This window comes from Anabrus simplex, chromosome 3 (genome assembly GCF_040414725.1).
Source record: "Anabrus simplex isolate iqAnaSimp1 chromosome 3, ASM4041472v1, whole genome shotgun sequence".
NCBI classification, from domain to species: domain Eukaryota; kingdom Metazoa; phylum Arthropoda; class Insecta; order Orthoptera; family Tettigoniidae; genus Anabrus; species Anabrus simplex.
The window spans coordinates 331,858,138-332,345,724 of record NC_090267.1 but is presented as its reverse complement, the minus strand read 5'-3'; the positions used below and the strand labels follow the sequence as shown (position 1 = coordinate 332,345,724).

Here is a 487,587-nt window from a genome sequence, read left to right as displayed (position 1 = left end):
AGATGTCCTCTTGTCCTCTTCACCTCCTGTTAAGACATGTGCATTTATTTTTGCTTACCTTTTTTCTATTTATCTTTTGAATTTTCAACAGATGAAAGAAGAGAAGGGAGCGGAGGATGAATGTAGAGGGCTCGATAAGGAGGTGGTGTCGGATTTTATGAGTAGCACGGTTTTTATAACATAATCATAATCTAGGTTGATATAAAACATAAAAGGAAAAAGGAAGAGGAATAGAATTGTGTTGTTAAACTATTTTTCAAAAAGTCCCTATCCGCGTGGCCAATTCGCTCGGTATACGTGTGTTGGAATGGTATTAACACATAATTCTACTAGAACTTCATAGTATAAAAATATGTTTATTATAACTCTAATTGCAAAGCTAGGTTTATATAAAACATAAAAGGAAGAAGGAAGAGGAATAGAAGTGTGTTGTTAAACTATTTTTCAAAAAGTCCCTATCCGCGTGGCCAATTCGCTCGGTGTAGGTGTGTTGAAATGCCATTAACACATAATGCTACTAGAACTTTACAGTATAAAAATATGATTAGTATGGTACTTTAAATGTAAGGCATAGTCAATTCGTTCGGTATAGGTGTGTCGGAATGACACTAACACATAATGCTACTAGAACTTTACATTATAAAATATGTTTATTATTACTCGAATTGCATAGCTTACAGCTACACATCTCTAACCGCGTGGCCAATTCGCTCGGTATAGGTGCGTTGCAATGACATCACATAATGCTACTAGAACTCTACAGTATAAAGATTATGTTTATTATTACACTGAATACAAAGCTTAAAGCTACACATCTCTAACCGCGTGACCGATTCACTCGGCAGATACCGTGAAAAAATCACCTCAGACCTGGCTATAAATCGAAAGGCACACAGCATAAAAATACTACGATCACAGAACACATTTTACTCGTAGATTATATTGAAGAAAATATAAGGGAGGGTGGTCCACAATGAGACACTTTTTTGATAATTTTTAGAATATTTATTTTTCACAAAACCCTTTGAAAATTTACATGAGATGATGTGATTAACTCTTATTCACATACAAGAAACATAATTACTTCTGATTTGCTAACAAAAAATTAATAAAAAATTAAAATCTCAGCCATCAGAAGTTGACTCACTGTACCCCACGGTGGTCCACAATGAGACAGTGTATGGTCCACAGCGAGACAACCTACTTTACATTCAGGTTGCCAAACTTAATCTCAAAACTTAAATAAAAGTTTTGCCTTTTGGTTTTTCCAAACAATTTTGGTTTAGGTAGGATCATTCTAATGTCTGTTTCGTCGACTGATGCAACATCTGGAGTCCCTGGATGTATAAATTTGTCTGTGTTTTTAAACCTTCTAAAGAATGATCTGTATCTCTCTCTTTCAAAACCTCTCCAATGTAGTATGATAAAGATGTTTTTCCTTGAAATTCAACCAAAACGTAATCTCCTACAACTGGGTACCTATTAAGTTCTTCAAAACCTGAAAATGTTTCTTCATCATCCATAACTGAAGAACCGGAAGAGATTTCAAAATTGTCATCTGAAGAATCTGAATCTGTGCCCATTTCCTCAAACAATCTTCGCTTGCTTGATTTCTTCTGTAAAACAGTTGACTTGATTGTTTTAGGCTTACGCTTTAATGCATTCTCTTTCAGTTCATTCTTTTCCGGTGTGTCAGTAGGATGAGAATTATTTTTGAGTGTGTGTGTGTGGGGGGGCGGGGGATGCTACTCTGCACTTTAAGATCATTGGGGAGGGGAGCGCAGAAGACGCTTTGCCCCGTCGAAGTCAGCGCCACCGTAATCACACCGTGCTCCTATTTAATTGTAATGGATGTGTAATTGTTCCTTTGGTGAAAGTTTTATTGTATAGTATTGAATCAAAAACTTAAAAAAAGAAATCCGCATTTAAGTTGGTAAATTGTCAACCTTTATTTCTCTGTCGCAATTCGCTCGGAGAGCATAACATAGCTATTCTTTTCAATTTTGTTGTCTACTCCCCTCCCTCTTCTCACTATATCCATCAGACCCAATGTTACTTTTTGTTGTCTATATATTTCCTACCCCCTCTCCGCCCGATTCTAATTCCAATCGTCGTCACTGCGAATATAAACCTATGCATTTTTCTTTATTTCGCTAAACACGTTTATATTGGGCAAATAATCTTTCCGTTTTGTAAAAAAATGAAACAGTAACAACGGTTTTCTCTCTATTTTTACTAAACATGTGTTTGTCTAATATTTATTCCGTAGTTTTCTGCCCCTCTCCTTGCGCTCCAGCGGTGATGTTGATGTATGACGCATCAGCATTAGCTACAGTGGTGTCAAGTCTAACCTTCTGACAACGGCTGGTGATATCAAAAGGCACGTGACCTGCTCTTGCCTGCCATTCTCACTGACCAGTCACAACAACGCCAGTATCATTAAGGTATGTATGCCTATATAACTGTCATTATGCATTGTTACACGGATTTCGTAAAGGTTAACATTACAAAACTAACATTAAGTTTCCTTGTTGTTTTTAAATGCCAGTTCTCATCTCTGCAATACCGGTATGCGGGAATTCCCCAAGCTTGCTCGTTGTCCCTCTCCCATCGATTGCCGTGCTTGCGCTGCAGCTGCGTTTATCTTATCGTTTATCGCTACTCGCTGGTTTCCGTACTGTCATCTCTAGGCGAGACCTTGAACGTTGCTACGTAATCATTTCAGCATTTTTTGCGAAGCCAGTTAGTGTACGTATTCTCTTTGGTGTACGTTTGGTGTGAATCTTAGCTAAAACAGTGTTGAATTCCAGAGAGTTCGGTCCTGAGAAGAAATATAGATTAGGCTAGGCCTACATGTGAGTAAATATCAATCACAATTTTTTTTTTTTTTTTAACTTCTCGTCTGATCTTCGTGTGTATCTGCAACCACAGTGTAGTTCGTAGTACCGGTAATAATTTCGTGTGGCTATTTCTAGCCGAGTGCAGCCCTTGTAAGGCAGACCCTTCGATGAGGGTGGGCGGCATCTGCCATGTGTAGGTAACTGCGTGTTATTGTGGTGGAGGATAGTGTTATGTGTGGTGTGTGAGTTGCAGGGATGTTGGGGACAGCACAAACACCCAGCCCCCGGGCCATTGGAATTAACCAATTAAGGTTAAAATCCCCGACCCGGCCGGGAATCGAACCCGGGACCCTCTGAACCGAAGGCCAGTACGCTGACCATTCAGCCAACGAGTCGGACGTAGTACCGGTAATCAATTTGAATCACTATGAATCACTAAGTGCAGTTTAGTATTCAGTAGCGGCGTTAAGAAGCTCGCCCTCCCCTCCGCAATACCGGTAATTAAAAAGGAGCTCCTCGTTTCTTGATAAAGGAAAGTTGCAAGTTTATTTTGTAGTACAAGGTTGTATATTATTACAATGAACAGCAATGAACGACGGTAATAATAATAATAATAATAATAAGTTACACAATTTAGTTTTCACATCCGAAGGAATTAAAATAATATGGTACGAGCCGGCCCCGTGGTGTAGGGGTAGCGTGCTTGCCTCTTGCCCGGAGGCCCCGGGTTCGATTCTCCTGAGGGCTGGTTCGAGGTCCACTCAGCCTACGTGATTAGAATTGAGGAGCTATCTGACGGTGAGATGGCGGCCCCGATCTCGAAAGCCCAGAATAACGGTCGAGAGGTTACGTCGTGCTGACCACACAACTCCTCATAATCTGCAGGCCTTCAGGCTGAGCAGCTGTCGCTGGGCAGGCCAAGGCCCTTTCAAGGGTGTTAAGTGCCGAGGGGGGGGTATATGGTACGACAGAGAAAAAAACACCCACAGAAATGCACATTCCAATATTATTGTAACTAAAACGCGATTCCCCTCACAATATCTCGTTCTTAAGACCAAATAATTTACTGGTACCATTTACAACTCAACCGTCAGTCGTAGGCCCACCTACTTACAGTACCTACATTGACTGCCGAGTGTTATAAACAGGCTCGAGACTTCAATATTTAAAATTTGGATAAGGAAGGTATCTTTGTTATCACATCTCATAACTGGCTAATTACTTCAATAGCCTTGTTGATTGTTGTGAGTGGCAGCAAGGGATGGTATATTGGAACAGGTTGGGAAACCCACATTCTTTCAGAAATAATTACTGTACTTCTATTGATCAGAGAGGCTCTGCACTACAACTGCCTACATTTGGAATAACCCTCTGTAATATAAATATTACCGGTACTGTGTTGTGCTTTATCAATACGTAAAATCACTCTTCAGGTATTGAATTAAGAAACAGGCAAGCCATGGGCCCGCCCCACGGGGTCTGCAGGATTCTTATCACTGCCACTGTTAGTATTATAGTGAAAATGAAATGAAATGTCGTATGGCTTTTAGTGCCGGGATATCCCAGGAAGGGTTCGGTTCGCCAGGTGCAGGTCTTTCTATTTGACGCCCGTAGGCGATCTGCGTGTCGTGATGAGGATGCAATGATGATGATGAAGACAACACATACGCCCAGCCCCCGGACCATTGGAATTAACCAATTAAGGTTAAAATCCCCGACCCGACCGGGATTCGAACCCGGGACCCTCTGAACCGAAGACCGGTGCGCTGACTGTTCAGCCGAGTTGGACAGTATTATAGTGTACCGGTAGTTATCAGATAGTAGGAACCTTGCGTGCTTTATTAATGTGTAATCCTTTCGATATTTCAGCTATTAACTTCACGACACTTCTGATTGCATATTTAGTTTAAACTAGAAGTGGAGGCTACTGTTTCAGTTAGATATTCTGTTGTTCCCATTTTTTAAAAATTGGGATATGCATGTGTAGTACTGTAGTGTACTGTAGTTATTTTATGTTAGAATCTTACTTGCTTTACTGTCATGTCCTTGTGTCAGTGGCAGCTCGTAAGATATGAATTGAGCGGGTCATACAGATGAGAGCAGAACTAATTAAATAAATTAATATGTACCCCACGAGCCACCAATGAATGCTTACAGATTTTGGAGACGCCAAAGTGCCGGAATTTTGTCCTGGAGGAGTTATCTCACATGCCAGTAAATTTACCGACATGAGGCTGACGTATTTGAGCACCTTCATATATCACCGGACTGAGCCAGGATCGAATCCGCTAACTAGAGTTAAAAAGGCCAGCGCTCTACTGTCTGAAGTACACAGCCGGATATTATTATTATTATTATTATTATTATTATTATGATAGTTGTTGTTATTATTATGATTCCCTGGATCATTTAACTTTATAACACTGTTAAGAATGCACAGAAAAGTGAATTGCAATGCACAGAATACAGTACGTTCTATAGAAAATAGTCAATACACTGAATAAACTATGTGTATTGTATTTGGTGGTAAATAAAGAGCACTAATTTTTAATTTCGTGTGGCTATTTCTAGCTGAGTGCAGCCCTTGTAAGGCAGACCCTTCGATGAGGGTGGGCGGCATCTGCCATGTGTAGGTAACTGCATGTTATTGTGGTGGAGGATAGTGTTATGTGTGGTGTGTGAGTTGCAGGGATGTTGGGGACAGCACAAACATCCAGCCCCCGAGCCATTGGAATTAACCAATGAAGGTTAAAATCCCCGACCTGGCCGGGAATCGAACCCGGGACCCTCTGAACTGAAGGCCAGTACGCTGACCGTTTAGCCAACGAGTCAGACATAAAGAACACTGAATAAAAGAGAGCAACATAATTCGGACTGTTTTCATGTATATGAAGAAAATGCTGTCAAGAGCAGAACTAAAATAAAATAAATAAATAAATAATATTACAATGTAATTAACATGCATATAATTATAATATCTATACCTGATAATTTATTGTTTGTGTGAAGTGTATGAAGTCTTGCTGTTTTCATAGTGTTTCCCAGAAAATGTTAAATCCTTTTTAGACTCGAAAAACAAACAATCACTTTCAACTGTTGTCATGGGTATGGTGAAGGTTATTTTCAGTGCATTGCAGGGGCATAGCGGAGGGGGGAGATGGTTACTGGGGGTTAGAATCTCCGCTCCCCTATGGAACTTTTACAAAAATAAAATAAACAGGGACTGACAATAAACAAGTAACTAAATAAACATTCACAGAGACTGTAATTGTGAAATCAACAGACCTGTTGAATCTATTTTCACCAGGTGTGTTGGCCATGTGGTTAGGACCGTGCATCTGTGAGCTTGCAACCGAGAGATACCCATTTTCACACAAGGTAAATGCTGGGGCTGTACCCTAATTAAGGCCACAACCGCTTCCTTCCCACTTCTAGCCGTTTCCTATCCCATCGTCGCATAAGTCTTATCTGTGTTGGTGTGAGGAAAAAACCCCTCTATTTTCTAAGAAGCCTTGAAAGTTGGATTTTAGATTGTAAACTGAACATACCCTTTCCTATCCCATCATTGCCATAAGACCTATCTGTGTCGGTGCTACGTAAAGCAAATTGCAAAAAAATATATATATATTTTTAAGGTCTTAACCCTACACGGGTGGAAGCGTTTTATGTCTGTACATGGACTGAAAATATGGCAAATTAAAACTCATCCAGAATTATCCAACAGTAGCTATAAACATGTATATGTGCATAATATTAATTACTTACCTTGAATACTGGATGATCTCCATCGCAGAGGTCTGTAGGATATTATAAAAGAAATTTACGTCAGCATGTTTGTGCAAAAAAAGCATAAGAGTCATTCCACAAATTTTACGCCAGTTAAATCCCTTGTATCAGATAGTGTCGGAGATGATCAGTCTTTGATTCTACATCTTCTAGTGGAAGTGTTGTATGTTGTTTCCATTTATTATTATTATTATTATTATTGTTGTTGTTATTATTAATAATATTTTCTACAAATGGTAAATACAATTCAAGGATGGTGAATGGAGAAAGAGCATAGCCCCACATACACGAATGTGCCTCCATCTCCTTTTAACATTACAATATTAAAATATACAATTCTATTCTATATAATGTGCTTAAATAGAGTTACCGTCTTTTCATAGGCATATACAGAGTCTTTATTTATGCTTGGCAGGGACTTTCTAGCTCGACCTGGGCCGCTGATGACAGGCCGCTATCGGTCGTTGGCGCGCACGGTTTCTGGGACTTCTGCAGTTGCTGAGAGCTGAGCTCCGAGATAGTAGGGTGTTCAATGAAGCTACTGCGCACTCTATGTCGTATTGTATAGTGTTTTATTGTGATTGTGTATAGTGCTGTAATGTATGTGATATATTTGTTATGTGAATGTGTATATCTGCACAATACTTACATTAAGTGCAGAAAATCGTGCTCTAGGACAAGACAAAAGTTTCGTGCGAAATTTCCAGGGAGACCCATTCCTATCAGTTGGACAATAAAACAACTGGCCAAGAGATTCAAACGTACAGGTTCAGTAAACAATGAAAATAGACGTAAAGGTCGTTATCTCCTTACTGAAGCGTGTTTGGTACAAGGATTATAAGTAAAAATCTGTGGCCCCTCGTAGCCCAGATTTAACGGCATGTGATTTTTATTTGTGGGGAATGTTAAAAATGTGGTTTATGAGAACAACCCTCACACACTAAACTTAATGACAATATAAGAGCTGCAATTGCATCCATCAGTGCTGAAGAACGTGGTAGAGTAACCGAAAACTTCATTAGGAGATGCCGATTATGTTTGGCAGCGCATGGGGAACATTTTCAGCATAAACTGTAACAATGGTGAGTAAAATGCATGATAATGATATTCTGCCATACATACGCATGCGCGGTAGGCAGCAACTGAACCCTCACTGGCGGCCAAGGTCAAGCAAGAAAGTCCCTGCCACATAAAGAAAGACCCTGTATTTATATAATATTCACAAGATCTGTTCAACATTCCAGTGATTCGACTCTCTCTCTCTCTCTCTCTCCCCCTCTCTCTTGAATCCCCACATATACTTCAGCTAGACCAGCTCCTTCACAACCACATACAGTCTCACTCACTCGGTATAACAAAATTTAATCCGTCCTACCATGCATACTGAACATTAACACAGTAGAAAATTATATTATGTACAGAAGGTTTCATTATATATATACACACACACACATTCTTTTTACCTCTTTATAAAACTTTTCTGCAGGTAGTTCTTTTGTCTCTGGTAAGAGTTCATTCCACAGCCAAGCAGAACAAAAAAAGTAGCCACTTTGATATGATGCTGTTCTTACAAATGGAGGGAAAATGGACACATGTTGATCTCTTTTAGCGGAACGGTAGTTCAGCTGTAAGTGGTTAAAAGGGTTTATGTGAATGTTACCTGTGAGGAATTTTCTCAGAAAAACAATATCTGTTTGTTTACAGAGGGCTGTCATGGGGGTCAGTGACCTGATTGTATTCAAATGACCGCGATCAGTAATTAGTCGTTCTGCTCGGCGTTGAACTTCCTCTAGTTTCATCATGTTTTCCACTGTAGAAGGATGCCAGGAAGGAAGCCCATACAATAGTATTTGCTGTACTAATGTCAGATAGGCCTGAACTGCTTTCTTTGTGGCCCCCAGTAGAGATCTTCGGATGAATCCCAAGACACTGTATGCTTTGCACCTTATTTCCTCAACATGCTTGACCATTTTAAATTGGTGTAAATATGAATGCCAAGCAATTTTATTAAGGTGCAAAGCATCAGGTTTTTACCACACAGTGAAATTTGATGTTGTAATGGTGATCCTCCTCTAGTTAAATGGATATATTTACATTTCTATGCATATATAGACATTCCATTTATTTTGCACCACAGACCCACATTTTCAAGATCTGGCTGTAACCTATTTACGTCATTCTCATTGCAAATTAATCTGTAAACGATGGTGTCATCAGGGTACTGTGCCATAGTAGATGATACACAACCTGGCATATCCAGCGTAAAGATAGTGTACAGAAGCAGACCTATCACACTACCTTGAATCACACCGGAGGTGAAAAAGTTTGGTCTGACCTGGCCCCACTGAACACAACCCACTGCGTCCGACCTACCAGAAATGATCAAAACCATTCCAACAGTTTGCCTTGAATGCCATACTTGTTAAGTTTTAACAACAAAGGGCCTTACTCCAGTCGAGAGTTACACAGTCCACTGGGGAGATATTAGACTGGTCCAGGGAATGTTGCCACTCATCAGTTACTGTTGTTAAAAGTGTAGTACAGGATTTTCGAGGGAGGAATCCATATTGGTTGTTATTCAACAGGTTTCTCTCATTCAGAAAATCCAGCACATGTTTAACAATTAGGTGTTCCATGCATTTACGTAAACCAAATGTAATAGAGACTGGACTACATGCACCGCTGTCAACTTGTTCGAAAGAGAATGCCGCAGACATCAAGAAGCCAAGCAACAAGCAAGAAAACTCCGTCAATTACAACCCTGCCCTCCTGCATCCATCCAGTACCGGGCGAGTTGGCCTTGAAATTAGGAGTGCACAGCTGTGAGCTTGCATCCGGGAGATGGTGGGTTCGAACCCCACTGGGCAGCCTTGAAAATGGTTTTCCGTGGTTTCCCATTTTCACACCAGGCAAATGCTGGGGCTGTACCTTAATTAAGGCCACAGCCACTTCCTTCCCACTCCTAGACCTTTCCTATCCCATTGTCGCCATAAGACCTATCTGTGTCGGTGCGACGTAAAGTAACTAACATCCACTGTGATTTGTGCGGGCGTATGTTTTATGCCAGGATTGCTCTGTTTAGTCATCGCAAACACATCCATAAACTAAGTTGAACTGCTCAATGTATGCAGCAGGAAGTTATATATACTCAGATCGAGTTATAGCCAACGATGAATAGAGAGTGGGTGATAGTTGTCTACATTTTCCCTGTCACCGGTTTTGAACACAGGAACAACGTTTGCTTTCTTCCATTCATCTGACACAGTCCCACTGTTCATTGAAATGTTAAATATTGCACAAAGAGAAGGTGCCAGTGCATCTGTACAGCGGTGGGGAATTCTGGTCAGCATGTTATCTGGGCCATTCGCTGCATGGAATTTAGTTCTCTGAAGACTTACTGTGATCTCATTAGCAGTGAAGTAGAGGCTAGTTAGGGGCGGAAAGGGAAAGGTTGTCCTTGTAGTGAACATGTCTTCGTCCTCGTCAGCAGTGGTGAAGTTATTTTCGAATTTACTGTTAAATTTCCACGAATTACTCTTTTCTGGTGAATTATGTCAAAATTTCAATATCAAGAAATAGCAAAAAGTGCTCGGCAAGCTCGGTTGTCATGTCGAAACATAAATATAAAATTAGTCCTAGATTAGTGTTATATATCAGAATGGTATTTGAAGGTCTTGGGCCCAAGTTACTCAGGTCACTGCTTTCGTCAGCTGTTTCGTTCTCCGGGGCATTTGAGTCGCACTTGCACGGAGAAGACTCACTATGTAAATTTCCATCTTCGGGCCCTTCGGATGAAAAATCATCTTCATCTACGTCCGTAGAGTCCAAACTTGAAGCAATCTATTGCTAACTGTCTCTCTTCTTACTAACCTTGTCACAAAATAGCTATATACATCGCAAAAAGCCGCTCTCTTAATTTGAGACGCATGCTTGACTTAACACGATGGCCTCTCACAGCTTGTAGAAAGTTAGCAGGGGGATAACACAGCTGCATTTAGAGGATTCTCCCTTCAGCCTGACCTGTAAGCGTCATTTGCTGCCATCTATTGAGTTTTTTATTAGTACGTGTGCTGGTGATGCTGGATCTTTGAACATTTAATATATTAAATTCCACTTGTGGGTGACCTGTTGTGGGATTCCGCCCTCTAGGAGTTAAGAGTTAAACTTGAAAATCATTTGCAAATGCTAAACCCTGAGGGCAAATCTCTTCTTGATAGGCATATGCAGTTTGCATAAACAATGAAAGTATATCCATTTAACCAGATACCTTGTTTAACAGTGGGAATTCAAATTTGAATGGTGGGAAGATAAAATAAAAATCATCTCATAATTTTTTCACTGTAAGAATGGCATAAGGAGTACTTCAGGGTCGCATATACTAAAATCCGACACACCTTTGTCTGTATCATCCAATATTGGTACTATATTGGTGTTGCTAATCTGTTTATTGTGATGCCATTTCACTGGAAAATTGTGATAATATACTATAAGTACACGCACTAAATATTGCATCATATAGCGTGTGTATTATGCAACTCTCACACAAAATACTGCATCATATAGTGTGTGTATTATACAGCTCTCACTAACAGGGGAGTCCGCCTCTGCAGTGTAACGGATAGTGTTATTAGCTGCCGTCCTCGGGGGCCTGGGTTTGATTCCTGGAACTGCCAGAAATTTAGGAATACCAGGAAGGCTGGTAAGTGGTTGAAATGGTACATGCAGCTCACCTCCCTTGGGGGTGTGCCCGAAAAGAGCTACAACACCTCGGGATGAGGACACGAGTTTACTTTTTTACTAACAGGGGATACCCGTTAGCCTCATTTTCTGATACGAGGTCGAGATATGAGGTGAGATGAATTTACATGGCGCATTTGTATGTTCGGAAGCTCTTCCCGATGTCAACCTCAGTTGGGGAGCTAATGAAGATGAAATGAATGATGGTGAATGAAATTTGGCAAGTAAGTGGAAAGAAATGGCTGTGGGCTATGAATGGGAGCTGTCCAGACATTTGCCTGGATATGAAAATATGAAAGTATAAAAAAATAATTCTCAGGACAGCCGACAGTGGGGATCGAACTCGCGTCTACCGAACGCAGAGCTTCGTTCCATAGCCATAGTGTGGCTTCTCTGCTCGGTTCACCTTAGTTCATTAATATAAAATATATGTACATGTATTATGAAATATATGTACTATGTGCAGTGATGTACTGGTTTCATTTTATGTTTTTGTTCAGTAAAAAGTGGAAAAATTAGTCAGAGAATAGTCATAAATAAATATTCTATAGGGTGTGTTTCAGTATCAAAGTTTGATGGCAGCATTGGTCTTTGATCAACGTTACAAATGGAAATAATAGTCATAGGATTGTTATTTCTGTCACTGCCAGTGATTGTTGCTCTCAGATGAACTGGAGAAAGAATTTTCGACTTCAGTGTCACATATACTAAAATCATACACATCTTTGTATCATCCAATATTGGTACTATATTGGTGTTGCTTATCTCTTTTTTGTGATGCCATTTCACTGGAAAATCATGAAAATACGTTATCAGTACGCACACTAAATACTGCCTCATGAAACGTGTGTATTATGCAACTCTCACTAATAGGGGAGAAAATATTGCAAGATACTGAGGAAATATGGGCATATTTCTGTACCTCCTTGGCTAGTAAAGCCACAAAATTTGAATGGAACATGTACACTGAGTGAGCAAAAGTCATGGGAAGACACTGAATGCGACGTTGAGAATGAGTTGCTCCTCCACAAGCTCTCAAAACGGCAGCAATATGGAGTGGTAATGACTCTACAAAGTGTTGGAGGGATCTGGACCCATGCATCTTGCACTGCTACCCACAATTGGTCCTGTGTAGTTGGTGCAGTGTTCATGGAGCATACACCAGCATCGATAGCATCCCATAAATGCTTGATTGGCTTAAGATTGGGGGATCTGGAGGGCCAATCCATGGTCACAACTTCACTGGACTCCTCCTCCAACCACCTGCATTCCACCACAGAGCGGTGAGATGACACATTCTCCTGTTGAAACCTGGCATCCATCAGGGTACTCTAGGGCCAGGGAGGGATGCAGATGGTCTGAAAGAATGTCCACATAATGTGCACCTGTCAGCACTCCCTGCAGCCAGTATATGGTGCCTAGTTACGACCAGGAGAATGCCGTCCAGACCAGAACTGAGCCATCTCCCGCCTGGACACAACTTTATTGACACACAGGATCCATAGCTTCATAGGGCATATGCCATACTCTCATGCGCCCGTCAGCTTGATACAACTGCAACCAATATTCATCGGACCATTTGCCTACTTACAGTCCTAGTAGAAACGGGTTCCTGACTCCCAACATTCAACAGGCCGGTGATCCGACTCACAGTAGCCCGTCAAGCGCCCAGTATGGTTCTTCAGAGGCAACATGATGTCCGTTCACTAAACACCTGTGGTCATGCCGTGCAGCATTCACGTGGGTGGTAACATTCTCTGTGCGATACTGAAGATCCATCCTCGACACCGTTTACCTCGGTAAGCCAAATTCGCCTGTAATCTTCGCAATGCTATGACCCATGCGCCGTGCGCCGATGATCGTCTCACGTTCAAATGCGATGTGTTGCCGTCTTCATGACACTGGTGTCTGTGACAGACTGCTCAGCGATGCCGCAGTTAGCCGCAATGCTCAGAGGTCATACACGGCAAATTTTCTAATGGCACACCCCTTCCCGTTATTTTTTTTGCTAGGGGCTTTACGTCGCACCGACACAGATAGGTCTTATGGCGACGATCCCGTTACTTTTGGCTACCCATATATATATATATATATGTTTTTGCCTGCGAAGAGTTATATAACAGAATATGATGCATAGATACCTTTTCTATGTCTTTTTAAAATCTAAGGAACAACAAATCTCTCATGATGGCCAAAAACAAAACAAGGTACCGTAATTCCACCTCCTCAAAGTGTTTATCACAAAAATATATAGAGATGGATGTCTATAATGGAAATTTTTATATCAGTCTTCTTATATTCCATTGTTCTGTTTAGGGAATGGAGAACTGGTTAACTGGTCTGAGCCTATTGAAAAGTATCCTGGAGATTACCATGGGGAATGCTAATGGTAAGTCATATGTGTGGAATATGAGTCAAGGGTTACAAACGTTCATTTTTTAAGCTACATAACATGGGGTGGAAGCTTTGAATATCTGAAACCCCAAGAAGGTCTGACATTTCTAGAGGAAATCAGATGATAATTTCAAAAATTATGTTCTTAGTGGGGAACCGTAATTTAATTTCTCTAATTTAGGATATGAAATTGAATGTGTTCAGATATTTAAGTTGTAAAATAACAAGCGTTTTGTTGCGGTCTGACAGCGGGCTCTTCAGTTGGAATACCACACCTCTCCAAGATACTGGCTTCTGTTGAGACATCACTGCAAGATTCCTTTGAAGGACGGTGCAATGACAGTGCATGAGGGGAAATTTGTGTCTCCAGTGCTATAACTTTCTTATGTTCTGATTTCTATTCGTAGTCGGGGATAATAGAGAGGACAAACTTTATTTGAATCTCTACAACATAGGAAACAGAACGATCTTTGCAAAACATCACAATTTCTAGCAACTTGTTCTATTTTATGTATAATAATTTACTTTTTCATCAACTAGCCTATGGCTGAGTTAAAAAGGTGCTGTTGAGAAGTTGAATAGGTGTCATTCATCAGGATAATTGTATTGTCATGTTAGTAGACCTTTCCTAAGAAGTGTAAATCATCTCATGCATGATGTCTAAACCCATGCAATATACCCTTACTGAAATAATACGGTACAACATTATTAGTTACTCATATGCTTTAGAATTTCAGCTGTAGGAATCAAATGTTTAATAAAATAATCTGTACACAACAGGAATTGTTGGCTCCCAAAATGTTACTGTTTTTCTTGAAATTCTGGGATCAGTTTTCTGTGTACATGTAGCAGTAAATACTCAAAGTATCCTAATAAGTGCAAATTGTCCTTCATATTATTTGTTAATCCATTCAGCTCCAATGATCAATGAGGCTCATTGAGGCTCTCCGTTCATTAAAAATGTCTCAAAATTAGAAGTAGAATCACATCTGCTGAACACAGGTTGTTGTATTTTTTCCTTGTAGTGTGTTTACCCCTGTAAGTACCTCTGATATCTTCAGTTCTATGTGCTTTACCTATTGAATTGTTGGCTCCCAAAATGTTATTTGTTTCTTGAAGTCCTTGGGTCAGTGTTCCATGTACATATGTAGCAATAAATAATGTGTCCTAATAGGTTCAAGTTATCCTTCTTCATCTTTGTTAATCCATTTGATTCTGATGATCGATGAGACTGTTCCTTAAAATATCTCTGAATTGTGAGATAAGTCCTACCTGCTGAACATAGGCTGTTGTATATTTCCTTAAGTTTCTTTACTCCTGTAAATATCTGTGATGTCTTCAGTTCTGTGTGCTTTCCCTACAATTTTTTTGTTACTAGCATAATAAATACATACATACAAACATCTTCATTATAAACTGTTATGGCTTTCAGGATTCAGTCTATAAGCCTCTGTGAATTTACTAACTGCTGCAACAATCCTCTATTTGTAACTAAATCTGTGGCCTCGTGTAGTTCTCTACCTCTTATCCTTAACCTTTTGAGTGCTGAGTTAGCAGTTGACTGTTTGGTACCTCAGTGCTGAATTTTTTCATTCGTATGCAAAAAAACTTGTAGAAGCCTCAATTTTTAACTTATCAGTGGGGTTATTAGCTTAAAATATTTATAAATGTTGGTTCTTTATAAACCTAAATGCAAATGGAAAATCCTATACTTATGTTCAATATTATTTTGAGTTCTCGTGCACCGACTATAGACGGGCGTAGCAGTGCTGAACCAGCCGCGTCAGCCCGTCTATAGCCGGGTGTGGCACTCATCGGGTTAAATCGTTACAAATTGACCCTAACCTCTGTTGTTTTGGTCTCCCTCTACTATCTGTAAAACCTTTAGTGACAGTTCGGTTCCCTAGAGCTGAATTGGTAGACCTCACTTATCTTCGAGATATGGATTGGCAACCTATGATACCACAAATGAATTGATTATGCGTCACCATGAGATATCTGGCAGTATAATCCCAAAACTTGGAGTACTATTGTTATTTATACAGCAAAACAAAGAAATATAGGTGAAAACTGAAATTTTGCAACCTATTGCACTTGCTGAGGAAAATCCAGGTACATCACATGAACACCTTAGAACTCCTACTTGGGAACGAATGTCACAGTCTATACACAATGAGGAAAGAAAAATAATAGCTTAAGTGGCAGATTGCTGTGATATAGGAGAATAAAATTAACTGTTGCTCTTCTCCCTCAGTAAGTTGATTGAATGAGCCTCCACATACATGGAAAAATCTGTTTCCACAATTAAGATTATTAAAACATTTATACATTTCACGTAGCGATTCTCCACGCATCCATGGTAAAAAAAAGGGAGGTAGGCGAGTCTATTTTACTTCAATTAATATAATTACGAATACTAAATAAAAAGTCACGATGAAGCATATGGAGGAAGGGAGGGTTGTGAGTTGTGTGTGTGTGATGCAGTTGTAGGCTTTAGATAATAAAGGTCTGGAAAACTCATGTCAATCATACTATCGATTCAATTCAAATTTCATTTCCATTCAGTTTGCGGTTCTAATGAAACCGTTGAAGATCCCTCCTTTCCTCCTCTCACTCCCGTGAGATGAAGTGTTACCAAAAGTACTTCTCTTACCCTCCATAACCCAACCTATCCTCCTCCATTTGCCTCGCATGACCCCTCACTGAAGCCAGTTTATGCGTACAGCTTCATCCATTAAGTTCATTCCTAATGTCAATATTTCATATGGACCACTGCTGCTGGACACTGTCAAATATCCTGCGGTCTTACGTATTAGTACAAGTCACTTACTTTCCCTTAAACTGCCCCATGTTAATGTTAAGTCATCCTTTGTAGGATATACCCTAACAATTTGACGCTGTTATCCTCAAAAGGTCTTACCGCATGGGCAGCTCTTAGTACCAGGTGTATCAAAACATGACTTGATGTATATGTCATATTCTCTGCGTTGCCTGAGGCGTAAACTGAAACCAATTTCCATTAGGGACCTAAAGAACGTCAATATTGAAGCTCTTAAATCTGAAGCTATAAGTGTTCCATGTCACCATATATATAAATTGAATTCAATTGATGACAGAGTCAAGCTTTTCAATTCTTTCATACTAGGAATTTATGACAGGCATGCTCCAGTGCAGATGGTGTGAGTAAAACATCAACAAGCTGATTGGTTCATTGCAGAAATCAAAGACCTAATGGCTCAACGTGACTGTGCTTTCAGGTACCGTCATTAAAAAAAAAAGCCAAATCTGATAAGTCCTTCGAAGGATACAAAATTTTAAGAAATAAAGTTCTTCAGTCAGTCAGAAATGCTAAGATATGTCATGCACACAATCTACTGAACACAGATAATTTATCAAAATTGTGGCAAAACTTACGGAATCTAGGGATAACTGGACCCCGAGACTAAAAGCGCTATCATTTCCGAACCACGCACACAAAAGCTCGACTGCAAGGAATTTGTAATGAATACAGTTTCTATAAATCAAGTAACATTGGCATTGCTCAATAGTAAGAAAAAATGTAATATTAGTTCCAAAATGCTTGATCTAATTGTGGATGAAATTCTTCCCATAATAATGCACTTTTATGGTTTCTCATTCACAACACACACATTTCCATCACATGCAACTGTTCATCCCATTCCTAAAGTCACAAATCCCGTCACTTTTTTGGATTAGCAAACCATTAACATAATATCAGCTCCCTCCAGAGGTCTTCAACAAATCATCCATGCTCAAATGTCACAGTTTATTTTCAGGCATAATCTATTAGACACTCTGAAGTCAGATTTCAAACCCAGTCATAGTACTTCAATAGCCCTTCTTAAAATCACAGAAGAAATTAGAAGTGCTATGGATAAGAGGAAGGTAACTCTATGGTCTCTAATCAATTTCACTCGAGCATTTGATAGTGTAGGACATGCTATACTCATCTCAAAGCTCAGAAACCTTAACATGACCAATGGCACGGTGCAGTGGTTCACTTCTTACCACAGAAATAGGTATCAGAGAGAAATTTTGGGCAATAGTTCATCTTCCTGGAGTGAAGTCACTTGTGGAGTTCCCGTGGAATAATAGTCTTTGGGGCAAGTACTGCACAACAGAGGTGAACAATTCCGCCGTGCACTGCAGAAGTGCCACAAACGTTGATTTTGGGTATCTGAAGACTAATTGATCTTGAAAACGATTAAGGCACAATGTTGTACTTCCATTAGCTGGAGAAGGGATATCTTCTGAGCAACCTTGACAGTCTGTTTGTTCTTTCGCCGCACACAGTAAGTATCCCACTACAATAGCTACAGAGATTCCAGGTACTGTAACTGTTGAACATGAAACAAATTTATCATATTAATATACTAGTGAGCACTATACAATTAAGTATTGTTAAAACAGATCTGATGTAATTTACTGTGGAAGAGTTTTATAATGATAGACATTATGTGCTCGGGAAGCTGTAGAATTTGCATATCCTCACGACTTTCATGCCTTCTATCTTTTCCATCCATCTGGGACATTGATTTTAGTAAACTGGTTCATTCATTGCAGGTCTTCTGCTAATCCCTTAGCTCAACATGCCATGTTTTGATGCTGCAATAATTCTAGTATGGAGTGGTGTTTTAATTGTGTTAATGCGTGATCTTGTGTCCATTGTGCCATTGTATCCTGCTTTGCATCATAGGTGGCTGAAGAAAAGATCGATGTCATCGCTTGTTATGCTCCTCATCAAGAAATAATGAAAATAAGGTATTTTACGCAGGCCGCAGTGGATTGGATAGTCAGTATCAATGACTGATACATTTTTCTCATTAATATTTTTGCTTTCTCTGGATGAATTTGGATTTTCCTAATATATGACAAAAAATCTAAACAATAGATTCAATGCTTAAAAATGCCAGTTTTTTCTCATTCCTGGAATATGTCCCATGTGAGGTGTTGCAGATGTCGTGCACATTAAACCATTGCATAAAATGCTCCATAAAACAAATTGTTTCTTTTAAACTGTCTGTGTTTAATGTTCTCGGGACAAACCACCTCTATACTTTTAAAACCAGCAATTGTTTCAAGGGAAAATACAATTTTATCTCTTGCTTCAGTTTTCTCTAATTTTGTCGGGTAAATTACTTACGAACATCGAAACATTTATCTGGGAATGGTCGGTCACAATTCTGATCGCTCTGAAACTACATCTTCAACAGCATTTAATGCATCCAATGTTAATTATACAAGTTGTGCAACGAATATTCTGATCTAACACTAAAATAAACAACCTTAAGTTAATCCTAGCTCCCTTATCACCTGTAAAATATTATAACACATGGGACAAATCCCAAAACGATAAGTTATATACATTGAGAATGTTAATGACTTCAAAATCATCTTAACAAATAGCGTGATGGGCTCATAATCTTACTCTAATTGCCAAAGGGCTTAACTAACTAGTATTTACATAATTAATTGCTAACTTTATGCGTAACTGTCACTAATCCTACCACATGCTAACAACTTTGGGTCCCTTAGCTCATTTTAGGTGACCCTCTTCTTCCTCTGTCAAGACTTGGCTTTGCCATTTAGCCAAGCATGATGAAGACGTTGTCCATAGCTGGTCCTCTCGTCCTGATGTCTCCAGGTCGATCCATCAGAGGCATCTTCTTGAGGCACCGCTTGAGGTTCACGTCCACACGGTCTTGCAACTCGGTTCCCAAATTACTGGAATGAAATACTCAATTAGCCGCACAGCACAATCGTCATACAGATGCCGTTTCTTGCGTATACTAGACAGGTTAGAAGGGTACTGAAGTTACAGACATAGTTTTTGTATCATTAAAAACACGCACGGAGTGTGCAGGCTTACTTGTACATGAGTTTGTAGCCTGTTTTTTTGTCGAGCTAAACTGACTATTTTAACTCAACCACATATATGCGTCCTTCTGAAACACAGAAATAATTTCAGTTCGCAGATAAAAATCTACTGCCGATCAACGCCATACTTCAAGCTGACCCGTACCACTTCTGTGAAGAAGTCTATGCCAATGGCAAAGTTTAAGGTCAATTAATTATACTTTCATGACCACACTATGACAGAATCAAATCTAATATCACGAGAAAAACTATTATTCATATTTCTACAACTCTAAATGAAGTTAGCACGAACGCTCAAAAGTAATCATAGTCTTTGTTTAGACAAAGGTTTATGGCACAGTAACACAGACAGACACGCGACACGCACCGGCAGCAATCTTACAGTCGAATGAGATACCTCCCATTCACATCTCTCATCTCTTATAGGGAGCAAAAAGTGAAGCCACGCCAGGGAAAATCCCGGGAAACATACTTGAGTTTGGTATGCAGCCACTTGACTGCTTCCCACGGTGGTTGTATAAATGCGGAATGATTGAATTTGTCATGTGTTAATGGCGTTAGATATACCATCATGTTCACAAAATTCTGGGGATTATTTTTATCGCTTTATTATCCCGAGAAACCCTCAGGTAGAGGAGATATCACTCGATTCCCGTGATATGGTAAACCTGTCTCTTCCCGCTTTAAATGCTGTTAAGGTGGCATGGTACTTCCCAAAACAAAATTCTTATCTCTTTTTCCTTCTCTAACACATTTTCTGTTTCACTCATACAGGGTCACACCCTTCCTAGGGAACCACCTTCAAGCTCCCGCGTTCTATACAGCTTCACGCCCATATACTCTGCGTCATGTTGTGCAATATACAATTGTGTTAAATATCGCCTAAGTCATGAACAGAATGGTTCAGTATGTATGTATGTATGTAGAGTTTTTTGTGTTCTGATTTCATGATGTTTTTGTGATACATTGTTCTTTTATTTTTATTCCTACTAGCTTCCAAACAAGATGTTAGAAGAGTTGTGCAAGAAGAACTTCGGACGTCTCAGAATAGCGAACATTGTAAGTATGCAGTGCTTGTTTCCTTATTCCTGTCTTAATTCTCACTGCTTTACATTGATGCCAGCCTCATGGTATAGGAGTAGAATCTCTGCCTCATACCTGCAGACCTCAGGTTTGATTCTTGGCACTTTATAGGATTTTAATGCTGGTTTGAAGAGTGGAACAGTTCACTCAAACTCTTAGGTCAACTGAGCAGTTACCTGATGTGTGAAGCAGTGAATTCAGTCAAGAATACCAAAAATACTAAACTGCAGAAGTTATCCTGATGACCACATGACACTACAATATCTGCTCCCATCAGGCTGGCCAGCAGTCTTCTTTATAGATTCCCTTTAACCTGTCAGCGTGCTCGTCATGCAGTGAAGATCGTGTGCGGTGGAGTGACGAGCACTGCTCGCACGGTGTGCGCGTGTACTGTGATCTAGCATGTTACAGTCGAAGCTGTTTGTCTTTTAACTCATTCCTCCTTGAAGCAGAAGGTTTGAGCTTTTCAATCAATCAATCAATACTGATCTGCATTCAGGGCAGTCACCCAGATGGCAGATTCCCTATCTGTTGCTTTCAAGCCTTTTCCTAAATGATTTCAAAGAAATTGGAAATTTATTGAACATCTCCCTTGGTAAGTTATTCCAATCCCTAACTCCCCTTCCTATAAATGAATATTTGCCCCAGTTTGTCCTCTTGAATTCCAACTTTATTTTCATATTGTGATCTTTCCTACTTTTATAAACGCCATTCAAACTTATTCGTCTACTAATGTCATTCCACGCCATCTCTCCGCTGACAGCTCGGAACATACCACTTATAATACCAATATAAATGGTCCGTTATTGGACATTATAAATTTTCCAGCTAACTCATTCCTGGTTTGCCAGCGTTTCGCCCCCGTGTGCTAGGTTAGGCTTGTCAGTTGGTACCTAGCACACTTACCAAGACGCATGGCTAGTGCATACCGTGGAGGCCACTGCGCAGGCTACTTGAAGCCACCGGCAGTGCCAATGCAATGTCCAATAACGGACCATTTATATTGGTATTATAAATTTACTCATTCGGGACAAATATTTCAGGTTCCCTATGGGAATCAACATCTATATCATCTGATGGCCAAGCAGGCATCAATTTTTGGTAGTGAGACAAAGTTCTCATAGTGCATTGGCACTGCCGGTGGCTTCAAGTAGCCTGCGCAGTGGCCTCCCCACGGTATGCACTAGCCATGCGTCTTGGTAGGTGTGCTAGGTACCAACTGACGAGCCCAACCTAGCATACGGGGGGCGAAACGCTGGCAACCAGGAATGAGTTAGCTGGAAAATTTATAATGTCCAATAACAGATCATTTATATTGGTATTATAAATTTACTAATTCGGGACAAATATTTCAGGTTCCCTATGGGAATCAACATCTATATCATCTGATGGCCAAGCAGGCATCAATTTTTGGTAGTGAGACAAAGTTCTCATAGTGCATTGGCACTGCCGGTGGCTTCAAGTCGCCTGCGCAGTGGCCTCCACAGTATGCACTAGCCATGCGTCATGGTAGGTGTGCTAGGTACCAACTGACGAGCCCAACCTAGCACACGGGGGCGAAACGTTGGCAACCAGGAATGAGTTAGCTGGAAAATTTATAATATCCAATAACGGACCATTTATATTGGTATTATAAATTTACTCATTCGGGACAAATATTTCAGGTTCCCTATGGGAATCAACATCTATATCAACATACCACTTAGTCGAGCAGCTCTTCTTCTTTCTCTCAATTCTTCCCAACCCAAACATTGCAACATTTTTGTAACTCTACTCTTTTGTCGGAAATCACCCAGAACAAATCGAGCTGTTTTCTTTGTTTTTCCAGTTCTTGAATCAGGTAATCCTGGTGAGGGTCCCATACACTGGAACCATACTCTAGTTGGGGTCTTACCAGAGACTTACATGAACTCTCCTTTACATCCTTACTACAACCCCTAAACACCCTCATGACCATGTGCAGAGATCTGTACCCTTTATTTACAATCCCATTTATGTGATTACCCCAATGAAGATCTTTCCGTATATTAACACCCAGATACTTACAATGATCCCCAAAAGGAACTTTCACCCCATCAACGCAGTAATTAAAACTGAGAGGACTTTTCCTATTTGTGAAACTCACAACCTGACTTTTAACCCCGTTTATCAACATACCATTGCCTGCTGTCCATCTCACAACATTTTTGAGGTCACGTTGCAGTTGCTCACAATCTTGTAACTTATTTATCACCCTATAGAGAATAACATCATCCGCGAAGAGCCTTACTTCCGATTCCACTCCTTTACTCATATCATTTATATATATAAGAAAACATAAAGGTCCAAAAATACTGCCTTGAGGAATTCCCCTCTTAATTATTACAGGGTCAGATAAAGCTTCACCTACTCAAATTCTCTGAGATCTATTTTCTAGAAATATAGCAACCCATTCAGTCACTCTTTTGTCTAGTCCAATTGCACTCATTTTTGCCAGTAGTCTCCCATGATCCACCCTATCAAATGCTTTAGACAGATCAATCGCAATACAGTCCATTTGACCTCCAGAATCCGAGATATCTGCTATATCTTGCTGGAATCCTACAAGTTGAGTTTCAGTGGAATAACGTTTCCTAAAACCGAATTGCCTACTATCGAACCAGTTATTAATTTCACAAACAGGTCTAATATAATCAGAAAGAATGCCTTCCCAAAGCTTACATACAATGCATGTCAAACTTACTGGCCTGTAATTTTCAGCTTTATGTCTATCACCCTTTCCTTTATACACAGGGGCTACTATAGCAACTCTCCATTCATCTGGTATAGCTCCTCCGACCAAACAATAATCAAATAAGTACTTCAGATATGGTACTATATCCCAACCCATTGTCTTTAGTATATCCCCAGAAATCTGATCAATTCCAGCTGCTTTTCTAGTTTTCAACTTTTGTATCTGATTGTAAATGTCATTGTTATCATATGTAAATTTTATTACTTCTTTGGCCTTAGTCTCCTCCTGTATCTCAACATTATCCTTGTAACCAACAATCTTTACATACTGCTGACTGAATACTTCTGCCTTTTGACGATCCTCACATACACACTCCCCTTGTTCATTAATTATTCCTGGAATGTCCTTCTTGGAATCTGTTTCTGCCTTAAAATACCTATACATACCCTTCCATTTTTCACTAAAATTCGTATGACTGCCAATTATGCTTGCCATCATGTTATCCTTAGCTGCCTTCTTTGCTAGATTCTATTTTCTAGTAAGTTCCTTCAATTTCTCCTTACTTCCACAGCCATTTCTAACTCTATTTCTTTCCAGTCTGCACCTCGTTCTTAGTCTCTTTATTTCTCTATTATAATAAGGTGGGTATTTACCATTCCTTACCACCCTTAATGGTACAAACCTGTTTTCGCATTCCTCAACAATTTCTTTAAACCCATCCCAGAGTCTGTTTACATTTTTATTTACCGTTTTCCACCGATCATAGTTACTTTTTAGAAACTGCCTCATGCCTGCTTTATCAGCCATATGGTACTGCCTAACAGTCCTACTTTTAAGACCTTCCTTTCTATCACATTTATTTTTAACTACCACAAAAACAGCTTCATGATCACTAATACCATCTGTTACTTCAGTTTACCTATAGAGCTCATTTGGTTTTATCAGCACGACATCTAGGATATTTTTCCCTCTGGTTGGTTCCATCACTTTCTGAATCAGCTGTCCTTCCCATATTAACTTATTTGCCATTTGTTGGTCATGCTTCCTGTCGTTCGCATTTTCTTCCCAATTGACATCTGGCAAATTCAGATCTCCCGCTACAATCACATTTCTTTCCATGTCGTTTCCCACATAGCTGACTATCCTATCAAATAATTCGGAATCCGCGTCAGTGCTACCCTTTCCCGATCTGTACGCTCCAAATATATCAAGTTGCCTATTATCTTTAGAAATGAGCCTTACACCTAGAATTTCATGTGTCTCATCTTTAACTTTTTCATAGCTTACAGATTCTTCTTTCACCAGAATGAACACTCCCCCTCCCACCCTTCCTATCCTATCTCTACGATACACACTCCAGTGCCGTGAGAAAGTTTCTGCATCCATTATATCATTTCTCAGCCATGATTCAACTCCTGTTACAATATCTGGTAAGTATATATCTATTAAATTACTTAATTCTATTCCTTTCCTTACAATACTTCTACAGTTCAACACTAACAATTTTATGTCATCCCTACTTGATTTCCAGTTCCCTGTTCCCTTATCACCGCTCCCTAGGCCATCCCGTTTCCCTGAATGTACCTCCCTATTACCCTTCCAAACAAATTTCCTAACTTATACGTACCACTGCGGTTTAAATGAAGGCCATCTGAGCGCAGATCCTTATGTCCTACCCACCCATTAGGATCTAGAAATTTCACTCCCAGTTTCCCACATACCCACTCCATAGTCTCATTTAAATCCCCAATCACCCTGCAGTCAGTATCCCTTCTACACAGTATTCCACTAATAACAATCTCCGCTTTCTTAAACTTCACCCGTGCTGCATTTACCAGATCCCACACATCTCCAACTATGTTGGTACTTATATCAGCTTGCCTGACGTTGTTGGTACCAACGTGAAACACTACCACCTTCTCCTTCCCCTCCTTCCTCTCTTCTACTTTCCTCAACATCTGCCTCAACCTAATTCCTGGATAACACTCTACCCTGGTACCCTTTCCTCCACACACTTTCCCCACGTTTCTAATGATGGAATCCCCCATGACCAGAGCCTCAACCCTACCCACCTCATTCGAACCCCTCCCCTCCTGGTCAGCCCTATCTTTCCTGATAGCTGCAGAAGCTACTTCCTCCTCCCTTTTCTCCTTCCCATGACCCTGTTCCACCTGTTTTTTCCTATCCTCTACTCTACATTTTCCTTTCCTACCTTTTCCCTTCTTCCTACTTCCACGCATCTCAGCAACAGTTCCCTGTCCCTCATCTTCCCTCTGTTGTTCTACCTGGAGTGACTCGTACCGATTTCGCAAAGACACCTGTCCTGAATTCTGATCCTGAATAGAGCCCTTAGCCTGCAATCTCCTTCCCCTTAGAACATTAGACCACCTGTCTTCTACAACTCCTCCCTTTCCTTCCCCTCCCTCTTGTACACCTACTGTAACCTGTACATTGTTTGAGGGAGTCCTATCTTCCTTCCTGTCTTCTGTGAGAATCCTAATTATCTCCCTCAAACTTTCCAACTCTTCCCTCATACCGCTCAATGCCTTGCCACTCCCACAGTAAGTACACTCGCGCTCCTTATCCATTCTTTACGGGGAAAAAAATGAAATTAAAAAATAAAATAACTTATTTGCAAAAAATAAATGAATGGAGGGATATATTGTCTGGGATAGTACACAACAATAAGGTAAGTAATATGCGACTACACTACAATACTACTTAGTCGCGTTCTATTTTTTTAAATCCTACAACCTCTGACAGGATAAAAACTGCTGTTAATTACTGAATATCGAAAGTAATAGCCTACACAAGAACTACACAATTCCAAACTGCAATTAAGCCTATTCTAATTACAACAACAGTATTTTAGTAAGAGTTTCTACAGATACCTCTACTACACCAGTACTACACAAATATTTTACAATAATAAAATCATCACACTAAATTCTTTTGAACGATATATCTTGATCCCTATTTCAACAGTGTTTTGTCACTGAAATTCAAGAGATATTCAATCAATGTTTAACTCTGCCATCAGGGGCAAGCACTTCTTTTGCCTGCTAAATGTCGACTACTATGCACACTTCTTGCATTATGCCTTCATTTCCTCTCGGGGAAGAACCTGACTGTCAATAGAATCATAAATTTTATCTATTCAGGGCTCTCTTGAGACTATTTTCTTCCGTCCTTTTTTCTTATCACACGCTGATTTTCATTCCATCGGTCGTGATTGGAGAGGGCTTCTACAAGCAAGTGCAGGTTTTCGAGTGTGGAAAGGATGTTTTAGAACAGTTGACTGGTTCTGACAAAAGTTTGTTAGATTCAGATTTGAGTGATGTGGATGACATCGCTGTACGTGAAGTCCTCGGTTCGGAATCAGATACGAGTGATAGTAAGCAGAATGGCTATGTGTGTGTCATGGCTAATACATTTCAATGGGAAAACATGTCTAATTATGTGGGTCAAATAGAATAGTTTATAGGGAACCCAGGACCTCAGAATGAAACAGTTGGGGAATGCGATGGTGTGGAGGTTTCTAGGATGTTCTATTTGGATGAGTTAGTGGAAATAATGCCTTGTGAAACAAATGTATACGCTGAGCAAAGAATCCGATGTAGGGGCTTATTACCACTTCGTTCCAGAATGCGGGATTGGAAACCAGTCATGAAGGACGAGATATACGTTGTGATTGCTCTTTACATGCTTATGGGTATAATACAAAAGCCTACGCTATGAAGCTATTTTTCTAAAAACTCTATTCCGTCTATGCCAATTTTGGGGTCTGTTATTTCAATGGATAGATATGAGTCGGTTAGTAATTTTATGCATTTCAACAACAATGAAGCAGTTGATTCATATCAGGGATCATCCAGATTTTTCAAAATTTATCCGATTATATCCTACCTAAAAAATAAGTTCCAGACTTTGTACTTACCAGAACAGAACATCACAGTTGACAAGTCACTAAATCTATGGCGGGGTAGGTTGTCTTTTAGGCAATATATACCTCTAAAATCTGCAAAATTTGACATAAGATCGTACAAGTTAGGCAAGTCAAGTTCAGGCTATCTTTAGTCATTTATAATATACACAGGCAAAGATACCATATTTGAAACAACACACACATCAACAGACACAATAAAAACTTAGCTGTTGTTTTATCACCTTGCAGAGCCATTTCTCAGCAAAGGATAAACATTGAGGATGGATGAAATGAAAATCCACAGCCTGTTTCCAGTCATTCGACCGGGTCAGGAAGGGAATGAATGAAGCCCCCATTTAGTGCCGAGGATAGAAATTGTGCCGGCTGCTGAAGTCTGTCACACTCCTCTGGGGCAATGATTAATGAATGACAGATGAAATTATATTGGAGAGGGTTGCTGGAATGAATGATGACAGGGAAAACTGGAGTACCCGGAGAAAAACCTGTCCCTCCTCCGCTTTGTCCAGCACAAATCTCACATGGAGTGACCGGGGTTTGAATTACCAAACCCAGCGGTGAGAGGCCGGCGCGCTGCCGCCTGAGCCACGGAGGCTCTCATTGAGGATGGATAATTTTTATAATTCACCTGCTTTGGCTCATAAGTTAAAATCATTGATAAGAGACTGTGTTGGGAACTTGGCGCCTCAACAGAAACGACGTTCCAAAAGATGTGATCAGTACAAAACTAAAGAAGGGGGAAATTATTGCTCGGCATTCCGATCAGATTTCCATCCTAAAGTGGCGTGACAAGAAAGATGTTGCAATGATTTCTACATTCCATGGGGCAGAAACCGTCACAAAGAAAACACAGCATGGTCAGGAAAATAGAAAGCCTGTTTCTGTTGCAGACTATAATGATCACATGGGTGGAGACGATCTGATAGATCCGCTACTTTGTGGCTATCTTTTAGAGAGGGAAAAGATGACAGAGTGGTACACCAAGTTATTCAGGAGGTCAATAAATGTTGCAATTCTAAATGCAATGATCATTTGCTGGAGAAATTCACCCAAAACTAGAATAGATCATTTGAAATTTAGGGTGGATGTCGTCCAGCCATTGCTTGTGGAACATTCAGGTTCATTTGAAAGAAAAGTGCCCAGATGTCATTCTTCGGACAAAAATGTCCCCCATCTCACTGAAAAGCATTTACCTGAGAGAATCCCATCAACTAAGGGGAAGAGTAGGCCAACCAAACGATGTCTCCTGTGCTACAAACAGAAAATTCGGAGGGAGACAGTGTTTTGGTGTCCAGACTGCAAAGCGGGTCTCTGCATTGAGGGATGCTTCAAGACATTCCATACCAAACTCAATTATTAAGGTAAGATAGCATCATATTTTCCAACAGAATGGAGTTTTCTAAACATGTATGTGAAAATTTTATTGAAATCCGTAAAATAGTACCAAAGTTGCGATTTTTTGAATAAAGCTTTGCACGAATCTGAGAAAGTGTAATAATAATAATGTTATTTGCTTTACGTCCCTCTAACGACATTTTTACAGTTTTCGGAGATGCCATGGTGCCAGAATTTAGTCTTGCAGGAGTTCTTTTACGTGCCTCTAAATCTACAGACATGAGGCTGGCGTATTTCAGCACCTTCAAATACCACCAGACTAAGCCAGGATTGAACCTGCCAAGTTGGGGTCAGAGGGCCATCTCCTCAATCGTCTGAGCCACTCAGTCCGGCTCAGAACTCCTCCCGCAGCACAGAGACGACCGGGCATTTAAATCCACCACGCTGAGGATTAGGGTTTGTTTGGCCATGGGTTTAGGTTTATTTTAGTTCACTGTGGTCTGGTCCTACTATCTTCCGGTAAAATAGATGGCAGCTACATTAGAGATAATTACCCAGAGGTGTAAATCACTTGACACTAGAGTAAGGGGTCCTAAAAGTGAGACGGCCAAAAGCTTCCAAATAATGATACAGCCTGGTTTTTCACAAAAAAATATGTTTAATCCTAATTATTCCTAGGGTGTTAGGATCATGTAAACTTACAATTGCTTTTTTTAAGATAGGCCTGAAAATAAAGCTGTAGAAAAAAATCTGTTATGCAAGTTTATAATTTTTTTGCATCGTCAGTCAATCATCAATGACCTGCATTTAGGGCGGTCACCCAGGTGGCAGATTCCCTATCAATTGATTACTTCATATTTACATTTATTTATAATTGTTTACCTAGCTTTTTCTTAAATATTTTCAACAAACTTGGTAATTTATTCCACTTCCTTACCCCTTGTCCTATAAATTAATATTTGCCCTAATCTGTCCTCTTGAATTCTAACTTTATCTTCATATCTCACCTACTTTTAAAAGCTCTGATATCCTCTGATATTTAAGACCTAAAATTGCTACACATTGTATTTACATGGAACTGTCTTGTATCATTTTAGGGAAAAGTACCCATTAAAAAAAAATACTTCTCTGGTTTCAGAATAACATCAAATTTTGTGTTGTATCATATTTAGGGCACCTCCCTCCTAAATAAAATCGTGTACACAACTGACGGCATCGCGTGTGTGCGTCATTGTGATAACATCAATGTCAACTCTGTCCCAGTGCCAGTATCCAGGACCAGTTCCAACAGTTGTGGACCAGCTTGCCTTATTATTATTATTATTATTATTATTATTATTATTATTATTATTATTATTATTATTGTTATTATTATTATTATCATCATCATCATTATTATTATTATTATTATTGGATTCGTTGTGCCCAACTGTGGGGTGCGTTTGAACTTATTTTGCAGAATGTTTCTTCTTCTTTTCTTCATTTTTTCACTGTGTTCCTTTCTGCATGTTTCTGTCCAGCCTGTATTTTTTCTTGTTGGTTTCTCTGCAAATTTATGTTTGTTTACTAAGCTTCTAAATTTCATTCTAACTTGAATGGTTTCGTCCTCAATACCCATTTCTTGTAGATCTTCATGAATTTCTGCTAACCAATTGTTGCGGATTTTCAGGGTTAGAGCTAGATTTAGAAAATTCTTTTGTCAGCCTGTTGTTATCCATTCTGTGTAGGTGTCTGTAGAATTTTAGTCGTCTCTTTCTGATGGTATCTGTGATTTTTTCTGTGAATTGAAAAATTTCGTGTGGTTTCTTTTTCATCCAAATTCCATTTTCGAACTTTGGTCCTAGGATTTTTCTGAGAATTTTCCTCTCTTGTTTCTCGATGCTTTTCATTTGTGACCTGCCGCCAACGATCAGAGTTTCAGATGCATAAAGTGTCTCTGGTTTGATGACTGTATTGTAGTGTTGTAATTTTGCATTTTTTATATACATCTTTTGTTGTATCTGTTCCATGTGATTTTGTAAGCCCTTTGCACTTTAGCAGTTCTTTCTTTGTTAGCTTCCTGATTTAACCCTGCTGGCTGAATAATTTCACCTAGATACTTGAATTTGTCTACTTGGGAAATTATTCCACAATCGGTGATTAATGGTTGATTGTCGAATCTTGATTTAGTACCTTCCATAAACTGTGTCTTTTCAAATGAAATTTGAAGTCCGGTTTTTGCGGCTATTTCATTCAATTCAATTCAAACCCGTGGGGTTTTTTGCCTGTTCCCCTATCGGACACGTCCCAAGTGGTGGATCGGGGGGCTCGCCGGGCTTGTCCAGAGGGCTTGAGGGAAATAAAATACCTCTCGTGGACCAAAAACAGGCACAGCCAGAAAACATGTTGAGGCAACCTCTGAGGCTCAATACCTTAGTTGTAACTATGAGATTGACAAAGATCAATCTCCTCATTATCTTCAACTTACTAGCATGATGGCAACGTCAGTTAATGATGATGATGATGATGATTATTATTATTATTATTATTATTATTATTATTATTATTATTATTATTATTATTATTATTATTATTATTATTATTATTATTATTCTGACTGAAATAACAAAACTTATTCCAATAAGAGAATAAATACTTTAATTAAAAGAATTACCTCAAACTCCGACAACAACGAAAAACAGAAATTAAGAAAAGTATCCTAATTATTGATTAATTAAATCCTAGAAATCAATTAGTGTGAACAATAAAATAACTCAGGCAAGGTTTTGGAGATAATTAATAAATATGACAATAGAATCCTTTAAAATATTTCATGAAATTAATTTTTGAGTAAATAACTTTATGTAAATATACCATCACTGGCTATAAGAAACGATGATTAGGCAATTAAAGTCAAAACAGTTCCTAATGACTACCAGAGTAACCTCAAATTAACATGACACAACGATACAGGCGGAAACAAAGGTTAAATACATGGAGAGGTAGGTAAAATCTTGAGAAATATTTAAAGGTAACATCCGTGAAGTAATAATTGAATAATCACATAAGTTTTTAAAATCCCAAAATTCCTTGAATGGTATAAATTAAATACAATCAGCCAAATCAAACCACCTGACTGTACACCAGAAGAATCAGTCATAATAACAAACTGTGAACTTCAAATGTCACCTTCAGCAACGAACCCGACACTCAAATGTCAAAATCAACTGGGCATATGCCCACAAAAGGTTTACTCTAAGTTACCATGGCAGCAACTCACGTGACACACCAGCAAAATGGCAACCATAAAACAACTTCAGTAGTCATTAGAAAAAGCCTTCACTTTAGCATTTTACGCACGAACTAGGTGGCTGTGAGATAAACAGAACCTATACAAATAATTTGATTAATTAAAAAGAAATACAGTTGAACCACCAGATCAAGAGTTGCACCCATAACATATATATTAATGTAGCTGTTAGAAGCTCCTAAATGTTAGCCTAAAATACCACTTAAAACCTTGAAAGTTATTTGAAGTAAATATTCAATTAAATTACCCTCCTTACCTATCAATACATTACACAATTATGATATGACCTGAATTTCCTCACATTACTGCGAAGTCCATTTTCCTTAAAATTTGAATAAACAGTAACCCTTTAACATCCACAAAGCCAGACGTGTTCCCATTGCACTTCCATAGTAACTTTCCTAGTTTAATCCAATGGTTTCTCCGGTTTTGAAGAAATACGCTTATAGACCAAAGCTACTTACAGTTGTCGGCGAGGTTATTTTAAATTAAAAATCCAATTTGATAGGCTTCACGCCAAGTTGGCGATTGTCTTAGCCAGGATCGAACCTCCTCATCATTTCTTCTTATCTTATTTCCAGAATAATTAGCTTTTCCAGCAGCAGTACATGACAAGCTTCCTTCTTCAACTCGACAAAACACAAATCGAGTTACATGGCATTGTCTCCTCTCATGAATTGACGATCAAGTCAGTTTCATAGGATACCGCAAGATGGCATCAGCATACAGTCGGCCGCTCAGACAAGTACATATCTAACAGCACGGATGCGTTCTCCAAATAAACACAGGATGAGATGACATTTTAATAACTCTCAGCCAACTCAGTGGATCCAAATCTCATAATTGCATTACGTGGAGATACTGATAAGTGGACTCGTTCTACCAAGTTCTTCGTAAATTTGACTCAATTTTGTAATCACATACCCTCTCAACATGTGAAGTTTCATTTTGTTTTCTCCTTCCCTTCTGTGTACTTCATTTCTTTTGTCAGGCAGTGTATTTTTCTGTGAAGCCATGCATGCCTGACTTCACACTATATTTCTTCTTTTCAGGTCTAATTTCATCCATTTCAGCTGTTTTATGACAATGGAGTTAATTTATCATCCTTTCCACTTCTTCAAGCGTAATATCAGTAACAACATTGTCCTCCTACCCATTATCTTGGTTGTTTACAACATCAACAGCAAGATTTCTTTTTACATTGAGAAGCTTTTCAATATATTCCTACCATCTGTCCAGTAATTCAGTGGGATCCACTGTGAGTTCACCTGATTTACCCAACACACTGTACATTTCCTTCTCCCTTGCTTCTTAAGATTCTTTATTACTGTCCAGAAAGGTTTACCCACTTTGTGACCAAGCCTTTTCAGGTTATTACCAGAATCTTTTCCACCTCCATGGTGTAACAGTTAGCACTTATTAGCTGCTCTACTCAGGGACCCGGGTTTGGTTCCTGGTACTGTCAGAATTTAGGTATGGCAGGAGGGCTGGTGTGTGTATAAAATGCCACGTGGAGCTCACCTCCATTAAATGTGTGCCTGGAAAGAGCTGCTCAGGACCAAGACACGAGTTCACTTTTACCGGAATCTTCCCAAGACTACTGCACCCTACGGGTCAGGGTGACCACAGTATTTTTCCCAACTAGTCAGTTACATATCTCAGGGTATTCATGCCTCCAGAAAAATGGTTAATTTTTCTATGTTTTGGTTTAACGTGCGTTCAAAGAGAAAATAATGACACCACATGCGGTCCAGCATTACGTAATTCAACGCTCAGTAGTGGATTTGCGTATGCAAACTTCAGTCAACGTTTCGACAAACACATCTGCTTAACGAGAACCTTACTCACTAAGTATAACTACAGACTACCATTACAAATGAAAACTCATTCCATTCTATAAAAAATCAATCAAGAAACATATTTATTAAATTATCAAGACTTGCAAAAGAAATGGTTAATGTCAAATATTGCTCATGATATTCCAATTGTCAACCTAATAAATAAATATTCTAATTCCTAAATCAAATATTCTAAGTCAGCGCTGACTTATTCCTAAACTAAGTTTTCATATCTTAACATTCTGGGTCGCGTATTCCTGAAATGAATTGTTGCTTTGTTTCATCTTCCTATTAAAATTTACATCTGGTCATTTAAGTATACAGTATATCATAGTCTTCTGATCACGGTCAAAATTCGGTATATCAGTAAATTATTCCATCACTCACGATGATAATTATACACCCTCATCAAAAATACAATCATTACATTGTTCAAATTATCGTGGAAATGAACTGAAAATGAATAAAAGTGTTCTGAATACTAATATCAGTGACCTAAATTACATTGAAAATTACCTGAGTTCGTTGGTGCAGACTACAGTGAAGAAAATGAAATATTGAATGATGCACTAAGCTTCTCGGTCCAATTGCCACTTAAGTATGGCTCCTAGCTAAATATTCGCTCGAATAATATTTCAGATTAACAAAGCATTGATGATATCCTACGTAAATCTCAAATAATTTCCCTACTCTAGCTATATAATTTCTTATGTAACGTATTCCAGTTCAATATGCACGTAGCCAATAAGCATTTTTTCATATATGGATGTGCAAGTGCCTACATTAAGATATTTCAACACTATGTTACCATACTAGTTACATTCTAGTTTGATCTTCCACGCCATTAACATTCATTCAGAATACGACACAGTCATGCATTCATATACCCATCACCGGTTGTTATAATAGTCAAACCACTTTCACACTTTATTAAAATATGCGTAATTTTATTGTCCATACCTTGCTATGGTTCCTCCCTGGGGCATACTTATATTCCGTAGTCGCTTTACTTGTGCTCCAGTATCGCACATTATATATATATATATACACATACGTTTTACTTCCTGTTAATCTGCGCAATAATACATTTAAAGTATCATATATACTTCATTATTTCTGTACCGGGCGGTACACCTCCACGCCGCTAATTCAAACTTTGCGCCAGTTGAAACTCCTCTGCTGGAGGAAGTCTGAACTTTATCTACTGTGTTAATTTTCAAGTTTATCAGAAGATGTCACTACTTGGAAATTTTGAAGTTTCTGAATTGGGTCGTTTTCGATGTATTTTTGTTTTGCCTGTAGTAAGAAGTGTGAACGTTCTCTTCTAGAGGACACTACTGAAGAACTACAATTGTGCATCCTGGTGCGAAGTGAAAGAACTATGTTTTTGGAGAAAATTTGAATTCATAAGTTTGTTCTTTGTTAAATTTCTTGCAGTCATGGTTTAAGTTGGCAATATTAACCCTTTCTTTCCCCTTGTTTTGAATTTAGCCAATCCCGAATTTCTCGAATTAATTTTCCACCAATAATGTGTTTCTTCTTCATCTTGTGTAGGGGTTTTCTTGGTTAACCAATAAAATTCTTGTGGGAGGGTGTTCTCATTCCTGAAACGCCTCGAACTTTCCGCGAGAGTATATAAACTGCTGATTTTAGGGTCTCTGCGCCACTTCAGTAACATCTTTCAGTGTGTAAAGTACGTAGCAGGGGGCGGGAAGCGCCTCTTTCCTCGGGCAGCAGTACATCCACAAGGTAATGGCCGTTTAATAACTTCTTTTTTTTTGCTAGCTCAGCAGTTTAACTCTCGGGGCAGGTCCGAAGCCTTTTACCATGTAACTTCCCTTAAAATGTAAAAACACTTGGTATCTATTCTATCTTTTTAAACTACAAATCGGGATAGAGAGTGCTTAACCCTCTCGAGCTCCCACTCATATTGCATTGAGGTGAACTTATTTTCACAACCTTTCTTCCTTAACGTAATGTAAATTTTTCCTTCTATAAGTCACCTCTTTAGTATGGGATTAGCCCTTGCATTAGCGGCCTAGAGCCAGATTAGGTTTTAAACAAAATATATTAGGAGTGCAAGATCGCCTTCTCTCAAATTGGTATTTTAGAGGCCAGGTAATTAACCTTTTCTCACTTAATAGGCCTCAGTAGGTTGGGTATTTGTACCCTTGTGTCTATATCCTTGGAGGACAGCTTGAAGGTGAAATTTGGTGTGGCCTTTGATAGGCTAGAACTTTGAGAGCTGGTTGCTCTTTCCAAAATAAAAATTGTGTTTTCTGCGCGCCTCGAGCAGGCTTTACTGTGTAATTGGGAGCAAGTGCTCCTGGGCATGATTGGGGTCTTCTACCCCTTTTGTTGAATTCTGTATATCGTAAATTTGGGCTAATTGTTCAAGAATTGTGTGTCTGGCTCTTGGAGCCCAAATCCTGTAACTCTGTAATTGTACATTCTCGAATTGTGGCCTTGCTACTCTGTACCTGCCATTCTTGTTATTTCTTGATTTTGCAAAGAAAATATAACCTTGTTAAATTTTAAATTAACTTTAATTTCGTAGCCTGAGACCTGTTCACCCCCGCACCTTCTTTCACCTCTGCTGTTCCACAGATACCTCGGAACAATTTCATTACTAACCTTCGTTTCAACCCGTATTTAATTCATTTAACATCTATAATTATCGCGTTTAACCTCCAATATTAATTAAACACAACGATACGTATCACTCCAATAGCGCAGAATTCGTTCCTCAAAACGCATTTTGTCATACAATTTAACATATAACCCCAAATTCAGTATCTATTTTTTTTCAATATAATAACACAGCAAAGAGTATGGTAATTTAACTTAACCAATTCAAACATGCGTCCCTCTGTGACGTAAACTGGGTTTGACTGGTATTACATCATTTATGGATCTTTCTAACTAACCGGGATTCTATGAAACATATGTTACACTACGTCGCACTTTTAAATCGTATTCTTACTTTCTTGGATAAGATGATATAGTAAATATGTTACCAATCTGTCACAAGATATCGTCTTAAATATTTCACACTGCACTTTCTTGTATTCACTGCACACTTAATTATCTCACGTTTAGGCTATTCAGATCTATTGCATATACTGGTAATACTCTACATAAGAAATTATACTACTTAATACTATTACTTAGCTCGCCATTCAATATCTCGGGCCTTAGTTGCTCTTCGGTCTGGTCACAGGCCTTGGATTGAGAACTGGGCAGGTTCTCCATCACTGGTATCTTGGGTAGAGTGACCTCCTCCACACGGGTCGGGTGGTTTTAACTGCCAGGATGACATCTCCCTCCAGGTTGGTCTATGCCGATTTAGCAAGCCATTATCTGTTCAGGAACACAGTAGACAATATCCATCGATACTGGAAAATGTGAATTCATCATGGTTCTGCGGAGTATATATATATTTTTATAATGATTGCCTCTTTATTTAGGCTATCGTTGCTATTATTTCCACTTAATATAGCTCAATTTCAAGCTCTCGCGACTCAATCAACTTCTTGTTTCCGAACGATTTTGCGTCTAAGTATTTTGACGACCTTTTCGAAATTTCTGGATTTTATTTCTTCTTTACTGTATTTCAACGTTTATCTCTTCGTTTTCTTCAATATTACCGACCTCTGAGCTTAAAATTCACGTTAGATACTGCAAATCTTGCTTATTTTTTTTTAGAGCGCTGTTCAGGAAGCCTTTTCCTTACAAGGTCAATTTTTTAAGTCAGTTTTTATAATAATCCAATTGACCCTTCTTATTTTTTTAAAACAATTCTATCGATTCTACACCATTGTACACCGCCTTCATAGTGGTAGGTTTAAGTTAGTCATGGCCTTCTGACATATATAAGTATCGATATCCTACTACACATTTCTTTGCCTTGGCTGGCCTCTATATTCCGTAGGCGCCATTTTGTATTACGTCCAGTAAATGCATCGGGTACACTACTGTACTTCTTGGATTCAAGAATTATTTGTTTCGCTCTGTTTCTTTCATCTACGTACAACTCCCTGTCTGCATCAATCCTTGTTTGGGGTCATTTCTGATGCACCTTACTTTTATGTTTACAAGCTGCCCTCACTTCATCATTCCACCTAGATGTTTGCTCTTTGCTGGGTTGAGTAGCTCAGACCATTGTAGTACTGGCCTTCCAACCCCTACTTGACAGGTTTGTTCCTGGTTCAGTCCAGTGGTGTTTAAAGGTGCTCAAATATGTTGGCCTCGTATCAGTAGATGTACTGGCATGTAAAAGAACTTCTTCAGGACAAAATTTGGTCACCTCGGCGTCTCTGCAAACCGTTGAAAGTAGCTTTTTTCTTTGTTGCTATTTTGCTTTATGTCGCACCAACATAGTTAGTTCTTATGGCGACGATGGGACAGGAAAGGCCTAGGAATGGGAAGGAAGCGGCTGTGACCTTAATTAAGGTGCAGCCCCAGCATTTACGTGGTGTGAAAATGGAAAACCATCTTCAGCGCTGTCGATAGTGGGGTTCGAACCCACTATCTCCCGGATGTGAGCTCACAGCTAGAAAGTAGTTAGTGGGATGTAAAAACCAATAACATTTTTTCTTTACACATAGCTGTTCGTAGGCATTCCCTTGCTGTTTCTACTGCACTAACCCTGTATGCTAACCATTCTCTTTCCATATCCTGAACCTGCTTACTGTCCATTTTTTGTGACTTTTCACCGATCATATCCATGTACTTTTGTCCAGTTCTCACATATTGGAGATTCTTTTCTCTTATTCTTCTGCGGATAGATTTCACTTTCGATGGTCATTTAGATGTCTTCAAACCAAAGAAAAAATCCGCAAACACTTCATATGGAAATCCAAGGTCGGTGAAATCTGTCCCCTTGTTTAATATTTGTAAGATCAGAAAACCTGCTCCTAATACTCATCTAGGTCTGTTGTCATCTGAGCAAGCCCATCCTATGGAGAGATTATTCATAGACTACACTGGGCCATTTCTGAGGTCAAAGTCCGATCATCATTTTGAATTTATTTGTCTTGATGTCTTCTCGTGTTTTACATACCTATTCCCAACCCGTATGGCTAATAATAACACAACCATTTCTTGCTTAAACAGATCTTTGCTTGCTTCTTTTGGAACTTACCAGTTTCTAGTAAGTGATAATGCCAAAGCATTTACTTCTGTCCAGTTTCATAATTTCTGTTTTGACTTGTCGATTTCTCATGTATCTACCACCTCGTATTATCCAAAGCTTAATTATGCCGAGAGAGTTAATCAAAACCTTAGATATCCTCTAATTGCCCATCACTATTCTGACCACTCGAAGTTGAATTCACCGTTTAACTGGTTATCTCATGCTTTCAAAACTGCTGTTCATGAGAGTCACAGGTAAACTCCTGCTGCATTAATGTTAGCTTTTTATACCTAATTATCCGTTCTCTAATGAGGTCAATCAATGATCTCCTTCCAGGTGTAGACAACTCAGAAACAATCCATGTTACTAGGCATCGTGCTCGTAAAAATGTAAAGGTTTCTTATGTTCAAGCTCAGCATAGTACAATCACGGGCGAAGACCACATAATTTGTTGGAGGGTGACCAGGTCTTTGTCAAGACTTGTCCTGTTAGTAGTGATGCAGACCATATTATTAGTAAGTTGGCTCCCCAGATTTTGAGGTCCCTGCACCATTTTGAAATGTTTGACTCCTGTATCTTTACTAGCGAGTGATCCTGATAGGAGGAGGATCAGTAAAGTACATTTATCGCAAATGATTTGAAAATGCAATTTTTTTTTTAGTGGCTGGCCAGCCCACAATGATGTTACCACTGCATATGTAAAGTCTGTGCGTTAAGGTGTTCAGATGGATATCCATAGGTTTAGGAAAAAAAAAAATATTGTTATCAGTATTTCAGATTTCTTGTAAATATGAATTCTATGATTTCTTTGCTAAGTGTTACTTTGTAAATTATAGGTTATTTAAGGATAGGCTTGTTTTATGTAGCTTAAAATTTAGAGGGCCACTATAAATTTTTGCAGCAGGAAAATTCTTGCACGTTCTTTTACTTTTTCAAATTCCTTCTTTTCTAAATTTGTGCCTACCCAGGGAATTGTTGGGCTCCTCTGTGATGATTGCCCTTGCTGAAATTTATTAACCAATACCAATTACAGTAGAAGTCCATTATAGCAAGAATTCACACCAGCAAAAAATTTACTTGCTACACCGGATTTTCATTATACCCGATTTTTCATAAAAGTCGGGGAAAACCCCATACATATTAAAATTGGTATGAAATGGCGATCGGTTTGTTCAAAACTTTAGTTTTCATAGATGATATCCACACTACGGTTTACTCTTTCTTTATTTTTCGAAATCCAATACTACGTGAAAATATATGTTTAATTTCATTCTGTAAAAATTATGGTATCACTCCAGAGGTCACTGTGACAAATGTTTCAGTTTTCTTCTTCAAACAACATCACCTAACCTAACCGTATATAGAACATGAAAACATATTTCAAGCGCAAATAGAGAAATGATAACCTCCTCGCTACAAATTTACTTGGGAATAGCCTTTCTGAAATGTAACTAGATACGAGAAAAGATAAACTAACCTCTGAAATCAATGATGCACTCAGCCATATTTTGAGGTGTATCCCATTCTATTTAATTGCAGTATTCAGCATTAAAATTAAGCAGTCGTTTACTTCAGTCTGTGTTTCTAACGAGTTAACAACTGTTGTCGGCGGATCAGCCACGTCATTTACGGTACGCATTTATTATGAAAACGTGTTATCCTCTTTCACTTTGAATTCTCTTTTAGAGAACGGGAATCAATGTGTATTACTAATCGACTCCGACATCGCCTTCGATTGTCGATGAGAGAGTCGCAAGTGCACATAGCGAGAAAACGATACCGTACTGAAGATGATAGATTGCATTTTGTGGCAGATGTTCCAGTTTTCTTATTCAAACAGTATCACCTAACCTAACATAACGTACTATACAACTTATAATTTGGGTCCACCTTATTCAATACATAGAAATTGTTGCATAGTTTTAATTACCACATATATTTCAAACAGTTCTAGTTTCGACGCCCATCTGCGTCATCATCAGCTGATAGAAGTTTGTAGAAAAATTGACAATTATATAATGTTTATCAACGTCAAAATGATCACAATTTAAAACTAAATTAACATCATGAAACTGTGTTAAAAATATACTGTCTCTAAGTTCAAATTTTCTACAAGTCCCAGACTTGTATGCAGAAAATGGGTATTACTAATCGACTCCGACATCGCCTTTGATTGTCGATGAGAGAGTCGCAAGTGCACATAGCGAGAATACGATACCGTCGATGAGAGAGTCGCAAGTCCCAGACTTGTATGCAGAAAATATGAACTTAGAGACAGTATATTTTTAACACAGTTTCATGATGTTAATATGGTTTTAAATTGTGATCATTTTGACGTTGATAAACATTATATAATTATCAATTTTTCTACAAACTTCTATCAGCTGATGATGACGCAGACGGGTGTCGAAACTAGTACTGTTTGAAATATATGTTGTAATTAAATCTATGCAACAATTTCTATGTATTGAATAAGGTGGACCCAAATTATAATATAAGTTGTAATCTTGGTTCAATACGGACAAACAATGAAGTTTATTAATTTAACTACTGTACTATATGTATCAGGAAAACATATTCCAAGTGCAAGAAGAGAAATTATAAACTTCTCGCTATAAATTTCATGATAATAGCCTTGCCGAAATTTAACCAGATGCACTCTGCCATATCTCGAGGTGTATCCCATTCTATTTAATTGCAGTACTCAGCAATAAAAATTAAGTGATCATTTACTTTGCCTTTATTTCTAATGAGTTAGCAACTGCTGTTGACCATGTTATTTACGTATTTGTTACGAAAACATGTTTTCCTATTTCATTTCTAACTTTATGTACGGAACAGTAGTAGACAGGAATTACAGGCACAAATTGACTCTGACACACTGCCGTATCGATCCTCCTATACTGCCTGCTCTATCCGAGGCTTTTTGCAAATAGACTGCGACAAAAATTCTTCGCTAGATGGCAGACGTAGACGCACAAGTTCTCAGCGCATTATTATGATGACAGCCTACAAAACACTATGTGGCATAGACATATGTTCACTGAAGTTTGTAAATTACATCAGGAATATTAAATATCGCAAAATTACCTGTATGAAGTCGCAGTTGGCCTCTTCTTGTCACAATTTTAAAGATTTTCCTGGACGAAGACTTGGAACGATACACCAGGCGGCTAACAAGTTGTGTTTTTCCCAACCCAATATCAGTTAATAGAGGTCTTATGAACTTGGTTTGCTGATATTCTTTGACCTCACACTGTGACAGAACTCATGCTGAAAGGGAAGAAGTAGCAAGTCCTTGTATTATGCTCATAAGTTTGGAGAACATCAAGGCACAGCAGCTACAACAAACTCCTGCAGATGCTTCATCAGAACACCAAAACAAGATTTAGGGTATTGAAGTCGTCCTCTGTCCTGATGCATAATCAGTTCCATTTATTGGTGTCATAGCTCTGGACAGTGAGATGTTTCTGACAGAAATGTCACCCTCCATCCTCTCTCCAACAATACGACCCGAAGTACCCACAAATGAAGCTCTGATTTTTTAATTCTTGATTGATTGGGACGTTATAATTTGGATATTTGATATTGTCCAAAATGTCTAAACATGAAGTTGTTTTGTGATTGTCCTCCACGGCTTTAATCACTTTCTGAAATAAGATGTTAAGGTTTAAAGGCTACAGAGCGAGAGTAATCTGAGTGAGGATATCAAACTACTTTCTTTATAGGACCTAGTCTAGATATAGCCGACAGCCACTTTTCTCTTACTTCCCTTGTAGATGGTATTTTATGGAATCGTATCTCTTCTGGCTGCAAACTGCCTTGCCAAGATGGTACAGTACTTCGAGGAAAAATCTGAAGTTTCATTTCTAAAAAAAAATGCACAAAAGAAAGAAAACATGTACACTTTAAAAGGACTTTTAAAATATCTATAAGCATAACGTGATTAGTTCATTTCACAGTTCTATACAAAATATCACTTGTACAAACGGAGGTACGAAATAACTCGGCTTATTGCACACAGAAATCCATGAATAACACAATTAACACAATGCAACACCCACACTGACTGCCTTGGAATATTGATGAGAGAGCTTTGCAAGTGCTCGTAGTGAGAAAATGATACCGTACTGAAGATGATAGATTGCATTTTATGGCAAATGTTTCAGTTTTCTTATTCAAACAGCATCACCTAACTGTACTACATACATCCTTCCCGCGTCCAGGATAGGTGACATAAAGGAATCCCCACCAGATCTCAGGATTCATTATTTTTATCTTCATTAATATTTTTAACGTGGGATGCAGACAATGCTGATACACTAAATATTTCTACCTCTTATCAGGATTGATGGACGTCCCCATCTGATATATCATTAAATTGCAAGAGAAGCGATAATTCAATAGCTTAAATCTAAGTTGACCTTAGTTATACCAGAAAACTTCAAATAATACATCATATAAATCTTAACTATTAACATTTAGAAAGATAGGAAACTTAAAAGGGTCCACCTTTTCAATACAAATAAATGTTATAGTTTATTTACAACATATATTTACACTTGGAACTAGTTTCGACGCTGTTTGGCGTCATCTTCAGCCAAAATGTGGGAAATAGGCTAGCATGTAGATATTTATATTGCACAAGGTGTTACATCAGTGTGAATAAATGAGAGAACATGAAGACACAAAGTACAATGTCAGTTTCAAAGTGGTCATGAAGGGTGAGTCAAAATTGTATAAACATGAGATAACATAATCACTTAAACAATAAACATATAAACATATAAACTGTAACAAAACCATGCGGAAGTACGAGATGATTGGCATTGGAGATTCAAATTATTTCAGACACTCTTCCATTGAATGTTGCCTGCCGCGAGTGTAGTACAAAACATCGGTTATATTTCAGTAAACACAATCTTCTCAAAAATGCACATAACATTATAAAGTATTTGGGTTGAGATGAAATTTGGCAGTTAGGGATTGAAATCACTTATTCAATAAGCGTCGATTCAAAAAACAGCTGTGAAGGGTTAGACAAGAATTGCACAAGCGTGAGTTTGGACTCGATAAATGCAAAAAAACACATGAAACACACTCGAAAATGTAGGTTCGTGATGGATTTGGCACAAAAGGTCTGCGTTTAATCATTCATTGAATGGCACCGGTGCGAGTGTAGTTCAAATGTGAGTTAGGATTTAACAGCCTCTTAGAATTGCACGTGACATCTGAACTCATGGTGCGAGATGAACTTGGCAGTGAAGGTTCGAATTGTAGATATTCAGTAATGTCAATTCAAAACAGTCCATGAAGGGTGAATGCAAAAGCTATATCATACGAGTTAGGACTCATTAAATAATATTTTCAAATACAAATAACATATTCAACTTTTCGTAGTACAAGGTGAAACTGGCAGTTAAAGAATTAAAAATTTTTTGTAGGATTTCTTCGTCAGGTACCATATAGGTCAAGCGCAGCATAAGTATGAGACAGGGATCAACATATCCAAACTGGTACAAATGCATATTTGAATCCAAGTGTGAGATGAACATGGCAGATAAAGAGTCACTTTGTTGAGGGTGTAGTATACATATTCAGCTCGACAAGAATATAAAATTGGTATTAAGGAATACGTTCCTCTGAGAGCTTGGAGGTTGACTGTGCCAGTATTTGTGGTGTATTGTTGCAGCGTTACGTGTAGGGTGGGGGCAGGTTTCTATGATGTTTATTGCGGGACCTAAGGCGGCAAAGCTATGGCGCGAGATGAAGAGGAACAGAGCGTGTTGGATAGTTTAGGTCTGGGGAGCGGCCATTGTTGGATTAGGAGGGGAGAGGGAAGGAGCGGTAGGGGAGGAGGAGTGGAAGGAGGGGAAATATGGAGGGTGATGTGGTGAAAGTGTGTGGAGTGACATTATTATGCATAATGTGAAAGACAGATCTGTTTTTCGGGATATTCATGTTTTTGAAAAATTCAATGAGAAAGTCGTATAGGATATTTGGTTTCTCTGAGATATCATTTAAGTTTAGGTTGGGATTGAAATATTGGTCTAAATGAATATAGAGGTTTTCAGTGACGTCTAGGAAAGAACCTTTGTTTAGAATATCTAATATCTAATACCTAAAGATCTTGATTTATTTCAGTAAAGTTGTGCTTAAATTCTTTTATATGTAGGCCGACCGCGGAAAAACGGTTGTGTTTTATGGCATTGACATGTTCTGCATATCTGATTTTAAAGTTGCGTCCTGTTTGCCCTAGGTAAGAACTTTTGCAGTCTTGGCAAGAAAACCTATATACACCTGATTTAGAAAAAGGACTACTTTTATTTATCGATGAAGAGTTGTGTAGGATCTCTGTGCTTCTATTGTTAGTACGAAAGGCTATTTTAACGTTGTGTTTTTTAAGAACGTTAGTGACGTTGTAAATTTCTTTATTGAAGGTAAATGTGGAAAACGTGGCAGTGCTAGTATTGTCTTTTATTAGGGTGATTTTGGGCGGTGTCTGAATTTATTGATTATTCTTTCAATAAAGGTTTCATTATATCCATTAAATTTTGCTATAGAGCGAATGATGTTCAGTTCTTTATTTAAGTTTTTTCTGGACATTGGAATTTTGAATGCTCGGTCTACTAAGCTATTATATGTAGCCGCTTTGTGTGTTTGGGGATGTAGTGAATCATTTCTTATAGTAGTGGCCGTTTGAGTGGGCTTTCTATAGATACTATATGTGAACGAAGAGGGGTGCCTATTGATTGTTAGGTCTAGAAAGTTGATGGAGTTGTTTATCTCTGATTCTAAGGTAAATTTAATGTCATGATCAATGTTATTAAGGTTTTTGAGGGTGGATGGCGCGTCTATGGAGCGTTCATTTAGGATTATAAATGTGTCATCGACCTAGCGTTACGTGTAGGGTACTTTAAGGTTAAACCTATGGACGTGAGCAACAATCGCTAACAAACAACTGCAGGTGTACATTGGAAATCGGTTATTGGGACATAATAGATTCCCTAAATTCCTAGGAGTTACTTTAGACAGAACACTCTCCTTTAGACAACACCTTCGTAACGTCCAATCCAAAGTAAGAACTCGCAATAGCATAATCCAAAAATTGTGTGGTACAACTTGGGGTTCAACAGCAACTTTACTACAATGCACCGCTTTGGCACTTGTGTTCTCGGCTGCTGAGTACTGCGCTCCTGTTTGGTTGAATAGCCCTCACACCAACCTCATAGATACACAGCTCAACACCACGATGCATCTCGTCACTTGCACAATAAGGTCTACACCCACATATTGTCTACCTATTCTGAGCCATACTCCCCACCAGATCTTCGACGTAAAAACACTCTCCTCAGGGAATTTAAGAAATTAATAAATAATCCCCAATTACCAATACATGACGACATTGACGATGTTCATCTGAATCGTCTAAGGTCTCGAAATCCACCCATAAGAACTGCAATAGAACTGAAGAATGCCAACTTCAATATTACTAAGGAATGGCAGGGAAGACAAGATACTAAGCCTGAGTCAACTTTGCCACGCATAGGATCATCACTGCCACCTGGATTTGAGCTTCCTCAGAAAATCTGGTCTACTCTTAACAGGATACGATTGGGCCATGGTAACTGTGCAGATTTCCACTACAAGTGGAAAAGAATTCCTATGCCTAACTGCGACTGTGGTGCCTCTAAGCAGACCATCCTGCACATTATCAGCAAATGTCCAAAAAAGAAAGTACAGTGGCGATATCAGTGACTTTGCTCATGCGCTTCCAGAGACAGTTAGCTATATAAATAATCTGGATATAAATATAGCCTATAGTTTGTTCTTCAAAACCATTGTGTGTTGTATCTGTAAAGCCATATGCTAAATAAATAAATAAATTAATAAATAAATAAATAAATAAATTATGCTTCTTGATGTTTCATAAAAATAGTGTATTTTCCATTGTTACAAAATTTGAAAGCGTTATCTCAAGTGGTTTTTACAGAATAAATTATTTAGTGAAGGTATTCCACAACTATACCTGACAAGCAAATTATAACTGTAGGTTTTGCCAGACTGTGAGTCAAAGATAGTCCATCGTAAAGGGTTAAAAAGTATATTTGAGACTGCTGCATTTTCCCACTGTCACATTATCATTTACTGCTATTAACAAAAATAATGAGCGAGTGGCTGCGAGGTGTGTGTCATGTAGCTGTCAGCTTGCATTCGGGTTATATTGAGTGGGAACCACAGTGTCGGCCCTGAAGATGGTTTTCTGTAGTTTTCCATTTTCCCATTATCACACCAGGCAAATTAAATTAATTAAAGCCACGGTCATTTCCTTTCCGCTCCTAGACCTTTCCTCTCTCTTAGCTGCAATTAGACTTATCTGTTTCAGAGTGATGCAAAAATAAAGAACTTTTGTCTTTGCATATAAGCATGCTGGGGGACCATCTTCCTGAATACCGTACTACCTTACTTTTTCAGAAAAGTCCTGATGAAATAAATCCTTGTCCCTCAAAACTTCATTTTTTACAGAAATAAATTCAAATGGAAGTATAGAGTCAGTATCATAATCAAACATATTAAAATCTTAATCAAGGCCATGGTATCGCTGAAGACCTATACGAGTTAGTATGACAATAAGTTGGTAGCAAAACAAAATCTTCCTCTCCATCAGACTAAGAATACACCATGACCAATATAGACTTGTAGACAAACAAAAATTCTCTCTCTTAATTTTCCTTTGCTCAAATTGATAATCTCTTCAATTTTTCAAATTGACTTGAGAATTTTTTTTGTTGTTTCAGCTGAAATACTCCGTGAAATTTTGAGGGCAACGGAAGTCAGTAGTGACAGGCGAGAAGAAGAAATGAACCTGAAGGCCAAGGGTGAGTAGATCGTCCAAAATGCATCCAAAGGAACCAGAATACAAAAGTTTAATCCCATGCATAAGGACATCAGTTTCTTATATTCTATAAAATAAGGTTCCTAGGTAATACTAAAAATCGAGGTGTGAGAGTTTACCCATTCAGGCATGCATGAATTCCTGAGGAAATATTGAAAACGAAGTACAATGACAATGTGCATGCGTGGAACTCCACAATTCTTCTGATCACAGGAAATTTGTAAAAACATTTTGATGGAGACCCCTGGTAAATGTGGAAGCTAGCATATTTTTCTGTACTTTCATGTGTGTGAAATGCAGCCAAGTCCATGTGGTATGCAGACATTTGCAATATTTCTATAAGGATGGCTCAAGAATGTTGAACAGGTAATCACATTGTGAAAGGAGTTCCAAAATAGTGAAAATGTTTAATCCATACTCCATAACCAATATTTTGAAAGAGAAGGTAAAATAAGAATTTCCACCGCAAGAGGATGGATCGATATCAAGTAATGACGGCAGCAGAATTGTCCAGGAACTAGACATGATATTGAAAGGAACAAACAAGTGTCAAATCTAGTTACATATATGTAGAGAGAGACAGGAACATGGAAAGGAACGCATAATAGGATAAACACAATCACTATAGGATGATGAGAAAGTACAACTACCATGCAAGTGGCTGTACGGTTTGGGTCGTGTAGCTGTGAGCTTGCATTCAGGAAATGGGTTTGAACCACACTGTCAGCAGCCTGGAATATGGTTTTCCATTTTCGCACCAGGCAAATGCGGGGGTGTACTTTAATTAACCCTAGAACTGCAGGCCATCTTTCTGGAAGATGGTGCACTATTTTGTCAAGTACAATCGTCTTCCTGATAGACAGTGTCTTTCTTCCTCTGTAGGTTTATAATTGGACAACAGATGGCACTTAGATACCAGCTGAATACTGATACTTTTATTTTCACTTTTGAAAGTCTGAAGAAGTTTGCACTGACTGAGCAAATGTCATGGGATAGCAGAGCACTGATGCGCAGGTGTGCCCCCTGTGCCAGCGGCAGTTGTATAGGAGACCTTGTGAACAGTGGCTGTGCATGTGACAGGTGTAACATGGAATGTCGTCATGAACTGACACCGTTCGAACGGAGTATGGTGGTCGGTGCCCGACGGATGGGAAGTGCAATTTCGGAAGTCGTACAGGAATTCGGCTTCACACAATCAAACGTGTCCAGGGTGTATCATGAATGGTTGAATGCGGGTGTCACCGTTCACAACAGACGAACGACCGCCTGTCCAGCCACCCTTGATGACCGTGACCGGCGACATCTGAGATGGATTTTCAATAGTGACAGGCGGGCAACCGTGCAACAAATCACGGCTCAATTCAACATAGGCCATGCCAGACACGTCTCTCAGTGGACAATCCGTAGGAACATGGTTCCTATGGGGTATGGGAGCCGGCGCCGCACATGGGTGCCACTGTTAACTCTTTCCCGCGGATTGCGATGTAAAGCGTACTGGAGTCGCACATTGTCTCCCGCGGGTTGCGTAGTAAAGCGTACTCGACTTTCAAACCGACTTCCTCTGCCATCTGTCTGCTAAACACATAACTTTTTGGAACCAGTGAATTCCCTACGCTTCCTAGATACTACTGGCATGCACGGAATCCTAAAATAAAGTGTTCTTTTATATGGTTTCTTAGATAGAACAGACAGCTGACTGAATGTAAACAACCAGCCGAGTTGGCCATGCGCGTAGAGGCGCGCGGCTGTGAGCTTGCATCCGGGAGATAGTAGGTTCGAATCCCACTATTGGCAGCCCTGAAGATGGTTTTCCGTGGTTTCCCATTTTCACAAGAGGCAAATGCTGGGGCTGTACCTTAATTAAGGCCACGGCCGCTTCCTTCCAACTCCTAGGCCTTTCCTATCCCATCGTCGCCATAAAAAAAATTTTAACATATTGCAGCAACATGGCTGCTCATAACCTGTTGAGTGCGGAGGATATTTGTTATAAATTAGATCAATATGTTAATATGTTGACAAATGCAATGGTAGTGAGTTTGAAGTTGTAGGTATGATAATAAAAATGGTAAGGGAAGCATTTGGGACAGGATATGAATCTGAGAGAAATCGAAATATGGCACAGGACTGGAAATGTTCATTCAGGTACTGTCTCCTTTTAAAATATTAGGCCTACTTGTAAAAACATAATTATCAATTTTAATTCTTCAGTTAATTCTGTTTCGGACTATGAGCCTCTACTTAATTACATAATAGTCTATTCTAACTAATGTCAATTTATCTTCCAATCCCATTCAGTCAAAAAATGTTTTTAGTTTGTATGTCCGAGAGGAAGCATGATTTGCTATCTAAATATCTTCATCCGACTGATCCTGAAAATGAAATAAATTGGGAGATTCATGGTGAATTCCTGCGTTGTCTGTATTACTAAGAAAATAAGGGCTCCATCATGTCCAGTAATTTAGACTGACTTCAAGAACAAACAATTTAACATTATGCATCATACTGGATGCTTCCTGATGTATCATTCTGAACTGGGGGGAGGGTGTCCTTGCGTGTAATTAGGTGATCTCATTTTATCATTTTAGAATAACTATAGTGTATTTTTCATTGTTACAAAATTTGAAAGTGATATCTTAAGGGACTTTTACAGAATAAATTATTACTTTAGGTTTCGCCCGACAGTGAGTCAAAGATATTCCGTGGGAAAGGGTTAATCCAACGTCATCGGGCACAACGGCGCGCATTTGTCGCCAGTCACCAGGGATGGACACTGAAACAATGGCGCAACATGATATGGTCGGACGAATCACGATTTCAACTGCACCATGCCGATGGGGGGCATCGTGTATGGCGCAGACCACATGAAGCGATGGATCCCTTGTGCCTCGAAGGTGTGGTCCAGTGCTCTGGTGTGTCTGTTATGGTCTGGGATGCATTTTCCTGTTATGGAATGGGTTCCCTAGTTGTTCTGGAAGAGACTTTGAATGGTACGCGGTATGTTGAGTTGCTCGGAGACCATCTCCACCCATTTTTGGCCTTCCAGCGCCCAGACGGTTCTGAGGTGTTTCAAGATGATAACGCTCTGCCACATCGCTCCCATGTCGCCCGGGAATGGTTCCAGGAACATGCAGCGGAGGTCCAACAACTGCCATGGCCACCCAGGAGCCCCGATATGAACCCTATCGAGCATATCTGGGATGTCCTGGAACGCAGGCTCCGTGCCATGGATCCTGCACCCACGAACAGACCAGCATTGGCGGCCGCTCTGCAAACGATTTGGTGTCAGCTGTGTTCAGAGGAATACCAAGGACTTGTCGACTCATTTTCACGGCGTCTCACTGCAGTTTGCAGGGCCAGAGGAGGCCCCACACACTATTAGGTGACTATCCCATGACGTTTGCTAAGTCAGTGTATTTAGCTGTAGAAGTGAATGTACTTTTATATGTTCTTAGACTCAAGATGGCAGCCACTTTGTTGAAAATTCTGATATTGAGCACTTAATTTTCTAAGATCTTAGTGACAGTACTGATGGTGACAGTGATTACTGTGGTAATTCTGATAAGCAAATTATTCCTCTTTTTTGGGAGGAGCAGCAAAATTAGAGTCAGTTTCTTACTTGAAGTCCCTCGGAAGCACAATCTCCAAAGACAACACTGTCAAGCAGGAAATACTCAGCAGGACACAGAAAGCATCAGACTTTTACAATCAAGTCAATAAACCACTCTGGGACTGCAAAATACCACAAAAAGTAAAAACAATCCTGTACCACACGTTCTTCATACTGATTCTCACATATGGTTTAGAGACATGTACTATACTAAACAATGACTACAGCAGAATTCAGGCAACAGAAATGAGATTCATTGGAACTATGAATCAAACTACATGAAAGGACAAAATCACGAATGAAGGAAGCAGGAAATCCCTATTACCAGCATAATAAACAAACATAGACTTCAGTGATATGGGCAAATTATGAGAATGAAGAGTGAGAGACCTGCCAGACTTTACTGTCCAAGGAAAGAGACCAAGGGGAAGACCAAGGAAATGTTGGATAGACACAGTGAAATCAAATGTGGAGGAAAGACGTCTGAAATGGAAAGATGTCCTGGAACAGAAGATGTATGCATACAGGAAAAGATGGCAAGTGCTTGTACACTACACCCAGGAAACTGGGGTTGGAAAATGATGATGATGAGTAAGAATAAATCATTTGGAGACAATATGAAAGATTTGCCAGATGGATTTTAAGATGAATACCCATCCAGAACAGGACAATGAGAATAGATACGTGGAAAAGTATAATTGGAAAATATTGGGAATTAGTGGGTCCAAAAACAAAGGGATTAGGAATCTTCAGCTAGAAAAAGGATATACTCTGAAATATTCTGGAGTAAGCAGAGATCAGAGAGCCAAAGGAGAACTGAGTGTTAAAGTAATGTTCTGGAAAGCTGTAAGCTGTAGAATTGTAAGAGTAGACCTTCAGAGGTGGAGAGACTCTCCTGGATCCAGATATATGCTCTGACTGAGGAAATAACACGTTAAAGGGAGCATAATATCATCGTCCCTATACACAAGAAGAGAAGCCAAATAAATATTGGAACTACCATGCCATATGCCTCTCCTGTGTAGCATTTAAATTGTATACAAGGATATTTTAAAAGCATATGTGACAGTATATTGAACAAGAGCTAGAGGAAGAACAAGCCACTTTTAGAACTGGACGACACACTCAAGACCAGTTCTGTCTGAGTGTTAACCGATAAGATGAACAGCTAAGGAAAAGAGGTATACTTACCTTCCTTACCTAGCTGCAGCATTTTAATTCTGTGCCTAAGGAAGGAGTATGGTAAAGCCTTTTGGAACCTTCAAGAGAAATTCGAAGAATCTATAAGGATGTTTTTGGAATGTTCAGGATTAATCGACAGAAAATTATTTTAGGATGGAAGAGAGCATGAATCAAAGAGATAGTATTGAGTCCTCTGTCATTCCTCATTTCCGGAATGTGTACCTGCAGAGTTTAGTCTATGTAGATGATATAGCCTTAACACGTTGTTCGGGCGCGCGCTACTCCATTCTTCCCTGTGGACCGGCAAGAGAAGTAAGATGAAATATAAATACCTATAAAACCTGTACAGTGGAACCTCAATTTTCCTTTTTTGGAGGGACCACCGAAAAAAAATTACAACACGGGAAAACGGAAAATCCGAGAATGAATGAACCATGAACAATATGGCTAAACATCACAAAAAATAAATATGTATACTTAAAATCTTACAAACACCCCTAAACCAAACCAAACAAAACTACAGACCCAATGGGCCTTCCACCTACCAAGCGACTGCTGCTCGGTCTGAATGCCTACAGATTACGAGGTGACGCATGGTCAATGTGACGAATCCTCTTGAACGTTATTCCTGGCGCTCTAGACCGGGGTCACCATCTCACCATTAAATAGCTCCTCAATTAAAGGTAATCGTAGAATTAATGAACCTGGAACCAGCCCTCATATCCAGGTAAAAATGCCTGACCTGACCGGGAATCGAACCTGGGTTCTCCGGGTAGAGGCAGGCAAGTTCGACCGCAGGGCCGGCTTAAAACATTAATTACCGGTACGCGACTTAAAAGTCTTGTATCTTTACATTCTGTTTTACTGGGGAAACTTTGTTGTCGGTTTCCTCTGAAAACTTCTTTCAGTTCAGCAACTTTGATCAGTCAAACTGTTTGAAAACCTAATTACATAAAGCCAAACAATTGACCACAAGTATTTTTTAATTCTCTAATCTAATAAAATAAAGCACATTGGATACAAAAGCGCCCAACACGATGGCAAAATCCCTTTTTCTTTAAATCTTCCATTGTAATTTGGTCACCGGTATACTGTTCATAGTCAGTTTGTGGATATCTTGTACAGAGCAAATTAGGCCTACGGCCTACATTGACTTTTAAAGCTTATGTTGAACTCGAGAATATTGTTTCGATTGTAAGTATCGATTCTCAAGTTTTGGAATGCATTATGACCAATTACGTCCGTCACTAATCACGATTAAATTAGAAAGAGAAAAAATTTCATCAAAACTTCCGAATTTACGGTTATTCACGACCTTGAGCTCAGCTGGAAAATGCGCTCGCTGTCCAAGTCGGTACGAATGCAAACTGATGCAAAGGTTTTTACATGTAACGTGCTCAAATAACGTGAAATTCCTAGTCTTACATTAGGACCAAAACAGTAATAGGCAATCCCAAAACCTCCCATGGCTTTATGTATGTAAGGTGCAGCATCTGGTGTGGTCTCGATGACGTAATCGTATACGATAATATTAAAATACTAAATCTGTATTACTTAAGAAGGAGCAGTTTAGATTCCTGCCTGAAAGCTCAGTGACTATACTGTGGCCTGAGGGAAGTGCCGAAAACCTGTTCAGCGATGCACTCGGAAAAAGCAAAAAAAATCTAACCCTGAACATAATGTAGACGCTTTGCAAGTACGAATATTTGACGAAACTCGTTCCGTCTTCAAGTAGAGCTGTTGAAATGCGCTCTGTCTCCTTCCAATTGTTGTGGACACTCTCTGATTTGATTTTGATTCTCTAAACAATACCACCCGAATACTATGCTAAGATGGTCCCTTATGCAAGTTCACCGCCGATCACTTTTACGCTTCCTCAAATTACCGCAATGACTGGACCGTAACACCAAGCTCCACAAGTATGCTGTAGCCGTCCTTTTGTAAGGTACAGTTTCTTGAAAAATGCGTGATCGAGGATTTAGCGTTGATGGGACTGAAATTTCTGAACGGTTGATACGGGAAATTGTTTCTTCGAGGAATGGATAATGCAGGATTTTTACAACGTGATCTAATTAGGATGCTTGCGGGACCATGTAATTTGAATGGATTATACAGGAAGACGTAGTTTCCGGGAACGTATAATCGAGGTTCTACTGTAAATGGACTCTGTTTTCATCCTTATTCGTCCATCCATCAATCTCACTGTCACTACTGTCAGTGGCATCTTCACTCGTATTATTGTCGCTGTCAACACACTCGTCTGAACAGAATGTCGCATTTTCACTTCCGTGCATATATTTTGATGTTGAGGGACACACATCTTCACAATCACTAAAACTTACACTTTCGCAATCATTAGGGACGTTAGATAAACTATCAGCATGCAATTCTCCAAATATTTCATTATCTTTCAAGCTGTCTTTGCTGCGGCGCACCATGCTGACACCTGACAGTACACTTGGTCATGTGGTACTGAGTGTTGTGAAACCACACTTTCTGTGCCAAAAGCATTGCCAAGGAAAGAATATATCTATCTAAATTCCGATCAACAAAGACTTTAGTTTGTAAACAACATGAAATATTTCGATTAATAAATGGCGGAGAGGATAAAATCACACAAGAATGAAGCAATGTGAGAAAACGTTAATTTATGTAGCTGGTCGTCCGCGCACCAGTATGAAACTACGTCAATTAACGTAGCCCATCATTAATGTGTTAATTAAGTGAGATCTATAAGAGGCTGTAATAGAGTAGGCAGGTACATTTGAAGACTGAGAACAAAGTGATGAAGGTTAGGGGGCAAAGAAGATGATGTCAACAACTTGAAGGGAGAACAACTGGAGCAAGTCAGTTGTCTGGGGGGAGTAATTTCTGAGGATACTAGGATACTAAGACCGAACACGAAATAAACAACAGAATTCAGAAAGCCTATGTCATCTATTACCAGCTAAGTCAGGGTTTAGTCAGCAAGAAAGAAGTGTCAAAAAAGAAGAAGAAGAAGAAGAATAAGAAGCCAAGCTTCAGATTTATGACTGTGTTGCTGCCCTTTTTATTGCCTGGGTTAGAGATTTGGACTAGAGCAAAGAAACATGACAGCTGTGTAACAAGCTCAGATGTGAAATACTTAGCTTGAATTGTCAGCAAGACTAGGAGAAATTGAATATGGAACAAAGCTGTAAGAAAACAGCTTGGGGTGACATCTGTTGTGGATGACATCGATAAGAAGTCACTCAAAGTGTTTGGTCGCTGAGTCTGTATGGATGCCGAATAAAAAGCTAAGCAAGTGTTTGAGGGCAGACATGAGGGAACCTGAAGGAAGAGACATCCATGGATGTAATGGGTTCAGATGGTCAGTGAAATTGCAAGCTGCCAAAATTAAATATCATAACTGGCACAAGACAGAATTGCGTACTGAAGATAGTTGGCAACCTTGATGCTGAGAGGCAGAAGGGAGTAGTGAAGAAGAAAAGGAGAAAAGTGGAACATGTGTGGTGAAGTTGTAACAAATGTGGAAATATGTGAATGATAGATTCATGCCTACTTGACAGAAAAGCATATCTTACCGTAACCTTATGTCATATGCAAACATGGACACAGGATGGTGCAACCCTTGTTGGGATGTCATATCTCAAAGCATGCTATGGATATGGTATGCTTTGAAACTGGAATTAAATGGCATTCAGTTCTTTTACTTGTTTGGTTGGAACAAACATGACTTGCCTAGCCTGCAACTCTCCTTCTACCTTTATTTCTCATTCTCTTGTCTAATATCCTTTCCAGTAATTTTTATCACAAGAGTGTGGTTCCTCTATAGTTATCACACACTTTTTTGTCCCCCTTCTTAAAAACTGGTATTATTATTCCCTTTCCCCAGTCTTCTTACACGTTTCTGTTTCCATATGTATGTACACCGATTGTCATCCAATGTGCCTTGTATATTACTATAATTGTTATTAGTTAAGTTGTAATGTATTTTTATTTTTGCTATATATTTTTTGTGCATGGCTTAATAAATGAAATATGTAAATTTTTCTGATTTACAGTTAAAGATATTTATGTTTTAAAATTGCAAGTAGTAATGAACCTAACCAGTTGATTCTTGTTGCAGTAGAGTTTTGCAGATCAGTTTCTCTTTATTGATTTGTAGCCTGCTAGCTACTGTCTTAATGATTTAATGTAAGTGTTTTGAACATAAAGAAATCCTCTCTAATTTATTCTCATATATTTCTATTTTAATTTTCAGTTGAGGAACTGACCCAAAAGTTGGAAAAAATTGACCATGAAAAGAAAAGTTCAGGTAAGACTTGACAGCTCAAACAAGACTTAAATTTGCTGTTTTCTTCCAGACCAGATATTTAAGTGATATAACTTCTGCTGCTGCTGCTGCTGCTGCTGCACCACCACCACCACCACCACTTTCAATGGAGTTACAGTAGTTTACCAAACATTCATGCAACACAACACAATTTTTATAATATAGTATTTACATTATATAGGTTTTAGCAATAAAAGTTCACTTCTGAAATTGAAATGGAATGCAAGCTCGCAATTTTTAAGATGCAAATTCACTATAAGTCACTATACTTGAAAGCACTTTCTCCAGTCTTCTGGGACACATTTCTGTTTTCATATGCATTTTAACAATCTGTATAGTCCAACAGGTCTCATCTACTGTAGTACTATAATTGTTATTAGTTAAGTGGTAATGTGTTTTGATGATAAGCCAGCAAGTTGGTATCCATTCTTATTGCCTCATTCTTTGCTCCATGTGTGAATCAGTGGTTAAGTGCCAGCCTTCAGATTCCAAGATTCCTGGCAGAGGAAGTCAGATTTTTGAAGGGTGGAAATAAGTCAATTTGGCACTCTATGTAAAAGATTTCTGGTGACACATTGTTGTTTACCCAACAAAATTAATTAATACTCATTCATAGTTTATCTGCCCTTTGGTATAATAAAATGTCTGAAACAGGTAGCTGAGGCCACAGATGATTATTAAGGAGCAGATTTTTATGTGCTAAAAACTGAAAAATATTTATTTTTTATGTGCTAAAAAGCCAAAAAATATTTGATATTTTTCAAGATGTACATAAGTATTGAGCCCCACCTCATTACCTCCATATCTTGCCTTTGTATTTTACAGATATCGCATTCCTTGTGATATCATAGGTCAGTCTGTTATGGCTGCTTAGTATTCTCTATGCCAAACTTGACATGTAGTTCGTCCCGATTAGACATATGGCACTTCATGTAACGAAGGATTGCCAAAGCATTTCTTTCTAGCTTAACTTTGATTCGAGTTATCTCTGGTCATCTGAGTGTAACAAATTTTGAGAAAAGATGGAGACATTGATCTGCGAGGTGGCTTTCATCTGTACAGATGGTACTATAAACGATTTAAACATTATCTTAAATGACTCTCAAAGTTTAGAGTCTTGAATATGACTGCTTCAATCTCCAGGTATTTATTCTACTTATCCTTTTGTAACCATTTGCAATTTATAGAAAATATGAAATAAATTAACGGTGAGTGAAATAAGTATAAATACCAAGACAATGGGTGCCACCTGTAAAACAATTACAGGAATATATAACTATGTAGAGCAATGAGTAACTCCCTCTCCCAAGGCGACGGTCATCAGGCTGACGAAGCTCCAGATTTACTTTATAACCTTACCTGTTTACCCCTGAAATTAGATGTAGGTAGTATGCCAGGTTCATCCTCACTCCACTGATAAAAAGATTTACTGCAAGTTTGATACCAGGACTTTACTCCCAAAATAATGAACAAAAATATAATAAATACCACAATAATCATCACTTAGAGACCCCCTCCTGATTGCCGTCCACAAAGGCAATGTAAAAACAACTACGACCAACATTAATCAGTACTTCACGAGACCTACTCGTTTGTCGTTTACAAAGGCAAATATGCACACCACTAACAACAACCAAATCATTACTTGACGAGACCTACTCGTTTGTCGTTTACAAAGGCAGATATACACACCACTAACAACCAAATCATTACTTGACAAGACCTACTCGTTTGTCGTTTACAAAGGCAAATATACACACTACTACCAAGAACAAAATCATTACTTGACGAGATATACATTTCTTAACATACCTCCAGGTAAGAGTCGCATTACACTCACTACTGTTATAGAACAAAAATCGTATTCTGGTAGAGAAAAGTACGACAACTTTCTCTACGTACGGATGCAACCTTCTTTATGAAGAGCATCCCTAACCTTATTTACACACTTCATCGACATCTTGAGTCCTTCTCGAGTGCCGCACAGGTTAGTGTGGCGCCTCACGTTTCTCCAACCGTAACTGGATACTCGGCCGACGATCTTCTTTATTCAGAATTAGCTCTGTGCACAATCACACATCCACTACGCTTTGGTGCCACCAGAAACTTGTAGCATCAGAGATATTTAGCGTGTTCACTCCGTAGGTAAAATATACTTAAGACCAATAGAGCATCGCCTAGGAATCTGCACAAAGTAGCTCCCGCGCGCAGGTCTGAGTGAGAAACACAGAATTAAGAACACAAACACAACCAGAAACAGAATCAGAGTCCGAATCAGAATGACTTGCCTCACACGCGTACATGCTTTTATAGCTTGCTGCACATGGTTATAGCTTCCTGGAAAGTTTACTGGTAGCAACGCTCTCACAGGCACATCTTCACGCGTCACTCAGTCACCCAACCTCGCTTAAAACAAAGCCCTCGTATTGGCTATTGAGTGTCTGATGTGACATCGAACGTCCACTCACATACATCCACATTGATCCACTCCAATTCTTCAGCCTATACTACCTGCCGTACCCCGTGTTTCCAAACCACTTTGTTGCAACACATTCAACCGTCCTTCCCGATATAGTCGCAGTTTTCCCAGTTGCACAATCCTTACGGCTAGGCCATATTTACAGACTCTTACCCAAACGGAAATTTATACAAAATATAATGATGCACATGAGCAATATTCCCTAACTACACATTCTTCTTATAATATTATGTTTTTACATTCTAAATAAACAAAATTACATGATTTTAACATTACAAACTATATACGAAATTTCCTAACCTAAAAATTCGGGTATCTACATACGTACGGTTACACTTTCTGTGGGTGATGTTTGTTCCAGTCATTCTCGGCTTGCCATAGTTACACTAGTTTGTTTACAGAGAGATTCCTTGTTTAGTGTATTACGGTATTCTTTTATAATTTTGCTGGAGACTTACTTCACTGTCCTTCCTTTCTTTTCATGTCTGCTTATGTGTACTCGTTCCTGCAAAGAGCGAAAGGTGGCACCGATCTGATTATACGTGTGTGTGATGGGTTTGCTTGTTGTTTTGGTTGGAGACCTTTTATTTCTTTATCTCTGATGTTTTAGCTCTAGCTTATGTTCTGCATTTTGATTTAACGCTGATACTGTTTCATTCATGTTCGCCTACATGTACAATATGAATACGTGTTACGCAATGTGCAAGTTATTTTACATTATGTGTTTAGACTAGGTGAGCCAGGCTACTTTGCAGCGACCCAGGTTTCTGATCTGTGCTCTCAGGTCAAGCTCATGAGCCCTTGACTGAATTATGTAATGCTGATACAATTCTTGTCGTAACTTGTCTTGCTATTATACTTTTATACCTTCTGCTTCTTGTGTTTGGTCTCTGAGTGTGTATGAGTGCGGAGTGATTATCGGACCTGTGTTACTTTTCAGTATCTTGTTGATATTTGTTTTTGTTATTATCCTTATTTTGTTTCGCCATTGCTTCCGGCTTCCCCAGCCGATTAATATGTTTATTTTGGAAGTTTGCTCTCATTTTAATTGCTTTCTGACTCATGTTTATTTATTTTTGTAACTATGGCAACCCCTTTCTTACCTTCTTGAATTCCATATTTGTTTAGTTTTCTACTGGTCTTGTTTCACTAGCGTCTTTGATTTATGGGGATGTAGTCCCTACGGGGATTGTTGGAAGCCATAATTTATGAAACCTTGACGTTATCTGGGGAGCTGTTAGATTTTATTGTATGGAAGCTGTTACTTTCACCCCGAGATAGTTAATGGTCCTTTTTGGGAAAGAAATACTTTGGATCATGTTTTAATTCTGTTGTCACTGTCCGGCAAAAAGAAAATTGTATCGCAGAACATGATATCTCTGTTGTGATTACAAGATATTAGAATCATTCCGTATTGACGGTTTTCACTTTACAAAGGTGAAAAAATGAGAGTATTCTCCTAATTCAATACAATAAATATTCCGTCATTAGACAGACACCTTTGTAAAATCTCTGTTGTGATCTCTGATGTACAAAGAAAACAGATTGATAAGTCAAGTGATCTTTACTGTGGTTAGACTATCATTGCATGTTATATATGTGAGTATTTGACTCCCTGTATCCCCATTAGTTTGTTTTCAATGCTAATCTTCAGACCGTTTCCCTCTGCTTTTATGTTAATAAACTTAATTAACACGCGAGAGGTCGCACCCGCTGCAATTGGCCGCACTTTTAAATATTTGTTAATAATTTCGTTGCTAGCCGCTGTAGGGTTTAGGGCTCTCGTTTCATCCCTCCCCTCCCTCTCTCTCGCCTGATGTTGATTATTGTCAGTGAATTGCCTGCTGTGTTCCGGAGTAGTTTAAGGTTTCTTTCACTCTCGCATCTGCCACGGCATACTACCCTCATGCAACCCCTTGCGTAGTGCATTCTTACATGACTGAATTTCCAAGAAAGTTTCTTAAGTAAAGTTCATGAGGTTTATGGTGGCTTTCAGTGAAGTGTGGTGCTGTAGTTTTATCTTGAATTGTGACCAAATCATCCATTGAGGTGTACAAATGGAAACGTTGTGGCAATTTGCTCACGCGTGACCTCTCACGCTCTTTAAAAACTCTCGTAACTTTACCAGATTTTGCGACAAAATTCATTAATTTTTTTTACATTGAGAAAATATTGTCACTGGGTAATTATGTTAGTACTAGTCGAAAGACAGTTACACAGGGTACATATTAATATTTTTATCAGAGCATTCACCGCCAAAGGAAAATAGCAGCTCATTAAAATATGAAGCGTGAGCAATTTGCCTTCGCGCGACCTCTCGCGTTCTGAAATGGGTGCGACCTCTCGCGTGTTAATTTAAATTGACCTCTGCTCTAAGTGCCTTTTACACTTTATTAATTAGACTAAGAGGCCCAGATTCAGCTCCTGGCAGTTCTTAGTCAGTTTCGAGTGATCCAGAAAAGGTAGGTAATATAGCATAAAGTTTTGTATTACAATAGGGTGCTGCCATATGTGTTCCTTGAGGCAAAGAGATGTCTGTATTTGGAAAAGCACAGCAGGTATATTAATTTTTGATGTGCCCAAGTAGATATTATGATATTTACAAAAATGGTAATGTTTTTTTAATATAACAAAAAAAAAAATTAAGAAATACAGTATGAAAATCAGTGTGGAGAAGAGCAAAACAGTGGTGATGACAAGAGGAAAAAGAGAAGGAAAAGGAATCGTTAGTATCAGGGGACAAAACCTGTCCTTCACTCTTTTGTGAATACTTCAAATATTTGGCACTTTGACAGCAAGAAATGAGAGTAAACTTCAGGCTAGTGAGAAGAAGTGCCAGAAGAGTATGGTAGGGAAGACGAGGAGAGACAGAGTAAGAAATGTAGAGGTCGGAAAAGAGATAGGGGTATAAAAACTAAGTGATTGGGTGGAGAAGAATAAATAGAGATGGTTTGGACATGTTATGAAGATGGAGCAGGGAAGGCTACTAAAAGAAGTGTTGGAGGCTAAGATAGAAGGAAAAAGGGCAAGAGGAGGCCCACAGTAAGGTGGATGGACTGTGTAAAGAACAGAATAAGAAAAAGAAGACTGGACTGAAACACATTTACTGAAGAGGAGTGGTAGAAGGAGAGGCAATGGTGGAGAAGTGTCATCAACACCCCGACCTGGCAACAGCTGGAATGAAAATGAAGATGAAAAATGATGATAACAAAAACAACCTATCATCTTTGAAAAAATGGTACCAGTTTGTACTCACCAAACACATGCTGGAATATTAGTTGCTAGAAGTAGTCTCAGAATTGCAGTAAACACCAAAGGTCACTTCCAAATTGTCCATCACAAATGCATGCTGATTATGTCTAAAGAATGTCTTATACTGCACAAAAACAGTTGCTCCATATCACAGGACATCAAACATGTACTGTTAAAGAGAGCGTGAAGAGGAGTGGTAGAAGGAGAGGCAATGGTGGAGAAGTGTCATCAACACCCCGACCTGGTAACAGCTGGAATGAAAATGAAGATGAAAAATGATGATAACAAAAACAACCTATCATCTTTGAAAAAATGGTACCAGTTTGTACTCACCAAACACATGCTGGAATACCAACACCAACACTAACGCCTTCACTTTCACCAACATGAGCACCCTCCAATACTTTGGCAACTTCACACACTTTTAAAACCTCTGATTTTAAAGAACAAATTTTGATATTTGACCTTTAACACATTCACAACCATCATCTGAGCGGGCTATTCAAAGGGCTGGCCCAGCTATTCCACCTGTTAGTGGCACAGCAAACAACAACGAATTCTTTTCACAATTCTAAACTAAACAAGATATAGAAACAAAATTTTCCACATACCTTAATAAAGTCCTCTAGTATCTCTGTAGGGTGTAGTAGGTATTGTCACACTTTCCTGGGTGAATGGAACACCACACTTTCCACAAAAATAGCGTATTTCATTAATAATTTTATTTTTGAAGCACACTTTGCGCCTTGAGGGGAACTTGACTTTATTATTTGATGGTGGAAACTTCAAGAGAATATGCTCTTTTCTCTTCCCATCTAACCTAAATGGTGATCCTTGGCCAGTGCCCGTTTTGGCGGCAAAATCACGGGACGTTGACTTGGAGCTGATGAAGTAGATGGAGCTGAGATGTCGGAGAGAGGTGACTGTACTTGTATGTCGGGTTCACTTTTCCCCCCATTTGAGACTTCCCTTGTGTTCCTTTAGATCTTTTGGTACCCCCCTATTTGACCGTATTGTTCCACATACGGCCATGTTCTGTTCCTGTAATGTTTCGTGAGTTCAACGCTATTGTAATAATTGTCCATATATACTGTATACCCCTGGCCAAGATAATTTTCAAGCAGCTGAAAAATTGTGCTTGGTTAATTCGCACCACTTGCAGTACATCATTTATATTGTTCCTACACAATTACAATTCAGAACGCGATTGTACACACGCTTGTGCAATAACAAACCAACTACTCAGCTAGTTGGGTCAGCGCTAGGCTACCTTCAGAAACAAAACAAAAGATGTGCATTGGGAGGGAAAATCGACGTGGCCATGTGGTTTCTGGTGAGGACAAGCATTCAAAAGGGTATTACCTTCATATCTCTCGCACATATTTGTGACCAAAATAGATCCCAGCTGCGTGGGAACGGCTCCAGCTTAAGGTTGCGCTTATCCGGGCTAACTCGGATACGGTCCACAGCTTGGTCACGCGCTATAGGCAATAACTCGGATACGGGCGTGAATGTGTTAACAGTCCCTGCATCTGTGAAGCCGAGAGTGAATCTAATTTATTTTCAACATCATGCACTTCCTTCACAGTTTTGGACAAGATGTTTGTGGATTTTTCAAGTATGTCTATGATTTCTCACAGGCAGCTCAGATTGGCATAAATATAAACTCCAAGTCATTTTTTAAAGAGTTGTCTTTCAGTATCTTTTGAAGAATCGGAATTGACAACATGTGGTTTTTATTTAGTGCATTCACAGTGGATGTGAAACTTTCAAAATTGTCTGCATAGTATACCACAGTGCTAAGCTAGATACCCCACTGTGTGACAATAGGCAGAGGAGAAAGCGCAAGATCTGGGTTTTTGTCTTTAAACAGATTGATTCTTGAGGGTGTTTTTTTGCTATTAGATACTAATTTATCCACTTTAGTATACTGAGCCCTTACAGTTTCACATAACTTGCGTAGAGCATGAACTACCTAATTTATTTGTATCATTTTTGGAAAGCTTACAGAATGGCCTTCGGCTGCTTTTTTCGTGTAAGTTGCACTATCAGTAAGTAGAAGCAATACATTATCATATTTTACACCTTTTGTCCAAAGTAAGTGCATGGCTTCATTAAACAACCTAGCTACAGTTGTAACCGTACGTATGTACGATCCCCGAGTTTTTAGGTTAGGAAATTTTCGTATATAGTTTGTAAGGTTAAAATCCTGTAATTTTGTTTATTTACTATGTAAAAGCGTAATATTATAAGAAGAATGTATAGTTAGGGAATATTGCATATGTTCATCATTATATTTTGTATAAATTTCCGTTTGGGTAAGAGTCTGTAAATATGGCCTAGCCGTAAGGATTGTGCAACCGGGAAAACTGCGACTATATCGGGAAGGACAGTTGAAGTCAGTTGGATGTGTTGCAACAAGTGGCTTGAAAACACGGGGTACGGCAGGTTGTATCGGTTGAAGAATTGGAGTGAATCAATGTGGACATACATGAGTGGACGGTCTATGTCACATCATATACTCGATAGCCAATGCGAGGGCTTTGTTTTGAGCGAGGTTTGTGTTGACAGAGTGACGCGGGAAGAAGTGCCGGTGTGAGCGTTGCTACCACTAAACTTTTCAGGACGCGATTACCACGTGTAGCAAGCATATATAAGTGTGTACGCGTGTGCGGCGAGCATTCTGATTCTGATTCTCATTGTGTTTCTGACTCTGATGCTGATACTGTGTGTTTCTCATTTGTACTTGTCTGCGGGAGCGACGTATTTGCGCAGTTTGCTATACGATCTGCTATTGTACGTGAGTATCTGTTACGGAGTGATCATGGTATAATCTCAACAACGTACCGGCTTTGCAGTGGACTTTCTGTAAAAGAAAGTGTTTGTTTGGAACTTGTCACCCGAGTATGCAGCTTCAGTTGGTGGAGAATTTTGCTGTTTGCTTGCCTCCGGACATGTAACGCTTTCTGTCCAGCCAGCAATTGTAAAGAATTCAAGACGACGAAGAAGTGTAAATAAGGTTAGGGATGCTGTTAGTAAAGAAGGTTGCATCCATATGTAGAGAAATAGTCGTCGTACTTTTCTCTACCAGATTAGGATTCACGGTAACAGCGGAGTGCAGTGGGGCTCTTACCTGGAGGTATGTTAAAAGTATAATGATGTTCGATTTTAAGTGATGATTTTAATGATGTGTAATTTGCCTTTGTAGACGGCAAACGAGTAAATCTAGTGAAGAGATGATTTTGTTGGGTAGTATTGTGTATATTAGCTCTATGTAAACGGCCAGCACTAAGTGGGTTGCATTAGTGTTGATTTTGTTGGTGTTTGTCACATATTAGTTCTTATTCGACGTTCTATTTTATTGGTGAGTTTAATGATGTGTAATTTGCTTTTGTAGACGGCAAACGAATAAATCTCGTGAAGAGATGATTTTGTTGGATAGTATTGTGTATATTAGCTCTATGTAAACAGCAAGCACTAAGTGGGTTGCATAAGTGTTTATTTTTGTTGGTGTTTGTCACATATTAGTTCTTATTCTGGGAGTAAAGTCATAGAATCAAACTTTAAGTGAGTCTTTTGTCAGTGGAGTGAGGCTGAACCTGGCATGTTACCCAAATTTAATTTCAGGGGTTATATAGCAACAGGTAAGGTTACAAAGCAAGTCTGGAGCCTCGTCAGCCTGATGACCGTCGCCTTGGGAGAGGGAGTGGCTCGTTGCTCTACATAATTAAATATTCCTGCAATTGTTTTGCAGGTGGCGCCCATTATCCTTGTTATTTACACTTATTTGAGTCAACGTTTATCTGTTCAGTATTTCAATAGCTTGCGGTAGTTACACAATGACATGGTTTGCAGCAGGCATTTCTTTACACACGAGCAAATAAGAATGTTCATAAACATAACTACAACATTTCCTACTTTTCTGCCACTTGAATCGGTGGTTTTGTCAGTGCGCACCCACAATTTTTTGCTATCACATACTGTCCGAATTCTTTGTCAAGTTTCTTTGTAACGTTTACGGAGACAGTTTTTCCTTAATGTGGATCTGTTTGGAGGTTCAAAATTAATGTATTTTGTTAGGAAATTTATCAGTCTTGGATTATTTATTTTGCCATGAGAAATGTTGGTGCAAACAAAAGCTCTACATAAATCTAAATAATACTGGGAGTATATTTGGATCGGCCTACATTTGAAGTAGCTGGTTCGTGTATTAGAAATTGCTGTGAACGCACGCGCAAAGTAGCTGCAATGTGCTTTTTATACATGTCATTAATTTGGATGATAAAGAACAGTGGTCTAAGGACCAACCCTGAGGGATATTGAGATACATACTTTGCCATCCTGAATTCACATTTCCCACTGTCACAGGAAAGAAATGAAGTTACATTGTGTTAAAATTTAGTTCTCAAAGTTTCTGCAGTAGTAACTGAGGATTGACAGTATCGGAAGGAACTACTGAAACCTAATGTCAGTACAGACACGTCCCGTTGGTCCATTGCACGTCTAATATAATTTGTCACTCATAGTAACGCTGCCGCATTACTGTGTCCTTTTCTGAAGCTTGATTGAAAGGAGTTGAGGGAATGCTTGGTAGGGTATTCAGTAACTTGTATGTGAACTAGACATTCAAGCACTTTGGATAAGGTTGGTAGGATTGATACTGGATGATAATCTGAAGGAAAACTCTTCAGGATGGGTCTAATTTGTGCATCTTTCCAAATGTCTGGGAACACACTGTTGGTCAGACAATAGTTAAATATATGAGTTAGTATTGGCAGAACAGCTCCTAAGATATCCTAATGTCATCATTACCTGTGGCATCAGATGTAATAGAGTATATTACATGTTCAATTACAGTCAAGCTGATATTTCTAAAAAGAGAATTGCTCATGCACAGAATGCTGTCGAAAAAAGTGTTGTGTATTTTAGGGAAGGAGGTAGAGGTTATTCTTGGCCTTGCGAAGTGATCATTTAAAGCCTCTAGGATAGCAATATGCATGGCACATGTTGCTTTACCTATACATACTCTATGTAATTTACTCCATTTTTGCCATGGACTGTTAATTTTCATCAGTTCCTGAAAGTAATTATATTTAGAATTCCTTGATAACTGCTTGCTTCTGTTTTACTCAGAATCCTCTACTGCACAAAATCATCTGTCATGCATCTGCCTATGTTGCCTGTATAATTTGTCATGACTGGTCACTAGGGTTGGGCACTATGTCTCTGTTTTGGCACGTGCCGGTGCACAGTTATGTTCCGCTGTTCCAGAACACCGAGTGTCAATTGTTCCGAAACATTCTCAAGCGAGCCGGAGACACTGACTCGCTGTCCCATCAGAAGCGCCACTATGCACTGCCCTTCGCCTACTAGCTGAACTGTGCAGCGGGCGCACGGGACGCAGGACTGTAACAGCGCAGTGTAGAGAGAATTTCGAGAGGCAACATTACATGCTCCGCGCCAGTGGGAACTGGGAATGTGCCTGTACGGAACGTGCTGTGTGGTGTGTGCCTGTGTGTAGTTATGGATGGCCATGGTCCAGCATAAAGCTGCAGGGAACAGAACGAACAGTCGGAACACTGAAATTCGCGCCCACTAATCACGTTTAAAGGCTGCTTTTAGGTTAAGATTTTTCCGGTCAATATAAAATACACGTAACACATTGAGAAACAGTTGGCCGCAGAGCAGAACAGCGCGAAGCTTACGAAACTGCGAAGTGGATGTGAGTGCACATTGCCACGCAGGGTCTCGTCGGTTTTCAGAAATAACATGTTTTCTTTAGACTCTGTGATACTGGGGATTCCAGTATAAAGAGAATTTTTTTTTCTTTTTCTTAAAGCATTTGCGATTTTTCTCATTTTGTTAGTCATCTTCACAATTTCCCTTGTGTTGATGGCAACGCGGTTATTCAGCTTAAGACAGTCGCAATAAAAACAACCACCTTCGCCAGTTTACAAGACTGAACAATATTTCTATGTTTACCGATGTTCGGCGTTCATATGGACTAAGCAAAGAATTTAATTCATGATTATTTTTTATATTTTTTAACGTTGACCGACACAGATAGGTCTTATGGCGACGATGGGATAGGAAAGGCCTAGGAGTTGGAAGGAAGCAGCTGTGGCCTTAATTAAGGTACAGCCCCAGCATTTGCCTGGTGTGAAAATGGGAAACCACGGAAAACTATCTTCACGGTTGCCGACAGTGGGGTTCGAACCCCCTATCTCCCAAATGCAAGCTCATAGCAAGGCGATCCTAACCGCACGACCAACTTGCATGGTAAATTCATTAATGGGATCACAGTGGGGGAGAGAGAAAAATATGTATTTACAAATGTACTGCTAGATTTTCATCTAGTTGTCACAAGACACAAGATACTAAAATCAATCAACATTGACAATATGTTGTGAACGCGTTTGCATTTATATTTGACAAGACATGATAAATGATTTTCCGTATTTATCTCTTCACATAAATGTGATGATGGATGACGACGATGGAGTCAGTGATGATGCTCTCCATAATCAGCATTAGATCTTTGTCTTAAATTCTGTATGTTGCGAGAACTTGGGTCACTGATTGTTTCATAAATATATGAGGATTACATTCTTTTGTTTGCTGTTTGTTTAACGTCGCACTAACATATCGAAGGTTTTCGGCGACGGAAGGGTGGAAGGTTGGGAAGGTAGCGGGGGGGGCCTTAATTAAGGTACAGCCCCAGCATTTGCCTAGTGTGAAAATGGGAAACCACGGAAAGCCATCTTCAGGGCTGCCGACAGTGGGGTTCGAACCCACTATCTCCCGAATGCAAGCTCACAGATGCGCGACCCTAACCGCACGGCCACTTGCTCGGTGGATTATATTTTAGGCCTTTCTCTAAACTACCTTAATACGCAGCGTGAATAAAATAATTTATAGCCTAGACTGTAATGCCTTATTCCCCGAATTTACATACCGATTTTCATTAAATTCTGTTCAGCCATTTTCTCACGAACATACATACATACATACATACATATATACGTACATACTGCATTGCAGTCTACATGATTCACATAGTACCTACAAAACATGGTGAGACTGAATGGCTGTGGTAATTTTCTCCTCCATTTCTTAACTAACTGCGTGACACGTGCGCAGGAAACTGTTTCGAAGACTGCGCGTGGTAGGCGGAAGTAGGTGCAGAACCGGCCTGCTCTGCTCTGTCCTGCCCTGTCTGTCAACTTGCGATGGTGCAAGGATTTGTGTGGATTACAAAAATGTGCTGTGCGCTGCACTGCTTTAGCTGCTTCACCTGCGTCCCAATGCTCTCTGCACTTCGAATTCCTTCCCTCTCAACTTCCATTTACTTTCTTCAATATCTCGAAAATGTCCCTCAACACTTTCTCGGGGATTGGTGTTAAAAATTAATTTGAACTTTAAGGAAACTTTTAAGCCCAAGAAACATAAGGGTCATCACTTTGGAATTTAAGATATAACTGGATGAAAAAATGTTGACACTCCAACACAGGGCGGCACACAGCCGGTTTCGACAGGCAGACACAGCCAAGGCCAACTAATCTATCTAGTGTGGCCTTGGCACAGCACGTTCGGTTCAGGCACATTCCAGCTGAAGCGGAGCATGTCCTGTTGCCTCTCGAAGTTCTCTCTAGGACGCCGTTACAGTCCTGTGTCCCGTGTCTCGGCACTCTGTACCGAAACACTCCGCCTCAAGTTCCTAATGTTGCGGAACAAGTGAATGTCCCGGTCTGCCCAACCCTACTGGTCACAGCTGATCTTATATCAGCCATTAGCCACATGGAAGAATGGTGGATGATTCTTGTCTCGTTCCTTGGTGCATGTTAGTCAAATATTTCCAGTATCAGTAAATTGAATTGTTTACCTATGTTCTGAAAATTACATATACTATCCCAAGACATTTTATATGTGTCGTGGCATAATTCTAATGTAGTGGTGGTACTAAGATATTTGTGTAGAATTACCCAGGTACACTATCATGTGAAGAGATGCCAGGCGGAGGTACCCGTCCATGCTGTTTGTGGTAAAACTTGACAACTAATAACAATTTGGGATATGCAAAAAATGCTTTCTATGCCGGGCTGAGTGGCTCAGACGGTTAAGGCACTGGCCTTCTAACCCCAACTTGGCAGGTTCGATCCTGGCTCAGTCCGGTGGTATTTGAAGGTGCTCAAATACGATAGCCTCATGTCGGTAGATTTACTGGCATATGAAAGAACTCCCGCGGGACTAAATTCTGGCACCTCGGTGTCTCCGAAGACCGTAAAAGTAGCTAGTGGGACGTAAAGCAAATAACATTAGATTATGATTATTATTATTATTATTAGAAAAACGCTTTCTAAAGTAATCATCCAACACTTTGAGTTGATTTCTTGGAATATCATTGGTCAGACTACTGGCGTTCTCCATCTAACATTTTCAGAATATACATTTAAATAAATCATTACATCGCTCTTTACACCATTGCATGCAGCATTTAGCGTTCACCAGCAAAATGTTTGAGTGCCTGAGCCTTGATTTCCAGTTCTTGTATCTCGTGGTGCACAGTCATGTACCATTGTGGCACTGCAGAATTTGCAGGTGATAGTATCTCATAATGCTATGTGATTTTCCTGAGCCACCTTTTCAATGTTCGATGGTCTTTGTTGGTCAGTATACGTGACATACCGAGCTGTCGTTTCATTGTGATTGTGTCTTCCTGTTTCTACTTTACAGTCATGTCTTTGACAGTCAATTTGAGCAACATGAGGAGAATGGAAGTGGTCCTTACTAACTACTTACTGATATGGCAACCAATAACCATTCCACCTTAAAAGTGACTGATCTAATTTACTCCACCCTTTCTGCAGGTATCTTGCAGCACTGAACAACTCTGAGCTCTCATCTGCCTTTCACAGCAGCAGCAGTGGTGGGAGTAGTGATAACATCTAGGCTCTAGTTTATGTGTACTGTAACTCTATTCATTTGCATAGGCATAGCTACAAAGTGTGCTTTACATTTTTGGTTTAAAGCTTTCAACAATAATAATGATGGAGTCCAGTGTGAAACTGAGTGTGAACAAGAAACTGTTAAGGTATCAAGAAACTGTGAAGGCAAGTGACCTTGATGGGCTGTCTTTTGATGTTAAGTACAAGTGAATATTTTTCTGTTTTTCCTAAACTTATAGAAGTGTAACTTGATGATTGATCTATCACCACATACAAGAGTTCTGAAAAATGACCCATGTGTTACAGTGGTGGGTTAGTAACCTTTAAAGGAATGGCATCAGGTGCTTGGTGAAAAAGGATGACTAAAATTTACAGGGTCTTTTAACCCTTCGTGGGTGGCGGTCATTTATGGCCATAGGCGGCAAAGAAAATAAAATAAATAAACATGCATGCAAAATTTTGGGAAATTTACTAAAACCATGAAAATATGCCTAAATATACCACATACATTGTTTATGAGTGGAAATCCAAATTTGAAGCGGTTTGAAAGCAAAATAAAAATCATAAAATCATTTTTTCATTGGAAGAACGGCACAAGGCACTCTCCACTTTATGATGTGACAGTGGTTAACTTGAAGTACACTGTAGTTCGCTATTATGAAATACGTGTACAAAAAACTACTTTTAATGATATTTTGGTTTAATTTTTTGACTTTGTCCATCAAAAAGTGAAAAAATCTGTCAGACAATAGTCATAGCAGTTGAATCTACACTGTACACAGTTAAATAAATAAACAAATAAATTTGTAAGTGTCAGGGTGATGGAGCCTCAAAACTCCAATAAATGCCTTTATGTCACACAATGTTGGGTGATGCCAATTTCTTATTCTGCTTTTTTTTGTGGTCGGTGTTGCCTGTAATTTCCTTTTGTCTTCATGTAATTTAGTTTCACTGAGAATATCATCAAACATTTCGTCATAAAAAAATAGACGTAAATATTCTACAGGGGGCATATCAGTATCAGAGTGTGATGGTAATATTGGCCCTTGATCAATATTACAAACGGGAATAATATTTGTTGGCCCAGGATCGCTATTACTCAAGTCCATCCACTCGTCCGCTCTGTCGCAATCTGTGTCAGTGTCACTTGTGTTGTTGTTGCCCTCAGACGAGCTGGAGAAAGAATTTTCGTCCTTAGACTCACATTCACTAAAATCAGACACTTCTTCGACCGTATCATCCAATATTGACACTATGTCCGTTTTGGCGATACCATTTTACCGGAAAACCGCAAAAATACGAGAAAACTCCATCACGGAATGTATGTATTTTGTAACTTCCACAAACAGGAGAACAAACTCGGCAAGATACTTCCCTCACCGGAAGAGTTGAGAAAATAACTCCTGCCATCTCTGAGTATATTTGGGTACCTCCTCGGCTAATAAACCCGTTTTTCGAATGGAACATATATATATATGTTTCCGCCTGGAGTGTAAGAAAAGTCGACCATATATATATGTTTCCGCCCGCAAAGAATAAGAAAAGTTGAAGATAAAAAAATTTCTACAATCCCAGTCGCAAGTTATTCCTGCAAAAGAATGTTCTCAAAACTGAATGTCATGAAGAGAAAACTGCAAATTAACAAAACACATGAGAGAATGGAGTCATTCATTATATTGAGTGCAGAGAGAGGCATTTTGTGTTCCGTTGATTTCAACAGTGTGATCAATGAATTCATGAACAGTGATGTGAAAAGTACAAAAATAAGGTAATTGGGCTCGATTACAGTTACCTGCGATTGTAGTCAGTTACGATTACAAATAAAGTTTCAATAAGTAATCACTAAAATTACAATTACTTTATAGTATGCTAGTCATAAGGAAATAACTGATTTTTTTTTGCATGGGGCAATAATAGAAAAGTTTGCAAGGAAAAGATAGTACTTCATGTTTCTTTAGCATAGAGACTGTAAGTTGTGATCATCACAATTTTGTAACTTTCAAAATGATTTTTTCCCATCAATTTTATGTTATTTAATGACTTTTTAGCATTCCAAATAATTTGCCATTTAGTCTGCAAATAAATTGATTCTTAAAATTCTCATCACTATCGTCGATGCCTTAAGGGTAAAAGTACATCTTTGCATTTACTAAAGAGATGCCCTGCAGGGGCACTTGAATGAATACCTGTGTTTAATTTTTTTTTTTTTTTGCTAGGAGCTTTACGTCGCTCCGACACAGATAGGTCTTATGGCGACGAAGTTTAATTTTAAGAACATGGTTGGAGTGTTTTTGAAAGCACTGGAGAGGTAAGAAAGTACCTCATCCAGAACTTGTGCGATGCGATGGCGTATGGCTTTTAGTGCCAGGAGTGCCTGAGGACAAGTTTGGCTCACCAGATGCAGGTCTTCTGATTTGACTCCCGTAGGCAACCTGCACATCGTGATGAAATGATGATGAAGACGACACATACACCCAGCCCTTGTGCCAGCGGAATTGACCAATTATGGTTGAATTTCCCAACCCTGTCGGGAATCGAACCCGGGACCCCTGTGACCAAAGGCCTGCACGCTATCTATTTAGCCGTGGAGCTGGACCCGGTACATGCTAAGCTGTAGTAGAACTGAAAATGTTATAATTTATTTTTCCCCATTTCCGTTTCGGTGTGATGTATATCAATTACTATACTAGAATGTAACGATTACACTTTTATTTGAAGAAGTAAATTTCAAGTAAATATTACACTTTTTAGAAAGTAACGATCACAGATTAAAATTACTAAGAATGTAATCGTTGCAAGCAATTAAATACTTTTACCCAATTACTTCCCAGCTCTGTTCTAGAGGATTTTAAAGAACACCTCTTGTTGCAAATACAGAAACGAGGTACGTATATAATGTTTCTAATCCTGGTCAATTGAGCTTCAGAACGCCATGATGAGAAGTCCTGGCTATGCCTATGTTCATTTGTAAATATATTCCTTAATTAATTATAAGACTACAACTGCTTATTTATTTTTCCCTCCCAGAGACTAGAATGTGGATGAAGGACCTGCTGGAGAAGATGATACTTGCTGGTGCTGAACGAAGGTATGTACATCACTTAGCAACATTAATGACGAATCTTATTTGAATAGAAGTTTGAACCCCATCTTCAGCAGCCCTGAAGATGGTTTTCTGTGGTTTCTCATTTTCACACCAGGCAACTTCTGAGGCTGTACCTTAATTAAGGGCATGGGTGCTTCCTTCCCGCTCCTGGCCCTTTCCTATCCCATTGTCACCATAAGACCTGTATGTGTTGGTGCGATGTAAAGCAGATAGTAAAATAAAAGACTGAAAAACCAATTTGTATTTTCCAACTCTCTTAAACAACCTACTACACTCCAGTTTTCTGCCTTTCCAAGGCCATAGAATCTTTGTAAATTAATAATTTAGTACTTGAAAAGTATAAGTGTCACGTGTCCTTCGCGCTCCTCGCTTTGCCGCCTGCTCCGCGCACGCAACAGCCTGGATTGTTCTCGACTCTACGAGACATCTGCACTGCGCTTGCCTGTTACATCAGCCAGCTATATAAAGGCGCTGCCGTCCAGCCACAGCCGAGAACTTGCCAGTGCCCAGCACCAGATTACGCCGAATGTCGAACACGGAGGCTATCCCTCTTAAAAAGGTGCCTCGAATAGGTGGACTGATTCTGAGTGTTTGAGGTTTCACCTCGGGTTACTGCCTCCGCTCCCTTTTCCCGCAGCCACGTCGAGTCCGATGACAGTATTCCCTCAGTCCCACCTAGGCTCAAACACATCAATTAGTATTCTACTAATTATGCATTTCAATGTCAGTTCCTGACAAGTTACAGAAACAACTAATATTCTATTAGTGCAAGCTTTCGCTACTGATTACACTTGTGACGGTATAGAGCAGATAGTTTTCAACTATCAAGAACTCTAGCTTTTCATTGGACTTTCGCATCAAGATAGATTCATGTATATATGTATATAAAGTGTACAAAATTTTGGAACTTCAGTCTTCGAGCAACGTTAACTGTTTATAATTTTCATACTGCTTCGAGGAAAGTTTTATTTGAATGTATGTATATATGTTGTTAAGACTATCTGAAGCAATAAAGTATAGTTGTGTTCCTTTATACCTGTTCTTGTATACAACACAACTAAAATTGACGACGAGGTAAACTAATGTGCAGACCTCACCAATGACATTTAAATTGGCGACGAGCAAAACTAACACGCAGATTTCGCACATTACATTAAAATTGGCGACAAGGTACACACACTACTACGTACCTCACTTACCACACAAATTCGGCGAAGAAGTAAACGTCATCAGTAACTATAACCAGCACATCGGGATCAACAGCACTCTGCCAACAGTTCGCATTTATACAGCACAATTCTACCTCGCTACGACTCCGTTGAACTACGGACAGTCCACTTCCTTTTCACGGCTCGCCCTCTTCCAACACCTGTTCGGCGCACGCCAAGCTCTCTTTCTCACTCCCAGCTGCTCGCGTGAATGTCAGGTTGTCAGCCAGTCTCAGTACACGCTGCTTCATAAGTTATTCTCTCTCTTGCACTGCTCACCATGGCTACGGCGGAGCAATTTGCTGCTATATTACAAGCTTTACAACAGCAACAACAGCAATTCATGCAACAACAACAAACAGCATTGCTTACAGCTATACAAGCTCTTTCTGCTTCTGCACAGCCCACAGCAGTCCCAACATTTTCTGCTTTTGACCCGGCTCACGAAGAATGGTCAGCCTATTACACCCGCCTTCAGCAACACTTCATCTGCCATTCAATCACGGACGAAAAGTGACAACGTGCTCTATTCCTCAGTTCAGTTGGAAATTCGACGTGTGAATTACTGCAAAAATTAAGCCCTGAGGAGCAAATTTCCTAAGTGCCTTTCGCGCAGCTATTAGGTCGTATCAATGAGCATTATACTAGAGACCCGCACATCGTAGCCGCTCACTACAAGTTTTTTCAAAGCAGGAAGCAGCCGCACCAGACTCATGCCGAGTGGATTGCGGAACTACGTGGTCTCGCCAAGCCCTGCCAGTTTATCTGTTCCAAGGACGGTTGTGGTACGTCCTATACAGATTCTCTCATTTGGGACATGGTCATTCTCCATACTCCCCAGGACAAAGTTCGTTTTGATGCTGTTAAGAAGAGTAACCCTTCTGTAGAAGAAGTGCAGCGCATAGCTACTGTATGTGAACTCACTACCAAGACTGCCACGGAAATTGCTAATAAACATGAGGTCGCTCAAGTCTCGCAGCCTGCCTGCCAGTCGTCTGCTCCTTTGAACCGCCCCAGCAAATCGCTTTCTGCTAAGCGTTCTCGCCAGGTTCCCTCTCGCTCTTCTCCAAGAAAGCCTGCTGCTCAGAAGACGTCTCACCTCCTGCCTTCCTGCAGAGGATGTTTCAAACATCACGACCGCCGTGACTGCCGTTTCTTCACAGCCACTTGTGATCATTGTCATAAAATCGGGCACATCAAGACAGTCTGTAACAGTTCGCTCCGCCCTGCCAAGACTTCTTCGACATGAAAGCCTAATACTCAGCCCCGACAGGACATGGAAATAGATCAGATCAGTCTCATTCTGCCTACCAAGAATTCCAGCAAGATACTAGTTCCACTCTCTTTCTCTGATCGCTCTATTGAATTTCAGTTAGATACTGGCTCACCTGTCTGTATCATCAACCTGGCTGAGTATCATGACTTAGGCTCACCTTCGTGCTCTCTGGCTGACATGCAGCTTGTTACGTTTAACAAGAGGAAGATTGATATTTAGGGCCAGATCACTCTTCCAGCCAGCTATAAGGGTATTCAGAAAGTCATTACCTTACTTGTAGTCAACAACTACACAGCTTCTAATATTCTTGGCATGGATCTCTTCAATTTATTCGGCTTCCAAATTCATGACAACGTCAATGTAGTCTCTACCTTGCAACCTACCTCTGATGTTACGGATCTACTGGAGCAATTTCCTGAAGTCTTCGACTCTACACTAGGCACCGCCAAGGACTACACTGCTCACATACAGCTGAAATCAGGAGCCAAGCCTCGTTTTTGCAAAGCCCGTCCTGTTCCACTTGCACTTCAAGACCAAGTCAATGACGAGTTAAACAGATGGATAGAAGCCGGTATAGTGGTCCCTGTTACTTCCAGTCAATGGGCTACTCCTTTGGTCGTCATTAATAAACCCAATGGCAAGATACGCCTTTGTGGTGATTTTCGCTCTACGGTCAACTCACAGATTGAAACCGACGTCTTTCCAATTCCCTGTCCGGAAGAATTATTTCGCCGTTTAGCAGGTGGTCAATTTTTCTCTAAAGTGGATCCAAAAGAAGCATATCTACAGCTACTTTTAAACGACGAATCCAAGCAATTTTTCATGCTGAATACTCCTCTTGGACTGCTCCAGCTCCAGCGTCTCCCTTTCGGAGTCTCTTCATCAGCTGCTATTTTCCAGCGCTATTTAGCACAGCTCACCGCCTCCATTCCCGGTTGTGCGCATTACCTTGATGACATTCTGGTGACTGGCAAAGATCATCAAGAGCATCTCCGTAATCTGCGCTTACTTCTCACTAAATTGAAAGAAAATGGTCTCCGCGCGAACTTAGATAAATGCACTTTCTTTCAACCGCAAGTACACTACTTAGGTCATATCCTCGATAAGAACGGCATTCGACCTAGTGAACGGAATGTCTCTGCGATTGTCAACATGCCTGCACCACAGAACATCAAGCAGCTCCAATCTTTCATAGGCAAAGCGAACTATTATAACAAGTTCATTCCAAGCTTCGCTTCAGTTGCAGCTCCGTTGAATGCCTTACGCAAGAAAGGTGTTAAATTTCAGTGGTCTCTGCAATGCCAACATGCCTGGCAAGCTATTAACAAAGCCCTTGTTCAAGCTGTCAGACTCACTCACTTTCAGCCCGGCAAGCTCCTCACGCTCGCCACGGACGCCTCAGATTATGGAATCCGTGCCGTTCTCTCTCAGAAGGATCGTCACGGACAAGAACGTCCTATAGGTTTTGCTTCAAAGACACTCAACAAGCATCAACGTCGTTACTCTCAGATTGAAAAAGAAGCTTTGGCTATCATCTTTGGTATTCGCCGTTTCAGCGAATATCTCTATGGCAACCATTTCCTGATCATTACTGATCACAAGCCTCTTCTACACTTATTCCATCCTGGTAATAAGATCCTTGAGCATTCGCTCCGTAAACTTCAAAAATGGTGCATATTCCTTTCTGATTATTCCTATCAGATCGCCTATCATGCCACATCCCAGCATTGTAATGCTGATGCCCTCTCTCGCTTACCAGTGGGTCCTGACACCACCTTCAATTCCTAGGAATCAGAATGTCTCCAGTTGGACATCGAACTCGAAGACACTGTATCCAGCCTTCCCATTGACGCTACCTGCATCGCTAAAGCTACGGATAAGGACAATACGCTTGCTACAGTACGTACTTACATACGCAACAGTTGGCCTCGTCAGAACAAACTCCCTTCCGGCGTAGCGTCTCACGACTCGTGCCGGAGTTATACTCTTAGAGACAGGCTCCCTCTTCCGAGTGGTTATCCCGCTGTGTGTACGACAACGAGTTCTCGACTTGTTACATCAAAGTCATTGGGGCATATCCCGCACTAAGAAACTTGCATGTCAACACTGCTATTGGCCCGGTATTGACACCGTCATAGAGAAGCTCATCCGCCATTGTGAACAATGTCAAATTCATCAGAACGCCCCGTCCTCTGACCTCGCTTCATGGCCTCCTCCTACTTCTCCATGGGAACGAGTACACATTGACTTCGCTGGACCTTTTCTCAACTCCATGTGGCTCATCGTGATAGACTCTCGATCTAACTTTCCCTACGTAGTTGACATGCATTCTACTACTACTACTACTACTACTACTACTACTACAGAAGCTACCATTCGTGCACTTCAGAAGATATTTACAACTGAAGGCTTACCTCAACTGCTAATTTCCGACAACGGACCGCAATTTACTGCTACAGCTTTCTAGAACTTCTGTACATATAATGGTATTCGGCACATTTTAGCACCGCCTTTTCACCCTCAATCTAATGGTGAAGGTGAACGTTTTGTGCAAACTTTTAAAAAAAGTATGGAGAAAGCCGTATCTTCAGGTTTAAGTAAAGAGCAAGCCTTGTTACAGCTCCTAGGAAATTATAGAACTCTGCCCGGCGCTGACAATGTCACTCCCGCTCAAAAGCTCCATGGACGCCCTCACAGAAGATTACTTTCTCTGTTGCAGCCTCTTCCTGCCCAGCCGAAGCACTCTCCAACGAAGTTTAATGTCAACGACAAGGTCTACATTCGCACCTTCAAGTCCAATCCGCTCTGGCTACCTGGTGTCATCTGCCGCACCTTAGGTCATCGTCTCTACGAGATTCAGACTGCTGAGAAACGCATCTGCCGCCACCAGGACCAGATACGCCTCCGATATCGTCCATATCCTACTATTGATTGTATTGTTAAACCTGCCAAGTCTATTGCTGAACGAGCTCTAGATCACTTAATTCATATGGGTTCCTTTCAGGAGGATTCTTCTACACTTCGCCCAATCCCGGCTCCAGACAACACGACAGAGACGGCCGACTCTCCTGCCCAGCATCGCTGCCGCCGCCAACGCCGCTGCCGCTTCACGCCGTACCGGCATAATTAGGAGGGGAGGGTGTCGTGTGTCCTTCGCACTCCTCGCTCTGCGCCGCCTGCTCCGCGCACGCAACAGCCTGGATTGTTCTCGACTCTACGGGACATCTGCACTGCGCTTGCCTGTTACATCAGCCAGCTATATAAAGGCGCTGCCTTCCAGCCACAGGCGAGGACTTGCCAGTGCCCAGCACTAGATTACGCCGAATGTCGAACACGGAGGCTATCCCTCTTAAAAAGGTGTCTCGAATAGGTGGACTGATTCTGAGTGTTTGAGGTTTCACCTCGGGTTACTGCCTCCGCTCCCTTTTCCCGCAGCCACGTCGAGCACGATGACAGTATTCCCTCAGTCCCACCTAGGCTCAAACACATCAAATAGTGTTCTACTAATTATGCATTTCAATGTCAGTTCCTGACAAGTTACAGAAACAACTAATATTCTATTAGTGCAAGCTTTCGCTACTGATTACACTTGTGACGGTATAGAGCAGATAGTTTTCAACTATCAAGAACTCTAGCTTTTCAATGGACTTTCGCATCAAGATAGATTCATGTATATATGTATATAAAGTGTACAAAATTTTGGAACTTCAGTCTTCGAGCAACGTTAACTGTTTATAATTTTCATACTGCTTCGAGGAAAGTTTTATTTGAATGTATGTATATATGTTGTTAAGACTATCTGAAGCAATAAAGTATAGTTGTGTTCCTGTATACCTGTTCTTGTATACAACAATAAGTATTATTATTATTTTTTGATTCGTTATGCCCAACTAAGGAGGGTGTGTGAACTTATTTAACACAACATTCCTTCTTGTCTTCCCAAAATTTCTTGAATTATTTGCTTGATTTCTTCTAGAATGGGAGGTTCTGAGTCTGGATTTGGTGTAGGTTTCTCAGAGGTTAATTGGTGGTTTGGATTTTCACAATTTAATAGACTTTTGAAGTCTATTATTATTATTATTATTAATAATAACAATAATATCTGCTTTAAGCCAGTTTGGACATGATAGCTTATCTGCTTAGATGAAATGATAACTGGTGTTATACATCATGATAATAGAGTCTTCTTCCAATGAATACAGCATATCAATCATCACCACTGTTCTGATTTAGGGCAGTTGTCCAAATGGCAAATTCTCTATAAAAATAATAGTCTGATAACAACAACACATTTGAAAAAAATTATAGTTCTTTATTCTCTTTAAATGAACCGGCCAACATGGAATTTGACCAGTCAAGGTTACACTACATATGTACAGTGCTGCAAATGAACAGTGATTTCAGAGTTTGATATAAATCTGCAATGCATGCTAGAAAATAGATTTGTGGAATATGATAATGTGGTTTCTAAACTGAAACATCATATGTGTGGGTAACCTCAATAATATAGAAAAACAACTTCCATGAAATTCATGCATATAATATTTCATTTACTTCAATCAATAGAAAATGTTACAAGCAATGATAAAAATAAACTGAATTTTTAACTTTGTGGAAATTTGCAGACATCTGTAGAAGATATTTTATCTACAAAAGCATTTGAAGTAAAAGAAACAAATGATAAGAATACCGTACTCAGTTCCTCTGGTCATATAATGAAAAATTTTGTTGCCAGCCAACTTGGATTCTGTTAGATCAATGAAAACGTTTTTGAGAAAATATTGAAATTAAGTTTAATATCACTAACAGCATCACTAATGCAATCTGTCAGGTTTGTTGTATGTTTTAATTGTAGGAGTCCTCTTGTGCAGTGTGCTACTCACAGGTCGATTGCATCATCTGCTTATAGACAGAGAAAAATATTTTCTCTAACTCCATAAAAGGTTCTATTTGCAGCACACTACACTGAATAGTACAATTATCACTCTATAAAGTTAAATAAATGTGACAATATTCACAGTAAAATTTTACAACAATAAACATGTGAAGCAAAAATGATAGAATACACTAAAAATTCTAAAATGGACAGAATTCCTTAAAGCAGTTCATGAATTACAACTGTTACAAAGAGGTAAAAAAAATGGATCTGTCACATTTGTCTACCACTTTGTGTATTATCTGCGCACTTTTTAGTGATAGATTTTTGTACTCATTGGAGAAGTAAGAAGAGTTCCGTTAATACTGCCAACTGAATGGAAATGAAATCTGAATTGAATCGATAATATGATCGATCGATATGAATTTTATAAACCTTTATTATTTTAAGCAAACAACTCTGTCACACACACAATATATAATACTATATAACATTTCCCGTTGCGAAACGTGTTCCTAGCATGAATTCTATAGTTTGGCTTTGCTGTGTAAACAACAGTAGTACGAGTACTTAAAGTGTACGCCAGATGTCGCACAGCGATGATAAGCGATTCTTAGTTTGTGTTTCAAAGGTTGCCAATACGAATCTCGAAAATAACCAAAGTCGACCACTTCAGCACTAGGGTGTAAATCTATCACTAAAAAGTGCGCGGATAATATCCTTATCTATGCCCAGATTTGTTGCATTCAAGCTCACTGTCACTGCTCTCAACCATTATTATGATGATAGGATCTTGTGTATGGCTTGGAATGATGACTTTCTGGCAATGTTTCAGAATATCTTACACAGTTCTTTGAGTTTTCTTAAGTTACTGTATCATAGATTTCTTGTGTAATCAGCTCAACATCAGCAAGTTTGAAAGTTATGTTCTTTGCAACTTCCTGTTTAGCTTGGGCCCGTATCAACTTCATTGGAATATACTGGCAAGAGCACTACTTGATGCCCCATTTCATTTACAAGTCTATCCAATTCATATGACTTCTTGGTACTTCGAGTTCTCTTCTAATTTCAGGAAGAGAATATGGAATGCCTATCTTATGCAGCTACTCAGTAATATCTGCTTTAAGCCAGTTTGAACCTGATAACGTATCCACACAGATGCACACAAGATGCTATCAGTTGGTACAATGAATTTTATTCACATATATACACAAATTAACACACACATAACCTTAATCACAGTAACACGAAACAAAAACACTTCACTGGTAGAATATCAACAAAGCCGCCATCTTTAAACAGTTGACAACTGACACCGAATACCACCGAGGTTACAATTGGACACACAGTTGAAAACAGATGACTGCCTTAACTCGGCATGTCAGCCACTCTCTTCCAATAACTACCAAACCACAACTTCAGTAACTCAACAGTAACTGATTTCACCTTCTTGAATATTCCAGTGTGTCCAATACATAGAAATAGTGTACAGAATATTCTCAATTGTTCTAGTGTCTATACCATTCTGGAAGTTACAGTGTGTTTCACAATTATGGATTACAGTTTATATATACAGGTAAGAATAAATGACATAATATTAATTTACAGGTATTTACAATAATGGAACATATCAATGTCTATGTACAACATATGTTCCATGACATAACCTTGCACATAATACGGTCATTCGACTACATAAATAATAGTAATACAAATACTAAATGGATGTCAGACTTCACAGCTATACATACAAGAAATAGTAATAATCACGATCATAAAATAATAATATTAATAATAATAATCGAATAATAATAATAATAATAATAATAATAATAATAATAATAATAATAATAATAATAATAATATTATTTGAGCTCGATATCTGCATTAGTTATACCTGTTATCGCACTTGCGTCAGTGATAGCTTGTCTGCTTTGATGGAATGATAACTGGTGTTATCCATCATGATAATAGAGTTTTCTTCTGATGAATACAACATATCAGTTGTCACCACTGATCTAATTTAGGGCATTTGTCCAGATGGCAGATTCCTTACCAGTTGTTTAACTAGCCTTTTCTAAAGCGTTTTCAAAGAAGTTGGAAATTTAGCTAACATCTCCCATGATAAATCATTCCAATCCCTAACTCCTCTTCCTATAAATTAATATTTGCCTCAACTGTTCTCTTGAATTCCAATTTTATCTTTATATTGTGATCTTCCTTTTAAAAATGCCACCCAACCTTATTTGTCTACTAATGTCATTTCTCACAATCTCTCCAATCTCAATGATCTGAATTTAGGGCAGTCGCCCAGGTGGCAGATTCTTTTATCAACTGTTTACCTAGCTTTTTCTTAAATCTTTTCAATGAACTTTGAAATTAATTGAACATTTCCCTTGATAATTTATTCCAATCCCTTATTCCTCATCCTATAAATGAATATTTGCCCCAATCTCTCCTCTTGAATTCCAACTTTATCTTCATATTATGATGTTTTCTACTTTTAAAAGCTCCACTCAAGCTTAATCTTCTACTTATGTCATTCCACGCCAACTCACCACTGACAGCTCGTAGCATACCACATAGTTGAGCATCTCATCTCCTTTCTCCCAAGTCTTCCCAGCCCAAAGTTTGCTAAGTCTTTCATAACAACACTCTTTTATCAGAAATCACCCAGAGCAAACTGCTATTTTTCTTTAGATCTTTTCCAGTTATCAAATCAAATAATCCTGGTGTGGGTTCCATATGCAGGAATCATACTCTAATTGTAGTCTTACCAGGGACTTATATACCTTCTACTTCACATTTTTACTACAACTGCTAAATACCTTCATAACCACACAAAGAGATTTATAATTTTTATTTACAATCCCATTTATGTGATTACCCTAATGAAGATCATTCCTCATATTAATACCTAGGTAGTTACAGTGATCCGCATGAGGTACATTCACACCATCAATGAAATAAGTAAAAGTGATAGGACTTTCCCTCTTGGTGAATCTCACAACCTGACTTTTTACCCTGTTTACCATCGTACCATTGCCTGCCGTCCATCTCAGAACATTGTCAAGATTTTTTGCAATCCTGTAATTTATTACTCTATACAGTATCGGTATAACATCATCCCCAGAATACCTTATCTCCTGATTCCAGGTTTTTACTTGTATCATTTATGATAATATAAAGGTCCAATTATACTTCACCTACTCTAATTACCTACATTCTGTTTTCTAGAACAGAATCAGACAATACTTCACCTACTCTAATTACATGAGTTCTGTTTTGTAGAAATGTAGCCGCCCATTTACTCACTCTTTTGTCTAGTCCAGTTGCACACATTCTTGTTGTAATCTCACCAATTACCCTATCAAAAGCCTTGAATAGGTCAGTAGCAATACAATCCATTTGTCCTCCTTAATCTATGATATCTGCTATATTTTGCTGGAATTCTATGAGTTGAGCTTCAGTGGAATAACTTTTCCTAAACTCAAACTGCCTTCTATCGAATCCATTATTCATTTTGCAAACATGTCTGATATAATCAGAAAGAATACTTTCCCAAAGCTTACATGCAACATATGTCAAATTGACTGGCCTGTAATTTTTGGCTTTATGCTTATCATCCTTTCCTTTATACACAGGGGCTACTATAGCCACTCTCCATTCATTTGGAATAGCTCTTTCATGCAAACAATAATCAAGTACTTCAGATATGTTACTATATCCCATCCCAATGTCTTTAGTAATCCCCAGAAATCTTACCAATTCCAGCTGCTTTTCTAGCTTTCAAGTCAGCTAGGTCAGTAGCAATACAATCCATTTGTCCTCCTTAATCTATGATATCTGCTATATTTTGCTGGAATTCTATGAGTTGAGCTTCAGTGGAAGCTTATTGTAAATGACTTTGTTATCATAACTTCATTAGTATTAGTTACCTCCTCTTCTTGGACATTATCCTTGTAACCAACTTGTGACATACTGCTGACTGATTACTTCCACCTTCTGTAAAACCTCACATATACACTCACCTTGTTCATTTATAATCCCTGGAATGTCCTTCCTGGAACATGTTTCTGCTTTAAAGTACCTATACATATCCTTCATTTTGGGCCAATGACCTAGATGTTAGGCCCCCTTAAACAACAATAATCATCATCATCATCATCTATCCTTCATTTTTCCAGTAAACTTCATAAGACTGCCACTTATGTTTGCCATCATGTTATCCTTAGATGACTTCTTTGCTAGATTATATTTTCTAGAACGTACAGTATCTTCTATTTCTCCTTACTACCACATCCATTCATTAATCTATTTCGTTTCAACCTGCTTCTTCTTCTTCATCTCTTATTTGTCTGTTATAATATAGTGTGTCTTAACCATTTCTTACCACCTTTATAAGTACATACTTTTCACATACTTGAACAATCACTTTAAACCCATCCCACAGACTGTTTACATTTTTATTTACCAATTTCCACAGATCTTTTTTTTTTTAAACTCTTGTCATGCCTGTCTTATCATCCATTCTTCCTTTCCATACCCTTAGAACTCGTCTGATTTTATAAGCATCACGTCCAGAACATTCTTCCCTCTAGTCGGTTCCATCACTTTCTGATTCAGCTGCCATTCCCCGTATTAACTTATTTACCATTTGTTGGTCATGTTTCCTGTTATTTGCATTACCATCCCAATTGACATTTGGTAAATTGAGATCACCCACTACAATCACATTCCTTTGTGTGTCGTTTCCCACATAACTGATTATCCTATCAAATAATTCCGCATCAGTATCGGCACCATACTCTCCTCTCTGTATATCCCATAAATATCGAGTTACTTGTTATCTTAAGAGATGAGCCTTATACCTAGAATTTCATGTTTCTCAGCCTTAATTTTTTCATAGCTTACAAATTCTTCTTTCACCAGTATGGATACTCCCTCTCCTACCATTCCTATCTGGTCTCTTCAATAAATACTCCAGTGCAATGAGTAAATTTCTGCATTGATAATATCACTTTTCAGTCATGATTCACTCTTATTACAATATCTCTATGCATATATATTTTTAATTCTTTCTACAGCATCTGCAGGCTGTCATAAAGACAGAGAATACCTTACAAATTTTGATTAGGTATGAATTTTTTTCTATATAGAAATGGATTAATCGAAGAAAGAAAGAAAGAAAGAAAGAAACAAACAAACAAGAGGGAATTTTTAAGGTCCATATTATCCCCTTAACATGGTTCTCAGTTAAAGTCCCTGATGTGTGTGGAGTTATGTTACCCTCCGAACATGCTTCTCCTGCGAGCAGCAGGGAAGTGAGACGTCACAGCTGGTGAACTTGGTCAAGGTTGTATTACGTCAGACGACGGAATGTTCTATTCTTTTCCATCATTATCCCTCAAATGGTTAAACGATGTTGCATCGCCCTTTTTGTACACGTTGTTGTGGTCAACGACGATACATCGACTGTTTTGCAGCCGTTCATTAGACACGCTCTCGTTATGCGTAGTAACACACAAATGTGCTCTATTTAGTATCATTTTAAACAGCAGATTCCAGTCTCTCTTTTTACTCTAGTTGCTAGGCTGTAGACTGCCGTTTAAATGAACTGTGGTCTTAAAATTCAGCCGTTAGGCTCGCTACCTAACTGCGCAGTACAATATGGCGCCTTGCCGCGTCACGGTGTCGTTGTGTTGTACGCGCTGTTTTTATTTGCGGAAATGGCGAGTAATTTAGTTTCAAGTCCCAAGTAATTTAAGTTCAAGTCCCATTCGGGAAATGTTGGATGAAATAATGAGTGACGCGAGTGATATGAGTGATAATGACAGTGACATTGACAGACTTCCTGGAAAGCTGGAACGGTAATCTGTGGACCAAAAAAAAAAGGGGGAAGGACCCGGTATTTGTGCCCTGGTTGTAACTATGTAGTTCACAGGGGGTGTTACCACAATTTACAGCACTTTAGGAGGTCTGAAAGGAGAGGAAGAAAAAGGAGGGAGCAGTCTAATTCTGGCAGCTCCTCTGAGTGATTTTGCGGATGTGTTCTAGTGCCAGTGTATATATGTATATATGTCTTTATTTGTGAATATAACATCAGAAGTATTTATATTTTTTTGAAGTGCATAAAATTGTGAACAACATTGTGATTTGACTTTCTCGGGTAAGTTGAGTATTTTAGTGTCTGGTATGGGTGCAAACATTTTGATAATATCATTTTGGAACAGTTTTTTGGAAACTCAGGATGGCTGTAAAGATATAATGAAAGGTACAAAACAAAAATATATTTATTTCAATATCCTATGATATTATGATTTAATAAAATGTATTACACTGCGTGATTTCCTTTTAAAACTTATTTTTAATAATTTTTAATGAAAGTATACAAAAATCCTGAAAATCGTGTGACCGTATCAGTCGTTTACATAGACCATTTGAGGGTTAATGTCTTCTAAACGAATTAAGATATGAAGAAATTAACTACATCACCATGTAGCCTAATTTTTTATAATCATGATTCCCAAGTTACAAAGAGATCTGTTGAAAATTACAGAAGATATTAGCCATTACAATTTCTTGGGGATACCGAATAAATAGGCAGGCATTTCGCTTGTCAAGCCAGTTCACCTTGTACCACAACCGAGATCAGACGGCCGGCTGTTGGGTATTATGCGGGCACGACGTAAGTCGTCAGTTCGACTCTCTACAAAAGTTTAAGTCCGCATATTACGACGCACTGCAAGACTTAGAATATTTGCAGTGTCGTGTGTGTGTGTGTATGTGTGGTTACAGAAACTGGGTCTTAGATGAAATGTGAACAGTTGAGGAGTGTTATCATTTATGAGAACAGTGTGACTGAAACTTACATTTTCTCACCGATACGATGTTACACTTATATAATTTGAATTTTACATTGAATACTGAAAGTGTTGAAACGTGATAGTCAGTGAGACATCAAACTGTCCATGATTTTATATTCGATCTTGACAAATGATAAACTGTGCAAGTAGTGGAATATAATCCAATATTTTCAGACTGTTCATGTTATTGAATTTACGGTAGTGAAGCATCACAGTGCATAGTTGTTCTACCAAAGGTGTTGGAACATTTTTCAAACTGTACGTCTGTGTAACGAATGACTGATATAACTAATTATATTTAACAGTGTCATCGAACTATGAATGACTGATATAACTAATTATATTTAACAGTGTCGTCGAACTTTGATTCTCTTTTACAAGTGTTCAGATTCTTAAATGAGCATAAACTCAGTACAGTGTTTGAACGATCTAGTGCATTTAACATTCCGTAATTACCCCAATAAGACTTGTGTCGAACCCAGGACGGTTCCAGGTAGGACAATATTTTCTTTTACCATTTTCAATAGCGAACGGGACTAAATTCACGGAACTTATTCTTTTTCATTTGATGTCGTGTCTACATCGTTATTCAAACAACACTCTCACACTTAACTTTAATAAGGCAACTTTTGTTTTACGTGATTAATACATCACAAGTTTAATTTTGAGTTCAATTTTGACTGTGTTCTTCTAACTAATCAGTGAAATCCCACTGTGAAGACAACTGAGTGCAGCTTGTGACTTGTTAAAGATTGCTACTAACCATTATCTCATTTGTGCAGACCAGTTACTTTGAATCCATTTCATACCCCAGTGTCACGTTCCAAACAGGACTATGAGTGCTCCTAGACAATCCAGACCTCTGAGATATTTGAGACCTTCCAGATATTCGAGACCGGCACGGAAGATGGTGGCACCATGAGCAAACATTGTGACCCCGCAATGTATCAGGACAAGTTTAACCCCAAGGAGAAGTACTCATTGCAACTGCTGTGCTGAAGTGATGTTAAATTTTAACTTTGTTTCATGAATAAACTTTTTAAAATAATTAGTGTTCCATTATACTTATCTTACGTCCCCCTCCTCTGTAACAATTCAGATAAGGACTGGTCATCCCTGGGCCGAGTCTTGTGTTCAGCTAGCCATCGAAACAAACTTTTACGGTTACAATATGGATGGTCCCTAAAAATATATTCTTTCAGTGCACTAATTGCCATGATAGTTATAAAGGTTTGGAATGTCTGAACTGCTTACCGAAGAGTACAAAAACGTTTGGGATGGTGCTTCTCACTGCGATCACCAACTCAGTAATTGATATATCTGCAATGTGATACTTTTCTTTGATATATTCAACAGTGTTTTATTTTAATTTCATAAATTTTGGGTTTTTCAATCTGTCAAAACTAATTCTGAATAAATAAATAAACCATCTGAAAAAAAAAAAGAAAGTGGTAACAATTGTAGCTGAAAAATAAACACTTTTACCTAGAATTTCATACGGAGCAAGTGGGCATGTAGCTGGGGTCATGAATCCATCAGCTTACATTCGGGAGATAGTGGATTCGAACCCCACTGTTGGCAGCCCTGAAGACAGTTTTCCATGGTTTCCCATTTTCACACCAGGCAAATGCTGGGGCTGTACCTTAATTAAGGCCATGGTCATTTCCTTCTCACTCCTAGCCCTTTCCTATCCCATTGTCGCCATAAGACTTGTCTGTGTCGGTGACATAAAGTAAACTGTATTTTAAAAAAAAAATTTAAAAAAAAAGAGTTGTGTTTCTCATCCTTAATTTTTTCATAGTTTATGTATTCTTGCCTGGAATGTCCTTCCTGGAACGTATTCCTTCCTTAAGGTACCTATACATACTGTCAGTTATGTTGGCCATCAAGTTACCCTTAGATGACTTCTTCACTAGATTATATTTTCTAGTAAGTACCTTCAGTTTCTGCTTACTTCCACAACCATTCATAAATCTATTTCTTTCCAACATATAAGTGAGCATGTGAGCGATCAGTGTGTGTACATCAGTGGCAGCAATGTTGTGGTTGCGTCACAAGCCATAAAGGTCAATGAACGGTGAATTTTCGTTTGAGTATTAAGAGAATGGTATTCTTTTTTTAATTTTCCATGGAGGAAAATCCAGGTAATTTTCAATATAACTTATATTGTAAGGAAGTAGTTATTTTGTTTTAAGCTTGGTGAGATCAGTTGGAGTGACAGATCGATGCTTGTTAAATGTTCTATGAATTGAGCTCAATTGAGAAGGTGAGGGAATTTCCGTGCTTGTTGCGATGCCGTGGAGGCAGGTTGACAGGCCTTATGTGCCCACCGGCTGACCAATGAGAGAAACTGACTGTATATACATACATGATGGAAATTAACATTTTAAATTTCCTTCTTATTCTTTTACCCTTGTCATTTTCACTAATGACTACCTGTCATGTTTTCTCTTCCTCCTGTGTACCATCCACACTTGGCCTCTTCTTGCCCAGCACTTCCTAATTTTCTTCCACTGCCTTTGATTAAACTCAGCATAACTTATATTTGTCTTATATTGACTCCGCCCACCAATCTACCCACTCACTTCATTAGTAGCAGCATTAAAAACATATCAGAAGTAATCTTTACTCTATTAGAGGCTACCTTTTAAAGCCCCTTTTCTTGCTTCATAATGTTGGTACTACAGTTATTGATTTACTTGTATCTGATGTCACTTCTTTTCAGGCGCCAATACAAAGAAGGAAGAGGGGGGGAGAGAGGTAGAGGAAATGGAAGACCACCTCGAAGTTATAGGTGAGAGATGCTCAGTTATAGAAATATCTATGAAGTATTTGTAATGTACACCAGCAAAGTTAATTATATTATTATTTACTTTATGAATTCCAACGAGCCAAAGACTCGTATACAGGAATTGTACAATACAATTTGTTTAGCATCTACAATTAATATAATTCATATACATTGGCTGCAAATAAATATATTTGTTATAATGAATGTTACTCTAAATATTCCAATATTTCATTTACATTACAATTACACAAAGTCTTCTCAAAAAATCGTCTACTTACTTAGGTACTGATTCTATAGCACTTTCTTTAATTTCATTTTGAATGATGACAGATTGGAAACTGATTTTAAATTCTTGAAAGATGATTATGTAATTGAATGGCTGAGAACTTAAAACTACAGTTGCCATACTTATAAGAGAGTATTCGAAAGAGAGCTATGTCACCATATATACTGTTCATATACACACATATATATATAAATGATATGAGTAAAGGAGTGGAATCAGAGATAAGGCTTTTTGCGGATGATGTTAGTTAATAGCAATTACTTTACATTCGACACAAAGTGATATACAAACAAGATGGACTGGCCATGGGGTCACCAGCGTCTGGCATTTTGGCTGATATATATCTAGATTTCCTTGAACATACTAGAATAGAAGATGATAAGAAATTTAATAACATTCTCTTGTGGGCCAGATTTGTTGATGATACGTTTATAGTTATGGACCAGCACATTTCAGATGCACCTACCACCCTGGCACACCTTAATAATATTGATCCAGATATTAAGTTTACAATAGAATCCGAGGACAACAGAGCCCTTAACTTCTTAGATTTAACAATCACTCGGCTCCCGCATTCGTTTAAATATAAGATCTATAGAAAACAAACACACACCGCTACAACCCACCCAGCCAAAAGCAAGCAACCTATAATAGTATGATACACCGGGCTTTTAGCATTCCCATGTCAAAATCAGACTTAAATAGAGAACTAAAAACAATACGTTGCATTGCAGCCCATGACGGCTATAATCGTAGTTTCATAGAACGAATAATTTATAAGTTCAAGCACAGACCGAAATCAAACCTACAAAAAGAAATAACTAGACCAACAGTCTACTCGACATTCACATTTAATCCTAATGTCTATAGAATCACAAAAATTTTCAAGAAAAAGATCAACATGTCTTTTAAAACCAACAACAGAAATCTTGACATATTTCATAACGCTAAACTAGTCAACGCACCAAACCCATATGATAAATCGGGCGTATACAGATTTCACTGTAACAGCTGTAATAGTACATACATTGGACAAACAGGGAGATCCTTTAAGGTTAGGTATAATGAGCACGTCAACGCCATTAAATACAGGAGATTTTCAGCTATAGGACAACACATAAATGACTATAAACATAGTTTTCATGACATCAACCATGATATTGACGTCGTAGAAATAATGAAAAAAGGGCCCTTACTTGACATAACGGAACAATGTTTCATATCATTAGATCAGTATTTTAACCCGAATTATAATCTGAATGAGGTATCCGAAAAACCCACGATATTGTTTGATACGCTCATTTCAGTGATCAACAATCTAAAAAGACCAATAAATCAACCAGTACACAAAATGGTGCGCAATATGCTCATCTACCATCCCCTCCGTAATCCACGCCCTCCCGACCAATAACCTCGCATTACCGCGATCCCCCTTCCCCTACATAACTTGCTCCACCCCTCTTCTAATACTCGTAGTCTGCTTTCTGCCTTTCTGGTAGACAGTTCCTCACCAGCTTCATTTTCGACAACATAGTGCTTAAGGTGAGTTTCTACTTAAACGAAAATAATGCCTATTAAACTTAGTTATTCTTACGCTAATACATAGTATATATATCTCTCTTCTTAGGTCCGTCTTGGATCGAGATATTTCTAGAACCTCAAAGACCTCGAATGTAATGGTCCAAGAAATTTCGGTTCACCAGTCCACTTCTATCAAGTCGATCTACATTTTAAGAACATTAGCATAAAAGACGGAATATTACATATACGAACATTGCTCAACGACATTATATTACGAAATAAGAAATTTATTCAATCCAAAATCCACGTAAAATAGAGTGAACCTGTAATCAATTCTAAGAGGAACTGTTTTACTCACTATATATCTTCACTGAAAAAGGGACCTCTATAATGGACAATTAATGTTTTAAAGTTTAAAATATCAGCCAAATTTATCATTTTATTCGACTTGTTATTAAATAACCAAACTATATTAACGCAAGATATAGAATTACTAAAGACTTATAATGTAACTTATCCCCATACCTAGTACAAATAGGTCACTGTTTTCCAATCTGACAGTAGGCGATTTCATTTTAATGCATGTCAATTTAGTATTTTTGACCAAACAAATGCACCATTATCTTTAACGCGTAGTAGTTATAAAAGTTTTTAAAGATTGAAAATTATTATCTGGATGCTCAATTAACATTTTGTAATATTAATAAAAACTGACAAAAAGCTTTAACTTTAGTCAAATAATTGTATAAAGGAGATAAGTCATAATATGTCGCATAAAATATGCTACCAATTTTAATCTAAGGTTTTATGGTGTACACCAAATTTTAATAGTCATGTAAGAATATGTTCAATTTTTATATATATATATATGTTGTAAGTTGTGTTAATATTGTACTTGGGCCTTGTCACAAAGTTTCCTATGGCTGATGATGGCATACAAATAATGCCGAAACCGGTCCCAATGTTTGAAAGGTAATAAATATGTGATGTGTTAATGACGTCACATTGTTTTTGTACTGAAAAGGTGAACATAATTATCCTCAATTTATAGTGTAAATCTAGATTCAATACGGACCAAAATGAAGTTCTTAACTTTAAATACAACAAATATTCAGCGATGAGCTCACACATGAGTGAAACAGGACACCAGTTTACATCAATTGATAAGGATCTCACTATTCTAAAATGTATAGGCAAAGGAAAACTTATGAATGAATTAGAAAATCATTACATCTTTTTAGACCAAGCCTATAACAAAGACCATAATCTTAATGATGCCACGGAGGCAAGAAATCCTTTATATAAGCTAACTCCAAAGTTATTAGGCATTGTGAATTCAAAACATAATACAATCCCGCAAACTTTTAGAACTTCTTGTTCTAAAGCTTCCACCACCTCGTCAAATGTTAGGCCCGCCCATCTTGCTCCTAACAACCTTCCAATAACAACACATGCGGGCCGCAAGGATCCACCCACCCTTACCCCCCCTCCATGTCCTTCACTGCCTCAGCCACACCGTTATAATACTAGAAGTAGAAAGCTCAGTCAAGCTAGCGTTGCTGGAACAGCCCGACGTACTTAAGATCTTGTACAGTATTATTTAACCAACTTTCTTTAACATTTTGTTTCAGAAAGAACTCGATCATTTCTTCCAACAAATGTTTCAATTGGGTTATAACACCAACTTGACCATCTTTTGGATCCAATTGACTACCAACATAATTACTGACACCCGCTAGCTTTGACATACGTTATCATTAGCAACGCCTCCACAAAAAGTTCCATTTTCTTTTCTACTTTCAGATATATCAACCGTATACATTTTAACATGTTTATTACATTCACACTTCTGTTTTAAATAACTGACAGTGATTTTACCATCTTGGATTCATACTATGGGAATTGAAGAAACATCCCCCTTTGATGATTGTGTTTACACTCAAGGCCGTCACAGTCTTAATGATATATAACAAAAAGGATCCATTTTAGTTTTAAACTCTCAAAAATTTCATGTTTAACCACGTTTTAATCTTCAAAAACTGTTAATTTATTCTTTTTTTTAAACACACTTTGGTGCATTATCATTGTTTTAAATGTTATTGTATAATGTTTTACGAAATCATTATTCATAATTTATAAGATTAGAAAAACTCCATATGTATTATTTTTAAGATTGATATATTCTGATGATGCCCGTAAAGGAGGGTGAAACATGTACCATTGACTTTTATGTATTATGTATAAAATTTTAACCATATGAAATAGTGGTTTACATTGCATTGTATTGAACAGGTGGATTTAAAAAAATATTGTAATAATATTCGAGACATACGTCATCTTCAATACGGAACCAAAATGAGAATAGTTACTTGTAAATTGAGTGGTATGTTCCGAGCTGTCAGCGGAGAAATGGCGTGGAATGACATTAGTAGACGAATAAGTTTGAGTGGCATCTTTAAAAGTAGGAAAGATCACAATATGAAGATAAAGTTTTAATACAAGAGGATAAATTGGGGCAAATGTTCATTTATAGGAAAGGGAGTTAGGGAATGGAATAACTTACCAAGGGAGATGTTCAATAAATTCCCTATGTCATTGAAATCATTTAAGAAAAGGCTAGGAAAACAACAGACAGGGAATCTGCCACCTGGGTGACTGCCCTAAATGTAGATCAGTATTGATTGATTGATTGATTTGATTGATTGATTGATTGATCGATCTTATGTCATTATCTACATTAGAAATTGTGAAATATATTTTATCCATGTTAACTGCTACATGATCCAGAAGACTTGATGTTTTGTCAGTCGTGCATGTTGCATAAATTTTGTTACACAGTGTGAACCCATAGCATGATAGGATATTTATATACTACCTTTTTTAAATGATCTACAGTTAGAGTGTCAATATTTGTATCGCCAATTAATTAACAATGAGTACTGTTAATCTGGGAAAGGAAATTCTCCAAAGATGTTAAAGATGATGTTGCGTTGCCCCTCATAGGACTGTATCCTCCAATTCTATGCAGACTATCTCAATTGGAATTAGGCCCTACCAGTCGAGATGTCTCGCCAAATCTCAACCCAGATTAAGCTATGTTTCATTTCACATTTAGTAAGTATTTTACATTTCCACTTTTTATGGATAAATATCCCTGACCCACCACCCCCCTTGTGTATCTCTGTGAGCAAACAAACATGAGTAGTTATTTAAATTGAAATACTGGGCCTCATTACTTTTAACCCTGGTTTCGGATATAACCAAGACATCAACTTCACCTAAGATATGGAGCAGTATTTCTAATTTGTCTAACTTATTTTTGACACTTCTACTGTTAATATGCAATATTTGTAGCTTATTACAGTCAGTAAGAATGTTATTACTATGAATAGTGTAGTCATGCACACTCACAAATTTTAATTCCCTACAGTCGTAGGGATTAGAGGAGATAGTGTGGTCTGTTGATGTCGTCCTTGTCGTCATCAGCGTTTTACCATCAATGCCATTTTGAATGTCCACGGGGATGTTGTTACTAGTTGCTGCTAATATGGCTTCCGTTGTCTTGGTAAGATGTCTTGTTGGTTATATCGGACCGAAGTTTGCAGTTGTCATCTATGCTGGTAATACACGTAGTCCTTCCAGTGTCGTCCTTTTTAACATAAATTTTACAGTCCTTTGTCCAAACATACTTAAATCCGTGCTGTCAAAGGTCCCCTGCCTTTTTGTGCAGATATTTATTCAGGGATGTCGGGTGTTCCTTGATATATACACTCTGTGACTTAGCTTAATTCCCGGCATCAGTGGAGGTCAATCTTTGTTTGCTTCTCTTTGCTGTTAGTATTTCATCTTTCTTCGAGCAACAGCAAAATTTTACCAACAGAGGGGGCAGTAGTTCTGTTTTATTTTGAGGAAGTCTGTGGCACGCGTCAATGTCACTGGTGTTTATGTATACTCCTAGACACTTGGCAACGTCTTTCACGATTTGGACAGGCTTCTCATTGATAACCACAGGCAGCCCATGAATTTTAAGATTATTTATGTGAACATATTACTGGAGCTCATTATTTTCAGATCTGAGCCGCTGTATCTTGTTGTTAGTTACATCATGCTTTTGTGAAGTGTTTGAACTTGGTTTCGGAGAACGGTGATTTCTATCATAGCTTTGTTGAAATTACCTCTCATTTTGATTAGTTCAGCTTTCATTTCATCAAAACGTGATGCACAAAATGACACGGATTATTGAATATCTTTCTGTTCACACTCGATAGATTCAATTTTAGTGAGTCTGTTGTTGATTTGGTTAATCACACTAGCTAGGTCCTTGAGGTTAGGACATTCACTATTATCTTTGTTGCTAACACACTCACTGTCATCACAATGACCACAATATCACTTTTTGGTTTTAGAGGAAATAAGTTTTTAAACATCCCTTCTCTTAAGTTCAACACAAGTTCTATGATAAGACTTACCACAGCCGTCACATATGATAAAGTCCTCTTTAAGTTGAATGTTTACATTGTAGCTTCCACACACCGACTTCAGTTTAGACACCATTACTATCAAAGTTCTCCTCCAAACTATTGTTAGAGATTTTCTGCTACAAATAATCTCTTTTGTTGACTATAGGTTGTAAACTGGTAAAAAATCAGGTTAAAAATTACACACAAAATACTAAAGACAACGTTAATAAAACTTGACTACTTCAACTGAGATCATATTATAGCTGGGCTTCTTGTTGTTGTTGCAAATACAAGTAAGCATTGAATCAAGTCATAGAGAGATTGGAACACATATCCTTGTCCTTCTGTGTTTTCATGTTCATCCTTGTCTCCTTTTGTCTGTTTTCATTTTACTTTTGAAGACACTGTGTTTTTTTTGCAATAAGGACTACCGGTATATTTAAAAAAAAGTGAACCTCGATGCATCGTTCGCAGAACCGTCGTTTACCCGTATCCATTGTTCAATTTATTTAGTTCTGAAAATGTTCCATATAAATTAATATTAAATTTCCCCGCATCTATCGTTCCTCAAACTATCGTTTTTTTTTCTCATCAATCGTCAAAAAAGTAGTAGCTCTCGGCCACAATTTCCCCGCATTGATCGTTTATGAGAAAATTATACTGTACGCAAACGTTCTTTTTAATTTAAAGCGGCATGGAATAGCAGCAATCTGTTACGCAAGAATGTATGAGCTACGAGCGATTAGGAGTTTCTAGGATTGACAAATTTCTCGGCTAGAGCAAGGTTCATGTAGGCTGGACTGCGTGCGCAGATTATTTACACACAACCGCACTATATAAACACGCCTACGAGCCTCCTGGCCCCAAGGCTTTACTCGAAGCACTTGTGTATTTTCATTTCATTCTGAGTGGTCTTGTGCTGTGTCTTGGTTATGTGTAGTGATTACAGTTTTATCTATCGTTTGTAATTACGTTGTTTTCCTCATTTCAGTTCCTGTGTATTGTTGTTATTCATGACATGTCACGTCCCGCGAAAAAAGTAAGAACTCTTCGAAGAACGACTGAAAATTATAGAAAATCAAATCCGTTCAAAAAAAGAGTATATACTGCTAAATGTCTTGGGTTAGCGTCTTCAATGGTAAACTCCATATTTGCCAAGAAGAATGAGATAAGAGAGCAAATTAATAAATGTGGCAGTTCAAGTGAAAAAAAAAAAAAAAAAAAATGGACAAGAATCTACATTCGCTCAGCTGGAGAATATCGTTTTCACTTGGTACCAGCAAGCAAGGGCTTCCAGTATCCTTGTAGATGGAACCATATTATGGGAGAAGGCCAAGAAGATAGCTGCAAGATTGAAAATTGATCATCTTACTGCATCAAATGGATGGGTCGCTCGAGCGAAAGTGCAACATGGACTAGTTTTCAAGGTTTCTGCAGAAAGTGCTTCTGGGGACACGGGAGGTAAGAAGCTGTGGTTCAGGTGACTGCCATTGCTACTGGAGGGGTACGAACCACGTGACATATATAATGTGGACGATACCAGACTTTTTTTATAGTGTCCTTCCGCAAGGAGCACTGGAGCTGAAGGGTGGATCTTGCCGTGGTGGGAAGAGTTCCAAAGAACTAACCATTCTGTTGTATTTGAACAGTGGTGGCAGTGATAAGAGAGTGCCAGTCATAATGGGAAAGTCATCAAAACCACTTTGTCTTAAGAACACGGAAAAACTACCCGTGATATATCATGCAAATAAAAAAGGCTTGGATGAGACCACTGAAATTTATGCACAATTTTTAAGGTCATTTGATGCCTCTATGGGTGCACTAGGAAGAAAAATCATGCTCTTTGTGTGAATAATTGTGCCGCTCATCCACCGGACACGTCATTTTTTCGTAATGTGAAAGTTGTGCATTTCCCCCCAAATTGTACCAGCATGTTGAAGCCTCTTGATCTTGGGGTAATAAAATGTTTCAAGCATCTGTACCATAAGTGCCTAACTGCTATGTGCTTGTTGGATGCTGATAAAGAAATGAACAAGAAAGTCAATTTACTACAAGCGATGCACTTCAGAGTAGCAGGTTGGCAGCAGGTGTCCCAGCTGTTTCCATAAAGATGGTTTCAGCTGTCAGCTATGCACGGCGGAAATAGATTCTGCTGAAAATCTCTGTGCTAATGTGAGATAGTGATGACAATGATGTCTTTAATGAAGACTAGGAACAGTTAAGGGGTGAAAGTGACGCTGTCCCATTGATTTTGAAGACTATGTGCTGATCGATTCTCATGTAGCCATATGTGGAGTGGAAACAACTGGAGAGCTGTGTGATGTTGGCACGGGGAGAGGCGTGATGAAGGGGAAGAAGACGATCGTGAGTCCCAAGTCATCCCGAGTTTCGCCGAAGTGCATGCTGCCTACGCACAGGTAAAATCCTTCATGTACTTCCAGTGATTGTGAAGAAGAGAAGATTATGCAAAGCTTCAATGAAACAAAAAGCAACCAATTTTTTTTTTTACTAAACAAAGATGACAATGTAAAGAAGAGGTTATTTATAGCCACAAAGGCTGTAAATTTTGTTTGTACATCTGAATTAAAGAATAACATTCCATAAGTTTCAAGTGTTTCTTCCGTCATTGATTTCCAGTATAAAGAACGAATGAACGTTTTTTTAAAAATTTAACATTATTGTAAGTCTGTTCTAAAAATTGACAAAATATCACAAACTCCAAAAAGTCCGCTATTAAAAAAAGCTAACGTAAGAAATTTCATTTTTCCGTATTGAACCAAGAATTACAATAAATAAACTTGATATTTCCAATTGAATAGGTGGAAATATCAAGTTTATTTATTGTAATTAAAAAAAGCCTTTGCATTGGCGCATGCCTTCACTCTTCCCAAGAAAACGAATGTTGCCCCCTGTCGTCTTTAGCATGCGCAGGTTACGGTTTATCAGCTGGGAGCCGACTTCATGTTTACAGTTTAAATGTCCATGATTAAGTCATCTGTTTTCCACAAATTGATGACACAATTCAGGTAGGGTGGATGGAGAATGTACACCACATTTCTAACTGAGTCATACGTACAGTAAAGAACGAAACAACCAAGCGAGTTGGTCGTGTGTTGAGAGTCACGCAGCTGTGAACTTGATTTTGGGAGATAGTGGGTTTGATTCCCACCGTTAGCAGGTTTCCCATTTTCACACCAGGCAAATCCTGGGACTGTTCCTTTATTAAAGACACGGCTGATATCTTTCTAATGCTAGAGTTTTCCCATCCTTTGGATGCCGAAAACCTTCTAAAAAGTTGGAAAAGAAAGTAGAAGAAAATGAAGTCTACAAACTGTCTATATTTCAATTCTAAATAATGAAAAATTACACATTCTTTGAAATAGTTCATATTTCGCTGAAAATGCAGGTTATCGTTGTAATATCCCCTTATAGCAGTAATTTGCAACAAGGAAACTGACATGATACTGTATAGGCTTTTGGGCTTATGCTGTGTCGAGAAAATAAGGTGAAATACTTTACGTTTCACAGAGAACTGTACTCTGCGTCATCAGAAGAAAATCTCGACTGTCCACGAGAAAGGCTTCTTAAACAATGACTTTTTGAAATTTAGACATTATAATAGAAAAGGAAATGGTACCAGATGGCTCCCCGGACGTGGCACAGCGCTAGCGTTCAAAGTGGAAGCTGACCAAACCATCAGAAATGAGTCTAAGAGGGTCTCATAACATGTGTACGTAACATATGACGTAAATCAGCCCTTTTATGGCGCCCTTCGCAATTAATTTCCAAATTAAATTTTACTTAATATTTGAAAACAATACTTTTGCATTTCAATAAATGTTCTTACTTTTCTCTTAAAAATACCGTCCTCAAAGTCAGGAAATTTGTTATATTCGTACCTCCAAATACACAAAGAGCTTTGAGTAAGCCATAAATGTGATCTAGGCCTAACTGACTCGTGTCTGCAATTAGTGAAGAGGTAGAAGAAAGGTTCAGAAAGAGAGCTATTCGACATGTAAGTAGTTGCGACAAAGGGAAATCCTCCACAAACCTCTCACTATGGGGGGGCTAGCGCCAGGTATAAGGCCCTCTCTACTCACAGAGCCAAATATAGCCGCATATTTATTCTGCCAAACAGAACCGCTTCCTTATGATTCACTTGATTGCAATGCCATAAACTACCTACCATGACAGAGTTTCACCAGGACTACAATGGGACACCCAATTTGCCCACAAAGTAACTTTAATCCCAACAAAGCTGTGCCGTAAACAATGAACAAACGATTTATGAAAGTCTTGCAATTGGAATGTTCCCAGATGCTAGCTTTCAGGCGAGCATTCAGTATTACTTGTGAGCTTATGCAGAGCTTATGGAATACGTTTTGAGTGCCTTGTGTTGTGATAAGTTGTACATTCAACATGTTTCATGTGCTTTTTTCATTAATATTTAAACTTTAAATTATTCAGTTTATAATCAGTTATATTTCATTAAACATAACTCTTCTTAACATGGCTAAAAGGCAAAGAAATTATAACTTTAACAGTGAATGGGAGGACCAGTATTGCTTTATTGAAAACAAAGGAAAGTCTGTGTGTTTATTGTGTAATGCTAGCGTGTCTGTTCCTAAAAGAAGTAATGTACAGCGACATTTTTTGACTAAGTGATAAAAATCATTGTTATCCGTATTGAAGATACTGAATGTAGGATGTTAACATCCTACATTTTTTGACTAATCACAAAAAATTCGACAGTGAATTTCCTGTTAATTCTGAACTAAGAAAACACAAAGTGAAAGACCTGAAATCTAAATTAGCATTGCAACAATGTGCGTTTAAGGAGCCAGTTCAGCAAACGCGTAACATGACAATAGCTTCTTACAAAGTTTGTTACGTCTTAGCTAAAAGGAAAAAAAGCTTTCAGTGATGGGGAAGTAGTGAAAGAAGCTATGCTAAATGCTGCTGAATCTCTGTTCGAATCTCACAAAGATAAATCTGAATTGATGTCTTCAATCAAAGGACTTCAGTTGTCTCACCAAACTGTTGCTAGGCGGGTTGAACAGATTTCTAATAATATGGAATCTCAGTTACATCAGGATTTTAAATCGTGTGAACATTTTTCACTCCAGTTTGATGAAAGTGCTGATATGTCTGACACTGCTGAGTTGTGTGTATTTGCTAGAATGGTTTTTAATGATTTTACAGTAAAGGAAGAATTTGTCAAGCTATTGCCACTTCATGGACGTACTAGGGGAGAAGACATATTTAATGCTTTCGTTAAATTCACCAAAGAGTAACTTACCACTGTCAAAGCTTGTCGCTATGACAACAGATAGGGCACCGTCTATGACTGGTAGAAATAATGGATTTCTTTCTCTTTGCGCTAAGGATGAATCATTTCCAAAATTTCTTTCTTATCATTGTATTATTCACCAAGAAGCTTTATGCTCAAAGGTTTTAAAGTTCGATCATGTCATGAAAATTGTAACTCATGTCGTGAATTATATAACATCGTCATCTACTCGTCATCGATTGTTCAGAAATATTTTAAGTATGTCAGATTCGGAGTATGGTGACGTCATCCTTCATGCAGACGTAAGGTGGCTTAGTGGGGGAAAAGCACTCGAACGGTTTTGCTGCCTGTTGGATGAGATACGAGACTTTATGAAATCATCTCCTGGGAAATATTATCACGAACGTGATGATATATCTTGGCTAATCGAATTAGCATTCTTGCCAGACATCACCTCAAAATTAAATGAGTTAAATCTCGAATTGCAAGGAAAAGATCATAATATTTCAGGTATGATAAGTACTGTCAATGCATTTGAAAAGAAACTTAAGGTATGGATTGTCCATTTAAATAAAAATTCCCTTTCAAATTTTCCAAATTTGAAATCTATGCCAGATACAGTAAATGGCGGCAAGCGTGATTTTTCATCTCTTGCTAAACATCTTGAAACTCTTGGGTCCGAATTTGGTAGCAGATTTAGCCAGTTTTCAATGCTTGAACCAGTGATCATGTTTGTCAATAATCCCTTCGCTTCTGTTGACGTTTGTGAACTTGGAGGGAGGGTGTGTGAAATTTTCGAAAATTATAATCCTGAAGAATTAGAAATGGAAATTTTAAGCCTTCAGTCAGACCTTTCTTTGAAATCCTCCTACGCAACATGTGGCAATTTCTGGACTCTGGTGGACGGTAAAAAATATCCCATTGCCCGCAGTGTTGCTCTGAAGATGCAATGTTGTTTTGGTTCAACCTATCTTTGTGAAGTCGCGTTTTCGACTATGAACATAATAAAAAACAAATACCGATCCTGCCTGACAGACTCACACCTGGATGACGCATTAAGAGCAGCCTGTTCCAGTTACACACCAGACTTTCCTCAACTTGCAGCGAGCATGCAGTGCCAGATTTCACATTAATTTTGTGAGTAAATATATTTTCATATAATTTTTAATTCTAGATTTTTTATTATTATTATTATTATTATTATTATTATTATTATTATTATTATTATTATTATTATTATTATTATTATTATTATTATTATAATATAGTCGTTGCAGTACCGATAACAGTAGTCGAATTAGTGGAATCGTACCTGGCGCCCGCATACTCTTAGTTATCATAGTTATCATGTGAATGTGCTCGCGTAAAAACGAACGTTGGACAGCCCTGATGTAAATCCTTAATGGCTGGCAACCAGGTATTACTTAATTGATAGCCGGTGTCCCTGTTGAAATTGTTGGGATTTCTACGTATTTCCACAGCTTCCCGTATAATCCTGGACCTGTAGTGTCTAGTGTGGGTAGGAGCTCGACCATCTTAGAACATGACATCATGACCCGACAATAGAGTGTGCTCAGCTATTGCTGATTTGTCTGGCTGGTTGAGACAAATATTATGTTCAAGTTCCTTGATACGGGTACCAATGGACCGGCATGTTTGGCCGATGTATACCTTACCGCAAATACAGGGAATTTCGTATATCCCAGGATGTAAAAGTGGGGACAATTTGTCCTTGATTTTACTCAGACTGTGAGCAATTTTAGTGGCGGTACCAAACACGGTTCTTAAATTGTGTTTGCGGAGGACCTTGGCAATTTGATCTGTGGTGTTGTGAATGTAAGGCAAGTAGGCAGTTCCCTTCACTTCTTCCTTCTGGGAGCTTTGCTTGGTCATTTCTCTGGGATGCAGGGCTCTATGAATCTGCAAATTGCTGTAACCATTACCCTTGAACATGACTTTGAACATGTCCATCTCCACCTATATATTAGATGGCTCGCAAATTCGTCTCGCCTTCTTGGCGAGTGTCAAGAGAATGCCTTGTTTTTGTGCTGGATGTTGGTGAGAATCTACATGAAGGTAGCGATTTGTGTAGGTAGGCTTACGATAGACAGTATGTCCTAAGGAGCTGTCCGGTTTCTTTCTTACTAGAATATCCAAGAAAGGAAAGCATTCGTCTGACTCCATCTCCATAGTAAATTTAATTGAAGGATGTTGCTGATTTAGGTGGTTTAGAAATAGATGAAGTTTCTCAGGACCTTCTGTCCAGACCACAAATGCATCATCAACATACCTCCACCATATCATACGTTTGACGGGCGCCGAAGCAACAGCCTCCTCCTCAAAATTCTCCATAAAGAAATTAGCCACTACGGGTGAAAGTGACCTCCCATAGCCACTTCGTCCGTCTGTTCATAAAAATTCCCACCCCACAAGAAATAGCTGGAAGTCATGCAGTGGTAAAAGAGCTTAGTAACTTCCTCAGGGAACAGGCGTTCAATGAGATACATGACCGAGTCAATCGGGACTTTAGTGAACAAGGACTCCACATCGAAACTCACAAAAAGTGCATTAGGTTGAAGGGTAATTGTCAACAGCTTGTTGATGAAATACCAAGAGTCCCTGACGTATGATTCAGTAAGTCCTATGTGTGGCTGAAGCAATTTGCTTAGGTATTTAGCCAGAGCATACGTAGGAGAACCTATTGCACTAACAGTAGGTCTGAGGGGAACATCTTTTTATGGATCTTAGGCCGTCCATATAATCTAGGTGGCACTGCATCCCCCATGGACTGATGTTTAGCCTCCTCTTTTGGAAATGAAGATTGCCTTAAGAGCTTCACGGTGACATTGGACACACGAGTGGTGGAGTCACATGAGCTCAGTCTGTAAACAGGCTCTGACAATATAGCCGAGATCTTATTCTTATACTCATCAGTGTCCATAACCGCTGTCGTATTACCCTTATCAGCTGAGAGAATGGTCAGTTCAGAATCATCTCTAAGTTTCTTCAGAGCTCTCCTCTCGCCTCTTGTTAAATTGGGCGCGGGTACAAAGCAGATCTTATGAGTCTCACACATTTTTGTCTTAACTCCTCAGTCTCATCCATAGGTAGTTTAAGGATGGCTGCTTCAATGGAAGTAATTAACTGCTCAGTGGGAATTTTTAGAGGGAGCGACAGTGAAATTAAGACGTCAAGCTAGAACTGCTGTTTGGTTCTCGTCCAAGGATTTCTTGGAAAGATTGACGACAGTTTTACTAACATCCAGGTTTGTGCAAGAGACCGCCTGTTTCTGAGCTAGTCGGAGGAACTTTGATTTCTGTTTGAATGACACCTGGTTGAATTTTCATTCAGCCTGTATAGCAGTAATGTGAACGAAAGTCAACCACAATTCCTGCGAGAGTGTTGTTTAACAGCAGGTGTAAACGAAACAACTCTCGGGAGACTGAGTCCAGTTCCCTACGAGTGTAATGCACTCTCTCAATAACTAGAGCCTGGCTAGCCTGTTGATATTTTCTCGTGGCCTTCAGTGTATTTAACATGTGCTTCAGCTTCACACAGTTGGGAATTATGTTATGGTCCCTGCATCTCAGTCCCTTCAATATTGTTAATTTGTCTGTGTTTTCCAAATTCGAACGTTCCTCATCGCCAGATGTTTCATTCCAGGCTTGTGCCAATGTCATACACCTACCAATGTGTTACGTACACATGTTATGTGACCCTCTTAGACTGATTTCTGATGGTTCGGTCAGCTTCCGCTTCGAAAGCTAGCGCTGTGCCACGTCCGGGGAGCCATCTGGTGACGAATGAACGTACCATTTCCACTTCTATTATAACATCTAAATTTCAAAAAGTCGTTGTTTAAGAAGCCTTTCTTGTGGACAGTCGAGATTTTCTTCTGATGATGCAGAGCGCAGTTCTCTGTGAAATGTAAAGAATTTCACCTTATTTTCTTGACACGGCATAAGCCCAAAAGCCTATACAGTATTATGTCTATAAGTACGGGCCGTGAAAGCATCAATGGCAAGGAAACTGAGCTTAACGGTTTTCAATTATTACGCATTGTCAAGAAACTGCATTAAAAAGTTATGCTTATTATTTCCATCGCATGTATCATGGTTGCCATATTTTAATGCCTCTGTGAGGTTTACATAAAGAAATATGTCCAAATACAGTCACTGTATTATTTTATAATTTTGTTTTCCCCCAATTTTTTGATCTTACTAACATGTATCGTTTGCCCGCATCCATCATGATTTTCCCCGTCCCACATGAAAAACGATGCATTGAGGTTTTACTGTTCATCACAAAAAATAATATTTTTCCACACTGACCTAGTAGTAGTATGATGTATGCGTTTTCTTGAATAACACTTTAGTTGTACCGCATTGCATTCAGTTGTGCTCACTTCACTGGTAGAAGTAGTTGTGTGTTTGAACTATGCATGCTTTAAGCATTATGTTATGTTAAAACGTTCACTGGCATGCTCCCTAGTTGAATTTTAAATGCCCTGTGCCAGCTATTTAACAATAATAGCAACAGTGGACTGGGTTTTGACAAGTACTGCCACATGAGGTAATTTGGGACACTTATAATGGCTTTTTTCATTTTATATGACATTAAAAAAGTAATGGCTTTTTCCTTTTTATTTGATATAAAAACGTTATTTTAAATTACCAGTATTTTAATTTTTGCATCCTCTACTTGAGTATGAGTGATAATGAATGCACGAACAAACATGCAAACTTACACCATTTGCTTTAAAAAGATATTAAGTTATGAGTGGTTACCCCTCCTGTTGGGGTAAATTAAGACACTCATCATTGTGAAGCAACTATCTATTTTTATCCCGTGTATGAGATATATCGGATAATTATCTATCCTCTTCAAAGAATGAATACTCCTCTCTTCTCTTTTCATTTCCAGAGATTTTTGCCAATCTGATCCTCTGTTATGGTATCCTCATCAATGTTCTTATCTTCATAGAACTACCGGTACCTAGTTTTTTCTTGTACACATGCAACATTGTCCAAAATAACTCCAGGTGTGCACACATTTATAAAAAACTGGGTGAAGAAATGAAGCAATGAGGCAACAGTGTTAAGTTACTTTAACATGGTGAGAATTAGTAGCTAATAATTACCAGTAGCATACCTGCCAACCCTTCCGATTTACCCGGAAACTTTCCGGTTTTTAACTCGTCTTCCGATTTTCCGATTTATTTTTACTTCTTCCTATTTTTGACCAATATAACTTCTAGTACGGCCAATACTCTTCCCCTACTATAAATTCTTATGTGTTTGTGTAATTTACGAAACCTCATTTTCAAGAGTATTTATTTGATGCTTTATTTCGTGAGTATTTCGTCCTGTGCCTTCGTGTATCGTGTTTCCCGCTCACCACAGCGTGGCGGCAATTGTCCTGCAAGCAAGACAGGCTGGCTCGCGCTAGCGACTCAGTTAATCGGGATGAAAGAATGAGTTTATTGTTGTTCGCGCGCTGTTAACATCGTTTTTGTGCGTAGTTTCGTCGGAGTTTTAGGCCCCTTTTTTTCTTGCACTTGTATGCTTTCCCCCACTGCCAAAGTCGTATGTTAATAATGTATGGGACATATAGAATGGTTTTGTATGTGGTAGTTTCGCGTATTTAAGTGCATCATTTTAAATGAGTTGAATGTTTTTAAGTGGGTTGTGTCGGTGACAGTTTCAGGTAGTTAGTTTTCTCGTTAAGGCCAAAAATATAACAAACGTTATCTCCAAGTGTTCAGAGATACCTATAAATTTCCGTTCATTTTACCGTCTGATAAAGAAACTACCATATTCTTTCGCGTAATCAATGCCCTTGCATAATCTACGCATCCCAATATTTTTGGGTCCAAAGAGGACAAAAAACAAATGTTCACGTATTTGACGCCCCCACAACTTCGAACATCCATCACGCAGCTCCGGATGCGTTTCGAAATAAAGATGTCAACTACTCAAGTAGCAGGCTTCCTATTGCGAAATAGGGTTGGGCACTATGTCCCTGTTTCAGCACACTGTGCCGGTACACAGTTATGTCCCGCTGTTCCACAACACGGACTGTCAATTGTTCCGAAACATTCTCAAGCGAGCCGGAGACACTAACTCGCTGTCCCGTCAGAAGCGCCACTATGCACTGTCCTTCGCCTACTAGCTGAACTGTGCAGCGGGCACACGGGACACAGGACTGTAACTGCGCAGTGTAGAGAGAACTTCGAGACGCAACATTACATGCTCCGCGCCAGTGGGAATATGCCTGTACGGAACGTGCTGTGTGGTGTGTGCCCGTGTGTACTTATGGCCGTGGTCCAGCATAAAGCTGCAGGGAACGTGAACGAACAGTCGGAACACTGAAATTCGTGCCTAATAATCGTGTTTAAAGGCTGCTTTTAGGTTAAGATTTTCCCGGTCAATATAAAATACACATAACACGGTTAAAATGGCAGTGCAGGTATTTAAAAGTAACTAATTTAAGAATATTTTCACCAGTTGAATGCATTGGCCTGTATTGTGAGTAATTAGTGAGTAATTAATATCTCGAAAATTGCCCTCTATACCTTCTCGGGGATTGATGTTAAATTTAATTTGGACTTTAAGGAAACTTTCAAGCCCAAGAAAAATATAGGTCGTCGCGTTGGAATTAAAAATATAACTGGATGAAAACGTTGATGTACTTTCGTGCTGTTATGCTCTCTGCACTTCGAATTCCTTCCCTCTCAACTTCCATTCACTTTCTTCAATATCTCGAAAATTTCCCTCAACACTTTCTCGGGGATTGACGTTAAATTTAATTTGGATTTTAAGGAAACTTTTAAGCCCAAGAAAAATATAGGTCATCGATTTGAAATTAAAAATATAACTGGGTGAAAACATTGTTGTACTTTCGTGCTGTTATGCTCGCTGCGCTTCGAATTCCTTCCCTCTCAACTTCCATTTACTTTCTTCAATATCTCGAAAATTTCCCTCAACACTTTCTCGGGGATTGACATTAAAAATTAATGTGGACTTTAAGCAAACTTTTAAGCCCAAGAAAAATATAGGTCGTCCTTTGGAATTAAAAATATAACTGGATGAAAACATTGATGTACTTTCGTGTTGTTATGCTCTATCCACTTCGAATTCCTTCCCTCTCAACTTCCATTTACTTTCTTCAATATCTCGAAAATTTCCTTCAACACTTTCTCGGGGATTGACGTTAAAAATTAATTTGGACTTTCAGGAAACTTTTAAGCCCAAGAAAAATATAGGTCATTGCTTTGGAATTAAAGATATAACTGGATGAAAAAATGTTGACACTCCAGCACAGGGCGGCACACAGCCGGTATCGACAGGCAGACACAGCCAAGGCCAACTAATCTATCTAGTGCAGCCTTGACACAGCACGTTCGGTTCAGGCACATTCCAGCTGAAGCGGAGCATGTCCTGTTGCCTCTCGAAGTTCTCTCTAGGACGCAGTTACGGTCTTGTGTCCCGTGTCCCGGCACTCTGTACCGAAACACTCCGCCTCAAGCTCCTAATGTTGCGGAACAAGTGAATGTTCCGGTCTGCCCAACCCTATTGCGAAAGCGGGCATTCCAGATACAGGGCAACGTGCCTTTATTAGCCGGCAGGAAATCCCACTGCACTAGTTTTACGTGTGTTTCAGGTACGGGACATTCTGTGATCTCAAAATTGTTTGTCAGTCCACAGTATTCGAGTAATACTGCATCATACTAACTCGCGGTGATCAGTTACACCGAAACATACGGGAAGAGGGCAGCGAGTATTCAGTGCCCAAATGAAACGTGCGCTACCGCGGTAACAGAAGTGCACGTCAAGCGGCCAACATGTCTCGCAAAGCATTTCGCGGACCAAAAAGCGGCAAGTTTCCGCAAGTAGAGAAGGATCTGCTTAAATATATGATTTTGTGACGCAAAGTTGGATAAGCAATTTCTCACGAAATGCAGTATTTTAAAGAATGTGAAATAACCGCTGCACATGGAATCAGTGTCTCGGATTTGAAGGTTAGCCGAGTCTTGATTAATTTTATGAAGAGAAATGGACTTCCTCTTCAGTGAAGAACATCATCATGCCAAAAAATGACGAATGATTTAAACCATTTTCATCGTTTTGTGATTGAGAAGCGTAAAGTGAGGAATATTTGATCTCTCTAATAGAAACCGCAGATCAGACGCCAATCATTTTCCATATGCCACAAAGTCGAACAATAGATAAGAAAGGATCATACAGTGTTATCATACTCGCTACCGGAAGCAAAAAACAATGCTTGCTATAACAGCTGATCTCAGAAAGCTTACACCTTACATTGATCTAAAACGAAAAACAATGCCCAAAGCAAAATTTCCGCGAGTGATCCACGTTTGTATTCAAGAAGAAGTATGGATGTACACGTCACTCGTACAAGATTGGATACAAACGGTTTGGGGTAATGTAACAGGGTCCCTCCTTCGATTCCCGGCCCTTCTCGTGTTGGGCAGTTTTTTGCCGGTATGTCATTGTTATGGCATTATATGAATTGTACTTTTATTAGTTCATGTTTTCACTCCAGGTCGTATTGTCAGCTCGTAATGGGAAGAATATTTTCCAGTCGGTACTTCAATCCCACGTGTCTAACTTACCTGATGTACCCTATTTGAATTTTCAGGAAAAATCTCACTCCGGAATTTTACGCCAAATGACGATAACCGCAAACGAGTTGAACCAGTTGTGTTTTTATATTATATTTGATGCATCTTTTAAATGTAAATGAATTGTAAATATCTTAATTCCTTGAATAATTTACGCATCCGAAGTTTTCGCCTGTATTTTTCGTAAAAAAGTGCGTTAATTACGCGAGAAAATACGATATTATGCATTTCGTTGCGTGTGTCGGTGTGACATAAATATTATTATTCGTTTAAGTGTCATAAATGATAATGATAAGGTACATTTTCTTGTAACCATTTTTATTTTTTGGTAGTTTAAGATTTGAAATTTAACGGTCAATTCGCATTGTAACTGTAGATATGTATGCCTTTTATCTTGACCTTTTTTCACCTAGACCGTGGTGATGAAATCCAGGAATAAAAAAAATCTTCCTATTTTTGGTTTCTAAAAGTTGGCAGGTATGCAGTAGGCTTAGCCATATCCTCTTCAAAGCTGTGATCAGTAGGAAGTTACAACAGCAATTATTGTAAAGCCTATAATGAAGCCACCAACAAAAGCAAAATCTTGCACATCATTTTCTTTAATAATGCAAGGTTAACACACAGAACGATGTTCAAGAATTTCCTTTAAGTTTAAAGTTCTGCAATTTCTACCCCAAGTAATTTAGAATGACCAGTACAAAAACAAGAACGATTTGTTTCGTCCGAAATTACCTTCTGTGTCCAAAATAATCACTGACCATAGTACACAAATCTAAAATTCTTTTAAATTTTAAATAATGCATAAAATTTGATGGGTGAAGTACCTTGTGAAGCAGTGATGATCTTTCATGCTGATTGGTAACAGTATCACATGTATTGTTTATTTATTAGATCAAAAACACTTGCCTCAGTATTGTTATTACTTTCAACTTCAGACAATGACCTGAACATTTTACTAAATAATATTTTGGAACGTATTTGGTCAGTATTTCTAACACTACACTAATTTGACTTTCCTCTCAGCATGTACTCCTACCGCACAAACTGGTAGCTATTTTCATCAATAAACGTTCATTGTAGGTCTTGAGATGTATGTTTGTAAATTTAGGAAAATTATTCTGTCTTAGTGGCTATTTGGTAGGTCATAAAGGCACTCTTCATATGTTTCCTTTTTTCTTTCTTTCTTTTCTTTAATTCATTTTAGTTTCTGCTAATTTATTTAACTTCATAGAGGTACTATGTAAAAATGTTTTATGTCATGCTTATATTTTGTGCTTTTTATATATTTTTAACTTTTATCATTTACAGTATATTTTGTGCTTTTTATATATTTTTAACTTTTATCATTTACAGTATTTTGAGTCATGAAGGCACTTCATTGAATTTTTATGTCTGTGCTCTTTCATATTAAATAAATAAATAAATAAATAAATAAATAAATAAATAAATAAATAAATAAATAAATAAATAAATTAATTAATTAATTAATTAATTCAAAGCACCCATGTACAAGTCAATCCAAAGAATATTTATTGGATAAATCTAGTTTTTCTGGTACAAAAGTTGATATCCTAACTTCTCTTTGCTCATCTGTGAAAGTCTGAGTGTGTTTGACTGCCATCTTTTGAAAATATAAGTAAATATATGAATAAGTCTATGTTCCTTTATGTTATATTATTTTTATTCATTAATATGTACATGAAAAGTGAGAGGATAGGTTCTTTCTTCTACTTCTGCATATAATTTCCACCAACATCGAGTTATTTGACTCAAAATTTCAGTAAAGTATTCTGTAATCAGACCTTACAGTACTATATTGAATGGTAGCCTGAAACTCAAGATCAGTTTAAAAATGCTGTTCTTACACCTCCGTCTACAGTGAAGTGATGGAAACAAACACACCACATAACATCAGATCAGGACTTTTGGGTGAATGGGACAGCTGGGTGAATGGGACAGCTCTTGCTGTCCCAATGCTGCATATGTGGCCTATGTGTACACAGCTGAGCAGGCTACCATCGACAACCTATTGCAAGCTGCTGTGCCATACACGAAGTGCATACCAGCTATAGCACATGTCTACTTTAGACTACAGAAGAGAGTAAATGGTGTGTGGTCATGGTGCTGCCGGATTTCTAACACACATGGCGATACTAAGGATTGAGGGTTAAATGGAAATTTCTTGAATTATTCCAGTAATGTGTGAATAATGTAATTAAATTTAAGGTATATATTAGTGTGTAATTATCAATTAAAATTTTGGTATAATGGGATATAAATAGTTATGTCTGGCTCCATGGCTAAATGGTTAGCATGCTGACCTTTGGACACAGGGGTCCCAGGTTTGATTCTCGGGAGGATCGGGAATTTTAACCATCATTGGTTAATTCCGCTGGCACGCGGCTGTGTGTTTGTGTCATATTCATCTTAATTTCATCCTCATCATGATGTGCAGTTGCCTACAGGCGTCAAATCAGAAGACCTGCACCTGGCGAGCCGAAGTGCTCGGACACATCTTATTATTATTATTATTATTATTATTATTATCATTATTATTATTATTATTATTATTATTATTATTATTATTATTATTATTATTATTATTATTATTATTATTATTATTATTATTATAGAAAATTATGGAATAGTAAATGCCACATTAATTACAGAAATCAAGGAAGACATGGATGAACTACAAATTACAGTGGAAGACTTAAGAAACAAAACCAACAAAATCAGGAAACTCACAGACAAGCAAACCAGAATCAACAAACAGACAATAGGAAGGGTGATTTCTGATGAAGAAAGAAGGATAAGATAAGAGAGAATGAAGAAGTACTGGGCTGACAGGGAACTGAAAAATTCTTTGTATAAAGTTGGCTAGAGTGGTCCAATGAAGGCCGTAAAATGTAAATTATTATTATTATTATTATTATTATTATTATTATTATTATTATTATTATTTTTTTTTTTTTTTTTTTTTTCACTTTCAGGCAACTGCTGGGACAGATCTTGTTCATAAGCCACAGCTGATTCCTTTCACCTCCTTACCCAATTTCATTCACCAGCATTAATTTAATTTTCATTAGTTCTTCAGATGAGGTTGGCATCAGGAAGGACATCTGGCTATAAAAAGCATGCCATATAATTTAATCCCTGACCCTGTATCAGCAAATGTGACTGAGGAGTAGACAACAGCTTTAGTGAAACAATAGAGTGGATAAAACTAAATAATCAGGTTATTATGGTATTTTGTTTTTACTACTACGCACATTCAGAATTTAAAACTGTCTTTAAGTGTTGAAATATGGAAAGTACAAGGGAATAACTTGACTCAATAACTTCTCCCAAAACTAGAGCTACAAACATCAAAATATAGGAATCAGCTGATTAATTGAGAAATACTGTAGACTATATTCTCTTCAATAATTTCAATGATGTTGAAAATTTATCAATTGTCTCCCTTGATAAATTATTCCAATCCCTAACTCCTCTTCCTGTAAAAGAATATTTGTCCCAATTTGTCCTCTTGAATTACAACTTAATCTTCATATTGTTGTCTTTCCTACTTTTAAAAACTTCACTTTACATTATACATCTACTAATGACTTTCCACACCATCTCTCCATTGACACCCTGGTACATGCTGCTTATTTGAGATGTTTATCCTCTTGCTCCCAAGTCTTCCCACCCCAGAGTTTGCAACATTCTTGTAATGTTACTCTTGTCAAAATCACCTAGTGCATCCCATGCTGCTTTGCTTAACATTTTTTTAAGTTCTTGAATGAAGTAATTCTGGTGAAGTTCCCATACTCTGGACACCATACTCTAATTGTGGTCTTTTCAGTGACTTATACACCCTCCCCTTTATATCTTTACTACAAACCCTAAATACTCTTCATAACCATACGAAGAAATCTGTTACCTTTATTTACAATCCTGCCTTTCTGAGACAATAATTTACGATACCCTCATTTGTTGAACATATGTATTTGTGTGTGGGACTTTTATCTGCAATTATCGGCCATTGGTTGCATTGCTGTTAAATTATGTGTCTGAAACTGTGGAGATTTAAAATGCATCTTCTTGCCATTGTTACGTCGGTTGCTTCGAAATTCTGATTGGCTCAATAAGCAAAATTTTGACTTGAGCGTGCGCAGTGTCAATGTTCAACTGAGCGACGCGCGGCTTGACTGCACTGAACGCGAGTCTGTTACGGCAGCTCGCCAAGATGGACGCGTTTGGAGAAGTTGTGTACAAAATGCGATTGAAAGTTGTTGGAGTGGAGTTTGATAATCCAGGCTAATTGCCTCGTTAATTAAGGCATTGCCTTAATTGTAGCGCAATAATGTTGTGCGTTTCATATTTACAGTTTTTTTAATATTAGTGTGACCGAACTATCTGAAGGAGGGTTCTTCATTACAAAATGGGCTAGAACGTAAGCTATTGGATTACAGTATATTAAATTGGACACACAAAATGTAAGTACAAGTATCTTCTTAATTGTTTCGAAACTGTTCTGCTGCCGGATTATTTGGAGAAGAACGTGTGTATCAAGCTATCTGCGACAACTGTTATATTAGAAGAAATGTTTTGGCAACGCTGTTAATATTACTTCATCTCTACTCCGCTACTGTAATTGAAATTAGGCCTATAGTTTGACATGGCGACCACCGTTTATTCATTAAATTAAGCTGGAATTTCTTCTTCATCAGACATTTTAATGATATAAATTGTATCTGCTAAATATTAAAATGTAACTTAACGTGATTTTGGTAATGTTCTATATCCGAAATATTATAATGGAGTAATTCTGGAACATGGTATATGCGCTGGTGAGAGACCTATTATTCCATTACTTTAATTTAACTGAGATTATCGTTGTGCTGCCTTTTTCTGTTTCTTAAAGTTATTATTATTAATTTTGTTGGTGAATTTCTTTCTACTTTTCTTGGTTCATATTTGTGGCATCTGGTGGACTGTTGACAATGTTTTGAAAGACGTTATGTACTAGTATTGTTTTCGTAATGGCTCATTGTTTAATTACTTAATGGGATGGTTTATTTCCGGTCTTATTCGGGCATTACCGTTTTCCAAGGCCTCCTAAAATTAAAATTGAGTAACCGGCATTTAAATCCTTTATTAATATTTTGGTTGAAAGAAATGTTAAATTTAAAAGACTATACATAATTATTGTAATATTCTGGTTATAATAAGCTGGAATTTGTTCCCCATTTCTTGATGATACCTTGCCCTCCTCAGATTATTCGCGTCCGTTTTTCCTTTCCTTCTTCTTTCAATATTGTGTGCCATGTTTTTATCTTATCTCCGGTACGCTAATTTTGTGTGGGCTTTGCCTATTGTCTCTTTAAGTCGGATGTTGGCTTCGGTTTTGGGAAGCTGTATGCTTCGTGTGTACCTTAGTTTTGTTGTCTGTGGAATTTTAAGTGTTTCCCTTCGTAATTTGTAGTTTATTTGAGACATTTTTTTATTCGGGTTCGTGTGATTTTCTCTTGTGTCCTTTCAATTATTTTCGTGTGGAATTTTTTTTGGGTCTGCTATCGTTGCCTTAATATTGTGTGTTTCCGTGTTTCGGGGTGATTGAAACCCTTGTGTACTGGTTCCGGAAGCAAATTCCAGTTTATTGTGATTAATTGTAGTATACTTACTAATTGTAGTATACTTACTCACAAAGAAAAGCCGGCCAGTTATGTAATTAATATCTAATGCATGGATCCGTTTTAACATTTGTCATTCATTGATTCTAAGGCAAGCTGTAGCTTGTAATCTGAGTGTGTTTTCACGTTTTTAATTATCCTAAAAATAGACATTTCTCTCCTAATTTAACAAGTTGAATTATTACAATTTTTATCTTTCTTCTATTTATTTACTACTACATAAAAATTATTTTACGTTGTTATCCGAGTGCGCACTAATAGTATATTTTGCTTTAAAAATTGATTTTTATCTATAATTTAAAGACATTATTTACAAATTTATTAGTTGTTCTACAGTTTTCATTCCTAAATTCTGTTTAAATTTTTCCTAATTTTAAGTAAAGTTCAAGTTATTTAAACATTAATCTTGCTTTCATTTAGCAATGTTGACCTGGCAACCCCTCAGGTAGTTAGTTCGATCCTGTCCTTTCCCTTATGTTCTGTGCCCTCCACGCTGGTTTTGTTAATACTGCTCCTGCTCGATGGTAAGTATTTTGCTTCTTGTGCTCATTTGGTTATATTTATGGGGTTTTATTATCATTCCTGTTATTATCTTTGTCGGGTTGCAGTAGTGTTGTGGTAGCAGAGCGTGGTTGTTGTTGTTCTAACAACTTGATAAGTTGCCCAGGTCAATGTTGCTAGCTGCTGAAAGTGACCAACCTTTTAAACTTAAAAATTGTAAAACTGAAATTGACCAAAGCAATTCCTCTCTATATGTGTTTCATGTCTGATCGAGACTTGCTTGTTGCTGTCCTCTTGGCCTTGGAGTATGGCGTGGCTCTGTATTTGTGCACTTGCTGCTTGTTTTGTTTACCATGTTCCGTGGTCATGGAATCCTGTTGTGTTTTGGGTCTGCTTATTCTATACCTGCCATGTAGGGGTAAGTTGAAGACCATTCTCACTTTTATTATTAATTAATTTGAAATATTTACTTATCTGCTTTCAGATTTAAATTATTGAATATTTCTTCCACATTTTACCTTAATGATGTGATGTTCTTTGATGTTGTTATCTGTAGCCTCTTGGTATACTATAGCCCTTGTTGGAATTGCAGTGCCTGTCCTTGGTGGGATTTACTTGGATTAATTTGTGTTGGGTTGTTGGAACTGGTGTTGTAACCCTGGTTTAATCTCTAAGTTATGTTTTTATTCCAGCTTCATTCCTGGTCCAGATGGAGTGTTACAATTTGTATTGTAATTGCATTTTCTCTTCCAGTGACTGTGTACCCACCTCGCTGTTTGGCCTGAACATGTGAAATTCATTTACAATCTTGACCCATGGTGACTCTCTCCTTCCACTTTTATTTTACTGTCCTGCCTTGTCCAGGTTACGATGTGTTATGTGTTATTATTCTGAGTTTATTTAATGTGGTGAGTTCTCATGTGTTGGTGATTCTTGCTTATGTAGGCTTATATTGGTTTGTATCTGGGTCATGTGCTGTGGGATTTCTTCCTATTTTACCTTATGTGGTCTTGTGCATGTTCCCGTTCTTGATATGGTGTTGTTGTAGGTCTGTATTGAACTCGTGGATGATTATGTCATGTGATTATGTTATATTGATGAGAATCTCACTTGGAACTGTTGTGTTTAATGCTCTTTGTGTAACCTTGGGCAGTCTTCTTATTGTCATGTACTCTGAAAAGCTTTTCCTGATTGAACGGTGATAGGCTACGTCTGTATGGTTCATCTGAGATGGTATTATCTTTTTAATTTGATGTTTCCATGTCAGGTAGCTCTGTCAGTTCTGTTGTGGAGTGATTAATTTCAGTACCTGATGTTATTCATGTCTTAGTCCTCTTGGTACTACTCATCTCCTTTTATTCACCCTTTTCTGCTGTGTGCATGTACTTCACTCATGTGGTCTTGTTGTAATGAGGTGTGGTCTTAATTTATTTGTAAATTTGTGCATTCCTTGACCTGGTTAATTGTAGTCTTTGTGTATTGGCTTCTTCCCCTTGCATATTTTCTGTCAGGTGTCCGTGTGCTAAATTCTTGTTTTGGCTTTCATTCTCTACTGCTCATTATGTGTGACTAGTGTCATGCATGTGTGTGATCTTCTGGTGCTGGTTAATGATATCAGTTTTGGCCATGTGCTTGAGTGAATTTTCATTCTTCCTGATTTTTCATTGCTAGTCCTGGTGGGTTGCTCCATGTGTTGATTCTTGGTCATCCTTATCTCTTGTCGTTATACCTATGTGTTGTTACTGGTACTTCATGGCGGTTGTGTGGGTTCATTTCTGAGTTCTGGTGTGGAGTACAGCTGGCTTATAGCTTAAGCGACCCCTTCGTTTTTACTGTGTCTTCATGTTGGGATTTTGGTTATGGGTCTCGCAATGTTGTGTGGTTACTGGTGCTGTTCATTACCTAATAATTGTGGAATCTGTCCTGAAATTAACCTTCTGTGTTAAATCTTCCTTCCTGTTTATTTTCTATGGGTTATGGGAGTGTAATTGGTAAATCTTGTCATTTCGTTAATGTACACTGTCCTGATCATATCTTCATTTGATGTCTAGTGGTATGAGAGCTTATGTCTTTTTTGATTGATATCCGTGGATCAGATGCTGTATGTGATCTGGTGTCATTGTAAAAAATTTGTGTACGAGAAATTTTCCTTGCACCTGGTGCTTGTCACTGTGTAACGTCTTCCGATTTATCTTATTTACATAAGGTATTCCTTTGTTTGTACCTTCCCCAATTCTTCATCTGGTTTGGTAACCTAAACTTTTGTAATTCTGTCGCTTTTGGCTCTACCCTGCAGGTTTTTGCAACTCTATATTGTTGCCTGATTGTCATCTGACTGTTCTGGGTTCTATTCCAGTGAGTATGGGATCATTTGGGGTAAATCTGGAACTGTCGCTAAAATTCATTGTCTGTCGTTGGTGGTATGGGACCCAACTGATGGATTGAAGGTTCTTCTCCATCAACTCATGCGCTTTGTCATCGTGTAATCTATCACTTCTTCATCGTTTATATTTTATTATATCCCGTGTGGCATAATCACACAGGGTGGACTGTTGTTTTGCCACCATATTATTAGTCCTGGGTTATCCAGAGGTTCTTCTGAACACTTGATGGTTGTGATAATACACCTGTGCTCAGTATATTCAAAGATTATTTATATGGAGATGTAATTTTCCCTGAATTTTGGCCCTTGTTATGCTGCGTAGAGCTGGTTCTGGTTGATGTAATGTCGTTTTCATGTCTTTTCAGTTGTCTATCGTCCTGACTGTAATTGTTGGCCGTCATGTGGTTGTTGGCCTCAGTAATTGTTGCGTGGTAATCTCTTGCGGACACACCTTGAGATCTCCCCACCATCTATTTTTATACCGATTAAGTCTCCAGTTATTGCCATTGCTTGCTCCTTATTCTGGGTCGATTATCCATGTGATTGCTGCGTTATGGTTACGGGTGGTTGAATTTTCTGTAGTTTTTCTGCCTCTCCGTTACCTGTTTTCCTAATCTTCACGTTCTGGGTTACCTGATTTCTATAGATGGTTTGTCGGTATGTGTACTGCTACATTCCTCTAGTAATATGCTTTTCGTTGTTACCTCCATGTACCCCCGGTGATTTATCTTTCCTGTTCTTGGTCTTGACGATCCTTCTGGTATATGTATTGTCCTGTAGAATTATGTAATGTGTGGAAGAATGCTAATATTTCATGTAAATGAATGTGAAAACCATAATGGTCTTCGACCTATCAATTTCCTGTGTCTATTGAACTTTACTTAACTTGTTGGGACTAAAACCACTGTAACTTGCCACTGGATTCCATGAGCCACCTTAAATATTCTAAATTATATTTCTGATCTCTTTGGGGTAGTCTTGATACTAGTATGTTGAAGTCTTGGGATATTTCAGTTATTTTCTCCTTTTTCTTTATATGTAAATCTTATTCAAAGGTTGGATGGGTAATACTATAACTCATAAATTGGTAATTCAAAAAACTGATGTATGTTTGCCTACTAGCCAACAAAAGAGTGTAAAATAACAATTATTTTGGTAATTTTTCAAATGCCAATACAAACTAATGGTCTGGTGTAATGACGTTAACGGTGTTACTTATATGTTTAACTCGGGTGCAAAATTTGAACTATTATCTCTGGTAAATTTGGATATGTGGTACTTGCGTAATTCCTCGAAACACAATGAAATATTACAAAGGTGTCCTGGAAACCTAGTTGGAAAAATTTTGTCTGCTGTAACATGTGTGGTTGAACCATTTTGGTTCAGTGTGGTCTGTAAATATGCACTTGGTCCCTCGCTTTTGCTCGTGTGTGTGGTGTTTCAGTTTTAATCGCACGGCGTTACACCCATGCATCTGCTGAACGGAGAACTAGTGTATGAAATATCTATGGTTGCTTACTACGCTATGTGCTGGTGTGATTGAGCTACGTTATGTACTGTCAACTTGTGTGGTGTGTGATGTGACGCTGGCCCCGTTGTATCTCTTCTGGTCACAGTTAACGTGTTTGTCTACTGGTATTTGGTGAAGTTCTGCTATCCTTCAACCAAGTAAGACCATTCCATGTTTACTGTACTTAATATGTTGCACTATCATCTCTGTATCAACGTGTGAAGATTTATATTGGACATTGAAATTGTACCATATAATTTTGTATCCCAACATCTTGACCCTTCGCCTCCCCGTGTTTTGGCTTTCGGAGGGGAGACTTTCCTTATTTTTCCTTATATTAATACATATAGCAACCCCATGGGGTTACAGTATTATCTATCATTTGTAATTATATTTTGTTTTTCTAATTTTTGTTCCTGTGTATTATTGTTATTTATAACATGCCATGTCCTGTGAAAACTATAAGAACTCTCGAAGAATGATTGAAAATTATAGAAGAAGTGGAAGTGGAAATGAATCCATTCATAAAAAGAGTACACATTGCCATATTTCTTGGGTTAGTGTTTTCAACTTTAAACTCCAAATTTGCCAAGAAAAATGAGGTAAGGGAGCAAACTGATAAATGTAGCAGTTCAAGTAAAAAAAGAAAGAAAATTCAGGAGAGAATCTACATCTGCTGAGCCGGAGAATATCCTTTTCATTTGGTGTGAACCAAGAGTGAACCAACAAGGACTATCAATATCCATATGGATGGAACCATATTATGTACCCACCACAGATAACCAAGACACAGTGAAGGATGATTCAGAATGGAATGAAATAGCACAATGATGCCTTGGCACCAGGCAGTTCATATGTGTGGTTATACAGTATAGTGTGGATGTGCATGAATAACCTGCGCACTGAACTCCAGACTACATGACTCTAGTTTCAAACAAGATACTTGCTCAAGCCTAGTGACTCAAGAATTGCTTGTTCATTCTCATATAACATGTTGGTGCTATTCTATGCTAGAGTATTGAGCTGATGCTTTAAATTCAAAGCAACGTTAGTGTACATTATTTTTTAATGAATGATCAGTGCAGGAAAATTGGAGCCAAGGACAGACTTATTTTGACGATCAATGTGACAAAACGATAGTTCGAGGAATGATAGATACGGGGAAATTTAATGTTACTTTATTTGGAACTTTTTGTGACCTGATAAATTGAATGATGAATATGGGATAACAACAGTCCTGGGAACAATATGTCAAGGTTCTACTGTATATCTCAACCCATTGCCTGTAGTGTATTCTCTGCAATCTTATCAATTCCAGCTGCTTTTTCAGTTTTCAAATTTTTGTATCTCATTGTAAACTTCTTTATTATCATAGGTAAATTTAAGTTCTTCATTAGTATTAGTCACTTCATCCACCTGTACATTATCCGTATATCCAATAATCTTTACCTACTGCTGACCGAATACTTCTGCCTTCTGCAAATCCTCATATATACAGCCCCCTTGTTCATTAATAATTCCTGGAAAGTCCTTCTTGGGAACTATTTCTGCATTAAAGTACCTATACATACCCTTTCATTTTTTACTAAAATTTTTATGACTGCCAATAATCAAGCTTGCCATCATATTATCCTTAGCATACTTCTTCATGATATTAAATTTTCGTTCAATCTCTCTGTTCTTCTCCAACAATTCTAAACTTTTTCTTTCCAAGCTACACCTCTTCCTTAATCTCTTTATTTCTCTGTTATAATATAATGGGTCTTCACTATTCCTTATCACCTTTAATGGTACATACCTGTTTATTCATTCCTCAACAATTGCTTTATACCCATCCAATAAGCTGTTTATATTTTCATGTACCATTTTCCACATCATAATTACTTTTCACATCTTCCTCATGCTTGTCTCATTAACCATTAGTGCCTAATATTCCTACTTTTATGACCTTTCTTTGTATTGCATTTTTAAAACTATGATGAAAACAGCTTTGTAATCATCCATACCTCCTATTACTTCAGTTTCTCTGTAGAGCTTATCTGGTTTTATCATCACCATGTCCAGAACATTCTTTCCTCCAGATGGTTCCATCACTTCCTGATTCAGCTGTCCTTCCCAGATTAAGTAACTTGCTCACCTTTTGTTGGGTTGCTTTCTGTCATTTGTATTGTGTTCCCAATAATCATTTGGTAAGTTTTGATCATCAGCTACAATCACATTTCTTTCTGTGTTATTCCCCACATGGCTGATTATCTTATCAAGTAATTAGGCTACCGTTAATTTTAGAGACGAGCCTTATACACCTAGAATTTCATGTTTCTCATTCTTAACTTTTTCATAGCTTTCAAATTCTTCTTTCACCAGTATGAATACTCCCCCTCCTATCATTCCTATCCTGTCTTGAAAATAACCAGTGTTGAACTGTCTCTCTGTCTTTAACCAAATTTACAAGGCTATTGTATTATTTATTCATATAAATTGTTACCTTCATGATAGATGCAGTGGATCTTGAAGTTCCATCCTAAAATGCTGTGTCTAGTACCATTTAGAATGAAAAAACTGTGGAAAGTACAACTCTGTATAATTACCTGTCTTTACAATAGTGTTCTATCAATAAAACTAGTGATATTAAAAAAAAGGTCTTATTTCTCTTCAATCGATTAACAATAAATTTCCTTCTCATTCCCTGCATTCAGTAAATTACATATTAAACACATATCTGACCATGATATGACTGCCTCATGATGGCTGTTTTAGCTTGCCAGTGAGTGATAGAAGTCTGAATGCATGCTCACCATCATGAATGTAGTACTGTAAGTTACCATCTGTATTTTCTAATAAATTTATTTATATTTTTCTTATGTATCTTTGTTGGGCATATCAAAGACCCTTACCTGTAGAAACTGAAATTTCTCTATGCTTTCATAAAATGACTTATTTCCCTTTTTTTTTTTTTTTTTTCAGACCAAACCATGACCCGAGTGATTATAATGATCATCTCCCATGGACTGATGGACCTAAGGGGTAAATATTTGTCTCTTCATTTGTTATGATGTAGATCACAGGGTTTCATGCCATTAATGTTTGATTTGTGAGCAACTTCTTCTTATAAAGTGTCTTCTTTCCAGTAATTCTCGAAGAAATTATGCTGGTAATACTACACATACACCATTTTATCAAGAGCTCAAAGTCTGCTGCAGGTGAAATGTCATGATTTCACAGTAGTCAGTATCTACAGTAATAGGTATATGTCAATAGATTTATCATGCCTGGTCCAAAGCCATCTCTGTACAGACCAAGAAGGCCCTTGGAGGAGTAATAAAGGCTTGTGGCCTCCAAAGAGGCCTGTTGTAGTTCTTTTGAGTTGACATCATGTATAACTCGTGTCCTCATCCCGAGGTGGTGTAGCTTTTTCTGGCACATCTCCATTGGAGGTGAGTTGTGTAACCCGTCATGGGGGTTATATGCATATATTATATATACACGATAGTGCCAAGGGAAGATCACAATGTATCGATAATACCAAATAGTTTCAAATCAGTAGGTAGTAATATTCACGCTGTGAAGTAAATGCGGACTTGAGAATAGAGGCCGTGGTAATCAAAATCTCCAACAAGCATTCCAGAGTAACAACACATAGCGCAGCGTAAACAGTGCTTAATAACATTAGAAAATTAAAGGAGAGTGTGAGGAGGAATAAGGGACATGACAGATGAAAATAGATGGGAAACCATGATAAAATTTGGAAACAGATATATTGAAATAATTAAATCGAAACTCTAGAAATTTACATGAAAAGAAGAATATATAAATATGGAATTTTCCCAACCACATATACAAAATACAAATCTATTACACAAAAGTAAGATATCCACGAGAAAGAAAGCAAATAAGTGAGAATAAAGCAGGAATGGAAAGGAACAAACAAGGAAAGGATAAATACGACTATAAGAAGAGAAAGCCAAAATAACAACAAGAATAAAAAAAGGATGTTCACAGTTACAAAATCAGAGTACACCAGCAGGAAATCTTCGAAACAAAGTTCGAAAGTAATATGCAAGTCATAACACTTCAGTTACCACCCGAATTGACACTAAGTAACGTTGTCATGCAGGCAGAAATCACTATATAGTTCAAATGAAGCAGTTTCAAGACATTCAGAAGCACAAATGGCGAAGCACTGATTAGATACGAGTGTGTGTAGAAGTCACGGAGTTGCAGATATACTACACGCACAGTTAGAAACAAAGTTGACACTAGGTTCGACAATAAAGATTTTAAATATTGAAAGGACGAGTGAAATCTCGGCCTGGAAATGCCATGCTCCCTGTGAGAAATTCAAAGGAAAGTAGCTCCCGATGCAAGTAGAAGTATTTACAGAAAATAAATTAAGCGTTTGTCATACCTCATCATGAAACAGGTGGTACTGCCCGAAAATGGAGACTCCTGGGCACATGTCCCTAAGGATGGAGACGACGTTAGATGTTCCTCCCTCCACACAGGCCAAAGTCCATCTCAAAATATCCGGAGAGAGGCCTGTTATTTTCAGGTGGTAGAAGTGTGTGAACGTGATGTTTAGATAATTATTGATTTCTTGAAGCTAGTTTTCGTGATAACCCAATGATAGTTTGTTTAAGTGAAGGGCTGAGGCCTTTATGACGTGTACAGTTAGTTCATCGAGTGAGGTGGTTTGCAGTCATCAGAATTATGTTCATTTTTATTATTTGTGGGAATAAGTTGCAATTCCATAGAATTTGCTTATTGTTTTTCTAATTTTATATATTTTTTTAATATATATAATTTATCGTGCTATGTTTAATTTAGGCGGCCACTCTAAGACTAATCCCAGAGTAAACCAGTGTTTTCTTTTGAATATGTAAATTGCGAGTCAATCCCGGGGAATATTTCACATTCGCAAGGTCGTAGCTTATTACTGTAAATAGTCAAGTGTTTTTATTATGATATTGTTTGTCGTATTCAACAGCTGAAATGTAATAAGAGGGCCGATGAACAGCGAAGCCAATTATACGATGTGAAACTTTAGGAAGGTAATCCGACCATCTCCGATTTGTTTATGTGGAAATGAAGTATCACTCAAGTGCTTAATTTGTAAATGTGTGATTTGTTTTACCATTAAATTTGATGTCGTAATTTTAGTAGTCCACATAGGGACACTGGTGAAGATGTGGATCGAAAATTTTACTTGAGTGACAGCACGGAGCTGATTTCCCGTTGCGTTATTGAGTGTCAAATGTATTTCTTTAAAATTTAATCATCAAGGTTGTAGAAAGTATGTTGCAACGAGAGCTAATTAAATCTTAGGAAACTTTATTTGTGCCTATCCTTGCCGATATTATCATCCTGACCACTTCCGTTCATTTTATGCCTATAAGTTAGATATAAGTTGGTTCTAGTTCGTATCTGCGGACACACCATGCCCTTGAGAGGTTTGTGCTCATATCTTGGAATGAAAGGTTAGCAGAAGACCTCGCTATGCTGTAATGGGCATTTGTCATCTTATGTGTTCGGATTAGTTATTAAAATCCAAATGAGGTGACATTTGTCACTAGGCAGAAAAGGTCCCTTGACTGTTATTTTCTGTAGCGTGTGGTCCCATGTGTTAAGACCCGATAGGGGTAAATTAGTGTTGTCACATGATCCCATGAGCTATGGGAGATGATGGGAAAGGTCCCAATATATACAGTATATGCTATCAAGTAACATTGACAGTGGGGGCTAAAGAAGATTGAAATTTGTGAATCTGTTATGAGTTACATTTTTCATTCAGAACTTTACAGTGTAAGATACTTAAGTGTCATAGGTGAACATGGTTTGGCACACAGTGTAGTGATGGATCAAATGGCAAAATCTATTCTGTTAAAGAAAGAATACCATCTCTTCACGGATAAATTTTATACAAAGATTCCACTTGCTGAGGAGTTATTACACCAGGACACACTTCTTACAGGAACAATTAGGGTAAAATCCAAGTTTATTTCAAAGGAGCTGCTGCGACATAAGCAGGAGGCTGGGGAAGCATTTTACTTTAGGAAAGACAATATGTTGATAGTAAAATGCTTGGAAAGGAACCGCAGAAAACCTGTAACAAGATTTTCTACTGTAGAACCACCTGAAAATAAGTCTGTCACCAGTGGTGAAAAAAAAACAACAAACAAACAAACAGGGAAAGCATAATATCAGTCACAATAGGTACTTAAAGTCTAGGCATGGGAAGTGTTGTTTTGAAGGACAAAAATATGTATAATGTTAACTGAGACAGGTATACTAGGCGATTTTGGAAAGTGAGCTGCTTTAATTTTGTTGACCTGGCTGTTCGGAATGTGTACATTGTCTATGAATGTATAACTTCATTTTCAGTTGGATAGACACACTGTCAGATGAAGCACTAGCACCACATCCTGAAACTTCTGCAGATTTGAACTCCATGTTTTTACTAAATTCTCAGCCTGATGTGAAAGAACACACTGTGTGTGGAGCAGAGAATAAGAGAGGCTGTTGCAGGTGGTGGTGCCCAGGATGTTAAGTAGGAATCTATGGACAATGCTGGTCACAGCTGAACCATTCCTTCAGGGTTTGACCCAAGGAAGAAGAAGAAGAAGAAGAAGAAGAAGAAGAAGAAGAAGAAGAAGAAGAAGAAGAAGAAGAAGAAGAAGAAGAAGAAGAAGAATGTGAAAACCATAATGGTCTTCGACCTATCAATTTCCTGTGTCTATTGAACTTTACTTAACTTGTTGGGACTAAAACCACTGTAACTTGCCACTGGATTCCATGAGCCACCTTAAATATTCTAAATTATATTTCTGATCTCTTTGGGGTAGTCTTGATACTAGTATGTTGAAGTCTTGGGATATTTCAGTTATTTTCTCCTTTTTCTTTATATGTAAATCTTATTCAAAGGTTGGATGGGTAATACTATAACTCATAAATTGGTAATTCAAAAAACTGATGTATGTTTGCCTACTAGCCAACAAAAGAGTGTAAAATAACAATTATTTTGGTAATTTTTCAAATGCCAATACAAACTAATGGTCTGGTGTAATGACGTTAACGGTGTTACTTATATGTTTAACTCGGGTGCAAAATTTGAACTATTATCTCTGGTAAATTTGGATATGTGGTACTTGCGTAATTCCTCGAAACACAATGAAATATTACAAAGGTGTCCTGGAAACCTAGTTGGAAAAATTTTGTCTGCTGTAACATGTGTGGTTGAACCATTTTGGTTCAGTGTGGTCTGTAAATATGCACTTGGTCCCTCGCTTTTGCTCGTGTGTGTGGTGTTTCAGTTTTAATCGCACGGCGTTACACCCATGCATCTGCTGAACGGAGAACTAGTGTATGAAATATCTATGGTTGCTTACTACGCTATGTGCTGGTGTGATTGAGCTACGTTATGTACTGTCAACTTGTGTGGTGTGTGATGTGACGCTGGCCCCGTTGTATCTCTTCTGGTCACAGTTAACGTGTTTGTCTACTGGTATTTGGTGAAGTTCTGCTATCCTTCAACCAAGTAAGACCATTCCATGTTTACTGTACTTAATATGTTGCACTATCATCTCTGTATCAACGTGTGAAGATTTATATTGGACATTGAAATTGTACCATATAATTTTGTATCCCAACATCTTGACCCTTCGCCTCCCCGTGTTTTGGCTTTCGGAGGGGAGACTTTCCTTATTTTTCCTTATATTAATACATATAGCAACCCCATGGGGTTACAGTATTATCTATCATTTGTAATTATATTTTGTTTTTCTAATTTTTGTTCCTGTGTATTATTGTTATTTATAACATGCCATGTCCTGTGAAAACTATAAGAACTCTCGAAGAATGATTGAAAATTATAGAAGAAGTGGAAGTGGAAATGAATCCATTCATAAAAAGAGTACACATTGCCATATTTCTTGGGTTAGTGTTTTCAACTTTAAACTCCAAATTTGCCAAGAAAAATGAGGTAAGGGAGCAAACTGATAAATGTAGCAGTTCAAGTAAAAAAAGAAAGAAAATTCAGGAGAGAATCTACATCTGCTGAGCCGGAGAATATCCTTTTCATTTGGTGTGAACCAAGAGTGAACCAACAAGGACTATCAATATCCATATGGATGGAACCATATTATGTACCCACCACAGATAACCAAGACACAGTGAAGGATGATTCAGAATGGAATGAAATAGCACAATGATGCCTTGGCACCAGGCAGTTCATATGTGTGGTTATACAGTATAGTGTGGATGTGCATGAATAACCTGCGCACTGAACTCCAGACTACATGACTCTAGTTTCAAACAAGATACTTGCTCAAGCCTAGTGACTCAAGAATTGCTTGTTCATTCTCATATAACATGTTGGTGCTATTCTATGCTAGAGTATTGAGCTGATGCTTTAAATTCAAAGCAACGTTAGTGTACATTATTTTTTAATGAATGATCAGTGCAGGAAAATTGGAGCCAAGGACAGACTTATTTTGACGATCAATGTGACAAAACGATAGTTCGAGGAATGATAGATACGGGGAAATTTAATGTTACTTTATTTGGAACTTTTTGTGACCTGATAAATTGAATGATGAATATGGGATAACAACAGTCCTGGGAACAATATGTCAAGGTTCTACTGTATATCTCAACCCATTGCCTGTAGTGTATTCTCTGCAATCTTATCAATTCCAGCTGCTTTTTCAGTTTTCAAATTTTTGTATCTCATTGTAAACTTCTTTATTATCATAGGTAAATTTAAGTTCTTCATTAGTATTAGTCACTTCATCCACCTGTACATTATCCGTATATCCAATAATCTTTACCTACTGCTGACCGAATACTTCTGCCTTCTGCAAATCCTCATATATACAGCCCCCTTGTTCATTAATAATTCCTGGAAAGTCCTTCTTGGGAACTATTTCTGCATTAAAGTACCTATACATACCCTTTCATTTTTTACTAAAATTTTTATGACTGCCAATAATCAAGCTTGCCATCATATTATCCTTAGCATACTTCTTCATGATATTAAATTTTCGTTCAATCTCTCTGTTCTTCTCCAACAATTCTAAACTTTTTCTTTCCAAGCTACACCTCTTCCTTAATCTCTTTATTTCTCTGTTATAATATAATGGGTCTTCACTATTCCTTATCACCTTTAATGGTACATACCTGTTTATTCATTCCTCAACAATTGCTTTATACCCATCCAATAAGCTGTTTATATTTTCATGTACCATTTTCCACATCATAATTACTTTTCACATCTTCCTCATGCTTGTCTCATTAACCATTAGTGCCTAATATTCCTACTTTTATGACCTTTCTTTGTATTGCATTTTTAAAACTATGATGAAAACAGCTTTGTAATCATCCATACCTCCTATTACTTCAGTTTCTCTGTAGAGCTTATCTGGTTTTATCATCACCATGTCCAGAACATTCTTTCCTCCAGATGGTTCCATCACTTCCTGATTCAGCTGTCCTTCCCAGATTAAGTAACTTGCTCACCTTTTGTTGGGTTGCTTTCTGTCATTTGTATTGTGTTCCCAATAATCATTTGGTAAGTTTTGATCATCAGCTACAATCACATTTCTTTCTGTGTTATTCCCCACATGGCTGATTATCTTATCAAGTAATTAGGCTACCGTTAATTTTAGAGACGAGCCTTATACACCTAGAATTTCATGTTTCTCATTCTTAACTTTTTCATAGCTTTCAAATTCTTCTTTCACCAGTATGAATACTCCCCCTCCTATCATTCCTATCCTGTCTTGAAAATAACCAGTGTTGAACTGTCTCTCTGTCTTTAACCAAATTTACAAGGCTATTGTATTATTTATTCATATAAATTGTTACCTTCATGATAGATGCAGTGGATCTTGAAGTTCCATCCTAAAATGCTGTGTCTAGTACCATTTAGAATGAAAAAACTGTGGAAAGTACAACTCTGTATAATTACCTGTCTTTACAATAGTGTTCTATCAATAAAACTAGTGATATTAAAAAAAAGGTCTTATTTCTCTTCAATCGATTAACAATAAATTTCCTTCTCATTCCCTGCATTCAGTAAATTACATATTAAACACATATCTGACCATGATATGACTGCCTCATGATGGCTGTTTTAGCTTGCCAGTGAGTGATAGAAGTCTGAATGCATGCTCACCATCATGAATGTAGTACTGTAAGTTACCATCTGTATTTTCTAATAAATTTATTTATATTTTTCTTATGTATCTTTGTTGGGCATATCAAAGACCCTTACCTGTAGAAACTGAAATTTCTCTATGCTTTCATAAAATGACTTATTTCCCTTTTTTTTTTTTTTTTTTCAGACCAAACCATGACCCGAGTGATTATAATGATCATCTCCCATGGACTGATGGACCTAAGGGGTAAATATTTGTCTCTTCATTTGTTATGATGTAGATCACAGGGTTTCATGCCATTAATGTTTGATTTGTGAGCAACTTCTTCTTATAAAGTGTCTTCTTTCCAGTAATTCTCGAAGAAATTATGCTGGTAATACTACACATACACCATTTTATCAAGAGCTCAAAGTCTGCTGCAGGTGAAATGTCATGATTTCACAGTAGTCAGTATCTACAGTAATAGGTATATGTCAATAGATTTATCATGCCTGGTCCAAAGCCATCTCCGTACAGACCAAGAAGGCCCTTGGAGGAGTAATAAAGGCTTGTGGCCTCCAAAGAGGCCTGTTGTAGTTCTTTTGAGTTGACATCATGTATAACTCGTGTCCTCATCCCGAGGTGGTGTAGCTTTTTCTGGCACATCTCCATTGGAGGTGAGTTGTGTAACCCGTCATGGGGGTTATATGCATATATTATATATACACGATAGTGCCAAGGGAAGATCACAATGTATCGATAATACCAAATAGTTTCAAATCAGTAGGTAGTAATATTCACGCTGTGAAGTAAATGCGGACTTGAGAATAGAGGCCGTGGTAATCAAAATCTCCAACAAGCATTCCAGAGTAACAACACATAGCGCAGCGTAAACAGTGCTTAATAACATTAGAAAATTAAAGGAGAGTGTGAGGAGGAATAAGGGACATGACAGATGAAAATAGATGGGAAACCATGATAAAATTTGGAAACAGATATATTGAAATAATTAAATCGAAACTCTAGAAATTTACATGAAAAGAAGAATATATAAATATGGAATTTTCCCAACCACATATACAAAATACAAATCTATTACACAAAAGTAAGATATCCACGAGAAAGAAAGCAAATAAGTGAGAATAAAGCAGGAATGGAAAGGGACAAACAAGGAAAGGATAAATACGACTATAAGAAGAGAAAGCCAAAATAACAACAAGAATAAAAAAAGGATGTTCACAGTTACAAAATCAGAGTACACCAGCAGGAAATCTTCGAAACAAAGTTCGAAAGTAATATGCAAGTCATAACACTTCAGTTACCACCCGAATTGACACTAAGTAACGTTGTCATGCAGGCAGAAATCACTATATAGTTCAAATGAAGCAGTTTCAAGACATTCAGAAGCACAAATGGCGAAGCACTGATTAGATACGAGTGTGTGTAGAAGTCACGGAGTTGCAGATATACTACACGCACAGTTAGAAACAAAGTTGACACTAGGTTCGACAATAAAGATTTTAAATATTGAAAGGACGAGTGAAATCTCGGCCTGGAAATGCCATGCTCCCTGTGAGAAATTCAAAGGAAAGTAGCTCCCGATGCAAGTAGAAGTATTTACAGAAAATAAATTAAGCGTTTGTCATACCTCATCATGAAACAGGTGGTACTGCCCGAAAATGGAGACTCCTGGGCACATGTCCCTAAGGATGGAGACGACGTTAGATGTTCCTCCCTCCACACAGGCCAAAGTCCATCTCAAAATATCCGGAGAGAGGCCTGTTATTTTCAGGTGGTAGAAGTGTGTGAACGTGATGTTTAGATAATTATTGATTTCTTGAAGCTAGTTTTCGTGATAACCCAATGATAGTTTGTTTAAGTGAAGGGCTGAGGCCTTTATGACGTGTACAGTTAGTTCATCGAGTGAGGTGGTTTGCAGTCATCAGAATTATGTTCATTTTTATTATTTGTGGGAATAAGTTGCAATTCCATAGAATTTGCTTATTGTTTTTCTAATTTTATATATTTTTTTAATATATATAATTTATCGTGCTATGTTTAATTTAGGCGGCCACTCTAAGACTAATCCCAGAGTAAACCAGTGTTTTCTTTTGAATATGTAAATTGCGAGTCAATCCCGGGGAATATTTCACATTCGCAAGGTCGTAGCTTATTACTGTAAATAGTCAAGTGTTTTTATTATGATATTGTTTGTCGTATTCAACAGCTGAAATGTAATAAGAGGGCCGATGAACAGCGAAGCCAATTATACGATGTGAAACTTTAGGAAGGTAATCCGACCATCTCCGATTTGTTTATGTGGAAATGAAGTATCACTCAAGTGCTTAATTTGTAAATGTGTGATTTGTTTTACCATTAAATTTGATGTCGTAATTTTAGTAGTCCACATAGGGACACTGGTGAAGATGTGGATCGAAAATTTTACTTGAGTGACAGCACGGAGCTGATTTCCCGTTGCGTTATTGAGTGTCAAATGTATTTCTTTAAAATTTAATCATCAAGGTTGTAGAAAGTATGTTGCAACGAGAGCTAATTAAATCTTAGGAAACTTTATTTGTGCCTATCCTTGCCGATATTATCATCCTGACCACTTCCGTTCATTTTATGCCTATAAGTTAGATATAAGTTGGTTCTAGTTCGTATCTGCGGACACACCATGCCCTTGAGAGGTTTGTGCTCATATCTTGGAATGAAAGGTTAGCAGAAGACCTCGCTATGCTGTAATGGGCATTTGTCATCTTATGTGTTCGGATTAGTTATTAAAATCCAAATGAGGTGACATTTGTCACTAGGCAGAAAAGGTCCCTTGTCTGTTATTTTCTGTAGCGTGTGGTCCCATGTGTTAAGACCCGATAGGGGTAAATTAGTGTTGTCACATGATCCCATGAGCTATGGGAGATGATGGGAAAGGTCCCAATATATACAGTATATGCTATCAAGTAACATTGACAGTGGGGGCTAAAGAAGATTGAAATTTGTGAATCTGTTATGAGTTACATTTTTCATTCAGAACTTTACAGTGTAAGATACTTAAGTGTCATAGGTGAACATGGTTTGGCACACAGTGTAGTGATGGATCAAATGGCAAAATCTATTCTGTTAAAGAAAGAATACCATCTCTTCACGGATAAATTTTATACAAAGATTCCACTTGCTGAGGAGTTATTACACCAGGACACACTTCTTACAGGAACAATTAGGGTAAAATCCAAGTTTATTTCAAAGGAGCTGCTGCGACATAAGCAGGAGGCTGGGGAAGCATTTTACTTTAGGAAAGACAATATGTTGATAGTAAAATGCTTGGAAAGGAACCGCAGAAAACCTGTAACAAGATTTTCTACTGTAGAACCACCTGAAAATAAGTCTGTCACCAGTGGTGAAAAAAAAACAACAAACAAACAAACAGGGAAAGCATAATATCAGTCACAATAGGTACTTAAAGTCTAGGCATGGGAAGTGTTGTTTTGAAGGACAAAAATATGTATAATGTTAACTGAGACAGGTATACTAGGCGATTTTGGAAAGTGAGCTGCTTTAATTTTGTTGACCTGGCTGTTCGGAATGTGTACATTGTCTATGAATGTATAACTTCATTTTCAGTTGGATAGACACACTGTCAGATGAAGCACTAGCACCACATCCTGAAACTTCTGCAGATTTGAACTCCATGTTTTTACTAAATTCTCAGCCTGATGTGAAAGAACACACTGTGTGTGGAGCAGAGAATAAGAGAGGCTGTTGCAGGTGGTGGTGCCCAGGATGTTAAGTAGGAATCTATGGACAATGCTGGTCACAGCTGAACCATTCCTTCAGGGTTTGACCCAAGGAAGAAGAAGAAGAAGAAGAAGAAGAAGAAGAAGAAGAAGAAGAAGAAGAAGAAGAAGAAGAAGAAGAAGAAGAAGAATGTGAAAACCATAATGGTCTTCGACCTATCAATTTCCTGTGTCTATTGAACTTTACTTAACTTGTTGGGACTAAAACCACTGTAACTTGCCACTGGATTCCATGAGCCACCTTAAATATTCTAAATTATATTTCTGATCTCTTTGGGGTAGTCTTGATACTAGTATGTTGAAGTCTTGGGATATTTCAGTTATTTTCTCCTTTTTCTTTATATGTAAATCTTATTCAAAGGTTGGATGGGTAATACTATAACTCATAAATTGGTAATTCAAAAAACTGATGTATGTTTGCCTACTAGCCAACAAAAGAGTGTAAAATAACAATTATTTTGGTAATTTTTCAAATGCCAATACAAACTAATGGTCTGGTGTAATGACGTTAACGGTGTTACTTATATGTTTAACTCGGGTGCAAAATTTGAACTATTATCTCTGGTAAATTTGGATATGTGGTACTTGCGTAATTCCTCGAAACACAATGAAATATTACAAAGGTGTCCTGGAAACCTAGTTGGAAAAATTTTGTCTGCTGTAACATGTGTGGTTGAACCATTTTGGTTCAGTGTGGTCTGTAAATATGCACTTGGTCCCTCGCTTTTGCTCGTGTGTGTGGTGTTTCAGTTTTAATCGCACGGCGTTACACCCATGCATCTGCTGAACGGAGAACTAGTGTATGAAATATCTATGGTTGCTTACTACGCTATGTGCTGGTGTGATTGAGCTACGTTATGTACTGTCAACTTGTGTGGTGTGTGATGTGACGCTGGCCCCGTTGTATCTCTTCTGGTCACAGTTAACGTGTTTGTCTACTGGTATTTGGTGAAGTTCTGCTATCCTTCAACCAAGTAAGACCATTCCATGTTTACTGTACTTAATATGTTGCACTATCATCTCTGTATCAACGTGTGAAGATTTATATTGGACATTGAAATTGTACCATATAATTTTGTATCCCAACATCTTGACCCTTCGCCTCCCCGTGTTTTGGCTTTCGGAGGGGAGACTTTCCTTATTTTTCCTTATATTAATACATATAGCAACCCCATGGGGTTACAGTATTATCTATCATTTGTAATTATATTTTGTTTTTCTAATTTTTGTTCCTGTGTATTATTGTTATTTATAACATGCCATGTCCTGTGAAAACTATAAGAACTCTCGAAGAATGATTGAAAATTATAGAAGAAGTGGAAGTGGAAATGAATCCATTCATAAAAAGAGTACACATTGCCATATTTCTTGGGTTAGTGTTTTCAACTTTAAACTCCAAATTTGCCAAGAAAAATGAGGTAAGGGAGCAAACTGATAAATGTAGCAGTTCAAGTAAAAAAAGAAAGAAAATTCAGGAGAGAATCTACATCTGCTGAGCCGGAGAATATCCTTTTCATTTGGTGTGAACCAAGAGTGAACCAACAAGGACTATCAATATCCATATGGATGGAACCATATTATGTACCCACCACAGATAACCAAGACACAGTGAAGGATGATTCAGAATGGAATGAAATAGCACAATGATGCCTTGGCACCAGGCAGTTCATATGTGTGGTTATACAGTATAGTGTGGATGTGCATGAATAACCTGCGCACTGAACTCCAGACTACATGACTCTAGTTTCAAACAAGATACTTGCTCAAGCCTAGTGACTCAAGAATTGCTTGTTCATTCTCATATAACATGTTGGTGCTATTCTATGCTAGAGTATTGAGCTGATGCTTTAAATTCAAAGCAACGTTAGTGTACATTATTTTTTAATGAATGATCAGTGCAGGAAAATTGGAGCCAAGGACAGACTTATTTTGACGATCAATGTGACAAAACGATAGTTCGAGGAATGATAGATACGGGGAAATTTAATGTTACTTTATTTGGAACTTTTTGTGACCTGATAAATTGAATGATGAATATGGGATAACAACAGTCCTGGGAACAATATGTCAAGGTTCTACTGTATATCTCAACCCATTGCCTGTAGTGTATTCTCTGCAATCTTATCAATTCCAGCTGCTTTTTCAGTTTTCAAATTTTTGTATCTCATTGTAAACTTCTTTATTATCATAGGTAAATTTAAGTTCTTCATTAGTATTAGTCACTTCATCCACCTGTACATTATCCGTATATCCAATAATCTTTACCTACTGCTGACCGAATACTTCTGCCTTCTGCAAATCCTCATATATACAGCCCCCTTGTTCATTAATAATTCCTGGAAAGTCCTTCTTGGGAACTATTTCTGCATTAAAGTACCTATACATACCCTTTCATTTTTTACTAAAATTTTTATGACTGCCAATAATCAAGCTTGCCATCATATTATCCTTAGCATACTTCTTCATGATATTAAATTTTCGTTCAATCTCTCTGTTCTTCTCCAACAATTCTAAACTTTTTCTTTCCAAGCTACACCTCTTCCTTAATCTCTTTATTTCTCTGTTATAATATAATGGGTCTTCACTATTCCTTATCACCTTTAATGGTACATACCTGTTTATTCATTCCTCAACAATTGCTTTATACCCATCCAATAAGCTGTTTATATTTTCATGTACCATTTTCCACATCATAATTACTTTTCACATCTTCCTCATGCTTGTCTCATTAACCATTAGTGCCTAATATTCCTACTTTTATGACCTTTCTTTGTATTGCATTTTTAAAACTATGATGAAAACAGCTTTGTAATCATCCATACCTCCTATTACTTCAGTTTCTCTGTAGAGCTTATCTGGTTTTATCATCACCATGTCCAGAACATTCTTTCCTCCAGATGGTTCCATCACTTCCTGATTCAGCTGTCCTTCCCAGATTAAGTAACTTGCTCACCTTTTGTTGGGTTGCTTTCTGTCATTTGTATTGTGTTCCCAATAATCATTTGGTAAGTTTTGATCATCAGCTACAATCACATTTCTTTCTGTGTTATTCCCCACATGGCTGATTATCTTATCAAGTAATTAGGCTACCGTTAATTTTAGAGACGAGCCTTATACACCTAGAATTTCATGTTTCTCATTCTTAACTTTTTCATAGCTTTCAAATTCTTCTTTCACCAGTATGAATACTCCCCCTCCTATCATTCCTATCCTGTCTTGAAAATAACCAGTGTTGAACTGTCTCTCTGTCTTTAACCAAATTTACAAGGCTATTGTATTATTTATTCATATAAATTGTTACCTTCATGATAGATGCAGTGGATCTTGAAGTTCCATCCTAAAATGCTGTGTCTAGTACCATTTAGAATGAAAAAACTGTGGAAAGTACAACTCTGTATAATTACCTGTCTTTACAATAGTGTTCTATCAATAAAACTAGTGATATTAAAAAAAAGGTCTTATTTCTCTTCAATCGATTAACAATAAATTTCCTTCTCATTCCCTGCATTCAGTAAATTACATATTAAACACATATCTGACCATGATATGACTGCCTCATGATGGCTGTTTTAGCTTGCCAGTGAGTGATAGAAGTCTGAATGCATGCTCACCATCATGAATGTAGTACTGTAAGTTACCATCTGTATTTTCTAATAAATTTATTTATATTTTTCTTATGTATCTTTGTTGGGCATATCAAAGACCCTTACCTGTAGAAACTGAAATTTCTCTATGCTTTCATAAAATGACTTATTTCCCTTTTTTTTTTTTTTTTTTCAGACCAAACCATGACCCGAGTGATTATAATGATCATCTCCCATGGACTGATGGACCTAAGGGGTAAATATTTGTCTCTTCATTTGTTATGATGTAGATCACAGGGTTTCATGCCATTAATGTTTGATTTGTGAGCAACTTCTTCTTATAAAGTGTCTTCTTTCCAGTAATTCTCGAAGAAATTATGCTGGTAATACTACACATACACCATTTTATCAAGAGCTCAAAGTCTGCTGCAGGTGAAATGTCATGATTTCACAGTAGTCAGTATCTACAGTAATAGGTATATGTCAATAGATTTATCATGCCTGGTCCAAAGCCATCTCCGTACAGACCAAGAAGGCCCTTGGAGGAGTAATAAAGGCTTGTGGCCTCCAAAGAGGCCTGTTGTAGTTCTTTTGAGTTGACATCATGTATAACTCGTGTCCTCATCCCGAGGTGGTGTAGCTTTTTCTGGCACATCTCCATTGGAGGTGAGTTGTGTAACCCGTCATGGGGGTTATATGCATATATTATATATACACGATAGTGCCAAGGGAAGATCACAATGTATCGATAATACCAAATAGTTTCAAATCAGTAGGTAGTAATATTCACGCTGTGAAGTAAATGCGGACTTGAGAATAGAGGCCGTGGTAATCAAAATCTCCAACAAGCATTCCAGAGTAACAACACATAGCGCAGCGTAAACAGTGCTTAATAACATTAGAAAATTAAAGGAGAGTGTGAGGAGGAATAAGGGACATGACAGATGAAAATAGATGGGAAACCATGATAAAATTTGGAAACAGATATATTGAAATAATTAAATCGAAACTCTAGAAATTTACATGAAAAGAAGAATATATAAATATGGAATTTTCCCAACCACATATACAAAATACAAATCTATTACACAAAAGTAAGATATCCACGAGAAAGAAAGCAAATAAGTGAGAATAAAGCAGGAATGGAAAGGGACAAACAAGGAAAGGATAAATACGACTATAAGAAGAGAAAGCCAAAATAACAACAAGAATAAAAAAAGGATGTTCACAGTTACAAAATCAGAGTACACCAGCAGGAAATCTTCGAAACAAAGTTCGAAAGTAATATGCAAGTCATAACACTTCAGTTACCACCCGAATTGACACTAAGTAACGTTGTCATGCAGGCAGAAATCACTATATAGTTCAAATGAAGCAGTTTCAAGACATTCAGAAGCACAAATGGCGAAGCACTGATTAGATACGAGTGTGTGTAGAAGTCACGGAGTTGCAGATATACTACACGCACAGTTAGAAACAAAGTTGACACTAGGTTCGACAATAAAGATTTTAAATATTGAAAGGACGAGTGAAATCTCGGCCTGGAAATGCCATGCTCCCTGTGAGAAATTCAAAGGAAAGTAGCTCCCGATGCAAGTAGAAGTATTTACAGAAAATAAATTAAGCGTTTGTCATACCTCATCATGAAACAGGTGGTACTGCCCGAAAATGGAGACTCCTGGGCACATGTCCCTAAGGATGGAGACGACGTTAGATGTTCCTCCCTCCACACAGGCCAAAGTCCATCTCAAAATATCCGGAGAGAGGCCTGTTATTTTCAGGTGGTAGAAGTGTGTGAACGTGATGTTTAGATAATTATTGATTTCTTGAAGCTAGTTTTCGTGATAACCCAATGATAGTTTGTTTAAGTGAAGGGCTGAGGCCTTTATGACGTGTACAGTTAGTTCATCGAGTGAGGTGGTTTGCAGTCATCAGAATTATGTTCATTTTTATTATTTGTGGGAATAAGTTGCAATTCCATAGAATTTGCTTATTGTTTTTCTAATTTTATATATTTTTTTAATATATATAATTTATCGTGCTATGTTTAATTTAGGCGGCCACTCTAAGACTAATCCCAGAGTAAACCAGTGTTTTCTTTTGAATATGTAAATTGCGAGTCAATCCCGGGGAATATTTCACATTCGCAAGGTCGTAGCTTATTACTGTAAATAGTCAAGTGTTTTTATTATGATATTGTTTGTCGTATTCAACAGCTGAAATGTAATAAGAGGGCCGATGAACAGCGAAGCCAATTATACGATGTGAAACTTTAGGAAGGTAATCCGACCATCTCCGATTTGTTTATGTGGAAATGAAGTATCACTCAAGTGCTTAATTTGTAAATGTGTGATTTGTTTTACCATTAAATTTGATGTCGTAATTTTAGTAGTCCACATAGGGACACTGGTGAAGATGTGGATCGAAAATTTTACTTGAGTGACAGCACGGAGCTGATTTCCCGTTGCGTTATTGAGTGTCAAATGTATTTCTTTAAAATTTAATCATCAAGGTTGTAGAAAGTATGTTGCAACGAGAGCTAATTAAATCTTAGGAAACTTTATTTGTGCCTATCCTTGCCGATATTATCATCCTGACCACTTCCGTTCATTTTATGCCTATAAGTTAGATATAAGTTGGTTCTAGTTCGTATCTGCGGACACACCATGCCCTTGAGAGGTTTGTGCTCATATCTTGGAATGAAAGGTTAGCAGAAGACCTCGCTATGCTGTAATGGGCATTTGTCATCTTATGTGTTCGGATTAGTTATTAAAATCCAAATGAGGTGACATTTGTCACTAGGCAGAAAAGGTCCCTTGACTGTTATTTTCTGTAGCGTGTGGTCCCATGTGTTAAGACCCGATAGGGGTAAATTAGTGTTGTCACATGATCCCATGAGCTATGGGAGATGATGGGAAAGGTCCCAATATATACAGTATATGCTATCAAGTAACATTGACAGTGGGGGCTAAAGAAGATTGAAATTTGTGAATCTGTTATGAGTTACATTTTTCATTCAGAACTTTACAGTGTAAGATACTTAAGTGTCATAGGTGAACATGGTTTGGCACACAGTGTAGTGATGGATCAAATGGCAAAATCTATTCTGTTAAAGAAAGAATACCATCTCTTCACGGATAAATTTTATACAAAGATTCCACTTGCTGAGGAGTTATTACACCAGGACACACTTCTTACAGGAACAATTAGGGTAAAATCCAAGTTTATTTCAAAGGAGCTGCTGCGACATAAGCAGGAGGCTGGGGAAGCATTTTACTTTAGGAAAGACAATATGTTGATAGTAAAATGCTTGGAAAGGAACCGCAGAAAACCTGTAACAAGATTTTCTACTGTAGAACCACCTGAAAATAAGTCTGTCACCAGTGGTGAAAAAAAAACAACAAACAAACAAACAGGGAAAGCATAATATCAGTCACAATAGGTACTTAAAGTCTAGGCATGGGAAGTGTTGTTTTGAAGGACAAAAATATGTATAATGTTAACTGAGACAGGTATACTAGGCGATTTTGGAAAGTGAGCTGCTTTAATTTTGTTGACCTGGCTGTTCGGAATGTGTACATTGTCTATGAATGTATAACTTCATTTTCAGTTGGATAGACACACTGTCAGATGAAGCACTAGCACCACATCCTGAAACTTCTGCAGATTTGAACTCCATGTTTTTACTAAATTCTCAGCCTGATGTGAAAGAACACACTGTGTGTGGAGCAGAGAATAAGAGAGGCTGTTGCAGGTGGTGGTGCCCAGGATGTTAAGTAGGAATCTATGGACAATGCTGGTCACAGCTGAACCATTCCTTCAGGGTTTGACCCAAGGAGGAAGAAGAAGAAGAAGAAGAAGAAGAAGAAGAAGAAGAAGAAGAAGAAGAAGAAGAAGAAGAAGAAGAAGAAGAAGAAGAAGAAGAAGAAGAAGAAGAAGAAGAAGAAGAAGAAGAAGAAGAAGAAGAAGAAGAAGAAGAAGAAGAAGAAGAAGAAGAAGAAGAAGAAGAAGAAGAAGAAGAAGAAGAAGAAGAAGAAGAAGAAGAAGAAGAAGAAGAAGAAGAAGAAGAAGAAGAAGAAGAAGAAGAAGAAGAAGAAGAAGAAGAAGAAGAAGAAGAAGAAGAAGAAGAAGAAGAAGAAGAAGAAGAAGAAGAAGAAGAAGAAGAAGAAGAAGAAGAAGAAGAAGAAGAAGAAGAAGAAGAAGAAGAAGAAGAAGAAGAAGAAGATGATGATGATGATGATGATGATGATGATGATGATGTGGGTGGTGGTAGTGGTGATGGGTAATGAGCTGTTGATTATGCATGATGTTTATAATGCATGCTAGCCATGCTGTCATTCTACTCTTTAGTGGATAATTAGTAAAGTATTAGCAGTCTGGCCCTGCGGTGTAGGGGGCAGTGCGTCCTCCTGTCACCCAGCAGCCCCGGGTTCGATTCCCGGCCGGGCTAGGGGTTTTTAATTGTAAGTGATTGATATCCATGGCCTAGGGACTGGGTATTTGTGTCGTCCTTAACGTTTCTTTCCTCACATTCAACACTGCACTTACGCAATTACAATTACACGCAGGTTCATATCATATGGTGCAAGTACTGTAGTGGCAAAAGATCTACAGAGGTCGACGCCATGAACAAATATAATTTATTAAAAAAATTAAAAGAAGTATTAGCACCAACCAATTTTAATTTTGCATGCCTATAATCAATTAATTTCTCTACAAAATTTATATTATCAAAAGTTTCAGATTATTCATTTTTCTCCGATGTGTAAATTCAATATAATTTTGAAAAAAAAAAGTACTGTGCATTTAAATGGGCAGAATTTACAAATTAAATTGAGGTTAAATGCACCACTCTCAAAAAATCAGTTTATAATGAACATTTTAGTGTATTATATGTGTGACTGAGTTCAAAGAAGATCAGTTTTGCTCCAGGAGAAATGTAGAAACATGTGAAAATATGACTTTACATCTGATCTTCGAGGATCGAATTAAGAAAGACAAGCCTATGTACATGACAATCGTAGATCTAGAAAAGACATTTGAAAATGTTGAGTGGACCAAGCTATTTGAGATTCTGAAGATGATCAGGATCAGATACCAAGAAGAAGAATTATCTACAAACTGTACAAAAATCAGTCTGCAGTGATGAGAATCAAAGGCTACGAAAAAGAAACAGCAATCCAGAAAGGAGCGAGGCTAGCCTGCAGATTGTCCCCTCTCCTTTTCAGTTTTTATGTAGAACAGGCGATTAAGGAAATCAAAGAGGAATTTGGGAAAGGAATCGCTATCCAAGGAGAGGAAAATAAAACTCTGAGATTTGCTGATGATATTGTTGTTTTATCTGAGTCTGCAGAAAATTTGGAGAAATTGCTGAATGATAATGGACACTGTCTTGGAGAAGGAGTACAAGATGAAAAAATCCAAAACAAAAGTAATGGAGTGCTGTCCAATGAAGTCAGGTGCAGGAAATATTAGATTAAGAAATGAAGTCTTAAAGGAAGTAGACGAATATTGTTACTTGGGTAGTGGAATAACTAATGATGGCAGACGTCAGGAGGACATACTGTAAAATGTAGACTACCACAAGCAAAGAAGGCCTTTCTTTCTTTCTTAATCCGTTCACCGTCCAGGGTTGATTTTGCCCTCAGACTCAGTGATGGACTGCCTCAAGGGCAGTGTTCTGGAACGTGAAACTTTGGGTCAGGGGATAAAACTAGGGAGGGGGACCAGTACCTCATCCAGGCGGCCTCGCCTGCTATGCTGAACAGACGCATTGTGGGGGGGATGGGAAGATTGGAAGTTTGGAAGGGATAGTTAAGGAAGAGGGAAGGAAGCATCCGTGGCCTTAAATTAGGTACCATCCTGGCATTTGCTTTGAGGGGACGTGGGGAAACCATGGAAAACCACTTCAAGGATGACTGAGGTTGGAATTGAACCCGCTCTACTCCATTGACCTCCCAAGGCTCAGTGGACCTGTTCCAGCCCTCATACCACTTTTCAAATTTCGTGGTAGAGCCATGAATCGAACCCGGCTATCAATTAAGTAATACCTGGTTGCCAGCCATTGAGAATTTACGTACCGGTAGGTAGTTCCCTTCCCTGTCACTTCACTATTGTTATTTCGTCTCAATGTTTTCCAAATTTGTACATTCCTCATCGCCAGAGTTTCATTCCAGCCTTGTGTCAATGTCATACACCTGTCAATGTCATATGTTACGTACACATGTTATGTGAACCTCTTAGACTGATTCTGATGGTTCGGTCAGCTTCCACTTCGAACGCTAGCGCTGTGCCACATCCTGGGAGCCATCTGGTGGTGAATGAACGTACCATTTCCATTTCTATTATAATGTCTAAATTTAAAGAGTCATTGTTTATGAAGCCTCCTTTCTTGTGGACAGTTGAGATTTCTTCTGATGACGCAGAGCACAGTTCTCTGCGAAACATTAAGAATTTCTCCTTATTTTCTTGACACAGCATAAGCCCAAAAGCCTGTACAGTATCATGTCTATAAGTATGGGCTGTGAAAGTATCAATGGCAACATAGTTTCTCAATATTTTCCTGCCCGGTTGACTATTTAAAAATAAGGCAAACACAGCTGATCCAACATTAGACATGATCAGTGAGAACAGGACTGCGAAATTTGAGGTCAGGCCTTTCAAGAGGGCAACTATTTATTAAATAACTTCATTAGCGGTTTCCACTATGTGTTACATACATTTTACCTGCCACTTGTTTTCTTCTCAAACATAGTTTCTCAAGTTTTCGCTGCCTTCTTAACTAATTGTGATGGTGACTCGATGAAGTCAGACTGTCATTTAAAATTTTAGCACAGTGAATTTGTCCTCGTTTTTTTAATTGTAACACACTGCACGTTTAAGACCAAGAGGTCAACAACCTCGGCATAATCACTTATTGTTTTAATTCCGTCATGTCTCATTTGTTTTCTTTTCTTCATTATGTTTTAACACATTTTTTAGCATCAATTATGTAAAAAACTTTAACCTTTTTTTCACTGAAAATGGCTCATACGAGTTGAAACATGTATGACCATTATTACTCCATCTAATGATGGAGATGTGTATGTACTGAATAGGAGGACATATTAAATTTCCTTTGTAAAGTGAAAACCGTCAATACGGAATGATTCTAATATCTTGTAATAATACCAGATTGTAATCCCTCATCTGTAAAAGTAAGCTTGTATGTAAGTGATTTTCCATATGGAGGAGTATCAACAGATGGTAAAGTAACTTTCTGTAATGGCTGCCAGAAAATAGTGTCTAGTTATCATCGATTTTTAGTGCAGCAACACATTTCAACAGCAAAACAATAGGGATGTAGGCAGAGAAAGTTCACGCCAGATAGCGCTCGTGTACTACTGGGTAAGCGCAAGGCGATCATCTTATGTTTCTCCTAGTCAGCTGCGAGTAATGTATAGAATGTGACCGAGTTTTCTGAGCTAAAGCTGATTGTATCTTCTCTAATTTTACTCCCAAGACTATATTAATTAATTGTATAGGTATATCCCCTAGTATATTACGGACGATTTTCAGCGTTTAAGCCTTAAACAGCTGCAATATGAGCTACGGACTAGAAACGCTAAAACTAGTGGGAGGAAGAAAGAATTAGTACAGCCGTAATTAGAAAATTCTAACACACTTTATTATCCAAATAATGAATAGGACTCAGCATGCCTTTTCCTAAAGATTACAATTACTTGAGTATTGTTCATTGATAAATATATAAATGTACCTCCACAAGACAAATCATAAATAGATATTTAAACACGCACTTGCTCCCCTTGCTTATAAACTTTGGTTCATGTATTTTTTTAAAGGTTGATGGCTTACATGAAACTGCAGATACAGCCTTTGTCCACCACCAAAAGCATGTGAATATTCTTGAGTTTCCCATTGCCGGTTCCTTTGAATATTTTACCATCAGCCATAAGGTGAAGGTCAGTATCACAAATTTGCATCTGATGGATTATTTCGTATTTAGAAAATCGGAAATAGATGGAGCACCTGTTTCCAACTACAAATCATTGTGTTATGCTGGATACAGACTTTTCAGTGAAAAGTTTGTTTTGTTTATAAAAGGTTAATTTCAATCAGGTGAAATTCTAAAATGCAGTGCTGTGAAATCCGAGTACACAATTAAGTCCTATAATGTGAAGCTTATTTTAAGAGTACCTGGTGACATTATAGGAGGGGCATGTGAACATTTTGCTGGAGCAGGCCCCAAAGCATGTTGTAAGCATATTGCTGCTGTAAGGTATGCATTAGAGCACTTCCCCCAAGACTGGTATTATTCAGTGTTCAGAAACATGCAGCCAAAATTTATAAACTTTTCAGCATCCCCTTACCAAATGGTTAAGGCCAGATAGCCCTATGAAAGAGGAATACTTGCCTTTGGAACAAGTTTCGCTATTACAATCTCAGTTGCACCATTTATAACTCTAGTCGAGGGGTATTTCTGTCTAAAAGCAAGGGGGCTGTTTCAAGAACATTTTCTCTATCAGGCCAAATGTTCAACTCTTTAAATTGGCAGTGCATGAAATTAATCCAAACATTAAATACTCTCCCAACGGTAGTTTTATGGATTCCGAAGTTAAGGCCTAGTTCTTTGTCAGATTCCTTGGTCCTTAACTTCATAACTGTCAAGAAGAAACACAGTCTGGGTTCAAGAGGGAATATCTGTAAATTGCATCTGTTTTCTCCCAGAACAGCAAACACCATATTACAATGTTCGATGTCTACAAACCCTGTATAAAGCAATATGGCATCAGGATTACGCATTGTTTGCTCAACAACCAAATTACTTGTTGTATTTTTTGAGTGCTGATGTCTTTGAAAATGGGAGTCACAAATGTAACATTTACTTCTTCGGGTATATTCACGATTTCTTCCCGTACTTCAAAGAAGGTGATTTCTGCATATTCCAATATTGTAGGCTTATCGTGGTAATCTGGCAATTTTCTGGTGTATGACCTCTTCCTTGTTTTTGTTGTGTTCGTGGTCCATGGAAAAAGCGATGGAACAGTGCTAGGTTTTACTCTTGCTCTCTCACCTTTAAATACAAACACATAAATTCGGTGGTTGTTATCAAAATGCCCAATCAGTTTATAGTTAGAAAATATGAATTATTTGCCTTCGTAAATCGCACCTACCCAACAAAGTTTTCGTGGAGTCACCGGGTTGAAAATCATGGGAACACACTTTAATATTTTCGGTCAGATTCTTCTCACCAAAATTTTTCCTTCTAATAGCATGTAACCATCTCTTCTTCATTTCTTTATTTTGTGGAAACTGGTGAAATGAAAATGGGCTTCCTTGATTTTTTCAAAGAGGAACACTGCAATAGCTCGGCATAGTCACGAAAATAACAATTTAAGCAACTTAAATTCGTGGATATTTAGCGGCATGAGAACACAGGAGACAAATGAAAGGCGCATTGCGCTTACCAGTACACCGCAGTGCGCTCTATCGGTGCTAGTTCTATACATCCCTATTGGCCAACAGTGAATTAAAGAACAAGGAAAAACAAATATTTCTCTCAGATATGCAACTGAAATAGAAGAGTGAATTTAGTAAGGACTTTTGTAGAGCCCTTACCGGAGCAGATACAACTTGGTACAAGTTACACAACCTGGAGTAAACCAGGAGTTTCTGGAAAAATACACAGTGCATAGTATACCAGACCAATCAACTTGAACCTTTTTGATGCCAGGCTGTACTATAGTGGTTGTGCTAAGAATGTCAAGACAATTTTAATGAAAATGTACACACTAAGGAAAAATGTTCTACTTATATTTTTGGAGGTAAATCCCTGTTCTTCCATAGCACACAGGTGAATAGAGAACATGTGAGCGGGACTGTAATTGCATTCGAGTTTCATTTTCTTCACTTAAAAGCATGCAGATATTTAATTATTTATTGAAAAACTTAAAATTTCAAAATTTGACATAATTTTTATATTTATAATGTATTTTTTCATGTGTATGATACTTTTGTAAGAATATTCAGCTAATTTTGAATGAAAATCTAATGTATTATGCAATTCTTGATAATAGTTTTGAGAATTACGAATTTTTACAAAATTATGCATGCACAGGTTAAATGCACAATAACCTCTTCTTTATTCGAACACTTGTCAGTTGATAAATTATTCTTTAATGAATCACTTAATGTTAAAACATTGCATATTCTAATCATCGTTCATATTTTGAGAATTTTTATCCCATATGTGCCTACATATTTAGCCACTTTTAATTCCATATAGATCCTATCCCTGGATATTACTGTGTGCAATGCATTGTAGAAGAGATCCTTTTCCTTCTTCGCTGGATCACAGAGTAGAAGCATACATACTGAAAATGTTAACTGGTCCTGCCCTCATGTATAAGTGCAGAGCAAGTACCATTCTGTCCCCACAGTTGAAGAATCAACAGCAGCCAGATGATTGTTTTTCATGGCAAAATTTACCGTCAGAAGTGACTCCTGGCGCTTGAGTCTGACGCCGTCAGAGAGAGCTTATAACTTGTATCGATGTTTTGTGGTATCGGTGGAATTTCCTCTTCAGGGCGCAAAGCCCGGAGTATACAGAGATCTTGGGCTGCCCACACAACAGAATCCCCCTCTTGGTAATGCTGGTAGTGTCCAGGAAAGGCAGAGCCAATATGTTTCGTATCAGTACTGCTACAGGGGTTGCTTGAAAGAGATGAGTATATCATCCAACTGCCTTAGGGGCATCACTCTTGAATTTTTTGTAGGGGGGTTTACTCCCTTAGCCTTTACTCCTCCCAGAGTCAAAATAAAAGGGGTGAGGAAAAGGTTGAATAGAGTTCTTCTTCTTCTTCTTCTTCTTCGTTTGCCGTTGGCATGATCTTGATCGTCTGTCTTCACAACCGTTGACCATCTTCTCCTGTAACCCATGGAAATGCACTCTACAAGGTGCTACCAGCTAGGCCAGCCAGACCAAGGATTTCTAAAGAGGTATTACGCCTCGATTTCTCACCCTTTGTCCTGTCTTGTGACGGGCAGAGACCAGCCTCCGAAATGATCCGCCTGGGTTAATGTTGCATCAATAATACACAATATTAAGAAGTGAATGTTGAAAGAAAAGATGCATTAAAATTGAACTTCATTCTGATTTGCACTCTTTGGTTGCCATGGTCAGGAATCACTGGCAGAGTTGGATTTTTCTGTAGATATTTCTCACACTTCCCCTCAAGACAATCTGCAGGTCGTCAACTCTCGGTCTTAGTAATCCCAAAAGTTGTACGCATGATGCATGTTTCGTCTTGGATGAGGCCTTTGTCAAGACATCAGTTGGTATGTCTCCAGGTGCTATATGCTCCAAATTCATGACTCCAGACTGTACAGTTTCTCAAACAGTGATGGCAAACATCTATGTGCTTTGTTCACACATGAAAATCAGGGTATGTGGCTAGGTTCTGAGCACTGAAATGATTGTTGTACAATGTTTTCTTCTTACCATTAATTGCTCCAAACTCAGTCAAAAGTTTTTGAAGGTGGACAAGTGCTTTGGTGCCACCACTGAGCACCATACGCTCTGCCTCAGTTGTTGATACAGTTACCATCCATTCTTTCATGGTCTCCTGTGTGAGAGGACCTTCATTCATAATAAAGATGTATCTAGTGAATAAGCATCTATCATCGATGAACCTTCCGAAATCTGCTTCCACATTATTGATCCATTTCCAAAGCTGTAATTGATATTCAGATCCAAGGTGCCCTTTAAACAGCACAAAACTGTTTTTGCTACCATCGATTGATAATTTAGAAAGCAACTGTTGCACTGGCTGAAGGAACTAATGATATGGGCTATGTTAGGATGTATAGCTGTTGAAAAATACAATAGACTAAGTTCACAGTAGTACATTTTGCCACCATTTGACTTGATCCATTTATCGGCCTTACTGAGCTTTACTCCAGCGGTGGCAGGCATGAATTCAAGATTGCATTCTCACATGTTGAAATGACATACAACGTTCTCTACGTACCTCCTTGGATTCAGTATAATATTACCATCAACTGTCTTGAAGTCTGTCCTCAGTCAATGCTTCACTTCGCCAAGAACCTTTAATTCAAAAGCCTCATTTAGATGATCTCTGAATTGAATAATTCTCTCAGAGTCCCAACATATCGTCAAAGTAACACCAATATGTACTACAATGATAGTAAGCTTCTCACCTTCGTCCTTCATATATATGCATGGATTTCCTTTCTTTCGTACTGCTCCTTGACTGTAATTGCTGATCAAGGCGTTGGTCCCAAGTTCAACCAACCTGCTTCAAGATATATAACTTACAGCACCTTCTTCATGTGGTAGACAGTATTCTGAATTTTACTTGCAGATGCACAAAATTTGTGTGCATAATAAAATAACGACTTCTATTTACTTATCTTTTAATTGCCTCTCCCTTTTACCAGGACCCCATTTCATGCTAGCATTAAGAAGCATATTCCATTGGCCTATATACTTCCTCGTGCCTCTCTTCTCTACTGTTCGGTACTGCTTAGTAGTCTGGTCGGGAAAACACTTATAGTGGATTTACATTACTGCTACTTAATGAGAAGGTATCATTGCAACTTAATATGTAACATTTTATTCTTTCAGAGGACAGAACCACTTCCAACGAAGAGAGAGAGTTCCTGATGACTCTTTTGTGTTTGTAAATCGAGGTGATATTAACTTCAATCCTCGTGGTAGAAGTCTTCATCGCGGTGGTTTCCAGCGTAATCGTGGACAGTTCCATCATTCAGCCAATCATGTTCAATCTCAGCAAGGAGAGAATATTCCCCAGCAGAACAATTCATGGCGTGGTCATAACAGCAACCAGCAGAGAGGAAACTACCGAGGACAAAATCAAGGAGCCATACCTAAGTAAGTGATGTTTTTTTTCTTTTAATCTGCAGAATGGCTTCAAAGTTGAGTGCTCTGTTTTAATAGTCAGACTAATTTAACAATTGGGCTCTCAGTCTCATGTTCAGTTAACTCCCATTATCGCATTCTTCGAGGATACATTCATTTTGTTTTCTGTCCATGATTTATCAAATTTTGGAAATAAGTTTGACACTGTGGTATCAAACGGAATTTTACAGTTATCAATGAACAAATTGGCTGCACAGTTCATGTTGCATAGCTGTGAGCTTGTATTTGGGACTTGTTGGGTTCAAAGAAGTGAAGAAGTTATGTCAGTATCTACCCCAAGTGGGATAGGCGGGCTGTCAGCCAAACTAATTCTCTTGGGCTAGAGAAGAGGAAAATATTATAGTAATATATTTGAAATACTGGATGGTTTGTTTGTACACATGTAAATAGTGTGGAATGTTGGTTTACTGGTGCAGAGTTAACTACAACCCCCAGGGGAGCCCCTAGAAGAGACTTGAATACAAAGTACATCAATACTGGGTTAACACCTTAAAATCTTCTTGTGTCCCTTTTTGGCACTTGTGTTAAACATTTACAGAAAACATGAAATAAATAACAACAACAACATTCAGGATATTATCATAATACATAGTAGCAATTTATAACACCAATGATAATAGTGATAATAAGAAACATAATTATCTTTTATATGCAATGTCAGTGTTATCAGTTTGGATTTAAGAAACTTAAAGTTTACTCGTGTCTCTTTGTGGCACCCATTAAAATATTTACAATGCAATTAATTATCTAAATAATAATTTTGTGTGGCTATTTCTAGCCTGCTTCAGCCCTTGTAAGACAGACCCTCCTAAGAGGGTGGATAGCATCTGCCGTGTATAGCATACTGTGTGTTACTGTAGTGGAGGATAGTGTTGTGTATGGTGTGTGAGTTAAGGTTAAAATATCTGACCTGGCCGGGAATCAGACCTGGGACCCTCTGAACCAAAGAGCACTATGCTAACTATTCAACCATGGAACATCGACTCTGACTATTTCTTCACCTAAATAAAGACCAGATTACTACCTAAGTACCCTCTAACGCAGCCCCACTGGAGACTGATTCCCAGTTCCTCCATGATGATAAAGAATGCTTTGCAACTGGCATCTTGCCAAAAGAGATGAATGACTGGAACCAACTGAAGGCCGCAGTATATGAGACCTTGAGTAATAATATCAGTATGATAGGTTCGTTATTGGACATTATAAATTTGCCAGCTAACTCATTCCTGGTTGCCAGCGTTTTGCCCCAGTGTGCTAAGTTGAGCTCATCAGTTGGTAAATAGCGCACCTACCAAGATGCATGGCAAGTGCATACCATGGAGGCCACTGAGTAGGCTGCTTGGAGCTAGCAGCAGTGCCAATGCACTATAAGAGACTTTGTCTCATTTTCAAAAATTGATGCCTGCCTGGTCATCAGATGATATAAATGTTGATTCCCATAGGGAACCTGAAATATTTGTCCCAAATGAGTCCTTTATTGGACATTATAAATTTTCCATCTAACTCATTCCTGGAATGCCTCCACAACCTGACTTTTAACCCCATTTATTGTCATACTATTGCCTTCTGTCCATCTCACAACATTGGACCTTTATGTTTTCTTATATTGGTCCAATAATACTGCCTTGAATTTCACAAATAGGAAAAGTCCTCTCAGTTTTAATTACTGCATTGAGGGGTTGAAAGTTCCTGTTGGGGATCATTGTAAGTACCTAAGTGTTAATATAAGGAAAGATATTCATTGGGGTAACCACATAAATATGATGTAAATAAAGGATACAGACCTCTACACAAGGTTATGAGGGTATTTAGGGGTTGTAGTAAGGATGTAAAGGAGAGGGAATATATGTCTCTGGTAAGACCCCAACTAGAGTATGGTTCCAGCATATGAGCCCCTCACCAGGATTACTTGATTCAAGAACTGGAAAAAATCCAAAGAACAGCTTGATTTGTTCTAGGTGATTTCTGACAAAAGAGTAGCGTTACAAAAATGTTGCAAAGTTTAGGCTGGGAAGACTTGGGAGAAAGGAGATGAGCTGCTTGACCAAATGGTATGTGATATAGATATTGATTCCCATAGGAAACCTGAAATATTTGTCCCGAATGAGTAAATTTATAATGTCAATAATTGACCATTTATATTGGTATTAAAATTGGTATATTAAGTGGTATGTTCTGAGCTGTCAGTAGAGAGATGGTGTGGAATGACATCAGTAGACGAATAAGTTTGAGTGGTGTCTTTAAAAGTAGGAAAGATAACAATATGAAGATAAAGCTGGAATTCAAGAGGACAAATTGGGGAAAATATTTGTTTATAGGAAGGTGAGTAAGGGATTGGAATAACTTACCAAGAGAGATGTTCAATACATTTCCAATTTATTTGCAGTCATTTAAGAAAAGGCTAGGAAAACAACAGGTAGGGAATCTGCCACCTGGGCGACTGTCCTAAATGCAGATCAGTAGTGCTTGATTGATTATCAAGGTCATTTTGCAGTTGCTCACAATCTTGTAACTTATTTATTACTCTGTACAGAATAACATCATCTGCAAAAAGCCTTATCTCTGATTCCATTTCTTTACCCATATCATTGATGTATATAAGAAAACATAAAGGTCCAATAATACTGCCTTGAGGAATTCCCCTCTTAATTATTACAGAGTGAGATAAAGACTCGCCTACTCTAATTCTCTGAGTTTTGTTTTCTAGAAATATAGCCACCCATTCAGTCACTCTTTTGTCAAGTCCAATTGCACTCATTTTTGCCAGTAGTCTCTCATGATTTACCCTATCAAATGCCTTAGATATGTCAATCACGATACAGTCCATTTGACCTCCTGAATTCAGGATGTCTGCTATATCTTTCTGGAATCCTGTAAGTTGAGCTTCAGTGGAATAACATTTCCTAAACCTGAACTGCCTTCTATTGAACCAGTTATTAATTTTGCAAACATGTCTAATATAATCAGAAAGAACGCTTTCCCAAAGCTTACATGCAATGCATGTCAAACTGACCGGCCTGTGATTTTCAGCTTGATATCTATCACCCTTTCCTTTACACACAGGGGCTACTATAGCAAATTTCCATTCATTTGATATAGCTCCTTCATGCAAACAATAATCAGATAAGTTCTTCAGATATGGTACTATATCCCAACCTGTTATCTTTAGTATATCCCCAGAAATCTTATCAATTTCAGCTGCTTTACTAGTTTTCAACTTTGTCTTACTGTAAATGTCATTGTTATCATAGGTGAATTTTAATACTTCTTTAGTATTAGTCGCCTCTTCTATCTGGACGTTATCCTTGTAATCAACATTCTTTACATACTGCTGACTTAATACTTCTGCCTTTTGAAGATCCTTGCATACACACTCCTCTTGTTCATTAATGATTCCTGGAATGTCCTTCTTTAAAATCAATCAATCAATCAATCAATCAATACTGATCTGCATTTAGGGCAGTCGCCCAGGTGGCAGATTCCCTATCTCTTGCTTTCCTAGTCTTTTCCTAAATGATTTCAAAGAAATTGGAAATTTATTGAACACCTCCCTTGGTAAGTTATTCCAATCCCTAACTCCCCTTCCTATAAATGAATATTTGCCCCAGTTTGTCCTCTTGAATTCCAACTTTATCTTCATATTGTGATCTTTCCTACTTTTATAAACGCCATTCAAACTTATTCGTCTACTAATGTCATTCCACACTATCTCTCCGCTGACAGCTCGGTACATACCACTTAATGTAGGATGTTAAAAGGTTTGTAGAGTTCTGCAGTGGTGCTCTGGAGAAACAGTTGACGCAATTATATGATAATAAAAAGTTAAAAATATTTACATTATAACAATTAAGGGAGAAAAGGTGTAGTGTTTGGCGTCAATGTTTTTAACCTACAATTGATGTCAAAGGTTGGTAACTATACAGTATTTACATTGTTCTATTGAACAGTTGAGAAAAAGTTTTAAAAAATATTTACATTTAACATTCAGCGTAAATGTTTGTAAATAAAAACTAATGTCAATGGTTGGTAACTATTAGTAATTACATTATCTAATTGAACAGTTGAGAATTTACAATTAAATACATATTTACACAAGAGCAGTAGGTGCGCAAGGATAAAAAAAAATTTTAGTACCAAGTGCGTCCTGATGTTTTAGAGGTTGGAAGAAGGAAATAGCATTGACATTTCAGAAATATGTAGAGTAGTTTATTTTAGTTAAAAATCACTGGGGGTAGGGAAAATTTCATAGCCGTATGAGGTTTTTAGGCATCAAACTGAAAGTTTTCCAGGTGCAGCGCCGAGATCGGGATGGAGACTGGTCAGTGTGGCTGGAGATTCATGGGTAATCCGTGCGTTTGAACGGCAACAATGGTGACAGTTAATAGTGGGTAATTGCTAATTAGGAAAAATGTTGCGGGTTGAACTTCCGCCTATTCTTTTAGTTGACTTCTGTAGCATCGATTGTGATGTGAAGACATCGGTGTGAAATGCCGGTGAGACAAAATGATGTTGTTCCGTGGAATAAAGTAAGGCGGACTACGGGATGAAGTTGTTGTTCTTTACTGGTCTGGTGAGATAGAATAGAGTTGCCTGTGTTGTGGACTGCTGCGGAGAATTAGAATGTATACAGCAACTGCAGAGTCAGAGCGTTAAAGCTGGGGTGAGGCATCTTCTTATTCTGACTACGAAGAGGAGCCGTAGTGGCACGCCATATTTGTGCCGATGTGCGTTGGGTTCCGGCGAGTTGTTGAAAGTTGTATTGTATGAAGTGGAAGCTATCTGTAATTGAGATGTTAATAGTATTAGTTGGTGTGTAAGAAAGGTTTATGGTAAGTAATGAAGAGTGAATGTTATGATACGTACCTGTTGTGTCGCTGAGAGGTAATTGTTGATGAGAATTGGTGGACTATGAATGAGGCTCAGTCGGTAATACGCACATACGGTTAGCAATGGCGGCGGGAGGAGTGGAGAGCTTTGGGGGGGGAGGGGCATGGGCGGAGTCATGCGCAAAGGTGAGCTGTGAGAATGGAGGAAGGTAGAGTGGAGGGGCGAGCTTGTTGTGTATAGGGAGTGCAGGTTGATGTAGTGTTGGTTATAAAAAGAGGGGGGAGGGGGGATAAGGAACCGAAAGTTACGCGGATAATATTGATGCCATTTGTTAATGTGGTGAATGTTATTTGCTTGTGCTGGGTGTTGTACTGTTTTTGAAGGTCGAGTGGTTCTTATTTCTCGTGTTGTATCGGTGGGGTCGTGGTGGAGGGGGAGGTGCTTGGGTGGGAGGACGTGTGGGCTTGCTGTCGTTGTGTGTGGGGGAATTGGTCGGAAAGGGGGAGGTGGGGGGTAGGGGGGTAATTTTCGACGTGCTGGGTGAGTTAGTTAATGTGGTATTGAGGATTTTAGACGCGTTGTTGCCTTGAAAATTTATTTTTTGTAGTAAGGTGGGAATTTGTTCATAAAGGGGTTTTTTTAAATCTATTATCTCGAGGTTTTTATCCTTGTTGAAGTGTTGGTCTAGATAGATGTATAGGTTCTCAAACTCAGTCATTAGTTTGCCTTTCTCGACTTTTTTTAGGATTGTTAAGTCTTGTTCTATTGTGGTGAAGTGGTGGCCAGTGTCCCTCATGTGGGTGCTCATTGCGGAAAATTTATTATGTTTTTGGGCATTGTAGTGTTCTAAATAACGGGTTTGGAAGCTTCGGCCAGTTTGTCCGATGTACGAGGAGTTGCATTGTGAACAGGTGAGTCTGTAAATACCTGAGCCCGCGTAGAGGTTTCTTCTTGGGTTGACAGAGTTCTGGTTGAAAAATATGTTCTGGTTCGTGTTCTGCGTTTTGAAAGCAATGTTGACTTCGTGCTTTTTTAGGGGGTTGGCTATCTGGTGGATGACTGGATTAGTGTATGTGAAAGTTGCGTTTTGAAAGCAATGTTGACTTCGTGCTTTTTTAGGGGGTTGGCTATCTGGTGGATGACTGGATTAGTGTATGTGAAAGTTGCGTTTTGAAAGCAATGTTGACTTCGTGCTTTTTTAGGGGGTTGGCTATCTGGTGGATGACTGGATTAGTGTATGTGAAAGTTGCGTTTTGAAAGCAATGTTGACTTCGTGCTTTTTTAGGGGGTTGGCTATCTGGTGGATGACTGGATTAGTGTATGTGAAAGTTGCGTTTTGAAAGCAATTTTGACTTTGTGCTTTTTTAGGGGGTTGGCTATCTGGTGGATGACTGGATTAGTGTATGTGAAAGTTGCGTGGTGGATGACTGGATTAGTGTATGTGGATGCCCTCAATGAAGGGCGGAACATGTCTCAAGTGGAATCTACAATAAATTCCTAAATTATAAAATTTATATGTATTGAATAGGTGAAAAAAACAAACCTTTTAACATCCTACATTCAGTATCTTCAATACGGATAACAATGATTTTTATCACTTGCAACATACCACTTAGTCGAGCAGCTCTTCTTCTTTCTCTCAATTCTTCCCAACCCAAACATTGCAACATTTTTGTAACGCTACTCTTTTATCGGAAATCACCCAGAACAAATCTAGCTGCTTTTCTTTGGATTTTTTCCAGTTCTTGAATCAGGTAATCCTGGTGAGGGTCCCATACACTGGAACCATACTCTAGTTGGGGTCTTACCAGAGACTTATATGCACTCTCCTTTACATCCTTACTACAACCCCTAAACACCCTCATAACCATGTGCAGAGATCGGTACCCTTTATTTACAATCCCATTTATGTGATTACCCCAATGAAGATCTTTCCTTATATTAACACCTAGATACTTACAATGATCCCCAAAAGGAACTTTCACCCCATCAACGCAGTAATTAAAACTGAGAGGACTTTTCCTATTTGTGAAACTCACATCCTGACTTTTAACCGTGTTTATCAACATACCATTGCCTGCTGCCCATCTCACCACATTTTCGAGGTCACGTTGCATTTGCTCACAATCTTGTAACTTATTTATCACTCTATAGAGAATAACATCATCCGTGAAAAGCCTTACCTCCGATTCCACTCCTTTACTCATATCATTTACATATATAAGAAAACATAAAAGTCCGATAATACTGCCTTGAGGAATTCCCCTCTTAATTATTACAGGGTCAGATAAAGCTTCACCTACTCTAATTCTCTGAGATCTATTTTCTAGAAATATAGCAACCCATTCAGTCACTCTTTTGTCTAGTCCAATTGCACTCATTTTTGCCAGTAGTCTCCCATGATCCACCCTATCAAATGCTTTAGACAGGTCAATCGCGATACAGTCCATTTGACCTCCAGAATCCAAGATATCTGCTATATTTTGCTGGAATCCTACAAGTTGAGCTTCAGTGGAATAACCTTTCCTAAAACCGAATTGCCTTCTATCGAACCAGGTATTAATTTCACAAACATGTCTAATATAATCAGAAAGAATGCCTTCCCAAAGCTTACATACAATGCATGTCAAACTTACTGGCCTATAATTTTCAGCTTTATGTCTATCACCCTTTCCTTTTTACACAGGGGCTACTATAGCAACTCTCCATTTATCTGGTATAGCTCCTCCGACCAAACAATAATCAAATAAGTACTTCAGATATGGTACTACATCCCAACCCATTGTCTTTAGTATATCCCCAGAAATCTGATAATTCCAGCCGCTTTTCTAGTTTTCAACTTTTGTATCTTATTGTAAATGTCATTGTTATCATATGTAAATTTTATTACTTCTTTGGCCTTAGTCTCCTCGTCAATCTGGACATTATCCTTGTAACCAACAATCTTTACATACTGCTTACTGAATACTTCTGCCTTTTGAAGATCCTCACCTTCACACTCCCCTTGTTCATTAAATATTCCTGGAATGTCCTTCTTGGAACCTGTTTCTGCCTTAAAATACCTATACATACCCTTCCATTTTTCACTAAAATTTGTATGACTGCCAATTATGCTTGCCATCATGTTATCCTTAGCTGCCTTCTTAGCTAGATTCAATTTTCTAGTAAGTTCCTTCAATTTCTCCTTACTTCCACAGCCATTTCTAACTCTATTTCTTTCCAGTCTGCACCTCGTTCTTAGTCTCTTTATTTCTCTATTATAATAAGGTGGGTCTTTACCATTCCTTACCACCCTTAAAGGTACCAACCTGTTTTCACATTCCTCAACAATTTCTTTAAACCCATCCCAGAGTCTGTTTACATTTTTTTTTCTGCCTTAAAGTACCAATACATACTCTTCCATTTTTCACTGAAATTTGTATGACTGCCAATTATGCTTGCTATCATGTTATCCTTAGCTGACTTCTTTGCTAGATTCAATTTCCTAGTAAGTTCCTTCAATTTCTCCTTACTTCCACAGCCATTTCTAAGTCTATTTCTTTCCAGTCTCCACCTCGTTCTTAGTCTCTTTACTTCTTTGTTATAATACAGTGGGTCTTTACCATTCCTTACCACCTTTAAAATACAAACCTGTTTTCACATTCCTCAACAATTGTTTAAAACCCATCCCAGAGTCTGTTTACTTTTTTATTTACCATTTTCAACCGATCATAGTTACTTTTTAAAAACTCCCTTATGCCTGTTTTATTACCCATATGGTACTATCTAATGGTCTTAATTTTAATACTTTCCTTTCTATCACATTTATTTTTAACAATGACAAAAACAGCTTCATGATGACTAAAACCATCTATTACTTCGGTTTCTCTATAGAAATCATCTGGTTTTACTAGCACCACATCCAGAATATTCTTCCCTCTAGTTGGTTTCATCACCTTCTGAATCAGCTGTCCTTCCCATATTAACTTGTTTGCCATTTGTTGGTCATGCTTCCTGTCATTTGCATTACATTCCCAATTTACATTTGGTAAAGTGAGATCACCTGCTACAATCGCGTTCCTTTCCATATTGTTTCCCACATAGCTGATTATGTTATCAAATAATTCTGAATCAGCGTCAGTGGTGCCCTTTCCCGGTCCGTGCACTCCAAAGACATCAAGTTGCTTATTATCTTTAGAGATGAGCCTTACACCTAGAATTTCATGTTTGTCATCTTTAACTTTTTCATCGCTTACAAATTCTTATTTCACCAGATTGAATACTCTCTTTCCTACCATTCCTATCCTATCTCTATGATACATATTCCAGTTCCGTGAGAATATTTCTGCATCCATTATATCATTTCTCAGCCATGATTCAACTCCCATTACAATATCTGGTAAATATATATCTATTAAATTACTTACATCTATTCCTTTCTTTACAATACTTCTACAGTTCAGCACTATAACATTTTTATGTCATCCCTACTTGACTTCCAGATCCCTGTACTCTTATCACCCTTCCCTAGACCACCCCATTTTCCTGAATGTACCTCCCACTGCTACTTGATCCTGAGGCAGGTTAGTAAATATCTGTGAATGGGATGTTATACATTGATAGACTTCGTTACATGGGGTAGCATATAAGGGATTTTTTCCAGTAAACTATAAATTGTGTTTTATTGGGATTTACAGAAATGTGCCAGGAGTTAAGCCAAGGGGGTATAAGTGTGGCTGAAGGCTATGATGGTGGTGGTGGTGGAGGCAACCATCCTCTATTAACACTAATCAGAGGGAAAAAATTGAAGGGATCTGACACTTCGAAAAATGAAGATATCGGTCAAGGAAGACAAGGGCCACGAAGGACGTGAAAATGAAAAGAGTCCCTAGCCTTCGCAAACCTAATAGTGTCGGGGTCGGAAAAGAACAAGAGTTGACCATGAAAGGTCGGATAGTAGAGATGAAAGTAAGGAGCCTGGCACAAGTAAGTGGAAGCAATGCCAGGACTCAGCTGAGGGCCACGTGGTCGCCAACCCACGCTCCAAAGTTCAGAGCCCCTGGGGCCCCTATTAGTCGCCTCTTATGACAGGCAGGTGTTACCGTGGGTGTTATTCTACCGCCCCCACCCATCGCTGTATTGATAGATGTGCAGAGGTGGTTCAGGGCATGGAATATCTTATATACTGAATATGTATAGATATGGAGAGAGGAGAACCTTGGGCTAAACCAGAGGGTATAGGAAAGGTATACTAGTGGTTGCCATTAAAGTTAATTATAGATTTCCTAGATTTATGATAGTTTATATTAGTTGGAGGATATAAGTGGATAGGGGAAGTTGGTGGAGTTTGTATAATAGGTGATGCCACATACAATCAAAAGCTTTTGTCAACATCAAGGTGTATTAGACCCACAGGTTTGTGAGATTTTTAGGTAGAAGTTCATGGAGAGGGAAATACGTAAGTTTTCACACCAGGCAAATGATGAGGCTGTACCTTAATTAAAGCCACAGCCACTTCCTTCCCACTCCTAGGCCCTTTTCATCCCATCATTACCCCGTAAGACCTATCTGTGTCAGTGCGACATAAAACAAATAGTTTTAAAAAAATGTAAGAGGTAATCGTGAGTGGAAAAATGAGGTTGAAAACCAGCTTGAGAGGTTGGGAGACATTTTGTTTATATATTCCTAGCTGTTACCCATGGCTTCGCTCGCGAGGATTTCATAAGTTAATAAAAATTAATTGTTCCTCGGTACTGCACTAAGACATTATCTGAAAATCCCTAAAGTATAAAAACTCGCCGAAAAATTGCATTTCATTTACGCCAGAACCTCTTTGTAAACCACAATTGTGGCATTGCCTTTTGGGGCTAAGATGACCAAGTTACTGGCAGAGCTAAATCTGGAACATGCGAAATGGAACTCTACATGTGAGAAATAGTAAAAAAAAAAATAAAAAAAAAAAAAGGTTTCTTTATTTCTAAAGGAGATTACATATACCAATTTTCATGCCTGTAACTTGTTAAGTTTATGAGATATACTGTAGATATACTAATTTTAAAAACTGCCCCACTCCTTGGCTGAGAGTTCATCGTTGAGATCTTCGGTTCACAGAGTTCCGGTTTCGATTCCGGGCTGGGTCGGATATTTTAATCGCGTGTAATTAATTCTTCTGGCTCGAGGACAGGTTGTTTGTGTTTGTCCCAACACTCTCGTCTTCATATTCACTCAACATACTACATTACCAACCACAACAGGAATATGCAATAGTAATTACATCTCTACACATAGGGTTGGTGTCAGGAAGAGCATCCAGTCATAAAACAGTGTCAAATCCACATGTGTGACACAGTTCGCACTCCCGACTCCACAGGTGTGGAAAACCGGTATAAGAGAAGAAGTTACTCATTTTAAAATATCACCCGCTTTTAAAAAAATGTTCACCCCCTTAAGTGAATTTTCCAGAATAAAGTGCATTCATTTGTTTTTAAAAGGGATTCAAAGTATGGCCTACCAATTTTAACGCCTGTAACATTGTCCGTTTTTGAGATATATGTATCCTCATATTAAGAATTCAGCTCCTTCTTTCCAACCCTCACCCCTTAAGTGGATTTTCTGAAAACAAAAATTTGTGTTCTTTTATTTTAAAGGAGATTCCAAATACCAAATTTTATGTTAGGTTTTTGTGATATATTGTAAATAATCTCGCTGCTGTAAGCATACTGGAGCTGATGTTGCCAGGTTACGGCAGTTCATTTCTTTATCCGATTGCTAGAGCAGGGGTAGTTTGGTGCCAATATCTCAATAATGGTTGGTTTTAGGGCCTTAAAACATGGTTTTTGGACCCTTAGGGCTTACCGAGTTTTGTTCTTTGTGTCAAGGGGCTTAAAATGAGCTTTGACTCATCCTTGTATGACAAATTCTATATTTCGCTTATATTAGCCTAGTATTTTTATATCTCTCCTCATAGCACCCCCCTTCCCTCGAATTGTTTTGAAAATAAAATATAGCCTATAGCACTCAGGGATAATGTAGATTTCTATTAGTGAAAGAATTTTTAGAATCTGTCCAGTAGTTCTTGAGATCTGCCATTACATACCAACAAACTTTACCTCTTTATATGTTAGTTTAAAAATTTTGCTAAGGATGGTGAGGAGAGATTAAATTATGGGAAATAACTTATATATGTAAAATTGCCCTGGAAAGGGAGGTAAAATGTTTCACAAATGCATGTTATTAATTTATGGAGTATTTCAAGTGAAGAGTACTGGCAGGTAGTTAAAATGTTTAAATCTGGTTATCTTTGTGCAGCAGACTTTGGCAGCTGGCACAATACCTATCCTTGCTGCTAGGTGGGGGTTCTTTCATTCCATTCCTGACTCTGTCAAATGACTGAAAACAGCCTGTGGGTTTTCATTTCAATCCGGTCTTCTTTCTTAGAATAGCTATAGGTTTATCTAAGATGCAATACATTTTCTTTCTCTGGATAGAACATTTTAATTACTGCTACTGTACCTAGCTGTATTTACAACATTAACACACATTTAATCCATATGGAAAACTACATAATAACTGCTTCCTTCTGAAATAGTCCAGAATTGATCTCCATTTACAGTTCTTATCTCTAATGTCCTCTCTTTTGTTTTTTGAGTACATAAAGGCAATGAAAATTGTTTTCACCCCCCTCTGCAGATGACAGATATCTATGTGAAATGTCCACTCCTGCACTTGCCTCAGGACTGGTAGACATCACTTCACTATGCTCATCTACGTTTTCACTGGTGGAAAACTTGGCTACTACGATATTTGTTCCACAGCCAACACCTCCACATGTTTTTCCTCTCAAAGAAGGTCTTCAGTAGTGCAGTTTGACTGCAACATCCTCCATACATCAAGAATCAGGCCTTCTTCCACTGGTAGCTGAGAATTAGGATGATTCTTGAAGAATCCTGTATTCAAGAAACAATTTGAGATAGTAGTCTGCTTCAGAGCCTTCCAAGACTTTGCAATGAATTGAATTGCATCCAGGATTGAAACTTTAAATGATTATGGATCCTTTCCAGCATCCATAGGGAATAAAATTTGCTGCACTATGCTCTTCCTATGAAGTCACGTAGAAGTGTATACCGGTAACACCCAAATCTGTAGGCTGCAGCTTGCTTGTGCAGTTACCAGGCTGAAATTCTAACTGCATGTTCCTCAAATAAACATCCATGGGTTGTACAAGACTATGGTTGATGATGATCTTTATATTTTGCACACTTATTTTTGCATCCAGAGCAGCTAACTGCTGTCGAAAAAGATCTGGGGTCACTCATGTTTTATGGTTTGTAATGATTGCACATGTCTGAAGCAACAAGACATTTTAGATTTCCCTATCATAAAGAGGTGGAGCTTCTAAGAGCCATCACTATTGGCTCCCACCGTACATGTGAGTCACGTATGGCTTATATTTCTCATCATGGAACTCATCCTCTTTGAATGCCAAAGTCCTGCTGGACAACACACTGAAAAAGAGTCCAGTTTCATCTAGGTTAAAAATGTTCCTGGGTTTGTATTTGTTGGTCAGGTCTTTCAATCATCCATTGATCCTCTCTTCCACAGTTTTGTCACTAACTGCATTTGATTCCCTCGCAAATAATTTTATAAGTTAAGTGATGCCTTTTACCTTAAGAGCATACCACCAATTATAATACCTGCAGCTCTAGAAGTTTCAAACCAACTTTTTACTACCATGTTCCTATACATGTTAAAGTATAAGATTCAGTACCTATTCAGTACCACACATTATAATCTTGCAGATTTAATTGACATTATGTTTAAAAGTGTGCATGTTTCAGCTCAACTAAACCATTATCAGAACTGGGAAGATCCAAAATGTTTCTTACGTATTGAATAAAACATCTCATAACAATATGATGTTTATATACTTAAAAATACCTGTCTGTTAGGTCTCTGGTGAGAACATAATGTAAAACACATGTTCAGAACAGCACAGATAAAATTTGATGAAAATGACACAAATCAAAAAACATCACAATGAAACATTTCTACTTTTTCCTAATTATAAGGAGCACCTGTGTCAAATTTCAGCAATTTAACTCTGTGGAAAGTGTGCAAATTAGTCATAAGTGAGTCAGTCAGGGCTTTCGCTTTTATATATATACTGTGTATGTCATACTAAATATACAGAAAACCCACTCAAACATCACGCACAGTAGACAACGAATCCCCCCCCCCCACACACACACACACACATTAGCATGACTGTATACTGCGATACATAAGACAATTTCCATATCAATGAGTACAGCAGATTTCAGTAATGAAATGCAAACAATAAAACAAATTGCAAAAGAAAACAACCACCCTCCTGACACAGTTGCTCAACTATTAATTAATTAATTAAAGAAAAAGTGCCAGAAAATCGACGCATGAAAGAGAAAAATACATTGTCCTCAAGTATGAGAAATAGAATATGTACAAAATAGTTAATATTTTCAAAAAAACAAGGTCAAAAATTAGCCTTTAGAATGAACAACACAGTGCAAAGACACATCAGCAAATGCATCCTAAACAAAACAGACCATCTCCTAGTTAGGAGTTTATGAACTCAAATGTCTAGAACCAAACTGCATTGCCACATACTGTATATAGGCCAGATACAAAGACTGCCAAGTCCTACACTAGATACAAAGAACACAAAAATGTGGTTAGGACCAGTCAGAACTCAGCCTTTGGAGAGCATGTTTATGACAGTTCACACCATTTCACACCATTTCACAGACATCAATAACAATATAAAAATTTTACACATCAAAAATAAAAACAAACCTTGAAACAATAAAGAAGGTATAGAAAATCACATCGCAGAAAAATAGCCAACCAAACCAATTTCAATGATCAGCGACCTTTGCACTACTTAATTAATTTTCAGTACAACATTTTACACTTTGTTTTAGTGCTTTTGGCAGCTACTCTGATGCTAAACATCTGGAATGTGGGGTCGGGGCAGTTATCTCACAAATCAGTATGTTTTAATAGGTTATGATTTATCACTGAAAATAATGTTTTAAAATGAAGCCATACTTTTCCAGTGTCGACTCAGTTAATGAAACTTTAAGGTCTGTCTGTCAAATACTAAATATAACAACCCTATAACATACCTGTAAAAAAAACCCACACTTTGTCAGACCACATTATTAAACAGGTGATTCTACTGAAGTTCAACTAGTAGGATACCAGCAAGATATAGCAGATATCTTAGATTCAAGAGATCAAATGTGTTGATCTTACAAAATGTGAGGAACATGTCTAATCAACACTCAACGTCTTTGCTACGTGCTTTATTCAGTATGAAAAGACGAATACAAAACTAAATCACAAGATCAGAACAGCTGACTGAAACAGTAATGGTAATAACAACACACATCTAAGTACACAAGAACCTCGTTGAACTAGATTAAGTGGGATTGGAACTGATCTGGATAATCAGAAAAACTAAAAAACAAACACAGTACATGTTATATAATCTATTGTTTTAATAGGTTATGATTTATCACTGAAAATAATGTTTTAAAATGAAGCCATACTTTTCCAGTGTCGACTCAGTTAATAAAACTTTAAGGTCTGTCTGTCAAATACTAAATATAACAACCCTATAACATACCTGTAAAAAAAACCCACACTTTGTCAGACCACATTATTAAACAGGTGATTCTACTGAAGTTCAACTAGTAGGATACCAGCAAGATATAGCAGATATCTTAGATTCAAGAGATCAAATGTGTTGATCTTACAAAATGTGAGGAACATGTCTAATCAACACTCAACGTCTTTGCTACGTGCTTTATTCAGTATGAAAAGACGAATACAAAACTAAATCACAAGATCAGAACAGCTGACTGAAACAGTAATGGTAATAACAACACACATCTAAGTACACAAGAACCTTGTTGAACTAGATTAAGTGGGATTGGAACTGATCTGGATAATCAGAAAAACTAAAAAACAAACACAGTACATGTTATATAATCTATTGTCAAAAGTTAAACAGTAATACCTTTTTTCAATTGTACAAAAAAAATATAAGAACACTTTTCTTACATTTACAACTCTGTTTTATACACTAAAATAATATGTGATATTTTTCTGTTTTACATTTGTATAGCTTTGCACACAACACAATCACGAAGACGTTTTACTAACAACAGTTCTGCCGGTGTGGTTTCAGTCAAGGATTCTAAATAGGCCATCAGTTTGTCCAGCTGCATTGTTGCCTCCCCATGAGTCATTGTTTCTTCTGATGGAGTGCCAGTTTCATTTTCGAATTCATCAGTGAATTAGTAGTGCATTGCATTCAGAAGAGCATGGGTTCAAATCCCACCTCGGCTGTCCTGAGAATGGTTTTCCATGGTTTTCCATTCTCATCTCCAGGCGAATGCCGGGACAGTACCTTTGATAGACCGTGGTTGAATTACTTCCAATTCCTGTCTTTAACTATCCTTGGTGGAAAAGACATTCAAGAAGAGAAATACTGTACAAGTAAAAATAAATTTCTATTATTTTCGATCCAGATAAACCGGAGATCCGGATTAATGAGGGCCGGATAAACGAGGTTCTTGTGTTTAATGAACGTCAGTGTTTAATGAACGTCAGTCATGGAATCTTTAAGATATTTACCATTGAACCTCAACATCCCCTCTCAGTGGTATACTTTTACTGGCATGAAAACATTTAACATCTGAACAAAGATCTATCATAAAGCTCTCAAATATTTCAGGGATATTTTTGGTTTGGTTAAAACATCAGCCAATTGCTTTTGTGTTTGAACATACTCACAACACAGTCTTATTGGACCTTTGTGTTTTCTTATGTATATAAATGGTATGAGTAGAGAAGTGGAATCCAAGATAAGGCCTTTGCGAATGAGGATGATATACTGTATATAGTACAGTAGTAATAAATAAGGTACAGCGACTACAAAAAGAAGTACATAATGTTATTAGTTTCACCAAGAGGAAATGTTCACTAAATTTTTTATAATTTCTGTGTTGATGGGGTGTAAATGCCTCACAGGGATCATTGTAAATACCTAGTTGTTAATATGAGAAAAGATCTTAATTGGGGTAATCACATTAACAAGGTTGTAAATAAAAGTTACAGACCTCTTCATATGGTTATAAGGGTGTTTAGGGGTTGTAGTAAGGATATAATAGATAGGTCTTATAAATTACTTGTAAGGTCCCATTTAGAGTACAGGACCCTCACCATGGATTACTTGATTTGAGAACTGAAAATGATCCAAAGAAAGGAGCACTACTTATTGCAGGTGATTCCTCACATACCCCAGCAGCTTCCATGAGACTGGGACTTCAGTGGAATCTACACTTTGCTCTGACCTGTGACAAGAGATGGATGCAAAAGTACTGCATCCATCAAGAAATGACAGCAGGCAGCACAAAATGTTGCAAACATTGTGCTGGAAAGACTTGGTAGTAAGAAGACACATCACTCAACAAAGGGATATGTTCTCAGCTGTCAGTAGAGAGATGGCATGGGATGACATTAGTAGACAAATAAGTTTGAGTGGAGTTTTACAGGTAGAAAAGATCATAATATTATGATGAAGATAGTATTCAAAAGGAAAAATTGGGACAACCATTCATTTATAAGAAGAAAAATGAGGGATTAGAATAATTTATCAAGGGAAATCTTTGATAAATCTCCAATCTCTCTGAAATCATTTAAGAAAAAGGTAAATAGTAAATAGACTGACTGACTGACTGACACAGGCTTGTCTATATGCTAAATCATGTTTGATAGATGAAGTACCATTTTGTAGCTTCCATTGGAGTCTTCTTATTTTCTCTCAGTTTGGCTCAGGGCCCTGAAACTCCTATTGATCACTTGCTTCCCCCAGCTGACCTTGGACTGAACTGTTTTGGGCCTGCAGCTACTGAGCATGCTATTGTGCCACATGTGACAAATGCCAGAGGTGCTACTGATTGGAACTCTTGCCACCTTGGTGATAGTCCTAAATGCAGATCAATATTGATTGATTGATTGATTGATTGATTGATTGATTGATTGATTGATTGATTGATTGATTGATTGTCTTGTGTGACTATAAATCCTTGAGCAATTTTTTTTGGAAAAGGCAATCAAAGGAAAATAAAACTGTTGCTGTTCCACGAAAGCCATCTTGAGTGGGTAATGTACAAGAGATGGTCAAAAACTAAGGTTATAAGGCCAATATTTCTGGAGTTTCGTCTGTTATAGAGAAATTAGTAGTGTACTGTAATTCTAATACATGCCCTTGGCAACTTTGCAGAGTTTCAGCCACCTGCCACCTACAGCGTTAGTTGTAGGTAAATACACATGGCGACTCATTTGGAAAATTGGCGTCGCAAAAAAACCTGCTCAGTTATTCGTTTTCTGTGTGCAAAACATGTAACCCTGGCTGAAATTCACCAGCAGCTGGTAGAGGTTTATGGAGATACTGTAATGTCTCCTCAGCATGTTGCAGAATGGTGTTGAGAGTTTGCAGCCGGTAGAGAAATGGTCACCGACCCAGCACGGCATAAACAGATTTGAACACATCTTGCTTGGAGGAGCTCATCCAGGACATCAGTAGGATCACATTATGGCATATGATGAGAAGGTGAAACAATTCGCAACTGTGTGGCAAGGACAGGATTTTTATCAGGAGGGAATATTCAAACTTATTCCACGAAGTGACAAATGCCTAAACTGATGTGGAGACGATGTCGAAAAATAACCTAATATATGTACCATCAATTAGTTGTATTGGTTGTGTGAAATAAAATGTACATGTTTCACTGCAGGCTTCTTAACCTTACTTTATGATCAACCTTCATATTTGTCTTGGGTGCAATTTCTGGCTAGTCCAGGACTTCATTTCTTGACTGAAGGCTGGAAGAAAATTCAGTCATCCTCATTATTGAGTGGAGAGTTGTCTGATATGACAGAAGACTGACTGTATGACAAAGGTTTGTCTGTGTGCTAAAATATGTTTGATAGATTAAGTACCATTTTGTACCTTCCATGTTTGCTATAACTTCTGTGGTTGTTGAGGTCTTCTTTGTTTTCTCTCAGTTTGGCTTGGGGCCTTAAAACTCCTATAAATCAATGGCTTCCCCCAGGTAACCTTGGACTGAACTGTTTCGGGCCTACAACTACCGAGCATGCTATTGAGCCACATGTAACAAATGTCAGAGGTGCTACTGGTTGGAACTCTTGCTGAATGCTCGTGATCGAAACTCATACCCATGGATTATGTTTAATCAAGCCTAGTGCCTTGATTTTTGTGTTAAAATAGCTTTGTTCTAGATTCATGCATTAATATATTGAAAAATTTTTTTTTTTTTGGTTTTGTTTTTGTTTCTTTGTGTGCTGATGAAGATGAAAGTATTGTCTCTTGCATGCATTGTTTTAAATCTCATCTTCTATGTAATGTTCATGTATTCTCTCTCTTTTAATGTGTAATTTTTACTTCTTTATCTTCAGGAATTCAAGTACTAGAACACCAAACCGTGATGTACGTGGAAATCAGGGGACAGATGAGATACAACAATTGACTGCCAAGTACGTATTTGATAGAATATTAATGGTTTATTTTTCCAAATTACTAATGGTATTTGAGTTCAGTATCATTAATGAACAAGGCTTGTACAGTTTCCTGTAGTTATTTTGGACACAGTGCATAATTTTGAACAAAGAACTACATTCCTGTTTTTGTGTTGGTCATTCTGAATGACTTGTGATTGAAATCGCATGCCCATGATGTTATTACTTAAGATATATTCCTGCAGATAGATCTGTGTGCTAACCTTGTATTACTGAAGAAGATCATGTTTGAGAATTCACTTTTGTTGGTGATTTCTTTATAGGCTTTGCAATTGCTGTCGTAACTTCTTACTGTTTACTGTTACAGAGAGGCTCAGGCTTGCGGTAATTTGAAGTTACTGATTCTTACTTTGTGAAAGTAATTAAGACTGTTCGGTGACTTTGACATGAAGTGCTTTGTTTCTGTGCCTAGTTTTTGATAAATTTGTGGACGTCTGTGATTATTTCAGACAAAGGTCTGTGTGTACATGAGAAAGCTACGAGAGTTGGGGCAAAAGTCAGTGCAACCCTTTTCTTTCTTGTGGATACCAGCCCAGTTGGAAAATGTAACATATACAGATGAAAGGATGAGGTGTGAACTACATGTGTGGAATTGAAGAACGCTTGAACATGGTGCCTCACATATTTATTATGGTAGTGTACAGGATGATACTGGCTTCATTGTGAAAAATAATTACAGCCAAGCACATCTCCTATATTACAACATACATACAATTGACATGACAAAATTGTGTCTAAAGGCCCTCATTGTAGTCCCCTGCAACGTTCACCACATGCTACCAACGATTTCATCTGTTCAAGGATCTGAGAAATACAATTGGTGTAAAAAAAAAATAATCCTAAATTATGATACTGGATCTTCATACACATAATGCATATTCTCATTTTGGTAATAAATGCTTTCTTAATGGAAAAGACAATGAGGCAGTCCTTCCTCAATTCTGGATCATTAATAAAACACACGTTTCCTCTACATTAGGGCTCGGTTTTCTTCATATTTCCGCTTCCTTCGAGTGATTATAAGCAACTTAGTTTTGTGCTGGTTTTGGATTCTCAGATGTTGGAAACCCTACTCTTAATATACTACCATCCTGGGAGAATACACATCTTTACTATATGAAATTATCAACCTGTTCCAGTTTTGTATTCCTACTTGACGTTCATTCCTCTTATGTTTCTTCCCTACTGACGTCACTTTAGTCTTAGAAATGGTAATTTTCATATCATACTCAGTGTATCTCTTTTCAGGCTACAAGATATGAGATTGGAGGCTTTCAGAACAGGCTGGCCATTAAGACCAAGTCATTGGCATAGGCCAAACTGCTTGCTACATTTCCAATGAACTACCATTTTATACCTTTATACAAGAACTTGTTCTGCCATCAATTATCTCCGTGGTTCGATTGGCATCTAAAATGAATTTGATTGCCTGAAATAATCTAACTCTATTATTATTATTATTATTATTATTATTATTGTTGTTGTTGTTGTTGTTGTTGTTGTTGTTGTTGTTGTTGTTGTTGTTGTTGTTGTTGTTGTTGTTGTTGTTGTTGTTGTTGTTGTTGTTGTTGTTGTTGTTGTTGTTGTTGTTGTTGTTGTTGTTGTTGTTGTTGTTGTTGTTGTTGTTGTTGTTGTTGTTGTTGTTGTTGTTGTTGTTGTTGTTGTTGTTGTTATCAATCTATTGCTTTTGTTTTCAGGTTGATGAACTTTTCTACTAATGATGTACCACTTTCACTTACACGAGAAGAGGTCCTTGCACTTAAGAATGCTATCAAAGGAAAGAACATGTATGTATTACCTACAGCATTACACTTTTACTTTTACTTTCAATGTCTGATTCCTTGGCTAAATGGTCATTGTATGGGCGCAGAGAGCGTACGTAAAAATGGAGGCCCATCGGCAACCGCTGGTCGCTCTACTACGGAGATCTCCGGGGCTATTATTTTTATACTTTACTCCCTTTCCATCCCCGCCCAAGGAAATGCTATGAGTGTCTTACACAACAGTGTACAGTATTGGAGGGAATTATTCCCAAGGGCTTCCACCAATTCACAGCTGCATGGCAAGCGTCGTGCAAGATGGAAGTAACCCGTGTTGAGCAGCACTCATACATCAAAACAGCTGTTCTATGGGGGAGAAATGCGAGAGAATGTCAGAGTGGCTTAGGTTTCAGCATGTTGCAGAGTCTGTTGCCTATAGTTTAAACTATTTTCTATCAAATCATGGAGTAGTAGGATCACTGATGTTATTAGAGCCAATATTTTGGTCCACTTTTACGATCTCTGTAACCATGAAAACAACCTAAATACTGTACACAATTGTCAAGATGGTGCGCCCATGACTTGAAAAAATTGCTCAACATTTGTATTCATATTCATTATATGATATGCGACATGAGGGACAAGCCCTGAGAATTATAATTCTCGATAATTATCGTAGTTTCTTTTATGCATCACGTATTTCCTTGATCATTTGTAATAGTTACGAAAAGTTTGTGAAGGAAGCAGGTATATCTAAGTGGAAATGAAGGAAAAACATGGTAGCAAAAGATCTTAGAGGTCGACACTAATTAGGAACTAATATTTAGAGGCCCCATGAAGAAAAGAAGAAGAAGATGCACTATAATTCCAAACATGACAAATAATTTCTACGTACTTAAGTTAATACACCAGTGATATAAATATCTAATGAAGTCAGTTACACCGGTAGTAGGCCTATGAGTAACTAAAGCCAGTTTCTGATAACCCGTACGAAGAACGGGTACTTTTGCTAGTGGGATGTAAAGCCAATAACATTATTATTATTTACAATTACAAAAAGAGTAATATGGTATTCTTGTCAATGTTCTACAATAATATACGATCTGCTACCAATGTAGCACCTGTGAGTGTTTCATACTAATAATAAAAAATAAAAAAAAGTAATAAAACTCCATACAAAATACGGGGACATCACCCGAGTAGACAAATTCAAATACCTGGGTGAGATCATCATGAAAAATGGATTGGACAAAGAAGCACTTCAGGAGCGAGTACGCAAACTGGAAATAGCCTACCAAACATCCCGCACAATCTACAACAAAAAATGCCTTTCCCAAAACACCAAGATACGTCACTATGAAACAGTTCTGAAGCCAGTAGTTCTATATGCAGCCAAAACCCTGTCCCTAAATGCTAACAAAGGACTCCTTGAAGAACTGGAGAAAAGAGAACGCAAAATTGTGAGAGGAATCTTGGGATCAAAGTACAGAAATGGAATCCATCAAAAGAGATCCAACAAGGAAGTCTACAGCAAAATAGAGAAAATTACCGACACAATCAGAAAAAGACGGGCACGATTTTACGGTCATCTGAAAAGAATGGACGGAAGAAAGTTAACTAAAGAAATCTTTCACTTTTTTGATTCAAACCCCAAAACCACAATTCCCTGGTTTAGAAATACCAAAGAAGACCTGCAAATGCTACATATCTCAGCTGAAGACGTCCTTAACAGAGATCTCTTCCGCAAGAAAATATTGACGAATGGGCTAAACCGAGACGAGCAACCGAAGAGAAGACATGGTGCCCCTTGGACAGAGGAGCGTAAGCAGGCCCACTCACAAAGAATGACGGAAATTTGGGCTCTAAAGAAGGCCAAGTTCAGTGTCAAATGCAACAAGACTTAACGTGGTCCTTGATGGCCCCAGCGAATTATATATATATATATATATATAAGAAGAAGAAGAAGAAGAAGAAATATTGGAAAAATAATCAGATAACGCCAAAGTTCGAGATGGGAAAACTTTAAACTTACAGGTCTAACAAACGACAACTATGGAAAGGACATGATAGGTGATAGGAGCCCTATTGAGGTCCGTGGGAAAGTATGACGTTATGGGGGAGAAAAGGTTCCCGACAGTCACCCTCAAACTATTGATTATCAACAAAATAAAAAGATACAGTTTCAAATAAAACAAAACAAATAAAATGGCCGAGTAGCTGACAATTCACACTAAATCAAAAGATATTTAAATAGACTTACAAAACGAAAACAGTAATCTAATCAAGCTCTTCAGACAATAGGAAATTAACTCCAACATAGTATCGACACTGAATGACGTCGGGCGATCTCAGATAAAATAAAAAATTTAATATGACATACAGTATCGCTATTCAAGAGGGAAAGCTACATTTACATTAAATTACAGAAGGCTATATCTGAAAAGAGAATTTCCTTCAAAATCTAAGATGCAAATTTGGTGAATGTGGAAATCTAGAGGAAAACTCCAACACAGTTTTACATTACCACGGAATGTTACATTAAATGAGTAAAGGCTGAAACACAAGAATGAATTTAAATTAAAAGGCAGTAACATAGCACTTACCATGAGAGACAGGAGTCCCCAGAGGGGGTCAGACCCCGAGCACGTGTGCTTGCTAGGTCAGTCAGATGGAAAAGATGCAGACAAAATACTTAGCTCTCACGAGGAGCCCGAAACAGGAAATCGTGCGATTACAAATAGCCATAACACTCCAGTTTGTGACATTCACCAATGAAAAGTTTTTTAATATTTTGGCCAATAAGAAACACTTTTATTTTGGCCAATTACAAGGAGCTTCGAGAACCATATTTTCTGCTGAACCCGCATATTAGCGGATATTACAAAATGACAGGAAAGAACACTTACGCATGGCACACCTTGCCTCAAAAGTTATGTATCAAAATGCACATCCCTTTATACAATTTGCAGAACAAAATACAATTGGAAACAGAAAATTTAAATACCCAGATCTCTTTGAATATAAATCTTCTTCATAAGCCTAAATATTGATAATTTTAAATATTACACACCATTGATTTATCAAGTCTTTTACTTGAGGTTTTCTGAAATGCATAAGAATGATACATAAAATTCCTCTCTTGATGACGCATAGGTCACAAAAGCTTTGGGTTCACCCATATCTTCAGAAACAGCATTGACATGACAAGGAAGATTAGAGGAGCGATTACACAGCTTAAAAATTCTCATGGAAAATCTAAAATGGAAATCATTGTACTGCAGGTGGAAAATCATACCAGTTTTGGCAAAAAAATTTGCACCCAAAATGAAAGGACAAGGTAACTACTACTGGCATTTTCCATGTAAAATCACGGATTCTGATTTTAACATCTATAGATCCTACTATATTCAAGGAGTTAGAATTAGCAGTATGGCAGGTTAAAGATACAGGCTTCAATGGAGGTAACTTGCAAACAGTTTTCATTCAGTTATACCAGTTCCCACTCATCAATGTGATGCTACTTCCAGAATCTACCAATGCACAGACAGGTTCATTATTTAACCTCTAAGCATATGTAGGGTAATTTCAAGGGGGAATTTCAGAAATGTCACAAGATTGTAGGAAATTGACACTAGGTTCAGACTGGGTTGAAATAAAAAAACCACAAATTAGAGACGCTCTCACATAGCTGCAGGTAGCCAGAAATGAGGCATTTAGGGGATAACCAATTAGGGCATGGGATTACTGTCGGGTTTCTCGCATTCACCAATAAGAAAGTTTGTTATTTTAACCTATCACAGAGCTTTACTAGAACATTCGTTCTGCTGAAACAGCAACTTACCGGAAATTACTGGAAAGATACTCTTAAAAATGACGCGTGGCAGTACACACTGCCACAAAAGTTAGTTACCAATATTAAACGTGCCGTTACTCAACATTACAAAATTCCTTCAAACCAACATCCATAAAATTAAAATTTCACCTTTCTTCATAGATCGAAACTTCTTCAAAATTAATAGTTAATAATGTCCCTTTACATTTCCAAACTTAGATAAAAATATATAAAAATATAGATATCAAATATTTTAATGTTCTTAATGTCTTTTCTTGAGGCTTCCAAAATCAAATAAAATGATACACAACATCTTTCAAAATACAATGAAACAATGAAAAGCAACTGTCTGAACACTGATGACAGTGCTCATCTACATATGCCATACCACATCAAAGACTGCCACAGAAGCATGCAACAGTGGATACATGCTTCTACATAGAGCTGGCATCAGGACATCTGGCCACAAAACAGGGCCAGATCTACATAAAGTACTGACCCATTAAATTGGGGGAAAAGATTAGGAAGAAGTGAAATGCACTTATTTTCAATAATTAATTAATATTTAGCTTTTACCCTTGAGCCTGCCTGCATCAAGCAGCTTTGCAAATCCAAGCAATTGTGTCCTTTGAGTTTCATAAAATTATCACTAATTGGACCGCAAAAGTGTACCGGTTTAACTATTGCAGTGAAATTAATTTGAATAAAATGTTGGTAAACCTTGACTGTCAGATGTTGGAGAAAAACTTTTAGGAGGTGATACTTCCAATGCCGACTAATGTTACATGTATGCAGTTGTTTTTTGTTTGAGTTTGTATATTTATCAACTGTTATATTTCTGGAAATATAGAAGTAGGAATGGTATTATTTGCAATTATTAGCTTTAGTCCATGTCTCCACTTGCATGAGGCTCCCATTTAATTTAAAAAGAAATAGATATTCTCAAATTAATATGTTTTACATGAGTTTACATGGGTGAAAAAATTGAAAAAATGTAACTGTTCAGATTAGGGCTTCTTTTACACACAAGTGGCCTCACAGATTTCTTCATAAAACATTTTATACTTGATTATTCTTACAAGGATTTTAAGGATATCTTTAATAGTTTAGGTAGCATTAAGCAGAGTCTCAGAAATGCTTTTCCTGGACCTAGCACAGTGTTTGTTCTGTCAAGAAATATAGAAATTGTAACCGAGGGCAACCTTTTAAACCGAGCTCAATAGCGGCTGTCGCTTAAGTTCGGCCAGTGTCCAGTATTCGAGAGATAGTGGGTTCGAATCCCACTGTTGGCAGCCATGAAGATGGTTTTCCCGTGGTTTCCCATCTTCATACCAGGCAAATGCTGGGGCTGTACCTTACTTAAGGCCATGGCTGCTTCCGTCCCACTCCTAGCCCTTTCCACTTCCACCGTCGCCGTAAGACCTACCTGTGTCGGTGCGACGTAAAACAACTTATATTATTATTATTATTATTATTATTATTATTATTATTATTATTATTATTATTATTATTATTATTATTATTATTATTATTATTATACATTCGTTTAGCCCCTTAAGAAGCATGTGGAACCATTAAATAGCACTGGTATTCTTCATCTTCTTGTTCTTCTTATCTTCCCAAAACTTCCTCATCCTTTCACTATGGGCCTGCCGTTTTTCTTTTGTCCATGAGTTTTTGAGTTTCAGGCTTTTCTCAGATGGATTCTTGGGTGCAAATTTATGGGTGTTGATCTTTTGTCTGTACGTATTCCTTGTGGTTGCCATTGGATCAACGTCGACTTCTGCGAGGTCATTTTGTGCATCCACTAGCCAGCGAACTTTGGTTTGTCGGTTTCCATTGATAATAAGAAATATTTTCTTCGTCAATTGTGAGTTATCCATTTGTGCTAAATGTCCATAAAATTTCGTATGGCGTTTGCATGCGACTGAAGTGAATCACTCAGTTAATGCATAGAGTTCTTCCAAGCTTTTTCGCATCCATACACCTTCTTAAAACTTGGGCTCGAATATCTTCCTCACTATTTGTCTTTCAATTTTCTCAATGTCCGTGATGTTAATGGTGGGTGATGATGTCTCAGTTGCATAGAGTGTCTCAGGGAGGACAACAGTGTGGTAATAATAATAATAATAATAATAATCGTATGGCCTCAGCTGCCGTTTTGCAGACATTTCGATTTGACGCCATCTGGCTGTCTGCTCGTCAATTTCGACGTTCCGGTTTACTCTGTCTGCCATCTAGCGGACCTAGAGTAAACCGGATCTCTCTTGGGCGTCTATGGCTGAGATTGAATTAATTTTGTCGGGTAAATACCAAATGTATCACCAGAGATCTTTTACATGCCGACATCGTACGACATGGAGTGTCGAATGGACTTTTTTCCGCCCTTCAAAAATCCGACTACCTCTGCCGGGTTCGAACCCGCTATCTTGGGATCCGGAGGCCGACACTCTACCACGGATCCACAGAGGCAGTGTGGTAGTGTTGGAGTTTGGCTTTTGTGTATATTGATTTCTTATTGTAGAATTTCTAGGTGATTATGTATGCTTTACATAGTTTTCCTGCGCGCAATTTGTTGGCTGCTTTTTCATTGCCTGAATTACCAATGATTTCACCCAAGTACTGGAATTGTTTGACTTGTAAAATGTTGCCATATTCGGTCACTAGTGATGTTAGGTGTGTGCACTTGGAGTCCATGTATTGCGTTTTTTCATAGGAGATGTGGAGACCAGTTTTGATTGCAATCTTGTGAAGTTTCTCGATGGCGTGCCTGGCTTCTCTGGGAGTTCGGATAATTATTGCTAGATCGTCAGCAAAGGCAAGGCATTTAATGTTAATCCGTTTATCCGTAATGTTAATCCGGTACCAAGTGGACGGAAGAAAGGAAGAGAATCTTTAGTCAACAGATGAAAGCATCCTGGATCCTCCGCAAACAAAATCATAAATAAAGCTTCGTGTGTTCTGAAAGGGACCATTCATGCATAATAATAATAATAATAATAATAATAATAATAATAATAATAATAATAATAATAATAATAATAATAATAATAATAATAAAGTGAGAGCCTTGAGTTTCAGTAAAAATAAAATGACTGAGAAACTCATGGCAAAAATTAAAGCCTGATCCAGAAGAAAAGTAAGAATATGGTTTACAATATTATTTTCTTTTTAAATTGCAAAATATTAGATTATAGTAATTACATGCTGTGCAATCTACTGTGTAGGAAAGTGATAATCATCCAACTACCTGGTAGTAGAGAAAGGATATATATCAAGCTTCAAAATATTACAGGTGAACTAAAATCAAAATTCATAAGGTAACTGGAGATCACCAATATGTCCAGAACAAGGTGGAAGATGTTTAATTACACGCAATCCCTGAGCCTCCATCTTGGAAACTTACTACATTTTCATAAACCAACAGGCACACGTTGAATTCCCATGCCTAATTTTCACATTTAGTCATGTAAAAATAAACAAAAGTTTCTTCTGGAAGGCATTTAAAGATAATAATCCAAAGGATGATCGTCCAGATCAACCATAATCTTGAATTCTCCCCCTATGTCGAGCGGAGAGCTTAAATTTTCAGTGCATAATGAGAAACACTGTGCAAGCCACACTTCAAAGTTGAGCTCACATGAGCAGCTGACTCCAATGCTGGAGAGGAGCCTGCAGGCAGACAGTCTAGATTATACACATTGCAGGGCCACACTGTTTCTCGGGATCACTACTAAGCTCGGTAGCATGCACTACTTGACACACTTAAAAAGACAGTTCAGCTGAATGGTAGATAATAGCAGGGTTCTAAATACATGTAGTAATTAAGTAAAATCGTGTCCTCGTCCTGAGGTGGTGCAGCTCTCTTCATGCCCACAGGTGAGCTGCATGTACCATTTTAACCATATACCAGCCTTCCTGTCATTTTTAAATTTTTGGCAGTTCCAGGAATCGAACCTGGGCCTCGGAGGATGGCAACTAATAGTGCTAAACATTGCACTGTGGAGGTAGACAATAGATAAAGTTCTGGGTAATCAGTGATACAAATTTCAAAGAATAAGCTTTATGCTCCAGAAGTCATTATGAAGGGGACACTTGTCATGCTTCACTTGATATTGTGGTGGCATATCAGTGCCCTTAAAAATAAGAACATTATTTGGAGAGGTAGAGGGATTTTATGCCGGCCCCGTGGTGTAGGGGTAGCGGGCGTGCCTCTTATCCGGAGGCCCTGGGTTCGATTCCCGGCCAGGTCAGGGATTTTTACCTGGACCTGAGGGCTGGTTCAAGGTCCACTCAGCCTATGTGATTAGAATTGAGGAGCTGTCTGACGGTGAGATAGCGGCCCCGGTCTAGAAAGCCAAGAATAACGGCCGAGAGGATTCGTCGTGCTGACCATACGACACCTCGTTATCTGCAGGTCTTCGGGTTGAGCAGCGGTCGCTTGGTAGGCCAAGGCCCTTCAAGGGCTGTAGTGCCATGGGGTTTGTTTGGGTTGGTTTTAGAGTGTTTTTATATTGACTAAATTTGTTTAACAACTTCACTTATATTTGAGATTTCCACTTGATACAGTTTGTACTAATGCAAATAATTGAAAACACAGCCTTCTGAAGTGTGGTTTCCAACAGGGTCTCTCACAGTCCAGTTTCGTTGACTGAGCAGATCATTACACAGCTCACTGTACTTCCAGAAATCAAGACAGTCTTACTACTGATGTACTCCCAAATTACTTGTCACTGACTAGCAACTGTCTTTTAGTTCATTTGCGGATGTCATCATCATCATCATCATCATCATCATCAGTTCATCGGTTTTCCCTTCCAGCGAGCCGGGTAGGGTGTTTGAAAACGAGCGTCTTCCAAAGTTGCCTATTCAAAAAAATTTGTTGTCGATGACAGATTCCCAGTTCTATCCTCTTCTCTCCTCTTCTCTCCTCTTCTCTCCTCTTCTCTCCATGTCTTCCCTCAGTTGGTCCATCCTTCTTCTTCTTCTTGGTCTTCCAGCTGGTCTTCTACGTGGTATGCTCTTTTTCAAATATGAACATGGTAACCTTTTGCAATTCATTCATCTCAATACTAATTTGCATTCACAGCCCCAATCTACATATAGACCAACGGGGGATTCTCGCAGTTTCAATTTCCAGATGAATTGGGCACCTTCCAGCCTCTTGTGTTGAGTTTCCTTATCGTGAGTCTCAGCTATTTACTGATGGTATTGGTTTGCTTGCTGCGAGACCTACACACATTGTCACCACTGTACCAGCACCCCTGCATTCTTAGCTGTCATTGTCAGGTATTAGAGAAACTGACTGGACAGTCAAAATGATATTGTTCATAATAATAAACAGAAAAATTGCAACCATTACATTCCTAAAACAAGTTACCTTCTATGAATGGTATCAGATTACAAGTCTTACTCAAAATCGAGATAAATACTTGATTTCCATACTTCTTTCATACATTCACTTTACTATTATATTTGATTCTTAATATTAAAATACATTCTTTCCTAATTATTCATGATATTTATTCTCTGACCTAGTTATGAACGGAATTTAGTTTTTACTGTTGTTTAATGTAAAATTAGAACTTTAGTTTGATTATGCTGAAATTGCAGTTTAAGTAAATCTTCTTTACTTTCCTCAGATCTGAGAACCAGCAGATAGGTAAACCAAAGAAGCTGGAGCAGGAGCAGGAGCAGGAGCAAAAAAAGAAGAACAAAAACAAGAACAAGAACAAGAACAAGCCACAGGTGACATCAACTCAGAAGTGAGTATATAAAACACATTAACTCCTTGAGGCAGTTAATCGTGACATGTTCATCAAGTGTTGCTTATTGCCTAGTTCATTACAATGTGTATGTAACTAGCTCATTACACAGACAGTACACTATGGACTGAGTGCAGAAATGATGACTATTTTTTAAGCCTTAGACATTGTCTACCTGAACAACGTCTAAGTTGATGATGATCTTCCATTGCATAAACAATACAGTGAAACCTCGATTCTCTGTTTTTCGAGGGACCATGAAAATAAAACGTACAATACGGGAAAACGGAAAATCCGGGAATGAATGAAAACCATCAACAATTTGGCTAAACATCACAAAAATGAAATATGTATCATTATAATTTTACAAAACTCCTAAACCAAACCAAACTACAGCCCCAGTGGAACTTTGCCTGCCAAGCGACCGCTGCTCAGCCCGAAGGACTCCAGATTACGAGGTGCGCATGGTCAGTGTGACGAATCCTCTCGGCCGATATTCCTGGCTCTGTAGATCGGGGTCGCCATCTCACCATTAGATAGCTCCACAATTAAAGGTAATCACGTAGGCTGAGTGGACCTGGAATCAGACTTATATCCAGGTAAAATTGTCTGACCTGGTCGCAATCGAACTCGGGCCTCTGGATGAGAGGCGGGCATGTTAGACCACGAAACCGCATTAATTACCGGTACGCGAGTTCAAAATCTCGATACTTTATATTCAGTTTTACAGGGGAATCTTCGTCAGTTTCCCGTGAAAACTTCTTTCAGTTCAGCGACTTTGATTAGGCTAGCCAAACTCTTCGAAAAATCTAATAACGCCAAGCCAAACGACAATCGACCACAAGTAGTTTTTAATTCTCTCATCTAATAAAATAAAGCACATTAGATACGAAAGCACCCAAAATGAATGCGAAATCCGTTCATTTCTTAATCTTTCATTGTAATTTGGTCTCCGGTATACTGTTCATAGTCAGTTTCTGGAAATCTCGTACCGCGCAAATTAGGCCTACGTCGACTTTTAAAGGTTATGTTGAACTCGAAAACATGGTTTCGAATGCAAGTATCGATTCTTAAAAGTTCTCCAATGCATTATATTCAATTCTGCGCGTCACAAATCCAATCAAATTGGAAAGATAAAAGAAATATCAAAACTTCAGAAACTACGGTTATTCGTGACCTTGAGGTCATCTGGAAAGCGCGCTCGCTGCACATGTCAGTACGAGTTTGAAATTATACCAACCATTTAAAATGTAACGTGCTCAAATAAAACGACTGCGGTTTTTTGGTATTTTAACACGTAAACGTAAAATTCCCAGTCTTACATTAGGACCTAAACAGTAATAGGCAATTCCAAGACCTCCCATGGCTTTCTTTTTTTAAAATGTAAGGTGCAACATCTGTTTTGGTCTCGCTAACATAATCATGTACGATAATATCAAAAATACTGAATTTGTGTTAAGAAGCAGTTTCGATTCCTGCCTGAAAGCCCAGTTACTCTGCAGTGCCCTGAGCAAAGTGCCAAAAACCTCTTCGGCAGTACGTTCGAAAAAAGTAAAAATATAAACATCTTTTATAAGTGCGAACATTTGACGAAACTCGTTCCGTCTTCAAGCAGAGCTATTGTTTATAAGTTTCATTTCCGTATTGATGGATATTACTTTACATAAAAACAATATATATACAATTCTCCACCTTATCAATACGAATTTATTTTACATTACAAATATTCAAGACTAGTTTCGACCCCTATAGGGTCATCCTCAGTTGACATGCATTGTAAATTGTTCATAAAAACATCACGTATAGTGGTAAAAGTTAGACTAGTTTAGGCTGATCATTAATGTTTGGTATGTCTAGTACATGACTAGTGTGCATTGTTCATAAAGACATATATTACATTACTGCTACTACTATCCAAATTTAAATTATATAGTATGGAACACAGATGTGTTTGTGTAACTCAACAGTGACAAGTTCAAATATTTACAGAATTGGCTGTTGATTAGTCACATGATATTACAGAACACAGGCTTGAACATTTTTGAGTGTCAGTGCAACATCTTGCTTTTATACATACTAGAAGCTAAATTCATTTTGTAAAGTCATTACATTCTGATTGGAACTTAGTGTGAGGTTAAAGTTGAATAAAATATGTGCTAATGTGGACATTAAAATAATGTTAAAATGGGCATATAATCAAAAACAATGGTATGTATGCCACACATGTCTAGTATAAAAACTCATTACATTGATGCTGTTAGTGTGCAGTACAGCATATACACTGATTTGGCATAAATGGATTTGTATATATATTGTTCCAACAAAGTGGATCCATAAAAATATAAGATGTATAGATAATTAGTATTATAATGATCCACTGCAAATTAGGTAATGCTGTTGTTTATCTGAAGATCTATTGGCAGCTACAGATATTAAAGTTATTAAAAATGTTAATGGAACATGTTTTCTTCCGTAGACGCGATGTTTAAGATTGGTGGCATTGGTCAAATATGATGAAAGTTATGCGTCTTGGTGCAGGTTGGTTAGTTCTGGAAGCTTGTATGTAATGAGCAACCAAGGTGGAGTGTCTGGAAATAGAAATAAAAGTGTGATAATGTTGTGGATAGAAAGTGTGATAGTGAAACGTATGTCGTTTACTTACGTAAAGTGCTGGAGTCGTGCGTTCTTAGTAGCTGCCTGTTGGGATCTGGTGCGCGTAGCTCTGAGATTGTAGTTAGCGGCGGTGGAGGGGAGGTTTGGGGGGATAGGTGGAGTGTTAGTAATAGGAGTGGGGTTGGAGGGGGGAGGGTTTTGAGGCGGTTGATTTGAACATATCGATTTTTGCTTGTTTATTCTTTTGATATAGAAATCTTTTAATAAGGGAATTACTGCATGAAAAAGGATGTTATTTCTGTCTATACTTTCATTTAGGTTGGAGTTTGGATTCACATATTTGTCTAAATTTATGTAAAATTCTTCTATTATACTGAGTAAGGGACTTTTTGGGTTCATGTTAAGGATTTGCATGTCGTTCTTAATGTCTGTGAAATTATGTTTTTGATCGTCAATATGCTGACCCATAGCCGAAAAATGTCTGTGCTTGACGGCGTTTACATGTTCATTATATCGTATTAAAAAACTTCTACCGGTAAGTCCTATATAGCTGGCTTGGCAGTCGTTACATTTTAGGCGATAGACTCCTGAATGATTGTATTTATTCGTGTTATTAACTAATTTGGAATTGTATAGTATGTTGGTGTTGTTGCGTGCCGTTTTATATGCTATTTTTAGGCCTTGTTTTTTGAAGATGTTTGTTATGGGATGTATATGGTTATTGTTATAAGTAAACAGTGCATATTCTTTTTTATTTTTAGTGATTCTAGTTAGCTTGGTTTTAGGTTGATTTTTGACTTTATTGATGATCCGGTTTATCATTTCTCTTTTGTATCCATTTTGTTTTGCTATTTCATTTCCACTTTCAAAAGAAAATCTAAATAAAGAACTAAACACAATCCATGAAATAGCAAAACAAAATGGATACAAAAGAGAAATGATAAACCGGATCATCAATAAAGTCAAAAATCAACCTAAAACCAAGCTAACTAGAATCACTAAAAATAAAAAAGAATATGCACTGTTTACTTATAACAATAACCATATACATCCCATAACAAACATCTTCAAAAAACAAGGCCTAAAAATAGCATATAAAACGGCACGCAACAACACCAACATACTATACAATTCCAAATTAGTTAATAACACGAATAAATACAATCATTCAGGAGTCTATCGCCTAAAATGTAACGACTGCCAAGCCAGCTATATAGGACTTACCGGTAGAAGTTTTTTTAATACGATATAATGAACATGTAAACGCCGTCAAGCACAGACATTTTTCGGCTATGGGTCAGCATATTGACGATCAAAAACATAATTTCACAGACATTAAGAACGACATGCAAATCCTTAACATGAACCCAAAAAGTCCCTTACTCAGTATAATAGAAGAATTTTACATAAATTTAGACAAATATGTGAATCCAAACTCCAACCTAAATGAAAGTATAGACAGAAATAACATCCTTTTTCATGCAGTAATTCCCTTATTAAAAGATTTCTATATCAAAAGAATAAACAAGCAAAAATCGATATGTTCAAATCAACCGCCTCAAAACCCTCCCCCCTCCAACCCCACTCCTATTACTAACACTCCACCTATCCCCCCAAACCTCCCCTCCACCGCCGCTAACTACAATCTCAGAGCTACGCGCACCAGATCCCAACAGGCAGCTACTAAGAACGCACGACTCCAGCACTTTACGTAAGTAAACGACATACGTTTCACTATCACACTTTCTATCCACAACATTATCACACTTTTATTTCTATTTCCAGACACTCCACCTTGGTTGCTCATTACATACAAGCTTCCAGAACTAACCAACCTGCACCAAGACGCATAACTTTCATCATATTTGACCAATGCCACCAATCTTAAACATCGCGTCTACGGAAGAAAACATGTTCCATTAACATTTTTAATAACTTTAATATCTGTAGCTGCCAATAGATCTTCAGATAAACAACAGCATTACCTAATTTGCAGTGGATCATTATAATACTAATTATCTATACATCTTATATTTTTATGGATCCACTTTGTTGGAACAATATATATACAAATCCATTTATGCCAAATCAGTGTATATGCTGTACTGCACACTAACAGCATCAATGTAATGAGTTTTTATACTAGACATGTGTGGCATACATACCATTGTTTTTGATTATATGCCCATTTTAACATTATTTTAATGTCCACATTAGCACATATTTTATTCAACTTTAACCTCACACTAAGTTCCAATCAGAATGTAATGACTTTACAAAATGAATTTAGCTTCTAGTATGTATAAAAGCAAGATGTTGCACTGACACTCAAAAATGTTCAAGCCTGTGTTCTGTAATATCATGTGACTAATCAACAGCCAATTCTGTAAATATTTGAACTTGTCACTGTTGAGTTACACAAACACATCTGTGTTCCATACTATATAATTTAAATTTGGATAGTAGTAGCAGTAATGTAATATATGTCTTTATGAACAATGCACACTAGTCATGTACTAGACATACCAAACATTAATGATCAGCCTAAACTAGTCTAACTTTTACCACTATACGTGATGTTTTTATGAACAATTTACAATGCATGTCAACTGAGGATGACCCCATAGGGGTCGAAACTAGTCTTGAATATTTGTAATGTAAAATAAATTCGTATTGATAAGGTGGAGAATTGTATATATATTGTTTTCAAGCAGAGCTGTCGAAATGCGCCGTGTCTCCTTGGAATTGTTGTCGCCACGCTCTGCTTTATGATTTTCCGAGATTCTCTAAACAATACCAGATACAGTAGAGACAATACATGACACTGAGCGATATATCGAGGGACAGCTATTGGAGCTCACTCTAGCGGATAGACCTGACCGGTACTGATTCTGTCATAAGAGCACGTGTATTTTTGTGTGAAGTTTTTGGTGTTATTTATGCGTTTTCAGTGAGTTGACACAATTAAATAGTAGCGTGTGTCATTCCTTGATATCTCCTCTCACCATGAGGGGAAAGATATGTGCTGTGTTTGGCTGCAGTAATTACGAAGTAGAGAAAAATGCGCGCTCGTTCTTCAGGTTCCCTCGTGACAAGAACATGTAAGTAATATTGTGTTTGCATATATATTCTTCCAGTGACAGAGATTTTTATAGTAGGGCCTACTTCATAATCTTCTGACCTGCTCGACTCATGTTTTAACGGGCTTAAAATATAATACGCATATTTTATTGTATAGTGCAGCAGTTAACCTTCAATACCGATGTGTTGTTGTAGGTGTGATCTGTGGGTTTTGAAATGTCACAGAAGCGATTTGGATAAAGTGTACAAGAAAGAAGGGACGTTACGCTTGTATAAGAATTATAAGATCGGTTCAGATCATTTCCAGGCCAGCGACTTTAAAAATCCTCGACTATACAGCCAAGGGTATGTTACATTTTTACTCTAATTGTACGTAAATATTCCTCAAAGCATCACTATCGACAACATTTTCAAACTTTTCTTTCTTTTATCCCTCTTCTCAGATTAAAGCCGGGATTTTATAGATTTTCTTTCTGTTAGTAGGCTTCATGTTAAGAGGAAAATTGTCCAGCTATTAAATGTTAATTCATTGCATCATATGTGTAAGGAATGTGCCAATATTTTTATTGACAAATGTCTTAATGTGATGATACATTGTTTTTAAACGAGGATAAAAGACAAATCCAACCGTAAGATTTCAGGCAGGTATGCTAAAGCTAAAAAAGTAATGCATAAATGAAAGAACAAGCCATTTCACAGCAGTCCATTTCACACCTTGTTTATATGTCTAATTTCAGTCTTTGAATAATAACCTTTTAAATAATTCTTCATTCATTTATCCAGAATTGCTTTAGCAACTTCGAAGTTAATATCTCAATACCACTTTCTTTCTAGACGTAATTTATTTATCCATTTCCGTATATACATTTCCATTGATATTTGAATTTTGCGCGATTTGTTCAGGTCAAGTCACTAGGAGCGCCACCGTCGAATTATCTCCCATTTTAGCACGGCGAAATCCGTAAGTGTCGTGTATTGTCTCTACTGTATTTGACAGTACCACCCGAATGCGATGCTAAGATGGTCCCTTATGCAAGGTAACCGCCGATCGCTTTTCCAGTACCGGTACAGTACTTGCTTTAATTATCGCAGTGACGGGGCGTTAACGCCAAGATCCATAAATATGCCATAGCCGTCCTTTTGTGAGATACAGTGTATTAAAAAACGATTGATCGAGGATTTAGCGTTGATGGGACTGGAATCTCTGGACGGTTGATCCGGGAAATCGTTTCTTCGAGGAACGGATAATGCGGGACTTTTACAACGTGATTTAATTACGATGCTTGCGGGACCACGTAATTTGAACGCATATTCCGGGAAAACGTATTTTCCGGGAACGGATAATCGAGGTTCCACTGTATTCAGCCAGTGTTTAGCTATATATCGTTTAAAGTTTCAATATTGGTTCGAAAATGGGAATAGAAATATCTTTAATGCAACTCTTTGCTTGTTGCTACCAATGAAATTTGTCGGCGCACGTGCCAAACGTTAGTCAGCTGTCATCTTCCTACACATTACTCAAATATGGGAAAGCATGAGCAACACTTGCCCACAGATATGAATATTGTTTTTAGTGGAAATTAAATCTCATAATATTATCGATATGCCACCGTACGATGAAATGTAGTTTTGATTGTAGTGTTGTTATGGCGAGTGTAATCTAAATAGCTTTGGCGAAGCAAAGATGAAGCAATAGTGCTGTGTAACTGAGTGAGTTGTATGGGCCCTATAAACGTAGCTTGCATTCTGGAGATCATAGGTTCCAAACGGACCATCGGCAGTCCTGAGGATTGTTTTCCATAGTTTCCCCATTTTTGCACCAGGCAAATACTGGAGCTGTTATTATGGCCACGGCTCTTTTTCCCCAGTCCTTGCCTTTTCCTATCTCATAGATGCCGAAAACTTATCTGAATTAGTTTGATGATTATCCAAATAAAAAAAATCACAACCTACTTTTTTAGTGTAACTACTATGTGTGCTTACTTAGCAGTAAATATGATATAGTTGAATCCCTCCCGGTTGGTATACAAGGGTAATCCCAAAAATAAGGTCTCCTATTTTTTTATAAATACAGAACTGTTTGTATGGCTGTTGGTCACAATATTGTGAAGAGTGTTTCCCGCGCTTGCATATAAACATGCGCATGCTGCACTGAGGCACTCAGACTTGGCTTGGCAGCCGTTGAGAATGAGCTCCCGTTGGATGTTACCACCAAGTGCGAAGTGCGTGCAGTTATTCAGTTTTTTAACGCAAAAGATATTGAACCGATTGAAATCCATCGCCAATTTACGGAAGTGTATGGTGAGTCGTGCATGGATGTAAAAAGTGTTTGTAAGTGGTGTAGAGAGTTTGCAGCCAGTCAAACTGAAATTCACGATGAACAAAGGAGCGGGAAACCGTCAATTTCCATCGAGACAGTCGTGAAGGTTGAGCAAATCATGCGTGAAGATCGGCGGATCACCCTGGATGATCTCTGCACTTTGGTTCCTGAGGTTTCCCGAAGCGCTGGTCACAGAATTTGAATGGAAAAGTTGAAATACCAGAAGGTGTGTGCAAGATGGGTCCCACGCATGCTGATTGAAGACCACATGTGGCAACGAATTGATTCTTCTCACGCATTTCTTCAATGCTTTGCAGCCGAACAGGAGAACTTTTTGGACTCAGTTGTCATGGGTGACAAAACCTGGCCATTCCACTTTACACATGAGACCAAGCAACAATCATGTCAGCAGCAGCATCCCTCTTCGCCAAAACTGCGGAAATTCAAGCAAACACAGTCTGCCGGTAAAGTCACGACAACTGTGTTTTGGGGGTTTTGTTTGTCGACTTTATGCCCGCTGGGACCAAAATTAACGCTGATAGGTACTGTGAGACCTTGAAAAATCTCAGACGGGCAATTCAGAACCGGAGAAGAGGAATGTTGAGCAAGGGCGTAAACATTCGACAATGCTTGCCCGCATGTTGCCTGGCAAACTGTTGGTCTCCTGCAATATTTTCAGTGGAATATCATCACCCACCCACCCTATAGTCCTGACTTGGTGCCCAGTGACTATCACTTGTTCCCTAAGTTGAAAGAACATTTGGCTGTAAAGCGATTCAACACCGATGACGAGGTGAAAGATGAGGTTCACAACTTCCTGAGTAGCATGGCGGCGAGCTGGTATGACATGGGCATACAAAAATTGTCACAGCCTCTACAAAAATGCATTGACTGAAATGGTGATTATGTAGAAAAATACAGTAGAAGTCCATTATAGCGAGAATTTACAGCAGCGAAAAATTTACTTGCTATAGCGGAGTGTCGTTATATCCAATTTTTGTATAAAAGTCGGAAAAAAACCCATATGCATTAAAATTCTTTATGAAACGGCAATCAGTTTGTTCAAAACTTGCGTTTCCGCAGATGATATCCACACTACAGCTTACTTGTTATTTTTCGAAATCCGATACTACGCGAAAGTGTATGTTTAATTTCATTCTGAAAAAATACAGTAACGTATTTCTTCAAATCCACGATGTACCCCACTTTTTCCTTCAAAAATTTAAATCAGGCTCAAAAAGTATTTTGTAAAATCATATGAATGCCTTTGTTGTACACTAGGCCTATGCATTTCAGTCTATTTTTAGACGTCGAACATTGGCTTTCATCATGCCGTATTTTTCTTTTCTTGCGGCCGCACAATTATTCTTTATTTCCGCAGGTTTAACAATGATTAACTTATAAATTGGCGTAATAATACCGAAGAGAACCCGTTGAAAATTCCATGCGGCTCTACAATACGACGATCCATCAGGAAATTATTCTTGCTGTCTATAAAACTGTTATTTTTACTTAGCGTTAGATATAACCGGCTACCTGTACACGCATGTCTCGCTTGCCGCCTAGCGATGTATAGGCCTACAATCACGGACGTTGAAAGTCAACGAACGAGTTTATTGTGCCACGGTATGGCCATTCCGGCCTTGCGATTTTCGTGCACATACCTCACAATTTCATCTTCGACTTCTTTAAAGTGTCCTTGTTGCGGACCACTGAATGTATTTTTTGTACAGTACACATATTTTTAGCTCTTTGTCTTCATGCTAACGTCAAATATTGGCTTTAGTTAGGCCTATGCTGTATTTTCTTGCGGCTGTACAATTACTTTACATTTCCGAGTGTTTAATAACCATTAACTTAAAATTGGCATCATAAAATCGACGAGAACTCATTGAAAATTTGCCGGCAATACCTTTTCCACGTATCCTTACAATACGACTATCCATCACGAAAATATTCCTGCTGCCTATAAAACTTCATTTTACTAAGCATTAAGTACAATGACGCGTTATAACTCTGCCACTGAGTAGCCGGCCTGTCTAAGAATTCGAAGGCTCGCATGTTTTGATGCCATTCTGCAGATTTGAGAAATGTTTTTGTAGAGGCTAATAGAACGTCATTCTCTCTTCACTATTTCCCGAGATCCAGTAACGTTACACACAAGCCATGTACAACCGGTTATCGCGGCTAGTGATGTATAATAACGAGGCGGTCGTTTATTGTCAACGAGTTTTGTGTATGCGTTCACGTGCAGGGGTGAAAGGAAGCAGCATAGTTACCGTGGTAGATGCCAGTGGTATCCATTAACTTACTGTTAGGCTGTGAATGCAAGACAACCCTTGAGTTTTCGCATGAGATTCTGAGAGAAATAACCATTGTCTTGGATTCGGAGAAATACGGTATCACTCCAGAGGTTTCTGTAGTAAACACTTCAGTTTTCTTCTTCAAACGGCGTCACCTAACCTAAGGCTTCGGCCACAGTGCAGGCGGCGAGCGGAGCGTTGCCGCTATCGAAAAGTTGAAGAGTGGGGAGGAGAGAGCGCCTGTGTGGACATCTAGCGAGAGTCAGTAAACGGCGCGGCATCTCCCCTGAACGAGGTGATTAGTTTCAAAGTTTTCTCGTTTGTCTCTGCTTGTAGATTTTTTAAAATCTAAACTGAAGAATTCGACGCAGGACTACGAGAGAATTTCGTAATCATCCAGTAAATAAATAACGTGAAATGCATGGGGAGTTTCACTATTTATATGGAGAACTGAATTGATTTCCTGGTAAGATTTTTCAAATATACTTTTATGTCCATTCAAACTTTTGACTTTTTTCTGAAACTTAAGGCGTGACTGGAGAAGCAAGTCACCAACTTCCAGAGACCCATTAAAGTCAGATGTAATGACGAACACAAGTTTTCATATTGCCAATATATTATAAAGGACAATAATATTAATTAAACAATAATAATAGGGCGTAGAATAATAATAATAATAATAATAATAATAATAATAATAATAATAATAATAATAATAATAATAATATGATGCATTAAATACAATAATGTTTATGTCCATAACCGTGATTGATTTTTAACTCTATTTATCTTGTATATTTAAGATCGTTCCAATTTCTTTCCAGGCTTCCCTTGTCACTATTGGGTTTTCGACGTTCTTCTCTCTGTCGTTCTATAGGAAAGTTCAGGTTTGAACTTCAGAAATCAGCACTTAACATCTCCTCTCTTGTTAACTCACGAACAATCATTGCGAGCGGCGCAGCTGAAATCTCAAACAGGAGTGAGCGGCTGGCGGCAGGCAGTGTTGTCCTTGAGCCAATTTCCCCTCCAAAATGACGCGCCGCTGGCACTATGGCCACATGCATTTGCTAACGCAGGTTTGAGTCTCATCTTTGCCGCCACGCAACGCTCCGCTCGCCGCCTGCACTGTGGCCGAAGCCTAACCGTATATGTATCATGAAAACATATTTGGATCACATGTAGAGAAATGATAACCTCCTCGCTAAAAATTCACATGTAAATAGCCTTTCCGAAATTTAACTAGACGCGAGAAGATATGAACTATCCTCTGAATTCAGTGATGAACTCTGCCATATCTTGAGGTGTATCACATTCTTACTTAATTTCCGTATGTAACATTAAAATTAAGAGATCGTTTACCTCAGTCTTTATTTCTAATGAGTTAACAACTGCCTTCGGCCACGTAATTTACGCATTTATTACGAAAATGTGTTATCCTCTTTCATTTTGAAATTTTATTTTTGAGAATATCAGTCGACCCGTGTTACTAATCGACTCCAACATCGCCTTCGAATGTCGACGAGAGAGCTCGCAAATGCACATAGTGAGGAAACTATACCGTATCGAAGATGATCGATCGCATTTTGTAGCAAATGTTTCAGTATCTTATTCAAACAGTGTCACCTATCCTAACTTATCCGCATTATACGTATGATGAAAACACACTTCAAGCGCCAATAGAGAAATGATAACCTTCTCGCTATAAATGTTCATAATAGCTTTTCCGTAATATATCCAGACGCGAGAAAATATAAACTAACCTCTGACATCAATTATGCACTCTACCATATCTCCAGGTGTATCCTATTCTTACTAAATTGCAGTATTTAGCCTTAAAATTAAGCGGTCATTTAGTCAACCTTACTTTTAACGAGTTAATAACCGTTATCGGACACGTTATTTACGCATTTATTACCAAATTGTCCTCTTTCATTTCGAATTTTCTTTACGGAACAGCAGTCGACGGGTATTATTAATCGACTCCGACATCCCGTTCGAATGTCGACGAGAAAAGTCGCTAGTGGACTTAGGGAGGAAACGATACCAAAGGTAATCGATCGCATGCAATATAATTGCTGGGGTGCATAAATATCGGGAACGGAAAATATCGCACCCGCTTAATCGCTCGTAATAACGGATGCGTTAGTGATAGGTATCTCGCTGTAACCGAAGGACGACACGCAGTTTAATATAGGAATTTTGAAGGGACAGAAAGATACTGCTGCTATAACGGAGTTCTCATTATGTGCCGTACTCGCTATTGCGGACTTCTACTGTAGCTAAATGTTCATGCTGTAAAATGATGTAAACCATTGTAGAAATAAACAGGTCTATGTATTTATAAAAATAATAGGAAACCTTATTTTTGGGATTACTTTTGTATGTGACAGCCCTCTGACAATCGGGACAGGTTATTCTGATATGGATGTAGTCGAAGTGATCTATAATTTCAGGGAAATTATCCCATGTATAATAAAATATATTGTTTGCCAAGAATTGTAGTCAAGTTGACACTTACCAGACTGTCCCTTGTGTCAGTCTCAAGAAACAGGTATCTCTTCAAAAGCAAAATCATATTTTAAAATGTACCTCCCCATACATTTCAAATGAATTGCTGCGATTTTGCAGCAGACGACCCACATAGAGTCCATCAGACTAACGTTTCTTCCTGGAATCGTCTCAACATGATAATACAAATTATATGTTTCATGGTACATAACTTCTGATTGTGTGATTCACTCCTCACATTTGAGGTTAAACAGTGTTCTCACCTGTGTTTAATGGCCGGTTGAATATCGGTTTTAGACAGTGTCTAAATCATAAATAACGCCTTTGTAATGCAGCAGCCATACTTAGACATTGTTTGACCATAGACATCATATAAACACCATTTCTGCATCTGAAAGGAGAATACTACAGTGATATTAATGCCTTTAGCAGTGAATTAAAATTCAAGTGGTTACCCCTAAGGCGGGTATAATTTCAATGAAGTAAGAGCAAAAGTTACAGTTTACTGGAACAAATATTTTGAGGGTCACAAACTATGTCCTTTTTTTTTTTTTGCTAGGGGGTTTACGTCGCACCGACACAGATAGGTCTTATGGCGACGATGGGATAGGAAAGGCCTAGGAGTTGGAAGGAAGCGGCCGTGGCCTTAATTAAGGTACAGCCCCAGCATTGGCCTGGTGTGAAAATGGGAAACCACGGAAAACCATCTTCAGGGCTGCCGATAGTGGGATTCGAACCTACTATCTCCCGGATGCAAGCTCACAGCCGCGCGCCTCTATTCGCACGGCCAACTCGCCCGGTAAACTACCGTATTTCACGGCATAATCGTCGCCACCGCGTAATCGTCGCATCCTTTATTTTCAATACAAAAATCGGACTTTAAACCTTTAATTACATAATCGTCGCACGTCCAAATTTTGTTCACTAATCTGGTTAAAAGGTAAATGGAACTGCAACGTAAGTTGCACATGAATGCGCAGTTTAAATACGTGTATGGTTTACGGGCAATTTGGCAACACAGTCACGTTTGCGACATGTTGCACAACGTATAAATAAATAATACCGGTATATGTACGACGCATGGCTTACCGGTAGGCTATCGGCAGTTTGACAACGTGGTTGCGAGACAGTGTACTATTTATTCACCACCTACATATTATGAGTTCCCATTTGAAATACGTAAGGCTGTAAGTTATCGCTTATCGGCAACGTCGCCAGGAAATACTGGCTAGGTAGGTTGAATGGACCTCGAACCAGCCCTCAGATACAGGTAAAATTCCCTGACCCGGCCGTGAATTGAACCCGAGGCCTCCGTGTAAGAGGCAAGCACGCTACCCCTACACCATGGGGCCGGCTCCTGTGTTATTGCGCACGAAGTGAAATCCAAGACGATAACGCAGATTTCCACGGAATTATTCAGCCGAATTATTTACGATGTCTCAGTTGTCATCGCTAGACTCTTATCTTACCTACTACTACGTCATACGTGTCCGGGCATGGGATGAAAACTTTTATCCAAGCAGTCAAGATAATTATTAGCCAATGCTATTAAAGTTTTATTTTATAAACTCGTCAGTCTTGTAATGTAAAATCATCAATAACTGGGAAGAAATATTAACCTAATTACCGTATGTTTAAAAGAAATTGAAAAAAATTAATGTTTGTTACTGACGTCTCGGAATACAGTCAACTATACAGTAGATCTACACCGCGCTAGCTAGAGCTCCGGTTTGCAAGCTTTGCGCAAGCGCAGTAGTGTGTCGCAACCAATGAGCTAAACTGATAAATTGTTGCATGCTTCCTTGCTGCCTAACAGTATTGGCTGCTCTGGAATGGACAGATCACAGATGCATTTATTTGTTTCAGATTTACGTGCTTACTGTAGACATGTGTGCGTGAGAATTCAAGTTTTTAATTTGTGTTTTGGGTGTTTGCAGAAATAATTTGTTTTAATAGTGAACAATTACGGAAAGTCATTTATATCGCAAAACATTAACGTGTGAAACATTTATAAGCGATTATGGGTAAATATAGAAACTATTCTGCGGGCTTCAAGCTAAGCGTAATTGCCTTCGCTGAACAGCACGGGAACAGAGCTGCAGAAAGAAAATTTTCTGTGAGTGAAAAGTTGGTGCGTGACTGGCGGAAAGTAAAAAACAAGCTAAAAAGCACAAACCCTTCTAGACGCGCGTTTAGAGGTCCTAAAACAGGGAAGTTTCCTATAATTGACGAAGAAGTGTTTAGGTACGTCAGTGAAATACGTAACAATGGCTGCAGTGTATCATATGAAATGTTACAAATTAAGGGACAGGAGGTAGCGCGCAAACACAACATACCGGTAACTCAGTTTAAGGCGACTCGTGGGTGGATTAAGGGGTTCATGCGACGACACAATCTGTCAGTGCGAAGGAGAACAACACTAAGCCAAAAGTTGCCTGCTGATTACACGGACAAGATTGTAAATTTTCACCGATTTGTCATACGTTTGCGCAAGGAAACTTCGTACTTGCTTTCTCAAATCGGTAATGCCGATCAGACTCCAATCTTTTTTGATATGCCTCGCAACAGCACTATTGCGCTAAAAGGATCACGGAGTGTTTTAATGAAAACCAGCGGTAGTGAGAAGTTGCGATGCACGGCAATGCTAGCCATTACAGCTGACGGGAGAAAGTTGCCGCCTTACATCATTTTCAAGAGGAAAACGATGCCTAAGAATATACAGTTTCCCCGTGGAATTCATGTACGAGTGCAACCAAAGGGTTGGATGGACGTAGAACTCATGCTGGACTGGGTTAAAACTGTGTGGAATAGAAGACCTGGTGCACTACTAAAACAACCAGCTCTGCTTGTTTTAGATAGTTTCCGAGGTCATCTCGTGAACGAAGTGAAGCAAATTCTCACTACAAATAAGACACGACAGATAGTCATTCCTGGTGGCCTAACATCTGCTTTGCAGCCACTAGACGTATGTGTTAATAAACCCTTTAAAGACCACTTACGTCGATTTTACAACGAGTGGATGATGAGCGGCGATCAGCAATTGACGCCCGCCGGAAATATCAGGCGTCCACCCTTGGACTTGTTATGCTCGTGGGTGAAGAAGAGTTGGGATCTTATACCACCTGAACTAGTCTCCAAGAGCTTCAAAAGGACTGGGATTTCGAATGCACTAGACGGTTCCGAAGATGACGCAGTGTGGCAGGGAGACGAAGAATCTGATACTGGTATTAACAGAGGCGAGGACGGCGCATCAGATAGCGAAACCTGCGATAGCGACACCTAAGATTTGGAATAAATTGCGTACCGGTAAGTCCGCATTTCACAACAAAGCGATAATTTCTTGCAAGTGTAATATTTTAACTTTAATACTCAAATTAATGACAAATTAACTTAATACGTTCATTTTTATTTTCAGGTTGGAAAATCGTTCACCGAATTGTTGCGAAAAATTATGAATTTTGTTTTAGACTATTTTAATTATTTTGATGTATAAACGCGAGTATTACGTGCATCTTAAATTTGTATCAAATATAATTTAGTTATAAATACATTTTTTGAGTAATACAAATACTGGTATTAAATATTCATCGTATAATGGTCGCACCCTACAATTTTTTTCGAAAATTTTGGTATAAAAAGTGCGACGATTATGCCGTGAAATACGGTATGTCCTTGTCACTGTACACACACTACACATACCCAATACACATACACACCGAGACTGCTTAGGGTCTTTTATACTTCCTTTTTGTGAGGTACTTTTTAACGCAACCCTCAGAATGCTGTGAATCTCCACCACAAAGCTTCCATTCCCATCTTGTTTCACAGTGACCTGTGCATACATGGCTTGAAATCTCTACTTCTAAGCTGGAGGGATGTGCATAAGAAAGTATCATCCTATCAGATGAGCTTGTGGTTCAGTGAGATATGGTATTTCACCTCATGATGCTGTCTTCTCCATGGTGTATTTCTCCATAAGATTAACATTTAGGCCGAATTTGTGGTCAGTCTGGAAAAATTCTGGTTGCCATACCCTGCTGCATTTATTTGTTGTTTGAATTTACCTATGCTCTGGAAATACCTGTAATCTTCTTCGTGATCTCTCTAATAACTTTCACTCAAACGTGAACTCAGATTATTATCAAATTCTCATCCAGCCTTACACGCAAATTGTTTCCTGTTGTTACACTATTTGCTTGCTTAGCTGTCGTGTTTCTTGGGGGCTAGGTGCCTCGACTCCTACCACAAAAACGCACTTCTAAATAAGCGTAAAAATCATTGCAACAAAGTCATGAAGGCAGTGAAGTGAGGCATGGTTTAGTTGATCCATATATTGAATGCAATTGGACTAGACAAGAGAGTGACTGAATGGGTTGCTATATTTCTAGAAAATAGATCTCAGAGAATTAGAGTAGGCGAAGCTTTATCTGACCCTGTAATAATTAAGAGGGGAATTCCTCAAGACAGTATTATTGGACCTTTATGTTTTCTTATATATAAAAATGATATGAGTAAAGAAGTGGAATCAGAGGTAAGGCTTTTTGCGGATGATGTTATTCTCTATAGAGTAATAAATAAGTTACAAGATTGTGAGCAACTGCAACGTGACCTCGATAATATTGTGAGATGGACATGAGGCAATGGTATGTTTATAAATGGGGTTAAAAGGCAAGTTGTGAGTTTCACAAGTAGGAGAAGTCCTCTCGGTTTTAATTACTGCGTTGATGGGGTGAAAGTTCCTTTTGGGGATCATTGTAAGTATCCAGATGTTAATATAAGGAAAGATCTTCTTTAGGGTAATCACATAAATGGGATTGTAAATAAAGGGTACAGATCTTTACACATGGTTATGAGGGTGTTCAGAGGTTGTAGTAAGGATGTAAAGGAGAGGGCATATAAGTCTACGGTAAGACTCCAACTAGAGTATGGTTCCAGTGTATGGGACCCTCACCAGGATTACCTGATTCAAGAACTGGAAAAAATCCAAATAAAAGCAGCTTGATTTTTTCTGTGTGATTTCTGACAAAAGAGTAGTGTTACAAAAATGTTGCAATGTTTGGGCTGGGAAGAATTGGGAGAAAGAAGATGAGCTGCTCGACTAAGTGGTATGTAAAAGGAAAATATTAAAACTTATTTACCACCTATTCAATACTTAACCAGCAATGCAAAATTAGGATCTCATCCTTATTTTATTGCCTAATTATTATAACATGGAACATGTTTTGTTACGCTTACGCAGACAAGTTTGTCAAACACTGGATAAGACAACATCCAAATGTGATTTCAACAGGTTCTACTGTTTAAAAAATTAAAGAGTTGCAATATCATAACCTATAACAAAAAACAGATCATCGGGTGGACGTTTTTGCGGACGAACATAATAATAGTTATGCCTAATCTAATTTGTTTTGAGAGTGTATCATAGTTTCATTTCTAAATGGTACAGTATGTGAAAAAGTTTCTGACACATTTTAACAAAGTGTTTTTATGTTCAAACAACAAAAATTTGAAGACAATTAGCAGTGTTAATAGATTGTGAATGTAGTTATACCTAGACCAACTAATAGACATCACATTTTTTAATATTAGAATAAGTTTTAATTTCAAGCTCAACAAATTGTCATATCATATTTTTTTTTTTTGCTTTACGTCGCACCGACACAGATAGGTCTTATGGCGACGATGGGAGAGGAAAGGCCTAGGAGTTGGAAGGAAACGGCCGTGGCCTTAATTAAGGTACAGCCCCAGCATTTGCCTAGTGTGAAAATGGGAAACCACGGAAAACCATTTTCAGGGCTGCCGATAGTGGGATTCGAACCTACTATCTCCCGGATGCAAGCTCACAGCCGCGCGCCTCTACGCGCACGACCAACTCGCCCGGTATCATATATCTTAATCATACAACGTAATATATAAAGAATTATATTTAATAAGGTTTATTAAAGATTGTTATTAATAAGATTGTTAACGACAAATCATATATACAAATATTCTAGATCAATGTTACCAATCAACCTTGTAAAGACATTTATGGCTGAAGATGTTCAGAAAATGAAGGAAACATGTTCCATGTTATAATAGTTAGGCAAAAAAAAAATAAGGATGAGATCCTAATTTTGCATTGCTTGTTAAGTATTGAATAGGTGGTAAATAATTTTTAATATTTTCCTTTTAACAGATTTTCAATACGGGAAAAAATGAGAATAGTCTCTTGCAAGTAGTATGTTCCGAGCTGTCAGCGGAGAGATGGCGTGGAATGATATTAGTGGACAAATATGTTTGAGTGGCGTCTTTAAAAGTAGGAAAGATCACAATAAGAAGATAAAATTGGAATTCAAGAGGACAAATTGGGGCAAATATTCATTTATAGGAAGGGGAGTTAGGGATTGGAATAACTTACCATGGAAGATGGTCAATAAATTTCCAGTTTCTTTGTGATCATTTAAGAAAAGGCTAGGAAAACAACAGATAGGGAATCTGCCACCTGGGCAACTACCCTAAATGCAAATCAGGATTGATTGATTGATTGATAGATAGATAGATAGATAGATAGATAGATAGATAGATAGATAGATAGATAGATAGATAGATAGATAGATAGATAGATAGATAGATAGATAGATACTCCTAAGAACCATGAGGACAGGTATTTCTGTAATGCTCACAAATCCAAATGATAAACATATGTGACATGCACTGCAGCCAGAACTTTCCTGGGTGACCACAGTTAGACATAAGGATCAACTATGGATCTTTTCATCAGAAAAGTAGTTTCCAATGGTTATATGAGTATTGTAATTGTTATATTGATGTTAAAATAGACTTGGGCATCTCAAGTAAAAAATGTTTCCTCTACTTTCTACACTGAGTGGCCAAAAGTCATGAGAAGACACTGAATGTGATGTTAATAATAAGTTGCTCCTCTGTGAGCCCTCAAAACAGCAGCAATACGGTGAGGCATTGACTCTATAAGGTGTTGGAATCATTCTGGAGGGATCTGGACCCACGCATCTTGCACTGCTACCCACAATTCGTCTTGTGTAGTTGGTGCAGGGTTCATGGGGTGTACACCAGCATTGACAGCATCCCATAAATGCTCAATTGGATTAAGATCAGGGGATCTGGAGGACCTGTCCATGGTCATAACTTCACTGGAGTACTCCTCCAACCACCTGAATGCCACCACAGAGCGGTGACATGGCACGTTGTCCTGTGGAAACATGGCATCTCTATTAAGGTGCTCTAGGGCTAGAAAGGGTTGGAGATGATCTGAAAGCATGTCCACATAATGTGCACCTGTCAGTGCTCCCTGCATCTGGACAAAGGGGCCTAATTGCCACCATAAGAATGCCGCCCAGATCAAAACTGAGCCACCTCCTGCCTGTACACAACCTTGTTGACATGCAGGATCCATAGCTTCATGGGGAATGCACCACACTCTCACGCACCCATCAGCTCGATACAACTGGAACCGGGATTCATTGGACCAAACCACACGTCGCCACTGTTCCATGGTCCATTGCAGATATTTGTGGGCCCTTGCACGTCATTGAGCTCTGTGTCGGGGTATCAACAAAGGGACACGAGTTGGTTGTCGACTGGTGAAGCCTGTGCGGTGCAGTTGCCTCCTTACAGTTTTGATAGAAGTGGGTTCCTGACTCCCAAAATCGAACTGGCGGAGATCTGACTCAGAGTAGCCCGTCGAGCACCCAGTATAGTTCTGTGACAGCGACTTCATGTCTGTTCGTTAAACACCTGTAGGTTTCCAGTGTGGCGGTTTGCGCAGGTGGTAACATTCTCTCTGCGATATTGAAGATACACCCTAGACACTGTTGACCTCAGAAACCTGAATTTGTAGGTAATCTCCGCAATGCTATGACCCATGCACCATCTGCCGATGATTATCCCACGTTCAAAGTTGGTTGACTCGCGACATGTTGCCATCTTCACGACACTCTAGCCATAGCTAGCTGCAATGCTCAGGGGTTGTACACAGCACACTTTCTAATGGGACACCCCTTCCCATGACTTTTGGCCACTCGGTGTATTTTCTCTCTACAAAAATATCAGTCCTGGAACTTTCCTTATGGACAAAGTAGTCATTATTTTTGTGTGAACTTGGTATTATAGCAGCTTTTTTTGTTTTCATGAACTTCACTGGCTATTTTAGTGAATACCATCGGGAAAGAAGGAAAAATCCCAGATGATTGGACAAAGGGCATTATAGTTCCCATTTCAAAAAGAGCAGCAGGCATAAATATGCCAACAGTAGAAGAAACACTATTCTCTCCATTGGACTCATTTAGTGGAATGAATTAATGAGTGATAATTAAGAATCTTTATTAAACCACAGCTTGCGGAGAAAGAGCATGGACTTGGAGATGACGCAACAACAACAGATCATGATTGTGCAGAAATGCTGGGAAAAAGGAAAAGATAATATTTGTCTTCGTAGATATGGAAGGGTGTAAGATGGCTTGCCTAGATAAAAGTTATGGATATGTTTTATCAAAAGAAATATACAATACAATACAATACAATAGATTTATTTTGTCTGGCAAGATTAAGGCCATTAGGCCCTCTCTTCCATCTAACCAGAAAATACAGTTTTTACATGTGCAACATTGAAATAAGTACACTTACAATTGAAACATCTTGCAACTACTAAACAATACAATATTATGATAAAAAAGGAAAAAATAGGAGAATGATGATGATGATGATGTTTATTTACACAATTATGACATGATTAGCTAATTTCTATTATCCTTGGTAATAACAGTGGGATTATATAAAGTCTATAGTTTGAGGAAGGCTAAATCTACAATATTTCCATAGCATTACTTAGTAGGTAGCGGTGACAAAGTTGCCTAAAACTAGCAGGTGAGGCTCCTCTGACAGAGACGGGTAGTGCATTCCATTGTCGTGCCGAAGAAATAACAAATGAGTTTGTGTATCGTGTGGTGCGGTGAGGTGGAATAGATAAGAGTGTACCAGATTTTGACCGTGTTCCAAAACTGTGATTGGATGAGAGGTGGTGAAATTGACTGTACAAGTAGGGAGGTGAGCATGAGGAGAGTATTCGGCGAAGAAGGCATAAAGCATGAAGATTACGGCGCTGTTTGAGTTTTAGCCAACCGAGTTCATCGTAGGCAGGTGTAACATGGTCAAAGTAACGTAGGTCACATATATAGCGAACACAGGCGTTTTGCGCGCGTTGTAGTTTGTCGTTAAGAGTAGTAGTCAGGTCGTTGTACACGGCGTCACTGTAGTCGCTTATCAACAAAGCTTAAATGTATATAACCACTGTCAGAATTGTGTTCAGATAGCAGATGGTTATTCACATTTTTTAGATTCTGCAAGTCAAATGGTCTGTATCGCTATTGATCTATCCAAGGCTTTCAATAGGATAGATCATGGGAGACTGCTGATGAGAATAGAGGAGATAACGAGGAAGAGAGAACAGATTGTAATGTGTTCTTAAGAGGTGTCAAAAAGGAGAAAGCAGATTGTGGGGTAGGACTGTTGATCAGCAATACTATTGCACACAACATAGTTTCTGTTAGGCATGCAAATGAGCAAATGATGTGGGTAGATTTAGCATTGTAGGAATTAGGACAAGAATTGTCTCTGTCTATTCACCATGTGAAGGTGCAGATGAGGATGAAGTTGTAAGTTTTATAAAGCACTGACTGATGCCATAGTGAACGTCAACAGCAAGGGTAGGATAGTGCTAATGGGCAATTTCAATGCGAGAGTTGGAAATAATACTGAATGATATGAGAAGGTCCAGGTAGCTGGTAGGGACCCTCTTCGGAGGCAGCCCTACCCAGGGAGTGGCGCCCCTGCCTATGTGAGTCCCAGAGCACACTGACCCGGTGTGTAACATCTGGTATGGGTCCCAGCTCAGGGTTACGAGTGAAGACCTCAACGACATCTACGGCGGAGAAGGTGGACTTCGGTACGGCGGAGATGGCGGAAGGGGCATACCCGTAGCGTCTGTACTCCAGAGGAGCGGCTACAAAAGGCGTCTGTCTCCATGTTAGGGGCGGCCTAATTTTGAACCTGGCAGTAGGTATAAAATGCCTTTGGGTGTGGCTAGCCCATCGTAACAATAGCCTATATGGACAGAGCAGATATAGTGCCTTGGAAAAGGTTAGGGCGTCCCCTGCTAAAAGCGACGCACAGCTCTTCAGGTGCTGGGGGAACTGTGAAAAATGGGCAACCAGCACAGAACTACATCAAAATTGCAACAGTAAATGTACTGACACTGACGGGAAAGACAGAAGAACTGGTTGACTTCATGATAGAGAAAGATATAGCCATACTTGGACTGTGCGAGACCAAGAAGAGGGGTACAGGGGAGATCCCTCCGAGAGAAGGATACAGGCTGTATTACAGCAGAGGACCTGAAGCAAAAAATGGAGTGGCCATCATACTTAGAAGAGAAATCCAAGAATATGTGGAATATACGAAGTACATCAGCGATAGGATGATGGTGATGAGACTCCAGTTTGAAAATGGCGTGAAAGATCTATTTCAGTTGTATGCCCCACAAACTGGTTGCATAGATGAACATCTAGAGGACTTCTTAGAGGAAGTGGAGAGACAGATAGAAGATAAGGAAGTACTGTTAATGGGAGATCTAAATGCACAAGTTGGAATGGAAAGACAAGGAAAGGAAGATGTTGTAGGGCCCTTTGGATATGGAAATGTAAATCCAGAAGGTGAGTTGTTGGTGGATTTTTGCATGAGGAATCAAATGATTGTTGGAAACACCTGGTTTAGGAAGAAGAACAGTCAGAAGATTACAAGGTATGGTTGGGGAGACAGACGAACAAAGACCATGATTGCTTATATAATCATAGAGAAAGAACACCGGAAGAACCTTGTAGATGTAACAGCCATGCCTGAAGAAGCCTTTGGTGGAGATCATAGAGTTGTGATAGGAAAATTGAAAGTTGGAAAGATTGAAAAACCCCAGTTAAGAAGAGAGAAAAGAATTAAAGTATGGATGTTGAAGGAGAAAAGCATACAAGAAGAATTTCAAAGGGAAATAATACCCTTGGTACCCAGGACAGAGGTGGGGAATGTTGAAGAGGAATGGAAAAGATTTAAGGAAGCACTGGTTGGATGTGCAGAAAAGGTGTGTGGTAGAACATCAGGAAATGTGAAAGACAAAGAAACACACTGGTGGAATGATAGGGTAAAGATTAAAGTGAAGGAAAAGAAAATGGCATGGAAAGCATGGAAAACATCTAAGACTGAAGAAACTAGAAGAAAATATGTGGAGGCAAAGAATTTGGCCAAGAAAGTAGTGGAGGAAGATTACTGTATGGTATCTTAAGAAACAAAAAGAGAGATCAAGTAAACACCAGATTTGTGAAGGACGAAGGTGGCATAATTTTAACAAAGCCAGAAGAAATAAGAAATAGATGGAGAGAGTATTTTCAGAAGCTGCTGAACATAAGAACGGATGACAGTCATTCAATGGACGACCAGAAAAGGCAATTAGTTGATGAAGAAATGGATAAAGAAATTACAATGAATGAAATTGAAATGGCAGTAAAAAAGATGAAGAATGGAAAAACTGTTGGAATTGATGAAATTTCAGTGGAGATGATAAAGACAGCTGGAGCTGTAGGCCTGCAGTGGACATATCGGGTTCTCAGGAATGTCTGGGAGAATAAGGAGGTCCCTGAGGATTGGCGAAAAGGAATAATCATCCCAATTTTCAAGAAAGGTGATAAGAAAGTTTTGAAGAACTACAGGGGAATTACTCTAATATCCCATGTTGCTAAGATAATGGAAAGGATACTGGAAAGTAGAATAAGGTTGAGGGTTGAGAATCAGATACAGGAAAACCAGTTTGGTTTCAGAAGTGGAAGGTCAACAATATAGCCCATTTTCATTAGGAGACAACTAATGGAAAAGCATAGGGAGTACGGGAATGATATGGTGATGACATTCATTGACATTGAAAAGGCATATGACAGTGTCCCCAGGATGAAAGTTTGGGACAGTCTGGTGCAAAAAGGAATTGGACAGGGATTAATAAAGATGATCATGGCATTGTATAAGAAATGTTGTAGTTGCGTGCAAACACAAGTTGGCAGGACAAGTTGGTTCAAAATAACTAGTGGGCTGAGACAGGGAAGTGTTCTATCACCAATTCTGTTTACAATAGTAATGGATGACATCATGAGAACAGCAAAAGCAGCATATGGAGGAAGAGAAATGAACATGATGTTATTTGCAGATGATATTGTGATTTGGGGAGAAGACGACAGGAAGGTTGAAGAACAGTTGAATGTGGTGAATGGGAAGATCGAAGAATGTGGATTGAAAATAAGTGTAGAAAAGAGTAAAACTCTTGTTATGACTAGAGGGGAGAAAGAAGGGAAAGGTCAGATTAGACTTGCAGACAAGCCCCTGGAAGTAGTGGAAACGTTTAAATAGCTGGGGAGTGAATTAATGGAGAATGCTCGACTGGATGCTGAGATTAGTAAAAGGATTCAAGCTGGAAGTTGTTTCTATCATAGTGTAAGAAACATGTTATGGGACAAAGATGTGCCAACGGAAGCAAAGGATACTATGTACAAGATGTATTACGTACCCATAACATCTTACGGAGCAGAAACTTGGACAATGACAAAGAAGGGTGAGAGTCGAATACAGGCAGCCAAAATGCAGTTCTTGAGGAGTGTGATACAGAAGAGTAGAAGAGACAAAATAAGGAATGAGAAAATCCGGGAAGAAATTGGAGTGGAAAAAATGAACGATAGAATAGAGAAGAGCCGACTAAGATGGTTTGGGCACATAAAGCGAATGAGCGACGAAAGAATGCCAAAAAAGGTGATGGAAATGCAAATCCAAGGAAGGAGAGGCCGTGGACGACCACGATTGAGATGGAAGGATACCATCCAACGCAGCATTATAGAAAGAAACCTGGACTGGGACACAGTGTTGGAGGAGGAGTGGTGGAAAGACCGAAGAAAGTGGAGAGGAACCATATTTGCCCCTATCTGGCTACAGCTGGATAAAGGGAAATGATGATGATGATGATGATGATGATGATGATGATGATGATGATGATGATGATGATGATGATGATGATGATGATGATGATGATGATGATGATGATGATGAGAAGGTGATAGGTAAATGTGGGGAAGATATGGAAGTTAATAGAAATGGGAAGCATTTACTGGACTTCTGTGCTGGTATGAGATTAGCAATTGCTGTCACCCCCCCCTCTCTCTTTGTTTGGCAGGTAACATTAATTTAAAGCTATATAAACTCAAAGTAATAAACTTGAAGGAACATATGTCAACCGATAAGACACTAATTATAACATCGCAGGTTTCGAAAACACACACATGGCTAGAAGCAAAGGTGAGCAGGATTACCAACATGACAACTAGAGAAAGGATGTGCGAAAGCGGACCGGGATCCCTAAGAGGATGTAGTCTTACATGATGTTGTAAGGAAATAGACGTGGATGCAGTCACCCTTCAGTCTGCATTTATTAACAAATAAGGAAAGCTTAACATAATTGAACAACAGCAATTTAAAACAAAGTAACATGTTCAATAAAGCATAACAAAGGAGAAACGAACCATGAGGTTCCAATCTATGGTTCTTCAGAAAACCAAAATTTTATATTACAAGTTCATCTCCACAAGAATCTGTCCAGCGACAAATGATAAAATATTAAGATTACATTTAAGAAAATAAGATCAACTTATGCAATTAAAATTTACAAGTAAAATTTAACTGGGAATTTAAAATCTGTCACAACAATTTTACAAGGAAAATAGAAAAGGAGATTTACGGACTATTACATTTGCTTTACAAGGAAAATTGACAAGGAATTTAAAATCTAATGCAGAGGCCTTTAGAGTTGCTGCCTTCCTAATACACATCAGTGAGAGATGCATAGCTCCAAACAGCGTACATTAAATCAAAGCAGGACTACGGGAGGCAACCCTGGATGGAAAATTAATTTTTACATGACACAATTAAAACTGTTTATGAAAGGGAATTGCTTCCAAAATAAAAAAAAGGTATGCCTAGCTGACGAGCTAAGGCATCACAAATAAAAACAGCGAAAACCAGGGTCTATGGTAAACTCTGAAGCAAATAAATTTACATATCAATTTAAAGTTTGAGAAAAGGAAACATGCTTACCCCGAGGTGGTGGAGCCGCTGACGGGAGCACACCTGAAGTGCGTCCGACTGTGTCGACGTGCAAAAACCAAAGACGCGGACAAGAGCCCTGCGCCTACCGAGGAGCCAAAGGCCGGAAATTGAGAAACACGCAAACAGCCAATCAGCGAAGCTTACTACAATTCGACCCAAAATTTTGGCAGTGAAGGAGGTCGTTATTCCAACCAATAAAAACAGCTTACCAAATATAGAAAAGTTCTAGAGGTTTCAATTGTGAAACATAGCGATTTTGTTATTGAAACCTTCACGTGGCAAATACAGGGTGATACAAAAGGTCGTTTAACAGATTGCAAGTTATAACAAGCATAACTACAGGAGATTTCAAATACCCAAATACCGTAATAATTCTTTCTACCAACAATCATAACGATTAAATAAATTTAATTAAATGTCTTTCTTGCGAGTACTGAAACCTTATTAATATTTACATAAATTCACAAAACAAATGTTTCATTGACTTCTCCTCGAAAATGTCTTTGAATGTTCGTTTGTTTTTGCAATGGCAATTTTACAAAATTTTAGAATAATGACAAGAATTAAGTGATCACATCTTGATAAGTTGACACTTTCCACATTGTTAACGTCCCACGACCGGCAACAATTACAAATACATTCTTCAAGCACAAGGCTATTCACCACTACATATAAGGGAGGGTAGGGGCACCAGATCTATAATAGACTATATAATAACAGACTAAAAATTTAAAAAATCTATTAGGAATGTGAAGGTTTCACCAAAGACTTTCTGATGATACAGACTACTGTCTCGTCTGCAGTGAACTAAATCTCTAGGCCTAGGATAGAGAAAGTGACATCTGTGAGCAGATGAATAAAAGTAGAGCATCACCAGGATGAGGAAATTAAACAGAAGTGTATGGATATGATTAGTGAAAAGTTCCAAAGAAGAGACAATAAGCAGGTTCTGGATACAGAAAGAATGGGTGGCATAGAGGGATGTCATAGTAGAAACAGCAGGGGAATCCCTAAGAGCTGCTTCCCTGCCACTTGACCAAGCCTTTCCAGGTAATTACAATCTTCTCATGATTTAATTCTGGATTCAACAGTTATCTGTTTCACTCTGTTCCTGTCATCTACATACAATTCCCTGCTTGCAACAGCCCTTGTTTGGAGCCCTTTCTGAAACGCCTTCTTTTATGTTTGCACGTTGCCCTCACTTTATCATTCCACCAAGATGTTTGCTTTTCCTCATCTTTACACAAGAACAAAGAATCTCAGGAAGGGAGGGAAGAAGGGAAATGAATCCATTGTTTCAGGTGAACTCATAGTAGAACCCAGGGAATTGTTGGACAGGTTGAAGGAATATTTTGGAAATCTTCCCAATGTAAAAGGAAATCTTTTTGACATAATGAACAACTGAGCTCATGAAGAGGAGGACAGTGAAATTTTGCATGAGCAAGTAAATAATAATGATAAATAAACTCCATTGTCAAAAAAGAAGTTGGAAAAGGAATTAGACCTGAAATGGTGAAATATAGTGGGAGGGCAGGGATGAAATGACTTCACAGAGTATAAAAGATCATGGAATATTTTAAGGTACCTTCTGATTGGACAAAAGCAGTAATTACACCTGCAACAGGTATAAGCAAAGGAACAGAAAATATTGCAACAACTTGAGAGGTACAGTATTTCATTGATTAGTATACCAGGCAAGCTGTTCAATGGCATTTTGGAAGAGAAGGTGCGATCAGTGGTTGAGAGTAAGTTGGATGGAAACCAGTTTGGTTTCAGACCACAGAAGGACTCTCAGGTTTTCAGTAATTGGTAATTGAAAAATTTAGTTTATTATGAAGAGTCAAACATCTGTACATGTAGGAACATGTGCCTACAGTTGGCAACACTGAAGAGGCCTAGAGGCTGATGAAGAAAGCGATGGATCACTCAAATAAAACAGGACATGAAGGAAGAAGAGAGGAATGGTGCCAAGTCGAAGAGGAACAGATGTACCAAGATCGACGTAGATAGAGAGTGCCCTTACGTAGGCTCTGGAGATGGCTAAATCATGATGATGATGTGATGTTTCCTGTGTAGTCATGTATCTAATGGTTGATGCAGTAGTTCAGAGATCATTGAATATTTTCTTTTGTTTTAGGGACGAGGATACAGATGCAACAGAGAAGCCATCCAGTGAAGGTAAGTCTCCTGATGATATGAACTGCTTACTAATACAGTGTCCATAATCTCTCCGGCTGCCTGTTGTAATTTCTTGATGTTTCTGTCTCTTGACAATGGCCAGAGCTAAATGTAGCTTTCACCAAAGTCTGTCTCATTTATGACTGTGACCTTATAGAAGCTGTTAAGGTATGGGTGGTGCTGTGCAATGATATTCAAGCATCTGGATGTCATGAATGATGTTGTGCATTGGGCTGATTGTGCTGCAATAGCACTTTTGGGCCCAGTGATGAACGCAATGGCAAACTATGTCACTCCTCATAATGCCTTGTATGTTTTGTTTTTGCACTTTGCCTATAACCACATAAACTATGGTGATGAGGATCCAACCATCCCCTTGTCTGAATACTTAACAGACAGGCAGCTCTCTCTAGGTGACTCCTTAATTTTCCAGATTTCATACATTTAGAGAAATGTAGATAATAAAGAGAACAAACACGCACAGGAATGTTTGGTTTCTAAAAATCAAATAATGAGTGCATGGTATTTTATAAGTTCCTCACTGATATACTTTTTTCAGAAACAATTGAATCTATAGATTTAATGTTTGTTCTGGGCATCCACAGGGTTTGTGTCGACATTAATTTTGATAAGACAGTAATTACGAGGGCCATCCGGAAAGTAGTACCCGTTAGCGCCACATGAAGCGCTGACGACTCGGGTAGCCGCTGGGCAAGGTCAGACCGCGTCAGTGGCTTGTCTGCCTGCTCTCTGCAAGATTGCGTGATGCTAGCATTGCCTGTGTTGTGCCTGTGATCGTTTAAAATGTTTAAACAAATTGAGAATGCCGCCAGTTGTGAAGTGTGGGCCGTGATTAAATTTCTTAATGCACGAAACTTTCGACCTTGTGATATTCATCGCCAATTAACGGAGGTGTATGGAGACAATGTGATGGACGAGTCGTCTGTTCGGTGCTGGTATCGCAACTTCAACCTGGGGAGGGGGAATACACACGAGGAGCGTTCAGGGAGACCATCTGTCATTTCAGACCAAATGCTGAGCGCAGTAGACGAATGCGTGAGGAACGATCAGTGCATCACAATTGATGAACTCTGTGAATATTTTCCTAATGTGTCTCGAACAATTGTTCATGAAATTGTCAAAGACCATCTGCATTATTCAAAAATCTGTGCAAGGTGGGTCCCTCGCATGCTTACAGGGAGCACAAAACCAAGCGTATGGCTGCAGCACTGACGTTTATGGGACGTTATTCCAATGAAGGAGACTCTTTCCTGACTCGCATCATTACTGGTTGTTGATATTTTTATTTTGAATAACAGTGGTTTTAACAGCTATAAGTACCGTCAAACAGGATGATTTTGGATGGTTTTGAGGTTATTTTTATCTTACCTCATGAAGGGAATCTTAAATTGTATAGCAAACATATTCATCTACTAATGTCATTCCACGCCATTTCTCCGCTGACAGCTCGAAACATAACTCTCATTGCAGGTTATAAATTTCATTTTCTTTGTCCGTATTGAAGATCTACTTGTGATACAAATTCTTATAATTTTGTTAATTACCACCTATACCATCTCCAGGTGGTAATTAACAAAATTATAAGAATTTGTATCACATACCACTCAGTCGAGTAGCTCGTCTCCTTTCTCCCATTTCTTCCCACTCAAACTTTGCAACATTTTTGTAACACTACTCTTTTGTCGGAAATCACACAGAACAAATCGAGCTGCTTATTTTTGGGATTTTTTCCAGTTCTTGAATCAAGTAATCCTGGTGAGGGTCTCATTCACTGGAACCATACTCTAGTTGGGGTCTTACCAGAGACTTATAAGCCCTCTCCTCTACATCCTTGCTACAACCCCTAAACACCCTCATAACCATGTGCAGAGATCTGTATCCTTTATTTACAATCCCATTTATGTGATTACCCCAATGAAGATCTTTCCTTATATTAACACCCAAATACTTACAATGATCCCCAAAAGGAACTTTCACCCCATCAACACAGTAATTAACACTCACAGGACTTTTCCTATTTGTGAAACTCACAACCTGACTTTTAACCCTGTAACCGTACGTATGTACGATCCCCGAGTTTTTAGGTTAGGAAATTTTCGTATATAGTTTGTTAGGTTAAAATCATGTAATTTTGTTTATTTACCATGTAAAAACGTAATATTATAAGAAGAATGTATAGTTAGGGAATATTGCATATGTTCATCATTATATTTTGTAGAAATTTCCGTTTGGGTAAGAGTCTGTAAATATGGCCTAGCCGTAAGGATTGTGCAACCGGGAAAACTGCGACTATATCGGGAAGGACGGTTGAAGTCAGTTGGATGTGTTGCAACAGGTGGCTTGAAAACACGGGGTACGGCAGGTTGTATCGGTTGAAGAATTGGAGTGAACCAATGTGGACATACATGAGTGGACGGTCTATGTCACATCATATACTCGATAGCCAATGCGAGGACTTTGTTTTGAGCGAGGTTTGTGTTGACAGAGTGACGCGGGAAGAAGTGCCGGTGTGAGCGTTGCTACCACTAAACTTTTCAGGACGCGATTACCACGTGTAGCAAGCACATATAAGTGGGTACGCGTGTGCGGCGAGTCATTCTGATTCTGATTCTGATTCTCATTGTGTTTCTGACTCTGATGCTGATACTGTGTGTTTCTCATTTGTACTGGTCTGCGGGAGCGACGTATTTGCGCAGTTTGCTATACGATCTGCTATTGTACGTGAGTATCTGTTACGGAGCGATCATGGTATAATCTCAACAACTTACCGGCTTTGCAGTGGACTTTCTGTAAAAAGAAAGTGTTTGTTTGGAACTTGTCACCCGAGTATGCAGCTTCAGTTGGTGGAGAATTTTGCTGTTTGCTTGCCTCCGGACATGTAACGCTTTCTGTCCAGCCAGCAATTATAAAGAATTCAAGACGACGAAGAAGTGTAAATAAGGTTAGGGATGCTGTTAGTAAAGAAGGTTGCATCCATATGTAGAGAAATAGTCGTCATACTTTTCTCTACCAGATTAGGATTCACGGTAACAGTGGAGTGCAGTGGGGCTCTTACCTGGAGGTATGTTAAAAGTATAATGAGGTTCGATTTTTTTAGTGATGATTTTAATGATGTGTAATTTGCCTTTGTAGACAGCAAACGAGGAAATCTCGTGAAGAGATGATTTTGTTGGGTAGTATTGTGCATATTAGCTCTATGTAAACAGCAAGCACTAAGTGGGTTGCATAAGTGTTTATTTTTGTTGGTGTTTGTCACATATTAGTTCTTATTCTGGGAGTAAAGTCATAGAATCAAACTTTAAGTGAGTCTTTTGTCAGTGGAGTAAGGCTGAACCTGGCATGTTACCCAAATTTAATTTCAGGGGTTATATAGCAAACAGGTAAGGTTACAAAGCAAGTCTGGAGCCTCGTCAGCCTGATGACCGTCGCCTTGGGAGAGGGAGTGGCTCGTTGCTCTACATAATTAAATATTCCTGCAATTGTTTTGCAGGTGGCGCCCATTATCCTTGTTATTTACACTTATTTGAGTCAACGTTTATCTGTTCAGTATGTCAATAAATTGCAGAAATTACAATTGGCGCCGCCAACGTGAGGCAGAATGATATCCAGACTTGCTATATGACCTTGGTAGGCACATTTGGTCCAGTGTCAGGAGTTATGTATCGGTGTTGTCATGTTTTGAGTTCTATGTTTTATCTGTGGAATATGAATAATAGTAAGAGTAATAGTAGTGTAATGAATTTGAGAAGGAGAAAAGTGCATAAAGGAAGTATGTCAGTTAATGATGAGGAGAGCAGTTGTGGCACAAGCACACAAAGTTTGATGAAAGTTGTTTTCAGAGTGATAATATGTCTATGGAAAAAGTGTATGGAATTGTAATGGGGGGTGAAGGGGAAGGTAGTGTTCAAAATCAAAGTAGCATGGGGGGTAATAATGAGTTTATGAAGTTAGTATTGGAGCAGTTGGCCAAATTGATTGATCAAGGGAATAATTTAAGTAGTCAAATTAGTAATCAGGGGAAGGAATTAAGTGATAAAATTAGTAATGTAGGGGAGGAGGTAAGTAATTTAATTGATAAGCATTGCACGGCAGCTAATGATTGGGGTAGTAGTGTGGAGAAAGGAATTGATAATGTAGGGAGGGAAGGTGATGATTTCAGGGATTTTGGGGGTAAGGGCTGTGAAGAAAAGGAGGAGGATTTGTCGGAGGACCTACTATGTGCTAAAATTGATGGTGATAACACTGTGGTAATTGATGCTCTTTGGGAAGTTGCAGAAATTGAAAAGGAAGTTAGTTGTAAAGGTGATGAAGATTATTTTGTGGAGGAGGAGTCTTTGAGGAAGACATATCATGTTGTAGAGGATGGTGTAATTGAGGAGATTAATGTTACGTCGATAATGTGTCTGAGTAGTGATGATTTTGAGATTAATGAAACTTCCGTTAAGAGGGTCAAGAGCAACAGTGTTGATGGCATGAATGATGTGCGAGTGGGAACAGCGATGAAAGATATGGAAGTGGGAGAATTTAGTAGTAATGGTCGGGATCTCGAGTTCGGTGATAGTAGTGATTTCAGGAAGAGAGAGAGTGTGAGTGAAGGAAAGTGTGAGAAGGGTTGTGTGAATGAGATTGAGGTGGTTGAAGCTGGTATGTCCGATAAGGATGAGTGGAGGAAAACTGTCGATGCTGTGGGTGAAATTCTTTGTGAAGTGGAGGTTAGGTCACATTTTGTGCATAATGAGAATCATAAGAGTGGTTGTGAATATTATGGGGATTCAGGGTTTGAAGATTTTATGAGGAGTAATTGTGTTGGAAAGCTTTTTGGTATTTGGAGAAAGTTCAAAGAAATTGAGAGTGACAATGTGTATGAGAGAACAGGAGGTCGATTCAAACGTATGTTGAGTGGAATATCTGATGCTGAAGATCGTACGAATGATTTAATTGAAGTGTGGAAGAGTATTGATGAAAGAGGTGCGATTGTGGTGTGTTTTCAGTACAGGAGGGATGTTTTGATTGTGAAATGTATGTGTGTTCCGAATGAAAGTCTGTGTAAGTTGTGTGTGAAAGAATGGGAAGAGAGTTTTTGTGTGAGATTGGCAACCATGGTAGATCTACCCTCAGCAGAAGTGGTATCTTCAAAGGTGATTGATTTAGCGAGGCAGAATTTAAGGAAGTCAGCTGATAGGAGAATGATGCAGCACGGGAGGCATCATGGAGATAGTTTTGAAGTAGGGGAGGTGGTGTTACTAAAGGTTCCACACATTTCATCTGCAGACAACAAAGAAATTCATAAGTTTTTTCAATTGTATCAGGGACCTTACACAGTAGGTAAGAAAGTTGGCAAATGTGCTTATCACCTGTTGAATAACAAAGGTGACATGATTGGTACACACAATATTCACAATCTTAAGAGGTATGTAAGGTGAAGTATTGTAAGTTCAGATGTTTTGTGTATGTTAAGAAGAATATGTGAATTTTCTTTAAATCCTGAGTGACTTTGACAGGCTGTGTAGGCTGCTGTACTGAAAAGACTGATTTGCTCAGATGTATTGTATATAATCTTCACAAATCAAGGGGAGGTATTGTAACCGTACGTATGTACGATCCCCGAGTTTTTAGGTTAGGAAATTTTCGTATATAGTTTGTTAGGTTAAAATCATGTAATTTTGTTTATTTACCATGTAAAAACGTAATATTATAAGAAGAATGTATAGTTAGGGAATATTGCATATGTTCATCATTATATTTTGTAGAAATTTCCGTTTGGGTAAGAGTCTGTAAATATGGCCTAGCCGTAAGGATTGTGCAACCGGGAAAACTGCGACTATATCGGGAAGGACGGTTGAAGTCAGTTGGATGTGTTGCAACAGGTGGCTTGAAAACACGGGGTACGGCAGGTTGTATCGGTTGAAGAATTGGAGTGAATCAATGTGGACATACATGAGTGGACGGTCTATGTCACATCATATACTCGATAGCCAATGCGAGGACTTTGTTTTGAGCGAGGTTTGTGTTGACAGAGTGACGCGGGAAGAAGTGCCGGTGTGAGCGTTGCTACCACTAAACTTTTCAGGACGCGATTACCACGTGTAGCAAGCACATATAAGTGGGTACGCGTGTGCGGCGAGTCATTCTGATTCTGATTCTCATTCTCATTGTGTTTCTGACTCTGATGCTGATACTGTGTGTTTCTCATTTGTACTGGTCTGCGGGAGCGACGTATTTGCGCAGTTTGCTATACGATCTGCTATTGTACGTGAGTATCTGTTATGGAGCGATCATGGTATAATCTCAACAACTTACCGGCTTTGCAGTGGACTTTCTGTAAAAAGAAAGTGTTTGTTTGGAACTTGTCACCCGAGTATGCAGCTTCAGTTGGTGGAGAATTTTGCTGTTTGCTTGCCTCCGGACATGTAACGCTTTCTGTCCAGCCAGCAATTATAAAGAATTCAAGACGACGAAGAAGTGTAAATAAGGTTAGGGATGCTGTTAGTAAAGAAGGTTGCATCCATATGTAGAGAAATAGTCGTCATACTTTTCTCTACCAGATTAGGATTCACGGTAACAGTGGAGTGCAGTGGGGCTCTTACCTGGAGGTATGTTAAAAGTATAATGAGGTTCGATTTTTTTAGTGATGATTTTAATGATGTGTAATTTGCCTTTGTAGACAGCAAACGAGGAAATCTCGTGAAGAGATGATTTTGTTGGGTAGTATTGTGCATATTAGCTCTATGTAAACAGCAAGCACTAAGTGGGTTGCATAAGTGTTTATTTTTGTTGGTGTTTGTCACATATTAGTTCTTATTCTGGGAGTAAAGTCATAGAATCAAACTTTAAGTGAGTCTTTTGTCAGTGGAGTAAGGCTGAACCTGGCATGTTACCCAAATTTAATTTCAGGGGTTATATAGCAAACAGGTAAGGTTACAAAGCAAGTCTGGAGCCTCGTCAGCCTGATGACCGTCGCCTTGAGAGAGAGAGTGGCTCGTTGCTCTACACCATTAAATATTCCTGCAATTGTTTTGCAGGTGGCGCCCATTATCCTTGTTATTTACACTTATTTGAGTCAACGTTTATCTGTTCAGTATTTCAATAGTCTGCAGTAGTTACAACCCTGTTTATCATCATACCATTGCCTACTGTCCATCTCACAACATTATCGAGGTCATTTTGCAGTTGCTCACAATCTTGTAACTTATTTATTACTCTATAGAGAATAACATCATCCGCAAAAAGCCTTACCTCTGATTCCACTCCTTTACTCAAATCATTTATATATATAAGAAAATATAAAGGTCCAATAATACTGCCTTGAGGAATTCCCCTCTTAATTATTACAGGGTCAGATAAAGCTTCGTCTACTCTAATTCTCTGAGATCTATTTTCTAGAAATATAACAGCCCATTCAGTCACTCTTCTGTCTAGTCCAATTGCACTCATTTTTGCCATCAAATGCTTTAGACAGGTCAATCACGATACAGTCCATTTGACCTCCAGAATTCAAAATATCTGCTATATCTTGCTGGAATCCTACAAGTTGAGCTTCAGCGGAATAACCTGTTCTAAAACCGAATTGCCTTCTATCGAACAAGTTATTAATTTTGGAAACATGTCTAATGTAATCAGAAAGAATGTCTTCCCAAAGCTTACATGCAACGCATGTCAAACTTACTGGCCTGTAATTTTCAGCTTTATGTCTATCACCCCTTCCCTTATACACAGGGGCTACTATAGCAATTCTCCATTCATATCGTATAGCTTCTTCAACCAAACAATAATCAAATACCGTAAGTACTTCAGATATGGTACTATATCCCAACCCATTGTCTTTAGTATATCCCCAGAAATCTTATCAATTCCAGCTGATTTTCTAGTTTTAAACTTTTGTATCTTATTGTAAATATCATTGTTATCATATGTAAATTTTAATACTTCTTTAGCATTAGTCACCTCCTCTATCTGGACATTATCCTTGTAAAGAACAATCCTTACATACTGCTGGCTGAATACTTCTGCCTTTTGAAGATCCTCACATACACACTCTCCTTGTTCATTAATGATTCCTGGAATGTCCTTCTTGGAACCTTTTTCTGCCTTAAAGTACCTATACATACCCTTCCATTTTTCACTAAAATTTGTATGACTGCCAATTATGCTTGCCATCATGTTATCCTCAGCTGCCTTCTTTGCTAGATTCAATTTCCTAGTAAGTTCCTTCAATTTCTCCTTACTTCCACAGCCATTTCTATTTCTTCCCAATCTGCACCTCCTTCTTAGTCTCTTTATTTCTCTATTATAATAAGGTGGGTCTTTATAATTCCTTACCATCTTTAAAGGTAGAAACCTGTTTTCACATCCCTCAACAATTTCTTTAAACCCAGCCCAGAGTCTGTTTACATCCTTATTTACCGTTTTCCACTGATCATAACTTTTTTTTAAACTGTCTCATCCCTGCTTTATCAGCCATATGGTACTGCCTAATAGTCCTACTTCTAAAACCTTCCTTTCTATCACATTTATTTTTAACTACAACAAAAATAGCTTTGTGATCACTAATACCATCTATTACTTCGGTTTCTCTATAGAGCTCATCTGGTTTTATCAGCACCACGTCCAGGATATTTTTCCCTCTAGTTGGTTCCGTCACTTTCTGAATCAGCTGTCCTTCCCATATTAGCTTATTTGCAATTTGTTGGCCATGCTTTCTGTCGTTTGCATTTCCTTCCCAATTGACATTTGGTAAATTAAGATATCCCACTACAGTCACATTCCTTTGCATGTCGTTTTCCACATAGCTGATTATCTTATCAAATAATTCTGAATCCGTGTCAGCGCTACCCTTTCCCGGTCAGTACACTCCAGAGACATCAAGTTGCCTATTATCTTTAGAAATGAGCCTTACACCTAGAATTTCATGTTTCACATCTTTAACTTTTTCGTAGCTTACAAATTCTTCTGTCACCAGAATGAATACTCCCCCTCCCACCATTCCTATCCTATCTCTACGATACACACTCCAGTTCTGTGAGAAAATTTCTGCATCCATTATATCATTTCTCAGCCATGATTCAACTCCTATTACAATTTCTGGTAAATATATATCTGTTAAATTACTTAATTCTATTCCTTTCTTTACAATACTTCTACAGTTCAACACTAACATTTTTATGTCATCCCTACTTGACTTCCAGATCTCTGTACCCTCATCACCGCTCCCTAGACAACCCCGTTTCCCTGAATGTACCTCCCTATTACCATATTACAGGATCATTTAAATTTATGAAAATCAGGATGATAAATGGACTTTCGCTAACATTTTATTACTATTATTATGTTCATTGGTGTACCGTACTAGTATGTAAATGTGTGCTAAGAGGAGGAGGCAAGGAGGGTGTATATTCCTGTTATATCCCCTTTGGTGTATATGGCACAGAGGCTCGTGCATTTGGCATTGTGACCAAACACGATATACTGTATATACAGTTGAACTCCATTTTAACGTGCCCGCTTTTAAGGAATTCTCACTTTTAACAAGGATTTTCATAAGGCCCAGCCAAATTGCCATAAGCACAATGTTATTTAAACCCCTTTCTAATGAACCCAGATATAAGGAAAGGTCCGCTTCTAAGGTATATACCGGTACTTCACATAAATTAATAATCGCACATCCCGTTGTAACAAAAATTTCCGATAAGTTACCTTTTTCTTAACTTGTTTTAAATGATGATTAACTTCTGTTTTCACATAATTTCAGTCCAAAGTTAACACGCTAAATGAAAGTGCTCCTGTAGCGATGTGTGAAACCGTGATAAATTGTTGTGGCCTCTGGAAATCACTATTACTGGCAAGCAGCAGTCACTACCATGCTTCACGCTGTTGGTTAGTTATGTCCATTGAGCTGTAGGTAGTACTGGAATGACAGCTGTATGGGAGCGAAGTGCAGTTTCCAGTGAGACTAGCTGTACGGTCTAGAGGCATGACTGATGTACGCGTACATGCCGCAAGACACAAGTAATGTCACGAAATATAAACATTTAGGCCGAACTTCTCTTGCAAACTTCATGTGATTTAGGGTGAAAGATATACTGTATTTCAAAAGATTAAAAGCAATTAGAAACTGAAAATGGCTATGGATATTGAACAAAATGAAGATGTATCCTAGAAAAAATTACGGAATAAGTAGCGAGTTGTATCTTCAATGGCTTATGCTGCCTGAACCGTCATCAGTATACCCAAAGTATAAGTTGAAAAATATAGAACTGTTCAAGTTCTACAAAAAAGTTTGCAAGGGCATATACTTATCTGCAACCGTTTGCCCTTTAGAGTGATTTTTGTTCATAGTCGGTGGTAAAAAAATATCACTTTTTAAATAAATATATTAAATAAATAAATAGAAAATTTTCCTAAATTGTACATACAAATAATGTGTTTAACCTCCTCTAGGACTCATTAAGGATTAAGACAACCTTTAAAGTACATAATTTGTATGAACGTTTCGGGAGTTAGAACCATTTTAGTCGAGGTGGGTCGCTATAGTCAGTGTCAATTCAAGTCCTAAGCAGTCAGTCTGATGATATACCGGTAATTAACTCAAGAACTGAGAATAATATCCTTTGGCATGTCAGTGCTTCCTCTCTTTCCCCATCCCATTTCGGTTCTTCTCCTGAACCTGGCGAGTAAGGTAAGCTTAGGTGGTGAATTGACTCAGAGTATAATTAACCTTAAAATATCCATTGAAAATTATTAATTTCATATCGTACATCAAGCCTGCGAGATTTCTAACATCATATTTTACAGCATCCATAATAATGGCAGTCAGTAATAATAATAACAGATATAATCATTAATAAGAATTATAAATTTAAAAGATGTGTAAATAATCCCATAATGAAGTTAAATATCCTATATCCTGAAAAAGGAGAATGTTCACCAATTTAGATCAATGGTTATGTCTCCAGTAAGGTTGGCTGTTTTAACCTATAGCTGCAGCGCTGTTACACCGGCTAGGCATTTCCATCTCGTGACTCCAGTCACTGCTTAGGAATCGCACGAAAGGCGCAGAGTAAAGAATATCTCCAGCCTTATTCACTTTTTTTGTTCCCGTATTGTTACATATTGTGCTGCGAGTTACCTTAGTGTCTGTGATAAGAGATGTACTGTGAGTTATTCTGGACTACGTTCATTATGGCTGCTAAAAGTAAGAAGCGGACTCTTCAACAAAAGATTGATATCATTAAGGGATAGCCACAGATGGCAAAAAAGAACATGGCTTGCCACCTTCTACGCCAGCCCTGTCCAACGCGGCGCCCAAATTAAATTTTACTTAATATTTGAAAACAGTACTTTTGCATTTCAATAAATATTCTTACTTTTCTCTTAAAAATACCATCCTCAAAGTCAGGAAATTTGTTATATCCGTACCTCCAAATACACAAAGAGCTTTGAGTAAGCCATAAATGTGATCTAGGCCTAACTGACTCGTGTCCGCAATTAGTGAAGAGATAGAAGAAAGGTTCAGGAAGAGAGCTATTCGACATGTAAGTAGTTGCGACAAAGGAAAATCCTCCACAAGCCTCTCACTGTGGGGGTGCTAGCGCCAGGTATAAGGCCCTCTCTACTCACGGAGCCAAATATAGCTGCATATATATTCTGCCAAACAGAACCGCAATGCCATAAACTACCTACCATGACAGAGTTTCACCAGGACGACAATGGGACATTCAATTTGTCCACAAAGTAACTTTAATCCCAACAAAGCTGTACCGTAAACAATGAACAAACGATTTATGAAAGTCTTGCAATTGGAAAGTTCCCAGTTCCTAGCTTTCAGGCTAACATTCAGTATTACTTGTGAGTTTATGCAGGGCTTATGGAATACGTTTTGAGTGCCTTGTGTCGTGATAAGTTGTACATTCAACATGTTTCGTATGCTTTTTTTCATTACTATTTAAACTTTAAATTATTCAGTTTATAATCAGTTATATTTCATTAAACATAACTCTTCTTAACATGGCTAAAGGGCAAAGAAATAACTTTAACAGTGAATGGGAGGACCAGTATTGCTTTATTGAAAACAAAGGAAAGTCTGTGTGTTTATTGTGTAATGCTAGCGTATCTGTTCCTAAAAGAAGTAATGTACAGCGACATTTTTTGACTAATCACAAAAAATTTGACAGTGCATTTCCTGTTAATTCTGAGCTAAGAAAACACAAAGTGAAAGACCTAAAATCTAAATTAGCATTGCAACAGTGTGTATTTAAGAAGCCAGTTCAGCAAACACGTAACGTGACAATAGCTTCTTACAAAGTTTGTTACGTCCTAGCTAAAAGTGAAAAAGCTTTCAGTGATGGGGAAGTAGTGAAAGAAGCTATGCCAAATGGCGCTGAATCTCTGTTTGAATCTCACAAAGATAAATCTGAATTGATATCTTCAATCATAGGACTTTAGTTGTCTCACCAAACTGTTGCTAGGCGGGTTCAACAGATTTCTAATAGTATGGAATCTCAAATACATCAGGATTTGAAATCGTATGAACATTTTTCACTCCAGTTTGATGAAAGTGCTGATATGTCTGACAGTGCTCAGTTGTGTGTATTTGCTAGAATGGTTTTTAATGATTTTACAGTAAAGGAAGAATTTGTCAAGCTATTGTCACTTCATGGACGTACTAGGAGAGAAGACATATTTAATCTTTCATTAAATTCACCAAAGAGAGTAACTTACCACTGTCAAAGCTTGTCGCTAAAACAACAGATAGGGCACCGTCTATGACTGGTAGAAATAATGGATTTCTTTCTCTTTGCACTAAGAATGAATCATTTCCAAAATTTATTTCTTATCATTGTATTATTCACCAAGAAGCTTTATGCACAAAGGTTTTAAAGTTCGATCATGTCATGAAAATTGTAACTCATGTCGTGAATTATATAAGATCGTCATCTACTCGTCATCGATTGTTCAGAAATATTTTAAGTATGTCAGATTCGGAGTATGGTGACGTCATCCTTCATGCAGACGTAAGGTGGCTTGGTAGGGGGAAAACACTCGAATGGTTTTGCTGCCTGTTGGATGAGATACGAGACTTTATGAAATCATCTCCTGGGAAATATCACGAACTTGATATACCTTGGCTAATCGAATTAGCATTCTTGGCAGACATCACCTCAAAATTAAACGAGTTAAATCTCGAATTGCAAGGAAAAGATCATAATATTTCAGGTATGATAAGTATTGTCAATGCATTTGAAAAGAAACTTAAGGTATGGATTGTCCATTTAAATAGAAATTCCCTTTCACATTTTCCAAATTTGAAATCTATGGCAGATACAGTAAATGGCAGCAAGCGTGATTTTTCATCTCTTGCTAAACATCTTGAAACTCTTGGGTCCGGATTTGGTAGCAGATTTATCCAGTTTTCAGTGCTTGAACCAGTGATCATCTTTGTCAATAAGCCCTTCACTTCTGTTGACATTTGTGAGCTTGGAGGCAGGGTGTGTGAAATATTTGAAAATTATACTCCTGAAGAATTAGAAATGAAAATTTTAAGCCTTCAGTTAGACCTTTCTTTGAAATCCTCCTACGCAACATGTGGCAATTTCTGGACTCTGGTGGACGGTAAAAAATATCCCATTACCCACAGTGTTGCTCTGAAGATACAGTCTTGTTTTGGTTCAACCTATCTTTGTGAAGTCGCGTTTTTGACTATGAATATAATAAAAAACAAATACCGATGCTGCCTGACAGACTCACACCTGGATGACACATTAAGAGCAGCCTGTTCCAGTTACACACCAGACTTTCCTCAAATTGCAGCGAGCATGCAGTGCCAGATTTCACATTAATTATGTAAATATATTTTCATATAATTTTTAATTCTAGATTTATTATTGTTATCATCATCATCATCATCATCATCTTCATTATTATTATTATTATTATTATTATTATTATTATTATTATTATTATTATTATTATTATTATTATTATTATTATATAGTCGTCGTAGTACCGATAACAGTAGTAAAATTAGTGGAATCGCACCTGGCGCCCGCATACCCTTAGTTATCTTGTGAATGTGCTCGCGTAGAAACGAACGTTGGACAGCCCTGCTCTACGCTGTTTGGCATCATGAAACAGAAGGAAGCTATTCTAATGGCGGAAGTGGAGTGCGGCTCTGTAGCAAAAATACGGAAGAATATTCGTTCTTCACTGTATGAGAAATTTGAAAACGTTTTAATAAAATATTTAGAGGAAAAAAGGTGTGGGAACGCTCCAATTGACGGGAACATTCTTCACAAAAAAGATCGAGAAGTCACACTTATTCTGGGTTTGGTCGATTGCCATGCTTCTAATGGCTGGTTTGATCATCTTAAAAAATGGCACAATCTTTTGTTCCAAAACATGCAGTGGGAGTGCGCAAGTTAATGACGAATACAGTTGTGTACTGGTGAAAGAATATGTTTCCTTGCCTTCTTGAAGAATATGATTCTAAGGATATTTTTAACACCAATGAAACAGGATTGTTTTGCAATTTTCCCCCATCCAAGACATATACTGTTCTTGGAGAAAAATGCCATGGAGGCAAAAAATGTAAAGAAAGAGAGACAGCATTGTTATGTGTTAACAACAGTGACAGGAGTGAAAAATTACCCCCACTTAATAATTGGAAAATTTAAGAATCCAAGATGTTTCAAGAACACCCTTACACTTCCGTGTAAATATGATTTTAACAAATGTGTGTGGATGACATTGGAGATATTTCTAAAATTTTTACGAAGCTTGGATGCTGAGGTGCAGGAAGGAAGATGGTACTTGTGCTAGATGTCCTGCTCATCCTTCAAATACATCTTTCCTGCGGAATATCAAAGTGGTTTACTTTCCTCCTGACTACACCAGTGGCCTACAGCCTTTGGACCTTGGCATTATTCATTCTGTGAAAGTGAAGTACAGGAAGGCCCTGGTTCAAAGAGTTATTTCTTTCCTCGAAAGAAATGAAGAAATGAAATTGAATATACTCCAAGCCATGCATACGTTTGTAGCAGCATGGCAACTAGTTACATTGGACTCTATTTAAAACTGCTTTGGCCATGCAGGTTTTGGTTCCATTTCAGAAGCTTTTAATGAAGAAGATGCTACTGGTAAAATTGGGGTAGATTGGGTGTTTGTATCGAAGGATGCAAGTGCCACAACATTAGAAGAATATCCTAACCTCAGCACCACAGAGGGATGTTGGAGACCTTTGAGACGATACAAAAAGACAGAGTACTGAGGAGGAAGAAGAAGAGGATCCAACAAAGCAACTTTTGGGGCAGCAGTAGAGGGACTTGATATTGTCTACCTGTACTTCTCATCCTTCAACATTGATGAAGACCTCATCAACGGTCTCAGTCAAATTGAGAGAAAACTTCTGGACAAAAGGAAGCAAACTACTGATCTGGATTATTTCAGAAAGTGAAGGTTGATATGCTTATTCTCCATGTTCATCGTAATCATCATACTCTGTCTCTCCTCCACCGAGTCCTTACTACATCTTACCCATCTTACCTTTCTTTGCGTTTTCATTATTTCTCAGATGTGCATAACAGAGATACAAGGGCTCAAGCACCAAACCTGCTCGTCATTCCTCACCATCGAACTGCCACATATAACAACTCATTTTCTGTGTTTGCTGCCTGACAATGGAATTGTTTACCAGATGACATCAGAGGAATACCAACCACAGGGTCAGTTAAAATAGCTTTAAGAGGCACAGCAGGATATGAATGAACTGTGCATTTCTAGTATTTTACTGATCATGCTAGTACATTATTACCACTAGTTATTATTATTATTATTATTATTATTATTATTATTATTATTATTATTATTATTATTATTATTATTATTATTATTATTATTATTGGATTGTTGGACATGAAAAGACGCGTGAACTTCGCAGCTACAAAATAGCTCAAGAAAGCGGGTTTACATTGTGAAGGCACTTACCTAAACGAGCTTGTATGGTTATTTTAAGCCCCATTTCATGGTAGATGTGTTTGATTACAAGTGGAACGACAGAATATTAAGTGAAATATTGAAAAGTTTGCGTTGAAATAATCCTGTTGTGAGCAGCCATCTTGTCAAAGATCAAAATCACGTAGAAGGTACACTGCGGTAGATAGACGATCGTTTTCTAGTGTAAGCGCTCCCAGCGTCCACCCACAACATCTCCTTGACTTAACACACGGCCAACTAGACTCCCATATTGGCATGATGGCAGAAGCAGACATTCTGCGTGATATGGTGGAGCTCCCTGGTGTATCAAGGGAAAGTATCCACAATGGCCGAAATGGTAGGAGTATTGACCTAAATCTGACTGATGATATCAGTCGGCAGATAATGGAGAATCAATACAAAGAAGAGGTGCATCTTGAGACTGCAAGATCACTGTTGAAGAAGATAATGGCTATTCCTCTCAAAAACCTAAAAACAGAAATAAAGAATGGGCTCATGAAGCTGGAAGAAGCTTTAGAGGCTGGAGCAACATGCAGGATGTCGTGGAAGAAATCTGCAGAAGAACTAGAGCAGAGACCAACTACCATCGAGAATAAGGAATTGTCCAACACATCACCAGTGACATATGACTCGGAGGAAGATCAAGGAAAATGGGAAACGTTTCTGTCTAAGAAGAAGAGAAAGAAGAAGAGTGAGGATAGGAAGCAAGAAGATATCCCAACGAAACAGGCCAGTAATAATCCTGAAAGTACAGTGCTTAACGAAAGTGGGAAACGACCTCATTCTAAATCTAGGAGTCGTTCAGAAGCCGTAATCATCAAACCAATGAACGGTAAGACTTTTGCTGATGTTTTGAAGGATATCAGGGACAGGGTGAAGCCGGAAGCCAGTGGAGCAGGCATTCGATCTATCCGTAAAACAAGAGCGGGAGCTGTTCTTCTTGAATTTAACAAAACAACTAAGATGGAAAATAGGGAGGTATTCAGTAATTCTCTGAGAGATGCCCTCGGACGAGATGGCGATGTAAAGGCTTTAATCCCCCGAACTACACTGGAGATTCGAGACATGGATGGTGTCACTACCGCCGCAGACGTGGAGGCAGCAGTAAGACGAGATTCTGGCAACCCCCATGGAGAACTGAAAATATCGGTCTCGAAACCAAACAGCTGGGGACAGAAACTTGCCATCTTCGAAACCAAAGACGAGGACGCTCAGAAACTACTGGAAGCAGGAAGAATCAAGATAGGATGGCTATACTGCAGAGTACGAGCTAGAATTATGTTACCTCGCTGCTTCCGATGCCTATCATATGGACATCTGGCAAGGAACTGCACAGGCCCCAACAGAAGCAAGCTCTGTTTTGAGTGTGGAGAATCTGGCCACAAGGCAGTAGACTGTAAAAAGAACAATCCGCGATGTATGCTTTGTTCAGACAAGGGTGTCAATGAAGCTGAACGAAATCATATTCCTGGATCGGGAGCATGTGCAATATTTCGTGAAGCTCTGGAAAAGGCAAAAAATCATAGTAAATAATGCGAATACTTCAAGCAAATATGCACAGGAGTCAAACAGCTAACGATCTTATGACACAGCTGATTTACGAGATGGAAGTAGACATCGTTATTATTAGCGAACCATATCAAGAGAGAGACCATCCAGGGTGGTTTGTGGATAACCTCGGAACAGCTGCAATTTGGATACCAGATCCAGGAAAAGTCCCAGTAACACAGCATGGATGCGATGACGGTTTTGTTTGGGTACAGACTGGGGGAATCACTATTGTAAGCTGTTATTTTACACCAAATGAATCTGTTTCCAACTTTCAGATGAAACTTGCTGGTCTTGAGGACGTAATACGCAGAATGGAAAATAAACTAGTGGTCGCTGGTGACGTAAATGCTCAAGCGTTGGAATGGGGCATGCCACAAACAGACTCCAGAGGACGTCGTATAATGGAGATGGTAGCCAGAACAGGTTTGGTGGTCAACAACATTGGAAATGTGCCAACATTTAGACGCCCAGGATGTCAGGGAACAATACCGGATGTAACCTTCTCATCAGAGGATATTACGCCTAAGATTTGCGAATGGAAAGTGATCGAGAACTACACGGGGAGCGATCATCAATATATCATCTTTCAACTGCTCCAAGAATCTCCTCAAGAAAGAAACATCTTGCGCAGGCCAGCACGGTGGAACATAGCCGGTATTGACAAGGAAAAGTTCATTGATGTAATTCGGAATGGAATGGACAACATAACTGAAAAATATTTTGCTCGTAGAGGAAAAGAAGCAGCTGGTGTATGTGTTGAACTCACTATGCAGCTAATCCATCAAGCATGCAACGCCTCAATGTCCCGAAGGAGACCGCGAAACAGCAAGCGCCCAGCGTACTGGTGGACCGAAGAGATTGCTGAACTGAGAAAGAATTGTCTGCGACTTTGACGCAGGGCTCAGAGGATGAGAGGCAGTCAAGAGAATACCTCAGTCACAGCGGAGTACAAGTCAGCGAAGAAGGAACTCCGTAATGCAATCAGAAAAAGTAAAGCCGATAAATGGTGGGCACTGGCTAAAGAAGTAGAAGATGATCCATGGGGACAAGGTTATAAGATTGTCATGAAGAAACTCGGGACATTTTCAACCCCAAGTGCGGATCCGCAAACAATTAAACAAATTGTGGATACACTATTCCCAGACCATCCAGAGAGGATTGACTGTGACGACGAGAAAGAACTGGATGATATACCCCTCTTTACAGTAGAAGAGCTGAATAGAGCTATTAGCTCTCTTAGAAACAAGAAAACTCCAGGACCAGATGGTATACCTGCAGAAGTGCTAAAGATAATAGCAGAACTATGCCCAGAACTGTTGCTGAATATGTACAATCATTGCCTGCAAACGGGTGTTTTTAGTCCCCGATGGAAAATAGCTCGTTTGGTTCTGATCAGCAAAGGAAAACTTGGTGGTTATAGACCTTTATGTATGCTGGACACAGCTGGAAAGGGCCTGGAGAAACTTCTGCAGTCCAGAATCCTCTCAGCAGTTCAACTAGCAGGGGATCTATCTGTTTGCCAACATGGATTTCGGAGAGGACACTCAACGCTAGATGCAGTGTGGGAGGTGGTGAATACAGCAGAAAGGGCACAAACGGGCAACCATCATTCCCGTAAATTGACACTTCTTGTGACCCTGGATGTGAAGAATGCCTTCAATTCGGCAAGATGGAGCGACATGTTGGTAGCTCTTGAAGAAACTTTCAAGCTTCCACAATATCTTATGCGCATAATGAGAGATTACTTCAAAGATTGCACTCTGTTGTATGATACGGAAGATGGAGAAAAGACAAAGCGTCTGACGGCTGGTGCAGCGCAGGGATCGATCCTTGGTCTAGATCTTTGGAACATAATGTATGATGGCTTGTTACGTTTGGAGATGCCAGAGGACACAAAGCTTGTGGGCTACGCTGATGATGTGGCCGCCTTGATAGTAGCTCGTAATGTTGAAATGGCTCAAATTAAACTGAACCAGGTGATGCGGCGCATAAAAGAATGGATGATGAGCCACAGTTTAACATTAGCCGAACACAAAACGGAGATAGTTCTTCTGACGAGGAAAAGGATCGAAACTCTTGTACCAATGACTGTTGGAGAGTTAGTGATAGAAACATCTACGAGCACAAAATATCTAGGAGTGACACTTGACTCCAAGCTCACATTCTGGACTCATATTCAGAGAGTGACAGACAAGGCAGTAAAATACATGACTGCACTTAGCAGACTAATGGGAAATATTAAATGTCCGAAATCCAGTAAACGACGTCTTCTCATGTCGACGGTTCAGTCAGTGCTTCTTTATGGTTCTGAAATCTGGGCTGAATCCTTGAGATTTGCTTGGTATCGGAGAAGGATAGCTGCCGTACAACGGAGATTGGCTTTACGTATTGCATGTGCATACCGCACTGTTTCCGAACCGGCAATTCTCACGGTGGCAGCAATAGCCCCAATAGACCTACTCGCATTGGAGCGGCATGAAATCTGGCGTACCAAAGGAGAGCTGGGAAAGAAATGTGCAAAGAAGCGCGCCTTCAGTCAACTGATGAGGCGATGGCAACTCAGATGGGAAAGTGACCCTCGAGGCAAATGGACCAAGCGACTGATACCATGCTTGGATATCTGGGTTGAAAGGGCCCATGGTGAAGTAAATTACTACCTCACGCAGCTTCTAACAGGACATGGATATTTCCGGAAATTCCTGCATAAAGTGGGCAGAGCGAGTGACGCAGCATGCATATACTGCGATGATATTGACGACGTATATCACACCTTTTGTATGCGGCCATTGGACAATTCAGAGAAGATGTGTGGAAACTGAACTAGGAGAATTGACAACAGATAATGTTATTTCGGTGATGCTGCGAAACCAGGAATCCTGGGATCGCGTGGCAGTACATGTGGAGGACATCCTTCGTCAGAAGAAGAAGGATTTGGAAGCATACGAACGTTCGTAAATGAGAAATGAAGAAAGTAGACGTCTGAAAGACAAAGCACGATATCACCCTGAAGTAATGCGAGAGCGGTTCCGGGGTGATGACTCACATCGTGGGAAAAGGGTGTGTGGTTTTTAGTGGGTAAGAATCCCACACACTTGTGGAGTGCGGACCCTTCACAAGTGTCTTTTTGAAGATTTTCACAATCCCTCGTAAAAAAAAATTTTATTATTATTATTATTATTATTATTATTATTATTATTATTATTATTATTATTATTATTATTATTATTATTATTATTATATATCTCACTGGGGTGGAATTTTATTTCTGTTATAAAATATTTTGATTGCGTTTAACTATGCTATCACTATCAGCCATATTCAATCGTTTTTATGATGTGGCCTCTTTAAGTCCGAAGCTAAGTAGGTTTTCATGAGGTCTCTCCATCTGGGATGGTCTTGAGCGACGTTCTGCCAATTGATCCCAGTAATCTTCCGGATGTCTTTATCTCATCTGTCCAGTGGTCTTTCTATGTGATTGTGCTATACTTAGTATTAATAATGGTAGTGTGAACTTTGATTCTATGTACAATAATTTGTTTAGTGTAAGAGAAGGCCTAATGGCCTTAACTACGCCTTAAAGACGTTTATCTATCTATCTATCTATCTATCTATCTATCTATCTATCTATCTATCTTATTCTCATGGTTCTCTTGGTCTGTTTTCCACAAATCTTGAAAATCATGTTAGGTCTCTGTTCCTTCAAGTTAAAATTTGCAAGTCAGTAATACCTATTTCCCTTCTCCTTGCTGGAGGTTGTGCTCCCAATGGTCCACTAAGTAATTTATTATGTCTGCTGTTTTGTAAATATTTTTTGTTATTCTTGTGTTAATTTGACTTTTTAGTATTTCTTAACATGTTCATTTATTATTTCTTGACATTACATTAATTAAAGACATAAATGTATTATTATTTCTTGTGATATATAGCCTATTTTCTTTGAACCCCCTTTTAAGGAAACCCCCTTTTAAGGAAGAAATATCAAATACCCTTGAGATTCATTAAAAAAGGGGTTCTACTGTATGTGATGTCAACTTTGAAGTCATGTTATCCTTTATTCTTTTTATTTCTATGTGACCTCAAATCATACTTGCATTGATTGCTTGTTGAACTAATATGCTGCACTCTGTTGAAGCTGGAGGTGTCAGCGGTCTGCTTTTCATGATGAAGGAGAATACACTATCCTTGAACAATTCCACTAATTCATTGTAGGTTGCATTGTTATTCTGCCTGCTTGATCTCAATAGCAACACATTGCTTTTGCCTTTTGTGTTTCACATTTCATGACCTTGCATGTATTGAACTGAACATCAGGTTTTCGAGAACTGAGCCATTGGGTACCAATGTTTGTATGTTGTTAACTGGGATGAAAAATACTGGACTGCATTGAATAAATTTTATTCTGACTCACGTAAATCTGAATAACCAAGTTGAAACGTCACATGCACAGTAATCACCATGATTATAGAATCTTTATGACCAATGAAAAATCAGCTTGGAGACCGCCATATCCTAATAAATTAAAAAAAAGTCTCCTCTCTTTAATACACAGTCTCTCTAGTGTTTATTGTAAATTGGTAGTTCTCTGTGAAGTTATGTTCTCCGGAATTTTTTCTTTTTTTTTTCCATGCTAGTTCTCATGCTTTGAGCTGTTGTAATTTCTCATTACCTTGAGGACAACTTTGTTTGCGATTATCAACTGATACAGGGCTGATATAATACCAAGAAAATAAGGTAATAGTGACATAGTACATTTCTCTGTTAGCTATACTCTGCCTAGGAACTCTAGTGATATCTGTGCTGACTTGTACTGTTTTAGATACATATGTGCTAGAAGGTACCAGTTCTGATTTTGAAGTTTATGAAATTCTTATGATAAACAAAAATTGCTTTAAGAGGAAGTACAACTGGGCAGTCAACCTCTTAACACTAATAAGAAGAGAAAAAGCAGGAGGTGTAACCCTTTGAAGAATGAAGGTATTAGCAAAATAAAGGTTAGGCCAATGAAGGGCATGAAAATGAAAGATTCCCTGGGTCTCACAAACGTAATATCATTGAAGTTGGAAGAGGGCAAGAATTCACCAGGAGAGTTTGGATAGGAAAGATGATACAGGGGAGCTTTGTACAAGTGAGTGGAAGTAATGCCAGACTCAGTTAAGGGTCCTGTGGATGCCAATCTATGCCCCCAAGTTGAGATCCCCTTTTAGTTGCTTCTTACGACATGTAGAGGATACCATTGATGTATCCTACCACCCACATCCACTGGGGGGGATGTATGTATGTATGTATGTGTGTGGAAATTAACTAAACCAAATTGTTTCATCAATCCACTCCTTTATATGAAAACGAATGTAATATGTACAATACGATACAATAACAGCCATTAATGATATTTTGTCACAAAGTATACAAATACAGTATGATTTATTTATAACAGTATTATCTTATAAATATCTTTCGTTGCAGTGCTAAACTCGTCACCACATACTACACCCTCTCAAGCACCTGTAGAGATGCTCCCAATACCTGGTTTCAATGACTCACTTTTTCATCTGTTGCCAGTAAGTACTCTTTTCATTCTATGTCTTGTGCTCACATGTTGTCAAATATTTATATGTTTGAATTATTATGTCTTTATATTATGGTACAGTTTTCTGTTCATTTATGTCATGCTGATCTCTTCATTTTCAATTGCTCCAGGTTATATCCTAGTGAATCTATTATAATCATATATGAGGATATTATTTTTAATGTGGCTGTAAATACGCATTAATAAAACCCTCGACTAACCAGCCGTTCCAAAAATGCAACCTCCAAATAGGACCCTAGGTTCCAGTTCAAAGTCTAAAACTTGTCAGTAAATAACAATGTAATACAATCTCTTCTTCTTGAGCTGATACCTTAATCCCAAAAGGTGTAGGTTTTTTTTGTGGATAAGTGCGGTTGGTGTGTAAGCATTCTGAGAAAGATGCCCCTATCTGAATAAACATTACATACATTGAAATAATATTTATTTGTAAATAGCATCAGTGTAGGCTAGGTCTGCACTAGATACTGAATGATAACACCTTTGTAGAGAGATATTAAGAGAGATGTATCTCCCATTTATTTCGTTTCAAAATATGAGAATATGTGGGTGGACTGTAATTTTATAATTCAACAAAAAGAGTTGGCCTGCGGTGACAATTGACAATACTTCATGAACAATCAAACCTAAGAATGACTGAATATCGTACATTCCTCATTCAAATGACGTACAAAGAAAACTGGTATTTTCCTACATTAATTGTATCATCGTATCAGTTGTCGAAATATCAGGACAATATGTACATTATTTTAAACAGTTTGGTATTAATTTTATTTCATACCTCATAATTTATTCTCTCTCTCTCTCTGTCATTAATTAGCATGTTAAATATCCTTTATTTTCCTCAGCAACCAAAAAAAAAAAATTCCTTTGTTTCAAGATCACATCAAGGTGATGTATTATATATAGATGTAATGAATTTAATTTGAAGGAAAATTTGCTGATCAAAAACGTAAACAAACGGTGGCCATGCTGGATTAAGACGTCAACGAACGCTGGCCACGTACAAATATAAACATATTACATTGCCTCAAACTGTATAATGCCATTGAAACCAACCAAAAATCCACTACATAAAATACACATACAGGATCTCGGCAACTCCTGAAAATAAAGACGGGTATACCACAAATCATGAGCACAAAACTGTGGGACATGCACAAGATTTCTTTCCATATTGATAAGATGTCTGCTAAAGGTGGTTCCAAATGGATTTAATCCTTCCAGATGACCAATATTTCTTTACTCAAATGCACAATTATCAGTATGCCTAACCAAAATATTCCTTTACAGAACCTCACTGCTGTCTTATCATGAACATATTATACAAGATGCACATATTAGGATGAATCAACTATCTACTGGGTGTATATTCAGATGAAATTCTCCCTACATTCTATTCAAGAAACAACACGTAACAATTCAACAGTTCCCATATGAATTCATGTTTCCAATGACCTTTTTCATGAAGACTCCTCATATTAATCATACCTAAATATGCCCTTCAGCTCATACAACAAAGGCTCTAGTATATTCTATTCATATCTTAAGGTGATATTCTCTTATTCATTATCAAAGATCCTATTCCTTCTTTACATCAACTTATTTGAGCATGAATTTCTCATCAAAATAATATGATAGTCTCTGACTCCATTAATAAAAAATAAACCTCATTACTTGACATATTACAAAGATTTCATCACTCCCAAGTATTATACCTTAATATATAAGCCTCTGAATCACCGTCACGCATGGTATTTATACGAAGATCACGCCCCCACTACTTGTACTAATATTCAACAATCCTTAATTATTCCATCCAATTACACATTATACCTTCAATCGTAGGTGTTCAACTCACTTTTAAGTGTAGGATCATATCAAATATTCACTTCTCTATTGTCATATATGGGCACACTAAAATCATATCAACTCAAAACAATCTCACTAACTACACATCCAAAGAATTATCAAACGTCAGTTTTATGATGATACTGCAAAATATCCCTAGTAAATTTATCTCGTAGTTAGTTGATGACACTGTGGTTTCAAATTAACTGTCATGGCTCAACTTGGCCTAATTAATTATCTGCTGTACATTAAAACTCAATAAATCTCAAAACGAAAGGAATCTTCATGCAAGATAACTAAATGGGAAGAGAAATGAAGGGCACTAAACATTTGTTGATTCTGCCTGTTACCATATTATTATTATTATTATTATTATTATTATTATTATTATTGAGCCTCCGTGGCTCAGACGGCAGCGCGTCGGCCTCTCACCGCTGGATACCGTGGTTCAAATCCCGGTCACTCCATGTGAGATTTGTGCTGGACAAAGCGGAGTCGGGGCAGGTTTTTCTCCGGGTACTCCGGTTTTCCCTGTCACCTTTCATTCCAGCAACACTCTCCATTCTCATTTCATTGCATCTATCATTCATTAATAAATCACTTTGGGAGTGGCGACCCCATCATACTAACAGCCTATATCTGCTTCATTCATTACATCCCTGACCCGGTCAATGACTGGAAAACAGGTTGTAGGTTTTTTCATTATTATTATTATTATATTCTGCCTGCTGTCATTTCTTGGTGGATACAGTACTTTTGCATCCATCTCTTGGCACAGGCCAGAGTAAAGTGTAGCTTCCACCGAAGTCCCAGTCAACATCCATGGCTGTGACAATATGGAAGTTGCTGGGGTATGGGTAGTGCTGAGTAATGACATTTGGAGCATGACTAGTGCATCTGAGTGTTATGAAAGGTGCTGCTCATAGGGTCAGTCGTGCTGCAATAGTACTTTCTGACCCAGTGAGGAAAGCAATGGCAAACTATCTCACTCCTCATCTTGCCTAGTACGCCTCATTTTGGTGCTGTCATTGGTTTTTGGGGTTTCCTTATAACCACATAACCTTTGGTGGTGCTATTTGAGGATCCAATCAGCCTCTGGGCTGATGACCTGACAGACACATTATTATTATTATTATTATTATTATTATTATTATTATTATTATTATTATTATTATTATTATTGAGCCTCCGTGGCTCAGATGGCAGCGCGTCGGCCTCTCACCGCTGGATACCGTGGTTCAAATCCCGGTCACTCCATGTGAGATTTGTGCTGGACAAAGCGGAGGAGGGGCAGGTTTTTCTCCAGGTACTCCGGTTTTCCCTGTCACCTTTCATTCCAGCAACACTCTCCGTTCTCATTTCATTGCATCTATCATTCATTAATAAATCACTTTGGGAGTGGCGACCCCATCGTACTAACAGCCTATATCTGCTTCATTCATTACATCCCTGACCCGGTCAATGACTGGAAAACAGGTTGTAGGTTTTTTCATTATTATTATTATTATTATTATTATTATTATTATTATTATTATTATTATTATTATTATTATTAAGAACAACAACATCACAATTGGGAAATATTCTGGTGGCAATGGTCACTTACAGTAGTGTGATAATAAAGTTAAAACATATACACTACACCAACAAGAGTACAACAAGCAATTCCATGGAAAGGAAATATTACAAGAAATACTACTAGTTTAACATTCTTAACATCATTGTAGCAGCATTTCATGAGCGTGTACACATAATAATAATAAAACAAAGAATTAAAAATATATGAAAGTAAAACCAAATTTACGCCAAGTTCGCATAGCAACAACTTTTAACTTACAGGTCTAACAAACGACAACTATGGAAGGATTGTGGAACATGGATGGAACACTAATGAGGCCATGAGAACGTATCTTGGTGTGGGGAAAGAGAATCACGCGGCAACCACCTTTAAGCTCAAATGTATTTTAAAAAAATGAAAAGATACCATTTCAAAAAGAAATTACACAGTAGCTGACAATTGAAACACTGAATCAAAAGACACTTAAATGAACTTACAAAACAAATCCGTAACCTAATCAAGCTCTTCGGACAGTAGGAAATTAACTCCAAAATAGAATCGACACAGAATCGCATCAAGCAATCTCAGATGAAATCAAAATTTTAATATGACATACAATATCGCTATTCAAGAGAGAAAGTTACATTTACATTAATTTACAGAATGCTAAGTCTGAAAAGAGAATTGCCTCCAAAAACTAAGATGCTGATATGACTGTCCATCGAAGTACAGTTATTCAATAAATTAAAATAGGTGAATGTGGAAATCTAGAGGAAAACTCCGACACACAAATTAAAATTTTACATTACCACGGAAAGTTACATTAAATGAGAAATGGCCGAAACACAAGAATGAATTTAAATTAATTAAAAGGCAGTAACATAGCGCTTACCGTGAGAGACTGGGGACCCAAGGTGGGATGGACGCAAAATGTGTCCGCCCACCGAGGTGATCCGAATTCAAAGACCCGGACAGAAGACAGCTCTCATGAGGAGCCTGAAACAGGAAATCGTGCGATCACAAGTAGCCAATAAAAATACTCCAGATCGCCACATTCACCAATGAAAAATGCTAACATACTGACCAATAAGGAACTTTGTTATTTTGGCCAATCACAAGGAGCTTCTAGAACAATCTTTTCTGCTGAACCCGCCTATTAGAGGATTAAGAAACTACAGGAAAAGGCCACTTTCATGTGGCACACCCTGCCTCGCAAGTTAGGTAACGAAATGAACATACCTTTATAGAATAAATCATCTACACATAATGAAATTGCCAAAAACAAACAACCCTAAAATCATTAACACCTTTCACTTAAAACACACATACAGAAAACAACAAATAAGTTCTTCTTAGTTTTTGTTCATTCTTTTAAAATTACACACAGTCAATCTTGAGGGTAAAACCAATTTACACATTTTACACCTATTACAATCGTCATCATATACTAATACAGTAGAGTCTCGTTAATCCAAACTAATTGGGACCAGAGTCTGTTCAGATTACAAAAGTTTTGGATTAACTGGAAAACATTTTCTAATAATTATGTTATTGTTTTTACGTCCCACTAACTACTTTCACGAATTCCGGAGACGCCTAGGTGCTGGGATTTTCTCCCGCAGGAGTTCTTTTACATGCCAGTAAATCTACTTACATGAGGCTGATGTATTTGGACACCTTCAAATACCACCGGTCTGAGTCAGGATCGAACCTGCCAAGTTAGGATCAGAAGGCCAGCGCCTCAACTGTCTGAGGAAAATATTTTCTACAATACAGTACATACTGTAATTTGAAATGTCCATTCTTTAGCAGTTACATTAATAAAATACTGTATATAAGAACCCGTAGAGGAGAAAACGACTAAAACTAGGTTAAAACTTGTTTTCTAAAACTGCTAAAATACAGTAACGGGTTACACTTTTGCATTGTGCCCAGGATGCGAAGAGCTGCTTGTGATGTTTATTTAATAGTTCTCCCACTCTCTCAGTTGTAGCACTGCGGAACGTGAGCACGTGACTCACAGCAGCAACCCATAGTTGTGAAGGTCTTTGGATGATTCTGCCTCCTCAGTTAGCTGCTGGTTTGTCTCAGCTTATTAGCAGTGCTATACTTTGATAAATCTGATTAAGTTAAGGCTTGAAAATGGCAAGCAAATGAAAGCTCAGGTTTTGTACTCTTAAAGAAAAAGTTGAAGTGCTGAAACAGTTGGATAAGGGTGACAGTGCATCAAAATTATCTGTCATGTTTGGTGTTGGAAAAGCTATGATTTCCGACTGGAAGAGAAACCATTCTAAAATCAAACAGTTTTGTACAGCATTGTCAACAGACATCTTTAAAATCCACCAAACATCAAAAGTGTCCAAATTTTACAGACTTCATGAAGCGCTTTATTTATGGTTTTCACAGGAGGAGGGAAAAAGGTACACTGTTAAGTGAACCTCTTGTTCAAAAAAAGGCGTGTCATTTAAATACATTATTGAATGGAGATGTTTCATTCACTGCCAGTACTGAATGGTTCAATAGATGGAAGAAAAGGCAAGGAATACATCAGTTAACAATAATGGGAGCACAGTTATCAGGTGATCATGCCACTGCAGAAGATTACATCAGGGAATTTAATGACTTGGTATCACCAGGAAATTATTCACCGCAACAAGTGTATAACGCCAATGAAACTGGTTTAAAAATCAAGGCCATTCCCAGTAAAAGCCTTGCATCTGTGGAGGAGTCTCATGCACCTGGGTTTAGGATGAGTAAGGAACGTATTACTGTATTAGCATGTAATAATGCTGCAGGAACAAATAAATTGCCCCAAGTGGTTATCAGCAAATCAGCAAAACCAAAGGCATTTAAAAACTGTAACATGAACACTCTTCCAGTTTACTACAGATATCAGAGAAAGGCATGGCTGGATGCACAACTTTTGAAGGAATGGTTTGAAAAACAGTTTGTTCCCTCAGTAAAAATATTTAATATAAAAAGTGGTTTGCCTTCTCGGGCATTGCTCTTAATTGAAAATGCTCCATCGCACCCAACAGTGAGTAAATTAACTTGCAGTGAAATAAGAGCAATTTTCTTGCCTCTTAATGTTACGTCGATATTGCAGCCAATGGACCAGCGTGTTCTGCAAATTGTAAAACTTGTGTGTAAATGGAAACTTCTCAGGTACGTGATTGAGAATGGCAGTTCACTTACTATTCTTCTAAAATTGAAGAACGTGAATGTAAAGGACATGGTTTACTGGGCATGGGAGGGTGTCATTGAGCAGTTTATGAGGAAAACGTGGAAGAAATTGTGGCCGAGTCTCGCATTCATCAAGAGTCCAGTGGAAGTGTCTGCAAATGTCAATCTCCTTGAAATCATTCAACAACTTTCTGGGTGTGAGGAAGCCAATGAAAATGACATTAGCGAGTAGATGAAAGCTGACTGTCATCAATTACAAACAGGCCAACAAATTGTAGCTATGGCGGAGAAAGAATCTGGAGTTGATGAGGAACAGAGTGGCGATGAAGAAGACCACAATGAACAACTAGTGTCACATTCAGATGCCGCGGCCACCTTAGAACTTGCCGTACGTTATGTCGAGCACACTTTGCTGCTACGCCCACTGATGTGATGTTTATGAGATGCTGGTCTAACACTGCATCTTCGAGTAGATTCCCATCACTATGGTAAAAAAAACTAACAGACTTTGTAAAGATAAACGACCAGTGATTGATGGTTTATGATGTGTAATTATGTTTACATTAAGTTATTGTAGTAAAATATGACTAATAAAATGCAAGTAAATCTTCATTCTATAATACGTTCTTTCATTTCAATAAGGAGATTTAAAAAAATAATGAATATTTCAGTTCAGATTAACCAGACTTTCGGATTAACAGGGGTTCAGATTATCAGGACTCTAGTGTACGCACACAACTTAAGTATTTCCAGTGGTTAACACTACAGCTTACAATACTACAGGTTGAGCTTACAAGTGATAAAAAAAATAAAGTTAAAAACATAATTACCCTACAACAGCAACAAGAGTACAGCAAGCAATTCCATGGAAAGAAAATATTACAAGTAGTATTACTAGTTAAACATTCTAAATCCAGCATCGTCATATACAATTTCATACACAACTTAAGTACTGTATTTCCAATGCTTAACACTACAGCGTACAATACTATAGGCTCCGTGCATTAATGGGAGTAATGCACTGCTGCACTGTGTGTGGCGAACATTGTAAGTTATTATGTGTCGTCATGCAATCAGCTGTAGTCTCACCGCGTGTTGCAATGGCCAACTAAATAATAACAGTGGGACTTCAGAGTGTTTTATATGACAGCTATCAGCCTAATTCTTCCAATCTTGCAGAAAGAGGTCATGTTTACAAGACAAACAGTTCGCAGGAAATAACAATAGACTAAAAAATAGTTTGTGCCTATTTCTAATAACAATAACATCTTAGCGAAGATAAAAGCTGCTGAAGTGGTTTTTAATTGTTCCCGTGAATGATCTCTGTGAGAGAAATGTAAATGTAAGCATATTTTAGTTGTATTTTCTGTATATAGTTCACTCAGAACTTATCAACCGTGTGAATGTTTTGTTAAGAAGGAAGCTGTTGTGTACAAAAGCAAATACTTGTACAAACACAAACTTATTTTTATTGATTCACCAGTTTACAAGTATTCATTCACTTCAAAGCGCACTGAAACTAAAGGTTGTTCTCACTGGTGACCATGAAATTTAACTATGTAGATTATTTACAAAATGATGCTTATTAGTGGGAATGACTGTTGTCAGTTCCTAAGTGTGCTTTTAAGTCACAATAATATTCTCGTTACCAGGACACAAATACACAAAGCACATGAAATCAAGAGGAAGGAAGTAAGTCCTTCTGTACAATGTGTGATGGGACATAGAATATGTCATGAATATGCTGAGAGCAAAGAAGACTACAGTAAGAGGGAGAAAGGGAATGGCTCTTTCTGAGGTTAAGCTTGCGTGCACAGAGGTGAAACCGACGACCCGTATCAGTCCACCTGTTCAGACCACAGTTTCAAATAGGGGATACCCTATGTGGCTGGGTTATGATGTAGACAGGTCGGCATGTGGCAATGTGTTGTAGCTTATCCTGCATGCAAATTTATACTGAAAATAAGCGTGACATCATTATCCAGTGCTACACTCTGCCGTGTTGACTTTAGATGTAGGTGCGTGGCGCGCAGTTCGGTAAGGGCACCACAACACAAGCCGTCCCTTCCATTGTTGACTCCGTTAAATGTAACTCATACCGGGCGAGTTGGCCGTGCGCGTAGAGGCGCGCAGCTATGAGCTTGCATCCGGGAGATAGTAGGTTCGAATCCCACTATCGGCAGCCCTGAAAATGGTTTTTCGTGGTTTCCCATTTTCACACCAGGCAAATGCTGGGGCTGTACCTTAATTAAGGCCACGGCCGCTTCCTTCCAACTTCTAGGCCTTTCCTATCCCATCGTCGCCATAAGACCTATCTGTGTTGGCACGACGTAAAGCCCCTAGCAAAAAAAAAAAAAAAGTAACTCAAAACTTTTCAGTCCGTCGAACACACGAATTAAATATAAAATATAACACTATAACATACCTGTAAAAAACCACACTGCCAGTCTGAGGTGGCTCAGACGGTTGAGGCACTGGCCTTCTGACTCCAACTTGGCAGGTTCGATCCTGGCTCAGTCCGGTGGTATTTGAAGGTGCTCAAATATGTCGGCCTCGTGTTGGTAGATTTACTGGCACGTACAATAACTCCTGTGGGACAAAATTCTGGCACCTCGGCGTCTCCAAAAACCATAAAAATAGTTAGCGGGACGTAAAGCAAGTAACATTATTATTATTATTATTATTATTATTATTATTATTATTATTATTATTATTATTATTATTATTATTATTATTATTATTATTATTATTATGAAAACCACACTGTATTGTACCAATGATGAAGTCCATGTTCGTAGTGAAATAGTTATTGCTATTAGCCACCATCATCGGGTTCCAGTTTTTATTCCCAATACTGCCAGGAATGTAAGATTGGCATTACAGCTGTTATGTGGTTAAAACGGTATGTACAGCTCATTTCCACTAGGGCTATGCCTGAAAAGAGTTGCATCACCTTGGGACGAGACACGAATTTACGTAGGATCGCTCATTTGTAAAATAAAGTATTTCTGTGAGCTATCGGTACTGTGTAATGTAGGCCTATTTGTGTAATTATATTTCTAAAATGAAATGGCATATGGCTTATAGTGCCGGGAGTGTCCGAAGACATGTTTGGCTCGCAAGGTGCAGGTCTTTTCTTGATTTGACACCCGTAGGCGTCCTGTGCATCGTGATGATAAAATGATGATGAAGACGACACATACACCCAGCCCCCATGCCAGTGGAATCAACCAACGATGGTTAAAATTCCCAACCCTGTAGGGATTTAAACCCAGAACCCCTGTGACCAAAGGCCAGCACACTAACCATTTAGCCATGGAGCTAGACATTATATTTCTATATACTGCATTTGAAAATTAATTATGTGAGGTTATGACTGAATGCTATAAAATTTCACACGTTGCTCTGTATTGAAGTATTATTATTATTATTATTATTATTATTATTATTATTCTTTTAATAATAATAATACTGCCTATCATTAAGACTACAATACAATATTGTGTCTACTAGTGTGCTTTAAAAAAGATGGCCAAGTAGACTTACTTTGCAAATATAACATTGCTATAATACACTGACTGACAGAGCAAATGCAACACCAAGAAGGAGTGGTCAGAACTTTATGCCAATTGCAGGGTAGACTGACGTCACTGAGGTATGCTCAAGATGTGAAATGCGCCGCTGTGCTGCGCACATAGCGAACGATAAATGGGACACGGCGTTGGCAAATGGCCCATTTCGTACCGTGATTTCTCAGCCGACAGTCATTGTAGAACGTGTTGTCGTGTGCCACAGGACACGTGTATAGCTAAGAATGCCAGGCCGCCGTCAACGGAGGCATTTCCAGCAGACAGACGACTTTACGAGGGGTATGGTGATCGGGCTGAGAAGGGCAGGTTGGTCGCTTCGTCAAATCGCAGCCGATACCCATAGGGATGTGTCCACGGTGCAGCGCCTGTGGCGAAGATGGTTGGCGCAGGGACATGTGGCACGTGCGAGGGGTCCAGGCGCAGCCCGAGTGACGTCAGCACGCGAGGATTGGCGCATCCGCCGCCAAGCGGTGGCAGCCCCGCACGCCACGTCAACCGCCATTCTTCAGCATGTGCAAGACACCCTGGCTGTTCCAATATCGACCAGAACAATTTCCCGTCGATTGGTTGAAGGAGGCCTGCAATCCCGGCGTCCGCTCAGAAGACTACCATTGACTCCACAGCATAGACGTGCACGCCTGGCATGGTGCCGGGCTAGAGCGACTTGGATGAGGGAATGGCGGAACGTCGTGTTCTCCGATGAGTCACGCGTCTGTTCTGTCAGTGATAGTCACCGCAGAGGAGTGTGGCGTCGGCGTGGAGAAAGGTCAAATCCGGCAGTAACTGTGGAGCGCCCTACCGCTAGACAACGTGGCATCATGGTTTGGGGCGCTATTGCGTATGATTCCACGTCACCTCTAGTGCGTATTCAAGGCACGTTAAATGCCCACCGCTACGTGCAGCATGTGCTGCGGCCGGTGGCACTCCCGTACCTTCAGGGGCTGCCCAATGCTCTGTTTCAGCAGGATAATGCCCGCCCACACACTGCTCGCATCTCCCAACAGGCTCTACGAGGTGTACAGATGCTTCCGAGGCCAGCGTACTCTCCGGATCTCTCACCAATCGAACACGTGTGGGATCTCATTGGACGCCGTTTGCAAACTCTGCCCCAGCCTCGTACGGACGACCAACTGTGGCAAATGGTTGACAGAGAATGGAGAACCATCCCTCAGGACACCATCCGCACTCTTATTGACTCTGTACCTCGACGTGTTTCTGCGTGCATCGCCGCTCGCGGTGGTCCTACATCCTACTGAGTCGATGCTGTCTGCATTGTGTAACCTGCATATCGGTTTGAAATAAACATCAATTATTCTTCCGTGCCGACTCTGTTTTTTCCCCAACTTTCATCCCTTTCGAACCACTCCTTCTTGGTGTTGCATTTGCTCTGTCAGTCAGTGTAATTTGCTTGTAATTGTTAACTTATTTGTAAACGTTTTTTGAAAAGTTTCATAAAGAGTTATTTTGTGTTAATTAAAATATTTAAACTGAGTTACTTCTTGTGATTTGCTGCTAAGATCCACTGTCTTTTGAAATCAATTTTGCTAGATCGTGAAAGAAGTTTACTGTATCTGTTAATGTACCCAACAGTAAGCACATAGTTCTGTTGGAACGTTATGGCATTAAAAAATAATAGTCTAAATACAGCACTATAAAATGATTGAATAGATGCATGTAAACATTGCACTTTCTCCAGCTTTGTATGGTCAGTTGTTGGTGAATATACCTCTGTGTAGTTCTTGTAGTATCGATTCGAAGCAGCACATTGCTATACGCACAGAGCCTTTAGGTTCAGCTTACTACTATCTTAATACGACTATTAATATTAATATTACCCAATATATTAACATTACCCAACAACAACAACAATAACAACAACAGGAATATAACAAGTATTTCCAAGGAAAGAAAATATTACAAGAAATACTACTAGTTTAATCCAGCAGAAAATCGGAAATTCAGTGTCTGTGTTGGTTTCTACCCAAAAGGAGAACTATTGAGAAATAACAGGCACCATAGAGTTGGAGCAGTATTGCTGAACTTCTCAAAAAATCTGTCATATTTGAAGTCTTTGAAGAAGTGCACTGTATCTCTATCGAAGGATTGAGTAAACGGGCAGATGTTGTCGCAATTGACAGGAAGAGAAACATCTGTGGTGTTATTGATCCACCAGTAAGGTTCGAGAGTAATAGTTCACAGGCCAAAGAAACTTATTCTTGAAAGAAGAGACACTACAAACCCTGTTTTAGGTAAGTTACTTTAATAGTAATGTTATTTGCTTTACGTCCCACTAACTACTTTTACAGTTTTCGGAGACGCTGAGGTGCCTGAATTTAGTTCCACAGGAGTTCTTTTACATGCCAGTAAATCTACCGACTCGAGGTTGATGTATTTGAAGCACCTTCAAATGCCACCGGACTGAGACAGGATCGAACCTGCCAAGTTGGGGTCAGAAGGCCACCGCCTCAACCGTTGAGCCACTCAGCCCGGCTTTAAGTACTTTGAAGAAAAGTATCAAATACCCACCAATTGCTGGGAGGTTATTGGGTCGCTCTTTGGTGTGCGAGGATTTATCACAAAATTTTCAGTTAATTTCTTCCTTCGTTTTGGTATTCCCGTTTCTTTTCAAATAGATATTTGTTTGGATGTTTTACGTAATTCATTGTCAATGGTAAATCACCATTTATACTCTGTATGTAGAGAAAAATAAAGTTTTTCTAATTGGGAATAGCTGTACAATAAAGAAATTTCAAAATTAATTTTTAAAAAAAAATATGCAAGTTCATTTTATCCCAAGATAAATGTGTGAAAATTAATATCTATCTGATTCTGTTACCATACGGTACCCCTTGTTCTAGGGCAGCCATCCCTTGTGGATTTTCTCTCTTTCTACTTTTCGCTTTATACTAGCACTGATAGTCACAATAGAGTAAATTAATATATTATTTTGGGTCCACCTTTTCAATACAAAATGTAAATAGTTTAAATTACATAGGGACTAGTTTCGACCTAGCAATAGGTCATCGTCAGCCTAAAGTGAATTAAAGCATAAATATCGAAGAAAAAATAAACACAAGTACAGTCTTTTTAAAAGTACATACCATGTGGGGTATTGAGCAGCAATATATTAAAAATAATAACTCTTCCAATTGAAGAAGCACTGAGCGGAAGTTATGTTGTTTATTTATGAATAAAGTCCAGTGTGCCGTATATCATTAAAAGTCCAGTGTGCACTAAAATATGTTATAGAGAAGAATTATCAGTTGTATGCTGGCTTCTTGAGTTTGCTGCTGTATATTCGAAGAAGTTACGTCATTTTTTAACGTATTCATAGACATCAAAACACATGGAAGATGGAAAGGCTCTTCAGTTTTTTGGAACTAGGTAATTGTTGCGCGTGGAGGCTTAGGAATCCAGAGAAGCGCTATATTATGTCAAAAATAGAGATCCATAAAAAAGTCCCGTGCGTCGTATAAAAATGACAGGTTGTGAAAGTGGAAATCGAAAAAGTTTGGTTTTCAAGCGATGATGATGTTCATTCAGAGATCAATTGAAATTAAAGCACTGATGGTCTTCTTAAACATTTTGATACAAGAAGGGAATCTATCAAAGACTACTGCAGGTAATTTATTCCAATCCCTTATGGTCCTGTTTACAAAGAAAAACTTGCCCACATCCGTATCCTGGTTTCTGGCCCTAATTTTATGCTTGTGATTATTTCTTGATAAGTACGAGGGAGGTTTCAACCTATCTCTAATACTACTCCAGGCAGCCCTTCCTGTGTAGCTCTTATAAAGACCATATAGGCGAGCTCGGATTCTTCTAGATTCAAGACTCCCAATTAATGGTATTTCTTCTATTTCCATTTATGAAACACATCACTCTTCTTTGAACTTTTTCTAGGGAATTTATTAATCCTACCCTGTATGGATCCCAGCATGCACATCCATATTTGAGAATCGGTTTTACCAAACATTTATAAGCATTACTGTTGGCACCAGAATTAGCTTTCTTGAGATTCCGCATAATACAATGTAACGATCTCCAGGATTTGTTAATTACATTTTCCACTTGCTCTGACCAGTTTAAGTCTTTTCTAATAGTTTTTTTATATTTTTTTTCTTTCTAATAGTAGCACCTAAGTACTTACAACTTCAACAACACTTCCCTCCCGCATAATCCCTCTTTCTTGTCATTTTTCTTTTATTGAAACAGTAATTTTTGCCTTTTCCGCTATGGATTTTCATTCGAATTTCACGTGCCCATTTTTCAATTGTATCTAAATCCTGCTGAAGCAATAGTTCATCCTCTTCTGCCTGTATCTCCTGGTATATGATGCAATCATCAGCAAAGAGGCACACTTTTGATTTTATCAAATCAGGCATAACATTCAAAGTATAAAAAGAATTGGCCCAATAATGTTACCCTGAGCGACACCAGATGTAATGATTATTGGAAAGATAACAATTCTCCCACGCACACCCTCTGAGATCTTCCATTTCACCACTCTGATGTCAAGGCCCATATGCGCTAATTTGTTAAGGAAGATGTCATGTGGCACAAGATCGAATGCCTCAGCAAAATCAATTATTACTGCATCAATCCTTGACCCCTTGTTGAGCTTATCTAATATATCTTGACATACAGAACAGAGCTAGCTTTCGCAGGAGAAGCCTTCCCTAAAACCATGCTGCCCCTTAAATATCATTCGAGAAGAGTCCCATTTTAACCTTAAATAATCTACTATTATTTGCTCCATTCTTTTGCACATGATTGACGTCAAACCTACCGGTCTGTGGTTATTCAAGTTGCTCTTGTCACCTCCTTTGTGAATAGGAACTACAGTGTCCGATTTCCAATTGTCTGGAACCTTTGTACTGTTCAGTGATATATTAAAGAATCTTATTAGGTATGGTAGGATCGCTTCACTCCCCCCAAGTTTAAGTGCCTCTCCGGAAATAAGAATCCGGCCTACAATATTTATTTTTTCTGAATTTGGGAAGACATTTATGCAATAATGAAGCTTTAATTTGGAAATCATTATTAGTTTTCGGAAAATTGTTCCTGAATAACTGTGCCACCAGATTAAAAACCTTTCCATAGTGCTTATTTAATGCTTCCACTTTTATCTGTATTTGTTACCACCAATAAATCCCCTCCTGTACAAAGAGAAGGAATTTACTTGTTCTCTCCCTTCAATCTTCGTATATATTTTTAAAAAAGCATTCCTAAGAATTTTGATTTTCATGTAGGGTATTGTCAAGATATATCTCTTCAACCATTTTCTTTTCTGCTAGTAAATGTTTCACCCATCTTGTATATTCCACTTTGCATGCATCATTATTATTTCTTTTGTTGAATGCTCTCCTAGTCTTACGTTTATGCTTCCTAATAGTCACGGTGTAGTATGACGGATCTGAATTTTTCCCTAATTATCTTTTTGGGAACGAATTTATTCAGTCCAATATTTAAAATGGTTTTGAAATTCTGCCAAATGTTGCCCTTCCCCTTGCCCTCCTTTAACCAATTAATATAGCACAACCTCAAATAGTCTCGATAATCTACGGAGTCTCCACTCGCATAACACCTAATAGTCTTACAAATTTCCACATGGCTCGTATTACTAGTTCCCCAAGAGAGATTGAGTACCACTGCACTGTGGTCACAATTCCCTTGAATGACGTCACAAGACATAACTACTGTATGTCATCCAGTCTGACTAGAAAAACATCTAAAAGTGCTTGTTTCCGTGTGTTCTTGGTAAAGACATGGGAAAAGCCATTATTCTACACTAATAAGTTAACTGCTTCCTGCGATAGGCCCTGTAGTTGCCCAGCCCATTTTACTGATGGTAGATTTAGATTCCCTGCAATTATAGTTCTTTTCCTGTAGCTTATATTTGCACATGATTGTGTTTAAACTTGATTTCGGCAGGCGATAAGCTCCAATAACGACTATATTTTGTTTATTGGGTGCATTATTATTTCTCCACTCCAATTATTTTGCAGTCATTGAGAACCCATTTTAATGTACTGCTTAGCACTGACCTAACACAAATGAAAATTGCCCCTCCTTTCGACCCTCTATCTTGTCTAAATGTTAGAAATCTTGACCTGAATATTTCTGAATTATATACAGCATAATATCCGATAAGCAACTTTCTGTTCCCAGAGTTATATCAGGCTCACTCGCATCAACTAAGTTTTCGAATTTTGCAATATTTTTACCAATACTTTTGCAGTTTACCTGCAACAGACTAAGAAACACCCGATCTGGTATCACTGCCTCTCACAATATCCTGTTGGTGGCCCCATTGTCGCTGTAACTGCATAAAATCTGCTCCTGCCGTGGATCACCATTTGACTGCCCATTCTGCGCCATCAACTGGTTAGGTGGAAAAGGACTCTGTAACCCTCAAAAAGAGTTCACTTAGTCTCACCACTCCTCGCTGGTTCAGGGGAAAGTCCCATCTCTGCTGAAGTCCCTGTCATCATTCCAACTCTTGCTGTCTAAAAAGAGTGATCCGGAACCTTCGGTCATCCATTGAAGCTCTTCGTTCAACCGACCAATCTTCTTCCATGATACATCTGGTCTCCTTAGTATACCAATAATTAGAACATTTGGTTGAAGTCGGGCTCTTCAGCAAAAGTCATCAGAGCTTCAACGCCACGTCCTTTTTACTCTTGCATGCTAGTTTTCAATAATTATCTTTTTAATAACTTATCTCCATTGTCTGTGAAGTCCGTCGCCTCCAATTTAAAATCTGGAATTAGAAACGTATCATACATTTTTGACTGTATGTCCATTACTATTACAGATCAACACTTGCCTTATTGACTATGCTTATATTGTAACATCCACTCACTATTACAAAGAGATTTGCACCTTAATTATTACAATATTACACTCTTTACACATGCTAACTTCCTTTATAAGATAAACATTCAGTATAACCTTATGACTACGATGTGTGTCCACCCTTCATATCACTTCGTGTATTAATCAAAAAAATATATATCACTTTCAGTTAGCTTCATTCTTGTCTTCATAGATGTAGTCATGTATCAATAGCCTTGACCTTCCTGAACGGTCTCCAGTAAAATAATTATATATCCTTTTCTGTTTATGTTCGAAAGTAATCTGTCTGTGATATGCCCTCATTTATGTCATGGCATATTATTATAATTGACTCTCAACTGCTTGAATCTTGAGTTGCAGAAACATTCAGTGCACTGTAGATTCCATTATAATTTATAAGTAGTCTAAACAATTTTGTTTAATATAACAAATGCATTCGATATAACTTAACTGGTCTTCAGAAAACTAGTTTACCATTAACACGTCACAAAGTTCACATAAGATTCTTTTACTACCTTCAACTCCTTATTCATAATTCATCTCCAAAATTCTATGGCGTTAGACCTGCATATGTTCCTAATAATTCTTTCTATGAATTTTTAGGATCATTTATATCTAAATTATTAAATTTTACTGAGCTTCCTATTAAGCAGGCATACAGTGGTCCATTTTAGCTCCAATGAATATTCCATCTTCTTTGTCTCCACTGTATGATTCTTTTACTCAGTTATCATTTACTGTGGATGATGATCATGACCATTCCTCACATATGAAAGGCCACGCTATGTAACACTTGCCAACATAGATGTTCCTAAAGTTCAGCCTATCAACAGTGAGTTAGTTGTTGAAATTTAAAATAGGTTTTCAGCATACTAGCTTGTGTCAAGTACATATAGTACATTCTAAAGACATGTTCAATACAGAACAAAATTGGCCAACAGGGTACCAGTGAGAACCAAACTCACAACTTTCAGATTTCACTGTCCTGATTGAGCTGCAGTAGGCTGTCATTCTTATTTTCTTGATAGAAATCTGTCCTCACAGGTTTGTTTTCTACTGATGTAACATTGACAGAGCATTAGAGACCCTTGAAGCTTCGCTCATGATGAAAATTAATAAAAATCCTCTGAGTAGGAAAAGCAAACCTTGGTTTGATGAAGATTGCTACATTCTTTGGAGATCAACACTAGATAAACTGCATGGGGTGGGAAGTTCAATCAGAAGCAATGCCCACAGAATTCATAGGAGAAAGAATGAATCACAGCACCCTAGAGAAAGAAAAGAGGCTCCAGCTTGCAAGAAAGAAAGAAAGAAAGAAAGAAAGAAAGAAAGAAAGAAAGAAAGAAAGAGCTAAAATCAAATTGCAAGTAGAAAGTACTCTTTATGCAGTATTGAAACCCAGACATTGTAATATAAACTCCCAAGTGCTGATGGAAGTACGGGAAGAATACTTCTATAGGATTTATAAGAAGTTACAAATGTTCCAAGTATGGAACATCATAACTGAGGACATCATTATACCAGTTACAACAGAAGAAGTTCAGTCGGCCTTCCAGAGAGGCAAACTAAATAAAGAGCAGCAGGACCTAACAACCTGATGAATGAAATCTTAAAGGAGTTGCTGCCATTTATTATCGAGATCTGGACAGCTCTGTTTAATGAATGTATCAAACAAGGTAATGTTCCAAGAAAGTGAAGAGAATCCATCATTCAGATTTTGTACAAGGAAAAAAGACTGAAAGGTGAACTGGATACTTATCACAGAATCTCACTTGAATGTGCTACCTTCAAAGTCCTTTCAAATATCATATTGGACACGTGTCCTACCACTAGCCATGACATACATGCTGGAGGAACAATACAGTTTTATAGCTGGTAAATCCACACTCCTGGCCATTGAGATAGCTCTTGCCAACATATGGGAAGCAACCAGCATTACAGGATGACATCTATTCGCCCCCGTAGTCAATTTCTCTAAAGCCTTCGACAGTGTAAACTGGAATCTCCTGATAAGAAAACTCTCTTCTATACTAGGACAGCAAAACTCCCTTCCGTGACTGAGAATATTTTGGTGTTTAACCTGCTATCAGTTAATGACAGAGTAAGTCAATCTAGACTCATTATCCAAACAAATGGGGTCCTCCAAGTTGACCCTTTCAGTCCAACATGTTGACCTATGACGTAGTCGAAGAAGTGGCATCGGAGGGAATAACAGTGCTTCTCTATGCAGATGACATGTTTCTTCTCTTGGAAAGTAGACTGGATCTACAAGAGGGACTAAACAAACTTTATGTGTGGTCCTAAAATAAATAAACTAGACATAAACACCAAAAAACTAAAATCATGAAGTTTGGGAAAGGAGGAAATATTTCCAAGACTGACAGTTTCCATTGTGGACATGACCATTTAGAGCTTGTGAATTTCTTTAAATACTTCGGATTAACACTCCAAGTCACAGGGAAAACCTTCATGAAGCATATTGAAGAAAGATGCATTACAGCCATCAAAGCCTCTGTTGACTTAAAGAACATTGGAAAACTATTGCTTGATACAGCCCTGAGCCTGTTTCACTTATAGATTGCTCTGATAGCATGCTAGGCAGTTACCAAAATTTGGACTCGCCTGACTCCCACTAATATGAGTAGATTGGAGGCAGTGAAAGCAAATTACTTGTGCAGAGCTCTTCGGTTATCCAGGACGACAATGACCAGACTCGTCTACCTCATGGTTACCACAGATTTCTTTATCAGGTAGGTGACAGAGTACAGCCTACCGCATACGCTGGTATAAGAAGCCTGTATAAGAGAAAGGGAAGGTAAGGCATAGGCAGTAACTCTAGGTTTTCATAATGCTCCAACCACGTCTGCAGAAGAATGGAAGGAATCAAATTTCCCACTGTGATACATATTTCGAAGAACAGCTGCATAGGTATTCCACTTTAGAATCTGTAACCAATCTCACTTCAATGCTCCTGCATCCTATGTGGACAACGATGTGATCAGTATCATTTGCTGACAACATTCTTTTATTTTCTGTCTATGGATAGTCTTTAATAATATTTAAAATTGCTCAACTTATTTATGTTGTCAGAACATGGTAGCTTGAACTCTCTTTAAAGGTCATGGAAAGATTAGACGCCATTTTTGGACTAGAAGCATATCAAAGAATAAAGAAACAAACTGTCTCTCAGAGCGACACTGGCAAGTTTGGTTCAGTTTTAAGGATCACTCACAGCGACTCTGGCAATGAGAGGGTTAAGATAGTTTGGACATGTATAGTGAATGGAGGTGGGAAGGATATCAGAACAGATGATGGTGGTTAAGTTTAAGGCAAAGAGAGCAAGAGGGAGACTCGTAGCAAGGTTGATAGACTTGTAAGAAGAAGGAACCTAGAATGAAACAGAATTACAGAAGAAGAATGGTGGAAGGATAGAGAGAGAGAGAGAGAGAGATGTGGAGAAGTATCATAAATGCCCCAACCTGGCTCGAGTTGGATAAGGGGTAATGATGGTGATGATTTTGTAGCTTAAAGCCTGTCAATAAAAGATATGAGGTGATGCTGAGAAACTCCCTTGTTGTTTTTTACACAAAAGCATAGCTCATACACTTGGAATTGGTCTTCTCATTTTCAGGGTTTATCTTTGACTCGTATTCAACTTATTTTATCAGAGACATCTACACGGATATTCTCGATTAAAAGACAGCTAAATTTACAGAATCTATAGAACACTAGCCAGAACATGGACAAATTTTCGTTATAACATTAAGCCTACAAACGACTGGCTGTACTACTAAAGACATACAAGGCCGGTTTCCTGCATTGTTGCTAACTCATACATTAGTGTACCATGGGAATTCACTACGAAGAATAGTGTGCCCTGAACAATAAAAAATTAAGAATCAGTACTGTATAATGTGCAGAGTTCACTGTTTACTATCAGGGCTTATCCTTTTACTTTCTCATTCCTTATTTAAGTGAGTGCTTTCGGACAATATAAATTTGCTAAACGTACGTGGTTATGTTTCAGGCCAACCAGGTGCTGGAGGATGCTATGCTTGTAGCCAAGGAAGGTGGCAGGGTCATCACTCTCCAGCCCCGTAACATACAGGAGATGAAAGACTTTAAGTCCAAATATCCAAGTGCTGAGTTGTATGCTCTCAAGCCTTCTGGTTCCTAAACATCATAACACTTCTTACAAACCATACAATTATACTATTATCATTTGACAAAGAGGTCAGGATCTTCAAAAGTAGAGAAGCTGATGGATATATTTGAACAAGATGGTTTTCTACCAGGGATTTGCCTGATCATTGGCCCTTGGCTTAACTGAGGCACTGAATAGGTTGGATAAGGCACTCATTGGTAAGCTCATACCCTTATTCTGTGGTTACTGCAGTAAAGTTTAAATAAATAAATTTCCAAATTAAGAATATTTACTTTTTTTAATTTTGTAATTCCTTATTTAATTGAACCTGTGTTGTGGTTTCATCTACTACTCAGCCAAATTGTACCTGTTGTGCATCCTATTCCCAGCTTCTAACTGTCATAATCTTCATTGCACAATTCAAAGCTTTTGTAACCATTATTTTGGCTGATTACACAAATAATAATAATAAAAAAGGATGGAATTTTAACTTTAATAAAAAAACTTAGATTCACAGCGCAAAATATAAACAAACAGGTTAGGAAACATGACAACTACAGAACGGATGTGGGAAGCAGCATGGAACCCTGAGAGATAATGGAACGTAGCCTTTTGCTATGAAAGAAAACAGAGAGGGAAATTGCCCTTGGAATGCAACATTTATTTTAAAAATAGAGAGACAAAGTCTATGAGGAGGAATAGACTTAAGACTTCCTCCTCCTCCTCAAACTTACTAATAGTTTTAGTGTAACACATGGTTGGTTTTTAGTGTCTGGAACACTCAAATTTTTATATTTATTTTAGAGCTGTAGATTTGAACTGTAGAAACTTATAGTAGCTTACAGTATTGTTTATATTACTCAAAGACAAAACCCTAGTGTTCAGGATCGAAAAAACAGTTTGTACTACTTGTCTGATGAAAGAGTGTAAAACTGACAACATTTCCGTGACATGTAACTGGAACACAATCTTTTAATATGTACGCATGGAGTAACACTTACCCATAGCAGGATGCAGTTTTTCTGGATGGTTGGATATAATTATGTTCGTCGTTGAAATTAGATTGAGGTATTAGGAGTGATGATTAAATGGATATGCTTATTGGAACAAAGAAATATAGCAGTAACGTTTTAGTTTATCACGTATATTAACACAACTCAGATACGGCTTAAAAAATACTGTCTGCTACAGAGTACTTTTCCCTAGCTTAGTATTTACTCTGATTTTTATACAGTATATTTACAAAAATTATCTATTACACACTATGATCAACACTCTTCTGTAAAGTAGTACAGCTTCAAATTAGCATAGCCCTGGCATAATATTTACATACATACAAAATAGGCTATATTTGTAAACCTTACACACTAAGATAAACTGCCTTTTGTGAAGTAATACCTATTAATACTACTATGCCCCTGAGCTAGAGTATTGGTAGAATTAGGAATGGCAAACTGTTAACAATCTTCATTCTTAAGTGCTACTTTATTCATAAGATGAGTGCAACTGATGCTTCTTACTTCAAATAACAGCCATTTGCTTATGTAAAATGGGTGGATTATTATGTATACAATTTTTGTAATTTTTGTAAACTTTTTCTGAAGTACATTCTTTTTAATACCTTTTAATCTCTTTATTTGTTGTTTATTTAAAGGCATAATGCAATATGAATTTGATTTAATAGTTACAAATGAATTTATGATATTTCCAGCACATTCGTCTTTCAGTTTGCCTAGAACATTTTTATTGACTAGTGATAGATTTTAGGCATTATTTTGAATATAGTTACTAGTATCAAATCTACCCAAGTATGCCTTTATATCATTGCAATAGTCATGAGTATATAATCATAATGGAATTCATACATCAGTGTTTTAGCTAATTCAAGTACAGCAAAACCAATGTAAGCAGGTTTGTTGTACTTGACTTAAACTCTATTCATCTGTATAATGACTAAATTTTCATGTATAATAGTACAGCTATTGAAATTAGGTATACTTATTAAATTTTTAGCACCATATTTCTTCCAAATATTTTCCCACTTTGAAATTCTAGTATGCGATGAATTTTTGTTAACTTCAAACCATGCTGCAAACACTGTTTTAAATTCCGATAATGAATGACATACTTAACTCTTATACGCTCAGTGAGCGGCTCGAGTCGTATTGCTTAAAACACTCAACGTGCCGATCTATCGGCTCTGTGTTCGGATGGCTGTATTAGTACCTTCATCGACTCCAAGATGTCAGGAAAAGACAGCAATAGTAGCTTTTGGATTTAGTTTACACCTTTCTCGAGAGATAGAGATTCTAAGCTCATCTGTTTGGAACAAATGAAGTTATCAAACCGCGTATGTTTACCATATGGCGAGTTGAAGTGTGCTGCTTGCGAGCGCAGTCTCCTTTAAGCTTCAAAATACGTGTTTTCCTTCATTTTATTGTTTCCATTTTAATAGTAGTTTATTACATTTTGTTTATATTCAACATTTATCGGTGTTCTCAAGTGAAGTTTAGTTTAACATTTCGTATTATTAGATTTTCGTGTCACGAGTAGGCCTAATATTTTTTAAATGTCTGGGCCAACTTCTAGGCTAAATAATTCTGATGTTTTTGATTATTTAGATGCTTTAGACGATGATAGTGACTTTATAGCTGATATTGATTTGGATTTTAGTCCGACTCATTGGCTCAATGGTCGGCGATGAGGCCTTCGGTTCAGAGGGCCCGGGTTTGATTTGCGGCTAGGTCAGGGATTTTAATCACCTTTGATTAATTTTTCTGACCCGGGGACTGGGTGTTTGTGTTTGTCCCAACACTTTCCTCTTCATATTCAGACAACAAAGTACACTACAAACCACCACAGAAACACGATAGTGATTACATCCCTGCATATAGGGTTGGCGTCAGCAAGGGGATTCATCCAGAACAGAGCTAAATCCACATGTGCGACGCAGGTCGCACCCACGACCCACAGGTGTGGGAAAAGCTGTAGATAAAGAAGAAGAAGAATGATTCAGATTTTACAGGTAGTGATGATAGGAGAATGTTTTCCAAAACACAAATGCTGACTCTGGAAGGTACGTGTACAGTTCTTTACATCAGGTGCTATAACTCATGACTAAATAAGAATACAAAAAACAAAATTATATCATGTTATACAGAATTAAATGCTCTTATTGTCAGAATGACTGAACAACAATATCACTAAATAACAGATTACCGTACTTTTTTAGTATTTGAAGACTGATTTTTATTTTTGTATTTTTTTTTTTTTTTTAGTAAAATATGCCGTGAACAATTTTGGGATATTTTTTTTCCTAAAACTATATTGAATAGTATACTATTGTGATTTTTTCAATTTTGTGTCTGGGGATTTTGTTATACGGAATTTTTTTACATTTTAACATGCATAATCATGAAAAATGGTCTGAGTGTTTTGGGCTTGACTGGTGAAAATAGCCTGAGAGCAAAAGTGTTAAATTTGTCATACAAATCGGCGATTAACGTGTTTGTTGAATTGATGTATGGAGACTTCATATTTTCAGGGCAGAACGGTAAGTCATTATGAGAAGTGTGTAACTCTTTAGGATAATGTAAGTCTACTGAAAGGATATACCCTTTATTAGCTTCATTGCCTAGTGTGTGCAGCTGTAAATCGTCAATCTCGTACTGCGGTAGCCAGCGGAAGCCATTTAATGTTAGATGCTGACTCATTGCCCACCCATACCGATTGTTAGCATCACTATAAACAATATATTGAGATTATTGACTAGAGTCAAAATTCGACATGTACTTATTATTTGCCTTAGAATACTGCAACCTCGACTAGATGATTTTATGATGTGCAGTTAGCAGTTCCAAATTCGCTTGTGTGTATTTTAATATGGCATCCCAACTTAACCTAGGTGCTGTAAAATACTGGCATGGGTCAAGGCTGTATGTTTTCTTGCAAACACAGCAAATTTCTCAAAAACATCAACTAACAAAAGTACACTCGTCTTTAAATATAAGTCAGAGTATTCACCTAGTGTTTGAATTTGGAACTGCTCCCAGATACGTTGTGAATGTAAATAGTCTTCATCACTAACTTCAACTGAATTCAGTGAGCTGTAAAATGATTGTTTTAATGGTAAAGAGCATTCTTCAAGACGTTCTAAGCAGGCTATATATTCATAACGTAATTCACCTTTACGCCACATTAAACTGGTTTTCTTCAGGAAAAACATGCCAAATTTTTGTAAATTGTTCTGGTTGCAAATTAAATGAAAGTTTATCAAGGCTACTTGCCATAAATTGAAACGAGTCAAGAAATCTCAATTTGATAGTATGCTTCTCATCTACTTTTACACATTTTGTAAATGCAGTATACCACTCATTCTGAGGGATTATATAAAATTTTTCATCTGAAGCTCCAAATTCTCTAACAATAAAATGTGAGTCGTAACCAGATAAGTTATGCAGAATTACAGGAATGAATTTAGGAACTCTTTACTTAAGATTGCAGCTATTATGCAATGGACATCTGTACAAGCCAGTTAAGTGGTCATGATCGAAAACTTTTGGGTCATTTTCAGAAAATTCACCCTCATAAATACTACATTTTGTAGAACGTTCGTGTTTTTGTAACTCAATTTCAGTTAGAGGCTTCATAGGAATGTTAGTATTTAGAATAGGCTAAGATACACTGCATCTGTTTCAAGTCTTTCTAAAAACATTTTAGCAGCATCAGAACCTCTATACAGGTCTACCTTATTAAGCATACTATCATAACTGGATGCATTCACAAAGACGTACACAAAATGCTGTCAGTTGTGTACACTAATTTATTTACAACTTATTTACACATTTTACGCACATAAGCTAATAAGCTACTATCATAAACAAAACACTACTATGAAGAATCAGATGAATAAGACTGCCATCTTGAAATATTTGACTGCTACAGTAGCATTTTGGCAGAATCACAACATGAGTTCACAAAAACAACTCAACTCTCACTCACAAGACTGTGTCTTTATATGCGTTGCCTGGCCAGGCTTCTAGAAGAATATGACATAACATGTTTTCTCGTAAATTCGAGAGTCTCCAATAGCTTATTTATAATGTAAGGAAGTTTCTACTTAAATCTAGTCACATATAGCATTGTTCTGGACTTATACAGTGTGTTGCACAATGTTACATTGGATTGCAGAAGTATTAAGTCAGCAGTGTGTAAAGATTGTTGGTTACAAGGATAATGTCCAGATAGAGGAGGAGACTAAGGCCAAAGAACTATTAAAATTTACATATGATAATAATGACATTTACAATAAAATACAAAACTTGAAAACTAGAAAAGTGGCTGGAATTGATCAGATTTCTGGGGATATACTAAAGACAATGGGTTGGGATATAGTACCATACCTGAAGTACTTATTTGATTATTGTTTGGTCAGAGGAGCTATACCAGATGAATGGAGAGTTGCTATAGTAAGCCCTGTGTATAAAGGAAAGGGTGATAGACATAAAGCTGAAAATTACAGGCCAGTAAGTTTGACATGCATTGTATGTAAGCTTTGGGAAGGCATTCTTTCTGATTATATTAGACAAGTTTGTGAAACTGGTTCGATAGAAGGCAGTTCAGTTTTAGGAAACATTATTCCACTGAAGCTCAACTTGTAGCATTCCAGCAAGATATAGCAGATATCTTGGATTCTGGAAGTCAAATGGACTGTATCGCGATTGACCTGTCTAAAGCATTTGATAGGGTGGATCATGGGAGACTACTGGCAAAAATGAGTGCAATTGGACTAGACAAAAGAGTGACTGAATGGGTTGCTATATTTCTAGAAAATAGATCTCAGATAATTAGAGTAGGTGAAGCTTTATCTGACCCTGTAATAATTAAGAGGGGAATTCCTCAAGGCAGTATTATCAGATCTTTATGTTTTCTTATATATATAAATGATATGAGTAAAGGAATGGAATCGGAGGTAAGGCTTTTTTGCGGATGATGTTATTCTCTATAGAGTAATAAATAAGTTACAAGATTGTGAGCAACTGCAGCGTGACCTCGAAAATGTTGTGAGATGGACAGCAGGCAATGGTGTGTTGATAAACGGGGTTAAAAGTTAGGTTGTGAGTTTCACAAATAGGAAAAGTCCTCTCAGTTTTAATTACTGCGTTGATGGGGTGAAAGTTCCTTTTGGGGATCATTGTAAGTATCTAGGTGTTAATGTAAGGAAAGATCTTCATTGGGGTAATCACATAAATGGGATTGTAAATAAAGGGTACAGATCTCTGCACATGGTTATGAGGGTGTTTAGGGGTTGTAGTAAGGATGTAAAGGAGAGGGCATATAAGTCTCTGGTAAGACCCCAACTAGAGTATGGTTCCAGTGTATGGGACCTTCACCAGGATTACCTGATTCAAGAACCGGAAAAAATCCAAAGAAAAGCAGCTCGATTTGTTCTGGGTGATTTCCGACAAAAGGGTAGCGTTACAAAAATGTTGCAAAGTTTTGGTTGGGAGGAATTGAGAGAAAGAAGAAGAGCTGCTCGACTAAGTGGTATGTTCCAAGCTGTCAACGGAGAGATGGCGTGGAATGACATTAGTAGATGAATAAGTTTGAGTGGCGTTTATAAAAGTAGGAAAGATCACAATATGAAGATAAAGTTGGAATTCAAGAGGACAAATTGGGGCAAATATTCATTTATAGGAAGGGGAGTTAGGGATTGGAATAACTTACCAAGGGAGACGTTCAATAAATTTCCAATTTCTTTGAAATCATTTAGGAAAACAACAGATAGGGAATCTGCCACCTGGGCGACTGCTCTAAATGCAGATCAGTATTGATTGATTGATTATACATCATATATAAGGTAACAATAAATTATATACTATTACGTGTTCTTACATTAAATACTCATATTATGAGTTGTGTGCATCGGTACAAAAATATGACTGGAATCAGTTATTATGGAGTAAAGACCCCAACAATGCAGTAAGCTATTTTTATGTAGTCCTTAATAACCTTTTCACAAAATATGTTCCTAAAAAAACAGTGAATAAGAAAAGAATGTACCCTTGTTGGTTTACATTAGATATAATTAAAATGTTGAAATTAAAGGAGATTCACAGGAAGCACATGAAGCATTCTGAATACAGTGCTCACATGTACAAACAATTAAGAAAACAGTCTAAGACACTTATTGCAAGGGCATATAAATTGTATATATTACAGTCACAGGATAATATAAAAAATGATCTGAAAACGTTTTGGGGTTTCATAAAAAGTAAACAAAATAATAGTTTGCTCAAACAGTGTATGACATGAAACCATTTTGTAACTGTGCAAGGAATAGCCAACGCGTTTGCATGTTATTTTCAAACTGTCTCTGCACCCCAGCCTTCTTTATATATAGCCTCCGAGTCAGTGTCAATGATTACTGCTCATAGTTTGCAGATGGGTCCTATAGGCACCGTGCAGATTGATCGAAATGCTACTACTAGCGCTACATAGTGGCCCGTTCCGAAACAAGAGGTGAGGCGTAGTGCGAGAGTCTCAGTACAACATGTGTGACATTCGAAGAAGTTGCGGGTTAAAAGCTATTCAATTCGGGGATCTAAGTGAATCATCGTGCAATAAAGGAAGAAACCTTGTTATCATTGGCCACGGGAACGGCATTGAAGAGTTAATTTTGAATGGTTTCGGACACATCACAGGAAAAGTCACCCGACAAACGTCTGTCACTTTGCCGCCTTATATCGTGAAACTTGAGGTAGGCAAGGTGTAGTTAGGTAACAGTTTATAAAGTTTATTTAGTAAGGATTGCTTAATGCATGTTTGCTAAGTTTTACGCATTTTTATTTTGTGTTCAGGTTGACCAGAATCGTAATGTCTCTACCAGCGAATGTTCCTGTCCTGCCGGCGCCAGAGGAACTTGCAAACACCTAGCTGCGGTAGTGTATTATATAAATAAAGAAAGTGTTGCCTCCAAAACAGACTGTCCGCAACAATGGGGAAAACTGAGCCCAAAGATAATGTCAACAAAAAAATGTAGAAAAGGCAAACCCGTAGAACTGTTCGGTAAAAAGACTTTGGAGACATCTCTTCCCCCCTTCGAATTAACTGAGGATATTTTAAAACACATCCCTTGCAGTCTTCGTACAATGCTTCGAGCAGAAGCAAGTACTGAAATCGAACAATCGTGCATGACCGGAGTCACCTCATTGATGGATAGGGTAGAGAATGATGTGGAGAGAGAAGACTGTGAGGAAATTGTGACACAGCTATTACTCGTACATTTGCAAGTCTCTAACGACGTGCGCTTGCCAGACATATACAGTTTTTGCATTGTGAGTGACGAAATGTTTTTACCAGCAAAATGCAGGTTGGTACAGATTATATAATTAAAATTTCCTTGGACACACTATCTGAATCAGGAAGTCTTCGATGGTTTCCAGAAAGAAAGATAAGAATATATTTTAGCACAAAAGCATATCGGATCAAAACTAGGCAGCATAACTTTGATACCTCTCGCATTTGTAACTGAATCTCCAATTGGGGGAGCTGCTTTGAACAAACTTTCTTACGGAAGTGAAATGGAAAGTGAAGCAATAGAATGCTATGGAAGTTCATTTGGTGTTCGTGTTATTCGATGTGGGTTAATAATCCACAAGAAACAACCTTTGATTTGTGGATCTCCAGATGGCATAGTTCTCAAAGGAAATGTAGCTGACAGCGTGTTAGAAGTTAAATGTCCATCTTCCTGTAAAGATAAACCAATAGTAGATGAGTCAGGAAATGTGCGAGTACGTTATCTTTACTTTGACGAGCAAAATAACATACAGTTAAGGACAAGTCATATGTATTAAATACAAATACTGATGTACGTAACTGGCTTGGGAAAATGTGATCTATATGTATATAGCAAAGCACAACAGTTGACAATAAGTATGTCGAGGAATGTCTCATCAAAACGACAAAGTTCCGTTTCAGTAATTACTTCCCAAAAATTAGCGGTATTCCTAATAATAATAACAGAACAAAATGTAAACAAAGAATATATAAAACAAAGTGATGGTAGAACAATTCTGAAACTATTCTTTAACTATTGCAAGTTGCAAATTCGTAACACGCAACACATATGCACGATGTCATCCATGTGTGGAAAACGTTCTGTTGACAATTTCTGTAATATATTGTATATTTTGATTCTTTGAATACACCTTTCTATGTGAATTCTAACATCCGCAATATTGTCCTACTCTCAACTTCCTCAGCTGTTAATCTCTTGTCATGTAAGAACGGTGGTGTCACGATTATGACACCGCAGCCAGAAAAGTTAGTTCTGATGCCAGGAAATCCTTCATCAGCCATGACCTCGTCGCCAGGTGGAAGGAAAGTTAATAAACCACTGTCGGTTGTTATGAATGGGTCGCTAGCTCTTCCACCGTAACATTTAGGTTTAAAGGCGATCACACCTCTAGGCGTGATTGCAATTAAAACTTCTGCGGAGTGGCAACCCTTGTGTTGAGAATGAGAATAGAAATACACTATCTGATCTACTTGGGGAGGCTGTTCAACCCTAAATTCCGTGTAATCAATAATGACTCGACAGTTACCGTAATTTCTCTTAAATACTGGAGGCATTGTTTCTTGAACACTTTCCTTACTATGCCAGAACATGAAATGTTTCGTACGCAGTGCCAGTTGCATAAGCACGGTCGTAAAAATACGTGAAATTGTTGTACTGTGAACTCCGAATAGCACTCTCAAAGCTGAATAGGACAGTACGGTTTTCATTTTCACTAGGAAAATCGATAATCTGGTTTTTTTACATAATTTCGAAACATTACAGTTTGTTAATAACGCAAGCAGCAAGGCAAAGACGTTGAAGTTCACACCTGTTCAATCACGCATTTGTGTATTGTTCCTTATGGACCTGTAGCCTTGGAAACCTGGACCCTTGATGTCTGCATGATCGTCTTCCGTTCCACACATTTTATCATGTTTCGTAATATCCCCTCCTAGACCGAAATTAAGTGGAATACATGCTTGTGTATTTACGTCGTTTTCATTTAGTGAACAAGAAAACATGAAGTCTGAACAATGAAAAGCAGATGCATCTGTTCCCAAGGACGCATCCTTGGTTATGTTACTTGGGCAAACTGTACTTGAAAATTTTCCGTTTGATTCTTCCTTTTTTAATCGCTTGAGTTGTCTACGAAAGCGCTGTAAGCTGGGTCCCGGTTGCACATTCCTCTTCTTGTATTCATCCGGAAATATTGTCGGAACATAGGCTGGACTTCGTGGGTGTCCAGATCTTCTGTTTCCGATGAAATGTGCACTCCATATTCTTGAGTAAGTCGTAGGTTGCCAAAGTGATCCATCAGTGCTAAAAATTAAAACCGAAATTGAATTAAATCGGATCAATTGAACTTATTGCAAACATGTGCAGTACGTATGTGTAGACCTACTTACTTCGTTCGGTTAACTGCTTGTATCCATCGCCTCCTTCGGTCCGCTTCTATCGCTCGTTTTGGAAAACTATAAAGTTGTACTTCACTTCCCGTATTTCCGTAAGTATTGGAACATCCGACAACACAACAATTGCGTTTACTTGATCTCCTTTTCTCTGCCATTATCATCGGAGTAGCTACACGGTCAGTCATAAGTCATAACGGATCAGCTACTGCGAGTCTAGAGTCTGTCTCACGTGTTGTTCTCCGCCCGGCCGCTAGAGCGACACGCACGGTGCCTATACGCGAAGATGAGTACAAAGATGCAGTAACAAAACCTAAGGCTTTTAAATCGGCGGGAATTGATCACATATCTCCTTACATTATTAAAGGATGTGCAGAGGTGCTAATGGTTCCACTATGTACCATATATAATTTAATTTTAAAGACGCAAATATTTCCTGAAATTTGGAAAATAAGTAAAATAACTCCGATCCTTAAATCTGGTGATAGTTCGAAAATTGAGAACTACAGAGCTATCTTAATAATATGTGCTCAAGCGAATCTCTTTGAACAAATACTCTATGTTAGAATATTTAATCATATCAAACCATATGTATCAGAATTTCAGCATGGGTTTTATCCCAAGCGTTCTACTACGACTAATCTCATGAACTTTATTCAGGATATTTCTGATTCAATGAATGAAGGACTTCCTATTGATGCAGTTTATACTGATTTTGCAAAAGCTTTTGATAAAATTGATCATGGTGTTCTTTTGAGAAAATTAACTTTATTTGGTTTATCTTCTGAGTTTCTGAAATTCATTTCTTCATATCTATTAGACAGAAAACAGTTTGTATCTTACGCACAAAATACTTCATTCAAGTTCAAAGTTAATTCTGGAGTCCCTCAGGGCTCAAACCTTGGTCCATTGTTCTTTTTATTATTTATAAATGACTTACCGAATGTAATAAAATATTCAAAATGCTTACTCTTTGCTGACGACTTAAAGATTTATAAGCAAATTACCGGGTATGATGATGCTATGGAATTGCAAGCCGATCTGAACAACTTTTACAAATGGTGTGTTGCAAACAGGCTTTTTTTTCAAATTAAAAAGTGTTTTGTGATCACATTTTCTCGTAATAAGAATATGACTGTGAATAACTACAGTATAAATGGTGGGATCTTGCAGAGGTGTAATTTAGTAAATGATCTGGGTGTTATGCTTGATTCAAAACTTTCATTCAACAGTCACATTCACAAAATTACAAATGATGGATTTATACAATTAGGGTTTATTATTAGAAATACTCGGGAACTTAGCGATGAATATACTTTAAAAATCTTATTCAGTCATCTTGTTAGAAGTAAACTTGAATATGCATGTGTAGTGTGGGCTCCTCCGTACGTGTGTACAATTAACGAAATAGAAAAAATACAAAACAAATTTTTGCGATATTTATATTTTAAAAAGTATAACCGATCATCATATCATCAAAGAGTTTCTTATAGAACTCTATTAAATGAATTTGGTTTAATGCAGCTCAGTACACATAGAATATTAGCTCAACAGATATTTCTTTACAAGACAGTTAATGGAATATTAGATAACCAAGAGTTTCTTAAAAGAATCAACTTCAGTACCAACTCTTCGTTTGAGACAAACATTTTACTGCCCCTTCTCAAGCACCTCACATCATAAAAATTCACCTGTTGTAAAAATGTGTGAAGTATATAACAAAATATCTTCAGACAGCAGACAAATAGATTTTGCTTTATCACTTCCTTTATTTTCCAAAATGTTAAAATAATATTTACATTATAATGAATAATTTATTGGAGAAAATTCAGCACTGAAATATGATGTATGTAATGCAAATGTATATGTGTTAGTGTATTTGCTGTTCTTATGAATATTTTTCTTTTTTCTCTGCTTATTTGTTTTATCTTCCTTAACTTTAATACTTTATATTGTCCCCTTCAAAAGTGGTAATAATTTATTAATAAGAAAATGATTTATTTCATCAGCGTGTTGGGTCATTATTTTAATCGACAAGAGGGTGAGATTCTGTATTTCGTGCTAGTGCGAGCTAGTCACTTCGCGAACCGGTTTTTCCCGACCTACAGAGAGAACGAGGAAGTAGGGTGGATTTCCTGTTATGTGGTCTTCAGACACATGTGTGCGTACCACGTGACCCGGCGAGCAGCCTGATCTCAATCGATCAATAAATGGAAAGTCAAGTGACGTAAAACTGGAGCAGCCAATAAAAGTGACAATCTTCATAGGAATTCAACAAATCCACCAATTAGATGTAATTAAGAGACACACCTATGTCTTAAGATAGGAAATTAATGGTAATTCCAGAGGAAAATTTTGTAGAGGGTTTTATACTTCTGAACGCTAAATTTTGAGCTTTACTCTGACTGCAGCAACGGAAGAGACTGGACGTCGTTTGCTTCATCGGAAGACGTTACATTGGAGAAGGCATCGAGGACTGTATAAACAGCAATTCAGACACTCGAAAAATTAGCTACGATTTATTTAGGGTTGTCCTAAGATAAGTGTCTTCATCCAAATTATAAAGCATCGAGAGTGAATCCTGGGCTATTTCTAAGACTTTTTGTTAGTTTCAGCTTTCTACAAGAACTTGGAAGAGGAAAGGTCCTTAGTTCGAGTTTACTGCAAGATGGTTATCCAGTTCCGCGAAGAATACTGCAAGTTCCTGTATATCGTCAGCTCCTCCATGAGTCACTAAACATGTAAGGCATCGGACATGGGCGAGACTTCGTTCGATGGAAGGTGATGTGACCACGTGCTAGGTCATCAGCCAGAATCCAGTTCACACCAGTCACATGAGTATTCTTTAAGAATTCAATTTCTTTCTATCTTTGTAAAATATTTGTAAGCGTAGCCTTACTTATTCATTTAGATTTCTATTAGTTTTGCTGTAGTTTGACTTTTCATTCTTCTTTCTTTGGTGAGAGGTAGTTAGAACCTGGAATGAGTGCGTGTTTATTCTATTAGTTAGAAATGTGTGTGTGTCATCGAGAGAGACCTTAACTGTCCTAAGAATTTAGAAGGCAGGAGAGATAAAAATTAAATGAACCCCGCGTTAATTTTGATTGGGTTTGAAATAATTTGAAAAATTATTGGAGACAAATTAGGACAGTGTTCTAGTGTTTTTCTTAATGTAGAATTTCATTCTATGAGTGTACGACATGTTTATGGGTTCGAGTTTGTTTAGAGTCATCCGAATAACTTCACACGACAGCTTTGCGAATGAGATTATGCACGGTCAGGAATATAATAATAATGAGTAAAAATAATTAAAGCTAATTACGGGCTAAAATGATTTAATAAGGTCATGAGTTTAATGTTAGTTATTTTTGGAAGGTATTATCGTGTGCTCACTTTATGTAAAGTAAGCCTGGGACATGGCAAATTCTCCGGACGGAGTATCGACGAATTATATGTATGTTTTCTGCGCTATTAATTTGAGTATGACTTGCAGATGGGCATTATATTTTGAGTAATAATTTATGCACCCATTAGAGTCAATTTTGGGAAGAGATGTGTCACTGGACATGATTTCTTTAAGCTTCAGTGCAGAATAATTGAGAGCCACGACATTATGATGAATAAAAATAAATGCCGCAACTCATGTACCGTAAGCGCGTATTCTAATATTTTGACCTGTGGTATAGTTATTCTACTCGCTTAATTGGGATGATTTCTGTTTAAAATATTCCTTGAACATCGTTGTATAGTTAATTTCTTTGTATAAGTGATAACCTTAATTCTATCACATTCTGAATTGATACCTGGGATGTGTGTGATAGTGTCATCTAGAGAATGATTTCCCTAATTTGCAGTAAATCCTAAAATTAATAATAATGGGTTAGTGTTCGTGTAAATAATATTATAATAATGCCGTGTACCCATGTGTGAATGTGTGATGTGAGATTTGATCCTATTCTGTGTTTTTTGAATATTTCTTGTACGATTTTGTGATGATATTTTTCATTATGTGCGTCAAATTTTTGACCGACTTGTATTATTTCGCGTGTCCGTAATTGGATCAATTTTGAATCTTTAGAAGATTTTATCGTAATTTAAGATTGATTAGGGCCTAATTTACTAAGTTAAAGTGAATAAGAGAAGGCAACGTCCGTGGACTGATGTCACGAGATTTAATTGTTAAATATTGTACAGTCATTTTCTGCATAAAATTGAGCAAAAGTTAGGATGATATAAGTTCAAGTAAAATTTATTACAAGAAGTTTAATCAATTAATAATTATAAAAATGAGGTAATTGTTGAAAGGAAAGTCTAAGGAAGACTTGCTAATCATAATTTAATGAATTAAATAATTTTCAATAATTTAAATAAGGAGGAGAAAATAATTATTTTCTTGTGAAAATAAGTAAAATCCAGAAGGGAAGATTTTAATTTAAACAATTTGATTATCATCATAGGAGAAGGATATCAGATATTATTTTGTTTTTTAATTAATTTTACAGTAAATTAATGATTCTTATATTTATTATTGCAGAAACGAACAGTCGTTGACAATTTATTTGAGCGAGATCCCTCATGAATGATAGCACGAGGAGAAGATGTTTTCAAGAATCAAACCCAGATTTTGTTAATATAAGTGTTTTCTTTAAAGGAGTGTTAGTTTAATAAATGTGTAAACCTATTTTAGTCTCCTTTCATTTGTCGCTAGTCCTTCATCTATCCCTGCCTTTAAACATTTCTGCACAGCCGATAGCGAACGGTCCACCACTGAGACCCTCGCTCTCCGGCGAGCTGAGCCCGGCATGAAGGGGGCAATATGTTTATACGTTTTATTGAAAATGTGTTTAAATTATTCTTAATTTAGTCAAGGCAATCTTGGTTTTTTAATTGTTATATATTATTTTGTACATATAGGTACCATTTATATATTGAATGTATTTTGTACCATCCATTGTAATTGGGGATATACCCTGTTATGGATGTATTAATAAATAAATAAATAAATAAATACATATATATACAGCAGATGTTTCATGACACAACCTCACAAATAATATGATCATCTGTACAGAACTACGTAAATAATACTAATAAATGGATGTAAACACTTCATAGCCATACCTCAAAAGTCATAGTAATGATGATAATAATAATAATCAATATTTGCATTATATACCCGTGGGTTAAAGAATATTGTTTCCAAGTTATATTAGTTCATTACACTTAAATCAAACTATACTTGACAATACGCAAAGCTATACGGGGCATGCATGTGTGTAGTGTTAGTAAAAGAGATGTCTGGATTTGGCATGCTTGTGTTAAATGGTTTGACGATTGTTTTAGAGTCTGCGTAGTTGACAAAAGGCACCCACAACTGCTTGTCATAATTTGTAAATTTTAAACTGTTATTGTCTGTGGAAGGTAACTCTGTACATACATGATTACAGTCATTTTTAGAATGGTTGGTTAACTGATTTTCAGTTCTAAAATACTGCAAGCAACCATTACATAGCCACTTTTTTACATCATGTTTTGATAACTGACTACAAACAAGTCTATTCAAATTTTTAATCTGACAGAAGTGACCATTCTCACTATCTTCTACGTATAGCAAGTTAACACAAGTGCCTTTCCTTTTACTTGTGTAATACAGAGGTCCTACTACAGATCTTGTGTCAACTCCATATACATTAACACTATATTATTATTAAGTTGTTCAAAGAGCTTAATGTCTTTTGACTGCACAGGAAATTCTATACCTTCTAGATTCAGTTCTGTTGAATAGTGTGGATAGAATGATGTTCTTTTGGCTACGTCTGATTTTGCAGGGTTTAGAGCTGACATCACAGCCCTTGCAAAACAGGCTTCGTCATTGTTTTGGAGGTTTACAACAGCTTCTTTTCGCTTAATCGATATTGGTAGCTCGATGTACGAGGATCCTCGCAGTGGATTGTACATATTCATATTAACCTCTAAGTACAAAATTTCAACTAAAGTACACCCTGATTCCTTCTCTTGAAACTCTTCACTCTTAGTTGAAATAACATTTGAGATATCTTTATACATATTACTGAAATCACTTGACTCACAACTATATTCTTAATATTAAATGATTTAATATCCATTATTTCACTTTCATCTGTGCTCTTAATATACAATGCAAAAAGTTCAAAATTAACTTTAAATAAATTTTGATCAGACAATGCATTGTTAAGAAGCTGTTGTACATCCAGTTTAACACAATTAAAGATGCTTTCAGTGCTTTACAACTTCTCACTAGCACGAATCTTGCAACTGATAATTCTACTTTTAAATGCACTGTCAATTACTTTGATGTTTGTATTAGCTGCAGTTCCACAAGCATTAATTTTATGCACATTACTTGTTAAGTGGCTCTGAAAATGTGAAGATTGTACAATAGTGTTACAGTGTTTGCATTGTATAGTTTGAAGTTCTTTACTATGTTCTACTTCATTTTTTCTGGGTTTTTACTACAGTTTTCTTGATCTATTTCAGTATTTACATGCTTTCTTTGCATAGGCTGAGGGCTATATTCACAAGTAGATACTTGAGCCTGCTAATGTACTTCTGCTATGTGGGCTTGGTACTTTTCTACATTAGCAAAATATTCCCTGCAAACTTCACTTAAGGCAGATGTTATGCTAGGGCGTTGTAGTTTGATATGCTGTGTACAGTAATGCTGTCTTTTAAATGTAGCCTGACACTGCCCGCATGGAAAATTGTCTGTCAAATTGTCAAATTGTGTGCAGCACCTTTATGCCTGGCATAATAGCTACATGTTGAATACCCCTTAGTTCATATATCACACTTAAACATTGTAGCCAGTAGAGATTAAACATAAGAGTAAATATTCAAAACAAAGTTGCAAAGTTAAATAAGGAAGAAACCAAGTGTTGACCAATAAAGGTCGGACATAGTTGCGAGTGTGAAGTTACAAAAGAATAAAAATTCATCAATAGAGATTAATCAAAAGAGTAAATATTCAAAACAGTTGCAAAGTTAAAATTGGAAGAAACCAAGAGTTGGCAATAAAGGTCGGACATAGTTGCATGTTTGAACTTAGAGGAGAACAACAATTAATCAATAGAGATTAGACATAAGATTAAAGAGTCAAAACAGTTGCAAAGTTAAAATTTGAAGAAACGAATAGTTGATCAATAAAGGTCGGACACAGTTGCGAGTTTGAAGTTACAAAAGAACAACAATTCATCAGTAGATATTAAACGTAAGGGTAAATAAACAAACATATCTGCAGAAGTTGAAATGGGAAGAAACCAAGAGTTGATCAATAAAGGTCGGACATATTTGCCAGTTTGAAGTTAATAAAGAACAATTCATGAATAGAGATTAAACTTATGAGTAAATAATAAAAAAATCCAATGTTAAAATAGGAAGAAACCAAGAGTTGACCAATAAAGGCCGGACATAGTTGCGCGTTTGAAGCTACAAAAGAAGGACAATTTATCAATAGAGATTAAACGTGTGTATATGTTATAAACATAGTTACAAAGTTAAAATAGGTTGAAACCAAGGGTAGACCAATAAAGGTCGGACATAGTTGCGAGTTTGAAGTTAAAAACAAAAATTCATCAATAGAGATTGAACAAAAGAGTAAATATTCAAAACATAGCTGAAGTTAAAATTGGAAGAATCCAAGATTTGACCTATAAAGGTCAGACAGTTGCAAGTTTGAAGTTACAAAAGAACAACAATTCATCAGTAAAGATTAAATGAAGGAGTAAATATTCAAAACATAGTTTCAATATTAAAATGGTAGAAACCAATAGTTGACCAATAAAGGTTAGACATAGTTGCGAAGTTTGAAGTTAGAAGAGAACAACAATCCATAAATAGAGATTAGATGTACGATTAAAGAGTCAAAACAAACTTGCAAATGAAAAGTTTGAAGAAACCAAGAGTTGACCAATAAAGTTGATCAATAAAGGTCGGACATAATTGCGAGTTTAAAGTTACAGAAGAACAACAATTCATCAGTAGAGATTAAATGTTAGAGTATACATTCAAAACATAGTTGCAAAAAAAAAAAACAATTAAAATAGGATGAAACCAAGAGTTGACCAGTACAGGTTCGACGTTGTAAGTTGAAGTTACAATGATAACTACAATGCATCAATAGAGATTAGTCGTAAGAGTAATGAGTCAGCCCTAGTCACAATGTTAAAAATGTATAGTGTGATTCAGTAATAATTATAAGAAAAACATACCTTATCAAGTATTAATGACAAGATTCCTGATGAGTAATAACAGACACACTATTAATAGCCCCGACTATAAATAGCAATCCAAAGTTCAAACGTTTGCATATTTTTTCACATGCAGACCAGGATGATAACATGTATGAGCACCTGGCTAAATGCATAAAAAGCTACATTCGCAAATTTTTGCCAGGTTAGTAATGCTAGCTGATTGTAGAAACGATTTTGCTGAGACGTGACATTGTTCGCTTCATAACACTTTTTCAGCATTCCTTTTTCTGTAGCAGATCGAGCTATTAGGTTACACTAGTCTTCGATCCAAGAAAAATCTAGTATTCGATTCCCAGTTATGTTGAGCTTCAGTCTAAAAGAGTTCCAAGTTCGATGTCTGTTCTTCTTTTGTTCGAGGGAGTCCTAGACCCGATCTCTGTGTGGGTTGGATATTTTGACTAGGCCTAATGTTACTAGCTTTACATCCTACTAACTGCTTTTAACAGTTTTTTGAGAAACAAAGGTGCCAGTATGTAGTCCAGCAGTAGTTCTTCTCCGAGTATGAAGTTCAATCTCCAGTCAGGGTGGGGACTGTTTAAAGTCTGTTAAGCTTACACTCTTATGCGGTTAGGTTAATGCACAGTCAGCATAACATTAGGCCTGCACTTTTATGTAGTTAGCCTGGGTATCGAACTTGTAGACTGTTAGGTTAAGCTTACACTCATATGCATTTAGCCAGGTGTTGAACTTTGAGTCTCTTAGGTTAAGCTTGTACTCTTAGGCTTTGAACTAGGGTTTCTACAGTTAACGGCCTGAGATCGAACCCAGGGTCTGTAAGGTTAGGCCTAGACATATAGCCAGCATAAGGTCATGTGCGGTTAAAGTTAAAATAAAAACTGTTCCCAACACTAAAAACCAACAACGTGTTATGCATCAGCTCACACACTAGCGTATTGGACTCTGCAGTCGGCTCAGCTTCGATTACAAAAGCAGATATAGATGACAATTATTGGAAGCAATGTTATTACGGCTTTTGCAGGGAAAAGTTGATCGTGCTTCTTCACCTTCAGAACCATAGATGAGGTCAGGTGTTGTCACAAATATCCTGTAAACTTTACCTTCATGCTTAAGTCATCTGTCAGCAATCGTACTTCATCTAACCAACACTGATGCGATGCTTGACATCGTCCTCATTGTGGCATTGGTGGTAATAAGAGATTTGGGATAAATGAACTTATCACTCATCGTGGTTCACATTGTGGTTCGTGGGCCAAACAACTCTGGCTCTGAAAATTTGGAGGACATGTATTGTGTCTTCTTACAACTAACCTTGAGTGTTTCTCTTCTGCAATGGTGTCTTTTGTTCTAAGACTGCCTCGACCTAGCGATGGGCAATGCTCTCGCTTGAGACTCTCAAGACTGACATCACAGAATCTCAAGACCGATTCACCTGTGCTGTGATCTGTGCTACGTCCCAGTAACTATGAACGTAAGCTTGGTAATATATCATCAGCAGTTATTCCGTGAAATAACATTCTCATATGAAAATGTGTGTGCCAATAAATTTTGTCAAAAGCCTGGAAACGTACTGCATATTCAACTATGAGTCCCTTAATGCCATTAAGGAAAATGAAAACAGAATGTCAATATCTCAAATGATTCACAAGTTATTTGAATTGAACATCTTAGTTGAATAACCCTGTATAATTCGTTCCTAACTGTAGATAGGATGTATACCTACCTGGATACCTCGCAATTGTTGTCAACAGGGTAGTTTCTTGTGATGCAGACGAGGTCAGATGTGTTCTCTGTGATGATTCTCCTTCAGTTTTATTTAAGTGCTGGGTCATCCCAGAAGTATTTCTCTTGAATTATTTTACTTCTTTTGAACAAACAACACAGCAGACTGTGCTATGTGGCATCTCTTCAAAATAATCCCACATCCATGACTTACATTGCGTTTTGGACATAGTAAAGTTATCACATACAATTAATCAGAATTACACATTACACCGTCATATACCAAAGTACCTAATTATGATGCGAATACTCTATAACATTGTAATGAATTATTTCCTTTGTCACCATAATGTTGGTAAACACAAGCACTGGTCAAATGGATGTTGAATGTGGGTTCTAATAAATTATGAGTGATAACTATGTACACCTACCGTAGCCGTCAGTTTCTATACTTAGCCTACTCATTCGTAGACTATTAAGATAGCTGTACAATACTGGAACACAGCACAGTCATCATAAGAGTGCTGAAAGTACAAGCTATTGTGATTTTTCTTACAAATTGTACAAAATTGTGTTGATTATCCTTCTAGTCAATACTCAACATTACGTCCAATTAAGATGAAATTTTAAATAGACATGTTTTAACCTGGCATAGGGTCATCCTCAGTAAAAAATATATAATACACTAAAAATATTAGACAGTACAGATATCCGTTGAACTGCGTCAGGAGATAACGGGATTATCACAACAAAAAGGCCTCCAATTCAAAATCTGTTTTAACGACCCCCACTTCACATTTTTAACTTTCATAATGTATTTTAAGGAAAACCTTTTTTACAAGCATCTTAATTGGATGTAATGTTGAGTATTGACTAGGAGGAATATAACACAATTTTGTACAATTTGTAAGAAGCCCAACCGTCAGTACGGATCTAACATGAAATTTATATTCTGTAATAGCTTTTGTCATTTCGAGTGGGACTCAACATAGGAGTGCAAAAGGTTTAAGTCAGTGTACATCAGAGATCAGCAATGGATCCAATTCTGTTTAACATTGTCACTAATTACTTGACATAGTCAATGCCAGAACTGCAGTCAATCTTGGTATACATGTATAATATCATTCTGGCCGGTGACACACGTGAAGAGGTTGAGGTAGAGATGGGGAGTCTGAGACAGGGTCTCGAGATTTCTCGAGACTAGCACAACCACCTGTTACTCATGAGATACGTAGGAAGATCTGTACCAAGCACATTGTTGTATAATCACCTTTCTTTGCCAATGTATGCATTCAAATCCCCTCCCAGCTGCTTCTGCATTTCTTCTTTAAAGACTTTTTCTTGTAATGTGCAGACTTCTTATATGGCATACTCTTGCACTATCTCCAAGTTCTTTCCTTTATGCCAGAGTTTCCCACACTTGTTGTGTCTGAGGCCCCCTTAGCATGTCCAAGGACCCCCTAGCCACAGAACATAAATTGAATTCAGTAAGCAAAAAACAGAATATTTTAATGTTACCATGTTTGATTTTATTCATATAATTTAAGACTAATATTTACTTTCCTTTAAAGTTTAACTTAATTTACACAAAGATACTTCATATATGCATAGAAATTATAAAGCAATGTGACACTTGGCTAACAATTAAAACAGTCTGGATCTGGAAACTTACTTCAGAAAATTTATTTGGTGCAGTTGTTGGATCAGTGGGATGGATGGTGCTGTTTTCCAAAGACCAAGCTTTTTGTAAGCATAGTCACTCTAACCGAAGATCAGCCTCTGCATTGTCTTTATTTCTATGCTTCATTTTCATTGGTATGAAAACAGAAAATGTACACATTCCTATGTTGTCACGAAGAGCATTAAATGCAGTATTTTATTTCTAGAAATTGTAGGGTATAGGCAATGCCATGGCTCCAAAAGTCGATCAGAAATGTGGAGTTGTGATACAGGGTATTCAAAGAAGATTCACAAGATACTTCGCCTAGTTGATCTTCCTCAAGGGAGAGCAGTGTACACCATGTTGTGTAATTACCCACATTCTAGGCACATTCAGTGACTTTCATATTGTTAACCCTTTGCAGTCCAATATTCTGTCACATGTTCCAACAGTCTGGTCCAAATAAATTTTGCACATTTTTACCTAGTCGGATTAAAATCAGACCTTTTATTGGTAACTATAATTATATTATAATGATTATTACCGTATAATAGTCCGACTCGTTGGCTGAATGGTCAGCGTACTGGCCTTCGGTTCAGAGGGTCCCGGGTTCGATTCCTGGCCGGGTCGGGGATTCTAACCTTCATTGGTTAATTCCAATGGTCCGGGGGCTGGGTGTTTGTGCTGTCCCCAACATCCCTGCAACTCACACACCATGCATAACACTATCCTCCACCACAATAACACGCAGTTACCTACACATGGCAGATGCCGCCCACCCTCATCGGAGGGTCTGCCTTACAAGGGCTGCACTCGGCTAGAAATAGCCACACAAAATTATATATACCGTATAATATATTGCATAGGAATTAGTTTCCATAATAATTTTCGTCATCAGTGCAGAAGTGAAAAGAAAAAAAAAAAACTGAAGTGGAGTGATGCAGCTAGGAGATGCCTGCGGTCTTCTAGTTTTCTGACCTGATAAATAACTTAGTCTAGGTGGCTAACTATAATGAAATGTTCCATTCCGGTAAACACTATTGTCGTTTTCATTCCCATTTGTATGTGCGGAAGTATTTTCAGCGTCACTGTTACTCAAATTATCAACACTGACCTGACAAGCATCATCATTGCTATGTGCCGTATCTCCTCATCCACCCCGGCCCATTACCTTCGCGCGTCTTCTTGCTTTTGTAGCAGTTACTGGAAATTCCTCTTCTGAATCTTCAGAAACAGAATATGACGGTCCGGGATCATTCCGTTCTTTTTATTTTACGCACAGGCCAGTCGCTGAAGTTTCACTTTCAATGCTGGAGTTCACTACACCTTCATCTTCATTTCCTAAACTCTTCGTCTAATTCAAATAAATAATCATCTTCATTTCTCTCTAAATAAACGTGCATACGTATTTCTTCTTCATTCATATTTGCCGCTTTTATATCGTAAATTCAACTGAGACAATTCGCGTTCACATATATACACGCCTAGTACAACACGTGTGCAGCACTACTCAATGTAAACACAGCTGACATGCCGCAGGTAACCATGACGATACACGGCTTCATAAATCTCGTATTATTTCCATGGAGATAACAGAATGGCATCCTTTGTGCACACAGATTTGCTCTAGAAACTCCAGGGATATCGATCCACCTCAATCAGGTCAAAGAATTTCAATAAATAACCTCTCAAATAGAACGAAACATAATGTCGAGGTCACCTTGACGTTGGACCGCAAAAGGTTAAAGCCAGGGATGACAATATGAAAGTGGCGTTATTATTGCAGACCCCTTGGACTATCGTCGCAGCACCCCCCCCCAGGGATCTGCGGACCACAGTTTAGGAATGGCTGCTTTATGCTGTTTTCACATTTATTACTCTGTCACTTATTCCCTTTTTTCCTCTTTTAAACAATCTCTCACCACTATTCCCATTCCATTCCTCATTTCCAGTTTAGTATCACTTCTCTCCTACCTTTCCCTTTCCATGCTGTTTTGCCAATCTGAGCAAATCCTATTTACTTCTTATCACATCCATTATCTCTTGCACCATCTCAGTCAGTGCTAATGTATGTCTTGTGAAACCTGGATGTTGAATGAGTTTAGAAAAGGGAAACTTAAGACAGCCCAAAGAAGTATGTAGATATCATTGCTGGATTTCACACAGAAATATATATCATTATATATATCATTAAGACATTATATCAGTCTAAAGGTTAATGACATTTTACTGAAATTATATTAGTCAAAAGGTTAATGATGTTATAATGAGCAAGTTGGTTGCACAACTTGGGTCGTTTCTCTGTTAGCTCGAATGTTTGAACCCCTTGCCGGCATCTCTGAAGATGGTTTTCTGTGGTTTCCCATTTTCACAAGAGGCAAATGCTGGGGCTGTACCTTAGGTCCACCATCACTTCCTTCTTATTCCTAACGCTGTCTTATCCCATCATGCCATAAGACTTGTCTGAGTCAGTGTCACATCTAACCAATAGAACAAAGAGAAGTTAATGACATCCTGAAGAGAAGAACCACCTTTAAATGTCAGTAGGCTGGCCATGTTGCTCATAAGAAGGATATAATAATAATTTCATGTGGCTATTTCTAGCCGAGTGCAACCCTTGTAAGGCAGACCCTCCGATGAGGATGGGCGGCATCTGCCATTTGTAGGTAACTGCGTGTTATTGTGGTGGAGGATAGTGTTATGTGCGGTGTGTGAGTTGCAGGGATGTTGGGGACAGCACAAACACCCAGCCCCCGGACCATTGAAATTAACCAATGAAGGTTAAAATCCCCGACCCGGCCGGGAATCGAACCCGGGACCCTCTGAACCGAAGGCCAGTACGCTGACCATTCGGCCAATGAGTCGGACATAAGAAGGATGACAGATGGACAAAATTGGTGCTGGAGTGGAGCCCAGGAGACCAGCTGAGACCCACCAAGATAAAGACCATTAGACTGATGAGAAAAATATTCAGATCACTGGATTTCACTGACAGAGAACTCCCCAAAACCATTCCACCTGAAAGGAACTTGGGAAGAACTATAACATGAATTTACAAGACTTTTGACAGAAATGGCGTATAATGATACGATGTGATAGTAATAACAGTCACCAATGATCTACATTTAGGGCTGTCACCCAGGTGGCAGATTCCCTATCAGTTGTTTACCTAGATTTTTCTTAATTTTTTTTAAAGAGGTTGGTAATAGGCCTAACTCCTCTTCCTATAAACAGAGTAATAATAATAATCTTAGATTCTTGGTTACCATAAGCTGCCTGTATATCAATTTTTATGTTCTGCTACTATACCATCTGACAGAAAAACAGATCTCTGTTGAATTATATATGGCTGAGTGCTACGTCGTTTTGTCTGATAAACACCAAATGTGTTACCAAAGATCTTTCACATGTCACTATTATACGATGTGGACTGTCGAATGGACTTTTTCCCACCCTTCAAACAATCTTGGCATTTAGAGGCCAGCATTCTCACATTGATCCACAGAGGAATCTACAAGTAAGAGTAAGAAGACGGAAGCAACAGAAAGGAGACAGAAGGACATGGATGAAAATGGGACAAACTTCCCATTTTCACACACAGTTATCTTCACATAGATTGGTTCTCTCTTCACTAAATTCCAAGCTTCTACATCCATTTTCTCACAGCTCCCAACAACTTTGTTTCACCTTTCAATGTTCACTGAGGAGACCATTCTTGTGAGATCTTCAGTATTCATGTGCAAAATGTTGAGTAAGAAGAAATTTGAATAAACATAGGAAAAATGACTAAAACCACTTTTTCTATGATTTTTGCCGGAAAATTAATTTGCAGACTGTTAGGAATGGAGCCTCGAAAGTTAAATACAGTAGCACTGATGGCAGCAGTGTGATGACCATATCCCCTAGCAGCTCATGGACCTGAAACAGTTCAGTTTACTTCAGTGATGATAAATAACTTATCATTACATTCTAGATAACAGACTATTAAACAACTGAAACAAGTAGAAGAATTAATGAAATAGGCAGTGAATAAGGGGATGCTACAGACCAAATCATCATCATCATCATCAAACCCTTTCAGCATGCCAGGTGTCCGCCTCCGTAGCGTAACGGATAATGTTATTAGCTGCCGTCCTCGGGGGCCCGGATTTGATTCCTCGTACTGCCAGGAATTTAAAACTGGCAGGAGGACTGGTATGTGGTTGAAATGGTACATGCAGCTCACCTCCAATGGGGGTGTGCCTGAGAAGAGCTGCATCACCTTAGGATGAGGACACGAGTTTACTTTACTAGCATGCCAGGTAGAATGTTTGTAACAGAGCACTCTCCAATGTTGTCTCTCCAAAAAATGTTTCATTGTTCATGACAAATTCCCAGTTCTGTCCTCTGCTCTCCACATCTTTCCTCAGTTTGTCTATCCATGTTTCTCTTGGTCATTAACTGATCTACTCGTTAGTCTTCTTTCCATATAAGTACATGGTATTCTTGTGCTATTCATTCTTTTAACATGCCCAAACAGTTCACTATTTTGAATGTATTGGTTTTGTATTTTAAATCTTCTATTGTAATATGCGACTCTCTTATGTCTTCTTTAAGTTCTGTGATCCATCTAATATTATTCTTACTCTTACATATTTTATTTTTTATTTTTCTACTGATTCTATTTTCTGGTGACCATATTAGATGGCCTAAGAATGATATTCGTTTCTTTTTCACTGTGCCAGTCACAGGTTCTATTTCTTTATGAACTGTCTCATTGGAAGCTATTCTCCAGACTCCGTTTACTTGATGATTTTTATTTTTTATTTCTTTAGCTCTGTGCAAGTGTCCAGGAAGTTACACGGAAAGGTGATAGCACAGCCAGATGACTCATTTGCTGAGAGAGATATTGCTTCATGTCCGGTTGATGTGATCTAATGCAGTAGTGATTTAGCAATAAGTCCTGCATCATCACCTCAATAGTTAGTTTAACATCTGTAGTATTGATAGTGTGCTTAATATGTTAGCTTTGAAATAGCCTAGCGTCTGTATGAATAGAAAAGTTATTGTGGCAGACTCTTGGAGGTATAGCAAACACAAAACCAAGTGTGTTTAGGATATATACAAAAATTCACCAAAGTCTCAGTAACAGACTTCCGCATTCATATAATTTGTCACACTTGTTCATAATATCACCAGTTCACAATTATTGACAAGGTTACAAAACATAAACAATGTTGTAGATGTATACGCATGGAAAAAGAAGTGATTTCATAGAATCTGAGGATGTTCTTATAGAACAAAACATGACTTCTATTATTAAGTATTTTTTGCAGGTATGTTCTGGTGCCCTAAGTGTGTATTTTACAAGTACTGTATCTCATAGTGTTCCAAGTGTTATAGTTAGTATATCGAAAAAAAAAAAAAGTTATATGAGTGTTGATGTCATGATCATAGCTAAGAGACTTTGTCTTTTACATGGAATTTGAACTAGAGGGATGTGAATTAAAATGTCCCACATGCGCTTGCTGGGATTTGAATACAAGCTGCCTTGATGAGATACTGGTTATCACACCACTCAACCTATTAAAAGAGGAAGTCCAGGTGTACTGCTGATTTATTGCTGCAAAAGCATTCTGAGATTGGGATGTGTGGTTGACGTTCTTCAGAAAAAACTCAGAAATGATGACCATGCTTCCAGAGTTGTTGGAAGTTCGTTCAACTCCTACTAGTAATCCCTGTACCAGCTTCTACAACAGAAAGATCCTTCTTGAGTCTGAGAAGACAAAAAAATCTACCTGAGGTCAACAATGATTTCTAAGTACAAAACCAGCTTGCAATCTTGAACATTTATTGTGATGAGTCAAAATCTTGAGTGTGGGTTTTGTAGCTAATGACTTCAGTCCTAGGATAGAGATATGCGAGTCAGCTTTCTCTGTAAAAATATAAACTGAATATTATTTACAAGCAAACAAGTCTGCACTTTATTATACCTATATAAACCTGCAGTGATGTAAAGCGAATCATAAAACAATTAAAATACCTTTGTAAGTTGTCACCACTTTTTATGTAAGCTTTATCTTTTTGGCAGCCTCCAAATAAGGGAAGTAGAAATAAATACATTTGAGGCATCTAGTATCAAAACCAGCCAAGTCACTCAAGGCATATTTTTCAATATGGATGAAAAACCTGTAGAGACAAAGCAATGATGGTCAGAAAAGATTTTCTTTTCAAAGTTATATCCTTAATGGTTTAATATTTAAGTTCCGCTGTTTTAAGAAATCTAACTCATAATTAACCCATCTTTTTTGTTAATTTAAATTTTGACTTGGCCGTTTTTGTTGCAATTTTGTACAATTTTAGTCTGTTTTTGTAAAACTGTATTCTTTTCAAATTCCAAACGCTTGTGAAAAAAGGCAATTAAATGAAAATAAATTGACATTTTAATTACTTTTCTTTATTGCAAGTAAAAAAAGCATTTCAGCATAAATGAGATAATAATAAACGAAGAAGAACATCATAAAGCTGAGGAGAATACAAAATAGGATTTCTCTCACTAAAAGTTTATAGTTTACTTAGATCTTGAACACTGTAAAATAAAATGATTGTCAATAATAGTCTCTTATGTTAATAGAATCATTATTAAGATAGGTACTGTTCAAACATACTAAGTAATATTGTTGTTGAAAGTCTTCAATTTGCTCTCATTTATAATACAATATCAGGCATTTCTCGTGGACTATTGATGCAGACTTCAGAGACGGTGTTGGAACTCTCATGACCAACGTAAGCTGTTTCACTTGCTAATATTACAGTTTTGTAAAACTGCAGTGCTGGAAGATTTCTGACGCTATATTATTATTATTATTATTATTGCTATGGTTTTTAATGTGAGTTAGAACACACACTCACACAAACATGCATAGTTAGATCATCTTCTTTTCTTCTCAAATGTGTTCATTTGAATTCTTTTTTAATCTCGAAAAATGAAGCATAGAAACCCATATTTTAGGTTTGACAGTTCTGCGAGGCTAATTTCTGAAAAGACAACAACCTAAAATCAACCTAACTGCTTCAAGAATCGAACGAGAAACTTCGATAATCTGTAGTAAAATAAAATGAAATATTATTTTTACCGCTCTCGTTTTTGTTGTTGTGATTTCCACTGTGACGTATCTCTTGTTCTCTTTCTGGGGGATTCATTTATTGATGTTTCCATTATGTGGCACAAGGTATGAAAGTAAATTTTTCAGTTCACCACTTGGAACAATATCCACGTTACAGCACACAATGACAAAATACGAGCACACCGGAAATAGGATTGCTTTGGCGCCAATGACGGTGAGAAGCCCGCGAATACGTAAATCAGTGTTGCAAACGAACAAAAGACAAAATATTATGACTTCAAAGAATATACATTACAAGGAACGATTTTGCCTATTGATATTATCACATTGTTGCTTAATGTAACAACACAAGGTTCCAGACAATAATGCTACATCATAAAGATTGTCGCTCGTTCCTTGACTTGGCCGGTTTTGAATTCACTGGCTGCATGACTTGGCCAATTATGTTGCACGACCGAGAATTTAGTGCTCTATAACATGAAGACATGGACGATTTTAAAGCATATTCTTGTTTCACCTGATAGTGCTATACTTCTACTTCAAATTGATAACCTTAACTCATTTTCGTAAATTTTGTGATTTGGCCGGTTTTGATACTAGACGCCTCATTTCTTTGTCTCTTATCTATTTCTTTTGGGTGTTTCCTGTTAGCAAGTTTATCGGGATGATGGCAAAACCCACAGATTGAAATTGAAAACCAAGCCTAAGAAAGTGGATAGGATCCAGGCTTGCGTGGGCCCTCCCAATATGTTCAAGCTGGTACCCTTGATACTCACCAAATAATAGGTAGTGAGGTAAGGTGCTGTTCTCAGTGTAGCATTATTGTACATTAGCACTACCAGATGAGTCAGGTAAATTCCATATGTGAGGCGACCAATTGGGCGAAACACTTTGGCAGATAACAATGAGTTTACTGGTCCTGAAAGAAAAGAGAGCAGATTTTACAGTCATTCATCAAGTGTACTTATTGTGTGCCTGACGTCTTATATCTTTGTTACTGTTAATATTGAGGCATATATACACTGCTCTCATTTTATGAGGAAACTTCCGTATCATTCAGCCCTTGGCTGACATTTGCTCCTTCATGTAGGATGCTAATCTATATATATAAAATAAGAGTTTTGTCTGTACATTGCTCAGAATTTGAAAAAAAAAGGTATTTCTGTATCGTTCATGTCCACAGTAACAAGGAAATGCACTTTTTTCTTTTCCGTAATTTCTGTCTGTCTGTCTGTCTGTCTGTCTGTCTGTATGTATGTACACGCATCACTTGAAAACGGCTGAAGAGGATTTAATGAAAATCGGTATGTAAAGTCGGAGGATGAGCCGCTACAATCTAGGCTATAAATCATTTTATTCACGCTGAGTGAAATGGTAGTTTAGGGGAAGGCCTAAACTTTAATTCTCAAATATTTATATTTTAAGTGGTCCTGTCGATAAACACTACATAACTAAAGTTACATAGAATTAAATTTCCGATCATTTATGTCTTATACAATTTTACCGTACCGGCTATGATAACACTGATATTCATTAATTTCGATTTTTGTTGCTAAGTCCACATCAACGCCGAGCCACGAGAAAATGGGTGAACAGAATTTAATGAAAATCGGTATAGAGAGTCGGGGAAGAAAGAACTGTAGTCTAAGCTATAAACAATTTTACTGAACCTGGGTGAAATGGTAGTTTAGTAGTTTAGTGGTAGGCGCCTAAAATTTAATTTTTAAATACCTTCGTTATGGCTCCTATAGAAAAGTACTACATAAAAAAAGTTATAGAGAATACAATTTCCGATCATTTAGGTTTTATTCAGTTTTACCGTACCAACTGTGATAAGAGTAGTATTTCAGAGTCGGAAGAAAACTAAATGCGAAGGCCTACAATATCGAAAGCGCATAACATTGATCTACAATAACATTACATTGACCATTGTTTGTTGTGATGTTCTTTGCCTCTTATCGTGCCCTCAACTCCGATAGATGGGATTACTCTTGCGTACCGAGTATAACAGCCTGACTCAGTATTGGCGGGAAAGAGCTGGGGAGTTAGAAAACTTTTTTTTCTTTAGCATGCCATTCTTCTGGTTCATACATTGTCTGATACTGCTGGTACGTAACACACTGGTTCATCATAGTATTCCAGCTATTCGTTCCCTACTCTGACGCACTGTTTTGAATGAGCAGTGTGCAGATTTGGCAGAGGCTCACTTAGTAATAGTAGCATGACCTGGTCTAGAATTACAATTTAGGCCTATTCCAAATTATAGCACTACAGTTCACTAAATCATTCAAAATTCAACCCTGAAAAGAGACGTTACTTAAGAAAAGCGTCTTCCTCTTCACTTTTATTAAATGCTACATTCATTTTGTTCTAAATTAGCAGTGAAGAGGGGTTTTCTCCTCTGGTTTGGAGGAAAAATTTGCCTCCAAGTCAGTTAGATTTTTCCGCCACCATTGTAGTGAAATAAGATTTTCCGACTCAACGGGTACTTCTAGGAAAGAGATTAGAGAAAGGGCATAGATTTGTCCACCTGGGACTCCCCGCTATTCGATCCCCTCCCCGACAAATCAAGGCTGTGCGGCTTGGCCATTCCAGCTCTGGAACTTTGGACTGTTAGATCGGCAGTGTAGTACTGTTCGTTAAAAGTGAGAAAATGCGTGGTTTTTCATTTGATAGAGTATTTCATATTGCTTTTAATCATGCCATTCCTACTGACGTCATTGTAATGACCCATGTTCATTTCACTTGGGAAAACCACTAAGGCAGTCTTTCTGAGAATGTAAAAAAGCAGGTGGAGAGTGTCTCCCATTATAATGAAAACTCCCCATCCTGATTGTGACTGATAGTAGGCAAGCAATCGAGCTCGATAGCTGCGGTCGCTTAAGTGAGCCCAGTATCCAGTAATCGGTAGATAGTGGGTTCGATCCCCACTGTCGGCAGCCCTGAAGATGGTTTTCCGTGGTTTCCCATTTTCACACCAGGCAAATGCCGGGGCTGTACCTTAATTAAGGCCGCGGCTGCTTCCTTCCACTTCCTAGGCATTTCCTACCCCATCGTCGCCGTAAGACTTATCTGTGTCGGTGCGACGTAAAACAAATAGCAATAAAAGTAGGCAAGCAGACCTACCATCACAATGAAAATTCCCTAACCCAGTCTTCATATGAGAAAAGACGTTTGGTGACTTCCCCGTCGCGTTTCTAGGGTAACGTTGCTATGCAATATAATACAATCTTGCTCACAAGGTGTACACTACTTAACATAGAATTCTGTATACAATGTAGAATTCCGTAGCGAAGCACGGGTACATCAGCTAGTTAGTTTATAATATTACCTATTCAATATATTAAAATTTTAAACAATTACGAATTTATCTTTATTTCCATATGAGACATGTTTTGCCTTCATTGAAAGCATCATCAGTCACAGTACTACCTCAAGGCATAAATCAAAGGTACCTGATTTGTAATTAAATTGTAATAACTAAGAAATGATATTGACATATTACAGTAGGGATAGTCAATGAGAAAAACAATGTTCAGTGATAATATGGATACCAACATATCAGCCGTTGGCTGTAAATTACAGTTGTGAAGGATGACAGCGTCAAAATGTTAGGGCATGTCTTACAAAGGGTAACTTAACATATTTACATGGGGGCAGTCTAAGGGAAAGATAAGTGACTGGCACCAATAGGTAAGACCACAGAGTATTTAACAGTGTCCAGCAGCAGTGGTCCGTATGAAATATTGATGTTACACTATCAGAAATGTTAGGAAAATGTTACTAAAATTTCAGTGAGAAAAACAATGTTCATTAATAATATGGAGTTAAAAAGGATTATATTAACATATTTACATGGGGGCAGTCTAAGATAAAAGATACAAGTAGTCTGCACCAATGTATAAAACCACAGGGCATTTTAACAGTGTCCAGCAGTGGTGGTCTGACATGAATCATTGATGCTACTTTATTGGAAAATTTAGGAAATTACAAAACTTATAATATATATTAACATGGGAGCAGTTTGGGGAGAAAGGAAAGGATACAAATGACTGGCACCAATGCGCATAACATTAATTTCTGCCATTGGTTGATGATCACAGTACTGACAAGGCAACTACACAGTAATATGCAGCAGTGGTTTGACTTCAGTTCATAATTATTTGGAATGCTAGGAAAAATATTCCAACATTTTTTGAGATTGCCAAATGAGGCTCCATTAGGAGAGAAGTCATACTGAAAGCTGTCTGGTTGAAGTCCCGGGTTTGTGAATATGGCTCCATAAGCAACGGTGAATTTGGCTGGCGTGGAAGGAAATTTGATTGCGTGTCATAATGTTTGGGTATAATTTCGGTGTAGTTGAAAAGAAAGGTCGTTAAGTACATGGTGCATTGTGAATGGCAATAATGATGGCCGTTATTTATTGATAATGGTATTTTCATGGAACATGTTGCAGGGTTAGAATCACTCTCTTAAACTGAGTTTTCTTAACTTCTTGATAACTTTGAATGCTATGTGAAAAATACCAGCGTGAGAATGGTTGATGAGTCATTAAACGGAGGTATTGTCGTAATTGAAAACATGAAGAACATCGGGACGAAATTTTGGTTTGTGATGCTGGCCTAGTGAAATAGAATGGAGTTTATATTTGGCGTAATCCGCAGTGGAGGGATCAAATGTGAAAGTACACTATGACCGAGTCGGAGTGTCACGGCTAGGACGAGTCATCTTCAAATCTGTCTGTGAAGTGGAGCTGTAGTGGCATGCCATGTTGGTGCCGGTGTGTGCTGGATGCTAGCGTGTTGTTAAAAGCTGTGGTGGATGGAGTGGAAGTTATCTGTAATCGAGATATTATTATTAAATTGGTGTTTAAAAGAAAATATCTAGATAAGTAAAGAAGAGTAAATGTTAGTATTATATACCCGATATGCCGCTGAGAAGCTACTTGTTTGGGGTAAGTGTTGACTGACTATGAAGGAAGCTAATCCAGTACTTCGCGCATGTGTTGGTGGAGGAGGGAGGGGGGAGCTATGGGCTTGATGTTCACGCACAGAGGAGAGTTGGTGGAAAGGTGGGAGGTAGAGTGGAGGGGCGTGTTGGGAGTGTTGGTTGTATGGTATTGAGATTGAAAAAAGAGGGAGGGGGGGGTGTATGGTCTCGAAAATTACGTGGATAGTGTTGATGTCTATATTCTATATGCAGTTGAGATGTTATTTATTTGTGTTGGGTGTTGTTGTGTTTTTGAAGGTCTTATGGTTCTTACTTCTCATATTGTATCCATGAGGTTGTAGTGGAGGGGGAAGTGCTTGGGAGGGAGGAGTTATGGGCTTGCTGTCATTGCATAGGGGGGAGTTGGTGGGAAGGCAATTCGGTTTTAGGAAAGGTTATTCCACTGAAGCTCAACTTGTAGGATTCCAGCAAGATATAGCAGATATCTTGGATTCTGGGGGTCAAATGGACTGTATCGCGATTGACATGTCTAAAGCATTTGAAAGGGTGGATCATGGGAGACTACTGGCAAAAATGAGTGCAATTGGACTAGACAAAAGAGTGACTGAATGGGTTGCTATATTTCTAGAAAATAGATCGCAGAGAGTTAGAGTAGGTGAAGCTTTGTCTGACCCTGTAATAGTTGAGAGGGGAGTTTCTCAGGGCAGTGTTATCGGACCTTTATGTTTTCTTACATATGGAAATGATATGAGTAAAGGAGTGGAATCGGATGTAAGGCTTTTTGCGGATGATGTTATTCTCTATAGAGTGATAAATAAGTTACAAGATTGTGAGCAACTGCAACGTGACCTCGAAAATATTGTGAGATGGACAGCAGGCAATGGTATGTTGATAAACGGGGCTAAAAGTCAGGTTGTGAGTTTCACAAATAGGAAAAGTCCTCTCAGTTTTAATTACTGCGTTGATGGGGTGAAAGTTCCTTTTGGGGATCATTGTAAGTATCTAGGTGTTAATATAAGGAAAGATCTTCATTGGGGTAATCACATAAATGGGATTGTAAATAAAGGGTACCGATCTCTGCACATGGTTATGAGGGTGTTTAGGGGTTGTAGTAAGGATGTAAAGGAGAGGGCATATAAGTATCTGGTAAGACCCCAACTAGAGTATGGTTCCAGTGTATGGGACCCTCACCAGGATTACCTGATTCAAGAACTGGAAAAAATCCAAAGAAAAGCAGCTCGATTTGTTCTGGGTGATTTCCGACAAAAGAGTAGCGTTACAAAAATGTTGCAATGTTTGGGTTGGGAAGAATTGAGAGAAAGAAGAAGAGCTGCTCGACTAAGTGGTATGTTCCGAGCTGTCAGCGGAGAGATGGCGTGGAATGACATTAGTAGACGAATAGGTTTGAATGGCGTCTATAAAAGTAGGAAAGATCACAATATGAAGATAAAGTTGGAATTCAAGAAGACAAACTGGGGCAAATATTCATTTATAGGAAGGGGAGTTAGGGATTGGAATAACTTACCAAGGGAGATGTTCAATAAATTTCCAATTTCTTTGAAATCATTTTGGAAAAGGCTAGGAAAGCAACAGATAGGGAATCTACCACCTGGGCGACTGCCCTAAATGCAGATCAGTATTGATTGATTGATTGATTGATTGAAGAAGGGGGGGAGGGGGTGTCTTTCAATGTGTTGGGAGAGTTAGTTGATGTGGTATTAAAGATTTTAGAAAAGTTGTTGTCTTGAAAATTCATTATCTGAAGCAAAATGGGAATTTGATCATAAAGGGGGCTTTTTAAATCTATTACATCATTGAGGTTTTTGTCTTTATTGAAGTGTTATCTAGAAAGATGTATAGGTTCTCAAATTTGGTCATTAGTCTGCCTTTCTCAATTCTTTTTATGGTTTTTAAATCTTATTCTATTGTGGTGAAGTGGTGGCCAGTGTCCCTCATGTGGATACTCATTGTGGAAAATTTATTATGTTTTTAGGTGTTGAAGTGTTCTAAATATTAAGTTTGGAAGTGCCGGCTAGTTTGTCCGATGTACGAACAATTATATTATGTACAACTGAGTCTGTAAATACCTGAACCTGCGTAGCGGTTCTTTTTTAGGTTGACAGAGTTTTGGTTACAAAATATGTTCTGATTTGTGTTCTGTCTTTTGAAAGCGATGTTGACATCATGTTTCTTAAGGGGGTTGGCTATCTGATGGATAAATGGATTAATGTATGTGAAAGTTGCGTACTTAGATTTGTTGGGTTTGTGTGTCGTGCTTGTAGCAGGGAGAACGTTTCATTACTACCAGCATGTATAGAGATACCATTTATTTTAGATACTGTTGAAAATTATCTCCTTTTGCAGCAAGACATCCCTCATATTCTTTTGAACAGATTATTTGCTACTTTCAGTAATTCCGCTTCAGTAATATACTATATTGGATGTGTTATTTTGGCCTTCAGTTCCTATAGTATGAGGATTATTCTAGTAAACTTTGTCATTGAGGATTCCCCAAATATAGTAATTTAAGTAAGTTAGGGCAGCTGATCTAGGGTGAAATAAATCTGTGCTAATTATTTATTTATTTATCTCCAGATCTTACAGTACTAGACCAATTCAATCATATATGGAGAAAATAATGTCATCAGCCCTTACAATCAAATCAGCACAACAACACAAATATATACCTCCTAAAGAGCAGTTAGATTCAATTAAATAAACAAACAATTAAAATAAGATAAATTAGAATAAAATAATCGTCACCATGGCAAAATGGCCCCTGGTCAACTCCTATTGGAGATTAAATAGCCATGGCAATACGTCACAAAACTAACATAATAAAACTAACATAATAAAACAAAATTTTTAAATAACTTGTAGATACAAAGATGCATAATAACATAAAAGCAAGGCAACTAAACAATGGCAAAACAAAAACAAAATTTAAACTTCTATTTGGAGAACAGTATCAGGCAACACGGCATAAAGAATGATTTACCTTCCGGCAAAACAAAACCTGCTGAGCTGTGCCTACCTTGGTTACAACACTCTCCCTTGCCACTTCATGTTACCCATTTCAACTTAATCCCTCTCTACCCATATCCCTCTTGATCCAAATTTTATCACTCTGCAAATTTCAGGCGTTTCTTGCCACTATGCCTGCCATCAATGTGGATAACAGCTTCAATTTTACAGGTCTGTGCCTCCTCACCTTACATACTCTTCCAGCATCATCTATATCGACTTCGCTGAAATTAATTTTCATTTGATTCTGGATGACATCCACCACTTTGCAAATTATGCCCACTTTAGCTTCTCCTTTTTCTTTCTGCACACCATATTGTGCCGTTTCACAGTTCTTTATGCGAGCTGGTGGGAACAAATATGGAGTCCCAGCGATTAAGATGTTAATGTGAAAGCATTTAATGTCAATACGGACGGAAATGTAGTTATTTTCATCGGTTGGTTACGGAAAGAACCATGTCTAGAAGGCGCAGGAAAAGAATGACAAATGGACATTATTTAAACCTATTATTGAAAAAAAAAAAGCCATCGAACTAGATTGAAAGAATCTACTTATCTGAAACAAACAGCGTAATTTAGAAGAAAATATAATTTGCGGCTATACGCATAACACCTATTATCAAGATCTAATCGCTGCACGAAATTTAAAATACAATAAAAAGGAGATTACCCAGATTATAATAAAGATACGTTACGAATTGACGCAGAGTATATATAAATTTATCGGATACCGCTCAATAGTAGAAAGCATACGTACTGATCAGCTGACGAGTGCACTTGCACTAACAAAAACATAGAGGAGTGAACTTCATTTTCCAAACAGAACAAATACTTAGCAATTATCCTAGCCGATTTGAAGCTGTCATATTGAACTAAACTGTACCATAACAGAACCTACACAATTTAAGCTTCCCAAGAGATATATTAACTGAAGAATGACTGCAATGAATCACATATTTTGTTGTTGCTCTGTTCCATACATACGAGACTCCATTATGAACCTGTAAAGAAGCAAGGCAACGCTACTTGGACCTAGATGAGGCGATACGATGTTGATCAGCCCAGATGACCAGTAATCAGATGTGAGGAGCTACGGTGAACCCGATCACTCGTGAAGGAATCAGATGACGAGATCCTAATCTCAGTTGACCGGAGATGAGAAGACATCGAAACCACCTTAAGACAAGCTAAGTCCATTATCTGAGTCGTTTTCGTAAGTAAGAGAACATTACTTTTTTATAATTAAATGTTGATATGTGTACTTCCGTGCGAAGACAGTGCGTAGACAAACGTCTAGGTGAGGTTGTAGGAAGTAGGTACTCATCTATGTGTAACGTCAGATCCATTAGTAGGCGTGGTCACCAAGTGCTATTCCGATCGTAATGTTTCCAGTGATATGTGAGAGTAAATGATTAGTGTTATTATTATTATCAGTGAAGAGTAAAGTGTGAAGTTGGTATTAATACAAGTGTTTACTAATATAATTAAGGTCACATGGTACGAGATCGTATATAGGAAGTGTTTATGAAGGGATAAGGCATTGTACTGCTCAGAGTTATAATGTTAAATTTGACACTATGACGGTAGGAAGTAAGGTGATATTTTAAGAATGTCGTGGCACATCTTGCGTGCAGTTTAATGAATTGATATATATATAATGTAGTGAGAGATTTATTATACGTGAAGTATGAGTGATAATTGACATATTATAGAAATGGTATAAGGGTGATAGTGACTTATGATGGTCATATTTATTTATTTTTCTTCGAGTGAATAGTCATAGTTGTCACAGGTGAGATGAAGTGATTTTCAAGTGATGTTTTCTGAGATTGTCAGTGAATCTTTGCCAATTCCAAACGGTAGTTCTTAATCTTGTGCAGTATCACGTAGTTTAGGATATGATCTAGACGCTGATGGGTAGTGCTATTATCCATGTTGAGATCATCGGAATAATCATGCAGGTAGGCATGGTTGTACTTAGGCCTTCACTGAATTATTTTGGATAATTTCGACAACTCTCACAGTTTATAACCTTATTTCGGATAATATTCAAGCTACTAGACAGATCACTGGTGGCATATATATTCATACAAGGATTTTTAGTCGAAGATAGTGTCTTCAACCAACTAGATTTTGCACTGGTAGTATGTTTGATAATAACTTAGTAGGATATGTGTGATGACGTTTCTTACAACCAAATACACACTTAAATTAATATTTATCATATTATCTTAAGTCTATAATTTAAATCTTACGATAACATTATTTTGAGGGTGATTACGACTTCTAGTGGACATAGCTTAACTTACGGTGAATAACACAAGGAAATATGAGTGACTAAGAGGCAGTTAAACATATGAATATGATATTTAAACGGCAAGGCATATGAGAGTGTACTAGTCAATCCAGGTCATGAGAAGTATTGTGATGATTTTCATTGAAAATTTTAACCTGTATGGATACAAACATTTAGTGTAACTTAAATAACATGTATCATTTTAATGAGTAGGGAGTAGGTATTAATGAACTGAATTTCACATTTATTCGAAGAATAACTGATATCAAGGCAACATAGACTCCAATTCTTATCTGAATACTTACTTGACGATTCCAAATGCGTTCTTTATTTTTCTCAAGAAAGTTTAATCGGAGACATTGTAAATAGTAACTGATATAATTTCTTTATTTCTTATTTTAATGGATGCATCCAACACTTTTAAAGTTATTGATTTTATTATTTATTTCTTGTCAATACCATTCACTTGAATGTTTTAATTTCATTTATATTAATTTAATTCAATATTACCAAACTTATTAGGTGAATTGCCTATGAATGAAACCATTAATTTTATAAATAATTCCCTAGTGTTGTACAATAATTTGTTTCTAATATTCTATGGTTTTGAGGGACCAAAGGACGTATAAAGTGGAGTGATGGAGCTCTAGAATGCGTTTATATTACGGTAACTTCATAGGTTCAACCATTCTTATCTTTGATATAACGAGGTCACGACACTGTACTGTGAATTAATGATTCAGTAGAGGTCAGATGACATGACTTTCTGGAAACATTGGGCGATGAACATCGACCTTAAGAATAATACAGAGTTATTTACCTCAAGAAATATTCATTCGATTGAATTTAAGTTGAATTTCCCTCTATTGCCTGACTTAATAGTTTATTAAATGTGGGGTATTAGAACCTCATTACTCTTTCTATGTCTTCCTAGAATAAGTGTTAGATGTAAGACCGTATTATCTTAAGTCTACAACGATTTCTCTAATGACTAATATGGATATGGTATCTAACTGGTAACGGGTAAGAGACGTCTTCCAACGTTGGTTAGAATTTGCCATTAACCGACCAGAGCGTTTTTCTCTTACGGAACTCATAACCCATAGATCTTAGCCATCGAATCAATGTTGTACGTAGAGCTAGCCTGGATCTCTTGCGTCCATGCCTGGACGCGGGAACGGCGCAATATATAAATATGCATTTTCACGTATGTTCTTAACTGCTGGCTTCTATTTCTTTCTTCAGATTCGACACCTCCTCTTCCATATTTTTTATTTTCTCTCTTAGTAACACAATTTCTCTCTCATTGTTTTACACTTTAGTCTTATTTTATTTCATGTTTTCCTGAATCCATTGCTTCATTTTCGTACTCCTTAACTTGCTCCTGTATCATCTTTTTTATCTGTTCAAACGGCCAGACTTCTTCCCCTACCTCTTTTACCACCTTCCTTATGACTTCTAGGTCCTCCCAGCTCATGTTGCCCCTATTATTTGGGCCGGGATTTACTTCCATGCCCTCAACAACCAGCAGCACAGTGATCACTGCTGCCACCAACAGCATTTTGCCCTTCAATCCCATCTCCACTTTACCTTCCTTTCCTTTGGTTGTTTCCTTCTTCATTCTTCCCTGCCATCTTCCGATAAAAACCCGATATTGTTCTATACCAATCACTCCCCACTCTTACTCAACTCCACTCTACCGGCACATTCAACTCAGCACGTCCGTTCCCATTGCTTGCTTAGGCTAGACTGCTGTACTAATTATCTGGTCATCAGGGAAGAATGTTAAATTTACCCCTACAAATATAGTTGTAAATTGAATTTTTAATCATTTAGGGTTTAATGTTAACCCTGTAAATAAAGGATATCATTGAATAAATCCAGGTATAATTGCAAAAATCAGACATAAAGAGTTTCTATTTTAAGAACAGAATGACTGCAGCATCATCCTGCTGAAAATATGCAGAATACTTTTCTTCCTGTGTCAGTTCATTAAAAATTGCACACAAAGTTGTTCTGACGTACACTTTTGAATTCACAGAGTCATCAAAAAATATAGGCCCAATTATCCAAGGACATTTACCGCACTCCACATATCTATTTCTATGGGATGCAATGGCACTTCTCATATAATATGCGAGTTCTCAGTACTACCCAATGGCACATTTTGAGAATTTGCATGTCCAAAAAAGAAGGTGAAACCATCCCTCGTCAGACATAAACAGTAGCCATGGATCCAAATTTCCATTGTAAACACTTACACCACCCACCTACCTACCTATCTACCTACCTACCTATTGCTGTGGACAGGTTGAAACTGGCTAGAAACTGCCAGGAGCTGAATCCAGGCCTCTTAGACTAGAGAAATAAAGTATAAAAGGCATGTACCCAAAGCAGAGATCAATTAAAGATGAATAAGGTTTATTAACATAAGATTGGCAAAAGAATAAAAATGTGGGCACAAAACAAACAAAATGGGGAGATACAGGGGGACGGATACTCACATCAACAATCCATGAGGGTAGCTTTATCACAATCAAGTCATTTGACTCTTTAATAATAGGAATTAAATGAGGGATGTTCCACCAATAATTTTTATTAACCTGTGAGGGTTTGCATCCGATCGTTTCAACCATTTCTGTTTGTTTTGATCAATCCTTCCACGAACACTGTTTATTATACTTCCTCCTTTCATCAATGTGGACAAACGTGCAAGTTCGCCATTTGCGGATCGGCAGCTTGGTAACCAATCTGTAAGCTCTGATTTCAAACAAGGTTGCATTGACCAAGAGATGCTTGAAGATGTGGCAGTGGTAGTGTTGTTCCCTGTGGATTTTAGTAGATGCTACGCCACATGGAATGAGCCTATATATGTGTGCGCGTGCAACAAGTTTCTCAGCTTGCTTGTTATGGAGTGATGGACAAAACATATTGTGCGTGCGTGCTACAAGTTTATTTTTTATTTGCGGTTAGGCCTACTGATCACTGATACTGAGGTTGCTGTTGAAGATGATTGCCACTGCGAAGTCTTTGCTGTACAAGTTCTTCACGGGTGCATTACTGCACAATTACTGAGTCATGACAAGTGCATTACTCCTTAATTCACATTCCCGGTGAGAGGTTGGTGGAAGATGCTACATGGTGTTCTTTTGTGAATAAGGCTATGGATTCCTCGCCGAGGAAATGCACATTGTGCGCAGTCTGTTATATGTGTAATTTGGAGGCAATATGTTGTGCACAGAACTAATTACAATGTAGCCGAAGTGTTTATTACTTGCTCCTTCCTTGAATAATATGACATGCTTGTCGTTATTTATTAATCCCGCAGCAGACATTTTACTTTGTGGATGTTTATGGCTTAGTAACAGAGTATAGTGAGGTGGCTGGGTTTATTTTTTGTACAGTTATGACATGTGGTAAGAGTACATGCTGATGATGCCATTGTGCTAATGTATTTAAGGTTAGGAAGGGACAGTCTTCATACCAGTAGGATAATCAGTTTGAAGCTTAGCCTTCAGAATTATGTACAGTTGTGGTGTATAGTTTGTAGATGTTGTTTGTGTAGGTTTATACTGCTTTCATCACGTGATGAGAATTGTTGGTTTATGTTTTACTTTAATATTGTTTAGGGAGAAAATTGTTGTAGTGAAACTCGTGGTAAATATTTTATTGGTGGAGTGAGGATGAACCTGGCATGCTACCCAAATTTAATTTCAGGGGTAAACAGCAACAGGTAAGGTTGTAAAGTAAGTCTGGAGCTTCGTCAGCCTGATGACCGTCGCCTTGGGAGAGGGAGTTGCTCATTGCTCTACAGAATTCATTATTCCTGCAATTGTTTTGCAGGTGGCACCCAATATTGTTATTTATACTTATCCTAGTGACCATTTATTCATTTGGTATCTTCAATAACTTGCAGATATTACATACGTATTCCCTTATTCCTCGCTCTCATTAACCTGTCGCCAGAAAAGTGGGAGGTGCACTGTTCGTCTGTGTCTGCGTGGAGCTTATTGCTGGCTTTGAGAGAGGCGGGAGGACAGTGACTTTCTTTGGATTGTCTGTGGTGTGGAGGGGATGTGAGAGAGTGGCGGAGTGATCTGTTGTTGGGCTCTTCTACCTAGATAATGTCTTGAGAATTAACATAGGCACTTTACAAGATCGTAAAGTTTGATACACGTTTTTACCCTCCATCGACGATTCAACTCCAAATATTTGAACATTTTAACATATGTTTCTTATATACACAGTAAAAAATCAGAACCTCACAGTATTCTTCAAACTTCAAGTTTTTATGCATTATCTTAAAGCTCTGTTCAACATTGTACAAACGCGCTGTAGTCATTTGTGACCTGGATCCTAGGACGTTCTGTAATTATTAATGTATTTTATGTCATATCACCCATGTCAACCATTGTAAATATATTTAAAGGCAGATTTCACGTTGATTGTTGTTCAGATCTTTTGTTTTATTTATTTACTGTGAACTGATGATGATTCCAAGGGAATCAAAACTGGTTTTCACTTAATAAATATTATGTATTATATATTGCGTTGAATGGTGGAACATCCCTCAATTAATTCCTATTACATAAGTTATACGTCCACACAGAAATGAAAAACATAACTTATGATGACTCGTTAAACTCAATCTCATGAAATTTTATACCATCGCAACAGAGGTATCATGAAAAGTGACACAGTTGTATTAAATTATTTCCAGACAGTGGTAATTAAAATTCGATGCAAAGCATTTCTTTCTCAAGGATAAGATGTCAATAAGAGGTGAAAGTAGCAGCTTTCACACAAGGAAAACAAAAATATATCATTACAGCTCCCCAGATAAGACAAGGCGTAAATCAATTATTTAAAAAGGAACATCGCTCCCAACAATCTCTAAAGAGACTGTATCCCCCAGAAATCAAAACACCAGTGAAGCAAAGCTGGCAGAAAAAAGAATAAATAGGGAACACAAAGAGGTTAAGAGAAGTTGCCATAGTTACAGAAGCAAATATACATGAGTCAAATGAAACAAGTAGGATTGAGAGTAAGATCCCGAAATATGCAAATAGATTGGCTGAGCAAGCTGCGAACAATAGTAAGATAAAATTATAATAATTATGATAAAAGCAACATCCATAAGGCACTGAAAAATAACACATATCCTATAATCACACAACACCTACACAAACACATGCGCACACGCAGAGACCAAATATGCAAAGTAGAATAAATAATATAGTATCAAGACACATTATGATAAGAACCGTAACAGCATGCCAAGAGTCAGTCGATGGCTTATGAGCTTGATCTGAGAGCACAGATAAGATATCTGAGTCACCGCAATATAGGTCAGGCTCACCCAGTCAACACCATAACCAAATGACAACACACACGCTACATGACATGTTCATATCACACATAAAGGCAAACATGAATCGTACAGCATCAGCGTTAAACCATATTACAGAACATAAACTTAAGCCAGACGTTGAAGCTGAAGAGAATATAAAAGGTCTCCCATCAGAAACTACAAACAAACTCATCACACATGCGGATGAAAAGGACCAGTGTTACCTTTCGCCCCTACGTAGGAACAAATACATAACAAACAGACATGAAGAAAAGGAAGGACACTGAAATAAGTCTGCAGCAAATAAATAAAATAATGCTAAGAACAGGGATCTCTCTGCACACTAAAACAGCATAACTATGGCAAGCCAATGATAGGAAAATAAGATAAATACCTGAAGCTTGAAGGAATAGAATCCATAGATTCTAAGTAATCATATACATTGATTCAAAACAGAGAGTCATACTGGGTAAATTATGAATCTTTTTAAAATACCAGTTGAAAGAGATGAGAATCATCTCGTAGCCCAGCGCCTCCATCTTTTTACCCCAAGCCATTATTGTCTCCAGATCAGAGAGCAAACGAATGAAAGATAAGTTAGAAAGAAATGCTGGCAATCCATCATTACATGAGGTGCCATCTGCCCAATCAAGATGAACTACACGACAAGTTAGAGAACATTAACCAGTCACAACCGACTGATCTGTGACATGGATCTGTCTGGTATCAGGATATTTACAAGCATGGTATTTCGTTACATTATCTTTATTGCCAACCATAGTACATACACCATCGGTATAAGGTAATAAAGAAATTGATGCGTTATCAGAAAGTAAAATATGAAGGTAATTAATTGTGGCACACACTTCTGCAAAACCAAAGAACCTTATTCCTGTAGTGAAATCTGTCTGGTGAAGTTCCTGCACAAACCTTCTTTTATATGGTTGAAATTTAAACAGTCTGGTCACTTTGTAATTCGACCCCATGGATATGTTCATTTTCTGTGCTAGATGATTCATTTTTTTGGGACTTTCTTCTAATGGTGCCCGAATATCTCCAAGTTTATCTTCAGTTAAAACATGTCTTTTCCCACTTGCTCTGTACATCACAAACTGAACCTGCTTGTGCCACTTTTTCATCAACTTTGAAATGCAAGTTTTTGTAGGAATTCTAGTATCATGATATTTACAAGCATGATATTTCATTACATTATCTGTATTGCCAACCATAATACATACACCATCGCTATAAGGTAATAAAGAAATTGACCAACTACTCAACTCTGCTAATTTTCTACTAAATCTACTATGTAGCATCTCACACATGAGCGGATAGCCAGCTCCACATGCAAGATGCTACCTCTACAACTAACTAAACTAACTACTTGGCCACACTCCTTTTTTCCTATTTACCTATTCTACATAGACTTACACTACACACATCAAACAGTCCATCTTTCAAATCTCATTCTCTGTTCCTCTCATCACTATATTCTACATAGACTTACACTACACACATACAAACAGTTCATCATTCAAATCTCGTGCTCTGATCACTCTTTCTTTTCATAGTTCTACCCATACTGTCTTTCTCTTCATTTTCACACTATTGCCTTTATCATATTATTACTCTTACAAACTTTTATTTTTACATTTCACATCAGTTCTATAATTTTTCATAATTCAATCAATTATACCTATCTCTTTCACCTTTCATCCCTCTTATCTCCTTCTTTTATTCACTCAATTTCTTTATAAATCCTGCTCTAACCACGTTCAAACATTTTGAAATATTTGTTCCCCTCTCCCACTCTCTGTACAACCATGATGTCATCTTATAAACTTTATCTAACTTCTCCACTTCCTTTTTATTAAGCAATTTCTTTTTCACCTCATCCAAAGCTTTGCAGTGGTTAAATATATGTAAATCCACCCACCCCTCCCACACAATGCACATCTATCCTTACTTTCCCTTCCTACCCATCCCCTATTTTTTGGTACCCCTAACAACCAATACAAGCCTCTCTTTGCTTTTTCCCTTCAAAATCTGGTTTTGGGTTAGTTACTTCTGTCAGTTTGTTTTAACACTGATAGAGATCCTCTATTCCTACATTCCATTATTAGATTCTGCCTCTCTATATCTAATATTCTCTCCTTTATCATTTCCCAAATCCATTCCTTCCTCTCCCTCCACTTAACACTCCCATACTTCCCCAAGCCTAGTTTTAACAACCTTTTCTTACACTTATTCACCCAATATCCTTCATTCTCCATTTCTTTCTGAAATCTATAAGCTTCCTGTATTAATTTCCCTCTCTTCCCTTCCTCCAACCTTATCCAATACTTTATCACCCTCTTTACCATTTCTACCTCCATAGACTCTTTGCAAACGAATCTAGCCCCCGCATTTGCCATGCAGTTTGGTAGTCCCATCATAATCTTATCGAATTTTGCCACTACTTGGTTTAATTCCACCCTATCCTCTTCCCATCCCAATGTTTCCACCCCAAATAACATTTTACTCTTGACCAGTGATTGAAACACCATGTTCTGTATATTGTATCTGGGAATTTATTTTCTAATACCCTTACTGCTGCAAGCACTCTTCTTCCCTTTAATTTGGTCCTCCTACACTGTTCTTTACACGACCCCTTATTACTTATTGTTACTCCTAAATATTCTATTTTTTCTACTGGTGTAATTTCCATATGATTTACCATCCAGACTTTCTTTTCCTTCCTATTTCTCCTTTTCCTACAAATCATTATCTGTGTCTTTCTCACATTTACTCTAAGAGACCATCTCCTGGCATAATCTACTACCTCATCTAACCCTCTTTGCAAACCACTTGCCATCAGTGCTAGGATCAATAAATTGTCTGCAAATAGCAAACCCGGAACTTCTTTCTTCCCTATTCATTGACATTGCCATCTCTCTCCTCCATGACTCTCTAATATATTACTTATAAATAATATAAATAATATAAATAATATCGGAGATAGCTTACATCTTTGTCTCGCACCTATCTTTGACTCAATACACTTACTCAACCCTCCTCGCTGTAATTTGATCATCACCAATACCTTCTCATGAATTATTTCAATTGCCCCTCTCATTTTCTTCAATAATCCTATCTCCCTTAATCTTGTAAATAGTGCCTCCCTGCTTACTGTATCAAAAGCTTTTTCCAAATCTACTGCCGCTACAATAATTTGTGCCCTGCTATCTTTACATATTTTGTAGTCAATGTATCCAGTATCCACATATTATTGACGGGCCGATGACCTTCGATGTTTGGCCCCTTAAAACAACAAGCATCACAAGCAGCATATTATCGACCATATTTCTTCCTTTCCTGAGTCCATTCTGAAACTCTGATATCCTACCATACTGCTCCACCCAATTCTTTGTCCTATTAGCCAAGATTTTTGTGTATACCTTAGACAAGGCATCTAGCAATGTTCTTCCTCTATAATTATTTGGATCAAATCTAACCCCTCTATTTTTATAAATTGGGCATAATACCCCCTTTCTCCATTCACTCGGATATTCAGCATTTTCAAACAACCTGTCAAAGAATTTTAATATCCCCCACAACATCGCTTCATTGGCTTGTACTTCCCTCCACACACTATTAGTAATGCCATTCACACCCCCTGCTGCCTTAGGCCTTGCATTATTTAATACCCTAATGACTTCCTGCCCTGTAATCTTCTCATCTAATATCTGATCGTAATATATCTTTCCCATCTCTCTATACCAGTTATCCTCCCCTCCTAAAAGCCTCTTAAAATATTCCACCCAATCTTCCTCCCTTATGCTTTTCCCCTTCTCCATTGGTCTCGCTCTCCTCATCTTATTTAGAGACTCCCAGATCTTCTCTGTTCTATTTTCCCTACAGTATCCATTTATTCTTTCTGCTTCTGCCTCCTTCCACCCTCTTTTTTTCTCACTCAACACACCCTTGTATTCTCTTCTTAATTTACAATATTCCTCTCTCGTCCCTTGTTCCCCTACCTTCCTAAACTCTGCTAGAGCTCTCAATACAACCTCTCTTTTTCTGCTACATTCCTCGTCAAACCACCCAGTCCCGCTATTCTTTTTTACACCTTCCCTTCTCTTAACTCTCCTCCCCACCGTCCACACTGGAAGTTCTATTAACTCTAACACCCCATCTATGTCATTACCTTCCAATGTCCCTTCAAGTCCCACCCTTAATATTTCTCCCCACTCCCTAAGTTCAAACCTTAGTTTCTCTCTCGTTGTCTCATTCCAATCATAATTCCACCCCTCGGCCTTTTGTCCCACCCTTCTTTTTCTCACTCCTCCCTGCTCTTCTTCTATCTCTCTTCTCAGTTTTATCTTTATTGGCATATGTTCTGTCACCCCATACTCTAACACTTCAAAACTTACCGCTCTCCTTAAGGCTATCTCCAAGCTTATTTCTATATCCACTACACTCCCCCCATTCATTGTAATGTATGTCAATTCCCTCTTACAATCTCCCTTCATACACCCGTTTAAAATATACAAATCTTCTAGTGCACATAACTCCAGCAGCCTTTCCCCATAGCTATTTAAACCTTTATCTTTACTCCTCCTTCGGCAACCCCTAACTTCCGTATTATCTCTCCCATAGCCCGGCACTCTATTGCTAACTCTTGCATTCCAATCACCCATTAAAATCATTCCATCTTCTTCATACAACCCTTTAATCATATTTATTTCCTCAATCAGTTCCTCAAAAAAATATTTATTCGCATATACTGAGTCTTTTGGATGATTGTATAGGAGGGCCAAACAAATTGTGAAGTGGAACTGGGAAACGATATATGTGCCAAAATCAAAAATCGTGGGAAATTAAGGAAAACTATATTACGTTGAAACTAATATGTTTTACTACATTTTGACAATTTCCAGGTATTATTTAGGTTAAAAGAAAGATAATGATATAGAACAGTGTAGTACAGTCCTGCTCATTGAGACACAGAAGTGCAACAAATGTACAGTTTTCGGGAAAGATATAAGTGCCATGCAAAATGTCTTTAGAAAGTGATACAAGTGTGAGGAGCAGGGAGCATGATATCGACAATGACAATATTATTATGTTGAACGGAATTTATTAAAGAACATACTATACTATGCAACTGATGACAAAAATATGAGAGAGCAAAGTAGGTCTAATATCGTTCATTCATAACATTTCGTAACAAAGGTTCCCAGCATTTCTCACTTACAAAGTTCTTTATAAAAGTCATGATACTTTGGATCCATATATTCCAGCATTGCCAGAAGATCTTTTTTTTTCTCTGCTGAAATTTTGCTGCCAGAATTGGAAGGGCTGAACTTCAAAGTTAAAATGTCTTGCACTTTCTTCCCTTTTTTTAGAACTTTGTGTGTTGTCCACTCTTCCATAGCATTGAATGTGCGCTTAGTTTTGATAGTCGTGGGAGTAGTGGAGGAAACCTGAATCCATGAAACCTTACTTATTTGTACCTTCGTAGTATTCAGGAACTCATCGGCCTTAGAAGCAAAATCCAGGAAGTCGCTACTTTGCATAGCTATTACTTTGAAAGGTTTCTTAATCCTGGCCGACCTAACAATGTTATGGAGATCCTCCGGCACCATAGCTTTACACACTTTCTTACGTTTCTCGATCACACCGAAATCCCGATCACATGGCATATAACTGTGGCCACTGACAAGAAATTTCATATCTATGTACTCAAACTGCTTTTGTGTTGCTAGGTACACTAGTACCATTAAAATCATTCGATTTTTGTTTTGTCCGGCGCAGTTATCACACCACAGTGTCAGTCTCGTCTTAGTAGTGTTATGGGATGTGAGAACACGGAAGAGACATGAAGCAATTTCGTTGCCTCCGCGACCTGCTATACCCTCGTGCCACATGCACATGTAGCTATCACCAGTATCGCCAATATTAACACACAAATTGAAATTTGAGAGCTGCCTTGAATAGAACATAGCACTATGTGTTAAGGTTGGTGTGAAAAGAACTTGCTGCAGGTCCATGGATACACATAACATGTCACTTAAAGGCATCTGTGATGCATGTCTATCTTTGCTTAGTAAAGAAAGTGTTTTCTCAGCCTTACGTTGATGTAATTCAAGTTGCTTTTCTATTGCAGTCTTTGTAGCTGGAGAAGCTTTAAGTTGAATATGCATATGATCACAGGTACGGCATGTGTCAGTTTTAGGCTTACCAAATGACACATTCGGAAAATCGTTCTTTAAAACTCCTTGATAATACTTGTACTGCACCTGGGATTCAGGATATTTGAGCTGGAATGCATGATACATGCGATTGACATTTAAATCAGCACTCAGATACAGCTTGCTACTAGCATTCCTTCCATAATGGCTCTCCTCTTTCGGAAATGACTGTATGTGCTCGCGAACGAGGTTATGGTCTTCCTCAGTATACTTCACCTTATGGATGTGAGACAAAGGGTTTCTTCCTCTTTGATCATTGTAGGCGCTGTTGCCCAATTTCTTCTTCATATTCAATGTTTTTATCCTTCTGTTGGACACACCAAAAATTTTTTTAAATGTTTTCGCACATACCTCGACAAGACCGTTTCCACTCGGAACTGAATAACACATAGTCGCTTGTCGCTTGCTTTCGCTGGGATCCGAATAAGTTCCATGTCGCCTTCTAGCAATGTTCACAATGTCTATGCAATGCATGAGGTATGTTCTCTGTTGCTCATTAGAAAGCTCGTAAAATTCTAAGAAGAGTCGTTCTTTCTCCTCCTGCGACAGGTCTCGGCACTTGTATTTACACTTGCAGCTCGCCTGTAACAAGCAAATGAGGATTATAATCATGAAATCTTAATTTAGTTAAGGTGATCACGATAATCTAATTTAAATGGGAGAGAGGTTTATTGAAATTTAATTTTGTTAGCAGTCGTGAATGTATACATAACCTACATGCATGGCTGCAGACGGAAAAAATATATCATACATACCGTAGATGGAGGCGGAAGTTTCCCTGGTTTCATTTCACCTTTGCCATTAACATAAGGACGTCCATGAATGCGACGTTTTCTGTTAACAATCCGTTGTTTTGCTTTTGTCCCACCATTCGCAGCTTGCATTTTGCTAACTTTCTGCAAGTAAACAACTCGTTGGCGCGCAAACAGTTCCACAGAGCGAGCTGGCACTTGTATCACTCCCTACAACAAATGCCGTTGGACTTGTATCAGGCTCCATCTATCGGACAGAGTTTGAACTACAAAGGGTGGTTGGTTCAACTTATATCCTTTTCCATATTATTGGTGATGGCACATAGATCACTTTTAGCGAAAAAAACGCATTTTGCATTTTGTGGCACTTGTATCGTTTCCCAGTTCCACTTCACAATTGTCTCATGATCTCTTCTTCCCACATTTATTCTTAACCATACCACCCTGTATACCTCACTCTGGATTCTTTCTAATTTCTTGGCCACCTTGTTTCTTATTAAAACTAGTATTCTCACTTGGTTCCTCCCCATCTTTCCTATTTTTTTCCTTATCACACTTACTACTCTATATCTATACCATTCGATTTCTACTCCTTGCCCTAACCAAGACTCCACTAGAGAAATTATATCAACATTTTTTATTAATGCCACAATTTCTCTGTTTCCCAACTTCCCCATTAACCTCTCGATGTTCAGCAAGCCTATCGACATATATAGTTATTTATTTCTCCTGTCCCCCCTGACCCCCCCCCCCCTCTGCTTGTATGTTTCTCCACTGCTTGCCTTGCTTCTCGTTATTCTCCCTTGTAAGCCCTCCTCAGCCCTCTCATCTTCCTTGTCTTTCTTGTCCGCTCCCTCTTTCCCCTTCTCCAAGTTGGAACCCTTTCTACCCCCCATAAATCTTTCAGAATTATCGATCTTCCCTTATTTAATGCCTGTCTTCTCTCTACACTCCTATCTGTATTCCCCTTGATAGGGTAGGCTGGATCACTTCCCAGTCAAATTATCTCTCTTCCTTCCACTTCACCTCCATTTTTTTCTTCACTCTGGTCCGCTTGTGTCTCTTTACTCATTTCATTAACACTGGAATTTCTTTGACTCACCAGAGTGTCTGCATTCACCGACAGCTGACTGCTGACACTGCCATTTCTTCTGTCTCCTCTCTTTCCACTGGTGATGTCTTGTGCTTGGTCTCTGTGATTCCTCTCTACCCTGCCCATTTCCACCTTCAGCAGTCTTCTGGGGTCCAAGTTCACAACCATTTCCTGTCTGCTGTAACCAAACACTTCCCTACTGCACCATCCTGAGGGGGTTTCTTTCTTGCACCATATTGGGCGACCTATCAATTTTCCCCTCAACCATCCATCACTTCTACAGATCATTAAATGGATGCATGCATATAATAAAATGATGCTAAGTGTCGGTAGCTATTCTCGCTTCTAATATTCTTTGTATAAACAGTTACCGGATCATAGAATTTAAGCAATGTCGTAACCTTCATTTCTCCTATCACATTTATTAGTATGATAATCCTTAAATTGCCACGCGACACCTCTCAGGGATAATTAAATTGTATATGTGAACTGTACTATTTTTACGTGAGATTAACTGAGACACCACATTTCCTTTTTAATAAATTACGATCGATACCACTCATCATCCAGAATCAATATCAAGTTTTCCAAGTCCAATCATTCGAAGAAAAGAAAAGAAAATAAATAAAATATTTTTTTAAATGAATTAATTCAAAATTATTTATATCATGATGAAATTAACCTTTCTCCTAAAATAATAACATCTAAATTGGATAATCTATAATTTATTTCATGATTCTAGAATCATAAAAGAAAATCTGATAATATTTATCAACAACAATTATCTTCCTCCTCTCTATAAAAAAAATTCAAATTTAATCTATCTTCAATCTGATTCAACTATTCCTCTAGCATCAATTATGCGCATCACAAAAATAAAGGATAAATTCTCTTAATTACATAAACTGAAAGTACATATTCTATCTATAGAAGACGTAGTATAACATTTTTGGGTTAAAAAATAAATCTAAGTCCCTAAGTCCTAGTAAACTTCATAATAAATATGCTAAATCTGAGTCCATCAGTTCTTGTTTCTTTCTTTTTTTTTTTTTTAAAAAAAATGCTTATTTTCATCATTATTAAACTGATATTCTGTCACTATCACGCGTTTCTTCTGGTGTTATAATGTTAGCAATCGCAAGTAAGTTCCAAATATATATCAGCTCAAAACAGCTATTTCAAATATATATAGTTCATTAAATGAGAAATATTGGTCACCTTGACCATGTCATTTGGTTAAAATATTCAAATAACATCTTAAAAAATTAAATGTAGGTATCGTGTAAAGAATTATTATAATCGTAGTTCAAATTAAAAATTATACCTAACATGATTTATGGTTTTACTAATATCCAATCAGATATCAAAAATTCCATAGGAATGCATTTGGTAACCTATTTTATTTAATTGTGGTAGAGATTTAAATTATGAAATTGTTCTATGAATTAAATACATTCTCGACACCAAACTTCAAATAATATTCAGTACAACGTTGATATATTCTCTATGAAGACAACAAGTTTCCCTTCTTTTATTTCTTATTTGGATATTTAATATGAAGACAGTTTACGGTAACCCATATACGAGATCTACGATGTATTTCATTGTATTCGTGTACCACTAACCCAATATATCTCGCATTACCATATTAATATCTTGCCGCATATGTCAAACATCACCATTGGCCAGTAATACGCCGTATTTACCGCCAAAATTATCCATAAGCATATCTATCTCTCCATTTACCAATATTAATTACCATAATATATCATTATTCATTCCTACAAACATATCTCAGCGAATAATTATTTGTAACTCCACATCAACATGCCACTCAAATCATAACTTCCCTACGTAAACATTTATCACTTCCAACAAAGCGGCAAATCATCTTATCATAACATTAATGTACTGCAACGGTATTCTTTTGGGTTAGATTTCATATACAATACACATAAACACGTTATCCTGAAAATGAAACACATATATAAACCAAACAAGTTAATATTTACTCACATGTCATCGCGTCGTAACAACAACCAGATATTAGTCACTCAGAAATCAACTATCTTCTTTAAAAATATTAAATTAGGGATACGTCTCTTTGTTTACGTTGTTTCAATCCCATAATGGTTGAAAATCACACTCTAAATCTCTCCTTGTTCAATTATAAACATTCCTATATAATGACATTGATTGTAAACTCTGGAAGAAATACCTACTCCCATGATAATACATCAACAAGGACAATCTCATTGCAAAGATGGCAACGACTGAGATTTTATCACGAAGAACTACGTAAAAACAACATACCAATGTTCACTACAGATATATGAATACTACATCTACGACATATTAATTTCAAGATAATAAAGTAATTCTTTGAAAGTTTGCGATCGCTGACGTTAGATGACTGGCTTTGGCTTCGATGTTGTCATCTTAGGACTGCGTAGATCGTCTCCAACATCCGTAATGTCACCATCAGGTTGAAGTTTTGGGACCCGGGATAGTAGAAACAGCTGGGCGGTCTTCGTCGGAGCAATTGATAGGTCGCCCAATATGGTGCAAGAAAGAAACCCCCTCAGGATGGTGCAGTAGGGAAGTGTTTGGTTACAGCAGAAAGTCGGCTCCATCTCCGATTTAGCCTCTCATGTTGTAGCCGTCAGTCATATGTGAAAGAAACATTTCCAAAGTGGCAATTAATTTCACGTCCATACTCTTGAGAATGAGAATCTAGTTTATGTCTTTGATTCAGGTTATTAAGACTGTAATTCAATGTTAATTCCTTGCGGCAGTTTAACAGGTAAAAATCATCAAGTTAGCTCTCTAAAAATTTCCTTTGTCCAGCTAATCAACCTATAATGCGTTAAACTCGACTTGATTTCTCGTAACGGCCTTCGGTCTATACTGCGACTACTGTTCGGATATTTTCCAACTTGCTCTGATTTTCCGTCACGATATTTGTTCAGATAGAGGTGTAATTCAAATATTTCTTCGCTTTGCAGGTTCTTCAGCCCGTAATAACTGCAAAATCTCCCTTCTTCTTTACTGAGGATTATTTTTTTCTCGTGGATAAATTTAAGTAGTTTTTGCGTAACAGATTTTTTTATTGTTCACCTACTTCTTCTTTTTTAACAATTTTAAAAACTTTCTATTATTTTTTTATCACGGCCGCATGGATTGATAATAGCAGAAACAGATAAACACAGGTTATGTATTTAGATTTAATCATGTACATTTAGCTTATGTATTATAGGTAAGGCTATGTTTTCCACTTGTAAAAAGTCCTTGCTGTGTTCAAAGTCATTCAGGAAACTTCTGGTTATATGTATATTATCTCAAGGGAAGTTAATAAATAATAATTGCTCAGGAAAACTCCCAGTGTGCTTGTGTTCATGTAAGTGATCTTTGGAATATTCATGTACCTAGAACATATATAACTTTCCGTCCCAGTCCGTGATCTAGGCATACTTAACTCGCCAAATAAACATCTTTGCCGTCACGTGCATGGCCTCCTTGATTTTATACATTCGTATTATATATATTCTGAAATCACGGCCTATTTCACTTAATATATGCGTTCTTTTCAGATGTATGGCCCAATTACGTAACCTTCGCGATCTCATTACCGTGCATGGCAAACTTTTAATGTCGTATGACAACCTTTATTCCGTTATCAGGACGATGAAAACGGTACACTACTATCTTCGCTCGCAGGGTTTGTGCTCTCGCCTTCCACATATGTTGCTTTAAAATTTCCATCTGCTTCCTCTCTCCTTTGCCTATCTTTGCCTTCAAATATATGTTTGTGCCTTTCAGATTCACTGCATTTCTTATAAATATATCTGCCATCAGGGTTGAAATCAGTCTCATTTTCACCAGCCTATTCCCATTGTTCCTTCCTACTCTGTACAAATCCTCAATGTCCACTTCAGAAAAATTCATCTTATTTGCAATTATATCAACCACTTTCAGCACCAACTCCACTTTCAATTCTTTTTTATCCTCTGGTACTCCATACACAAAAACATTCTTCGTTGTTGACTCCTGTATCACCAGCCTTGTTCTTTCTATATTTATGCCAATTCCTCTTCCAATGCACCCACCGTCTCTCTCAAATTTCCCACTTCTTCTTCTAAGTCCTCTGTGTTATTGTTCACACCACCAATTTCTTCTTTTATAAAATTTTTTAGGTTCTTCATCTCTCTTATTTGTGTGGATCTGTGGTCCTGCAGCATTTCTTTAATCTCTTCACCCTTACTTGCTTCCTTCACTACTCTCTTTATTTCTTCCAACTCCTCCCACCCAAATGGTCCTGAATTGGGACCTGGGTTCTTCTCTACACCTCCCACCACCAACAACGTTGCTATCACCACCGCACACAACATGATTTCTAGCAGCCCCTTAGTGCTGCTATTATCTCTCCCTCCTTCCACTCCACACTTCCTCCAGCACCACCTTACTCCTTGCCAACATCCTATTCTTATCCTGTACCGCTGCGCCATTATTCCCATCACTCAATTCTTGTTTCCACTGGCACGCCCGCACTGTCCATTGTCTTGGTCACGACTGTGGATATTTACAAGTAAATCTCCAAATACATCTTCTATAGTTGTATTTCTTCAAGTAACATTCTACCAAACACATTCACTGCTCAAGTTAATACTTCACTGTCCAATCAATTTTATTAATACACAAGCTATATACACAATAACACACAAGCAACAGTCGCAAGCATATTCTGGTACAATTCTCGGAAGCAACTAATTCCTGATATTGTTTTGTACAGAAGGGAAGAGCGGAAGTCGGTCAGCGGCTGAACGATGACATTCATTTTACAATGAGAGCACTGCAGATTGATAATAGCAGAAACAGATAAACACAGGTTATGTATTTAGATTTAATCATGTATATTTAGCTTATGTATTATAGGTAAGGCTATGTTTTCCACTTGTAAAAAGTCCTTGCTGTGTTCAAAGTCATTCAGGAAACTTCTGGTTATATGTATATTATCTCAAGGGAAGTTAATAAATAATAATTGCTCAGGAAAACTCCCAGTGTGCTTGTGTTCATGTAAGTGATCTTTGGAATATTCATGTACCTAGAACATATTGTACAATATTCTAGGTGTTTTTAGATATCTTAAGGTGTATGTGCCATAGTGACAAACTTATTTCAAGACAGTTCTGAAACAGATATTCACCAAGGTCCTTCCGATGTCAGTTTGACATGTGTTGTTTGTAAGTTCTGGGAAAGCATTCTTTCTGATTATATCAGACATGTTTGCTTGTTTGATAGAAGCCAGTTTGGGTTTAGGTAAGGTTATTCCAGTTAAGCTCAACTTGTAAGATTCCAACAAGATATAGCAGACGTTTTCGTTTCAGGAGGTCAAATGGACTGTGTTGCTATTGACTTTTGATAGGGTAGATCATGGTAGATTACTGACAAAAATGAGGGCAGTTGGACTAGACAAAAGAGTGAGAGAATGGGGGAATACATTTCTAGGTAATAGAACTCAAAAATTAGAGTAGGTGAAGCGTTATCTGGTCCTGTAATGATTAAGAGTGGTGTCCCGCAGGGCAGTATTCTTGGCCCTTTATGTTTTCTTATACATTGCTCAGATTCCAAATACCAATTTTCTTGTCTGCAACAATTTATGTTTCTGAGATATACTGTAGATATAGTCTTTTTAAAAATTCACCCCATTTGTCACTCCTCTTCACCCCACATTAATTGGATTTTCCAAAAACAAAAAGAGAAGTGTTTCTTTATTTTTAAATGAGATTCCAAATTCCAACTCTCATGTCTGTAACACCTTCAGTTTTTGAGATTATTAAGTTTTTTAGATATAGATATGCTCATTTAAGAATTCACCCCCATTTTCACCCCCTTATTGATGGAATATCCATTCGATAATAAATGTATCTCCAAAATTTCATTTCTTTATGTCCAGTAGTTTCGCTTGGCAATGATGAATCAGTCAGTCAGGACATATAGATAAAAATGATATGAGTAAAGTTCTGGAATCACAGATATGTACATATGTACTGTTTTAAGATTCAGGGGATGATTCATAGGTACTCTCCTACCACCAATTAAATACAAATATACCAAAACAGATATGTTTGTCTCCTTGGCTGAATGGTCAGCATAGTGACCTTTGCTTCAGAGGGCCCTAGGGTTCAATTCCCAGCCAGGCCAGAGTTTTAGTCACATCTGGTTAATTCCTCTGACTCGGGGACTCATAGTTTGTGTTAGTTTTACTAGACATGTCTTCATTCACACACAACACACCACACTTCCAAACACCTCAGAGACACACAATAGTGAATACATCCCTCCCATCGGAAGGGGCATCTGGCCATAAAACTGGGGTTAATCCATACAAAGTGCCCATCCCAAGTAAATAGGAAAAGACCAGGAAGAAGACACCGAAGGAGATACATCAGCAACATAGGAATCAAGTAGAATTCACGGATGAACAAATTTGAAGTAGCAGCAATGAGTTATCGATTTTCTCACCTTTAAAGAACCTATGAATTCACAATGTGGTAATTGTTGTGAAGTGTGTCTGACAGGATAGAGATATTTTTAGTTTATTTACCTCCATATCCTTTGTGACATGCAAACACAACCCACATCCAAGCAGTTCCCCAAGCTAGGTGGTGTAACCCTCCATAAATTGAGGATTCTAGCTGGCTGTATAAGGTTTCTTGCATGAGTCGATAGGGTCCAAATACCACAGCAATGACCACAGTTAGAGAGCAGCACCAGCCTAATATCACCCACACCTGTAAAGATCAGCAGTGTTGAATAATAATAGTCTAAAAGTCAGTCCTGAGTGAAAAATATGGTTGCTTTTAATCAAGATGCTAGTTTTGTGAGTACTGTGTAATTTTTAACCTTGAAATCTTAATTTTTGACACGATGATGTCTATGAAATCAGGCTACAGGTATTCAAACCTTAGTGTAACAAAATCACATGCTCATATTCATGTTAATAGCTCTGGTATTAAAGATCCAATCCCAGTGGTTGAAGTACCATTTTACTGGAAATGTAGAACATGACACCCTGATCACATGGCACTCCAATACTGTTCTATATCCATACTTATGTAGGCTGCTGAGGAACCAATATGACATAACAAAACATATAATAATAATAATATTATATACAGTGGACTAATGAAAATCGTCCACTAATAATTTTGACTATATAGTAAATATCTTACAAATATCTGTCAAATTTATTTGTCAACAATGTAAGTATATACTGGTTTTATATGAAGCATATGTGTGTATGTACTAAATAGTACTTCTTCCATGTACATTGTACCAAAGAAGCTCAAAAACCCAATTGTAAAATTGTGAATTATTTATAATAATAATAATAATAATAATAATAATAATAATAATAATAATACAACCTGTGTCTGAAAAGTTTGGTGAATGGTCTCGTGAAATAAAGACAACGTAAATTACACACAAAACTCCTTTACTGGCCTTCGAAGTAATCTCTGTTAGCTACAACACATTTTTGACATTGACTGTAAAGCTGCTGGAAGCTGGCAGCAAATGGTTCTTTTGGAATCTCCCGAAGAACCCTTGTCACGTGTTGTTGAATACCTGCTACACTGTTGAACCGATGGCCTTTCAGGGGCTAATTTAAGATTGGGAAAAATCTGCCGGCGCCAAATCCGGAGAATATGGAGGGTGTGGAAGGAGAGTCACCTGGCGTTCAGCGAGAAACTGGATCACGTGGATCGCGGTGTGCAGACGGGCATTGTTGTGGAGGAGCTTCCACTGTCCACTCCGGTACAGTTCAGGCCAAACCCGTCTGATGCATTGCAGTACCCGTTTCAAAACTCCCTCATAGAATTCCGCGTTGACAGGTGTACCCTGGGGTACAAATTCATGGTGAATGACACCATTGCTGTCAAAAAAAGCGATCAGTATTGTCTTAATCTTGGACTTTGTGCGCCAACTTTTCTTGGGAGGTGGAGAACTCTCTGAACACCACGCCATTAACTGTCTCTTGGTCTCCAGATCATACTGGTAGCACCATGACTCGTCTCCTGTAATGATGGTTTTCAACACCTCCAGATTTTGGTCACAAACGTCAATGAAATCTCCCGACATTTCCATCCAAGTTTGCTTCTGCTCGTCTGTCAGGTTGTGAGGTACAAACCGGGCACAAATCTTCCGCTTTTTCAAATGTTCGTGAACAATGGTCCTTACACTGTCCTTGCCTACAGCCACTTCATCTGCTATCATTCGAAAGGACAGTCGCCGATCATTCGCAAGCATCTGTTGCACTCATTCGATGTTGTCTGGAGATGTGCTTGTGGTTGGTCGACCCGAATGCGCCTCGTCCTTAACCCCTTCCTTTCCATCTCAAAAGCATTTAAACCAGTCAAAAACACACTTCTTACTCACTACTTGAGCGTGGTAAACTTGCACTAACATTGTGTGTTACCGTTGCCGTTTTCCCTAGGTGAAAGCAAAACTTCATGTTAATGCGTTGCTCCGTTTTGCACTCTATTGTGCAATGGCACGAGTCTTCACACTGACTTCGTGCGATGTGTTGCAGCGTTCAACTCCATTTAACTGTGTTGAGTTGACTGATAGGGGGCACTTGGTGTTATGTCTCGCAATGCGTATGCACGAGTGCATCGTTCAAACTAACACAGTGTACAAACTAGGCGACCATTCACCGAACTTTTCAGACACAGGTTGTATAAATATACTAACAGGGGCCCAAACCAGTTAAATATGTGGGGGTGTCTTTAAAAGAAGTGATAGTATTCAGGTATATTATTTGGTTTATGATGAATAACTACAAAACCAAAAGATATACGAAGGTGGTTAATGTTTCTAGTGATAGAGCATCTGATGCCGAAAGTTTCTGTAACAAAATGGTCCGAACCCTAAAGAAAAACACAGCAAGAGAGGGGCCCAAAAATTTAAAGTTTGAGTTTCTTTTGAAAAAATTTCAGTGATTTGACCACCCAAATATCAATTCTAACCCTTCTTGTAGGGCACCATTAGAAAGATTTCTTCAAGTTCATGATGATGGAACCACAACAGTTGTCCTATCACCCTTAGAAACAAAGTTATATGGGGGCTGAAAATGTGAGAATTTTTTAATTTGCTTCATATTGACTTCTGCATGCAAATTCTGACTCATGGTACGTGTATCAGAGAATAGAGAATCTTATGCCCAATATAATAGTACTGGTACTGCTGTTGTAGACTGAGGACAAATAGGGCAGAAATTACATGGTGTATGAAGGTTTGAAAATTACCAAATGTTTTGAGACATATGCTTGGGCTATAAAACCAGCCATCCATATCAGCGAGATAAGTTAGTTCGCAATGAATAACATAATACCTGTAAAGATAAAATCAGTTAATTGATTTTTATTTATTAATGACATGATGCCATTCATCTCTTACTGTAGTTGTCATCAACCATTTGTAAATAAAACTACATTGAATGACACCAAAGTGTGTCATTTCATCCAAAATCAGAATTGTATCGGGTGACATCATGATAACCGAGTGGGACATTTCCTCACTTGTCGCCCACCCATATTTATGTTTGTTCTTGTTTTCTTTTTGAATAAATTATAATTTTGTATGAATTCATATAAACCTGAAGATGACTGCAACAGACCAAAATTGAGGAAATATAGCAAAACACCAGACCCCATACATCAGGATAAACTCTAGGAAAGAGAGATGAAGTCATATGAAAATGTTTTAAGCATAATTTCAACGCTATCTTTGTAAACTGCTTCCTTTCTCTTTCCTGTTATGAGAGAAAACCTACAACCTGTTTTCCAGTCAATGACCGGGTCAAGGATGGAATGAACGAAGCCCCATCTTGTGGCAAGGATAGGAATTGTGCTGGCTGCCGAAGCCTGTCACACTCCTCTGGGGCAATGATTAATGACTGACAGATGAAATGAAATGATAGTGGAGAGTGTTGCTGGAATTAAAGATGACAGAAAAAACCGGAGTACCCAGAGAAAAACCTGTCCCACCTTCGCTTTGTCCAGCACAAATCTCAGATGGAGTGACCGGGATTTGAACCACGGAGCCCAGCAGTGAGAGGCCGACGTGTTTCCATCTGAATCACAGAGGCTGTTCTTCCCTGGTATAATTCCCAAAAATTTCTGATAGTCTTGTTTCTATCTTTGAATGTTTGTTATGCCTGTTTTGGGTCTCTTAACACATATGTATTGTAATTTCATATTGGTTCTGTAGCAGCCTATGTAAAAATGGAGTACTGGAGTGACGTGTTCAGCATGAAGACATTCTCAGTCATATTCCTTGGCTTTCTTGACCGGGTCTGCTGCCTCTCATACCAGACAATTCCTCAGTTTGTCCACAAGGCTGCATGATCGACATTTCAATCCTCAGTCCAGAATTAAAATCCCAGGACTGGCCATAAATAAAACCAGTACCCCTACACTACAGGCCTAGCAGACTTAAAATATAATAAAATAATTTGTGCATTAAATATTTGGCATAGAGCCCCTGCACCTACAAAACTTGAGTAGCTGGCACTATAATGGTGACAGTCCAACGGATTAAGAATGAATTTCCAAATTCTATCCCATACTAGCACAGTATCTCAGTAATCTCACTATTATAATGCTGAAAACTGGCACCAGAAAGAAAGTTTCATGGAGGCATATCATGGGAGGATTACTAGAACAGAAGAATTCAAACACCTGGGAGAGTGGATCCAACCAAATGGACTGGATAAAGAGGTCAACAAGGAAAGAACCAGATAACTGGAATTGGCCTACAGGTTAATACAGAACTGGTATAATAAATGGGTGATATTGAAAAGTCCAAAATCAAATACTTCAACACAATAGCAAAAGCAGAGGGATTATACGAGGGTAATCCCCAAAATAAGTTCTCCTATTTTTTTATAAATACAGAACTCTGCTCTTGTGGCTGTTGGTCGCAATATTGTGAAGAGTGTTTCCCCGCGCTCGCATATAAACATGCGCACGCCGCACTGAGGTACTCAGTATTGGCTTTACAGCCGTTGAGAATGGAGCTCCCGTTGGATGTTACCGCCAAGTGCGAAGTGTGCACAGTTATTCGGTTTTTGAACGCAAAAGGTACTGACCCGATTGAAATCCATCGGCAATTGATGGAAGTGTATGGTGAGTCGTGCATGGATGTCAAAAATGTTCGTAAGTGGTGTGGAGAGTTTGCAGCCAGTTGGACTGAAATTCACAACAAATGAACAAAGGAGCGAGAGACCCTCAATTTCCCTTGAGACAGTCATGAAGGTTGAGCAAATCATGCGTGAGGATCGGCAGATCACCCTGGATGATCTCTGCACTTTGGTTCCTGAGGTTTCCTGAATCGCTGCTCACAACTTCCTGAACAGCATGGCGGCGAGCTGATATGACATGGGCATACAAAAAAAATCACAGCATCTACAAAAATGCATTGACCAAAATGGTGATTATGTAGAAAAACAGCTAAATGTTCAAACTGTAAAATTATTAAACCATTGTAGAAATAAACAGGTCTATGTATTTATAAAAAATTAGGAGACCTTATTTTTGGGATTACCTTCGTATGGCTCGAAGTCTCATTCTAAATAATAAAGGCGAGCTCCAAAAGCTTGAGAAAAACAAAATGAAAATCCTAAGGAAAATTCTAGGACCACAGATACAGCCAGGATATGTGAGAATTGGAAGAAAGTACACTGAAAAGATCATGGATACAATGCAAAAATAAAGGTTGAAGTTCTATGGACATCTAGTGAGAATAAACAAAAACCGATTGACCAAAAGGATCTTTGAATACCGTATATCGAAGATTAAAAGGAGAGCATGAAGTGGCTGGGGGAGATCAAGAAGGATGCAGAAGAGAATGGAATTACAGCATAGTTGATCCACAATGAAAGGAGTTCATTGATCAAAATGGCAACCTCCAAAAAAATTCCAGGAGAAGCAGTTAAGCCCATACTGACTACTTGAGGAGCAGAGAAAGATTAGAAAACTAAAGAATGAAGAACTTCTTCAAAGATAAGATTGGCCAGAATATCGGAGTGTTACATAAAATTTGTCAGCCTCATGTTCATCTATTCCTTCACATAGAAAATACCTTAATACAAGGACATGGCTATAAGGATCACTTACTTCACCATTCAGCCACTACTCATGGTTAACAAATAGGCCACAACTTCAGAAACCCACATCACAAACTGTTTAAGTATTTAACCTGTAAAAATCCAAATGGTTTCTGTCTACTTTCCATACTATCTTGAGTGTTCTTTCTTCTTCATTAACTTTGAAAACTTTTCGTAGTACTTTATACTATCTAGAAAATAGTACCAAAATATATAAATGAGGAACCCCTGTGGATGGGGGCAGTAGAATACAATCACTATACCCCTGCTTGTTGTAAGAGGCGACTGGAAGCAAGACCATAGAGTCTGAACTTTGGAGTGTGGGTTGGTGACCATGATTTGCCTAATTGAGTCTGTCATTGCTTCCACTTACTTGTGTCAGGCTCATCGCTTTCGTCTTTCCTATCCGGCATCTCTTTTTCAACTCGTGTTCTTTTCTGACCCTGATGGTATTAGGTTTGTGAGGCTTAAGGAGACTTTCATTGCCTTCGTGGCCCTTCCTTTTCCTTTGCCGATACATTCATTCTTTAAAATGTTGGACATCTTCCATTTATGCATTGAAACCTGGCAATTAGGTATAGAGCACCTTTGGATGTGATGAGCCCATCATAGTAATAGCCTGTATAAAACATCAAAGTGGATCAGAACAGAGATCTAAGGATTAGGCTACCCTAGAAGTGATGTGCATCTCCTGTGTCTCCATGGAGGTGCAAGAAGTGGATGGAAGTCAATGATCTACAGCCCAACCTAGGGGCTCCCTGTATATGGGTGTCACAATTTCTACACAGCCAAATGTACAGGTTGTAACGGAATTTCCAAAGGCCAAGGGGAGATTAACAAGAGAGAGGGGAAAAAAATAATCTGTCAGCTGTTCTACATAAAAACTGCACTTCATGCATTGATACCATCATTAATTTCTTTAGAAACAGTGCATCTCAGAGGGGAAGGTGGGGGAATTTTTACATGTCCCATACTACACTGTTAAAAACCTGGCAATCCTAAAATTAATCACATAATGAATGAATGTTGTAACTGAGGGAATCGGAGTCCCGGCACCCTGGTGCACGTTTGCAGATGTGCAAAAGTGAAAAAGAAGTTGGAAAACATGAGAATGGCTCATGAAGACAGAGGACTGAAGGTTAGTAGGCAGAAAACTGTGTATATCATAGGATTTGGAGCATTTTATGAAGGGAATGGATGGATTCACATGAGTGAAGCAAGGGTGAAAAAATGCAAAGTCTTTCAAGTACCTGGGATCAGTGGTGGCCAAAGATGGAGATCTAAGTGCAGAAATACCCCATAGAATACAGGTAGCCTAGATAAACTGGAAAAATATATCAGGTGTGCTCTGTGACAAAAAAATTCTGACCACCAAACTCGAAGAGAATATCATAAAATAGCAGTTGCCCTTGCAATGCCATATTGGGTAGAGACATGCGCAATCAAAAAATACAAGGAGGAAAAACCAGAGGTGAAAATGGTGGATATGTGTGTTTATGGGGATAGACCAAATAAGAAATGAAGAAATCAGAGTATGTGTTGTTAAGGTGATGGTGTAGGAAAGATAGTTGCAATGGTATGCAAACATTTTGAGATGGGATCAAGGTTATGGTGTCAGGAAAATATTTGTAATAAATGTAGTTGGAGGTAGGAGTAGAGGAACTAAAGAGGTGGTAGATGGTTAGTGTGAGAGAAGGAGGTTAACATCCAGGACCAAGCAAGGTGGCGGAGGATCACCTGACCCTGTCTAAACTGGAAATAGCTTAGTAGAAGAAGTAGTGTGCTTTATTTGAAAGTGTTTTGAGCTATAAAATCATTGCTGAAGTACAAGGTGTCCAGGTTAAAGGTATAATAATATAACATTAATAACTTGAGAAATAATGGAGATATTTATTGGCGGTTTCTTTCTTCAAGAAGGGTAACTCAAGATGTTTTTTGTGTTTGCTTGTGCAGGCGGTACCATGTGCGCATGCGCGTAACTGCATTGTTCGGGAGAAACACGTGCGCCAGTAGCCATGTGGACTCCACAGCAAAAAGTGTTTGTGTGCTTTTTCTCGCAGATCTAAATTCCATTACACTGGTACAACATAGATTTCGGCATGAGTATGGACTCTTACCAACTGATGATGTTCCCATTTACATAACAAGAAATGGTACAGGCGCCTTCGGGAATCTGGGTGCTTGCTGTCGATGTTCGGTCACCATGCCAAGCATGCAGTTCCAGAGAGGCTACTGTTGAATAAAAGGTTGCACCTATGGGTGCACAAACTGCAGCTTCATCACAAAATTAAACCTCAGGACAGGCCAGGGCGGGAGGCATTCGCGGAGATGATTCTGGCAAATATTGATGGAAATGAGGCATTCCTCAATTTGGCCTGTTTCTCAGACAAGGCTACTTTCTATACTTTTGGCACAGTAAACAAACACAATTTCTGAATATGGGAACTGAACCCCCTCACGTAGTGATAGAGTACGAATGGGACTTTCTGAAAGTGAATGTGTGATGTGGATTGTTGAAAGACAGGGCTATAGGCCTATTCTTCTTTGTGTAGTCTACAGTTAAGGGAACACGTTACCTAGACTTACTGGAGCTGGTTGTTGTGCCACATCTTCCTCATGATGATATCTTTCTCCAAGATGGTGTACCATACCATTATGCGGAACATGTGAGGGATTTCTTGAATCGTGAGCTTCCAGATCGCTGGATTGGGAGAGGTAGTCCATGATTGCTTGGCTTCCTAGAAGCCCTGACATTATGCCACTTGATTTTTTCTGTGGGAGTTTGTCAAGAATCAGCTGTACCAGACACCAGTTCGTGATCTACCATATTTGCGCCATTGCATTCGTGCAGCTATCGCAAGTGTTACACCTACAATGCTGCAGAACACTTGGACAGAAGTGGAATACAGATTAGATGTCTGTCGCACCACTAATGGTGCAAATATCAAGGTGTGTTAGTTGTGTAAAAACATTTTGATTTGCCCTATTTCTAGAAACAAACTGCCAATAGAAATCTTAACTACTTCTCAAGTTATTACATTTTATATTATTATAACTTTAACCTGGACACCTTGTACTTCTGCAATGATTTTATAGTTCAAAAAACTTTCACATAAAGCACACTACTTCTACTCAGCTTTTTCCCGTAGATTTATAACCAACTCAGTTCAATTGGTGCATGGATTTAGTACTTCCTATGTAACACGTTTAGCCTGACAAAAGTGACCCTGTGAAGAAATTCACAAGGTAACTAATCTCTTTCTTGATTTGTCACTTGTCTATTCCTTTCCAGTACTTAAAGCATAAGATGCCTGTATTATCCACTAAAAAAAATCAAAAGGACCTCATTCTCTTACAGTTTTTAAATGTGCACAGTACCGTTGATATCAAAAAGGACCATCAACAAGACTTTCGAGTTCAACCTGACCTTCTGTGCTTTCTTTGAACTTGGCAGATTTTCTCCACCTCACTATGTGTGTCTGTAAAGGTTTTCCCCAGTTTGAAGATGAAGTATATGTTGATGTGCTGCTCATAATATTCAGACATATTGACAATCACAAATCATGCTCAACACACTTGCAGCTGCTGAGCAATAACTAATTGTTTCAGAAATGCACAGAAAATGGCTAGTTACTTAGGAAGGATACCACTATACAGTGCCACTTACCAGAAACCACTAACACTTTGCATTGGCACAGTTATAATTTTTTTTTAAAGACCTTATAGTTTCTCTTTAACATTTTGTCCTTTAACACGTTACCCTAGTGTATATGATCCATATCAAAGAAAGGAACAAGGTTGACACCAGAGCAAAAGTAAGTTTAATTCATTATAAACTTGAGAGATGGTAAATTAAGAATGAGGTTAACTTTGATAGATTCCAGCAATTTGTATGAATCTTATTTAATGACAGCCATAAATGGTCTAAGGTTATCAGGAAAGCACGCAAATTTGTATGTGATGGTTTTTGAACTGAACATTGCATGTTGTTGGATGTACATGGCCTATGTAGTAGATCAGCGCTCAGAATACATCACATTGAACCAGGCTCATGGAGTTAAATGCCATCTTCATGGAATTTGTTAATTACAATAGCCTACCTGTTGCATACAATTATATACTGCCCTTATATTTCTGTGGGCCAACAGGACCCTTCAGTATAAATAAATTAACAATCGAGCAAGCATGGAAGCAAGCAAGCAATAAATTATTTAATTAAAAATGAAAGAATGAATAAATGAAATGATCAGTCAGTAAAAAATATATGTATGAAAAAGTGGTATAGAATGAGACATTTTATGTTAGTCTCCACAAAATTGTTTACAGACAAAAAACCTTCATTAGGTAAAAATTCTTTGTATAAATTCATATAAATGATAGTTCTCAATATATTCAAAGTGAAGTGTTTGTAAACTAGTTTACACTGAATCAACCACATACATAGCATTCTAATGTATGAAATATAAATTATTTGATGACATACAGTATTTAAAATTATCAAGTATTTCCTTGTCAAAGATGTTATTCCTCTTTTTTTTTTTTTTTTAAACAAACAATGAATTTGACATGTACCTTTGCTAGTTTTAAAGGTTCATCTCCAATCTTGTGGAACACATATCCCAGGCTCATCCCCACAAGATAAGGTGACATCCTATTGTGGGTTGTGAAGTACACATACTTGGAGTAAGTCACGATCACCGTATTACTGAAAAAGAAAATGTTATAGTATGACCTCGACAGATTTGCTTCATTAAGGGGATGTTTAGGAAAGGGAATAGGTTAACTGAGAAATCAGAAAGAAATTTCCAGAAAAACAGCAAATCAATCCTGTAATCAACTCGTGTTGTGTTCATCTTTCCAACACCTCTTGTTCAGTCTTGATGTGGGAATTATAAGGTAAGGAGAATGGCCTCTCAATAAGCCCACTCTATTGATGAAGCTGGAAAGCAAAAATTAGCTTGTTGTGAGCTGAGAAGAACTGGATGTAGAAGAACCGATACTGATAGGGCAAGAGCTCATCTATAACAAAAAACCAGTGTATGAAGATGAAATTGTCCTTGTATTTTTTTTTTCTTTCAGGTTTGCCTTTTTTTTCCCCAGCTGCTACTGATCTGCATTTAGGGCTGTTGCTCTGCTAGCAGTTTCCCTATCATTTGCTTACCTAGTCCAGGGTTCATCAGTTATTTTTCCATAGGAAAAGTCCATAAAAACCAAGTTCTTACCATATTCCCAGTGCTTCTCTGTTAGCATTCTAATGGCAATATCAGATCTGTAGTGCTTCAGTTCTTCCTGAATCCTTGTTCCTCCTCCTCCTCTAATAATGGTTCTACTATATTCCTGATTCTTCTTTCATCTGTCTTCTCCAGAAGTTTAAGTGAATGAGAAAGTAGAGTGATGCCCCTATAATTTCCACATTTCTTCTTGTTTTTTTTTTAATACAGGGGATAATGATACCTTTCATCCAGTCCCCTGGTATCCTGTTCTCTTTCCAGATGACAAAGAACCTCTATACATCCATTGTGTCCCTTGTGCTCCAGCTGCTTTTATCATGTCAGCAGTGAGGTCAAACCCTGGGGACTTCCCATTTCTCATGTTCTTCAGCTCAGACTCCACTTCTAGCCATGTTAGCTGGTGTTGTGCTCAAACTGCAGTCTTCAGTGGTATCATTTTGAGGACTTTCTCCAATTAATAAAATATTGAAGTAGTTCTTCATTTCTTCTTTGATGCCTTGATCTGTCTTTACAAGGTTCCCATCATATGTTTCCAGTGCCAGGATATCATCATCATCATCATCATCATCATCATCACAGTTGGGAAATGTCCCAGTGGCAATGATCACTTACAGTAGTGTGATAGTGAAGTGAACTTAAAAATAAAAATTAGCTTATCATTACAACTCTGTCATATACAAATTCACACATACCTTAAATAATTCAGATCCTTTAATACCTTAATACTTCAATTTACAGCGGATTGAGCATTACCTTAAAATATAAACACCATCACATAGAAATTTATGCAAAGTTTACAGAATGCTGGAATCTATTCTTGAAGCATCTTGCATTTTTAGTACAAGGCTCTATGACAGCTGCAGGTAATGAATTCCAATCATCAATTCCCTGATTTATGAATTAATATTTGCCATAGTTAGTTTCGTGCAATCTACCTTTTTCTTTATGTGGATGATCTTTCCTACTTATGTAACAGGACTTTTCTGGTCAACTGTTCATCTCCCCCCCAAGCTGGCTTATTTGTATAGGCATTATGCATACCACATAAGCGTGTTAGTTTCCTTCTAGTCCCCAGTGTCTCCCATCCAAGTTTTTCTACCATGATGTGACCATTCATGACCTCGTCATAGGTATATAGAGACATCCTGTATAGAGAATATGCCGTTTTCCGCGCCGTTCTACGTTAAATAGCCATCAAACGAGGATACTCTTGACGGTTCCGGGTCTCGAGCCGTTCCCTGTAGAGTCGCGCGCCCCTCCTCTCGTTGTGCGTAATTGAGAAAAAAGGGAGTACAAGCGCCCGTAAGTGGAGTTCGTGCTCTCTCTGAGCGAGAGAGCTGGAGCAAGCAAGATGTCACATGACTGAGAAGTGAGGTCACGAAACAGCCTCAAAGAAGTCGTCTCAACATACGAGACGATATCACCCCATGTATTCCCCTAAATATCTAGTGGCACCAATGCGTAGTTGTCAACTGTTTCGAGGGTATTAACAGTAATAACTCGGAAATACTTGATAGATAATTTCGAGTTATAGCTTCGATGAATGAGGAGATTTTATGCGGATTTATCGTGCAGAGAACTATTCTACATAATAAGAATAATGGGAAGTGCGCAGGTAGTTAATGTCTTGAAGTGAGTAAAACCAGATGCCCGGCTCTGACAGGACCAGGAAAACTAAAAATTCCCCGGAGTCAGGCTCCACCTACTGAGAATTGATACTGACGCTTTAGTGATTACAGGCAAACCCGCGAAGGATTCTAAACGAAAATTGATCAGTGGAAAGTGGGATGTACAGGCTTTAGTTTGATATTAAATTTGACGTGTAAATATATCTGCCAGCAGACCGATGTTTGACAAGGGGGCGTGGACTGATTCTCCCTCCAGAAAATAAGGCTTTCCACTATATAGGTGAGAGGCAAGAAGGCAGTATATTCCAGTACATCCAGTGCATTCGGTCTAATCAGCAGACCTATTCATTAATGAACAATCAGTTTAATATTCAGTGTTTTACAGTGTGAAGATTCCTTATAGAACAGTGTTATGTATTGGTAAATGACAACACTCAGTGAGTGATGGTGCGCTGCGTGCTAAATATTTATTAATTCGTTAATGCAGTTTGCTACGATCTGGATGTGAAAGGAATTTTACTGTGATTATGTGTCAGAGAGGCGCGGGGTGGTAAAAGGAGGTGATCGGTTGAAGTAAATTATTACGTGCACAGTATGAAACTGATCTAAGTGAATATAGTGGACTGTGTCGCATTATACGAGATATATATATATATATATATATAAACGAGGTTAAATGAAGGAAGTAATCCAATAAAGAGATAGTTCGATCACAGTGTTACAGTACTACCTGAACCAACGCTAACAGTGAGTGGTTTATCAGACATCATTTTGTAGACCGGGCAGCATCCTCCGTATTCTCTCTAACGCAGTGAGTTGTACATTGTATTGATGATTAGTGAAGCAGAGTGGGTCAATTGATGACCGATAAAAGAATATATAAAGACCTAATATTCATATCCTGTGAGTGCGACCGGTCTGTGTGTGGTACTCCGAGATCGAACAAATTGTGGAGAACTAGTGTATGCAAATGAGGGTATCGATATTGGCTGCAGGACAAACTCCGATATGGGGCTAAGGTGCTTAAATTTATGAGTATCCTTAGTCATATCAAAGTTATAGTGCATGATACAGTTAGTGCATTTATAACAAATTCGCTCTTCCTCATTTGCATATTTGACCTCCGGGAACTTCGGGTTTGAAGAGAGCTGGTTAGCGGTCCGCTGTACAGTCACTCCAACGCATCAGGGATACTCTGGACCTTCTGACTCCAGCCGAGGATTCAACCAGCATGCAGGCGAACCGACATAGGACGACTCTGGAAGCCTTCGCAAGTGAAGACGCCCTAATGACAGCCTAAGCTGATGGCTGTATTCCCTGAGGAAAGCTGATTGCAGATACCTGAGTGTTGAGTACATTTGAATTTCTTTGGCATGACAGTTAGTCACATTCATATAGATAAATGGCTTGCATGTAAATACTTTGAATATTATTTGAGTATAACACAAGTTTCAGGGGATTATAGTTTTGTAAGATTTTTCTGTGAGATTTTCTTCGTGGCTTGAACCACTCACTTCATTAATTAGGGGATATAGTGCATGGTAGTTAATAAGGCCCAGTATAATTTACAGGTGACGTGACGTAAATGAAAAGGAATAAAGTTTCGCAATTATGATCTGATTGTCCAAGGCTAGTTTAAATGCTATGATTCATCACAAGAATTCCAGATTAGTTATTCTGGATGGCACGTCACAAAAAAATGGTAGAAATTCCTCCTGTATAGATTTAAGACTGCGTACTCCAAAACGACAAAGAGCCAATTGTGGGGTGTAACTCACTGACATAGATCGCGATTAACTGTGAATTTTCTTTATCCTGAAGGTTAGATTCCTCTCTGTGAATATGCATGTCTTTGGGATATGAGGATTGAGAAGACAATATTTGATTGGTAGGCCGGTAAATTTGAATATCCAGTGGTGATTAAATATGTAAATTCCCCTGTTGAATGTATATGTATGGCGATGTATAATGCCGCCTCGTGGGTGAAATAATTGAAGCCAAAGGTAGACTAATATTTGATGCTACGCTGAGGGCGTTAGTGTGTTGAAGAGAAATGATGTCTTTGCGATGATACGAATATTTAAGAAACGACAGGTGAAGGCCTCGTTCCGCTACAAAAAAAAGGGAGCGAGCTAATGTCCGTGGTTGACTCGCTTGACAGTTTTATGAGGGGGATGGGGGAAGCTAGACCCTGAACAATGTTCGTTCACCACTTTGAGAAGGGAGGCACATTTAGTTTTTTATTCTCTTCTCCTCGTATAACGGAGACATGCGTAAATTAAGAAAATTACACCGTTGATAGATTCCAGATAGTATAGATGAGTGAAACCCTTCCATCTTTCTATTATTTGAGTTTAATTAAAGTAAAAACTGTTATAGGGCTTTCAGGTTTTTATACCCCACATGTGGGAGTCCGTGGTTCGAGACCCCAGGTTCCGGCGGAGACTGTTGTCCATCTGTGCAACTGAGATGGACCGTGCCAAAATCCTGTCTTTTTTTTCTTTCTTTTCTTTTTTTTTTTTTTTGGCATGGAGAAGCAAGGCAGGGTGTTGTGTTATTTCTTCCAGTGAGTGTATTCTATGTTTTATGGTGTAATCTATTGTTTGTCAATTGGTATGCCTGTTATTTTAAGGACACCGTTGAATTCGAAAGGTCGTGTGTCATATTAGTGTATAGGTAATCCCTATGAAGCAGGTGTTATGAGGAGTTAATACTCCGTATGATAAATTAGAGGAGGTTATTAACGTAGAGAATGTGACATAGCTGTCATGTGGTTTAAATCCGCTCAAGAAATTTCGTAGTGAACCTCAGCTAACATGATATATATAAATTGAAGGATAAAATTGAATGAAATGATTCATGCCATTAGGGAGATATGTCTTAGTGAAATATGTATAAAATGTTTTAATGTGTTAGCTGATAAGGTCTTCGTGTGTTAAATGGTTCTGGAAGGGGACGCCCTTTCGATGTATTTTCAATAATTTTTGAAGGTTATGAGGTGTTAAATGCTAATCTGGAAAGGACAGAAACAGATATTCAAAACTCAAACCTAATTTAGGAATTAATGTTACGGCATATATCCCTTTCAGACCTGAAAGAAAACTGGAGGTGTGAATTTTTGTTTGTACATCAAGAACTGACTAAAATGCTCCTCAATACACATATTAATAGTTTATTTTACAAAATAAAAACTAACATCCTAAAAACAGGACCCACACAAGTGTGCGTATCAAAATTCAAAACCTCGTTGTATCACGTACGATGGTGTAGCTTCAAAATTTACGTTCACTAACCAATGTACACACTTCATTGAATATATTCCGGTATTCAGTAAAGCTTCTAGATTAATATAAACGCAGTAAATAAATACTTACTTTCGGCACTACTGCTTCCTGCCATCTCGCCGATCAACTGTGCTTTTTAAACTCTTCTTCCTTCGCCCTGGCGGTCAAGCGCATACTAAAATCAATTGAAATACATGCCACTTGTCCTGCACAATCACTGCAGTCTGGTGTAGCGCCGAAAAAACATCAAATACGGTCAGGGATAACTAAAATACGAACCCGCACAATTGTGCGTACTCGGTCTGAAAGGGATATAAATATCCCGGCATATCTTTGTGTAATGCACTATACAAGTGTTTTCTTAGATAATAAAAAAAATGTTTTTGCAAAAATATATCACCTCCCTTCTTATTTGATATATTCGTATTCCTATGAAGTCCGAGACTCTTTTCCCCTACTTAGAATTAAATAGTTTAAGCCCCTTTCCGGACATACCACGTACCGAAGCTCTTGAGCAAGCCGGGGAGAGACTCAAGTAGGGGCGATGGACTTCGACTCCAGGGATGGTTAAAGGGTCTTGTGAAATAAATCTTTTCAGCCACTTCATAAGCCAATGAATATAAATTGTCATGCACTGGAACCCTGGACAGGTGCAATACTTGTCACACTACTTCTAGGATTGAAATCATTCAGCACTATTCTTGCAGCCTTTCACTGTACCATCTCCAGTTCATTAATGAGTCCTGTTTGGTATGGATATCGTATTTCCACGCTCACTTCTTCTCTTCTCGACTACTTTATAAAGCAACTTCCTATTACTTCCACAGTCTTCTGTTAACATGGTAGTGAACTTGCAGCACTTTTACTTTTCTTCTTGAATCAGTTGCTTCACAAATATTTCTTCTTCTGATACTCCTGTGCCAGGTTCAGAATTTTATCTATTTGTTGGACTGATTTCTGTTTTGTTGTTGTTGTTGTTGTTATCTAATCTCTTTTTTATGCATTTCTTTCTTTCACAGCAGTTTTCACCCTCTCATTCCAGCATAGTGTTTCTTTCTCCCTGCAAATTGCACTTGTCTTTCCACATAATGATTCGGCTTCTGAAACCACGGTGTTCTTGAATGATGGCCACTTTTCTTCTAATCCTATTTTTCATTCTTTAGTAATTTGGCTGAGATTGTTCTTTGGTATTCTTCTTTCTTCCCATCTTCTCCTAGCAACCAAGTCTTTATCTTTGGCATTTTATTGCGCTTGACATTGTACACATGGACGTTCCCAATGTGTGCGACCAAAAGCCGGTGGTCACCATCGAGACCTTAACATCAGTGATGAACTGGCTAGCATATCTATAAGTTATGATATAGTCTATTACTGTCCTCTGCTTCCCATCCCAACTGTAGCATGTGATTTTATGGCCATCTCTCTTCTGAAACCAATAGTTTTGTATGCTCAGGTTATTCCGTGCACAGAAGTCTATCAGGTTTTCTCCCTTCTGGTTTCTGCCACTATAGCCTTGGGGGCCAGTGATGCCTTTACAGCCTTTCCTATCTGTCCCAACTTGGGCATTTAGATCTCCCATAATTGTGAAGTGGTCTTCCTTTATTTGATCCTCTAGATCTTCAGGGAGTCATTAAAGAAGGAGGAAATGAAAGACTCCCTTGACCTCTGATGCACAAATGTCACTCAGCTGAAAGAAAACCAAATGTGATGACTTATAATGCCCTAACCCATAGAACTGATCAACAATAACATTGTTAGTTTAAAGCTGCCTCTGTGGATCAGCGGTAGAATGTCAGCCTCCGGATCCCAAGATAGTGGGTTCAAACCCGGCAGAGGTGGTCGGATTTTTGAAGGGCGGGAAAAGGTCCATTCGACACTCCATGTCATACGATGTCGGCATGTAAAAGATCTCTGGTGACACATTTGGTGTTTACCTGACAAAATTCATTAAATCTAAGCCATAGACGTCCAAGAGAGTTTCAGTTTACTTGGTCTGCCATCTAGTAGGCCTAGAGTAAAATGGAATGTCAAAATTGATGAGCAGACAGCCAGATGGCGTCAAATTGAAATGTCTGCATATGGTAGCTGAGGCCATACGATTATTATTATTATTATTATTATTATTATTATTATTATTATTATTATTATTATTATTATTATTATTATTATTATTATTATTGTTGTTGTTGTTGTTGTTGTTGTTGTTGTTGTTGCTGTTGTTGTTGTTGTTGTTGCTGGTGGTGGTGGTGGTGGTGGTGGTTTAAGTGTCTTCTGTCTTTTCTGCTGCCACTCATGTCCACTAGATGCAACTACTACTGCAGTTGTACAAAAAGTCAATGAAGGATGCAGTGCTAGTTGTGCTATAAAAATGAGAAGTTAGACTGATTTAGTATTGAGGTTGTACTTACTGAAGTCCTGTTCCAAATATTCCTGGGTACTGGTATACGTATGTGATGAGGAAAGGTACTAGTATGGAGATTAAAATTAGAACACCAAGAAGAACTTTTCCAATCCTTGGCCACCTCCACATTGGATACACTATGAGTGGTGCAAGCAGGAATAACTGCATGTCAGCTGATAGATACCAGGACTGAAGTATACACTGCAACAGTAAATATGTTTTACAATACAGAACTAAAAGATCAACTGGAGTACAAACCAGCACAGTATGGCTTAACTGGAATATACACTGAAACAATAACAACAGTAACAGTTTTCTACAGTGCGGTACCAGCCACTTGTAACTTACTTCCATTGAGAAAATCCTATATTTATCTGGTATTGCTCCTAGTGAGATATGGAGAAAGATAGCACTGAAGAGTGAAAGATTATAAACCTCTGCATTGGAAGTACACCTGTTCTTTGGAAAGGTTTTCTTTGAACAACCATCAGTCTTGAAGGGAAAGCAGATACCTCTCTCACTCACTCTCCTGGTGCTACAGTCCATGCAGGACGCTGGCCTCTCCTACAGCTGTTGCCCAGCCATCTCTGTCTGCTGCACACCTTCTCCAGTTTCGGATTCCCAACGCCTGCACATCCTCTCTGACGTCATCCCACCATCTCTTCCTAGGTCTTCCTTGCCTCTTTCTGCCTTCAGGGTGTTGTTCAAGGGCCTTCTTTGGAACCCTCTCCTCCTCCATTCTCATCACATGCCCCAAGTAACTCAGGCGTCTCTTCTTCGCTTCTGCAACCAGGTCTACTGCAGCATAGAGCTGGTACACCTCTTGGTTTGTTTGGATGCACCATTCGCCTTCTTCACATACAGCCCCAAAGATCTTCCGCAGTGCCTTTCCCATACTCTCAGCCTGTTCTTATCACTTTACGTAAGCGTCCAGGCTTCACATCCATAAAGAACTACTGGCCTTATTATTGTGCGGTACACAGTGAGACAGACTGGAGGACTTCAAATGTTTGTGAAATGCATAGAAGCATCTACTGCCTGCTGCAATGCGTGCTTGGATCTCTGCACTGACTACGTTGTTTTCCGTTACCATTTTTTAATTTCGTGTGGCTATTTCTAGCCGAGTGCACCCCTTGTAAGGCAGACCCTCCGATGAGAGTGGGCGGCAACTGCCATGTGTAGGTAACTGCGTGTTATTGTGGTGGAGGATAGTGTTATGTGTGGTGTGTGAGTTGCAGGAATGTTGGGAACAACACAAACACCCAGTCCCCGGGCCATTGGAATTAACCAATGAAGGTTAAAATCCCCGACCCGGCCGGGAATCGAACCCGGGACCCTCTGAACCGAAGGCCAGTACGCTGACCATTCAGCCAACGAGTCGGACTTCCGTTACCATGACACCCAGGTACTTGAATTCTGCAACTCTCTCATACTTTCCTTCTTCCCATTCCAGGTCTCTCACCCCTTGGAACCTTTCCTTCTCCCTCGTGCTCACCATATACTTTGTCTTTTCATTGTTAATTCTCAGTCCCAGGTGTCTCGCATTTTCACACATGCACCATAGTGCCTCCGTCAACTCTCTTGTGTTCCTACCAAGAAGGACAACGCCATCCGCAAATGCCATATACTGAAGCGACCTGTTGTAGATAGTACCCCGAGTGTTCAGTGTTATTTTCCTAATGACATGCTCCAGGCAAAGATTGAAGAGGGTCGTCGACAAAGCATCTCCCTGCCTAAGCCCTCCTCTCACTGGGAACTCCCTGGTCAGCCTCCCCTGGATTTTCACTTTAGCTCTAGTATTCCTCAATGTCACTTCCACAAGACTAATGATCTTTCTTGGCACCTGCATTTCCTCCAACACCATTCGTAGCTTGGGTCTATGGACACTGTCATAGGCCTCTTTATAATCAACGTAGAGTTGATGTACGCTGACGTTATATTCGTGGCACCTCTCCAGAATTAGTCATAATGACAGGATGTGATCGATTGTTGACCTGTTCCGCCAAAATCCACACTGGTATTCACCCAGTTCTTTCTCTGCATATAGTTCTAATCTCCTTGCTAGCACTTTTGAGAAGATCTTGTATGCCACATTGAGAAGGGAGATCCCACGGTAATTGCTACATACCGTCTTATCATTCTTTTTATGGATGGGGCAAATGACTGCTAGGTTCCAATCCTTGATATGTTTTCACTTTCCCACACTGCACAAATGAGATTATGCAGCTTCCTACACACTTCCACCATACCTGAAAAGCTCAGCTGGAATTGCATCTTCTCCTGGCGCTTTGTTATTAAGGTTAAGTTAAGAGTAAGTTCCCACCTTCCAATACTTAACAATTTCTATATAATAGACTTATTAATTACATAATATAATCCATATAACCTCTAGTACATGTTTCGTTCCGATATGGAACATCTTCAGCTAAAATTGGTAAAATGGCAAGACAATTAAAATACATTGATGTTAAGATGATACATAAGCTAAAAGATATGATAAAATGGCTCGAAAATTAAAACATATGATAAAGATGATGAGATAAAGTTCATTCATGTTGGTTAAAAACACAACAAGTCAGTTTTCAAGTGGCGAATTAAAAACAGCGATAAGGTTCTTCATGTTGGAGGCGTGTACATTTTGTCGATCTTGAAAATAAATTGAAGAATACAGGATTTTCTTATATGTGATTTATCGGGGAAATCTTGATAAAATAACCGTAGTTGAAGTTGAGTTTGGTAGGATTATTAAAATGTGTCTGAAACGAGAAAAGGAGAAGTGAAATAGAAAATATTTTGAGGAGAAAACCTTGTTAAAAATGTATGTTCGCGAGAAAGAAGGATAATAGAGTTGATTACCTTAAAGACAATCTTGTCGTATTTAACGTCCTCCCTTACGCCGTGTTGTTAACTGACTGAGTCCTGTGTACGTGTGTGAGGTGCTTGCGGTGGGCGGGGAGTATTGGAGGGAGAGGTAAGTGACGTGAGGAGAGCGGGTGAAGTGTTGCGTAGGGTGGAGCTTACTGAGGAGTGGTGTTGTGATAGGCTAGGGGAAACGGACGGAAAGGTAGGGGGACAATTATGTAAGGTGGAGCTGTTCGGAAGGAGGTGTGTTGGTTGTTTGTTGGGATTCTTTTTGATGGTTTTTCTGGATGAGTCTAAATTAGTAGCCTCTTCTAATAATATATTTATGTTTTCCGTAATTTCGTTAACATTCTGGTTGGGATTTCGCTTCTGATCAATTTCAATATAGATATTTTCAAGGATATTCATTAATTTACCTTTGTTTAGCGTTTGTAGAATGGTTAAGTCCCTTTCTATCGATGTAAAATTGTGTTTATATTCGGTCATGTGAAGACTCATGGCCGAGTACTTCCTGTGTTTTTCGGCATTAATATGTTCTTGGTATCTTACTGAGAAATTGCGGCCTGTTTGTCCGATATAAGAAGTGGCACAATTTGAGCATTTAAGCCTATATATCCCGGAATTTAAATATTTGTTATTACTTGCAATGCTTTGGTGATTGAAAATTAGCCGTTGATTGTTGTTATTGGTGCGGAAAGCAATATTGAAATTAAATTTCTTAAAAATGTTAGTAATCTGGTAAATATTCCCGTTATTATAAGTAAAGGTGGCGAAGTTCTTCTTTTTATGTTCTTTTACTAGCTGCGTTTGAGGTTTATTCTTCATTTTATTCACTAATCTATCTATGTAGTGTTTTGTGTATCCGTTGCTTATCGCTATTTTATAAATGAGATTAATTTCTTTTTGGAGGTCGTTTTTAGATAAGGGAATGTTGAAGGCTCTGTTTAACATGCTTAAAAAGGAACTCTTTTTATGTGCCTCAGGATGGTATGAATCTTTTCGTATGGTATTTATAGTTTGAGTCGGTTTTCTAAAGATTGTAAAGGCCAACTTTTCTTCTTTCCTTTCGATTGTTAAATCAAGGAAATTTAGTTTTTTATTGTTCTCAGTTTCTAATGTAAATTTTATGAAAGGGTCCAAACTGTTGATTTGGTCTAATAAATTAGTGCTACTATTGATTTGTTCATCTATAATTGCGAAGATGTCGTCGACAAACCTTAGCCAGATAATGATGCCTTTTTCATCATTTAAAATTTTATGTTTTTCTAAGTGATCCATGTATATTGCAGCAAGGATACCTGACGCTGGAGATCCCATAGGAAGACCACTTTGTTGGTATACTGTGTTATTGAAGGAAAAATAATTATTGTTAAGTGTGAATTCTAGGAGTAACATAAATTCTTCTATTTCATGGTTACTAAGTTTTCTGTGTGTCTTTAAGTTGTTCTTAATTATATTTAAAGTTTCTTTCGTGGGGATCGTAGAATACATATTAGTGACGTCGAAAGAGTTCAAGGTGAAAGATGATTTTAATTTTGTGTTCTTGATAATTTTACAAAATTCTATTGAGTTATTGATTGTGGTTCTGCTTTGGCAAGTATAGTACTTCTTTAGGAAGCTATTGATAAATTTAGAGGTTTTGTAGGTGGGGCTATTTCTAAAGTTAATAATTGGTCTAATGGGTGTGTCAGGTTTATGTATCTTAGGCAAAGCCCTTGCTGTTGGTAGTCTTGGATTCATATTAATTAGGTTTGATATTTCGTTCTCATTAAGGATGAAATTAATGTTTTTAAGTATTTGTTTTAATTTTCTTTGGACAGAGTTAGTCGGATCTTTTTTAATTTTTGTGAAAGTATTATCTGAAAAAAATGCTTCGGTTTTTTCTATATATTCTTTTTTATGCATAATAACTGACACATTGCCTTTATCCGCCTTTGTGATTATAAGGTCATTATCTTTTATTTTTTGTTTTAGGCCTTTTATATCTGTAGAAGGTAAATGGGGTGTGTTAACTTTCTGATCTTTAAATAATTCTACAAGTTTCTTTTTGACTTCGAATTTAGTTTCGAGTTGTTGATCTACTGGAAGTTGAGCTATGACCTGTTCTACTTCAGCAATGGTTGTTATGTATTGCTTTTGGTTGTATGGATTAGACCAATTATGTTTGGGTCCTTTGTTGATAATCTGCAATTCTTTGTCCTCGAAAACAACGTCAGTTAGATTCTTAGTCGGAGGGTGAAAGGTTGAATTGGGTTCAATGTTAGTGGAGGATTCTTTTGACTGATTTATGTTTTTTTGATTTAGAGTAAGACCGTGAAGTTTTTTGTTCAAGATTTCTTGTTTCTTATCCAAGATATTTTGAATTTTTGTATCACCATATTTCAAAAAGGAATCCCATTCAATAGGGGCCATAAGGGAGGAAGCTTCTAGATGAGCGTTATATAACTTAGAGTTTAAAAAAGACTTTTTTCTGTATAGAAATTTAATTTCATTTTTGAGCCATAAGTCGTTAGTTTTTTCCTGAGTAGCTTTGTGCCATTTTGTTGTACAAGGTTTTCTCTGTACTGAATTTAGAAATTTAGGAACGAGTTTTTGATGTAAACATTGTTTTAGGAAATTTATGTCTTTGCCAATTTTTGACAATTTAATCTTTAAGTTCAAATAGGTATTTGATTGTTTTTTTGCCTGGTTGGCTAAATTACAGCTTATAAATCTCATGTTTATTCCGTATTGGCTCAACACAACTAAGGTTAAGTTAAGAGTAAGTTCCCACCTTCCAATACTTAACAATTTCTATATAATATAAGTATTGGAAGGTGGGAACTTACTCTTAACTTAACCTTAGTTGTGTTGAGCCAATACGGAATAAACATGAGATTTATAAGCTTTGTTATTATGCATGAGGGATATTGCCTCCTTCACCTCTTCTAAGGCCACTTCAGGCACGTTTTCCTCCTCACCATCTGCAACCAACTGACCATCTCCCACCTGCTCTTGCGATTCCTGAATTTTTTCCTCTATAGGGTTCAGAAGGTCTTCAAAATATTCTGCCCACCTTTCCATTATCCCATTCTCATCTCCAATCAAGTGGCCTACTTTATCCTTACAACATATTGTCCTTGGCTGGAATCCCTTCTTAATTTCCCTAGCTCCCTGGAACATGGCTCTGACCTCCTTTCTGTTCTGCATTTCCTCAATCTGTTGTAGCTTCTCCTTTTCTCACTCTCTCTTCTTCCTTCTCAGTACCTTCTTCGCCTCTCGTCTAGCTTGTTGGAATCTCTCAGTGCTTGCTCTTGTTCTTCACTGCAGTGTTTTTTCTCTGGCTTCATTACGCCTTAAGACTGCTGCGTGACACTCGTCACCGTACCATTCTGTTCTCTTCGCAGGTTTCTGAAATCCCACCGTATCTGCGGCTGCACTCTTCAAAGTATCTTGTAATACTTTCCACTGCTGAGTCACTGTAGCTCCTTCTAGTTCTTGCTCTCGACCTCTGAGCTTTTCAGTAACCACTTCCCTATAGCTTTCTTTCTTCATTTCATCTCTTTGCAGTGCCTGTACATCAAACTTCAAAGACTTCTTTCCCTGTGTCTTCATGATATTGGCTATTCTCTGCCTGTACTTCATTATCACAAGATAATGGTCCGAGTCTGCATCTGCCCCCCTCTTTGTCCTGACGTTCATAACATCCGACCCATGTCTTCGGTCGATAAGAACGTGATCGATCTGATTCACTGTCTCTGCATCGGGGGATTTCCATGTTACCTTGTGAATATTCTTCCATGGGAAATACGTACTGGAGATCGTCATCTCATGTGCTATTGCAAAGTCTACGAGCTGAAGTCCGTTATCATTACTTTCCATGTGGACACTATGCAGTCCAATCGTTGGTCTAAATGCTTCTTCTCTTCCTACTTTAGCATTCATGTCTTTGAGAACAATCTTAACATCATGTCTTGGAGCTGCCTCATATTCTTTCTCAAGTACACTGTAGAATTCATCTTTCACATCTTCGCTTGAGTCTTCCGTAGGAGCATGAGCACAAAATACTGTTATGTTAAACAGGGAGAACTTTAGGCGTAGGGCACACAGTCTCTCATTCATGGGTTTGAATCCCAGAACCACTTGCTTTACATCATTTGCTACCATGAATCCTGTTCCCAGCTGGTTTTTATCACCCCCACTGAAGAAAATGGTGTAATTTCTCGAGTCCATAATATCCGCACATTTCCATCTGATTTCTTGCAGTGCAGCAACCGACACCTTATAATTCTTTAAAACTTCCTTCAGATTCCTAAAGGCTCCCTCTCGGTACAGGCTTAGCACATTCCAGGTTCCAAAAATAACATCTCGTTTTCCTCGCTTAGTCGTCATCAATTTATCCATCCGGCTATCTCTGTGGATAAGTCTTGTAACAAGATTTTATTCACGTGGCAGGGGTGTTAGCCCTGCGCACAACCCCCAACCTGGAAGACCAGGGAACCTTCTTTCTGGGTTACCATACCATAGCCGAGAACATCCCGTTTTAAGGCGCCGGATACTCGCCCTCACCCATCTCCTTAGGGAGTAGGATTTGCTGGTTACGTTGGTAGGCGAACCCTCCAACTCGAGCATTTCTCAGTATTTACCGTAGACACCCACTCGGCATGGTGCCCACACTGAGACTCAATAACCAGCCATTGACCCTCCTCCTTTATCCAGGCTTGGGACTGGCGCTGTTATTTCCGTGGTATCTCCCAGTGGCAGAGTTGAAAGCAGATACCACCAAGATCAAAATATGGATGAAAAGAACTGATCACCTCCCAAATTTAATCGATCCAAAGTAATTTTCAGCTTTATGTCTATCACCCTTTCTTTTTATACACAGGGGCTACTACAGCAATTCTCCATTCATTTGGAATAGCTCCTTCATGCAAACAATAATCAAATAAGTACTTCAGATATGGTACTACATCCCAGCCCATTGTCTTTAGTATATCCCCAGAAATCTTACATTTACAGCCGATTTTCAAGTTTTCAACTTTTGTATCTTATTGTAAATGTCATTGTTATCATATGTAAATTTTAATACTTCTTTAGCACTAGTCACCTCCTCTATCTGGACTCCCTTGTTCATTAATGATTCCTGGACCCTTCTTAGAACCTGTTTCAGCCTTAAAGTATCTATACATAGCCTTCTATTTTTCACTAAAATTTGTATGACTGCCAATTGTGCTTGCCATCATGTTATCCTTAGCTGACTTCTTTGCTAGATTCAATTTCCTAGTATGTTCCTTCAATTTCTCCTTACTTCCACAGCCATTTCTAACTCTATTTCATTCCAGTCTCCACCTCCTTCTTAGTCTCTTTATTTCTCTATTGTAATAAGGTGGGTCTTTACATTCCTTACCAACTTTAAAGGTACAAGCCTATTTTCTAATTCTTCAACAATTGCTTTAAATCCATCCCAGAGTCTGTTTACATTTTTATTTACCATTTTCCACTGATCATAGTTACTTTTTTTAAACTCCCTCATGCCTACTTTATCAGCCATATGGTACTGCCTAATAGTCCTACTTTTAAGGCCTTCTTTTCTATCACATTTATTTTCAACTACGACAAAGCAGCTTCATGATCACTAATACCATCTATTACTTCGGTTTCTTTATAGAGCTCATCTGGTTTTATCAGCACCACGTCCAGGATATTTTTCCCTCTAGTTGGTTCCATCACTTACTGAATCACCTGTCCTTCCCATATTAGCTTATTTGCCATTTGTTGGTCATGCTTCCTGTCGTTCGGATTACGTTCCCAATTGACATTTGGTAAATTCAGATCTCCTGCTACAATCACATTCCTTTCCATGTCATTTCCCACATACCTGATTATCTTATCAAATAATTTTGAATCAGCGTCACCGCTACCTTTTCCCGGTCTATACACTCCAAAGACATCAAGTTGCCTATTATCTTTAGAAATGAGCCTTACACTTAGAATTTCATGTTTCTGATCTTTAACTTTTTCGTAGCTTACAAATTCTTCTTTCACCAGAATGAATACTCCCCCTCCCACCATTCCTATCCTATCTCTACGTTACACACTCCAGTTCCATGAGAAAATTTCTGCATCCTTATATCATTTCTCAGCCATGATTCAACTCCTATTACAATATCTGGTAAATATATATCTATTAAATTATTTATATTCCTTCCTCTTCAATTAAATAATTAGACTTGCAAAAAACTTACTTTTAATCACAAAAGTTTGGTGTTTTGTTCATAGGTTTGAATTAAAGGAAAAAATTATGCAAGTTTCAACAGTTTCTTCCTCCACTACTTTCCAGCACTGGTATAATACTGACACTGAATGAACATTCATGTTTCAATATAACAACAATAACAACCCACAACTATTGTAATTTTAAAAATCAGCCATTGAAATATTACAAATCATAAACAGCACATGCTTCATATTGGTGCCTCCCGTTATCCCTCCCAGGAAACGACAGCCATGTGCTTTGCAGCAGACCAAAACAAAGATTAATATCGTGCGTGTACAACTTTCAAGAGACTGTGGCCCGGTAAATTCTTTTCTGTAAGACAAGGATCTTGTCCCAACAAATTTACTCTTAAGTTAAATACGTTTCCAGTTTCTTTAATGTTCATACATTTAATGAACATAAGTATTGTGTGATCTTAAAACGAACACTATAAATACAATGCGACATGTTGACAAAAATTAAATAAATTATCAATCAATGGATAAATAAAATTTTGTAGCATGTCGTAATTCCTTCAAGCCAGCATCTATGTATTAATACTTGTGCTGATTTTTATTGTCATATTATACCATTCCGACCACCCAAATGTTATAAATAAGATTATTATTATTATTATTATTATTATTATTATTATTATTATTATTATTATTATTATTATTATTATTATTATTATTATTATTATTATTATTATTATTATTATTATTATTATTATTATTATTATTATTATTATTATTATGAGTAGAAACAATTTCTTTTGTGCTGAAGTACATACCAGTTTGTCGGCAGCAATGTAATTATTGACATAAAGCACATTCCAGAGCCAGTTCAGCTGACACCATTCGGAGTTGTTCTTCATGTATGTGTTCCATGCAGGACCCGTACCCAGATATACCAAGAGAGTGGCATAGAAGCCAATCATAACACCATAGGCTGGTGTTAACCTGCACACAGAGATTTTATAAAGCATATAAAGCATATGACATAGGTATTGCTTATTGTTGTTTAGGGCTTAAAAGATTGTGATAATCAGTTTATGCACCATATTTGCTGTGCCTAATACTGTTAAGTAACCTAGGTTTTTGTGGTGTTTATACCAGTGTGAGATGAAAGTTCAGTAGAAACTGGCTTATGTAATTAAAGGGGAACTATAACTCAGAACTACTTGTAATTAAATGTGTGTCTTCCTAGTGAAAAAATAAAATTTTGCTAACATATCAGTTTAATGAACATTTTATATATGCATTTACAACTCTGACACTACAATAGAATTTTCTTATACAATTTCACTGGAAAATTTATTTAAACAGTACTGGCCTTTTCCAAGCACTTTACATCAGAGAAAGAAAAAATAAATGCTGAACACATATGGAAAATGTCCACCTTAAACTTCATCCATTCTTCATCGTGCCAGGAGGTAGAGTTTCATAAAATCTTATCCAGCCAGGATGAAGGTAGGATGTAGCCCTCCATAACTGCAACCTGGCTTTTTCAGTAGTGGTTCTAAGTTCCTTCGAAGTTCTGAGAAAACTCTTCCTTGACTTTAATTGTTGCAGATATGGTTCATGCCCATATAGAGGATGGGTCCTTTGCTGTTCCACTGTCTTTCTTTCCATGTTCGCAGCTATTTCTCTTCGAACAGAAGGAGATGCTATTCCTGCAAGGTGGTAGAGCCATTCGACTGGAGTGGATTTCAAGCAACCTGTTACAATTCTGTAAGTGTCGTTGAGAGCTATATCCACCTGTTTGGCATATGTTGAATTATGCCAGACAGGACACATATACTCTGCCGCAGAATAGCATAGTGCCATTGCAGAAGTTCAGATGGTTTCAGGTTGGCTACCCCACTGTGATCTGGCCAGTTTTCATAAAAGATTGTTCCTGGTGGAGACTTTCGATCTGCAGTCCATGCAGTGCTTCTTGAAAGTAAGTGATCTATCATATCTATATATCTAAATATCATATCTATCCTAGATATTTTGGAGACTCACACTGTTCCAGTTCGACCCCTGACCATACCATCTTTCACTTGCGAGTAACTTCCCTGTTTCTCAGATGAAAAGCACACACTTGTGTCTTTGAGGGATTTGGTTTAAGCTGGTTTGTGCTGTAATATCTAGAAAAATCATTAAGGGCATCCATGAGGGTGTTTTCCACTGATTCCAAATCTGTGCTCTGGGTGGCTAGAGCAAGGTCATCAGCATACAAGAAGCTACTGCAATTGGGGGCTATGGGTTGGTTGTTCGTGTATACAATTGAACAGAATTGGAGCCAGCACACTTCCCTGCGGAAGTCAGTTTTTCTCTAGTCTACATCAACTACACTGTTCTTGGAAATAAACAAAGAACCTGTGATTCTACAAAAAAGTGGCGATGAGTCTCGTTAGGTTAAAGTCCTTGGTTAGATTGTAGACCTTGACTAGTAGTAGCTGGTGGTTGACAGTGTCGTACGCTGCTGATAAGTCAACAAATACCACTCCTGTCACCTTACGAGCCTCAAACCCATCTTCTATAAACTATGCGAGGTTTAACAACTGTCCGGTACAGCTTTTACCAGGACTAAATCCAGATTGCTGAGTTATATGCAATGTGTCAATTACAGGTAATAGGCAATTTAAGATCAATCTTTCCAGCAGTTTGTAAAGGTGACATAATAGTGCAATTGGTCTAAGATTATTTGGATCACTCCCTTCTTTGCTAGGTTTCAGCAAGGCAATCACTCGGCTCTTCCACCATATCTTTGGGATTAGGTTTCTGCGCATATAGTTATTGAAGAGTTGGAGAATCTATTTCTTTGTCATTAAGCCAAAGTGTTTAATTTTCTCAGTTCATATATCATCCAAGCCAGCTGATTTTCCATCTTTACTCTGTTTGATAGCCTTCTCTAATTCTTCCATGCTGAATGATGATGTGAGGTCGTCACTCTCCTCATACTCTTCTCTTTGCAATTTCGGTTTTTGTGATTTGTGGGTTGTCTTCCCGTTCAGCAGTAACTGATGTGCTATTTGGTTAGCAGTGATATTATGATGTGTGGTGGTCTTGGTCGGATCATTTCTTAGATGTCTCAGAAGTCTCCAAGCTTTATGACTGTCTCTTTTCAGATCCAAGTTTTCAATAGTTTGTATCCACTGATCCCTTTTGGTCTCTCTCATAGAGGAAATAAGCTTGTTCCCTGTTTCCATGGTTGCTTCATTGAAAGGGTTTTCTTCAAATAAGTTGCTGTATTTTGCTAGTAGGGTGGCTTGATCTGAAGTAGGCCAGGAGATATAAGATGTTCGACAGCCATGGGGAATAGACATCCTTGAGCATCTCTTTACAGCTGTGGTGAAGGTATCATAACAACTGGGTACTGGTTCTATAGCAGATACTTTGGCATCCAGCAATTCTACAAATCTTGACCAGTCTGTCTTCTTAAAATTAAACCTCCTCCGAAAGGATACTTTCTGGGGTTTTATAGTAGCAAATACTTGGCACATTATTCGTCTATGCTGTGAATTGGGTATTGAGGAACAGACAGATTTTACACATTGTTGGCCGATATTGCTGCTGCCAAATATGAGGTCAGGATTGTAAGCTCTCCTCCACCTGCCGCTGTTAAAGGATCCAGGTAGTTTTGCATTATGGATTAAAGTCAGCTGGCTTATTTATGCCCGTTCTTGTACTGCTGTCCCATTCTCACCTTCATGGTCATAGCCTCAAACAGTATTATGGCTGATGAAATCACCAATCACAATCTGCACATGTTTGTTTCTGAAATTGGATGGTTTGTTTACAGTGAATTCAGCACCAGGTGGTTTATAAAGGGATGAAATGGTGCATACGCTGTTTCTACAGTAAGGATTTCAATGTTGTTTTCCTCTGTGAATGCTGTGGATGAAATCTGGATATCTGGATGAACAAAAATAGCACTTCCATATGTAGCATGTGGTCTTTCAATGGCGAGATGCATTCCGGCTATTTTTGGCCTGCGCATATCACAATTTCTATATGTTTCCTGCATCCACAGTATACGGCATTGGTGCTTAGTGCATAGTTCTTGTAGCAGTTCTTCTTTGGCTGGTGTTATGCCTTCTATGTTAACAGAGATAATCGTTAACTGTGGCCCTGAAAAGGGCTCAGGTGTGGATGTTTCTGGTGTGAAAGGATCAGCCGTCAGGTTATTCATTCTCTGACGTTGCCCAGCGCACGCCCAATTGCTTTTATTATCTTGATCACAAATCATCTCAATCTTCGGGGAGGCTCCTTTCGTTTACCCCATTTATGTGTTAAAACTGCAGCTTAGCAGCTAAGTGAAGGCATCTTAAACAGACTAAACAATTCTACAAAAATATTCAGAAGTAAATACAGTCTCATTGAAATGGCTCATTCCCTACTTTCCTTTCCCCCAACTTCACTTCTAGTCACTATACTTTGATCAGCATCTATTCACTGAGAACTGACGAATTCAAACTTCAGAATTATAGGATATCTGAGGCTATGAGTGCCTTATAGCCCTCTAGAACTAATAAGTTATTTAGTTACAATTTTTAATATATATTTAATACTTCCCTAACTACTGTAATGATGAAGAAGATGCTATGATTGTGTTTTGGCAAAATGTTTCTCTCACCTGCAATACCTCTGCAGCACTTCTCTCACAGGGTAGAATTTTCCCTTGTCCATACTTCCCAGCATGTTGTATGCCCTCAGCAGTCCACTCACCAACAAGAAGGAGTCCACAGCATTAACACTGTTAATCAATAACATATTCTCCACCTTCTTTAACTCCTGGAAAGAAATAATTTGGAACCTGATATTGTGACGGTGGTAATTTCATAAGGAGGAACTATGAGGGAAGAGATTGAATGATTTGTCTATGATGAGAAATCATTGTCATCTAGGTCAATCTCATGGGAGATAAAAACCACCTCTGCAACATAGTACAGTACAGTAGTATGTCCTGGAGCCCAGTATGCTGCTGAGTGCTTGGCCTTCACTCACCATGGTGACATAGAGAGGATCCAAACAGAAGAGAGGAAATTCCTGTGAAAGATCCATCCTCATAAAAAAATTCTGAAGGCAAATATCAGTTGAGGATAAACTCACAGTTGTACTTTGTATTTAAAAGCACTCACTTTCATGAAGAAGTGCAGAATCATGTTTTACAGTCATCTTTCTTGAATGCCTAACACCAGAATATAATGTAGATTTCATGATCGTCTCATGAACTGGAAATGTACCATTCCATATGCAACTGCAGTGAAGGAGGATCTGACTGGTGCTCTGAGACACTGGTTCAAGAAAGAAGGAAGTCCAGGATCTGGGTACATGTGTTATAGGATCTTCCAGAAAGAGTGAGAAGAAGAATTGGCACAAAGTGTTCTGAAGAGCAAAGAACTCTATTCTCCACCAAGATGAAGGAGTACTGGAAGTTCAGAAAGGCCTAGGTGGTTGACTGACCTACTGACTGACTGACTGACTTGAACTACCCCACTGAACTCCTCTGGTCTGCCTTAAATATGGAGATTGGCTCCTCAAGATACTTCCCGAAAGAAGAAGTCCCCAGAGTCCTCTCGATTTGGAATGATCTGGATTTACCTTCCAGACCTTTCTTGTACTGTCGAGTGGCCTCCAGTGAGAGGACAGAGCAATGACAGAGAGCTAATAATTTGGCAACATTGCTCACGGCTAGGGGATAGACTAACTTACTCCTCCCACCTTGGAATCAGCTTGGCAGGCAAACAACCACAGTATGGTAAATAGCCTAAATATATCAGAATATTCAATGACAATTCCAAGTCGGTGATCATTCAGGAGGAACATTCAGATCAATATTCAAAAGAAATTTATGAAATAAAAGAAATGTTGAAATTGGCAAAATGTGTGTGTATGATTGCAGGCATTTGGTCAGGAAAGAATCAGATTGATGAATCAGTTGATATTGCTTGTTGATGATTTAAAGGTGCACACACACTCACGATTACATTAAAAACACGTCGCTGAAAATACAAATAGATTTTGATCTGAATATTGATAATTGATAATGTTTCAAATTTTGTGGAGGCATTTGGGGATTTTGGAGTTCAATCAAAACCAATAGCAGAATCAGGAAAGGATGAGGAAAATATATAGATCGATGCTGGTGAAGATGAAAGTGAGACAGAGTACAGTAAACTGATGGAGACCCATTAAATGTCAGAAGGAAGAAAATGGTTACTGTACTTCAAAGACAACATATTATTATACCCAGTCATGAGATGCTTTATGCACACAATCAATTGACTAAAAGTGCTGACATGCTATCATTATTGAATGATAAAGCTATTGCATTAAGCAAGATACAGTATATGCAGATGTTATGAGCAATAGCAATGAGTTGTGGAATGCAGCAGGACAGCCTAAGTCAGCTGAGATTATCCAAAACATTCTTGACCAAACATTGCCATGCTCCAGTGCTACAAGGAGGAACAGTCTTTACCATGCTTTGAAACAAATTTTGAAACTAAGAATAAAAAATTGTGCAACTGAGTCAAGCTCTGGGACTCAAAAATATACTGAGAGAAGCTTAATTCGACTATATTGAAGAATATGTACAATGTTCAGTATGCTGTTGATATACAGTACTGGTAAAGGGATGATACATTTTATGGGACTGTGTTACCCTGTCTACTGGCTTTGCATAAAAGGATGCAAAGGCTTTTCAAACCAGAAATGAAATTTTTTAATCCACTTGTCAACAAGTGTACTGAGAGTATTGAAACAGGTTTCAAATATCTTGATAATCTTGAAGCTGAGATTGCTGTAATTGCAACTTCAAGCTATCTATGATTCAAAAAGAAATGGTTTCCTTGTGTGTACCTTATAATTTGTTTTTTTATTTTATGAAATACTTCCTCTCATGCAGAGGCTGCCATACGACAAAGTATACTTTTACATTAATTTTTAGAAGATAAATAGATATACTGTACTTGAGAAATAGTTTAAGGTAACCTAATTGTAACAGTGATTTCTTAGAATTATCAGTGAACCCCATAAGGCTATGATGGCAATCTCCCGTAACATTGTAACTGGCAGAGACATCTGTTTCCAGAAGTTAGCGGCAAAAACGGGAATCGTTCCCCTAGCTCCAATCATCAGACCTACTATGTTGATTTCCTGTAGCTGGTATTTCTCCCTGTAGTAAGGAATTGTACAGAAATCCAGAAGTGAAAGAAGCAAAAGTTCAAAACAATGCAGATGCAAAGGACACTTCTTTGATTTCAACTCGGACTCTGGTAATAAAACTGAAAAAGAATCTTCAAATACCCAGAAGAAGAGAGTTGAAGTAATTGTGTCCAATTTTTTCACCAAAGAAAGTCGTGTTATTAAATTCCTACAACATAACCCATTCATTAAAAATGTATTTATAAAGTACAACATTCCTATGTTATTATATGGATGTGAGGAGAGAATGTTCTCCTTTGTTACCATGAATAATTTGCTGAAATCTCACAAATTATCTGATGTATGTTTGAAAAATGAGTTATCGTGAAGAACAATTAAAAGTACTTTAAGTGTAGGGTGACCAGATGTCCCATTTTTAATGGGACTGTACCTTTCTTTTATTACATGTCCCATTGTCCCATCAGTGTTTTAACAGACACCAAATGACCCTTTTTTTCAATAATTGGTAATGATCTAATATCTTTTTCTTCACTTCGTTCTATGTTTTTATTTGTTTTTGTGTCATTTTGGTCTCATTTGATTTTTATACCTTCTTACTGAGGTCTAGATGGGACTTGAATGTTTAAGGGAATGCAATTGTGGAAATAAAACAAAATTCTCTCTGGTTTCTGCCAGCTCTCAGATTTTAGGTAGCTACAGCTTTAATGCTTGGTGTGATGAGCTTGCTCCATTGTGCTTCCATTGTCTAATGTTGACTTTGTTTGAGGTACACATGCATATTAATACAATGGGGAAAAGAAAGTGTATTTTCTCCCAAACCTTTAAAGAAGAGTTTCCTTTCTTGAAGGCAAACACAACATCTACAAAGTTGGAATGTACTTTATATCATTCATTTTTTTCTATTGAGCATGGAGAACATGCCAATATTATGCAGCACATTAAGAAGAAGAACATGTTGGCAGTTTACATGAGAACTTCCAGTTTCATAACTTTCTTTGTAAGCGTGAATGAACTACAAACTGAGGAAGATAAATGTGTTCCTGCTGAAGAAGGGCTGTTTATGTTTCATACTGCAAAACACAACCATTCTTTCCATTCAATGGACTGCACAGCTCATATCATCACAAAACTATTTGAGAAGATATTCACGTGCTCTAGTACACTGTCGGCAGCCCTGAAGATGGTTTTCCGTGGTTTCCCATTTTCACACCAGGCAAATGCCGGGGATGTACCTTAATTAAGGCCATGGCCACTTCCTTCCAATTCCCAGGCCTTTCCTGTCCCATCGTCGCCATAAGACCTATGTGTGTCAGTGCGACGTAAAACAAAACAAAACAAAAAAAATGGATTTGAAGCCATGATTGTTTGGTTCAAGTGTCTGACACTATACCACTGATCCGTAGAGCGAGCCAGTAATGAATAATAATGATATAACAACAAGTAGACCCTGGAAGAACACAAAATATACTCAAATTGATAAATGAAAAACCAAAAACAAGAGACAGAAAGATGAGCCTGTCCAGGATTACCTGCAACAGTATGAAGTAGACAGTATAGCCAGTAACTCAATACTGAATGTTGGCTTACTGGCCTGTCAAGCTGGCCTTTGTCCTTCTCTGCTGACTCTGTCCTGGGTAAGTTTGGTTTTGCGCCTGCCTAGAACGTACTATTTCTTAACACCCATAGAATGGGAGATTCAGGCATTGGCAAAGCCAACCCCTGACAATGGAAATACATGAAGGCGTAGCGCACCAAGTCCAGCATCTGTTTCGAATACAATTGTTACAACTCGGTCGTCTGATTGTGAGAAGAATGTTTGGCTGGGTAATGAAATTAGTCTCTATAATGTATACTATATTTAGTATGGTGTAGTTAAAATTAAATCTGTCATATACAGTGTGAGGATATATAGTATTCCAATGTAGAGACACACTGGGAATATCACAGATATACTCGTAGGTATGATTAACTAGTAGGCAACGTACGTAAAATTTGTAATTCTTCTAAAGCATTTAATTCTGTGAGTAATATTCTAAACAAACCATTTTTGCAACTGTCCCCAACAGAAAAGTCAGAGAAAAACACACTCAATTGACCAACACCTGATTTAAAACTAGAACAAGCAGGGCAATATAAAGAGTGCGAATATTGGGGTAGGTTCCAGCAAGGAGTGTATATACAACACAAATGCTTTTGTGGCTGTTACTTAAGGAATGCAGGTTTTCTTTCTGTTTTCTGTGCATGTTATTCAGACTTGACTTGGAGAAAAGCTGGAGTAACAGATCTCAAACACTTAAAAGAAAACATGAAAGTTCCTCCCAAAATATTAATTTATGCATGGAATATAGTGAATATAGTGACTCAACTGGATTCTGCTTATTGCCAGTCAATTAGCAAACATAATGATCAGGTTAGGAAAAAATAGGGTGTGCATTTGTTTACTTGTGTGTGTTTAGTAAGAATGTAAATTTGTGAAGAAGTAGGGCCCCTCCACCAGTCCCCCTCGGTTGCCACTACGGCTCACAAATACTTCATGGCTAATATCCAGCCAACAATTTCCATTGATGTGCAGCAAAGTGTGAAGTTCATGAACCATGAAACCTATTTGCAGAACTTTGCTACAGATAATGAATGTGCAGTAAGTAACCAAACTAGAAGTCCAGTTCACATTAAAATTGCACTAAATTTTAATAGTATGTTAGATATCTTGCTTCACAAATGGACTGCCAAAGGTAGTCGAGAATAATTTTGGTTACATCTGTTCATAATATAAAATTCTAAGTTCCCAGCAGGTGTCCATCTGTATATATTTGGGATAATCTTGGGACTTTGATGAGGATCTTGCCACAGTATAGTGTATTTATATAGGGAGGTTTAGCTCTATGGAACATTAATCTACAATAAAAGGGAGCCAAGCTGAGGTGATTTTAGTTAAAGTTAAAGAAACAATGGCCATCTAAGAGCTTTCTTGCCTTACACTACCTAAAATATCAATGATAGACATACTTGTATATGTGGAAAGATTGAGTATAAAAGCTCTACAAAAAAAGTCCTGGATTGTATATACCTACCTTTGAAAGGAAGTGTTTTTAAGTTACCACTCACAGTAAAAAAAAAAATTAACTTTTAAATTAGAAGCCATATTTTGAGATTAATCATGTTATCCTTATCAAAATAAATTATGCATTCCCCTCAATAATTGTATTATGATAAAAACACCCTTTACTGTATATTATTTGCATGAATGGTACAAACTTCACAACTAATGCAAAAAACTATTTTAAGTCCCATCAGCAAAAACGTAAAATAGCTCCTGTGCAAAGCCAGAGCGAGTTGCTAATATCATATTGACATACCTTAATTAAGAAAAGTTTATTTGCAGCTGGTGCTTTAGCTATGAGGAGCAATTTATGGTGCATCACTACCCATAATATGCTGAAAGCACGCACACCATCCAGACAGTTGATGGCACCAGGTGGAGATGAGGTTGACCAAAGTCTTGACCAGTTTTTAGGCCAGGAGAAAGCCAGTAGTAATTCGCCTAACCTTCCTGAAAAAATAAAATGAAATTCTCCATTTCCTGTATCAGCCATTTAGTTACATTTGAATACACAGATAAAGCTGCCCTTCTACTTGACCAAATCACATGAGTTGTTTGGATAACATTTATCTCTTCAAGTAATATGTAGAAAGATAGGATCATGAAAACAACTATGTAACCTAGGTTAGGGATGGCTACAATGGCATCTGTTCTCCAGGTTAGAAGCGGCTGTTTACGTCCTGAGGGTTGGCATCAGCAAGGGCATGCAGTTTTAGAACTTTGCCCCAGAATCAACAACAGACCCGACCAAAAGCTGAAAACTGTTTAGGACGATGAATCTTACCAACTCTCATTGAAAAGAGAAAATCTAGACACTGCAATTGTGTCTTGAGTTCTGTCACAAATGGAATAGGAGTGAGAGCAGGATATATCTCATTTTTGCTGAGACAGTGATGTTACTGTATGTTACCTCACCAGTCCTGTCAGTTTTCTGTTTTGTCTAGTCTTCCACTGTATTTCCAAATTAAAAATATATATTAATCAACATGGCAATGTAAACTTCAATAATAATAATAATAATGTTATTTGCTTTATGTCCCACTAACTACTTTTACGGTTTTTGGAGACGATGAGGTGCCGGAATTTAGTCCCGCAGGCATTCTTTTATGTGCCAGTAAATCTACCAACTCAGGGCTGATGTATTTGAACACCTTCAAATACCACTGTACTGAGCCAGGATCGAACGTGCCAAGTAGGGGTCGGAAGGCCAGCGCCTCAATTGTCTGAGCCACTCAGCCTGGCAATGTAAAGTTCAAAGATCTTGTATATACATAAACTAGTTGGTATGAGTTAAGGCCTTCTCTCTTTATTTTAGTTATTTCTTCTAAGTATCTCTATTACTTTTTGAGTTACGATTTACAAAGGTAACAAACATTTCTACGTCATCATACTAATTTTTCTTAATAGAGTTTTCTGTTTTTGGGGCAAATAATATTGATTTTTAACTTAATTTATAATGCTGAAGGTGTGGTATACCCTATTCAGGTTCCTGACTCCCTATATATAACTGGAGTATGGTGTAAATGTGTTGCTTATATATACCTACATAATCCCTCCCACCCTTCTGCTGAATTCTTTCAATTCAATTCTCAGTTTTAATGACTAAGCATAATTTTTAAACTTCAGTATATCTTTTCCCATCTACTTTTATTATCCAAACTTTATTTCAAGAAATCTATGTCTAACACAAGAAGATGTTCTTCGTAAATAGACAACATTATTTTACCATTAATTTTAATTAATTTTTGCCAAGCGAGTTGGCTACATGGTTTGAGTCATGTAGCTATGAGCTTTTATTCAGGAGAGAGCACGTTCAAACCCCAATGTCAGAAGCTCTACAAATGGTTTTCTGTGGTTTCCCATTTTCACACCAGACTTCCCTCAACTGGTATATATTTTTTGTAACGTGACTGGTATCATGGTGTCTGTCAGACTCTAGACATTTGCTATTAAATTATACAATGATTTCTTACTTTTTTGTTGTTTATTGAATTTAATTAGTTGAAACATATGTTTTCAAACATGTCATAGCAAAACTTAGGAGAAAGAAAATACAAATCCTGAAGAAAATACCAAATTACTAAAATGAAGCTCCAAAAATGTGCACTTTCATATTTTTCTCAAAACTCTAGAAACAAAACTTCCAATGATTAATTTTCTGCTATGTCAAACTTTTATAAAGAACCTAGATTTGGTAAGAGAAACAAGTTACTGGTACTGGAAAGCTTAAAACATAAAATCACATTTCATTATCCAAGATTCATGCCTCTGAGATCATCTTCACCTGTTTCTGTGTCCTCCTGTCCATCATTATCAATAGCTACCTTTTATGATTCCATTTAATCATTACTTTCTATTTAGTAATCAGGGTCAATATCACTGTTGTCCAACATTTTAGTAATCATTTCTTCGATACCTATTTCGAATTTTGGTTGATTTGCTCTCAGAACTCAGTGCTGGTCCGTGGCCCCATATTATACAAATTAATTACACAGCACTCTCACTAATAATGACATTATACTAAACCTGATGAACACGGCTCATGAACAACAGTCATGTATCATACATCTGCCAGACAGCATAGCGATCTTGCCACACTTTTACTGAAGTTTTTTAAATTTATTTTTTACAATTTGCTGTATGTCTCGCATCGACACAGGTAGGTCTTATGGTGATGATGGGATAAGAGCGGAAAGGAAACATCCATAGCCTCAATTAAGGTACGACCCCAGCATTTGCCTAGTGTGAAAAAAAAAAAAGGGAAACCATGGGAAACCACCTTTAGGGCTACCAACAGTAAAACTTGAACCCACTATCTCCTGAATGCAAGTTGACAGCTGCTTATCTCCTCAACTGCGCTGTCACTGCTTTATGCTACAAAGGAAGCTCACAGTGGTGTATCTTGGAGAGGTGTGGTGTTCCAAATCATGAGCCCACTGCCACACTGGGGCTAAACGCTGGTAAAGATTGAGAAGCCTGAACACTGATTAACATATAAGACTGACTGCTGTATGGGAGTAAAAGCTGGGTGGATCCAGGATCTCTCATTCATAAGTCAGAAATATCAGAAATGAGGGTATTTTAATGATTGCTGCTACAAAAGTTGGAACAATGGTAGGAGGGTACTTAAAAAGAGATAAAGGCTAAGGTAGGAACAAGCTGTGTGTATAAAGAGACTTGAGACTTTGGTGGTGGGATCATGCCAGATGAATGGAGGATATATTACTTAGGAAAATAATAGACTCGGCCCTGGAGCGTAAGAGAAGTAGATGGAAATGGAGACCAAGGTGATGATGGTTAGTCTTAGTTTTTAATGATTTAAATGAGGCCACAGAGTTAGTTGCAAGTAGAGGATTGTGGTGGCATTTAGCTAATTCACAGAAGCTTGCAGACTGAACACTATGAACCATAGCAATCTGTAATGGATATGTACAATGTATGCATAAAAGAATAAACAGAATGGCAGGTCAGTGTGGAAAAGGACAAACATGAAAACACAAGAGGATATGGACAATCTCCACATCTACATACACTACTGTCTTTAAATAGACCTGCTCTTTTCTAATCAAACCCAGTTCTTCTATATCCATTTATTATCAGCCCCTGACAAGCCCATTTATACTTTCTACATATCTATATGGAATTTATGAAAAGTTATTGAAATAAAATATATATTTATCTGAGCAAGTTGTCTATGCAGTCAGGTCTCATAGTTGTGATCTTGCCTTTGGGAGATGGTTGGTTTGAAACCGACCCTTGGCAACCCTGAAAACAGTTTTCCGTGATTCCCCATTTTCACACCAGACAAATACTGGAGCTGTATCTTAACACATTCATTTCTATATCTGACCATGGTTGGATTAAGTTTCACACATGTAAAATACCACATCCAGCCTTAATTGGATTTGAATTCATGCCACCTTTCTATGCTTAAATGTACATTAGATGGTCCAGTACTGTATATCAGTTTGCCAGTAGGTAGCAGGCAGATGAACATTTTACTACAGCTCGAGGTAATTTCCTGCATTATGGGATGTGTGATCTAAATAAATAGGTGCCAGTCCCACTCAACATTGGGACTCATATTGGATGCAGCCGAATCTCACAGCAATGCTAAAAGAACGGAAAGTGAACACTGCGATTGACAACACGTGAACCACATTCTGAAAATCTGTCACTGCAACCACCACACCAATATGGGTACAACAAAACATAGTTTCCACTGTAGTGATTAGCAAACATGATTATGGATGGTCCAAGTCCAAGAAAAGGTGAATGGAAAGAAGAAGGCTTGTAAAACTGGATTTCACAAAAGACTACAGAGAGAAACATCAAGCTAAAAAAGCTGTCAGTGAAGCTAGGTGCAGTCACTATAATATCCTGTATACAACACTGGACTCAAAGGAAGGAGAGAAAACGTTGGGCAATAACTGTTTGAAGATATTTCTAACACTGAGTTCCCACATCCTCCTATTCCAGAAGGTAATGCAGCAGCAGGTCCTATCTTACAAATGATGTCAGAGTAAGTCACCTGTGTCATTAGGAGTATGAAGAACCAAAAATCACCAGGACCAGATGACCTTCCGGCAGACTTCTGAAAATTGCAGGAAGTAAAAGAACTCACGATCAACTGGCTGACCAACTTTTTCAATGCCGTAATTGAGTCTGACTCCCGGTGACTGGGCTACAAGCATTACTGTGCCTATCTTTAAGCAGAAAGATGATCCAACAGAATATGTAAATTACTCTCCAATTTACCTCCTGTTGCACACAATGAAGAAGTTTGAGAGAATCCTTGATTAACGACTGTGTGACATTGTCAGCGTTAGTACCAACCAGTGCAGCTTCATCAAAGGGGCTGGAACATCCTATGCAATCTTTGCTGCCAGAATGCTCATTGAAAAGCTCTGAGAGAAACAACCGCCACTGCATATTGCTTTCCTTCGTCTTGAAAAGGCCTTTGACTGTTCCACATAGCGTGATGTGGTATGTACTTTGTGACCATGGTGTGCCAGAAATGTTTTACAATTGGATCAAGGTGCTATACATGAACACCACAAGTCATGTACATTGCGATGTTAGCACTTGGAGAGCTTCCCAGTGGAAGTCAGTGTACACAAAAGTTCCACACTGCTCACATTGCTCTTTGTCCTCGTCATGGACATAACACATGGGACCTGCAGATGATGTCGCCCTTGCCAGTACCACCAGAAGAGGATCGCAGTGTCAAGTTGAAGATTGGACCAGCCGTCTATCACAGTTCAGTCTTAGACTGAACAAAAAGAAGACCAAACACCTGGAAAACATCCCAAACAATGACACCAACCAACTTGATGGAGAGACTTTCATGAAGACAGTAAGCTTCAGGTATCTAGGATCTCGCCTATAGACTGATGGTGAGATTAGTGACGAAATGCAAAGCAGGATAGAGGCAGCATGGATGAGATGGAAGGGAGTAATAGGCATACTCTGCAACAGAAGGATGCCACTACATCTGAAGTTAAAAATGTACCATATGATAGTACATCATTTTGCTTTATACAGTGTTAAATGTTGACGAGCTGACAAAGCTACGGAGCACCAATTACACACCATGGAAATGCACATGCTCAGTTGGCCGATGGGCATCACAATCCTGCATCATGTCAAAAACGACACCGTTCACTGGCAAATGGGCATTGCACCCATCACTGAAAAGGCATGGGGAAACATCTCCACTGGTATGATCATGTCCTGTGTGCTGCACCTGGAACAGTTGCCAATTTTACCCCCACCTTTAAAATTAATGGGCCATGTCTATTCGGATGCCCAAAGCAGTGCTGTTATGACACAGTAAATGCTGATGTGAATACTCTGAACTTAAGACCAGATGATGCCCAAGATCATGCAAAATGGTGAGCCAAGATTAAAACAGTGGATCTGCACCAGCAGGAAAAATGCTAGGAAGAGTAAAGAGAAGAAGAAGATTGAAGTCCCAAGGTCCCTGAAGTGCTTGGTCGGAATTCAAGTGGCACTGAGTGATAAAACGAATAATCATGGCAAGCAAAATATCTTACTAGATAATCTTGTTAAGTATTTTCAGATTTTCAGATTTATAGTATTGGAGTGATACTAAGTTAAAGCCGTGTGTTACATGTTACCTAGCAAGTCATGGTGGCATCCAAAAATTCCTGGGCTGTATGATTATTAAATACCCATAGAGGGAGCTGGGAGTGAAAATGTTAATTAAGGCCATGCAATTGCAGCAGCAAAATAGTTAAAGTGAGGTAGTTGCTTGTTGTAAAGAATGTAAAGATATCACAATAATTTAGGTTATCACCTAACTTAATGGCAATTCTGTATTTAGAACAACACATGTGAATTTCTCAGTTCCGAACTGAAATACTCATAATATAACAAATATTACACACCATGGAAATGCGTACGCTCAGTTAGTCGATGGGCATCACACTCCAAAAGATGAAGATAATATGTTAGGGAAGAATATTATCGTCAGTTACCTGGTTTGTTGTTGAAGTTAATCTTCTTGTGATATATGGAACCAGCCAGTACAAACAACCCAGTGATCAGGAATATTGACCTGGGGAATGAATGTCAGTGTTACCAGATTTAAAATTCCTAATTCCAAGGTAACAAGATCTGTTGAGAAAGACCACACCAAACAGTATCAAACTTAATATTTCATTACAAATTTGTTATTCTTGATAATAATATTACATTAACCAATATAACAAATTAGCTCTTTTTAATTCGGGAAAAATAAATCTCTATTCCAATTTTAATAAACCCTGATACACAAGGTACAATATTAATTTACTTTTCTAAAAATTTATTTTCAACCTTTTTCAATTTTCCTTCACAGTACTACTCCACTATAAATAAATAAATTTGTTCTATTTCTATACTAAAACACATATAATTAGTGTTATTTTCAATTAAGTAAACTCTCCCATTCACTAATCTTAAATTGATATTTTCAAAATAATTCGAATCGCATGAACTTATGGACTTAAAAGTTTATTTTGAAACACAAAGGTGAAAGTTTTTAATATGCAAATTTTATTGTTATTCTGAAAAAATAACTTCTGTTTTTAACTAAGTGATTAAAATGAAAGTTGCTAATGGTTCATTTAATTCAACATAATGTGGGAAGAGCCTATCAAAATTATTTTAAATGAAAGTTTTAACTGTGAGCATTACAGGCCCTTTTCATATAGAACTAATTTTAGATACAATGTTGAGAAGGAAAACAATAATATCACTTGCTACACTGTAAAAGTCATACTTAACCAGTTCACGTCCTCATAGCCAGACCAATCTTCTCCAACTTAGGCATTCAAAACCCCAATTAGTGTGATATTATTTCTTACACTCGGTCTTCCAGACCTTCAAGGAACTCTTCCTTTATGTCTCCATAACATTCTTGCTGTGGGGCATATACTTGAATTATTCTGAAACTGATTTTTCCTAGGTTCATTCTGGCTTTGATCATTCTTTAATTTAATTTAATTTAGACTACCGTAAAATCTATATCCGAACGGTAATAATAACAAATATAATCAAATTAATGTGCATTTTTGTTATATGCATATTAAGGTGAAGTATTGTGTTGGGTTCTACGATAGTCTGGCACCAAATATTAAAAAACGGAAGAAAGTGTTGTATGGAGAATTAAAAAACGTAAGGCTAAATTAAGAGTAAAAAACAATATGGGAAAAACGTACAACCTGGCAACCCTACTTCGGAGAAAGGAGACGAGCTGCTCGACTAAGTTGTATGTTGATGTAGATGTTGATTCCCATAGGGAACCTAAAATATTTGTCCCGAATGAGTAAATTTATATTACCAATATAATGGTCCGTTATCGGACATTATAAATTTTCCAGCTAACTCATTCTTGGTTGCGTGCGTTTCGCCCTCGTGTGCTAAGTTAGGCTCGTCAGTTGGGACTTAGCACACCACCCAAGACGCAAGGCTAGTGCATACCGTGGAGGCATCATCATCATCATAAGGTTGGTTCATTCCTACTCCTCAGGAGAGGAGGGGGCGGGCCACCAGCTCAACTAAGGAGCTCTTTGGCCAGTAGGAAAAGAAAAGAACATAGAAAGAGACAGTATTACAGAAAGTATGTATTGTACATACCGAAAAGGAGAAAATAATAGAAGTGGCGCAGGGGGACCGGGACAACGAGTCGGGGCCCAGGGGAGACCAGCAAAGCACCCCGCACGAAGAAAACCCCCCACGAACACCGGAGAAAAACAGAGACAAGGAGTTTATTCTTTGGAAGTTATCTCGGGCGTGTATGTGGATGAGATGTTACATAGTGTTACAAAAGTACATGACAGATATTAAGCTTAGAAAGAGACGAGTTTATTGAAAGTTGGGAGGAAGAAGCAGGATAGTAGTGTAAGTTATTGAGGTGTAAGAAGAGGGGGTTGCGGAAGGAAATGAGAGTATGGAGTAGGATAATATTGTAAGAGAAGATAGTAGAGGGTAGTGGTCATGTTAGTAACGGAGGTGGCATAGAGACGGAGGAGGTCCAAAATCTGGAGAGGGGGTAGGACGAAAGGTGGTTGTGAAACTGGAAGGTTGACTGTGGGCGTTGGCGGGGAGGGTGGCGTGACGGGAGGAGAACCTTCATGGTGCGCCTGCAACTTTCCTCTGATGCGGACCTCGACCAACTCATCGTCAATGGTATCCGTTTTCGTCGGCGGGCGTATCGTGTGGAGCCTTCTCGCTCCCCGCCACGCACTCGTCCGCAGTCTCCTCAGCCCTCTGTTCCTCCCTTACCGTTTGTCTCGCCTCCCGCCCCCCCGGCGCCCACTGTTACTCTCCCAGCTTCGCCACCCATTTTTGTCCTCCCTCCCCTCCAGATCCTAGACCTCCTTCGTCTTTATGCCACCTCAGTCACTAACATGACCACCACGCTTTACTATCTTCTCATGCAATATTATCCTTTTCCATCTTCCAATGTTCTCTCGCACCCCAGTCTTCTTCCACACCCCGTGATGTAACATGTTTAGCACACTATGTAGAGCTTTTCTGTAATGCGCGCCCGAGATACACTGCGTCTTTGTAAACTCACTTCTTTTCGCTCCTCCCTCTGGTATTTGTCAGGGTTGGCTTGCTATTCTTTCTATGCAATCTTTCACTACACGAGGGACTAGTGGGGGTTCGATACATGGGGGTGTGATGGTGGTTCTCTCTGTGGGGGTTCCCTTGTGGTTGCTTATCCTCTGCGCCATTTCTGTGTACCTTTCCTTTTTAGTATGTACGACACATACTTCCTGTTAACATAATTTCTTCTCTTTCTTCTTCTTCTATGGCCAAAGAGCTGCTCGTTCAGCTGACGGGCCCGCCTGCCACTGTTGTGGTGGGAATGAAATAACTTACGTCGCACCTCCACGGTATGCACTAGCCTTGCGTCTTGGGTGGTGTGCTAAGTCCTAACTGACGAGCCTAACTTACCACACGAGGGCGAAACGCAGGCAACCAAGAATGAGTTAGCTGGAAAATTTATAATGTCCGATAACGGACCATTATATTGGTATTATAAGTTGTATGTTCCGAGCTGTCAGCGGAGAGATGGTGTGGAATGACATTAGTAGACGAATAGGTTTGGGTGGTATCTTTAAAAGTACAGTAGGAAAGATCACAATATTAAGATAAAGTTGGAATTCAAGAGGACAGATTGGGGCAATCATTCGTTCATAGGAAGGGGAGTTAGGGATTGGAATAACTTACCAAGGGAAATGTTCAATAAATTTCCAATTTTTTTGCAATCGTTTAAGAAAAGTCTAGGAAATCAACAGATAGGGAATCTGCCACATAGGCGACTGCCCTAAATGCAGATCAGTACCCCGGTAGTGATTGATTGCCTATGTATATATATATATATATACGTGTGTGCACGTGCAACGAGTGTCTTATGTCTGATTTATCATGGAGTGATGGACGAAGCATATTGTGCGTGCGTGCGTGCATGCTACGAGTTTATTATTATTACTGTTTATGACTATTGCAGTTACTGTTCACGAAGATTACCGTTAAAAAGTTTTTGCCGTATGAGTTCCTTACAGTTGCATTACTGTACCATTATGGAGTCATGGCTGAATAACTCGGCAATCAAGTTCCCGATGAACAGTAGGTGAAAGACACTACATAGGCCTAGTGTTCTTTTGTAAGATTACCATTACAAAGTTTTTGCCGTATGAGTTCTTTACGGCTGTGTTACTGTACCATTATGGAGTTATGGCGAGTGCATAACTCAGCAATCAAGTTCCTGATGAGCAGTAAGTGGAAGACACTACATAGGCCTAGTGTTCCTTTGTAAGCCAGACTCTGCATTATTCCTCCCCGAGGAAATACACACTGTGAGATAATTTATGTGTGTAATCTGGAAGTAATATGTAGTTGTGTACAGAACTAATTGCGACTTGATGAAAATGTAAGCCAAGTTTTTATTACTTGATCAATCTTTGAATAATATGACATGGTTGTCATTATTTATCAATCACACGTCAGACATTTTACATTGTTTATGTGTATGGCTTATTAACAGTGTATAGTGCGGTGACTGGGTTTGTTTCACATACAGTTATAACACTGGATGAATAGATTCCACAGTGATGATGCTCTTGTGCTAATGTATATAAGAATAGGAAGGGATAGTCTTCTTATCCATAGGATTTAACCAATTTGAAGCATTGCCTTCAGAACTATGTATAGTTGCAGTGTATAGCTTGTAGATGTTGTTTGTGAAAGATTATTTTGGTCTCATCACATGATGATTATTGTTGGTGTTTGTCATGTTTTATTTTGTTTTGGGAGTAAATTAATGTAATGAAACTTGTGGGGTAAATCTTTTATCGGTGGAGTAAGGAAAAACCTGGCATTCTACCCAAATTTAATTTCAGGGGTAAACAGTAACAGGTAAGGTTATAAAGCAAGTTTGGAGCATCGTCAGCCTGATGACCGTTGTCTTGGGAGAGGGAGTGCTGTCATGCTCTACATTTTACGAGTCAATTATTCCTGTAAATTTTTTTGCAGGTGGCACCCAATTTTGATATTTATATTTTATTCTAGTTACAATTTACCCAGTATTTTCAACATCGCCAAAATATTTCAATGTTAATCTCTGTTAATCACTACCAGTACAAAATTTGGCCGAAGACACCACTCTTTTTCCACATTCCTAAAGCCATGTACCACAAATTGTGTCATAACATGTTGTAGCTCAAAATTTGGTTGTTTCCAATCTTGAGTCATCATGGCATCCATGGTATAAAATGTTCTCCATATTTCCTTCTTCTTTGAATAAAGTTCTTATAGAACACTGTCATACGTAGGTGTAGAATGTAGTAGCATCCATTCTCGTAGATCCTCTGTGAAGAACCTTATTCTTACTAGTTCATATACCAATCGTGGGGGAGTAAATTTCGAGACAAGGAAGGATGCATTAGATGCTCTACATAACGTGGCCAGATTTCAAACAGAGACAAATGTACAAACATATACAACACTAAGGAGGCTTTAAAAGAAGGTGATTAAAGAAGCCAAGGAAGCATTCATGCATCTAACTGAAATTAAATTGATAAAAAGTATGGAAGAAAATCCCTACAGGGTTCTGCAACCAAGGCAACCAAAATTTCCAAGGCACATGGCAATAGAAACATGGACATCACATTTCAGTAAGGTACTACTGGCAAAGGACTCCAGACCATCCAAGAAGAACGACAATAACAATATTAACATTATTCGGTTGATCACAGAAGATGAGATAGAGGAGGCAATCCAGAAAAGTAAAGACCACAAGGCTTGTGGTCCAGATAACCTATTTAATTCTAATAATTGATATACATCACATGGAAACAGAAGGGAAAAAGAAGTGATAGCAAAGATTACTTGTTCAGTTCTACTACAGTAGAACCAGAAGCTTCACCAGTGCTGGATGAGGTACTTTCTTACCTCTCCAGAATTCTTAGGGACATCAAACTTATCCTACAATATGCACCACTGCTGGGGATGTTCTTACAATTAAACATAGGTATTCCTTCAAGTGCGCCTGTAGGACATCTCAGTAAATTCAAAGATGTATTTCACCTCAAAGAGGTCGTCTTACTGATGACAATTTTAAGAACCAATTATTTGTTAACAAAATGGCAAATTACTTGATATGCTGAAAGCCAGTAACTAAAATATAAATTACGGGAAAATAACATTTCAAAAGTTCCAAGGTACCTATCATGTTCAGTCTCACCTAGTGATGGTAGCCACCTACCATCTCTATGCTTAAAAAACACCCACACAAAATGAAGTAATACATCTTTTCCTTGCAAACTTTTGTGTCATTCCAGCCCATGTGAAAAAATTTCAGTGATTTCCTTAAGACTGGTCGTCTGTTAAGTCAGGGCCTCTCAAACGACCAGAAGCTCATGCGTGTAAACCAAGGCGCAGAGGTTCTGTGTACCGTGCATCGATCCGACTTGGCTCGGACCAGCGTTTTGTCTCGGAGTGACAGGGCTAAGCTCGGCTCAACCCTGCTCGGTTGGTGGAGCACTCCAGAGCACGTGAGGAAGGAGGGGAGAGGTGGAGCAAGCGAGACAGGCGACGGGAAAGAGAGAGACAACGCTATTGCTCAAAAGTGAGGAGTGCGGTCTGCACTCTGGTCAACTTTACGAAGTCGTCTTTTCCACCTTGTGCTGCACAATGCACCGGTGCATGCACCATGAGAGACCCACTGTTAAGTAATTATATTGCAGCTTTAACAATTTGCCTTCTTGTTGAAAAAAAGTAATTTATAATTTTAAATCTGTAAAATATCTCTCAGGTAACTATAATTCACCCCACTTATCAGTTAAATCATCAAGAAAATATCTCTAGCTAATTCTCATTAAACCTATAGCCTCAGTCTCAAGCATTTCTGGACAAAGTAATGCACTCATTCCATTTTTAATTCTGAATAGTCTCTGTACCGCCTCTGTGGTGTAGTGGTTAATGTGATTAGCTACCACCCCTGGAGGCCCGGGTTCGCTTCCCGGCTCTGCCACGAAATTTGAAAAGCGGTATGCGAGCTGGAACAGGGTTCACTCAGCCTCGGGAGGTCAATTGAGTAGAGGTGGGTTCGATTTCCACCTCAGCCATCCTGGAAGTGGTTTTCCATGGTTTCCCACTTCTCTTCCAGGCAAATGCCGGGATGGTACCTAACTGAAGGCCACGGCCACTTCCTCCCCTCTTCCTTGTCAATCCCTTCCAATCTTCCCATACCCCCGCAAGGCACCTGATCAGCATAGCAGGCGAGGCCACCTGGACTGGTCATCTTCCCCAGTTGTATGCCCCGACCCAGAGTCTGAAGCTCCAGGACTGCCCTTGAGGCAGTAAAGGTGGGATCCCTCGCTGAGTCCGAAGGAGAAACCGACCGTGGAGGGTAAACAGAAGAAGAAGATATTATCTGTAATTTTTCAGACACTATCTTCATGAATTTCAGTTCAATTTACTTATCATGGATCTAATCATCCCTTACCTACATACAAATAGAACTTACTTTCTGTACTGCAATATCTGCAATATCTGCCTGCAGTCTATGTTAGAGGTAACAGGCATGATAAAATAACACAGGGTTTTACATTAGTAAAGTTTGAGAAATGCTTACAGTACTCACATCATAATGTAGTCTCCCACCCTGTAACTGAAGTCCTCCATTGTATGCCGGTAGCAGGATCTCGGTTGAATAAAGACTTTCAGAGACACGCTGGACACATTGAGTGCAGCATTCAATCCCCTTTCAACATCTTGGGGACTGCATGCAGTAGGTGTACATACAGCCCATTCCAACAAACCAAAGTGAGGCAGCAGAAGAGAAACCTGTCAATAATAATAATAATAATAATAATAATAATAATCGTATGGTCTCAGTCATCATGAGCAGATATTTCAATTTGACATCATTTAGGCCGCCTGTATGTCAACTCCGATGTTCCATTTTGCTCTCCAGGCAGTTTTCTGTTCACAATTTGCTTTACGTTGCAACGACACAGATAGGTCTTATGGCAACGATGGGATAGAAAAGGGCTAAGAGTGGGAAGGAAGCAACTGTGGCCTTAACTAAGGTACAGCCCCAGCATTTTCCTTGTGTGTAAATGGGAAACCATGGAAAACCATCTTCAGGGCTGCCGACAGTGGGGATCGAACCCACTATCTCCCAGATGCAAGCTCACAGCTGCGTGCCCCTGACTGCATGGCCAACTCGCCCAGTCTCCAGACAGTAATGAAACCAGAATTCTATTGGCAGGGGCCCTATTTGTGAGTTTTAATGATATTTTATTGGGTAACGACAAGGTCCACTCAGCCTCGGGAGGTCGACTGAGTAGGGGGGGGGTGTTTGATTCCCTTCTCAGCCATCTTCGAAGTGGTTTTCTGTGATTTATCACTTCTCCTCCAGGCAAATGCCAAGATGGTACCTAACTTAAGGCCACAGTTGCTTCCTTCCCTCTTCCTTGTCTATCCCTTCCAATCTTCCCATCCCCCGACAAGGCCCCTGTTCAGCATAGCAGGTGAGGCCGCCTGGGAAAGGTACTGGTCATCCTGCCCAGTTGTATCCTCCAACTCAAAGTCTCACACTCCAGAACACTGCCCTTGAGGCGGTAGAGGCGGATACAAAAATTCTCCATTGAGAATCTGAATTTGGACATATATTCTAATTTTCACATATACTACATAAACCAAATTTATTCATTCACATACACTACTGGCAAAAATAAAATAAAAACAGACATGCAATATCCCCAGGGACAAGGTCATTTTATTCACAATTGAGTCATCACTGCAGGAGTATATGATTACAAATTCAGATCAAATGAAACACACATTTCGCAGTAAAGGGTGCATCAATACACAGTGTACCCCCCTTCTGGTGGCAAAGTCGGCGTGTATTCGAGCACGTAAACGATCATAAAGGTGCCGAATGGCATCCTGAAATAGATTGTTCTAAGCATCTCGCACCTTTTGATGCAATTTGGCAATGGTTCTTGCAGGCTCTGGAGAATGCGTAAGTTCTCGCATCACCATGTCTCATACATGTTCAATTGACGAGAGATCTGGTGATCTGGCCGGCCAGGGCAGTTGTTGTACACCACGTAGAGCACGTTGCGTCGCAGCAGCTGTAGTATGTGGACGTGTATTGTCAAGCTTGAAAAGCACATCACCTTCCTGTCAAAGAAATGGCGGTAGCACGGGGACAACAACCTGTGCAATGTAGCGGGCGCTGATTATGATACCCTGCAAAAACACGAACGGTGACCGCGAGTTGTAACTGATGGCCTCTCACATCAGGAAACCTGTGGTAGGACCTAGATGTCATGGGCGAATGCACTGTGGAATAGGCCGCTCACCAGGTCTACGCCGTACACGTGTACGTCCATCACTTGCTTACAGACAGAACTATTCTCGTCACTGAAGACAGAGAGTGCCATTCTCCTCTCCAGTCGACTCTTTCACGACACCAGAGTAGCCGTACTTGGCGGGGTCGTGGTGTCACTGTTAGCCTGGCCAGTGCCACACGTAATCGTAATCCTGCTACCAAGCAGACTGCTCCCAATGGTCCTTGGTGACACAGCAAGTGCAATATGTGACCGGATTTCGTTCCTGGATGATGTTCGGTCGGCCATAGCTGCTTGCAAATGTAACGATCTTGACCTGCATCCATAATACGCGGGCGTCCAGAGCCTGATCTACGGGTGTGGGAGATCACCGTTAAAAGCAGCGACACACCACCGATACACTGTGCCCAGAATGTGACCCCTTTCAAATGGCTGCAGTTGTTCAATAGAAGCACGTATTTGTCGGCGGGGCATGGTTCTACTCCAGAATAAATGTTGCAAACACTCTTCACCTCTAACCTCAGCACGGTTACTGCCTGCAGAGTCAAAACAAAGTGTGCACTGAACACATTCCTTAAGGATGCTGCAGGGTTTTTTCCAGCAGTGTATTATACAGTAAATTCTTACAAAATTTAAACAATGAAACTTATTAACACGCCTTGCTGATACTTTTCTGAAGATTCAGTTGCCTTCAGGAGTTTTGGTGTGTCTAACGTCCATATATATAAAATAACATGTCCTGACTGCCTGACGGGATTCATCATCGCCGAGCCAAAACAACTCGACACAAAGAAATGAAATTTTGGCGATACAATTACAATAGAGTGTAGGTGCTCGATAAGGGAGGATTTTTGGATATTCCCTTGGTGAGGGCAGGAAAAGGGGGGAAAACTGTTTAAATGAGCATATCCATATCTCAGAAACTTAAAAGTTTACAGACGTATATATTATATATATTTAGATATATATTTACCAGATATTGTAAAAGGAGTTGAATCATGGCTGAAAAATGATATAATGGATGCAGAAATTTTCTCACGGCACTGGAATGTGTGATATAGATGTTGATTCCCATAGGGAATCTGAAATATTTGTCCTGAATGAGCAAATTTATAATACCAATGTAAATGAGCTAGCTGGAAAATTTATAATGTCCAATAACGGACCATGGGAGAGGGGAGGGTGAAATTTTAAAATGAGTGTATCTATATCTCGAAACTTATAAAGTTTACAGATGTAAAAATTGGTACTTAGAATCCCCGTTAAAAATAAAGAAACCTATTTTTTTGTTTTCGGAAAATCCCAATAGGAGGGGTGAAAAAGGGTGAAAAATGGGTTGAATGCCTTAAATGAGGATACTTATATCCCAGAAACGGAAGATATTACAGACCTGAAAAATTGGTATTTGGGATCTCCTTTGAAAATAAAGAAACTTGTATTTTTTTTGTTTTTGGAAACTCCACTTAAGGGGAACTAAAAAGGGGGGTGAAATTTGAAAATGAGCATTTCTACAGTATATCTCAAAACTTAACATGTTATCGAAGTGAAAAATAGTATTTTTTTATCTCTATTAAAATAAATAAACATGTATTTTTTTCTGGAAAACCACTTGGGTGGAGGGGTAAAAGTGACTGAAGATGGGGTTGAATTCTTTTAATTAGGGTACTGGTATCTCAAAAGCTGAAGATGTTACAGACGTGAAATTTGGTATTTGGAATCTCCTTTAAAAATAAAGTAATACGTATTTTTTGTTTTCGGAAATCCACCTAGGCGGGGGACGTGTTAATTGAAAAAGTTGAATTATTTGTATGAGGATACTATTATCTCAAAAAAGAATGATTTTGCATACGTGAAAATTGGTATTTGGAATCTGCTTTAAAATTAAAGAAACACGTATTCTCGGAAAATCCAATGGGGGCGGGGGGAGTTGAAACAATTGATAAATGAATTGAATTAATTGTATGAGGATACTTACATCTAATAAAAACTAAAGTTGTTACAAACGTGAAAATTGTTATTTGGATCACCTTTAAAAACAAAGAAAAAGGCGTTTGGGGGGGGGGAAATCATCTTGGGGGCGGGGATGAAATGGAGTTGAATTCCTTTTATGAGGACACATATCTCATAAACTAAAGATGTTAGATTCGTGATAATTGGTATTTAGAAGATCATTTACTATTAAAGAAACAAGTATTTTTTGCCAGATATTTCAGTTAAGAGGAGGGGGGGGGTGAAAGGAAGTGAAAAAAGTTAATTCTTTTTATGGGGATACTTATATCTCAGAACTGAACGTAGCATACATGAACATTGGTATTGGGAATCTCCTTTAAACATAAAAAAACACGTTTTTTTTGGGGGGGGGTAAATCAACTTAACGGTGGTGGGGTGAAAAAGGAGTTGAGACCAATTGATTTTACTTTTCATAATGTACTTATTCTGACCATAAACTGATCATTTTACTCTTTCCTGGGTTCGTTTTCAAGAGCCATATTTTCCTTTGGAGAACATAAAGTTAGATTACAGTAGATTCTCCTGGCACATAAATAAAAATTTAAACACATTTGAAATAAACTATAAGAATGAGATTGACCGTGCAATTGTTCACCTCTATAATAAGGTCAATAATGCACGGATGTATATCATTCGTGTCGTCAGAAATCTCGCGCACTTGCCTACGCACGATGATCGTGCTGGTCACATTGTCAGCAATTACAATGGCAGCAGATGTAATTTACAGCCAAGTAATGGTCTTGCATCTTTCTGTGGGGTCCAGAGCAATAATAATAATAATAATAATAATAATAATAATAATAATAATAACCTAAATTAAACTAATATCACCACCCTAATAATAATAATAATAATAACAATAATAATAATAATGTTCTGGACCGCCGTCAAAATGTGCGGACCGCGCTGGAAACGGGTCCTGGCCGGGTAATGACTACGACTGCAGTCCGGCCGCGGGTTCAGTACCGCCAAGGTACCTAAGACGATACCACGCCGGATCTCCTCAAGGATTTGATCCATATTAAAAATGCTTATAGGAAAAGATAGCAAAGATTTAGGGACCCAACTGACCGGGTGAAATACCTGGACCTAGCGCAGGAAGTACGAAATCGATTGACGGAAAGAAAGATTGAAAAATGGGAGGAACTTTGCCGTAATCTTTCAGAAAACGAGTCAGATCACGAATTTTGGCAGATTCTCTCAGAAAACGAGTCAGATCGCGAATTTTGGCGGATTATTTATAAAACGTTAAGCATTCAATTATAAATTTAATTATAACACCGTAGCGAAGCACGGGTATCTGGCTAGTTTAAAAATAAGCACGTATTTATTGATTTCGGAAAGTTCACTTAAGGGGCGAGAGGGTTGGAAAGAAGTGAAGAAGCTGAATTCTTTTTGTGAGGATACATATATCTCAAAAACTAAAGATGTTGCACACGTGAAAACTGGTATTTGGAATCTTCTTTAAAAATAAATATGTATTTTTTGTTTTGTTTTTAGAAAATCCACTTAAGGGAGATGAAGGAATTGAAAAATTACTTTAAATGTTTGTATGAGGATACTTATATCCAAATAGAATTAAAGATGTTGCAGACGTGAAAATTAATATTTGGAATCTCCTTTTAAAATAAAGAAACACATATTCTTTTGTTTTCGGAAAATACAGTTGAGTGAGGGGGGGGGGGTGAAAATAAGTAAAGGAGTTGAATTATGTTTAGGAGGGTACTTATATTTCATAAACTGAAGATGATATAGACGTGGAATTTGGTATTTTGAATCTCCATTAAAAATAATCACGGATGTATTGTTTTCGGAAAGTCCACTTAAGGGGCGAGAGGGTTGGAAAGAAGTGAAGAAGCTGAATTCTTTTTATGAAAAAACTTATGTCTCAAAACTGGAGATTTAACGGACGTGAAAATTGGTATTTGGAATCTTGTTTAAAAAAGAAACGTACTTTTTGTTTTCGGAAAATCCACTTAGGTAGGGGTGGGACAAGGAGTGATAAAGGGATTGAATTATTTTTATGGTGATACTTATATACCAAAAACTGAAGATGTAACAGACGTTGAAATAGGTATTTGAAATCTCTTTTAAAAATGAAGAAACATGTTTTCTTCGACTTGAGAGAAGACTGTTTCTCACATGTACAGTTCTATGTCGCTCCAAAATGCCGCGGGTAACTGCTAGTATACTTATAAAAAGATACACATGTAAATTCCTTTAGATTATGTTTAATCATTAAGAGGATTTTCACAAATTCTACATTGAAACGATTCCTATTATGAGTGCATTGTGCTGAGATCATTCAAAATACGCTTTCTACATTTGCATTGTGCCCTGGTATAGGAAAAAAGTATTCTACAAATTTTAATAACTCTGAACTACAATCAATTGACTTACGTGAATTGAAATAGTTTGTCCATTTCTGATTACAAGGCATCTTGTTAAATTCGGGGTCGTTACTGCTCTCATTCAGGAATTGTTTGAAATTGCATAACTGATCAAAATATTTCACATCATCAGTTTGAAATGATTTAGACTTAGCTTGCAAATACAGAATACATTTTTCAACATCACAATAATCAATATCACTTTTCAGCGCCATCCATTTAAAACAGGCTTCTTTCAAATGCCGGTTACCTCCTGTCGCTTGTCACGTTGTCAACTATCATACATTAACATAGAAGTGTTCTGAGGGCGTATTGCTGCGAGAGAAGGATGCAGTATACAGACTGGTAAATAGCATCTATTATCACAATATAAGCCATAGCTCTGTTTAATACGAAAGTTGTTCCAACAGCCATATATGGTCTAGAGCTAATATGGGAACATCTCTCAAAAAGACAACTACAAGAGCTGGAAAGTCTGAAGGCTAGATTCTTGAAGAGAGTGTGTATCTGTGTATGTGTATCTAATACTTCATCAAGACTAGTATACGTTCTTGCAAAGGAGACGTACTTCATTAAAGACATAAGATTTAGATTGTTACTTTCAGCGACAAGGAGTTACAGGGAGTTGCTACAAGAACTGCAATCAAAGAGGGCTAAGATATGGTATGAGTTTTACGCAACTGATGCGATGTTAAACAGGGATTGGACGCGCGTTGGATACGATCTGAGGCATACAGTGATCAGGTTTGCAGTACACGGGTTCCACCATAAGGTGTGCAGAACCATGGGATTTCACAAGCCAGGACCAGGCTGCGTATGTGTCTTCTGCGACCAGCGATGCGATATATACCACGCCATCGAATGTGTCCGTAGAAAAGGAAGCTTGGCACAGGTGTGTCAATAACTGATGATGTTTTGCACGCATTGATTGCATACTATTATTATTGATGTATAGCTAAGTGTATTTAAGTGTATATATTATGACCATTTGGTTGCAATAAATTTATTATTATAGAATAATCGCATGTACTGCATATCCATAATCACATTTAGATATATCGTTAAGCTATCGATGCCGTCGCGTAATGAAGAATACTGACAAAAATGAAGTGGTAAAGCAGATTACCCGAAAATAAGCAAATTCGCAAAGAAAAGGGAGGGCATTTCGGGTTTTTTAAAAATAATCTACCCGAACTCCGGACAATGGTCTAAAAAGGATGACATGTACGGATAAAAGAGGTCGTGTGGTCACCCTAAGTCAGAGGTCACAAAAAAACTACGCGATAGATTTCTAGAATTCAGTCAATCGATCTATCAGTAGCAGCGATTGGGTATAAGAAGTGCGGGGTGAGTGGGGGGCAAAAGATGTACAGGCAACAAAGAGTACCCGGGTTTGTGGGATATACCGGACGGGGCGGGGGTGGTGGTATTTGGAGAGAAAGGGGTATATACATCAAGACTGAAAAAATAAGAAGAGAAAGCTACAAAATGGTATTTTTTGATGCTCTCTGAGCGAATTTCGTCAGAGAGGTAAAAGCTGGCAGTTTACCAACTTAAGTGCGGTAATAATAGTTTTTTGAGATTTTGATTCAATACCATAGAATAAATCTTTCACCAAAGCCTTGTCCCGTTTCTCTCGGAGTCGGGTATGAGGTGAGATGAATCTGTCGTGGCAGGTTTTTTATGACCATATGCCCTTCCTGACGTCAACCTCATCACAGGAGTTAATGAGATGAAATGAATGACGTGATATATGATAGTAACGAGAGAGAGGGTGAAACTCGGTGCCGGCACATAGCCTACTCCTGTAAATAGCACCAAGGGGTCTGCTCAAGGCTTAACGTCCCCACCCAACGGACGAATCACCATCAACAGCGTCATATGCCCTCACTTCATATGAGCACTGCGGAGAGGTTTGGAATTTAATCCAGGCTTTTGGCACGCAATCTAGTGACTGGAAATTGTATACCACCACCTCCCCTATCCTGCCGGCCAACATTCTGATGGTGAATTTTTTTTTCGACCAATGGGCCTCGAATCGGCTAACCTCGGTGTCAGACCGTTTAGACTTCAACGCCTTAACGATCATGGCCACCAGGCGGGCTAAATAGAAGTACGGCGTGATTATTCAATTGATAATAATGTAGTATTTGACAACACACTAAGAAACTAACTGGCAATAAATAGGACTGACAAATGTGCGTGGCAAGCAGGTGAATCGTGCCTCGGTGTCCATGATCTTGGAAAAAAAAAAAAAAAAACACCCCTGCTACCCTTCCTCATAGCACAAGCAAAGTCTCCACTATTTGGTTTCGCGCTATACAGATCGGATCAACTAGAGAAAATAAAGGAAAGAATTAGGTTATAAGACAACAGGGTTTGTACAAATTGCTAGTTTCGGCCAGCTAAAATGAAATAAAAATATAATGTTTTCTCCACTAAGTGGGGGCCCATCCTAATCACCGCTACCGCAATCGATCACTATTGATCTGCATTTAGGGCTGTCGCCCTTGTGGCAGATTCCCTAACAGTTCTGTACATACCTAGTCTTTTCTTAAACGATTTCAAAGACGTTGGAAATGTTATCAAACATCGCCCTTGATAAATTATTCCAATCCCTAATTTCTCTTCCTATAAACGAATATTTTCCCCCAGTTTGTCCTCTTGAACTCCAACTTAATATTTATTTAATTTATTAGGCATTTTTTAGGATAGAGTTTGCCGAGTAATCTTGAGTTTTTGCCGGGCTGAGTGGCTCAGACGGTTAAGGCGCTGGCCTTCTAACCCCAACTTGGCAGGTTCGATCCTGGCTCAGTCCGGTGGTATTTGAAGGTGCTCAAATACGACAGCCTCGTGTCGGTAGATTTACTGGCACGTAAAAGAACTCCTGCGGGACTAAATTCTGGCACCTCGGCGTCTCCGAAGACCGTAAAAGTAGTTAGTGGGACGTAAAGCAAATAACATTAATCTTGAGTTTAGTGAATTTCTTGAAAAGTTAACTTGGTTTTGTCGTGTACTCGCCGAGCTAGTAAATCTTTCGTTGCAACTTCAACACAGATGGTGCGAGTGCAGTGCACTTCGAGCAGACAAACTTATTCATAGGACCAACTATGTTACAGATTCTATGAAAAGTTAATTGCAATTTAGGAGACCACACAAAGATAGCATGTCAAAGGGGAACAGAAGGAGGAGTTTAAAGGGATTAGTTTGAATAGTAGGATCTAGCAAAAGATTACACTGGGTTAACAGGTTGCAGTTTCTCAGAAGTGTGAACTTGCATTCGGGAGTTACTGGGTTCGAACCCCCCACTGTCGACAACCCTGAAGATGCTTTTCCGTGGTTTCCCATTTCCACACCACGCACATTAAGGCCACAGCCTCTTCCTTCCCACTCCTCACCCTTTCATATCCCATCGTCACCATAAGACCTATCTGTGCCGGTGCGACGTAAAGCAATTTATTTTAAAAAGTGTCTCAGAAGCATTAAACGTAGGTGGTATTACTAAAAGCTGATCACGTGCCCGTCGACAGCTGCAGGCCATGCGACTGGGCACCTGTCGTCTTCGCAAGCCAAAGCCCCTGCACAATCTGGAGATGGCCCAAGCATCAGGGAGGGGAACTCTTGTAGTAGTAGTAGTAGTAGTAGTGGTAGTCGTAGAAGTAGTAGTAATAACATGCAACCACATCAACTGAAGGGAAACGTCGCTCAAAACGAGAATTTGTAGCGCAAATAAAGAAGAAACATGGGCCTTAGGCCTATTTTGAGCTGGTTCGTTTGATTGATTATTAATCAGAGCATTGAATTCGGAAATGTACTACCTAACCTTCCTCTAAAATAACTATCCTATCCACATTCTTGCATATGTGGCCAGCATTGTTTTATACTCATATACTATACAGTATTTCCATACTGCAATGTGTATTATTTGTCAGTGCATATTCATATTTTCTCAATAGTTATTCATTTATACAGCATTTTATTTTCATAACTGTAACACGGTCTGAAGAAATGAATTATACGTATTTGTCCGGCTTGGTCCAATTTAAGTTTATTTAATGTTTCACTTAGACTGCTTCACCGAACTCGATAGCTGCAGTCGCTTAAGTGCGGCCAGTATCCAGTATTCGGGAGATAGTGGGTTCGAACCCCACTCTCGGCAGTCCTGAAGATGGTTTTCTGTGGTTTCCCATTTTCACACCAGACAAATGCTGGGGCTATACCTTAATTAAGGCCAAAGCCGTTTCGTTCCCACTCCTAGTCCCTTTCTGTTCCATCGTCGCCATAATATTTAGCTGTGTCGGTGCGACGTAAAGCAACTTCTAAAAAAAAAAAAAACTGCTACTACTAGTACTACTAACTTACTTTGATAAATTCGAAATATTTGGGGAGTAGCAAATGATCAAGTTTTGCCTATGGTTATATCTTAAAATGTAGAGCGCCAGGACACTTTTATTTTTAGAACTGCATCACTGGAAGAATTCTCCTTCAGGCTTTGATCTCTCATTCAATCGAGTTACAACAGGTCAGAGGCGATACAAATATACAGGGTATAGGCCTGCAACCATCCATGTGCTGCGACTGAGGAGAATTGAACCAGACCGACCAGACTGTTCAGCACATTACATTTGAGTGTGACTAGAGGACATTCATTGGATCTATTCAGGACTTAATCGATTTATCTGATAAGACTAACAATGCCTGGAGAGGCTTGATGTAGCTTTGTAATTTCACATATTATGATACCTCCCTTTCATTGTATACTGTAGCCTACTGTACTGAAGTATGCCATACAACACATAAATGAAATTTACACAATTCCTAGGATCATACCTTTCAACAGACTTCAAACGTTGCTTTTGCATTTACTCAAAATGTTTTCTCCTTAATAATCAATTTATAATTAAAATCCTTAATTATTTGCAGTTTTTACGGTTATATTACCTAAGAAAGTTATCCTGCCTTTTACATACATTGTAAGAGGAAGAAGAAAAGGAAGACGACGGCACTTACCTCAGTACCTACAGGCAACTCATATCCAGTGCGGCCCGCAGTGACCGTTTGGACCAGGTTATCCCAGAGCGCGTCTCCAGGGGTGGGCAGCAGTCTAGCCAGGCAGTACTGACCGTGCGTTGCCATGCACTGGTCGAAATCTCCAAGATGACGAAGGTTCCCGTGGAGGAGTCCAGAACCAGGCTTCCCTGAGGCATCCAGCACTGCAGATAGAATTTCAAATAACTATTCCAGTCGTGCTTAACGTAGACATCATAGTAACCGAAATGTGAGTGTAACGAGCAGATGTCCAGAGTGCTGTGAAACAACCAGTAACCTATGTAATTTGACAGTATTCAAAATGAGATATAGAAACTGCGTTTACTAGCAGCCAAAGTGATATGATAGCGTTAGGGTTGCTGCTATAATAAAGTCAAAACTGGGGATATATTAAAAGAGTCTGAGAAGAACAATGTGAAAGACGTGTGTAAATGAAACTGATAGGTATTCTGTTTACTACAGATAATTTAAATAACTATTTTTCGGCGTTAAAATTGCACTAATTTAATAATAATAATGATGATGATGATGTAGCGCATATCGCCAAAAACACCCACGTTTTCTTGGCTAGAGTAAAGAAGGTGCGGACTTAACGCCACTGGTTTGTGCGATAGAAGTCGGCTACATGCTAGAACCATGGGTATTTTATTTTGTTCTTTAGAATTTCGTCGTAAAATAGCACTCATGAAAAGGTCCAAAAATGGGCTCTAAGTGTTACCGGTACTATCCGCGAAACTTTATCGACACTTCGTTTTACAGCGGTGAGAGGTAAGAAGAGAGCTTCAACGGTTCCAGTCTTGTTACAATTTTGCTTTACGTCGCACCGACGAAGATAGGTCTTATGATGACGATGGGTTAGGAGGGGGCTAGGAGTGGGAAGGAAGCGACCGTGGCCTTGATTAAGGTACATTCCCAGCATTTGTAGAGGATGGTTGCCCAGTTGTACTTCCTCTTAAAATAATAACCACCACCCCCGCATTTGATTGGTGTGAAAATGGGGAACCACGGGAAACCACCTTCAAGGATGGCGAAAGTGGGGTTCGAACCAACGAGCACAGAATAACATAGAGTAGGCAATGTGCCGTCTGAGTTGAAGAAGTCAGTGAGACACGCGGCCACCATGTTGCTTGTACCAAAACATTGGAGACCAGTTGGTGTAAGTACAGTAAGTGAGCAGTGTACCACGTGTGAAGTAAATAAAGGAAGTTTGTGTTTTGATTTTAAAATGTCGACTTGTGTAGCGTATGGATGTGTAAACAGAATTTCAAAGAAAATGAAAATGAAAATCCACAACCTGTTTCCAGTCATTCAACCGGGTCAGGAATGGAATGAATGAAGCCCCATCTAGCGGCAAGGATAGGAATTGTGCCGGCTGCCGAGGCCTGTCGCACTCCTTTGGGGCAATGATTAATTAATGACAGATGAAATGAAATGATATTGGAGAGTGTTGCTGGAATGAAATATGACAGGGAAAACCGGAGTAGGCCCTACCCGGAGAAAATATTGTCTCGCCTCCGCTTTGTCCAGCACAAATCTCACATGGAGTGAGCGGGATTTGAACCACGGAACCCAGCGGTGAGAGGCCGGCGCGCTGACGCCTGAGCCACGGAGGCCCTTCAAAGAAAATACCAGGGATAATTTTACACAGGTAAGCAATACGTTTTTGCGAATATTCAGTGTCGTATTTTTCCCCTTGCACATGCAGTATAGGTTAAGAAGCCCCTTTTTTCATTTTAGGCACTACAGTTTTCCTAAAAGTTAATGAACGGTGGAAGAAATGAATAACAGCTATACGATGGGAAAATTGTTCCCCCACACCTTTCAGCACCTTATGTTCAACTCACTTTACTGAAAGTGATTTTGATCGTACTTCATTACGTATTGTGCGGCTGATGCAATGGGCTGTGCCATCTCTGTTTACTGTTTTCCCCAAGTAGCCTACCTACAAATAAAATCGAAGGTTAGTTTTCTTAATTTTAGCCGTTAGATGTAGAAATATGTCGAAATATAGCCTATATACGTATAGACTAATCCTACTATTTTTAATTTTTTTTACAGTAGGGAAGGATACCAAGAGTGCGTTGGAACTAGAGGTGTGTCGTGTCGGTACTGGTCTACCGGTATGCGTCCCCTATTCTCGGAATGTAGCAGTGACAACCTGCTCCAGGAGCCTTTTCGCTACCGGTCCGCTGCTACTGTGACAATCTTGCGCTGCGACTTGCAGTTTGCTGTACCAGGAAATGTGGACCCTATTTACTAACGGTTCACTGTTACCGTGACAGTCTTGCGCTGCGACTCGCAATTTGCTGTACCGGGAAATGTGGAAACTCTTCGCTACCGGTCCACTGTTACTGTGACAGTCTTGCGCTGCGACTCGCAATTTGCTGTACCGGAAAATGTGGAGCCTCTTCGCTACCGATCCACTGCTACTGTGACAGTCTTGCGCTGCGACTCGCAATTTGCTGTACCAGGAAATGTGGACCCTCTTTACTAACGGTTCACCGCTACCGTGACAGTCTTGCGCTGCGACTCGCACTTTGCTGTACCGGGAAGTGTGGAGCCTCTTCGCTACAGGTCCACTGCTACTGTGACAGTCTTGCGCTGCGACTCGCACTTTGCTGCTGTACCGGAAAATGTGGAGCCTCTTCGCTACAGGTCCACTGCTACTGTGACAGTCTTGCGCTGCGACACGCAATTTTCTGTACCGGGAAATTTGGAACCTCTTCGCTACCGGTCTAGTGTTGGCTATTGAGTGTATGATTTTCGAAGCAGTGCATCGATTCATTCAAGTGTCCGAGTGAGTTGAGTCGCAGGAACGGCGAGCTCACGGCACACGATTCAGCTGACTCGCAGCAGACAGTGCTGGGTGGCTCACTCACGGATCAGTGAGACAGAACATTCACACGGCGCATTGCCGGTACGCTGAACATTGGCGGGGAGCCGAACTTCTGCTGCGGGCGAGACATACTGAGCCATGGCACACTGAAAGAATCTTACGGACCCCACTCTCTGCTCATTTGTAAATAATACCCACTTGGATTCACTGCCCTCTTCTTACAGGGTGGTTTAAATTATAGCTGGATAGCAAGTAGGAGGGCTATTAGGATTTTCTAGTTATTAGTTTAACGAATCTTAGTATTGTAACTTGGATGACATTCGTCAAATAATGCAACTCAGCTCTCTAGCCTACCCTATTATTATGAGTAATGCTCATGACGACTGAAAAATATCTGTTTTATGTTGGGGAAGAACCGTTCAGTATTCTCTCAGTTCGTATGTCGCATCATTGCACAAGATTTTAATCATCGACTCACCGAGATTATTGGTGTACGTGTATAGTAAATAAGTGAGCCGTCTGACAAAAATAACTTGACTGAAAAAAGACGTGGAATCAGAAAAGCGTGAATAGAGTGAAATTTCCAAGTTCTTTGAAATAATTTAGAAAAAGACTAGGCAAACAGTTAATAGGGAATTTGCCACCTGGGCGATAGCATCAAGTGCAGATCATTGATGATTGTGTGTGCAGATATTTTTCATTTAATTCTTTATACTTATTTCATGGAGTTGTCACTGCGGGGGAGAGGCTTTCTAACATCAAAACTTGATGCAAAGAGGAGGCTGTAGGTCAAACCTGAATCTGAAAGCTGGATGACGCATAGCAAAGCAGTTCATAAGATGAAGACCAGGTGGCAGCAGCGAGCATTGCACAGATGTAATAGGGACGGTGACTAATGTGCCGTGAATCGGATCACTATATCGATTCAGTAACGTGAACGGAATAAAATGAATCGATTCAGTAAAATGAATCGAATATCCCATCGCTATACCGGTCCACTGCTACTGTGACAGTCTTGCGCCGAGACTCGCAGTTTGCTGTACCGGGAAGTGTTGTTACTGCTACCCGCAAACAGTCCAGTGCTACAGCATTCGTCGTCGTCCTGTATCGTTAGCTCGCGCATCTACCCGCTGCGCCGGCCGGCCCCACTTTGAGTGAATGACCCTGTATTTCAACAATAAAACGTTTCTACAATTATTATTATTATTATTATTATTATTATTATTATTATTATTATTATTATTATTACAAGTTGTTTTGTGTCGCACCGACACAGATAGGTCTTATGACGACAATGGGATAGAAAAGGGCTAGGAGTGGGAAGGAAGCGGCCGTTGCCTTTATCAAAGTACAGTCCCAGCATTTGCCTGGTGTAGAAGTGGGAAACCATGGAAAACCGTCTTCAGGGCTGCCGACAGTAGGGACTGAACCCACTATCTCTCGAACGCAAGTTTGTAGGTACGTAACCCAAACCGCATAGCCGGTTGCTCGATCAGCATCGTGTCAGTAGATTTACTGGCAACTTAAAGAACTCCTGCTGAACGAAATGCCAGCATCTCGGTGTCTTCCCCCTGTGGGTGGGGGCGGTAGAATAACACTCACGATATCCCCTACATGTCGTAAGTGGCGACTAAAAGGGGCCCAGGGGCTCTGGGTTGTGGATTGTGGTTTGGCGACCACGGGGTCCCTAGTTGAGTCCTGGTATTGCGTCCTCTTACTTGTGACAGAATCCTCACTTTCACCTATCCTATCTGACCTTCCTTGGTCAACTCTTGTTCTTTTCCGACCCCGACGGTATTAGAGTACTCGAGGCCTAGGGAGTCTTTCATCGTCACGCCCTTCGAGGCTCTTGCCTTTCTTTGGGCGATACCTTCATTTTTCGAAGTGTCGGATCCCTTTCATTGTTTCTCTCTGATTAGTGTTATATAGAGGATGGTTGCCTAGTTGTACTTCCTTTTAAAACAATAATCACCAACACCACTACAACCTCGGCGTCTGTGCAAACCATAAAAGTAGTTACTGGGACCTAAAACAAGTACAGCCGGGCTGAGTGGCTCAGATGGTTGAGGCGCTGGTCTTCTGACCCCAACTTGGCAGGTTCGATCCTGGCTCAGTCCGGTGGTATTTGAAGGTGCTCAAATACGACAGCCTCGTGTCGGTAGATTTACTGGCACGTAAAATAACTCCTGCGGGACTAAATTCCGGCAACTCGGCGTCTACGAAAACCTTAAAAAGTAGTTAGTGGGACGTAAACCAAATAGCATTATTATTATTATTATTATTATTATTATTATTATTATTATTATTATTATTATTATTATTATTATTAAAACAAGTACATTATGTATTTTGTTTATTGAAGATAATAAACATATCATCGAGTCTTTCAACTTCAACCTACTACCAGCATGCCATTATCGAATCAGATAGGCCTAAGACAGGTGTGATCATGAATGACTTCATTTGATAGGGTGGATCATGGGAGACTATACTGGCAAAAATGAGTGCAATTGGACTAGAAAAAAGAGTGACTGAATGGGTGGCTATATTTCTAGAAAATAGAACTCAGAGAATTAGAGTAGGCGAAGCTTTATCTGTCCCTGTAATAAGTAAGAGGGGAATTCCTCAACGCAGTATTATTGAACCTTTATGTTTTCTTATATATATCAACGATATGTGTAAAGAAATGGAATCAGAGATAAGGCTGTTTGCAGGTGATGTTATTCTATACAGAGTAATAAATAAGTTACAAGATTGTGAGCAACTGCAAAATGACCTCGATAATGTTGTGAGATGGACAGTACGGAATGGTATGATGATAAACGGGGATAAGTCAGAATAGGAAAAGTTCTCTCGGTTCCTTTTGGTGATTATTGTAAGTACCTACTGTAGCTGTTAATATAAGGAAAGATCTTCATTGGGGTAATCACATAAATGGGATTGAAAATAAAGGGCACAGATCTCTGCACATGGTTATGAGGGTATTTAGGGGTTGTAGTAAGGATGTAAAGGAGAGGGCATATAAGTGTTTGGTAAGACCCCATCTAGAGTATGGTTCCACCGTATGGGACCCTCACCAGGATTACTTGGTTCAAGAACTGGAAAGAATCCAAAGAAAAGCAGCTCGATTAGTTCTGGGTTAGTTCCGACAAAGGAGTAGCGTAACAAAAATGTTGTAAAGTTTGTGCTGGGAAGACTTGGGAGAAAGGAGACGACCTGCTCGACTAAGTGGTATGTTTCGAGCTGTCATTGGAGAGATGGCGTAGATTGACATCAGTAGGCGAATAAGTTTGAGTGGTGTCTTTAAACTGGATTCAGGAGATCGACTGTATCGCGATTAGCCTGTCTAAAGATTTGATAGGGTGGATCATGGGAAACTACTGACAAAAATGAGCGCAATTTGACTAGACAAAAGAGTGACTGAATGGGTTGCTATATTTTTAGAAAATATATCTCAGAGAATTAGCGTAGGCGAAGCTTTATCTGACCCTGTAATAATTAAGAGGGAACTTCCTTGGATCTTTATGTTTTCTTATGTATATATAAAGGATATGAGTAAAGGAGTGGAATCAGAGGTAAGGCTTTTTACGGATGATGTTATTCTGTATAGAGGAATAAATAAGTTACAAGATTGTGAGCAACTGCAACGTGACCTCGATAATGTTGTGAGATGGACAGAAGGCAATTGTGTCCGGCTCCATGGCTAAACGGTTAGCTTGGTGGCCTTTGGTCACTGGGGTCCCGGGTTCGATTCCCGGCAGGGTCGGGAATTTTAACCATCACTGGTTAATTTCGCTGGCACGGGGGCTGGGTGTATGTGTCGTCTTCATCATCATTTCATCCTCATCATGATGCGCAGGTTGCCTACGGGTGCCAAATCAAAAGACCTGCATCTGGCGAGCCGAACTTGTCCTCGGACACTCGCGGCACTAAAAGCCATACGCCATTTCATTTTTTATGTTGATAAACGGGGTTAAAAGTCAGGTTGTGAGTTTCACAAATAGGAAAAGTCCTCTCAGTTTTAATTACTGCGTTGATGGGGTGAAAGTTCCTTTTGGGGATCATTGTAAGTATCTAGGCATTAATATAAGGGAAAGATCTTCATTGGGGTAATCACAGAAATGGGATTGTAAATAAAGGGTACAGATCTCTGCATATGGTTATGAGGGTGGTTAGGGGTTGTAGTAAGGATGTAAAGGAGAGGGCATATACTGTATGTCTCTGGTAAGACCCCAACTAGAGTATGCTTCCAGTGTATGGAACCCTCACCAGGAGTACCTGATTCAAGAACTGGAAAAAATCCAAAGAAAAGCAGCTCGATTTGTTCTGAGTGATTTCCGACAAAAGAGTAGCGTTACAAAAATGTTGCGAAGTTTGGGCTGGGAAGAATTGGAAGAAAGAAGACGAGCTGCTCGACTAAAGTGGTATGTTCCGAGCTGTCAGCGGAGAGATGGCGTGGAATGACATTAGTAGATGAATAAATTTGAGTGGCGTCTTTAAAAGTAGGAAAGATCACAGTATGAAGATAAAGTTGGAATTCAAGAGGACAAATTGGGGTAAATATTCATTCACAGGAAGAGGAGTTAGGGATTGGAATAACTTACCAAGGGAGATGTTCAATAAATTTCCAATTTCATTGAAATCATTTAATAAAAGACTAGGAAAACAACAGATAGGGAATCTGCCACCTGAGCGACTGTCTTAAATGCAGATAAGTATTGATTGATTGATTGATTGATTGATTGATTGATTGATTGATTGATTGATTGATTGATTGATTGATTGATTGATTGATTGATTGATTAAAAGTAAGAAAGATCACAATATGAAGATAAAGCTGGAATTCAAGAGGACGAATTCGTGCAAATATTCGTTTTTAGGAAGGGGAGTTAGGCATTGGAATAACTTACCGAGAGAGATGTTCAATAAATTTCCAATTTCATGGCAATCATTTAAGAAAAGGCTAGGGAAGCAACAGATAGGAAATCTGCCACCTGGGCGACTGCCCTAAATGCAGATCAGTATTGATTGATTGATTGATTGATTGATTGATTGATTGATTGATTGATTGATTGATTGATTGATTGATTGATTGATTGATTGAAGAACAGAGCAAATCGTACATCCCCGGGCTACGTAGGTGTACTATGCTGTTCCTCAGTTTCATCTGTGCTTGTGTCCGGCTCCATAGCTAAATGATTAGCGTGCTGGCCTCTGGTCACAGGGGTCCCGGGTTCGATTCCCGGCAGGGTCAGGAATTTTAACCATCATTGATTGATTTGTCTGGCACGGGGGCTGGGTCGTAGGTCGCCTAAGGGTGTCAAATCGAAAGACCTGCGCCTGGCGAGCCGAACATGTCCTCGGACACTCCCGGCACTAAAAGCCATACGCCATTTCATTTAATTTATCTGTGCTTGTACCGGTTTGTCACTGGACCGGCAGTCTTTCACCCCACCCTGCGTGCTATGCCATGCCATGCCATGGCCGTCTTCATATGAAGTCGTCCATGGCCATGGTTGGACCGGTTTGTCACTGGATCGGCAAAGTGTCATAACTCCAGTCGTGACACTGGACCAGTTTGACCAGTTCGCATTATTTTTGGACCGTCACACCTCTAATTGGAACTAATTTTCTTGACCAGAATCTTGAAAATAATAATTTTCTGTTGCTAAATTATGCAATTACCAACAGATATGTGACGTCAACGATGGACACAAAAGAAGTTAGTGACATTGCTAGCTATCGACCCGTCAACGATGGGTACGTTCTGCTTAAAATGATGATGATAATGATAATAATAATAATAATAATAACAGCCCTCGAATCTGTTTATATTTATCACTCGCCAGAACACCGGTGAGAGGGGGGTGGAAGTCGAAAAAATATTGCGTTAACGTGCAGCATAAACCAGTCCGTTATACTTTTCTGGTTTTCGGAGATGCCGAGGTGCCTAAATTTTGTCCCACAGGAGTTCTTATACGTGCTAGTAAATCTACCGACACGAGGCTGACGTATTTGAGCACCTTCAAATACCACCGGCCTGAGCCAGGATCGAACCTGCCAAGTTGGGGTCAGAAGGCCAGCGCCTCAACAGTCTGAGCCACGCAGCCCGGCATTCCATTGTCAAGTTGTAAACTGAATAATGCCGACTTAAAAAAAAAAATGGAAAATTACTTCGCATGTTTATCCCTCGTGTCTTGCATAGCTGCATTTGTGGCCGCTGACATGACACTGTCTTGGCGAGAAATACCACTTGTTACGGATAACACCAGAGTTGAACCCTTCTAAGGTGGGTCAATTTACTGTCAGCTATACATCTCCTAATCTAGTGGTGTTCAGGGAAAGTCCCTGCTACTTTTTTTTATCCTCGTAACGGAGCTGAATCCTCATTCACAAAATACTGGTTGTTATTAAAATGTACGCGACTCCGTAAAACACACTCTTCGGCTCACCTAAGTGCTCAGGAAACTTGTGTGGAGTTTTTAGTAGCTCGCCTAATTCCTTTGAAGATATTAGCCCTTCTTTAACTATATTCTTTCCCGTGGAGGTTTTCTTACCTGTTCCCCTAACGAGCGCGTCCCAGGTGGCGGATAGGGGGCCCTCCGGACTTGTCTGGAGGGTCTGAGGGAAATAAAATACCCTCTCGTGGACCAAAAACAGGTATTGCCAGAAAACGTCTTGACCGGGCGAGTTGGCCGTGCGGTTAGGAACGCGCAGCTGTGAGCTCGCATCCGGGAGATAGTGGGTTCGAATCCCACTGTCAGCAGCCCTGACGATGGTTTTCCGTGGTTTCCCATTTTCACACCAGGCAAATGCTGGGGCTGTACCTTAATTAAGGCCACGGCCGCTTCCTTCCTATTCCTAGGCCTTTTCTGTCCCATCGTCACCATAAGACCTATCTGTGTCGGAGCGACGTAAAGAGCAAAAAAAGAAAACGTCTTGAGGCATAATGATTGTTACTAGCCCAAGCTAAGGCTTGGCAATGGAAGCCTCGCCCACACATGCTAGAGAGGCATCCATGGTTCCTCCACATGGGTGATACGGTGGTTCAGATGAAGTGGTGCTGGTGATTGAGGTGAAGGCTCCTGCGGGGTGCTGGAACCAACACATCACTTTGCTCTACGTAGCCTGGACGAGCCGCGGGTTGGGAAAGGCGAACCCAACCTAGGGGGAAACTCATGGCTGGGAACTCAGACATGGGAATGCCAAGTGGAAAACACGTGAGTAGGTCTACTAAAGGGGGAACAAACCTGGCTAGGTTCGGGCCAGGGGCGGACCACTGGATGGACGACTGAGGGGTGTGGATTCTGCTACGGAGAGCCTGAGTTGCTGGAGGACAATGTCTGGCTGTATGCCTCATCACGGATGGTGAGAACGACGCTTAGGACCCTAAAAGGGGCGAAATCCCTATGACTGATTTAAACATGGATGCTCAAAAAGAACCATTTTCAAAAACTCAGACGCTCCAGCAGAGCAGATCCAGGAGCAAGCCCAAGATGGAAAAATGGAGACAGAAGTCCCAATAGGACAGGCTGTCGCCAACACAAATCAAGAAATGGCAACAAAAGCTCCAGTAGAGCAGACTGCTACTACGAACAAATCAGGAACATCCGTAGAGACAGAACTGAAGATTTCTGCATCGAAAATCAACAGATTACATATGGACAGACCACCTCGCAACAGTGCATACTATAAGGAAAGGCAGAGAGCGAGGAAGGAAGCGAAAATAGCGGCTGGAACTTGGACGGAGAAGAAACCAAGGAACAGGGATCGGCGAAAACATATCCCTCCGACAACGCCCAAAAGGCTAAGGTCGGAGGATAGTACGTCATCAAGTTCGGCTACAAAACCGCCCACCAAGAAACAGAAAGAAGAAACGGTCATGTCCTTTTCGGAAAGATTTACTTCAATCAAGGTAGCCATAATACCTCAAATCTTTCCAGATGGGAAAATGTCAAACTGAAGGAGGAAGATGTGAAAGAGCTCTCATCTGTTCTGATAGTGCAAAGGAAACCGCTGTCGGACGGATGTCTTCCAGGCTTCCTCGATTCTCCAAGGCTGGAAAGTGCAGCAATGGTACTGATATCTACAAATCCAGAAATCAAAAGTTGGCTGGAACAGACAGTAGCCAATTGCAATCCTTGGAAAGGGGAGAATTTAGAGGTGGCAGAAGCCAAGAAGGTGCTGAATATTGCAAAGGTCATCACCAAGTTTCACCTCCATTTAACAAGATGAAGGTTGAAGATGTTCTTGACAGAATACATCAGCATGACACCAAACTTCCGACGAAAGAGTGGAGAGTGCTGAATGCGACAACTAATGATAACACAGGAAGTATAACTGTTTTGGCCCTTAATGACAGATATTTTGAAGAGCTCAAGAAGAGAGGCCTTAAGGCCAAGCTTGGACTTAGGTAGATCAAACTTCAAGTAATTAAGGGAAAAACAAAACCTAGCGTTGGCAACGATGGTGCTGAAAGTTCTTCAGGCCAACCTTCAACATAAAAAAGCAGCTGTTGCCAATTTCGTCGGGAAGTACAAGTCCGAAGCTATTGATCTGGCTCTTATACAAGAGCCATGGGTGGTTAAGGGCAGAGTAGCAGGACTGGCGGAATCTGGAGGTAAGCAAATGTACGATATTACATCGAATATGTCCAGAACATGTTTACTTGTGAGCAAAAAATTAAAATTTCTTCTGTTACAGGAACATTGTTCAAGGGAAGCAGGTATAACTAGGTGGGGATGAAGGAAAACACATGGTAGCAAAAGATCTTCCAGGTCGACGCTAAAAGGAACTTTTTAATGAGACCCCATGAATAAAGGAGGAAGAAGAAAAACTATATTTGTATCTGAAACCATTCCGATATCAAAGAAAAATCCTCAGTTAAATCACCATCATTAAAAAATGTGCTCACTGAATAATTTCTTAGTTGTCTTAAAACGCACTTCGGGTGTTATGTTAAGGCAGGCTCAAGAAATCCAAAACGTGGCACTTGACGCGTAGGCCTACTTCATTTTCGACAGTATCAAGGCGCACCTCAAGTAGTGAACTGTGCTTCTGCTCAACTTGTTACGAATTGATTGGTGATTCCTTTTCTTTCTTTTTCTTTTTTGATAAAACTAACTCGCACTGGTGAGTGGGCGAGTGCAGTTTTCAAGGTTTAATATAATAATAATAATAATAATAATAATAATAATAATAATAATAATAATAATAATAATAATAATAATAATAATAATATATCCTATGGCTTTTAGTGCAGGGATATCCCAGGACGGGTTCGGCTCGCCAGGTGCAGGTCTTTCTATTCGACGCCTGTAGGCGACCTGCGCGTCGTGATGAGGATGAAATGATGAATACAACACATACACCCAGACCCCGTGCCGTAGGAATAAACCATTTAAGGTTAAAATCCATGACCCGGCCGCGAATCGAACCCGGCACCCTCTGAACCGAAGGCCAGTACGCTGACCGTTCAGCCAACGAGTCGGACATAATAATAATAATAATAATAATAATAATAATAATAATAATAATAATAATAATAATAATAATAATAATAATACTGTACTCACTTTGCAGCGCCCTTGTTGACATGTTTCGTATCCCTTCTATAAATTCCATGACCTGGGTCCTACACCCTTCACCCTGCACGTGATCGACTGCATGCTGTAGAAGGGTAATGTTATAAGGCACGAAATTCTGAATGAGTTCATCACCACACACCGCAGTTATCACCGACCACAGTAGTACCACGTGGGACAAGTTTCTCATCTTGACTGAGTCCAACCGGTCCAACAGCCACAGTGGCAATGAGCAAGGTAAACTAAATCGACTCTGGCATCCTACTACGACTTCTCAAGGAAGGTTGACTTGCATCTGGGGAAAAAAAGAAAAAAAAAAAATTAACATACATGGCATTCAACTTCGTTTTGTCACAAAATAAACTCTCATTTCTTGCACCGGCATTGTTAGCTAATAACTATTTTGGGGAGGGAAACATCCTACAAACCATATGCGGAAATTAATTTTTAACTCTAAGGTACGGTAATGTTTCATTTAGGTGGGTGGGTGCGAATGGGGAGATAGGGTTTCAATGAACATTCTCTCACTAGAGATTGCCAATTAAATTACAGAACATTAGGCTCGAACCCCACTGTCAGCAGCCCTGAGGATGATTTTCCGTTGCTTCCCATTTTCACACCAGGCAAATGCTTGGGTTGTACCTTAATTAAGGCCACGGCCGCTTCCTTACCGCTCCAAGTCCTTTCCTATTCCATGGTCGCCATAAGACCTATCTTTGCCGGTGCGACGTAAAGCAAATTAAATAAAAATTACAAAAATTGGAAGCATACATTTCAGTGTTAATTATCATGCTAGTTCCTTCCTTCTGTCTTTCTTTCTTAATCTGTTTACCCTCCAGGGTTGGTTTTTCCCTCAGACTCAGCGAGAGTTCCCACCTCTACCACCTCAAGGGCAGTGGAGAGTGAGACTTTGGGTCGGTGGATACAGCTGGAGAGGAGGACCAGTACTTCGCTCAGGCGACCTCACCTGCTATGCTTAACAGGGGCCTTGTGGAGGGGGATGGGAAGATTGGAAGGGATAGACAAGGAAGAGGGAAGGAAGCAGCCGTGGCCTTAAGTTAGGTACCATCCCGGCATTTGCCTGGAAGAGAAGTGGGGAAACCACAGAAAAACGCTTCTAGGATGACTGAAGTGGTAATCGAATCCCCCTCCACTCAGTTGACCTCCCAAGGATGAGTGGGCCCAGCTACAGTCCTCGAGCCACTTTTCAAATTTTGTGGCAGAGCCGAGATTCGAACCCGGGCCTCCACACTAACCACTACCCACAGAGGCGGAGAGTTCCTTCCTAATGCCGATATAATACTAGTATTATAAAGAGATAAAGTTCGTGAATTTGTTTGTATATGGAGGGTAATTTCTTGAAAGTGTGCGGAGGAAAGGGTAGCCAGGTAGAGTGTTATCCAGGAATTAGTTTAAGGCAGATGTTTAGGAAAGTAAAAGGGGAGGAGAAGGATAAGGGTAATGTGGCTATTTTCCACGTTGATAACAACTACTTAAGCCAATCAGGAATAGGTACTGACATACACTGACTTAGCAAATATCATGGGATAGTCACCTAATAGCGTGTGGGGCCTCCTCTGGCCCTACGAACTGCAGTGAGACGCCGTGGAAGTGATTCGACAAGTCCCTGGTAGTCCTCTGGACACAGCTGACACCAAATCGTTTGCAGAGCGGCCGCCAATGCTGGTCTGTTCGTGGGCGCAGGATCCATGGCAGGGAGCCTGCGTTCCAGGACATCCCAGATATGCTCGATAGGGTTCATATCGGGGCTCCTGGGTGGCCATGGCAGTCGTTGGACCTCCGCTGCATGTTCCTGGAACCATTCCCGGGCGACGTGGGAGCAATGTGGCGGCGCGTTATCATCTTGAAACACCACAGAACCGTCTGGGCGCTGGAAGGCCAAAAATGGGTGGAGATGGTCTCCGAGCAACTCAACATACCGCGAAACATTCAAAGTCTCTTCCAGAATAACTAGGGGGCCCATTCCATACCAGGAAAATGCACCCCAGACCATAACAGAGACACCAGCGCCCTGGACCACACCTTCGAGGCAGGCGGGATCCATCGCTTCATGTGGTCTGCGCCATGCACGGTGCCTCCCATCGGCATGGTGCAGTTGAAATCGTGATTCGTCCAACCATATCACGTTACGCCATTGTTTCAGTGTCCATCCCTGGTGACTGGCGACAAATGCGCGTCGTTGTGCCCGACGACGTTGGGTTAACAGTGGCACCCGTGTGCGGCGCCGGCTCCCATACCCCATAGAACCCATGTTCCTACGAATTGTCCACTGGGAGACGTGTCTAGTACGGCCTGTGTTGAGTTGAGCCGTGATTTGTTGCACGGTTGCCCGTCTGTCACTATTGACAATCCGTCTCAGATGTCGCCGGTCACGGTCATCGAGGATGGCTGGACGGCCGGTCGTTCCTCTGTTGTGGATGGTGACACCCGCATTCAGCCATTCACGATACACCCTGGACACGGTTGATCGTGTGAAGCCGAATTCCCGCACCACTTCCGAAATCGCACTTCCTATCCGTCGGGCACCGACCACCATACCCCGTTCGAACGGTGTCAGCTCACGACGACGTTCTATGTTACACCTGTCACATGCACCATGCACAGCCACTGCTCACAAGGTCTCCTATACAACTGCCGCTGGCACAGGGGGCGTGTGGTGCGCAGACAACACACCTGCGCATCAGTGCTCCGCCATCCCATGACATTTGCTCAGTCAGTGTAGTTGAGGATGTGTGTTATCTGCTTACAAAAGCGCGAGAGAAGTTGAAGCGAGTGGAGATTGTTACCAGTGGGATAATGTGTAGGAGGGATAGTGACAAGAGGTTGACCGGGGATTTAAGTATGAATATGAAGTGAGTATGTGGGAAATTTATTGTAGATCTACGCTAACATGGCCTTGACTTGAATGGCAATGGTACGTATAAGTTACGAAGTTTCTTTAGAAGAATATAGGGAGGTACATTAAGGGAAACTGAGTGAACCATGGAGCGGTAATGAGAGTATAAGGAGCGGGAAGTCAGGTAACTATGGCATTAAGTTGTTAATGATAAAATGTAGAAGTAGTGTAAAGAAAGGAATAGATGGAAGTCATTTTATAAATATCAGATGTTGTGATGTCCGACTCGTTGGCTGAATGGGCGACGTACTGGTCTTCGGTTCAGAGGGTCCCGGGTTCGATTCCCGGCCGAGTCGGGGATTTTAATCGCTTCTGATTAATTCTTCTGGCTCGGGGACTGGGTGTTTTTGAACGTCCCAACACTCTCCTCTTCATATTCAGACAACATACCACACTACCAACCACCACATAAACACGCAATATTGATTACATCCCTCCATATAGGGTTGGCGTCAGGAAGGGCATCCGGCCGTAAAACAGGGCCAGATCCACATTTGCGACGCAGTTCGCACCAACGACTCCACAGGTGTGGAAAAAGGCTGCAGGAAAAGAAGAAGAAGATACCATATGCTGTGATGAGTTAAATTATGGCTCAGAAGTGACATTATGGATGAGGAAATTTTCTCACTGAACTACAGTGTTTATCGTAAAGACAGGATAGGAGGGGGAGTATTCATTCTGGCGAAAGAAGAGTTTTTAATCTACGAAAATGTTAAGGATGAGAAACATGAAATTCTAGTTGTAAGGTTCATCTCTAAAAATAATAGGCAATGTTATGTTTTGGGGGTATAGAGACTTGGAAAGTGTGGCGCTGACGCTAATGCGGCGTTATTTGGTAAGATAATTAGCTATGTGAAGAAAGACACGTTATTGTAGCGGGTGACCTCAATTTGGCCGGCCCCGCGGCGTAGGGGTAGCATGCCTGCCTCTTACCCGGAGGCCCCGGGTTCGATTCCCGACCAGGTCAGGGATTTTTACCTGCATCTGAGGGCTGGTTCGAGGTCCACTCAGCCTACATGATTACAAGTGAGGAGCTATCTGACGGTGAGATGGTGGGCTCGCTCTAGAAAGCCAAGAATAACGGCCGAGAGGATCCGTCGTGCTGACCGCACGACACCTCATAATCTGGAGGCCTTCGGGCTGAGCAGTGGACGCTTGGTAGGCCATGGGCCTTCGGGGTTGTTGCACCATGGGGTTTGGTTTGGTTTGGCTTGGTTTGATCTCAATTTACCAAATGTTACCTGGGAAGGTAATGCGAATAACAGAAAGAATAACCAACAAAATATGGTAAATAAGTTATAATCTGGTAAAGACAGCTGAATCATAAAGTGCTGGAACCAACTAGAGGGAAAATGTTCCAGACGTGATGCTGGTAGAACCACATTAGCTCTGTAGAGAAACTGAAGTGAAAGATTGAGTAAGTGATCGCGAAGTTGTATTTCTCATAGTTAAGCATAAATGCGATAGAAAGGAATGTTGTAAAATAGGACTATTACGCAATATGATTGATAAGAGAGGTATAGGGGAGTTTTGAAACGTAATTATGATCAGTGGAAAATGGTAAAAGTTGGATTTATTTAACCTCTCATCCACGTCGTGGGAGCTGGGCAATGTTTTGAGATGACTTATGAAGTAGGGAATTGATTGAGGGAATGATTTTTTTTTAAATTTCGTGTGGCTATTTCTAGCCGAGTGCAGCCCTTGTAAGGCAGACCCTCCGATGAGGGTGGGCGGCATCTGCCATGTATAGGTAACTGCGGGTTATTGTGGTGGAGGATAGTGTTATGTGTGGTGTGTGACTAGCAGGGATGTTGGGGACAGCACAAATACCCAGCCCCCGGGCCGTTGGAATTAACCAATGAAGGTTAAAATCCCCGACCCGGCTGGGAATCGAACCAAGGACCCTCTGAACCGAAGGCCAGTACGCTGACCATTCAGCCAACGAGTGAGAGAATGATTTACAGTGGATACGTCGTGTACGGAAGCTGTAGAAGATCTCACTGGAACCATCTTCAAGCTTTTAAGCTCGTCTACCAACTCATCTTGCAAGTCGTTCTCATATCTTCGAACAAGATCTAAAGCTTTAGAGTCAGTTTCATCTTCTGACATGAATCGGAACTCCCTAAGGACTGAGGAAAACTTAACAATTTATTTCAAAGACTTAAACCTCACATCCAAGTCAGCAAGGATTTCATTCAACATCAGCTATTCTCTTTCGCTCTATTGAAATGTTCTTTTAACTGACCTGGCCAACCAATAATTCCAGCTACTGTAGTTACTTCACTCCATAACTTTTCCCAGCCTTCATTCCGCAAACATTGAAATTCATTCACTAGTTTTTTCTTTTTTTAAGTTTCCACGGACTATATCAATAGTTGCCCCACGAGCTTGAATTATTCTGTTTACTAAATCGACCGTTTTTAAGGTTTTAAACCAGATGGATGCCAAAACTAAACAAATGATTTCATGTACAATTTTTTCCTCCAACGTCCCTTCGACACTTTGCTTATAAATTAAGGAGCAAAACCTTATCTAAAGCTTTGACCAGACCAGGAGGATGTGCTGATATTTTCTTTACACTTTCAACTCGTGCAGACCAGCGAATTTGTGAGGTTGAACGCAAGGAACATCCAATTTCTCTCTGAATAATTTCCCATGTTTGAGGACTGGAACTGAACAAGTCGTACAGTTCTTTCACTACTCCCAAAAATGTATCCGCTTCACGGCAACTCGCTGCAGCCTGTTCTCCACAAAGGTTGAGTGAATGTCTCGCTCATGCAGAGTATATGGCGAGGTGGTTTTCTTCCAGCACTCTCGCTTGCACACGCTTATACGCACTTTTCATGTTACTCCCATTATCGTATCCTTGCCCCCTACGATCAGACAGAGGTATACTGAAATCAGGAATTGTCATCGTTATCAAATCGTAGATGTCATCTTCATTTTTTCGAACAGTCCATAAAAGCCAATAGACGTTATTGGATTTCGTACTTTTCGGCTGGTTCAGATTCAGCTCTATATTTTTTGTCACCTTCTTTGCAGGAAGGGTGAACGTATCGGAGTAAAAACGCCGTTTATTCAATGTGAGATGAATTTGGAGTTGCGTCGACTATCAACCTAAAATATTCAGCCTCTTCACGTTCTTTTAGGATATGACTTTTAACAATGGTCCTACAAATATCAGTAAATTCCTTCTGAATTTTCTATGACAAGTAATATACTTGAAGCTCCTTTCCAGTCTCTTGAGAATGCTCCACATTTCCCAGGTGTTCCTTAGCGAGAGGGTCATTCGAGAATGCCAAGAAAGTTGTCTTTTGTACAATCACCAATTCTGTTGCTTGAAAAGCTAACCCTCTTTTAGCAAGAAACAACGTTACATCAAGAAGTCGTCGAAGAATGCCGCACAATACTTCTTGTTTATGTTTGATAGTTTTGCACAGAAGGTTGCTCAAAGATTTACCTTCTAGGAGCTTTCTTTGCTCTGTTTTCCATTGTAAATAGCATGACTTGTGAGATTCACTTGTTTTATGTTTAGGAACCCTAGTATATAGTTCTCTCCAGTTAAGTGCAGTAGACCTACATCTTGTGTGGCCAAAGCTGAGAGTTTAGTCAAACCTGAATTGAAAATCTTGCACAGCAGACAGAACAAAACCACCTTTGCCTTACCAGTACTCCACACTAACCGGCCTCTTGGAACGCGCTCCTCATTTGTCACTTTCTTTTAAAAAATGGAGACAGATTGTTTGGCTCTTTGAATCCACTGAAGAAGTCACAGGAAGCTTTTCATGTGTTTTTGTAATTTGTGTCATTATTAAAATTTAGTGATCTAGTGTCGAAATATGTGCCAGTAGACGGCGATAGGGCAGTTCGAGGAAGATAGGGCAAAGGTAAGGGCCTTCCTATATCAGCCTCAGAGTCGGAGTTTAAAAATTGAATCGGCAGTAGGGGACTGGGTACTGCTGCCTCAGTCATAGGTGAACGAATCGGCTGTAGGATCGGTAACGGCTCAGGACCAGTAGTGTCAGTTGTAGAAGCTTTTATTGACGGTAAGGATTTTGGCCCTATTGTCTCAAACACAGGAGCAGAAGGTTTATTCCGTTGTGTTGGTAATGGCCGTATTGCCACAGTATCAACAAACAGTTTTATAAATGTGTTCAAGGACGTTTGCCCTTCTGAAGCCCCAGTCTCGTGCAATTCTTTTGTTTTTCTCTGTTGATACCCTTATTTGTGTTTATAGTCAGTGATGTGGTTGGAACAAAATATTTACAGGAACTCACCTTATTAATTCAGCAATTTCCAAATGGACTCGTATTAGGTGTCAAAATCAGCTGCCTTGTGTTTCCGACAAGTTGTTTCGTCACCTGAACGTTTCCCCTTTCGTAGCCATGACTTGACATATTATGGTTGTGGGTTAATATATGCACAGAGGGTCCAACGCTGCTTATGAAAATAAGTCCGCTTGATCTTGCAACCAGCAGCCTATTTCTCTTTTCGGCGTGGATCTCATTGTACACCCATGACGTTTCAGTGCTATGTATAGATTATAAAATATTCTTACTGAATGTAAAAATGTTACGTCACTCTAAAGTGGCAAAATATTTTCCGGAACGGCGTTCCGGCCCGTTCCGGTCCAACTAAACCACTGTTTATAGTAGTTGCTTATGGTGACTGATTTTATACTAATAACACTGTTCAAATTAAAAACCAAGCAGTTAATAAAGTTTTACAAGTAAACTTACTACGGCGTAATTACTACACGAACGCGATCATTCCACTAGAAAATTAAGATCGAAAACCAAACAGATAAACGAACTTCGCTGTGAATGACAATACGAGTATTGGCAACTAACAAGGTTACAACAATAAAGGAACGGCGACGGGCGTAGTTCAGGCAGTCTCAATAACCGCACGCTCTTCGCCTGTAGACAACAATAGTGCTGGTTCCTCAAAGCAATGTAAAACCTACCCTTTTCTATTTTATTACTTACAAACACGAGAATATAAAGATTACCGCTAATAAATTGCAGGCGTTCCACAAGTACGACCAGACATTTTGGTGGATTATTTCATTTTTTTATTAATTTAGATATTTTTTGTTCCAACTACAGCCGGGACCTCCGTCGCGGGCCCCCAAGTGAGGGCCGGTCCTCAGGAAAATGGGCCGAGAAGACCGGTCTGTCGACGGCCCTGAACAGTTAGAAAGCTAGAACTCTATGCCTGGAGTAAATGAATTTTAGATTTTCATGGATAAAGTATATTCATTGTAAAATAGATATCCAAAAGCCAGTGTCAACTGCAGGCAAATGGCATAGGTCTAAAAATAGCAAAAGTAGGGAGAATTCTGTTTGTGCGCGGGTAGCTTTATCTCATAGAGCTGCTGAGTCAACCGTAAAGAGTTACAAAGCTCTGTATAAACATCTTCTAACGGCATCAGATGATCAGAATCACACAGGGCCGGATTAAAGGGGGGGGGGGGCTAAAGGGGCTGCAGCCCCGGGCCCCGCGCGCCAAGGGGCCCCGGCCCTTGGCCGAACCTAAAATTGTATAAAAAGGCCTGCTGCTCCACCTCCGTGCAAGTATATGAATATTTACGCTCGCAAAATATCGAACACGCACTCTTCCTTCCTTCTTATCAGCTGTCTGCGTTAGTATTTCATCACTGCTAGGCTCAATTCCCGTCCGGAGACACGAATCCTCGCTACTTACGCACTGTAATTATTTTAAAGGTTATTGTTGACGGAAATTCAAATCTGGCTGCTTGCGAGTACGGGCAGAGGGAGAAGGGAGGAAGAGGTCTAGGAAGTGAGCGGGAGGGGACAGGGGAAGCACTAGTCTATTTTAAATTTATCGGAAAAACAGAGAATGACGAGGTGTGTTCCTTTAGACGTCATTGTGAACTGTACAATCATTCATTTTATTTCAATCCACAAGCGAAGACTCATGCGCCACTGACGGCAACGGCAGTATTGTTAACTACGTCGGAGTAAAAAATAGGTAAGCTTTGGATGAAAAGAGTTCCCATTGGCTGAAATGGACCTAGATTACAATTATAATATATTTTGACGATATTTCTGTATTTTTGGATGCGAGGCTGCTGACGTAGGAAGGAGAAAACGTTACTTTGCCACAGCACTTGCGAATATACATAACGCAGATATTTGAATTTGTTGACTGGGACACTTTCTGTTAGCCGCTATTTCTAATGATCGACATTCGGATAATCGATACTTTACTGCAGGCAGGAATGAGTTTGTCAATGATATAACGAAGGACATTGTAGTATTATAACTTGCAGAAGAGTAGTACTAGTCATAATACTACAATGTCCTCCGTTATCTCATAATACCACTTGTGCTAGCATTTTACATGTTGATTTAGTTTTAAATTTTAGATTTTAAATTCATGTAATGCCAATAAGATAATGGGAATGAGATCGTAGTAAGTTCTGTTTTGTATGTCGATTTGATAGTGATGATGAGACAAATGTAAAATATGTTTTGGCATTATGAAATATTAACATGAAAAATAGAAAAAAATGTAGTCTATTTCAACAATTTAAGTGGAAGTAGTTCTATAACGACTTCAGTATGCTAGTCTTACATGATGTTACGAAGAAGGGGCCCCACATTTTTAAATAGCCCAGGGCCCCCAAACACCTTAATCCGGCACTGGAATCACAGTTCTAAAGAGCGTTTAATGTATAAAGGCCGCTGCCCTTTTGTTTGTTCACACGAGTTTGTTTTTAATTTACCACTACTGTAATTCCGAATGTGATGCTGCCAATACATTAGAGTTCAAATCACTGATTGAACAATCAAGTAATGGAACTTTCTACATGGCCAATAGATGTAGATATTCCATGGCTTGAAGGAAAGAACAAATTTGTACTAGGCCTAGGCCTACTATGTGAAAGGTTCTGCATGCCATTCAACATGGTTCGTGAAGACTTGAGGGATTTCATGAACAGTAATGGTAAATAGGAAATGTGGGAAAGACAATTTGATAAAAGTGAGATTGGCTATATCAACATTGTCAATAACTAGCGCTGACTGTGAAAGGGGATTTAGCACTTTGGATGTCACCATGACGTCATCCAAGAACCGTCTCGTGATTGAAAATATGCCTAGTTTGATGTTCATCAACTTACTCGAGCCACGAGTTCTGTGGGATCCAACACCTTATGTACAAGAATGCCTCGGCGGTTCGTGACATATTACTCTGGCGGGGCTGTGTTGCCTTCCCTTTCCCCTCCCCAATCGGTCGAGTTTTCAATGACCAGCACCACGATACTTTTAAATGAATAATAATAATAATAATAATAATAATAATAATAATAATAATAATAATAATAATAATAATAATAATAATAATATGGCACTAGCTGAATAGAAATCTGCTTGCACTACAATATTAACTAACTACACTACAATAGCATTTATGCACACACATTAACAGGCTAACAGCTAATGCAATCCTGACTACTATGACACTGCATTGTTACACTGATCAGAATCGCAAGTAATAATAACAACATTCACGAAAACAAATAGTGCACTCCCGATTTATCTCTCTCCTTGCTCAAACTTCAAAACATGACAACGTATTTAACAATTTGACCACCCTAGAAATAATCCACCGAGCTCGATAGCTGCAGTCGCTTAAGTGCGACCAGTATCCAGTATTCGGGAGATAGTAGGTTCGAACCCCACTGTCGGCAGCCCTGAAAATGGTTTTCCGTGGTTTCCCATTTTCACACCAGGCAAATGCTAGGGCTGTACCTTAATTAAGGCCACGGCCGCTTCCTTCCCATTCCTAGCCCTTTCCTGTTCCATCGTCGCCATAAGACCTATCTGTGTCGGTGCGACGTAAAGCAATTAGCAAAAAAAAAAAAAAAGAAATAATCCTGTCGCGGTATAGTTACATATTGAATCTTTATTTTAACTTCTTTATAGAACTGAATCGTTTAAATAGTCAGTATAATGGAATTCATTGTTAAAATGTTTTGGAATTAATCACTAACAACAAGTAATATAAGACGTGGGGGGGGGGGGGGGAAGCCTAGGTACACTGCAAAGTGATTGGCGATGTTGCTGAGGGCTCCGCCATTCAGTGCTTACACCCACCTGCACTCTTCCTTCCCCTGACAAGCCAATATTATCCTTCCCGGCTCCTCTCGCAGCCCGCACACTTGCTAACGCTAGGGACCTACTGAGGGCTCTGCCGGACAGACATACTGTATACACGCCTGCACTCTTCCTTCTCCTCCCAAGCGCCACAGACCGAACACCTCACGACTAAAGAGAAAACATTGTGCTTCCTGGACAGCAGCAACGGTCTGAAAGCCTTTGCCATTTTCTTGAAAATAGAAGAGAAAAATGTTTACAGTCGAAATAATAAAGATTGCATTGTAGAACTGAATATCATACCACATAATTCGACTTCGCTACATTTGTCCATCTCTTTACGTAACCAATTACAGAGTGAAACAACGTTTAATGATATTAACGTAAATAAATAAATAAATGATTACTGGATTAAGCCACTATGTTTATTTAATGAAGCCGAGCTTTCAGCCAAATTTCATTGGCCTTCATCAGGGCAAGTTAAATTAAGTTTCCGACAGTGAACAAAGAAATTCAAGAAACGTGGAAGTCATGGCCGTACTATCTACGGCCTACCCCACTAAAGTAGAACGCAGCCCGGAAGGCGGTTTCGTTGCGCAGAGAGAGACAGAAGTATGAGGTGCTGTGATGCCAATTTGGCTACTCATAACAGCATGTATGTGTAAACATTTTTTTCATCCAGTTATATCTTGAATTCCAAAGCGATGACCGATATTTTTCGTGGGCTTAAACGTTTCCTAAAAGTCCAAATTAATTTTTAACAAATCCCGCGAAAGTGTTCAGGGAAATTTTCGAGATATGAAAGAAGTTAAATGGAAGTTGAGAGAAGTGAAGGCGAAGGGCAGAGAGCATAACAGCATGGATGTGTAAACATTTTTTCATCCAGTTATATCTTGAATTCCAAAGCGATGACCTATATTTTTGTGGGCTTAAAAGTTTCCTGAAAGTCAAAATTAATTTTTAACATCAAACCCCAATAAATTGTTGAGGGAAATTTTCAAGATATTAAAGAAGTTAAATGGAAGTTGAGAGAAATGAAGGCGAAGTGCAGAGAGCATAACAGCATGAATGTGTAAACATTTTTTTCTTCCAGTTATATCTTGAATTTCAAAGCGATGACCTATATTTTTCGTGGGCTTAAAAGTTTCCTTAAAGTCCAAATTAATTTTTAACATCAAACCCCGCGAAAGTGTTGAGGAAACTTTTCGAGATATCAAGGAAGGTAAATGGACGGTCCAGTTTCAATGCCGTAGGATATTCGCCGTTTTTATACACATCAAATATTGTTGTACGCAGAACATTTTTATTGAAATCATTGAGGTCACTGGCTTCTTCCTCTAAGGGTTCTTCTCTGGCGACCTGAACACTGCATTATTTTTATTTCCGAAGCTTGTTTTATCCTCTGTTCTGTTCGCAGGCCGATACCACACGCGAGTGCTGTCTTCTTTTGAAGCGTGGCAACATGGCGTTCCTCACCTTCACCGCCTATGAACGCCTGCCACTGCATGCTTACAAAATACAAATACACTTTAAATACTATTTCTCTCGCCTGTCGACGGAATACTTGTCTTTTTGCTCTTCCTGGATCTATCGTACACACGCAAATAGTTTCCTAAATTCGTTGATTATGATATTTACAAATAAAACTCGAAACATTCACTCGTGACCCGTACAAACAGGCACCTCTTACTGAAATAATTCTATTGGCTCGGTGGAAAACACGTCATACTACAAAGCGCGCGAATGTTACTGCGCAACCCTCTTCAAACCGCCTTCCGGGCTGCGTTCTACTCTAATAGGTCTCAAAGATCTTCGTGCTGTAATTCACCGCCCTCTGCCGACGGTTTCGTAAGCGCGTCCGCTGTTATATGGTGGTATTATGCATGTATTTCTGCAGTACAGGTCTCCATTTATTTGATAACTTTTTTAATGATTTTTGAAAAGGCGGCGAGGTGGCGCCCAAAAGCCTTCATGCACGAACCGCCACTGCAAGAATGAAACATAGGACAGCTATGACACAAGAATCAGAGAGCGTCAGCTTCTAGAAAATGAAAGATACAAGACTCTGTAAGCTCTTTTGACTGTGAAGTGTTTTCATTTTATTGCCGTTTGTAAGTATTTTTTCATATGAAATATCATGAAAAATACTGTGCAGCTTTCATGCTATTCTATGTTATTTTATGTCATGTAGAACTTAATTCTAGGTCAGTTAAGTTGGTATTGAACTTTTATGTGAATTAATGTTTTGCTATTATTATTATTATTATTATTATTATTATTATTATTATTATTATTATTATTATTATTATTATTATTATTATTATTATTATTATTATTATTATTATTATTATTATTGTACCGGGAAGTACACTTCAACCCCACACATTTAAAAGAAGCGTCTTAAGGAACACTATCTATCGAACAAAACTTGAAACTAGCTAATGCATAAAGTTGGGACATTGATCAGAAGATGTCACTACTGAATAACTGAGTAATATGTTATGTTAAAGTTTCCTAAACTGACTGGATTTCTTTGTTTTGTTTTGATGTACATCAAGAAGTTTGAACTTTTTTCCATAGATGTCTCTACTATAAAAACTGAGGACATGCACTCTGGTGCAAGGTGGAATAATTAATGATTTGAAGAAGTTTTGTGTTTATAGGTTTTCGCAGCTCAATTGACTTTCATTTATTTTGCAACACTTCATTCACCTTCCGCCAGCTCTGAGTCTGGCCTATAACACATTTTCCGTATTTATTTTTCAGCCAATCATAGGCTTCTTGTAGTTTTTTGGTTTAACCAATAAAAATGAGAGGGCGTGTCCGGATTTAGTCCAGAGCCTTCTCGAACCCTCCTCTCGGGTATAAAAGCTGCTGCTTTTTCAAGCTACCTTGTCTTATTGATCGTCGGAATTCTGTGTGTGTGTGTTAAGACAGAAGGTGGGGTGCCTCATTCTTCGGCAGGCAGAACATCAGACCAGGTAATGGCCACCAGTTGTCTATCTCTGTAGCTATCTCCGCAAACTTATTCGAGGGGGAGGTTCTAATTTCTCTAACTATGTAACGATCCGTTTCCTAAAAACGTAACCTACTTCTTGCTAATGTAAAATTTCATAAATACTTAAACTGTACATTCGGGGATAGAGAGTGCCTTACCCTCTCGCGTTTCCCTTCAATTTGTCTTGAAGTGACTACAATGTTGTAACTGTTTTTCTTCCTGTAAAGCATTAATTAACCTTTTTTCTAGTCACCTCAGTAGTGTGGGATTAGCCTCTGCATCATCGGGCCACAACCTCAAGTAGGGTTTTAAAGACTTGGTTTTCAGGGAGCGCATGTGTACGCCTCCATTTTGAGTTTAGGCCAGTAATATTAACCTGTTCTTCTTTTTCACGAAGGTCCAGTAGTATGGGTACCAGATACCCCTGTGTTAACTAAATTGTAAATTATACGTTGTGCCTAGAGAGGCCAGAAGCTGTTGCCTTGAGTAGGCTGTAAGGAATTAGAAGCTCAGTCTGCTTGGTAAAATTTGGAGAGCATGCAAGCTCTTTTTTTTTTCTGTAAAAATGAGGTCATATTGGTAACCTTTGGAGCAAAGTGCTCTTGAACTGTGTCTTGGGAGATATCCCTTCTGATCTAACAAAACGCAATTTTGCGACGTTGTAAACTTGTAAATTGGAGCTGGTAGCTCAAAACTTGTAATTTCCAACCCTTGGGTTTCTATTCTTGTTTGCTATTTTGTACCTGACATTTTGTACCTTCACATAGTGAAGAATTTTTTAAAAGTTTGAGATCTGAAAAGAAGTATAACCTTTATTTTAAAGTTTTAAATTAATCTTTGATATCGTAGATAGACCCATTCAAACCCACACTTTCTTACACCTCTCTGCGTTCCACGGATAACTCCGTATCAATTATTATTATTATTATTATTATTATTATTATTATTATTATTATTATTATTATTATTATTATTATTATTATTATTATTATTATTATTATTATTATTATTATTATTATTATTATATGTAATTCGCTGGGGCCATCAAGGACCACGTTAAGTCTTGTTGCATTTGACACTGAACTTGGCCTTCTTTAGAGCCCAAATTTCCCTCATTCTTTGTGAGTGGGCCTGCTTACGCTCCTCTGTCCAAGGGGCACCGTGTCTTCTCTTCGATTGCTCGTCTCGGTTTAGCCCGTTCGTCAATATTTTCTTGCGGACGAGATCTCTGTTAAGGGCGTCTTAAGCTGAGATATGTAGCATTTGCAGGTCTTCTTTGGTATTTCTAAACCAGGGAATTGTGGTTTTGGGGTTTGAATCAAAAAAGTGAAAGATTTCTTTAGTTAACTTTCTTCCGTCCATTCTTTTCAGATGACCGTAAAATCGTGCCCGTCTTTTTCTGATTGTGTCGGTAATTTTCTCTATTTTGCTGTAGACTTCCTCGTTGGATCTCTTTTGATGGATTCCATTTCTGTACTTTGATCCCAAAATTCCTCTCACAATTTTGCGTTCTTTTTTCTCCAGTTCTTCAAGGAGTCCTTTGTTGGCATTTAGAGACAGGGTTTCGGCTGCATATAGAACTACTGGCTTCAGAACTGTTTCATAGTGACGTATCTTGGTGTTTTGGGAAAGGCATTTTTCGTTGTAGATTGTGCGGGATGTTTGGTAGGCTATTTCCAGTTTGCGTACTCGCTCCTGAAGTGCTTCTTTGTCCAGTCCATTTTTCATGATGATCTCACCCAGGTATTTGAATTTGTCTACTCGGGTGATGCCCCCGTATTTTTGTATGGAGTTTTGGAGGAGCCTCTTTGATGTTAGTCATTACTTCTGTTTTCTCAAATGATATCTGCAAACCAGTTTGTTCGGCAATTTCCTTTAAAATTTCAACTTGAGCTCTAGCGCTTTGTATGTCTTTTGAGAGAACAGCAATATCATCGGCAAATGCTAAGCAGTCTGTTGCGATCCCCTTGGATTTGGTTCCTATTCTCAATGGACTATAGTTGGTTTCCTGTAATCTCATCCGCCAGGTTCTGATGATCTTTTCAAGAACACAGTTGAAGAGTATCGGGGATAGCCCATCACCTTGTCGGACTCCTGTTTTGATGTCAAAGGAATGCGAGAGACATCCGTGGAACTTCACCTTCGATTTTGTATCGGTAATCTAGAAAATTAGTAAAATGTGCATATAATAACTAATTGACAGTGCTGGTGGCAAACACACTAGCGGAAATGGAAAGTGTTACACCATGAACACCTTGACCGAATGCCATTAAACTGATACCCCAGTATTTCTATGCATGTAAGATATGTTGATTAAAATTTCATCCTCATACGACCTAATAGTTGGTACAGGAAAACGTCATTCCTAAAGATGGTGGCTGGTGTGTGTACGTGATCGCTGTTGGGTGTGTCTAACGTTACTGTCTCTTTTCAAGCAGAGATCACAACACAGCAGACCTAGAGGACGTGCACGGACAGCTTACCGGACTTTGTGAAAGGTCGAATCATATGCATGAGGGATATGGGGTCATCATACCGACAGATTGCGCAGACAGTTGGCTGCAGTGCAATATCTGTTGAACGAGTAGTGATGAATGGGCACAGGACAACAGTGTGGCACGAAGAGCAAGTACGAGTCCTTTCAGAAGGAGTATAATCATGAGAAGATCGTAGGATTCGTCGGCTGGCTCTGACGAACAGACGGATGACAACAGCTGAAATTCGGGCGGAGGTTACAGGCAGAGTGTCACCACGAACCGTCGGGAACTGATTGCTGGAAGATGGGTTGAGATCTAGAGTTGATATGCGTTGTTTACCACTGACACCAAACTACAGACAACGGAGACTTGCATGGTGTAAAGCCAGAGCCAACTGGGACATTAAGTGGCATTCTGTGGTGCTCAGCGATGAGTCTCGCTTCTGTTTGTAGTGATCTGATCGACGTGAAGATGTTCGTAGGCGACCAGGTGAAAGGTTACAGCAAGCACCGATTATCGAGGCGCATACCTTTCCAACTCCTGGAATCATGGTGTGGGGAGCAATTGGATATGGCAACAGGATGGATTTGGTACTTGTTGAAAGGAGACTAAATGCTCACCAGTATGTGGCAAGAATGGTAAAGCCTGTTATCATACCCTTCATGACGAGGGTACCAAATGGCATATTCCAACAGGATAATGCAAAAGCCCACACTGCAGTTCACATCAGAAACGCATTGACGAATGCACGGATCCTTGACTGCCCTGCTCGTTCCCCTGATTTGTTACCCATAGAGCATGTCTGGGATGTGGGTGGAAGACGTATACGGTCATACCAGCCTCCAGCCAGCAATCTTCATGAACTGAAACAGCATGTGTGTCAGGCATGGCAAGAAATCCCTCAAGATGACATTCGGAGGCTGTTTGCTTCCATGCCACACAGAATACAAGAGTGTATTCGTGCCTGTAGGGGTCCCATCTCATACTGATGATGATTAGGACGGATAGTTCCGAACAGACTGAAAGTTTAATCATTTAATACCTGTTATGTGATGAACATCTACACACAGTTTGATAAATATCGGAGTGGTACTTCATGGTGTAACACTTTCCAATTCCACTAGTGTATATCTTAACTAGCAAATGTACCCGTGCTTCGCTACAGTATTCTGCTTTGTATACGATTTCAACGTACATTACTGTACACGCAGAGAGTAAGATTTTACTAAATTGTATATCTCTTAGCGTTGTCCGAGAAACACCACGGGGAGGTCCCCATACCTTTTTTCCGATGTAAGGTGGGCATTGGTGAGTTTTGATGATCAGACTCCTTTTTTAGTGGTTTACATGGTTGGTCTTATTATATTTTCTCGTATCTCCTCTAATGTGCGTTTGATTGAGTTAGAAACTGTACATGGGGTGAAATTTGGATACAGTTTCCACACACTGCTTGATTTTTCGCTTACTTATGTGGCAGCTAGAATCATGAACTTTGGTTCGCATATGGACACTGTTTGTGCCAATGGACCACACTCTGCGGTGCTGTTGAAATATTGACAGCCACCCTTAGTGCTATTCGAAGACGATTGTAACCTCCAACAGTATTCCGCAAATATCCCGCAGAATGACAGCTTGAAGTCTATCTCGTCTTCTACCCAACGAATAACAACGATTTTACAGGAATGACGACGAAAAGGGCATTACGTTACTTCCCTGCTGGCAAGCAGCCAGAGACGTTGCCATGGTAACCGGTAGGTTCGTTGTCTGTCTGTGACAGAACACGGAACCCGAAGAAAATAGTAATTTTCTCCGTCATTTGAAGAGCAAGCGAAATGATGGAGATAACAAAAATATTTAAAATGAAAGGACGTTTTACATGTATTCTACCGATTTTAGAAAATAAATAGTGCATGAGAAAATATCAAGTAACTCGTTGATCTTCCTATAAACCCCCAGTCTGTTCCACGATTTTTAAATCATATGCACATCAAAACCAGCTCCTGGATGAGTACACTCTAAATGTAAAGTTTGGTCGGGATCTATCCAGCCGTTTTGCCGTATTGGTGGAACAGACAGACAGACAAACGGACACGAAAATGAAAAACCACTGATATGGTCTTGAGTTTACCTAAAACGGATAAATATATGAAAAGTTGGCAAACGAAATTACAGACATCGGACCCCCCTAGAACTTCATTTATATAGATAAATGGTATTTTTAATCGAAAGGCTTCGAGTCAGGGGTTTACCCAAGTCATGAGATTCAGGATATTCCAGGTCTTATTTTTTTCGGATGACATTCTTCTGCTCACATTGATTCCCGCTAGCATGCAGGGAAGTATATATGAAGTGGTAAATTACTGTAAAGAGTGGAATTGAGAATTAATGAACAAAAAACCAAAAAAAGGATATAGTTAAAGAATGAAAAATGGGGGATGAGTGAGACGAGATTAGAAATTGTCAAGAAAGCGGAATATTTGGGTATGCTAAGTGGAAATGGAAGATGATCAGAACGAATAAAAAGAACTGAACTAATTCACTGACAGCTATTAACATTTCAGATAAAAAGATGCCCAACACTGATTACAGAGTGTATAAAAATGTTTTTAATGCATTAGTTAAATCCAGGATGTTGTAGAGAGCAGAGATCTGGTGAGTTGAAGGGAAAGTTTATACACTTGATGCAATTACGAGTAGATTTGCTAAAATAATTATGGGACTGCACAACTGACAGTGGAGTGAGAATGATGTGCAATCATGTAAGTGTGCAGGCATATATTGTTAAAAAGATAATCAAATATTGGCTGAGACTGAAGTTGGGATCAGGTGGCGTAGTGTTACAGGTAGCCTTCTAACACCAAGTAAAATATCAGAACAAAGGATATTGGGTGGATGGGGTACGGAACATTTTGGAAACGATAGGAATAGGATACTGCTGGGGCATAGAGCAGCTAAGAATATATATATGAAAATAGTTCTAAGAGTTAATTATATTGAATGTAGAAATAAGTGGTCACCAAAGGAATTTTGTAATGTTATTTGGAGAATGAGTATATATAACTAGCAAGATACCCGTGCTACGCTACGGTATCATACTTAAATTTATAATTGCTTAACGTTTTATATATATAATCCGCCGAAATTCGCGATCTGACTCGTTTCCTGTGAGATTACGGCATAGTTCTTTCCATTTTTCAATCTTTTTTTTCCAGCAAGCGATTTCGTACTTCCCGGGCTAGCTCCAGGTATTCCGCCCGGTCAGTTGGGTCCCTAAATCTTTGCCACCTTTTCCTATAAGCATTTTTAATGTGGATCAGATCCTTGAGGAGATCAGGCGTAGTGTCGTCTTGGGTACCTTGGCGGTACTGAACCCGCAGCCGGACTTCATTCGTAGTCATTGCCCGGCCAGGACTCGTTTCCAGCGCGGTCCGCACATTTTAGGGACGGTCCAGAACATTATTATTATTATTATTATTATTATTATTATTATTATTATTATTATTATTATTATTGATGTTCTGGACCCCGCAGCAAGATGCAAGACCGCTTCTTGGCGGTAAATTACATCTGCTGCCATGGTCATTGCAAGTGGCGTAATGAGATTCCAAATATCAATGCTCACGTCTGTTACCTTCAGTTTTGAGATGTAAGTATCCCCATAAAAAGAATTCACATTTTTCACTTCCTTTCACACTCCTCTCCGTTAACTGAATTTTCCGCAACAAATACTTGTTTCTTTATTAGTGAAGGATCTTCTAAATACCAATTATCACGACTGTAACATCTTCAGTTTTTGAGATATGTGTCCTCTTAAAAGAAATTCAACTCCTTTTCACTCCCGCCTCCAAGGTGATTTTCCCCCCAAAATGCGCTTTTCTTTGTTTTTAAAGGAAATCCAATTTTTCACCTCTGTAACAACTTTAGTTTTTATTAGATGTAAGTATCCTCATACAATTAATTCAATCAATTTTTTAAGTCTTTTAGCTCTCTTCAATGGATTTTCTGAAATCAAAGGAATACGTGTTTCTTTACTTTTAAAGCAGATACCAAATACCAATTTTCACTTCTGCAACATCCTTCGTTTTTGAGGTAATAGTATCTTCATACAAATCATTCAACTATTTTTTTCAATTTTCCCCCTCCCCTTAAGTAGATTTCCGAAAATTAAAAAAAACGCATTTCTTTATTTTTAAAGGAGATTCCAAATATCCATTTTCACGTCTATAACATCTTCAGTTTTTGAGATATCAGTATCCTTATAAAAATAATTCAACCACAATTTCAGTCATTTTTACCCGTCACCCAAGTGTTTTCTTGAAGAAAAAAAATACATGTTTCTTTATTTTTAATAGAGATTTAAAACGTCGTTTTCACTTATGTAATATGTTAAGTTTTTTAGATATGCTGTAGACATGCTCATTATAAAATTTCACCCCCTTTTTAGTTCCCCTTACTTGGAGTTTCCGAAAACAAATCACGTATGTTTCTTTACTTTTACAGGAGATTCGAAATACCAATTATTACGTCTGTAACATTTTTCATTTCTGAGATATACTGTACGTATAGTCTTTCTAAAAATTCACCCCAGTTTGTCACTCCTGTTTAACCTCCATTAATTGGATTTTCCCAAAAAAATACGTGTTTATTTATTTTTAAAGGAGATTCCAAATACCAATTTTCAAGTCTGTAATATTTTCAGTTTCTGAGATATGTGCCCTCATTAAAGGTATTCAACCCATTTTTGACCCTTTTTCACCTCCCCTGGTGGGATTTTTCGAAAACAAAAAAATACGTGTTTCTTTATTTTTGAAGGGGATTCTAAATGCCAATTTTTACAACTGTAAAATTTTATTTTGAAATATAGATACACTCATTTTAAAAATTCACCCTTCTTTTCACCCCGTTAGCAACGGGATAACCAAAAATCCTCCCTTAGCGAGCACCTACATTGTAATTTAAATGCATCCTCAAAATTTCATTTCTTTATGTCCAGTAGATTTGGCTCGGCGATGATGAATCAGTCAGTCAGTCAGTCAGTCAGTCAGGACAAGTTATTTTATATATAGACTAGCAAGATACCCGTGCTTCGCTACGGTATTATACTGAAATTTATAAGTAAATGCTTAACGTTTTATATATAATTCGCCGAAATTCCGATCTTACTCGTTTTCTGAGAGATTACGGCAAAGTTCTTCCCATTTTTCAATCTTTCTTTCCAGCAATCGATTTTGTACTTCCCGGGCTAGGTCCAGGTATTCCACCCGGTCAGTTGGGTCCCTAAATCTCTGCCATCTTTTCCTGTAAGCATGTTTAATATGGATAAAATCCTTAAGGAGATCCGGAGTGGTGCCGTCTTGGGTGCCTTGGCGGTAGGCCTACTGAACCCGTGGCCGGACTGCATTCGTAGTCATTACCCGGCCAGGACCCGTTTCCAGCGCGGTCCTCACATTTTGACGACGGTCAAGAACATTATTATTATTATTATTATTATTATTATTATTATTATTATTATTATTATTATTATTATTATTATTATTATTATTATTATTATTGATGTTCTGGACCCCACAGCAAGATGCAAGACCGCTACTTGGCGGTAAATTACATCTGCTGCCATTGTCATTACAATGTGACCAGCACCATTGTCGCGCGTAGGCAAGTGCGCGGATTTCTGGCGATACGAATGATATACTTCCGTGCATTATTGACCTAATTATAGATGTGAACAATTGCACGGTCAATATCATTCCTATCGTTTATTTCAAATGTGTTAAAATTTTTATTTTTATCGTAGGAGAATCTTACAGTAATCTTCCTTTAAGTTCTCCAAAGGAAAAGATGGCTCTTGAAAACGAACCCAGGAAAGATTCAAAATAATCGGTTTATGATCGGAATTAGTACATTATGAACAGTAAAATCAATTGGTCTCAACTACTTTTTCACCCCACCGACATCAACGTTAAGTTGATTTACTCCCCCCCCCCCCAGAATAAAGAAGACGAGTTTCTTTATGTTTAAATGAGATTCCAAATAACTTACCAATGTTCACGACTGTTACCTTCAGTTCTGAGATATGAGTATCCCCTTAAAAATAATTCACTTTTTTCACTTCCTTTCACACTCCCCCGCCGCCCCCGAAGTGAATTTTCCGGCAAAAAATACTTGTTTCTTTAATAATAAAGGATCTTCTAAATACCAATTATCACGATTCTAGCATCTTCAGATTTGAGATATGTGTTCTCATAAAAGGAATTCAACTCCTTTTCACCCGCGCCTCCCAAGATGATTTCCTCCCCAAAACGCGTTTTTCTTTGTTTTTAAAGGAGATACAAATACCAATTTTCACGTCTGTAACAACTTTAGTTTTTATTAGATGTACGTATCCACAAACAATTAATTTTTCAATTCCTTCACCTCCGCACCCCTTCATTGGATTTTCCGAGAATATGTGTTTCTTTACTTTTAAAGCAGATTCCAAATACCAATGTTCAAGTCTGCAAAATCTTTCGTTTTTGAGATAATTGTATCTTCATACAAATATTTCAACTAATTTTCAATTTCCCTCGCCCCCCCCCCCCCCTCGTTTAAGTGGGTTTCCGAAAAAAAACCCTACGTATTTCTTTATTTTAAAGGGGATTTCAAATACCAAATTTCACGTCTGTAACATTTTCAGTTTTTGAGATATCAGCATTCTAATTAAAAGAATTCAACCTCTCTTTCATTCATCTTCCAAGTGTTTTTTTCCGAAAACAAAAAATACATGTTTCTTTATTTTTAGTAGAGGTAAAAAATACTATTTTTCACTTCGGTAACATGTTAAGTTTTTGAGATATACTGTAGAAATGCTCATTTTAAAATTTCACCCCCTTTTTAGTTTCCCTTAAGTGTAGTTTTCAAAAACAAATCACCTATGTTTCTTTAATTTCACAGGAGATTCCACATACCAATTTTTACGTCTGTAACATTTTACGTTTCTGAGATACACTGAAGTTATAATCTTTCTAAAAATCACCCCGATTTGTCACCCCGTTTAACCTTCATTAATTGGATTTTCCAAAAAAAAAAAAAAAAAAAAAGATACGTGATTCTTTCTTTTTAAATGAGATCCCAAATACCAATTTTAAGGTGTGTAATATCTTCAGTTTCTGAGATATAAGTATCTCACTAAAGGCATTCAACCGTTTCTTCACCCTTTTTCACCCCTCCTATTGGGATTTTCTGAAAACAAATAATACTTGTTTCTTTATTTTTAGAGGAGATTATAAATACCAATTTTTACATCTGTAAACTTTTAGAGTTTTGAGATATAGATACACTCATTTTAAAAAATCACCCCCCCCCCTTCACCCCCATAAATTGTATTTTCTAAAAACAAAAAATGCGCGTTTATTTTTTATAGGAGATCTCAAATACAAATTTTCAGGTCCGTAATATCTACAGTTTCTGAGATATAAGTATCCTGATTAAAGGCATTCAACCTCCTTTTTCATCCTTTCCACCCCTTCTACTGGTTTTCCGAAAACAATAAATACGTGCTTCTTTATTTTTAATGGAGATTCTAAATACCAATTTTTACATCTGTAAACATTTAACGTTTTGAGACATAGATGCAATCATTTTAAAAATTCACTACCCTTTTCACCACCCATTAATTGGATTTTCCAAAATAAAAAGTACGCGTTTCTTTATTTTTAAAGGAGATCCCAAATACAAATCTTCAGATCCGTAATGTCTTCAGTTTCTGAGATATAAGTATCCTCAATAAAGGTATTCAACCCGTTTTTCACACTTTTTCACCCCTCCTATTGGGATTTTCCGAAAACAAAAAACCGTGTTTCTTTACTTTTAGATGATTTTCTAAATACCAATTTTTAGATCTGTAAACTTTTAAAGTTTTTCACCCCTTGCGCGACGGAATATTCAAAAATCCTCCCTTAGCGGCACCTGCATTGTAATATAAATGTATCTTCAAAACGTCATTTCTTTATGTCCTGTAGTTTTGGCTCGGCGATGATGAGTCAGTCAGTCAGTCAGTCAGTCAGTCAGTCAGTCAGTCAGTCAGTCAGTCAGTCAGTCAGTCAGTCAGGACAAGTTACTTTATATATATAGACTAGCAAGATACCCGTGCTTCGCTACGGTATTATAATGAAATTTATAATTGAATGCTTAACGTTCTATATATAATCCGCCGAAATTCGCGATGTAACTCTTTTTCTGATAGAATCCGCTAAAATTCGTGATCTGACTCTTTTTCTGAGAGATTGCGGCAAAGTTCCTCCCATTTTTCAATCTTTCTTTCCAGCAATCGATTTCGTACTTCCCGGGCTAGGTCTAGGTATTCTACCCGGTCAGTTGGGTCTGTAAATCTTTGCCTTCCTATAAGCATTTTTAATACGGATCAAAATCCTTGAGGAGATCCGGCGTAGTGTGGTCTTGGTTGCCTTGGCGGTACTGAACCCGTCGCCGGGCTGCAATCGTAGTCATTACCCGGCCAGGACCCGTTTCTAGCGCAGTTCTCACATTTTGACGACGGTCCAGAACATTATTATTATTATTATTATTATTATTATTATTATTATTATTATTATTATTATTATTATTATTATTATTATTATCAGGGTGGGTGATATTAGTTGAATTTAAGTTATTATTATTAGCCTCCGTGGCTCAGGCGGCAGCGCGTCGGCCTCTCACTGCTGGATACCGAGGTTCAGATCCCGATCACTCCATGTGAGATTTGTGCTGGACAAAGCGGAGGAGGGACAGGTTTTTCTTCGGGTACTCCGGTTTTCCCTGTCATCTGTCATTCCAGCAACACACTCCATTCTCATTTCAAAGCATCTATCAGTCATTAATAAATCACTCTGGGAGTGGCGACCGCATCGTACTATATCTATATCTGGTTCATTCATTACATCCCTGACCCGGTCATTGTCTGGAAAACAGGTTGTTGGTTTTCCTTATTATTATTATTATTATTATTATTATTATTATTATTATTATTATTATTATTATTATTATTATTATTGATGGTCTGGAACCCACAGCAAGATGCAAGACCGCTACTTGGCGGTAAATTACATCCTCTGCCATTGTCATTGCTGACAATGTGACCAGCACCATCGTCGCGCGTAGGCAAGTGCGCGAGATTTCTGGCGACACGAATGATATACTTCCGTGAATTATTGACCTTATTATAGAGGTGAAAAATTGCACGGTCAATGTCATTCATATCGTTTATTTCAAATGTGTTAAAATTTTTATTTATATGCCAGGAGAATCTACCGTATTCTAACTTTATGTACTCCAAAGGAAAAGATGGTTCTTGAAAACGAACCCAGGAAAGATTAAAAATGATCAGTTTATGACCAGAATAAGTACATTATGAACAGTAAAATCAACTGGTCTCATCTCCTTTTTCACCCCACTGCCGTTAAATTGATTACTCCCCCCTCCCCCAAGAAAGAAAAGGCGTGTTTCTTTATGTTTAAAGGAGATTCCAAATATCAATGTTCACGTCTGTTACCTTCATTTCTGAGATATAAGTATCCCCATAAAAATAATTCACTTTTTTACTTCCTTTCACACTCCCCACCCCCCTAAGTGAATTTCCCGTTAAAAATAGTAAAGGATCTTCTAAATACCAATTATCACGACTCTAACATCTTTAGTTTTTGAGAAATGTGTCCAAATAATAGGAATTCAACTCCTTTTCACCCCGGCCCCCAAAATGATTTCGCCCAAAAGCGCTTTTTTCTTTGTTTTTAAAGGAGATCCAAATATCAATGTTTACGCCTGTAACAACTTTAGTTTTTATTAGATGTAAGAATCCCCATACAATTAATTCTATTAATTTTTCAATTTTTCACCTCCCCCCCCCCTTCATTGGATTTTCCGAGAATACGTGTTTGTTTAATTTTAAAGCAGATTCCAAATACCAATTCTCACGTGTGCAAAATCTTTCGTTTTTGAGATAATAGTATCCTCATATAATTTAACTAATTTTTCAATTTCTCTCCTCTAATTAGGTGGGTTTCCGAAAACAAAAAATACGTATTCCTTCATTTTAAAGGAAATTCCAAATACCAAATTTCACGTCTGTAACATCTTCACCTTTTGAGATATCATTATCCTAATTAAAATAATTCAACCCCATTTTCAGTCACTTATACCTCTCCATCCAAGTGATTTTTCAAGAAACAAAAAATAAATGTTTCTTTATTTTCAATAGAGATAAAAAAACTATTTTTCACTTCGGTAATATGTTAAGTTTTTGAGATACAGTGTAGAAATGCTCATTTTAAAATTTCACCCCATTTTTAGTTCCCCTTAAGTGGAGTTTCCAAAAACAAATCACCTATGTTTCTTTACTTTTACAGGAGATTCCAAATACCAATTTTACGTCTGTAACAATTTACGTTTCTGAGATATATTGTAGATATGGTCTTTCTAAAAATTCACCCCAATTTGTCACTCCTGTTTAACCCCCATTAATTAGATTTTCCAAAAACAAAAAAATACGTGTTTCTTGATTTTCAAAGGAGATCCCAAATACCAATTTTCAGGTCCGCAGTATCTTCAGTTTCTGAGATATAAGTATCGTCATTAAAGGCATTCAACCATTTTTTCACCATTTTCCTCCCTTCCTATTGGGATTTTACGAAAACAAAAAGATACGCGTTTCTTTATTTTTAAAGGAGATTCTAAATACCATTTTTTCATCTATATTAGAAGTTTTGAGAAATAGATACACTCATTTTTAAAATTCACCCCCGTTTCACCCTCCATTAATTGGATTTTCCAAAAACAAAAGAAAAATACTTGTTTCTTTATTTTTAAAAGAGATCAAAAGTACCAATTTTCAGGTCTGTAATATCTTCAGTTTCTGAGATATAAGTACCGGTATCCTGATTAAAGGCATTCAACCTTTTTTCACCCTTTTTACACCCCTCCTATTAGAATTTTCCGAAAACAAAAAATACGTGTTTACTTATTTTTAAAGAAGATTCTAAATACCAATTTTTACATCTGTAAACCTTTAAAGTATTGAGATTTAGATACACTCATTGTAAAATTTCACGCCCCCCCCCCCCTTTTCACCCCCCTAGCGACGGAATATCCAAAAATCATCTCTTAGCGAGCACTTACATCTTAATATGAATGTATCCCCAAAATTTATGTCCAGTAGTTTTGGCTCGGCGATGATGAATCAGTCAGTCATTCAGTCAGGACAAGTTATTTTATATACTGTATATAGATATAACAAATAAGGACATGAGGGGCATAATATGGTGGTTGATGGGGGTACACAAATATTAAACATACAGACAAAATATAGATGAAAATAAATGTTCACTATGTTCTGAAGAAACGGGATAAAAAATTGTTTAGAGACAAGGAAAATAAGAGAGAAATTTGTAGATGAGGAGGATATGAGAGAAACTGGTAACGAAAATCAGCGATATATGATTGTAAAGTTATTGAACAGAGAGTGGATGCATCAGGGAAGAATTTCAAAATTATTCAACATTATTAGGGGAATATGGAGCAGTAAATTGGTGGAAGGAAAAGAAGTGATACGTGCTAGTTAGTAACAGAATTGTGCATAAGGCAACCTAGAAAATATAACTCCCTTGAAGTCTAGAGCAGTTAAGTACGTAGATTATAGTTATAGTTCTATTAGTCTGTATGTTTTTTTTGTATTTCTTTCGATAGTCAATATTAATATTCATTCCAGGATTCGGGCATGATAAGGAGGGACTGAGGATGACTACTGTGGTGACCTCTTTGTGGGGGGGGGGTGCATGTTTCCGGGGTATCTGATGAACATCGATAACATGTCCGAGAATTTTTATTTCCTATAATAATGTTTTTAACACACTTTTCAGGCCATTCTTTTTTTGTTCAAATTATAAATCATTTACTAATGGTAAATTTTTATTCACGATATTTTCCGGACACCTTATTCTTTATTTGTGTTTTTACTGCATGTTTTTCACTATGCTATATTCAGTTTGTAAACTTCATGTATCGAAAATTAAAATTCAAATAATCAATGCCATCTCCTGGATATACGGTTTTCGAGATTATGGGAGATGGATATTATCTTATCTTAAATATTCTTCTAACTCTAAGGTTGTGAGTTTTTCTATAACCCATCAGATACGGGGAGTACAGATAGTGTAAATATATTTAGCCTTCTATATTTGATTGAATATTAAAGAATACTGCAGTTAAGAACAGTGATAGTGAATTTTATTTAGCGAATATCATAGTGATAGACAAAATTATCCTTACATAGATTTTATGACCATCCATTGATGCGAAAATTTACAATTGAAGCTCTTCACAGCAACTGAACATGCGTCATTTCGTCGATTCACCGCATGCTTCTTCTCTCTTGTCAAATAGCGGGTAGAAGTTCACGAGTGAAGGAAGTTTGAGAATCGCATTCTGCCATTCATTACGCTGTGTAAACTGAAGTTGAGTCCTCACTCTCAGTCAAGGTTAAGACGTCATTTTATGTAAGGTTTTCCCACAAATGATTGTCAGGTATGTGTTAAAGACTTCCAATACGCGCTCAAAAGGAATGGTAATATTTCCAATTAGTGGAACTGTAAAATGTAAAAATAAATATGCTTCACTTACAAGGGAACTGTTCGGGATGGATCAAATAGATTTTAATGACACAAAGTCCCTAAAAAGTCTTTTCCGTACAGACTATGAAGGCCCTTGGAGGGGTGGAAAATACGGGCTTCCACTATCCGTAACCTCGGCACTTGATGGGGTAGAGTGGTTAGCTCTACGCCCGGCCGCCTTTGCCCGCAGGAATTAACCTGATACTCACTTTTTTTGTGTAGACTGAGTGAACCTTAGGACCATATCCACCTCCGTACGTGGAAATCTCGTTTCTTTGATTTCCTGATGGGGAATCGAAGCCACGTCCTTCCGGGTGAACCGAGCACGCCTTTACCGCCTCGGCCAGGCAGCCCCTAGATGATCATCTAAGATATCTTGAATTTAGTGGTGATAAACATTTTATCGTAACGGCAATGGTTGTGTTCCGATCCGTTTAGTGGTCGACAGCCCTGATCGCAGTTTGGGAGCGGTTATTACTCAGAAAATAGATGGAATTGAAAAACAATTAGCTTTTGCTAGTCGCACCCTGTCTAAAGCGGAGGAGAGTTACTCTCAGCTTCATAAAGAGGCGGTTGCATTCATTTTTGCCGTTAAAAATTCATTTATATTTATATGGATGCAAATGGATATTACAGTAGCTAATGACAACCGTCCTTTACTTGCATTTTTCGGACCTAAAAACGGTATTCTGGTTTGTGCTACTAATAGATTACAGCGATAGGCACTTTTCATGTCAAATTTTAAGTATGGTGTTGAATGGGTTAGTACAAATAAAAATTTCGCAGACTGGTTGTCTCGCGCTTCACCTCCCTGTCATAACCAAGTGGATGATGGCATTGACCCTGACCTTCAACATATAAAGATGTTTTAAATCATACGAGAAGATATAGTATAGTTCAAGGAAGAATGACGCAACTGAAGATTGGGTGGCCTTTAAAACCAGATGATGACTTATTACCGTATTTTAGAATAAAATATGAGCAACATGCTGAAAAAGAAATATTATTTGGGGGGTATAGGGTTATAATACCTTCCACTTTAAGGGATGAAGTCTTAAAAGACATACATTTCCCCCTTGGGAATTTGTACATCTAAAGCTCTAGCTCGTTCGTATATATAGTAGCCAAAGTTAGACTCAGCAATTAAGAGACTGATAAAAAATTGTGATTCATGTAATGACAATTGTGATAACACTCCTAAGAGTTCCCTGGTGCCATGGGCGTCGCCACAACGACCATGACAAAGAATTCATATTGATTAACTCGGACCTTTTCTTGGACGATATTATTTGTTATCATTGACAGTCATTCAAAGTGGTTAGAAGTTTTCCAGTATCGGTCAATGACAGCTTATACTACCATTAAACTATTACGCTTGAAAGCGCTGAATATCAATCTTCTTTTGAAAATGAATGGGGTCATTTTCAGGAGTAGAGCACCGTTTTCTCCATAAACTAATGGTGCGGCTGGAAATTCTGTAAAGAGTACAAAAAGAGCTTTACGAGCTGCGTTACACAATATTCCGTTGGAGAAACTAGAGTTATGTCTTCAAAGGTTTTTATTGGATTACGCAATACTCCACATGTTACAACTGGATTGTCACCGACACAACCTCTTATGGGACGCACTTTAAGAAATAGACTTGATTTACTCCGACCTTCCCCAACAATAAATAAGGTTCATGACAAACAAGAGAAACAAGTTATCTCGTATGGTGGAATTCGTTCAGGATTAAAAGAATTTTCCGTAAATCGCAATGTATGAGCAAGAAATTACCGGAAAATGAAAGTAAATGGATTAGGGCAGCCATTACTGGTGTTTTGGGTCCCAGACGGCCCCGACTTTATGTTCCAAAACATCAACGATCTTGGATCAGACATCGTGATCAGTTGCGATCGACACTCTGACATAGCTGAACATTCAGTGGAAAATCAGTTCAAAGATGACTTATCTTCTAATTCAGCACATCCTCTGATGGACTATAATGACTCACTCCATGTCGACTCGAACCAAACAGGTCTAGCATCGACTTCAGCGATACCAAGTTCAACACTTTATGGATGTTTTTCTCTGCCTGCTGTTAAGGATGATGCAGCGATGCTTAGATCAACAGACGGAGAGCCTACTAATGATGCTAAAGATGATGCGACGGTACTTAGTTCAACGAACGCAGAACATCTTTCTACTGATATGAATTCTCCGTCCATTCTGGACATCACCGCCATTTCTGCCTCTGTTTCTACGGAGGTGTAACCCCATACTACCACTACTGGACGACGTAAAAGGACAAGGAAGAAAACTAAACGGCTTATTGAAGAAATATGAGTGTTAGGATTCAATTATTTTTCAGTTAAAAAGGAGGGAAAAATGTGTAGTATATCGATATCGAAGACGACCGGTGTATCGATTCGTAATTGACAATACGTTAGTTGCCTACTCGTCATATGTTATGTCTTTGTTAGATGATTATGAACGATCATGGTGGACGATGTACATTACTGTAATTAGCAATAATAATAATAATTTCGTGTGGCTATTTCTAGCTGAGTGCAGCCCTTGTAAGGCAGAACCTCCGATGAGGGTGGGCGGCATCTGCCATGTGTAGGTAACTGCGTGTTATTGTGGTGGAGGATAGTGTTATGTGTGGTGTGTGAGTTAGAGGGATGTTGGGGACAGCACAAACACCCAGCCCTTGGGCCACTGAAATTAACCAATGAAGATTAAAAGCCCCGACCCGGCCGGGAATCGAACCCGGGACCCTCTGAACAGAAGGCCAGTGCGCTGACCATTCAGCCAGCGAGTCGGACATTCCTTAAATGATCATTATTTTTAAAGGGATCGTTCCTTTACGATCTTTTCTCATGTTTATAACCCCCTTCACAAATTTTCTTGTTGATATGGACCAATGACCACGCGCCTTTACACCTTAAGACGATCATGACAAAAATCATCGCCAGTTAACATGACTGTACAATATTTCCATGTCAGCAATGCTCGGCGTTGATATGGACTAAACAGCAAAAGTCTAAATTCCTGAATTCTGTTACCAAAGTCAGTACGGTACTGTAAAACTGTATTAAGACATAAATGTTCGGAAAATGTATTCTCTATAAATTTTCTTATATAGTAGGCACTCTTCGATAGGATCAATAACACACGTAAGTTATTTAAACATTAAATTTTACGTCTCTTCTCCTAAACTACCATTTCATGCAGCTTGAATACATTTTTTATAACTAGACTGTAGCGCTTTATTCTCCGATTTAACGTATCGATTTTCATTAAATTCTGTTCACCCATTTTCTCGTGGCTCGGCGGTGATATTGACTTGGCAACAAAAATCGAAATTCATGAACTTTCCATTATCATAGCCGCTGCGGTAAAAATGTATAGGGCATAAATGACTAGAAATTTAATTCTTTATAACTTTCTTTAAGTAATATTTATCGATAGGACCACTAAGACCATAGATATTTGAGAATTAAATTTTAGGCCTTCCCCTAAACTACCATTTCACTCCGTGTGAATAAAATTATTTACAGCCTAAATTGCAGTGGCTCATTCCCCGACTTTACATGTCGATTTTCATTAAATTCTGTTCAGCCATTTTCTAGCGATGCCCGTACATACATACATACATACATACATACATACATACATACATACATACATACATACATATAGTCCGCGCACCATTTAGCGATATTTCTTTGTACGGGGTTGAGGAGTAAGGAGGGAGCTCTCCCGGTTCCGGTAATACTACCAACTGAATGGAAATGAAATCTGAATTGAATCGGTAATATGATCGATCGATATGAATTTTCTAAACCTTTATTATCTTAAGCCAACAACTGTGTCATACACACATTATATAACATTTCTCGATGCGAATCTTGTTCCTAGTATGAATTCTACAGTATGTGTTTGCTGTGTAAACAACAACAGTAATAGTACGTAAACTGTACGCCAGATGTCACACAGCGATGCATAAGCGATTCATAGTTTGTGTTTCAAAGGTTGCCAATACGAATCTCGAAGATAACCGCAGTCGACCGATTCAGCACTAGGGTGTCCATGTATCACTAAAAGGTGCGCGTACTATACATACATACATACATACATACATACATACATCATCATCATCTGTTTACCCTCCAGGTTCGGTTTTTCCCTCGGACTGAGCGAGGGATCCCACCTCTACCGCCTCAAGGGCAGTGTCCTGGAGCTTCAGACACTTGGTCGGGGGATACAACTGGGGAGTATGACCAGTACCTCGCCCAGGCGGCCTCACCTGCTATGCTGAACAGGGGCCTTGTGGAGGGATGGGAAGATGGGAAGGGATAGGCAAGGAAGAGGGAAGGAAGCGGCCGTGGCCTTAAGTTAGGTACCATCCCGGCATTCGCCTGGAGGAGAAGTGGGAAACCACGGAAAACCACTTCCAGAATGGCTGAGGTGGGAATCGAACCCACCTCTACTCAGTTGACCTCCCGAGGCTGAGTGGACCCCGTTCCAGCCCTCGTACCACTTTTCAAATTTCGTGGCAGAGCCGGGAATCGAACCCGGGCCTCCGGGGGGTGGCAGCTAATCACGCTAACCACTACACCACAGAGGCGGTCACATACATACATACATACAGAAATGACGGAAAATTAAAAAGTGCATTTCCTTGTTACTGCGGACACGACCAAAATAAAAATATCATTATTTTTAAATTTTATCTTCTTAAATTGTATAACTTATATAGATTAGCTGATGTACCCGTGCTTTGCCACGGAATTATGCATTGTATGCATTATTCTAGCTTAGGTAGTGTACACGTTGTGAGTAAGATTGTATTAAATTGCGTAGCTCTTAACGTTACCCTAGAAACGCGACGGGCAATTCACCAAACTTCTTTTCTTATGTCAAGACTGGGTTAGGGAATTTTCACTGTAATGTTAAGCCCTCTTGCCTACCATCAGTCACGATTAAGTTGGGGATTTTTCATTATAATGGCAGACACTCACTCTCCACCTCTGTGGAGGTTCGAACCTGCCTTCGGGCAGAAAACACCCTTACCTTACCTTTTACCTCTACTAGGGCTATGTGCTGACTGAATTAATTTGTCGGTTTGTACACACCTTTAAGTGAATATTGTTCTATTGGCTACCTATCGGAATCACACCCTCGCCAAGAAGTACAGGGGCAGTCTCTCGTAAACTTCTCAGCTGACTGGAATAACTTTACCGAGCTCGATAGCTGCAGTCGCTTAAGTGCGGCCTGTATCCAGTATTCGGGAGATAGTAGGTTCGAACCCCACTGTCGGCAGCCCTGAAAATGGTTTTCCGTGGTTTCCCATTTTCACACCAGGCAAATGCTGGGGCTGTACCTTAATTAAGGCCACGGCCGCTTCCTTCCCACTCCTAGCCCTTCCCTGTCCCATCGTCGCCATAAGACCTATCTGAGTCGGTGCGACGTAAAGCAACTAGCAAAAAAAAAAAAAAAAAAAAACGGAATAACTTTATCATTGTTGTTATAACAACAAATATTTTAAAAAATTAGTATTACATTGTTCTGAGAAAGGGGGTAATTTACTTATAGAGGAATTTTTTACCCCCTTCCCTGCCGGATACTGCCTGAAATAAACACTAGTATTTAAGCCCCCCCCCCACCATTTCTTTCTGATTTTGCACCCTGGTGTTACATGAATTCCTACCTGAGGGTACATCATTCTTTTTAAAAAAAATCCCTTAATCCGTTTCGCTTTGAAGAATCCCTATACCGAGGGGTTGGATAAGCCCCGATGTTCACTAGGATGTTTTCAATACTACTGATTACTAGAGTACTGACCCTTGAAAATGTTCAGCTTGGCAATACTGCCTATGGACAGAAGTATCTGCAACCTTTTGGTAACAACAATGCTGGGGGGTTAATGACTCAATCACGGGATCACAATCTCCACATTCCCAAAACAGACTTACCGTGCCGCGGTTGCTGCAGTGTTCAGCGATAATGGCTAAATACATAGGTGCGTTCTGCTTGTGAGTTTGTATAATCAGTTAGCTTGTAGTGATGTCACCAGCCTTATGTTTGTCATACAATAGAGACCACTGCTGCCACTGATCAAATAATCATCGCAGTCAAAAAGCAGAAAAGGAAGGAAAGAAAGAAACAGCACTCAGCAAATGAGCTTACCCTTCATAGTAGATGTGATGTGATCGGTTTGGGTTACATTGCTCTGAACTTGCATTCGGGCAGCAATCCTGAAGATGGTATTCCGTGGTTTCCCATTCTCACACAAGGCGAATGTTGGGGCTGTATCTTAATTAAAGCCACATTAGCTTTCCTCACGGTAATACTCTGTCATTTTCCATCGCCACCATAAGACCTGTCTGTGTCGGTGCGACGTAGAAACAAATAACAGAATATTTATTTTGCTAGTGTTTCAACGTCACATTAACACATAGAATGTTTTCTGCGACGCAAGGATTGGAAATGGTTGCATTATGACAGAGGGAAACCGTAGAATTACGTGTGCCCTAGACCAATGGAATTTATCTTAGCCACCCTCCGCCACCGCCCTCATTAGAATGGTATTAAATGAATACGTCAGCAAGTCCACACTGGTCTGTACGCACATCGCCATGTTGCCAATTTTGCGAAGGAGTACAAATCACGAAATCAAACGAACTTGGCTCCCGTTTTCGAAAGACCACTTGCAATATTTGAAATAATGTTCACTGTGCAAGGAGTACACATCGCGAAATCAAAAGTTGGCGCCAATTTAAACAAAAGGAAAATACAGTAGTTGAAGATTTGCAGATTATTTTCCATAGCATTAACCACATATGATGGAGGGGCACGTGACTACGTGGGTTTATCAGAAATGTGCAATGTGATAGAAATATCGTCTGTGTGACTGAAATGACACCTAACATGACTCACCTGACACTATCTGTAAAATAAGATATATATATAATATATAACTCTTATTAATTAATTTAAAAATAATGGTATTTCTGTATTGGTCGTGTCCACAGTAAGAAAGAAAATACCATTTTTAATTTTCCGTCATCTCTGTGTGTATATATGTTTGTATGTATGTACTGTCCGCACACTTTATCTTGAAGCATTTGTGTACGGGGTGAGGAGTAAGGAGGGAGCTGTCCCGGTATCGATAGTGCTGCCTGGTGCTGCCAACTGAATGAAAATGAAATCTGAATTGAATCGAGAAGATGATCGATCGATATGAAATTTCTAAACCGTTATCATCTTAAGCCAACAACTATGTCACATACACATTATATAACATTATAAAACATATCTCTCGATGCGAATCTTGTTCCTAGCATGAATTCTATACTTTGACTTTGATGTGTAAACAACAACAGTACCAGTACGTAAAGTTTACGCCAGATGTCGCACAACGATGCTTAAGCGATTCATAGTTTGTGTTTCAGAGGTTGCCGGTATGAATCTCGAAGATCGCCGAGGTCGACCGATTCAGCCCTAGGATGTAAATGCACCAAGATAAAGTGTGCGGATAGTATGTATGTATGTATGTATGTACGGGGTCTTTTTTTTTTTTTTGGCTTGCTCCGTGTGTCAAGGGAACACGCACGGAAGGCGATAGAGCGGCCGGGTGACTAATTTGCCGAGATATATGTTGCCTCATGACCGGCTAAAATTATCTAATGAAGTACGGTAGCATAACTCCTTTCCTTCACAGCAATAGTTTAGTTCAACATCTGTCGATCTGTGGTACTGGTAGCGTGTTCAATATGTTCGCTTTAAAATAGTGTAGTTTCTGTAGGAATACTAATTGTGTGTTTAACGAGTGATGTTTACAGTAGAACAGCGTGTATTCATTGTGTAGTTCTATGCGAAGCATTCTTCTTATACAGAGTACCGCTTTCGATTCATTCGCAAATGTCCTGGCATCCTCCCTCCCCATAGGAGTACGGTACGTAAATGAATAAAGAAGTTCCGCACCACCGGGTCCATTCTTAACAAGAAATCACGCAGGAGACGAACCGTTTTAACAGAGGAAAAGCTTGATGAAACAGAAGCTCTCTTGGAAAGAACATCAACAAAATCCCTGTCGCATCTCGTCGTACAAGCTAATGTGACATTATCTTCTGCCCACAAAGCAACAAAATTGTTAAAAGCAAAACAGCACACACCCACCCCTGCCCAATATTTAAGAGGACCTTACAGTTTCGCTAGGGTTCGGTATTGTTACTGGTTGCTTCAGTCAGTTCACAATGGGTATGTTGACCCAGAACTTTTCTTTGAATACTGATGAAACATGGCTACACTTAAGTAGTTATGTAAATAGTCAAAACAATCGCTACAGGCGTGCAGAAAATCCCTACCAGCTGCATGTCCGACCACTTCATGATGTAAAGATAGGAGTTTGGTGCGCAATAAGGGCTCGCAGATTTATAGGGCCTATATTTTTCCGTGAAACGATAAATCCTGATCGATATATAGACTTCATTCTCAGACCATTCTTTCAAGAGCTGACGAAAGATGAAAGGAGTAATGGTTACTTTATGCAAGATAATGAGGCGGCACACACTGCTAATCGGTCTGTGGAGGTAATACGGAAAGTTTTCGAAGATCGTATGGTTAATTAACCTCCTACATCTCCTGATTTAAATCCCTGTGATTATTACCTGTGGGGTATGCTGAAGGGAAAAGTGTATGTGAACAACCCTCACACAAGAGAACTACACCAGAACATTACTCAAGTTATTTCGAACATCACACGGGCTGAGATTCGCCGAGTGTCTGCAAACCTATTTACGAGGTGTCAGGCGTGTTTGACAACTGAGATACAACATTTTGAACATCAAACGTAATGCCAGGTACATTTCACACTAATAGTTTCACAAAAAATTGATTTTTATAAGTGTGAATTGCCGTGAGTAGTGAGGAGGAAAAAGCGCGCATTATACCGGCTAGCGACGGAGTGTCATTGTGCCAGTCGTGCCGTGCTCTAAGTGGTGCTACGGAGCGAGCAAAAAAAATGTATGTATGTATGTATGTATGTATGTGCATCACGAGAAAAAGGCTGAACAGAATTTGATGAAAATCGGGAAATAAGGCAATAAAGAATATACATCATTTTATTCACGTTGAGTGAAATGGTAGTTGAAGGGAAGGCCTAAAATTTAATGTTCAAACATCTATGTTATTACTGGTCCTACTACATAACGGGAGTTTTATATAATAGAATATCCATCATTTATGTCTTATACACTTTTAGCGTACCGGCTATGATAGCAGAGACATTCATGAGATTAGACTTCCGTTGCTTAGTCCATACCAACGCCGAGGCACGAGATAATAGGCGAATAAAATTAAATGAAAATCGGTATGTAAAGTCGAGGAATTAGGTTATACAATGTAGACTATAAATAATTTTATTCACCCTGGGTGAAATTGTAGCGTAGGGGAAGGACTAAAATTGAATTCTCTCTTTTTTTTTTTTTTTAATGCAAGTTGCTTTACGTCGCACCGACACTGACAGGTCTTATGGCGACGATGGGACAGGAAAGGGCTAGGAATGGGAAGGAAGTGTCCGTGGCTTAATTAAGGTACAGCCCCAGCATTTGCCTGGTGTGAAAATGGGAAACCACGGAAAACCATCTTCAGGATTGCCGACAGTGGGGTTCGAACCCACTATCTCCCGAATACTGGATACACGTCGCACTTAAGCGACTGTAGCTATCCAGCTCGGTATTTAATTCTCAAACATCTACTGTATGTTCTTAGTGGTCCTAACGATACTACATTTAAACAATTATAAAAAATACAATTCCCGATCATTTATGTCTTATACAGTTTGGCCCTACTGGTTATGATTTCAGAGACATTCATGAAGTTAGAATTTTGTTACTTAGTCCATATCAGCTCCGAGCATCGCTAACAAGGAAACAATGCTCAACCGCCTGGCTGAGTGACTCAGACGATTGAGGCGCTGCCCTTCTGACCCCAAGTTGGCAGGTTCGATCCTCGCTCAGTCCAGTGTAGTATTTGAAGGTGTTTAAATACGTCAGCCTCATGTCGGTAAATTTACTGGCACGTAAAAGAACACCTGCGGGACTAATTTCCGGCACTTCGGCGTTTCCGAAAACCGTAAAAGTATTTAGTGGGACGTAAATGCCAAAAAGAAAATAACTGAAACTGACAACGAACAGGTGAAAGTCGACTCAATGTGTTGGCTCTTTTGAACATTCACAGATACATAATTGTAAAACCAACAAATCTCTTGAATTTATTTTCTAAGAAGCCTCGAAAGTTGAACATTAGATTGTAATCTGAACATACCATTCGCTGTAAAACTGTTGATCATTATCATTAGGGTGTTTAGGGATTGTAGTAAGGATGTAAAGGAGAGGGCATATAAGTCTCCGGTAAGACCCCAACTAGAGTATGGTTCCAGTGTATGGGATCCTCACCAGGATTATTGACTCAAGAACTGAAAAAAGCAGCTCGATTTGTTCTGGGTGATTTCCGAAAAAAAAAAAAAAAGCGTTACAAAAATGTTGCAAAGTTTGGGCTGGGAAGACTTGGGAGAAAGGAGACGAGCTGCTCGACTAAGTGGTATGTTCCGAACTGTCAGCGGAGATATGGCGTGGAATGACATTTGTAGACGAATAAGTTTGAGTGGTGTCTTTAAAAGTAGGAAAGATCACAATATGAAGAGAAAGTTGGGATTCAAGAGGACAAATTGGGGCAAATATTCGTTTATAGGAAGGGGAGTCAGAGCGATTGGAATAACTTACCAAGGGAGATGTTCAATAAATTTCCAATTTTTTTGCAATCATTTAAGAAAAGGCTTGGAAAACAACAGACGGGGAATCTGCCACCTGGGCGACTGTCTTAAATGCAGATCAGTATTGATTGGTTATGTTCTCGTTCTGTATTATAATGAAAGGTTTTGTATTGTACTACAGTCTGAATATCAACATAATTCACTTGTATCAGTGTCCTTATAAAGAAACTCACGCATGCGCACACCACACATTCACAAGAACCTTCATTATGTTGTATACAGGGGGGTAACTTTAGGGCCTGCAGGCGGGCCCGGGCCTTTAAGGGGCCGCGCAGACTACTCGCAAATATATATGTCACTATGCACGGAAATGGTCCGGACAGTTTTGTAGAATCAGTATAAAGAGTTTGTTTTACGGTTTGTACGCAGAGGAATTGTCATTTGGTTGCATCTAGCAGCAGTTATTACGGCACAGCCGTCTCGCGTAACACGCGGCACGTTCCTCACAAAAGACTTGCGCCAAATTATTTTAAAATATTTCCATTGATGACAGTCGAGATTTTCTTCTGATGACGCAGAGCAAAGTTCTCTGCGAAACAAAGAATTTCACTTTATTTCCTTGACACGGCATAAGCCCAAAAGTCTATATTTAAAAATAATTACAACAATGATAATCGATACCAAATATATTTTAGTTAGAAAATAATACTTTCTTCATGTGTAATGCACTGAGATCGTATTATGCACAAATTTGGTGAACATTTAATTTTGTCAAATATTTGCTAATAACAAATAAGTGTAGTAGCAGTCAGTTCAGTTTCGAACGAGCTCTCTTTGCGCGAAGGCTTCTCAGTTGTGCTGTTTGGTATTTTTCAAACTTCATTTTAATAGTTATTTAATTTTGTTCGTGTATTTTTCTGTGTTGCAATCGAAAATAATACTAAAGTCTCAGTTACAGAGTAGCCTATAGTTCCGAAGTTACTAATAAATGTCCGGCTCCGTGGCTAAATGGTTAGCGTGCTGGTCTTTGGTCACAGGGGTACCGGGTTCGATTCCCATCATTGGTTAATTTCGCCGGCACGGAGGCTGGGTCTATGTGTCGTATTCGTCATCATTTCATTCCCGTCACGACGCGCAGGTAGCCTACAGGCGTCAAATCAAAAGACCTGCACCTAGCGAGCCGAACTTGTCCTCGGACACTTCCGGCACTAAAAACCATACGCCATGAAACCAATTTTAAGTCCGAACAACTAAGTGGTGAATGGTTCATCAGCTTAGCCGTTAAAGCACGGAGGCAGTCAAATAGAACCTATTCAATTTATTTTATAATAATGTTACAATAGTGAATAATTACTTTGTTTATATAATTTGACAACATATTGCATCTTTTCTACCTGCTGTAATTAAATTTATATTAGATATTCATAGGTTTTACATTTTATTTGAGGGGCTGGAATTTTTATTTTGGCACGCGGGACGTATAACATTCGTTACGTCCCTGAACGTGTGATCATCAGCCCATATTGATACGGAAGATAACCACCGAGTCCGCCTCTGTGGAATAGTGGTTAGTGTGATTAGCTGCCACCCCCGGAGGCCCGGGTTCGATTCCCGGCTGTGCCACGAAATTTGAAAAGTGGTATAAGGGATGGAACGGGGTCCACTCAGCCTCGGGAGGTCAACTGAGTAGAGGGGCGGTTCGATTCCCTCCTCAGCCATCATTGAAGTAGTTTTCCGTGGTTTCTCACTTCTTCTCCAGGCAAATGCTGGGATGATACTAACTTAAGGCCACGACCGCTTACTTACCTCTTCCTTGTCTATCCCTTCCAATCTTCCCATCCCCTACAGCTGAGGCCGCCTCGGCGAGGTACTGGTCATCCGCCCCAGTTGTATCCCCTGACCAAGAGTCTAAAGCTCCAGGACACTGCCCTTGAGGTGGCTGAGTCCGAGGGAAAAACCAAACCTGGAGGGTAAACATTAAGGAGAAGAACAAGATATATACAGGATATAAAGTAATATATAATTCTGGTGGATTTTACTTTATGACTTGATAAATTAGGCGAGTCGAGTCAACACTAGCATTCTGCTTTGCGTAATCGCCTGGGCGCGTGATGCAATATTTTAATCTCTGCATTTCCTAAGTAATAGCATTTGAGTACATGACTCATTACACGTGCGGAGCATGAGTGCATATTGATTTTGAAAGGCTTATCAGAGACTGATCGTCACATGCACACACGTCCTGTAAGCCTGGGGAGGCCGAAGATTCACCGCCATCTAGCACCACGCGTGACGTCACGCAAAGCCGAACATAGCCGACTCCGCTCCGACCCGGAACAGGCTCTTATTGTAGCCATAGGACCCGACAGGGGTCAGCGGCTTCGCGCGCATTGGGACTCGCTGGGGACTCGCATTAATGTAATAATTTCAGAAAATTCCGTACTGAAATATACACTTTCACTGTAGTACTGACGATGACATGAGATCATCCCCAGTAGTCATTATTAAAAGTAATTTGAAGTATATTTTAAAATTCGAAGTTCTTTTTCTTTTCGGAAATATAAATTCAAAGTACACAATAAATTGTTATTAACACATTGTCAGAAACATAATGCTGAACTTCAGCGGGATAGAAATATACCATAAAATAATTTTATTCAGGACCGTTCTATTAGTTTTGTGACTTCAGTCAGAATCCTTGGAAAACTTTCTGTAAATAAAGAATATTCACTGTTACAAAAAGAATATTATCATGACAGCAAACGATATATGTTTAAAATTCAGTGTAACTTTATTACTGAAGTAAAACGGAGATTCGTTTAGATACCAGTTCTCAATAAATAATACAACTGTACGAAGATAATATAGGCAATGAAATGATGTCTTTAGTTAATCTCCAATTCAACCCAAACCTCGTAATTATCTCTGTTTCAGTATATATCTCCATGACAGTGAGAAGGTGGTGGTGATTATTATTTTAAGAGAAAATACAACTGGACAACCATCAACGCTTAACAAACTGACCATAGGAAAGGTCCGACACTTCGACAAATGAATGAATCGGCCAAAGAAAGACAAGGGTCGCAAAGGGTGTGAAAATAAAGACTCCGTAGCATTCGCAGATCTAATACCGCCGGCGTCGGAAATGAACAAGAGTTGACCAAGAGAGGTTGGACACGACTGATGAAAGTGTGGAGCCTGGCACTACTAAGTGGAAGCAGGAAGCAAAGCCAGGACTCAGCTAATGGCCCCGTGGTCGCCAACCAACGCCCAAGCTTAAAGCCCCTGCGACCCCTTTTAGCCGCCTCTTACGGCAAGCAGCGGATACCGTGGATATTATATTCTACAGACCGCGCAGTCCCAGGGGGCTCCATGAAAGTCGTTATATATTACCAACAATAAGCCTATACAGTACTTCAGTGAAACTTTAATATTAAAGATTTCTAAATTGGATACTAATTCTGAATTTGGCCGATGACCTAGCTGTTAGGCCCCTTTAAACAATCGACAAAGAAACAAATAATTCTGAATTTTTAAAAATAATGTGCATAGCTATAACAGATGCAATAGTAAAGCAACAGTGACATGGAATTTTCCTATTCTCCCGTTTTTCCCACATCCTTGTGAAGTCGGGTGCCAACTGTGCAGCACATGTGGACTGGAGCCTGCTTTATGACCGGATGCCCTTCTTAACGCCAAATATACGTGGAGGGATGTATTAAGTATTACGAGTACCGAGTTAGTTAGCCATGCGGCTAGGGTCACGCAGGTGTTAGCTTGCATGCGGCAGATGGTAGGTTTGAATCCCACCGTTGTCAGCCCTGAAAATGCGTTAATGCGACGTTAAACCATTAGCAAAAAAGAAAACACCCAGTCCCCGAGTTAAGTTAAAAAGCGACCCGGCCGGGAATCGATCCTATGACGCTCTGAAATGGAGGTCTTGACGCTGGCCATAAGCTACGGAGCTAATAGTCAGCGTAGAATAATATGTGTTAAATAAACATTTGTATTTATTATAGCTATGCACATTATTTAAAAAAATTCAGAATGTGTATCCAATCTAGAAATCTTTAATATTAAAGTTTCACTGAAGTACTGTATAGGCTTATTGTTCGTAATATATAACGGCTTTCATGGAGCCCTCTGAGGTTTTTTACAACTTGCTTTACGTGACACCGACATAGATAGGTCTTATGGCGACGATGGGAAGGAAGCGGCCGTGGCCTTGATTAAGGTACAGCCCCATCATTGGCCTGGTGTGAAAATTGGAAACCACGGAAAACCATCTTCAGGGCTGCCGACAGGGGTGTTCGAACCCACTATCTCCCGGATGCAAGCTCACAGCTGCGCGCTCCTAACCGCACGGCCAAGTCGCCCGGTACCCTCTGAGGTTGCGGGGTCTGTAGAATATATCCGCGGTATCCCCTGCTTGTCGTAAGGGGCGGCTAAAAGGCGTCCCTGGGGCTTTCAGTTTGGGAGCGTGGGTTGCCGACCACAAGGCCTTAGCTGAGTCCTGGCATAGCTTCCACTTAGTAGTGCCAGGCTCCACACTTTCATCAGTCGTGTCCAACCTCTCTTGGTCAACTCTTGTTCATTTCCGACGCCGGCGGTATTAGATCTGCGAATGCTACGGAGTCTTTAATTTTCACACCCTTTGCGACCCTTGTCTTTCTTTGGCCGATTCATTCATTTGTCGAAGTGTCGGACCTTTCCTATGGTCAGTTTGTTAAGCGTTGATGGTTGTCCAGTTGTATTTTCTCTTAAAATAATAATCACCACCACCTTCTCACTGTCATGGAGATATATACTGAAACAGAGATAATTACGAGGTTTGGGTTGAATCGGAGATTAACTAAAGACATCATTTCATTGCCTATATTATCTTCGTACAGTTGTATTCTTTATTGAGAACTGGTATCTAAACGAATCTCCGTTTTACTTCAGTAATAAAGTTACACTGAATTTTAAACATATATCGTTTGCTGTCATGATAATATTCTTTTTGTAACAGTGAATATTCTTTATTTACAGAAAGTTTTCCAAGGATTCTGACTGAAGTCACAAAACTAATAGAACGGTCCTGAATAAAATTATTTTATGGTATATTTCTATCCCGCTGAAGTTCAGCATTATGTTTCTGACAATGTGTTAATAACAATTTATTGTGTACTTTGAATTTATATTTCCGAAAAGAAAAAGAACTTCGAATTTTAAAATATACTTCAAATTACTTTTAATAATGACTACTGGGGATGATCTCATGTCATCGTCAGTACTACAGTGAAAGTGTATATTTCAGTACGGAATTTTCTGAAATTATTACATTAATGCGAGTCCCCAGCGAGTCCCAATGCGCGCGAAGCCGCTGACCCCTGTCGGGTCCTATGGCTACAATAAGAGCCTGTTCCGGGTCGGAGCGGAGTCGGCTATGTTCGGCTTTGCGTGACGTCACGCGTGGTGCTAGATGGCGGTGAATCTTCGGCCTCCCCAGGCTTACAGGACGTGTGTGCATGTGACGATCAGTCTCTGATAAGCCTTTCAAAATCAATATGCACTCATGCTCCGCACGTGTAATGAGTCATGTACTCAAATGCTATTACTTAGGAAATGCAGAGATTAAAATATTGCATCACGCGCCCAGGCGATTACGCAAAGCAGAATGCTAGTGTTGACTCGACTCGCCTAATTTATCAAGTCATAAAGTAAAATCCACCAGAATTATATATTACTTTATATCCTGTATATATCTTGTTCTTCTCCTTAATGTTTACCCTCCAGGTTTGGTTTTTCCCTCGGACTCAGCCACCTCAAGGGCAGTGTCCTGGAGCTTTAGACTCTTGGTCAGGGGATACAACTGGGGCGGATGACCAGTACCTCGCCGAGGCGGCCTCAGCTGTAGGAGGATGGGAAGATATTTACTTTGTACAATTTTATTATTTATTGAGAACTGGTAACTAACCGAAACTTCGTTTTACTTTAATAATAAAGTTATACTGAATTTTAAAAATATCGTTTGCTGTCATGAAAATATTCTTTTTGTAACAGTGAATAAATATTCTTTATTTACAGAGAGTTTTCCAAGGATTCTGTCTGAAGACACAAATCTAACAGAACAGTTCTGAATAAAATTATTTAATAGTATATTCCTATCCCGCTGAAGTTCAGCATTATATTTCTGACAAAGTGATATTTATTTTAATATAAAATTTATTTTGTAAGCGTACTTTGTATTTATATTTCTGAAAAAAACTTCAAATTTTAAAATATACTGCCAGTCATTTTCAACAATTTTCAATAATTATATCTACTGGGGATGATCTCATGTCATCATTTATAAAATGCGTACTAAGTGAAAGTGTATATTTCAGCATTTTCTTAAATTATGACATTAATGCGAGTCCCATCGCGCGCGCAACCGCTGGCCGCTATCGGGTGCTGGAGTAAGATACGGTTTGGGTTCGGAGTAGAGTCGGCTATGTTCGGCTTTGCGTGACATCACGCGTGGTGCTAGATAGCGGTGAATCTTAGGTCTTCCGTAAGCCTGTCAGGGAATGGAGATTGATAATTTTATTTAATTTCCCTGTGATGTTATTGATGAGTTGATGACAACATTTTAATGTTCTGACTATGACGGCATCAACTCTAAGCTCGCACGCAATTATAATACCCATTATATGTTTATCTTTGAAATCTTGCAATAATGAATAATCCCTTTGTTTACATAAATTGAAAATATATGGCATTAATTCTTCCAGCTGTGGTTGAATTTGCATTAGTCATTCATAGGTTTTACATTTTATTTGAGGGGACCAGAATTTATTTTTTGCAGGTGAGCCCGTATAACATTCGTCACGCCCCTGGTTCTATCATCATTTTGTAACTATACCCCCTCTCCCCCCCCCATCGATCGATCCCGGCTACGATATTGATTCTATAGTATCATGCTCTTACATCCACTGTCGAGTGCCTATTATAACAATTAAATGATTTTATAAATAACAATTTGAATATGACAATAATTATAATACAGATAGCATGAGCTACAGATTTAAATTAATTCGCAATGAATAATACAAAGTCCAAGTGTTCAGTAGTGCACATGCTAGAGCATGTGATTGCTTACAACCAATCAGTAGCCAAAACTAAATCTTGGATTTCTGGTCTGTTGATGAATGTGTGGCCAACGGCGCACTAGTGGTTGTGAACACGTCGAAGGCAGAGGTCGGCCAACCCCAGAGGGGAAACAGGATCCGTTATCCCTGCTGTCTAAAATACGGGGAGGACTCTATGTCGGGGTAGCGCCTGTGAGGTAGGCAACCCGCGCAGCAGGGGTCAACGACTTACTTTTAGACAAACCGACATAAAGTCTTCACTGTAATTTAGACATCTGGGGGTAATGGCTCCAGTTTCCCCTCTGGGGTCGGCCGACCTCTGCTTTCGACGTGTTCCTAACTACTAGCCCACCCTTAGACCTACATTTATCAACAGACCAGAAATCCACGATTTGGTTCTGGTTGCTGATTTGTTGTAAGGGATCACATGCTCACGCATGCGCACTAGAGTATATTGGGGCTTGCTTTTGTTCTTTAGAACCATTACAGTCATTTGGTCATTTCCATTTTCAGAGACCGAGCTCGATAGCTGGAGTCGCTAAGTGCGGCCAGTATCCAGTATTCGAGAGATAGTGGGTTCGAACCCCACTGTCGGCAGCCCCGAAGATGGTTTTCCGTGGTTTCCCATTTTCACACCAGGCAAATGCTGGGGCTGTACCTTAACTAAGGCCACGGAGGCTTCCTTCCCATTCCTAGGCCCTTCCTGTCCCATCGTCGCCATAAGACATATCTATGTCGGTGCGACGTAAAAAACAAATAGCAAAAGCCATTTTCAGAGTTCCTACTTGACAGCGAAGCAAGTAAGTTGGGCAGTGAGCGGTCATAGTTATTCAAGTGCCGTGTGTGGAGTTGTGTCAAAACAGTGCGTGTGCTTCCTTCCATATTCTTGGTCGAGTTAAGTGCTTGTAATGGCAGACAATTGTGGAGGAGAAGAAGCACCCGACCCTCCATCATTGATAGTGGGCCATGAAGAAATTGTTCGCATGAACGAAGATACATCAGTTCAACAGACCCCTGAGGATAATAACCAAGTGCAACCACTTCCAAATCCGAGTGATATATTCGTCAAACTCCTCCGCCCCCAGTTGACCAAGAAGTATATCCACAATCACATTATGGTCCTTATATTGTATTTGTCGAATCAACTGGTACTCAAAACATTGATCAATTGCATCCTATGGCCTTAAGGACGTATTTTTTTACGAATATAATATTGGTGTAAAATCGATTTCTCGGAAAGGTCGTAATCGTTTACAAGTTGAATTCCACTATGTTGTCCAAGCGAACGTCTTCTTACGTCATCCAATCCTTGCAACTATTAAGGCCAAAGCCTATATTCCAAGCTGTAATGACTTAAGAGTGGGAATAATTCGTGAAGTAGACAATGATCTATCTGTTGCTGAAGTTCTCAAAAATCTAAAATTGCCAGTAACCGTCAAATCCACGCAAAGACTGAATCGTAAAATTGTACAACAAAATAGGAGTATTGGATATGTACCCACGGGATCGAATAACGTAGTCTTCCGTACGCAAAATCTACCCCAGCAAGTTCCATTGTATAGCGTATATTTGGATGTACAACTCTTCAAATTTACAACAATCATTTGCAAAAATGTCAAAGATACGGTCACACTGAAAAAAAGCTCTAGCGCCAAGATGCGGACATTGTTCATTACAACACTCTACGGCTGTGTGCACTGAAAACTTCCGCAAATTCACTCAGTGTCTAGGGGCCCATTCAACTGGCTATCCAGACTGTTCGGCGCATAAGCATCAACTTCTTGTAAAGAAGATCATGTATACAGAAAACATTACGTTTCCGGAAGCTAACTCCAAAATTCTACCACCAGTCTTTTCATCCCGATCAGACCCCGCAACTTTTTCCACCACTCACTAGAGAAACTCCAACCCTCTGAAGAAAATCCCCGCAAACGGAAATTTACTCGGGTCGATATGCAAAACCCCAGACCTAATCCTCCACCTGGTTATGTTAGAGAAGGATACATTAGTCTCCTCAGAGCGCCATCCATGCCTCCCTCTCACCCCACATTCTTACAGCCTCATTCAACACCTCCCGCTCAGCCCCAAACTTCCACGTCAGGTGCACGAGAGCTGCCAAACAGTGTCCCTCTACGCCAGCGGGTCATCCTGTACATCGTCAAAGGGACCATCTCCAAAATGAAATCCATCCAATCTTGCTACTACTCATCCAATTGCTGGGAGATCAACCACAACTCTCAAGAGTAATTTATCAATTACGACATAGTATATATAATATTCTTGCTTTCTATGATAAAAATCACTCAGTGGAATGTCAGGGGCGTTCTTAATAAACAGTACGAACTAAAACTCCTTATTACAGAAACCAATCCCCACATTGTTGCTCCGCAGAAAACCTGTTTTTTTCTCATACCGGCTTTAATAATAAAGGGTATAAAATCGAGCGTAGTGATATACTTATACATAACAACTTGCTCTACCAAACAGTTCATATCCATAACCAAATCCCGAATACTTTCGGAAAAGGTATTACTCATCATGACCTCTATATTATTAATATTTATTGTCCTCCAGATATTTTCATTACTGAAACACAATGGTCTGAATTTTTCAACAATTTGATAATACTTCGAAGATCCTTTTCCTGGCAGACTATAACAGTCATCATACCCTGTGGAGAAGCATTTCTGACACGCTCAAAGGCTTCCACTTAATTAATGCGCCCCACCGACATGACCAATTCACACTTAATGATGCTTCACCTACGCGACTAACTCCCCCAGGAGTTCCCCAAGTGCCGTAGATCTCACTTTGTGTCGTCGTATTATGGTTCCAGTCACCACATGGCATAGAGTGTCTGATACCTACTCCAGCGATCATTTTCAGATTGTCATTGCATAGGGGTTCGTAATACCACAACCATTACCTGTTGACTCAGCAAGTGTTCGTAATGTGCGATTCCTTCGAAATTTTGACGCGAATACATACATCAAATATCTTACTACTCAACTCAGTCTACTGCGCGGTTATATGCTAACATACTCTTCACTTCTCAACATTATGCATGCTTACATTAATACCTTCCACCCATATAAATTAGCTACTGCCTCCCAGTCGCGTCCCTCACACGGTATACACTGGTGGGACAAAGAATGGAATCAACTAATACAAACACGTCGTTCGTTGTTTCAAATTTACCGTAACAAATTAACTCACTACCATTATCTGAGCTTAAAAAATAATATTGCTTATTCGAAGCAAGTTTTTAATTCTAAAAGACAAGCGGCACGGACGAGTTTATTTCATCCCTAAATACTCACATTCCAGTTACCAAACTTTGGAATGCTGTCCGAGCTCTTACACGCGCCTCACAACATGCATCACAAATTACACCAAACAGCTCTGTTCTGTCCTCATTTCTTACCCCCATAACTCCGGATTATGTGGTACCTCCTTTAGTCTCTCCTGACACCCCCTCCCATTCCCAATTCTCAATCCTACTTCAACCTATCCATTCTCATGAATAAGAGTCGGACTTATCTATAACTTTCAATTCAACGCCGGTCCCTGATTACATTACTTATACAATGCTCCGCTTATTACCCCACGATCTAAAGAAGTCCTGCTTGAATTTTATAACAATATTTTGATAACAACTCACACAACCGTACAATGGAATGCATCCTTTCTGCTACCCAACCTCCAACCACACAAGATACCGTCTGAGCCTAGTAGCTATCGTGGGACAGTTTTGGGTTCATGTCTCCGTAAAACATTTCTAAAAATACTTTTGCAGAGATTCATGTGGACATTAGAGTATTATAATCTTGTTCCCCAAAATCAATATACCTTCCTGATAGGCCGAAGCTCGCATGATGCCATTAATACTCTTGTCATCGATATAGTATTAGCGCGACATCCTAAACAAAGCATCATATCTATTTTTTTTTTTAGATATTCAAGGTGCATACGATTCAGTTCCACTTCACCTTCTCTGGGACAATCTCGCTTTACGAGGTATCCCACCTAATGTTTTACACTTCTTACGACAATTACTTACGTATCGTACACTCACAACTAAATCAACTCAACACCTTATTCCTAGTCATCAAACTTTCCATGGTTTACCATAGGGGAATATTCTCAGTGGAATCCTCTTCGCACTTTATATGAGTGACCTTGCGGAGATAATTATGCAATCGGCCCGCTTACTTGCATATGCAGACGATTTTATCATCTATTATTCCCATGATAGTATGGGCATGTGTAGAAACCATTTGTCACGCATTATGAAAGAAGCATTAACTTGGTTAGATTCGCATGGTTTGCAACTCTCCATTGAAAAAGGTCCGGCTATGATTTTTAGTAATAAGTGCAGCTATGATTAGTCCCCTATTTCTTTTGATGGGTACGTCATACCCATCTCTACCCAACATAAATACCTCAGAGTAATATTAGATAATAAACTTAACTGTAAAGAGCATATCCTGCACTTACGTCACAAAGCTGATGTATATCTAAAAGTTCCCAAACAATTACGCGACGGCATTGGGGAGCACATCCGGTGACGGCTATATATTTAAATAAAACTACTATTCGATGGTATATGGATTACAGTGCGCATATTATCGATACCGCGCCATTTTCCACGTTAATGCAACTAAATACAATACAATACAATTTCAAGCACTCCGTATTTGTCTCGGAGCTCTCAAAACCACCTCCACTATTGCTCTCCTTGTGGAGTCCAGCGAACCCCCGTTATTGATACGCCGACAAATGTCAGCCCAGAAATATCTCATTACAATTTTCCCTCGCGTCTAACCCAATTGTCCCAAAATTACAATTACTTCATGAATATTATCAATTGCACCCCCCTAGAAACTGTCGAACACCAGCAATATTTTATTATTATACAGCATTACATACACTGACTGACAGAGCAAATGCAACACCAAGAAGGAGTGGTCAGAACCTTATGCCAATTGCAGGGTAGACTGACGTCACTGAGGTATGCTCATGATGTGAAATGCGCCGCTGTGCTGCGCACGTAGCGAACGATAAATGGGACACGGCGTTGGCGAATGGCCCACTTCGTACCGTGATTTCTCAGCCGACAGTCATTGTAGAACGTGTTGTCGTGTGCCACAAGACACGTGTATAGCTAAGAATGCCAGGCCGCCGTCAACGGAGGCATTTCCAGCAGACAGACGACTTTACGAGGGGTATGGTGATCGGGCTGAGAAGGGCAGGTTGGTCGCTTCGTCAAATCGCAGCCGATACCCATAGGGATGTGTCCACGGTGCAGCGCCTGTGGCGAAGATGGTTGGCGCAGGGACATGTGGCACGTGCGAGGGGTCCAGGCGCAGCCCGAGTGACGTCAGCACGCGAGGATCGGCCCATCCGCCGCCAAGCGGTAGCAGCCCCGCACGCCACGTCAACCGCCATTCTTCAGCATGTGCAAGACACCCTGGCTGTTCCAATATCGACCAGAACAATTTCCCGTCGATTGGTTGAAGGAGGCCTGCACTCCCGGCGTCCGCTCAGAAGACTACTATTGACTCCACAGCATAGACATGCACGCCTGGCATGATGCCGGGCTAGAGCGACTTGGATGAGGGAATGGCGGAACGTCGTGTTCTCCGATGAGTCACGCTTCTGTTCTGTCAGTGATAGTCACCGCAGACGAGTGTGGCGTCGGCGTGGAGAAAGGTCAAATCCGGCAGTAACTGTGGAGCGCCCTACCGCTAGACAACGCGGCATCATGGTTTGGGGCGCTATTGCGTATGATTCCACGTCACCTCTAGTGCGTATTCAAGGCACGTTAAATGCCCACCGCTACGTGCAGCATGTGCTGCGGCCGGTGGCACTCCCGTATCTTCAGGGGCTGCCCAATGCTCTGTTTCAGCAGGATAATGCCCGCCCACACACTGCTCGCATCTCCCAACAGGCTCTACGAGGTGTACAGATGCTTCCGTGGCCAGCGTACTTTCCGGATCTCTCACCAATCGAACACGTGTGGGATCTCATTGGACGCCGTTTGCAAACTCTGCCCCAGCCTCGTACGGACGACCAACTGTGGCAAATGGTTGACAGAGAATGGAGAACCATCCCTCAGGACACCATCCGCACTCTTATTGACTCTGTACCTCGACGTGTTTCTGCGTGCATCGCCGCTCGCGGTGGTCCTACATCCTACTGAGTCGATGCCGTGCGCATTGTGTAACCTGCATATCGGTTTGAAATAAACATAAATTATTCGTCCGTGCCGTCTCTGTTTTTTCCCCAACTTTCATCCCTTTCGAACCACTCCTTCTTGGTGTTGCATTTGCTCTGTCAGTCAGTGTATTTATCGCGATTCATTATTGCGAACACCTTAGCTACCTTCATACTCATTTTCACTAGCTAGTCTTTATTTTACTCCGCATATTACAATTGCCAACGGCCGTAGCCGTGTTGAAACACCGGATCCCGGGAGATCTCCGAAGTTAAGCAACATTGGGCGTGGTCAGGAGTTGGATGGGTTGCCACGCGCTGTTGGTGGGGGTAAGGGAATGGAGGAGCGGAAAGGAACTGGCCACCCTACTGCACGTAAACTCCGGCTCAGGAACACCTCTGGGGAGGTTCGGACCTGCCTTCGGGCAGAATAACCCTTACCTTACCTACATATTACAATTAAGAAAATGGAAATTGCAACACCATGAAGGCATTGGTCGTTTGTGTTGATTTTCAAAATATGGAACGATGCCATGTAGGTATGTAAACGATCAAAGTTTCAGACCCATTGGATTGTTGCTACAGGTCTCCCCACGTGATTGGTTGCGGAGGAATCAACTCCACTATACGGACTCTGGTGTAGCGTAGTTGATTTGCAGTCTGTGCAGTGAAGTATTCCCCGTCAAACATGCCTCGACAACTGTCGCCGTTTGAGAGGGCTCGGATAATTGGGCTGTGCGAGGCTGGATTATCGCTAAGGACTGTCGCTGCACGTGTTGGCCGACAGGCATCTACGGTACAACGTGTATGGCAGCAGTAGTCAAATGAAGGTACCCACACTCGTAGACCTGGCACAGGCCCAGCGCGACAGACAACTGTGAGAGAGGATCGCCGCATCATTCGGATGGCCGGGATGGAATCCCATGCAACAGCAGCGCAAATTCGAGCAGCTGTGGCACCCCACGTTACACAACAAACAGTTGGTAATCGCCTGCGTGCAGCTGGCTTACGAGCCCGTGTCCCCGCAGAAGGTGTTCCTTGCTATTTGCTATACGTCGCACCGACACAGATATGTCTTATGGCGACGATGGGGTAGGAAAGGCCTAGGAATTGGAAGGAAGCGGCCGTGACCTTTGCATTTGCCTGGTGTGAAAATGGGAAACCACGGAAAACCATCTTCAGGGCTGCCGACAGTGGGGCTCGAACCCACTATCTCCCGATTACTGGATACTGGCCGCACTTAAGCGACTGCAGCTATCGAGCTCGGTAGTAAGTGTTCCATTGACCCCACAACAGCGACGTGTAAGGCTGGCCTGGTGTCGAGAAAGATCGACGTGGGTCGACGAACGGCATAGGGTCGTCTTTAGTGATCAATCGCTCTTCTGTCTTGCCCGCAGTGATCGCCGGAATCGTGTGCGCCGACGTACCGGGGAGAGAGGCCGTCCAGATCTTATTGTCGAGAGGCACACAGAGCGAACACCAAGCATTATGGTCTGGGGAGCTATTGGCTTTAATGTGAAATGACAATTAGTGCTTGTTGAGGGCACTATGACTGGTCGACAGTACGTTGATAGGGTACTCAATCCAGTGGTTGTCCCTATGATGGCGAACATTGCTAATGGGATGTTTCAGCGGGACAATGTCCGGGTTCACACTGCACGCATCTCCAGAGAAGCTCTCCACGACATCACAACCTTAGAATGGCCCGCCAGATCCCCGGACCTCAGTCCTATTGAGCATGTGTGGGACATGATAGGTCGACAACTGGCCAACCGTCCTCAGCCACCCACAACTCTGGAACAACTGGCCCGTGCAGTGCAGCAAGCATGGGTCACAATTCCTCAGGAAGCGATCCAGGGCCTTATTGACTCCATGCCTCGACGAATTCATCAATGTATTGCAGCTCGTGGTGGGCACATCCTGTATTGATTGTTGTCCAAACTTGCGGTTAGAGGGACATGAAAGTGTAATCATCGAATCACAACCGAACACTCGTCCTGCATGTTTAATTGCAGCAATGTATCACCACTCCTTCTAGGTGTTGCAATTTCCATTTTCTTCAGTGTATTATCCCACAGATATTGAATTTTCACTCGACCCAACATGGTCCGACTGATATAGAGCCAGCAAAAAAGAATGAGAATACCCCTTTCTGAACGCAGCATTGACATATATACAGATGGTTCAAAACCCCTGTATGGAGTCGGCGCTGCGTTCTTTGTATCCAATACTCATGTCTTTGAACAGTACCACCTAGCAAATAACTTTTCTATTTATTCAGCCGAATCATTTGCGATTCGACAAGCCCTTCTCTATATTAAAAATAATGCCTTTACTAAAGTAACCATTTATACTGATGCTTTAAGTACGCTACAATCGCTATCTTCTTTCACCTCACCTCATACCTCAATTGGTATATAAATAAAATATTATGTATTTACGCTACAAAGTCGAACAATCCGGGGTTTATCTAACATTGGTCTGGGTGCCAGGGTACGCCGGTATAATTGGCAATGAACAGGCAGATTATGCTGCCAAGATTGCTGCTCGGCTTAGAACGACTCCCCTTAGAGTAGCCACCCTCCCTCTGATTATTATCCCCTCATAAAAGATAGCGCGTATCACTCCTTGCAAGAGGATTGGTGCAAATCTGCTAGGAACAAAAGAAGATTTTATTATCATCTCCAATCCCACATCCCTCACAAACCTTGGAACATGAAAGGTTCCTACTCTCGTCGCCACATAACAAATATTATTCGTTTACGTTTTAATCATGCTCTCACACCTCAATACAAATATCGATTCCACATTACCAACCTGCCTCACTGCACATGAGGTGAACAAAATGGAGATATTAATCATTTAATCTGTCAATGTCCTGTGTATTCTTCTGCGCGACGAATATTTTTTTCACGTCTTGGCCGCTTTAAATACCCTTTTCCGACCAGTGTTTCCTTTTTATTGCATAATCTCACCCCTGCTATAATTGATACAATCAATCAGTTCCTTGATGACTCTAAATTGTTTATTTAAACTTCAGTATTTCATTAATCCTACTGAAGGTCGTACGCTCCTGCTTCCACTAGTGTTTTTCTGTGATCATTTGTTATTCCGACTCACTCTTATTGGTGTACGTATGAATCCAAGATTTACTACGTGTGGCGTTACTGATTAGCATCTTTAGTGCGAGTGATGCTATAAAAAAAGATTTGTGACTGGGTGAAATATAAAGAGCCCATAGCCTTCACCAAGTAGCAAAAGAAGAAGAAGAAGAAGAAGAAGAAAAGAATGCCCATTTTCACTTATACCAACACGTATGCATTTTTCTGCTCGTAGACTACTTCATTAACTTACGTTTCCTGTTTGAGTTCCTGTAGGTGTTATGTTTTTCATCCCGTAATTTTTCGTGCTAACGACGCTACTTGTGATGTCTAAATAACTTCCGTTATCAGACCCCATTGCAGATTTTATGATTTTATTTCACTACTTCTATGACAATCTGTCAATATAGTAATTATTCTTATCGTGTAAACTTCAGATACCGTAATGAGTTACCGGTATTTTCCTTAAAGGAATGGCTAAAATCTATATATGTACATGTGAGGTAGCGATCAGTAGTTAACATTCACAGAAATAAGGGTTAGCTGAAGGTAGTGGATGCGGTGAACGACAGGATTAGGCGTATTTTCAACCGCAACACGCTCTTCTACACATTTTATCCCCATACCTTTTTTGCTAGTGGCTTTACGTCGCACCGACACAGATAGGTCTTATGGCGACGATGGGATAGGGAAGGCCTAGGAGTTGGAAGGAAGCGGCCGTGGCCTTAATTAAGGTACACTACTTCTATGATAATCTGTCAATATAGTAATTATTCTTATCGTGTAAATTTCAGATACCGCGATTAAAGTAGACTATTCGTTCGTGAACGCAGAAATAAATCACGTTGAGATGAAAAGAATCGCCATTGCCTGCTCACGTGCGTGTGTGTTAAAATATTCAATAAGTGCTTGCAATGATTTCGGAGGTTTGGCATCTTATCCCAAACGATAAAATACCCCTATGATAAGTGTAAGCATCTCGGAAGCCTATACCAAATATGGAGTTTTCCGGATGTGATAAGGTAAGAACACTTAATTCCGGTATTCATTCGTCTTACACAGGGATCCTCTCTTCCAACACTGATCGTTTAGAGCAGGTGTGCCTGGTGTGAAGATGGGAAACCATGGAAAACCATCTTCGGGGCTGCCAACAGTGGGTTTCGAACCCACTATCTCCCGGATGCAAGCTCACAGCCGCGCGCCCCTAACCGCACGGCCAATTCGCCCGGTATCCCCACACCAGAACACTAGGATCTGATTATGGCTTCTGATTGGTAGACGTTAAATTATCACGCTTTTGCATTGTTAGGAAGGTATTTCGGTATAATTCACTGTGAATTAATAAAAATATTTGTATATCCACTCCACACCCTTAAATCTTACAATCGCCACTCGATTCAGTGACCGGCCGCCATAGATAGAAGAGTGACGGGTTGCCTCTTGTACACATTTATTCATTTCTATTCACTTCTTTCACCTCTGAGGTGCCACTTCATTCCGGTATTCATTCGTCTTATATACACAGGGATCCTCTCTTCCAACACTGTTCGTGTCTAGAGCAGGGCCTTTCAAACGCCCAAAATCTTACGCGTGCAAACCGAGGCGCAGAGTTCCTGTGCACAGTGCATCGGTCCCAATCGGCTCGGCTCGGACCAACGCTTCGTCTCTGGGCTACTCGGCCAAGCTCGAATCAACTCGGCTCGGATTTTGAGCGCTACGGAGCAAGTGAGGAAGAGGGAGACAGGCGGAGCGAGCGAGACAGGCGTGGGGAAAGAGAGAGACAGCGCTATTGCTCCAAATCGAGGACTGGGGGTCTGCACTCTGGTCAACCAAGCAAAGTCGTCTTTTGCACCGTGCACAGGTGCATGCACTCTGAGAGGCGCTGGTGTAGAGTATATAGTTTATTTTATTTATCGTATGGCAAGTATACAAAAGAAAAAGAAAGTTTACAATATATACAAGGACAAGAATGTTGGTAGCTTTCACATTTACACATCAATGCCCAGTTGCTGCAGCCATTCTAAGAAGGAAGGTGTAGCACTGATGACATCTCGGGCTGGTCCATCATACTTCCTCAGAGGGCACTCCACAATAATGTGCTGCACTGACTGGAAAGGGGCTCCGCAGTCATAGGCAGAGGATTCTCGAAGTCCCTACTTATGTAGCATGGCATTACATCTAGCGTGGCCTGTTCTTAAACGGTTGAGCTTAGTTCATTGGTGTCTTTTCAGGTGAAATGCTGGGAGTCCAGTTGTGGGGTCATTGATGCCTTGGTGTTTCACACGTGCAGAGATCCAGCTTTGACGCCATTTTTTCCTATATATTGACGCCAGTTATGCCATGCCATTATTGGGTTCCTTGATTTGAGAAGGGGATAGGTCAATAAGGACCTCATGGATTGAGAGATTCTGTAGATGATCAGGATGGTGTAACTTTTTCCACTCGCGTATATTTGCTCCCTGTCGTCTCAGTTCCGAAGGTGGTATGTTATTGATAGTATGTAGCCATGGGACTGGAGTGGATTTTAGTGTGACTGTTATGGTTCTCATACATTTGTTCAAATGGACGTCGATCTTCCTAGTATGAGCGCTACGTTCTCACATCGGGGCATAATATTCAACAACTGGATAAACCACGGTGAGGGCAGTAATGATGGGATAATCGATTCATTCGATTCCGTTCACGTTACTGAATCGATACAATGATCCGATTCACTGCACATTAGAGTCAACGTTCCTATTACATCTGTGCAGTGTCTACTGATAAGACAGCAGAAACAACATTCAAAGCTTGCTGCTGCCATTTTGTCTTCATTTTATGAACTGCTTTTCTACGCGTCATCTAGCTTTCAGAGTCAAGTATCACATGGCAGCCACTTCTTCGCATCAGATTTAGATGTTACAAAGCCTTTTTCCACAGTGACAACTCCATTAAATAAGTATGATGATCCCAATTGGTTCATGTCATTGGCATATAATTGTAAAAATTTTATAGAATATAATAAGAGGCAAAGTCTGTATGAGAAGCCGGATGCATGTTGTAATCCAGCCTGCTAAATTTATAAGTCTAATAGCGCACGTGTCAAGGTTGGCGGATATTGCACAAGAACGAGGGCAATGGAATCTTCCACTCTTGACAGAGAAGTGTAAGAGTTATGCGACAGAGCTATCCAAAATTAAGTTGGCAGGACTTCTGAACCAGCGAATCGCAAGGGAGCGCGCGAAGAGCAAAGTGATGCAATAGCAGTGACACCAATGTGAACGTGCTGTAATATTACCTGAAATCCACAAGAAGATATTATAAAATATGAATAAGACCTCTACATGGTTAGAAAAATTAAACCGAAATATCCTTGCTAATTTTTTAATTTACTCTATGTGGCTACTGGAAGCAGGATATGGTGAAACTGGTCAGAGGTTTCCCCGGATGCAGCACCAGGAGGAACGCGGACGGAAGAAAACCAAGCTGGGAATGAGACACTCATTCTCTCTCTTAACTTTGGAACGGGTTGGAAGTGCATGTGTGATCACTGACGGAGGAACGTGGACCTGAGCATTTCTTGACTGAATAAATAATAAATTGCTAAAGTAGAACTTAATCCGCCGGGATTATTTCTATAAGGGAATTAAATACACAAATTGTCATATATTTGAAATATTAAGTACCAAGCGCCGATAATCTGTTCGCCGTGCAGCGGGAAACGTGACTATAAGTGAAGTTTCGGGACGCGTTTGGAGTGCAGTTTATTATGGAATTGTGGTTTCTTGTCGAGATACAATTCTGATTAAACTGCTATGGAAATTGTACACGTGTGAGAAGATTGTAATTTTTGTGTATAATTGTAATGTAATTGATTTGTAATTTCTTTTGTGTATGTTCAGAGTGTCAAACGAGTGCGGAAATTTGTGTTATACCGTACGCAAACTGTATTATGAACATGGTCTCAAGAGAAGAATCTTCACTGAAAGTAACGACATCGTCATGATGGTGCGAGCATAAGGTCGGTGGGCCGACCTGACGGCTAAGATGGTGTGTGGCTGAACATGGAACGAGGCCGGACTAAGATGAGTACATTCTGATTCTATATATACTTTTCATATGCACTTAAATTTGTAAATATTAACTTCTTGCATGCAATGGTTAAATTTCATTTTTATTTTAACCGTAGCAAGGATCAGCTAGGATTTGGTATTTTATTTATAGTACTAATGCCTTGGGGGAATGAGTATTTTGTACATATTGATTTGCGTGTGTTAATGTTAGTGTGATCTTTAAAATATTTTACATAAGCTTGCGGTTGTAATATAGTCTTCTGATATAATATAAGCGTGTGGTCTTTTGAAATAATACTCGTGTGTGTGAATATTATGATAATGGTAGATGGCATTCAGTACAATTTTTAGTAGTTCTTGGGGCATGTTAATTATAGTAAGTGGCATGTTGCATGTATATTCATAATCTTCGAGAAAGTTCATTGATATTGAGTTGCGGATATGAACCAGTGACTATCTACAGTCATTACAGTGAATATTTAGAGTTTTGCTCATCGATAAGAGATTGTATTTATCAAGCTAATGATATGTGATGTGAGTTACTTTATATCTTTTTATATACTTCATCTTGTAATTTGTTTCGAGCTTAGTTTGGGATTAGTTACTTTAACACTAAAAACGCTAGGATAATATGGAACGAGATACCATAAAGAATACTGAAGGCAAAGAAATTAAGCGTTCTCGAAGTAAGATAATGTAAATCCTGGTGAGATTCGAACCAGTGGATATGTGGATTACATTGGTTGAGTTGACAGATATACCGCTGAAGGCGCGAGGAAAATAAATGAGTTGGAGTTTCAAGGTAAGATGTTTCCACTGCTCTGCGTTTCGTGTTAAAGAATAAACCGCGTTGAAATGAAATGGCGTTGAAATAGGGTCATCGAATGATAGTTACGACGTAGTTTAATATTTAATTTAGATTGAATACTTAGGTAACAGCACATAGAGATTTAAAGATTTAATATTATTTACAATGCTTCAATTAAAGGTAGGAATTTTCAGGTCACTGTAATGTCACAATCCTGATGGTCGTCACTTCAACTCTCGACCAGGTCAATGGACTTGGTATTTCCTGATAGTTATTATTGATGGATGAATTTATTTTGTTGGCATATGTGATGGTTTTATTGCACATTTTGGCAACGCAAATTCTGATTTTTGGTTGTAATGTTTTTGATTGATGGATTTAATTTCAGATGTTTGTCATATTTTAAAGCAGAGGTTCTGTCCTACTGTAGTAGACTCAGTGTAGATATAAGATTTTGGAGGAATTTTGTGTTAGTTGTAGGGCCCTTCCCTACGAGTTTGTTTTTATTTAGTGTGAAATATAAATAGCTGATTATGTATGTGTGGAGTTAATGTTTTTTTAAGCCAGAATCAGAATGATATTCTATAGTAGTCGTATTCGAGTGTACTCATCGGTCCGGATTCGTTTTTTTTCACGTTAGTTGTTTGTAGATGGGAGGTATAAAGCCACTAGATAAAGATAATGATGCAATATCGATGTAACAATTCGTGCATAGAAGAACTGTATTTATAATTGTTTGGATTGAAATGTCACTCAAAATGAAGTTGAGGTATATAATCTAGGTCAATGATTTTTTTTGAAAATATTAATGAGTAAATAATAATGAAACTCGATAGGTGATAAATGGATGAGTTAATTAAATTGATGTCGGCGGCACTTGTTATAACGAAGTTGGCAAAATGAATTGTTAAGTGATAATATATTTCAACTACTTAAAATGCATTTATTTGAATTTGGAGTTTACGAAAGAAGACTGTTGTTTTATGAGTAAAATTTGAATTAATTTGAAATTAAGCCGACTTGCGAAATTCAATAAATGAAAGCTTTGGTGCTTACTTGGAATAAATAATAAGTGGATCTGATCAATTTTATGATATAAAATAATTAGTAAGAATATAAGTTGACCTAGTGTGTGAGTGACAAATTTGTATAGCGAGGTGTTGTTCATTTTAATTAAATTTCCGTGTTTTCTGCTTTGCCAAACTTTCTTTCATTTTTCTTTAATAAATTTGTTTGCAACAGAGGTTCTCATTCATATCTTTTTATTATTTTTTCTTCTTCTCGCTTATCCTTCCTGCTAAGTAATTTAAGATTAGTTATTTTTACTCGAAGATATCTCTGGGTATTGCCCATATACGACCCTAAGATTTTGCCGGCGCCATACTTCTAAGGCTGGAAGGGTAGAGGGTTGAATGTAGAACTAGATGAAAACATATCTGTACGCACAATCATCAGTGATCTGCATTTAGAGCTGTCGCCCAGGTGGGAGATTCCCTAAGAATTGTTTGCTTAGTCTTGCCTTATGTGATTTCAAAGAACATGGAGATTTCATTGTATTCACGGTAAGTACACAATACAAAACAAATAAGTTAAAAATGAAATGCAGGAAAAAATAGGCACTTGTGCGGTACTATACATGCTCGTTACATTACAGTACAAAACTTACTTAGTTAAAAATGATAATAATAATAATAAGAAGGAGAACTGACAACTCAAATTTTATACACTAACTTATGGTTTTCCCTAAGTTCTCTGAAAGTCACAACTCTGTTATACATACAGAATTAGATGTAAAAATACCTGTGTCCGCAATAAGTAGCCTACATATTAAATATAAATCAAATAAGTTGCTTTAAGTCGCACCGACAGAGAAGGGCCTTATGGTGACTAAGGGCTTGGAGTTGAAAGGTAGCAGCCGTGGCCTTAATTAAGGTACACCAGCATTTGCCTGGTGTGTAAATACGAAGCCGCCGAAAACCATCTTAACGGTTGTCGACGGTAGGATTCGAACCCACCATCCCCAGAATGCAAGCTACGCGACCCTAACCGCATGGCCAACTCACTCGATCATTTTTGAAAATATGTCTCTTTCTATCAGTAAAGGATTTTTTTAATCGTCATATTTTGTATAGGCTACCCGAGATGCTGAGTGTCCCTGTGGTTTTCTGATTCAACATCGTTTTATTTAAGTTATTGCGTCGGTCGGCTTACTTACCCAATGTCCACGTACACCGTTGATTTCGTGATTCCATTATTAAAGTCTTGTGCAATGATGTGACGTATGAACTGAGAAAATACTGAGCGGTTCTTCCCAATAAAAAACAAACAATTTCGAGTGGTCACGAGCATGGCTTATAGTCATAAGGTAGGTTAGAGAGCTGAGTTGAATTAACTGTCGAATGTCAACTAAGTTATAATACTGATTCATTAAACTAATAAACGAAAGAACCTAATAGTCTACGTATTTACTTGCTAGTTACTTTGGAATTATGTTTTGACTACCTTTCCAACACTGCAAATAAATCCATCTATTATTCAAAACTCCATTTAAGAAGAGGACAGTGAATGCGAATGAGTATTATTTTCAAATGAGCTGAGAGCAAGAGCGTACAATTCTTTCAGTGTGCTATGGCTCTGTATGTCTCCCTGCAGCGGAAGTTCGGCTCCCCGCCAATGTCCACTGTGCCGATATGAACCGTGTGTGTGTGTCGTGTCTCATTGAGCCGTGACTGCGCACAATTCTTTCAGTGTGCCATGGCTCTGTAAGTCTCGCCCGCAGCGGAAGTTCGGCTCCCCGCCAATGTCCAGTGTGCCGGTAATGAACCGTGTGTATGTGTTGTGTCTCACTGATCCGTGAGTGAGCCCCTCAGCTCTGTCCGCTGCGAGTCAACTGAATCGGATGCCAGGAGCTCGCTGTTCCTGTGAATCGATTCACTCGGACACTTCAATGAATCGATGCACTGCTTCGAATCATACACTCGGTAGCCAACACTAGAGGGCAGGGGGTGAAGCTGATTCCTGCCCGTGGTGCCCATGCTAAGGTATTTGGAATTAAATTTCCATTACTGAACTGAACATCAGCACTTGGCGGTCAGACTATCTCTAGAGATCTCCTGACCAATGGTACACAAACAAATGACAGCTCACAGAAGCTCTTTTCAGAGCCAATAAACCAAACCCTTTATCTGTATTAAGAGTCCTTCAAATTAACATAGAAGGCATGAGTAAATCTAAGGCCGAGTATTTGTCCAAACTGTCATTAGAAAATAACATTGATTTAATTTCTGTTCAAGAAACTCATATCTCTGATCAGTCACAAATGCACTCAAGAGGAAAGATCCATGGTTACAGGTTATTGGGAGTTACTTGTCATTAATCATACGGTTCTGTGACCTATATTTGCAACTCCATCATGGATGCTCATCTAGTCTCTACACACCATGAGAACAACATTTCTAACATTGTGACTCAGGTTAACAGCTTGACAGTTGTGAACACGTATAAACCTCCAGGTATCCCATGGCCTGATAATGTTCTTCCAAACTTTGCACATCCTGCTGTCTATGTGGGTGACTTTAACAGCCATCACAACCAATGGGGATACAGATCAAGTGACCTTTGTGGAGAAAAACTTACTGAATGGTCAGACTTGTCCAATATTCAGCTCATCTTCAACCCAAAGGAAAAAGGCTCCTTTAAATCAGCAAGGTGGAACACAGAAACCAATCCTGACTTATGTTTTTTGTCCACTGATCACCAGGGATACAGTTTACCTGCTATTCGTAGAGTGCTCACAAACTTCCCACACAGTCAGCACCGTCCTGTTCTTTTTGGAAATAGGCACTCAGATCCCCATTATTAGATCGTCTCCTCTTCTATGGTGGAATTTTGTCAAAGCTAACTGGAACAGTATCTTTGCTGATCTTGATAGCAGCATAAGATGGATTCTTCCTGTTGTCAACAACTACTGTAGATGCCGCTGCAAAAAGACACATTCCTAGAGGGGTCAGAAAGGAGTACATACCCGGATGGAATGGAACATGAAAAAACTCGACAGTGATTTTCAAGAGAATGGAGAAACAGATGTTGCTGATGAACTCATGAACAACTTAGATGAAGCCAGACGGAACAAGTGGGCAGAAACTGTGGAGACTATGGATATCAAACATTCTAGCAGGAAGGCTTGGAGCCACTTAAAGAAGTTGGGGAGATCACCTCACATTCCACAGCCCAAATCTGCTGTATCACCTGATCAAGTTGTCAAACGGATTGCTGGATTGTCTAAAGTGAAACCCAAGAAAGAACTCAATCGGTTAATAAGAAAAGAACTAACCTTCATGAAAAGACAATATTGGTGCATCAAATATTTCTGCCACTTTCACCGAAGAAGAACTCCTGTCTGCTCTGAAAACAACAAAAAACCGCAAAGCACCTGGTTTTGATGGCATTCACCCTGAATTCCTCAAGCATTGTGGGAAGAACACAAGGGAATTGTTGTTACGGTATTTCTCAAATATTCTGATTACAGGCAAACTTCCTCCAGAGTTCAAACGAACCAAGATTCTGGCTATTCTGAAACCAGGTAAACCTTCCGATTGTCCTGAAAGTTATTGTCCAATTGCTCTAATGAGTGTTTGTTACAAACTTCTGGAACGGCTCATCTACAATAGAATAAGCCCTCTAATTTTACGATCGCTCCCAGCAGACCAAGCCTGTTTTAGACCTAACCGTAGTTGTGAAAACCAAGTTCTTGTGTTAACAACCAACATTGAAGCAGGTTTTGAAAAACGACTGAAGAGTGGTGCAGTGTTCATAGACCTTACAGCCGCTTATGATACGGTTTGGAGAGAGGGAGTTGTGTATAATTTTTTAAACTTGTTGGATGCAGAGTAATGTCACAACTCATAAACAATATGCTATCAGATAGATTGATCCAGCTAGTTATGGATAACAAACATAGTAAAGTTAAAAAGCCCAACAATGGTCTCCATCAAGGATCCGTGCTCTCTCCATTGCTGTTTAATATGTACATTGCCGATATACCCCGCACTTCATCACGCCAATTCTCTCACGCGTATGACCTAGCAATAGTTATTCAGCAATCCAATGTGAATGAGATAGAAGCACTTCTGAACAGAGACCTTGACATTTTGTGCGAGTACTTTGACAAGTGGTGTTTGATACCTAGCACCAGCAAAACGGAAACCAGTCTCTTTCACCTTAATAACAGGCAGGCAAACATTACTGTGATTGTTTCCCTCGACAACTCTCCCCTACCACACAATCCTAACCCCAAGTACCTTGGAATAACTCTTGATCGGACACTATCCTTCAGGAAACATTTAATGAATACCGCTGCTAAACTGAAGACCAGGAACAATATCATTCAGAAACTTGCAGGTTCTACATGGGGAGCATCAGCATCCACTCTTAGGTCGTCAGCACTGGGACTGGTATACTCTACAGCCGAGTATTGTTCTTCTGTTTGGCTGAATAGCCCTTATGTTAAGAATATTGATGTTGTTCTGAATCAGACGATGCGCATTGTCAGCGGTAAAGTCAGATCTACTCCTCTTTTCTGCTTACCAGTCTTGAGTGACATAACACCTCCAAGAATTCGCAGACAAAACAACCTAATTCGCGAGTTCAGGAAGATAACAATGAACCCACGTCTTCCCATTCATGAAGACATGGTTGTTAGGTATGGACGTCTGAAGTCAAGATCTCCGCCCATTCAGACTGCAAGGGAACTCATCAATAGGAACTTTAACGGTTCTAATGAATGACAATTGGAGTGGACCAACACAGCTCCAGATGAATGGCAGACCCTCTTTAGTCGCCAACACCCACCACCTGGTTTTAATCTCCCCAGAAGAACTTGGGTTCTTCTCAATAGAGTCCGTACCAATCATGGACGATGTGGGTCATTGTTGCATATGTGGGGTATGCGCTCCTCCCCTGAGTGCGACTGTGGTGAGAAGAAACAGACCATCCGTCATATTGTCACCAAATGTCCTAGGAGGTCATACTCCGGTCAGCTGAAGGAGTTTGTGTGTGCTTCTGACGGGGTTGTACAATGTTTGGACAGCTTAGATTTGAGTTTATGAACTGTTTTAGAGATTGGTTGATTGTTTACGGTGTTATATTGTTTGTTATATTTTTGAATATTTGTATGTAGAGTTATGTACTAGTCATAAGCTAAATAATAAACTAGAGGGCAGTAGTGCATAGTGAGGATGCATCACCTCCCTATGTAGTCCCAGCTAATTTCTTCATGATGTTGTTTCGTGACTTAAGTTTCTGACTTGTGTTTTCCAGGTGTTTTTGTATGTTAAAGAACGGCTTAAGGTGATGCCAAGGTACTTGGGGTTGAAATTATGTTTAATTCTTTGTTGGCAGAACACAACGTTGAGCTTTTGGTTACACAGATGGCATGAACATACTTCTGTCTTGGCCGGATTTGTCCAATGTCTCCACTTCGTGTAGTATGCATTCAAGGTTTCCAAGTCATTGGGGTGAATGCTTCCTGTCTTCTAATGTGACAGTTTGGACCGAACTAGATCCTGGATCTCTCACGGTTAATCAAAGTTACATCAGAAGATGAAACCTACCAAAGTACAAAGTTAAGAATACTATACTGTATTTGTTACCCCATAAACCTGTTATTTCTCATCACATTCAAGTCCACTTTGTACACTACAGTATGTGTTAAAAGGATAATTGTTCTTTCACCTCACAATTTATTTCCAGATATACGTGTTCAAGTCTGGCATATTAATTTTCACGTACCCATGTGCTAGTTTTATTCGCTATAAATTAAACTGAAAATGTTTTTCCTAGTAGGCCTACCTTGCTACTGTATTTAATTTTACAATTCCGTGTTTTCCATTATTGTTCAAAAATCTGCCGAGTTCTTTTCAGGTATTTGTATTTCTTTTTTATTAGAATCGAAATTTAAAATAATCTTCATTATAGTTTTTTTTGTCTATGTCCCGTCAATACCAGTATGAGTAAAACGCTCTGCGTGGCCTGTTCCACCCTTCAGTTGTGAAATAACATCTACCCTCTCTCTTTCTGTCTTTATGTACTCCGGGATGAACTAAAATGAACAAGCGCTGTAAAGAAACCAGTTTTTCTAATATAAATAATTATTTAAGCTTTAATATACCACGGCCCGAATTTTCCTTAGCAAATATGCAGTGTATGTAACACTAAACTCTCGTGACAGTGACATCTTGCTATCAAAATCCTGGTATTGTGATCTACTGTTAAACGTAGGCAAGTCTGTAAAGAAGGTAGTACAGATCATAAAAATAAAATAAGAGTATTTGAACCTGAACGTAGCGGACGCACTGTGAACTTTTACCTAGGGCTAGACTTGAGAACTATTAAAACAAAACACAAACCCCATGGCACTACAGTCCTTAAAGGGCCTTGGCCTTCCAAGCGACCGCTGCTCAGCCCGAAGGCCTGCAGATTACGAGGTGTCGTGTGGTAAGCATGACGAATCCTCTCGGCCGTTATTCTTGGCTTTCTAGACCGCGGCCGCTATCTCACCGTCATATAGCTCCTCAATTCTAATCACGTAGGCTGAGTGGACCTCGAACCAGCCCTCAGGTCCAGGTAAAAATCCCTCAACTGGCCGGGAATCGAACCCGGTGCCTCCGAGTTAAAGGCAGGCACGCTACCCCTACACCACAGGGCCGGCTGGGAACTAGTACGAGAGGGAAACTAAAGTATTTGCACCATACCAGCTAAGTAAATAAATATCTCCTTGTTATTACTTAAGAGCTTCTACAGCATCATGCTCGTATATCCACAGTCGAGTAAATACGATAAAAATTAAATAATTAAGTGAATTACTCTTTGAATGCGACGATAATAATACAGATCACATGAGCTACAGATTTAAATTACTTCGCAATGAATAACGCAAAGTCCAAGTGTACAGTAGTGCGCACGCGTGAACATGTGATTGCTTACAACCAATCAGTAACCAGAACCAAATCTTGGATTTCTGGTCTGTTGATTGATGTAGGTATAAGGGTGGGCTAGTGGTTGGGAACACGTCGAAGGCAGCGGTCGGCCGACCCCAGGGGGGAAACCGGAGCCATTACCCCAGCTGTCTAAAATACAGGGAGGACTCTATGTCAGTTTGTTTAAAAATAGGTCGTTGACCGCAGCTGTGCGGGTTGCCTACCTCATAGGCGCCACCTCCATTTTCAATTCAACCCTTGTACAACTTCCCTTACGCAAATCGTATTTCTTCTCAACCATTTCCTGGACATTGCAGTTTCCCTTACTTCATATTTTCTCATCTGCCATATTTCAGATATGTCCTTCTAAGTTTCGGAAGTCGTCCATGTCTCCGCCATGACACCTTCTACGCAGGTATTGTATCCAGCTGGTTCCTATTGGCTGCTTTCCACCTCTCATTTCCTTGGTACTCTATTATTCAGAGTCATATTCATTTACTCTTCAGTAAAAATTCTTCGCCCTGCTGGGATTCGAACTCCAGTGTTCAGCATCCGTACTCCGCTGCGTTACCCCAAGACCATACATCACTGTCGGGCTTTGTCATTGAGATACTGGGCAATGAAGTTCTAAAGAGTTCCATTCACTCAAGTTTAAGTACCATGAATTTGATTTAGTAGGCTCAATGTAGTAAAAATATTATATGTAATGTATGTAGTGAGTTAAATAAGAATGAGTTATTCACTATTCAAAAAGAAAAAAAGTCTCCTATGTACTATGATTTGAACTCCAGGCACCAGCACTCAGCACTCACTGCGCTACCCCCACACCACACAACACTGTCGAAAGCCGGTATTTAGATACTGGGTATTGAGTTTCAGAAGAGAAGGGAGCTAAATATCCATTAGGGCTTATAAGTGAAAGTATAATGGGAGAGCTAGTTGTTGGGAACAAGACAAAGGCAACTGTCGTGGGACCCCAGCTGTCTTAAATACAGGAAGACTCTACGCTGGTTTATCCAAAATACGTCGTTTAATCTTACTGTGCGGGTTGCCTACTTCACAGGCACGTGTTTCACTTTTAGTCCAACCCTTGAACGCATCCCCTTACTCATTTCGTATTTCTTCTTAACCATTTTCAGGACTTCCGTTCTTAATACTTGTTTCTACGTGTTCTCGCATTCGTAACATTTCAAACATGTATTTCCAGGTTTCTCCAGTCCTGCATATCGACGGTATGACACCATCTATTCAGCCCTTGCGTCTAGCTTCCTATTGGCTGCTCTACTCCACTAACTTCTTTGACACTATCTTACTAAAGGCTATGTCCATTTAAAATGCAGTAAAAATTCCCCACCTCACTAGGATTCGAACTACAGTACTCATTATCCACACTCTAGAGCGTTACCCCCACGACCACACATCACTGCCAGACGTTGTTATCTTAATAACATCTGAGTAATGAAGTTCTAAAGACGAGGGAGCTAAAAGAGATCCATTCACTCAAGTCTAAGTACCAGTACCATGAATTTGATTTAGTAGGTGCAATGTAGTACAAATTTAGACATAATGTATGTATCGAGTTAAATAAGAAAGAGTTATTCACTATTCATAAAAAATCTCCACCGGGCTTGGATTCGAACTCCAAAATTCGACTTCCGCACTCCAGCGCGTTACCGCAAGACTATACGTTACTGTACCAGAGCAGCATTGAGATCTTCGGTAATGCAATGCAAAAGAGAATGGACCTAGTAAGAACCATTCACACAAGTACACGAATTTGGTTTAGTAGGCACAATACTAGTCCGCTTCTGTGGTGTAGTGGTTAGTGTGATTAACTGCCACCCCCAGAGGCCCGGATTCGATTCCCGGCTCTGCCACTAAATTTGAAAAGTGGTACGAGGTGTTACGAGGGCTGGAACGGGGTCCACTCAGCCTCGGAAGGTCAACTGAGAAGAAGTGGGTTCGATTCCCACCTCAGCCATCCTAGAAGTGGTTTTCCATGGTTTCCCACTTCTCTCTTCCAGGCAAATGCCGGGATGGTACCTAACTTAAGGCCACGGCCGCTTCCTTCCCTCTTCCTTGCCTGTCCCATCCAATCTTCCCATCCCTCCACAAGGCCCCTGTTCAGCATAGCAGGTAAGGCCGCCTAGGTGAGTACTGGTCATTCTCCCCAGTTGTATCCCTGCCTGCCCTGGGAATCGAACCCACCTCTACTCAATGGACCCCGTTCCAGCCCTCGTACCACTTTTCAAATTTAGTGACAGAGGTGGAAATCGAGCCCGGGCCTCCGGGTGTTGCAGCTAATCACACTAACCACTACACCACAGACGCGGTCCGAATTATTTCCAGTATAGCAAAAACATTCTTCTTTCTTAATCTGTTTACTCTCCAGGGCTGGTTTTCCCTCGAACTCAGCGAGGGATCCCACCTCTAACGCCTCAAGGACAGTGTCCTGGAGCGTGAGACATTGGTTCGGGGGATACAACTGGGGAGAATGACCACTACCTCTCCCAGGGAATCAAACATCTCTACTCATTTGACCTCCCGAGGCTGAGTGGACCCCGTTCCAGCCTTCGTACCACTTTCGTGGCAGAGACGGGAATCGAACCCGGGCCTCCGGGGGTGGCAGCTAATCACACTAACCACTACACCACAGAGGTGGACTAAAACATTTTTGCAAGTTCTAATTCGCACAGTATTTAATAAATTGCAAGTTCTTTCTTTCTTAATTATTTTACCCTCCAAGGTTGGTTTTCCCCTCGGACTCAGCGAGGGATGCCACCTCTACCACCTTAAAGGCAGTGTCTCGGAGCTTGAGACTTTCGCCGGAGGCTGAAACTGGGGAGGAGGACCAGTACATCACCCAGGCGGCGTCACCTGCTATGCTGAACAGGGACCCTGTAAGGGGATGACAACTTTTTGAAAGCGATACACAAGGATGAGGGAAGGAAGCGGCCGTGGCTTTAAGTTAGGTACCATCCTGGCATTTGCCTGGAGGTGAAGAGGGAAATCACGGGAAAACACTTCGAGCCGGGAATGAAACTGGCCTCCAGTGTTGCAGTTAATTGGACTAACCACTGAACCACAGAGCCGCGCATTGCAAGTACTGTTCCAAAAGTAAATGACGTAACAGAAAATTACCGGTATAATAGGCAGTCCATTAGACGTTAATTAAGAACCCTTGTATACTCTACAAAATAATTGTAATACGATAATAATAATAATAATAATAATAATAATAATAATAATAATAATAATAATAATTTCGTGTGGCTATTACTAGTCGAGTACAGCCCTTGTAAGACAGACCCTCCGACGAGGGTGATAATAAAATAATAATAACAATAATAATAATGTAATATAATGGAAGCACTAAAAATAGAACACCTGAAAGTAAAATACTGCGTGTCATTGACCTAACCAGGGCGTGGGGCGTGGCGTGGCTGAAAGTCAATGGACTGGCTAGCCAGCTGTACTCGCACCAATGACAGAGCAACAGTTTTTTAACATCTCGCATTCTATGCTAGAGAGGAGAGAAGATGACTTCATTAACATTAGTTCCAGATTTCGAGTTTCTGACTATTTAAAGAGAAATAAACATAAATGTTTATACATTTCAAAATATTTGAGTGTGATTTGATAGAATCTGATCATATTCTTTCAGGAATGAAACATGTCATTTAATTTTAACTTGCATTCTGGACAATTTTCGGTACTGTCTTTGTGTGATGCACGTGATTGATATCTATATTAAGATTTCACGTGTCACACGGACAGGATTTCGTAAATATGTATTCATAGGTTGAACATATAGTCTTGACTCTGAAGAACAGGCCGCTAATATACTTCTCCAGTCTAGCCTAAGCAAGCATAGAGTGCGTACGTGCTGGGTCGAGTGTGCCGGTAGAGCGGGAGTGGAGTGTGAGGGGTGAGTGCAAGAGGGAAGCGGAGAGTGACGAGGAAGATGATTGGTGTGGAACAATATCGGGTAATTACTGCAAGATGGCAGGGGAGAAGGAAGAAGGAAACAGCCAAAAGAGAGGGAGGTAAAGTAGAAATGGGAATGAAGGGTGAGTGGATGTTGATGGCAGCGGTGATTATGATACTGCTAGTCATAGTGGGTGTGGAGGTAAACTCCGGACCGGTTTTCAGTGGCAACATGAACTGGGAAGATGTGGAAGTCATAAGGAGGTTGGTAAAGGAGGTTGTAGAAGTTTGCCCGGTTGAGCAGATTAAAAATATGTTACAGGAACAAGTGAAGGAGTTCGAAAATACGAGACAATGGATCCAGAAATAAAACGGACGAAACAATGACCAAAGTGGGAAACAACGAGAAAGAAATTGTGTTACTCAGAGAGAAAATAAGAAATATGGAAGAGGAGATGTTGACGCTGAAGAGAGAAATAGAAAACAGTAGTCAGGAACGTAATAAGAAATGCTTATTTATACATGGAGTGCCGGAAGTAAAGGATGTGGACAAAGTGGGGACAGTTTACAAAGTAGTGGACGTCATCCAGAACAAAATGAAAGTTAACTTCAGCGAAGTAGATATAGATGATTAGCAAAGGATAGGTAAAGCGCATGGCAACAGGCCTACAAAGGTGAAGTTATTATCCACATTGATGACTGAAATAGTGATAAGAAACGCGGGGAGCCTATACAGTGAAAAAGTTCGGATTAAAAGAGACATGGGAATAGAAGGGAATAAGAATCTAAAAATTCTAAAGAAACATTTAGTGAGGGTCAGACTTCAAGGATTAAGAGCGTACATTAGGGGGCAACAATTAGTGGTAACTAATGGCAGATGGGTCAGATTTTGGACTGTGACGAAATTACCGGTATTAGATTAGGGCCTGATGCACGAAGAAGTGATGGGGACGAGAGTGGAAGAAAGGTGGGTAATAGAAAGCAGCGCCGGAGAAGACGGGCATGGTGATAAGGAAAGAAGAAATGGAAGCAGTTTTCTGGGGGAGCTTAGTATAGCATCGAGATAGGAGGAAAAGGCAGGCAAGAGGAGCACGGAGGGACGATGATATCATAGAAGAGTTTGTAGAAGAAATCAATGAAGTGCTGGTGAAGAGAAGAACACAATAAATGGCAAGTGGACAAACGCATAGTGTAATTAATGGTTTGAAGGAAGAAGCAGAAGCATGAGGAACTATGATTAAAGGGAGAAGAATGAATTTAAAAGAACCTATGGGGTAAAAAGGTAAAAGTGATTAAGGCATAGTAACGAGAAGTAAAAAGTCAAGTAGTATTAGTAAGTAAGCTGGTAATAAAGAAAGGTTATTCGATTTGTAAATAATTAGATGGAAGATGTTAAGAAGTTAAATTTAGTAGGTGGTGAAATAAGTATGCTATAGGTCTTAAGGGGTGGTGTAAGTGGACTATAGTGAAGTATATCAGAATTATAAATGAAGGTAAGAGTGATGATGATTAAGAGGTTGATTTGGTAGTGTGTAAGAGTGATTAATAATGAAGGTTGGCTGAAAGGTGGTTGCAGTTTGGTCTTAGAGTGATTACAGCTAATGTTAAGAAGCTAATTGTGGTAAGTGATGGAGTGTGTTAATTATATACGAGGAAGTAAGTTAATGGTGGAATTGTATTGTTATCTGTAAGAGTATATGAAGAGGTTGAATCGGTGGTGTGTAAGAGTGATTAATTATTATAATGAAGGTTGTCTGAAAGGTGTTTGGAGTTTGGGCTAAGAGTGATTAGAGTTATTGTTAAGAAGGGAAATTTGGTAAGTGATGGAGTGTGTTTGTTGATTGTATAAAAGGAAGTAAGTTATTGGTGGAATTTATTGTTGTTTGTAAGAAGTTAATTTGGTGGTATGTAAGAGAGATTAATTATTAAGTTTGTTGATATAATGAAGGGTGGCTGTAAGGTGGTTGGAGTTTGGTCTGAGAGTGATTAGAGGTACTGTTATGAAGCTAAACTAGGTAGGTGGTGAAGTGTGTTGTTAATTGTATTTGAGTTAAGAGTAAGTAATTTAATTAGTAATCTAATGTGGAGTTTGGATTGGAAATAGTGGAAGGGGAAGGCATTGAATTGTAAATAAATGCACACTTGAAAATATGACTGTTATAATAACGGGTGGCAGTAAGTTGGTTGGAGGTTAGTCTTAGAGGGATTAGATTTAATGTTAAGAAGCTCAATCAGGTAGGTGGTGGTGTGTGTTTATTAACTGTGTTTGAGCTAAGAGTGAGTAAGTCATTTAATTTAAGTTAATGTGGACTTTGGATTGGTGTAAATGTAGTATAGTTAAGTATATCAGAAATGTAAGTGAAGGTAAGTGATTATGGTTAAGAGGTTGAATTGGTGGTGTGTAAAAGTGATTAATTATTATAATAAAGGTCTGCTGAAATAGGGTTGAAGTTTGGGCTAAGAGTGATTAGAGTTACTGTTAAGAAGCTAAATTTGGTAAATGGTGAAGTGTGTTTGTGAATTGTATAAGAGGCAGGAAGTTAATGGTGGAATTGTAATGTTATTTGTAAGGGGTTTTTGGTGGTATGTGAAAGTGATTAATTATTAATTTGGTGATATAATGAAGGGTGGCTGTAAGGTGGTTGGAATTTGGTCTGTAAGTGATTAGAGGTACCGTTTTGAAGCTAAATTAGGTAGGTGGTGGATGTGCTTGTTAATTGTATTTGAGCAAAGAGTGAATAAGCCAGTGGCGGCTCGTCTGGGAGGCGCTAAGGCGTGCGCCCCCCACGGGGTTCCATTAAAATGGGGAATTTTAATCTTAAATGTTAACAAAGTAAATATTTTACTATAAGATTAGTATCAAGGGCGCGAGTTGTACTGTACTGCGGCCCGATACGCTGCTGGCCCTGCGCAGGAGGGCGCTCTCTCATAGCGGACCAAAAGCTCCGAGTCTCACTTGACTGGCCTTGAGGGAGGCAATCAGAGGCACGGTAGAGATGTGCTGTTCTAACGGAGAATCTGGCGCGTTTCTGCCGCGGCCCATCGTTGCAGCCAACCTACCCGAAGCATTGGTGATTTGATTTCTATTTAACAGGGGTCAATTTGTGTCATTTCTCTCCTAAAACTAGGAACTATTTTACTGAAGCACTTACCTGAGTTAAATATGCCGGTATATATTTAAAACAGTCTTGTAATTTTTAGGATTATTAACTGACGAAACGAGTAACGACTGTAACTACTGTCTCTTCGCACTTGACTCATGTTGGCCATGCTCACTGGAGAGCGCGATGTTTAACTTTGTGTTGATGAATGATCTCGTGAGGTGACGGTGACAAGGTGAAATTAGGAGAAAGGTTGTGATTTATATGTATTATGTTCGCACTTCGTACAGTATGATTACCGTCGATTATATTAAAGAACTAACGTTTTCTTCTCTTTCTATCGAGAAGAAAGTCGAACTGAAGGAGTGTGGTAGGCCGACACCAGACTTCTCGTTGAAAAAATCGGAGATCAAGAAAAATGAAAATAGGGCTTTCCAAAGACAAATTAATTCTCCTGATGTATATAACAAGAACCCGCGGATATGTGGAAGTGATATCTCAGAAACCTTTTACTGCTTTCCTTGCCTGCTATTCTCCCGCTCTAGGAAAGGAGATAAATGGATCACCACAGGGGTAAGTGATATCAAGCATATTAATGAGAAAATTAAAAAGCATGAAAGATCCCAAGAACATATCACTAGTACTATGGACTTTGAAATGCTTGGTAAAGTCAATGTCGTTTCTTGTTTAAGTGATCACTACAGTGAAACTATTCATAAACATAATTCGATCGTGGACAAGAACAGGCAAATATTAAAGAGACTCATCACTTGCGTACGTTTTGTGCGGAATTTGAATTGCCGCTCCGAGGCCACAATGAAGAAGATAATTCTTTAAATCCAGGTGTATTTAAGGGATTACTTAACTTCACGGCTGACCTGGATAGCGTAATGAAGCAACACTTAGAAACAGCTAGTGTATTTAAGGAACGTCAAAGATGATTCAAAATGACATTTTAAGTTGCATACTGGCAGTGTGTAGGGAGAAAATATCTCAACAGATTAAAGAGGCTGAATATTTTGGTATACAATGTGATGAAACAACCGACATCTCGAACCATTGTCATTTGATCATTGTTTTAAGATACCTTCACGACGGCTCGGTACATGAAAGATTCTGGGGATTCTTTTATCCATCTGACAAATCGGCGAATGGAATAACAGAAACTTTACTGGAACAGATTAATCCCCTGGTAGGCCATTCTCGCGATAAGTTGATTGCACAGAGCTATGATGGGGCCCATGTTTTTAGCGGCTCTCTTGGTGGAGTTCAGGCAAAGGTTCGTGAGCACTATCCGTACGCATATTACGTACATTGCTATGCCCATAAGCTTAATCTTATCATGGAACAATCAACAAATCATATTCCTAAAGTGAGGATTTTCTTTTCAAATTTATCAGCGATACCTGCATTCTTTTCGAATTCGTCTCAGAGATCGGATTTCCTCGAAAATATCGTTAAGAAGAAAATGCCGAAAGTTGTACCCACGCGCTGGAATTATAACATAAGAACTGTGAACGTGGTGTACGAAAACAGAGAAAATCTAATAGATTGCCTTGAAGAAATTGAAGAGAAATGTACAAACAAGATCACATTAAATGAAGCAAGTGGCTTAAGACGTATTCTTTGTGATCCTGAATTTGTTTTCTGGCTATATGTGTTCCATAGTCTATTTTCTCACGTTGATCTTCTATATAATCAAATTCAGTCCCAAAACAAAGACAGTGTTCAAATAAGAAATTACATTGATTCTTTCGAAAAACACGTAATGAGAGAAAGAGCACAAGTTGATGTAATTCACAGGGAAATTGAACAAAACTTTCCAGAACCGGGTCGAAAGAGGAAAAAGGATGATATTTTTCCACATTGTAGACGAATAGTGTCGGCCAAAGGAATATGCGACGTGGTTTCTATGCAAGTAAGAGAGAGATTTTCATTTACTGGCCATTTGGAAGTTTCTGTTTTATTGAATGATGTTCACTTCGAGGCACATTCTACCAAGTTCCCACAGGAATCTTTTAACCATGCCTGTTCATTTTATCCCATGCTTGAAAGAGAAAACTCAAAACAGAACTTCAAGTTATGTACCGAAGAGAAGATTTCCGGAGTATTAGAGGAGCAATTAATTTGTTTCATTTTCTGAGGGAAAATAGATTGTCAATTGTTTTAGTGAAGTTCATAAACTTGTCAAAATTATCATTACCAGCCCCATGACAACGGCTGAATCAGAAAGATATTTCTCCACGTTGAAACGCATAAAATCGTTTCTTAGGAACACAATGAAAAACGAGAGGTTGAACGCTTTGGCAATGATGTCTATAAGCAAAGATATGATACAATCAACTCCAAACTTTGACAAGAAAGTGTTGGACAAATTAGAGAAATTGAAAGAGCGGCGAATGGATTTTTCCTATAGAAATTAGGGTTAGTGAATTAGGTCTGTGTAAATAATTTAATTAAATATCAAACCATGTGTTCACGTTAATTATGTTAGGAAAAAGTGTTGTGATTTTATAGCGAAATTGTGAAATAGAAATAACCTCTAGCGAGACGTTGGCAATTTCTCAGCAAGTATCTTCATACTGAGTGCCAGGAATCGGAACGAGAGACATGCAGAGAACAGGCATCCTGTGCAGGACTTTATTTGCGGCAGGGTGGTCAGTTCTTCTACGCTCTTCCACCCACAGCATTAGGTGATTTTCTACTTCTTATGTCGAGGATGGGGTAGCAGGAACTAAATGCTATCAATGCTTCGTATTTCTCTGGCTGAGTTGGGCATCAAACCCGGGACCTCCGGTAGAGCAACCAAAAACGGTAACCGCTGGACCAGAACGTGATCAGAGGATGAAGGTATGAACTATATTGTACTAAATTGCATTAATAATAATAATAATAATAATAATAATAATAATAATAATAATAATAATAATAATAATAATAATATTGCCTTTGCCAGCAGGACCTAGTGTTTACAGTGCACTATGTCTTCTGGTATGGGCTAGAGTAATTTTGTTACTTTCATTGATCTATGTCTGTCTTGTCCTTGGCTTTGACAATATGAATGTGACTGAGGTATGAGCGATGCTAGTAATGCCATTCCTTCTGCAGCCAGTCCCTGCTATGAATGGTGTAAAAATGTTGCTCATAGGGTCGGTTGGTGCATGCATTTCAGTGGGTTTGGCAGACTGATATGTAATAGCAACTTCTGGCCCGGCGAGGAAAGCAACGGGAAACTACCTCACTCCTCATTTCCCTAGTACGCCTCTTCAGTGATGCCTTGGCCATCTGTGACAGCTGATGGTGGAGCTGTTGAGGATCCAACCAGCCTTAGGGCTGAAGACTGAACATACATACATACATACATACATACATACATACATACAATAATAATAATAATAATAATAATAATAATAATAATAATAATAATAATAATAATAATAATAATAATCAACATCATCATAATCATCATAATTGCATATGTGTTCGAAGTGTGTATCTTGATAAAATAGTGTGAAGAACTTGAGATATTTGTGGAATTATGAAACTAAGGCGCGCCCCCCACTGCTGATATCCACGAGCCGCCACTGGAATAAGCTATTTAATAATTTAATGTGGAGTTTGGATTATTGCGGCTTGGAAGTGTTTACAGTTTGCTAAGAGAGATAAATGTATTTAAATGGTAAGAAGTTGGAATGAAGGCATAGGGAATAACGAGAGGTAGCTTGAAAGTAGAACAGTACACAAGGAAGAATCAGTAAAACGAAAATAGAGGACACAGACTCAGCAGATGACACAACGTTATGGTTGGTCAGCAAGATGTATCAGATCGTGAGTGAATATGTAGGAGTGGAATGTATTATGACTTGCTGTGTCAGCCAGGAGAGGAAAAGTAGGGTATTGGCCTGCATATGTGCTAGGTTGCCGTAGTGCCGTTTAATTTATTTAAAATTTTTATTGTCTTTTAAGTCTTTTTTTCTGTTATACACTTGCCGGGCGTTTGATTTTGTTTTGTTTTGCCGATGCTTTGATTATTTATTAATGTAACATACCACCATGGCGTTAAGATCTCCAATAGGGGCTGGCCAGAGGCAATTTTGCCGTGGTGACGATTATTCACTCTAATTTTCTCTATTTAGGTTGTTTGATTGCTTATTTTATATAATTTAATTTAATTGAATCTAACTTTCTGTTAATGTAATTACTGTGTTTCCTTGTTATTTGGGTATTTGTTCAGTAAGTGGAGTTGAAAAGATTGTTTAGGTATGGTCATTATACAGGGTCTAATAAGGGAGGAAAATCTGTATAGACTCATTAAATAAATAAATAAATAAATAAATAAATAAATAAATAAATAAATAAATAAATAAATAAATAAATAAATAAATGATATACTTCTCAGCGCGAGTGAATGCACGTGTGTGTATATCCATCCATTCCTTAGGTTTTGGATACATTTGTGTACGTATAAAAACCTAAAATACAAACTGTGTAAGTTACTTTGTGCTCAATTTTCCCTCATCCTGTTCCGTTCCCATTCGTGGCCGGGAGAATTGCTTATGCAAGTTAAGGATCGAGCCATTTTCCAGCTTCCTCGAATTTTCTGAAGTGCTGCTCTGCGAGTGCGAGCCCCATTGATGAGAAGAGGTGATAGATGGCACCAGGTCAGGAGGGGGGGGGTGAGGAGTATGGCGGGTGCGGAAGGATTTCCCATCCAAGCGATTTCAAGGTGTCTTTCACTGCTTTGCTATGTGAGATGGTACATTGTCGTGTAACAAAATCCCTTTGCCATGCCTTCTGGCCCATTCCGGTCGTCTTTCAATCAATGTGTGATGTGTTGGTAAATATAGCCCCATTGATGAGAAGAGGTGATAGATGGCACCAGGTCGGGGAGCGGGGTTGGTGGTGAGGAGTATGGCGGGTGCGGAAGGATTTCCCATCCAAGCGATTGCAAGGTGTCTTTCACTGCTTTGCTATGTGAGACGGTACATTGTCGTGTAACAAAATCACTTTGCCATGCCTTCTGGCCCATTCCGGTCGTCTTTCAATCAATGTGTGATGTGTTGGTGAATATAGATAATTTATTCATTATGAAATAATTATCAGTCACAGTTTTTATTAATTTGTATTCCACAACGTGTTTCAGAGCTTATACTTGACCATGTGCATGCATAATTTTTTGCTGGTTTTTGTGGTGAAGAAAACAGGTAATTTTCAAGGGAAATTCATTTTTTCATTCAAAATATTGGCCATCGGCTTCTACACACTTCGCCCATCTTTCAAGTAAGTTATGAATACTCGCTGTGAATAAGCTGTTTGTTTAATAGAAAAAATTGTTAGCGTAAATTCTACTTATATCTCCTGTACTTACAAACATAGTCACTCATATACAGTATGTGGATTACTTCAAATAATACTATACAACTGGTATAAGATTAAAATTTACGTTGCATATATTTACTTTTTTTTAACCCATTTTGGAACCTAAGTAGCATAACGACTTGCTGCGTCTTAATCAGAGCCCCTTTTGCCACCACTTTTCAAGTCCCTGAAGGGTCTTCACAGGTACCGTAGCGGTCGCAGGGCCCTCGAAGTCCCCTACTTCGGCTGTCCAAACTCCTTAGACCAGGGGATGGAATTAATTTATTCACACACATTTTTTATTTACAATAACCTGCACTGGTCGAATGCCCTCTAACATTTCATTTATTTTCTCTGTTGCTGTTTATTCTCTTCTTGAATATCTGTACAGATTTTGGAAAAGGATCAAACACTACCCCTGGTAAACTGTTCCACACCTTCATGCCCTTCCCAATGAATGAAAATTTACCCCAATCGCTTCTGCTAAATTTCCTTCTAATTTTATACTTGTGGTCAGTTCTGCCGATATAATTATTTTCCAACTGAAGCCTCTCACGGATTTCTCCCCGTGCTTCTTCTCCTGTATAGGGTCTATATAATCCTATAAGTCTAGTTTTCTCCCTTCTCTTACTTAAGGTTTCCCACCCAAGTTCCTCTAACATTTCTGATACACTACTTTTCTCCTGAAATCCCCTGTTACAAATCTTGCTGCTTTCCTCTGCACAGTATCTATTTCTTTTATTAGGTATTCTTGGTGAGGATCCCAAACACTGTTTGCATATTCCAATAATGTACAAACCATATTTAAGTAACTTTTTCTTTTAATTCTTTGTTGCATCCTTTAAGTAGCCTCATTATGACATGTAACGATCTGTATGCTTTCCCAAAAATGTCATCAACATGACCCTTCCAGTGCAAATTACTTTCAAATCTCACATCTAAGTATTTCCACTTGCCATCTTTTGGGATAACTACCTCATCCAAAGTATATTCAAATTCAGTTTAAAGCTCCTGTTTGTAAATGTTGTAACAGTTGATTTGCGAGGATGACCAGTACCTCGCCCAGGCGGCCTCACCTGCTATGCTGAACAAGGGCCTTGGTGGGGGATGGGATGATTGGATGGGGTAGACAAGGAAGAGGGAAGGAAGCGGCCGTGGCCGTAAATTAGGTACCATCCCGGCATTTGCCTGGAGGAGAAGTGGGAAACCACGGAAAACCACTGCCAGTATGCCCGAGGTGGGAATCGAACCCACCTCTACTCATTTGACCTCCCGAGGTTAAAAGGAGTTGAACGCGGCAACACATCTCACGGAGTCAGTGTGAGGACTCGTGTCATTGCACAATGGAGTGCAAAACGGAGCAACGCGCTAACATGAAGTTTTGCTTCCACCTAGGCAAAACGGCAACGGAAACACAAACAATGTTAGTGCAAGTTTACCATGCTCAGCAGTGAGAAAAAAGTGCGTTTGTAACTACGCTTTCGAGATGGAAAGGAAGCTGTTGAGGACGAGGCGCGTTCGGGTCGACCAACCACAAGCACATCTCCAGACAACATTGAACGAGTGCGACAGATGCTTGCGAATGATCGGTGACTGTCCTTACGAATGATAGCAGATGAAGTGGGTGTAGGCAAGGACAGTGTAAGGACCATTTTTCACGAACATTTGAAAAAGTGGAAGATTTGTGCCCGGTTTGTACCGCACAACCTGACAGACGAGCAGAAGCAAACTCGGATGGATACGACGGGAGATTTCATTGACGTTTGTGACCAAAATCCGGAGGTGTTGAAAACCATCGTTGCAGGAAACGAATCATGGTGCTACCAGTATGATCCGGAGACCAAGAGACAGTCAATGACGTGGTGTTCAGCGTCTTCTCTGCCTCCCAAGAAAAGTCAGGGTACAGAGTCCAAGATTAAGACAATGCTGATCGCCTTTTACGACAGCAATGGTGTCATTCATCATGAATTTGTACCCCAGGGTACACCTGTCAACGCGGAATTCTACGAGGGAGTTTTGAAACGGCTAGTGCAACGCATCAGACGGGTTCGGCCTGATCTGTACCGGAGTGGACAGTGGAAGCTCCTCCACGACAATTCCCGTCCGCACATCGCGATCTGCGTGACTCAGTTTCTCGCTGAACGCCAGGTGAATGTTCTTCCACACTCTCCATATTCTCCGGATTTGGCGCCGGCAGATTTTTTGTTCCCCCGTCTTAAATTAGCCCTGAAAGACCACCGGTTCGACAGTGTAATAGGTATGCAACAACGCGTGACAAGGGTTCTCCGGGATATTCCAAAGAAGCGTTTGCTACCAGCTTCCAGCAGCTTAACAGTCGATGTCAAAAGTGTGTTGTAGCTAACGGAAATTACTTTGAAGGCCAGTAAAGGATTTTTGTGTGTAACTTACGTTGTCTTTATTTCATGAGACCATTCACCGATTTTTTCAGACACGGGTTGTACATTATAATATTATTGCAATTTTCACCCTATAATTTTTCTTGTACCGTAAATAAATTATTATGCTAACTTTCCATATTGATATTATAGATAACATAACATTATTTCATTTTACTTAGTCGATCCTCTTGTACCGGTTTGTGTCGAGGTTTGGCAGACAGTTCGACATGTTTTCTTGTCTTCTATCCTTGAACGGGGCATTGTCAAACTCACTCCTCGAGATTTCAGAAAGGACGCTATGTTGTCATCTCATTTCATCCGTTGTCTGCCTCTCGTTAACTTTATAGCAAATAGGAATGCGTGTTTTGCTGCACTGACTTTCAACAGTGTAGGGATGCGTGCGCGCATGCGCAAGTGAATGAATGGGACTTCGCAACACAGCTGTAACGAGACAAGCTTGAAGCCGTGACCGGGCTGTGACCAATAAAAGGTGAGTAATGTTGGACTTTCTTTTAACTGTTACTTTTCACAGTTACTTTATTTTAGCAGTGACAGATGTGGCAATTACTCAAAAATAACCGTTTGTTACACCTCTAGTCTACAATATCGAAAGCCCATACGATCGATCAACAGTAACTTTACAGTGACAATTTTATGTTGCGATGAGTATTGTATCTTCAGCTACCACTCGTCTCTGATAGATAACATACTGCTGCTCACTGCGTTACAGTGACTCTACAATAAGGACAGTGCGGCCAACGAGTGCTTCATTCTGATTGGCTCCGCCATCTTTTAGCCAAATGTTCTGTCAGCCAATTTAAACGTACGTATCCCGCAAAGGTAATAAGATATCTCTTTATGCAGTTGCGGTGAAGTCTGGACTACCTACAATATTTTAACTTTAATAGTACCGAAACTATCTCTGTATTAAGCACGGAGGATTATTACCTACTATTAATTTTGAAATGTATGTGTATTTACGCATTTCTGAGGTCTGAGTTTTGAAGAAAACCTGTGCCAGGCTGTTGTGCTTATGGGTGCAAAGCAGATCCGAAAAGTGCTTTAAAATTAAATTGGACAATTTCTTGTTATCAGCTCTCAAAGTAGCGTGCTATAGGACGCACCTAGCAAGGAGTAGATTTTTCTCATCCAATATAATAGTAACAATAATGAAATATGAGTTAATTTTAAGCAGGCCAAAGCAGTAAATGAGAAATGTCTCCGTTAATATCGGCCATATCGAAAACCTGTATATAACGAAAGTTGTTTAGAATAAAATTTCGGATATTTTACGTTTTGTGAGTTTTTACCGTGCGAGGAAATATAACAGAGATTTTTACAAATATCTAAATATCCTCTAAAATATCTGTTTTATCTAGAACCGGTACATAACAAAAATTTTAGGAATGGCAAGTTCCAACCTTTTATGTCTCACACATTTTCAGCGTATGGGTTATCATGGTGATATATTCCTGTATTCAAGCTGTCATTAATATTCATCTCAGGTTATAGGCCTACTGTATGTGTCTCCTAGCATCAAGTAGGGCTTTTCCATACGTTATGATTATAACTATAACAACAATGTGATATCAAAGCCGACAGTAACAAACAGAATGCTTAAAATACAGCGGATATCTTCCAGTACTAAACGAAACCGCAGTACAACATAAGACGCACACCATGGCGATCAAACCGCGGGTGGTAACAGGGACCTAATCACAAGTATTCGGGGACCACGACAATTACTTGTTTTCACAAAGCAATGACTAGTATTTTCTCAAACTATGCTGTGTAGTGATACCAGCATTGCCTTGCACGGTAAAATCACCGCAGCAGACATTGTTAGGATATGCAGACGATATGTACTGGCTTCAAACAGAGCCTCCATGGCTCAGGCGGCAGTGCGTCGGCCTCTTACCGCTGGGTTCCGTGGTTAAAATCCCGGTCTCTCCATGTGATATTTGTTCTGTACAAAGCGGAGGCGGGCAGATTTTTCTCCGGGCACTCCGCTTTTCCCTGTCATATTTCATTCCAGCAACACTCTCCAGTATCATTTAATTTCATCTGTCATTCGTTTATCATCACCCCAGAGGAGTGCGACAGGCTTCGGCTGCCGGCACAATTCCTATTCTCGCCGCTAGATGGGGCTTCATTCATTCTATTCCTGACCTGGTCGAATGACTGGAAACAGGTTGTGGATTTTCATTTTCATGTACTGGCTTCAACAAGTACGGACGATCTCCAATTGGCTTTCAACACGATGGTAGACTGGGATGAAGATAATGAATTACGCTTGAGCGAGAACAAGACAGTTATATTGACATTCAGGAAAGGTGGGAAGGACAAGACAGTTATGTTGGCATTCAGGAAAGGTGGGAAACGGGGAAAAATACTACAAAGACAGATTTCTCCCATAGGTAACTCATTTCAAGTATATCGGGATAACTTTGTTGACAGCGGGAAACATTTTTACAATTCACGTGAATGACACTGAACGCTGCAGTGAAAGCTAATGCTGGCGAAATACTCAAATTTACCTGTGAAAATAAAGACATTCGTAAAAGGATACAAAAGTTGAAAGCTAGAAAAGCAGCTGGGATTGTTAAGATTTCTGCGGGTATATTAACGGCTATGGATTGAGAGTTGGGGTATAATGCCATATCTGAAATACCTATTTGTTTACTGCTTGTACAAAGGAGTGATACCAGATGAATTGAGAGTTCCAGTAGTAGCCTAAGTGTACAAGAGAAAGGGTGACAAACATAAAGTGAATAATTACAGGCCTGTCAACTTGACATCTGTTGTTTGTAAGCTCTGGGAAAGCATTCTTTCTGATTATATTAGAGACGTTTGAGAAAATACTAAATGGTTTGACAGAAGGCATTTCGGGTTTAGGGAAGATAATTCCAGGAATGCTCAACTTCTAGGATTCCAGCAAGATATACTAGATATTTTAGACCGAGGAGGTCAAATGGACTGTATTGCTACTCACCTATCCAAAGCTTATGACAGGGTAGATGATGGGGGAAACTGGACTAGATAAAAGAGTGATTGAATAGCACTTGGAGAATTAAGAGTAGGTGAAGCGTTATCTGATCCTGTAATGATTAAGAGGAGGGTCCCGCAGGGCAGTATTGTTGGACCTTTATGTTTCGTTGGATATAAATGATATGAGTAAAGAACTAGAACCACAGATAAGGCTATTTGTAGATGATGTTACACTGTGTAGAGTAGTAAATGAGTTGCAGGATTGTGAGCTACTGCAGTGGGACTTAAAAATGTTGTAAGATGGGCAGCAGACAATGGTATGAATGTAAATGGGATGAAGTCAAGTTGTAAGTTTCACCAAAAGGAAAAGTTCTCTCAGTTTTATTTTTTGTGATGATGGGGTGATAGTACTGTAACCGTTCACCACCACGCCCATAAGCATGTCATGAGGCCTAACAGATAATATATGCCATTTTCCGCGACATTCTGCGACATATTTGGTCGCAATGAGTAGGCCTATTTAGCGCCCACACCGGGATACGAATTGCGCAGCGCCAGTTCGAAGACCGAGGGTCTAGTTACGCGCACAGAGAGAAAGAGAACTATGTATAGCGAGATCTTGGAGTTACGCTCTCTATTTGCAGACAGAGGTGAGAAGAGCCACGCCAAGCGCAGGAGAACATTTGGGTCAGAAGGCGGAGTCTATTACAGTGTTTTAACACAAGAGCTGGATATTCTCAGCGATTTCCCTGTATATCCACTGGTGCCAACTCATAGTATTCACTCGTTAATAATAATAATAAAAGTTTTGATACACACCATGGAAACTTATGAGTAAAGATTCATTTGAATCGGCGTATTTAATACAAAGTAATGATGTTAGAAAATGTACTACATGACGAGAGTATCGCCAATGACGGACCTTAGATATGCGTAAATATAAGAAACAGATGTTAGGGTCGCGCTGCTCGAAAGAAATGAATGAATTCCCAGGAGGTAATAGCTGAACCGTGAATTTTCAAGATAACGCTCAGAAGATTACGAGAGATTCAACGATGCGATTTGAATGAAACTCAATCAGTGGAAAGCGGAATTTTTGGGCTACAATTTGACTACTCACACGACTCTGAGAAGTCATTATTAACGGACCGAATTTTGCAAGTGGGTGGGGCTTACCACCACTCTAGGCGACAAGCCGGTTTCACTATATAAGAAACTCCAGCTAGTCCATAGTATTCCATTCTGATACAGTCTACCGCATTTGTTACGTGCTAGCTTTGAAACTTCACCGTTCTCTGTGAGCCAGTGTGGTTGAAAAGTATTGTGCGGTATTCACTTTGAATATACACTGACTGACAGAGCAAATGCAACACCAAGAAGGAGTGGTCAGAACTTTATGCCAATTGCAGGGTAGACTGACGTCACTGAGGTATGCTCATGATGTGAAATGCGCCGCTGTGCTGCGCACGTAGCGAACGATAAATGGGACACGGCGTTGGCGAATGGCCCACTTCGTACCGTGATTTCTCAGCCGACAGTCATTGTAGAACGTGTTGTCGTGTGCCACAGGACATGTGTATAGCTAAGAATGCCAGGCCGCCGTCAACGGAGGCATTTCCAGCAGACAGACAACTTTACGAGGGGTATGGTGATCGGGCTGAGAAGGGCAGGTTGGTCGCTTCGTCAAATCGCAGCCGATACCCATAGGGATGTGTCCACGGTGCAGCGCCTGTGGCGAAGATGGTTGGCGCAGGGACATGTGGCACGTGCAAGGGGTCCAGGCGCAGCCCGAGTGACGTCAGCACGCGAGGATCGGCGCATCCGCCGCCAAGCGGTGGCAGCCCCGCACGCCACGTCAACCGCCATTCTTCAGCATGTGCAAGACACCCTGGCTGTTCCAATATCGACCAGAACAATTTCCCGTCGATTGGTTGAAGGAGGCCTGCACTCCCGGCGTCCGCTCAGAAGACTACCATTGACTCCACAGCATAGACGTGCACGCCTGGCATGGTGCCGGGCTAGAGCGACTAGGATGAGGGAATGGCGGAACGTCGTGTTCTCCGATGAGTCACGCTTCTGTTCTGTCAGTGATAGTCACCGCAGACGAGTGTGGCGTCGGCGTGGAGAAAGGTCAAATCCGGCAGTAACTGTGGAGCGCCCTACCGCTAGACAACGCGGCATCATGGTTTGGGGTGCTATTGCGTATGATTCCACGTCACCTCTAGTGCGTATTCAAGGCACGTTAAATGCCCACCGCTACGTGCAGCATGTGCTGCGGCCGGTGGCACTCCCGTATCTTCAGGGGCTGCCCAATGCTCTGTTTCAGCAGGATAATGCCCGCCCACACACTGCTCGCATCTCCCAACAGGCTCTACGAGGTGTACAGATGCTTCCGTGGCCAGCGTACTCTCCGGATCTCTCACCAATCGAACACGTGTGGGATCTCATTGGACGCCGTTTGCAAACTCTGCCCCAGCCTCGTACGGACGACCAACTGTGGCAAATGGTTGACAGAGAATGGAGAACCATCCCTCAGGACACCATCCGCACTCTTATTGACTCTGTACCTCGACGTGTTTCTGCGTGCATCGCCGCTCGCGGTGGTCCTACATCCTACTGAGTCGATGCCGTGCGCATTGTGTAACCTGCATATCGGTTTGAAATAAACATCAATTATTCGTCCGTGCCGTCTCTGTTTTTCCCCAACTTTCATCCCTTTCGAACCACTCCTCCTTGGTGTTGCATTGTCACTGTCAGTCAGTGTATAATCCAATCGTACGAGATGAAAGAAGAATTGTGTGTGTGGTGTAGATGCTGGTAGTTCCCATATTAACATATTTACATATTAAGGGAATACATACTATTAGAGTCAGTGGCGGCTCATGTGTATAACATTTAACGAACGGGTAGCTTCTGGTGATTGTGCGAACGTAGTGAAATGCCGATATGTTCTGCAATTGATTAATTGCCTTGAGTAAAGCAAGTGTAGTGTCGGAAAGCGCAAATCGAAATAATAGGATGTGCTAATTAAGTCAGAGTATAGTGTCTGAATAAAAGTGTGACGCTCATATAAAACTACTAAAGACAATAACCGTGACGTGTTGCAAAAGGGAAATGAGTAACGGGTTACAGGAACTAAAAACCGTTACTGGGTTAGTTCACTTGAATCCATGAGTGTGTCTAGCCATAGCAGCTTATCTGATATGCATAAAACATTACCTCATTAATAAATTTCCAATTTGCTTATGTGTACGAGAGTGATCGTCGGACCTAGGAGAGAAATCTATGAGAGTTGCACCTTGTGCTTGCATTCATCTCATCAGGAACCACCTAGAACGTCAAACGGCAGTTTCCAGATGAAGCCATCATGTACGGGACACAGAAGAAGATGAACCGAGGACACTCCATTAACGAGGCTTCCGTGATGGCAGCTTAAATCTCCCCACATGTACCTTCTGATGACAGCCGACTACAAGCAGATGCGTTAAGTATATTCCATTGTTCTAAGCATGTATTTCATATCGCGCGTAAAATGTTAAAAACTTGTGCGTATAATTTTCTCTAGCATGTAAATATCTCAAGGATAGGTAAACGCCATAGGCGTGTTTCGAAGAGAGTGAAGCTTTTTATTAATATGTCTTTATATGGGTTTCTTCTATGATTGGGTGATCACAATTTTATCCCGTGGAATTCCTTGGGTGAATTAATTGTAAGGCCCGTAGTGTTTGTTGTGTGTGAAGCATTTTAACAAGTAGGACTGCTACTTCAATAGACGTTCTAAGTCACTACAGTTCCATTAGTTGTTATGAGTCGTCATAATATTTCAGCTATAATTTGTTTTAATGGTTCACAAGTAAGGCAGGTGTTACGCCCCCTTTTAATCTTAAGACTGCAATCAGAGGAAGATGAAGACACGATTTGGGGTGCGATTCATGATTTCTATAGTACCGGTACGCGAGTGATGTGGTGTTAGTTAAATTATCTGGAGAAATAGAGTCTTCTAAAAGAAAGAACAATGTGGTTTGAAATACTAGTGTGTGAGGTAAGGGGAGATGGCTCGTGTGGCAGTGTTTGAGATAATAAATTTCGTGTGGCTATTTCTAGCCGAGTGCAGCCCTTGTAAGGCAGACCCTCCGATGAGGGTGGGCGGCATCTGCCTTTTGTAGGTAACTGCGTGTTATTGTGGTGGAGGATAGTGTTGTGTGTGGTGTGTGAGTTGCAGGGATGTTGGGGACAGCTCAAACACCCAGCCCCCGGACCATTGAAATTAACCAATTAAGGTTAAAATCCCGACCCGACCGGGAATCGAACCCGGGACCCTCTGAACCGAAGGCCAGTACGCTGACCATTCGGCCAACGAGTCGGACAGTGTTTGAGATGACAGACTGGAAAGATGAAAGAATAATATGAATATTTTAGAATCATAGTAAGGCTGAGTCGAGCTGGGTCATTGATAAAATGATATGTGGTAACAATAAAATATGATGTGCCTGGACAGGGCGATAGACGTGCGAAGTGAATTCGGTGCACAAGCTGGGAGCGAAAGGGAAAGCGTTCTCCCAGATGACAAATGCAGGCTACCGTTCACAGATAGATTTACGACCCCTTAGTGCGAAAGAATGTTGAGCCCCGAGATGAGTCCGCTCGGCTATCAACATCTCGGGACATTCATACGAGAAGTCCGCTCCACCTGCACATTGTGTTAAGAGGCGCACGCCTATTATATATTACTTCCAACGTTGTCGACTCGATGTTTTATCGGATGAAGTGATTCCACCCATGTTCTTATTAAAAGAGATCGAAGGTAGGGTTTTTCAGATATGCACCCCGAAACCAGAAGAACATGAGCTCGACACCATGTGGTATTGACAACCTCGGATCAATACCAATAAACCTGGAAGGGTCATAATTTCTGTATGCATTCTTGTGAGTGAAGTGTAGTATTTGTCGTTGTACTTTCAGTTGATTACTCTTTTTATGTTCACGTGTTATATTATTCGATGATGTTTATGGTGTCCGCTTTGTGATATAGTATGATAAGATAATCCTGGAAAAACAAGCATATGGATACTGTAATAATTCATTAAAAACCCATGGCGCTACAGCCCTTGAAGGGCCTTGGCCTACCAAGCGACCGCTGCTCAGCCCGAAGGCCTGCAGATTACGAGGTGTCGTGTGGAAATAATTCATTAATATAGTCAAATATAATATGCAAAATACGGCGATATGATTTTCATGATAATGGAAATGTGCGTAACTGCGTTTCATTAAATACTTTACCACCATGAAAGATACCGAATAATTGTGTTTGTTTCCCGAGTGGTACCATCTCGGTGTATATATTTAATCATATGTTCGTTGTGCAGTACTGTAACAGATATCTGCGGGTGTCGATAATAAAATAAGGGAACGCCCTTTTTCTGTGCAAAATATAAATTCCTAGATGCGTGTTTACAAGATGATTGGAGGTGTCAAATGATAGTCAGATATAAAACAGACATGGACGTGGAGACATCCTCTAGACAGTTGATTTATTATATGTAATTATATGGCATTGTCTCATGAAAAATTTATTTTGTGACGCTGTCAGTTGATTAAAATGTTTGTTTGATTGGGAACAAACATTCTTCTCATTCCAGTAGTTAGTGTATTCTTCTCACGTTACGATATAAAACGCTACTTTAAATATATTGGAATTTAGTCACACATTTTATCGAACAGTCCACTGCCCGTATGCTCTTGAGCTTAGCCGTTGAGACAGTGAAAGTAGGGAGGATGGGGCTCCGATGTCCGGGATTGATCTCCGAAGTTCTCATCCTACAGACTTTCATTCAAACATTTATTTGTGAAACTGAGTTGCTTTATGGTGCCCTGATGAGTTCGGGACAGGTGCAGTACCTCATAGGGAAAGCTGTAAGTACCTTGGTGTCAGTATTAGGAATGATCTTCATTGGGGTAACCATATTAACGAGGTTGTTAAGAAAAGGTACAAATCTCTTCACATGATTTTGAGAGTATTTAAGGGTTGTAGTAAGAATGTAAAGGAGAGGGCATATAAGTCTGTGGTAAGACCGCAATTAGAGTATGGTCCCTGTGTATGGTCCTTCACCAGGACTACTTGATACGAGAACTGAAAAAAAAATCAAAAGGAAAGCAGCACGATTTGTTCTGGGTGATTTCCGACAAAAGAATCGTGTTTACAAAAATGTTGCAAACTTTGGTCTAGAAAGACCTGGGAGTAAGGAGACGAGATGCTCAACTATGTGGTATGTTTCGAGCTGTCAGTGGAGAATTAGCATCGAATGACATAAGTAGACGAATAAGCTTGAACAAACATTTTAAAAGTAGGAAAGATCATAATAAGAAAATAAAGTTGGAATTCAAAAGGACAAATTTGGTCAAATATTCATTTATAGGACAAGGAGTAAGGGGCTACGATTAATTATCAAGGGATAAGAGGTAAGGGTGTACTCTGCCCGAAGGCAGGTCCGAACCTCCGCAGAGGTGTGCCTGAGCCAGAGTTTACGTACGGTAGGGTAGCCTGTTTCTTTCCGCTCCTCCATTCCCTTACTCCCCACCAACAACGCGTGGCAAACCATCCAAATCTTGACCACGCCCATGTTGCTTAACTCCGGAGATCTCACGGGATCCGGTGTTTCAACACGGCTACGGCCGTTGGCCATCAAGGGATATGTTCGATAAAATTCCAAGTTCTTTGGAAATATTTAAGAAAAATCTAGGTAAACGATTGATAGGGAATCTGCTACCTGAGCGAGAGCCCTAAATGCAGATGATCAATGATTCATTGAAAGCGATGGGTGACATAAAACAGATCCATAAATTGTCCCTAAAATCAGCAATCCAGCACCAATGGCATCTTATGAATTAGAAAACACATTGGTCGAAATAAATATCCAAACACCAAGAAGGGGTTGTGCTAGATTAACGAACGTTGATAGGCGTGTTTATACATCTGAAAGATGACGTTGATTCAAATTTCCCACAAATCGCGTTAGAGTGGCGCTAATAGCAGCCCCATTGTTATTAGTGGAATACTGTGTAGGAGGGATACTGACTGGAGGGTGATTGGGGATTTAAATGAGACTATGGAGTGGGTATGTGGGAAACTGGGAGTGAAATTTCTAGATCCTAATGGGTGGGTAGGAGATAGGGATCTGCGCTCAGATGGCCTTCACTTAAACCGCAGTGGTACGTATAAGTTGGGAAATTTGTTTCGAAGGGTAATAGGGGGGTATATTCAGGGAAACGGGGTGGCCTAAGGAGCGGTGATAAGGGAACAGGGAACTGGAAATCAAGTAGGGATGACATAAAATTGTTAGTGTTGAACTGTAGAAGTATTGTAAAGAAAGGAATAGAATTAAGTAATTTAATCTATAGGCCTATATATAAAATAAGAGTTTTGTCTGTACATTGCTCAGTATTTGAAAATAATGGTATTTCTGTATCGGTCATGTCCATAGTAACAAGAAAATGCACTTTTTACATTTCCGTAATTTCTGTCTGTCTGTCTGTCTGTCTGTCTGTCTGTCTGTCTGTCTGTCTGTCTGTCTGTCTGTATACGCATCACGAGAAAACGGTTGAAGAGAATTTAATGGAAATCGGTATGTGAAGTCGGGGGATGAGCCTCTACAATCTAGGCTATAAATCATTTTACTCACGCTGAGTGAAATGGTAGTTTAGGGGAAGGTCTAAAATTGAATTCTCAACTATTTATATTATTAGTGGTCGTATTTTAAATAAAATGGGTATGCAAATTTGGGGAATAAGCTGCTACAATTTTGGCTATCAATAATTGTATTCATGCTGCGAAAAATCGTAGTTTGGGGAAAGGCCTAAAATTTAATTCTCAAATATTGTTATTAGTAGTCCTATCTTGATGAAAATCGGTATGCAAAGTCAGGAAATAAGTCGCTATAGTCTGGGCTGTAAATTATTTTATTCACGCTGAGCGAAATGGTAGTTTAGGGGAAGGCCAAAAATTTAAATCTCAAATATTTCTTATTAGAGGTGTAATCGATGAATGCTACATATAGTATTAAATTTCCTATTATTCATGTCTTATACATTGTTACCGTATTGGCTATGATCACAAAGATATTCATAAATTTGGATTTTTGTTATTAAGTCCATATCAGCGCAGAGTAACGAGAAAATGGGTAAACAGTATTTAATGAAAATCGGTATGTAAAGTCGGAGAATAAGAAACTAGAGTTAACGGTATAAAATATTTTACAAATCACAGAGTCGAAAGAAAACTAAATGTGAAGGCCTACAATATAGAAATCTCATAACGTTGATCAACAATAACATACATTGACCATTGTTTGTCGTGATGTGCTTTGTGGCTCCTGTTGCCCCTCATCTCCGGTAGATAGGATTACTGCTGCGTACAGAGTATTTTTTATTTGATTTACGTCGCACCGACATAGGTTTTATGGCGACGATGGGATAGGAAAGGGCTAGGAGTGCCTTAGACCTTAATAAAGGTACAGGCCCAGCATTTGACTGGTGTGAAAGTGGGAAACAACGGAATACCATCTTCAGCGCTGCCGACAATGGGGTTCGAATCCACTATCTCTCGGATGCAAGCTCACAGCTGCGCACCGCTAACCACACGGTCAACTCGCTCAGTCGTACAGAGTGTAACAGCCTGCCTGAATATTGATGGGAAGTAGCTGGGGAGTTAGATAACTTTCTTCTTTAGCATGCCATTTCCCTGGTTTATAAATTTTTTGATACTGCTGGTACGTAACACACTGGATCGTCATAGCATTCGGGCTATTCAACCCCTCTTTTGAGGCACTGATTGGAATTAACAGTGTGCATATTTAGCAGAATAAAGGCAGATGAGTGTTCATGGCAATCTGAGGCCTGGTCATCCCAGCTCTGGAACTTTGGACTATTCGATTGGCACCTCCATCTAACCGCAGCACTGTTTGTTAAAAGTAATAAAACGTGCGGCTTTCCATTTGATCGAGAATTTTATATGATAGCATTGCTTTTAATCGGTACATTCATACTCACGTTTTTGTAATGACCTATGTTGATTTCAGTTAGGAAAACCACAAAGTCAGTCTTTCTGAGAATCCTGTAGCGAAGCACGGGTACATCAGCTAGTAGATATATATTTACCAGATATTGTAATAGGAGTTGAATCATGGCTGAGAAATGATATAATGGATGCAGAAATTTTCTCACGGCACTGGAGTGTGTATCATACAGATAGGATAGGAATGGTGGGATGGGGAGTATTCATTCTGGTGAAAGAAGAATTTGTAAGTTACGAAAAAGTTAAAGATGAGACACATGAAATTCTAGGTGTAAGGCTCATTTCTAAAGATAACAGGCAACTTGATATATTTGGAATGTACAGACCGGGAAAGGGTAGCACTGACGCGGATTCAGAATTATTTGATAGGATAGTTGTCTATGTGGGAACGACATGGTAAGAAAAGTGATTGTAGCGGGAGATCTGAATTTGCCAGATGTCAATTGGGAAGGAAATGCGAACGACAGGAAGCATGACCAA

The 487,587-nt window shown here is 38.9% G+C and overlaps 2 protein-coding genes and 1 pseudogene across 2 annotated transcripts; 2 read left to right on the top strand and 1 right to left on the bottom strand.

Annotated features, from left to right (window-relative positions):
* Positions 1-2,330: 2,330 nt before the first annotated feature.
* On the top strand, positions 2,331-257,160 carry LOC136866329 (putative mediator of RNA polymerase II transcription subunit 29). The gene is made up of 18 exons (XM_068226696.1): positions 2,331-2,444; positions 13,680-13,752; positions 20,649-20,714; positions 47,789-47,869; positions 56,919-56,972; positions 74,694-74,754; positions 91,724-91,792; positions 125,027-125,086; positions 125,191-125,262; positions 132,400-132,459; positions 139,767-139,826; positions 152,217-152,483; positions 171,864-171,941; positions 173,681-173,770; positions 183,218-183,340; positions 212,505-212,545; positions 235,568-235,662; positions 256,756-257,160. Exons 2-18 carry the CDS (start codon positions 13,683-13,685, stop codon positions 256,903-256,905), a joined length of 1,497 nt encoding a protein of 498 aa, XP_068082797.1. The 5' UTR covers positions 2,331-2,444; positions 13,680-13,682; the 3' UTR covers positions 256,906-257,160.
* LOC136867294 (piggyBac transposable element-derived protein 4-like) lies at positions 28,001-28,754 on the top strand (annotated as a pseudogene).
* Positions 257,161-284,420: 27,260 nt separating the features above from the next.
* Positions 284,421-402,175, bottom strand: LOC136866797 (nose resistant to fluoxetine protein 6). Its single transcript, XM_068226848.1, has 13 exons — positions 402,125-402,175; positions 391,076-391,379; positions 378,626-378,828; positions 367,499-367,701; positions 360,339-360,418; positions 354,095-354,288; positions 348,205-348,362; positions 344,372-344,540; positions 334,489-334,682; positions 326,510-326,642; positions 316,376-316,562; positions 286,850-286,992; positions 284,421-284,696 (listed from the first exon to the last, which is right to left on the bottom strand). The coding sequence occupies exons 2-13, from the start codon at positions 391,272-391,274 to the stop codon at positions 284,421-284,423; spliced, it is 2,139 nt and encodes a 712-aa protein (XP_068082949.1). The 5' UTR covers positions 391,275-391,379; positions 402,125-402,175.
* Positions 402,176-487,587: the final 85,412 nt, after the last annotated feature.

Excerpts from the sequence above, each read along its gene's own strand:
- LOC136866797 (XM_068226848.1), bottom strand. The coding sequence starts at position 391,274 with ATGAGAAACTTGTCCCACGTGGTACTACTGTGGTCGGTGATAACTGCG. Across the intron at positions 334,683-344,371 it reads ACATTGCTGCCGACAAACTG|TGTATACTTCAGTCCTGGTA; the intron begins GTATGTACTTCA and ends TTACTGTTGCAG. Across the intron at positions 284,697-286,849 it reads ACCTCACTACCTATTATTTG|AAGCTGGTACAGGGATTACT; the intron begins GTGAGTATCAAG and ends TTTCTGTTGTAG.
- LOC136866329 (XM_068226696.1), top strand. The coding sequence starts at position 13,683 with ATGGAGAACTGGTTAACTGGTCTGAGCCTATTGAAAAGTATCCTGGAG. Across the intron at positions 20,715-47,788 it reads GTCTCAGAATAGCGAACATT|CTGAAATACTCCGTGAAATT; the intron begins GTAAGTATGCAG and ends TTGTTGTTTCAG. Across the intron at positions 125,087-125,190 it reads TGGACTGATGGACCTAAGGG|TAATTCTCGAAGAAATTATG; the intron begins GTAAATATTTGT and ends TCTTCTTTCCAG.